At 39.3% G+C, this 476,463-nt stretch overlaps 2 protein-coding genes and 1 pseudogene across 5 annotated transcripts; 2 read left to right on the forward strand and 1 right to left on the reverse strand.

Moving 5' to 3' along the window:
* Positions 1–13,034: 13,034 nt before the first annotated feature.
* On the forward strand, positions 13,035–313,638 carry PRKCE (protein kinase C epsilon). Of its 3 annotated transcripts, XM_051613081.1 has the most exons (16): positions 13,035–14,119; positions 118,259–118,322; positions 200,391–200,550; positions 202,286–202,320; positions 203,689–203,774; positions 205,871–206,003; positions 207,958–208,100; positions 209,298–209,394; positions 210,981–211,192; positions 212,525–212,698; positions 259,035–259,189; positions 282,785–282,923; positions 285,270–285,458; positions 290,939–291,085; positions 298,926–298,955; positions 309,039–309,075. In XM_051613081.1, exons 1-15 carry the CDS (start codon positions 13,772–13,774, stop codon positions 298,938–298,940), a joined length of 2,097 nt encoding a protein of 698 aa, XP_051469041.1. In that variant the 5' UTR covers positions 13,035–13,771; the 3' UTR covers positions 298,941–298,955; positions 309,039–309,075. The 3 variants fall into 3 exon arrangements, with proteins under 3 accessions (XP_051469041.1, XP_051469039.1, XP_051469042.1); XM_051613079.1 differs by lacking the exon at positions 298,926–298,955 and having other exon boundaries at positions 309,039–313,638; XM_051613082.1 differs by lacking the exons at positions 298,926–298,955; positions 309,039–309,075 and adding an exon at positions 291,352–291,534.
* On the reverse strand, positions 310,363–311,223 carry LOC127382891 (tubulin alpha chain-like; annotated as a pseudogene).
* Positions 313,639–358,035: 44,397 nt separating the features above from the next.
* EPAS1 (endothelial PAS domain protein 1) lies at positions 358,036–436,302 on the forward strand. 2 transcript variants are annotated; one of them, XM_051612976.1, is made up of 16 exons: positions 358,036–358,446; positions 400,137–400,327; positions 410,845–410,996; positions 412,001–412,085; positions 412,582–412,700; positions 412,807–413,009; positions 421,512–421,618; positions 426,538–426,685; positions 427,451–427,659; positions 427,975–428,162; positions 429,021–429,131; positions 430,732–431,216; positions 432,323–432,446; positions 432,531–432,648; positions 433,159–433,332; positions 434,041–436,302. In XM_051612976.1, exons 1-16 carry the CDS (start codon positions 358,421–358,423, stop codon positions 434,190–434,192), a joined length of 2,592 nt encoding a protein of 863 aa, XP_051468936.1. In that variant the 5' UTR covers positions 358,036–358,420; the 3' UTR covers positions 434,193–436,302. The 2 variants fall into 2 exon arrangements, with proteins under 2 accessions (XP_051468936.1, XP_051468935.1); XM_051612975.1 differs by lacking the exon at positions 358,036–358,446 and adding an exon at positions 395,123–395,196.
* The last annotated feature ends 40,161 nt before the right edge of the window (positions 436,303–476,463 follow it).

Here is a 476,463-nt window from a genome sequence, read left to right on the forward strand (position 1 = left end):
TTTTGTCTCATTGTATTTGAATACATTTGCAGCAATTCAACATCAGCTCCCCTAAAAAGGTAAATATTTGTGTCCTCAAATTGTTGTCAAACAAAAGGACATCAGGTAACAACCCATACTTTGGCAGTGTTGCTTCAGTAACAACAGTAATAAATGCTGTTGATGGTCAATAACTCAGTGTCACAACAGTATCCCAGTCATAATCACACTTGATACGAAAGAGTGCTCCCATTACTCCCCTTTGCCCTTTCCCTGTGGCCTGGTTCCACTGCTCTGTGTCTTTCCCTTCACATAGAAGTCTAAGTTTCACATAGAAAGCCTGTCCCAGGGATCTGAAGTACTAATGTAAGTACCTGTAATCTTTCACAAGTAGATCAACTACAAACCCTTTGAAGCTTGTTGTACTCCCTGTTTATGTAATGGGAGTACTGTGTTCAGATTTTGGCATACGTGGTGAAGATCTGCCATATGTGACCAGTATGATCAACCTCCTGTGTGTACCTAGATAGATCTGCCCAGGCCAAGAAATGCTTCTCTATAAAGTGCCTTTGTGAAAAAAAGTTAACTGGAAGGTTTAAAGAGAATCACAGTGATGCAAGTCCCAGTGCTTGGCCCATTAAAGGAGGTACTGTAAGTTTTCTGTAGAGTTTGGAAAGGCCCTCATTAGAATTAAATGAATTTTGGTTTGCCCTCCTAAGAGAGCTTTGGGAAGTTGTCTGGTAAAGCAGAAGGATATGGGCAGGTGTGTTGAAGAGCTGTTTGAAGAACAAATCTAGAAAACATTCCTATCCAGGACAATTCCCAGGAACATGTTTAACATTAGTCATTTAGTATAAATCAATCCTGTATTTCCCATCTGCTGAGGATGGAGCATTTGTGCCTTTCCATTGCAGTAATTGCACCTTTCCTTCCAGTGCAGTAACTCACTGTTGCTTTGTCTCCCCTGTCTCCAGTTGAAGCTCCCCCAACTCAATTATGTCAAATGGAGAACCAGTTCAGAAAACTTTATATGCACAACACATCCTTTTTTATTCTGAAGCACTTTGCTGAAGTTACAGAAACCCTTTTAACCTGAACATATGCTTCACTGCATAGCTTCATGGCTTCAGAACAGCTATGATACAACTACAGATTGTTTCCTGAGGTAAACAAACACTCACCTGCTATGCTAGAAATCAAATCCCTATTAAGGGTATTTCAGACAGCTTACAATAAATGCATTATTATCCCCTCCATGTAATCCACTAATAATCTAGACAGAGAAGAAAACCATCCATATTTTATATTCTACATGGTGATGCACTATCCTTGTGGAAAAAGGCGAGTGGCAAATATCACAGCTTGCCAACTTCAAATATCTTTCTGAATGCTGTCTCTCATAAGTAGACTCATATTCCCAAAGGAAGAAGTATTAGGTTTCAGTAAAATACTCAGACTGTTCCATTAATGACCTAATGGATGAACTAGGAATCAGTGTTTTTTATTCAAACAATCCCAGACTTGAAATTTTTTAACTCCCTCTCACTTTTGCTTGTCTGTTTTCCTGGTAATCCCTGATTCACAGGGATTCTATTGTTGGATAAACTTCCAAGTCAGCAGAAGATATCTAAACTCTTTCTAAAATACAACATAGAGGTTGTTAAAATTAGGTATTTGGCTCCATTATATCTCAGTACTGTGCCATAACTTTAAAAGCTGCGAAGTACAATGGGAGCTTTGCCTCATGATCTTGTCACTGACCCTGGAGACCAGAACTTCAATATTTAGATATCCCAGTGCATTTGAAATTGTTAGTTTCTGTCCTTTTAGAGCGAGAAGAAAAAGAAACTTAGACTAAGTCTTCTTGAGGAAAATGGCTCCTTTAAAACTTATAATTTTGAAACAGTTATACTAATTTGTCCAGACTTGGCATTTCTTAGATCACAACTAAATAAAAAACCCACCCCAAACCAAACTAGGTGTGATGTTTCTGTCCTCTGCCATTATTGCAATTCAAGCATATAATATGCTGTTGAAACATCTGAAAAAAAGTTATGTTATTAATCCACACAAAACTTAAAAATGTTTGGAATTATGTTACTCAAAATTTTATATATTAAAAAAAAAAAAAAGCGAAATTAGAACAGTTTCAGTCCAAAACAAGTATGTTGTAAAGTTACAAATCCATCAGCACAGACCTGGAAAAATGTGTTACAATTATAGATTAAATTCTTCTTTGATTATATTGGATAGTATCTGTGTCTGTGATACTAAATGCTAATTATAAAACTATATTACACATTTTATCCTGATTGCTATCCCTCCCCTTTCCTTTCTCTCTCCCTCATGACTCCTTAGTGCAGATCACAGCTTTCTGTATTTTGCAGCAAGTGCAAGTTTTCTCCATATGTTGGAGGAAGAGTTACATAAAGGAACTGTATACATATGTGTTTATCCTAATAAATAAAGTGCCAACATTTATCTCCTGGCTAAATGTAGTGTAAAAAAATCAAATACAAACTGGAGTGTAAGAACACAAAACAGAAATCTCATTATTTTGAAAGGGAAACAAAGATATATTAATGTCAGTATAAACAGATTAAAACAAATAAATGGGGGAAAACAAAAGTGAAGCAATAATTTACTGCATGATCTGAACAAATATATACTTTTAAATTATTTATTTTGTTAAGAATGAGGTGGTGTAAGGACAATGGTGCCTAAAAGAATAGTAGAGTAAGTCAGAGGCAGAAATGTTAGTATGTTTTCTATGCTACTTTTTAAAGCATCACATCTAGACCTTTACATGAAGTGAATTTCTTCCGCTAAGGATGGGTGAAAGATACCAGATTCCTCAGACTCAGACAGATTGTTAAAACTATGGATGTTACAGAATCACAGAATTGTCTTGGTTGGAAAGGACCTCTGAGATCACCAAGTTCAACCATGAACACAAAAAAACCAAAACCAACCAACCAAAAATCCACAACACAAACACAACCCAAAAAAAAATCCCCCCCCCCCTCCAAGAAACACCCATAATGAAAACCCCACAACCTCAGCCACTATAGCATGCCCTGAAGTGCCACATCTACATTTTTCTTGAATACCTCCAAGGATGGTGACTCAACCACCTCCCTGGGCAGGCTGTTCCAGTGCCTGACCAATCTTTCAGTATAGAAATTCTTCCTAATATCCAATCTAAACCTCCCTCGACACAACCTCAGGCCATTCCCTCTAGTCCTATCATTATTCACTTGGGAGAAGAGGCCAACACCCACCCCAATACAAACTCCTTTCAGGTAATTGTAGAGGGTGATGAGGTCTCCCCTCAGCTTCCTTTTCTTCAGACTAAACACCTCAGTTTAAAAAACAAAAAATCCAAACAAAACCCCCAAACTTTTATTTTCATAGGAAAACTTCAAATTCCATGATGGATTATTTTCAGTTGAGAGCTAGATTTGTTTCAGATACCAAACATTTGTAGTCTATGTCATTGCTTTTGTCTTTTTGCCCCCAAATGCTTGTTATGTCCAAAAGCAGAAATAATTATGGTAGTGAGAGAGCAAAAGGATGTCTCTTAGAAGTTATCAGGTAAACACAGGTAAATTTAGACTTATTTTTTAATGTATTGAGATAAAAAACAAAACTGTTGTTTTCTTTGATTTTCATAAGGAATAAAACACGGGGGTTTTTAATTAGATAAAATAAAAATGCCCCTGACCTTTATAGAATAGCTGTCAAATTCTAAAATGCAAGTACGAAAGTCAAGAGGGTGCTTTGAGGGTAGACACATGGAAGTTTTGTAGAAAGCTATGAGGTGACAGAGGTATGATTACTAATTTAGTAGTACTAACTCAGACCTGTAGCACTCTGCTTGGGCTCAGAAATTTCCTGTACCTGTATGTAATAGGAGTCAATTGTGCCCTGTCTTGCTGCCAGTCTTCAGCTTTACAGGGTTATGTCCTTTGCTTTCTGCCCCTCTGGTGCTGTGTTAGAATAAACTGGGATTACACTGAAGGAAGAAGTTCTTTGCATTATTGAGAGGTTCGACAATCCAGTACAGAAAAGACAATGAAAAACAAATGAAGCTTTTAGCTGGACAGATAGTGAGGTGGGTATGTTTCAGGCATATAAATGCAGAAGAAAAATGGACTATGACAAACTCATAACTACATCCACAAATACAAAAGGGAGAAAGAAAAGTAAAATAAACTGTTCAAGGATAATTGTGACCTGCTAATGCTTTCTATCTTTATTCTTTTTGTGAACTCTAAAGTAATGAGTCATGCTAGCTTAGTGGTCAACTGTTTTCTATTCTGTGTTAGCCACTAGAGGTCCATTAGGCATCATTGCTTGGGAAAAGACACCTCTCTCAGCCTACACCTTAAAGTTTTTTCTCAGCATTGACTCCTTTCCTTCCCTTATGAGAAGTATGTTAGAGCAAAAACTACTGCTGGTCTGTCCACATCTTAAAAGAGCGGGGGGAAAAAACAAGTGTCAACTATACTAGGAAATGAATCTTCATTTTAGCCACTTTAAAGACATGCTTCAGGGTCCAGCTGGAGACCTGTAACTAGTGGAGTTCACCAGGAGTCAGTGCTGCGTCCAGTCCTGTTCAACATCTTCATCAATGACCTGGATGAGGGGACAGAGTGTATCCTTAGCAAGTTTGCTGATGATACGAAACTGGGAGGATTGGCTGATTCACCAGAAGGGAAGGCTGTGTGGCCACTCATCAAGATTTGGACAGACTGGAGAGCTGGACGAAGAGGAACCTAATGAGGTTCAGCAAGAATAAGTATATAGTCCTGCACCTGGAAAGGAATAACATCATGCACCCGCACAGATTAGGAGCTGACCTGCTAGAAAACAGCTCTGTGGAGAAGGACCTTGAAGTCCTGGCAGGCAACAAATTATCCATGGGCCCTTATGGCCAAGAAGGCCAATGGTATGCTGGGGTGCATTAAGAAGAGTGTGTCCAGCAGGTTGAGGGAGGTTGTCCTCCCCCTCTACTATGCCCTAGCGAGACCCCACCTGGAGTATTTTGTCCAGTTCTGGGCTCTCCAGTTTAAGAGGGACAGGGATTTACTTGAGGGACTCCAAGGGAGGGCTGCAAGGATGATTAAGGGAATGGAACACCTGTCTTACGAGGAAAGGTTGAGAGACCTGGGGCTGTTTAGTCTAGAGAAGACTGAGAGGGGATCTTGTTAATGTATAGAAATATCTGAAGGGCTGGTGTCAAGAAGGAGGTGCCAATCTCTTTTCAGTCATGCCCTGTGATAGGATGAGGGACAATGGATTCAAACTAGAACACAGGAAGTTCTGCCTCAACATAAGGAAAAACTTCTTTACTGTAAGGGTGATGGAGCACTGTAACAGGCTGCCCAGAGAGGTTGTGGAGCCTCCTTCTCTGGAGAATTTCAAGACCTGTCTGGATGCATTGCTGTGTGACCTGCCCTAGGTGATTCTGCTCTGGCAGGGGAGTTGGACTCAATGATATCCAGAGGTCCCTTCCAACCCCTAACAGTCTGTGGTTCTCTGATAAATATTATATACTTGTGTAGCTAGGTACTACATGTCAGTTCTCCAAACACATGTGCAGGAGTAAGTCTACTGAAGAGTCCAAAATCAAGACGTTTCATACTGTATAGCATTATGCACATTCATATAGGCCTTTTTAGGCTTTGGCCATCATTCTAACTGGTTAATTAAGCCAGGTAGAAAATGAAGGTCAGCATGGCCTACAAGTCTTGCGAGGAAAATACTGCAAATACTGTAAATCATTACATCACATTTTTATTCTGCCTTAGTTTCTCAATTTCAAAAAGCTCGAGTTCTTAAATTCTGCACTTGGAGGAAAGCTGTGGGAATAATGAGATACAGGTTTTATTAATGACTCTGTTAATGACTTCATATGTGATTTAAGCAGGTGATTAGGACTAAATTATCAAAATTCTCCACTTAACTTGAGATACCTAAAATATCTCTATTCAGGTACTTTACAATTAAAGCACTTAAAATTCAGAGACACTTCTAAAATGTAGCCCTTTATTCATTCTCTTTCTCAGTCCTCTTCTCTGTAAAGCAGTGGTAATACCTAGTTTTGAAAAGCATTCTCTGTTTATATTTAATTTATACTACTGAACTGATACACAATTTAAAATAATCAAAAAAATTAGCAGGAGCTGGTAATGATAGTTAAACCTTGGGCACACTTATTATTCTGCTGCAGCTTATCAACTGTGAAATGAGTTTGCCTTTTAGTGTCACATGTAGTAGTGACAGATGCTCCCAACTCTGTACAGAGCTCTGGGTAAGACAATAAGGCAAATCCTAGCAATGCTTCATTTGAGTGCATGTACCCTGCCACTATTCTCAGGAACCTTACTACACTCAGTGATGGCTAGGCATGCCAATATCAAGTTTCCCTGACTCAGAGTTTATTTTTTAAATTTCTGCTGGCGTACTCATACTACATAGTTCAGCTGAACAGTAGTCCTTCCTAGCCTGTTCTTCTGGTACGCTGTATCCTGCTGTGTGTTAGCAGAGACTTAATTCTGTTTCCTGGAGGCAAATACTCAGATCATAGAATCATAGAATCATTAAGGTTGGAAGGGACCTTAAAGATCATCTACTTCCAACCCCCCTGCCATGAGCAGGGACCCCTACCACTAGACCAGGTTGCACAAAACCTCATCCAACCTGGCCTTAAAAACCTCCAGGGATGGGGCATCAACAACCTCCCTGGGCAACTCATTCCAGTTCCTCACCACCCTTATAGTGAAGAATTTCTTCCTAATATCTAACCTAAATCTCCCCTCTCTCACTTTAAAACCATTACCCCTTGTCCTTGTGTAGATCCCCTAGAGAGTTTGTTTTGGGGAAGTCCACCTGAAATGGGAAACAGGTTCCAGTAGCAACAATGCTGTGGTACTCTACAGAGAGAAATAGAAAGAGCAAAAGCCAACAGGAGTATGGCTAACTGGCACCAGATCCCAAAATGCGTTTTGTGTCCAGTCTCAGGGGGCTGTGATGACTGTGACAACCCACAGACCACCTTTCTTATGATGAAATGAATTGCGTTTAGCACTAAACTACTCTTATTCTTTGCCTGAAATTGCTTAGCTGGTAGAGGAGAAAGGAAGGAAAAGGACCTGTCCTTTCCCCTACTTACTCTACATGGTTGGTTTGGGTTTGTTTTGAGGTTTTTTGGATATGATACAAAATCATTCATTCAAGCAGCATATATACTGGGGTTTTTCCTGAGTGCTGCTCAAGATAGGACCAGCCTTGAAAGGCAAGGCTGAAGTTCATGTTCCTGTCCTCTTCTGGTCCTGATGCAGAGACTGATCTGTACCTTTAGAAAAACACTTATTCAAAGACTCATCACTGTCCCCAAATTACTCCCAGCAAGGACAATCTAATCACTGAGTCTGAATATCAGCAGACTCGTATTATAGTCCTCAGCAATGCCAGTTAACTGCAAGCATCCCTGCCCAAGAAACCTCCTGTAAATTCTCTAGATGAGGGCTGGTAAACCAAGAACAGAGCAGATCTGGATTTTACCCCCCACAAGTTTCTTCAGCAACTATGTCTAGAATAGCAAGAATCCTGCAAATAGCAATCCCACAGTGAATGCTGTCAGCAAGGAAACCTACATATGTGAAGGCTGAGAGTAAATATGTATTAGACCAAATGGATGCCTATTTATATATTTGGAATATGTTTCCAGTAAAGAAATACCAGTGTATTTTTCCAGAGGGATGTACAGTGCTAAAGCTTTTTATATCAGCATAATAAAATCACTGTCCACAAGCAAGAAAATAATTTCAAGAAACCACAGTGGTGAGAGTCCCTGGCACAGCTGTGTTTGTCTGGGATCACACTGCTCTACAGCCCTGCCTTACTGAGCCAGAAATCTCCAGCCTAGATGTGACCTAAGCATATGTTCTGCAACTGGAGGTATGTTTTTGTAGCACATGCAGATATGCTTGAGCTGGCTGTAATCTATCTAGCTCAGATAAGAACTGCTAGAAAGGTCTGATATCACAGGTTTCGGTCTTGGCTCGCAAACTAGGTGCATACCTGAAAGCAGGCTGGCTGGCAGACAAGACCAAAGTCACCATGTCACTATGTCTGCCAGAACTAGGTACCCTAAAGCTGCCAATCTGCAGCCCCACATCAGTTGCAATACCAACGTATTTGGAGAGATTTATTCCCAGTGAAAGCTAAGAAACTGAGGTAGTGCTTAGTATGTTCTTTTAAAAGAGGTTGGAAAGAGTAGCGAAGTATAATTAAACTAGAGAGAGTTAGAGAGCTAATTAATCACAGATTGACAAGATCACTTCTGCTGAGATGTTTCACAGAGAAAATAAGAAGTGCCTTAAGTAACTTCCTAAGGTACATGCTTTGTAAATGAAGAATAAATTAATAAGAAATTGGCTGGACACAAGGGAAACATTGGAATGGAGTTGGATGGTGGGCCAAGGTCAACAAGACCAGGCTTTTTCTTCATCTTTAGAAAATATGAAGTAGCTATTGGTATATCCTAAAGATTGTTTGCAGCATGACAGAAATGAAAATGCTCTTGAGGGTGCTTTTACATAACTGTATGTCCAAAATTAGATCTCTAAATAATAATTTGACTTTCAAAGACAGTCAGCATTCACCAGCAATCTTTGATTTCTTGCCAGGAAGGAGCTTATCCCAGTAACACTCAACTATTACACTTGCATAATCAAATCCTTTAAGTTCAAAGGAATTCAGTCTATATACTCATACTGGTGAACATCTTCCCATACGTGATGCTTGGAATATGTTCGTGTCCAGTATGGATTCAGAACCAAAGTTCCTCAAATTTCGGAAGGCTTATAACTTGACTTCTGGCTTTTATTTAATTTTTTGACATAAAGATGTTTCTGAAAATCTCTTCTTGCATGCAAGCCTGATTTTATTCCTTGTGCATCTGTTTCGTATAACTTTAAGAAATTACTCTGCTTTTAAAAACAGAAGAGCATAAAATCTCCTCTCATTCTTTCATATTGCTGTGCTTAGAAAATCCTGAAAATGGGCTGACATGTCTCAAAGCAGTTTTTCAGGAAAGCACTAGAAACTGATATAAGCATTAGTTTTGTAAAGGGTGAACCAGATCTATTCCCCTGCCACTTGGATTGCAAAAAAGAAATAAATCCTCTTGAAAATCCCGTCAAACTATCTATCAGCCTTGGGCAAGCACACCTCCAAAGCGGTTGCAATTGTGGCTGAAATAATTTAATAAAAGCCTCTTGCGAGTCCTGGAAGGACTTTACACACTCCCTCCACCAGATCGTGCTGTTTCTCCACAGAGCTGTGCGGGAGTCGCAGGCCAGGGAAAGGTCAGGGGCTGGCTCAAGGTAACGGGCTGCCTGCGGCTTGCTTGTCCCTCCCTGCCACGGCCACGGCCACGGCCACGGCCGCTCTACGTGAAACAGGGGAGGCGCAGCCTGAAAGGGATTTGCGGGTGTAAACTCATGCGTTGGAAAGCTGCTCTCTGCAGATGACTGCATGCTGGCGTTGTTGCCAGAATCGCTGTATTTTCCTTCCTGAAGTAAGAATGTAAATGGGAACTGATGCAAATAGGTGTCGTTTTTATGTTCTCTCCAGGGTCTTTTCCTTACTGCTTTACAGGACACCCTAATGAGGCAGTTGTCTGCTGAGTAATCAGATGACACTAATGAAAAATCAAAACACCCACGTGCAGACACTCCCACAGGTGAGCAGTGTAGGCCAGGAGCAGTTCTGACACAAAGCTATGGGCAGTTAGGTGTTGGGAGGCTGAGCAGACAGACTTCTACCTGTAAAAGTTACTTCTGGGGCATAGATAAATCTCCTTCACCAGTCCTGAGTCTGTGCGCTCTGAAGGCCTTCTGTGTCCTTTAAAAAAAACCCAACAGCTGGGAAGAATACCTAAAACATAACTACAGGGCATGGTTTACTATTCTGATGTAGCCTTTGTAACAGAGTACAGAAATGCATCGAGAGTGCTTCTTACTGCCTTTCTGCAGGAGAAAAACTGCATGTTCTGCACCTTACTCTCCTGAACCTCCTGACAGAAATAGAATAGCATTTGCTCTTCAACTCTTAAAGAACCAAATCCTTCTGAACCTACAGCAAGTGAACTGAAAAAAATAAGTAGAACAAACAAATACGTAAAAACCTTTCAAACAGAAAATAGCACTTACAGTTTGAATGTTCTTTACTCTCTGTTACTTAGCCTTTTTGAGACCACTGAGCCAATTTTTAAGATGAATTTTGCAGGAAGCATTGTAATGTTGCTCAATATACCCAAGTTACTGGATTTTAAGACTATTGTTCTGGAGCCTTTTGGCAAGTTAATAAGTGCTTAGTGTTAAAAGTCTTGACATAAACATGCTTTCCCAAAGTGTAATTAAATATATATATATATATACACATGTATATATATATAAAAAAACCAAACAAAACAACAAATTAAAGCAGTGCAAGGTATGTGTAAGGCTTGAGCTGTCTAATGCTAAGTAAGCTTGTAAATATTTATTCATGTAGACAGTCTTTTTAGAAAAAAATCTTTGTGCAACTAGACCTTAGATTGCTTCAGTGGATGAAAAAGTGCAGATGGCTCAAATTAGGTATCAGGGCCTAGCTATGTATGCAGTAGGTTGTATATGTAATTAGTAAAATATGAAGTTTATTTATATTCTTTTGTATGCTACGTTAATAGTCGGTATTTATTCAGACTTTCGTAATATGCATCTATGATCTCACAGAGATGCTAGGCCATTAAACTCACCATGGAGACTGTGTTTACTTAACTTCTACCTCCAGCATTCCAAATACACATAGTTGCAGGCTACTTCAAAAATAAACAGAAAAAATGAAACAGTGTATCAGTTCAGCTTTTATGTTTTCCAACATGTAAGGAAATGAAGCATATTGTTTACATTACTGTTATTGAGAAACAACACAAACACATCCAGAGGAAAGATTTAATTATAGAGTTCTTTCTGACACAGTAAATGTGAGAAAGACCATAAAGCTTAATATATAGTACTACCTGTGCCAGGTTGCAAAGGAGGGTGGGAGGAAAGGAGCAGGTGATTCTTACACAGCTCTTTACAAACAACGCAATAGAAGTACTGCAGCTGCTGTGAGCCTGGGAGAGGTTGAATTGCAAAGGAAGACATTACCTGTAATTGGCTCCACATAACAGTTTTGTATCAAACGATTCTGCATGGGAATTGTCAAGATGATAATAAACATGGAGATTTTACTGTACTTCTACTTTGACTAGTTGATAAGTGGCATCAGGAACCAAAAAGTCTTACATTACCGTGGATGCTCTCATGACCCTTAGGCTTCATTAGTACCGTATCTTTTATCTGGAAACTACTCTGGAAGCACAGACACTGGAGCTATTTCATCGGCTCCAAATATAGTATCTGCCTCCTGAGCCATTACCTGTAGAAATCTATAATTATCTGTTCTTCGCTCTCCAGTCAGGAATATCAGGTCCAGATCAAGGACTGGTTGCCCATCTTTTATCTCCTTACTCAACTGGATCCAGGCAACCAAGTTTCTTCTTTTTATGTTGCCTGCCTTTGGAGCACCTCGGCCGCTCTCCTGAATGCCAGTGCTGGCCCTCGGTTTCTCTGGTGATGCTACAGGGCTTTCAGAGCCTGTCGAAGGGCAAAAGTCCATCCCTTTTTCAATGACTTTCTCACTAAAGACTAGCAAAATCAGTATCTAAAAATAAATAAGGCCGTAAAAATTGTCACCGAAGGAAACTATCTGGATCCTGAGGAGGAGAAAGCCAGGCTGTACATCCTACCAGGGCGACAAACATTACCGAAATCCTGCACGGCGTGTAGGTAACGCTCGGTCACCTAGAGAGCGCGCCCTTCTACCCTTTCAGAGCCAGGGCCAGCACGGAGGCGGAGGTGGGGCGGGCACGGGCCAAGTGATCCGCAGCAAACAAAGGGGATGGCAGCGACCCACCTCCGCGGGCAGACAGGGCCTTTCTGCCCCCCCGGGCCCGACCGACAGGCCAGGCAGCGTCTCCCGGCCGAAGGAAAGGCGGCCGCGGGCCGGGCCGGGCCGGGCCGGGCCGGGCGGGGCGGGCCCGGGAGGCCGCTTCCCCTGGCGGCGCACGGCACTTCCCGGCGCTCGCACACCGCGGGGAAACTCTTCCTCCGGCCCGGCCCGGCCTCCGCTGACGTAGCGTGTCTCTGCCGCCGCGCCGGCGGCCGGGCGGGGGCCGCGGCGGGGAGGGGGCTCGGCGCTGTCAGACGGCGGTGCCGGGGCAGGGGCGGGGGGAGCGGCGGGGCTCGTTGCCCGTCGGGCGCGGGCCGGGGCGAGGCAGAGAGGTCCCGGGGGGCAGTGCTGTCACGGAGGCGAGAGTGAGGGGCGGGAAACCCACCGGGAGGAGGCGGGCGCCGACCCCCCGACGCCAGAAGCGCTGGGCGTGGGGGGACGCGGCCGCGCGGCGGCCGGGGGCAGGAGCGCCGCGGTCACGTTAAACGCGGGCGGGGAGGAGAGCGGCTGGGGCTGGTTTTTTTCCACGCTCGGTCCATCACTTTTATCCTACGAGAAAGGCGAGGCCCGGGAAGGGGCGAGGCCGAGGTCCCCGCGGAAAGCCGCGGCGGCGGGCGTGGAGCCGCGGCGAGCGCGGCCCGTGGGAGTCACGACCCCAGAGGCGTGTTTTCCCGGGCGGCCGCGGCCGCGCTGCTCCCCCAACAGGCAAAACTTTCCACACACGGGCGCGCTCGCTCACTTACACACACACACACACACACACACACACACACACACGCACGTACAGGCGCGGCTGCCTCGCACACTCGCCCCGCACACACACACACACACCCTGACGTCTTTTGCGCATTTCCTGCACTGGAGCGAGCGGCGGAGCGGCACCGGCAGGCGCGCTGGGTCTGCGCGGCGCGGGGAGAGGGAGGGAAGGAGGGAGGGAGGGAGGAGGCAGGCAGGAGGCGGGCGGGGGGCGGCCGGCGGGAGGGAGGCGGGAGGCGGCGGCGGCTCTGCCCATCGTCAGGGCGGCGGCCGCCCAGCCGGAGCCCGCCGAGACCCGCGCGGCCCGGTCCGCTGCCGTCGCCCCCCCATGCGCGGGGGTCGCTCCGCTGGGTCCTTGGCCTTGGCGGCGGCGGCGGCGGAGGAGGCGAAGGCGAGACGGGACGGGCGGCTGCGGGCTCCTGCGCGGATGGAAGGTCCTGGCGCGGATGTTTGCTGAGCAGAGGCTGTGCAGTAGGCAGGGCTGGTGGGTCGGCCGGTGTTTCTGATTTGTGTGTGTGTTTGTGTGTGTGTGTGTGTGTGCATTGTTGTGCGGCGCACGGGCAGGACTGGCGTGTGCAGGAGCCAGGGATCGAGGCTCTGCCTCCTCTGCAAAGACTGATCCAGGATTATGGTCTAGGTGAAGGGAGAAGGCTCTTGCTCACCCCAGGGATTGATTATGCTCGGGTTTTGATTGCATTCGGGGGTTTCTGCAGCCGCGGACGCCTCCCCCTCCCCGGCGGCCCCCCTCCCTTGTTTTCCGTTAGAAACACGGGCAAGAAAATAAATGTATTCACTGGGTGTCGCAAGAGCAAAGGCTAAATAATCAAAGGTAACAGCAGCAGCAAGGCGAGGAGACCCGCACGGTGTCCTGCTCCCCCGCTCCCAGACCTGCCCTTCTATTTATTGGCGAGACCTTCCTCCCCCCTGCTTGGTGCAAGTGCGTTGTGCGAGTGTTCAACCCCGGGAAAAGTGCAGCCATCCAGCCATGGTGGTTTTCAATGGCTTGCTGAAAATCAAGATCTGCGAGGCAGTGAATCTGAAACCCACAGCGTGGTCTCTCAGGCATGCGGTGGGTCCCAGGCCACAGACCTTTTTGCTGGACCCTTACATAGCCCTCAATGTGGACGACTCCAGGATCGGGCAGACCTCAACCAAGCAAAAGACCAACAGTCCTGCTTGGAATGATGAATTTGTCACCGATGTTTGTAATGGCAGGAAGATAGAGATGGCTGTTTTCCATGATGCCCCCATCGGGTACGACGATTTTGTAGCTAACTGCACTATACAGTTCGAGGACTTGCTGCAGAACGGGAGCCGCCACTTCGAGGACTGGGTAAGTGTTCGTGCTGTAGGTACATACGTGTACGTATGATTTTCAGTGGCACGGCTCAGGATGCAACATCTGTCTTGCAGAGCTAGGTTGCCAAGGGCATGTAATGACTCTGAAGGCTTTTCATTATTTCCATGCTTTGTTATACCAAGATAGTCGTGGTTACTGTATATCTAATGCGTGTGGTCTACAGGTAAGGGAAGAAAGAAAAATACGCTGAATCTAGGTAAGAGATATAGTTACCATGATATAACTATAGTTATATAGTTACCACCAAGTGGTATAGTTACCACTTCAGTGTCTGAAATTATATTACATAAATGCAAGTCCAGTTATTTTACTGTGTTTCAAAACCTCCAACCAAATTAATCCATATAGAGCAGTACTGCAAAACCCAGATCTAGTACTTAGACAGAGTTTGTTACTTCAGTGTGAATGCTCTTGGTAGGCCTGGCAATGACAAGCCTTAAAAATACAGACCTGACCTCTGATATGAGGCACTTCAGGGTCTTCCTATCACTTGAAAGCTCACTGCATCAGCACTGATGCTCCTCCTTCCTTCCCCCAGATGATCTACACCTTTATGCATAGAGCTAATGCAATGCTTCTTCAAATGCCTCGGACTGATAAAAGGTCCTGGTGGATTTTGGCTCCAACCAGGCAAATTCAGTTGCCTGTATACACAATGTGTTTTAACAGCTTCTACAGAGTATTAAAGGCCCAGAGGCTAGCATGCCTCAGTGGGAGTACAAAAAAGCTGGAAAATCCTTGGTCTGACATCCTCGGGTACTGTGATTTAACATGGGAAAAAACAATCAAACACAAAAAGAAACACAGGAAGGAGTATGCATACTTTATGTTTCTGCAGTTAAACAGTTAAATGATAAATCGATTCAAAAAGATGTATAATAAAACAATAGTAATGGTCTTCTAATTTTAAATGTGCCCTCCTTAAACAGCCATTTGAAATGTGTATGCTCATCTTTTTGTGTATCTTTGTTACAGTCAAGGATACTAGTCAGTTTCCTGTATTCTTTGGGGTGGCAGAATGATAAAAAAGTGAAAGAGGCTCTATGTGCTGATTAGGAGCTGAGTTAAAACTTTACTATTTTCAACTTTTAAATATTTTCCACTTCTGCTCCATGTGTTACATTGTGGTAATTAGGATTTAGATTATTCTGATGCTTTATAAAACCTACAGGTTAGTAAACTGGAATGATGAAAACTGGGTGATAGGCAGAGGAGAAGCAGTCAAATCAGGAAAAGACAAATGCAGTAGTATTGCAGATGTCTTTTACCTGGGTTGAATGATAATCAAGTTGTGGCTCTCCTGAAATCAGGGAGGGTTTCATCTTTGAGACCAATGAGATGAGAACATCATCACAGGTTTTTAGTGAAAGAATAATCATTTCATATCTTTTTGTGTATGGTAGGTGTTGTGAGTTTGTCACCAAATCTGGAATTTTGGTGGTGCTGGTGTGCTGGGGTATATCCTGGCTCTGATTTTTAAGGTGAACACAAATGTCCCAACATGTTCCCTAAATACGTAGTGGAATTTAACGGATTGAGGCCCATTGTAGACATGATCTGGTAGGAACTACATAGCTGAATCAGATGAATGCTGTGTTTTATTGCAGCAGGATTCATTGCTGTCCAGCATGATGATCCTTGTTGTCTGTTGATGTGACAGAATTGAGGACATGGCAGTAGATCATAACTGGTCAGCTCAATATAATGCAACTTCTGAAGCAGCATTTACCTCATTTTTGTGCTGTAAATCCTCATAGTTTGGATTGTGTTTGTGCAGTACGTATAATACAGGGTGTACACCACCCCCACTCTCCATGTATCACAGTTAGAGTTGGTAGGGAGGTAACTATTTATAGGATTGTGCCTTACCCTCTCCAAAATCTTCCCGTTTACTCCAAGTGTCGCTGTAATTGTTGTACCGAGTGTGTTTATTTGATTGGTAATAGACAGAGACCTTCAAAGAACTTGCTCTTGCAAAATCGTACTGTTTTTTTTGTCTGAATTCACCGAATTAAAATAAGGCCTGTGGCTGTGATATTTCTATAGAGCTTATACTGACGTAAATAGATTTATTGGTGTCTTTATCAGTGTCTGGAGTCTATACTAAAACCTGAAAGAGAAGTCATCTGTGAAATGCATGGGTTTCACAGTATGAGGGAAATGCACATGGCCTAAACCAACGTGAGACTAAGATCTGCAGTTACAATACAGTCAATTTATTCTGTTTAATAAGAGGACTAATTCCTTCATTTCACTCTTGGCATTAAAGGCAGACATTTTTGTAGTGCTCTTCCCCAACTTGGTAATTAAGAGCAGCAATAATAGGAACCCATTCCTTGTTATTGCCTGGAATGTCTAATAAATGCAACCTAAGACGCACTCTTGGAGATCGTAAAGGCTTTTTATGCCATTTTGAGGGTTTCCCTTTAAGCAGTCCTAAAAGTTTGAACTGGGTACGACATACTTGTTGTGTTTGGTGTAATTGCACTGCTTCCCCTCTTTACCTTCAGAATGATGCAACAGTTCTTGCAGGACTGGACTGTCAGTGCTGAAATAGGTTTGAGAAAATGTTCATGTGCTGAGAGCAGCTCTTGTCAATATACTAATGACTGTAATGTTTTCACTCTCATATAATGCTGCGTATTTTTTGTAAGGAAATTTCAATATCTGTTTAATAATATCTGCACTAGGGTCAAGGTTACAGTACTTATCCAGTAATACATTTCTAGGATCTTGTCAGAAGTCCAAAATACAAACAGGACTTGCAAAGAAATAATGTTACTGTTTTTTTTCCCCTAAAAAACGGTTTCTCTCTTTACCCAGCTTATCTACTTTGATTGTGTTTTGCCATTGTGCAAATCCTTGTATTTTTTCTAAAGAATGAATATTTTAGGGAAATACTGGATATTTTTCTCACTGTTAAGCCTGTGCTATATACTGATGCCATGGTTACAGTGGAAACACTAATGATAAACAAGTACAAAGCTTGAAATCCTGATAGCTTCTATTGTATTAGGACAAGCCAGATACATATGCAAAATCCTGATTCTTTTTCTCTACAGAGCATTCAGCAGTTGCAAAAATTGTATTTAATATATATTTTTAAAAAATATGAATCAAAGCTGTGCCTAAATCAGTGGTTCACATTTTACTGGGTGGATATATATTAAACAAAAGATACTATTTTTTTTCCTAAAGATCAAGATAAAATATTTGCTTGAATTTCTAAAAAGGGTATAGTGACCATTAAAAAGATGGCTGCTTTTCCAATGGTGCATCAATATAGACATAGCAGAGTAAAAGTGTCAGTTTTGCAGATTTTTTATAGTCATGGCTACACTGCAGTTTTAAAAAGAGCTTTGGATTTATGACATTACAGGCTGTAAGTGTTATACAGAAAGACACAGATTATTCCAGAGGATGTTGGTGAATTTACACTGTGAAAAATCTGAAATACAGAACAATAAACAACCTGAAAATTCTGACTGAAAAAGAAACTATAAACATGAAAGCTGTGGCTATATTTTTTTGAGTTAGGTAATTAATGTAATAATAAAGTATGTCTTTATCTAGCTTCCTTAAATATGGCATATGTAAACATTGCACTTGTGTTGGTAGTGCAGCTCCATTTAAATCAGTAGAATTGAGATCAGGAAGCAAAATTCTATTGATATTTAGTCTTGTGGTGACACTCCTGTGAATTAGCACAGTCAATGTTTATGTGTTTGGATGACTGGTAGTATGGGTTCTGAGTTCAGGTCCACTTTCCAGAGTTGATGATATATGAAATCAGTGCAATTGGACCTGTGCCAAAGACTCCATCTAAGGGTCATAGCCATTAGCCCAGCTATACACAAAAAAACTGTATTGAGTTGTCCTAAGAAATCCTTTTGTGGGCTGAGTAGCAGAACTCATATAATCAGTCAGGACATCACAGCATTTAGCAAGAAAAGCATCTATTTCCACTGGAAATATTTTACAGCTGTATTTAGGTTAATGAAACATTTAATTTTCTGCTGTCTTAAAAAAAACCAGCAAAACTGTAATACTGTCCGGAAAAAAATAAAACAGATTTCAGTGAGCTTTTCTTTGCTGGTCATAAACGTCCTCCATACTACTTTTTTTTCTCTTCAGTGCTGCTTCTTAAGATATAAATTTAAAACATTATACTTTTTTAAAAGCATCCTTCAATATTTTGATTTTATCAATGTGAAGTTAGTCAACCAGCTGTGCTACTATTGAATAAAACAAGTTTATTATGAATTAATACAATATGTCAATAGAAAGTTGATGAGGTACAGGAAAAAAGCATGTGGAAGAGGTACACAGTTTTACAAACTCATTGAGTTGCTGACTTACGTGTTTTTACATCATGCTGACAGTGCACTACTGAAGACATTTTCCTATTGGAAAGACTCGGTTTTTACGTTGCAGTCCATACAGTTAGACACCTAGGTTAGTGGAGCTCTGAATGTCATGGTGCCCACCTTTCCTAAGAGGAATAACAGTAACAATGTCATACATTTGAAAAGCTGAAAGCACTTTAGGGAAAGGTCAACGTTTTTTCTTCTGTTGGAGGAATTGAGAAGCAGGTGCCTACAGTCACCCATAAAGGCAATAGCAGAGGAAGGATTGGTACTCTTCTGAGTCATTGGTTCAGTGGGCTCTCCATGGATGCGAGAAGCAGAACTATCTCCTTCCATTTCGCCTAATCTGAATTAACTGGAAAGATGGCTTTGGTGCTTATCAGAGATTTTCTGGGGTTTTCTGTTGTGGTTATTATTTTAATTTTTATTTTTTTTTCCTTAATGACCTTCTGTCATTTGTGTTGCTGAAATGGGAACTGCTTTTAGTCAGCAGGTGATCTCTTGTAGCAGACAGAGAGTGGAATTGTAATGATTTTAGTGCAGGTCACCCTGTGCGTTAACCTCTGCTTGTGCCATACGCTTCTGAAGGTTGGTGTTGGGCTAGCAGATTTTTATTTTCATCTGCTGGCTGAATTTGTCTGTGCTGAAGGTGTTGAAAGGCCTAGGATTTTGCTTGTGAAAGCTTTATGTCTCATCTAAACTGCATTTCCTGGGCTGCTGAAAAGCATTGTTATCAGAAGAGTATTTGTTGAAATGAAAGGGAAGTTGCTGTCCTGTTTGACAGGTTCTGCATGGTAAGGCTGTCACTGAGCAAGGTCTCTCAGGTTTGGGGGCTGAGTGTGAGAGAGCTATGGGTTATCAGCAGAGTTTCATGGGGACTCAGAGTAAATGTGAGGGTGGGTGGTGTTAGAGGAGATGGGAGATTTTGGAGAGCACTTTGTACACACAGGTGTCTTCCTTGCCTTCTCCCCCGGCTGGTCTCCCTCCTGTGCTTCCTCTTTTCCCTCTCTGCTGGGGATATGGTACAGTCACCACGCAGCTCACCCACTATCTTTTATCAATCCCTTTCTACAGCTGCATAAATCTACTCCTACTCCCTGCTAGAAATGTTCTCTCCTAACAGCTTTTGCTTACCTGCAGTGCTTCCCAGCCTGCAGAGAAGCAATAGAGGAGGAAAAAGCTGCCTCTGAGGTTGCTACTGCAGAGAGAGGGAAAGGGCAAAGTAGGGATAAGAGAAGATGAGGCATGGAGAGGAACGTGGAGGAGGGTAATGAAAAGTTGCTGCTGCCCCACATACTACATCTGCCCTTTTGGCAACAGCTGAGAGCTACACGTGTAGGAGACAGGGATGAGCTGGCATGGGCAAATTGACTAGTTGAAGGCCATGTGTTGCTCACTAACATGATTTTTTGGGGGCTTTTTTGCCTGCTTTGCTCAGTGTATAGCTTCTAAAGTCTTACTTCAAATGTGAAAAAATTGCTCAGGGTATGAAAAGTGTATAGTGGAGCATGCATTTCACTTAGCACTGAATTGTCATACATGTAGGCCAGGATTTGATCCCATGACTGTTCAGAATCTCATGCTACTGTTACCAGTACCAATAGTGATACAAACTTCCACAGAGTGAAAGTAATTTTGCAGAACTCTTTAGAAAGTATTTGCTGAAACAAAGTAACAGAGTCCGGTTCACAGGTTTTAGTTCAAAGCTGGACTTCAAGAAATGTCTGAATGGGCTGAAAATGGTTCCTACATGTCCTTCTTCTGCCAGTTTTTAGACAGAGTGTATCATTATTGCAGCTTAGGCGGTTGCATAGACACTGTGCAGAACTTCACTGTTGTGAGTGAACCACTGATCTCACTGTGTTTGCTGGGTTCACTGGATTTCATGCAGGCATATGTTTAAATTCTTTCCTCAACTGGGGCCTGTGTTCCAAGGGAAAACGGAGAATAAATAACATTTAACAACATCCTTTAGTTTCATTTTACTCTTACTGATTTATTATTCTTCTGCAAATCTTGCACATGCAAGCCTGGTTCCTGCTTTCCTCAGCCACCAGAACTAAATCTCTCCCCTCCCATCCAGAATTATTTAAATACTGCTGAAATGAGGATTAGATTTAAGTTGGAATTGTGAGAGTTGACATCTAAGTGTGGTAAGTTTGACTCCCAAACTAAGCCTCCATTTAAATTAACTTCTTGGGGGTTTTCAAATTTTGAAAGGAGGATGTGATTACAATTTATAAAATATTAGAGACAATAGCATTTCTGCTTGGAATTGGCTGATTGAATTTGGTTCTGCTTTACCCAGTACTGTCTTAATCTCCTTTCCCTTGCCCCAGTTATTAGACTGTAAGAGAAAGATATCTACAGTTCATGGTGAGAAATGTTTCAGAAACAATAGGGTATGCAAGTAACAGTAAATCTGTGGTGAGAGAGCACTGGGAAGAGACTTTCCCTCCATCCACATGGAAAGGTAGAGCTGTAACTATCTGTATATGGAATAACCTCAGAAGTCCAAAGACAGGTTGGAAAGCTACCTTTTTGGGGGTGGGGAGAGGGAACGAAACAAACCCTTTTGTCAAGCTAGACAGAGCAAGGTCTGAAGAATAGGGTCATGAGTCATGCAAATTGCAGCAGTTACAGGGGTTTGAACCATTTGGGGGCAAAGCCATAGAAGGCTGATGAAAAGGCTTAGCCTTGCATTTGTAAGTGACTGCTTTCCTATTTGGCAGGCAGTCACTAGAAGATTTTATTATAAAGTATATGTGCAATATTAATATGAAACTGCAACTGTACAGCTAATAAATAATTCTAGAGATTGGGTAACTTCAATAGCAGCTATGTACTTTGCACTGTATTTTAGTAAAGCAAAATGCAAATCAAAATGATGTAAGAACATCTGCAGAATTACTGTCTGCTCTGATCATTAATCACAGTCAGTAGTTTGAGTTGCTGGTAAAGTTGATTTCTGAGTGCCCTCTCACATGCCTCTAAGAATTGAAAAATCTTAAATGATCACTGCTGTGATTTAACAGAAGTTACAGAGGCCAACATTTCACATATTTCTGAATAGCACAGCTAAAAGCCTTCGTGATATTGGCATGTTCCCATTAAATATAACAGGAGTTCTAATGTTTATTTTATTGGAAGCAGTGTTAGAGGAATGCTACACAGTTCTAAGAGTTTTACCCCCACTGAACTCTGTAAGGTTTAATTGTTGAAGAACAGAGTAAAAAAAAGTCATTGCTTTTAGAATGAAAAAAGGCAAAGTTTGATTCCATCAGAGGCTTGCAGGCAGCCATTTCTGCCGTGTATCAGCTGACTTAAGCTGATTTAATTGTTCCAGACAATAGAATAATTTTGGTTGTTTCTGGTGTCCTGCTGGGCAATTTCATCACAGGCAGGAACAAAAAAGTGTGAATAATGTCTAGAAGTTACCAAATAAAATGCACCTCTGCGTTGTTTAAACAGTGAGCCCCCATTGTATCCTCTGTACCTTAAATGAAGAGTAGGCAAACTTAATACTTAGTGTTGCCAACTTAGTATCTTTCAGTACCTCACAGTAGAAATGTGTAACAAGCCTCCTATCATAGAGGACCACATTTTCTTACGCATTTTAGAATTCTTCATTCTTCAGTACATTGGCCTTTTCAATGTCATTTAATGTCAAATATATGGCTTTGTCAATGTTCATATTTATAAGTATTGTTAAATAGTGACGTAATAGCAATGAAACATATGTAATGGTGGTGAAAATATGAACAGAAGACTGGTGCATACTCTGCGTAGGTGAGGAGGAAATGGTTGGAATTGCTTTGCTTTGTTTCGCAGACTAAAAAGCAGCAGGACTAGTGATTTACCTTTCCTTGGTTTCTTTCAGTTTTCTCTTTATCATCTGTTCTGTCTTCATTCTGCCAATTCTCCATCTTTCTTTACATGTTCTGGCATCAAGATGGTCAAGATATTATAGGATGACCTTTTTAGGATCGGATGACATTTTGATGTTGGCAATGCTAGCAGACTGCGTGAATGAAATGTCCTGCTATAGATCTCTACAGAGACCTATTGCAAGTACAGTTTTCTTTCTTGGACCATATTTACTCATTTCATAAGTCTTTGCATCATCTGTCAACTTCCCTTTATTTCAAGGTGTCCTGGTTTGAGCCAGGATTAAGCCAATTTTTCTTTTCACTGATTTTTTTTTCCTTCAGTAAGCTTTCTTTTAACTAGCAACTGTGTGTTCTGCTAGGCTGAGTTAGACAGACAGCAAAATTGGCCAAAGATATTCCATTCCATATATCTACGTAAGCTCAGAGGAAGGACAGAGATCTTAGAAGACAGCTTCCTCCTTCTTCTCGCCGCGCTCTTCCGTTCCATGGCTGGCGTCCGGGGAGGACTCTGCTCATCCATCACCGCCGACCCTTAGGCTCGAGCTCTCCTGACCTTCATAACTCTCCGCTTTCTCCAGCAGCGGCTCCGGGATTTCTCGGGACTCTTGCCAGTTCAGGGGAGTGCTGTGGGAGTTGCTGAGGGTGGGGGGAGGCGAGAGGCTTTTGCCCATATCTGAATATATCTGTATATAATTGTATATATTTTCTTGTGTGATTCATTAGTGTTTTAATTAAAGCTGTGTAGTTTAGTTTTCAATCCAGCCAAGTCTCTCTCTTTTTCTCTCTCTCCTTCCCTACCTGGGTGGGGGGGGGAGGGGATCGAGAGCATTGTTGTCGGACCTGAGTCAAACGGTGACACAAGGTGAGATTGATCCATGGTCTTTGAAAGCAATGTCTAAGGCTATGTTGTAAAACAAAAGGCTAAAAGTCACTTATGCTGTGTCCACCTTGTTTTCTTTCTTACGTGGTTCTAGTTGGATTTATTGAGGAATCTTATTTTTCTTTTCCTCCCAGTTTCCTTGCCTTTTTCCTTCCTTGTAACCCTATGGTGCCTTGGCACCTCTTGAACATTTGGCCCACTTCTTTATCTGCTACTATCACCTTGTCCTCAAGTTCTGGCAGTCTGTTTTAACCTTTCCTTTGCTTTTCTTGTTATTACTTCCCATATATCCATATTGCTGTTATTCCTACCATTCCAACTCCTTTCCTTGACTGGTCACTCTGATGGACCAGTGAGCTTCTCGTGTCAGTAGGACTCTGAAACACCTTCAGGACCTGAAGCTCTGTGGGGCTGGCCCAGCTGCTTGCATCCAGACCATGTCCCCACTGTGCTTGTCAGCAAGCAGAATGGAACTCACTGATCAGGTTAGTGGCTGTTGGGGCAGTTATTTTCAGTCAAAAGAAGTGAAGTACTGATTTTTTTAGTTAGCTATGATACAGAAGTAGTTAGAGGAAAAAGTGTAATATAGTGGACTTTAACATAAAGCAAAATGCTCTGATTTAAGCAGAGTCAGGGGGGTGTTGAAGGAGCACAGTATGTCCCTGAAAACTGGCCTCTCCCAAGCAATGGAAACACTGTTACAAAATTTTAATTGGTACTGACTTGGGATTTTCAGGGACCCCTAATTACAGAAAATACCTAGTATTGTTTGGTATTTTTATTTTATATAAAGTGAAATTGTGGTTTGTGTCTTCAAAAAATTGCAGTCCAAGCAGAAGCCAAAAAAAGGCAGATTGGGGTAGCCAAAAGAAATAATAGGAAAATGCTTACCAGAGTGAAAGGCAGTAGCAGTTGCTTAGCAGCAGCCTATAAATTCAGGTTTCCTTGGTGCCCCTAACTCAAAATCTCAAGTGGAGAGGCAATAGTGGGAATTTTGCTGGACATATCTGAAGATTCTGATGCTTTGCATGGTGTGGTGTTTCTCTTCACGGAGACGATAGATTTAGAGGGACAGCCCTTTATGATCTAGTCCATGGTTCCCAAATTTCTAGTTATTTCCAAGTATCCCATATAGCTTTAAGGATGTTTGGGATCACCCACTTTTAGGGAACTACAGTATTTTCTGTATAATTCCATAGAAGCTGGTATTAACTTCATTATTACATTTGAGCTTTTTCATTATCAGTAGCTGGGTTAGAGCACTACCATTACAATAATAAAATATAGACACAATACGTATCTTATGTACTAATGCCACTGGGCTGAGATAAGCTTAGTTAAATTTTATTCCACACCTTTGCTCTTTATGCCAGCAAGTTCTCAGAGACATATCAAGGCTCTAAGAGGAGGAAAGAGGAAGGAATTTTATTAACCTTTCATACTGATTTTGGAGAACTGTTACCTGTTGCGTCAGAAGCGACAGTGCTTTTCACATAACGAGCTGTGGGGAACGGTCCCCCTTCTCCCTCACAGATAAGACTAAAGTAAATATTGGTCTCAGTAACAATTTGTGGGCGTGGTGAGGGTGGTATTGTAGTTTCCACTCTAAAACTCGGCGCCAGAGCTCGCACATCCTCTGAGAGAGGCAACCCCGTGTGTACCCTCGATCCCTTTTAAAAGCTCCCTCAATAAGAGAGGAAGCATCCTGACCTCCGGCGGACTGTTACTAGCACCGTCAGACCATGACACGAGCAAAACGTTGGAGCTCTTTCGCATGACCTTTATGCAATACTTGATTTATATATATACATACACATATATACAGTGTTTATATATATACACACATGCATATAAATATATAGTAAGGTCCGTTACTTTTAAAAAGAATGTTGGTTTAGTGGTCATATTTAGGAAGTAGCTTTGCATATGCATTTTTAATAATGCCACGTAAAAGGTTTTAAAATACAAATTCAGCTAACTGATTTTTAGCAATTCCATGGTGCATTAGCAGCCCAGCCAGAGGCAAGTTCCAATGATCTCTTTAGGTGCTCTTTGCTTGCCAGTTCACGCTCATGCTTTGTGTCTGCTTTGCCCATTTGTTGCCAGATGTCTTGGGCAGGGGATATCATTCTGCCTTCTTGTACATACTGTTTAGTAAGACTGTGGGGTGTCCGATCCTTTTTTTTTTTTTTTGAAATGCATTCACTGTACATCAGTAGTATGGTAAAAAAAAATATAAAATTAGATCAGTTAACCTCTGTTTGTCATAGCACAGTGCAGTTCAAAAAGCAGAAACCTTTCTGTGTTGGTTTTATTGGTAAGTAGATGTGTAAGCAAAAAGGAATATACCTTAAACACAAAAGGAATAGTATGCTGTACACCAGTAACTGGGGGGCATACATTGTCTTGCACACCAATTCAAAGCTGATGTTCCTATGTTGATTTTAATGGGAATTTCTTTGAATGGTGTTCCGTATTGCTGAAACTGTTGAGAGTGTGTGTACTGTTTAGCTGCCTACGTAATGGCTCCTCCATCCTACTAGCTGAGTTAGGGAGAAAGGTAGTTATATCACTATCAATTGAATTCCTTGTATGTTTAATAGTGCATTTTATGCATTTTTCAGAATTGAGGCCTGTTGTAAATTTCCAGATATGTGGAAGTTGCATGAAGAATTTAGGCTTCTGATTCAGCAGTCTTTGGAAAGCTTATCCAGCTGTCTTTTCATCAGTGATTATTTCAGTGTCTTATCTGTTTGTGAAAGAGTTTGTGAATGTGTTGTGAACTGCCTGTGAATGCATTGGTCAAAACGGTCCGTTCTGACCAAAAGCTTTCTCTTTGGTTTGGTATATACGTTTTCTTGCAAGTGGTACTTTTCAGAGTGTTGTTAAGAGTAAAAAGTAGTCCAACAAAAACCTTAACATTCTGGTTATTTTTTTTTTCTGACTGTTGCTTCATTATTAAAACAATAGTAAATCATTGAATATTTGAACAAATACAATGAAACTGATATCTAGCCTTGTTTGAAGGTACTCTGGACATCTGACAGGCTCTAACATGTACCAATCATCGTATTTTGTTTACAATGTGTGCACTCTCCACCCAAGCACTGTTTTTCTTTAACAGTGTTATTAATACCATAAAGCTTTCAAAATGCATAGTGTAATCAGAAGTTTATAGTTTTAAAAATCAGATTTAAAATCAGATGTTAAGTGTGAGAATGTAATTTTGGGTTTTATGCTGTTCCAGGAAGACCAAGGTAAAACCAGCATGACTGAAAAGGAAGGCAGACAGAGTGAGAATGGGGGCAGTTCTGGTGAAGCCTCTTCTTATGGCAGTCTCCCACTGGATTGTTTGGGCTTCTTCTGTTTGGGACCTGGATGTAATTGTGGCAGTGATCAGTAAGACAAATTACAGGCCAAATGTTTTGTAGAACTGCCAAAAAAAGTTTGCAGCTCTTCCAGCAACTGTGAATCAGCCCTGCACCCTCTTTGCAGGCTAGCAAGCAAAATCTGCTTCCCAGCAGCAGTGTGCCTGTCTGCAGAATTCCTGTATATAAGCTTTATGCATGGTTAATCAACTTTACAGTGCAAGTAACGTGAAGCCTTGGAGGCCTTTTATGCACCTATGAAAATGTACTTGATGCTAGTGATACCCTTAGTAAGGCAGGAGTGAATCGCTGAAACCTTCTCAGACTGTGGATGCATGCATTTTGACAGGGTCACAGTTTTGACTGTAGCAGTTATTACTTTCTCTTTGATAATGCACACTGAGCGTTAGGTAGTGCAGAATCAGAACATTCATAGTTTCTTCCTGGAGGAACTTATGCTGTAAAATCAGAAAACTCATTACCTCACTTTTGGATAATAAGGTCTTAAACTACAGCGTAAGAGCTATGAGTGTTTTGTACCTGTGTAGCAGATAAAAATGACATGTAAAACCCAGAAAAATGCATAACAAAATACAAATCTATACTTTTCAGAACGGAAGCGTGCAAAAAAAATGAAATAATGCTATGGTATTGTGACTTTTAAAGATGTATTTGATAGTCCCCTGGGGAAGCAGTACTTGTCTAACTGGGTAGTTAAGGAAGAGTGTTTTTATTCACATGAGTCAGCAGAGACAGACTGAAGCTTATGTTGTGTGCCAAACCAAGGAACATGTAAATAAGATGGACAGTCAACAAAGTGAAGCTACTTTATAATAGACCAGATTACACAAATAAGGAAGATCGTATTTGCAGCAGGCTTTATTTAAATAAAAGTTTCAAAATGTCATAACAGGTTACAACTTAAAAATGACTGTTGTCAGTGTTGCTTGGTTTTTCTCAATGTTTGTGGTAATAAGTGAGGTCGGTTAATTAATTTTCACAGTGCACAAAGTGCTTCTGATCCTGATTACTTTAAGGTCTGAAGTTTTAGTGAGCCATGATATAATGTGTAATAACTTAATCATAATCTTGCATGCTGTGAACTGGTCAGACAAGTTTTTACATACTTAGTTGTCCTGCATCTACTTGTGATAAAGCACGTTATCTCCTCTCACTTTTGTAATTTTTGCCTTTATTTCCACTAATGCAATCACTTCAAACAAATGAGGATGCCAGTAATGGGAAGTGATGGAATGGGCATTCACTGAAAATTCATCTATAAATCTTCATATAATGTTATTAGTCATGCTGTTTCTATCAGTGGTTCCAGAACAGGCCTTTGTCTCCTTCTCATTTACATAGATCTTATCTGGCTCAGGTAGTAATGAAATTCATTAGCAAAATATCTGACTCTGGAGAATCTTGAGCATAGTCATCTTCACAGCATTCCTAAGAAGTGGCGTAATGGATGGAGAAACTGGATTCCTCCATATCACCCAGAAATAGGGCAAAAGCATTATGATTTTAGTCTCAGAGTTTTGCAATGTAGACATCAGTATCCTCATTTTTACAGAGGGGAGACTGAGTCTGAAACCTGGACTCCTGAAGTAAGCTTTTCTGCCTGATACCTTTCTTTCCTGCTTTCCTGCTTTCCTTCTGTCTGTCTTGCATCATCTTCCTCATCTATCATTCACTCTTCTTACTCTCCTAATTTTTTTATTTCCTTCTGGTAGCATAGCTTTTGCAGGCTAATAGTTTTATGTGTTGCTATTGGTTTGTGTTTTGGATTGTTTTTGTTTTGTTTTTAATTTTGTTGTAAATCTGCAGCTGCTTTATTTTGGGGTTGCTTTCCTTCAATTGCAGCAAACAAACAGAAATGAAGGCCTCTGTCTTGCTTAATTCTTGGCAGTGGAGTTCTCTCTGTAGAGGTACAGATCTATAAAACCAGGCTTTCAGACTGTCAAAGCAGAGTTAGTAGTTTGAAACTGGGCTACCTCTCTGGATGAGTGTTTGGGGACAGCACCAGCATTACTGTTACAGTGAAAACAATTAACATATAGAGGGCCGGAGCGCCTCTCTTATGTGGACAGGCTGAGGGAGTTGGGGTTGTTCAGTCTGAAAAAGAGAAGGCTTTGGGGAGACCTCATAGTGGCCTTCCAGTACCTGAAGGGACCTACAGGAAAGCTGGGAAGGGTCTTTTTACAGGGGCTTGCAGTGAGAGGACAAGGGATAATGGTTTTAAGCTGAAAGATGAGAGATTTAGGTTAAAGATCAGATGTAAAATTCTCCAGCGTAAATGTGGTGAGACAATGGAACAGGCTGCCCAGAGATGTTCTAGGGGCTCCATCCCTGGAGGTGTTCAGGGGCAGGTTGGATGGGGCTCTGAGCAGCCTGTTCTAGTGGGAGGTGTCCCTGCCCATGCAGGGGAATTGGAACTCAATGATCTTTTAAGATCCCTTCCAACTCAAAAAATTCTGTGATTCTGTGTCCTGCATGCATGTGTCATAGAATCATAGAATGTATGGGGTTAGAAGGGATATTTAAAGGTCATCTAGTTCAGCCCCCCTTGCAATGCACAGGGAGGTTTTTAGCTAGACCAAGTTGCTCAGAGCCTCGTCAAGCCTGACCTTGGATGTCTTCAGGGATGGGACCTCCACCACCTCTCTGGGCAACCTGACCTGTTCCAGTGCTTCACCACCCTCATTGTGAAGAACTTAATCCTAATGTCTAATGGCAGTCTCCCCTCTTCAAGTCTTAATCCATTGCCCCTTGTCCTCTACCTACATTTCCTTGTAAAAAGTTCCTCCCCAGCTTTCCTGTAGGCCCCTTCAGATACTGGAAGGCCACTATAAGGTCTCTCTGGAGCCTTCTCCACTCCAGGCTGAACAATCCCAGCTCTCTCAGCCTGTGTTCATAGGAGAGGTGCTTCAGGCCTGGGGTCATTTTTGTGGCCCTTCTCTGGACTCGTTCCAACAGGTCCATGTCCCTCTTATGTTGAGGGCTCCAGAGTTGGACACAGTGCTCCAGGTGGGGTCTTATGAGAGTGGAGTAGAGGGGCAGAACTTGGACAGCCTCTGGTATTGAGCCTACTTGTGTATGAATATACATAGGCTGTCAGAAGGGCCGAAGATTTGGATGTGCAGATCTCTTTGAAATGTAGAACACGTTGTTTTGAGCACCTTTGAAAGTCGTCATCCTAACTCATCATTCTGTAAATAATTTATAATCCCATAACTGTAGTTAATATAGTAGAAGACAACAGCAGACAAAATGTAAAATTTGAAGTATGTGTTGTTTGATTGTTCATGAACTAAATTCAGAGTAAAGGGGACTGGCATTTGAGTTACTCATCTGAAGAAACAGAAGACCTAATTTTCAATTTTTAAGGCCTTGTCTTTGTTACTAGCAGGAGATGTGATAGGTTTTTATAGAAAGGCTTAAGATCCTACAGCTGGAGTTCGTGAAGAGGGAGTAAGTGCAGCTGGTCCATGCTGAGAAACAGCTGTGCAGTGCAGCAAAGCCTGACAACCCAACACCTGAGCATGTTTATAAAACAGATACAGTGAGATTATATTGGTGTTGCCTGCCTGGCAAACTGCTAGCCTGTGGTTTACACAAGGCTGTCCCTGGTTTTGAAAAAGCCACAGAGTCACTACACCGGATGTGCTAACATGGCTTGGGGTTTACATGTTAGGCTTCAGGATTGATCCGGGGTGGGATAAATTTGGTGCAGATTATAGCAACTAAGACTGTATGGACTTGAGGAGGAAATATACTTGGGAAAGAAAAATGGAGGTGTAAGTTTAATTACTTAGAGTTGCTTTGCAAAATTAGTAATTATTTGTTGTATTTGGAGCTCAAATGAAGTGGGGGAAGGACAAAACATACCTGCTGCCATCCTTTCACAATGAAGAAGTGACATTCTGTTGGGTCTTATCATGTTGTGTATATTATTTGTCCTGCTGATCAGTATAAATGTAACAGCTGGACTTGCAGGTATAGTGAAGCTTTTTACTTACAGTTTTTTCATCTCAAAGGTATTGTGCAGACATTACTGTTAAGTCATACTAAAAGTAGTCAATGATGGGAATAAGTTTTGTGGTATTGTGCAAAGCTGATGGCATTGGAGTGCAAAGGTGATGAACGTATAGCTTCAGTTAGTTGGAGTTCTCATCTGCTCATAAGAATTGACTTTAAACTTGCAACTTATGCATTTCTGTATGGCCATCCAAAATTTCCAACACTGATCAGTGATCTACAACAAGAAATCAGCACCCTTAGGATATAGTATTATGGATTTGCTTGATTTCAGATGCATGTGGCTGATTAAATTAAATTAGAATAGTGGCTTAAGGGAATATGTTAACAGCTCGGTTTCTTACTTACGATAGTGTGACACCTTTGACTGCACAGAAGCTATGATTTTCTTGTGTTAGGCAAATATGAGAAGCCGTGGTGTCCAGATATAACCAATTATCTTCAAATTCTCTTGGCATCACAGGTTTATTTTGCTGGAACAGTAACACTGATTAAGCATGAGCTTTGTTAAGACAGAATGGTTTGAATGAATACTAGATGAATACAGATTTGTTTATTAATATAGTCAGAAGGTCCACTGTACCACGAGACCATATCAATCATCATTGCTTCAATATGAAGTTAATGTTTCTGTCTTCACTTCTTAAAATATCAGTGTAGTATGTTCATTGTTTATCTCAAGGTTAATGTAACAGCAAAAAAGAGAGTGTATGGGAGGGGTCAACAGTCCTAAATGGATCTCTGCTCACAAACCATGTTCCCAGTATAAGCCATTATTGAAGACGCTGGGGAGGTAACTCCTTTATGCCTCAAAATGCCATTTGCCCTGAAGCTCAGATCCTCCATTCCAGGGCTTACATCTTGAAACCCTAGAGCTTAATGTGACTTTCCTTGAATCCTGCTGTCCTAAGGGCTACTGCTTTTCAAGTATCACTTCCCTCTTGTACCTTACTCTCCCAGTGGTATTTGTAATTACTGATTCATTGGTTTCTGTTTGCATCTCATCACTTGAGGAGTACCTCACTTCTGTTCATGGCAGAATTTAAAAATCGTGGTGACAGGCTGCATTTATCAAAACTCCGATGAGGGATCCTGTTTCAGAAACAATATATAGCCACAGAAGGCCATGTGCATGCTAGCCTCATTTAAAACAAACAAACAAACAATTGGTTTGGGCTCAGAATAACTGAAGTACATGAGGGTGGGAAACGATGAAATAATTTATCTTCATTTATTTGGGTATGAATGTCCACTCAATGGATTTTCTTTTCTGTTAGTAATCTAGGAAAGGAAATGCCCGTCTCCACCATCTGTGTGTTCTTTTTTCCCTGGAGAAAGACTGGTAGCACCTTTAGTTACAGTTAACATATTTAATAATTAGAAAGCTTAATTTGAAGATCTATTTTGTTACACTGTATTTCCCAGTGGCTCCATCCAAATGTGAGAGATATAATAGATTAAACACATTAAGGCTGTGAATGTGTGTTGTACGGATAAGGTATATTGAGTGGAAGGGGAGATGTAGGGCAGCCTCCCTTTTAGGGTTGTCTGAATGGTAACTGTGTGAAAGCAGATAGAGATGGAAAATGTTACTGAGAGAGAACAAAAGCAAGTTCAGTCAGGTGTTTCAAGGCCAAAGTGACTCAATTGAGTTATTACTGGCTCTTATTAGCATGCCTGAAAAAAATAACGTTCTTTGCTTCAGCTGGGTGGCCCTCGGAAAGGGGAGAGATTCTTTCCTGCCTTTTGAAATGATCAAAGAATATGAGAGTAATCATTTCCAAAGTTACCTCCATGTCGGAAAGCCGCCCTGTTCAGGATAAGCCAGAGTAAACAAAGGACAAATAGGAAGTGACTTTTTAAAAGTATGGATTTGAACCTGCAAGGTGCTGAGTGTCTTCAATGAAATGCTGAGCTTACTTGATTTCCAGTAAGTTTATGGTTCTCAGTTCCTGACAGGATCATGTCCTAGGATTAGATCTATTCTCTGAAGTAAAATCAGGTTACTGCTGTCAGCTTTTTTTTAACTGCCAATATTCTTGCAGTGCACAGCATCAGTGCTCTATGTACACAGACACGAACAGCACTTGAGTAAAGATAGAAGCTGATCTGCAGGGGCTGTATCACTTTCATATTTTTGTTGTTTGTCTGTTGTACTAATAAGAACTCTGATATGAAAAAGAGGCATCAAGAGGGTAACGCAGAAGGACTAACAAAATAAAGAATCCTTCTTTAGTTTTTCTGTTATGTTTGGGAGCATTTGTATGTGGTTTTTGCTTATCTAGAGTAAAAGAATGCCAAATTTGGGTAGTACTTTTAATCAGTAGTTTCCAAAGTGGATATCGCTTTGATCAATGTATTGAATATGCAATCAAGACCTTTGGGTAGAGGAGCATGTAGTGGTATAGTCATTCACTTTTAGATGAATTGAAGGTTCCTTCACATTTAGCTTTGTTAACTTTAGTGGAGCCATTCATGGTGTATGGGTATCTCAACTGTCTCGTATTGAGATTCAGAGTTTGCAAAGGATGTTGAATCAGTCCTCCTCTCCCACTAATACATACTTTACTGTCCTTATGAAGCTAATTTGATACCAATATTCTAAGTGCAGTCATTGTTGGTGTTATTGGAGCTAAGGGTGGGTATAGCAAGACTTTTATGCTTAATTGGAAAACTGTTTCCTCACAGTGGTGTCTAGAAGCTACACAAGGAAATCTATATGCTCTATGCATAAACTGGAAAATGAACATACAGCAGTCATACTGGTTCAGTTATCTCATCCTTTATTGCTGTTACAATGAGCAAGTGGTTAACATTTTTGCATCTGGCTATTGCAGCATGTAGAAATAAAGCCCTTCCGGAAATGGTACTGAAGTTATACTAAAGGTGTATCTATGCTAATGTTACATATAAGGCTCTTGATTATATTATACCTTTCCTGGGGCTTGTGTGTAGCAATACACAAACTGTGTTCTCTGGCTTGAAGAAAACTTGTGCATTCATTGACCCTTCCAATATATGGATTGTAAATGTACTGGAGAGGAAAAATGAGGCAGACCTGAGAAAGAAACAGTGTTTAATTCTACCAAAAATGCTGCCTCAGGCTTCAGTCCTGAGAGTTTCATCAAACAGGTTCTTCTACCTCTGTTTCCTCATTCCTCCTGAGGAGAGCTGACCATGCTTAATGAATCACGAGGGGTCAGAGCCTTCCTTGTGCTCCAGAGAAAGAGAGGGGTGCCTCCATGCCTATTGATCACCAGTACCTGGGAAATATCTAAAGTATGGATCCTGAGCTGTAATAATTTGGAGTGGGGGATTTTTTTCTAGGGTGGATTTTTTTTTTGACTAGGTGCATGGTGACACCTTCTGGGAGGCCACAGGGAGGCTAAACCAAATTTAGCAAGCAAGAAAGGAAGTTGCTCCTTGGGGGTGGGGGGTGGGGAGTGGAGGCAGTTTCCTGTCAAGTCTGGGGAACCTTGTTTCTCACCATGCAATCATGCAAATCAGCCAGAAAATATTGCAAAGGACAAGCCTGGGAGTATGGCATATTCCTTAATATACAGTAACCTTGAGTGGAAAATATTGCATAATCATATGACATCATAATGTGGGAGAAATGGGTATTTTGAAGTCAGTGTTTCTCATCTTACCTAAAGGATGATCTTGGTGAAAAGCATGATGGTAGAAAGGAGAGCTTTTCTGGTAATTGCATTTCTAACTTCCTTTAGAGTATAGATTTCCCATTATATCTTGATCCCAAGCGATTGGTACAGGACATCCCTGAAAAATACTGATGAGGATAACTTCCTCAGAAACTTATGCAGGTTGTCCTTTGAATCATGCAGGTTGTCCTTTGAATCTCAGTGTGACAATATAAGTGCTTTAGACAGTGTGTGCTCTGAGACAAGAACCAAGCAAAACCTTACTCCTCATTGTACTGACAGGGTCAAAATCAGTTGAATTTAAGCAATTAGTTTTGAAATTGAAGGTGTTGTATGACTACCTCTCTTGCAGCCAGACCTACAGTTATCAAGAGCTGGGGAAGGACTGTTCCCAGTTTGTTTACTAATACAAAGAGTAAGTAACTGTGTGATATTTTTGGCTTGCAGGCTGTCAGCTTCAAAAAGGGAGTCCAGAAGCCTACAGAGTTTTAAAAAACCTTGTGCTGGTTTTGAACGTTAGGGCTAAATGTTCCTGTTGTTTCCCTATATGTCAAGGAACAAAAAGAACCACTTTTGTCCCCTCCTTTTCCATCATATTTGTGGAATAAAGGACAAGTGAAGAGGTACACTTCCCGCAACTCTTACTTCTCTTTTGACCCCATGATGATAATCTATGAATGGTGATACCTCAGATAGTTTGGATTGGGTCACTTTTTGGGCCATGAAGCTCCTTTGTGAAATGGGGTATTTGGGGGCCTTGAAGAAGTTCTCACACAGGAGAAAATCTCCTGAAAGGTAACATGGGGCCCAAGGCTTAACATGAGTGAGCTGTTGGAGAGTTTTGAAATCAGTGTGTTTATCTGGGTATCTGACTGGAACTGAGCACTTCTCTTAAATAAAGAGGTTAAGGCTTGGTCTTCCCTCACTCCCTTGTTTTCTACTGGAGAGTGTGAATCAGAGCTGGCAGGGTGGTTGGTCCCACTAGGCAGCGTTGCCTGAGTGTGGAGAGGTGGGAAAACTGGAATAATTGTTGCAACATTAAAAAAATCAATAATATCTGAAATATCTCAGCATTACTCCAGAGAAATGCGTGTCCCTGATAAATGAGCCTTGATATTGTTGTTAAAATGCTTACAAGAAGCTTACCAGCACAGGCCACATACAGCCCTTTATGCTTTTAACTCATCCATCTGTGTGTAGTGTTTTCCTGTAACTGGCTAGAACGACATGCTCACAAAATGTTGCAAGGTTACTGGATTGTACCTAAATTATTCCATACTGGATTATTTATGCAACTTGTTTCTATGCAGAACTCGCTGCTCCTATATATCTTTAACACTAAGGCATAGTACCTGAACTAAAAAATTTTGTAGGCTCTTCTAATACCTACCATCCTAATTGGTACCTCGTCCTGAGGTGATTGTGTGTCTGAATATGGGCCAAATGCAGACCGAGGAGGATTAGGCAGCTGTCCATGCTGGTCTGGTTATTCAGTGATTACCCACTAGGAGGTTTCCTGCACTTTTGCTCACCCTGCTTTGTGGGGGTTACTGAGAGATTTCTTCATTCTGCAGACCTCTGACAAAAGCATGGTGGTTCCTGTTTTCCATCTGAGGCTGTCAGAGGTAGTGGTAGTAAGTGCAGTATCAATAAAAAACTATGTTTTTCCTAGCTAGTGTGTTTCGTTATTGCCTGCTTTGATTAACCGGTTCTGGGGCTTAAAGTGAGACATTGTTTTTTCCATTCTTTGTCGTGTTATTGGCAAGGGGTAGAGAAAATACTTTCATTGCTCTCTTTTATCTTTTAGTTTTGTTTTCAAGCACAAAATGAAATGGTTTGCAAATAAACTAAATATTAAAACTAAAAATTAAAACTAAAACTAAAAAGTACGTTATATTCCCTCCTCACAGAGCTTGTGTGAAGATGAATAAGAACAGATCATATTGGAAAAATGTTTCTTTCCCCCCACTCCTGAAAATAAAACAATCCCTCTGTTACTGAAATTTTCTGCAAGTAAACCACAAGCAGGCAGGCTGAGTGCAGCCAGCTACAGCATGATAGCCTTGTTTTTATTGTTGTTGGGCTTTGGGGTTTTTTAACTGCAGATTTAGCCTTTACAAATTGAACCACTAAAAACATATCAGTGTTATTTTGAAAATTCACAGCAGATTCAACTCAGACCAGGAAGTGAGGTGTTGTCCTTTTAAAGCCTGATATACAGAAAAGGGTATTTCTGACGCATGACCTTCAGTGAACAGGAATTCCTCTACTCAAAATCTCATCCTTACCATGAACTTCACTGCCGCAATTCATCCTCTCACAGCTGTGTGGAAAGTGACATACTGTGGAAAAAAAAAAACCCACATTGAGAGATTTTGATCGTATTTTCTTAAATAAATAACAAGGGCTTGCAAAATATAGAGCATTAGTTTGTGCCATTGTGTTTTGTGTGTAAATAAATGTAATTGTAAGTTAGAAGATTTGGGGGTTTTTTAGTAGGGTTCATTAGCTGTTAGTTAAATAACTGATCAGATTGTTAAAATCTGTTTAATTGTTAGATGACAATAGAAACTACTGGGGCTTAGGTTTTTTGAAAATCTGGTATGAATTTTGAGTGGTGAGTGTTTGAAACTCCATGCTGAAAAAATCTGGCCCTGCATGCACTTTTTTCTATATGTCTGCTTTCACTTTTTTTTTTTCCCTTTGTTTTCTTTTCCCTTTTTTTCTCTTTCTCTCTCTGCATTCAGCTTAAAGGCAGTGAAAGAAACCTAGTAACTGGCACATTTGAGAACCAGGCAAAAATGTTCTTTTGACCATAGCAGGTAACATGCCACGCTTAGTCTGTGATGGAGTGAATTAGCAGTAATAATTTTGTGCAGATACTGAATATTACTGCAGTTAAATGCATGTGAAAATACAGCCGTTTTGCCAGAGATACAGACTCTGGAAAGCATTGAATTGAAACCTCTTTAGAGTGGGAAAGGGAAGTATCTGGCAAGCATCTTTTTTAGGACTCTGCACTTCTAGAACTTGCCAGTTCCTGCTGTTTAACAGCCCAGATTTGCTAACCTCCGGGACTTACGGCAAGGCCTGCTTTTTTCTTCTGGTACTGTGTGGAAGTGGGTGTTGGCTAGAGCTAGATAACGATGAAGAAAGGATGTATTTCTGAGATTGCTCTGGTTTTGCTTTTGCTTTTGTTTTGTTTGCTGGATTATTTTATTTAACCTGAGGCAATTTATTTCTAGTGTTTAATTTTAAAAGCGTGCCAGTGACAGAGAGATCACTGAGTGACATTCCATTGTTTGAGCAAGAACATGAATAAATAATAGTTTTGTAACTCAAATTCCCTATAAAAGTGTTGCAGCTGCTAGTTATATAGAGCCTGTATATTTATTTTTTTTACATATAGGATGTGGTAAACACACAAGGAATTTTTTCCTTAAGAAATTACAAAAAGTGAGTTAATATAGTGGATCCAAATACATGTAAGTGATAAGCCCTAATGAAGTAAAACTAAAGATCTTTGGGACTTTCAGGTACATCAGGTAAAGGCAGTATGGCATAGGGTGTCATAGTAGAAGCTGACACTTCCATGCAATAGCAGTGCAGATCAGCCAATAGAGATCTTTGATAATAGGCCAGTTTTTCTACAGTAATTAATGGACTGGGGACCAAGTAGAAATCAAAAGGGCGTGTAAGCATAGTGTCAGTACTCATTTTTAGTTGCTAAAAAAGAGTTGTTCATATTTGAGTTCAGTATTATGACAATGTAGTTAATGAACTTCTGACAGCTAGTTTTATCAAATCTGTTTTTAAAAGTCATCAGTTGAGGAACAAAGCTGAGTAGTATTTTTAATGTTGGAAAAATAAAGTTTATGATGTCTCTATACCAAAATCTATTAACAGATACAAGCTCCACTTTAGAAAGTCTACAACTTTGCAGAAAATGTTCTGGCTTAATTATAGTAATGTGCCTTGAATTTTCCAGTGGGGTCATTTATTTTGAGTATATGTCTCGTCTCTTATTACTGTAACTACGACTAAGCCTATTGTTGGGTATGTGTTGTCTAAACGCTGCACATAACTTTCCTGGAATTTGTAAAGCTATTCTGTTTGACATTAGTTGGCATACCTTGTTTGCAACCCTTGTAATCCAAAAATAAAATATTTATGTGTCTCTAGTAGCAAAGTACAAAGTGCCATATTAAGAACAGCCATATACGGGCCTAGCTCTGTACAATTCCCCTAGCTCAGCAATTGGTTTCACATGTCTGTTTTAAAACCTGCTGGAACTACTCTAAAGTTACAACTTTGAAACCCGAATCATCTTCTGGCTTGGCTCTATGAGGCAGAGAGAGACTAAACTCTCTCAGTTTAGGGTGCCATGGCAGTTCAGGTGCTGCTGCTTCAAGCAGACATGGGCACAGATGTTGGCTGCTATGGTTTGGTGACTGGGAAGAGAAGCTGCCACTTTATCATCAAAGTTAGTGGAGCTATTGGAAGGTAACAGGAACTTTTAGAGAAATGTATAGAAGGGAAAGGTGTTCCGTTGATCAGAAAGTGGACTGCCTTCTGGCTGTTGCCAGGGGCTTAGGGAAATTGCCTGGCATGCTGGAGGTGGAAGCGCTGGTCTGACACCGAGATTTACTCACAGTAGGAGCTGTGTGATAGTCCAGGTTTTTGGCTGTGGGAGAGCACCCAAGCTACAAATAGTGCACTTTTTCTGTGTTTTGTTTGCTTTATTTGGATGTCAAATTAAATATATGTTTTCTTTTTACCCCTAGCTGAGGTTGATGTTTTTTCTATATGCTTTTTTTGTGTGAGAAGGAAGGGAAGGATGCATAGGGAAAGCTGGTGGGCTTTCAGCCTATGTGAGGCTCCAGAGGTATGTTGAAGATTTTCTTCAAGACTACTGTGCCAGCCACATGGTTGTTCTTTACTGCCATGAGATTTGATATCTGCCCTCATCCGACCTAATTTTTCCTCTAATTTAAATAATTTCATTGTGGGATAACAGTAATAACAAATTCTCCAGAAATCATGCCAACTTCATGCCTCAACTTTAGCAATCAGCTCTGCAGAGGTAGCAGGGACATCTAAAACACTTCCCAGTGCTGCTCATCCATAGCCAGATGTTTAGGAGGAATAAAGCATAGCTGGATTTGAGTTACTAGTTGTGCCCTTTGACTTTCATTTTACATTATAATTTTTGACATGGAAAGGCTGAATGCAGATGCAAAGGGAGTAAGATGAGCATGATTATGTTATTTTTGTGTCATGGTGAATTTGCTGTCTGATATTCTATCACAGCATTAAAATATGTGGATTTCTTACTGAAAATAGTGCTACACTGTACCATGGTTCTTGGCTTACAGACAGGTGACTATCTTATTTATCTAGTATCTTTACATGGGAGTTAATTGCCAGTTGGTGGAAAATCAGAAACCATAATAACCCCATAAGAAGGTGGGGTCAATAGTTCCAGTAATTTAAAACAAAGCTAGTTTTGGATTGGAAGGTGCAACTAGAGTGCTGCTGGACAGACTCTTCCTCTGACTGCAGCAGGATTTCTGCCTTTGTAAGGGTTTGCAAGAACTCTTGAGTAGAAGTCATGCCATGGTAGGGGCTGCTGAATCTATCCCATAGGAAACCAGAGAGAGGCAACACAGGGAATACACTTGCTGCAAATCACAAGTGGGAGCAAATACACTAAGGAAGCAGCTGGCATCTCTTGGGGTCACCAGGAAGACAGAATTAAATTTTCCAGCATTGGGGCATGACAGTGAACCTGAATCATAAAAAGCCTTACTCCCTTTATGATTGTGGGGAGTAATGTATTGAAGGAAGAAAAGAAAGGGAGAGGCCATTTCAGGACGTACAGCCTGCAACTCTTTATGGTGATTAACATTTTAGTGTTATGCCCCAACTTCATACTAGTTGTTAAATACGGGCTATACAGCCTTCCCTCCCTCTTCCTTGACTGATTGTGCCTGTGAGAGCACCTGTTTGTGGGGGTGTGTGATTTCTTAAAGATTAACCTTTTCCCATTTAACTTTCCGAATTTGCTTTTGCTGGAGATCTGTGAGGTTTAGGTATCATATTAGCCTTATTGTTTGAAAAAGTGAAGATATTTGAAACATAAGCATTAAAAAGTTGTACCTATCATTTCTTTGGCAAGTAAGAGCATGATTTTAATAAAAAACTACATAGAGAACTTGACCAACGTATTAGCAAATATATTTTTTTCTAAATTTCATCATAAAGATTACTACATCAGTGTTAGCTTCAGATTTTCAAAAAGTCTCAGGCATCTAGGAGAAGGGTACTGAAAAATACACAGATTTTCTAAAAATGAATATGTTTAATCTGTAAATGAACAAAAATATGTCTTCTATATAGCAAATTTAAAGCCAAATAGCGCATTGTATAGAATTTTATGTATTGTGTGGCTTTGACTGATTCATATGAATGCTAATGCTCGGCTTCTTTCCACTGCTTCATTTCTGCCAAGGATTACTTTAGTGTTTCAAACCTTCCAGCAATATAAAACTGGAAGGAAGAGATTCCTTGATTTGCAAGGCCCAAATAGCAAAGTATTCATGTATTTCATGCTCTTCTTAATAGATGTATGTATGTATTATTAATTCATGTTTGTTTGTGCTGAGAAATGTTAGTTGTATAGCATTAGCATTGTTCTGGAAGGCTAATGATTTTAATTACTTCTTGTCTTCATTGCTATTATTGTAACCATCCTAAAATTGTGCCTTGGAAACCTTAAATCACACTGCAGCATTGTATTATGAATGTAAACATTCTTACAGTGAGCATAACCAATGTGATGTAGGCATGTCTCAAGCTGCAGGACAAATCTGTATGCTATGTGGGTCCAGTTGTCTATAGAATATGAAACTGTGGACAGTGTATGGTGTTTTAATTAAAATATACAAGCAGTATCTAAACAAATTGAGTACTACTTTTCATGATTCTATAATTCTCTCACATTTTACCTTTAGCTGCAGAGTAGAGACACAAAGCTTTTCTGGAATAGGTGCTTCAGTGGTTATGGTTAGTCACTAGTGTGTAGAATACCTCTGATATCAGTAGCCTAGAGAGATGCAGGTATCCTTGTCAGTTTTTACTGACACACTTTGAGTCACCTGTAAAATGCCACGTGTCCTCATTTATAGCTGGTCAAATGCTCGTGGGTGTTGATGCATGTGCCAAAGATGAATTTTGCCTGGATGATAGCTTGATAAATCATTAGTGTAGTTTCCATTGTCCGTGAAATGAAGCTATAAATTCCTTGGCAGTCAGGGTTATCTGGAGACTAATAAAAAGGTTCTTAGTATAAAGGTAGTGTGCTTTGTTATTTCAGATGTGCAAGTATGCCAAAAAGCCAGGCTAATGGTCTGCATTCCTAAGTTCAGGAGAAAGCCAGATCACCAAGCTGGAGACCTCTATCCTATCCTATTTATTCCAGCTGGTCAGGACTTTTTTGTTAATCCAATTCTTATTTTGGAAATACTGATCCGATGCAGTTGTTTCAGTAGACCAAAGACATTTTAATGTAATTTACACAGGAGAAATATTTATGAGGTCCTGGGTGGAATTACCACTCCTAGCCAGTAGCTCATGATGGGAGCGGTTTGATGGCGTGCAGGAGATTGTTTTCAAGGCCGTGCTTCTTGGCCAGCTGTGGGTTTCTGTGTCACATCTGAGTTGCCCAACCGTGTTACTGTTGAGGGTTAAATCTCTCTTCTCCACCCTTCATTTCGTTTAAAGACCTGCAAAGATAATTGGTTTCATTTTAATACACAGTAGAATAAGTTTGAAATGTTAATGGGATGGGGGAGGGAAGCCATTTTCTGCCCAGCTCTGTGCAGTAATTAGTACCCTGGGTACACCCTAAGGCTGGGTGCAAGTACTTTGCCTGTCTTTATATCTCACTGATGGTGGTTTTTATGCTGGGAGAGTGTGAGAAGTAGAAATTCCCTGATTTGTGGTGTCCTTGACAACTTTATCCAAGCACAGAAGAAATCCTGTGCTGTGACATACTGCCAGCCGGTGTTCATTCACTGCTCACTTGCTTTACATTCAGATTCCTGTTTTTAGCTAATTTAAACCTCTTTGAAACTGAAGTGCCACCCATCCTTTTATTTATTGTGGTAGTAAGGACTAGGCTCCTTTATACAACCAGGAAGCTAGAAAAATTGGAGCCTTCACCCTGCTAGGATTCTGGGGATTGCTGAGTGGGCCATTGAAAAAGGTAATCTAAACTGTTAGGAAGCACCCAGGTTGATTTCCAGTAGTAATGGGATTCATCAGGGCTAGTTTTCAGATGCTTGGAAAATTGTGTCTTAGTTTTGTAACTACTTAGTTTATAAAACAAAGTTTGATGGCAAATTAAAAAAAATGCAAGAGCAGTTGGCTGCATAAATTTGTAAAGGGTGGCTGGATTGATTCCATTTATTTATGGGTATCAAAAAAATGAGCAAACAAGTGACAATGCAACCTTCAGTATGACAGAAGCTGAGTCTCCCTTTACAGCCTGCTAATTTTTATTTCTTATAATTATGATTATCATTTATTATTGTTATTATTATTATTTTGACAATGCTGGAATTCTTAATAAATAAGGAATTATATACGTGAATTGATACACTTTTTCCTACCGACCTTTGATTCACAAATCACATTTCAGAATACTAATTAAATGGGGAAGCTAGCAAATTGTTGCTAGTTAGTTCAGTTAGAGTTAGTCACACAGCTCTGCAAGAACTTTTTGAGGGGATGGCATTGTTCTAAATTGAGATGTAAAGCTCATATTATTTCTCTTTTTTATAGTAGTTCCTGAGGCTCTAATTTTGGCTAGGCTGTAAGCAAAAAATAAGTCTTGTTTTAATAGGCATTTCACAAAAAGAAAATCGCTGCCTCAAAGACTGAATGATGTGTTATCCTTTTTTTTTGGTAGATGATATAACTTTAAAAGGAGTAGAGAGAGGGATTAATTTATAATAGTTGAGTAGTACCCAGATGTCTCATGTCAATCATATCACTCTTATCTGTTTGAGCATATATCAGCAAAGAAAAACATCTGATCTATTACATTTTGTCAGATGATGTTCATGCATTCTCGGCTTTCTCTATGACATTTTTTTTGACACTGAGGTATGCAGAAGACAGGAGGTGGAGCATAAAACCATGAGAGGTGTGGAGTGACCATAAGAAAGAAGGAAGATGAGTTGTGTCCCTTCAGAACAAAATCTCATCAAAGTACCGAAAGTTCCCTTCAAGTTGTGGAAGTCACTGATGAGTTGCTTTTAGTCTTACGAACTGAAATATATAGTTGGCTCCTATCTGCAGTTTACTTATCCATTATTTAAGGAAGGGACACTACTTGGATTCCAAGATGTCAAGCATTGCAATTTCTGCTGTGATGTGTTATGTTACTATCTGAGGGCCATTGTCCTAGTGTTACACAAATAGTAACAAATAATGATTCTTGTCTAAATTATTTCACTCTTTGTGTTGGACGCAGCAGATGTCTAGGACAGCAGGTTCATCTGAGTTCTGAGACCATTTTATTTTTTTGCACAGAAGTCAGATGTGTACATAACCTCCTCTCCCAGTCAGAGGCCAGCCATACAACAGACATCCAAATATTATTGTCATTGGCAAGTTCCTCATCAGGTGTTGGAGACAAACCTCTACTCTCCTGGATTATGTACTGAAACAAGCATTTGCACAATTTGATACTGCCTGTTAATTTACTGTAGCTGATAAGACAACAGAAAGAACATTGATAATGTTCTGTGGCTGGTAAGTCTTCCAAGACTTACGTAAAACCATACAATGCAAGTTTTGATTAATGTTTACACAGCTCCTTTAATTTAGTCTATTTGAATTTAGTCACTGTAAGCGTGTGGCCATGATGACTGAGCATAATTTTACACACTGTGGAGTGTGTAGTCTTTGATTTTAGGCACTTGACACACTAGGTGTGCTCTTGGAATGACTGATTTCCAAGTCCTGCACAGCCTTTTCTTATGGGTTGCAAAACATACACAAAAAAGGGAAGAGGATTCAGTTCTTGGATGCATACAGCTGGAGCTGGGTTCCTTGTGCTGCAGTTGAGTGCTTCCTTGAGTAGATGTATTAGAACCGAACTGGGAGAAGCTGTAAGGAATTTCCAAGAGCACAGTCAGATAATAAAAGGACCTTTCTTTTTCTTACAAATATCATAGTATATACAATTGTAACACAATCAGGGCAGTTTCTTATAAGTTGTAGTTGAGACTTTGTTTTTTGGCTATTTTTAATTAAAGAGTTCTGTGTAGAAAAAGAACAGTGGTCATAGGTGTAATGCCTGAAGAAAGGGATGCCTTATAAATAATCCTTTGTCTTTATGTTCCAGTAAGCTAATAAAATCTTCCTTTAAAATAGTAGAGAGAACAGAGTCTCTATAATTAAATGAGGGAAAAAGCTATTTGTCCTCTGACTTAAGATTCTGTATGTAACTCCTTATCTAATCTTGAATTTAACCTAAAAGTAATTATTTTCACATGAGAGTCTTAATTTTGGTGGAGTCCTATACATGCGTGTTAGAAGTGGATACTTTTAGAAAACAGTGACCTCTTTAGTAGGTTGTTGAATTTTGGATAATTTTGGATAATTTGGATAATTTTGAGGCTGCCAGTGTAGTACTTTTTATAATTGTGACCCAACTTCTTGATACAATTGCTATCTTTTAAGAGAGTGATGTTAACACTAAAGCTTGGGTAATTTTCTTCTTCAGTTTGCATCTTTAGCAGCTAAGAGAATCTCCAACACGGTTACTGACAATATGAAAAGATAACACCACCTGTTGACCTTGAGAACCCCAATTGTATTTCTTGATGTCAGTCTGTGATTGTGATTTTTTTTCTTGGTTTCTTGTAACAATCTAGGTGATGACTCTGCTTTCATCAGATACTATGTATTTAGTTATTAATAAGCAGTGTGAAGTGACAATGACAAGTGTAAATGCAGGATGATAACTTTCAGAAGATGTACCGATTCCGTAATTTGTATTTATGTTAATGAGTAATATGGCTAAGCTTTCTAGCTTATTATGAGCTCAGTTGAGTCATATGATACCTTGTCCATGGAAGGCAACTGCTAAGAATGTAGCAACCAGATACCGTAGTATTCCTTTAAAGGAAGTTATTTATTTGTTAGGAACATGGCATAAAACATCTGTTATTTCATGTGCTCCTGGTCCATGTTCACTCTTGTCTCCTGTTCTGCTTCCTTCTATGCTCAGACCAAACATACTGCTTGTAAGCTTTTCCTTTGATGTGTGTTCACCTTTTCTTCCCTGTTTCACTGTGAGCCAGCAAAACCTCCGTCACTGTGTTCAGAAACCATCCTAAAGGATTTTTTCTTTCTTCAAGGTCTTTTGTGAAGCTAGTCTGTGAGGAACAAAGCTTCTGAAAATGTGTACTCTGCCAAAGAGCGTGTAGAGCATGTGATGTGGGATGCATGCGTACAAAATTATATTAAAAGTTCAGGATATTAAAACTGTAAATGCAAGTTCTAAATTCCTGGTGAGGTAGGAATTGAAAAATATTGTTGTTGTGTCCTGAACTATTTAGGCAAAAATTTCTTATAAAAATGCAGTTTCACAGACACCCCATTAATTTGAATTTTACTTTTCTTTTTTTTTTTTTTCTTTTTTTTTTCTTTTTTTAAGAACAATATTTTCAGTGAAGTGAGTGGCAAAGTTTCAAGGAGTTCTTTTGATTACTGGAAGCTTTGCCTGACTTAACTGGAACCAGAATTTTACTTTCATTTTTAGTGCTTTTCATACTGAAGGATTCCACAATGATTCATTGTTATTAGATATGCTGAGATATTGGTGAGATACAACTTTTTAATTTTTTTGTGCTAGAAGGTAAAACCTAGTAGCTCGCATCAATATATAGAATAATTTTTAAAATACTATTAATTTCCTGTCCTGAAACTTAGGTGAGATTCTTTAAGCAGAGTTTTTCTGCTATTTCCCCTTTATATCAAAGACCAGCACCCAAGTCCTGCCAACATAAACAAAGGAGAATTTCAATTATGATGAATATCAGACTTCTTATTCTTCTGAAAAGTAACATCTGCAGTAGCATACTGGTGAGTATGTGTAATTTGGTGTGTCATTTCTATTGAGTAGTTAGGATTTGCAGGATTTTATAGGAGATGGTACAAGAGGTATAAACATGAAATAATGTGTCCTGAAGCTGGGAACAAAAATGCACTGTGCTCTGTTGCAAGTTGCTTCAGCTGCCTGTGCGCTTTTCAAAATACAGCTGTTGTCTAGATGTTCTTGACTTAGAGTTAGGAAAGCTTCACAGCTGCAGGGTTTGCCTGCACACCTGTGCCTGAAAATGGTCTAATCTGCAGAAAAGTGGAGGGAACTGTGCACTCGTCATCACCTAGTTCATAAATCAGATTCATTGGCTTTGTTTGTGTGCAGGTAGCTTGTTGTTTCTGTCCCAGATCTCCTTCTCAAAGCAGAAGCACCAGGCCAATAATTCATTAAAATAAGTCCTTGTGAATAAATTAGTGTTATTTAATGTTTTCCGTGTTGAATTATGTTGTGTAGAGTGAACCTGTGGAAATTTTCCTTCTGGCTTCAGCAGAGCAACAGGATGCATCCTTCAAGAAATTAAGTGTGACATTTCAAATTAATAACAAGATTTGCCTAACTTACTTGGGAAAAAAGCTGTACTACGTATCTTAAGAAAAGAGTGTAAACTGTAGCGAGGAGGAATCAGAGTAGGAGTCCACAATGGGGTGCCAAGAAACAACAGAGTGTTTACACTGACTTGCTTGCAGTGGAGACCTTGGGTTTATAGCAACACAGCAGATTACAGTTTGAGTTGTAACTTTGTTAAAATTGTCCTCTAAATTGAAAGTGAATATGTTTCCCTGATGTATTCACTGTATTCATACAGCCTTGTGTTTGCTGACTGTGAGAGGTTAAAACCACTAACTCTTGAGGTGTGGTTAGCACAAAGCAAGACTGAAGGTGTCCTGGTCTTCTGCTGAAAAAAGAATTAAAAGAGAGTGGCTACATTTTAGTCATCTGTAGTCCCGTAGCAACTGCAGAGGTGTTTCAGAAGGTATGCAATTTGTACCTTCACTACTGTTACAAGTTTGGGTATTTGCATCTCCCTTGGCTAAAACGATACTCAGCCACGTAACAACTGCGCATTTTTAAGCTATTCTAAACTAACATATAGAGCAAGGTAATGTGTACAAATTCCTGCTTGAAATTCCTTTTTAAATCTGTGAGATAGGTAGGTAACAAAAGAGGTATACTAATTTTTACATCTATTTTCTGACATTTTGAGATGCTTTTGTTGTTCTCTGGAAAACTTTGGGTAGACAAGAAAATAGATTCATACAACTATGCAGTGTGTTAACGTATCGTCTGTTTCTTCTTTTAATAACTTTTTAGAATAAAATTATACTGTTAACAGAGATTTACATAAGCAAAAATGTGAATACATATTGAGCAGCTGTATGGAATTGTTGGATTCTTTTCGAGTCCAGGTAGATAGCTCCTGTAATTTGGCTGAATAAATTGTAACAGTTATGCAATAGTCACTCTAAAAAGAAACTGCAGTTTGGGACACATTTATCCTAGAATACAGATCCTGGAAACACTTTTCTGGTTTATCTCAGTGTAATAGATACAATCTGTAATTTGATTAAATTATACATTTTCTTTCAAAGTTTTCAAGTGTTTCTATCCAAGGTATATACTTGCAGCATGGTATGTCAAGCAGACGTTTTTTAACTCTGGCTTGCGGTATAAGATAAAATACAGGTTAACATCTTCATTTTCTGAGGAATGCCAGTGTCGTCCATAGTACCACTTTATTTGTAGTCTGTATTCCTTTTGTTTGCTGACTTATGTTGGCTTATTGAATTAAGGTATGAGAATAATAGAAGTAATATTGTACAAATATGCGGAATTCAATTGCTATCTTATTGCAATAGTATCTAATTGTAATAGGACATTAACACAATAGGGGAAAAGTACTTCTAGTAGAAATTAAATGTTTGTTAGTGTGCTATATTGTCACATTTGTACCTTGTTGTGCAATTATTGTATTGTACATATTTGTGAGCAAAATCAAATGTAACTCCAGGAACAAAATTCTCGTTGGCTTCACTGGTGCAAATTCAGTGCAGTCATGCAGAATTCAAAAGCTAACCCAGACTGGAATCTAAGAAGAGGTAATACGTGAGTAGTGGTAATACTGTAACTTTCTTATGCCAGATTTTGCTCACATGAAATTGTTTCACTAAAGGGTTAGGTTGGAGTGGTAGAATCAGAAAAATAAGATTTTGGAAGGTTATACAACAATACATAGGATGCTTCTTTCCCTTGTAAAAGTAGTCGCTGTTGTAGCTTACGGCATTTCCAATGACAGCTCCGTGAATAGTGTACATGCAATATGTTAAAAGCTTTTTCATTACAATTATGGGAGACAGCTGTGCTGCTCAGAAAGTCAATTTCTGAGAGATCTTCAGTATGGGAAGCCAAGCTGAATAGTACATTTTAAATGAAGTTATGATGCCTGTCTCCTTTGAGGAGAGTGATTCTACACACTTTAAAGAATTTGAATTTGGCACAATGCATTGTAGGACATTAAAGAAAGGGCTTTCAACCTCTTGGCACATTGGTACTAGTTAGCTAGACAATGAGCTCTTTTATTGATATTTTCCATCTTACACACACTTGTGTCATGAAATTCCAAAACACATGTTCTACCTGGAAGAAGAAGATTCAGGGCTCTTGGACTGAGCAGCAAAAGTGTTTTATTTATTAAAGACAGCATGAATTAAAGAAAATTTTAAGCTAAAATAATTATTCTGTTTTGATCAGAACAGAAGACCCAAACTTTTTTTATATGTTAATGTATTTTAATATACATAACATCAGAAATTTATAAGTGTTTTTTTAAAAAGAAAAATTCAGCATTTTTTATTTTGGATCAGAGCATTGTTTTAATAGAAGTTATTTAAAAACTTAACACAGAAATATACATTATTTTACATTTTTGAAAATAAAGCTTCAACCCCAAAAATATTAATATGATCCGTGTTCATAAATTGAATCTGATACTGTGGGTCTGTACCTTTGATGACTGAGTTACCTGTCTGAAACTTTTACAATATTATTGCACTGAAAAACAACAGTATTGAAGGAGTTGCCTTGGCTTTCACTTCCTGAGGCATTCACTAGTGAAGTTGCTACAAATGAAGAAAGCTGAATGACTGTCCGGAAGTATAGTTTTTGAATGTCAGGCATGTGTAAAATGAAGTTCTTCCATAAATCTTGATTAATAGAGTATTTTATTATTTAGCTGAAATAGTTTTAAACATGATGAAACAGCTATTTATGTATGATTAATCAAATAAGGTTGTATTAAACATCATTGGAAGAAATGAAAGGCCTTGAATAAAACTTCATCTCAAGTCATGCTGGAACAAATACAGAAAAGTTTGCAAATTTTAGATCCTTGTCATTGTCACCTTAAAAGTTTCATAGGAGAGGCAAATTTGTAGAAGCTGAGTAATTGTGGAAGTTTGAATACACAAGAAGTTGTTAAGCAGCAAATTCACAAATAAAACTCTGGCCAAAGTTGGAAGTACTCTGTGGTACAGGACTTCAGCCTCATCTGTCTTTATGGTTCCAAAAAGTATATTGTTGCAAATCCAGACTAGTGACTTCAAACTCTTTATGAATCTTCACCAAAGCCTACTGCCAGTCTAATCAGTTTTATACTGGTTTCTGGAATCTGTGAGTGGTGATGACATGGGGTTAATCACAACACTTTCTTAGGTTATGGCATTCACCATGCCATAAATAATACTGGTCCTTACACCATCTTGGTTATTAAGGAAAAAGCATCATGTTAGCACATGCACATTTTACAGTAGTTTTATAGCAGTCAGGAGTAAAATAGTGGAAGTTAGAAGCTTCCAGCCACTTAAGAAGTTCAAGAACAGTGTTCTTGACATGATAGTAGTGGTAAGATGGAGAGATTATTTTGGGGATGGAGTGTGACAGTTTTGTCTGTGACGAGATTGAAAAATTCCTGGAGATTGAATTGAGTGTGTGATAGAAGTGGCTATAGGTTGTGTTGATATCCCTCAGTGGAATTGAGAGAGGGTATCCTGATGTTTGCTTCTGCCTTGCGTAATTATAAGAATCTCAAATTGTTGGGCTTCTGGTGATTACCTCTGAAAGCTGGGAAACCCATTTTTTGTCTTTGAAATATATTTTTGTTTTTAATTTTTTTTTCCTCCTAAACTTTGACAAATGTCATAGATAGAAATGCAATGTACCCAGACTATGGTTGCAGTGTTTAAGTAATTCAGACAGTTTAGGTGTACTGTATGTATATACTAGCTGTTAAACTCATTGATGTTTCTGGGGTTGAGGAGTGGTGTTAGCCCTAGTTGTACTGAGAGGAATATGATCTAGAACAGGACCATTCAGGATTAGAGAGGGTATTTTGGGGTTTTTTTATGTGGCTTTTTTTTAAAAAAAAACAACAAACAAACACAAAACCAACTTGCTGAGGTTTTCACAGTTACTTAGGCCATCTCTGATTCCCTCAGTTCTCTGGTCTTTGGTACTTTAGAAATGTTAGTTTTTGTAAAATTTCAGTCTCTATTTCATCACCTTTCTCAAAATACTTTATGCTAGAAATTTCTATTAAATTAAAGTGTGGTTCTTCACATAGGCAAAGGACTACCATGTGTTTTATCTGAAAGAGGATTAGAGTGATCCCAATTTAGGGTATAGTGTCTTATCTCTGTTTTTACTCAGGTGTGAGGAACTGCTGTGATTTATGTCCTTCACTAGAAGTCCTTTCTTTCACATTTTCATCTGATTTTTGCAAAACTGTGACGTGGTTTTCAAAGTTGCTCTACACATGCAGCTCCTACGGGTGGGCACTCATATACATATTGTGGTGTAGCCCATTAGCAGAAGAACCCACTGCATCTGCCAGACACTATTAACTGCCAGCCAGCAACATCTGCTGTTAGAAGATTGCCCCAGAGGTGGTGGGGTTTGGAAGGGCTCATCTTGAGAAGAGGCTTGAATAAGTGATTCTGAGGTGAGAGGTGCGACTGTAAGGTGTGGTAGTGGAGAAGCAGTGGTGTGTTACAGCCTGCTGTAGTAGGAAGGTGGTATGCAATCCGTATTGGGAAAGGGAAAGTTGGGTCCTTACCAGAATTTCTCTAGGCCAAGATCCCAGAGAGGACAGACTGTGGAGAGGAAGAACCAGGCTTGCATTGGTGGGCGGAAGGGCTTTTCTGGCTGTGCTGGCGGATGAGGTGTTTCCCTTCTGTGATAAAACAAACCTGATGGAAATACGGTGTATCATTTGTGTTAACAGTAATTTAAATGTTAAATGCTTAAAGCCTTAATTGCGGTAATAATTGGTAGTAAGTGGCATTTTGAATTGTGTGTGCACAGATACTTACTCTTACCATTGGACTTTTATTAAAAAAAAGAAAAATATTTGTACGTTGTTGCGAACATTTAGTCACAGGTGAGTTTTGCCCATTTTTGTTTTTAATTGGATGCACATATCACATGAAATTTGGTTGCTGCTTTAGTCAGTCCTTTGTGTATGTGAAGATATGGGTGGATATGAAGTTTGCTTCAAAACTACAGGAGACTGTAGCCAAAAAATTGTGTTTCATCTGCAGAATGCCATTTAAAAGGGATGATTTCACAGGATGCCACACAGATGCTGTTATTGTTTGTATCTGACAAGACCTACGAATTTCATGCAAAAGAGACATGTTTTTCTTCTGTTCAGTGTTAAACTTCCTACATGAAGTATGTCCTTAATATTTAACAGATTTTGCTACTTTTTTTTTCTTTTTTCAGTGTGGTCCAGGATTCAGACATTGCTATGCTATGCTCCTTGCTACCAATCGGAACTTCCCTTAGATTCCTTACCCAGTCTGTAGGATAAACCACCATGTGGATTTGCATTTAATATTCCTTGTATTTGGAATTTCAGGTTGCTGATACCTCTTGCTTTCATGGGCTAACATAACATGGAGGCCATGGTCTTTTTTCCATTTTACTTTGTTAAGAATTTCCCATATTCATAAGTTGAAAATTTGTCTTGAAAAGCAATCCCTCATAACTGTTTGTGTTTTTTCGTGCACCGTGTTTGTTAGGTGATTACAAGCAGCAATACCAGATGTAAAAGGTCCTATGAAATGCACTTCTTTTAAATACCCGTTCCTTGGAGTTAGTGGCTTGGTGTATGTTCAGACCTCTATCAGTTTTTCTTTTTCTGTAATAGCCAGTGAGCTTTTTGTCTCAGCTTTTACATCTCGCCTCTCCCTTATGGCCACTTGCATTGTTAAAGGCACAATGCTCTGTATTGTATAATCTTTTCATTATAGCTTCAGCAACTGAGTCTGGGCAGGGGAGACCCCATGAAGTTAGTCTTTCTGTCACCTTTCACTAGTATTTGAAAATTATTCTCTTAAAGAAGTGCTGTTGAGCTTTTGTAATGATATTGCCTCCATGTAAATGATGAGGAGAAAGAACCTTTCTGCAGTGTGTATGGTCACCACAGTGTTGCCATGAAAATCATGGATAACTTCTTGGCATCTGTGCCCTGGAGACCAGGTTCAGCTGACTTCAAAGTAGGCACCACGCCATCTGAACAGATGGGTATTAGTGTAAGCATTGGATATGGATGTTATGGACATGAATCTGAGTTCCAAATGTTTCAGAATGTTGTCTGTCCTGAACTTCTACCTCTGGGTGTAACGGATTTGTTGTAAATCCATCTCAGTGAAGAGTTAGTTTTACAGTATTAGAAATTTAAGTCTTGGATCAACTGTATCATTTACAATGTTGGATAAGGGTGTGAAGTTGCTGAGAGGAACTTGCTTGTATTTTTGGAGGAGTTCCCATGAACAACAGATGAAAAAAAGCATCTGTGGTGCTTATCACTTTCATATGAATAGGTTATATTGTGAAGCCACCAAGGACTAAAAGAATTATTTTACTTTTTTCTGCACCCACAAGTAGGGATGGCAATTAATTGGGAATCTGATGAACTTCATTCAGCTCACCAGTCTTGTTTGTTCCCTTGTGTAACATGATGACTGTTTAGGATAAAAGGTTCTTTTCTCTGCTTGCCCTTTTTATCCTGTATTTTTCTTGTATGGTAGCAATGATGGTCCTTGCTGACAACAAGGTGGGGTTTTGCTTGTTGTGGTCTAAGCACTGTCTTGATTCTTCCAAGGCTTCTTCTAGGTCCTACCAAACTGAATTTCCTCTTCCTTCCTGAGTTTTTAAAAGCCCCACTGTGTACTTAAATTTTTTTTTCAGGACCTACCTGCTTCTTCCACTCTGCATCCTAACACAAGGTGTAAGAAGTGGTATCCTGAGCAGGCTAAAGAGAGTTGCCCAATGGTTGATGTTGATCTGAACTGTGAAATGAAAGCATCTGCAGAAGAACAAACAGGTGGCATCACCAGACGTACACTGTGACTCAGGGAAAAGTGTAGAGATGTGAAGTGACTGTGGGTCACATTTACAGTCATGTGGAGAGAGGCTGTGGAACTCAGATGTGGGGCCTATCTCTCGATGTTCTTTGCAGTGTGGAGGATATGACCTAAATCCTATTTGTTTTCTCTTTCTATAACACAAAGAGATTAGAATATGTATTTATACTGGAAGTCAGCTCCTTTTCCACATGATCAGATTATTTATCTTTTACATCCTGCCAAAAGTGAACAGAATGCCATTTGTTTGTTTATTTGGCATTCTAAACTATCTTTTAAAATAATTTCTTTTGGGAAGAAACATCCCCCAAATTGTTAGTTTACTTACAGCATGTCTAGTCCAGATAATTTCAGCAAAAAAAGTTGATGTGAGCGGCATCATTCGCTGAGGTTTTGGCTCTCGTTCAGTCTGTACAGATGTTCTTTAGACTCTTATCCTGTCTAGATAATAAGTAGCATGCCTAGTAAGCAACTGTGCAGTGTGTTAGCATAATTCGTGTAATGCACAGTACCTCAGCATTTACCCTGGGGCTGCGGAGTCTAAAAATAGAACAACAGATTCTCTACAGCTTAATCCTACCTGTTTGTTAGTCATTGTCTTCTTAGTAAGCAACTAGCAGCTACCTTTTGTTTAGAGAAAGTCTTTCATTCAAATAGTTTTGCTTTTCATTTCGGGATGAAGCTGTGGCTTTGGCCATCTTCTTGAGCAAAATATTGTGGATGTGTGTGCTGATACTAGAGCAATCATATTTGGATGCAGTTTTTAGTATTTTTCTTTTAGTTTATGTACACTCAGAACAAAGAGGAACAGATGTTGCTTAGTAAGAGAGAAATAAATTAAGTAGGTGCGATGTTGTGATTTTTAAAAAAATTCAATTAAATTGTTCCTTGCTCAAGGGTATTTGATAATGATGAGATTTTTTTCTCTGTTGAAGGAGATGCAGGTTGTAGGGGAAGATACAGATTTTGCCCTCCTGGCAGACATCCTTTTACCTATACCTCCACTCTTTGGAGGCAGCATACCATGTCATTATCATGCAGAGGGCTTTTGTCAAGACAGATTTATACATCTGGAAGTGAAAATAGTACATGAGAATCACAATCAAAATATTTATGGCAACAGGTTGGGAAACCAACAACTTGAGTTTAATTTCTGCAACTTCCAGAGATAACTTTTATAATTTTAGGAAGTAATTTAAGCCCATATTCTCAAATGAACCTTGTCTATTTAATTTTACAAGTTTTGGTCCTAGTTTCTGTGTGCCACAGTGTTTAATACAGAGAGGATATGGCTTCCTGTATCACTTTCTAAGCTCTGTACAAACACATACACAGTCTAATGAAGCTCTCAAGCTTGATCTGAGCCTCTAGGTCAAGCAGTAATACAAATAGCCTACTCATGAAAAGATAAGAAATTGGGTGGAAAAAATTACAAGGCAGTTATGGAAACAGCAACAAGGCTGACAGGACAGCAAAAACTTTTCAGAATAATTGTGGGTAAGATCTGCAAGAGCAGTTCATCATGTAGGGATACATATATCCTGTTCTCTCCAGTTGTTTCCTCTTAAAAATAGGACTTAGGCATCTAAATCACTTAAGCATTATTGAAAATGTAATTTATTTATTGTTATGGATCAATATACTGGTAACATAGCAGCTAGAGTTAAGAAATGCAGCAGGAGAAAGTGAGATCAATAGTTTAAAATTGCAAGATAGGTTTATTACATGTGCTAATGATAGATATATATAAAATTAAAACCTCTATATGTTTCTAAGTTGTATATGCTAAAATACAGGTGGCTTTTGACATTAAATACTACTTCTTTTTACTTTGTTTTTACTTGTTTATACACCTTGCTGTTAATTATATATTGCTTGAAAGAAGAATAAAGATGACCAATGGGTGAAATGTTTAGGTGGTTTCTGATGTGTATGTGACTTAAATTCTAGATTTATGAATTTTTATGATTTGATCTGAGGGATTTATGAGATCTGCACTGAAAAATATCAGTTATCAGTGGTGTTTCTGGACCATAATCCCCAATGCAGGTTATGTCAGTTAATTTGCTTTAAAAAATTCACACAGGAATCTTGCTACGAACTTTTGAGTCCTCTGAAACCACTAAGGGGGGAAAAAGAAAGAAAAAATATCTTGTCTGGACTTGAACACTCTTCTGGATATGCCTGTGTAAGACACAGGATTTGCTAGGTTTAGAGTGCTATTGCTTACCTAACTGCTCCGTTGTTGAGCTGCAGGAATTTGTGACTGGTAGACCAAATTTTGACTGGGAAATTGCAACATCTTTCAAGACATTGTAACTGTTTATCTTTTGAAAATTGAGCCTATTTCAGGTCATCCTATATTCTCCTGGTACATGAGCCATCCAAAACCATTCGCTGCTTTTGAAAAGCTTTCCCTGCTTGCCTGAGGTTAATATGGTTTTACATGGCACATAAAACTTGACTTGCTGTTACTTGCTTCTGTTACACTGAGTTACAAGTTAGAATTTGACCATTAGATCCTTGTTCTGTTTTTCTCAGTTTCTACACGCTGTTGTCAGTACCAGAGCATCACAGCATTGACCTAGCTCCAGTTAAAGGTTAGGAAATTCTGGATATTTATAACCGACAAAGCACAAATCTTGTCTTTTCATGTAGCAGTAGCTGCATGCAAACATATTTTAATATAAATTTGATGGTTTTGAATATAGCTACCTGGTCTTTGCATCAGTCAGCAAAACTGGAGATGTCAGGTCTATTCTAAAGCAATTCAGCAGCAAAGGCTTGACGTTTTAAGGCAAAACTGTGAGACTGATAGATTGCATTGACTTTCATAGAACTATTACACATAAGTGAAGTTAGGTTAAAATTTGTACAAGGAGTTATGTTAAATGATAACCACTCATACGTCAAAAGGATTTAATGCACAGACAAGTTATATTTAATACATATTTTATGATGCAATTAGTTCCTAAGTGTGTGAAAATGGTCATCTGACAAACTTTCTACACTGGCATCGTCTTAGAAGAGGGCCCATTTTTGTTTTAAAACCTGGCTCACACTCCCATGGAATTTGGACTTTCTTTTATTCTATTTGGCTTAATAGGAAGTTACCAGCTCCTGGAATCCTTTCTTGCTGAAAGTGTTTATACAAATTATGTCCTAAAGCTTTTTAAAATCTTGAACACACCCATAGCTCATAATGAACTATCCTCGTATGCAGAATGTATCACTGCTGCAATTCAAAGTCAGAAAAAGAATAACACTCTTGGGAGGTTGGTGTTTAATATTGCAGTCTTTTTGTTGTCTGGGTGCATGTGATTAAAACCAGCAGCACAAATCTAGAGAACTGCAGTCTCCTACATATTTCTTGGGTCCCTAAGTGAAACAAAAACAAAGAAACAAACAAAGAAACAAACAAATTGAATTCTGAGTATCCAAATTGCATGGTAATGATGGTGCACTGACTGTGGTGAAAGAGCAACCTCTGGAGCTGGGGCTGCCCCCATTGCAGGTACTCACCAGGCACAGTGGAATGGTTTGCCTGCCCTGAAAAACACAAGCCTGATGACAGGCAGCAGGATGTTTCTGTCAGAAACCAACTGCTGTGACAGAGCATGTGGGAAAGGAGTTGTGAGAGTTCTGGATTCTGGGACATTTAAGGCTTATCTTCTTGTGGACTGGTCTTCAGGGGTGTCTGCACTGATTCCTGCACTATCAAGCAGAGTGGCAAAAGTGCACCTGAACTAGGTCCACTGCTGTCCCTGGGCTGCTGCTCAGAAGTTACCCAGATATTTTTTAGCTTCGATGTCATCAATGAAGTTCTGAAACTGCAGGAGGCTGTTGCAGTTTGACTGTCGTTGTGCCGCCTTCTTGGCTCCAATGGGGTTGATTGGTCAGTCCCTGAGAGTGTGCCTCAGAGCAGCCAGTTTCAGTGCTTCATTGAGGGAACTTGGGGCTTGGCAGGCATGGACATGCTGTGCTATGCAAAATACAGTATTTGTGTTTGCTGGATGCCCTGCATGGTTTGAATGCTTGAAGCTATAGCATTAATTACAATTATGAAGTAACCTGAAGGCTAATTTTTTTTCTTTGGAGCTTTGGAAGGCTTATGTTAGCACAGTTATCTTATAAATGCATTTACTTGGGGTCTCTGAAAACGTGGCAGAATCAGTTCTGCATGTGCTGCTGGAAGGCCAGTGTTACTGCAGAGTAAGTAGACGATAAGGCGGGTGGTCACTTTGTTCAAGGACTGAGTAAGGCCCATTTATGTATTGGTAGAAAAGGACATCTTGGAAGTGCTCTGACCTTGGAGGACATTTAGAAAGCAGGCTGCAAAAACTAGTTAGCAGTGTGCTTCAGGATATGAAAACTGTTTAAGCCATCCTGTTGTCTTCACTCAACATGTATTCCCAGTGGAGTCATTAGTGAGTTTGTCTGACCTGAAGAAAAACCCTTGGTATTTGACCCATCAAGTACTTAGTCATTGTAGTGTTTTTGAATTATTTATCATGCCACATACTGATTTGAAAAAATTCAAAAAGTTGTGTAAATGATCCTGGGACAAAACCTTCTTTCTCTGGCTTTCTGGAGTAAACTGCTCCTTCATAAAAGTAATGGCATCGTTATTATAGGAACTGTGCTTTTTGGTTCTGTTACCCAACACTGGAGCCTTGAACAGTCACTTCCAGTGAAGAACAGATTTCTCAGAAGATGATGGGCAGCCCAGTCAATTGGTGACAGGGCTGTAGTGACATGATAGCTCTCAGATCCTGATTTAGGCTGTAGTGAGTGGTTCTGTGTGATGGCTTTTTGGTCTAGGCATGAACTGGGCTAGTGATCTGGTGTTAAAATGAGAAAAATTCCTAATTTTCTTGGCAGCAAGAAGTTTAATTGTGCCGAGTGACAGCTCACTGCAACTGTATAAACTGCGAGTTCTGTAAAGCAGTTAAATCAGAGATTTGAACTACTTTTCTTTCCCTGTAAGTGACCCTGGTTGGCCAGAGTGGAGGCATATTGGTGGGGGAGCACACACATCTCAGCTGTTCTTTGTGTGAATTGAAAATATGAACCTGATTTGCACAAGCACACAACTCACATCTGTAGCACACTGAAGTGGAGCTGCTGTTTCTGACAGCCAGCTCAGCCCTGTGCCCTGTTCTAATTGGATGCTTATATTGCTTAGCTCCTCTTTTATCCGCTAGCAAAAAAATCTTTGTTGCTAGCTGAGCTTTTCTCTCTGTCCTAATGCATTTGATGTGTTGTTAGCCCTACAGTTGTTCCACTAAGAAAGCTGACATATAGGTAATCAAGTAAAATGTTTTTTTGTTTCTTTTTTTTTTTTTTAAACATATCTGTAAGTTCTGCTGCCAAAAGTCAGCGAATCCCTCTTTTTTTTTTATCTTAGTGCGCAAATAATTTCTAATATGCAACACATTTTTAATTTAGCCCTCACATCCACATTATTACTATTTAAATGCCATAGCATATCTGTGGCACTGTTTGATGTATTCTGGGTAGGAAGGGAGTTCTGCTCGAGCTGTATCAGATGTAACTCCATATGGCATTGTTGTGCAAGGCTAAGATGCTTGCCAGTTCCAATTTGGAACTTGACGTTCAATGCAAATATATCATGATACAACTGCATTGCAAGGATTTGAGCTGATTGCTGTGCTCTGCTGGTTACAGGAATATACAGTTACAGTGTTGAGGTTATGAAGTATGTGTTTGCATTCAATGCTTAATGAGATAATGGTTTTCTATATACTCAACTGTAACTTTTTTATTTCTCTGTGTCCCATTGTATGAGTAGGCTAAGGAGAGCTTTGTTTTCAGGGTACAACCAGAAGAGAACATTTTGGTATGTGTTTTAATGATATAGTATTGTACATTGCTCCTCCGGGGCAAAGATAGAGAAAAATGCGTATTGTTTCTGACTTACCTGTATCCCTGCTACCAGAGTTCCATCTTAAAGATCTAAAAAAAGGCAGAAGTAGTTCTGAAAGGGTGAGTGGCAGTAAGGACACAACCTGTCTGTGTGTTTGGGAGTTTGAAATTAAGACGCTTTCTTACAAATATTGGTGCCAGATGCTTCAGAGGGGACAGGTGGTTGGTGGGTTGTTATCTTTGTCTTCCTCCTCTTCAATACGAGCTAGTGGGCCACAGTGACGCAGGGGAGATCATGCTGTACTTTTTGAAAGGCTAGCCATGCCTACGGTGATGTGCCATGCAGTACATATCCTGCCCCTTCCTTGATGCAGGCTCTTGTTTCCTCTCCTGTGCATTTGCAGTGATAGTTGCTTCCAGCAGACCCTTGTAAATACTGTAAGACTTGCCTTTTATGCATCTGTTGGCATACCATCATCTATGTTCTCTCATAGTGTTTTTCCAAGTTCGTTCCTTCTGTATCTTGTATGTCAGCATGTTCATGGCTTCTTGGAAACAATGTGTTCTTTTTGTTTACTATCTTCAGCATACACAGTTCATCCTGGAACAAAAATCTGTATCAAAGATTATCTTAAGCTTTATGGAAACAAAAATAAATCCTGTAAATTTCAAGCAATGTGCCATTAATTTTGACCCAGTATACAGCTGATCTAGAGATGGGAATTTTTCCAGAATTGCTCCGAATAGGATGGGAAAACCACGTGTTGTAGCATGCTGTTTAGCAGAGCTTCTCCTAAAATTGAAGGGATAAAAATAAAGGATCTGAAGTAAAACAAGCACTTAGCCTGTTGTTCATAGTCACAAGTAAAGTATATCAATAATTTAGAAGTCAGTGATACAATTTTAGCATATTGCCTATGAAAAAACATTACATTTTTGCCTGTGCTGTGGGAACTTCTTAACATTATTTTACACGTGAAAAAAAACCATGGTAAAAAAAAAAATGTCCTGGCAGCCCATGGGAATAGCAAGAACAGATGCTGATTAGGTCATCCTGTTAGTGACTTAAAATCGTCACTGCGGATGGGTACAGAACTGACAGCCTATGCTGAGGAACATATCACTGGTAAGTTACACAAGCTGCTAGGGAACAAGAAGTGTGGAGATGGAGAGATAAATCTGGGATCCTAGAAACTCTTATAGCAGGCTGAAATACTGTTGAGTTGTCAGTAACAGTTCAGAATGCCTGAAATAAAATCTATTTTCCATAGTTTGTTGGCAAGAGATTTTGAAAGAAATGTCTGACATGTTTTCAAGCTGTGTGCAAATCAAAAGGACTACTACTCTGAAATCCACATGATAAAGCATTTGATTCATGTGATAAAATGTTTTAAATCCTTCTTAAGGGGATGAAACTTGTTAGCAGATGTTGCTTGACACAGTTATGGTTGCAGAAACAGAGGTGCATACTTAGTGGTTTGTGTACTGACAGCTGCATGGTTAAGTTGGGAGTAAACCAATATTGGACATGACTTGCAACATATTTAAGTTCCTAATCATCTGCCACCTACAGGGTACAAAATGGCTCAGTTATTTTTTATATCAGGCTATTTACAGAGATCCTGAGCTGATTTGCAAAACATCGTGTGAGAGACTTTGTATGAGAGTGTAGCAATGAAACTGAATTTGGATGATTCAAAAAAGAAAGTTTACCATACAAAGGAGAATAATGATACTAGAAGCTCCTGCAGTTCTGAGCTTTCAGTAATTTGCAATGACAACCATTTTCTCTCATGACCTCTTTGTCTAATTTTGCTTACTCCAGGTGACAGTTTACTCAGGTGATGTGTAAAGAATAAGGTTTGGCTTTTATATCTACTGAAGGTCATATACATAGTTGCTGGTTGAATATTGTGTCATAAAGGATAGCACTCAGTTTTGCTTGTGTTGTTTTGCATTGTTTTAATCACTGCTAATATTACTTCTACTCTCTGCTTTCAAATTGTAAATCAAGACTGCAAAGAAAATGCAATTAGTCTTAAAGATTGTAACTTTTTAATAATTATGAGAGGTTTTGCCTGTCTTATATTTTTTAAGACATCCTTATTTCATATTTTCAAGCCTTGATCTCTCTGGCAGGGGCTTGAAGTTATGAACTTGAAAAAAGAACATACAACTGAAAGCTGAAATTTCCATCTAACTGTCTGGAGCCCAAGCATTAAAAAAATCCCACAAATGAAGCAATGCTGAATTTTTCATAAAACTTTATCCCAAGTAACTACACTTACTTTATTTGCATGGTGCTTTTTGTTCTTGTGTTGTAGCTATGTCACCTTAAGGGCAGATGTTTCAGGAACTGCAGGCTTGTTGCTTTGTGGGCCCTCAAACATGCTCATGAAAGTTAGCAGTAGGTCTGACTTCCAGCAGTTTTGAAGAAAGAAATTATCACTGAATACAGTCCATGATTGTTCTGCAACCATAGTTTTCTGAGCACTTTATATATCTATTTCATTATTGGTTTGTATAGATTAATATGACCTGATCACAGGTTATTTTATTTTTACATAGAATTTTTTTTTCTATTGCCTCTTTCTTTGTACACCTTTGCAAAGCTAATCTTTACATTACATTAACTGTTCATTCACAAAACTCACCTTTGGGAAGAATTTTGTCTGTGCAGTTGTTTTTACTAAAATTTCCTGTATGAAACAAGAAATTTGCATTTCAGTTAAAGGGAACAGAATCTGTCTGTTTTGATGTTTTCCATTTTCCTAATCACCATGGTATCTTAGTGGTTGGTCGTTTTGCAGGCTGAGAAAGAGCAAACCAAGTTTATTAAGGAAATAAGACAGTGGCTATGAAGAACAGGTTTATAAAATGATCTATCAGACAGAAGAATGCATGAGGAGTATGCATGCTGAATGCCAAAGATGAGGAGTTGAGTTTCTCAGTGCAAAAGAAAGCTAGGAGGTTGGAAAGGACATGCTTTAAATCCAGACATCTACATGACTTTTGATGCACTCTTTTCTTTTGCCCTTATCTAAGTGTGATTAGTCCTCTTTCTGCACTGCCTCCATGGGTCATTCATAGACACTTACAGTATTTTTAAATGTTACTTACAAGTGAAATCATGTGCATCACCAAAATGCACAAAACTTAGCAAAACTTTTCTACTCTGAATTTTTCTAAGACTATTTTTTTTTTTTTTTTTTCCCATTGCTTTGCCACTGTTTTAGCTCCTGCTTTGAACTGGGAAAGCTACAGCATTGTGTTGAGCAGTTTAGCTACTTACACAATAATTTTACTGCAATGGTTTATGAAAAAGTGAGACAGGGTAGGAATGACCGAAAGCAAAATAGAGACTGAAGAGGATGGGTTGAAAAAGATGCATTTCTAGCAGTTGACCTGATTTTAAAAAGAACCAGGTAGGGGAAACAGGAACTGCTGTTCATAAATGAGGAAAAGAATCAGCTAACTTGAAGAGTTAAATTTAGATAAAACTTTTAACATGTCCATTAATTATATGATATGGTGCTTGCAAATACGCACAAGTACAGATATATTGAATGGAAAAACCAAATCCTCATTGGTGCATTTACTAGCAGGCCAACTTCAGTGCTGGTTGGCAGGCTACTTTCATTAATTTATACTTTTGTATTCCAGACTGATAAAAATCCTTGCTTAAGGACTCTTTTCAGTATTTTTAACCATCATGCTTTCACTGATTCAAAAATATTTTAAGTAATCTAGGTTGTTATGTAAACAGGGACTTTCTTCAGAGGTGACTGTTTGATCCATTTCCCCATTGATGTGCTAGGGCTGTATTTTCTACCATAGAAAACAAGTAGTTTTAACTGCCTTCATTACTGTAGGGAAAATGAGATGATACTCTGAACAGTACAGATGGAAAAATGTTCTTTAAAACAAATTCTGGAAAGTGGGTCTTTGTTTCCTCTAGGGACATTTGCAAATTTGTGTGACATCTGTAATACCATTTATGTGAGCCCTCATCCCTAGAGCAAAGAGGATTTGTATTGTAGTTATGACTTGTTATGAGATTTGTAGTATCAACAATCTCAGTGAAACTGGATCAGTTTGGATGGCTTACACAGGAAACTCACTTTCTACATGATTATTTCCTTCTGTGGCAAGTCTTTGACTATTCTGAGAAAAAATGGTGTTGTCAAGTGTAAAAATGGTGGCTTTTCCTTTGGTATTATGTAGGGTTTGTCATTGGCAGTAGAAGGCAGAAGGGAAGAAGTTTGGAAACTGATACCCTGTAGAGGGTGAAAGTGGAGAGGATGGTGTGATCGCCTGTCTTGCGTGTGCAATGATCCTAATCCCCCTTTTGTGCACGAATCCCACTTGATGAGAGATACCCAGATTGGGATGTGGGATGTTTGTAGTATCGTGCTACAAACTTCAACCTGGAAATAAGAACTTAATGAAGTGAGGTAGAACCTACAAACTGACCTACAGTGTGGGGTTGTGAGACACTAAGTAAGTCTGCTTAGGGTTGCTCTAATACAGGCAGTAAAATAATAAACATAGCTGAGCAAAATAACTCATAGGAATAAGCAGAATATAGCTTTAATTCAGTGGCTTTCCCCACCAACTCAAGCATGGGTTAGCTACACCACAAGAAGCTGCACTATTTATGTCTCTGATTTAATACAATGTTCAGGTACCATGATGATGAACAGATATAAAAGCATATATAGCGTAACAAGGGACATTAAACTTTGTGAGGGGGAAATAGAAGAGGATTATCTAAGCATTGAACATTCTTTAAAAAATGTACAGGCTTAGTTCTGCATGACCTTCTTTATTGCTAGCCTCAAATAAAAGAATGGAGCTTATACTTTATCCTTTAGGCTGATAGAGCTGAAGTGCAGATAACCAAAAAATATTCTATTGTCCTATTAAAGAACTTGGGCCTTGACTAAAGGAAAAGATAAGGCCTTTCATGTTGGTCTTATCTGTAGATTTCTGTATCTTCTTCATCAGTTGCAATAGCTTCTGAATAAAAAGAATGGAAAATATTTTTACTGATGCTAAGCAAGTAATGCATCTATTGGCTCTTAAAGAAATGGAAATATACTAGTTAAATGTGAATGAAGAAAGAGGTTTTGTCAAGTGTATTCACCTTCTACAGCCCGAGTCTCTTTGTTGCTAAGGAGAAAGATTCAAACTAAATTTTAGGACTCCTGAAGGAGGTATGTTCAGCAACATACTATAATTCTAAGTATTATTTTCTGCCAGTTTCAGTTGTTAAAAAAAGGTTCAGTCCCTTGTAAAATGCACCAACTTCAAGCGGACCAGCTTCAGTATAAGAGGTGGGAATACAGGTATTCCCTGGCCATGGTAAGCTGCTGACAAAAGGGGGTAGCAGGAGTAATTGGGATAAAGAAGCTTTTTACTAACAGCTGCTGTCTGCTTCTTTTTATCTTGGTGGTGGCTAAAGGCAAGGAGGGAAAGTGTGTGCGAAGGGGCATCACTCACACTCCTGGGGCATTCCTGTAATGCTAGACATCAGAACATGCTGGGGATTGGTGGTGATGGAGGGGTTCCAGAACTCAGAAGAATTACAGTACTGATCCTTCTCTTCTTAAAAGTCAGGTCATAGTTGTGCTTTTGAGGCTTCATATGCTAGGCTTCTGACAAAGAAGTAAGTTAAATAAAATAAGGTTATTAGCAAAGAGAAAAGGGGGAATGACCATTAGCAGTCTCTACAGCAGCAGCACGTCTACAGCAATTCCACATGCTGCAGATTTTATTTTTGTGAGTGTTTGGGCATTCAGCATATTGTTGGGTGGGATGTCCAAGTCAGGAGAGATGAACTGATGTAGACAGTATCATTAATTTAGATAAAATTATTGATATTACCAGAGTGGATCTTCCTAGAAGTTCTGTCAAATTGGAATTCCAGGCAAGGCAAAAGTCAGCCAGCAAGAAGTATTCAGACTTCCTTCGTTATGGAGCTGAATGTAGGAGCTACACTGAGAGAGCAAGTTTCCTGGGAAGCCAATAAATTAAATGTGTTTTTGCAGAACCAACTCAGAGCAGAGGTCTGTATCTCTGAACCAGTTTCATTGAAAAGTAGGTGCATAACATAGACACCCAAATTTAGATGCTTAAGGACTGTGTGAATACTGCCCTAGAGTGTGTTGCCACAGTCACAAGAAAGACATTCTGCATGGTGTAACGTATTTCTGCTTTAAAATGTTTTCAATCAACAACTATTGTAGTGTTTGGTCTTCTGTAAAAACAAGATTGTCAGTCCAGTCAGGGCATTGTTTTTATATTTAAAAATATTACTGGATTTTTCTCTAACAGAACCAATGAACCAAATGAGCACTAAAGCTTCTCTCTGCTTCCAACAAATCACTGTCTAATTTTAGTCACCTTGATACTCAAAACTGGGATCCAAAGAGTGTTCAAACCACATGGACTTCTAATGTTCCTTTTCTCATGGAATGCCTTTCACATTGTCTTTGTTAACCTTTGTTTTTAATGCAGCCATGTTGCATTTATTTTCCTGGACTGTAGCAGTTGTATGATGTTCAGCATCTCTTTGCATATTTGTTATTTATTTAATGAGAAAGTGGCAGCTTCCTCCCTACCCTGTTCCTCTGTACAGAACAAATGTGAAATAGGAATGCTCATTGATACAAATCTGCTGCAAAGTCTAATGTTAAGAGGAAGACAGTCAGGTTATAGTGTGATTATTCATAACAAAGATGTCTTACATCTTTGGAAAAGCAGTTGTTACTCACAACAGATTGAGAATGTTACAAAATAAACTGGTCTGCTTCACGGGTGATGTTGAGTAACTGCTATGTGAATTTTTAAAGCCACTTTTCTTGTAATACATGGAAGCAGTTTTCTATTGGAAATTTTAGGGCCTGTTCTTTATCAATACCTTTATGTTGACCTTGATAGAATTAACTTTGGCACCTGGTTTGCACAGAGAGGCCAGTGTATCGCTGAACCTGCTAGCTGGTCAGGTGGGAATCACTCCCCTTCTTTCAGAGCTCAGTGTTGTTGTAACCCTTGGTTTCCTGAATGCAGAACAACCTTTCTGTTGATATCTTCAAGGCTGTACATCTTTCTGTGTAAAAGTATTATGAGTGGTGTTTGCAGAATTAAATCAACGCAAAGTTTATCTGTTACTCAGTGAGGTCACTGACCTACTTTCTAAAGGCTTATTAAAAGATATGATTTGTATTTTGTCTTCATGAAATGATTTTGAATCTCAGAATTAAAATCTTCAGGCCAAGCTGGGATGTCTCATCACAACTCTATACATTACATAAGCCCCTAGAGTACAGGCCACTGAGTTTATGCAGAAATTCCTGGGAAATAGGCCATAAATGTCACTGACTGACAGTTGTGTTACAGTAACACCACAATTCACCTTTTCACAGCAAATCTGACTAGACTCCTTGTCAGCAAGTTTTTTACTTTCCAGTTAAGTCAATTACCAGTGAGATGGTTTAGATAGAGATGATACTAAAGTTCTGTTTAATGTACTGAGTGGTCCCTGGTGGCCCTGTTCGAATATGCATTTTGCTTGGCTGTGGGCTGGTAATGGCTTTTGCTCTCCAGGAGGGCTGCCCGCTTGGCTTTTCACTGTGTACAAATAGTGAGTGGATATAGGGGAAGAGGTGGCAGAGAAGCAGGTAACTGAGGATGCAGGTGCAGTTTATCTGTCTGACTTTTCTGAATTAGGGATTTAGAAGAGAGTTTACTAAATTCTTTCTCTGATGCTGCTCCGTATTGCTGAGTATGGAGAAAAAACTTACTGTGAGTCTTTTTCCTCATATCAAATCAGATCAAGGGTGCATTACAGCTGGACTTGCTGAGGCAGAAGGCACAACACTCTGTTTTTCAAATTTAATTTTGTATGAACTTCACAGTTTTGGCATTGTGACTAGAGCAGCCAGTTGCACAAGATACATAATACTGCTTTTTTTGAAGTTTCACAAGCTTTCTAATAAAATAATTTTAAAAATACAGCAAAGAAAGATGCGGGTCTTACAGCTTGGCTGTTACTTCAGTTTAATGGCAGACTTTTTTTTAAAGAACCTAAACTAATATGTGGCTGCAACCAAGCACCAGTAATTTCATGTGTAGCCCCCATGTGAAAACTCTTGTCATTGGTTTTGTTTTGATCTTGACCACTAGAAACCTCAGCCATTGTTGTGCTTGCTGTGGCTACACGTGCAGTTACCACAGAAAGTTGTTTCAAACCACTGATCAAAGTTCTTTCTCTACTGTTCATAGTTTTAATGTTGTTTTCTGTTTGTGCTCTCATATTGCTTTGGCTTTCAGAATACAGTAGGATAAAAGTTATCATTTAAAAAAAATATTGTTTCAATTTGCAAATCTAACAGGAATGGCTTACTAAGTGTCTCCTTAGCTGAGTTTGGACACTGGGACTAGAGCAAGAGGTATTGTTAATAATTGCAGGGTTTGATGTTCTGTAGGACTCCAGTTACTGCAGTAGTCTGAAACTGTGAATAATTTGGCTTGTGGTTCATAGTGAGAACTGGGAAAGTCTCCAAACCACAATTTGCAATGGAAGATTTTTAACACTGTAAAAGTGACTAAAGAAAATTTCATTTGGAGGCCAAGGACTACCCTCTGTTAAGCAAGATATGTCTCACCCTGTCTGAAATCTTGCTTTACCATAACAGTAGGACTTCGTTGAACTAAAATTGGGAAGTATTAGGAGTTTACCTAATCTGTATCTTCTCTGCTCCTGTCTTAAGTCTCATTAATTTTCCCCTATCAAATTTTAAAAGAACCTGTCAGATAATGACTTGTTTTGAAAACTCACTATTACCAAATGTAAGATTATACTGCAAGGTGGGGCGGAGTAATAAACATGAAGACACTTCGTAATAATCTGTCTGGTTATGCTATGAGGCTGGGACTTAGGTCTTGCTCAGCATAATGAAGAAGCACCTTTGCAGCCTGAGTTGTGACTGCAATACCTGTTGTTGTCAGGGCTGTGAGTGCCCTGAGAGTCCACTGTCCTAAATTTGCTCTCTCCAGCTAGCACTTCCTTGTGTATGGATCTTCTTTATGGGCATGTGAATCAGTGCTGGAAAAGGCTAGATCCACTGCTAAGAGATAATGCTGAAGTGGACTCCAGCAATTTTTTTTTGCCATTTTCTTAACCATTCTGAGGTCCAGGAGAAATGTCACTCAGCCTTCTATGGTCTTCTCTTCACTGTACCTTTGCTTTCTTAACCTTGAACTGTGCTTTATAGACTCTCTGGGACACATCAGAGTTTCTTTGCCATAGCAGGAATTCCAGGCAAGAGACTTAAGGTGTAATCTCCCTAGGTTTAATGGAATTTTTTTGTTCACTGTTAGAAGATGGTAATGGTGGAAAATCACCACTTTTTTTAATACCTCTGAGCTCTGGTTGTGTGGACCTTGAATGTAGAATTTACCTGTCCTCAATGACTAAATATTTGGTAGCTATTAACACCTGCCAGATAATGAGTTGGCTAATACTGTATGGTGTCAGACCATCATTATACTCTGACTCCATATGATGGAAAGCTTGCTCCTCATCGTCTCCCCATCGTCTCCCTGTGAGGCCACTGCCAGCTTCCTCTGAGACCTCTAAACCATGCTCACTGTGTCTTATCCATGGAGCAGGTGCAAAGCCGTCTCTTCTGGGTGTGGGATAGTCCTGGAGCAAACCCTTGATTTGCCTTTGCCCCAGCAAATGGGTGCAGCCCCTCCTGGCTCTGAGACCAAGCTAAATAAAGCAGCGAGCTTGGCAAAAAAGGCTGAGAAACACAGGTCAAATTTGACTACTGAATGTAACATGTCTTCATTAAGTTCTTAGGATTTTGAGGCAGAAGTGGGCCTCCATTTTGGAAGAGGGCTGGGAAATTGGCAGGGTTTTTTACCTATGGGTGGGCACTTGGCTTAGAAAAGAAATTGCTTGACTGTGGAGTTGTTTGGCAGGGGGAGCAGCAGAAGAGGGCTCATTTTTAAGAGGCATGCAAGATGGAAGTGTTGACAGAGAAAGGCACTCTGAATTTATTTATTATTAAATGGACACAATTGTTCATCTTTTCTTCTTTGTTTGTAGGAGCAGAGAAGCAGTGACCTGATAGAGACTGTTTCACATAGACCTAAAATGAGGCAAGCAAGGCCTGAACACTGGGCCAGCAAGCAGAGGATAGCAGATAGCACAAATGAACAGCAAATACCTTGGCCTCTTTTCTCCTCAAGGTGCTTTCTGATTTTTTCCTGTTTCTTTCTCACTTCTGTGTCCCTTCCTTTCTAACTCCCTCTCCAGACTAACTCCCACAAAGAAAAATAACCTACTTTTATTTTAATGGTCCATATTTCTGTCTGTGAACACAGCATCTGTTTTTGTACAAACTGTTCCATTTCAAAGGGAAACGCTTCTGAAAGTGGTTGATCTCCACTTCTGGATACTGATGTTTTGTCTGCTGAAAAACTGACTTTTCTGGTCACTGGTAAAATGCATTTGGGAAGATAGGGAGCATCTGTTCGTAACTTGTCAAACAGATGGAGCCAACTAAGTGAAAAAGCTTTTTTTGTGCCCATAGCCCCTTTAAAGTATTGCCTTCCAGCTGCTTCTTTATTTGGAAAGAGTATCTTGCAGAAGACATACTGAGTATCTGGAGTTCCTAATGTAAGTCCAAATGCCTGTACTCAGATGCTGAATTGATTACAATACTAAGTCTGGATGGAATAATCTGAATAATTTTCTATAATGCCTAAGCAGACATAACTGTAAGCGAAATACCTGTGTTTTGTGCAGAGGAAAACTGTACTTTCCAGTTTAACAATATTCTTTGGATATGCTCCTAAAATACTGAGTGAACACAATGGTACAATTTAGACGTATGGAAATTTTTTTACAAGAGTTCCTCACAAAAGGCATTCATGTCGTAGGATAAGTACTTCCAAGGAAAAAGGCAGTGGTGTGTCATTCTTTGGAAATTGGCTGAAAGGTGCAAGTAGGTATTTCTGTAGTGAATTTTAAATTGAGTGTTGTAGTCTATGTGTCCCTGAAGAATTGTTTGAACTCTTTTATTTGTGTTGCTGAATGAAAGTTAATGCTAACTATAAAGGTAAAAGCCCCGAATCTTATTGTAAGTGAATATGATTGTTTATGTAGAGGAGTGGTAAATATTTAGAATATATAAATATATCTTCTTCTGAAGTTAGAGGTGGTCATCTAGGCTGAAAGGCAATACATTTTGACAAACAACTAACAAATAGTCCTTTATGTGAACTGTAATTAACAGAGCCTGTAAAAAGAAGATGAAGTTTCAGTGTAAAAGCATACTTGCTCTTCCCTGTCTTTGGTAAAGGGGCTCCCTTAACTCTGTGAAGCTGTTGGTAGTGCCTGTCCTACAGCATTCAGAGCTGACCTACCTGCTGACTCCGTGAGTGCTCAGCAAGGTTTGGTGTGGAAATCAGTGTGGTCTGACAGCTACTTACCTGCAGTGGCAGATGTCCTTCCAGGTGTTCCTCTTCTGCAGATGGGCAGCATATCTTAACAGCACTGCTAGCCTGGAGAAGGATCAAAGATACAGAGTTTTAAATAGAAGGTCTGGGCCATTTGAGCATGTCTTTGAAGGGAGGGTCTTCAGATGATCTTTGTGACTGGATCAGTTCTGTATTAATCCTCACTCTCCTGGTTTTGGGAGAGTAGAAACCCAAGAGCAGTCTGTTTAAAAGCAGAGGTTCTGCCCAAATAAAGCTGGTATAAACTTTTTTGTGATTTCATATTCTTGTAATAAACTGAACCTGCATACTGACAAAAGCAGAAGTCTCTTCTTCTTTCTTGTTTTTTTCTACCACCGCTGCGTACAGCAAATGTTCTTTTAGCCTAGCTAAGTTTGTGGTTACACACTTCCTCCCTCTGCCCCCCCGCCAGCGACCTCAACCTTACACGCAATCTGCAGAGTCTGTATGTGCAAAGGAGAGTTTTGTTTTTAAACTTCTAAAAATCCAACTTCCTTCTCTCTTTACCTACCTTTGAAAATAAAAGTAATGTATATAAAATTATTGTGGAATAGCAACTATCTCTTCTTCTGAACCAGGAAAACAGGGGAATTAAAAGCCTCTTATGTAAAATTTGGGCTATGTCTCAGAAATGTCTTTATCATTTTTCTTTTCCTTCCTAAGTCCTCAGCTTTGCCATCTGCACTCTCACTGGGGGCTGGGATTTGGCTATGTGTGAAGCAGGCTAAGACAGTTGAAAAATTGTTCTAGGAAAAATTTCTGCTGAAGGTGCTCTGCATTTGGATGGTAAATGCTGAAAAGGAAGCACTTCCCTGCTTAAATTAGTGACTTTATCATGATTGTTGCTGCTTATTTTCTGAATTTTAAGTTTACTCTCAGGTAGATTCTGTTAATATTAGAGAAATATTTCCTCTTCTAACATTTACAGTTATAGATTGAATATCTCCTTTTCACGAGTTCAAAAACTCCTTAATAGGTGCTGCTGAGTAAACTGGGCTCAGCCTTTTAAACATTCTCTGTCCTGCTGTTTTAGTCAGGGTTTGAAGAAGACTGTGGACTTTTTCTTCCCCATGAGGACAGTGTGAGCCAAACTATTCTGGAGCCCAATTCCTCTCTCTCCTTTTTGGCAACTGCACAATGGCTTACGGTATGTGGAGTTTGGTGCACTTCCACTGGAATTTGCTAGAGTTGCATTTATTTATACCTGGTGTGAATCTCATCTTTCCAAAACATTACTGATGCAACAGAAACGCGGAGCTGAAAATTCCTTAACTAGGAAGCAAAGTGGCCTTTCTTTTGATTTGTAGTAAGACAATGGATCATTGTGATCACTGAATCATTGTTATCACTAACTTCAGTTTTTGTTATCAGCTGGAAAAAGTTGGTTACTTTGAAGAGTATCAAAATAAAAACATGAATAATAATACCTTATTCCATAGTTTATGGCAGAGTGGAACTGCTGAAACCTTGCTATGACACCTTTAGAAGCTGCCAGAGCACCTATCTCAAACTGAGAGTCTGCAAGACTAAACTTACCTGTTACTGGAATATGTTAGCATCACAGTGGGCAGCACTTCCTGTGTTGCTTCAAGTTCCAGATTTTCAGCATTGGCTTAGGAGGGATGGTAGTTGGAAGTACTCTTTTGTGATTTGAGCATATAGGAAGATCTTCAGTTATAGTAGTGCCACCTGTGTTGTGTTTTTTTTTTTTTTGTAGTCATGGCATCCATGAATTTTATATTGTTTCCAGAGTATGAATCTTCCCATTTTGTGATGGTGCATCTCTTTTTCCTGCAGACATTCATAGCATTGAAATGGAAGGATAGTCATGCCTAAGGAGGAAGTCGGTCACCAAGTAACAAACTTTTCATTTCAGTTGTACGTGATGTGATTCACTTCCTGCTTCAGACCTTAGTTCTGTGTTCTTAGGCAGCTAAAGTTTCATGCCCAAAGTCTGTTTTTCTACAGCAGGTGACTGATTCCTGCACATGTAAGGCCCTGCAGTCAAAGGACTGCAACAGAGAATATACAAAGTGTGGGTAGATATATGTTTGCAATTGCCTACAAAAAGAACATCACTCCATCAATGTAAGGGTGCTGTTTGCCTTTATGAGACCCCCTGCCTCCTAAACAGCCTGTATATTTTTTTGTATATATGATGGAGAAAGAAAGCGAAGTGAGGGACTGCAAAGGTAGTGGGCATATCTGTTGGAGAGATACATCTGTAAGAGAGCAAATACTGTCTATGGTAACAGCTTCAGGACCTGAAGGTTAATGGAATACCCTTTTCTGAGTTTTGCTCCCAGTCTTTTGTACAAGAACATGCTATGTAGTTCTAAAAGTAAGAATTTGCATTATTATTGTGCTACTCTTTTATTATCAGCAACTAAATAAATTAGATCTAAATGTGTGGCTTCTAGCATTCTGTGTGTTGTGAGTTAAATTCACTGCTACAGCCAGTGTAGTTCATTGTAAGTTCAGTATGTTACTGAATATTTATGAATGAATATTTTCTGCATTTTACAATGACATCTAGCAATACGTTGCAGCTAGAGCCAAATAAAAGAAAACCTTCTTACAGAAAGGGCAGACTTGGGGGAAAATACCTCATCAGATTCTTGCTTCTCCTTGACAGGTAGTTTGGGGACCTGTTCTGGAATTTTATAAATGACTTGTTTGTGAATCTGGCATAAAATCCCGGCCTTGCAGAACTTAATGAGTGTTTTATTGCCAAGACCAGCAGTGGTAAAACTTGCTTCTATCCTTCTGTCTACTTTTCCATTCCTGAAGTGTGTTGAGGTGCAGGGATGCAGACAGGGAGAGGACTGGCCTTCTCTTTTCAGCTTAAGTGACTTAATGGAAGGATTTTTGGAGCCGGGCTATCTGCAGAGAATAAAGTTTTTTCCCTACCCTCTGCTTTCCCCTCTGCTTCCTTAACTCTCCTTTCCACCTCCCACGCACTCTATCTCTGGGATTTTCTGTAGAGAGCAATGAAGGAAAACCTGGGAGGGAAGATTGCTGGCTATTAGCTGAAGCAGGTTCTGCCTTAATGTTTACTTTAACGGGAGGGAGGGAGAGAGGGAAGAGAGGGAGGGAGGAGGGAAGGAGGAAAGGGAGAGAGGGAGGGAGGAAGGAAGGGAGGAAGGGAGGAAGGGAGGAAGGGAGGAAGGAAGGAAGGAAGGAAGGAAGGAAGGAAGGAAGGAAGGAAGGAAGGAAGGAAGGAAGGAAGGAAGGAAGGAAGGAAGGAAGGAAGGAAGGAAGGAAGGAAGGAAGGAAGGAAGGAAGGAAGGAAGGAAGGAAGGAAGGAAGGAAGGAAGGAAGGAAGGAAGGAAGGAAGGACAATATTTGCATTTGCTCTTCTGTATCAATACAATAAAGCCCAACTCAGAGATGTTTTAAACTTGACCCTCATGTGCAGCGTTCCATGCCAGCGATGATTAGTCTGTCTTAGCTCTGTAAAATAAGATTATTTTCTTTGCAAGCAAGTTGATCCAAGTGACTTACCTACAAGCTTTCTGATGTGTATGGAAGCTCTTTTCTTGTTTGGGGCTTGGAATACTTTAGATAATTTTTGTTCTGATGAATTCTCTGAAGTCAAGCTCACTGATTCTCTTTGACCTTACAGGTTCTGTCCTGCCCCTCTCTGTTGGTGGAATAAATTGTTTTAATTTGCTAAAAAATGTTTTTACTGAGATTTTTATATTTATAATGGCTGTTCCAGACTAAGGTACAAATGAATAGCATATGGCTATTGTGAGATTTAAATATTAATTTTGGCAAAATCAGTCAATTCACAGTGGGTGTTCTTAGCCCTTAAAGCAAAATTATCACATATTTGGCACAACTATCAAGTGTCTGGGTTTGACTTTAAGCCTTAGTCACCAAACGAAGAGAGCAATGTATTATTAACATATTATGAAGACACAGTAGCTATGACTGTGTGAGCTGAGGGTGGGTGTTCTACATGGCTGCCACATGGCAGGAAAGAGGACAGGTTACCATGTTAGGGCAGCAGGCAATGATTAATATACTCAAAATTGAGTGGTCTGAGCGATCTGTGTGCATCAGGCGTGCCAAAAATGTAAAAATGCTGCAAGTATCTGGCTGTGTCTGATGTTTGTTATAATCTAGAATATTCAAGTGTGTCTTGGTCTGTTGTTACCATCAAGTCTCAAGGAAGAAGAGAATAGATTTATGTATTGAAAAGCAGCAGAAGGGTGTTGATGATTGGTTAATTGGAAACCAAATGATTATAAATACCTTCATAGCACAGCAGCTGATGGGCAATGCTGTGTTACAGCAGCATAAGCAGCATCACTTACAACTTCATTGTGCAGAGTGCTGACAGCTCCTGCAGAATCCTCTCCTTGGGAAATGAGGAAAGTCAGTGTTACACAGGAGGGCATTTGGGCTTTTTTTTTATCTGCATGGATACATTCAAGTCACCTTCATTCATTTCTAAATACCTCACCCCTTGCCTCACTGCAGTCCAGAATGACATTCACATTTCAAATTACATGTAGTGGCCCAGTGGTGCTATTGATGATGAATGTTGTCATTTTCACAAGCATTAACAAAACGTGGTTTCATGAAGTATGTCATTGCCTCTGTGCCTCGCTGGAGCATGGTCTGCTGTAGCACCACCAGCTGATGAAAAAATGGAGACAAGGCCTTTTTTATTCTGTTGTTATATATAATCCAGTCTATAAGTTACGTCTGTTGTAAGATACTGCATGTTCTTATGAGGGGACTGACACTGATGCTGTTGAAGGAGATCCCCAAACTGGGATGGATCTATGTGACATTGCACTGTTAGGGACCTGACTGGTTCTCTCAATAACAGATGCATGAACTGTCTTTGGCATTAGTATTTAAAAACTGTGGAGCCAACCTTATAGAATTTGGGCATGTTTTGAGGATAGTGGGGAATTTGGGAGCTGTAAATGAGAGCTTCCTATGATGTGAACATTTTTCATTCGTATAAAACCTAGTTTCTAGAAAATTTTAGTTCTTTTCAAGAGTACTTGGGAGTATGCTGATAGATGTACAAAATTCTTAAATTATGTTTTTCACACAGTAAAATACATGTGTGAATGTTCTTGTAAGTTTGTGTGGACAGACATTGGGTTGAAGGCAGATTGTCCAAAGGGAGAGCAAGTTTCCGTTGCCCTGCTTGTAATTTCTGCTCCCTGTATGGACTGCTGTTTGGAAGCAATGTGACAGTATTACTGACTCCTAGAGAACTTTTTTTCCGTGTATCTCATGTGCTAGGCAAATATAAACCAGAGGAGAGGGAAAAGGATGGGGAAGGGAAGTGGAAAAGTCCATTTCTTAAACAAGATTTTGATAATACATTACTTTCTCTGTAAACCAGTGTACCACCACCAAAACATACATTAAGTTGTAACTTTAAGATATTTTGATAATACACAAAATGCCTTCTGAAATCTGTAAGTAAGGTGCTCTGACTTTGAACCAGGTAACTGCTACTAAACATTTCTCATTGTTTTCTGGCACTATTTAAAAGATCCATGAGGTTTTCACTTTTTTCAAGGCCTTGTTAAAGACTGGAAGTTCTGGGAAGTACCTGGGAAGTATACCTGGAGCAATGATTTTTTATCATGCTTCATTCAGCTGTGTCAAATTTGTTTAATGAGATTACTGGCAAAGTGTAATTATAAATTATGAACAGAACTTAAATGACTGCTGGTCTCCTGTTCTGAAATGGCTCGAGTTCAGGAGTCAGGGCTGAGCTGAGCTTGCAAGCTGGTGTTTTTATTTGGAACAGGAGTGTAAGCTTTCTGCAGGTGATTAAACTGGAGAAGGTGTCAGCATCCCAGAAATGAGTCTCTTGAACAAAACGCTGTGTAACTGAGAATTGGCATTTTGATATGTCTCCTGTTGTAGTGTTTGATCAGCTCACGGAGCATTTATCTTCCACACTTAGTCCCCATTTTTCCTTGACTTCCAGCTTGTAAGGGCCATTGATTAGCACAGGAATTCATGTCAATGTAACCTTGAACTTGATTCTTCCAGGTCCTGGGTTTGTAATCCCTAGACATCATCCTTCATCCAGTGTGCTTTGTGGGCCTGGAGCCCTGGGCCTTTGTGTCATCCTTTGTACATTTCTGCCTATGTTCTGGATGCCTCTATGCTCTGCTCCTTCAGCAAATTTTAGGGGGGAAAGTTAAACATAGGAATTAATATGAAGACTGGCATGTGGCTCTTTCTTTTTAACTGTTCACAATGGAAAACTGATTTTCATTTATAAGCTGTAGGATTTTTTGAAAGCACATGGGTTTGTTGTGGTGGGTTTTTTTGAGTGATCGTTTCAGTGGGTCTCTATTAGCTCTATTCTCACTTGAGTGTTTTTAGGCTACTGCAAAAACTTCATAAAATATTGTTTGTAGAATTTAGAAACACATCTTCATGCATTTTGGTTCGTATCTGTGCATACAGACATCTGGTCTTTTTCAAAACCTAGAAGGTTTTACTTTTTATTTCTTTTTTTCTTTCTTTCCTATTTATTTTTTTTTTTAAGTAATCAGGATGATATTTCTAGGCCTACTGTCATAGTGACCCTTCCGCTGACCATGAGAGCTCGAACCGGAGCCTTCTTTAATTTGGAGGTGCTTTAATACTGCTCTAAGCTCCTACTTAATGTTACAGAAGATGGTTTGAGAGTAAATTGAGATGCTTTATCTTGCAGGATTTAAATGTGCTGTTTCCATTGCCACATCCTGATGATGTGGTAAAGGATTAAAATGAAGATCTAATTTGATGTAGGCCTAATTATAAATCTAGCAGCCTTAAAAGCCTGTATTACATTTATTACTCATTTAGTGTATTTTTGAGGTACTGTAGTCTCTATTTATGGTTTAATGCATATGTTGGCTATTTTATATGTATTTTAAAATATATTTTTTTTTCTACTCCTCTGATCAATAAAGTCTGGTTTAGGTTTTTATTCCATTTTAACAGAAAATGCAAACCATGGAAAATACTGCAGTTTCCATTCGGTGGAAGCATATTCTGCGCTTGCAAAGAAAATATTGCCATCTAGTGGGAGTGAAGATTTTGACCTGTCATGCTCCTCCGTCTGGATTACTGTTACCTAGCTGTTCTCTTGGATGTTGAATGTATAGCAGATCTTTTCTATGGGGAAAATCTCATCGTTTTATTCCTGAAGTTACTCTTGCATTTATTGCTAGATAATGAGAAATATTTTGCAGGTGTAGAGAACCAAATGTGGCTCCTTACAAGCTGCTTTCTGAAGTACACCATCAAAGGACAGGGTAGTGTTTATTATGCTACAGTCTGATTGGTTATGTTCCTTTGCTAGTGCCTCTGTGACAAGCAGATAAATTTAGCTTTTGAACACGCCAATTTTCTGGTATCTGTAAAGAATATTGGAAAAAACATATTTTCCTGTTTCAAGCCTTTGTGAAAAAATTTCTTGAAAATGTTCTAGGATATATGTGCAAAAAAACATATTGAAAATGTTCAAGGAAACAGAGCAGGAGGTAGTATTTTGTTGAATCTTTAGGATAAAGTGATTTCCAGGACAGTTTTCCTCCCTTTTTTCCCTCCTTTGTTTCAGATCAGGGTCCACAGTGGGTTCATAGAAATGGAGACAGGATGACATCTGATTAAATTAATTTTTTTGTTGGCTTGTAACACTTCATTAAACTTTTGTTGCCTTGTTAGAATTTTTCTTCTGAAACTGCAGCTGGCCAGAATCATCTAGGTATCATTTTTTTTCTTGGATTTCATATTATTTAATCAATCTCCTCATTTTAGTCATCAGTCTGCAGTGTAGCAATGCAAGGTCCTAAGAACCAAAGCATTACTTCTAAATACATTAATAATGGTTCTAGTTAATTCTCATGCCCAGTCATTGCATTTTTGAATCAAGGTACTAAAAGAGAAATCACTAATGCATGCTCTACCCAACTCTGCATGCAAAGCACAGAACAGCAGAGTGATCGTTATGGCAATGTCGCTGTTATCACTCTTTCTTCTCTTTCCTTTTCTTTTGCCCCAGTCCTCCAGCAGTGCACTGAGTTCCATCTAGAATGCTTTACATATCTCTTGGCAACCCAATTGCTACCTGTCTTTCGGAAAACCTGTATGATATAGAAAAGAGACACATCTATGTGGTTTTATCATATTCAATACTCTGTTGACTTAATCATCTTTCTTTGCTTGGGGAAGATTACATGATTTTCTTCAATTGCAAGTGGTAATGGTAAGTTTTCTTTCTGCACTCTGTGCTGCATCACTGCTGATGCCTCGTCTTAGTGTTTGTATTTGGGTGAAATAGGTATGGCATACTTTGGAAAGGTCAGGTTTGTAGCTGGAAAAAGTTTTTAAGCTCAAAGTACTGAGTTTGTTTGGGATTAATATCTGGGATCCAACCTCCTCATAAGAAACATTGTGTGATGTTTGCTCCCTTTCTTTAGAGCAGGAATTCAAAGCAATCAGAAGATACTTATTGTGAATCTCTATTTGTTACAGTGATATTACTGCTCACACTTTAGTTGTAATAAGCAAGAGATAAATGTAAGAGAAAAGTTTAGGCTAGGACCTGATATCCAAGAAACCAGCTGCAAGAGAGGAGGAATAAGGGGAAGGCTGACATACAAGTGCTGAAGCATACAGAGAATGTAAATAACTGGGTCAGTATTGGATACTGGTAGAGGCTAACTGTGTGCTTATCACCTTTCAGCTCAATCTGTTTACGTGGCACTTAGGGTTCAGGTGTCTCCATTTTCCAGTTGTTTCTCTAGCCCTGCAGAATCAGAATTTAAATTTGCTGTCATGTAGTTAGGAACGGAAATCCTGGTTCATCCAAGCTCTCTCTTACTCCATATAAAGTCACTCTTGCACCTTCAAAACCTCTGTTAAAACTCTGTAACCTCAAGTCTTCTCACAGACTGTGTCTTTTTTGATAATGAACCTAGAACTCTCATATTATTTCATTTTATATCTTTTGACTGTTTCCTGTAATTTTATTTATTGCAAACTGTAATTTGTGCCAGACAAAAATAGTGAAGGCTGTTTAGTGTTTATCTTGTTTACTGTCAGTTGTTGTTCAGGCTTGATTGTTGATGATGTGCTCTAGTTTGGGTGATCACAGCAGTTTATATTTCAGAAGTAATACCACTGCTCTTGTTTTAACTAATCAGTACTTTTGAAGACAATTATACAGTATGTTTAGTACTTCTCAATGTTAGTTACCATTACCTTCTTGAGTTTCAACTACCAGTGAGTATTAGAGTTTTTTGAGAGGAAAGTATATCCCATCTGCAGCCAAGTAGCATTGGAAAAAAATAATAATACACCTGTAAATGTGATTGATGGAAAAGGTACTGAAGCACTAGAGCTTGTGCTATTTGTCAAATTGGAAAATCTGTTAATGCATGTGATCTGTATTTGATCCTCTACTTTTTGTGGATTTTCAGGTATTAGTCATTCAGATGTGCAAAGGAGATTTCTAAGCAAAAATGGACATTAAAATTACTGCTCTAGACAAGATTTGAGAAAATGGAATTTTCTTCTCAGAACGTTGTTTCTGAAATATTGTCATGATTTCTAAACCATCTTCTCTTCATCTTTCTGTGGCTCTCCTAGAAAGAATTTTTGCTTGCTAAAATAGTGTATTTAATAGTAGTTATCTGATTACAGTATATGCAACCAATAGAAAAAGAACAAAGTTAATAAGGAGTGTGAAAAGAAATTAGCCAGCAGCCAGTGATCTTTGTTGAAGTAAATAATTTTTTTTCAATCAGATGACAGGTAATTAGAATTAATCAGCAAGTGATGTCATATTATTATGATGGAGAAGAGAACTGACAGAAATGCTTGCAATTTTCCAATTTTACATAATTTGGAAAATAAGGCTCAGAATGCTTTGAATTTTTCAGTTTCTTTTACTAATATACTCTGATTTCTCTCTGTTACTATGTGTGAAAATGTTTAGTGTAAAAAATAGTATATGATTGCATTTCCGTAACTGAGGGTTTTTTTTTTCTTTTTTTCTTTGTTAGCATCTTTAAAAAATATGGATTTGTTGGGTTTTTTTAATATTAGGACCATATCAAAGAGAAGAAATTGCTTGGTAAAAGGAGAAGTGGTTCTTCAAACCCTATTTCACATCCCTTGGGATTTCTCAGGAGTTATCCCAAAAGTGTGGCAACTATTTATGGATACATTCCACCAAGAATGATTTCTGTCTGTCATCTTTGCTCCTCTTTCTCAGGGAGACCATGCGTATCCTGAAGTTACTGCCTTTATTGTTCTGTAGACTGGGAAAAACCTTTTTTAGGGAAAACAAAGTTTAGCTCAAGCCAGCTGCCTAACTTTTCCTTCTAATTTTCCTACTAGTTTTCCAGTCCATCCTGCACCCTGTGCTTTTAGAGTTTTTATGGCTTAAGAAACCAAAACCTTGATTTCTTGAGCGTGTGATTTTCAGATATACTAGGTATTTGAAAACCCTTTCTCACCCCACCCATCCCTCCTTTATTTCTTTTTGAAATTTGTCTTCCCTGTTCATTGCTCCATAGCTAATTACTATTCATACAGAGTTTTCCCCTTGCTGCTGTTGTATGTCTGCAAGAACACTCATTAGATAGTTAAGACAGTGACTGAATGATCTGAATAATAATGTATAATACAAGATCTAGAAATAAACCATATAAACAGGAAAAATTACTGCAACATTGGAATGGCTAATTATATTGCACTTCATGTATTTAATATTGCATCCAATTTGATATCTAATTATAAGTATGTTTCCTATCTAATTGTCTTAAATTCTCAAGACCTTACTCTGTCACCCATATTCCCAGTGATCGGTTCCTTTAAACTATACCTATACTCTATTGTCCATTGCAGCAGAGAGCATTAATCAGCTGTGTTGAAAATTATCAATTTATGTTACATATGAGATAATTTGACCTTGATGATGTGCACAGCCTTTAAGTAAAGCTATCACCTTTCTTGATTTTGTGTGCTGACACTGGTGTGTTTGATTTCAGAAGGAAAAATGGAAAGCCCTGAATTAATTTTCACTGAACCTGGCTTTCACTGTAATATCTGTAGTTCAGCAACACATTGGTACTCCTGCTTGTGTTACACGGCCCATATATTTTCTTTTCACAAGGTCCATTAGTTGAACGCTTAAAGCTCTCACTGGGGCTACCTTCCACTTGTCAAGTAGGTGGATTTTCACTGCTAGATCTGAAAGTGAGAGATAAAAATCTAAATTAAAACGTATCCTGGTCTGTTGGGATAATATTTATAAAGGAGCTAGAGAGCCATGCCATGTGCCAAGGAACGACTTCAGTAAAACACCTGGGATGCAGAAATAGGACAACTGAGAACATTTCTCTTTGATACTAAGACAGGAATTTTTAAGCAGGCCTGAATTTTATGTCTTGAAGGTAATTCGTAAACCACAGCAGGGGCTGCTTTTAGATTCTTGCCTGGAGATAGGATTGTAATACAGCTACAGTTGGTACAGTTTGTACAAGGAAAATCTACAATATTGGCTTTTGATTCAGCCAGTTTTGTAGGCTGGAGGACTGGTATTGAAATTGAGAGAACAGAAAAAAAATATCTCAGAACTATGCTGAATTTATTTTTAAAAAACAGGAAAAATTGTTACGCATCTTTAAATCAGTTACCTTACTTACTATGCATTTGTGCATTCAAGTTTTTGTGCTGCTTGATAGAATATGATGTATTTGAAGCTCTGTCTGTAATTACTCAAATGTACATTGCCAAGTTAGTCTGCTGTCTACAAAATTTTTGTTCCATTGAATGACAGTAAAAAGGAATCAGGTAACTGGAAACATTCAATATATTAAGGGTTTATTTGTGAGTGGATTCCACTGTGACATTACATTCTGGAAATACAAAGATCTGTATCCTATAGCTAACCATACTATATGTAAATGCACTATGAAGAATTAATTTCAGAGAGGATACATTAAATATATCTTTAGTACATCATTGTCTTCTGAAAAAATATTGGAAATTCTCTTCCATTTCCTCTTTGTGAAAAATTCACAAGCTCCTACTTCTCTTTCATTTGTGAGCTATACTCTCTGTTCTTCTCTTCTCTTCCAACCCACCCTTTTTCCTTGTAAGGACTATTAACTTTTACTTTGTAATTTCCAGAAACTTAAAACATTTTTCTTACATTTAGCTTAAATTCATTTAACTCCAACACTTCATATGTCTTCTGTAATCAGTTGAAATTTCTACTGCAATCTCAGAAACTTCCCCTAGTGGGAGGGAACATATTTTCCAAGATAAGAGAATAATTGTTATTGAGATACATTAATTGAAGACAGTGCATATCCATCAGAGGAGACAACTTCTAAAAGACAGACCTAGAAGGAACCTCAAGACTGAAATGCTGGGATCAGGGAAGGCTGGGGGAAGTCAGCCTCAAGATTTTCTTTTTTCTGTTAAGTCTAAACTCTATACTGATTCCAGAGTCTTAAGGAGTATGTATTGTTCAAAACGTATTGTATTGTGAATGGCATTCATTTTCATAGGTGCTTTGAAGTGGTGTTTGCAAGCCAGGACTATCTTAATATTGTTTCTTCATGTCTGGTTGTGGACTTCCTCATTATTTTGGACTAGGCTTCTGAAATTTATTATATTGTAACATCTGTCAATAAGTATTTTGAAGCAATCTGCCTTTATACGGTTAAATTTAATAAATTTGAATTCAACTGCAAAGTAAGGGGAGTTGTCGTCTTTCCCCTCTTGTTCTAAGGTTTTTGTTGCGTTTTAAAAGTTGCAAAGTTGTTCTAGAGCTTTAAAGGTTGTACTGAATTATAACAGCTTGCTCAAAGGCAATTAAGTTTATTGGTTTTCAGGACTTCATGTGAGATGAGTTAACAGGTTGCCCTTTTCATCCTGATCTCTTATTTGCAGTTTAATTTCAGACATTTGAATTCACCAGTACTCTTGGTAAACTGGATGTCCCAAACCGTCTGATTTCGTTCTTTGGAATTAGAATTTAAATCTTGCTTATGAATGTTTGATGAAAAGAACTGAAACTCCTGAAATGTGTTTGTTTGGTGTTTCTCACTGTGTGGAATTGCTGTCCATATAAAGCTGAAAAATGAACACTGGCAAAACTTCATTTATAAAAGATTATTTTTCAAGTACTTTCAAGATTACCTTCAAGTGCATGCAATAATTCTGCATCAATAATTACATGCAGATTTTAATTAAGCTTGTTCTTACTCTACTGCTGAACGTGGTAGTTGTTACAATGCTGTGTACACTGTGGCATTTCATTGGGTTGTGGTTCAGAATCTCAGAGGTTGGAGAGGACCTCTGGAGATCATTGAGTTCAACCCCCCTGCCAGAGCAGGTTTACCTAGGGCAGGTCACATGGCAGTGCATCCAGATGAGTCTTGAAAGTCTCCAGAGAAAGAGACTGTACAACCTCCCTGGCAGCGTGTTCCAGTGCTCTGTCACACTCACAGTAAGAAGCTTTTCCACATGTTGAGGTGGAACTTCCTGTGTTCAAGTTTGCATCCATTGCCCCTCATCCTATCACAGGGCATGACTGAAAAGAGATTGGCCCTTCTTTGTTGACGTCCGCCCTTCAGATACTTATATACAGTAATAACATCCCTTCTCAGTCTTCTCTGAACTAAAAAGCCTTAGGTCTCTCAGCCTTTCAGTCAGACCCACAGAATGCCCACGGGTGTCCACCAGACTTTATATAGTGTTGCCTACGGTTGTTTTAGGTTCTTCTGTTCCTCACTGAAGAAGCTGAAAGTGCCTACCAGCTGTTTTCCCCTTCCATTGACTTCCACACATCACAAAGATTTTTTCTGGAACTATTTCAGGGAGTTTGTACATAAGGCTTTCTATTAGGTGGGATCGATAATTCTTACAGCAATAGCTGAACCCTTTTGCCATCTCAGATAATTCTGGAAAACTGTTACATTATCAAAAAGTCTGGTTCTGCAAATGTAATTTTCTTTGGTATTATTGGTGTGTTTATCATGGTGTCATGAGTAACATATCCACAGATTCATATTTCCCAGAAACGTCTATAATGTTGTCTATTACAGGGAGTATAATATAGTTTGTAAATACATATAAATTAAAAAACAGGCAGAGAATTACGGATATTTCAACTCCAGTGAATTGTTTCAGTGGTAATTTTAAACATTCAGAGCAATAGTTGAATTTACTGGGGGGGGGGGGGGAAGTGTTTAGATTCTATAGTTTACAAGCTTGCGAAGTACTTTTTCAAAAGCTTTTGCGAGGCAATTTCAGCTGCAAGGTACAGGTGGACTTTGGCCACAGGGCAAACAAAACTGAGACATTGTCTGTGCCACATTTTCTCTGCTGCACCTCACCTCACCCCCACACTGCATTCTGCCCAGGGTGCTGACGTGCACCCTCACCCCTCTGCCCAGGCGGCTCATCTGCCTCACCTCCGCCACTGCAAATGTGATTACCTCAGTGTAGAACGCCTTTTAGGGAGCAGTGCTATTGATCTCAGACTAATGGCCCTTTTATCTTTCACTTATTTTTCAGCTTTCAGTGATTGGCTTTTTCTTATTATTGCTCCCGTGGACGTATTTCAAAACCAGCATCATATTTCTAGTTCAGCAGAAATAAATGGCAAGTAGCATCCTCTGTCTCTTTTATGAATAATGAAGCAGCAAGGGAAGGATTTGGTCTTTGAAATCAGTAAATGTATTAATGGGAAGGACAGGGGGGAATTAGGTGATCCTTCTGAATTCTAACAAAGAAACAGTTGGGATTTTAAAAGTACTTGAAGGCAGATTTTTGAGTACCCATTGGAAAAAAGGGATTGTAAAATAAATATTGCTTCAATTTGCAGGAGTTAACTGGCACGGAAAAAATTTACATACATCTGCTTGTCTTTTCATGGCTTTTCTACACCTCCCAGAACTACAGAGAGCTGTTTCTGCTACTGGCCACAGAAGTTCTTGTGCTTTCAGGTGGACAGTCCCTTCTCAATGAGAGCTAGATTAAATAATTTACTCCAACTGGAAGGACTTCTCCCTGGTCACAAGCACACAGCTTATCTTATCAATCCAAATTTGTATTCTTCCTCAACTGGTTGTAGCCCAAATACCCTTGAACTTTTCTACCACAAAGGAACCTTCTGACCTGAAGACTTCTAATCTTTTCTTATTCTCAGCAGTCTACCTTTCACTTGTTTTGTTTATAGTCGTGTTGCTAGGTTTAGTGAAGCTACACTGTGTGGACCCAAGTAACCTTAAGGTTAGCCTTCACAACCTTGCCTCTCCTGTGAGGTTTCCAGTAGGTGTGAGAAGTAGGCAGTTGTAAGAATGACTTACGTGAGACAGGCATTTACTAAGTGTGGTCTGAACTAGAACTGTCCATATTCCCCATGGGCGCTGACCACCAGGGTAGTAAGAACCATGTTTTCTTAACAGTGGGTACATTTGATGGTTTTGAGTGGAATTCTGTTTCTCTGCCAAACATCTGTCAGCTGCAAACTTGAGTTGGGCATACTGTGAAAAAAAGCCTAGAAGAGTAAGGAACTTGATGTTAAGATGCCACTCCTCTGTACAAAAGCACTAGTCTGAATATTTTTTTACCTTCTAGTTAAAGAAAAGCACAGCACTGGCAATCAGAGCGGTAGGGCTGTGGGTTGAGGATGGAAAAGTAATAACTGCTCCTACTGGTGCTAAAGGCAGCGATAAGGACCTCACCAAAGCTGGTTATCAAGGTGGGGTTAACCCTGCATGATTGCCTGCCCCGTGGTTTGCAAAATTTGGGTTCTGTTTCTAATAGACCTGGAGAACGGTCTGTGAACCCAAGTTGGGGAAGGTACTGCTGCAAATATTCTTGTGAGCTTTTGCTTACATTCAGCAGCAGCGGAAAGCACATGAATATCACTGACATTCTGTGGGGTTAAAAAATCGGTCAAAATTTAACCTTATAAACAAAATACTATTAATGTTTCTCCACATTAGTCATTAATGTATTTGATGGAGATGCATGATGGATGTGAACAGGGTGAATGGGATTAGTAATGATTTCTCTTCTGATCCTGTTAAGTAGCCTTGTCACCCTGAGAACGTTCAACTGGGACATTTTTTCCCTTTGGTGAATGGCAAGAACTAGTATCTCACTATGTGATTTCTAAGAATGGCAATTATTGCTTGGGAAAGGTGATACATTGGATTTTATTATTTTTTTTTAATTGACCTTTGTGTGCCATGTGGCTTGGTCACAGTGGAGTGCTGGTGCTTTGGGGATAAGACAGATGCATGGCAAAAAAATTATATTAAAGATTTAGAGATGCATACAGCACAAAAGTAGAAAATATTCAGGGATTTTATTATCAGAGAATGCTTTAAGATTAATTATAACAAGTTTCCAAAGAATAACGCATTTCTAGTCCCAGTCCTGAACAAAATGCAAAGCACTTAAAAAGTGCATGCTAATTCTAAACTGGTTACTTCCCACTGCAACAGGCTTTATTTTATTTGTATTTTCATGTTGGTATTTATGTAATTTCTACTAAATATATTTCAACTAATTTGGGTGTTATCCCTTTAGTGTAAGACCAATATTGAAAATTCAGTTTGATATAACAAGCACAAAAGCATTCTGTCATCTTTCTTATCCTTTGGGAAGTCCTCTAAGCAACTCAGTTGTTAATATAAAAATAAAGTGCATATTAAGGAAGGGATTGTAGAATAACTTAAAAACATAAAAAAAATCCCAGCATACCCTCATTCCTGAGATGAATTAGAGCTATGGTAAATCAAGATGAGATAACTCACCAGTACACACACATCACACATGGGTATGTTGTCTGCTCCTTTTGTACTTTGGATTGGGTTCAGGTGATTGTAAGTCACCTGATTTTTGGGGGTTTTAATTGGCCTCACCTGGTTTTAGCAGAGTAGGAAGCACTGGGCATTATTCAAAAATAGCCAGGCTTGTAGGAGTTAAGAAGCAGTTTTAAAAGCTGTTTGTCCTTCTGTAGGCAAATTTTCTGTGAAATGAAATTTGGGTTGGAAAATGTTATTGCTACATAATAATCCAGAGAAGGTTTTATTGGAATAGAAAAAAAAAAATGCAGTGGCTGTAAAACATTACAAAAATATAAATGTCAGTTGCTGCAGATAAAAGAAAGCACAGGTATTGGTGTTCATCAGGATTGAATTACCCCATGAAGTTTTGAGAGGATGCAGAAGAGAGTACAGAGCATCAGATAATATTATAAAAGTGTTAGCCAGTTTTAATTAGGGAGCGTTCTTTATCTCTTCCAGCCTGGCTTGTATGACTGCTCAGGCTTTCAAGAAGATTTTCCAGGCTTTTTTGTGGGGATTCTGATTTTTTTAATCTTATTTTATTTTTTCTAGTTTCCTGGTTTACCAGTTCTTGCTGGTGGTGGGGTGGGTTGCTCCTGTACAGTGCCTAGGAGGCAAGGAGTGAAGTCCTGTCTCCAGCTGCCAGACACCCCACAGCTGCTGCCAGCAGTCCAACAATACGGCTTAATAAAGCAGCAGGAACTTCTGGGGGGGGGGGGGGGTGTTAACAAGGCTAATTGGCAACATGCACTTCATTCCCAGCAGCTGGAGGACATAATCATGAGCAGGCAGAAGTCTGATGTGGAGTACAAGCCGAGAGAGATATATGAGATAGGTTGAAGAGCTAGAGTCCAGCTTGCAGCGCTGTCTCTCTATGTAGTGTAGCAGTGACCTTCATTGGCCAAAGAAAGGCTTTTGAAGGAATAAGCATTAACTGTGAGGAACAGGTCCCTGCCTGCCTGGTGGAAGGGTGTGCTGTCCCAGAGTGAGCACTTGTGGGAGCTGACATGGGCTCTTAGGCACTTGATCAATTACATTCCTTGCTTTGGTCCTTCATGGTGTAAGAGCAGCTCATCGGTGTCCCGTACAGCCCTTGATCTAATCCCTTGTAGTAGGTGCAATTCTGCATTTGCCTCTTGTAGCCACAGCTCTCAGAGAGCAGTGGGGCTTCTAGCCTCATGAAAAGCACCAGCTGTGGTTGTACTGAGTCTCTGCAGAGACTCCTGCTGGGTGGGTGAGGGGATGGGGGTAGATGGGGTGTGGTGGGAAAGGAAGAGTGTCTGTGCTTTCCCCCCACGCAGGGCTCACACCTTGATGGGAAATATCGAATGTCACAGTGTTCCCACACCTTGGCTGGCTTTCTGTGGTCATGCCATGCAGCTCCCCAAAGCTGCTGCTGCAAAAGCTGGAGGCTGTTACCAGCAGCGCTTGCTTTGCAAAATTACAAAGTAGCACCCACAGATGCTGTGGAAAATCAAAGCCTCGAGATCCCCAAGGGCTTCTTCTCCTGAGTCAGAAGGTGAGAAAGGGAAGATGTTGGGCAGATTACTTTAATTTCTTGTGTTTTTTTGTGTCTGAGGTTTTCTGTCCTTCATCAGCCTACTAAAAAACCCAGCATTATACAGCAGTTAGGTGTACTGGGTGCTTTGAGGTCTAATTTGCTAGCATAAAACCAAAATATTTGTTGCTTTACACTGCCTTGTGGAAGTGGTTTTGGAGCTTTCTGTTCTGTGTGTTATCTTCTTAAATCTGATTTCTGCTGTAGATGTTTGTAATGGGAAGGATTAAACAGAATCATTGAAGAAAATTAAGGATTTTAAAATAAACCTAATTTTATTAACAAAATTAAGCAGTTAGTAATCGATTTATAAATTTTATACTATTTTGTGTTTGTAGATTAGAACTGTTCACATAAGATTGTAATTTTTGTTGTTTTTTTATTATTACTTATTTACTTTGTGTGGAAAGTGTATGAAATTAAAACAGAGAATGCTTTCAGATATTTTACTTCTGAGAAGGGTAGTTCTTGGACATGTTAGTCTCATGTTGACCTTTGACAGGGCCAACAGTTTTTTGGATGGGACCTGTATGGTAAGTTCTCTTTAGGTGCATAGCACAAATGTTTAATAAATGGTATCCAAGCTGCTGCAGCGACACACTTGGTTTTCTTTTCAAACATACATCTAGTTTAAATTCTAACTTTTTTATCAGATATTGAGTAATGTTGAGTATTGAAAAGTTAACTCTTTATAAGCTTTTAGAAAGTGACATGCATACAACAATAAAGTTAACCAGAAATGTTGTAAATAATTCATTTTCATAGCAAGTGGCAATGGTTAGGAAGTTGAATTCTTGTCGTTAACCAGGTGATTTAGAAGCACAAGCCACTGATCATCAAGTCTCAATCATCTGCTTTTATTTTTATAATAATCTGCTGGTTTCTGATGTATTCAATCTTTCTGCATCTTTGCTTGTTTGCCAGGGAAAAAAGGAAATTACATTTGAACTCCTTTTCCTTGAAAACTAATACAGTTACAACAGCTCTGACTTCTGCTTGAAGAAAACCATCTTAAGATTATTTTTGACAACAGAATTACAAACATTCTTTACAGTCGATGAATTGCTACCCTTCCCCATAGTTTCCTATTTATGTATCTGAAATCTGGGGAGAGAATTTTCTTCTTTATCATCAGTACTGGTTTGTTAAGGATACTTAAGGGAACAAGATGTATACAGATAAGTAAATCATAAAGAATTTTTCTTCACTTTCAAGAGTAATAGTTTTAATGGAATAGAAGGTGCTTGCATGAAAGGTGATTATCAATGGCCGTCAATAATCCTCCCAGAAAATGCACTACCCTAGATAGAAAGCAGGAAGTTAGAACAGAAGTAACACTCATGGCATCAGTCCAAACAGATATGATTTTTGTTTGATACTTGTACTCCTTTATCCAAAGAAATCGTATTTCATTAATGTCTGCTTTTTTTCTGTGTGAGTTTTTGGTTGTGTTTTGTTTTAAATCTTGCATGGTTTAAGAAATTAACTTAAGAATTGTGATTCTTCCACTAATCCTGACCTTAACAATGCAGAAGGAGCCTTTCCACCAAGTTTAATGGCAGGGAAGGTCAACGCCTTTCCAGTTTGGACCTGAAAAATCCTTTCCATCTCTCTTAATTGCCTTACAAAATGGCCTACTCCTGCAAAACCGCTTCCTTGCTGTGTAGCTTGGATGGCTATACAAATTCTATCCAGGAGAGAAGTACAGATAGTCACGTTTGAAAAATCTTTGGGCAGAAACTTCAGAAACACCCAAGTTGACTCAAAATATACGTATCTCTGAAAAGCAAAGAGATATGAATACTCACGTACCCAAAAGGAGGGTGTTTGGGCACACCAGCCTTGCAGGTTGTACTTGCTTTTGGAGGGGGTTATGCTTCCAGGTCCGCTGGGTGTTTCTGAATGCCTCATTGTATAAATTAAGAAAATAGATGGAGAAAGCAGGTGGAAATCTCTCTGGGGGATTTTGTTTTTAACTTTTATAATGGTTTAATAGTTAGCAGTTAGAGCTAAGCAGGTGTTTTAAGAGCTCTTATTTAACAATTATCACTCATTTCCGGGCTTCCTGTTTGTTCAAGCTGCTGGAGAACTTCATCAGCCAACTGACCTCAAAACCTCTTTTAACCCTTTGTCATCCAGTGAAGCAGGGAAAACCCTCCATCAAAGATCCACAGGGTTGAAAGGATGAAGGATGTAGCACAAAGCCATTGTGGTGGGAGGATAGTCTTGCAAATGAAAGCAAGACTGTAGAAAATTTTGTTGGGCACAGGAGCATTGCATAATTGGGAAAAAAATTATGTCATCATTTAATCTCTTTGAGTAGTATTTTGAATCAATTTTAGGAAAGGAACTCAGGGAAGCTCATGGACGTTTTACAAATGGGAGGGTTTTTCTCCACCCTTAACAGTCTGTAGTAATTATTGACTTGGGACATGGCAGACACATGAGGATTTTTAAACATGATGGAGTTCTAATTCAATGTAATTTTACCATCCTTCACAAGCTCATATATGCTCTGCATATTCTTTGGTGTGAATCATTGCGATAGGTTAGGATTTAAAAAAAAAAAAAGAGAAATGTCAAAGATTTTCTTTTGTCTTTAGCAATTAGTGTTGATAATATGTAAATGAGTTTTTTATCTACTCATAACTGTTGTTCCATAGATTAGTACTAAGCTATAGTGAAAGTGTAATTTCAGTCAAGTTTTTAAAATGAAATCACTGGAATTTTTAAAATTAAACTGGAGTTTGATTTTTGGACACAGAGCAAACTGTAAGACTGAGGGCTTTTTTAGTTTAGTACTATAACAAGGCTTATTGTCAAATAGGTCACGTTAATATTTAATGATAAAATTAAATACATGTTGGCAGTTATTTTCTGGGGTGCATCTGTAGCTTGCATAGTGCATATGTCTTTTTTTAAAGCAGGGAGTTTTTAAGAAACTATCTCAGTAGGTTCAGAAATACTGCTGTACTTATTTGAGAGATAGAAATTGAAAAAATGCTTTCTAATTCTTCTACAAGTTGAAGTGCCTCTGGAGGTTGTAGAAATGGATAAGAACAGACAACTTGCTTACTATTAATGGCTCTTGAGTGATGAGTCCTGGGCAAAGTAAGAAATCTGGTATGTGTGTCTGTTCCTACATTTGCATGCTGCTGGTGGTATTCATGACAACTTCAGCTCAGTTCATAGTGAATTTAAATATGTACTTTTTGTAGTTTGCCTGAAATTACATCTCAGTCTTCCCAGTGTGTCAGAGACTGCCATCAGGAAAGCAATTGTTCTGAATGGGAGAGTAGGGAGAAGAGACTACCAGCGAGGTCTGTGTGTGTGTGCACACATGTGCTTGTATGCACACGCATACCACAGGTGCCATTCTGTGAAGGGGCTGTGAAGGTACAGGGAAGTACTTTCTTGATGTACCTACCCCTCTCATGCATGTATGTCTATTCTTAGTGTTTCTTCTGTCATCTGTGCTGGTAGCAGGTATCCTTCAGTTCCGGAACTTCTAATAGCTAGTTTTAAAGTGTTACTGAATACAAAGTTAAAAGCTTTCTTCAGCTGAAATGACAGCATTTTAGTTTTAATAGGCCTGGGCTAGTCTGCATAATGATGAAGCAGTACAGTGGATACAACCAGTTTACATTAAGCATGTCCGTAGTGAAATTGGTTCACAGTTTAGTATGCTACAAATTTGGTCTTCAAATGACAACGGGAAAAAAAACATGTATCTTGTCTGATGGTGCAGGTACCTTTCTGTTTCCTGGTTAAAAGTGTATCATAATTTCTCCCATTTCCTTTTAAGATAAAGTACACATTCTGCAGATTTTCTCTCTCACAGATTTCCTGTTTGTTTTCTTGTATTGTGTCTAAATCAAATTCCACTAATTAATTAGTGGGAATTAATAAATCATTATACTGAAAACCAAAGGAGACCAAGGAACAGAAACCTTTGAATAGTCCAAGGAAAGGGAAAAAAGTGTTTACTTGAAATGCCAAACCAGGTTGTTATTCCTTGAAGTTGCCCAGAAAAGGAGGTGGGTGTTTTATCCTGGAGCTGCTGCATGTGCTAAAAGTTCTCACAGGCACCTTTCAACATTACTGCTGCAGAAACAATAATGCATTACTCCTGTTGAAAGCCTACGTTGTCTTCTAACGTTTTGCCAGAGCTACTCTACTGAGCTGAAGTGACTCTTGGCAACAGAGTTGGACTTAAAATTGCAGCCATCTGATCCAGCTTATGACAAGTTTAACAAGCCCAAGTACTTGGTACAGGTTTGTGTTGATTTTTTTTCAAAAGTGTTTTGAGGATTTGGAGGCACAGTGCAGGGGGAGTTGAGTACATGAATCCTCCAGGTATGTTTTGAAAACCTAACCTGTGTGAATTTCAAGTGAAAGTTGTCCAAATGTATTTTTCTTTCTCCAAGCATGCTAATAGTTGAAAGGTTATGTGCAGTTGAAGGGCTGCAGGAATGCATCTTAGGTGGTGTCTTCTGGTATTTTGGTCTTAAATGAAGTTTGAGTCTTTACTGGTGGGTGATGCAACATGTGTATCTTAAAGCTTTTGTCACTTGGAACAGTCTTTCTCAAATCTTCTGCCTCACTGACTCTTCCGCTGGTGTCAAATCTCACATGAGAATCTGTGTCTCCAGGGGAGAGATGGTTGATAGGAGGCAGCTTGGTTGCTTGCTTGAAGTATGTGTCTTTTTTACTCTACTTTTTACTGGAAACAGCATAATTTTCTTTGAACAATTTGGGATTTTTTTGGTGTGACTATTATCATATAGGTAGTGAAGACATAATTTACTGTTGTGTACTCTGGCAAAAAAACCCAGTTCAATCACTTACTTTTAAAATAACATTTAGAGGGTTTAGTTGGTGAGTCTGATAAAGCAGCATGCCAAATGTTTAAAAAACTTGCTTGCCTAGATAACTGAAGTTGATTTATTTATAAAGAATTTTTATGTTTATAAAGTCTACCCCTTTTGTCTTTTTTCTTATTATTTCAGGTTTTTGGGTTTTTTTCTTCCTTTTTTCCTTTTTTCCTTTTTTTTTTTCTTCTTTTTTTCTTTTTCCATCCTCCGTGCCCCTCTCTCTCTCTTTTCATTACTGCTTGACCTGGGACTGTAATATTGAATTATAGAATTGATCTGTTGATGTGCAGGAGCTAATTCAGCAGTTGAATTTGTGCTGATGTTCAGATTAATTAGTATGTGATGTAAGACCCTATAAGGTCACTGCGCAGATTAGTGCTGTTTGTTTTTCATACATGTATTGCTTTAATGTTATTCCCTGTGACAGTTTCAGAAGTAATTTTGTTCTTTCCCTCTGTCATACACAGCTTACAGCAGTATCAAAGACAGATCATGATTATAAAATCTGGAGGAGTTCCGTTTCTTTTTTCTTCCTAACACCTACTCTGAGCAGAGAAGTTTCAGAACTATTCATATACGTGGCAACTAGAAATGGATGTGTGATTCTGAGAGAGGGAACAATAACAGATGGTTCTCCAAAGCAATAGGTAATTCCTTGGCAATTCATCAAGAAAGAACATGCAACCTAGGGGAAACCAGGCTTCTTGTAAAGGGAATATTCTCAGCTGCAGGTGTATAAATCAAAGACACTGTGGATACCAGGCTCTATTTTGGTGGGCCAGGAAATGTAACCAGATTTTTGTAGAAAGGATCGAATAATGTACTTCCTATAAAAGCTTGCAGAGTGTTCTTTTCATGTAATAGGAGACAGCTTTCTCCTGGGGGAAGGCAAGTGTTTATTCATGTTACTTGTTTTATATCTTTTTCAAATGCCTTAGTCTTATATCTCTTCAGTAATAATATCAGAAAAAAATCTTTAAATCTTCTTTGAATCTTCTGGCTTGTAGCACAGCAGTGCAAAATTCTTGGCTTGTCTGAAACTTTAGAAACAAAGGAATAAAGTGGGCACAGAGGCTGCAGTGTAAACTTGTTAAGTCGTACTTCTGCCAAATAAGGATCAAGCAGATTTGCATCTTAATTCTTTTCTAATGTGTTTTTAGTAGGTACATCAAGACTGAATTATTTTTGGAAGCTTAATGGACGTAATGTTTTCATTTGCTTAGAGTCCAAAATTTGTAATGGCTTTTGTAGTAGTACATGGTGGTAGTAACAGTTTAAAAATATCAGGTGGATTGCACAGAAATTATGTGACTGCAAAACTGCAAAAATGCAGGACAGCTGAAATTGCAAAGAAAAAAATAATCTCTGTAGCTCTCTCAAATTCAGGAGTGTCACCGTTTGACTCAGGTCCGACAACAATGCTCTCGATCCCCTCCCCCCCCCACCCAGTCAGGGAAGGAGAGAGAGAAAAGGAGAGAGACTTGGCTGGATTGAAAACTAAACTACACAGCTTTAATTAAAACACTAATGAATCACACAAGAAAATATATACAATTATATACAGATATATTCAGATATGGGCAAAAGCCTCTCGCCTCCCCCCACCCCCAGCAACTCCCACAGCACTCCCCTGAACTGGCAAGAGTCCTGAGAAATCCCGGAGCCGCTGCTGGAGAAAGCGGAGAGTTATGAGGGTCAGGAGAGCTCGAGCCTAAGGGTCGGCGGTGATGGATGAGCAGAGTCCTCCCCGGACGCCGGCCATGGACGGAAGAAAGGACGAGAAGAAGAAGGAGGAAGCTGTCTTCTAAGATCTCTGTCCTTCCTCTGAGCTTACGTAGATATATGGAATGGAATATCTTTGGCCAATTTTGCTGTCTGTCTAACTCAGCCTCCCACGGGGGGGTCAGAGATCTCCCCATAGTGTCTGAGCCGGCAGAGTGAAGGTGTAACCTTGAAGCCTCAGTAGTTAGAAAAACATTCCACTGTCTTATCAGCCTAGCAGAACACACAGTTGCTAGTTACAAGAAAGCTTACTGAAGGAAAAAAAAATCAGTGAAAAGAAAAATTGGCTTAATCCTGGCTAAAACCAGGACATTCCACCCCTTATTCCATACCATATATTACATACAGGCTCTATACATTACCAGCTGTCAAATTAAGGATTCTCTCCCAAAGTTAGATTACCTTGAGGTACATATTGTACTTCACCATTCTCCATCATCACACACCAGGTATGTCCAGGTCCCTGAGCAAAAGCAATACCCCTGACAGGTTTACCTTTGCCTGAAGCAGGATAGACCCAAACACTTTTACCCAGCAGGTTTCTTTCACATACCACAGGGACTTTATCCCCATCTGTAGTATGCAAAAGGTCCGACTGGGCAGGACCAGCCCGATTGATGGATCCCCTGGTATTAACTAACCAGGTGGCCTTTGCCAAATTTTTATCCCAGTTTTTGAAAGTTCCACCACCCATTGCCTTTAGGGTAGCCTTCAACAGACCATTGTACCTTTCAACTTTCCCTGAGGCCTGTGCATAGTATGGGATATGGTAGATCCATTCAATACCATGCTCTTTAGCCCAATCAGTAACAAGACTGTTTTTGAAATGAGTCCCATTGTCTGACTCAATTCTCTCTGGGGTACCATGTCTCCACAAAATTTTCTTTTCAAGACCCAGAATAGTATTCCTGGCTGTGGCATGAGGCACAGGATATGTCTCCAACCATCCTGTACTTGTTTCCACCATTGTAAGCACATAGCGCTTACCCTGGCGGCTCTGAGGAAGTGTGATGTAGTCAATTTGCCAGGCCTCTCCAAATTTGTACTTTGACCACCTCCCCTCATACCACAAAGGTTTCAACCGTTTTGCCTGCTTAATTGCAGCACATGTCTCACAGTCATGGATCACCTGTGCAATAGTGTCCATGGTTAAGTCCACCCCTCGGTCACGAGCCCATTTGTATGTTGCATCTCTGCCCTGATGACCTGAAGCATCATGGGCCCACCGAGCCAGAAAAAGCTCACCCTTGTGTTCCCAGTCTAAGTCTACTTGGAACACTTGGGCAGCCTCATCTGCTCGTTGGTTGTGTCGATGTTCCTCAGTGGCTCGACTCAGAGGCACATGTGCATCTACATGTCGCACTTTTACCTCCAGTTTCTCTATCCGAGCTGCAATGTCTTTCCACAGGTCAGCAACCCAAATAGGTTTACCCTTTCGCTGCCAGTTATTCTGCTGCCACTGTTTTAGCCAACCCCACAAGGCATTTGCTGCCATCCACGAGTCAGTGTAAAGATAGAGTCTCGGCCACCCCTCTCGCTCAGCAATGTCCAAAGCCAGCTGGATGGCTTTTACCTCTGCAAACTGACTTGATTCACCTTCTCCTTCAGCTGCTTGTGCAACCAGTCGTGTAGGACTCCACACGGCAGCTTTCCACTTCCGGTGGTTCCCTACAAGACGACAGGAGCCATCGGTGAAAAGAGCAAATTGTTTCTCAGTCTCTGGTAGATGATCATATGGTGGAGCTTCTTGAGCTCGTCTCACCACTTCTTGTGGTGGCATTCCAAAGTGGGTACCTTCTGGCCAGTTTGTAATTGCTTCCACAATACCTGGACGATTAGGTTTCCCTATTCGGGCTCTTTGGGTGATCAAAGCAGTCCATTTACTCCAAGTCACATCGGTGGCATGATGGACAGGAGAAAGGTTATTCTCGAACATGAATCTTAGCACCGGTAGCCTGGGCGCCAGAAAGAGCTGTGCTTCAGTGCCAATCACTTCTGAAGCGGCTCTAACTCCTTCATATGCTGCAAGTATCTCCTTCTCAGTTGTTGTGTAGTTGGCCTCGGAACCTCTGTAGCTCCGGCTCCAGAATCCCAGGGGTCGGCCTCGAGTTTCCCCTGGTGCTTTCTGCCAGAGGCTCCAGTTGGGACCATTGTGTCCGGCTGCAGTGTAGAGCACGTTCTTGATGTCTGGCCCTGTTCGAACCGGTCCAAGGGCCATTGCCTGCGCAATCTCCTTCTTGATCTGCTCAAAAGCTTTCTGTTGGTCAGGACCCCATTTGAAATCATTCTTCTTTCTGGTCACCTCATAGAGAGGTTTCACAATTTCACTGTAACATGGAATATGCATTCTCCAGAAACCAACAGTCCCTAAAAAGGTTTGAGTGTCCTTCTTAGTTGATGGTGGGGCCATAGCTGTTACTTTGTTAATCACATCCATTGGGATCTGGCGACGACCATCTTGCCACTTGATTCCCAGGAACTGGATCTCTCGCGAAGGTCCCTTGACCTTGCTTCTTTTTACAGCAAAACCAGCATCCAGAAGAATTTGAATGATCTTTTTACCTTTCTCAAAAACTTCTTTTGATGTGTCACCCCACACAATGATGTCATCAATATACTGCAGGTGTTCTGGAGCTTCACCCTTCTCCAGTGCAGCATGGATCAGTCCATGGCAAATGGTTGAGCTGTGTTTCCACCCCTGGGGCAGTCGATTCCAGGTGTACTGGACTCCCCTCCAGGTGAAAGCAAACTGTGGCCTGCACTCTGGTGCTATGGGAATAGAGAAGAATGCATGAGCAATGTCAATAGTGGCATACCACCTGGCTGCTTTTGACTCCAACTCATACTGAAGCTCTAGCATGTCCGGTACAGCAGCACTAAGTGGTGGTGTCACCTCATTCAGGCCACGATAGTCCACTGTTAGCCTCCACTCGCCATCAGGCTTTCGCACTGGCCAGATAGGACTGTTGAAGGGTGAATGAGTCCTGCTAATCACACCTTGGCTTTCCAATTGCCGAATCAGCTTATGAATGGGGATCACAGAGTCTCTGTTGGTGCGATACTGTCGTCTATGCACTGTTGAAGTGGCAATTGGCACCTGTTGGTCTTCAACCTCCAGCAACCCTACTACAGAAGGGTCATCTGAAAGGCCAGACAAAGTACGCAGCTGTTCAGTGTCCTCAGTCTCTACAGCTGCTATACCAAAGGCCCACCGGTACCCTTTCGGGTCACGGAAGTATCCTTTCCTGAGATAGTCTATGCCAAGGATGCACGGAGCACCTGGGCCAGTCACTATAGGGTGCGTTTGCCACTCCTTACCAGTGAGGCTCACACCGGCCTCCACAACAGTCAGTTGTTGAGAACCTCCTGTCACTCCAGAGATAGTGACAGGGTTTGTCCCTTTATGATTCGATGGCATTAGAGTGCACTGTGCACCAGTGTCCACCAAAGCTTTATATCTTTGTGGTTCTGACGTGCCAGGCCACCGAATCCACACAGTCCAATAAACTCGGTTGTCCCTCTCCTCCTCCTGGCTGGAGGCAGGGCATCCCTAGGGTTGAGCACTAGAGCTCGATGAACCATCCTGGTTGTTGACTGGTGCAACCTTCTTCTTGGAAGAACCATCTCCTGGCTTTGTTCTGTTTAGAAGCTCTTGCACACGTAACTGGAGCATATCAGTGGGTTTCTTGTCCCAGACTCTCATGTCCTCTCTAAAATGATTTTTCAAGAGAGACCACAGGTGGCGTCGCAGTGAGTCCTGTCTTCCTTGCTGCTGTCTCGTAGCAGGACGTCTCTTCTTAATGGCTGCAACACGTGACCAGTTGTCTCTAGGAAGAGTCTGGAGTTTACTTCCATTTGGCATCTTATACTTCCTGTCAACCATTTTCTTAACGGCTGAGGTTTGGAAGTAAAGGGAATCAGAGAGGATGTCTCCATACTGTCGTGCTTTAACAGTTACCTCACGTACAGTTGGTCTTTCGTAACCTTCAAAACATCCCATGAAGGAGAATATATGGGCATGCGCTGCTGGTACAGCCTGAACAAACTTCCGGAACATTTGTGTGTCACACTCAACATCATCAGGATCTGTGATTCCATCGTTATTATAGATCACTTCTCGCACAGCAATCTCTCTCAAGTAGGTGATGGCTTTCTCGAGAGTGGGTGTTCTGCTTCGGCGCCATCCGATGTCACCCTTGTGGGGGTATCTCTCTCTCACAGCTGACAGAAGTCGGTCCCAGAGGGTGGTAGTTCCTGTCTTACTACTAAGTGCTCTGTCAATACCAGCATCTCTGGCCAGGGATCCCAACTGCTTGGCTTCTCTCTCATCCACATTGTAGGTCTCAGCACCACTATCAAAGCATCGGAGCAGCCAAGGAAGGATTCCCTCACCATCAATGCGGGTAAAGTCCTTTCTCATGAGGCGCAGTTCTTTCATAGAGAAAGGGTGGGCGAGGTCATCGTCATCATCTGATTGAGGAGGACCTGCTGTTCTCTTATTTGCTTGAGAGTGGCTTGGTTTTTTATCTGTCTGAGAGTGGCTTGGTTTTTTATCTGTCTGAGAGTGGTCTGGTTTTTTATCTGTCTGAGAGGTACCTGCTCCATCATCTGATTTAGAATCCTTCCCTTCCTCACCGTCAGCCTCTGTCTGAGAGGTACCTGCTCCATCAACTGTATTAGGATCCTCTTCTTCCTCACCCTCACTTTCTGCTGCTTTTGTCTTTGCCTTGCTCCTAGTCACAGGGTTAACTAGCTTGGTTCGCGATGGATCAGGCTTTTTCTTTGTAGAAGCAGTTGTTTTTGTAGCAGCAGGAGTGGTGGTATTGGCAGCAGTGGTGTTGGCAGCAGCAGTGGCAGCAACATTGCCTGTGGGGGAATGGCAGTGAGCAGAACAACATCTGGCCCTACGCATCCACAATATATTATAAACATTCAGCAAAAACATCCCCACTGCAACCATACTATTCACATCAAGAGCTGGGGATTGTGGGTTCGAGTCCCATCTGGGTCGCCAATTAAATTGTTGTCACCGTTTGACTCAGGTCCGACAACAATGCTCTCGATCCCCTCCCCCCCCCACCCAGTCAGGGAAGGAGAGAGAGAAAAGGAGAGAGACTTGGCTGGATTGAAAACTAAACTACACAGCTTTAATTAAAACACTAATGAATCACACAAGAAAATATATACAATTATATACAGATATATTCAGATATGGGCAAAAGCCTCTCGCCTCCCCCCACCCCCAGCAACTCCCACAGCACTCCCCTGAACTGGCAAGAGTCCTGAGAAATCCCGGAGCCGCTGCTGGAGAAAGCGGAGAGTTATGAGGGTCAGGAGAGCTCGAGCCTAAGGGTCGGCGGTGATGGATGAGCAGAGTCCTCCCCGGACGCCGGCCATGGACGGAAGAAAGGACGAGAAGAAGAAGGAGGAAGCTGTCTTCTAAGATCTCTGTCCTTCCTCTGAGCTTACGTAGATATATGGAATGGAATATCTTTGGCCAATTTTGCTGTCTGTCTAACTCAGCCTCCCACGGGGGGGTCAGAGATCTCCCCATAGTGTCTGAGCCGGCAGAGTGAAGGTGTAACCTTGAAGCCTCAGTAGTTAGAAAAACATTCCACTGTCTTATCAGCCTAGCAGAACACACAGTTGCTAGTTACAAGAAAGCTTACTGAAGGAAAAAAAAATCAGTGAAAAGAAAAATTGGCTTAATCCTGGCTAAAACCAGGACAAGGAGTTTTGTGTCTTGGGAATGGGAGCTTGGCTTGTGCATACTATTCCATATTCCTCTGTCCTTTGAAGTTGTAGGAGTTAGTGTTGTTTTCCATCTGTGTTAATTATTTCCATTTGCTCATCCTCTGTCCCCCATGAATTTGCACTTGTGTCATGTGAATAATACAACTTAATGAGAAGTCCTTTCTGTCCTGCATACAGACTGCAAAGACACCATGCAACACTGAATGCCCATTTATGCAGTATGAGCTACAGTGTTTGGTGCTCCTGGTGGTCTCTGAAGATGTTGGGACACACCCAGCAACCCAGACAATGCTGATTTAGTAACACTCGGCTATTGTGATTCAGTGTGCAAAGCTGGTTCTTATGTGTATAAAAGTTAAGGATTAATTATTTCAATTAGGTGCAGAAGCATTTCCAAGAAGGGAGCAAAACTAAAAATACCAGGCAAGGGCAATAATACCACTACACATGCTTTTGAATCATTACTTTCTCCTTTTTCAGTCCTTAGTCCCCCATAGAGTAGTTGCGTTTTTCCACATTGGAAATTATTTCTGAGGATTATATGGGAGTTTTATTGTCTAACTCTGAGGAGTTTAAAAAAATAAAAAAAATGTATGAAGTATAAATCTGGATTAATCTCCGTAAGCTAAAACTGAATTAATTTTTCAGATAGTGGTCAGTGGACTAGAGGGGGACTTTTATGCAGAATGCAGAAACCAGAGCTTATATCTCTACTCAGTATCTTGCTTTTTTCAAGTAGCAAGTATGAATCCCCAATCTACAGAATTCATCTTGGTATGTAATTTCATTTTTAGCTTTAACTTATTAATAGCATTTATATAATACATACAGCTATAGAATGGGTAAGAGAATTAATTAAACTTCGGGTTTGAAATGCCACACTCAAATACAGGTCCACTGAGACCTTCTCTTTTTTTTGAGTTTGATATAGGTAATGAACTTTAAAAGGAAAAAGCTTATTTTCTGACAGATCTGAGCCTAGCAGAATTGGGGTGATATTAAAGATTCTGCACTAGAGCTTAAAATAGGGCTTCATTCAGCATTCTTGTTGAACTCTTCCTCTTTTGAAACTTATTCTGAATTCTTCTGATGCTGCATTCCAGAGATGGAAATGGCTACATGTGGTTTGTAATGCACTTGAAGGATAAAAGTATCCCTGGCTATCATTGCATGGGCATCTTTTTTTTTTTGTCATCCATTTAGTGACAGTAAAATCAATGCACTACAAATAATGGAATAAGACAGAAGAAAGGCATGGACATGCTCTTAACCATTAGTGCAGTAGCAGGTATTTTTAAGGAGAGTAACTTTCAGATGGATAACCAGGTTGTTCTGCTGTTGTGTCTGGTTTCTCAAAGAAACCAGATGTCCCTTCCTGGAGTATGTCAGTATTTTATACTGTTTTCACCACTGCAACTTTGTGGAGCTATTCTCTAGCAGTAGAGGGGGTCATGAGGGGAAGGTGATTTACAAGAGATAAACTATTGTGCCAGTAAGGGTGTAATTTCTTTGTCTCTCCCCAAATATGTTTCCTGTAAACATGGAGCCTTAAGGCCCGGCGGATTTTTTTTCTTTTTTAAAACCTTTGAATGACCAACCCTAAGCATTGTTGTGATGCTCTTTGAACATTGGTTTGCTAGAGCAATTGGTGTGAAAGAACCAGAGTCTCTTGACAGCTGTCTAATAAGAACTGAAGTCAGGAGGAGGTTTTGGCAGTTAGGTAGGATTTGGGCAGCTCATTATCTTTGGGACATCTTTGGAGTTCAGCTTTTTTTATTTCCAAAGCTTGATTCAGTTGTTGCTTTCAGTCTGTAGCCAAGTAGGCCCTGCTGCTGCTGCCATGTTCTCCGAAAGCTTCTTTCAGTTTCGCCCTGAAATAGTGTCTCAAAGCTCTCTGGAGGGACCTCCTGTCTGCAGAGTGAATGTTTCAGTAGCTTAGTTTCTCATCATTGATGGTGGTTCACGATCATCTGAATTTGGTGTGGAGGGCAAAGCTGCCATAAGCTAGCAGTGTTTCAATACATGATCCTTCACAGCACCTCTTATGCTATCATTAAACTTGACTCTATAGAAATCTTCGCAGTGCGACCTTGTTAATTATTCTATTAAGGGGAGGTAAAAGGAAGATATCTACCTGAGAGCGCAATGCAGTTTGTTTTGATGTGTGGTCTGCTTCTTAGCCATTTGAGAAGTGGGTTAAGGTTTATCGTATTACAATTTTTAATGACTTTATAAACAAAAAACTGCTAAATATTGACATGGTGCAGAAATAACAATGATTTACAGCTCTCAGAAAGCTTGATATTCAGTAATTTTGTAGAAAATGACAAATATGTAGTAATAATTAAACAGAAGTAAGGGATTTTAGCCTAAGCTGCTGGTATAAAAATATGTTTTCAAATATGTTTAAATTCCTAGAGAAAGCAACATTAAAATAGGAATGAAAGAGTTAGAGTAGGAAATATTTGAAGTAGTTGTTGCTCTAATGTAAGTTATTTGCACTGTGGTTCCCCGAATAAGCTGCTGTTTCTTGAACACTCAGAAATAAATAGAATTTCCAGCATGTAACAGATAGCTCTTCATGTTTTAAAAATGGGCGTTGGTTCGTGGTTATAAAATCAAAACCATGTGTTATAGAAATAGTTCTTACTGAAATATTGATTTATCAGTTGTTCATTAATTTTATACCTGGGAAAATTCCTTGAGTAGCGTTGATTGTGCAGATAAATTGTGAAGTCCCAGAATGATGTTAACTTAGTTTTTGTGTTTATTGACTTTTATTCCAGTCTTTCTTTTTCTTGCCAAAATGTCTGTTGCAGCTTGTGAGATCCATGCAACATGCCTGTGCAGTAGGAGGGCTGGTCTCTCCCTGCCGTTATTAATGTTAGCATGTTTGCTGCTGCTTGGATTTTTCACTTTGCATTTTTTATTACAAAAGTTGAAGGGAGGATGGGAACCTCATCTCATTTAAATGATAATAAAATAAAGTCAATAAACTAGTCAGGTCTTAAGTTTGTACTTTGCTGAGTCAGAGGTTCAGTTCCTTCCTTTCATATGATTCAAGGGCTGAGAATAAAGTGAAGAAGAAAGTTCCCTTACTTTGTGGTACATCTGTGGCAGCAATCAGAAAAGCTGTAGTTGTCTGCGGTAAAAATAAGGCTTTGATTTGTAGAGGAGTGAAGGATGCAGAGGGTGAGGAGCATCAGGAGAACCCAGTGTGGCTGCCCAGTTGTGCCTTCTACTTGCTTGCGTGATTTAGGGTGTACCTTTTTTATAGATGTTACTTGGATGCCTGTAGGATCCTGACTGTTCTGGGGGCTAACAGCTCTCCTTGTTGCCAGGTTAGGCTGAGAGTGTTCAGCTTTGCAGCAAAGTCGAAGAAACTTTGTTAAAGTACTTCTGAACTATCTGATAATGTTTCAGGTTTATTGTTGGGCCTGCTTATAGTGTGGATTTTTTTAATGATCCAAGATAAAAATGAGAACAAATTGCAGGTCAGGATTGAGATTAACCAATTTTTTATGACATCTGGAAAAAAAAAAAAAGCTAACCAGTGATCTTAAAGAAATTTTAACAGTAAAACAGCAATTGCATGTATTTGTTTGTTGGTTTTTTTCCCCAGTATTTCCTTAGATATGTGGAAAGTGCTGCTTAATTGCATTACTTCAATTTGGAAATACACAATCCCAAAGTTGCATGATCTCCTTTTTTTTTTTCTTTTTTTTTTTTTTGAGGACAGTACAATAAAAATGACCAAATAATCCAGAATTAGTCATATCTCCATGGCTGATTACCAGCTGCTATTTGAGCCAGATTCTAAGAATGCTAACATTTTTATCCTTTTATTTTTACTGGATCCCGCTGCATCTTTATGTTCAGTAGTTAGTAACTTAATTAGTATGCACACATATATGTATGTTGAATTTTTAGACAGGGACCCTTTTTCCTTGATGTGGGGAATGATTCTGTAATGGGGTAAACAGCACTTTTAAAGGCAGCTGCTTAGCAGAGAAAGAATCTGAAACAACCCAAAAGAGAAACTGTGTACACTCCTGGGAGAAGTTAAAATGCAGCATATTTGACCGAGCCACAAGCAACAGATTGGGTAGGGTCAGAGAAGCAGAAATGGAAACAATCCAGAACTCTCACTCTCCAATATTATACAGACATAATGGAGATCTATAGAATTCCGCAGAGAGCCTTACTTTAAGGGAGGTTGCCTGAGCAGTTAACAAGGTCATACTTATGCATCAATCATTTTCATCTTTATTACTAGTAAGGAAAAAACACTCCACTTAAAAAAATAAAATCCCAAACAAAAAAAACCCCACACCAGACCTAAACATTCAGAACCTTTCTTCCCCAATCCAAAAGTGATTTTTCTTTCTACTTCTGTCCTTTAAGTCTCTGGAGTAAACGGATTGTTGCTGTTACTCTGGTCAGGCAGATATTTGGAAACTGTTTCTGCACTTCAAGGGGAAAAAAAATAAATATATAATTCCCATTTCAGATCAGCTATTAATAATTTTTTTCAGGTAAGACCGGAGGGAGTTTTGATTTTGGTAAAGTTTTATAGGGCTTTCCAAAGCAGAGACTTCTGCAAGCTGCGTGGGATAGAGCTGATGGAAATTCTAGGCCAACCAGAGATGGAGGAATGAGGAACAAGGGTATCCAAAATTTAAATGTATTCCTGAGGAAGCCTATTCTGCCTGCCTCCACAGTCCTTACAGATGACAGATTTTTTCATGACACTTCCCCCAGGTGTGAAATTATTCCTCCTTCTTCTGTAGGCTGCACATAGGAGGATTATGGGTGGTCAACGTCTTAAAAACTGGTTGGATATTGAGACAAAAAGTTTACTGAAGGGTAGACAGAGTTGCTGCAAGATGTTTCTCTGCCCTCTCTGTGTGCAATTAGAATTGCAACACTTTATGCTGTAATACCCAAATGGAATTTTTTCTGTAAATCAAGTGGTGAGGTTTGTTGCTTCTGGTAAGTGATAGGTGTGCTGTAGCAGAAGTATGGGCAGGCTTATCAATACACTACAATAATAACTAATTACATCTAGTCAGTTTAGCATTTCAAATAAAACTATTCATGTCACAGCATGCCTAGAACCTGCAGGCTCCGGTGTAGATAATGGTAGAGAGACTGGGGTCTAATCGCATAAATGTGTTAAGGAAAGCCTGATTTTTTTAGAATTTGGATTCTAAACCTGACTAATTATAGGAGGTGAAAGAGGCACATGGAGTGTGAATTCAGTTTATTGCCTAGGGTAGCCCAGCAGGATTTCTGAAAGCATTCAGATTTGGGAGAAAATTCTTTATAGGGAGAAACTGAGCTCACTGGTTTGCTTTAAATAAAAGGAACAATGGGAGGTTACTTAATTTGGGTATTTAAAGTACCATTTTAAAAAAAGAGTATCATTTAAAAAATAAAGGGTGTTTTAATCTGAGAAAGGCAGAGCAACACCTGAGGTCTGGCCACATAGCTTAAAATGAACAGCAAAGCTTGTGTTTCTTTTCACATTAAAGGTGATAAGCTAATGAAACCACTTAGCAATGGAGGTAGCAGATTCTTCACCCTAGACATTTTCAGAAAAGACTGAAAGCATTTTGTGGAAGATGGATGTTAGCTTTGCTCTACTTACTTGGCTCGATAGAAGAGCTAGTGTAGGCAGTGTGGTGTGCCCTCCATTACTAGAACTGGATGATTCTTACACATTCAGAACCAAACTAAAAGATGTAAATTAGCAAAAATTCTTCTGTTATCCTGAGTCCAGTCCCAGGAGCCCTGGCTAGTTGGCTGGATAAAATCTAACCCAAGCTGTTACAAAGAAATAACTTAAACCTGAATACTCTTGTATAATTCAAACTTCTTTTTAGTAAGATTTTTTCAAAGACTAAAAGACAAATGCACACATTAATGACTGCACTTTCTGTTTCTTTATGGACTAGAAGAGGAACAACCAAATTGCTGTAGTACAAGGCAGGCTAAGAGTCAGAGAGAATTTTATTTTTTTTTTCCTTAAATCCAGGAAATACTGGAAAGCTTGTGTGGATATCTGAAAGAGTAAGATGTTTAAAATGTTTATCCAGCGACTCTCATGTTGAGCTCATATCTAAAATGTGAGAACTCTTCATGTGATTCAGTTTAAAACACTGCAGTAAGTGAAAAAAACTTATAAAGAAATATGTCAGTGAATGCAGCATACACTAGAACGAGTTTGTTCTCAGGGCTTTTTGAAGATGTATCTATTCCTGGTGTGCCACTTCTGGCTGGTGGACACTACCGCCTAACTTTTCAGGAACAGTATTAATAGTAGTGGCTATTTTTGCCATTTCCTTTACTGTAATCTCCAGATTCAAGATGTTACGTTCTGGTCTATCTGGTTTATGGAATATAGGTTGCCTGGCACCATGTGTCAAGCTACTAAATTTTAATTTAATTGATTTCCTTTTCACTCTTAAACATGGGTACCTTGGACTACAGCAGTTTTCTGGGTTTTGTTGTTTTTTTTTTTCTTTTAACAATGTGTTTTGTTGCTGACATCTGAGCAGTCTTGAAGTTGCTCTAAGTTTGTTGTGGCTAAAGCTGCAGAGGAAGTCCAAGTGAATCACAGATAATTGTAGTCCTCAGGATAGCCATTTTGTTAACAGAATTAGCATCATTAATCTTTCTAATCTGATAATTAAACAGAGGGTAAAACATCATCAGAGCAATAAAATAACCTATGTTCTAGAAAACCCCCAATGCTAAATGGTATCTAAAGATCTTATTGTAATACTTTTTAAAGGAAAACAAAACAACAACAAACAAACAACCACCAAAACAGAACCAATGAGAGAATTTTCCAATGGTGTTTTCTTCTGAAAATAAAAAACCCCTGTTTTTAGGCAGGTACATAAGTTACCAGGGGCTATGTTTTCTGTCAAATTTTTGAGGGTTTTTTTGCCAATTCTAGCTATTTGTCTAATAAACTGGGGAAAAAAACCCAAGCAAAGTAAACTGTTTTGGTGGGGTTTTTTTACTTTTTTAAGAGAGTGAATGATTGAGTATACCTAGTTTGCATACTTTCTGCTTTTGAAACTTCCACATTTACTGGCACAATGTTTATCTAATACAAGATTTTAGAAATTACCTTTTCCTTTAGGAAACCAGAATGATCTCACTATTTGGATATTGGACTGAGACATGAGAGGTGTGTCCGGTTCCTGGTCTTTACAGACATCCTTACTGAAAACCCCAGTTTGGAAAGGGTGATGGACATGGAAGCTGGGGGAGCTTAGAGGGATCAGTGCAGATACCACATCATTCTATATGTGTGCTCCGTATGGAAAAGGGTTAGTGTATCTGCACGACAGCCACTTTCTGTAAATACTGCTTCCAGTTGTGTGTATCACATAGTGTAAAGGCAGAGGAAGTCCTTCCTTCTAAACTGAACAAACCTTTAATTATTTATTTTTTAGAAAGCAAAAATAGTTTTGCAACTGCCTTGTTTTATTCTGTTTTCTTCATTTGAATTTCTTTGAAATTTAACACTTAGTATAACCTGAACAAAGTCTCTGAATTTATACAATTCTTGGCAGGCTGCAAGTAGGAGAGCTGCTTCCAGGAAGGATACTTTTGTTTAAACACTTGATGCCAATTCTGTTTTACTATTGCGGTTTGTATATCATGTGATGTTTGTTTATCATAATGTCCACGTTTGTTGTAAAGCAGCTCAGGTTACAGATACATATGTAAGAGGACATAGAGAATATTTGTGCAGAACATACTTTTTCCTTTCATCTTCATAACCCAGCAGAACAATGTTTATTTGTAGTTCTTGAAGCCTGTATATTCATGTTTTGATCTTGGTGCTTGCTGAAGAATTAAAAAAAAAAAAAAAACACAACAAACCACCACAAAAAACAAACAACCTAGGAAATAAACATTTTTGTGATATTTTTTTTGCCATCTTCTCCCCTTTATATAACCAAATTTAGACACTCCTATAAGGTGGCTATTCCTCTTTGGCTTGTATTTCTAGTTTCTTTCCTCAAAAATAGTGATGTCTGTGGTGAACCTGAATGGGAAAGCAGGAGATGCATTTTTAAAAATTGCATTAAAGTTACTCAAAATGTTCAATTACAAGGATATCTAAACAGGGATATCTTATTTTACACTCAAAAAGTCTAGCCAAACCCATCTCTTATGCTTCATACTTCACGTTCTCTGGGTTCTGACAGGTTCTTTGTATTTTATCTTCATTACTTTTACTACAATAATGCAGTCTCCATTTCTAATGTGGGTACAGTTGTAGTACAGTGAAAATGTGCTATGTAACTTAACCTTATGAAGGCAGAGGAGTAAACCATACTAAGACAAGAAGTTTGCATAATCAGAATAACTGTAGTGGGTTAAATAAACCCACGAAACAGCACAAAGGTGTTCCTGAAATGCTCATTGACCTGTTCAAGTACAGAATGCCCTCAGTGGTTAGTCTAGGCAGGTCTGTCTCCTAAGGTTATTGACTTCCATTCATGAAGAAATGTCTCTCTCATCAATTAATTTCCTTCTCATGAGTTCAGACTGTAGGTACTTAGAGACCGTAACCAGTTTGGGTGTATAACTGTTAAACCAACCCGGTTTTCTAATACTGTATTCTCAATACAAAGGAAAGATGAAACTAAGAGCTCTGTAAAGTGCTGGGGAGTGGTAAACTTGTGCCATACATACTCTTCTCACCACCTGCAGCTTTCAAGAAAGTGAAGATAATCTCTTCCTCCCTTCAGATCAGAGAGTCAGAAACTTGTTTGTGTGCAGTGACCCCTCTGTGGTCATGCTTGATGCCTTTGCAGCCATTTGTACTGCTCTGCTCTCTTGTCACATGTAAATGTAGCCATCTGTCCAAGTTCAATTTCTGGACTCAACCAGAAAATGAACCATGAACACCTGAGTCCTACTACAGTGTTCCATAAAATTGTCTTCCTTGTCTACACAAAATGAGTGCAGGACTTCTGAGTGTGCAGATGAGCATGCCCATGCACAAACACACGTGCATTTATGTGTCACCATGCATTCAAAAATGTGCCTCCGTTGGTGTGTTGGTGGTCTCTAGCTACAGTAAATTGTGGAAGATCAAAGTTGTATCATGTGTGATTCAAGATATTGCAGCTGAATATTGGTATATACTATATTAAGTAATGGAAGGATTCTTGTTTTAGAATTGATTTCTGAATACTATGGTTATTTCAGCTGAATCTTGTTTTTCCCTGGCTGCTTCTGTTCTGTATTATGTCTGTGCATGTGTCTGGCACTGGATAGTGTTTGATCTTTTCTATAGGTCATGCAAGATGTTTGATGTCTTTTTGTTGACTTTTGCGTATGAGTAAATAAATGATAAAATCCCCTGTGGCCAAAATTTCTTAACTTTTATGTATGACATTGTGGTCAATTACCATGTGGCGAGCTATGTCATGTTTCTTTGTAATTATAATAATCACATATGTAACATTCATAATGAAAGGCAGATTTGTGAACTTTGTGGCAGTGCACTGGCTCTGAAAGGGACCTGCTTTCTTTGGCCCGAAGAGCAAGAGGCTATGGCAGGGGAGGGGGAAATGGTGGAGGTAAACAAAGATTCTAGGGAAGTTTTTTCAATTTTTTTTTTTGCAATTTCTTTGAAAGTGAAGTTTACCTCATCTGATTGATGAGGTAATGTGAACTCTGTAAAATTTCAGATATAATACTATTAAACAAATTTTTCTCACCTATTTTTCTGACTTCCTGGAGCTGAGTTTGCTAGGGATTCAGCTGTGAATGCTGGAGGAAGTTTGCAAGTTTAATGTTGCTTCTAGCTGTTGTTTTGGTCGAGAGTTTGCTTCAGTTCTAGTAACGATAGTGGTTTTGAATGTTTTAAAATTACTTGATCTGCAGTAATCTTGACTATATTGAAAAGTGTCTCTATTGATGTATTATTTCCTATTAAATAAGTTAAAATAGGTTCTCTACTAGCTTTTTTAATTGAAGCAGAAAAATCTTGTGGTTAAAGAACAAAAGATGAGCACAGAGTCTGTCTCCAGTCATTTTGTACTGGATTACTACTGTTCTGATTTTCTTATGCGTTTTAATGGAAATAATATTTTATCAAAACTGGAGACATAAATGCCCCTCCAAACATCAGACATTACTTCCCCAGCCTTTGCAGATATCAGCTCTTTAAACACAAGCCCTTTCCTCCTCCTTTCAGAGAAACTGTGTGTTCAAAGGGAAGATTTCTGTTATGCTGCATTCAGCAAGGGTTAATACATACTGACTTTTCAAGTCCTACATGACTCAAATAACCATCTGCAGTGACTGATCATGTGCTTGGAGGTTTATGCTTTAAGCTATCTGAATATAAGATAATCCTAGAACATCACAACAAGAGGTGCAAAGCAAGTTTAGGATTTAATTCTTTCTGTTTCTGTTATTTATAGAGTCCATTTAGGTTTATAATGTTACCAAAATCTTAAACAGCTTTGTGCTTGAAGGTTTTTTGCTTCGTTTGACGTACTCTCTAGCTAAGGAACTTCAGAGTAAAACTTACTCAACCTTGGTGCTGTTAGGAAGTTCAGTTATGGAAAATGCATCTGTCTAGTTGTTGTTCGTTCCAGATCTGAGATTTATGTCAGTAACTATCATTAAATTACTCTTAAGAGACAAGCTGGTGTTTGAATGAGTACAGTGCACGTAATCTTATGTGACTTTCTTCTGTTAGAACATAGGTGGCTGATGGACTCGGGTTACAATCAAATTAAAATCCATGGCAGTGGGGCACTGAACAACTGAAGATACCACTTAATCACTTGTTTACAACAGGTCTCAGTTTGCTCCATAAGGTATGCAAAATCTCTGTGCTGGTGCTATCAGCAAGGACGAAAAAGACACCTCCAAATGTTGATGGAATGATTCAGGATGTAAAGTCTTCATATTCATATATGAAGCATCAGTGCAACCCAAATAATTGCATGGCATGTTCTAATCTTCCTTATCCCTATCTCTATAAGATTAGAGATAGTCTGCGGTTTCCTTAGCAAGATCTTTGTTTAAGAGAATCCTGTTAGAGAAACAGGAAATTCCTGTTTCCTATTTTTTGGGGGTGGGAATTACAGCTTGCACCTGAGAGAAGGAAAGTGGTAAGCTTCTAGATGAGTTCAGGACTCAGTTTTTCAGAAGAATGCTTAGGAGTTAAAGTCTTAACAAAAAGCAAACCTTGAGGAAAAGCTGAACTATTTTCACAATCTTCTGCATAGTGTGATTAAATTTTGCATTACTCCAGAGTTGCCCAAGAATTGTGATGCTTTAGAAGTGCTGCACAGCAATATTTAGGCAATTTTTTCTTTGATATTGTTTTTACTGATGAGTAGCAACTGAATGGAAAAGAAAGGAAATTGCCTCCTAGATAGGTACCCATTAAAGTTGTTTAAAATAAACAAAAAAACCTACTTGGATGTCTCTGATATTGTGGGAAAACAGGATGTGTATAGCTTGACAAAATGAAACTGAATTGAGGAACAGGAGAAATAGCGCAGTGGTGTAGTGGGCAGTCTAGACCTCCAGAGACCAGAGTTCAGTTCTGGTTTAACTGTATTTCTTGTATGACTTTCTGGTAAGTCATCTAGTCTAGTTTACACCTTTGGGAATATCTCATTTTACAGATGGGGAACTGTCTCAGAAGGGTGTTGAAAATAAAATCCATTAATGACTGTGAAACTATATAAATGCCTTCAATTTGCTGAAACTCAGCTATGGTTTCAATATGGGTTTTTTGTCTCTGAAAGTATGTCTGGTTTTATGGACAGCTGCCTTTTGTTCCCTGAAACAGGCTGCTAATATGCTTTATTAATGCCTGGAGTATTTCAAGATCTGTGCTGCTTTCCAGCAGTCATTGTACTAATCTCAATAGGTCACCAAATAAGGATTATTTTAGCGATATAGAAGTTGTTTAAAGTACCTTTATCATTAATCTTCCTTGCACCTACTAAAACTGTTTTTTAACTGAAATCACAGCAATAGCATGGACCAGTAGAAGGCCAAAACACTTTAGTGATGAAACATTTTGTTCAATAATAGCTGTTACATCTTTTGTTACATGCAGAGAATGTGGTGTGTATGTGTGAGACGTAATGGTCTTTTTGTACCTGCTCTTCTGTCTGATTCCTAGTTAGCATCTTGTTTTTTTCCCTGTTGTCCTTTTAAACAGTTGTGTGTTTTTAGATACCTGCTTGTAGCATGTGTAAATGCTTGTCTGTGTTCAGAGAGAAGTATTTTTAGTGAAAGAGAAGGGTCAGAATCAGCACAGAAGTCCTGTGATCAGACCATTTCTGATGCATTCAAGGATGTCTTTTTGGCCAGTCATTTTGCTTCTGGTTATGTACGTCTGAGAGCATTTCACATGTGATACCTTTCTGGGCCTTTGGTAAAAAATGATGGAAACTTTAGATTGTGCTGCATGCATTACTTGTTACTTCTGTGTAAAATGACACCTGCTTCTAAGTGTAGCTTAACGTGCGGATTGAAAGAAAAGTCACATAGCTTTTATTCTAGTAGTCTGATTGGGTTTTTTTTGAGGTATTTAAACCAGTGTGTTTCTAGGCATTACATTAGAAAAGTTTAGTGCAAAATTAGAATTGAATCAGTCCTCTTCATTCTGTATTTGCTTTGATACATGAAAGAGCTGAGATCAAAAGAAGGTTTTCCCATAAGTTTAGGGGATTCTGCTTTTTTGAGGGAGGTTCTTTTTATACGTAAGGTCAGCTGAGGCAGCTGAGCTGCCTGCTTCAGGCAAAAGTACTAATTCATGCAACTGATGAGACTGTCAGAATAGGTACTCGCTAAGAAGAAATCTGGGTATTTCATAAATCTGAAAATAAGAGTATATCCATTTCATTCTCATTGATATTAGAGCATTTAAGACTGAAAAATACTTTATCGGCAAAAGAGACTCTCTTATAAATACTTCAATCTGTTTGGAGCATCAGCAAAAATTCTGAATCAAAATCAGTTAGCAGCATCTCTTGTAAGTTGTATAAAAATAAAGGGCGCTTAAGGGGTAATGAAAACTTGGGTTCAGTGCTCCAGTCTTTTTCCTGAGTTAACGCCAATGCTGTTTGTACTTAAGGGGAACAGACTTTGTGACGGTGGCCACTAACTCTTCCAGATGCTTGAGTCTTCTGCAGGGATGTTGTTGGGGTTTTGTATGTGTGTGTATGCACACTGGGAATTGAAATGCATGAAGTATTTTACTAAAAGGTTAACCCAGCAGCATATAGTGATGATACAGAGCATTAGACTTGCCTGTCTTTAATACAGCCATCTGTTCAGTGCTATGGCAGTTTTTCAAAGCCTCCCTCAGCATATACATAAAAGTCTATTCATGCACCTGTGCTTCTGATCTTTTAATATTTTTTTATTTAAAAACTGCAAAGGGGAGAGGAGCATTATTTCCAGATCAGTAGCTCTATTTAAAACAAATAAAAAACCAAACCAAAACCTCCCCTACAAAACTGAAGCTGCCAGTTCAGAAATTGTTTTAAAAAGTCTTTACTTAATATTCAACACTTTATTTATGGAAAACCACTCAACCACGCTTTCATTTTCCTCTCCTCTACGTAACCCCTGGCCTTGCTAACACCGATTTCCTGCCTCATGTATTTACAATACAGCTGTTGAGATAATTTTCTTGATCTGTTGGTCTGGTGACATCAGCTGGACCTATGAACTCCTCTGCCAGCTCGTTCTTGAATGTCACAGAAGTGTTTTTATGAGAAGCTGGTTCATGGAGATTGAAAATTGTCACTGATACAGTTTGAAACTGTAAGAGGGTAGATTTAGATTAGACCCTGGGAAGAAATTATTTACTGTGAGAGTGGTAAGACACTGACACAGGTTACCCCCACAAGCTGTGGCTGCCCTCTTCCTGGAAGTGTTTAAGGCCAGGTTGGATGGGGTGCTAAGCAACCTGATTTAGTGGGAGGTGTCCCTGCCAATGCAAGGGGGTTGGATCTAGATGATCTCTAAGGTCCCTTTTAACCCAAAACATTCAGTGACTTAGCAGCTGTGGCCCAAAAGAGGAGAAACTACAGTGGTGCTCCTCTTGTAAGGTCCCCTTGGGTGATGAGAGAAACCTGGAGGCAAAAATATTGGCCCCATGGAACTGCCTGCTGAATGCAGACAGGCAAAGCCTGGCATAGCCCAGATGTTTTGTGTCACCTTCCCTTACTCATTTACTTACTGGTTTGTGAAAACCAACATATTGGTTTCCCAAGTTACTAGTGTGAATTGGCAACCTCCTGATTATCATCTTATTCTGGCCTAGTGCCATACCCTGATGTGGCTCAGAGGCCAGTTGCCAATGTCAGCAAAGCAATGCCTGCCTGCCCCTGCTGTGGCAGAGCAGCGTGGCACTGGAGGAGGAGGTCTGTGGTCCAGTGGTTGCCTCAGAGTAGGTGTCAGGAAAGGTCTTGGGTTTCTGCATGTGGACAGCACGGTTTGGCTAGACTCCAGCTATGTGGCACACTCCCGTCTTTTTGTCCTGCATCTGTTTGGTCTGGCACCTGCAAGAACCAAGAGTCCTGCCACTTTTTCACCTGGGGGAAGAAGGGGGCTTTTTGGGGCATATCTCCTTTTCCTGTTTTCTCACCCTGCTTTGGCACACAGCAGGCCTGATCTCATCAAGTCCTATGTGGGTGTCAGAGCCCTGGGGTCTTGAACAGGCCCCAATATCCCTGCATGGCCCCTGGTTCTCTCCCTATCCTGCCCACAGCCCAAGGCCCCATGTCAGTCCCCAGGGCTGTCAGCCCCTGTCCCAGCAATCCCACAGCAGGGCCGGTCTCCAGTTCCCTGTGACCCAGCCCTGTTCTGCTGAACTGCGTCTACCCATGGACCCCCATCCCATCCCAGCCTGGCTCTGGCCCCCACCCATCCCCAAAGAGGTGCTTAATGCCCTAGACTGGGGCTCCCCTGATGCCTCCCTGACTGGCTGGGACAGTGGGACACAAGCCAAGCCATGGCAGACAGGGGCCCTTGAGGCACCCTGGCACTGGGCATGCAGTTTTATTGAGGTGCTTTCCTTTCTAAAATAGACACCATGTCACTTCATTCAGTCTCTGAAATTGTATGACAACTGCTATGTGAAAATAAGAGCTATTGTTTACACAATGCTTCAGTTACAGTTTAATTTTTGAGAGATGGGTGGGTGCAAAAATTGTCTGTAGCGCACAGGTCACCATCAACATATTGAAATGTAGCAGTATTTAAAGTTGCTGATGAAATGTGTGGTAAAACACAGGAGGATTTGTAATTAGCTCCTCATTGTGGTCCTTAAACATACAGGAGCTTGTTCCCACAGTCCATGAAATCTTGAAGTACACCATCTTGAATCTGAGCACCTATGTTTCATGCTGAACAAAAGTAATCTCCACAAGAGCAAAGACTTCTTTAAATCCACCAGAATGGTGCAGAAATAAACACATTTTGTATTTCAGAAAAAGAGGAGAAAGCATGTATTTCTTTCTCCCAGTGGGGATACAAAGGGAGTATTATAACCACGTGTTAACCAGCCGTGCGATCTGTGTTCATTTACCCCATTCTGTGACCAGAGCTGATCTGCCTTGCTGGGATCTGAATAGGTCACAGTGTTGTTTTTCACATTTGCATAGCTGGGCTCAGTATAAATTACAGTTAAAAAGTTATTCCAGACTGTCACTTTTTAACTTTTTTCCTTGTCCCTTTGGAAGTAGTGGTGCAAATGGATGGCAGAACAGTGCTTTAAGTATTTGATTTGTAAAATTCACGAGGTTCAAGTTTTTCAAGTGCTAAGGGCACACACTTTTTTACTTCAGTGCAGGTGTGAGGCCCTCAGCACCTTTATGTAAAAGGAGGCTCTATTGGCAGTGACACATAGGCTTGCCCATGTGTCCTGCCTACCCCTTGGCTCCACAAGTTTTAGAAGCTTTTTGTTTCCTGCATTTGCAGTCACTTGCTTTCAGAGCCACTCTAAGTTTTCTTCTAATTGTTTTCTTGATTGCAGATTGACTTGGAGCCAGAAGGGAGAGTGTATGTCATCATAGACCTTTCAGGATCATCAGGTGAAGGTAGGGAGTTTCAATGTTTTGTTTTACTGTTTCATGAATGGAATTTTCCAAGGGCCTCTACAATGGAAGTATTAGAGGAGGTGCTGTGTCAATATCCTCATAAATCTGAATGAGTTCAAGTTAAAGTGAACACATTTTGATGTATCTGCCTGTGAGTCTATGAGTCGTTGCAGTTCTTCTTAACCTTTTAATCACCGATGGTAACAATATCAGTTAAAAGCTGGGTAGTGAAATAAGAATAGTTTAATAATATTAATTTCCAGAAGATACTGGAAACTCTTAATTTTGAAAAATGCTAACCATTAGACATGTAGAAATTATAAGATGTCAAGGGTTTGGGGGGAGCAGTTTATTTGCTTTCTAAATTATTCCAATATTTGGTATTTTTCCACTAAATGTTTTTTTAAGTAAAGTAATGATCAAAATGTTGTAATGATAAGAGGCAAAGTTCATTTTAATGACACAGCAGTTACATGTTGGGGGAAAAAAAGCAATGATAGATGGAAGATAAATATTTCTTCAATTCTTAAGATATTTTTCTGCTGTTAAGTGGGAAGAGAGTCAGATGGTATATGGTGGGAATAAGAGAATTTATGAGAATCTCTTAGTCATGCTCTCAATGCCAGTCTGACCTACTGAAATGGCCTTTATGCCTGGTTTGGGTTTTATTATTTTAAATTATGTCCAATGATCAGCTTTCCCCAGTAGCTCCTATTGCTCAGCTAAATAAGGTTATTGTTGGTTCACAGTATAAGGAAGATTCACATAAACTCTGACAGAAGCTGTAACAGAAAATGCTATAAAATTTAACTGAGAAACAGCAGAAGAAAGTGTTTACATTTCTCTTCTTTGTAATGGATTGCTGTGCTCTGACCAATTACTAATGGTAGCTTGCAAAAACACATATTGCTCTAAATCCTGAATTTTAAAAACAAAGTGAACTATTACTTAAATTTCATTTTGCAGTCCCATTTTGTATGCACCTAAGCAATGCTCTGTGTTTTTTTCTTCCTGCGTATTGAAGAAAATATCCATTTAATAGAAATTTCCACATACATTGCTAATTGGCACACCAATGGTAGAATTAAAATATGGTTAAAGGCAATGGTGTGGTTCTATCATGGAATGGGTAGATGTTCTTCCAACCTTCCGCTGATAGTTAATCCATACTCGGATGGCCATAGTGTTAATTATTCCATCCCAAGATACTTTCAGGTGTGTCCAACTGCAGGAAGAATGTTGTTACAATGTTCTTCAGAAGTTTGGTGAAACTCTATAATCTTCTGTACAGGAAAAGAAAAAAATGGCTATGGCAGTGTCTCCCAGATGATGTGGTGCATTATGCTGTGACCCTTGAAAGATACTTGGAAAGAAATTTGCAGCACTAGGATTTGTGTTGCTACATGAGCTTTGAAGGGGAGCAGTCAAATGGAAACAGACTACTGAGGGAAAATACCTTATGAGATGCTGTCTTATGGAAGCCCTGAGGAAGACCAAGAGGCTTTAGTTAGGGTGAATTTGGTAGAAGCCTAGAGAAGCTGGTGGACTTAAAAAATGCAATAGAACTTGTATAGTTGTAGAGCTTTCCCATACAATTAAATAAACATGGGAAAGTGTCGTGTAGAAGCATTGCAAAATTCTCCAAGAAAGTTATGGCTTTTCTCACAAGGGAAATTGGGCCAGGTTTGTAAACTGTTTTTATGGTGTTTTTTTTAATGATGTTATGAAATCCTATTTTTAGACTGCTTTATTAGGGCTGAGGCCTTGCTAATTTTGGTTGAGTCTCCTGTATTAGTGAAGTACCTAGCTTAACATAACTGTATGCATCCTTTTGTAGTGAACAGAAACACTTAAACCACATACGTTATTCTACATGATTCAAAAATACCTATTTCATTTGATCTATGTATATACACATATATAAATAGGTATCTAAATAGAATACACCTGATGTATCTTATGCATTTCAATGGGACAGTTCACTGTAGTTGATCTGTATTTGTTAACTATGAAAGGAACATAAGATTAAGGTTAACCTAGATGCATGACTTCTGAGTAGCTAGGGTTGCTTGAGGTAATTGCTACTCTTGACCTAATTTTTTAACCCGGATCTTGTTTTTGCACTCCAGTCTTCATTGTGAATAGCAAGAGAATACATAGCATTCTTTTCATGCTGTGCAAATGGGTATCAGTATTTCAGCTCGGATCCTGGAGGGGAAAAAGTTCACAATTTATGAAAATAAAAATACCTGTAGCAACAATTATAATGGTAGGAAGCAATCATGTTGTGTATTTCTTAGTTAGAAGTGTTTAAAAAAATATGAACCAGGCAATTAAAAAAATCTCAGCCGTTGTGATGTAGTACATACCTGTCAACTGATATTGTCTTGTATATCTTTGTACTAAAATATTTTTAAGATGGATATGCAAGTTTGGTTTTGGTATAATTGATTTAAGATTATTTCAAGCCATTAATGTGGCCAGAGAGCTTTGTCCTCTGTTAAATTGCCGTTAAGAGGCAAAAGTCCTAATTTTGCAGTTGAGCCCTTATGTGAGTAAATTGCTATCTAGATTGAAAGTTTACATGTAAAATCCTAAATGTTGGATAATGAAGAAACTTTCTCACTACTGGTATATTCTCAGTAGTTTTAGTAAGCTTTTACTGAATATTGACATAAGATTTTATTACCATATACCTCTTAAATTTGAATTGTCCCTTAGTCTCAGCTGTCAGATTGCTTATCCCTCTGCCATGTTTGCACTTGCATGGCAAAACAATGAAAACAGTTTATTGTTATAACTTACTTCCTCAACAAGATATAAAATTTCTCTTCCTCCTTCCTCCTCCTCTGAACTGAATCATTCATGGACTTCAGTCACTGTGTGGCTTAGGTGCACAAAACAGATGGAAATATGGCAGATTACAAAGGGAGGTAAAGAGTGCTTCTGCCTCTCCTTGTCACTTTGAGTCAGACTTGTTGAGAACCACCCTTAGATATTGATACTGGCATCTGGCAGGTATTTTTATGTGGAACTGTACAAAGAAGGGTTGAGTTACTGGCTTTGCTCCTTGCAACTTTTTTCCCATTCTAAAGACAAGCTACAAGTCCACAGGAGGTTATAGAGCTGTGCCAGCTCCTCTGCTGCTTCCTATATTGTGAAATTTCCTTCAGAAACCACCTGAAGGAGAAGCTCTGTTTCTCCAGTAGCAAGAGTGCACTTGATGGGGCAGCCTGGAAAGCCCAAGGCTGTAGACTGCTCTCCACTGGACAGCTTGCAGCACTGCCAGCTCTCACAGTGCATTGTTTGAATATTGGAGTATTTGGATTTTTCTGAAAACATCATTTTGTAGAACTTGCTCCCATTCAATTCTAGTCTTTGAAGCAGAAAAATGTTGAAAACCACAAAGGCTAAAGCCTGAAACATGCAAAACAAAGTGCATAAAAAGCGCTGAACAGAACAGCAACAAACCCAACTAGAATGTTTTTATCATCCCCTGTTTTACACTAATTCTGTTTCAGAGCCTGCTTTTAACTTCTGAATTTTTCTTCTGCGTCAAAAGGAAGGGTAACTGTTTATTTTAGCAATCTTTTGTAAATTCTGTAGTAGGAGCTGTCTGGGCCACACACTGAAAATACTAAATGAACTGTCAAACAGAAGGTGATGTTCTCAAAAGTTAGGATTTAAATTTTTCTGCCAAAATTTGAACATCCTGAGTTTGCTCATTCAAAGCCAGTTCTGCAAAATACTTTCACATACTTTTGCTGATGGTGACTTAAGAAGAAGGAGATAAAATACAATACCTTTTTTAAAATTCTCCATCTTAAACTATGTAACCAGAATTTCTCTAACACCTCCTATTCAGGTCTTTACACTCTCTATGCCAAAATTAATCTGCAGGGTTACTTACCTTCTGTAGATTTATTTTATTTAAAATGGCTCTGTGCATTCAGAGTAAAGGCTCATTTGTGATTTCCATGAATTGAAACAGCTGTCTCAGTGGAAACTTCCCAAATGTAGATACATGCTAAGGTATCCATTTGTAGGCTAAAATAATGGCAATAATTACTCAATAAAGTTCTATATAGAAGTATTTTTTTATAATTTTAATAATTTTATTGCATTTAGGCATTGACAAATAATAACAGTCCACTCAGAACTTTAAGGGATATTTTTAAAACAAAATCCTTTGGTCAAACAAAAAAAAAAGTGGAGCTTCTAAGGACCTATCTCAGCATCTGGTAGAATTGAGTAATGTACTGTGCCATGTGCAAGCACATAGGATCTTTAAGCATTTAAGAATAAGTTGTGTTTGGGAGACCATTTTAAAATGGTGGTGGTTGTTAATCTGTAAGAATGTTTTATCAGACTTGCAAAGCATGCAGTTGGTCAGTTCTCCTGTTAAGCAAACATCTGTTGATTCCACTTCATGTGTACAGTTATAAGAAAAACAAGGTTATAGTAGGCCAATGTTTTTATGAAGTAATTAGATTGGGAAAGGTCTATCATATTTATTCTCTGTTACTTCACAAACTGGACCTAATAATTGCATGGGTTTTTAGTCTTGTATCTTCAGCTTTTCCCAGACCTGTGGAGAAAAGTGTGTCTGTCTATCAGGCTTTGGTTGAACAGGAGACTCCGTAAGATGTGCTGTCTTATTAATTTCTTCAGTGCTGCTTGTTCTCTGAGGTCATATTGATTTTCTATATTAATTCAATGTTGCTGTAGCATATGCATTATTTCTAGGCTGAAGTGCAGTCATTGACTGTTTTATTGACATACTTTGGCAGTATTTTCTCATTTATTTTAATCCTTATAAAATTTTGTGAGTGAAGTTTTTTTAATTATTTCACAAATACATAAGAGCTCCAGCATAGCTGATCAAGATCAAATGTAGGCTGAAATCTTAAAACATAACTAGCATGATTCAATGATTCAATTTATAAACTGGAATAACAGACGGCCAAGTCGATAAGAGAAGTAAATCGCCTCAGGAATTATTAAAAATATTTTCAGAAATGTCAATTTTATATACACTGAAAGACAGATGCTGCTATATTTAAAAGCTTGTGACCTCCTTGCTGCATTTGCCATTGTAGATTTCTTCTTTCTTTGGAATTACTGGTTTAAGTGTGACACAAATTTATACAGTAACTTATGGTACCTTTCTACCAACTTACAAATTAAGTTACCATTTGAATATTTCAGTATTGAATCAACTGTAGAATGACTTAAGAATGTCCTTGACAGGTTAGGTAACATATAATACAAAATTAAGAACTATTAAAGCTGTTTTTCCATGTACGATGTCTAATAAATTGTAATGATTATCTACATTAGATGTCCCAGTTTGCATTATGGAATTGTCTTTCAATATAATTGCAGATGCCTCATTTTAGAGCAGGCAGTTGAGTTGCAATAAAACACCACAGCTCATGCTGGAGGTGGTGGGTACTGCGGAACACAGTCTATTGGGAGTTCTTGGTTATGTCTATGAGTTATGTAGGTGCAAAGTTTACAACTTCTAATACATTCATCTTCAGATTCATATGCTCATAAGATACTTAAACTTCACAGGATGAAGAACCTAAGGTGATATTTAACAATAAGGCCTGTTGACTGAAGGAATGACAGTATTTAATTAATTTAAAACATTTTGTTTAGGTTGATTGGCCTTTTGAGTTTACAATGTTTCCCAGTTCTTGTTGGCTCATTTGCTTGAAGGCTCCTAGTTTTGCAAATACAATTATTGCTGATTGCTGCTGTGTCCCTGCAGGGGAGATTGATCTAGATGACCTTTAAAAGGCCGCTTCCAACCCAAACTATTCTATGATTCTGTTATGGCAGAGAAGTTCTGCAGGAAAAAGGAAAATAGTGTCTGTAGAAGCAGGTTATGCTTTTTAATGCCACATTTATGTCTTTTACTTGATAAATCTATAACACATTGATACAGCATGTTTATCAGAATATCCACAGGATTTGTTCCAGGCATCAAACTTTGATAAAATCAAAACAGTAAGAAAACAATTGTATTTGTTCTGTGTTGTAGCATCCTTTTGCAAATATCTGTTAGTAGAAAATATGCCATGGTTTGAAAATTATGTTTATAATTCTGTCATGATTTGGCTCAGGATCGGCATCAGAAATATTAAGGTTTAAGTTACCTGCATCCAGGAGCTAGCCTTTTTGCTTGATTGTTTCAGGAATTTGTTTTATTGAAGAGTGGTGTTTTCTTTCACTAATGTCTTCTATTGCAAAAACTGCTTTGACGGAGTGTTTTTGTTGTGTTATGTTTTTGTTGATTGGTTTTGGTGGGCTTGGGGGTTTTGTTTGTTTGTTTTTAATTTATCGCTGATTATTGCCATTTTGGGACATTTGTGGTGCTGTTGAAAGATTCATCAGGCAGACCATGAAATAAGTTCTGGCAGCCATCAGCTGCTGATCTTAGGGTGTTGAACAGACTGTGAAAAAGTGCTCTTCCCCCCAACTCCCCCCCCTCAACATTTCTAGTATATAACTAGGTAGCTAGACCTCAGCTGAATATTCTTCCAGGAGGTGGAGAGTAGTTCACCTCTTTATAGAAACCTTTCTGGTTTTTAGAAGGTACAAATTGTTCTTTGTTCCCACTGATATATCTCTTCCATCAGGATATCTCACCTACTTTTGCTAATCCTCCTGGCAGTAAGGTCTCTTTCTAAAAGGAAGTTTAAAGTTCAGCACCAGCCTTTCATTGCAAATAATTGCATTTTAAGATTTTAACACAAGAATCTGCCTTCTTCATTGTATTAGTTTAGTTTGTACTGGTTTAACCACTTGTTTACAAAGGTTGTATCTCTTCTAGATGGTTTTATTTGCTCTTTAAATGATAATGGATAGAGAACCTATTGTGTAATAACCCATAACCTATGTGCTTATGGAAAACACATGGAAAAGAATAATAATGGGTCCCTTAATAGCTTCACTGCAGAAACCTTCTTATCTCTTATTTTGCAACCCAAAATTTAATTGAGCATTCACCACACAAACACATGTCCTTTCCTTCCTCTGTATTACAATGTCTGAGAGGAAGCTGGTGGGCTGGAAGTGTCTTAGGAAGACCCATATAGATTCTGGTGAGAGGAAAAGGTGAAGTTAAGAGTGCACTGCCTTCAGCAGTGTTGGGGAGGGGAGGAGGAGCCTCTGCAGCTTCTCCAGAACTATAGGTAGAGTGGAAAGGATCTGCACAAACACATCTGTTGTGGCCTTGGGGCAGGCAGTCTTCCAGGGAAAAAATGTAAAGTATTTGTGAACTAAAGATGCTGCCTGATGCCTGGAAAGTTGCTTATTGAGACTTCTCCTAGGAGTGATAATTCAAACCTGTTACCAGTATATCTTTTCTCTTGGATCTTATTTGTTTTAATCGTACAATATCTCTGTGCTGAAGTGTGGATACTTATTTTAAAAATGTAATTTTTTTCTCTAGGCTTGTTTTTTTCTCTTCTTGGAACTACTAATATATTTTATGATTATGTTTACAACAGAAAGAAATCTTTGCCCGTTCAGATCTTGAGTTTCTCATTAGTTTGTTTATTGTAGTTTTCTTTAAATAAACAAAACAAAAAAAATATGCCCAAGTACTGAATTTATATTACTATGGAAACTTGAAGGTTATGATGCTCAACTAGACAACTTTTTCATATCTTAAGTGAATGTTTTCACAAAGCTGTTAGAATAAGTGACAGTCCACATTCAGTTCTTTGCTCTTTCAAGTTAACACTGACTTCTGTAATGGCACAGGCAGTTGGTTGGGAAAATGAAACTTGTAGGCTGACTGTTCAAACTCAACGGTCTTTTAAAAGGTGTCAGTGCAAATGCAAATCAGTACTTGGTGACAATTCAGTCTGTTGGTGCATGATCCTTTTGAACAGCACTGCTCAGTGAAGAGGTTCTCCAAAGCGTGCTTATGTAATTTTGACTTAGTGTGGCAAATGCCTTCATAACAAATGTATCTCCATGGATTTATAGACATCCCTTGGATCATATCCAGTTAGCTGATGGAACATCTGGTAAGCATTGTATGTTTGTAATAAGCCCTTACTGTATAAAGCTGGCTCAAGCTTTTCAGGCAGAGATCGATGACCGTTTCTTGGCAGGCTTCTAGCTGTTTGCCAAAACAAGTGCTTTGCAGGGAAAAAGACATTGGCTGAAGATTTGGTTTAAATGGAATTTGTATTGTGCTGTATGAGTTTGTACTTGGTTAAAAAAGATTGCTTTAGACTGAAATAGAAAAATAATGAAACTCATATACATACCTGGTTCCAAACTGCTGTCCCTTTCTTCTCAATTTGTGTAGTATAAGCTCTGATTTCCGTATGGGTTATTTCTGACGAAATTGTGCATGGCCTTTGGAATAGCCATGTTTAATTTTATCACTGCAAGTGCCCAGTGTGTTTTTTGAAGAAAAATGAAGCAAAGTATCAAATTAAGAACAACAGTGTGTTTTCATACATATGAAACACAGGCTAGTAATAAGATTTAGAATAGAAATAATTTTTTTGAACTCTGTATATGGCTAGCTGTTTCATATTATAAGACAACATAGATTGCTCAAGTACCCACTGTATAGCATGATATGAAAAATACATATAAATATTTTAGGTTTTATTGATTTGTTTTATTGTACATCATAAAATACATAAAAACCTATACTCTATATTATTGTTTTGCTCTATTATTTTGTTGTTGCAGTTGTGTGCTCTGAATCAATCTGTTCCTTCTTCACCCTTATTCTCCCCAGTAGTAGTCAAGTCTGTTTATTGTTTGCTTCATTGAGGAAAAAAGTCTTAATATAGCATTTTTTGATTAATTGTTTAGGGTGTAAATAGATGAGATGATACATACATTTGAAGACAGGTCTAACCATGTTCCCGGAGATTCCATATACCAGTCAGGTTGTGAAAATTTTGGGAGCATTAATGTCTTTTCTGAATATCATTAACCAAATGTTCATTGCTTTTAACATAGCATTAATGTGTACTTCTATTTTTAAAATATGAGTTCTACATTAGGCTAAGCAGCTGGAGTCTCAAAGATTATGCATTTTTTCAAGATAGTCTTGTAATGTTACAATATTTGAGTACAGCTGGTAACAGAAGTCGATTTAGGAAATTTCTTTATTAGTAGAGGTTCAAAATCTGTGTACAGTTGTATATTGGAGATTAAAGTCAGAGTAAGAAAGAATACTACTCATGGGAAGTTCTCTTTAGTGAATGTAGCCATCATTAAGAAAGGCTTTTGGACTCCGTTTTAGTACTGGATGTATTGTACTGTTAAATGTGTGTGTTTTTTCATGCTTCTCTGTGGTAAGCCATTCTTTATAGTGTTGGAGAATAAAGCAAACTATAATTTCAGTGTTTTATAAGTGAGTATTGCTAGCTGAAGTAAATACATAGCTAAAAATATCTTGCTGTAGAAGCAAGTAATAAGAGCAGCATACAAAAGGGCAGTAGTTCTGTCAGTCAGAAGCTTTGTTGGCAGGTTTTGCAAGTTACACTTTCATAGTCAGAAACCTTTTACTTACTTGTTTTAGCGGCAGCTGTGCTTTTAATTTGGCAGACCTTCAGTCTGTTATAGAACTTTAAGGCAGATTGTTAAGTCTATCTGTGGATTGTGCAACATAGAAACAGAATTAATGCATCTGAACCTCCTCATTATTCCAAACTAGAATAATAGGGGGTTGTGTTTTGTTTGTTTTGGCTTGTGGTTTTTTTTCTTTAAAAATTTTGCTAATCATAACGTGTTCTTGGAAATGCCTCTGCAAAGATATCTGCAGTATTAATACTGTATTAATTCTTGTGGTACTCTTACAATATCACATGGTTTGCAGGACTTGCTAACGTTGCTTCTCCTTCCACCAGCCCTCTCACCCCTACCTCACCTTCATGCAAATACAATTTGGTTGAAAGAACGGAAGTACTCTGGCGAACTGCTGTTGTGTGCAGTATGACTTCTAAAATAACAAGGCAGAGCAGTTCATTTTCCATAGGTTCCTTTATCTGTCCTTCAGAATTTACTCTTCCCTTTTCTCCTTTAGAGCCTTTTCGTGGACACTTTGTACTTGTGGGAGGAAAAACTGTTTTGCCTCTGTAAAAGGCAATCTCTGGAAATAAACGTGCGTGAGTAGAGCATGTGTGCATTGCTTGCAAGTTAGATTTTTAAAAGAAAGCTTCAAAGAAAGCAAGATACAAGTTCAACAAAGGAAAATCAAGCCATTTAATCGTTTCTCTGGATTTTTCAGGACTACACTAAGTATTGCAAGCTGAGATTGATACTCTGTTTTAAACACTGCCTAGTCCTTTGTCTTTTTTTTCATGCTATGACTTCTACTTTGCTTTCACTATTTCTGCTGTATTTCTTCAATATATTCTTCCAAAAAAGGGAATTATATGTGATATCAGGAATAATGTAAAATACAGATTTTAATCTGCAGTAGCAACTTTAGCAAACAAACTGCCTGATATGCTGGACTTTCAGTTATTGCATGCAGTATAGATCCTTGAATTCTCTTATACTAAGGCTGGAATATATTTCTCAGAATTTTTATTTCTGTAACACACACTAAACTTAACCATTAGTAAATAGTGAAGCAATATCAGAATCCAGGGCAAAATACTCAACCTGAATAAATCTCAAGAGTTTTAATAACTCCAAGTCTGCGCCAGCAGAGTTTCTTCCTTGAAGGTAGAACAGATAGAAAATCTCGTTTTTATTACCGTGTTGTAAAGGAACACTGAGAAATGTGCCCTTTCTACTTACTCCTCTGTTTATAATTCCCAGATCAGTATCGGGGAAACTGGATATTTCCAGTTAATTCCTAAGCATGTGCTTTTCTTCTTTATTAGACTCCGTGTTTTTAAAAAAAACTTGAATATAATATTTTTTAAATTCGTCCCATCATCTTGGAAATCTGGTGTGAATGGTGCTGTTTAAAGGAAACATCTTCCCTTGCAGTTTGTGAATTATTCCAAAGTAGGTAAAAGTAACACAGGGTATCAGTTCACCTCTTGTCTAAAATACTGGAGGCAGCTGTACTTCTCTCTTTTCAGAGCAATGTAACTGTTTACATTTGCACAGCAATATCATGAAGCAAGAAACCAGCAAGGAAGAATGAACTTATTTTCTCATTTCAACTTTAAAAAAATGAAACTGTGTGAATGTATAATCACTTTCAGACTTTGGTCAGAGGGTGTTCGGAAATCTAGTCCAGCCTTTATTAAAATATGATGCAGTATTTAACTGTTATATGAGAAAAAACTGAAGACATCCTGTTTCCTTTTTTGAAGGAGTGCCCATTTAACAGTACAGTTCTCCAGGTAACCCTGTGCCAGGACTTTATTTGGTGCTTTGTAAAAGTTGGATGACTGCTGTGGAATTATCTTTGCATCTGAAGAAGGTTTCAGATGCAGAGGTCAGAATATTAAGATCAGGTTTGAGGCCTCAGTGGGTGAGTTCTTAGTCTTACGAAAATAGTCCTGTGCATTTCAGTTGATTAAGTAAGCAAGCAATGCATCCTCATGTGTTCAGTTAACATTATATTTGATATTCAGAAGCAGAGTTCACAAATATTTCAGTGTTCTGTAAATGTCTGTGTGAAAATCACACAGATTACACGCTGAAGAGGGGAAAAAAAGGAAAAAAAAAAAGTCTCATTACCTGCAAATGCAGTAAGTAAAATTTTAATAATGAAGGGTTTGGTTTGTTTTTTAAACTACAGCAGTTGGAGTTTCAGTTTCTGATTTATTTTTTGTTAGAGCAGCTTGTGGACTAAATAAATTTTTATTTACTTTCAAATGCTTTAAAGAAATTGTGAAGAACAGAGTGAAAATTTATACAGAATTCTAACATTTTAAAATACTTTGTATGCATTCCGTAAACACAGCAGATACTGCTAATACCTATGATGGCAGATGTTCGTTTCAGAGCATGCAGCTTTCATGTGTTCATATTTTTTTGAGTGGATTGAAATATATAGTTGTTATACTGAATACACTTCAGGACTGGTGCAAGTTTAGTACTTCAGGCTAGATAATATTATATATCTCAATCACTGGAATCACTGATGAGCCCATTTTATAATGTTTTTAAAGGTAGCATTGTCTGGTTAAACCTCATAATTGGAGTGATTTGTAGATCTGCCACCTTTACCTGGAGAAGATTCTTCTGTGTGTCAGCTGCTCTGGAAAATGGAAGTACATCTGCCTATTGTGCTGTAAGGCTAATATTGATAAGTGGAAGTTTTCCTTGAGAAACAGAGCTCAAAAAAGAATGGAAAAGATCTTGAGCCTTAGATTGAAATATTTTTTTCAGTTAACTACCTACTCTTCAGTGAAAGAGTAGAAAGTACACTCAGTGGGATATAATGAACTTGCAGTTATTAAAATACAATCTATCCCTGTTTCAGAATCTTAAATTAACTTTTAGTTTTGCTGGGGGTTTTTTCCGTTTTTATAAGGATCCATTATTATGAAATTACTTTTGCTGGCTGTAGTTACTGAATTGTAATTAGGAGTCCTTTCTCAACATCCCTTATTAGTACATTGTACTGAATATAGCAACTTTGTATACAAATGCAGGGGTTATTAGTTCTTAGTTATACTTTTATATTTGATAGTGACAAAATGACCATAATGAATAGATTTTTCTTCCAATGTTCAGTGGAGTAATGGATTTCAGAATTGATCATAACCAGTAAAAAATAAACAAAACACAAGCTGAAGACTCTACCAATGACTTCCAGGATTTGAAGATTAAAAGTCTTTAATTTCAGTTTGTGGGGGTTTGTTTTCCTAAAAAAGAAGGCTGTCATCCCTGGTCTTTATTATTAGCGAGCATAATTTATGCATGCCCTGAAAAGGCCAGACATCTAACATTTGTAAGATACGTTTTACTTCTTCAATTATTTTTTTTTTTTTTTTTAATTCTTCGATTGCATACTCTTTCAATCAGTATTGGAAATGACATTTCTTGTTTTATTAAGATGCCACTTTGGAGGGTTTGATTGTGTTTATTTCAGAAGAATGTATGCATCAGTAAAAGTTAGTAGATTAACCATTTCCCTTAGCTGTGCTTGAATATTTGACTAATTTATGAAAGGAAATAATATCTTGTTACTCAAGTATTTTTTCTCAATTTTTGAGTGGGAGCAGAGGGGCTGAGACTTCACATACTCAGTAGGATTTTGTTTTATGTTTTCTCTGCAGGACTGTGTTCTCACAGACATTCTACCTAGGGTAGCCAAGCCATTTTGCATATTAGAATGTGATCCAGCTTTTCATGTTTCTGTTTCTTTGCAGCACCACAGTCCTCAGTATTTACAGATTTCCAAGCCTATGTTGCTCCAGAAAGGCAGGAGTAGTATATGAGCTATCAAATAGCGTGGGCCTTATGTTTCTGCATTCTTTTCAGGCTTATCATCCATATCTTGGGCCTCAGCAGGAGTCAGTGCCACCAGCCGGGTAGATGAATTGGGTGGTCTGGCACACTGTTTCCTTACAAACTGAGAATGGTGACTCAGTGAAAGATTCCCCAGTAGGAAATATAAACATCTTTCTTCTATGCCAGTTAAGCTACATTTAACAAACTATGGAAGGTATTTCATTTCATTGCTATAGTCTTTGGAGAAGAAAGTCATTAAAAATCCTGAAGTAGTTTGCAAATCACCTTGTGAAAAGCTGATGCAACTAATTCTGTCCAAAATATTGTATGCTGGTTTCTCTGGAGCGCTTTTATTTTTTTTCTAGGGAACAAGAATCTCAATTCCTAATTTAATATATAGTCTGAGTAGTGGAAGCAGTTTCCCTTTAGTGTGTATATGGCAGATGCACACTCTATAGAAGTTGTATTTGAGAACTGACGTAGGTGGGAGTGGAAAGTCTTAAGGTCTCTTAAAGAATCACCAACAAAGTTCTGAAGAAAAGGTAATTTTTCATATAGATGGATGAAAGTGCGACTTAACAGAATATGATGGGCAGGTTCACTCTATTGCTGTGTGGAAGGGACATGTAGGGCTTAACAGGACTTAAACAGGCATCAGAGGAGATAACTTACACAGGGACAGGAGAGACTTGAATTGGGAATGGGCTGGAGTGGTTTGCACAGTGATTAGGGAAAAGAATGAGGAAAACCCTCTTGTTGAGTCACAAGGTTCAGAGTAGACCCCACTGCTTTCTAAACTTCACAGAGAGGAGTCTAGGTGTGGCCGAATCCACTCCTAGTCAGAGACTTGGTCAAAGGTTTAGAAATAAGGGGCTTACGTGTAGGGATTTCACTGTAGTGCTTTAACTACAAATTATAGGTCTAGGTTTATTTGAAATAGCATTAAATTAAGATGGATTAACACTTATATTGAACCACAAAATGAAATTATATGATCTTCTAATAACTTAATCAAGAATCTGTTATAATCAATACAGAGGTTCAAGTAAAAATACAACGAAGTTTCTAAACTAAATTAGGCACAAACACACACACAAATACAGAGGTTAAGCTGTTAAATTTTGATACCTAATTTCGCAAAAGGAATTGTGTTATACTGCCCTGATTACCTCACTGAGTCAAATTGTATCTTAATGTCTTTGCTCAAACTCTTAACCCTGTAAAATATGAACATGAAAATATTTTGCTACCAGATTTTATTTCTGAGTTACAAATACCATATGGTGCTGAAGTCACAGCTATCATCTCTCAGGGTTTTATTCACATAATAGTTTACGAGTTATTCCTTCTAGCAATACTGCTACTGCTAGCACTACCAGCAGGCATTGAAGGACTGCATAAAATACTTTAAAAGTGGATTGGATTTACTATAGCACAGGTGAAACTGAAATTGTTGCAGCATTTCTGGTCTGAGAAGCTTCGCTTAACATGAAGCATGCAGTATTTCTTCTGTAATTTTAATGAAGCCAACCCAGTTCCACTGAAACAATATTACATCAGTAAGAGATTTGGAAGACAACATGGAAAGAATCCAGCCTTCCAGTTTCATACCTGCACTGGAAAGACTGAGAAAAGAATGTCTTTAAACATCTGGAATCTATTTCTTGAAGTTTGCTGGTATTGATGTTGGGCTTTCTTCTTACTAGTTCTTCTTCTTTTATTCCTGGGGGACACATGGTTGGGGTTTTTAATTAGCTAGAAAATGGAAGTTTCTGTTAAGAATTACTCAGAATAAAGTTAAATAGGGGTGTTGTTAAATTCAGTAGGATCTACATTTCATTATTTTCCCATTTTCATCACACCCAACTAAATCTTTTCCTTCTTTTCTATTCTAGTCCTTCTTCCTCAAGTAACAGTTGAGGACAGACTTAGTAGGTTGGTATACATTAATCACAGATTAGCTGAATATGAAGCGTGCTGTTAAAGGTTATGTAATTCCCATTTGCTCTTGGTGTTCTTAATGCTGATATCCTTTTTTGGAAATGTACTGCTACTTTTGTGTAGTGTCCTGGTTTGAGCCAGGATATAACTTTTTTATTATTATTATTATTATTTTACTTTTCAGTTAAGTCCATTCTAAGTAGCTGCAGTTGCTGAAATCAACAGCATGTTTTTCAGTCAGTGTCTGCCTCTAGGACTGATAACACTCCATGTTTATAGTTACTGTGAGAATGTTATGTAGAACCAAGGCCACTGCTTGGTTCTGAAGAAAACATCTTATGCTCCAGAACCAGAAAGGGAGTAAAGGGATCACACCTGAGATGCTCCTCTGGGGAGGAGTGGACCAGACCGGTGACCAAAGTTAACCAAAGTATCCCATCCCATACATGTCATACTAGATATAAATTTGAGGCATCACAAGGGTCAAACTCTCCCTTTCCTCTTTGTCCATGGCTGGCATCCTGGGAGGACTCTGTCAGTTTATCTGCGTTTGAATCTGATCTCTGCATTCCTGCACCTCTACATTCCTGTATCCCAACTCCCATCTGCCACTGACTCCAAGTGTTGAGCCTGGGACTTTCATAGGGCCTGCCCTGCAGCCTCAGTGCTGCTGGTGGTGTTATTGGGTGGTGGGGGGAGAGTGTGATAGTGCTTTTGTATGTATTTGTCTGTATTTCATTACTTTTACTTTTCATCACTACTGTCTCATTAAAGGTGCGTAGTTTAGTTTCTAACCCATAAGAGTCTCTGTCCCTTAATCCCTCTCTTTTCTCCACAAGGGGAGGGAGGGGGCTAACAGAACCTGCTGTTAATTTAATTGCCAGCCCAGTGTTAAACCATGGCAGATTTATGGCACCCGATGTTGGTCTTGAGTTCATTAGCTTGAGCCCAGGCTTATATTCTGACTAATTGTCTGTATTGTTTGAATTCTGACTCTGGTAAGAGAATACTCAGTTGAGAGAGTATTGGTCTCAAAGGGTTGGACACTGAACAGACAGTGATATTGTACCTGTATTATGCAGGGTATGTGATACATTGCTTTTTACAGCTGGTTTTCATGTTATTTTGTGGTTTCCCAATGGTAAGTGCTGCTTGAGAGCCATAGTTGTGATATAGTCCTTAATACTGACATGCACTGCAGTATATTTTGCAGTGATGTTTCACGTAGGCGTAAAAAACTTTGTTAGTAATTGCATTTTCAGCTTTACCTTGGGGAACTATACCAGTTTGTTTTCTCTTGGGCTGAGTCCACCAGATTTTGGTCAACATAGCTTTATAATGTTAGGGGTGTTTCTGATTGTCCCGCTGAATATTATGAATGCTTTTGATGTGTTGGGGAAGTGTAAGACAATTGTCCCAACTCTGAGAGTGAGCACATGCATTCAGAGAGTGAGAGCTGCCTCTTGTAAAGAGAGCTCTGCTGCTGCCTCTGTGGCTGCTGCTTCCTCCCCCACAGGCACTGCTGCTGCTCTGATTCAGAAAGCCAGCTCTGCTGATACTGCTCCTACTGCTGCAGCTACTATGGCCACTTTCAAACCACATGGCTTCTAGTTGACCTGTGACTAGGAGTGAAGCAAAGACAAAGAGGAATGGTTCCAGGCCTCATCCCCATCCAAAAGCTCTGAAGATTTCAAAAGACAAAGGAGGGGACGATACAGCTGGTCGCTCTCAAGCAGACAAGGGCGAGGATGGTAAACCCGATACTTTTTGAGTAGCTGTGGAAAAGTGTCATTCCCTTTTTGAGAGAGAGTCATCTGAGGAGGAGGACTCAAAACCAGAAGTAATTGTTAAATCCTGGTCTATGAAGGACCTGAGTGCAATGAGAGAGGATTTTACCAGTTGTAAAGGTGAACCAATACTCATTTTGTTACTTAGATGCTGGGATGATGGAGCTAATAGCATGAGTTTGGATGAGAGAGAAGCCCGGTGATTGGGATCCCTGGTCAGAGATGCAGGCATTGATGGGGTGATTGAGAAAGATGCTGAAACTATCAGCATGAGGAGATGACTCTTGTCAGCTGTAAAGCACAAGTATCCCTCTAACAATAATATAGACTGCCGCCCTGTCAGAGCGGCCATGCTTGAAAGAGCCATTAAGTATTTGAGAGAATTAGCTGTGCGAGATGTGATTTTTAATGATGGTCACACTGTAGATCCCGATGAGGTACTGTCACGGTTTAACTCAGGATTGGTAATTAAACCAATAACAACAATGCTCTCTATCCCCTCCCTCCCACACAGATAGGAAAAGAATGCTTTGATGTCCATTATACTGAGTGCCACATATATATGCGGATGAAATATTTCTTTGGCCAATGTTGCCATCTGTCTAGTCTGCCCCTCCCTGTGGGAGGGTTGTATACTCAATCCTTCTGCTGCTTTAGTGTCCGAAGCAGCAGATTCAACAAGCAGAGCAAAGTATCTCTGTTCTCTCAGCAGTAAATGTAAACATTCAAGTATTATCAGTCCATTGGCTGGTAAACTTGGTGCTACTTTCAGCAAGTGCACTCTTTAAAGAGAGTTCACTGAAGGGAGAAAAAAAAAACAAGTAAAAAGAAAATCAGCTTCTTCCTGTATCAAACCAGGGCATTCCGTCCCTTATTCCAGACCATATATATTATATGTAGGCTGTATGTTCTACCAACTGTCAAATTAGTGATTCTCCCCCAGAGTTAGATTTCCTGGAGGTACGTATTGTACTTCACTATCCTCCATCATCACACACCAAGTATGTCCAGGTCTAGGACACTGAGTCTCTCCTGGTGCTTTCTGCCAGAGACTCCAGGTAGGAGTACCCAGCTGTGGCGTAGAGCATGTTTTTGATGTCTGGCCCTGTTTGAGCTGGTCCAAGGGCCATTGCATGCACAATCTCCTTTTTAATATGATCAAAAGCTTTCTGTTGTTCAGGATCCCGTTTTAAGTCTTTCCTCTTCCAGGTGACCTCATAGAGAGCTTTCACAATTTGACTGTAGGCAGGAATATGCATTCTCCAGAAACCAACAGTCCCTAAAAAGGTTTCAGTGTCCTTTTTAGTAGATGATGGGGCCATAGCTGTTATTTTGTTAATCCTGTCCATTGGGATGTGGCAACGTCCATTTTACCATCTAATTCCCAGGAACTGGATCTCCCATGTAGGTCCCTTGACCTTGCTTCTTTTTACAGCAAAGCTGGCTTCCAGAAGGATCTGGAATATCTTTTTACCTTTCTCAAAGGCTTCTTGTGGTGTGTCACCCCACACAATGATGTTGTCGATGTACTGCAGGTGTTCTGGAGGTCCACGCTTCTCCAGTGCAGAGTGAATCAGTCAACGGCAAACGGTTGAGCTGCTTCCACCCCTGGGATAGTTGATTCCAGTTCTACTGGACTCTCCTCCAGGTGAAAGCAAATTGTAGCCTGCACTCTGGTGCGGTCTCTTGTGGCAAATATCTCTCAGTAGAAGGCAACGTGGAATTAAAGCTTTTTTTCTTTTGTTCCTTAGTTTCCCTGGGACGTAGTCACGTATATCACTTAGGTTTTTGTGAAAATCCCATCTGGTTTCTGTCTCTGTAGGCACTAAAGCCTTAATCTGTCCCATGGTTCTTTGCACAGGGTTTGATTATACACAGCTCTCAGGACCAGTGCATACAAGTAGAGTCTTCTCTAGCTCTGAATGCTAAACTAAACAAAGCTTGTTTTATGCTTTGTTACAATGGGAGGAAGAGAGCAGACGACAATTAATCACATTGTTTGAATTTGGAGCTAAAAATCAAAGTCAGACTTCTTTTTCTCCTTGTTTCTCTAAGGTTGGATTGAATTCATTATCTTACTGACTGGCCTGTAACTGCCTTCCCTCGCTTCCTGCTGAGCTGCATATCCCAGCCTGGAGTGCATTGCTTCCCCTTCCACTTCCTGCCAGCTTCATTTCCAGAAGTGTAGGCCAGCCAAAGTCTGAAATCCCTGCCCCAGCAAAACTGATTCTTATTTGGATATCAGTATTTGGAGCTGTAATTTCCTGTAAATCCTTCCTTGCTGAGATCTATAAAGCTTGCTACAGTTAAGTAAAAACAGTTACATAGATGACAGAATCAGTTGAAGCAGCAAAGTAGATTTTCCTCTTTAATTTCTCTTGGAAAGGCTACTGAAGTATGTAATTGCCATGGGGAAAAATCACTTTTTTGAAGTGGCAGAGAAACTGTGACTGTTTATTTTTTAGAGTTCATACTTATGAAAAAAATAATTGTAAATTGTAATATTTGTACTTTCTAAAAAGTTTTAGGGATAAATTATCATGCCTTCATATGGCAAAAACAAGGCATGGAACTGTCAATACAAAACACCAGTTCTTGTACATTTTGAGTTTGAGAAGATGAGCAGAATTCATAGGAAAACCAGAATAATAGGAGATATTCTTCTGTTGTTAAAAGACCATTCAGATTACCAAAAGAAAAAAAATTAGACTAAACTTTTCTGTCAGTTGGAAGGACACACATACATGTGTGTGTGTATACACATAAATGTTTATATATATATATATATAGTTTTAAGAAATAATTTTTAACTCAACTTCCTGTGAGTGCTGGAAAGTTTTGGTAGTTCCTTTATGGTTTTAGCAAGCACATTAATCAATTAATCACTAATGGTTTTAATAGCATTGGTATATTTATTTTTTTAATGGTATTGGTTTATTTATATTGGTAGCATGTAGCATTTTTATGTTCAAATTACCAAATGATTTACAGTTTTAATTCTAGATTGTTGCGCCTGTCTGTAGTCTTCCTGGGGATAATAAATCGTATCACTTAACTGGAAGTTGCTATAGTACACTGTACATTAGCAGCTTTTTACTGATTTGGTTGACTTTAGGGTGTCTTGTCAGTGCTGCGTGTTCCTGTTGCACTGTATTGTGGTTTCACATAAATGGCAATGCCCATCTCATTAATTTTGCATCTGGTTGCCCCCACCACATTAGCATTCATTTGAACAAAGAAAACCTAGACAACTTATGTTTATCATGTGTTTCCATCACAGCTGGTGACAAACCTCCAAAATGAGCACTTCCTTTATTTTGATATTATTAAGTTTGAGGTGTATACATCTCAATGATTAAATCCCTTGCTGAAGAACAGGACTGTCTTGTATGACTGGTTTATTTGCTCTTACTTCCTGTTTCTGCTTATGGCCTGGATGTAATTTTTATATTGCTTGTGATAAAAGCACAGAAATAGCTATTTGAAAGCTAAATAAAAAAATCCAAAAGGGAAAAGAGAAGATGGCTGAGTTTCTACGAGTAAGGAGTATGAAAAGCTCACCAAAATTAAGCAGCAGCTGACTATGCAGCAAAGCATAACTCATTTTCATTTGTTATACGAGGTGTGGAAAAATTAGTTTTATAAACAAGTTGTAGGACAGTAGGTAATGTAATTTAGAATTAAACTATCATATAAAGTCTTACTTCTGCTGGTATCGCTGATATCCTTTATATGGAAAACAGCCAAGATTTCCTGTGTACTGTAGTAGTTGCTTTTATATGATATTTCTTATCATCATAGAAGACTTTGTCCTGCATAAGCTTCACAACATCTTTAGAGGATGTGTTTTTATGTGGAGAAACTGAGGCAGAGATGCTGCCATTCTTCCAGACTGGGAGAATCAGAGGCCAGTGGATTGATCAGTGAATACAGTGATTCAGGAAGCTGCCTCAGCAAAAAAGTTTCGTGACTTTGGAGAAGTCATCACTTTACCCTACATCTTAATTTCTTTGTGTGTGAACTATTATTAAATAGGACTGACAGAGATAAAATACATGGAAAACGGAATCAAGCAGATACTGCTACAAAGAGATTGGAGTGTGTTGAAGCTGAAATCAGTTCTCATGATGCACGTACTGCCAGCCTGAGCTCAGGCAGACAGGCATTGTGAAGAAAAAGGCTTCATAAAACTAATGGGTGCTTCTGTGGTGAATGCTACATGACGGTAACTTTTTAAATCCTCCTTGCTAAAAGGAAAGCACTTTTCTGGTTATGGAGAAAAAGTATCATTTGTTGTTTGTTTGTTTGTTTTTTTCTTGTTTTCAATCCAGTATTTTAGAGCTTCCAGCTAGTAACATGTGCTTTATTTTTTCCATTAGGCAGATAAAAATGCAGAATTGCTTTCTGGGAGGTGCGTGCTAGAGCTTGAGTTCAGTTACATAAAGGATGGCTATCAGCTATGTGCTCCCTATTATATTCTGAAATAAACACTTCTAAATAATCTGTAACTAACTTTTAAATATTGGTTTTGGAATTGCATACATAGATGAAGTAAATTCATCACATTGTTCAATCGGCTTAGAGGAAGAGTGTTTCTGGATTGCTCTACTGCCCTTTCCTGTCACCTGCTGACGAAGGCTGAAACAAAGATCTGGTGTGCAGGTTTTTTCCCATAGGGTCATCACTAGGCAGCTTTTTCACTATTTCCATTAACACTGTTGCTTCAGAGATGCATTAAAACCCAACATATGCTTCATCTGTGAACTCTTTGAGAAGAAAATCAAGTTTGGGATTTAAAGTCATGCAACAAGATTGACATGGAAGCGATTAATTTAAAGCTATTGAATCATGACTGAATCTCTTCAGGATTCAGCGCTGTGATCCTTATTCCCACAAGGGCAAGTGGGGATTGCTGATATACAGACTGCAAATCATCCATCCTAAGTCTTAGCTGTGTGATGCAATTAGGGAAAAAGCAGCAGCTTAACAAAAAGATGCTAGTTAGGTTTGTTATAGGTGTTATATGTGTGTGTGTGTATATATATATATATATATATATAAAATATATAGACATTACAGGTCAACTGTATGGTAACTAGCTCCCTCTTGCCAAGTCTCTTATGCTAGTCACTGTAATGTAAGATATAGATAGTACAATTTCCACACTGTATTACTTGAAAACTCTTGGAAGAAAAGAGCAGTTGATTATGAAAATAGCTGAAGCATCCTTTCAAGCTGCAAGAAGGTCATGTTTGAAATAGGCATCATGTATGCTTTTAAGGAGGTAGAAGGGTGATTCTGCAGGTCATTCCTGGATTACTGCTTAGCTCCTTTTGTGCGGAAACTTCCGATTATTAGGATTCATCCATGATACATTGCTAGAATATAATAATATAATATAAGTTTATGAAAGAAAGCAACAAAAAGTTGCTTTAGATGATGGAAGAATTACTTTTAAAAGGGAAAATTTTCATGGAAGAGTTTGTTTTGTTCTTGTTATTGAGAATTCATACACTGTTAATATTTAGTTCAAAGTATTTCAACACAATGCTTTTATCTAAACAAAGTTGCATTCATTAGTAGTTCAGAGAATGGATTTTGATTTGTAATTGATTAACTGTCTTAATGTGTTTGCATCAATTGAAAAAGGCACTAGCACAAGCACAAACACAATATTGCTCCAAGTAATTTTCCAGCCCTCTGTGTTTCAGTGGCTGGATGGCATTTAAGGTAACTATGCAATATAATGGATGCTGATTTCATCCTATATTGCTGTCACAGTAATGACTAATAGTCCTGATAAAAGGCAGTTGATCATTTGCCTAGAGCATGGAAAACTAACTCTTGGGTGAACTGTACCATGATGTAAACATGGTTTGCAAAGCACGGATTCCATCATGGCTCTGCATTTGTCCTGTGTTTAAATAGTCTTTGTTTTATGCAGAACTCCTCGGTTCTGATTTGCAGTAAAAAACTTGTATCTGTGGTGGTGTTTTGCAGTATTAAATTGTAATTGGTACTATAGACTAAAGCAAAATCTTCAAGTTTTAAAAAGGAATCCCTTTCTGCTTTTGATACTGAGGGAATACTTGGGTGGCCTATCTGTTGGTGGTCTAGCTCTAATTCCTCATGGATACATCACAAACAAATGAGAAAAAACAAACAAACAAAACCCAAAAAACCCACAAACAAACAAAAAACCAAAACAACCCCACCAACCTTCATTATAAACAGCACCCTTGCTGATACATTCAGCATGGTACAAGAACTGAGCTGTTGAGGAATTAAATCCTCGGTGACCTTTAGATGCAACTCCTGGAACACTGTCTGTATTGGTAGAGAAAATTGCATACTGCTCACTGTGTTATTTTGTTACTAGATTTCAGTTTTCTTTAATCAGCCTGCAGATACAGTTTCAGAAAGGAGCCTTCCATCCACTGTGTTCTCATTTCTGAGCAAGTAGAGGAAATGAGCCATAGAAAGTTGTATTTAGATACTAACTTAATTCCTTGAGAAGTATTTTAACTGTGTCTTATCTTTAGGCATGCAGTATACTTAATTCCTACAAGATTTTCTGCCTTAGTCCCTAATAGTTACATTGTTTTAGTTTATTGTTTAATGTAGTTTCTGTTATTTGGTTTACATGTGACTCCCTGCCTAGATAAACTTGTATTTTAGCTGTTTTCAGTATGATCCTAATTATTGAGAAATGGTATTGCATAAGTAAACACTGTAGTAAGTCTGCTTAGATATTAGTATATGTTTCCAGAAAAAGTCAAAATGATAAATAGTAGAATTGGCAGACTGCATAACGTGAACTGAAGACAGAAAGGTAACGAAGAAACTGTGACTCTTCTGATGTGGAATAGTTTGGTACTTTTATGTATGAAGTTTCAGAAACTGCAGAACAATGTGAATAATAGTGTTTTGCACCTACATGCAGGGGCTTTGTTTATCTGTGGTCCCCATCTCAATCTGTTGAGGTGCCTAGGAATGCAGCAGATGGTCTAATTTCAGTGTCTGTAACATTTCACAATATTGGTGCTGCTGCTTTTAGAGGCGCCTCTCTCGACAGCTGTACACAAACAGCTGTGCAGTGTTAGAGCAGAACAGCAAGTATTCACCCAAACCTTTGTATCTGTCATCATTATAAGAATGTGTCACAGTTTGTGTTTGTTGAAGATGAGGATTCTCTGTACTGCAATAGTTTCGTGGTGCTGTACATCCCTCTTGTGTTTGACCGAGAGCCTTTTTGCCTTATCCTTTCATATGCAGTAACACTGTAGTGCTCAGCTAGTTGCTGAGCCTAGTAACACGGTGGAGTTCCTTGTAGGAGGATGTTTTACTTTAAACAAACCATTCATGTTTCTGCTTCTGTTGTTTCCCAGTATTCTGCAAACCAGGAATCAGGAATGGGAGGTGCCCTAGCCAAGCAGTCATGTAGCTGAAAGGCTGCATGCTTCCTCTTTGTGCTTTCCCAAACCACTTTCATGATTCCAGTGTAAGAAGTATTATTGTATTTGGACTGTCACCTTCCCCCGTGCATCTTCAGCAAGGACCACTGTGATGAAACTTAATAAAATTAATCATCAGTATGTTGCAAAGTTTCCTGTGTAAGCCAAAAACATTTTTAGTGTTGGCTCAAGAAATTCTCAATGACAGTGAAATTTAGCAACAGTAAAAGTGAAAACAGTGTGTTTCTATTGCACGCTTAACAGCAAATGCAGATCCTTTAAATGTTTAGTCTTATTTGGCTTTTTCATTTCTGTCCCTGTTTTCAGTTGCACAAATGTATGATTTTGTTAGGCTTACCTTAAGTTTCATAGACAAGCTGTGGATAAAAACAATGCTTACAGTACTTTCTTCAGTTATTTCCATGCAGAAAACTCTTCCTTGTGGAATAACCTATAGAAGGGAATAGAAATGCTGAGAAAATAAGATCCAGATGGAACAAAGTGTATTTCTTTCAAATTATAATCCTCCAAAGACAAGATTGAGGAGAGACAGTACTTTTTCTTATTCGAGGCAAAGGGACATACACAGGTGCATCTGGAGGAAACACTTGGATCCTGTGTGTTGCTGTCTGTTTTTACTGGGCTATTATTACTGGTCACTGGAAGGCAAGATGCCAGAACTGGACAGGAAACTTATTTTTTTTCTTTCTATGCAAGTCTTTGGCAAAAATATATCTTGCATAGAAGCTTCTGAAAATAATGCAGAGTTTTCTCAAAAATCTTATTTCTCATCTTCTCCCAGCCAGTTTTCAAAAAAAGTTTTTGTCGGTCAAAACAAAAAATAAATCAGTGATCTTAACTAAACCTCCGAAAGTAGTGTGGGACTTTTAAAGCTGATTTTCTTGTAAATAATGTTTCCACTCAGTTTTGCATTTTGACAAAATAACTTTTGAACTTTTTAGGAGGTACTGTATTAAATAGATCAGCTTGTAAAGGAGATCTGAAACACTTGATGCTCAGGTACATACTAGTCAAAACCACCATCATGACAATTTGTTAAAATGTAAAGGATGGATTGAAAACAAATCTAAGAATGGAAAATCCATGTTGTTCAGGTCTGTTGCCATTCATGATTTTCAGTGGTTCTTTCTTCCATGCCCCAGCATACGCTGTCCCTGGAAATGGCTTCAAAACTATTCCATATTTTTATGTCTGCGTTCCCTCCTTCCAAATGAAGAAGATACTGTTCCCTGTGAACCTGTTGGCTTATTTCAGATGTGACAGAGTAGGAGAAGTGTCAGAGATAATTATGCTTCCACAAGCTCTATGAAAATAAATGGCACAGGGGAGAAAGGACAACCTTTTTAGGAGGCTTCAGAACTTGTTAGAGTTCATCAAGTCTGGAATGCAAACTAGAAGGAAAGCAGGCTTTGGTAATTCCAGGGTTTATGAAAGTGCTTTTCTCTGTCACAAGCATCTACATTTATTTCACCTGCTGTTTTTCTTTTTCCTTAGAGGAGCTTTTGAAAAAATGTGCATTACTTTGACCACAAGTTTGTCAAAACAAATATAACTTAAAAGCACAGCCTTTGTAACAGCCTTCCAGTCCTGTTTTTTTCTTACTGTGTACTGTGTAGCTCTTGATTCATCACTTTGCTGTCAGGGATAGATCTGGTGGTTAGACTGTCCTTTTACCTCTGGTCTGAAGCTAAGCTTGTGCCCCTGTTGAGAACCCTTGTGATCTGAGGAGCTTAATCCTCTTGAGACTTCACAGAACTGAGAACACATATTTCAGTATAATTGTCCAGTCCTTGCCTGCGAATGATCCACCACCCCCATCTAGAAGACTTCACATAAACCCTATACATTATCCTGTTTCATAAGATACAAATGTCCAATCTGTAATGGTGCTTCCTATCAGAACATGATAGCTTTAGGAAGCAGGTCTGTTGATGGGGCTTTGAGTTGTCTATCTCAGGAAAAAAAAAAGTCTCAAAACCACCTTCAGGGAACAAAATCAGTCTGTTCTTGTATGGAGCATCCATCTAGCAAGATGTTCTTTGAACCTTCAGCCTTGGGGATTTTTTGAGATCATTCTCTATTGAAGCTGATTTCTGAATTTTTTTTATTTTTTTTTCTGGTAACAGTATTTGTTACATTGTTTGGTACATGCGTATTGTGATAGAAAAAAAAATTAGAATGAAATTTCTATGGTAATTCTACAGATTAGGATTAATAGGATTATCACAATGTAAATTTAATAACTGGGTTGAATATATACTGAAAAGCATCCATGCAAAATTTATTTATTTCAATCAGATGTGTTGCACTGGTGTCACAACTGTGCTTGTTGCACAATCCAAGCTCATTTGAATTTGCATGTCTCATACTATAATTTCTCTTGATTCTTATTAGTTCTGCTCATAGAATGTATATGTGTCTGTCTTTTATTCTGCTAGTTGTCATGGAGCATCTGGAAGAGATGTCAAAGAGGCTGATAGCCTTTTAGCAGGTGCAAAATCAAGTCAGGCAACATTGTTCGCATGACCTCTGTTGTTTGTAGCATTTAACATTGCACCCTCCCAAACATTTAGAGTCACTCTGCCCAAGGATATGGTAGCCTCAGGATCAGACACAGAATTAAACATGGCAGCTATTTAGATTTTTAGCACGTATTTGTGACATAAATGAGGTGCCTTGAATTGGAATGCTAGAAAGTATTGGTAGAGGTCAACATCAACAACTTCCTGCCTGGCACCACAAGCACATCTCCTCTGTGACTACCCCATCTTACCAGGTGCCCTTTGCATAATAGGCCTGAGAGCTCTGCAAGTGGATCCAAACAATAACAAGGATGATAGTTCATCTAGCTTGGAGGTGTTGCCGAGGTTAAGTCAGTTTATGCCCTGCATTGAAACTGCTTCCCCTAAAGGAAAAAGATGGGTTGTTGTCATAGGAGACTCTCTCCTGAAGGGAAGAGAAGGCCTAATATGCAGACTGGACTCACTTCTCAGGGAGGTCTGTTGCCTTCCTGGGGCCCAGGTTAAAGATGTGAAGAGAAAGCTTCCTACTCTGGTACAGCCCTCAGGTTATTATTCATTACTGATTTTTCAGGTAGATGTTGATGAAGTTGCAACAAGAAGTCTGAGGGCAATCAAGAGAGACTTCAGGGTCTTACTGAGACTTCAGAGAATTACTGATTAAGGAGGGGGGTCAGCAGAACTGCTACCTTGTATGTCTGGAGGGCAGACTTTGGCCTATTTAGGAGAGTGGTTGACAGATGCCCTTGGGAGGCAGTCCTGAAGGGCAAAGCAGTGCAGGAAGGTGGGACATTCATCAAGAAGGAAAACTTAAAGATGTAGGAGCAGACTGTCCCCTTGTGCTGAAAGATGAGCTGGTGGGGTAGGAGACTGGCCTGGCTTGGGCTGAAACTCAGGAAAAAAAGAGACTTTATGACCTTTGGAAAAGGGGCAGGCAACACAGGGGGACTGACGACAAGAGTGTCATTAGGCTCTGCAGGGAGAAAATTAGAAGAGCCAAAGCCAAACTAGAATTTAATCTGGCTACTGCCATAAATGACAGTAGGAAATATTTCTATAAATACATGAGCAGTGAAAGGAGGACTAAGGAGAATCTCCGTTCTTTATAGCTGCAGAGGGAAACAGAGTGTGACATAGGATGGGGAAGAGGCTGAGGTACTTAGTGCTTTCCTTGCCTCAGCCTTTAAAGGTAAGACAAGTTGTTCTCCAGGTACCCAGCCCCTTGAGATGGAAGACCAGAATGGGGAGCAGAATGGAGCCGCCATAATCCAAGCAGAAATGGTTAGCAACTTGCTGCACCACTTAGACACACGTGTCTATGGGGCTGGATGAGATCCACCCAAGGGTACTTATGGAGCTTGTGGAAGTGCTCATCGAGCCACTTTCCATCATCTATCAGCAGTCCTGGCTAACCAGGGAGGTCCCAGGTCACTGGAGATTAGTAAACATGGACTCCATCTACAAGGAGGGGCAGAAAGGGGATCCAGGGAACTGCAGGCCTGTCAGTCCACTTCAGAAGATGTGTAGATGTGGTGCTTAGGGACATGTTTAGTGTGGACTTTGCAGTGTTAGGTTAACAACTGGACTTGATGATCTTTAAGGTTTTTTCAACATAAATGTTTCTCTGATTCTAAGAAGGACTATCAGTAAATTTATTTTTTGACAAGGAAACATTCCAGAGTGCAGAGGAGAACCAGCCTGGCAGTCATTGTAGCTTTGACACATACAGTAGTTGATCCACAAAAAGCAGGGGAACATGTGACCCTGAAAAAGTATGTGTACTTGTTTTTTTTTTTCCCATCTTGATTTAATAAAATAAAGTCAGTAGAAAACATCCCAATAATAATTTCTTTATTAACTATAATGGAACAGCTGCAGTTGTAGTAATAATGTTTCGCTAATTTATTTTTGAATCCAGATGAATGTTTCTGAGTTAGATAATTTTTTTAAGTCACCTTCCCTCTAGGTTGTTGATTCTTGTTTATTATTTTTCTTAGTTTAACATATTCTTTTTAATTTCCGCTCTGGAATTTATATAACTTGTTTTCACTCTTTCAATTTGTGAAGTTGTGAAAAGGTGAGTTTAGTTTGTTTTTTTTAGGAAGGGAGTGGTCACTGAATGTCATTCTTCCAGAGACAGCTAAATTTTGAGAATAGAAGATTAATTCACAACTGTAGTTGCACTGTTTTATTCTTATCTTTACAAAGAAGAATGCTTGTCACTATTAATTTTGGACTTATGACGCAGTGAAAGGTTTGCCATTAGAAACTGTTTGCAAAGCGCGTTTGGTTTGTACCTTGTCGCTGATAAACGGAATAGGTTTTGTTTGCAGAATCACCATGACATTTAAAGATGTTATATAACTGGTGTAATTTTGGTTAGCAGGAACTCAATATTATGTAAATATCAGAATAACCCAGCTGACCACAGCAGGAGGCAATAGCACAATCAGATTGATTTTCCGTAATGAATGTTAATAATGATCAGTTAATATTAACTACTTCTTTCTGCGGGGTGATAACAAGGGCTTCTGTTAAGTTGGGGATAATGTGACAGAGCTTTTAGTGTTGTGTGACATCTTGTAGAGCTGTGGAAAAAGTTCAGTCTGTGAGAGTATTTTCTGTTAAAGGTGCTGTGGTAGGTTTTGTCCTGCTCTTCTTCCTTTGTCAGTACGTGTCTCAAAACATTTTGAGCAAGCATCTATATAACTCACAAAAGTAGAATTGCTTCAGAGGTCACAATGACTTTGCATAATGAGTCCATTAGATGCAGTAATCAATATCAAGCTCTTGGATCTTATGAATATTGATGAAGCTATTGTAGAGGGGAGATAGATGGGGAATTGAGATGCATTTTGATATAATCAGAAAAACAGTTAATGGTCTAGGTAGAATACAAGTCCAGTAACTGCCTTACAACATTTTGGGACTTTCAAAGTTATTATTAATAATGAAAAAGCCATTATGACATTTGCAGGGGGAAAAAATATGTAAAAGGTTTGCGTTGCATTCTGCCTGCACAATTCTTCTAAAGATACTGGTGTCGCTACATCGTCTGAAATATTGTAAAACCAGTGGATCACAAGGTGAGGAATTCTGTCACCTTTTCAATAGAAAATACTATAAAGGGTTGAACAAGAAAATGAGAAGCTAGATTATAGGTCACTTTTCACCTACTGCAGCAGCACTCTGAACCTGAGAAAGCTGGGATAGCTTTCTGGCATGCTGCATACTCAATGATTTTAACTGCTGATTTCTATTGCTTTTCTGGTGTTTTGTCCTTATAGAAGGAAGATATTGTGAGGAGTCAGGAGCATTAAGCCCATTTTGTGCATGTGCACACACTTGTGTGCCTCTTCAGGCCTGTGTTCAGTGTATTAGCAGCATCCTTCTGAGCCCTGTAAGCAGCATGGAAACTTCTGAAAATCTCTGCTGATAGCTGAAATGTAAGAGTTGGCTGAAACAATTTACACTGGCATTATGGAATTTACAAGCATAAGCACCTGTATAGTTGTACTATATAATAATCTGATCTCTGGCTCAGTTATCAGTCTGCAGAATGGGATAAACAAAAATTTCTTACCTTGCAGAGGCTGACCTGAACATATGTCAATAAATAACTGATGAACATATGGAGGCTGAGGTCAGTTTAGGACTTGTCCTGAGGATGGCACAAATCAGTGAGATAGAAGAGGGCAAGGGGAAAGATGAAGAAAATATAAAGAGGAAATGTTGCTCCTTTATAAAAAGAATCCCTGACAGCAACATAACATTTTAAGTGTTAATTCAGTAGAAAAGCTCTAGTCTCTGGAAAGGGTGAACAATTTTCATTTCATGCTGTTTTGCCTGTGTGAGCAACAAAACATGGTGTTGAAGCCACAGCCTTTCTCATTCAGCAGTGGGAAATGAAGGGCTCTGAATTGAAAGTCTGGGTCAGGCTTGCTGTGCAGCTGGTTTGTAAGAAACGTGGTTCTACTAACAACCACCAGATCGCTCAAGTCATAGTACAAAATCCTGAGATTCAATTCTTATTCCGGCATTTACTTAAGAAAACCAGTATGCAAAGCAGTTAGGTTTCTTTATATAAAACCTATGGGAGAACTTCAGGATTGTGTCTTATACTTAGGAAAATCACACAGCTTCCAGATGTGGTGGAAATGTATACAGTTAACACACACAGCGTGTGCATGAAGGGCAAAATACAGTTAGAGTGACAAAAAATTTACATTGACAGAGGATATTTCAAAAAATAGATTTCCACATAGTAATAAGTACACTTAGCTGCAATTGTTCTCCAGTGACTAAAATAAATACCTAAAAATAAATGTTGTCTATAAATAAGTTCTTGGCTTGGTGCCAAATTTTGCTGCTGTTTATGGAAAAGCAAAGGAAAAAAAAAAAAGTCATTGCTGTGACTAGTTTTCCAGTATATGACCTGTTTTGACCCTTACTTTAGCACTGCTGAAATGAGACCAGTGTGGCTGAAAGTTGTTGTCCACAAGTCCCATGCCAGAAGAGAACTGACCTAGGGGCATTCAGAGGAAATATAATCAGTTTTAAGATACGACTTTGAAATTACAAAGGAATAATGTTACATAACTTTTTCTTTTTTTCTTTTTTTTTCTTTCTTTTTTTTTTTGTTAAATATCATAACTAGAATATGTGACCTTGACTAGACTTGGTTAAGTCTTTAGTTAAATACTCTTTTGGTTTGTATATATTTTAGAGATGTTATAATTATTGTTAATATTGGGGGAGGGTCTATTACGGCCCTTTTCTATCTAGAATCATAGGGGTTGGAAGGGACCTCGAAAGATCATCTAGTCCAACCCCCCCGCCAGAGCAGGGTCACCTAGAGTACATCACACAGGAAGGCGTCCAGGCAGGTTTTGAATGTCTCCAGAGAAGGAGACTCCACAACCTCTCTGGGCAGCCTGTTCCAGTGCTCTGTCACTCTCACAGTAAAAAAATTTTTTCTGATATTGACCTTAAACCTCCTATGCTCCAATTTGTATCCATTACTCCTTGTCCTATCACTGGTCATCACTGAAAAAAGCTTAACTCCATCTTCTTGACACTCACCCTTTATGTATTTGTAAACATTGATGAGGTCACCCCTCAGTCTCCTTTTCTCCAAGCTAAAGAGACCCAGCTCCCTCAGCCTTTCCTCATAAGGGAGATGTTCCACTCCCTTAATCATCTTTGCGGCTCTGCGCTGGACTCTTTCAAGCACTTCCCTGTCCTTCTTGAACTGAGGGGCCCAGAAGAAGGGTTTTGAAGAGCTCTTCTGCTTCTTCCAAATAGTGCTGAGATGCTACAATTGTAACCAAATGTGCAGTCTTGCAGCACTAACAACTTTCTCCATCTTGTAGAGTGCACTTGCTGAAGTTGATGTCCAGCTGGATACTGACAGTGTCTCACATTTGACATAGGATTATGTTCCAATAGTGGTCCAGCATTACTACCTGCTGTCTCACTACCTGTCCTCCTTGGAATATATTTTTGTTTCTGCTTGGTATCAAACATAAATCCTTACAGCAAGTTTCAGTTCTACTTAACTTGAAGGCATGAGATATTGGCAACTGTTTTTTACTTTAAAACAATGCTGTGTGCCTTTTTCTGCCTGGAATTGCTCTGCTTCTCCGTAACATGTGGCAACGCCATTAGGACATTTTACTGTCTAGCATTGCCTTTATAATCTTGATCTAAAATCATATTTATATAGTTTGAGGCTAGAGCTTGTAACTTCTTTCATGTCGAATTTTCCTGTTTTGATGTCCAAGATTATGGGGATATAAACACGGAAGTGCTAGAATATTTTTCAACCTTTTTTTTTTTTTTTTTTCTTTGCAAACTTGGCAGACAGTGGGCCACTAAATTAACATCACTGTGTCACACTTAGTACCCCATAGTCCTTACATGTATGTATATTTTCAGCTGCTTCTTAATAACTGGGTAGAACTTGCTTCTGTATCTTGCAAGTAGTTGAATAAAGTATGTATTTTATTTTTCTTTATTTCTATTTATTCCTGCATCTAGAAAATGCCTTCTCCATTGCTTCCATTCTGCCTTTGTTTTGATTAAGTACTTTTTAATTCAAATCTGGGAATACAAACTGAGTTAAAAATGCCTTTATGAGCAAGTCGTTCTGCCTTCTCGCAATCTTACCATGGTTTTATTAACAATTATTTTAAATTGTACAGGATCTATTTTAATGTGTAATTATAGCCTTCACTAGTCTCAAACAGTGAACCATAAATGTATGGCTCTAAAGGTATTTATTCCACAGCTTTTTTTTTTTCCTCTTTTTTTTTTTTTTCCTGTTTTATTTTCTATTAGTACTGACTTGCGCCAGAATGTTACAGCTTTTTGTGCACTCCAACAAACTGCATAGTCACTGTTGGGCAAATAATTTCCATGCTGCATTTCTGATGGCTGTACCTGTGTGTTAAATAGATGCCAGAGACAGGAAAGTAGTGAAGCTGCTACTTTAGACTCAACCCTCTTCATTCCAGTTGTTGTTTTAATTGTTTAATCTGCCAGAAATTTCCTACCACTCCTCCCATAGCACCCTGACCTGGAGTTCAGGGAGTGCAGCTTTGCCACGTAACGTCTTTGAAAAATGCCATCTTTCCTGTTGCATGTTTTAAACGGATTGTTTTATCTCTCAGTATTCAGAATTTTCACATGGATTTCCATCTCTGCAGTCACCAAAAAGCTCCCTTCAGTTTGTGAACTGGAATGCAATTAATCATCTTTAATGCCATTTTTGAGTGTACATTGATTTCACTGCTTTGCTCTGACTTGTACTGGTTTTGTCTTTTACTTTTTCTTTTTTTACCTTTTTCCATGGAAGGGCAAGGTTCCTTATGCCAATGGGAGTACTGGTTCTTAGAAGACAAATTTTAGACACTTATTGGCCTCTTCATGAAGCTTTCCTTTGCACTATTGGAGTGTCTTAGTTGTGTTGTGGTGGGATTTTGCTGTCTGGTTTTCTTCCAGACGTCTTTTAAAAGTAATTTTTGGACATTCACTAGAGAGATGGTGTGCCAGATGATGCAGTCAGTAAGTTATTTTATCGTTTCACTGAAGTGCCTACAGGTTCCACACATTTGGTTTCTGACCCATTTTGCTCAGTGCCAAGTGTATGAAAATGGGCTTTAGACCAGCCTTCAAAATCTGGGGATTTTATCTTTTCTCAAATAATCTTTGCAGCTACCAAGTATCTTTTCATAACAGTCTCCTATCTTCTATCTTTCAATTCTACTTTTTAAACTTTTAAGGCAAAATTTATAATCTTAATTCTTGGTTTAACTCAGCGCTTTTTTTTTTTTTTTTTTTTTTTTTTTTTTTTTTTACCGGAATGGAAAAATTATGGGAGCCCTCTGGTGGCTGCTCCAACATCTGCAGATGTTCTTGTAAGTAACAGCATAAAAGATGAAGTTGGTTACGGGTTTGATGCCAAAGTGAGAAAAACTTCTTCTCATGTGCAGTCAGCTTAAATCCTATTAGTTGCACTTCCGGTAATAATTTCTGTTGTTTCTTGAATTACTACTGGTTTTCTAAAATAAATGCGATTTATATAAAAATTCTGGAATCCTTCTACTCATATGCATCACTGGCTTTTAACATTGTTTGCATGAATCACGAGTTTGGGTATGCATATTGCAAGGTCTTGAGAAAGAGGTACCCATCATGTGGATGATGAACCCTATCCACCTGAGGACATACCAGTTTGTTAGGGGGACATAACCACAAACACAGCCCGAGCTCTGGCTTTTGCTGGCAGAGGGCAGTACATAATGTAGGCCTCTGTAGTTTTATTTATGATTTTGTTGTCTTATAAGGCCCCAGCCCATGTTCTGAGGGCTCTTCTGTTTGAGGATTTCAGAAAAATCACAAGCAAAGAAAGAACACTTCTATGTAACAATACAGGAATTCCCCTTGACTGTTGTTTCAGATGCTTGTAAATGCTAACAATTTTGAGAGATGAGAAAGTTATTTAAGAGATAGACAGGACTGCTTTGTTCTCTTTCTCCCCTGGGTACTCTTGGATTCAAAATATAAATACATGGTTTCACCAGCTGCAGAAAAAGAAATCAAATGCCTCTGGAACTGAATATATAAAAGTAACGGAGCTCTTCCCATCTTTAAATGTAAGGGGTGGTTTTGGGGAAAAAGGTGAACTGAATTTTTTGCCAAAGTTTTTAAAGAAATTAAATTCTTTATCCTAATTTTCTCAGTCTACTTGAGTAGCAAATGGGGGGAGGGAAAGAGAAAAAATGACAATAGAAATTGAACAAAATAAAATTAAATGTCCATGTACTTTTTTTAGCTTGGAGAATCTACTTCTATACCATATTTTGAAGAAAGTTATCTTTATTTTTTTATGTATTTTGGACTTGTTCGGTATAAGCACTTAAATTCTTGTTCAACACAGTTTTATTTTTATGGTCTTTAAATAATGGAATTTTGTTCATGTTTAAAATAGGAATCTTTTGGGCCTTCCTATGTGGTAACATAACACCTCACAATTTCCCTCCATTGGATAGATTCTCTCTCTAGATGGTGAACTATATCACTAGAACAATGTTGTATGATCTGTCTGAAACCATGCTGGAAAGGTCTCCTGGATCAGTAGGTTGAGTCCTCTTCTGTTCAAGTCCTGGTGATCTCTCTTACATACAACATGGTTCAACCTGATCACTCCCTATAAATCAGTTAAGACTTCTCTACTGGATTAAAAGAAAGTGAGGAGAGATTAAAACCCTATGAAATACTCTAGTGTACATATTGTAAAACAGTAACTCTTTCACGCTGGCCCTTAACAAGGGTCATATTACAGCAGCAGCCAAAGCCTCAGGGTGCCTTGGCTTCTAGTCTTTCTTACCATGTAAAAAAAGCACTTTTTCTGAAAAAGAGCATCTGCTGTGGGAGCTGCTGTGGAACAGCAGTTTCAGCTTGCTTCTCCATGTAGACAAGCACTTAGATTGTATATGCCATCCTTCTTGGACCACTACAAAGCTCTCTTTCTTACAAAGTTGGCAACTAAAGATTTGGAAAAAATTAGACTAATTTTGCCAATTCAAAATATTTCTGATTATTATACTATTCATAACAGTAACATTAAGGGGTGAGACTATTTATAGTTCTACAGTAAGGTAGAACGCCTCACAAAAGAGAGGGATTTGATTGTATAAAAGCACAACAGGAATAGACTGTTCCGTTCCTCATTAGCGTTTGATGCTGCTGTCCCAGCTCCAACTAAATATAACAATAGAGTATTTAGACAAAAAAGATATTTGCAATTGAATAATATGACTATTATTCAAATTGCAAATGCACTGAGCAGACAAATCCAATCATTCCACTTATGACTTATGCATGGTGGCTGGCAGTGTTTTTACATTAGTCTAATAGAGCTGACAGCTGAAAAATGTAATGAATTTCAGGGAATGTAAAATGTGGACTTCCTATGCATGATTTAAATTGGCATAGTAATGATATATAATTCCATGCAAAAAAACCCCAAATGTTTCTTCATATCATTTCAATGACACTTGATTGTACTGATGGCAATCAGTTTCTTCTCTGCACCTCCCTGCAGAGTGTGCTGTGACGACAGATGATGTGTTGGGAAAGACAAAAAAGCAAAGGTTATAAGATGAGTAGGAAGCCTCACTGTAGAACTAGAAACATGAAGTGAAATACAGTTTTGTGGCTAGCAATATTTGAAATTAGACCTAAATTTCAGAAAATTAAGGGGAGAAAAAAGTACGTGATGGAAAATTAGTGTAGGTGGGGTTAGTTTTGTCTTTTACACAGAAGCAATAAGGACACTTTTTCATTAAATAGTCAGGATTTTGAGGTTCTTGAGTGAAAAATAGCATTATGCAAAAAGTTTGTGGAAATATAGTCTTTATTTGTATAATAATGTTCTGGAGGTCAAATATGCAGAATATTTGAGTGACTAGATGGAGTACAATTCATATTGCCATTTGTAGCATAGGTTTTTTGAGGCCTTTCAAAGAGTTGCAAAGAAAATATTCCAAACATGAAAAGAGCTTCAGAAGTGCTGAAATTATTTCCTGAGTTTACAAGAGAGCTTGAAACAATAGCTATGAGGTGTAAATTGCTTCCTTCATTTCAGTTAAATGTAATTGGAATTAACTTACTTGTATGTTCCTACTTTGCTAAATCCTAGTTCAGGTAACTAGGATTTAGGAAAGATGATTTGTGGACCATATCTCCTTAGTCATGTTTGCAAATCCACAGGACTTCCATTTCCACTTTTAAATTTCTGTCTGACCTTGAATTCCTAAAAATGTCATAATCCAGTTTTCCTGTAAAATGAAAGTTTGTTTCATGGGGAAAATATGAGGTTTGGCTTTTCTCTAGCTTTAGGAAGTCCTTATGTATTTTCAAGAGTGATGAATGTTGTTACTGATCTTTCTACAGAAGCTGAAGTGATTGGGGAAAGATTTTCCCTCACCTTTTCTGTATTTCTCTGCCATATATCTGGACAGGGAAAGCAGCAGAATAGCCTGTTAGTATTTGGTAGCCAAAGCAGAGCTGTCAGCATGGCTTTAGAACACCAGGCTGTCACCCACACAAGGTGGTACTCCAAGACCAACTCCATTGCAGTGCATAATGAGCAAATACAAGGTAATGTTAAGAAACGTATGGAGCAACACTGTGAGAAGTATTAAAATATTGTTCAACAAGTAATATATTTTCTTTCTGATTATATTGTTATGACTCTTAACTGGCTGTTGCACATGCAGCATAGTCCTGAAAAAGAACAGCAAAGTCTTTTGTGGACTTCTATACACTGGGAGATCATTACAGCATCACAGAATGACTTAGGTTGGAAAATACCTTCAAGATCAGAGTCCAACCAAATTACTAGTTATTATGGTAAAATAATTATTGAAGGGCATAACAGGAGCATTTCTAATGGCTGTTAGGGAACATATTTCTGTAAACATTTCCTGAGAAAATCTGGAGAGCCTTGTAAAACCAAGAAGCAACCACTTTTAAAACTTTTTTCAGGAAATCATAGTCAGCATGGCTGATACTTAGCAGAATATTTGATCACAGTGAAAACATTGCCACATCCATAAATTGCATACAAACTTGCATATTTTAATGCATAAAACGTGTTGGAAGTTCTTTCCAATTTGATTATACTGTGTCTGCAACCTGCTGCAGTAGTTTTTACCTGGACTGCTTTGCAGATTGGATTAGCATGTCTGTTAAAGGAGCAGTTTCATCTGCAATTCCTTATATTTTCTGTGAAACATCATCCAAAGTCAAATGAAATAGTTAGAAGGCTCCCAATGCTTCCAAAAGGCATCAAATTAGGCTCTTGACATAAAGTTTGATTCTCAGAAGATGGTTTTCAGATGTGCTGAAGTGCTAAGTGCCCTGGCTTTCAGGAGCACTTAATAACCTCAGCCATTTTTGAAAGTGCAAGCCTGAGGGCTTGGCGGAGGAGTAATATAAACTGCATATGAGGCTTGTCCTCTTACTGTGTTCGCTAGGATGTAATGCACCAGGGGGAAAAAAAAAAAATAGTAGATGCAGAAAGTATGAGTGAGTTTTCTTCTTCCACGTCTGTAGCAATTATTATATTCCTGCTCATTAGAGGTCCTCTAGGCACTGGATTTCCTCTTGAAGGCATAATTAAAGCGATGATGGTTCTGAAGAGCAGGCAATTTCTATCATTAAGTTGCAAATACATTTTGAGGAGACAGGAAAGTGTGAATTATTTATCTTTGTAAATAATACTACTTGCATTAAATTACATATTCTGCATTTATATTTGCAACTAATAGATCATTTTGAATCAGTTTTACTACAGGCAACTTTTGGATAAAACTTTTTCCATACCCTGTTACTTGATTATTTATAATTTTAAAATTGCTACTGGGAGGAACGAAAATTGATTTGAGATTTACTTGAACCCATGATAAAAAATTCTATTGAAGATGAATGTGATTCTTTTTTTATTGTTTGTTGCACTTCTCAAAATCAAGTTAACTGTTTTTTAAATTGTGACTCTGGAGCCAAGATTCAAAATATCTGATTTTTATTTTGGGGGGGTTTAATTCTAGATTCATTAAAATTATAGGAACCTGCATCTCTGCATACTAACTTTCATCCATATGTTTTAAATGCTCCAAAAGCAAATTTTTTGCTTTTGTTGTAACCTCACCAAGCCAGCATCAGTTTCTGCACTGCTGTTAAGGAACCTGTAAGGAAGAAGACAGTGCTTCAGGATCACTTTTCACAGTTTGACTCAGGATCAGCAATTAAACCAATGACAACAACGCTCTTGATCCCCTCGCTCTCCCACCCAGGTAGGGAAGGAGAGAGAATAAGGAGAGAGACTTTCTGGAGTGAAAACTAAACTAGACAGCTTTAATTAAATTTTAATGATAAAAAAAAAATATGTACAAATACATACAAGTATGTGCAGGAATGTGCAAAACCCCTGTTCCTCCCCCACCCCCAGCAACCCCCATGGCATCTCCTGAGCTGTGAGCAGTTCTGAAATGTCCCGGAGCTGCTGGAGAGAGCGACAGAGCAGACAGGAGCTGAGGGGAGAGATGTGAGGGTCAGGGATGCACAGGCCTAGGGATCAAAGGAGATGGACAGATGGAGTCCTCCCTGGACTCCATCACTCACTGGCTCTGTATGGAGGAGAAGGGAAAGGAAGAAGGGCTTGACTTCTGTGATCTCTGAATTTATACTGAGAGCTATGTATATATATATATAATAATTTGGCTTGCCAGCTTTGCCATCTCTCTAGTCTGCTGCTCCTTACAGGAGGGTTGTAGATATGACTCTTCTGCTCCTTTAGTGACTGAAGCAGAAAATCTGACAAGAACAGCACAGTGTCCTTGGTCTCTCGGCAGAAACTATAAACATTGTGGTATTCTTAATCCACTAGCTGTAAAACTTGCTGTTCCTTTCAGCATGTGTGCTGCTTAAAAGAGTACACTGAAGAAAAAAAAAAATTAGTCAATGGAAAATTGTCTTCATCCTGGCTCAAATCAGGACAGAGTGCAAATTTATTTCTTTCTGCTGTCTCAGGTATAGAGTAATAAAACTTTTCAGAGAATCCCAACAACTCAGTGCTGGACAAGAAAAGTTGTTTGCTTAAAAAAAGGCTCTATACTCTTTCCATTGGAAAGAGTATATTGGAGGGTTTTTTAAGTAAATAAAATTTAAATGGTGTTTTTTCAGACAGCAAGGTTATGCCACCCTTATTCTTGTTCTTCCTGATAGTAAGATTTGTAGAGTTGCAATTTATTTAATCAACATTCTCACTGGGTTTAAATTAATTTTAACTATTGATATTTGGATTGTTGTTAAAAGTCTTAAAAGTTATTAATTTCCCTTTAATGCTGTCCTGCAGTAGAGCTTTAATTCCTTGTCGTAACATTTATTATCTAGCAGTATCTCTTCTGTTGGCATTTCGTGTTTTCTCACTTGCTGCTGTGTAGATTTCAGGATGAATGAAGTATTAATATTACCTTTCGTACAGATTCCTTGCTAGACATAATCACCTGTAGTGTAGCAGCCCAGGAAACTACTAGAAAGATGGTTCTTAGGAAATGACATTAATATTGATGGCACATAATTAAGTCCAAAAATGTGTAAAGGTGTTAGCAGCAGTAGGTATCTTTACTGCACTCAACAAAAAGGCAGGTTAAGTTTAAGTATTAATGCTTTCTACATTCAATAAAAGTTTAAAAATAAAACATCCATCTTTTCCCTCAGCAGTTACTGGGTCTTACCATAGAATAGCGGTAGAGAAAGTCAGTGCTGCTCATGGCGCAACTCAGAGTTTATTAATAAAGTTAATTTCTCTTTCCTGTGTAATTATGCTTCAGGCAAGTGGAAAGTTTGGAGTCTTTTCTGAGATGAAAGTTATTAGAAACAGAAATTCAAGTTATTAAGCTCAAGAGATTGAGTTCTAGTTGCACAGAATGAGAGAATCAATGCTAATTTTGTAGCAGGGGGGCACCACCTTAAAAACCTTAAAAGGCCTCAGCCTTTTTATTCTTTTACTTTTATTGAAGGGTGGGGGGAGTGTGTTAGTTTAGGTATTGCTTTTTCTCAAAGGTTATAAAGGACTAAAGTGACCTTAGTTGAGTCGTGATGCTTTTTACATTTGAAAACTCCATAGAAAAATCAAAACTTGATTATCTTTGATGGTTTTAAGATCTTGAAAACTTGTGAAGCTATTTGCAACTTCTTGTTCATAAGCAGGCAACCTATTTTTGGAAATACTGCAGAAGGAATGATAACAGATATTTAAAGATCCTGACTTTACTCAAGTTGCTAGCATTTTGTCCAAGAATATGCCTGCTGATTAAATCTACTACAGTGATCCACAGATTAGAAGGTATTTGAAGTCATTACAAAGCTGTCACTACTGAACTTGAAACAAAGCAATAATGAAGCAAGGTGGGGAGGGGATATGTTGGGGTTTTTTTAATCAATCTTTTTTTTTTTTTTTTTCTGTCTGAAGAGGCCTTCTATCTAACCAATTTGGAGTTACCTATTTTACTAGGAGTAGAAACTGGGTTTTTTTTGAGTGGAAGTTTGTATTATTGAAGAATCAATGAGGCAATCACACGAAGATGTGGTTCTCTACCAGCTGTTACTCCTGTCTTACTCCCTAGATTGGAGGAATAACTAGTTGTTAATAACATATCAAAAGTAGTATCACTTAAGTGCTTTTTGCCTGTATGTTGTCTTTAGACATTTGATCGCCTTAGTTTTGAAGTTGTTTTCATCACCACTAGCCACTGTGATGGTTTAAAAGAGATATAAAAGGTTGTCATGGATTAGGAACTGATTATTTTCAGTTTTGTCCAGTGCAGTGTTATCTGCTATGTCTGATTGCTGTATGCATGCTCTTGACCTAGAGCAAACATGAACTTCTTAGTTCTCTTTCATTTATAATTGAAGAATTGTTAAATTAAGTTCCTATTTTACTTCATAGCAATTTTTTGTATCTACAACCTCTTAGTCAACTGTAGTGAAACCGTGCTGACCTGGCACTGTAAATGGGATAGGAGTTCTCTGTTTCACTCCTGTCCTAGCCAGCCTGACTGGTCCATGTGCCAAATTGAAAGGAGTATACCAGTGGCAGTGACCTGCTCTGCTCTTGTGCACAAAGCTGTTTTGACCGTAGGCACTCTTACTTTCCTGATATGCTACTGATGAATTTTTCTCCTTCTGTGTCTGTTTTGTCAGCTGGAGGATACCTTAAAGTCTCTGTTTTCAGAAGGCTGGAAACTTGTATTTAGGTTATTGAAGTTAGTAGCTGTTGCTGCTCCATATTTAGTACTTAAATAAAAGATTAATTTTTTTTTAAGTGCTCGTAATCCACACTTGCATTCAGATATGGGTGACTCACAATTTTTCCTAATAATGTCAAAAGTAATTAAAATTCAAATGCAGGAAGTCCCCTGTCCCTCATGAGTGCTCACTAGATGTCTGAGGCTTATTGTGGACTGTTATCTCTGCAGATGGCTTTTGACTTGTAAGAAAACCACACTTCATATGCTCTGTTCTTAAGTACCTGCATATAAGCTGTTCTACTGAAACCTCTTCACTATGGGTAAACTGGCAGAAGGCATTTTCATGTGATTGTGTACTGTATACTTTATTGTATGATTGCTATTCCTATAAGGGCTGGGGAAAAAATTGTAACTTTGTGGTCATCACAACAAGCTTAGAGCAGGGATTTTTCCTACATATTTGTTCTTGTAAATTATTAGATCCTTCACTGAAGGAACTGCGTTTCAGTTTGTGTACTCACAATTATGTGTTATAGACCAGGCTTCCAATTTTATAAACATAACTTGAGTGGTAAGATTAGTTTGAATTAGTGCAAGTACTTTATGAATGAGTGCTTTTGAAGTTCAGGGTCAACACACAATAAGATGATGGAAACTTGACAGTACAATTTAGTCGTAATAAATCTGCTATCTTATGGTTTTCTTAAGAAGAAAAGTATGTATTTGAAATCTAGTTTATGTTCCTAAACTGATTAATTGTTATGTTTGGATGAATAGTTTTTCAGCAGGGTTTAGAGGAAGCCTTTATTGCTACAATTCAATGCCCCATGCAGAAAAAGTCTGGCATAAGTTGTAATAAGGCATCCCTTTTGTGGAGCTCTATATCATATGGATTGCAGTGGGAATCATCTTGTGGCACAACCATGAACAGTCTGCCCTTCTTTCCTTCTTGTTCATTCAAATTTTGGAGAAGAAAGCACGTGCTGAAAGACAGTAATGCTTTGTCTCTGTATAGTAATAAGGAGGATCCATCTGCTTTGATATTTAACCTGACCAGCACAGAAAAGGGCTTGCTCAATACGAACCAAAACATGGCTACTGCAGCTAATTTTAGACTTTCTGGCCTTGACGACACCCCTTGTTTTATTTATTTATTTATTTGTGCTTTCATTAGGTCCTCAGGCCATGTGAGTTATGGCAGAATGCCTGGATCTCAGTCCTCAACTTTGGCTAGTTATTTGTCCCATGCAGACAAACATTCTGAGTGCTGGTTTCTCCCCAGAATATCCACTTACTCTTCTACTGTATTCTAACTGTTTATTATAGATATGTAAAAAAGCATTACAAATGACAGGTTAAAATTTATGAAAGAGTGCCCACAAAAATCTTACTACCTAGCTTAAGCTAGACAGTTCTTTTTCTCTAGGTAACCAGCTTACATCCTGGCAATGTAGAAAATCTGGAATCTTGGTGCCCAAAACAAGCAGTCCATGGGGCTAAGACAGAGTCAAGTTTTGATTTTCTTCTTTTTTTTGCCATCCTCATATACTAGTGGTCTGTAGATAGGCGTGTAGCAGGATGTTACTTGCTATGTGAAAAGTTACACATACTTTGTACAAGAAGCAAGTCAGTAGTTTTAAAGGATTATACTTTTTATTGGGATTTAGGAAGCTCCATTGCACTTTTCTCCATTCTTCGGAGTTAGACAAATGTTGTACAGCTGTTTGCCATTGGAAGCAATGGGACAGGGGACAGAAGTAGCGTCAGCTAGGATCATTACTGTCTTAGGAGTTTTTAGCAATATTTTATTAAATTCCATTAAAATTCTTAGGTGTGCTTTTGTCTGTCATCATCGAACAAACACAAAAACAGGCTCCAGTGAGGAAAGAAGGCTCTTTCCTTAGCTTTTGATTTGGAACAGACTTTACACCTGAATGTACTGTGTGTGTGGTGATGGTTTTACAGGTCATTCCAAGGTTAACATTACTTGAATTAGAAAAGCAACAGAGCTTAGCACTGTAGTTCAGTAGGTGCTGTGTAAAGACCAAGTTCCTTTGAGAGGAGGTCACTCATGGGCTCATTTCACTTCTTTTGTTTTACATAATCAAAGCAGTGTCCAAAAAAATTGAATTAAATATAGTCTTCAACTGTATGAGCTATAGGCAATTACAAAATTTTAAAGACTTCAACTGTGTGTCTACTATCTGGAACAGAAAAGGAGGACTGTAGGAATCCTTGAGAATTAGGAAGACATTTTCCAAGTGACAAGCTACTGTCTAACAATCTACCCTGTGCAGTGGTTACTACTTTTTTCTGAAGCATCTGCTATATGGGCAACTCTCAGATGAAACACTGAATGAAATGAGTCCATCTGTATAGCAGTTACTGTGCCTCTGTGTCAAACAGTGATTTTTCTTACTTAGTTGATATAGGCTAAGGCAGTTTTTCCTTGATTTCCTTCACGAGATATTAACCTTCTGTACCACTATTATTAGGTACCCACATTGCCAGCTCTGCAGATTTGGTTTCTCATTCACTTTGAGTCTCTAAGAGACACATTACCAGGCTGTAACTTAATTTTCTTAGAATCTTATTGGGATCTAATTTCATGTACTGCTATTTGTTGTTATGGAAACAGTATAATGAGTTCAGTTGTATAAGGGTGGAAATATCACATACAGTTTCTGTTCAGGGTAAAAATGACATTTCTATAAATGGTGCTCCAGAATAAACTGCTTCAGCGGGAATCATGAAGTTTTCCTTCCAGCTAATTCTTCTTCATTCTACACTTTTTAAAGTAAGTGGCAGAAGAAGCATTTAAAAAATAAAACTCATAGAAGACTTTTATAAAAATAGCATGAAGCTTATTCTTCTCATTTAAAGTGTAAAAAATAATGAGAAAAGCCAAAATATTATAGCAAAAGGTGTCCTCTTTAATACCTTTCTTAAAGAATATGATTCTTATGTGTCTTTCTTTGCAAGATTGTTTCAACTGCCAACTATTTTAACTAAGAGAACAATGCTTTTACAGTGCCAGATAATTATTTTTCATAAAAATAAAATTATGTCCCAGTGAGTGTGGTATAATGGACACTGTGATGCTTGAAGGTCTTAGTTCCATTCTGGAATTCTATAAAGGAATTTGGCAAGCATGTTATAGTGTAAATTATGTGGGTAAGAGCTCTATCTATGTGACTAAGATAGATGCAATGCTTGCATTATTTATTATAATATGTAAAATACAAAATAAATCTAATTTCTTTCATTCTGGATTGTTGACTGGTAAACTCACTGAAAGTGCTGTGTCCATGTCATCCAGTACTCGAGCAGGTTTACCATGGACTTCTATGCCTTTATCAGTATAGAGATAGAGGAATGTTTGAGTGTTTTGTGATCACCTCATGCTTGGAGGAGCACTAAATTTACACCAGTTGTTACTCAGATTTGTTCCATATTTTGGAGAACATTTCTGAGAAGCATGAGTTTTATTGCATCAGAATGATGAAAAGAGAAAACCAGAAAGCCAAAAATATAATATTTGTACGAAACATGTTAGAAATAGTATCACTCTCGAGCAGGAAAAAAAAATATTTATTTCTGTATTAACATCCTTAAATAACACTTGCAAATGTGTTAGATAAGATAATTGCTTCACTGTTTAATTAAGGGATAGATGCAAAACAGAACTTCACATTCTTGGGTTTGGGGTTAAATGGTAGGTCTGCACACAGGGTTAGGGCTTAACTTTCAAAGAAGAGCTGGTAACGTTTTTCTGTAGTCCTCAGCGTATTTGTTTTGTAATCATTTGCCATTTCCAATCTGTCTACGTGGTAAAGCTCCCTATCTTTTCACTCCTCTGAAACATTCAGCATTTTATTAACATCAGTTTAAAAATCAAGTGAAATATTTCCAGCAATTATATTAGTTAAAATGAAGGAAAATTCATAGTTTTCTAGGTTTTTCTACTTAAACCTTCTATTTTAAGAGACATTAGTAAGTGTGCTGAACTAGGAACAAAATTGGAACACCTGGTTAGTAATAAGCTGACACGGTGCATCAGCTTTGTCACCTTATTGTGTTCTGGATAATGTTTGGAGCTGGTTTTGTCTGTGTAACATCAAGGAACACACAGGTAATTGTGATGGGGCCATTACTGCCAGTGAAGTTGCTGTGAAACTGGTGTGATGATTACACTTGTGCATGTTTGTGTGCAGTGGTTGTTTTCTTGTAGTTTGGTTTATAGTCTCTGAAGGTTTTATGATTTGCAATGCAATAAGCAAAAAGACTAGTTTAAAATATGTTCAGCCACTGAGAGAAACATTTTCAATATTTTTTTTTTTGAGTGTTATAGAAATCTAATTATGGGGTTATGTAGAATTTAAGTAGGCTCGATAAATCATTTGGGGAAAAAAAGCTTTGTCCAGCTTTTATTCACACTTTAATAAACACTATTTTTTCACCACAAGGCTGCCTTTAACCTCCTGTAGTTGTGATCTGCTTATTAATATACAAATACATAAAGCAATTTATTACAATCAGAAACTAGGTTTTGCAAAAGACTATTCAAACTTAATGAAATCAAACCTTGGCCGTCTGGCCAAATCCCAGATTTTAAGGCAAAAATACTGTGATGGAGAAGGGCTGCAAGTTTGGCTCGTTCAGTTTTCATGTCTAACATGAAAATGTTAAAAGATGATGATCATGGGCTATAAAATATTTTTGTAGCGTCTGAGGTCCTGATACTGATAAAAAGCTGATCATTATCTCAGAGGAGATGGAGATAACTGAGGTCTAGGTGGACACAGCTTCTGGCTTTAATGGAGAGAAGGGGAAAACTGCCTAAAACTGTGGGGAACCCCCATGCGGATAGTTCTGAACATTTGCTACTGTTACTAGTAGTAAATTTTTCCCCTCCGTAATTTGCAAACATGAGAAATCCAGTTGACTTGTTTTCATATGCATCTTTTCTCAGTGTGTGGCCTTAAGACAGTTTTTTTTCCAAATTTGGTCAAATAGACCAGATGGTTAGAACATAAATAACTACAATTAAGCCCAAATATGTGTTGAGACACTCATCTCCAAAAGTTGCTTGCTTTTAAAAAAGAAGTTTTAAACTGGTAGCACTGTTTTTAACTTCTGCTTCTTTGTGTACTTTATGTCCTTTCTGTAAAGACAGACGTAGTTAGTTGCATCAAGATCTGTCTGGGATTGTTAATCTCTTCAGGCCACAATTGTTTAAATACCTTCCTTGAAATCACTCTTACGTGCTGTGTGGAACATAGTAGCTGCTGAACACTTCCAGATTATCTAGAGCTACCATTATCCAATCCAGTCTGCATTTCAAATTCTACTCATACTTGTACAAACAAGAGTCTGATTCTTCCTTTTTATTAATATGAACTTTTATTTGCTAATATGCTGCTGAAAAAGAAGAAAAGGGTGGAATTAAAAAACTGTCAAATGGTATAACTTTTTCTCCGTGGGTGGTCTTAATTTTTTTATTTTTCTTTAAATGTCATTAATTGGCAGCATAATTATTAAATATAGAGGAACAAATGTGCTAGGCGTGCACTTCTTGCAGACAGGGAGAAAACTTTTTACCCTGAAAAATTATCAATATCAAGAATGTCTTGGTTTTTTGTGAGCAACTTAGTAATAATTTTGCATTGCATATGCTAAATGTAATCATTGCACAACAAGTACACAGTTTTTAGTTGAGGCTTATGTAGTTTTGTCTGGTTTTTTGCTTATGGAGAACCTTGCTGATAATTCCATCATATCGTTTTAGCAGACTTGAGACAGGGTAGGAAAGACAAAGAGGGGGAAAAAAAGCCTTTCTGGTCTGCTGGTGCTGTGCATATGTGTGTATATGTATGCATGTGTGTACATATATATGTGTATGTGTGTATATATATATATACATGCACATCCACACCACTCTTACTGCTGATGACACATCCAAATGTTAGCCCTAGATCTGTACTCAGTGTTATTGTGCTTGAGCACTGAATAGATTGCTTGAGTCAATGCTTAAGCCGGAAAATTCTCTTACATTTTTTTCTCCAGAAGAGGCAAAACGTTTTGTTCTCCAGAAGGACCAAGTAGTTTACCACAGCTCTTTGTTTAATATAAAGGTGGAATTTTCATGTTGCTGCTTTTGCCAAAGGTTAATGTCTTCTGTTTTGCTTTATGAAAGGTATTTTGTAATACCTTTACCTTTTTAAATACTTTTAAAAGCTGGCGAAAATAAAATTACTGTTTAAGTCAAATTGAGTATCCAACAGAATATTTACCTAAAGCTTTTTTCAATACAATATTGACATGCGTATGTTTCATGTAGAGGACCCAAAGTTTCTTTTGCAACACTGCAGTTCCCTCTGACAACATCTGAAGACTGGTGGTAGAGACTCTAGAACTTCAGGGGAGATGGCCATGTAAAAATATACTGGTCTTGTTGGAAATAGTACCTAATCTCACGTGATGCTATATGGCATGTTTGACCAAAATGTATGTATTGCTGATATTCTCAAATGTATCTGACAGAGTTGTTGGGTTCTCTGAGTTTGAAAGAAGGGGAAGGATGGATGGACGCCCATGCTGTGCAGGATAACCCAGGACAGAGCAAAGAGCTGACCTGCCCGACTGAACTGTTCCCTGTGGGCACTATGCTTTATTTGAGAGGTTCTGCGGAGCAGCAGCTCAGCCCGCCAGCATCCTTTGAGGTGGGGTGCTGCAGGCAGAGGGGAAGAGAAGCCAGGTTTCTTAATTTCCTGTCTCTTCAGGCTCCTATCTGCCAGAGACATCACAAGCAAAGGACTCCACAATTTCCTTTCCCACCCAAGGAAGTGGGAGAGAGTGGAGGATCTCCCCTGCCCCTCCTCTGCATTTGTAGTGAATGGTGGATTTCCCTTTTCTCACAGGCAAGGTTGTGTACCAGTCAGTGGTAGGAAGAAGTTTAGAGTCATCTGTTACAGGCATGAGTTGTTGGAGAGTGGGATGTGAGGAATTTTTAAAAGGTAGCTCCTTAGGGGAAGTTCCCATTACATTTTTGTGTTGGTGCCTCATATTCTGTTTAAAGAAGAGCCCTCCAGGAAAGATTAAAGCTGAATGAGTGAACAGTTAGTTGCAAATTAATAATGAAAATTAGACCGAGGATGGTTTGACAGTATTTTAAAATTAATGGTTTGCTGTAGAGCATTTGACTTTTTTTCTTATTTGTTGGTTTGGTTTTTTTTGTCTAGAACTCTTGACAGCCTTGTCAATATAAATGTAATATAAATGTGTTTAGTAAATCAAGTTTATGTGAACTAGTTTTTGGTGCTTTTAGTATAATAATGACTCTATCTAATCCTACTGATTAAACCTAAGATATTGGTAAACTATGAATTGACAGGCTTAAAAGTGGAATATTAAATGATTATCATAACAAAAAAAATATACTTCAGGTAGTTAAGCAAATAATACCTTTTTTTAAAAAAACGGTTTTTCCCAGTCATACAAACTAATTTGGTGAAAAAAAAACCAAACAAACAGACATCTATTTTTCTTTAGGTAAGTGTCTTATTTTAGTAGAAATGTGCAGTGGTTTGTGTAGGAGGCTTTTCAAAGAGAGCAGCCCACACATGAAGAACTTGTCTTTTTGTGCACGTAATACAATTTAACATATTTGGGTTTTTAAGATGAATCTTAATTTCTGTACAAAACTCCAAAGTGGTAGAAGCATCACAAAAACTTGTGCCTTAGTGCAGACTTTTCCATAGCTACACTCTTCAGAAGCATTTGTCCAAAGCTTTAATGATTGTGTCTGCAGGAACAAGGATTCACATGGTAGTATAATTCCATGCTGGATCTGGCAAGAGATCCAACAGATAAATAAAACTTTTACATTAACTTGTTTCGAAGTAATCCTGCTTAGATTGCAGATTTCAGTATTTGGCCACTTTCAAGGAGCAATGAATGATTGGATTATTGCTCCATCCCAGTGCTATGCATAGGAAAAATGTCCTGCACTGTCCAAGTGTCACCTCCTCTGCCATCAGTGGCAAGCTCTGCAGGAAGTTTCCTTCTCATAGGTCCTCTCTGACTTGGGTTTTAACAAGAATATAAATGCAAAGGCTTTTTTTCAGTATTAGCTTCCCCAGGGAAGTGGTCACAACACCAAACCTGCCTGAGTTCAAGAAGCGTTTGGATGATGCTCTCAGGCACATGGTGTGGTTTTTGGGGGTGCCCTACATGGTGACAGGAGTTGAACTTGATGATCCCGATGGGTCCCTTCCAACTTAGCATATTCTGTGGTTCTGTATGGACAACGTCTTCAAATTGTGTATCTGGTACATATGTGTGCAGAGCACCAAGAGATCCTCCCAGAGGTGCTGCAGGTGTGTCCCATGGCTGTATCTGAATCTGTCTGAAGTGAGCACAGTTTTCTTGCCAGGTGTGAGCAGGGAAAGTTGGTTTGATAGTTCTTCTCAAGTCCCTGTAAAACCTAAAGCAAGTAAGCTCTTAAAATACAGGTAAGTAAGGAATACTGATTCTGGCTGTAAGAATTATTGACATCAATACCTATGTGGATGAGCATAATGTAGCTTTTAGCTGAAGTAGGGCATAGAACAGAATAAAAACACTGGAAAAGGAGGTTGGGTTTCTGTGGGCATAAGCTATGGGGAAAAAAAAAAAGGAGAGGTACTTGTAATGGTTGTTTGCTTTTTGGAATAAATAATTCATCTCACCATAATAGTCCCAACCCTCCTCATATCTAAAAGATTTCTGAATGATCTTTCAAGAACTCTTGAGAACTAAGATGGTCTAGTTATGGTAGTACAGAGCTCTGTGCATGTTAATCCGTCTCTCAGAGACACAAGACATAAAAGGTCTAATGATACATCACAGAATCAATATGTCTTTTTTGAAATTAATTCAAATTCTTGTCTTTTACTGGTAGAAATGAGAGGCAGTGTATGCAGATGTTCAGCCTGTGTGTTGTTTTGCAGAACTACTCCATGAGATCAGCAGGCTGAGGATAATTAATTAAAATGTACAATGTAGGCTGTTCTGTATATCTGTGTGCTAAATGAGGTTGACCTCTGTTCTTTGTCATGATAAAAAACAAGTTCATAAACTGTATTTAGTCTATTGATAGTGATTTGAAAACTATCTCAAGGTATTATATGAGTATTTACAAATAACAGAGTGCCTCATCCAACTCATAGACATGACAAGGAGCAGCTGCAGTTGCTGCAACTGCTGTTGGAACCTAAGCAAATTACTTTTGTAAAAATTGCATATTTTCCAATGTATCTCTTTTCAGTTAGTCTGGACTTAAATCCCTGGCAGAGCACTCGGGCACAAGACCACCCATTCTGGTTAGTCTTTCTGTGGTTTTGTCACTCTTTATCCATTATAGGCTTCTTTGGGCCAAAGATGCAAGTGTCATAGTGCACAACTGATTAGCATTGCAATTATTCAGTTGTCCTCATCCCTCACAAAGCACCTATTGAAAATAAGTTATTACCTTAACATCGATAATACAAGGGGGGGGAAAAAAGTATAATTCTGTCAAAGGCTGTGTGGTACTATTTTCACTCACCTATTCTGAGAACTCTGTTGGTGTTATCAGTAATTTTGATACAAGGAGAGGCACTTTTGCATCATGAGAGATCTTTAGATTCAAGCTGCATTAGAACAGTCATAAACTTCAGTTTGATTGTAGTAACATAAACCTCAAGCAGAAACAGACAATCTGAGATCCAGAATGGGAGTGCAGCTGCCAAATTCAGACACTAGCAGGTGTGCATAGACTAAGGAAAAGGAAGACATTGAGACATTTGGATAGTGATTCTTTAAGTACTAAATTCAGAAATTACTATATTATTTTGGAAAGTGTGATTTTTTTCCTCATGCGCACACACACCCCCACACACCCCCGCTGCAGAGCAAGCAATTTAACATCATCTTGCTATGCTGTTTCAAAATGGTTTTGTGACAGCACCTGTCCTATCTGCTTTGATCAAAAAGCTGAATTTGGGAGTGTTGAGAAAGCAAAGGCACAATTCCTGCTCTGACAGTACTGTGGCCTTAGCTTCTTCACAAACTAGTTCAGATACAGCATAGGAAAAAAATAAGCTGTTTGCGATGGAGAGTGTCAGTGTTCACAGCTTACTTTTCCTATCTAGGTAATCCCTTGTATGCAGAAAGAAGGCTTTAAAGAATCATCAGAATGTGTCACCAGGGGGCAGGTGGAGAGGAGAGAGCAGAAAAAACCCCCAATTTATAAAGGCAACTGCATTACCAAGGTGATAATTTTTAGTTCCTGATAGTTCTGCCCCTGTGCTTCTAAGTGAGGGAGGTGGCATAGCCTGGTTCCAGCCATGACTCTCCCTCTGGAGTTTCCTGGTGTACTTAGTATTTCTGTCTTGGCATAGGTTATGTCATTTGGCAGAAAGAGTAGAAATTGCCAAATGAAATGTCTCTTCTTTTTAAAACAGAGAAAATTACTGTCCTTCAGTAGCAGTCTGCAATAATAAATGTGGCAAGTAAACAATGATAATGTTAGCTGTGATGTTCTGCAAGATGTCTGCAGGATATTGTAATAAACTTTTCCATTATTGGTTTCCCCAAACAATTTGCAGTCTAATAACTCTAGAGGGTTGCAGTAAACAGAGTGATTCAGTACTGCATCATAAATGTTTCCTGAAAGAAATAGGAAATGCAACAGTTTTTGAACAAGAGAAGACCTTTAACTCCAGCAGTCTAATTTCATCCATGTCCGTTTGCCTTGTGTTTCCTACTGGCTGACTTTATACCTTCAAATGTGCCCTGGCTCTAGGAGCCAAGTAGCCTAGGGCTTTAAATAGTATTTAGGTCCTCAGAATCTGGACCATATTTGGGATGCTGGTATGTGCATCAGAAATTGTGTGAAAAATTGATACAGATTTGAGAGTCAACAAAGGAACAAAAAGAGCTGTGACTGCTCAGTAAATTAAAAGGTGATGAATCCAGGCATGAATGTTTGGAGGTAGAAGCCCCATTTGTAGAAGCAGCTAGCAGAGCACAGCAGTTTTATCTAAGCTTTCAGAGTGTTGGCACTCTCTCTTGTGTTTTTGGCCGGTGTATTGAGATAGGCATGTGGAATGTGATGCAGCAGGGGGGTGGGAAATTTAAAAGGGGATGGAAGATGGAAAACAGAAGGAGCTGGCCCAATCGAGCACGCCGTGCTTGTTCCCTAGTACACAATGCAGACATTGTTTCTAACACTTGGATAAGGAGGCTTAAGCTCCTGAATGGTGAGTACCAGTGCAGTCTACTCTATAGGTAGAAACTGTTCTTCAAGCAGCAGAATTTTTCCTCCTCTCTGTCCCTTTAAGCAAGCGGTGTTCATTCAGAATGCACTGCAAATCCAGCTTTCGTTTTGTCTCTAGTTTGAATCCACTGAAATAATGAAGGATTTCTGGGAAATGCTGCTTTGCATTTTTTTTTCCAAATTGTTGCCAAGATTTGGATCTATCAGTAAGCATCAGAATGTAATGAAGAAACAAATTGGAGCCAGATTATTTTCCATGACTGTAATTTCTTTGTCTGTTAAAGTTAATTGACTGTAAGTTTGCAATGTAGTTTGTCTCTTAATTTCACCAGTGAGTTTCAGAAATTACCTGTGGCAGAAAGGCTACAGTTGTGGCTTTCAGGACTGCTGAAATAACACTTTCTAGAAGCATCATCAAAAGCAGATTGAAGCATTTCTCCCATACTGCTATTAAACAGCAGTTTAACAGCCTGGGCACTGATGCCAGGAAGGGGCTGCTTCGTAAGGCTGGCTATTATATGAAGTTTCAAGTTTGAGACTGCTTTCCTTTTATTTGTGTAAGTAAATGTAAAATCTGTACTCTGATACTAATCCAACTAGATCTCACGGATATAAATAACATGGACATGTATAGCAAAGGTCCTGGTTTTGTTTGGATTTAGGTTGCAATGCTTCAGCTATTGCTGTTTGCCTAGAGGGCAACATCAGGTTTTCTTGGCTTCAGAGCTGAGTGCTGGCAGATGGAGCTTCATAAGATTTAGCTCTGAGTTGAGCTCAAATCTTTTCAGAACCGTGGGTGAAAATACGTTTTTGCTATCCTGAAGGTGACACCCTTGCTTTAGGAAGGGTGAGAGAAAGCAAAAATACATAGAGCTGTCCTGAAAAAGCAGCATTCCTGCTCTTTCTGCAGGGCAGGGAAAGCAAATCTGGGAACTGCTGCTTTTTAGCAAAGGCTGTCCCAGCTATTAGCTCTAATATTAGCTGTTTAGTCTTCAGTAGGAATCTTCCTTTCCCAGGGCTCTTGTTGGAGGAAAAGGGAACAGTGGAGCATCAGTTACAGATGTTAAATCAGCTGGTGATAGTTCAATATGAAAGAGGATTTGCAAATGTAATAGCATTTCATTGTGTAAAGTTGATGTACCTGTGATTGCATCTCTTGTTAATAGACTGGTCCTTGATGTTGGGCCTAGCAAGCCAAGCATCAATATACATTTTTGTAAGGGCATATTGGCAGTGTCTTTTAGAGTCTTGAGAATGTATAGCTTTATGTTTCCTGTTTGAAGGCCTAACTTAAAAAAAAAAAAAAAAAAGCATACAGTCTAACACTGAACTGTTTTAGGAAATTAAAATGAGTCTGTGTTTAAACATGCAGCAGTCTGGCACAAGTTTGTGCTCTCCTTGAACCCTTTTGTGCTGATTTTCAGCATGTTGGTGCTCTGGTCAAACCCATCACATAGCAACAGCAGTGCTAGAGGTGATGCTTTAGGAGAGCTGACAAGGGAGAGGATCACTTTTGCTACTGTCAGCTGGATTTATGACAGTCTATAATGACTTTGTAACAAGAACCTCAGTGTTACTTTTTTTCGCATAATTTGAATGGTAAATAGCTTACTGTGACCAGCGTTAGCACTGCTTGGATCGCTGCTCTTCAGCAGCCAGTTTTCTAGCCATGTGATTTAATGGAATTTTCATCTAGGATAACTTTTTTTTCTCCTAACCTTTAGAGAATACACCTGAATATCTAAATGCTCCTTCAAGTACCTTTTTCGAATTACAGTTTTATGTTTTCCTCTGTTTATATGCTTTATGCTTTTATATGAGTTTCAAGGTTTCAAAGGGTTGCATAAGCATTAGTAAAGTATTTCACAAGTTACAGATTCTGTGCTATTGTTATTCTAGTACTGCAGCTAGAGAAATCTGAGACCTTGTAAATTATTCAAATGTGTGTCATAAGGCTGCAAGTGAGGAACAGAGAGAGCCTACACAGAGGAGTGCTATCAGCTCTGACTGACACAGAGGTTAGTCCTGCTCTGAATGGGCTCCCAGCCAGATGACCTTGTAAGGTCTTTTCCAAGCTAAATTATGAACACATGTGCATGGTTGGGGTGCGGTGCCACTTCAGTCCGGGATGCAATGTAGATGTATAAGCAAGTAGCAATGTGAGAGTTACTGAAGCTGAAGTGTTACCTTTTTCATATCATCTCGTAAAGGAAAAAAAAATTAGAAATTCATAAGGGTAGTTACAATTCAGACTTTTGTTGCAAATGCAACAAAAATCAATTTTTAAAAATTAAACTTCCGTAAAGTCAAACTTTTGTCCTTCTTATAAGTGACACCAATCACATTAATGACGTGCAGTGGGAAGCTGATAATGAAAATGTTCTAGTACAGCTCTCAGCTGACTAGAGCTGAAAAACTGTTTAACAGAAATGTTTTCCTTCTACTTTATTTAAGTAGTGTTTAATTTATGCTTTATATGTTGCATATTTCTTTTTTCAAATTTTATTTCTCTTGAAAGAATATCACAAGAAGAAAAACATATTCTGTTTAACTTCATGTCTCAGAAACTTGAGTGCCATTTGCCAATATGAACATTTTGTCACTTAGAAACTGATGATGCAAGTATCATCTCCGAAAGTACTTAATACAGATTGCTGTTGTAATTTCTTGCTCCCTGAATATTGTGTAGCAGTTATGGTGGGGGAAGAAAGGAAAATTCTATTCCCCAAATTATTTTCAGTGATTTTTCCAGTGGTTTTATGCTTACTTTTTTTCAATAATCTTGCTGAAATCAGTAAGCTGGTATGGATATTCAAATAACTAAATCTGATCTTATTTTTTAAAGCATTTAGTAATATTTGGCAGGGTTTTTTTCTATTTTTAATGTACTTCTACTTTAATAATGAGATTTACCGTGAGAGACAAATTGAAACATATAGAGTGGAGAAAGCATTAAAATAATTTCAGATAGCAGCAATGCTGCTTTTATTTCCAATTCCTGAAAGGTGTTCCAAAACCTACTGTGTCAGAATTAGCACACCATCCTGCACCAGAGGGTTGGAGTTGTAAGGTAAATCCTCAGTACTAAGGATCCAGTGTCCACACTGTGAGTTTTGAAGGTTCTACTTAGGGGCCACTCTTGTCTGGCTTAATTTTACTGATGAAGAGGCCAGTTTGTGCTGTCTGAGAGCATTTGGTGATGTGAAACAAAGCATGGGTAGATGGGATGATCATGACACTTGCTTCAAAAAGGCACACTTAATCTGAGACAAAATGCTAGTGTTAAACACACTTTTTGTTCACTGTGAGAGGGGAGCCTCATGCTGTCTTTTTCTCCACTATATACCATCACTATAGAAAACTGAAAAAGCTTTCAAATTATTACATGATCTTTAAGGTCCTTTCCAACCCAAACCATTCTACTATTCTATGGTTACTGTTTTGCTTCAGACTTGACTAATACCTGTGAATATGACTATAAAACATCAACATCATTCATTGTGGAATCTACATCTGTCATCGTTCATTATTTTGCTGCAATCTAGCTGTGGGCATTTTCAGTCTTGTCAGTAAATGCTGAGGAGGAGAAGAAAGAAATTGCTACTGAGAGGTAAAAGCATTATGTCTAATAGTTTGGAGTTATAAATAGCAGCAGCTACATTTAGTGAGCTGTATAAAAAGGTTGGAACATGGCTTTAGTTGGCTCCTTGGTTTTGGTTGCAAAGCAGAATAATTTGTATATATCTATTAGAAATTTTGCGGCAGATATTCTCTGGAGCTTTGCTTCAGTACATTTTCAGTGTGGTTTCACTGGAGCTCCGTGAGCTGGTAAAGCTTTCAGACTCATTCAGGAATCATCCTTTTGGGTTAGCAGGTTAATTGTTTTGCAGGTGTACATGTCGGGGAGAGGGAATAGCTTCTTTCGCTGTGCAGGTGTAAGTGTCAGTTGGCGTGATGCTGACCTGTGCTTGAGCAGCCAAGCAGGGACTGCTCCTGCAGGCTGGGGCTGTGCAGGGTCTGGCCATGTCTCGTTCAATCCTTTCTGGCTGGTGACTGTGAGGACTCGAAGCTCTTCCTGACTTGTACACAGCAAAATACATTCAGTTCTGGGAGGGATCTTGCTATAGAATGAAATAAAGGAGAGAAAAGTGACATAGACTGGTAGTAGGAGCCCCTGTTTATTAATCTAACTAGTGATTTGTTCTGAAAAGTCGTAAAGAAACTCTTAGAAATGATGGAGTATATAAAATTTTCAATAAATGCTGTTGCTTCTACTGTATTTTCAAGAGGGAATTCTTCCAAATTTTTAAGCTGAATGTGGCATTATACTGATAGATTGTTTGGGGTTTTTTTCCTGCAATTTTATTGACAATTAGATATAAAATAATCTGACCTTATTTTAAATTGAGGCTTCCCATTGTACAAACTTTCAATCCATAAAATAAGAATTCAACTTGGAGTAGCTAGAATGCTCCTGGAAAAATATGTATCTTTATCAGCCCTGAGGGTCGAGTTACACTGAACTAATGGATCTTTCGTCATAGTAATTAGCAGCAATCATTTTCTGTGCAGTACAAACCCATCAGGTTGCATGTTTTCCCAAGAGCGATACAGTTTCTGAGCAAGACATTGATTCTTCTGCCACCATGTGGTTACCTTGTTTAGAATCAACAACCATTTTAAGGAAGATGGAGCACTACAGTTTATATAGAAACTGACTATAAACAGTCACAGTTGCTTTCTTTTTGATGGTCAGGCTCTGTTAATTTATTTTGTGCTGTTTTTAAAGATTAAACTTAAAAACATGTATTTAGAATACAACACTTCAGTAAAATTGTGTCTTCTTATCTGCTGGGGATTTATGCAACCTTAAGTTGCATACTCTTGCTGTAGCTCTTTTTCCTCTTAGAAGACGTAATAAAGCTCTTTTTTTTTGCTATTTTAGAACAGGATTGATCCCTACATTTTGAAATAAAAAGTGAAGTTAAGAGTTTCTAACACCAGAGTAGAACTGTGCTGCTCAAAACTTTTTATTCTTCTCCTTATTTGCTACAATGTGTTAAAAAGTTAAGCTTTGCTTAAAAAGTAAGAAAATGCCTGCTCCCTATTAAAGAATTTCCATTTCAGTGGAAGAGGGGCTTGCTGAAACATATTTGCATATGTAGTCCTGAAGACTTTTTGCTGCAAATTCCTTTATCTATTCGTAGGATTCAAAATTGGACCTTGGATATGAAAACCAAGAAAAGTAACAAACAACAGACTTGGTGTGCTTTGTAAAAGGGTGTCTACATGTCAGACCTATTGCTTTTCTTTCCTTCTTTCCATGCTATTTTCATACAGCTCCTTCAGATTTCTTGTCAAAATAACCAGCTGCCATAAACCCCATGATTATTACGTAAGCTGTGCTGCTACTGAAATACTCATTAACATGGGAAGGTACATGTCATTTCACACCAGGCATTGTCTGAAATTATAATTTTTGTTCTGAATAAGCTTTTTGCTTTTAATCCTCTGTAATAAAAGATATTTTTAGTAGAAGGGATGAAACTAAGTTTGACTGTTGAAGTATGGGGTATAAGTGTGCAGGCAGATTTGAAAGGTGTAATTAAATCGCTTAGCTCTGGTTTTTATTAACTCTGCTGCGTGTTAACTCTGAGGCTCAGTCATCTGCCTTATGCTATTAATGTAGTTAGAATATGTTCAATAATAGAACTTGATTCTTTTAATTGATTTTGCAGATTTTTAAACCTTCAGTAAGTCAACATCTCTAGACAAACAGCCTTAGCAGTTGATTCTCGATGCTCATTCCTTTGTACTTGAAGGACTGGGTCTTACATTTATGTATTAAGCAACAGAGCTCTGTCGCATGGTGGTTTTTAGGTCATGTTTTTAATAGATCCACACACCTCTCTGGAGGTTTTATTTGATGCATTTAAGTGCATTTGTACTGTGCTGATAGAGATTGTGTGGATGTATTGAAAAGGCTTCAAAATTGTTTTGTGAAATACAATGAAATATGTTTTGCTAAAGAAATAATGTTTTTTGCAAAGTGCTAGCACTTTCAGTGTGCACTGGAAGCAAATTCCATACTGCTTAGTATTGCTTGGGCAGATAAGGAAATGCACTACAGCCAAAACGATTCAGCAAAGTTTGTAAATGCCAAAAAACCTTGATTTAAAGAGCCAAAAATATAATCCTTTTACATTTTCTTTAAACTAGGTCATAGAGCTGTTCAGGAGCAATTCTTCAGAGAATATTTTAAGTGAGCTCTGCTAAACAAAAAAGTTAGTGCAGTCAACTGAAACAAATAATATGCTCATGAATGCTTTGTAGGTGTGAGCTCTTTCAGCAGGGTAATGTAATTTCTCATTATGGAGTTCCAAGAGGAGAAGCAAACTCCATTTCATTCACTTTGCAAGGAAATCCATTAAAGCAAGTGACAGCACAACACTGTGATTAATAGCAGCTTATATATGTTCATGTGTTTGTCACAAAGTCTTCAATATAAGATTTTTCTGTTACTTTAGAATTTATTTAATGTTTTTTGTATGTAATTGTTTTCTGATAATTTTTTTGTCAGGTGGCCTCCATGTAAATTACAGCATTCTTTGAAGACATTTTGGCAACTTATTTGTATTAGGTGACAAAAACTAATAAGTGAAATCTCATTGTTTTGCCTATCAAATAGTTAAGAAAACAGATAGTAGCTGACACTTAGATAATTGAAAGTTAGCTTGAATGGTTTTTCTGGAAAAATACTCCTGTTAGCTTTCCATACCAAGAATAGCTGACTTTACATTGGGTATCTGGGGATAAAATTTTTTAGGTACCTGGAACAAGTAGCGTAAGTTAAAAAATAGCACTTTGTGCAACTTCTGGGTATGATAAAATATGTCATGGGTGCTACATCTTTAATAGTTTATGGGGTGTATATATATATGCTTTACACTTATAACAGAAAGGTTTGTTCAGCTTGGCATGTGGAAGGATGGGATGTTTGAACTGTTATGTTCAAAGGTTGATTTGTCATGATTATGAATCCTCTGCTTTTCAAATACTTGGGATTTCTATTGCTCCTGTAGTTTTTCTACTGTAATAATTGACTTGTTTCTTTTATTATTTTAACCATTAACATATTCTTTTAGTTTCTAGAGAGTCTGTGTTTCCTAGAAATTCCCCTTGCTCAGAAGTTCCTTATATAAAATTTCTAAATGTTAATTCCAAATCTTAGTAATTCAGCAACAATTGGAAACAGAGCGCTGGTTTGTGGACTGTCACTAAACTGAAGTAGTCTTGAAAAACCTCAGGCACTAAGAGGAATAGATTTTCTGCAAAATGGACAAAAAAACAAATCTACATATTTCTGCCTCTTAGGATATTTGGTCATGGTTTTGTGCATGAGGCCCAAAAGTTGGACCAGTATGTGACAGAATAGGTAAAAAGGTGGTAATGAAAGACATATCGCACTTGCAAAATAGAATTTACATTAGTAAAGTTTGAGAGAACCTCTATGCTGGTAAATATATTTCTTCTGCAATCTTCGAAATTCCACAAATCCAATGTGATTATAAATTTCACAGGGAGAGGGGGCACAACAGAATTGTGTACATCTCTTCTGACATCAGATTTGACTGTGTACGCACCTGTATGTGCCCATAAAAATGTGTCACATAGTAAGTATGTTAAATAAAAATATTTAGCCGGTCTTTCTAAATTTTTACTTCAGTGCATCAAACATCCCCATCCTTGTGCTGAAGACACTGTTTAGGAACATAAGTTCAGTCCGGTCTGGAGAAGTCCGCTCACCGTCTGCTGCTTTGCAGCTTGGTTTCTGCAGAACTTGAGTCCAGCTTGAGCTGTAGGGCTCTCCAAAGCTCCTTGTATGTATTACCTGAGCAGAAATGCTGAGCCTTTGTCTAACCTGACAGCAACAAATGAGTCTTCAACTTTGCACACACTGCTTAAAAATATTGATGTGCTCTGATCTTCCTTGAAGAGTAGTGAATGAGTCATGATCTATTAAAGATGTGATAACCAGAAATAAAACAGAAAATCCTGAACTTCTGTCTCTCATGAAAAATACCTCCTTTCACATCATACCATACAGACTAAATGTAAGAAGTTGATTGATCTATCTGCCTACCTGCCTACTACATTGTAAATTATTTATGGAAATCTTGCAAGCTTTTATATGCACTATTTTCTTAGCCCTAGATAATAAAAGAGGAAAGGGGGCAGTCGTAGTCAAGTCAGTGTTAGTGAAATCGTAACTTCTATAAATAGGTTTTATAAACAGGTCTTTATAAATAGGTTTCTATTTTTTATTTAGACTCGATAGTAATGTACTCCTTAAAAGACATTGTGTAATATTTTATTGATGATGGCTCAATGTTTGGGATGCTAACCTGGTAAGAAAACAGGTATTTGGAATATCATAGTCATTCTCCTCTAGTTAAGTGATATTAAATGATTTTGTGTATCAGTCCTAACTTCAAGCAATATTTAGTTTTCTTCTGTGTCTTGCATTAACTCATTTTGTATGTTGAACACTTTAAATATTGCACAACATCCCCTGCTTCTTTTATTGGTCTTGCTCTAACTTCTGCTTTTTTATTAATATTTTTCTAAAGGACCTTTCTGTGATATAAAAAGAAGATACTACCTAAGAAATTTTATCTTGCACATTTGTACTACAGACCATAGGACAGTAAATTAATTCCTATAGTTTAAATTGGGAAGTGTTGTAGTTGAATCATTGGATCAAAAAGTCTAAACTTAGATTTTTGGGGGATATAGTCCTGCCTTTTTCATTGATAGTCTCTGTAGCTAAAATTTAAGCCCACAAAGGTGGATGTGAACCTTTGATATACTTGTTTTTTGACTGAACGAGGCCGAGAGCAACCTGCTTTAGCTGGAGCTGCTTGGGGCTGAGGTTGGACCAGAGACCTCCAGAGATGCCTTCCAGCCTGAATTACCCTGTGGTTCATGAAAGCCGTAAGAAAGAGAGTGAGTAATTTTCACTTGACATTTAATTTGTTTGGGTGAATTATGATCTTAAAATAACGTTTTATAGGAAAAAGAATGTTGGTATTCATTCTAAATACATTTTATATTGTTTTGCATCCAAGCACTAAGGACAGCTGACTGTCATGACTGTTCAGTCAGAATCACAAAAGACAAAGAGAATACAGGATTAAGTTAGGTAACTAGAGAGACAATGATTACAAACTTTCCAAGATACCTAATTTTGAAGAATATCTACTATGGGTATAATTTTCTTATGAACAAAACAAAATGACGCTTGGATCTCATTGTCTTTTTATTTAGTGAAACACATTATGATACTAGTTCACCTTTGAAAAACACAGCTACCCTGTGTGTGTATATATATATATATATGAGAGAGAGAGACTATAAATAAAAGCACTTGTAGGTCTTGTTAGCTCTGTTTTAGTTGTTACAGATGTTTCTAAGATTTAGATTGGCTTTTATCTGCAACTGATTTTTCTTTACCAGTTTCTGCCCAACTGGGAGGTCTTGGAAAATAGTTGTAACACAGTACAGAGTTAAAATACAGTTCAGGAACTGAACTGTGACACCCTTTGTATTTTTCATGCTATGGGAAAAAATCATTGGAAAACAACATGTCCTTATTTAGCGATCAGGCAACAGGATTCAAGGAAGCGATTGTTGGATATTAGTTTTAAGCACCATATCGGTCTCTGGTTGCTTAGAAAGGATGGGAAAAAAATTCTGAGTGAAGACTGTGAAGGCATCATGCACAGGTCACCTCCTACAGGTTGTCTGCGTGGTCTCAGGCCTGTCATTCAATCTCTCTGTGCCTCTTGGGTAAAACCTTTTGAAATGTAGCATTAAAATCACTGTTTTGGAGATACTGTGACTGCTACTGACAGTCACACATATTCACAGCTGCTGTTGTACTAACCAAGTTAGGCTGGTTATGAAGGCAAGAAGGATGTGAAGGCAAGGCTGTGTACTCCAAGTAATGTGGGTTTTTTTCATGGATTTGTGGTATAAGATTAATATTATATGCATGGGGCAATTTCTGGATGAATCAATTGGCCTTTATATATGGATGTATTAAGAGAAATCATTGGCTTCTTCTTCCTTAGTACTTGTTTGCTTTGATGTTATCAGCCTTAGTTTTATGTTATTCTGAAATTTAAAATAACATTGCTATAGTATAAAATATTTCCTTTTACTTATGTAGTTTTTTCATAATTTTACTTACCACAGATTCATTTCCTTACTGGATAATATTCCCAAAATTTGAGCTGACACAGTCACTGTGATCAGTGCATAGATGATGAATGCAAAAATCCTTGAAAGATGTCAGTTCCATCTGTTGTTCCTCTGAGACTGAGGGGTGAAGGTAAAGGGAGAACAGGTGTTCAACAGTATTAGAAGGAAAAAAATTGATCATAGTAGAAAATGCTGTTTTTCTGGAATTGAGTCTTTCATGTAAGTCTAGCACCATTCCATGTAAATGAATGGACAAACGATTTTTTTAAAATTAGCAAGTGAGTCATGATTAGCCCCATCCAGTATGTCCTGTTATTTCATTTTACATTGGAGTAAAAGTTGTTTTCATTTCTTAAAGAAGTCTTGCACTTGCTGAGAGATTTGCACTTGAATTTTGTTATGAGTAAACTATAAAGCACCTTAAAAATCTGTTTCGAAGAACTGTTGTGAGACTCATTACTTTCTTTACTTACATATTCAGAGACAGATTCTTCTTTCTGAATTTACAGCAATATAATTCAAACTCCTGGCAGTTTTCCAGAGTCGGTCCCTGACCAAGGCTATTGTATTTGAGCATGTACCCAATTTCTATCTGAGAGAAGAATGGTTGTTTTGGAGGTAGCACTCCTTAACGAGAGGAGTGGTATGCTCCAAGAGTTCCTATCTTGGCACCAGTGGTGTAACACCATGTTAAAATATATAGTAGTATATCAGTAGTATTTTAGGAGCTATTAGTAGGAATTCACCTTCATGTTTTGCATGTCTGACCAGACAGGTGGTGTTCTGAAATGTCAGCATGGAGTTACACATTTGTGGAAATGAAAGGAAAGGAAAAATGTGATACAAATAAAACTAGAGATGTTTCACTGGTCTGAATCCAAGGGCTTCTTACATCTCATGGTTGCCCCTTTAGTTTAAAAACTTGCAGATGCCTGAGTCTGTTTATTTTGGTGGTTCCATGTTCTGGAAAGCGTGACTCAGAAGGAGCTTCTGGTGCACTGACAGAGCCACACACCTGCCATTGCTGATGGGAAGCAGCAATGATTTGCTGATCTCTGAGAGTCCAATGGGAAAATGTCTTAACTGAGATAGTACTACTTTTAATTTGTCATGCAGCTTTCTACATCTTCCTAGATGACCTACAATCCATTTTTATCGAACGTGCAGCTCTGGCACAATAATAATAGTATTAATAATCATGTTTTAAATGGCCTCTCTTAAACTAAGCTTTATTTTTGCACATAGTTTCCAGGAATACTTTCTATCCTGCTTTCCTTGCTTCTGGTAAAGATAAATACAATGCAGAGGGAGGGTCATATTTGTGATTTTGTGTCTGTCTTTCTAGCTAAAGGACAAGTGTAATTTGCATTGCTTACTGAATAGATACTGGAATAATTATTTTAAATAAGTTTAGATGCTGCTAATAATAGTGCTAATGTTTGCTCAGAGGAAGGCTTTCTTTCCCCTAATGTTCTGTGTGGGCTGACTGAAAAATCACTTGGCTACATCTAATTTTCTTGGCCCATTTCTATGACTTTTTTCCTCATCATGAAATGAGGGATATTGTGTCTACTAAGAAAATACTGTTGCGTGTAGGAGAATAAGCAAACTGCCTCTACAATGCAGATGTGGTCGTCTAAGTGCCTTAATACAGGCAGCTATTCTGAATACCTCTGGGTTTGAATATAGGATCTAAGACACATTTAAGGGAGCTGAGTTCAGACAGTTTCACTGTATCTTCCAAAATCTGTACTTTCTAACTTAAGTTCATTTTGGTGGTCCTGAAGAGGCAGGACCACAAAATTATGAATTGCAATTTACTGGTTTGGATTCACTGTGTGGCATTAGATTTTCAAATTCAAGGAATGTTCCAAGTACATTGAAAAGAGAGGTTTTGTTTGGTGTATTGGATGATATTACTGGGATCTTTATGAGAACTTGAGGAGTACTAATGGAAAGTTAGTTTTATTTTAAGAGAGTTTGGAGTAATCGAATGTCAAAATGCTGTGTTTCTGATTTCTTGCATTTCTTTTCTACTTGGGGTTTTTTTCTTTGTTATTAAAATATTTTGGTTGCTGGTTTTTGGGTGTAGAATAAATAAAAGGATGGGCTATAAACATGGCTTTATTTGGTTTAAATTAGCTTTTTGAAATTGGCTTTTTCCATTTTTCTATTTCTCAAAATGCATTACATAGTTTTATTTGGCTACTTGCAAAGGTAATGTTTTATTAAATAAAAGACATCAAGAGAAATCTTTTCAACATGTAACAATATATTTTATTTTTATTTATAGGTATTTACTAGAGGAAGAGGTTTCATAGGAGACATTAGCTTTCACCTGTGCAATTTCTGATGGTAAAATCTCTTTCTAGTCTGAGGGATGATCTCTTTCTTAGGGTGTTTTGTCTCCTTATGAACGAGGAAACAATCTTTTTCTGAATTGAAACAATTATAAAAACTAGTTAATGAGTGCTGCAATGTGTTATATGGGTAGTCAGGCTACAGGCTCCAGCTATAAAGCTGTAAAAATCATTTTAAAATAAATTTTAAAAAAATGTGAGCTTCTCTCTAGAAGTTCTTTTTCTAAAGACAACCAGTGTTAAAAGGATTTTTTTGAGGAACTTCTTGACACCTTTGGTAATTCACACTTTGAGAAAGTAAGTGGGAAATCAAAATCTCTTTGAAGCCATCTTGGAAATGCTGCCATATGTCTTATTCCTGAGATTATACAAGTTCTTAAAAGAAAAAAAAAAAAGTGGAGGGGAAAAAAAAAGAAAGAAATCCAGTCTCCATCTTTCAACTGCCACATCCTTCAGCGAGACAGTTCTGGGATCTATTAAATCAAATCTCCATACAACACACTTCCCAGCTTGTGAATTGATAGGTGATACAGCTTTCTGCAGTGATATTTCAGTTTACCATGGGAACAGCTAAACTAGTTACAGCAGCAATAAGGAGACACTGTGTATATATATATTTTTATATGTACATATAAATATATATAGCTTAGAGCCAGCTGACTTTCACATCCTTATTCAGCAACCTGATAAAGCAAAGTTGGAATCAATTATGTAGTGAATGCGAGCAGAGGTGCTTGGGAAACTGAAAAGGACAGAGAGAGTTAGAGATCATGTGCTATTACTTGATTTTTTTTAATGGAAAGCTCTTTTTAAGTGTCTACTTTCTTTGAACCTGTTAATAAACAAAACAATAAATGGAACAAAGTTTTAGCAGTCAGTATTTTACAATTGTTAGAACATTTTATATCCTTACACTTTGGACACTGGCAATCAAGGTTTCTCTTTTTATCTCTACTGCAAGTTAACCAAGCCAAATTCCACTTGATTTTATATATGTCTGTGTTCTCTGGCATAACTGTAGGGCTGTAACCAAGGGTCGGTCTTATCCTGACGTGCCTTTGCATTTAGAGCATTAAGATGTATGAATAGTTGTCCTTTGTGCTGCAGACAGTCTCCTTGTCATTCTTTTGGCTCTCCACAGATTCTTCTTGGACTCCGTCCTCCTTGTGCTGTGGTTTCCAGATGAGTTTTGTGCTGTCAGGGCAGAAGAACTTACCTGTCATCTTAGAATATGCAAAGGTAGTTCCGCTGATGTGAAGATAGGGTCAGTGCTGAATGGAAAGCAGTTAAAGAGCACTGGAATAATAAGAGAAAAATTAAGTCAGCAGTTATTCCAAGAATTGTTTTGTCTCTGTTTTCATTATCTGATTTAGTTTCTGGACTAAGTAGGAACAAAGTTGTTTGGATCTAGAAATAGCATTTGATTTGACCTTTGTGCTGAAGAAGAGAAGAAGGAACTCAGAAAGAAATATAGAATCTTTATTTTCTCTTTCAGCTACAGCGTACAGATGCACAGCCCAGATTTTAAGAAGTATTTTTCTTGGAAGGCTTAACAGTTTTAAGAAATATTGGAAGCAAGTTTTCTCCCACACACAGAGATTAATTCTTGTATAGAGTCTTCGTGTATATTTTGAAAGTCAACCTTCAGAGAGTGCTGTGGGGATTTGTTAGTAGTGAACTGATTTTAGTGGAAGTAAGAAAAGGTGATCTGCTGAAGGAGGTAAAAATCAGTTAGCTTTGAGTAATGTGAGAGAACGCAATATGTAACTGCCTTAACTTGCTAAATTTGCTTTCTGTACCAGTTCTTCTGCATAAACATAGTTTGAATTAGCTTTGACTATCATGTATCTGAAGAAAACAGTACTGGGTCTAAAGCAACATCTACTTTTTTTAATTTGGTAGTTTCTGCTAGTTCTTATATAAGAGTTTTCTGAAATAGTGACGGTTAACTTTTCTTTGCAACAAGTGGGTAGGAAGGAAATTAATTTACCAATTGACAATAATCCTAAACTTAAATTGGCATCGGAGCTTGGGCTATCGACTGGTGTGAGCCACATTGCTCACAGGTTGTGCTATAAGGAGAAAAAGGAGTATTCTCTAATGTGTTCACTTTTGTCATCTCTAGGTTCACTTTCATTCCTCCCTTTTCTTTCATGTCTTATTTTTTCTGAGTTTTTTTTCTCCAAAGTGAGAGGATTAAAATTCCTTCTGATTCCATTCTGGGTTTTGGTTTGGTTTGGTTTGGTTTTTTCCCCCCTCCCTCATTACCCACAGTAAGGCACATCATCATCTAACATCCCACTTTTCCCACTTGCCAGCTGCTTCCATCAGTAAGTTCTTTAGCATTCTTGAATATTGCATCAATTTTGGAGAACTATGAAAAACAAAATACATCTCAGTCATCACATCTGTTGCCTCTTCAAAGGTTATTGGCCAATTCTTGTCATCTGTGAGTATACTTTTTATTAGAGACTTAATCTGCCAGAGGTCAGGAAAAATAATCAGGACCCATTAGAGTACTTCAAGCAGTTGATGCTTTAAAACTTTTCTGAAATTCTGACTAGGTAGGAAATTAGGTGTCCAGGTAAACATCTTTCATAAGCCAGAAGCACTTTTCCTTTTATATGAAAACTTAAGCCACATGCTCACCGAATCACTGAAAATGTGAAAGACACTGATATGTCTGCCTTACTGAAAGTTGGAGAATTGGGACTAAATATGTGCGTGCTGGGAGTAGGAAGTCTGGAATGTCAAGAAAGTAGCAAAAACTAGGAACAAGTAAGTTTTGTAATTTGTTTCAAACCAAGAGTCTGGTCTTCTACCTATGTGTGTGTGTTATACAGTAAGACACAGAGTTTGAGTGGGTTGACCTTGGCTAGATGCCAGGTGCACACCGAAGTTGCTCTGTCACTCCCCTTCCTCAACTAAACAAGGGGAGAAAAATACAACGGAAGGCTCATGGGTCAACATAAGAACAGTTATAAGATCAGTTACTGCCATGGACAAAACAGACTCAACCTGGGGAATAAATTTATTACCAATCAATTCACAGTAGGGTAATGAGAAATAGAAAACAATTCTTCAGACAGATTCCCCCCAGCCCTTCCTTCTTCCCAGGCTTAATTTTACTTCTGAATTTTCTACCTCCTCCCCCCGAGGGGGATGGGTGGGGGTGCTGTGGTCAGTTCATCACACATTGTTCCTGACCCTCCTTCCTCCTCAGGGGGAGGACTCATCACAGTCTTCTCCTGCTCCAGCATGGGGTTCCTGCTACAGGAGGTGGTCCACCATGAGCTTCTCCAATGTAAGTCCTTCCCATAGGTAGCAGTTCTTCACAAACTAGTCCACCATGGGCCCTTTCCACAGGGTGCAGTCCTTTGGGAATGGACTGTTCCAGTGTGGGTCCCCCACAGGGTCAAAAGTCCTGTCAGCAACAGGTTTTTTTCCAGTGTAGACTCCTCTCCCCATGGGTCCACAGGTCCTGTCAGGAGCCTGCTCCTACACAGGCTTCCCACAGGGTCATAGCTTTCTTTGAGCAGCCACTTGCTTCAGCATGGGGTCCTCCACATGCTGCAGGTGGATATCTGCTCCACCATGGACCTCCGTGGGCTGCAAGGGGACAGCCTGCCTCACCATGTTCTTCACTGCACAAACCCCATACTGATCTGACATCATGTATCCAGTGTACAGAGACAAATAAGATTTTTCCATAATAAAAGTGGGGGGTGTCCTCCACTAGGACTTCTTTGTGCTTTTTTATTTTAAATGCATTCAGGTCACATTTTCAAGCTTTTCTCCTTAACCTGAGGGCTAGATACGTGTTGCTTTGTTTAACAAAGCCAAGTTTCTCATTTAATTATGTATTTCAGCCAGCACACTTTGCAAAGCCTCAAATGCTGGAAAGCTTTGCTGGGAGTCATAAGGAACAGGAAAGAGATCCCTTTACTGTTCTTTTGCTTGAAGACCTGTAAAAGGAAAAATCAGCAATACATTTGTAAGTAGTATTCTAATATTACAGATTAGAGCACACGATGGAGCTTGTAGCAAATTCCTGCTACAAAGTCAGGGTGAGTTAACACTGTAGTCTCACCTTCATTACTGTGGGGTTATTTGTTATGTAGAGTTTGGACAGTAAAACAACCTGTATACTTAAATCCAAAAGCAAATAAGAAGAATTAAAACTTCTCTTAAACCTGTCACTGAGAAATACTTCTGCCTGTGATAGGTCATGAGGGTGGTCATCACCCTGTCCCTGTTATGTGTCAATCGCCCCCCGTAAAACCTGTATAGCGCATTCAGGCTCTACTGAAAATAGGCAGACTCACCGTTTGCAATTACCTCATGATGCTGTGCCCATAAGTCTGGCAGAAAGAGAGAACATACTCTTTAGCACAAGTTTCCACTTTTACCACCCAATAGATGTGTAGAATGTCCTGCTAAAGGAGGACAGGGAAGTAATGCTTTAAATACTGTAAGATTTCCATTGAAATCCATGGCGCAATGAATATGCTCTTTCATATGCCACATCCAGAAATGCTTTGCTAAATCGGGGTTTGAAAGTAGTATGCTGATAATAAGTCATATGGGAGAGTTGCTTTAATAGTGCTGCCTGTGAGTCAGAGACATTCTTAATTAAGCTTTTGTTGTGGGGGAGTGGGAGGGGTTTCAGAATAAGAAAAATTCCTCCCACGTTTGCAAAAAGGCAATGGAAAGAGGGAATGAGTCGTTTTGCAGCTGATACTTGTCTCTTACATATTATTACAACAACTGCCTGCTTAGGAAATGGGCAAGATGAAGATGTTGGTAGAGCATGTGACAGGATTATCATAGTGTGGCTCTTAGTAAATTACACAAACCAGCAAGAACAGTGACATGTTGAAATACTGGTGAAAGTGTGTTACGAGTTGTACGTTGGGCCAAAAAGGGAAAAGTAGTGGCAGATGTTCTTTGTTGGTGGCAACTGCCTCAGTGAACAGTTTTCCAGGTTGATGTGTAACACTAGTATCTTTCACTTGCTTTATTCAGTTCAACAGCAAAGTTGTGAGAGACTCCTAAATCCTCCATCCGAGAAAGGAAAAAATTGTATGTGCAGTTCAAATGAGGACCCGCTCATTTAGCTGTTGGGTGCTCTGTGGGCTCTACTGCAGAGCAAAGATGTAGCATGATTTTAGTGTGCAGAACCAATTTATTAAAAATAACAATGGTGAAACAAAAGGAGAAGCATGATTAAAACTGCTTGTCATTATATTAGAAAGCTTGATCTCTCTGTCAGGCTGCCTGACTGTTATCCGTGAGGTGGTTCTCAGGGTTTCCTTGGTGCAGACCCAGACCCTCAGGTTGCTCTAGTGGAGCTGTCTCAGAGCACATTTCAATGACATCCTGCTCCCCAGCTGTTCCTGCACACTGGTCCAAGGATTTACCAGATTTGGCTTTCTGGATAAATGAAGAGCTGGCATAGAGGAGTTCAGATACCAGTGACAACCAGGTGCTTATCTCTAACATGCATAGAGATACTATGGTGCATTCTCAAACTGAAAAAATTACCAAACATATGTCATAAGAGCAGGAAATAATTTAACAGTGGTTAGATACTGTTCCTGCAGACAACCATAAGTATCAAAGTCAGAAAACAGAGCCTTTGTAAGAGACTTTGAAATAATAATAATTTGCTTTATTATTTCACTATTAAAAGATTTTTCTCCCAACACTGAATAATTTGAGCTTTTAAAAGTATCATAAACTATTTGCGTAAGCAGACAAAGCTACTGTAGTTACAGCGAGGAAACAGGTACAAGGCACCCTGAAACTATTAGACAAATGGTGGCTATGAAGATGATTGGCTCATTTGTTATTTTTAATAACATGTCCTATTGCTTGGGGTCAAATCATCTTCTGTCTATTAAACCATTACAGTCCCATCAGTGGGGTTATCTACACTAAGGTATTGATACTTTGTGTCTTCTGCTTTAATACTGTTGAGGGGCAATATTTTCTACAGCCTCTATTCTAATATGTTGAGAAATATCTGCCATTATCTGAAGGTATAAGAAAAAAGTCTGTAAATAAAATATTAACATATCACTGTCATCTTCTGCCCTTGAAACTTCCTCTGGCCTTTCTGGGTATTTATTGAGCCAATGTTGAGGATTCAGTGTTTTTTAATTTATACCAACACCTGTCAGACTAATGGGAAGAATTCTTCCTGCTCGGGAAAATGGAGCTGCTATGCAATGTCACCTGGCTTTCTCAGTTATTACATGGCTCTTTTGAATCACAAGCAGTTCTGCATGGGCTTCCTCTGCCCCGTGTAGGATAGGAGCAAGTATTTAGTACTCTATTAAGCAATAAAGGAAGAAAAGTCCTAAAAAGCAAAAAGAATCACTTCTTAAAGAAAACTTACTGAAGTTTGTGTACTTCTCTTGTCTGCAGTGGTGACACCTCAGAATGACATCTTTCCTAATTGTAAAAGAAGAAAAGAAGATTCCACTGCCACTGTGAAGCACTCTGAAACCTTAATATGTGTAAATGTATGCCACAGGCTTGAGCTTCTGAAGGGATATAAACTGTATAAAACTATGTTTTGAAAGCTGTGTTCTCTGCCCTTTGAAGGTTACACACCATAGCTCCTTAATGTGATTACATGGAGTTAGGAGTTTTGGTATGGACTATTTTAAGTGTAAGTGAGCTTTTTAACATGTATTTCTAAGCTTGGATAGAAACCAGTTATCAGGAAGGCAATCTGGAAATGGAATAAACACAATTATTGTGAGATTTAGTAGCTTGAAGGCAGAAAATGCTTTTCTTTCCCCTTTTTACCTTCAGATTCCATGGCTTTTCTGCAGCTAGCATGTGACTGCAGTATCAATAGGAAGCTGTTTAGTTCAAAACAGCTTCTGTCTTGCTGTGGCTAGAGAATTATGCAGAATTTTTACAATATTCTTTTCTGTGACATCTTTCTGAGTCTCTGGCCATCTTCAGCCCCTGGTCTTTTGCATGGTACACAACCAGTATAATGCTTTGCCTTTCTACAGATAATTCAGTAGTTTCTGTGCTGGCCAAAACTTGCTTTTTCAGGTTGCCATTCACTCAATCAGCATCACATTCTGCAAAATTATTTATATTGGCTATTGGCTATTTCCCTGCAAGGTACTGAAACAAGATACACAAGCTTGTTGTGGAATTTCTTTTGCTGGAGATTTTTAAGAACAATCAGAAAAACAAACTGAGGGGGCCTGAAGTACGAGACCCCTCTTCAACTACAGGAGTCTGGACTCAGGCATCTCCTTGGTGCCTGCCACTTAGGCTTCTGTTATTTTATGGCAAGGGAACAGAGCTGAGATTGAAAAAATATTTAAGCAAACTCTTCTGAAAGGCCAGAAAACCCAGTTTTACAAGGCTCTGTTTCATGGTGTGCTGTATAGCTTTTGCAACTATCAAAAGGTGACTGCTGAGCATCTCTGGTCTATCACAAACACATGCTTAAAATACAGTCATTCAGGATCTGTCTGGTTTAATAGTTACCTCTGAGAAAAGGGCTTTGTTCTGAAGTGTTCACAATGCTTGTTTTCCTTCTTAGCATCACAGCACCACTTCCTTTCCAGGAACTGACAAATGCCAGCAGCTCAGGTGTTGACCCTGCAGAGAGGTCAGCTGACCCTGCAGATAATTCCATAGCCTGGAGCTGTGTTAAAAAAAACATGCATGGATACATCACTTTGAAAGTTCCTCTTCCACAGCAGCCTTGACATTGATGTTTTGTCACATTTCCCATCTTTCCTTGAAGACAAAGGACAGTCAATATGAGCATGTGTCACCAGAGTATTGACTACCATCACAAGTGGCTGGGCATGCTCTGAGGAGCATGCTGCAATCATGTTGCAGGACATGTTTGCAGACTTGCAGCAGTAAGTGTAGGGAAATCTAGTCCCAATAGTGGGGTTTGGTTGAATCATAGGTATAATAATATCATGTATTATATATGTAGTCTTCAATTGAACAATCATGTATTTTTTAGCTTTAGTAAGCAGTTGGTTTAATAGGAGATACTGCACCTTTTTAGCCGGTTGGGACTTTACACTATCAGTGCTAACACCAGGCAAATAATACTCCTCTTTACTTGCACTGTATCAACATAAACTGAATGCCACTGCCACAAATGAAATTAATTTACTTCCTGTAAGTTTATCCTGTCAAGTTGTGGCACAAAAACTGTTCTCCATTTTATGAAGTAGTTATGACACGAGTAGACCTATTACATTCCACCGAGTAAAACTTTTCTCCTGAATAATAGCTTTAGTATTTACCATATGTAGAATGCATTTCCACCTCTCTAATTTCAGTTGCAGATTTATTGACATAAGGGCATTGTGTTTAGAATGACCCTGTTTGTTCCCCCTGGAAGATAACACTGGAAGACCAAAATAACCTTAGTTGACATTGATTTTTTTTTTTTTTTTGGTCCAGTTACCTGTGACATCTCCTTCCAACTGAAAAACCTCTAAATTCTGTTTTGTGGAAAAAGTCTTGGAGATTTTATTTAAGGTGTAAAAATACCTATTCAGAAAACCTGTCATATAACAATAACTTCCCTGTGGTATTTCTAGCAATATAACTTTTTTTGCAAAATATAATGTAATGTGAAGATTGTAATTACAATATCTTTATTTCAGGAATACCATATTTCTTAAAATCTTTAATGTTAAATACCACCAATAGACAAATAGAGAGGAAGTGAGAGGAATCTGTCTGATTTGCTCACTTTGTGGATCTGACAGCTATAGGAATTGCTATATTCACTCTCCCAAGATGAGGTCAGTAACCCTGTCATCTGTGTAAGCCTCCAGGAGTCTAAAAAATGGATGTAGCAACTTATATTTATATCAATTCCTTACCAATCAACCAATCAACAGTTCCTATAAAACAGAAATCTGTTCATTAAATACTAGATTTATTAAAACATGCTGTACGATCATCTGGAGACTACCATGTGTCATTCCGTGTTGTTAATACCTCCAGCTTGTGTAAATTGTCACAAATTCTGCAGGCACTGTGCAGATGGAGAGCAGAAACTTCTGAGGGGCTCATCCTGAAGGTTTTCTTAAGAGAAATCTCAAAGTCATTTGAAGGAGAATTTTGCTTGAGCATGTATGGGAACCAACCCTCCCTCGTCCCAGCCTCTGCTGCAGCAGTGCAGGTGGGCTGCAGCCAGGGCAGCACGGGGACTTCAGCTGGTTGTTTCAGATACCAAACCCTATGCTCCTGGTTTTGAGCATTTGGTTGGGACATTTCTGAAAACTAAATTTGACTTCTCCATGTGCTGAAGTTACAACTGGATGTTTAGTCTCTGTGGGACTCTTTAGTACTTCTGAACTTTATGTTCTGCTTTAGTAAGTGAGTCAAACGTAAAAGGATTTGGGGAGTTAGTGCTGAAAATATTATCGTATTTGTGTTCATGATAATAATTTTATAGAGAAGGTTTGAACCTTGTGTAAATAATAATTTGGATAGCTTTATATGTTTGTGGGTGTTTTGTTGTGTTGTTTGTTTTAAATAGGAAACTAAAACAGGCCCTGAAACAAAAATGTGTGCCAGTCACAACCCTGATCACTTTCATCTGCATGCCTAGGAAATCTTTAAATAAAGGCTGAATGTCACTTTTAAACAAGAATTTAAGCATTTAAAGATAAACATATATTTGAAAGTAAACAAATTTGAGCCTGAGCCCACTCTACAAAGCCACCCACCCTATTTGGGCTTGATATACTTTAAAATGCAATTTAGTCTTCAGTGCGTTCAGTAAAAATCTCATGTTAACAGACATGAGTTGTCAAGACACCTATCTCTTCTAAAATTCACCCATTCTATGAGCATTTTTTCATTTCTTTGGTAGCACTCGTGATCTTTGCTTTCTTCAACAATATAGTGTTATCTAAGGATCTGTTTCTTCTTCTATTAAACAAGAAATTTCCTGTCAACTTTCCTAAAAAAAAGCAGATTCAAAATATAGGAAGCAAAGCCTGTGTGTTTATTTCTTGTTGAAGAAATAGTCTGGAAATGCTACACTTCTAGAAAAATAGTTCTTTCTATGACTTTGGTAAACTCTCCAATTATTTCTCATTTCTAATCAGTAATGGCTCTGTGAAATTCTATTGTAGCTTTAACTTGCAATTTTTAATCTCAAAGTTAATAAATCAGTTTGTTGCATTTTTTTTTTCTTCAAAAGAAAGAACACAGAAATACAAATATATGGAGGTATTTATATTTCTCCCCTCCCCCCGTAAAGAAGTTTTAAGCATTAAAGGCAAAATCCTGTATCAGTTTCTGCCTGGAGAAATCTTGATTTACAGTATGTATTCTTCTACTGTAGAGCAGAGGCCCAGAACAGAGTGTGGGAATAATACTTTGAGACCTGATTTTGATGCATAATGATCTGTTTACGCTGCATCCTGAAACCTGAGGAGTCCTGGACATTGTTCCTGCCCCTTCTCACTTTCTAACATAACTAGACAAATTACCTCTCCTCCCTCAGTATCCTTCCTGTGTTTAAGCATTACATATTGCTAAAACAAAAGCTCTGTTCCAATACATGCTTAGTGGTTAAAGGGATAAGGTTTAAATATGATAAAAAAGCTTTTTATTTTTGGCAATTAAACATCAGCACAATAATTGTTCCTTTGCATTTGTTTTTCAGTTAGGCTCTGTTTTAATTATTAAGGTGTGATGCTAAAGCACCTGGTTTTGCCTGGTTGTGGTTGCGAATAACAGCAACATGAAGACACCCAAGAGATGCCCAGGGTGAAAAGCCCTTTGTGCCAGAAGTGCCATGGAGGTGTTAGTATCCTGTTGGATGGGGTTACATGGCAGCTACCCCAGTTCCTGCAAGTGTTACCATTGTACATGGCCTACAGCTTTGCTTTGATGAGATAGTGGCCATTTAACTGAAGCATCTGATTATTTTTTTCTTCCCCAAACACTTGTCACTGTTCAATGCCAGTTCCCTCCAGATTAAGAGAAGTGTCCAGCATGGTTCCTTTTAGAAGTCAGCGTTCTAAGCAATAACAAATGCTGAAAAACCTCCCTGTGCCTGTAATCTGTCTTCCTGCCATATTTTTTTCATTGTTTTCTTTGTCATCAAAATTCTGTAAGTACTTGCAATATAGAGGATAAAAAATAGAAAAGGCACATTTTGCTATGCAGGATAATTCTGTCTGTTGCAGTTAGTGCTCTGCACTGGACCCTTCTTATTTATACTGAAAGCATTTTAGTATTAAACAAGACCTGACATAGTTGAACCTTGGTTATTGGTGTACAGTCTTTTACCTCCAATCTTACTCCCTTTGATCGTTGCTGAGCGTTAAGTGTCAGTTTCATATCTTCTGAGCTATGACTTAAAATTCATGCTTAACAGATGCTACATGATTAACAGTGTTGAATATAGTTCCAGACAGTTCATTTAAACATCCGTTTTGCAAGTATTTATGAATTTTGTGCAATTTTGCATGCCAAATTCTTCTAACTTTTATAACACTTCTCTAAGAGCTTAAAGCTAAGTCTGCAAGTCTTTTTTCAGTGTTTGAAATTGCAGGCAATATGTTTGTATGTACATAAGTCAATAAAAGCAATTATATGCTATTGTTTTCCAAATAACTGAGAGTTACTCTTGGCTGCAATGAAAAGAAGTAGTGGCATTACTGGGTATAGTTTTGAGACAAAAATATTTCTAAATTTGCCGGCTCTCAAGTACCATCATGTAAAGCCTGAACTCAGTGTGCTGCATTGACAGTATTCTCTCTGAACACTTGGAAATTATCATAAGCCTTTCTTACTCCTTCTTTTGAAAATGAAAGTTAAATGCATTCAAAAGGATAAACTGGAGAATATAAAGGGGTGAAGGACACAAAATCAAAATGGTGAACAGAACATATGTTAGAAAAAGAAACATCTCTTACTGAGGAAATGATAACCCTCGTGACTATTTAGTAGAAATACTGTGAAAATAAATTGTTCATATTTGAACTTGCTTATAGACTGACTGAGACAAATCCACATAATTTTAATTTGAACTCCTCTGCTAAGAATAGAAATGCCACGCCCAGTATGCAATATCCTAATGGTATTTTCTAGAATCTGTTCTATACAGCTGTAAGACTTTTTATTTTTAAAATATATTTAAAAGGCTAATTTTGTTCGGAATGCTTCTATTTTCTAAAGTACTTCTTGAAAACACTAGTTGGCTGTATCACACAAATGTTGGGGATTTTCCCAAGTACTCCCTGTTTTCTGATAGCATTTACTAATCTCTGCTTTTCTGCTTGCAAGCAATGAGAGAAGTTTGGGGAGAGCAGTGTTCCCTCCCTTTCTAAGTAGATGTCTTCACATAGTTAAACATCTGTAGTGTGACTGTTCAGTATGAGATAAATAGATTTTAACTAAAGCTGAAGACTATTGTTAGTGCTACCAGAAAAAAGGGATTCACAGCCCTGAGTATGAGCCAGCACAGATGGGATCATCTGCTGCTAAGTCACCTGGGAAGGTTTCTGCCTGGTTTTGTGCCTGTGGTCCACATCAGTGGTGTGACTTGTACAAGGCATGGCAGTGTTTTCCTGGAATTTATTTCTCTTGCAACTTGGTCTCCTTTGAGAAAAAAAGGCTGATGTCTAATGGTCCAGTGTTCCACTGTAACGCCAGATGCTACTCCAACCCCCCAGACAAGTACTACTGCCTCCAACTGATGGGGATCCTACATGAGCTGTAAGGAGAGGTGAGGTGGAGGCAGAGTCACCACTGAGGAGTCAGCGCTCTTGGACATGCAGTTCATCTCTGCAATTTAACACTGAAGGGGGATGCAGTGCACCAAAATGGCCAGGTCTGGTTTCTAATGGTAAATGTGGAGCAGCAGACCAACAGGAGAGTAAGTTTAGGGGGACTGGCTAATGGGCCTACAATGTTATCCAAGACAGACCAAAGAAAATGCTCAGAAACTGAGCTGTCTGAGCATCTTTCTCACCTACAGAGATGCTGTTTGTGTGGAAATTATATAAATAATTAAGGCCTGCCATTTAATCTGATAATTTCAGGCTTAGTATCTTGCTTATACCTGTTTTCAAGTCAGTGCATTTCTGAAAAAGACAACTTTTTTGTTTTATTTTAACTGTAAGTATTGTGATAAAAAGAATTTTTATAAAAATATTAAATATAGAACTGAAAGTAGTACTGTAAAATTAGTTTTAAGAGTTTATTGTTAAAAAAAAAAAGTCATAATGCTGTGTTTATCAAGACAAAACAAAAAGAGGCTTTTTATCTGCTCTATAGAATTTGAGGTGCTTTATCTATAAGTGAAGGATTACAATTAAGATGAAAATAGGAGTGGTATTGTAGGCTGATCATCATATCAAGTGTAAACCCTTCCCAGGAGAATGGGTTCTTAACTTTCTCACATCCAGGCTGCATACTTTAGGAAATTCTTCAATCTGGATAGTAACCAAAAGAACAGTTCTGTGTTAAAATCACCTTTTTTTTTTTTTTTTTTTTTTCCTATAATAATAGCTTTTAAAAGATTTCCAGCAGCTTTGTAAAGTTAATTAATCATTCAGAAGCTGGAATTAGTCTTTGATAGTATTTTAATCTCTTTCTTACGTATTGGCTGTGGAAGACAGTCTTCCTCTCGAGGAGCTATAGTATTTATTAAGACATCAGAGTTTTGCTTAATGCATATTAATAAGCATAATTGACAACCTAAAAATAAATATAATTTATAACTATTTTGTACTTCTTGTCTTTCTTGAAGGGGAACCAGAGCTATTTCTTTTTTTTTTTTTTTTTTTTTTTTTTTTTTTGAGTAAAAACAAAGGGGTAGCTTTCTGTATAAGTCAATGTTTATTTACTGAGAGCTCATTTAAAATAGAAAAGCAATGCCATTCTGACCATCCCACAGATGTTTTATCTTAGGGTGAAAACCCACTCTGAGTAAGAAGTTTTGGTAAGATGTTCATGTGTAAGGATTTCAGGCTTTTTAGTGCATGAATGGTTTTGCTAGTGTCATGGGTTTTAGCCCTTGCTGTGCAGTGGAAGAAATTGATCTTGATTCATGAGTATGTGCTCTATATTTTCCCAGGATATCCATCCATTGGCTTAATTTAAGACCAGTTTCTAGGAATCCCTAAATCAATACCTTTTAATGCTACAATCCTCAAAAACAGGGTTTATAAAATCATAGACTAGTTTTGGGTTGGAAGGGACCTTAATGATCATCTTAATTCCAACCTTCTGCCATAGACAGAGACACCTTCCACTAGACCAGGTTGCTCCAGTCCCCATCCAACCTGGCCTTGAGCACTTCAGGGAGGGGGCATCCACAACCTCAAGGTCCCTCTGGATGGCATCCCTTCCCTCCAGCATGTCAGCCACACCACACAGCTTGGTGTTGATGGCGAATTTGCTGAGGCTGCACTCAATCCCACCATCCATGTTGCTGACAAGTTACTTTGATGTTTGTAAAAGAACTTGAAACCAGTATAGATAAGAGTTGTTCTTGGACTTTTCATTTTCTTTGTATTATTGTTAAATACTGTACTGTTGCTTGAAGAACTCATTAGCTTACAGAAATGCTTGCAACAGACCATAGTTGGCATATTTACGACATTATAATGATTTGGGGTAGCTGAAATTCAAAGAATGACAAGTGTTACATATGTTTCAAAGTGTTACATGCACTGAAGTAGTGAGTGCATTGATGCAGTTGGCAAAGGATGGCTGAATGTGGTCCCCTCCCAATCTGATTCTCCGTTTCAGGGAGACACAAGTGGCTCAAGAAATGCTTGTAAAATCTTCCTTTCATAGCACATTCTTCATTTCTAATTCATCCTCAGCTTCTGGTTAATGCATACAGAATGCTGTGGAGGTGTTAGTGATACTTTTCAAAATAAAGCCTTGGGGAAAAAGACTCAATGCACTCTGGAGAACTTTTTCCAGAGGTTGTAATTCTGAGATATAGCAACTTAATTTTTTTACTTCCTTTGCCATTAAATCTAATATGCAATTGAACAGGAATTATTTAAGAGGAACAACTTCCTTCCCTTGAATATTTTGCTGAAAGTGTATTAGTATCAAAGTGGATTATTAGAGCCTGAAGCTCAGATCTTAATCAGGAATTCTACAAAGTAATCAGTTCTGGGTGGAATTTTTTGTTCTGCTTGATAGTAGGTACTTGTACTCAGTTTTCTTGCACTTGTGTCAGCACTTTCTAAGTATATGGGGACCAGAGGATGCTGGGATTTTCTGGTGGGTTCCCTTCCTGCCTCCCTCCTTCTCCCTGAAGATCAAATGTGATCAGTGTGATGAGACTCTGAGCTGTTTGGAGAATCCGTGTAATTACTGTTAAAGAGATTGTCAGTGTGCATGATAGTGATAAAGCACAGATTTATTCCCAGCTTAGAATGAATTAACAGATAAAGGTTTAGAACAAATAGAATTTCCTGTACTAGGGAGTGAAAAACCTGGTCTGTTAGTACTTGATGTTAAAAGAGAAAAAAATTACTCCCAACTTAAGGGTGTTATCTTGCATTGCTAGGTAGAGAGGATTTTTATTTATTTATTTGTTTATTTTAAGAATATCTACTTACATATTGCATTTGAATTTTCCCATATTTAGGTCCAATGCAACCAGTGTTCATGGTTTTTTCCTCTGTTTCAGCACCCAAAGACAATGAAGAACGTGTGTTCCGGGAACGCATGCGCCCCAGAAAGCGGCAGGGTGCCGTGCGACGCAGAGTACATCAGGTTAATGGACACAAGTTTATGGCCACCTACCTTAGGCAGCCAACGTATTGTTCACACTGCAGAGATTTTATATGGTATGACTTTGCTTTCTTTGCAACTTGGAATTGAAGAGTTAACATACCCTCCTGTTTTGCTGCAGTATAAATGGCACGGAGTAGTAGTTCTTTTCCTCTTCATTTTAATATTAAACTGGCATCCGTTTTGCAGACTGTAATCGAAGACTGTTAAACTTCCATCATACATGTTAGACTTTGTTGTATTTGTGTTTATTCTCCTCTCAGCCACAAAGTTCAATCTTTCCCTGTCTCGTACACACTAAAGTCTAGGTAGACAGCTGGTCTCATATTGTGTAGGTGCCTAAGTGTAGATTTAGACCTAATATTAGGCCTGTACGTTCTGTCAAGAAGACTGAATTCTTCCTGAAGTGCTTAAGTATCACCATCTTCCTCCTAGGAAATGTCGAACTCCTATGTATCCTATGCAAGTTAATGGAATATGGGAACATTAGACTTCTAATGATCTGGAGTTTGGGGTCCTCAGTGTACAAGGTCTTTCTTATTGCACAATATGTGAGGAACTCCCTTTTAGAAATTATTTACATTAGTTTTGAGTACTGGCAATTTTCAGATAGGGAAAAGTGGAGACATTAAGTTTTCAGTTATTTTTCAGCAGCTCCATTGGTGTTTTCCAGAGTTTCCTAGAGGTGTTGATTTGCACCTTATACACATAAGGTCTAATGTGATCGATAATTAATATTTCTTAAGAGTGTGTAATGAATCAGCCTTTCTTAATGTGAGATAATGTGTATTGTGCATGAGCTCAAATACATTCCTCTAAGAAATGTCTCCAGGCTTTATGTTAGCTAAGATGATTTCAAGCAACAATATTGGCAATGCAATCTTCTGTCTATGCAGAGGTTTGCTTGATGACCATTTCACTGGCTTGTGGCTTCTCTCTCTATGTACCCTTTGGCCTTGCCTATTTGATTATAGTAAATGTTTCTTTATTTCTGAATCCCTTCATGGCCCATGTCCCAGCAGGACCAGGGAGGTGATCCTGCCCCTCTACTCAGCCTTGGTGAGGCTGAATCTCGAGCACTGTGAGCAGTTTTGGGCACCACAGTATAGGAAGGATATGAAGGTGCTGGAGAGGGTGCAGAGAAGGGCAACTAGGCTGATTAGGGGTCTGGAGAACAGGTCTTATGAGGAGAGGCTGAGGGAGCTGGGACTGTTCAGCCTGGAGAAGAGGAGGCTGAGGGAAGACTTCATTGCTCTCTACAGCTACCTGAAAGGAGGTTGTAGCAAGGTGGGTGTTGGCCTCTTCTCCCTGGTGATCAGCAATAGGACAAGAGGAAATGGGGTCAAGTTGCACCAGGGCAGGTTCAGATTGGATATTAGGAAAAATTTCTTCACAGAAAGATTGGTGAGGCATTGGAACAGGCTGTCCAGGGAGGTGGTAGAGACACTGCCCCTGAAGGCGTTAAAAAAGCAGGTAGATGTGGTGTTTGGGGTGATGGTTTAGGGGTTAGAGGGGTTGTAGGGCAGACAGTTGGACTTGATGATCTTGAAGGTCTTTTCCAACCTTGACGATGATTCTAAGATTCTGTTGTCCTACCTGTTACCTCTTGGCAGCTGAAATGTGGTTCCTACTTTGAACTGATCTCATGCATGCAAGCATGCAGTTACCAGATGGTTGGTTAGAAGAAGCTATTCCTTTAAACTTATGCATGTCCAGTAAAGAGAGGAAAACATGTTTTTAATTTTTTAAAATACGTATTCTTCATTTTCTAAAAGACTGCTTTATTTTCAGGGGTGTAATAGGAAAACAGGGATACCAATGTCAAGGTAAGAGAAAATCTACAGAGGGACATTTTTAATATACTTATTGTGTTCTACTATGTAAATAATACGTTATTTTCATCAGGCATTGTATATGTACAATATTAAGAATTTAGCACAAGAGGATCATAATAACTTTGTCTCACCAAAGATACAGTCTTTAAAATAAGTCACAGTAAGATTTTTTCAAAAAACTATTTGTCTTAGGCAGCATGTATGAGGTAGGACACAGTAAGCATCACTGAACAGCAGATCCTAGGCATCTCTTAATGCACATCCAACTGGGGGGGCGTATCTGCGGATGTTGACTACCTCATTTTACACTTCTTGCATTTTAAAATTGTGAATTCTTTATTCTGTTTGAGATTCTTTGTTTAAAAGTGCCAGGTAATTGCAAAGACTGTAATTAAACAGATGAGATAATTATAGAGGTCATAATTAAAGACTGTTTTAGCAAAGACTGCAGAAGTGCTTAATTCTCAACTTAATTTTTCATCTCAGTTTTTTCTGCTTGTAATTTTTTATGCAGTTACCTCTTGGGATTATGTTTTTCTGCTTCTCATCTGACAAGTAGAAATAATTGTTAGAGGTGGTTTTTCAGTTACAGAAGACTTGAGATATCATTGTAAATAAATAAAAGCAAATACTAGGTTTGCATACTAGAATAAGAACTACTGTATTAACATACAACAGAGGTTCCTTGACTTCTGATTTTTTTTTTTTTTTTAACAATGACCAACACTAGAAAAAAATTAAGTTAATTCATGCACTTTTAAGGTTTTTTATTCACTTACTGACCTTGAATCCCACAGTACAGTAGACCTTGCAATTTTTAATCTTACCTGCTGTATCTGCAAATGTTATTCATTGATTAAGTAATTGGTATGAATATTGACAAAGTGTTTTTGCCTCTTGAAACATTTTACTGTTACCAACAGATGATAATGTGTCACAAAAAGAATGCTTTTCTTCATTAAAAAAACCTGTTTTTTCTGTTCTTGGACTGTAACGAGTTATCCTTATGTCTCTTCCTCTGGAAGTTCTTCAGACAGAAATTGTTTTTGCCATTGTGTCTCATATAATGTGGAGATCATGGACTTCAACAGATAAAGAAATTAAATTTGCAAAAATCATGGTTAATATTTCAGAAAATAATTTGTAGTTTTACATAGTGGGATTTTGGAATATACACTTTATTTCTCTTAAAATTAATTGTCCTTTGGAAGTCCATCATTTTCTGCCTTTGTGAGCCAGACTTACCAATTTCTTCCAGTCTTTCAAGTCTCCCAGTATTTCTAGTCTTCTGAGTTCAGTCTTTTGCTTTAAAATCAATCTTTATGAAAACTCATTCTTTTATCCATTTTTTATTTATAGTTTGCACTTGTGTAGTCCACAAGAGATGCCATGAACTTATAATAACGAAGTGTGCTGGCTTAAAAAAACAGGAAACTCACGATGAGGTAAATGTTTGAAAATAGATTTTCTAGATTAAACTATGTCTTTCATCTGTTCAAAGTAGTGTCATCTCCTTTGTTTAATCAATAACTGTTACAGACTCTTTTGTGCCCTTCTTGTTCTCTTGTGATGTAGCATTTACTTTGGAATGACAGATTACAATAATGGTTTCATTTACATGGCAATTATTATGCAACAGTTTATTTCTAATTGGTAACTTTTTATAGCATCTGAATCCTTAAAGTCTGAGTGAGCTTATTGCACTCCTTTTTTAACATTCTCCAATTCTGACTTAGTGTAAGTTTTGTCATTTTAATTTTTAAAAAAGTAGGATGGGATTCTCTGTCCCTTAACTGCATTTTGTGTGGCTCAGTCATTACCAGCTGGTATGATAGGCAGTATGCTTTAGTATCTTGTATCAACATAAAAGACCGCCCAGAACTGGCTTGCCAAATCACTGCTCAACACAGTCTGCATCCAAACTGTCAAAATGTAGGGGAAAAAAAAGCAATCTATATGTTGAAGAAGGTCCATGGATGTTCTGTGGTAGTGTTAACACAAGGTACTGCATAGCTAACAGGTTTTGCAGCATAATTACTCCCTACCTTTAGCAAGCTTTTGCCTATTAATGGAGTTTACACAATATGTGCTTTATATTATCATGCATTTAAATAAATGAAGACATAACCTGAAAATGAAATTAGCTGCTTTCAGGATTGTACTCTCAGAGAAGTAAATACATCTGCCCAACATCATGTTCAACTCTGGATCAGAAAAGAAAACAAAGCGATTGTTTTGCTTGGGTTAAAGGTCTGTCTCACCTAAGATGGTGTATTCAGTCTTGATTAGGAAATAAACGTTTATTTCTGAGAACAGTCATAAAGCAGGGACCAATATGATTGCTGTGGTGTTCAGCTTCCTTAGACTCTTCAGCTTTGGGGTATCCTTTTCTGGCTGAGTTAACAGTTGTGTAGGGAGGTGGGGTTTATGTTTTTTTAAGAAGTTGTAGCCCTCACCTATATCCAGTGAATGCTTTACCTTACGCAGAAGTTTGTTGCTTGTATTTTAACACAAAAGCTGTTTAGTGCAACAGCAAGAACCTACTGTGAGGTGAGGTGGTCTGTGGGTGGTCCCAGTTCCTTGGCCACACAGAAAATGTACATTTCTTATTTTTGTTTGTTAAAAACCTACATTTATATGCTTGAAAAAAACCTAGGTTTAAATTACAAGTCAGGGTTGTATGTAATAATGGTGTTAAGCCAGTCTTTCAACTTCAATATGATTTTAAATGAGAGACTAACTGATCTCATTCTTCTTGTGCAATTCACTACCATTTTTTCGTACTGGAAGCATTCTTTAATATCTGGTTTGCAACCAGTATTTTGCATCTGAAACTTGATCACATGCATAGGATTGTGATAAAGGACTATGTTTGGCTAGTGCTGTTTTTGCCTAGTACTCACAGGAAGATACAAAATCTTGCCCAGATTTATATTCCCAGGCTCCAGACTGGTGGAGGCTTGTATGTTTTGCTGATATAATGCTCTCATTGTTTAAAAGGGGTACTAGATCGCTGGAAAGAAGCCAGTGGTAATAGGAAAGGGAAGGAAAAACATAGAAGTGTAAATCTCCTGCTATGCAGTGGCCACTATAAAAGCTTATCAATTACATCCTTTTATTAGCAACTAATCATACCTTGGAATCCCTGAACACCATTATTTATCATTGTCATTTTCATAATCCAAATAAGAGGGAGATATGAAAAGGTAAAGGGATTGTGATATATTTCTCCTTCTTAGTCCTGTATTAGTTTTGCCTCCTGCTCCTAAAACAATTGGGAGTGACTTCCTTGCCTTCCACATTAAGAGATCTTTCCTGATAGCTATGTATTTGTTGTTACCAGAAATACTAGGAAGTAGACTTCAGTCTTTATCTTGTGGACAACAGCATCCCTTTCCCCTCTTTCCCCCAAATAAAGAACTCTGAAGCTGAAGTATATCTAATGCAAAGATCTCAGATTGCAAAATGTAACAGGGCCTTAGTGTACACTGATTGTAAATAAATTAATTAGAATTAAATATGCTGTGTTCTCATTTTTCAGCAAGTGGGATCCCAGCGTTTCAGTGTCAACATGCCTCACAAGTTCAGCATTCACAATTACAAAGTGCCCACCTTCTGTGACCACTGTGGTTCATTGCTCTGGGGTCTATTGAGACAAGGTTTACAATGCAAAGGTAAGGATTATCGCTTGAGCTTTTTCCTTTTGAGTAACTTGTAGACTTGGAAAAACTTGAAGTTAGATTACATCTTTTCCAGCATGTGTGGAAAACAACAGTAAATAGCAGACTGTGGTAGGGATTGCCATCATGGGCAGAAAATGGTCTTTTACCCTGTCTGCAACACCAGTCAATAACAGATGCAGAGGACAGAGGCACAGAAACACATTTTGCACTCACTGCTCTGTAGGTTGTAGGTTTAATGCCACGCAATTAGAAGCTGTCAGAAAATAAGGAGCATGATAATTTACATCCCTTCAGCTTATATGCCTTTTGTGTTTTCTATTTTGTAGTGATGTTTGTCAAACTTTTTAAACATCATTACTCCAGCTTTTTTTTCTTGAATGCCATCCTCAAAAATTACTATTCTGTGCTGGCTAAGCTGGGCAGAGTCAGTCCTGTGTTTCTATGTCCAGAAGATTAGGTAGTCTGAGATCTATCTAAATCATCCTTTGTGATGGTCTGCCTAGCCCCCTGTATTCCAGAAAATAAAGGATTCATTATGTTCTGCAGCTTAACAATTGTGTACTCTGTATAGTAGCTGTATGTAAAGTTACTGCAGGCAGGTGCATTCGTGTCATTTTAGCTGACTAACAGAAATAGTTGTTTCCATATCTCCTTGTTTCAAGCAGATTTATGTATTTTAAATGGGGGAGAAAACAGTAGAAACAGTAATGTTTTAGAAATAGTGAATAAAATACTTCAGTTAGTGGGTGGATGTGAATTATGTCATGCAGACTGTCAGATTATTAGGAAGTAGTGCCTAATGGAATTATAAGCATTAGAACTTTATTAACATATTTGAAGTTGGACTGTGTAAAATTTTGCTGCTTGGCTTATTTCAAGCAGTTCCATTCCTCAGTGTCCACGTTTGCAGACCCCTAGCTCAAACATTTTACTTGCCACTGAGCTTTTGTCACCAAATGTATGTGCGCTAGAAGTACCCTAATGTAGCAATTTCTTTTTGCTGCACTTATGAGGTGAAACATACTTCAGAAAGGCCCCTGTTTTCTGCAGCATGTGGTTACTGCTGCCTATGTATAGTCTCAGAGGTAGATGTGGTTTGTTTCTTTAGTGAAAGCACCACTGAGAAACACTGTGCTGAAATGCAGCTTTATAAATACATCCGTTTGATTCTTTTTGGTTTTTTTCTCTAAAAAATAATGAAGTTAGGACTTTGAGCAATTGAATGTTAATCTTGTATTTAATTACGCTTGCAATTTTGCTTTGAGCCTTGCTCCACAAGAGGGCAGTGAAGTCTAAGATAAAATATGTCATCTGCTCCTAACAAATTCACACAATGCTATTTTTAATGGAGCTATGAACTTCCCCCTACCCCATGAACTGGAAGCAACGTAATCTTTTTTTCCTCTTAGTAGTGTGCTAGTTTCAGAAGATGGTATTTCAGAGAAAGAACTTAATAAATGGATTGCCATCTAGAGAAAGAGAGTGTCTAACAGTGCCAAAGAATTTTAATAAAACTTAAAACACTGTTGGTTTTATGCCTGCCTCCATTAGAAGTTATTTTACTAGAGTAAAATAGAGTAAGAAGCAATAATACATGAGAAGCTAATGTTGTGCTCTCAGTATGAGAGCAGAAGCAGATGGCTAAAATCCAAGCTCTGAAGGACATATTTAAGATTTACAGGATCATTGGATATTCTTGTTTGGTCCTGTGTTTATTCTCAATACTGTGCAAGAACCCTTTTCCTCATTATCATAGCAAAACAATGATAACCAGGTTAATTTTACATCAGCATTGAAGTGTCACTGCAAATGCAGCTAAGTGTTTTTCTACTGAAATTGTATTTATTTGAAGTTATTGGTAGGTCGAATAAGGTCTGATTTAAGGAAGACAAATGCGTGCCAAGGTAGTATTTAATTTACTCAATTACTCTATGTGTCATTGCAGTTTGCAAGATGAATGTACATCGACGCTGTGAAACAAATGTGGCGCCAAACTGTGGAGTGGATGCTAGAGGCATAGCTAAAGTTCTTGCAGATCTTGGAGTCACTCCAGATAAGATCACTAATAGTGGACAGAGGAGGAAAAAGGTAATTTTACTACATAGTGTAACATAGTAAGATAAGATATGTGAGATAAGTATGACTGTATTGTAACTTTATTAGTTGGGGTTCAATGTCACTTAACTTGCACGAGATTGTTTTTTTTAAGTCAGTACAGAGCTAAGACTTTGGCTTTTGATTTATAAGTGCAAATCATCTATTCTGAATTTTTATATGAAAGTTATTTTGACCTGCTACAATTTTGCAAACCTGGTGTCCATATAGAACCTGGAAGGATTTCCCCTCTTCCATTTTGAGGGAGAAGACTTGAGAGAGAGAGACAGTGTCTGACACTACAGTTCATAAAAACATACATGCCTTGTTGGCTCAGAATTGGCATTGGATAATTGATTGATTGAGATACAGCACTACTCCATAGCATTGTAAATGCTGATAAATGAGCAATGTGCTGATTTTCATGAAGAGGAGATGTTTGCCAGATGACGATTCCAGAGTTATCGTCACTATTAAAGGAAGAACTAGACTGTTCTAGAAATAAAAAGCATAGGTCACCCCAAGTAGATCCAAAACTGATGGAGTTGTTCCAGATTGATAATATGTATCCTGGATCAGTGTTTAGCCACACCTTCTATCTCTATTTGCATTATTGTTTCAATAGATACATTGCTCTCACTTACAGAAATATGCATTTTTTACTGTAATTTCTTAAAGCATTGACATTTTTTTCTGGTCATATGCCTGATTGTTTCACACTTGGATCCCATGTACACTGTTTTAAGATGTTACAGAAACGTGGAAAACTCAGGAATAAATTAACTGATTGGTGACTCCTGGAAAAATGTGCTGTCATGTTGTTACTACATTAGTTTACAATGCTTGCTGATACTGGTTGTAGTTAAAGATATTTACCAGATAGATTTCTACACAGACTCATGGTAGCTATTCAAAACTTTCCCACTCACTGGGTATGCTTATTACATTTATTTCATCTTAGGAATCGATTTTGCTTTAAGTTGTTAGTTCTTTCTCTGTTTATATGATGGTCTCCATTTGATGTGATGCTATGTACTGTATCATTGTGGTCCTGCCAGTAAGAATCTATGGGTGCAAAACACCTTCACTTTTCTTCATACTTGTACTTGTCAATTGATGTAGTTAAATTCAATTTCCTCCTGGCATAGGAGGATCTCATAACTGAGTACCCCTTTTGGAATTTTTTTTTAGCTCATTGCAGGTGCAGAGACACAACAACCAGTTCCTGGAAGTGCATCATCAGAAGAAGATAGGTCAAAGTCAGCACCAACTTCTCCATGCGATCAAGGTCAAACATCTCTTTTTATTTCCTAGCTGATATGTGTTGTCACATATTTTCCTTCTACATGAGGATTAAAAAAGCTGTCATCCATAGCCTCTGTAGAATCAAATCAGCAAGGTAGTTATCACCTGAAAGTGAAGCAGTTTAAAGTTAGCAACTGCAAAAACTTTTTTCAAGGCCTACTTTTCATATTGTTTAAATCTGTGAAATTAAGTGGATTTTAAGGGAGAATTATGAAACAGTACTCTTAAAATATTAAGTTTATTAGATGAGTCCTTGCCTAACCTAATATGTTTACATGAGGAGTTTATATACTATATTGTAAGAGTATGAACATTTTAGATAGTACCACAGGACCTGAGAGAGCCTTTATTTATATGAAGAGCCCCTGATAATAATTTTTTGAGATAAAATTGCCTCCTTTCAATTTCATGTTGATCATTTGCAATAATAAAAGCTTCTGTCTAGTTAGGTGTCTGTCCATGCTTAGTGTGTCTGTGTGGTCTCTAGACATTTTCATAAAACCATCTTTCCTTTCAGTGATTTTTTTCATGCATAGATTTGGAGACAAATATTTTAATCTTCACTGATATGACCTGATTTCACTTAGCTGAACAGCCTGATTGACAGAACATGGATGTCATCAGCACTTTTTGAATCTAATCTGATTGCTGTTTTTAAAAATCAGGTCTGAGAGGTACCTTATGTATCATCAAGTATATAAACTGATGAATGAAGAAACCATGGGAAGACTGATACTTCTGTGTGAAATTCTTTCAAAAGTGTTTACAGTTGAGAATTTTTTTCACCTTATTTTTAAGGAAGACACTTCCAGTACTTTTATTAAATAATATTTTTAAGATGCCTGATGTTTTGCTTCAAATAAGAACAGAAAATTCTACTTCTCTCTTAAAATTCAGTTTCCTAGCTGTTCAGTAAAGTTGTTGCTTCCAGGGCCAGCAGGCAGAAATATTATGCCGGAACTTGACCCCAAGGTCCTGTTAGTCACTAGGTCTCAGTGTTTAATGCTGAGAAAAATATTTTGAACCATTTGTCAGATTACACAATTGCTGCTTGGACCAGTACTATGAAGTAGTCAAATACTTTATTGGCAGGCATCTGATAACATCTGGAGCTGAGTAAGGTACTCCACTCATGTTGACTTCAAGGACTGGGATGCCCAACTGTCCTTTGAACTTCTGAAGTTACAACTCTAAAACGCTTAAGCAGGAAGATGAGTAAGTGCTGCAGGAAGATAGAGGTATTTAAAACAAAGTACTTCTCAGTGGTACAGGAACACCCAAAATCACTAAAACAACTATTTGGCTACTATTCTGACTAATCTTTCAAGTTTTGGATGTGTCATTTACTTAGGTTCTTTTTAAAAGGCCACACTTCCTGTTAGAACAAGGTTTGGGCTGATTACTGTAAGGTGGAGAAGCAGTTTGCTAAGTACGTATTGTTAACCCCAGACTGCTCTACACAGCATTGGAGGATGCTGAATGTGCCTTCTCAAAACTGCTACAAACTAACACAGGCTGTTACGCTGATGGTTGGTTAAAATGAACAGTTTATTTCTCATGTTTCCATAGAAATCAAAGAGCTGGAAAACAACATTAGGAAAGCATTATCGTTTGACAATCGGGGAGAGGAACACAGAGCAACAGCTACAACATCAACAGACAACCAGCTTCAATCTGGGGAGAACGGTGAAAATGGGGAGGTCAAACAGGCCCAGACCAAGCGAATAGGCCTTGAAGAGTTCAATTTCATCAAAGTATTAGGGAAAGGCAGCTTTGGCAAGGTGGGTAGCTCTTTAATTTCTTTTTTTTTTCTTCCTTTTTTTTTTTTTTTTAATTATTTAATTATGTAATGGTGTGCAGGGGTTTTTTTACTTACTGCAAGTATTCACCGTGACATTCAGGAAGTGCTTCCACCCTAGGGGTTTCCTCTCTGTCCCTTGAGTAAAAGCAGCTTTTACCCCACAGATCAGGAATATTAGCCTCCTGATCAGCTGATGTTTTCTGTGCTTTAGCTTTGTTAGCTAGGGTCAAGCTTTTTGAAACAAAATGTCAGTGTTTCTCTATTTCAGGATACTGGTAATGGAGTCATATCCAGTAACACAGATACTGTTCAATAAGATAATTAGCTGTGGTCAAGCAGGAAAAATGAGCCCAGGAATAATGCTGTCGAGTTCTGAGTTCATTCCCTTTCTTGATAACAGCCAGTTCAAGTTTACTTATTTCACGTAACAGTTTTTGTGCTTGTTTTTCCTCATTGGATGTGTTCAGTGCTGGAGGAAGCTGAACTCTAGCATTTCCACTCAGATACGACAAATGCAAGAGACTTAGACAGCTGCCCAAAATACCATCTAGGCAGCAAAGATGTAATTCACCAAATATCTCCCCAGAGTAAGGAACTGATGAGGCTGGAAGGGTCATTCTTCTGTTTACAGGGCTTACAGATTTTCTTTTCATAGTACTACCCACCGTGGAATCAAAGAGGAGGACTGAAATGTGAATCTGTTTCACAAGTACACTCTTCCTTCCTTGATATACAGGAACTCCAGATGCAGGGGAACAGGCTGAAGCAGTTCTTTTGTTTCCCTGTTTTCTAATCCTTTCTCTGAAGATTACCCTGGCTCTAAGCCAGAACTGACCTTAAACTGTGTATAGGACTTGAACCCTAAACAATAGTCGTATTTAAATTCAACAACCTTAAAGTGGCCAGAACAGTATATGGGATTGTATACGAAGTTCATCATACACAAATCTCACTACTGAAAGTGGGAGTTAAAAGTGGGATATAGATTTCTGTTCTGTATCAACTTCCTTTTTTAGTTTTAGAAATCCCACTAATAGGCACTCATTAATATATTTAAATGAGGGGATAAAAATTTTATCTTCTGCATTTTTAATTAACAAACAAAATAGATACGATCTGTTTAAAATTTGAAGAATACCAGAGGTATATTTTTCTAAAATTACATTACTTTTAATTTTATAAACATGCAACTCAATTCAGGCCAATATGTAAGTGTCTTTGTATTTCCAATTAAGTCAAATTCATATGCAGCCCTGCTCTGCATTTATGGGATCTGTTGTTTATATGTGAACAGAATTTCTGTTTGGTTTAGGTAATGTTAGCTGAGCTAAAAGGAAAAGATGAAGTATACGCAGTGAAAGTCTTGAAGAAAGATGTCATACTTCAAGATGATGATGTAGACTGTACAATGACAGAAAAGAGAATTCTGGCATTAGCACGGAAACATCCATACCTAACACAACTTTACTGCTGCTTCCAGACAAAGGTAAGTCACATGAACCTTTTACCAGTTTGTGCCCAAAGAACAATATTCACTATTTCCAGAATAAAATACAACGATGTAAAAAGTGCAGCAATATTTTGAAAATGTTTCTGAGAAGTTTTTGGCATTTCAGTAGTCTTGGACAGGAGTACTGACTGCTGTTAAGTAGTGTGTATACTGTTACCTTGCAAGTACCAGGAGATGGCAGTAAAAGAGTTAAAAAATAAAAAAAACACCACATGCATAAACCACAAAAGAACTACTGAGGAGTCATTTTCTGGGTTTCTTCTGTACATGAATAGGGTGTATCATTTGTTGAATTAAGTGTTTTTAACATCCAGTATTCAGAGTAACAATTCTAAAATTATCTTTTCAGAAATTAGATTATGGCAGAACACTCGTCTTTTCAGTTTTCTTGCACTATGCAGTATATACAAAATGATCAAAATAGAAAGAAAATAGATATACTGCTTATCAAATAATGCTAATGCCACCCATGTCCTGAGAACCAGGGAGAAGGAAAGGCAAAGGGAGCTGATAATGAGAGCCTGTTCCCATGGCGTGTTCTTTGTTGGTGATTTTTCATACAGAATTCCTCTTCATAGCACGTGCTTTGGATTTGCTGCTTAAGCGTAAGTGAAAATTTGGATGTTGTAGCTGACTCTAGGATTTCTGAATCCGGTCACTCTAAATGCTTGAAACCAGTTGTGTTCACAGAATATTTCTGGGTTTCATTTTTAGCCTCTTATTTCTCTGTTGTTGTTCAGCTGAGCTGACAGTTTTTACCTCATTGTCCAGGAAGCTTTATGGACAAAAAAAAACCCCACGAGGTGAATCTGTATTTCAGGTAGAATAGCAATCTCATACAGTTGTATTTACAGAACCATCCTTTATTTTTAAAGTGCTCAATAAAATGTTTTTTATTTCAAAGCACTACAGTTAGAACTTTTGCCTAGTGAATAAAATATGACACTCATTTAAATAGGACAAGTTTTTTACTTGTAGGAAGTAAGTTTAGATGTTAGTATATATGTATATGTTTGGGGTTTTTTTTCTTTCAGTAAGACACTACATTTGAGTATTTGAGTCAATCTAATGGAAAATTTTGACAGATTAAATTAGTAAATGCATTAGTATTTTTAACAAAATTAATAATTACTAATTGTTTATATGAGTGTATATGTATGCATGTGTAAATACCTACATATTCACATATTATAACCAAAAGTATGGGGGCATAAATGAGAAATTGCAATAATTATGTGTGGAGAATTAAAGAAAAGCAGTGACTAAAAGATCTTGTAGCAAAGTTGTCAGGAAGGGTAAACAGGACAGTGGGAAAACAGTAGGAAAGTGGCCTGTAGGATTAAGTTTATTCTGTGTTCGATAGGGTGAGGGGTAACAGTTTTGAACTGAAAGCAGGTAGATTTAGATTAGCTATTAGGAAGAAATTATTTACTGTAAAGATGGTGAGACACTGCCCCAGGTTGCCCTGGGAAGTTGTGGAGGCTCCCTTCCTGGAAGTGTTCAAGGCCAGGTTGGATGGGGCTTGGAGCAACCTGGTCTAGTGGGAGGTGTCCTTGCCCCACCCCTGCCAGAGGGGCTGGAAGTAGATGATCGTTAAGGTCCATTCCAACTAAAATCTATGTTTCTATTTTAAGATCTATAACTAGAAATGAACATATTGGTTCAGATTTAAAATGTGACAAAAAGGTTGTACTGGAATGAGGGATAAACTCTGTGAACAGAGCAGGACCTTTGGGACTAAGGCAAACAATACTCCCTGAAGTGTAAATAAATGTATCAGCAGCCTGATGTGAATAATGTGGCAGAACATCAGTAAAGATCAGCTTTACATTAAATTAATTATTACAGAAGCTTCTCTTCTGGTTTCCTGGAGATTTCTTTCCATTTGTATGACTGGGTGACCTGCCTGACAGATGAGGGAAAGGCTGTGGACGTTGTCTATAAGGACTTCAGTAAAGCCTTTGTCACCATCTTCTACCGCATTCTCCCTGAGAAGTTGGTGGCACATGGCATAGTCAGGTGCACTTTGAGTTGGGTAAAAAATTGGCTAGATAGCAGGGTCCAGAAAGTTCTAATGAACAGTTAAATCCAGCTGGTGGCCAGTCACCAGTGGTGTCCTCCAGGGCTCAGATTTGGGACCAGGGGACCAGTCTTATTCAATATCTTTATCAGTTATCCAGATGAGGGGCTTGAGTACTTCCTCAGTAAGTTTGTAGACAACACCAAATTGGATTGGAAGGTTGATCTGCCTGAGGGTAGGAAGGCTCTGCAGAGGCACCTGGACAGGCTGAATCAATGGCCAAGGCCAATTGTATGAGATTCAACAAGGCCAAGTGCTGGGTCCTGCAGTTCAGTCACAACAACCCCAGGCAAGTCTACAGGTTGGGGCAGAGTGGCTGGAGAGCTGCCCAGAAAAAAAAAGGACCCTGGGAGTGCTGGTTGACAGCCAGATGAACATGAGCCAGGTGGCCAAGAAGGCCAACAGCATCCTGGCCTGCATCAGGAATAGTCTGGCCAGCAGGAGCAGGAAGGGATTGTCCCCCTGTACTTGGCTCTGACGAGTCTGCACCTCGAGTACTGTGTGCATTTCTGGGCCCCTCACTACAAGAAGGACATTGAGGTGCTGGAGCATGTCCAGAGAAGAGCAACCAAGCTGGTGAAGGGCCTAAAGAACAAGTCCTATGAGGAAAGGTTAAGGGAACTGGAATTGTTTAGTTTGGAGAAGAGGATGCTGAGGGGAGACTTTATTGCTCTCTACAACTACCTGAAAGGAGATGGATGTTGGCCTCTTCTCCCAAGTAAATAATGACAGGACTAGAGGAAGTGTCCTGACGTTGCACCAGGATAGGTTTAGACTGGATATTAGGAAGAATTTCTTTATTAAAAAGGTATCAGGCACTCCAATGAGCTGCCCAGGGAGGTGGTTGAGTCACCACCATCATACTGGAGGTATTAAAAAAAACATGTAAATGTGGCACTTCAAGACATGCTCTAGTGGGCATGGTGGTTTTTTTCTGTGATCTCTGTGATCTTAGAAGTTATTTCCAACCATGATGATTCTGCGATTCTGTGTGATTTCACATCTGTTCTCCCCTTCTTTTTTCTCATTCTTTTTGCATTCCTCCCTGCTCTCCAAAGCCGTTCATCAAAGTAAGATATACAGAAATTCATCTCACCGTCTTCTGTCTTCCCACATCTCTTGTCAACAAAGAAACTGTAATTTCTGCCTTCGCTTAAGTCACAGGAGCTGATAGTTAAGTAATTATAGTTACAAGCCACAGGCTAGTGGGACTTACCAGACAACCAAAACTACACCTAGTGATACCCAATCAAATGAAAAGCCCAAAGTTGAAAAATTGAAGAGTTTTTGTTTGGTTTTTTTTAGAAGAAGAACTCTTTATAAAGAAACAAAAAAACCCATAATTTTTTTATGAATGACAACAAATGAAAATATACTAAGTAAATTAGTCACTGAATTATTTGCTCAGGTTCAGTTGGGGGGAAAAAAGGTAGAAAAACTTGCTCAAACAAACATGATCTGTGGTTAAAATAGCTTTACTGACACAAAGGCTATTGTACAACAGAGCTTAAAATGTGTTTAACAGTAGTGTATAGTCACTTATGCTCCAATTGTATGCCATGGCAGCTGTACTTTGCGGAACTGGTCCCTAAAGTGATCATGTTGGAATTAAATTTTACATTTCAAGCAGAGCATATTTGTCGTATAAACCCTGACTTAATGGGAAGATTGACTCAATATTCATTGTAAAAGTACTCAGAGGTTGACTTTATGTAATGAAATTATTTGCTTTGTTCCTTTTCCACAAAAATGTGAATGTATGAGTTTGACTTTATATATTGCACTGTTTTCCTTCAGTAATAAAGTAAAAGACACTGCAGGAAAATTGTCTAATATGCTTTCTACAGTAAGTATGCTTCAGTATTATTTTTTTTTTTTTACATGGAGCAGCCTTTTCATCACTATAATTTACTAAATAATACTACTATTATCACAACAAATAAGGGATCATATTTTAAATTATCTTGGAATCCAGAAATCATGCCAAATAATGGCTATGTGGTTTTAGCCCTATATATCTGAATTTACTTTCAGCAGTTGCACCTAACTTCCTTATTTTAAAGGAATTTTCTGGAGACTGGTATTTTTCATGTTCCTACTTAATCCAAAAGCTGGCTTTGATCAAACCAGTTTGTTTTAAGCCCATCAAAAAATAAGCCTCACCAAAAAAAATCAGCATTCTATATTAAAATTATATATATCCAAATATTGCACTTCAGGGAGAGAGCTGAGTTCGGTTCCAAAGCTTGGGATAAAGTGTGCAAAGATGGTATGTGATGTTCTGCAGTGTTTTGGAGTATGAACTCATCCAACCAGTCCTAGAAATTTGAAAGAATGTAAAATCTATGGGCAGGACCTCAGCTGATGTATGTTTTTATTATTGAAGGAGCTCAGATATTTTAATGTAGCATCTCTTATAAAACCATGTCACAGTTGTATAGTACTTTTCAACACTCCTTTTCTGTGGCAGCATTTCCCTCCTTATTTTGCCAGAAGATGGTCAATGCATCTATCACTGTATTCAGAGGTTTGAGTTCTGTTTGCATCTGGTTTGTCAGCTGAGATATAAATGAAGAAGACTGCATTCTGTGTTTGGCACTCCCATAGCGAAACTTGCCGAAGGCGTAGCATACAGGGTACAGCATTTTTGTAATAACTGACCTTTGCTTATCATCTTTGATGTTTTTAGGACTTTGTCCTGTCTTTTATTGAGAAAATGTTTGGGTTTTTTTCAGAACTACTACTATTAAATTCTTATTTCACTCTTCCTTCCGTCCTCTCTTTCTCCTCTTCCATCTGTTAGTTCCTTGTGTTTTCAGTAAGAAGTATCTTACCTGACAATAGTGTTGGTCTGCCTGATTCCCCTCTCTGGTGTCCTCTTAAACCTCATACCACGCTTTAGAGATTGACCTTGGAACAGTATCAACACTAGGCTTTGTTGATAGTGCATGTCAGGTGGTTGGCAAAGGGAGTCTAAATATTTCTAGAGCTATTTTCTCTGAAGACATTCTTATATTTTTGATACTTAGTTCACAGTTGGAAGTTTCAGAACTGTGAAAATTAATGTCTTTTATTAATGGAAAGTTGAGATTCTGCAAAGTAAAGGTGTGACTGGCTTCACATTATTCCTGCTATACCCCTGTCAGCCTTCTTCATAGTACTTAACGTTTTCTCGACCTCTACCCTGTGAGATGCATACACGTATATGTGCACACTCTATAATTTATAATGAATTATCCTAAGAAATACTTTTGAAAGAAAATGCTGGGTTTGTTGTTTGGTTGTGTTTTTTTAAATTAAGACAGTGAAGACTAGAGTGCTACTGCTTTTAACATCTACCATTTGCTTTTTTTATCAAACCTGGTGAAATTAGATCAATTTGGAATAGTGCTCTCCTCTTTTCAGAGTACTATACTCAACAAAATTGCTTTGTGTATAGACATAATAGAGAGTACTGTTAGTACAGAGAAATGTTCTTTTTGAGTGATAGAGTTTCATAACTTGTAAAGGACCCTTAGTCAGCATTATAGCTGTTTATATTAGAGAAAACAAATAGGATAGAAGAAGTCAGTTACTACAGGTAGATAGACTAATCCCACCCATAGAAATATTTTTTTTCTTTACAATTTTCTACACGTTAACAGAAGCCTATCTGTAGCATAGCTCCTGAGCTGGCCTGCAAGGCAATTCACTTCTTTCCTGTGCTGTTTTAAGGTAGAGGTTGGCCACATGATGACGGCAGAACTGAAGAACATCTAGGAACAGGCCGTAGAGTCCCTACTACAACTATGTTGACCCCTCAATTGTTGTGTTCTGCCTAGTGGCTTCCTACTGGATTTATCCTAGGTTGTGAGCACTGCAGTTCAGATACTGTCCCTTTCTGCTTGCTTGCACTGTATCTAACGTGTTCTGGGTAACACTGGTGTTTTATAAAGCTGAGATTTAGGAGACTTCATTTCCGCTTCAGTGTCATGAGGTTCCTTTGTGATTTTGGCTATTCTTTGAAATTCTTCTACTCATGGCTTGTATTGAAATTCCAAGGAGGGTTTGGAAGTCCACTACCACAGTATTATTACAGTGTATGGAGAAGTGGAACATTGCAAAAGGTGTAAAACAGAATTCCATTCTTCAAGTGACTTATTTTATTTATATAAGAAAATGCAAAACAGAAAAAGGAAAGAGAGTCATATGCTTACGATATCTTTTAGTCATATTTTGTAAATTAGTTTCAGGAGAATCACCGTAGTATGTCACCAAAGCTGTCTTTGGTAATGTAAAGGCAAGTCTTATTTCTCTTACATGCATTTGTACAAAGTGGTAAATGTCTTCTGCAGTGCTAGCTCAGGACCTCATTTCTGGTATACAATGCAAATTAACTTGACTGGCTGCTGTAACATTTATTTGGGTCTACTAATCAGAGCTTATAATCCATTTTATCTGGTATTCTTGTACTTCTGTTGCTAAGCAGCTAAAGCCATTATGCAGATATTGCTATAAGGATGTAATCAGTTTAACACAAGTTTGCATTGCCTTTTATTACTGATTAGTGTCAAATTAGAACTTTTTAGAGCCCAATTTTGCTCATTATTATTCCCGCTTCAGTAAATTTGTACACGTGTGAGACAATTAGCCCCTGTATTTTTAGCTACTTCAGTGCTAAAATATTTTAATAAAATGTAAATATAAAATCATTGACAAAGATTTCTTAATGGCAAGTGTTAATTGTGGTAAAAAAGGTAGAATAAAATGCAAGGTAGGCATAGAGCAATATTGTTCATACTGTTTATATTATGGTACCTTTTGGTCTACATTCATGCATATTTATATTCAAGCATTATTTTAATATTTTATTTAACTGTATTTTATATATGTATATACACAGAATGTGTGCAATAGTAGCTATTTGTAAATTCCCAGTTGGTTTCTACAGACAGTTCCTATCATAAGAAATTAAAATGAACTGATATTGACTTATTCTTCAGAATGTTTCCTGAAGCACTAGAAGTTAGAGTTTTATCCAGTGATGTTTCATATATCATACAGTCAGTAAGTCATGTAAGTACATGAAATGTTGGCAGAATTAAGTTTTTCAGAAATCTATGTATTATGTATGTTAAATTTAGATTTCCTTTTGACTCCTACACAGTATGAATATATTGACCATGATCATTGTCTTGTCTAAAAGTAGACACCATGGTTGAGAATAGTTGGAACGGTGAAGCTAATGATTAGATACTGTAATCATTGTCTCTTACACACACAAGCCCCTGTTCCAGCATGATGACCCACTTTTGGGAAACTTGCTATTATGCTGCTCAGTTATTGCTAGCTGCTCTTGAAGGATTATTAAAGCCTGGTTAGCTCACTGAAGAGTCATTGTTCACTTTAGTCCTTTTAGTGTTAAACTTCAAGTCAGGCTATCAGTGCAGCTAGGCTCATCAGGGGCCCATAGGAGAAATTATTCCTCCAGCATCAATCAGAAGAGTCTAAATGCTTCTCTTTCAGACTGGAAAGACTTTTATTTTGTGATGTAGCACCCAAACTGAACAGGACTCTTTCACACCCTCTCAAAGCTAGCACTTGTTCCTAGTTTGCATGTATACAAGTGAGTGCTGCAGCTGCAGCTCCATGGATTGCTTTGCTGTAACCAACTGAGACCTCGACAACCCCAGGAATAGTCCCGAGTCAGCATCTGTGGCCAGAATTCACTGCGACTGCCATCATTAAATAGGTGAGGGCAAGCTGGAGTTTGTGTTGATTTTATTTACTTTGGTCCTTATGTCAGCATATTAGGGTCTTACAGTTAACTATGCCAGTAGTTCACTGTGTCAGAAACATTTTAGTGTAGCCAAGCGTAAAATTCAACTTCAATATTTTAATCCTGATGTGATTGTGTGCAGACAGGAGTTTTTTAGGATAACAGGTGGAGCTAAGGGTCTTTTAGGTACTGTTTTCATATCCAGAGTAGCTGGAACTGCATATTGCACACCTTTCCTCCTGGGAAAAATGTGTTTCTCCAGTTGAGGCATGTTTGAGAGGAGGAATTTTCAGAGTATTTACCAGATGCTTTGCCAGTAACTTTCCTGGCAAGTCTGTCTGTCTTGTACACCATTCTTTACCAGAGACAGGAATATTGTCATCCAAACAGGGCAAAGGGGGTAGCAGACTTCAAAGGGAACTGGAGTACACCCGTCACATACTGGCTCCACAAAATCTCTGTATAAGCTTCGCACTATGGCTTTGTTAACATCATGCTGGTTAGTTCTTCATCTGGCATTCTTAATGTCACAACTTCTGTGGGAATGGAATACTGTTCCGCATCCAGCAGGGTAACTGAACAATGCTGCTTTATATGAAATCCTACAGGTTAAGGCTGAGTTGTTACTTTCAGTTTAGTTTCATCTTGGGAGGCTTGGGAAAGAGAAGGGTAATCTGCCTTGTGACAGCAGGCCTTGGAAGAAATATGTCTGATGGGTTTGTAGCAGGATCTGTCACCCTGCAGACATGTGGTGTGACCCTCCATTCTGTCCATCCTCTGTACGCAGGCCTCGCTTCCATCCTCAAACCTGGTGTAGGATCTCCTTTTGTACAGAAGAGACCTGAGTACATGACCTGCCTGAACCACTGGCCCTTTGTCCTAGTGCTCCTATGTTTTATAGCTGTAAAGCACCATTCACAGTTTTCCTCTAATGGGTTCAATATAAAAATGAATTTGTAAAAATCTATCTTTAATATAAGTGGAAATGTGATGCTCAGATGGGTAGCTATCAGAATGCCTCATTTATACTAGTTAACTATTTTAAAAGAAAGCCTGTTTTTTTACCCAAGTGACTGTGGGACAATATTTAATACTGTGTTTGTTAGGTGTTGCTCTTACAAGTAAACAGCTAGTGCACCCCAAAGGAAGCGTCAGGAAAAAGGAAACTGCATATAAAATTTGATTCTTCTAGAGCTTCTTTTCTAAATGCAGGAAATTACTCTCTTTGGAATACATTGGGGCATTCTAACACAATTTTTTTTTTTTTTTTTTTTTTTAACAACAGTGAGCTTAGTAAAAGATAATTGTACACAAGAGAATTTCACCATGGGAAAGAAGTGCCATTTACAAAATGTTTGGTAAAATTTTCATTACTATTTTTAGCATGTACACAGAGTAATTTTAGTTTAAGCACAACATGTCACTATGTATGAGGTGGGCCAAAATTGAGTAGGGTATAACTTATATTACATTTTATTCCTTCTTTTCAAAGCCACACCACCAGATTATTTTTACACTGTTAACGGGGGTGTGAGTAGATTTAAGCGAATCCACTTCATGCCATTTTCTCTCCCTTGTGGGTGAGCACTCTTAGCAGAAACAGATGCACATTTTGGTGGCAGCAGGGTTTACTCTTGCGTAATTACTGTGGGCTAAGACCAGTAATGCCCTGCCTATAGTCTCATGGTTGTGTGTGGGGAAGCATGTAGAGAGCTTCTTTGTGTTCCCTCACAAGGTGAGCCTAAGGCCATTCTGTAAGCTGAGAAGTGTTCAGTGCATTGTTAATCTCTGTAAAAAAGATGACAAGGAAGGCAATCCATAATGTCAACTCAGCAGTTAAGAAAAGTGTCTCCGAGGAGGAGAGCAAGTGGTGTGTCATTTGTGGGCCCATGAGTGAACAGTGCCCCTATGCCAGGGCTGAAGTGCTGTATAAAGAATATATACCATTTCCACTAACAGTAAGAAACAGTAAATGTAGACCTATAAAAGGTGTCTAGGTAAACTGTATCTCATCATTAGTACTTTCTATTATTTTCTGCTAAACTGATCAGTCATTAGAAGTAAATTGTTTAGAACCAAGGAAACCTGAATAATAAAGACTCCTTCCAAGTCCTAGCTGTGCTTATTAATACAGTAGTTCATAAGAATGTAAGGAGTGTTTAGCAGCTGGGAGTTCATGGCAGTGAACATTAGGTTTTGGACTCTGCTATTTCATCCTACAGCAAATGGCTGTGAGCTACCGTGAAACATTTTCCATTCTCCACTTTCCCTGTCTAAAAATATGCATAGTCACCTGTAAATGAGACTGAAATGTCTATTATGTCTATTATGTTATAAAACTAGACTAAAATAGTGTTCTAAATTACTACATCACATTGGGTATACTAATCTATCTTTTCCTGCATCACACAGTGTATTTAATAGCTGTAAATCTCTTTCTCATGCACAGTGACTCTCTGTGTGTCAGGTTAGCTTTGTTGCGACGAGACCACTAGGTCCTCTAAGGATTAATGAAGTTTTTATGGAATAGTATGGTATGATCATCCAATGATGCTACTTTAAATCATTTAAATAATAGTAATAGCTCCTCCGGGGAAAAAAAAATCTCTTAAGGGTAGCATATTGTAAGGGAACTGAATGTTAATGGAAGGCACTATGAAGGTTAACTTAAAACTTTACTACTTTACTTGTGTATGGAATAATACAAGCTAGTAGTAAGTTTGCATATTTCCATCGACTAATTTTTTAAGTTGTGACCTAGACAGGCCACCCAATTTTATTCTTCATCCATCCAAGCAAGGCCCAGTTATCATTCTTTCTTTCAGAGCATGTTTACCTTGCCAAATGCACAGGAGGGAAAATTGTCCTTTTAGGTACATAACTTTCCATTCAGCCAATAGAAGGATGAAAAGGATCCATTTTGTAAGCTTCTATAAATAGGTTTTTCCAAGAAGCTTCACAGAATCACACAAGGTAAGTAAATTCAAATACTCTAACCTGTAAGTGGTTTCTCAAAAAAGCTATGGTGGTATCTGTCTTCAGAAACAGTATTAAAGTAGTCATGCAAAATTCTGCCCCTTAAAAGTGCTTCCTGAATTGCAGAAAAAACTAAGCCCTGAAGATAAGACACATTGTTTTCTTCTGTGCTGCTTTACTCATTTTAGAGGGTTTGGATGCCTTAAATGATGGCAGAATTTTGGACAGTGTTTCCTGTTGTCTAACTAATTTATACTTTTGAATTGCCAGGGTTTTCAGCTGTGTGAAGTGTATGCTTTGCCAAAAATTAATCATGTTCTGGAAACAGGAAAGTAAGGAAAATAAAGGAGATAAAATTAATGCTTTTAAAGGTCACTGTTGCATTTATAGAACTACAGAAATCCAGGCAGTGAGGAAAGGTGTATGAATAATGACTTTCAATAAGTATTGAAAAAGCCTGGCTCAGGTAGCTCATGTTTATCATATGGAACAAAACAAAGCAGTGTGTAGTGCTTATGCAGATCAGTGGATATTTATAAAGAGATTAATTTTCAGGAAGGGTCATGAAAACATGTTAAATAGAGAACGTTACATGTAGACTAAGGATTTTGCATGTGTTTGTCAGTTTCCATTGATTGTGTGTACTCATGTAATTTTTCTCTTGAAATGTGAATTGTTAACTTCATGCTAGATTCCTTTCATCGTCTTTTGAAAGCTAATTTATATAAAGGTCCAAAGAAAAGGCAAATCCAGGCTCTGATCTCATTAGGACAGGATAAGACATACTAATATAAGAACAGCCAACAGCTTGTTTGGCCCAGTATTCTGTCTCTAGCAGTGCCAAAGCAGATGCCTGGGAAGACTGTAGGTACAGGATAAAGCTTACAATTATCTTTTTCTAGAATACTATCCCAGTATCAAGAGGTTGATGACTTGGGCATTTCCTGAGCCAAAGATCGTGGGTTTGCATGTAACTGTTTAGAAATGTAAATGTTGGGGGACATTGTGTTCTGTTCTCCACCCTGGAGTGGATAAATCCTCTTAATACCGTATCTGCAAACAGACAACCCTAGAGTGGAGTATAAATATTTATACCACTTCTTTTTAATTATATTTCTGAAAGTAGATTCCGTGCCATTAAAAATCTCCAGACTGATGTAGCTGCACTGCTTCTCCATCATCTTCTACAGCAGTGAAATAATGGGTCTGATCACCTGGATGTAGCAACAAAACAAGAGGAGACCTTATTAATGCCTACAAGTATCTAAAGGGTGGGTGCAAGGAGGATGGAGCCAGGCTCTTTTCAGTAGTTCCCAGTGACAGGACCAGGGGCAATGGGCACAAGTTGGAACATAGGAAGTTCTGTTTAAATATGAAGAAAAACTTCTTTACTAAGGTGACAAAGCACCAGAACAGGCTGCCCAGGGAGGTTTTGAAGTCCCTTTCTCTGGAGATATTCAAAACCCACCTGGGTACAGTCTTGTGTGATGTGTTGCTGCTTTAGCAGGGGAGTTGGACTAGATCCTCTCTAGAGGTCCCTTCCAACTCTGACAATTCTGTGATTCTGTGGAAAAATATTGAGGTTTCTAAGATAGAAAAAAGCAGAATTCTCTACAGGTGTTTAGATATGTGTTTCCATAATGTATTGTTATGCACACGTTAGCTGTAAATAGATGCTGTAATATAGGTAAACAATACATAATAAATTTGATCGAGCAGTTCTCAAGTAACATTTTCCATCACTGAGAGCTAAGGTACTGAAAGAAAGAGGTGAGTGTTACAGTATCTTGTGCTTTCCCATCAGGAACATAAGCAGTGAACCACAGCTGGCAGTGTTATGCCAGAGCCAAAAGGGCATAATGCATAATGCATTAGACTTAATTAAGAAGCATGCCAAAGAGTGATGCCATCCTCTTTCAGATTTTTGGTCTGCAATGTTCTTTTGTTGAATTTCTGAAGTAGGAGTAAAGGTTATTTTAAACTTAATTCAGCCACTTTTTAACACATTTAACTGACCATTTCTTAAAGAATATATAGAAAACTCTTTCAGAAATGAAGGATAGCTGTGTTAGATATATTGATGAGTATAACCTGTGGATTCATTTATGGCCCCATCCAGTAGGAGCACAAGTTCTAAAAGAGAAGTTAATTAGGTTCTGTGAACATCCATGGAATCTCCCTTCTTGTTTTTTTAGAGAATCAAAGAGTAAAACTGAAATAAGGCATAAGCAGGAAAAGGGCTGTCTTCAGAGGTTTAGAATTCCCTATAGCCCTGTCATGTATTTAACTCCTGGACAGTCCTCTTTGCTTCCATTCAGGTGTGAGAAACTTGGTGGTCGTGTTGCTGAGGTCTCATTCATACAGTCTTGTGGCACATGTTCGCTTTGTGCATTGTATCTAGAAGCATCCCCCTCATCCTTGCAGTGTTGAAGAGCAATGGCAGCTGCTGTATTGAAGCAGCACAGGAAAGGAAGCTTGCAGAGTTTTTCTAGCATAACAAGAATCAGGAAGATCATTTCTAATGAGATTTCTGGATCAGGAACGAGGGAGTTTTAGATAGGAATCTGAATTTAAAGAGGCTTAAACTCACAAAACCTCTGAACTTTTGGAAATTTGCCATGAATCTGTGGGAAAAGTTAGGAAAGAATTGTTGCTGGGTGATATGCCCGAGGAGATTAACTGCTTTCCACAGTGCAGTTCAATGTGGTATTATTATATAAAACACTCGAAGTGGTTCAAATATCCCTTAGGCTAACATGTAATCTCAGCCACATGTGTAACCCAATATCTGAGTATTGTTTCACTCTGCTTTTTAACTGTATTTAGACTGATCATTTGGGTCTAAGAAGCCATAGGCAGCTCCCTAGAACCTAAAATATCACCAAGTTCAGGATTTGATGTGCAATACAGACTTCATTAAAATTGTTAACCATTATGTGATTACACAGCTAACATCATTTTGCAGATAGCATTGACAGAAAAGAGGTTTATTTACTGACCTTGTCCAGAGAAAAGTAATGTTTTATCCATTAGTAGTATGTTGTTTTTAAAGTTGTTTACGTTCTTTGAGGAAATGTGGAAGCTACTGCTTGGAGAGGTTAGAGGACATAGGAGTTTATGGGTTCTTTTTGAAAATATTCTTGAAGCAAATGCTGAATTACATTATTCAAGTAACAGGCAGCAGAGGGAACAGAGAACATTGTGTCTTGGCAAACTGAATTTACTGTGTTATATTTGAACAAAGAAATCTAAACTATGAAAAAGAAGTTCCCAGATTTTATCATGATACAGTGAAGAATTACATCTTTTTTTTTTGTTCTACCCACAAGTTTTGCTTGCAAGTTACTGCCTTTGTCAAATTACTGATGGTCAGAAAGATAGACAGACTACAAATAAAATTATTTGGCAGCTTAAGTAGAACTCTTACAAAGCTTGAAAATATGATAATCTGTTAATGAAAAATGCTGAGGTTTTTAATTATTTTTCCTTTTCCTTCTTTTTCCCTGTAAGGATAGATGTCTGTTAATTTAACAAGTAGTTGTGATCTTTCCTTAAAGCTCTCCTTTGAATTATATAAAATGTTGTTCCATAGAAACCCTAGGTTATAAACTTCAAAGGAGTCTTGTGAAGCCTCAAGGTGAAAGTAAGGGAAAATTTAAAAAAAGACCTTCTCTCTCCTATGGAACTAGAGTTCTCTCCTATGGAACTAAAGACATAGGGAAATAACATCAGTACAAATGAAGTTTGCTTTGAAATGCCAGGTTAGCAAGACCACAAAGGACTGAATGGGAAGCTTCAAATCTCTGCTGGTGTCCTTACTGAATCACAAAGTCTAAGTTTGTGCAAATTGTTACTGCTGCTCTTTTGTTCCTAATTCCAGAGAATATTTTTTAATTATTAATATATTTTTCCTTAGAATAAAATACTGCACTGGGCTGAGGTTATGGCATGTTATATTCCCTGAACATGTTTTAGCCCAGGAATAGTTGTAGAAATGCAATATGAAACCACTGGGGCAAATATGAACTAGGAGTTCAACATTTTGTCATCTGATAAATGTCAGAAATAGATGCCACTGATGCTCTTTCTCTCCTACAACATGAGATTTCTTTCTAATTCTTGTTAGTTGTGAAACACCAACTGCATCATTGTGCTTTACCAGCTTGCTGTGTCTGTCAGTTCAACTCTTGTGGCCTGAGTTTTTGATCTTGAACCAAAAAGGATAAAAGTTTTACCCTCTCCTTGCCACCTTTCACATAATTTTTGAGATGCAATCCAATTGTTTTCAGGGTGCTGATGACTGTGAATAAGAAGTGTTTCATATGTTGTGTTCTTCATTATGCTGAAAAGCGTTGGCCATTTCAGGAACAGAGCACTCCACAGCTTGTTGTTTAAAGCCTACAATAATTGAAATTAGAAAAATAAATACAATCATGCTTCTCTCTGATACACAGAGAGAAATCAATTAATTTATAATGAAAATAAAGCTCACTTTTTATTTTTTAATCTCAAACTTAAATGCTTCTTTCTTTCTTTCTTTCTTTCTTTCTTTCTTTCTTTCTTTCTTTCTTTCTTTCTTTCTTTCTTTCTTTCTTTCTTTCTTTCTTTCTTTCTTTCTTTCTTTCTTTCTTTCTTTCTTTCTTTCTTTCTTTCTTTCTTTCTTTCTTTCTTTCTTTCTTTCTTTCTTTCTTTCTTTCTTTCTTTCTTTCTTTCTTTCTTTCTTTCTTTCTTTCCTTTTTCAGGAAGTTCCTATTACGGGTGGTCTTTTAAAATTATTAGTTGCGATCCTGTTTGCATTATCCAAAGAGAATGCATTATTCATGCATTATTTAAGGAAAGGCATTTTGCCTTAACTTCACATATGTAGTGAAAAAAAAGTTCCAGAAAGGAATTTTCCATATCTTCTCAAACTATTATGAAGTTTCCATCACTCCAGTGTTTATAAATACCATTGACATTTTCATAGCTGATGCTTTTAATCCCACCAAGCCACTGGTTGTTTCTGCTTATTTTCATGATATAAAAAGCTGTTGAACCTACTTTAAAACTTGCTGGTGTTATACACATGGCATGGGATTTTTGACAGGTGACACAACTGAGTGTATAGACATTCCTCATTTTTACTTACTGCTTATCTAAACATATATTTATTTTTTCATGTTTTTAATCTTTGTATGTTCTTTGTGGTTAGCCTTGATATTGAAAAAAGGGTACTGAAGGTACTGAAAGCTCCGTCTTTAAAAATAAAGTTCATGTTCTTGCATTATCACTGTTTGCCTAGATCAATTAAGTGAAGCTACAAAAGTTGTAACTAGAATTGTGATTTGATCCAAAACTCATAAAATTGACTTGTTTTTTGATAAGGCTCATAATGATGAAAGCAGATATGTTGTGATGTCACTATATAGATTTTAGGAACATTTTATAGCATTTTACTGCTGTAGTCTATAAGTCTGATGAAATTGTTTATGCAAAGAATGCAGAAAATCTACGCAGTTCATATCTGACAGGTTAAAGTTGTTGAAAACTTTTTTCAGGATATTGCCCAGTTCATGTGGATTGGGGGCTGGGGTCATTTGGTTTGTTTGTTTTAATAGTGAGTACATTTAATTCAATGGAGAAGAAAAAAAAAAAGTGGGGTGAAAAATGGTAAATAAACATTTTGGATCTTTTTGTACAAAACCAGAACACTGGTGTTTTATACCAGGCCATTTGAACATTAACTAATTAATAGTGCAGTTTCATGTTACGTGCACACTGATCTGAGACCATGCTGCTGCTGTGGATGAGGATGTGTTCCCTTTTGCCAAGAGTACCCAGTCTTTACTTTTCATCTGTTCCAGTGAGCACTAGTGGGAATATGTTAGCTGGTAGAGCTGAAAACTAAAGTTTAAAAAATTATCTGTGTCTCTATGACCAGCTCCAACCTGCCTGACACTCGCTGGTGCCTGTGAGGCAGCAAGTGGGAAGGAGGCAGTTGCTGTCCTCAGTAGCAGTTCACTGCTGGGACAGTAAACCAGCTGTGAAATCCCATGTAGCCCTGCCTGTCCAGACAGCAATGGATTTTCTTCTTAAAAGAGTAATAAGAAAATTTGAACTGAAGCTTTTTCACATTGGTGTTTTGTGGCTGTAATAACCTTAGGTGTGATCCTAAACTCCTTATTCTCATGGTTGTCATTAATTTGCTCATGAGAATGGAAAACAAGATTTGTGGGTCAGTTTTGATCTTTTTGAAGATAATGGTTATATTCCTACAGACTTCAGAAGGATCAGAAACATTAGCTGCCTTTTTTTTTCTTTTTTTTCTTTTTTTTTTTTCTTCTGCCATGACCAGAAAGAAGTATGTATTGCAGATGAGATGTGTCATTTTGTCATCTGTTATAAATTCGGCTTTTGGCACTGCAGCTATGTGAGAAGCATGTGCAATTTTGTTTCTGGGTTTGGATTGTTTTGGGTTTTCTTTAGCTTTGTTTGTTGTTCTAGTCTTTACAGTCAATGAATCTTCAGTAGTAGTTGTTATTAATGAACTAGTTACACTCTTAAGGTGACATGCTGTAATAATTTCTCTTCTGCAACAGTATTAGATTATATGAATTAGATGGTATGTTGCCTGTTCAGTACAGGACTTACTATGGTTAATCCTAAATGGGGATGTAAAATATCTGAATGTGGATTTTTAAGGGACAGAAAAGAAATTGGCCAGTAGATTTCTGTTTATCAGATGCAGCCCTTAATTTGGAAAACAGCTCGAGATTGCAGAGCATTTGTACAATAGTGTACACTGGTGTTGGCACTCTCCAGACACATCGATCTTTCAGGAGCTTACATGTCCTTGTGTATTCTTCTTTCTTCAGGCAATTTTCTCTGAACTTTCTTAAACACCCTTTGAGACTGCCTGTCACTATCTCCTCGCAGGACTGCGAGCTCTCTAGGCAGGATCAGCCCCACTCCCTCCCTGCTGCTCTGCTTAGCATCACTGCCAAGCACATGGCTCCTAGTTTGTACTCTGCAATCTTGACATCCCTGTTTGAACAAGGCCTGACTCAGATACAAGTCTTAACCTGCTGGCTACACTTACTTTGTGCCTTTACACACTCTTACAGGAGTTTGTGGGATGAAATGGATAAAATAGGGAAGTTGAATTGGTGAAATGACATGAAAGGCCTGCACATGTGAGTTTGCCATTGCTATTTTGATTGTGTATCTTGAGGTGTTTTCTCATATATCTTGAAACCCAATTGACTGAGTATTTGTACACAATTTTTAAACTTCTTTTTGAAACAGTTTCTGCTTTCTGTTCTAAATCAGAATGGGAGGTGCAGGACTGTTTCAGGAGACAGTAACAGATTAGTCTGATACTGTTTTTCTGGCCAAACCATCTGTATGAAACATTTTCAGGAATATGTATATCCAGGCACCCAAAATATGTGTGGTTTTACTAGAATGTATTTCTATCATGGCTGTTCAGTCTTCATCCAGCTTCCCCTATGCACAGGTTAGTTATTTTCATAATGATTTATTTAATATGTCTGGTTTAATTTTAAAATTTCGGAGGTGTTTAAAAATTCTTGGCTTCCTTATTGAGCTGATTTAAATTTTTATATGTCTTTGTGTTGAAGGCTTATGACTGGTGATGCTTGGAAATGGTACCTGCTGGTCATCATCTAGCAAGAGGGAGGGTAACAAGAGATGTCCATGGGGTTACTTTTGTGTGTTATAACACAGTCACATTTTTAATGCACAGAGAAATTGCCAGTGTAGAGAGAAATACGTGGGAGTATATTGTACTGGCAAAATGTTCATATATGTCTTTCAACAGAAAGACTTTTTGCTGTAAACCAACACTATGCATGCTGGAGGCATTTTTCTACCAGTTTGTTAACCGCAGTATCTTTCAGCTTTCTATTTTCAACACTTCAGTATGCTAAAGTAAATATTAAGCTATCTCTTCAAACAACTTTCAAGATCTATAAAACTTGATTTACCTGGATTCAGAGATGGATTAGGTCCTGTGTAATCCAAGTTACCTATGTCAGGCATTCTTGAAAAGTTTTTTTTCCCTAAGAATTCATACATCTATGACTAGGTATGTCCTTTCATGTAATTACTTTCAATCTAGATACAGCACAGACATTTTGAGTCAGACTTGCTTCTAGCAATTTTTTGGATGTTTTTTTTTTTAGTTGGTTTGTTTGTGGGGTTTCTTGGGGGCGGTTAAACATATTCACCAGTAGTCTTGTTGACCTCCATTAAAGGTGTTTGTTTAGTGCAAGATTTTATGTCCTAGATGTTGTTCTGTGTGTGGTTTACAGAAAAAAAAAAAAAATCTAGGTTTGCACTCTTAATGACCCAAAGTTTCATTCATCATAGGGTTCTGTGCTTAATCTGTTCTAGGATCTCTGCCATAATCTTATCGCTTTAATTATAGTCCCCAAAAAATGCAAAAAATGTTATATAACTCTTTCTGAACTTGTTTGGGCTTCTTATAGACATGCTTATGTGGCAGGAAAAACATTATGCAGTCCAACAGTGGCATAGGGTAAAAGTCATACCAGCAACAATTAGAATCTGACTTTCTAAAAAGAAACTTCTAGAGATACAGTGCTGACAAGAAATATATTTTTGAAACATTCGGTATGTTCCAAAGAATAGTTTCATTACAGTTCTCTGAAAAAAATGTAGACATAATGATGCAAAGACTGGAGTTCAGCAAATTTGAATTTGTGAGATTGAATTTAGTGCAAACTTGCTGGTTTTTCTTATGAAGTCAGGTTCTAACAGATTTAAAACATGTGCCATGAAATTACTTGCATCATCTTCTTTGTGTAATTTAGAAAACTATAATTTGATAGTTTTAATACAGAAATAAAAATCATGTGGGATTTACATATGTTATAAAAACCCATGCCTGTAGGGGCGACCCAGCTAGAATCAGAATGACTTTCTGCCTTTTCGCGTTGTGAAAGGGCGACTGTCTGCATTTCCTTTCATGAGGTTCCTGAAAAGAAGGACTTTTAAATAGTGGAAAAATTAAACCGTTCTCTATAAATTCTTGCCTGTGCTGTTCTTTATTAATGTGATCATAATTATAAAGCTCAAGGCAAGAAAAAAAGGAGGAACTTTTATTTTTTCATTTTCAGTTAACATTTTTCTACGTGTGGGTAGATTTAAGGTTTTAAAGGGCATTTTTGTAAGAGGCTGCTGACCTTTTGAATTGTTCCTTAATGATATTTCTAAGTTTCCTTGTTTATTTTTGCATGCTTTTTCTGCATCTTCAGAGTCAATTTTATTTTCAATCTGTCATATTTTAATACCTCTTGTTTTTAAAAATGTCACATAAGAAGTCATAATGTAATAGTAAAATTTAGACTTAGGAAACTATCAGCTTGATCAGCCTGCTCAGAGCCACAAGATCTCTCATCTATGTAGTGCAAGAGCATCTTAATGTGACAGAACATCAGGCCATTTGCAGAGAACACAAACTCGTTTGGTGGGAGCATAACAAAAGCAGCTTCTGCAGGATTAGCCTCGTGGATACTGTGTGTTTAAAGTGTTACGAGAAATTTCATCATGTATCAGAAATGTGCTGTCTATTGAATAATTTCATGGAAATGGTATGTAACTGTACATATTTGTGGATACAGATGAGAGTGGCAAATTAAAAGTATTGTACAAGTATTTTTACTGGTGTTCAAGCCATCAATGTTATTGGGAAATATGACATATATGTTGCACTGGAGTGATCATTCTTGGTGAATAATGCATATGTTTTACAACCTGAAATATTGTCTGGACACAAAGAACCTGAATGTCAAAGCTGCCATTAAGCCACCACCATTATCTGCCTGTGTCACGTTAATTCATGACTCTTGTAAAATCTATTATATGAACTCCACATCTACAGTGTACAGGACACAAATGTTGTTGATATTTAGGAACTGCCTGCTTGAATGAGTGTATTGTGGTTTATTTAGTAGATATCCAGACTTCCAGTCCTTGTGTGTTTTGTCTTTGAAGTTTCTGGATTACAGTCAAGAATAATCTAGGCATTTTGAGGGATACGTCACATTTTCATTTTGATAATGGAGAATTGCTTGTGTAACTTCTTGGCTTTGATAGTTGCCACGTCAAAGCTTTACTTGAAGATCACAAAACTACAGAAAGTCATTGTTTTATTTCCCCTTTGTTAAAGCTTTAAAAGTCACCCATGTGTAATTGGTGATAGTGAACGTCTGCAGAACCAGTCACATCCCTGTATCACTAACCGAGTCTGTCAAAGAAGGAGACTGGGGGCTTCCACGGTTCTTCTCCCTGGAGCAGGGGACTTTCTTGGCCAGAAGTACTCCGACTGCACTTTCGTTTGTAATCCTTTTTCCATTAGTGGTTGTTGTTTGTTCTAGAAGAGGCTCCATTTAAAGTGTCAAACCCTGTGTTTATAGCTGGCAATCTCCTGTAAAATGGATTTTTAAGAACTTTGCTTGGACAAGGACTGTCAGGAATTTCACTGCTGTTTTCGAACTGCAAAGATCATCCTAGGTGTTTTTTAGAATGTATATACACTTTATCTTCTCATATCAGGACTATTTCTTACTGTGCTGTTTCTGAGTTGTTATTTTTCATTTGTTTTTGCTTGGAATATGTAAGAGTAACATGTAGTAGCAATATCTGGGGAGATAGTGAGGAGTTTAAATTTCTAGCCAACACCCGCATCTCACCCACAAGTCAGAGAGTGACTTCTGGGCCCTCCAAAGCTGCCAGAGCATTCATTTTGGTCCTCTCTGTCCCTGCTTTTTTTCTTCTATTTTTGATAGGCCTAAAATAAATTTTGCTGAGGTATCCAAGAATCCCTGGGGGGTGGGGGGAAGAAAAGTTTTTCTGAGTGTATCTCCTTACATGACACTTAATCACAATAGTGCTTGTGCTAAACATTCCTCATATATGAGTTTCTTTAGTTGCTTTTTTATTTCTTAGAAACAATTTTTACAACACTTTGAAATTGCTTAAACCCTCACTTTTTCTGCAGCAACAAGTTTAGAGGAGATGAGAGGATTCCAGCAATTAATAGCTCAAAAAAAGTATGTTGGCATACAGGTAATCATATATAAAAAGTCAGATTTTTTTTTTTTCCCCCCTCTTTTCTGCCCAGCCTCTTCTCTGTGCTAGCCACAGCCTTTGTTATAGTAATAGCCCAGCTGGATGCTACTTCCTCTGCTTAAGTGAAGTTCAAGAAACCAGCTGCTGCTTAAAAGAAAACTGCTTATTGTTAAGTTCCCCTTTTCCCCCCTGCCAAGGTTAAACATCTCCCTTCTCCGTCAGCAGCTCAAGTATAATGTGTCCCTAGATATTGTGGGGGATGCCTGCTAGGATATAAACCTAGTCTTTACCAAGTTACCTGCTGATGAGGCAAAAAGATAGACAACAGTTTCTAAAGTTGACTTAATGTAAGCCAGCCACGCCAAGGGCAATTTCCCTTCCTTTAAAGGGTTTTTCCTATCCACAAATGTAGTGCAAGGTGAGATTCTGGTTTTGTGGAAGTTGCTGAGAACTTCTAGGAAGGTGTTCCTCTTAGTTTTCTTACTCTTGCCTGTCTCTCTCCATCACTTTTGGAAGGAGAGGGGTTCATTTCTCCTCCTTATAAACCTTTTAAGGTGTTATATAAAATCTTGTACTTGGGAATTTTTAATACAAGAATTCACATAATAGCTCCCCAATACTTCTTAGTCGAGTGATTTACCCACACTTGCGTTCAGTAGGAAGTGATTGGCACAGGACACATTTATATCTTCCTCCTATGTGCAAACAACTACTTTAAAAGAAATTCAGGAAAATTCACTACTGTACTGAGATTTACTGTGCAATTCAACCTTCTGAGTATTTGGTAGGATGTGGTCCTTAATTCCATGATTGTGTACATTTTTATCGCAGACCATTGCAGTGGGAAAAGAGGAGGTGTCTTTTTTTGTATCTGTGATAATCAGAGCAATGCCTTGTTTAAGTGTAAACCTTATGCTAATTGATTTCCCAGCCTGTGTATTTATGATGCTTTTGCTGCGCTGCCTCCGTGCATCACAGAAGAGTAAACAGGGTACCCTGTGGAAGATGTTCAAACTGCTGTGACCGTTTTACAACTGGAGACCTTAAGTATAGAGGGATCACAGCCATAGTCTTCAACACTTTTTTATTCTGCCTAGCTGTGGCACTGAAATTGAAAATAGCCTCTCTCTTCCTGTAGAGCACTGAAGTTGATGAGGCTCCAAAACTAGGCGTCTTTATTAGCTAACTTAAAGTTGGATGGAACAAAATTGTGCCCAGAGCATTTTATTTTCTGTATTAGTGTCTTAGACACTATGAACTGTAGTTTTCATTTTACTTCAGGTATCACTGTTAATGCCCAAAGCTTCTGCAGAGAAGGGTCCAGGAGAAGAGAAACAGGTAGCAAACAACTCTTAAACTTGTTTAAGTAAGAAGCCTGACTAGTAGAGTTGATGATTTAACCAAGGACAGACTACCCCTGTTTAGAGTGACAATTCTGAAACCATCCTTTCTCCAAAAATCAGCTTCATTTGCAACATTATTTTAAGCCTTCCTGTAGTATTAAGTGGGGTTTCAAAAGAAAACATGTTCATCATTTAAGTAAACAACATCAAATTGCAAGCTAAAGAGGCAAGGGGGGGAACAAGTGAGGGTTTACAAGCATACTTAATTCTGGTATTTCTTGGGTTTTAGTCTTTGTCTGCTTCTGTAATGCTCTTTTACATATTCTTATGTGTGGTTTTTTATGTTTATATACAAAAACCATAAGCACTTTTGTGTGCATATATATATTCACAGTGAAAGGAAATAAAGCTTAGTCCTTCAGCTCCAAATCCAGTTTATACTGCTATGAGCTACTTCACTTATTTTAGGGAAGTACATAACTCGGCCCTAGTTTTAGCTGCTTCTTTTTTTAAAGTTGTTTCAGTTAGTAAAGAGAAGTCTACAGTGATGTCTGAAGCCTATAATAAATTTCTTTATCAGAGTGATTTCAGTAACGTGCATGCTGTTGTGTAAGTAATGGAAAGTCTACTCTTTGATGACAGAAGAGTTTAAGTGTTACTGTCACCTTGTAGTTTGTACGTCATCACATATATTCAGAAGTCAAGGGAGATGAAAGGTAAAATTAAGGGTTATTTCCTGTGTAGGAATGGATACGTTATATGTAATGCCAATGTGGTGTTTCACTATATCCAGCATTCTGTGTGTTTTCAAGAGTGCATAAATAATAGCATGGGCCGTGGAAAGCTTGTGTTGAGCAGGAATTGCTGTGAATTTGTAGCACACATCTTTCACAGTATTATTTGCAGCCCTGGCATCTATCTCAACTTTGTATCTTCTCCTGAGGAGATTGTTTCTGAATGCACGTATCTTCTAGAGAACCACAATAAGGAACTCCTTTATCTCTCCTGTGGAATCTTTAGAACGCTATCTAAAGTGTTAATGTGAAGTTTATCTGTAGCAAACAAAAAAACAAACAAAAATTGCTGACTTTTTCTAAACGTCTGTCTGGTGTTTCCACCTGGCCAGTGAGAGATAGTGTGCTGGGCTACCATTTAATGTGCATCTTTGTTGCACACAGTGAATTTACCAAGTGACAGGAGTTTGAAGCTATATTTACTGAGTCTTCCTAATAGTCCTAAAAAAAAAAAAAAAAAAAAAAGCCCTGCCCCAAATAAGTTAATTATGAAAGCACTGTGTTTAATTGTACATGCTCTGTTTTTCTTCAAGCATTCTGGAACTGTGTATGAGCTGTCGTTCAAGTTTTTTAAAGCTTGGTTACCTAAAACCAAGTTTCTAAAAGACAGGTAAACAAATGGGCAAGTTGTTGAAAAGTTGTTTGTTAAAATTCCGGTGTCTGAATCCAGTGTGAGACAGAAATTTATGTATTATCTTAAAATAACTGGCAGTAATTTTCTACTGAAGGTTTTGGCAGATTAATATTGCATCATAACATGGTTTATTTCAAGTCAGTTTTCCCAACGCAGCAATGCTAGATGTTGCAAATCCAACCATACTCACCACCTTGCTGCTGTGCTCAGTGATAAAATATATGGCTTGTAAAAGCGTTTGTGTTACTTTTTAGCTATTCTCCAGAATATTCCATTAATTGGGAAAAAAAGCAAAAAAGCAACAAATCTAGGAAAACCAGAATTGTGAAACTGAATAATAAAGGAATGGTTTATTTTAAAACAAAACAAAACAAAAACACCAAAACCACAACCATAAACAAGCAAAAAACTCAAGACTTGCTGTGATGTATTATCTCAGAGATAGAGTTCACAAAAATTATCTACTAAGCTCTCCCAGAAGTGAGCCAGCATACGCAAGTGATATGGTCCCCCAAAGACTGTGTAAGAAACACCTTCCAGGAATAAAAGAGGGTGGCTTTACAAGCAACATCTGAAAATAAGCACATCCCTGTTCTCCATTTTATACCCAATATCACACTTGAAGTATAGTCAATTAAGTAATGGACACCTGTTTATAAATAGAAGCTACTAATTTAATAGTTTCCAATTGCCAGAATGCTATGTATAGTATGAGCTAGAAATATTGTAATATATTATTCAGGAAGTTTATTCCTCAACTACTCTCCTTCACCCCTGCTCCCTCATTCCAAGGTGTCTGTCTTAAAATATAACTCTGCTTAGAAAATACTCTTTACTGCCTGCAACTCTCCACAGATAAACAACATCACAAAGCTAGCAATACTGTTATCATTCCTCTACTTTTATACCAGGGAATATAATTAGTAAGGCTGTGAGTAAAAGAATCATCTAGTTTTCTGGTAGCTGAGCAACTATATATTAGGTATACAAAAAAGGCAACTACTTTATAATTGATTATATACATCTCAATGAAGTGTCATAAAATTAGATGAAATTGAATGAAGTGCTATCAGAAAAAAAAATATGAAAATAATCATTGTGTTGCCAGAATGCTTATTTCTAGTTTATTGCTTCTGATCTCACTAGGTTTTACATAATTCACAGGTGTTTTTGTGATTGTATTTAATGTGCTTTGAACAAAGGTTTTCTTACTCTTTTGGACTTAGAGTGAAAGGCTTTTAGAGCTTTGTAAAGTTTTTAATAGGTTACAAACAAGGAGTGATTGATTTAGTGTAGACTGGAGATTTTCTGCTTCTGCATCCTGAGTAGGAATCATGTCAGAGTACCTCCTCTGTCTAATTAGACTAAGAAAAAAATGTCTTTACCTAACAGCTTTGCCTTCAGTTCTCATCAGACCTACAAGATTGCAACAAGATTACAGCAGTGAAAATGGAATTAAGAATCTTCTTGAACTTAAACTGAAGTTTCAATTTGTGCATTGTATAAAGGCTTGAGTCAGTTTTTTGTCCTGCTCCACTTAATGTTTGTATGTAAACAGTAGTATCTAGTACCAGTATGACAACAGTTTACTTGGTCAGTGTCCAGTACTGTATATCAGCTTCATGGCTGGTCTAAGTCATCACAAATCCATTGTTTAAATTGAGTTTTCACTCGCTTGTACCAGTGAATAGATTGTTGGTGGGTTGTTTTTGTTTTGTTTTTGTTTGGGTTTTTTTGTGTGTGTTTTGTGGGGTTTTTTGTTTGATTGTTTGCTGTGGTTTTTTGTTTTTAATATGAGATCGTATTACTAAAAAGCTTGCCAAGAACTTAATACCTTGCTGGAGTTAGATTTGTAGAAGCTTACTACATCTTGTGACCTCAATTTACTTAAACTTACATGTTTTCTGCTCTGGTAAGACATAAATAAACCAGCACTGGGACACTACACAGGCTACAGTGCAATTCAGGACACTTCCATGGCCACCCCTTTCCAAAGGGTAAGCACCTTGTCCCTCCATAAGCCAAGATCACTTTGGCAAAGGTCCAGCAACTCGTTGTGTTGTGATGGAAATAAACACTTGGAAGCAACCAGTTCACTGTCCAGGATGTTAAGCATTTTTTTCAATAGAACAAGGCTGCATTTAAGTAAGGTGAAAGGGCTAACTTTTAAGCCTCACCAGGGAAAAGAGTGGTAAGGCTTGCCATGCTGGCTAACAAGAATTTAGCAAATATGAAGGGCAGAATACTTAAACTAGGTCCCACCTGTCTCACTGTATTTTAACTGTCATATCCTCTAGTCTCTGTATAATTACAATTAAGTGGACTTGTTTTTTCCTCATTGCTTAATAACAGTAAGCCTGAATGGCATTTTCCTTCATTTAGTTTTATTTCCATGGTGTAATGGAATCTTGTGTAACAGACCTGGGTAGGACCAATATCCCTGTTTTGCTCACTGTGAAGGGGCTGCCTTGAGGCCTTAGAAGTATATGAAGTATAAGGATGAAGTTTAACATGCTCCTGCAATCACCAAGTGGTGAATGGACCCTTAAGTGATTGTTGCCAGACTGCCTTTAGGGCTCACAGGGAAACCTTTGATATTACACTTAGACTCTTTCTTGCTGGGTGGATTTAACTGAAGTTTGGTGACTGGAGGAGAAGGGCATCTGTTTTCAGTCGATTGTGGATCATAATATTGTTGACATTGGGTCCAAATTAATTACTTCACATCTTTTTATGGTTTTATGATGTGGAGTTTGTGGAATTTAAAATGTTTACTTAAAAGCAAGTGTCTTCAGAGGAGTAAAACTGTTGTCTCACAAGGATAGTATGAGAACTGCAAAAGAAGCTGATGATTATTCTGGCTCTGATGGCTCAATAACTTGCGCTTAAGTGGAAATTCACCCCAATGCTGCACTGATTCAAAAGACAACAAGGACTTGTAAGATGAAAAGATTAAAAAGGTTCCACAGTAGTAGTAAATAATTTTTGGTGTTAAAATGCTAGCTAGGCAGTACATAAAAAATGGTGCTTGAAATGATATTCAGGTAAAGGGATTATTTTCTGAGTTGGGTGGAGGGATCTTTCTCATTCTTAAGGCAGCTTTGCTGCAAAAGATGTCTTATGATTGACCTTGCCAGACTGAAGAGCTTCTCTTCTGCTGTGCTGTTGAAGTACTTCTAAAATCTCTTCATATTCTGTAGAATTCATGTACTTCTCTTATAAGAGGAGCTTGGTCTGAACTATTTTACCAGAAAGCACTTTGAAGCTAGCAAAGCAATATCATCCTAAAAAAACCAACCTGTTAAATACTGATAAAAGTCTATTTCTAGCAAAGTAATTAATTTAGCAGCAGGGTAATAAGTGTTGAGAAAGATAAAGGAGACAGAAAGCTAGTTTTCTTTCTTGCTCTGGCATTGAGTTTTTGTTTTACTTCCTGAACTAGAGCAGCTGAAATAATTTTATTGTTTTATTTCTGCTCACATCAGTCATAGAAACATGTTTTGGTTGGCTTCAAAGTTAAAATGAAAAAAAATCCTCCCTGATGGAGGAATGGAAACATTTTTTTTCTAAAAGGCATTTAAGGTTCTGTGGGTCAGTGTCAAGTTGATCTTTTTTCCAATGTACAGTAAGTGAAAGTAAAAGTGATCTCATATCACAAAAGCAAAAGATACTTATTCTGAATACATATATTTCCAAAACAAAGGTGGTTATGTGATTTATAATTTTATAATCATTTTCAATTTCAGGTATTCTTTTACGGGGATAACCTTATACAAACATAATGTACCAATATATCATATGAATCTACACAAAACTTCATTTGACATAGATATCTGTATTTTGAAAGACTTAAGGGATTTTGTTTGGGTTTTCTTGTGTGTAGTTATTTGGGGTTTTTCTAATCTACAGCCTGAAATAAATCCATTTCTGTAGCTGTAGATCCCTGGCTTTTTTCTAGTATTTCAGTGTGATCAGGACATACATACAGGTAAAAGACCCAGTAAAAAAAAAGTTAGATCTCATTCAGTAGTCAAATCTTCAAATTTACCTTTCATTTGATGCAGTCTGTAGGTCTGTCTGACTGGAGGCTTGAAGCCATAATGAGCTTTATTCAGAACATGATATTATAAAGGAGATTATTATATTTTTAATGCCCTACCACATTTTTTTAGTGAAAGCTTATGATTGATGAATGGAAGTTTTTTACTGTGGTGTTACATTTGATCTGCATTGTTGTACATTAGCAGATATCACTATTCATTGATAGATGCAAAGGAAAAGGCCATGAAATTCTTTTTCAAAGTTGAAATGCTTGGTACATACGTTATGTGGCCCCTGCTCATTCTTGTTTCTTGCAGACTTTTTTGTTTAAATATTTTCATATGTTAATTCATTAATTCTAAACAAAATGTTTTTAGAGCCAAGTATGAACTGAAAGGTGGAAACTAGGTAATCTGCAGTCTCTTTTCCAAATTACAGTGGACCTAAACACGACCTTCATATTTTATGCTACCATTCTTCCTTCAAGCTGCTCAAATCAAAATTTCAGTCTTTGTTTTGATGGTGCCCATATCACCTCCCTCATTGTTCTTTTAAAATAATAATGCAATTATTTTTCAGATAAATTGCCGCCTTCACTGGGATAATAATATCTTTAAAAAAAATCAATTTTGTGTATGTCTTTATATATATATATATATATATATCATGTAGGGTTTTTTGTAACCTATGAAAGTAAGAGCTGTCCTACCAGGTAGGGTCAGTGTTCTGTCTGATCCATTTTGTTGCTACTGACACCATGCAATAAAGAGACTATTTAGAGAGGGCACATAGGTGCCACTTTCTGCATTCTATTTGACCAGCATCCAGAATTGTAGGAGGGTGTTAAAAGGTACCTCTCTGCCTTATTCCTTTTAGTATCTGCTAATGGATCTGTTGTCCATGAATTTTTCTAACCCCTGTTTGAAGTAGCTGATGCAATCTGCCTCCACAGCCACAGCAGCAAATTCCTGAAGTTCACTAATCACTGTGTGAAGGAACACATTTTTGTACTTGCTTTGCTACTTTCACCAGTGTCCCAGTATCACAGGATTTGATGTACAGCAATTCCACATTCAGCCTATCCACCATCTTTATGATTATGTTAATCTCACTTGTATTCTGGCTCAGCCCCCAGTCAGTTCTTGTATAGCAGCTTTTCATCTCTGTGATCATGTCAGTTACCCTTCTCTGTACTCTTTTTTTTACCTCCACTGCATACTTCTCGATTTGCGTAGACCAGAACTGCACACAATACTCAAGATGTGGGAACATGAAAAATTTATGTAGCAGTAGATGAGGACCCCCAGGCTTTTTTCTCACTCACTTTCCTGGTGTTCCCCAGTGGGAGTTTTTTGGCTGTTTAGAGTGCTGCTGTACCTTGAGCCAGTGATTCAGAGAGCTATGAACAAAAGCACCACAATGTTTCCTCTAAGTTTTAACTCTCTGTTACAAGTTCAGCATGACATAGACATCAGATACTTTCCCCTAGAAACAATTTTTTTACTTTACATTTATCTATAATAAAGCTCATTACCACCTTTTTGGTGCTGCCCCCCCCAGTCTGAGTGGTCCTTTTTGGGGTCCCTTAACCATTAGCACAGCATCTGGCTATTTGAAATAACTTAGTATGATTGCCAGATTTGCACATTTCACTGTTCACTCCCTTCTCCAAGCCATTGATAGAGCTGTTGACTAAAACTTGACTGAGAAATTGCCATTGGTGGGATCCCACCAATAAACTGATATTGTTCTGCCAGTAATAAAATACTAATTTGTAAGGATCTGTCAGACAAAATAACCTATACTTACATCAATTCTTCTGATCCTAAAGTAGTTCCCTCAAGTAAAATCCTCTCTTTCTCCTTGCCTTATTCTTGCCTTTGTTTTACTAGATATGATGCTAATAGTCTTTTACAGATGTAGAAATAAAGCATAGAAAAGTAATTTAAGTGATTTTTTCTATTTCTGCTGTGGGATTACACACACAGTCTCACTCACTGTGGGAGCCAGGGGACAGTTGTCCTCACAGGTGGCCCTGGTGAGGTGTTATCTTTACAATGGTAATGGGATGTGGCACAGCATAAGGGGTAGAGGCAGTACAGGGTGTGGGCTGAAGTATTTACATTGCACCACTGTCCTGGATGATAATGCCCCATTTTTTATCATTTGTCTTCAGGCCCTTATTCTGGGCAAGAGAGAAGGTGCATTCCCTTGTGCAATGGACTTTCCATTCTAGGAGTCCTGCACACACATTATATTGTAAGTAGGAGTTGGTGTGAATTTGAGTTTACATTAGCCTCTCATTTCTTTAAGGTGAATAAATAAAAAGTAGGTTTAGGGGATTTTAATTTAAAGACTTACTGAAATTGTAACGCAAGGTATGTTTCCAAACTTCATGAACCATGGCCAGGTCTTCATTTCTGGGGTTAATTAATTCCATCTGTTTGGTAGCATAATCTGCTTGTAATGTAGCCAGATGGCTGAAAATTTTGTGACGAACAAAATACTAAGAATCTAGTGTAAATTGAGTATTTCCACCTTGTAATTTCTCTCTTGTGCTTTGAATCATTACAATTCTCTTTAGCCTGTAATTAAACTTTTCTGACCTGGATATGTTCTGTCATCTCTTCAAGTATTTTTCAGAAACATCTTTCTTTCTAGATTTGCAAAAAAAAAAGTGGTACCACTTCAAGTATTTCAGTAACTGTCAAAATAGGAACTTCACTGTATTCATGTACATGTGCATTCCTTTTCAGTTTATCTTCTAGTGCAACACATTCTGCAAATTCCTGATGCACACATCTTTCTTTTTTATGGGCATTCTGCAGAGAAGTAAACTGCCAGGCTATTCTGTAATCATCTTTGATGTCGCAATAAATGCTGAGTTCTTTAAAGTTTTTTAACCTTTAACCAGCTAAAGAACAAATCAAAGAAGCAGATTTCTAGATAATTTAAAAAGACTATAGACACAGTAGATAAGTTGAAGCCTGTGTTTGCTGTGTATCAAAACACTTTCCTTCCATGGGAAGACAGAAATTTATTGAGCAGCTAGCAGACAAACTTAGCTCAATGTAGAGTCCTCATTAAAAATATTAATTCAGATTCAAAATGTACAATTATTGCCACATACAAGCATGTACTTAAAAGGCTAATGTTTTAAATTAGCCATGCTTCAGTATGCACTGAAGATGCCCAGTGAATATATGCAACCTGAAACCTCCATAGGTATGCTTCTCCAAGCAGCAGGTGCAAATCTGATCTCACAAAAGCTTCACCCAAATCAGAGATCCATGACTGTTGGTAGCATCCTCATAGCATCACTTGATGTGTGTATCCCAAATTGTTGCTTCAGAGTAAACTTGCTGTTTAAAAAACAGTTTTAAAACCTACTAACATTTTGCTGGGTCTTAGAGTGTGTTTAGCCTTATTGAAAGTCCTCATCTGTGACCTGTAAGCCACTTGCTGTCTCCATAATAAGCCAAACCATCTCTCCCTCCACTTTCTTAAGTGTTCAAGGCCAGGTTGGATGGGGCTTTGAGCAACCTGGTCTACTGCAAGGTGTCCCTGCCCAAGCAGGGGCGTTGGAACTAGATGATGTACCCACACCATTCTATGATTCTTTAACAGAATTCCTTTTCATTTCATTTCCCCAAAGCAGCTTGGCTAGTGATTAAGTCATGCGGGGGACAACTTCTGCTTCAAACATGAAATCTTCTTGTACCTTAAATTCCTGGGGATCACGTTGTAACAAACATTAATTGCTTTCCTTTGGGGGTATAAATTTAATCACCATTGGTTCAAATTTGTTCATACTTTTGGGAACACTCTCTTCTGTCAGCAAGAGTAAAGGCCAGCCTAATTACCCTCACCAACCAGTGCAGACCCACAGAGTCCAGATGTAACAAGCAGAGCTGGGTGCTGGTAAGGGCATCCATCAGCTCCCAAAACGATGAGGTGAGAAACCAGGTCCAAGATCCATCTGGGAGCCAGGGCCAGAGGTGCACATCTACAGCCCTGGACTGGACTGAAATGGGGCCCTTACAGGCAGTGTTGAAGTGTTGTCCCTCTCCAGGTGAGGCTGGGCAGGGACACTGCAGTCTGTTGGTGCGCTCAGGACACTGACTCTATCACTATCAATTTTTTAATGTAAAGAGGGTTAAATGATGAAGTTGGAGCTAAAGAGGATGATGGTGCTCAGCTCAGCAAAGATTTCTGTACTGAGATAGTCTGTCCCAGTCCCTATCTCCCTGTTCATGTGGTAGCTCTGTATGTGTGCTGGCCTTTTACCATTTGCTGAATAGGAGAATCTGTACGTGTATTAGTTATTTTGAGGAAGACGTTTGAATTTGTACTAACTGGGTTAAATGTTAACTTTTAAAAATCTTTATTTATGTTTATAATTTAGTTCTTCCTTTTTGTTGTGGGCTTTTTGCTACCTGTGAGCAAATCGAATAATGAAACACTGAGGTGGAATAGTGGTGGGTAGAAGAGACACAAGAGAGAGCATATGAAGGTTAAGTTTCCCTCTCTGGCAGCTGCTCTGGCAGAGCAGGTTATCTGGTTTCTGCTTAGCAACAGAAGCTGCACAGGGATTTGCTCAGAACATTTACCCAGGGTGAAAGCTCTGCCTGTAAGCTGCACATTATACTGACTCCATCTCCCCATGACAAGGGAATTGTGATGTTATCGTGTTTCCACAGAGAGGTTTGAGGAAAAGCATTGCAGTTTTTGAGAAACTATTATGTGTTATCACTATCCAATTAAACTGTTATGTTAACTGTTATCTAGGGCAGCCTCGCAGTAAGAAGTGTAGTGTAAGAGGAGACGGAGAGGACACAATTTTGTGTTTGGCCTTGCACCAGACGTGAATTTAGTAACAGGTCTTTTAGTATCTCTTCCCAAATAGCCTGATTCAGTGATAATTTTATGTTGTCCTTGCTGAATGAAGGATACACATCCTGTAGTAGATGAGCATCTCTTCTTTCATGGCTGCAGTCAATGCAATGAAGCTTGCTTGGGCTCAGCACACGTAAAAAGTGAGGCATAACATGTCATCTGTGGAGCTTAGCTAGGTGGGATGGCTCCTGATGCTCCACTAGCAGCTCCAGCACTCAGCAAAGGTTGCAACTCACTCCAGCTAGGCAGCAGATGCCCTGCAAGCATTTTTCCTAGTGTTGCCTTGACAAGTACTCTCACTTTTTCTCCTGGTACACCCTAATTTCTACCCCTTCCTGGCATATACTGTGCAGAGGAGCTTTCAGTCTGTATTGCTACATACAGTGTCAGTGGAAAGTTGATCTGTCATTGGGTCTTGTTATGGTATTTTATAGCCTCTAATAATAGTATACATTTTAGCTCATCCCATTTTTTGTATATGTACAGTCTGAAGGACTGAGCTTGAATTTGAGGAAATGAGCTTCAGCATGTTAATGTGCCTGTCATTTTTAGAGTGCTGTGAATTAATACCTGCAAGAAAAGAAGGGTCCTGAAGAAAAAGCTGAAAATAAGATATTTCTGAATGGAAACATTTCTTAACTTACTTTAGAGCAACAACATGTCTATTTTTACTGTCATAATTATTTTGTTCTGGCTCAGCCAAGTTCCCAAAAAGAAAGTCTCTTTGGTAGACTGCAAGATCATACTATCCTGTTTTTCTTTCATGTGAGTACAGACACAGTTACTCATGCTAATGTCTCATTTTAAGGAACCTGAAATCCTCAGCAAGGTTTTCTTAGTACAAATGCAACTATTTTTTATTAATCAGAACATCATGTTCAAGTAAACTGTAGACTTTAAGTTATTTCTGGCATCCAGGGCATAGTTTGTGAACTGATATGACAGTATCTCATATAAATTTTTCCATCTGGATGGTCACAGTCCAGTAGGAGTTTCTTGCTGTGTTGTCATGCTAGAACCAACTGTTGTCACTGGCTGACCTTTGTTTTTAAGTACGTGGGAACATTACTGAAACGCTTCACATAATAGAAAAGAGCTGCTTCTCTGGTAGTGAATATCTTTATGTTGCCAAAGACCTCATTCATCTCCTTCTTTTGAATGGAGCACAGGATTCCCTGTCCTCCCCCTCCACAAACTTTATAAAAGTATAAATGAGCCAACTCCTTACCACTTAATCTCACAGAATGTCCTGTAGGAATCAGTGGCCTGATCTAATAAAGAGAAGTTAGAAAATCAAGTCCTAAAACAAGGCCAGATAATGTTTTATTGTGCTCTGACTTGTGTAAAATTGCTGAATACAAAATACTGTTTGCTGGTAGGTGTGACAGTGAATAGTCTTATACTTCTTTTTTCTTTAGTGCAAAATGATTGAGTTGGTCATAAGAGTAAGTATGAAGAACATGCAAAAGAGCACTCTGATGGGAACCTTAATTATGAATGACTTATTGATGAATGTAAGGTGATAGCCAGCTCAAGACTGGAAAATTATCAGCTCCAAAGAACAATATTTTTTTACTGAGAAACAGGTAAAATCCCCCTATTTAGTGCTCATACTTTCTTTCCCGAGTTTCGTTTGGTGATTCCTCTTCAGAAAAAAAAATCATTTGCAATGGGAGTACTAGTTTTTTCACCCACCCCCCTTTTTTGTTTGTGCAAAAATGACCATTTAGAAACAGTAAAGAATATCTGGTAGCAAATGTTTGTGTAACACACAAAGCATCAGAAATTGAATATCTAGTTTTCAGTCTTCCAGTGCTCATTTCCACGTTACAAGGAAAGAAGTTTGAAAGCTTTTGGAGAATTCCAATAAACTTCTTTCTAAATAGCTGCACTAGTGTTCACGTCAAGCTCCTATTAGCCAAGTTAACTTACAATGCAACATATTGAATGTCTGAATAATTTTTTGTACACTTCTGCATTTCCTTCTTTTCTTCTACAATGTCTGCTGCTCTCTTCATATGCAAGTACAATGTTGAGCTGGAGGAAGGAGCAGGTTTTTCCAGTGCCAAATTCTATAATGCAGGACAACTCTTCTTTCACAGACTGGTGCTATGGCAAAAAATGTGTTGTTGCATGGGTAGAGAGGAAAACTATACATATGTGCTTTCTCGTCTTACAGATTTAAGCTTTTTGGTAATTTTTTCTAAGTTCTAATTCTGAAAATTAAATAACTAATTTAGTTACTGAAATTTAAATATAAAATATATTTGTGTATTCCTGCTGCTGGGCCCATTTTGGTTCAGTCTGCCTGGTCCTGATATATGTGACTGGAAATCATTTCTCAAGAGACTTCTTTGTCTGAGTAGCTGTTCCTCCTGGATCATGACTAGCAGTTTCATAGATCTGAGAAGACAAATTCTGCCTTTCAGTGAATTGATTGCTTCCTGAGAATCAAAAGGCACTGTTGCAGTATATCATGGCCGTGATATAAAGACTTGCCCATTCAGCTAATTACTCCTAGGTTTTGCAGCAGTAATGGATAATTTATCAGAAAATGGTTGTCAGATTACGTTTGAATGTACAGATTGGAATAGGAATTTCAGAAACATTCAGCAAGTAATTAATAAAACAATGAAAATATGAAAAGAATGAAAACATAAGTCTATATTACAATTATAAAATTGAAAACCAATCATATCATGAAATTAAAACATTAAAGCCCAACTTGATAATGTTAAAATGAAACAATTTACCTGTAGTAGAGTGACACAGTTAAACTGATTTTGCCTGAAAAATAGTATTTCCAAGTTTTAAAAAGTCCAGTAATAGGTCAGCACACATGACATACAGCTCTATCAACACACAGCTTCTCTACAAAAATGCTTTTAAAAATGGCTACATAAACTAGATTCCCAGATGGCATAAGAAAACATGAATTATGAAAACAAGAAAGGTTCCAGAACCCACCTAGGGGCTGAGGAGGCATCTCTGTCTAAGCTTCTTGGTAGAATATAAAACAGGTTAAAAGCTGTTCTTAGAAGTTCTGAAGTGCATTCAAAAACTTATTCTAGGTGGAAGATAGTAGTTTTACTTTTCTTAAAAGATTCAGAATATAGGAATATGAATAGCTGCCTGCACATTGTAACGTTTTCTGCATAGTGACATTTTGCAGGCTTGATATGATTTTCTGCCATGTGCATCAGGCCATTAAATAAGAGGTCTTTAAAATTATCTCACCAGAACAGTTCTTCTTTCCAAACAACACCAAAAGAAGATGAGATCAAAGAATTTCATAAAAGGCGCTTTTCACAGCTTATCTATCATCAAATGAAGGTATTAGGGAAATGGCCTGAGAAGCTTTTCCTACTTGATACCCCTTTTGAAGTGACTAGAACTACAAAACACGCCATTTTTGCAGAGATTCTAGTTGTGTTTCTCCCTTGTATGAAAAGAAGGGCACTAAGAGCATATTACACTAGTTGGCACTTTTGGGGTCCCTGCTCTCAGAGCTTGCTTGGGCTTTCAGGGAGCAAGCAGGGAGCAGGGTTTCCACCCCAGGGAGCAGCAGCTCCTTACCTGAGCTCACTGTGGAGCTCATGGCTACCAACACTGGAGCTCATGGCACACTGAAAGATTTGCACCAGCTCCCAGAAAAATCCAGTGACAACAGAACACATTTTTCTCCAGGATAATCTGGGGTTAAAGATTTTCCCAAAGTTACAAGTCTTCAGTTCATTTATAAGGTTAGATGGTAGGGGATCAAGATGATAAAAAGGCAATGCATATAATTTGTTCTGCATCTTCATTGCCTGCCCTTGGCTAACAAATTCCACATATTACAGCATTAAAAATCTAATCCTGATCCTAAAACCCATCTGACCTAAAGAGAATCTCACCACTAAGCCCTGTGGATACTGTCAGAACATTAGATATTATATTACAGGTGTCACAGAAAACGTTCACATACACAAAAAGCATAATACCTGTTAGTGACTGAGAAGAACAAAACCCACAATTGTAATTGTTTTTTTAAAGTGAGAAAAGCTAAAAAAAAATAAAATTGCACTCACATAATTAGATTTAAGGTCTTAATATGAAATTTTTGTCTGTTCAAGAAACTGAGGTAGAGCTTTTTTATGTCACATTCTCAGTGAGTAAAATGACAGATCTATGGAGTGCAGGATGACAACACTCCACTTGCTGTTTCAGTTCTGAAGTAAACTTTTTCTTCATTAAAAAGAGGATTAAGGAAAGTTTGAACCATATTTGCTTTTTACTTGTCTGAGTATGAGCCTGATGTACCAACTAATCCAATGCATTGTAAATTTGGTCCAGATAGTAATCTGGCATAATTAACTGTCTGCAAAAACAATAGGAAGACTGCATTCAAACATCAGGTATTTGTAAATCACACAGGAAAACTTCTGTGTAAGAAATGTAAACTTCATCTGTTATTCTGATGTGTATATGACTGTTGGTTGCAGATTTGAGGGTAGAGATTTTATTCATATCCACACTTTTATCATATTTCAAAATTTATGGTACAGATGAAGACCTGTACATTTCAAAAGTGTTGTTAAAATAAATGGATTTTTCTGGCCACAGTAACATGGGATTAGATTCTCTGAATAACTGAAACAATCATCTAAACTTTTCTAGAAGTACTAGTGCTAAGGGGATAACCAGTTGGTGTATTTTTTTATTTATTTGGGACAGGCTGGCTTATCTTCATTTTGGACATTTTAAACTAAACTTGCCTTTTGAATGCCAGTCTAGGTAAAACCTAATCAGCATTTTGAAAAGAACAGGTGGTGTCCACGAGTTTCTGGCAAAGTAACATTTCTTACTTTGAATTGTTAGTTATCATTTCTATAGTTCTATGACCTACTGCTGTCACATAGTAAGTCCCCCACCCCCAGCCAGCCCGTTTCTCTCATTGTACATACTCCAGCCATATTTTCCTTGTTGAACACTACTATGGGATGCATTAGGTGCATGAAAAACATGTTAAAAGCCCCATTCTGTTCCAGTATCCATTGATACTCCACAGGGAGGCAACGTTAATCTCCCATGACAAAAGCGACATACCAGGTCTGCTTTATGAAGATTAGGGATCTCAGACAAACATCATGCTCTAAAACCTTTTTCCAGCAACTCACATTATAGATGAGTAAATGCTACAGTGCAGTAATACAGTGTAAAAGTTTTGAGAACTTCTGTACTGATTCTGTAAGCACTGTTTGGAAACTAATTGTATTTGCTTTGCAGCTTTTTCTGGCCCTTCACATGATATGGTATGGTACGGTAGAGAGGGTCATTTCAGAATTATTCCAGTGGATCAGGAAGAGCCATCTATTCTTGAAACCATTTTCAAGATGTTAAAAATGCTGCTTATGCCACAGGTTCCCAATTGTCATAATGTGTGGGGTCTCTGCAAAAGAAATAGAAGTATTGTGTGATTGGTTTTTCAAAATCAAGAAAAATCAGTAACCAGTTCTTTGTATGAGAAGCAATGGTGGAAAGCACTGAAGTGTTTCTGAGGGTAATACATAACTGGCAGCACAGCTAGGAATTGGTATTTTGAGTAAGGTAGGCACAAGAATTACTCACAGGAGTGAAAATGGTTTCCAGTGGCATTTTCTATAAGTACTTAAACAGACTTCTGGTGGAGGTGAAGGAATGCTTATCAGTAGGGATTTTTCAGAGCTGATCGGATTAATTTCAGGAACTGATGCAATTTTCTAGCCTGTGAGGCAGAATATATTCAAGGAATACTATTCACTACTTGCTTTTACTGCTATCTAGTTGACTGAAAAGGGAACAAAACATTTCTGGCACATTTCTGCAGAAGAGCCTGCTGTAGTAGAGTCCAGGCAAAGCCACTTGCCTTCCAACAGACCAGAGTATTATAGACTTCAGCTTCCTAGGTCTTTGTGGGCCAACTCAGCAGGGCTGTTCAGGTTTATGGTTAGATCTCTGAGTCACAGTGCCCAGAGACTGCCTTGCAGCATTGAAAAGGTTAGTTCCCCTTGGCTTAGGTACAGCTGATCCTGCCTGTCAGCTGTGGGATAAGCTAGATGACCTTGCAAGACTTCTTTATCCAATTTTGTGTGGTTCCCTGACTCTCTCCGTTCTGTCTTAAGTTCAAAATTGAATACCGGGCAAAGCTGAATAACGTTGAGCAAGAAGTCCCTAGATAGCCTTCACCAGCTTGAGAGAAATTTGAAGTGTCTAGTTGTCCAAAAAAAAATTTTAATACAAAATCTGAACATATTAATTTTTTTAAGTGGAAGATACAAGTATCCTGTGTGAACTTGAAATAGCTGTTCCTTTATACAGGACATTTATTCCAAGAAATGTAGGATTCGTAGAAATTGTTCCCTTCTTATTTGGAACTCCATGAAAGCACTAGTACAAAACAGGAAAAACAACACAATTAGCCCTGAATATAAACACTGAAATCAGTGACAGATAATGTATCACAGTGTCCTGTTGAAGATTGTTACTGTGAACTTCAAAAAGGAATCAAATGAGCAGTAGAGAGCTTTTTGTTGTTCTCTGTAGTGCTATACCTAGGTTTTCCCTTGGTTTTAATTTGTCTCTTCTAAGTCTGGGACTGTAGAAGATGAATCTGCCATCCTGGTTAGTCTTCTGCTCAGGGTGCTGAAGGTTTGCGTATAATTTTGTGTACAGCATGCCTGTGCAATTTCCATCACAAGCAGGAAATGTTTATTCAAGTTCTGAGGGGTGGGACAGTTAATGTAGTTTTTGGTAATTTTAAACAAACTGTTTGAGTATCCTGTTTAAATAGACTTAAGTAATCACAGTTTTGTACTAGTTGGAAAAGATTTTCATACCTGCATGATATGAATAAAATATCATCTTACAGAGCATACCAAAGATGTGATACATTTATCTGACTTCTTGTGCAAGAAAAGTTTTGTATTTGACTTGTGTTTTGCAACAAGTTTAGTGACTAAACATATTCAATTATGTAAGAGTACTCTACTAGAATACGAACTATTTTGTGTTTAAAAGTACTTGTATTTAATACACGTTAGTTTCCTTGATATTTTTCATGGTCTCTGGAGAAATCTAATTCAAATACAACTTTCTGAAACTGTGAGGGAAAAAGTATATTCACACAAAGAACTTAGTTTAGGGAACTAGTGAGAATCAGGAAGAATTTACTCACAGCCAATTATATGGGGGGGGGGGGGGGGGGGAAAGGAAAAATGGTAGTTGGAGTAGGCTGGTAAGATTTATCAATGGTGAATTTTACTTAAGGAATCTGTGTTTGATTCCTTTCCTAAATTCTCTGGTTTTAAGTGTTATAAGGGTTGGACTGGGAGATGAAATACGGTAGTGAAAGATTTGTTCTTAGGCTTGCATCGTGGATGCACATGTCACAGTTGAAAGTGGGAGACTTTGCATTGTTTTTTATTTTGTAATATTTCAGCTGAACTGCATATTGGGCCCCCCAGCTGGTAGGAGTTGTTTGAAAGGAAAAATAAGTTTGTACTCTTCAGATTGCAGTGATAATTGTTCTTGGCCTTATGTCTATCAGTGGATTGTCTTTAAGATACAAGCTAACGTTAATGGGATTTTAATTGGAAAACAAACAAAGGACAGACAGATTAATGATTATAACAATTTAAAAAAATAATCTTCTAAGGTCTACACAATAATTAATGTAAACAGTACATCAAAGTCTTCCCATGTCTAAGCTTTTGTACAGGGCTCACACAGAAACTTGTTCCTCCACAATGATATTATTGCACATCTAAACAACAAAAAGACTGTATAGTGTCATCTCTTAAATCAAAACTGATTGACAAGATTATCTGATCTTACTCGCTGGAAGGTCTTGGTCATTAATCACACCTCAACAAAAAGAAGCTGGATTGATACTGTTATGTTCTGAGAGTTTATTACTGTAGTTGTTTCTAGAAATCACCTTATTTTTCCCAATTAAAAATTTATACACTATTTCAAAAGAAATAAAAGGTAGAAGCTCTATACGATGGAACTCATAGCATCTGAAACTAGCAAATATAAATGGGTAGGGACTGGGAAGGTAATGGTAATAATCAGAAGAAAGAGTAAAGGGTTAGCTAGAAGGATTTACTATAGAGCTTATTTCAAATGTCAAGGAGGATGAAAAATAGAAGACACAAAGTAGTGGAATGAGAGAGAGCATGAAACAAGATTTCTAGTTTGTGACAACTGTACTTCTCCAGATAGTGGCAGGGACTAGACTAGAAGAGAGGTTGCTTTTAGAGTCCAGTTTGGAAAACATAAATCATGCAGGAGGGTATATCAATTAAGAAAACCAATAGTTGAGACTGGAATAATAAAGATCTTAAGACAGGCAGTTATGCATCTCAGTATAGTAGTTAAAACCATGGTCAGAAAATACTGTAGAAATACAGAGTGATGTTGAACTTTTCTTGTCTTGACTTCTAGCCTGTTTATTCCATGTCTGCTTTGCTTCTAAAATCTCTTACCCATGCTCTCTTCTCTGTTTTTCTTTCAATTTATTATTTTAAGTATTCTCATTCAACCGTACCTTTTAAGAAATTCAAGGAAAAGCAGATACAATTAAGACTAAAATAAACCCTCTAAAAGAATCTAATTACTTCAGAAAACATATTGGCTTACTTTGCTGTACTTTTTTTTTCTTTACAGATGCCAAGAGAGGATTAATCTATAATGTCTTTTTTATTATTTTGCCTTTTATTCCAGTTTCTATAACTAAAGGGTTCCCAGGACTGCTTTACGTTTATCCTGTTCGTCAAAGCATACTGCTCAACTGTTACGAAAATGGAGTCCAAAAGTTATGCTGTACAAACCAAACCCATTCACTTTCCTCTTGGAACACAATTGGTGATAAATTCATACCCTCATTTTTTACTGAGTAAACACTGTCTTGTTCCTTAATCATGCATAATTCTTTAGGGCATTCACCTTATATTCCCCTTTGCAATATTTGAATATATCCTGGCGATACATGTAGCAAGGATGCGTATAATGAGGCGTATTGCTGTTCTTTCACAATTACTGTTTGAGAATGAAGTCCTCTGCACTGAAGTCACAAAGGTCTTGTATCACTCTGCATATGTACGTGCATTGTGACAGAAAGGAAACAGAGTGTTAAGGACCTGTATTTTGAAAACTAACTTTTCATGAAAACTGGGGAAAGTAAAGTTTAAGCGGCAAAAATCAAAATAATGCCCCTGTTGTGGCAGAGGTTATGGGAATCAGAAGAGAAATGGACTTTCCAATCTCAGCTCATGTTCATAAAGCATTGTCTTTTCTCATGCATCCTCTTTTCATGTAAATTTGAGTCAGCTGATTGTGTCATTGTCCTGACGAATAAAAGAGAGTAATTTTAAGAAAGTAGCTTTCATAGAGACTGGTTATATTTCAATGGAAAGGATGAAATAACCTTTTAATGTTGAAACTCTGGCCTGCTGTGCATGTGTGTGTAGTGCAGATACAATAATGCATTTTATTGTTTACCTGATCTTAGTGAGTGATAATCACTTAAAATCAAACTCTTTCCCAGACTCACTGTGAACAGAGAACAGAACCTTCAAACTATTATTTTTTTTCTGTGAATTCTCATTAGCAAGCTGAAATGTGCACCCAAGGAGGCTGGAAATGTAACTTGAAATATCAGTGTATAGCAGAAAAATACAAAAGCAACTATATCCATGTGAGATAATCAAACTTATTGTGTTGCAAAGGGACACTCGTACCAAAATTGCTCTTCAGAGATACTCTGTCTGTAGTGCAGTGGTGAGGAGCCTAACAAATGACAATATCTGCAACTTCCTCTTAGGGATGTTATCTTCTCTTATGTTACATTACAGTAGCAATACAGCTGTGCTTTTGACTGACGTTATCACAAAACTAACTGCACTTGGCATTATCCTTATACTCTAGCTTCTGAACTCATAACAGTGGCTGAGAGCTATCAGATTTTCTTTAAAAAAGAATCCTGTAATTCTCATCAGTTCAGAGAGAAATCAGCGAGACAGCACAAGGACTCGTTTTTGCTTAGAACAAGCAAATAAGGTGGTATTTAAAGCCTACACTAATGTGAAGAGATCTGCAGTGTGACTTAGAGTGTTTTTTGTCAGCAGTACTGAGCATTGCACAAAGAGCAAAGGCATGGCCCTGAAGCCATGCTCTTTGAGTGTATGATAGAGTGAGAAGCTTTAATCTTAATCCTTAGTATGTTTTCCTTACCAGGGAATGATAAGAACAATTTTGGAAAATGTACAAAAGTTGTTAGCAATGTTTTACCAAGAATGCCAGTCTACCTGGATCCTGAATTTGATCCAGTCTGGCGGTTTCTGTGCTCCCAAGATACAGGATGGGGAGGGAAGAACAAGGTTTTTTTCTGCATTCTCTCTCTATAATCAGCAAACAGTCAGCCAAACATTTCTAGCCTCCTCCAGGAAGCATCCCTGGTAAGTATAACGTTTAGGCACTTAATGAGCAGGCTTAATGCACACACTTAATTTTAAGGGTAGTTTTAGGGGCTATGCTTTGAATCTGAGCTGTAGAGTAGATGATTAAAGACAAAGGGCAAACATTTATTAATTTTTGGACTCATATATATAAACTATGTAATCTGCAGGCTTGGATTCACTTGTGGGAGGTTAATTAACTTTCATCTTCGGTTGGTTTTGCTCATCCAAAGCAATGCTGCATCTTGTGTCCTTTTCTTCAACTCAGCACACCAGACACCATGAGCTAGTGCCAAAACGCAGCGTGACATGAAAGTTGGGGAGGGGCTCCCTTTGATGAACCCCCAGGCTTACACACCTGTGTATCATGTGATTGAAGAATGAAGTGTTTATGTCACATGAGCTAGGAGTATATGCTCAGATCTGTTCTCCATGTCACATGAGAATTATCTCCACCTCTCTAAACTCTTGTACTTATAGTTGTAGATATTTTACAGTAAGAAAATGAAGGAGAGATAGACTTACAAACCAAGGGTGAATACATAAAGAGTTGATGATTTAGAGCTGTTAGTACGATTAGGGAAAACTATGAAAATTTGTAAGAAACATTTACAAAAAATAAGACCGAAGTTTTATCAAGTAGATGCATGGCATTTCTTTGCATATGCTGTAGTCTGCATTGTCTGTTTATCATAGAATCATAGAATGGTTTGGGTTGGAAAGGATGTTAAAGATCATCTAGTTCCAACTCCTCTGCCACGGGCAAGGACACCTTCCACTAGACCATCTAACCCGGCCTTGAAAAATTCTTGGGAATGGGCATCCACAACTTCCCTGGGCAATCTTTTCCAGGGTCTCACCACCCTCATTGTAAAACATTTCTTCCTAAAGTCTAGTCTAAATCTACCCTCTTTTAGTTTAAAGCCATTACCTCTCATCCCATCACTGCATACTCTTGTTAAAAGGCCCCTCTCCAGCTTTCCTGTAACCCCTTCAAGTACTGGAAGGCTGCTATAAGGTCTCTCCAGAGCCTTCTCTTTTCCAGGCTCAACAACCCCCTCTCTCAGCCTGTCTTTGTGGGAGAGGTGCTCCAGTCCTCTGATATCTTTGTGAGCTCCATGTCCTTCTTGTGTTGGGTGCACCAGAACTGGACACAGTATTCCAGATCAGGTAATTGTGCTTGGGGTTGCCCTGAGTCACATGGAGGATCTTGCACTTGGCCTTGTTGATCTTCATGAACTGGGCATTAGCCCACCTCTCAAACCTGTCAAGATCCCTCTGGATGGCATTCCTTCCCTCCAGGGAAGGTGTTCCACACAGCTTGGTGTCATCGGCAAAGTTGCTGAGGGTTCACTCCATTCCACTGTCAATGTCACCGACAAAGATGTTAAATCGGACTTTTCAAGATGCCAAGCACACATTTAGTTTATTGGTGTTCTCTGTTCTGACTGAGAACTGTGTGCTTAACTTACGGCTTTCTTTTTCTGAAACACACCAAAATGGGGTAATTCCCTGAGAATCTCAGTTGCTGCTCTCAAGTAAAGCTCATTCCTAGTTCTCCATCATGGAAAAAGGCTCAAAAACTTGAACTTTGAAGTCATAAGTACCAGAAGTAAATAGCTTGATATGTATTTTAATGACATAATTGTATTTCATGGTCTTATGAGAGCTTGAGGCAATTCAAAAAGTCATACGTAAGTGTTTGAGATTGTCAGCACTGGTTTCAATAGCTTAACAATTGTAATTCATTTTTACATAATTTGGGAAATATACTTTGCATAAAAAGTAGCTAGTAAGAGATGAGAAGTAAGGATCCTGAAATTTGCACAGCAGCCTTTCAGCAGCTGACAGAATTGACTCTGTCTTCATTGTTATGGCTAAATTTTATAAGAAACAGCATAATTCAAGTATCTCTTTTATGATATAAAATTTATTATAATTCCATATGGATATGATGTGTGGAGATTTGTGTGTGTGTGTTGCTTATTTACTACATTTTTACTCTATTCCCTTGTTCTTATTTCTCACTTGGAGACTCTTGTCTGGTTTTCGTTAGGTTTGGGGGACTTTGGTTGCCAGCTTTTCCTTCTTCAGGACTGTAGCGTTTGTTTCTTTCATTTCATGACACAAATGCTGCAGTCACCTTAAGTGAAGTTTCAAGCAGTCCTTTGTGTGACTAAAAGAAATTAGCTAAATAGCACTGTTTAATTAATTTCAGGACCGCCTCTTTTTCGTCATGGAATATGTAAATGGAGGAGACCTAATGTTTCAAATCCAGCGCTCACGCAAATTTGACGAGCCTCGATCCCGCTTTTATGCAGCAGAGGTCACATCAGCACTCATGTTTCTTCACCAACATGGCGTCATCTACAGGTACTTTTTTTGATCAAAAATAAAGTCGTCTTGAGGCTTGGGGCTGGTTTTGGCTGAAATCTTCTGTCTCTTAGCAACCAGATTTAGATTAGTTGTTTGTTCCAATTTGCTTACATAGAACTTTTTTTGGCTGTTTATCATGGAGAATGTTAACATTTGAATAGCCTCTGCAGCAGTCGCCAGCTGTGTGTGCCAGTTTTGTATTATAGTCCAAATAAAGCGGGCTTGAAAAAGCTTGGCACAGTGCGACCCAGAGGTGACCTTTCTGCAGATCGGCGCAATCTCTTCACTTTCCTCTATGTGCCATAGATTTCCTCTGGGTTTCTAACTCCCTGCCACTTCCTGAGTTTGTTTGTCCTACTTGTCTCCACTCTGATACAATCGGGATGGTCCTGTGCAATGCTTTGCTTATGCCCCTTCCTCTTGACTGTTTGGGTGAAGGCTGAGTCACCAGCAGGAAGTGGCTCTTTGCAGATGGTTTTGATTTGCTTGCAAGTGCCCCGCATCTATTTGAGCCTCCTCCCCCTCCCTCCTCCTGCCACCCCAAACCTCTAATCTTCAACACCCATGCACACACACAAAAGAAGTGCATGTTGTTGTCCTGGGGTGAAGAATGGATTTTGGGATAGGCTTTTATTATTAAAAGTAAGGAATCACTTTGAAAATTTTCACTCTGATGTCAATGTGTTTATTAAGTCCTTTATCTTGTCATTTCACCCTTCCTCTCTCTTTTTATTTGTTTTTAGCAGCCTGTCACTGCTAGCAATAAATCTGGGCTTTCACAAGCAGTGTGCTTTACAAGTTTTTTCATATGGATCTGTCCCGTCTACTAAAAATTCTGAGTCCTGTGGATTTGAGTTCTGATATTCTCACCTCTTTCAGGCTATCAGTTTCGATTTGGGGTAGTCATCTCAGGGACAGGCAATCTCATATTTCTTGAGCAGAAGGATCAAGACAAGGATGTGGAATTTGTCACATCCCTAGATTTCTATTAAGGCTGCTCTTAAGAGTACTAGAAATTGAAATAAATACATTTTAAATGTTTAGTAATCAGGACTGAGTGGTAGCTTCCACCAGAGGCTGTTGGCTTTCCCACCAACTCGGATTCAAAGGGAAAATTCTTAGAGAAGGAGTCTCCTTTCCAGAGACATCACAAACCTCAGAACATTGCATCATCAGAGGAAAATACATCTCTGTGAAAGTGGTCTTTCAGTCAAAATTTAGTTTTCTTTAGAAAATGGTTTTGCTAGCTTCAGCTCTAAATTTTGATCTTCTGATTACACTGGTAACGATGTTTGCATACTGGGTTGGACTTCAAACACTTGCATAGGTTTGTTTTCAAGTGCTGAAGATGTGACATATTTCTTGCCTTTGCTGCCAATATCACATTTCCTAATCATTTGCTGCATTTTTTCCCAAGGCTATGACTTTTTACATTTAAATAGCAGAATATGGTAACTACAGAATTTGTAAGTATCCATCATAAGGAAAACAGATAGGATGGGTACCTTGAAAAGTGAAGGATTTTGAGAATTTGTTTCCATAAAAAGACTTAAACTAATTTCCTTTTCCCGAAAACTAGAGTTTATCCACTTCATAATTAGCTGTCAATTTAGTGTCTACTGTGAACCAGCAAGTAAGAATTGATGCTATTACCTTCCCCCCTCTTTATATGAGTGTGTATTCATTGTCCCTCTTACCTCCCTGTTCCCGTCCTTCGACACACATCCTCTTCTGTCTCCTCTCTCTTTTCTCCCTCTTTTCCCTTGTGTGACATATAGCTTCTGCTTTGTTGGCTCCTAGCTGCACTGAATCAGTTCATGTGCCTGTGTTCTTTCTATGACTTTTTATTGTCTAAGTGGTTCAATCCCAAGAGAAATGTTATTCTGATTGAACAATGCTTTGTCATTTAAACTTTGCAAAAAACACTCTCAACTTCTGATTCATAGACTATGCTGACATCTTTGGCATGCTACAGTGAAATACTATAATTGTAAATGATGTGTTATATAGACTGTATTATCAGAAGAAGCAAAAGAAGAGAAATAGCATAAATTGTACAATGAAAGCAATAGGAGGAACATGAGGAACAGATTTAGTTGTATTCTGCTTTGACACAGGCTTTTGGATCTGGACATAGTTATGTCCATAAGAATAACTCATTTTCCCAACTGGGGGATACTAAGAGCTTCAGCAATTCATAAAATGTATATTCCAGTTACTCTATAAAATACAACCAGAAGGAAGAAGTTCTAGATTATCTTAAAAGAACTAATCATTACAAAAATGTCACAATCCATTCATAATGTGCCAGACTCTGCGAGAATGCATTTGTTGATGTCACGTGTACATTAGAATAATTGTCTTGCACAGAACAGTTTCAGCCTGATTATTCCATACCTCACTATGTCATTTATTACAATGTTTTAAAAGCACTGGGATTGAGTAGTTCTTTTACGTCTCTGAAACTCTTATTAGCTGGCAAGGAAAAAAAGGAAAGGGTAAAAAAGAGGAAGAAAAGAAGACCTGTGCTCCTGAATAACTACCAGTCATAGCTGCCTAACATGCCTTCAGATATTTTAATAAAGAATAGTTGTCTTCTGTGTAATTATATCTCTAGAAAAAACATTGTGGTGTGAAATTAATGGTTATTCTCCAAAGTGGGAAGTGCTGCTTGTGTGGGCAATACTTCAAGGAAAGTGAGGAATGAATATATAAATAAACTAAGATGTTTGATGGAAATGCAGGTTTCAAAATAGCTGCTATACCTTCTGATCTTTTTTCAGCCACGTATGTGGAAGTATTTGTTTGGAGCTAAACATGGTTATATTTTTGGAAGTAAATAACTAGCTTTAGCTCATGCTTTGGCTTGTTGGTTAGATTTTTAGAAAGTGCTGTGATGATGCTAAATGATCATCTTTTATAATAACTACTTTATCCTCATTTCCCCTGAAGTTCAAAGAGAAAGTTAGCTCCTTGTTTGACAATAGAAATTCTTCTGTAAGTTCACATCTTTGCAGCTGGCCCAACAGTTGTTCCCATACTTGTGCAATTATTTGCGTGCATACTGGAATTTCATACCTTCCTTTTGTTTATCAAGTTTATGTCAGAAATAAAGGTGAACCTCCCGATTTCTATATAGAGAGATACTGCTGTTACCAAATGCATCTTGTATGATAGATAAACTTTAGGATGATTTTTCAGTGTGGCATTTTCAAGGGTGTAATGTTACTGTTGTGTCAAAAATGCTTCAACAACTTCATAAAAATGCTTGCATTATCCCTGCCACCTTCCCTCTCATCTGGCATTCAGCTATCCAGGCACATGTCAGGCTGGGGCCTGATAATACAAGTAGGGTCAATCAGATACAAGAGCAGCTTCAGTCACAGCTTCAGTCGCAGCTTTTGGCAGTTGTTGTTAGTGTTATGCAATTGCACCACCTTGAAAAAAATACATCCAAGCTTCAGAAATTACGGGCTAGACTAGGAATCTCATTTTGTCTGTGAGCTGAACTGGACTTTGAAATGGGTGATGAAAGGTTGTGCACTATGTTTACTGTCACATGTCCCTGGAGTCTGGTATATTTAAAGTCAGTCATCGTCAGCTTAATGTTCTCATGTAGAGTAGATGCAACAAACTGAATGTTAAGAAACTGCCAGTTCCCTACTCCTCCCTTGTACTGACTTTCAACATTCCTATGCACTTTCCACAGATGTATGTAAATGCTGTATGTTCTTGATTCACCTGTGGTTGTTGGGCTGAGAACTGGAGTACCCAGGTGGGTGTCTCTGGTGCTTGTTGTAGGAGTTCAAGTGAGGTAATACAAGTGGTGGCCCACTCTGACCTGACATACATACAAAGAACTGTTGCCTCCCCAGGCAGGGACATCAGCACTAGAGTGGGGTACCAATTCATTAACATAAATGTCTGGTGTCCCCAGTTTGTTTATGCTTTAGTGAGTAACTGTGTGAGCTACAAACCTTGTTTCAGTGAAGAATTGAAGGGCCAGTAGTTGCATGTTGTGTGATCTCTGGCATGATCCAGGACCATTCAAGTGACTATATGGGGTGTTTTCTCTGTAAAACAAAAGAAACTTGAATGTGAACAATTTCAGTTCACCTGAGAGGATGAAAATATCTTAAATTGGAAATTAGTGTCACCTGCTTCGGATTAACTCATTCTTTTGGTTTTGAATGCAAGGTCTGTGAGATGGTGCCTTCAAGTCACAGGAGAGTCCTCATTCATAACTATGGGTTCTCATGTGCCTCATCCTATGAAGTAATAATCCAACCTGTAACTTGCTGCAACTTTCTGAGGCTCTGTACATTCTGTAATTATTATGTTGGTTGCGATGAAGGATATACTAACATTGAACTGAGGAGAATATGAATATAAATAAGCTGATGCCAATCCTTTAATACCTCTGGGCTTTTTCCATACACAAATACCCTAAGAACTTGTTTGAACACTAACTAGATTTTTCTTTGGATGATCACTTTTCCCAGCATTCCCATTTATCTGCATAACACACACCAGTGTTTAAGAAAGATCTACCTAAAGTTAAAAGCAGTTTCATTAGTGTGTTTTTATGTGAAAGAAGAATATTTATAAAGTCTGACTTCACTGGTGGTTGTATGATTCAGTGCAACCTTGGCAGAGTAACGAGAAGTTATATTTACACTGATGAAAATGTTGCATGGTCAGTGGTTAACATGTTAAAAGTCATCATTCTCCCAAGTTACCTTACTGTGTTATTTCTGAGTGGCGGCAGCCAAATAAATTTCCCCTCCTCCACCCCCCCTTTTTTTTTCTTGGCGTTTTAAAATACAAAGCTAGACATGGAGCATTTTGGTTTAAATTTGGTTTTAAGAGTGTAAAAATCATCATATTTATACTGTAAACAGTTAAATGGCAAATTACTATTTGAGCTATGGTCCATGAAAGAGGGGGAGAAAGACCTTGTAGCCTCAGCATAAGCAGACCTAATCACGGGAACATCCTGAACTCTGGCATTTCCCCACATAAACTGCCTGTTGCAGGATTCTGCTGCAGAGAAGTTAGTTTGCTTCTGGTGCAAGAGAGAACAAACTATTTCCATCACCTTCAATAAAAGCAGGAAGCAAGGGGTGAGCTGTGCTGCTATGTGTGTGTCTGAGTCCCAGTGTCTCTGTGTCTCCAGGGATGGCTGCCCAAGCCGTGCTGCCTGACCTGCGCTCCTGGCAGGGTTTGCACCCCAGGCTACATCCATGCTGGGCTCTGCCTGGTCTAGTTTCCAAAACTGAGCGTGAGCTCCAATGGGATTTTAGTCAGTGGCCTCCTGCCCTCTTTGCACTTTTTCTTGATCTAGGCAAGCCAGCAGTCATGAAATGCATAAATAAGCAGGATATCTTCCCTGCAGGAAAAGGCAGTGGGCTGGGGTGGAGTGGAGCGGGGCTGAGGGAGATGAGAAGCAGGAAGAAGGGTTGGTTCCCAGGCTTCTGGCATTCGGACCAAGGGAGTCCCCCCTGCCATCTGCCCAGCTTATGTATTGTGCTAAAGGCTGCTTTCGTATAGGAGAGGCTTTGACAAGGTTTCCAGCTGTGGAAGGATGAGTAAAGGCTGTGGGAATAGGATATGAACCACACAGGCTTGCCAACAGTAGAATGCTTTCTACATTTCTCCTGGGTTTGGAGCATAAGAAAGTCCTCCGTGGGCTGTTGTGTGGGAGTTGGGTATGCAGAGGAGCCACACAGGGCAGTCAATATTTAGAAGGATAGAGCAGCACCATTGACCTCGTTTGTGGAATGACAAGGTACTTCCAGGGGGTGTTCCCGGTAGCGAGGTCAGCATTGTTGTTTTTTTTTGCTTCTTGTTTATTTGGTGCAAGATTTTCTTGTTTAATGACCGTTTGTATAGTGCTGTATTGTGTAAATAAAGCTATGACCTTTACCTTCTGATAACAGCGTAGGAGTGAGTTAATGTTAAATGAGAGAGGGCAGGGAGTGGGAATCTGCCAGGGTTAATGCCAAGTTTACATTCCTGTGAGGGCAGCCATGTTCCGGTACGCCTGGTAGAAAGGGCAGCAGTGCTTCTCAACAGATAATAGCAGCAAAATGTTGCAGAGCTTATTTGTATTTATTTCTGGGTGAATGTCAGTGATTTTAGATGATTGATGTTTGTGCTTTTATTTTATAACAGGAGGAAATGTGTGTTATCTTTCTGCATTTGATACACAAAATAAAAATCTGCTACAGCCACCAGCACTTGTTTAACTGAAGTGTACAGACACAAGACATTCCTGTAGTTTTCCTGAAATGCTGAGACACAGCTTTGCTTCTACAGAAACGTGTACCAGTTCCAAACAAAATAATATTCTTCAAAAAATTTTCTAACAGAAGAGAATGCTTTTTGTTTTGCAGTGCATTCAAACTCTGAAGGTGCTTCCTAAATGTAATTCTGCTCCTAACAAACTAAAGTTAGGACTGAATTTTGCAGTGCCCTTCAGTCGCATTTGTCTACAAAGAATGGAAAACATTTCTATAACCCAGTTACAGTGGTGTTGAAACTATGTCATGTTAAGGGTGAGGCTTTGCCTTTTTGCATGCTATTGAATGCATCTGCTGAAGTTTCATAGTGCACTTCATACAGGGAAGTGCACAGCAAACATGGTTCTGAGGCAAAAGGCATTTCACAAAGATTTTGTTGTGCTCTTGAGATGCAACAGAGAAGTTGGGGAGTAAAGCAAAACATTAGTTTAAAACACATGAAGAACTCTATTTAGTGGTTTTTTAAAACCATGATATTTAAGATACTAAACAACCTTTACCAAAATTTATCATCAAAATTTTGTTTTAAAACATTTGTTTTTCCTATCTTTTGGTCAGAGCCTTTCTACTTTTTGGCACAAGGTTTGCATGTATTCTCCTTGCTCCCTCTTTCCTCCGACTTTCATCCACCTTCTTGATATAAAAGAGCTTATCACCTAGATGCTGCTTTAGCAAACATTTCTTCACAAAGGTCAACTGTACTCATAGACTGTTTTGATTCAGTGAGACTACTCATATGCATGAGGTATGGAGCTTCCTGGATGATTTGGGACCTTGGTTTGACTTTTCAGATTGAAAATGTGGGGTTTTTTTAAACAGAAAATCATCACATTCACTGCTATTGAAAACCATATGTTATTTTGCTTACCATTTTACAAGCTGTGGAAAATGAGAATTTAGCCAATCTGAAAGCTAATATAACTGAGCTATCTCTGAAACTTTTGAAAACTTTTAAAATGTCTGTTTAGCTGACAACTTGTGCTCAAATGTAAGAAAACAAAAATAATACTGTTCACCAGGAGGCTTAAGAAAATAGCCTAATGAACTCAGAGAAAGTACATCTAGTAAGAACCCCAGCATTTTGGGAAGTGCAGCTAAGTCTCTACTGCAACCAGAATGAACAGTGGTAGGATTACATCAGAAGGGCCTTGGGCAGACTAGGTGCAGTCTAACCAGGGGAATCAGAAAGTGGAATGAAATGGATTAGGTGGCCATGACTCTGCTGAAAATGAGTGGACAAGTGAGGGGTAACAGGGCCAGAGTAGTAACAAGCCACTTAGCTTACCTTCTCACATGACAAATAATACCTGCCCCTCTCCTCAGCTGCCAGTGCTTCACAGAGTCCAAGAAAGCAGCTTCCCAGAGCAGCAGAGAGGGCCAGAAATACATTGCATTCATCATCTCAGCAGCCTTGGGTACGTGTGGAGGAGGCAGATGTGGAGCAGGGCTAAGCAGGAATAGCAAGGCCAGCGTCAGCTTATACTGAGATGGGAGTTCATGTGGTTTCTGTGCTGTGATACATTCAAGGATTGATGGCACCAGGGAGAGACACTCTCCTGCCACCACCAAACTGAATTTTGACCCCCCCAAGACCTCTTATGTTGGGAATATAGTGTTTTGGATTCAATAAAATTCCTATGTTAACATCCGGCTTATGAGAAGAAGCCCAAGCCGCATTTTTTCTCATGAGGTACACACCAGATGGGTCTTCACTTCTTGCCTCCTGCTTCTAGAATGTCTTTGTAGTAGTCAGTCTTGCAAAACAGCAGAGAAAGAGGAAAAAAAAAAATACAGGGGAGGGGCCAGAAATAATGCCAGTACTTACATAGGTATACTTCTTCCTCCAGACTAATTTCCTTCTGCTGATGTATGGAAGTCACGGAAAATACTGTTCTTCAAAACATATCAAATGCAAAAACTACATGCAGTTGTGTATATTTTCTAAGGTAGATGTGACAGTGGCAATTGTAAAAGTATTCTTTTCAAGGTATTCCAGTCTTTGGGCATGGGGTTGCCCTTTCAAGGGGAATGAAGGATGGAGTGGCTTCAACAGTAGATAACCGATATAGCAGCACCTTGGATGCACCTTGCTATGAAACTGAATAATACAGAAGCAGTGCCCTCAAAAAAACAACCAAAGAAAGCTTCATCATTAATAACCTGAACTGAGGACCATGCATTAAAAAAATGCAGCATTAAGGATAAAATTAAGTAGGAACAAATAAATATTATAGCATTTAACAAACACAAATAGTGAGTCAGATGGAATTGCTATGGTCAATTAAGTGGTTAATGGATATTTAAAAGCTTCCAAACATCATTAAATCTGAAACAGCTCTAAAGGAGTACTTGTAGAACAAAAATAATATGCACTTAAGAAACTGCCTGAGTATATATTTGCCTAAGCTTAACCACCAATAAGAACACAGCAAATGTTTACAGTACTGTATGCTGAGGGCATAAAAAGTCATACCAAATGTGTGCCAGGTCATTTGTTGATAATCTGTAATAGGTCCCGAGGGGTTATATTATAAAGAGGCCCTGATTCTCATTTATATGAAAGTCTTTAAATACCTGGTAGGCATACAAGAATCTTCAGATTATGAACAGGGGTGGCAGAGGGCAGGTCAGCAGCATACCCCTTGGCACCAGGCTGAAGGCAGTCCTTTGCAAGCTCTCTAGACCCTTTGAGCTGGTTTCCACAGATGCTGAGGGAGAAATGCCCAGGGTGGAGGTGAGAGAAATGCTTTGGACAGCAGTGGAGTTTAGGTAGCTTCTCTTTTCACCTTTTGAAAATTCACAAAAGGAGGGAATCTTCTGTCAGCCTTCATGAGATCATAGTGAGTGGTACACTCAACAACACAGTGGGACAAAAGTGCTTTTTTTCTGTGAATGACCCAAGAGGAAATGGACTTGGCTGTGATTTTTAAAACATCTGCAGGTTGGGAAGAAGTTGTTTTCTCCAGGAGTAGAAGAGTCAGAAGAGATTTTAAAACAACATCCTGGAAATTTTCTGTGTAGTAATAACAACAAAACATTAACTGATGTTAGTGAGCTAGTGCTTATAAAGCCATAGGTAATTTGATGACAAATCTGGTATAAATCATTACATTTACAGCCTTTTCTCCCCTGGGTCAGCTATGGGTGTGCTTAGCTAGGCCATGATATTTGTCTTACATAAACCAAATTTGAGAGATTTAGGCTAAAACCCCCAAATCCTGCCATTAAAAAATGAGGTTTCTTTTTTACACACCTTATTTCATAGGATCCATTTAAAAAGCAACTGGACACAGTTATGTTTGCTTATTTACAACCATGGTAGCATGAAGCATATGAAAGAAAGTGGAAGGGATTATGCTTGGGGCAGAGTGGGCAGTAAAGGGTCAAACTGTATCATTGCTAATGGAGTATTTCATGTTACTGTTTGAAGTCTGTGCCTGGGTTGAGAACTCTCCTATAGCCTACAGATGGGCTGTGGAGACTAAACTAATAGACTAATAGGCTAGACTAAACTAATATCCCCATTTGTTTCAGGGTTGGATAACATTGAGTTTAATACATTTAATGTATGTCTTTAGGATGTAGTTCAACTTCTGCGAATTCTCTCTCATTTTGTTTCAAAAGTGTTTTGATAATCTTTCTCAGAATCATTTGTTCATGCATTTGTATTTGGAATTCAAAATGTAATAATAAAAATAAGGTATAAATGTGGTTATGACATGACATGGATTTATAGAGGCTGCTATCTTGTGTATAGGAGACTGGTTCTTTAAAAATCATTGTTCTTATTTACAGTAAGTTTTTTTCTGACATCAGAAGAGCAAAGCAATTTTATAATGAAATTAAATTCTACTCAGTTTAAGGCTGTCAGAAGGATGCGAAGAGACTTTATTGAAAGTTATAATTTAACAAAACTTTATATAAAATAAATCTTCCATAAGCTGTATAGTTAGGTTTCTTACTAGCCTTTGTCCATGCAACTATCTGGGAGTTTTATAGGATAATTTCTGATCTTGTCAGAGCATAGAGTCTGCTTAGCAGATCTCTGAAGGGAGACCTAGTGCCTGGACACATAAAAATTACAAAGATAATTCCCCAGGCTCAAAATAATATGTTTTCATTTTGACACAATTTTTGACCATTTACTTTGGTCAATAATTCACATTATAATACTACTGAAGCCAATATTTACGTGCAGTGACTACACAGTAGATAGAAAATGTTAGAGATTAAAATCATATTTCAGTCTCCCAAATCTTGTATTCAAAACTCCTCTCTTTTTCATTTGGGCTGGACTATTAGGCTCTTCTCTGTAGCCTCTGTGTCTTGACAGCAGAGGGTAAATTGGTATTGCACTTATTGCCAAACCTGGTGCTGGCAAAAGTGAACACACTGTAAATTTCCTAAGTCATGCCATGTTTTATCTCATGTGAGTAACCCATGAGTCATCTTTCCATGACATTCATATTAATTAAAAATAGTGGGATGCTTTGTATTAGTAGATTTTAAGTGATGATATTGTGATGTTGGCATTACAGCCGAAGCAGCATTCCCAAGCATGTGTTTTCTGGAGGAGGTCAGGGAAGGCTGCAGGAGCTACATCTGAAACAGCGCTGGAGCTGAAACTTCCTGCACAAAAAAAAGTTTCTCTAGGACTGTTTGTGCAGCTTTCTGGCCAAGGTTGGGGGTGAAAATAACTTTATTTTGCTACACAATCCTAATTTTAAAAGAATACATTGTGAAATGTAGCTTTCTGTATTAACCTATATAACCCTATTTAGTTACATAACAAAGCAAGATTTAGAGTTGGAACCATCAGTGGAAAACACAAGCTTCTGTGACCTTTGTCTGGAAGCAGCATTAGGAGTTTATGTATAGACCAACAGAGAAGGGCAAGAAACTCCTGTTGTTTCAGGCATCGTCTTCATACTTTACACACAAATAATACCAATTCTTCTTAATTTTGCCAGAAACTCTCCACTGCAGTAATCTTCCATCAAACACACTAGAAAATTGTTAACTCTGCATAATTTTGAAAAAGACAACTCTAACTATATAACAGAATGCTTTTAGAGAGGTTAAGGAAAAAAAAAGATTTAACTCACTGTTTTTACAAGACTTTCTGTATGAACCTGTTAAACTGCTGTTGACTGCTACTGGTTTGATCCTTGAAAAATACAGCAGGGTTAGAAAGGGTTTCTAGTTAAGAGCCTATATACCCTTTCCAAGTTCAGACCATGTTATTGTGTAAAAAGATGTTTAGACATGTGAACTGTGCTACTGAAATCAGAATAGAAGCAGAAATTATTAAAATCTTTCTTCTTGTGATTCCATATAAGCAAACATTTTGTTGGAAGCAACATTCTTCCTGAATTACATCATTTAATTTAGACCATATAATTTATTTATTCCATTCTGTGTAATATTACATGCACTAAGCTGTGGAAAGGCTTTCCATAAAAAGACCCAAGAGGTTGAACTAAGACCGAAGTGAAGTTGGAAAAAGTTCACTGCAGAAGCTTTTTCTTTCTGACTAAGAAAGCATTTTTCTCCATGGAAACATGATATAGAGCTTTAACAGGAGCCCGCTTACTGCTAGGAGCTGTGTTTGTTCCCTGCTTAAGGACACCCTTGGGAACACAGGGAAGAGAATTCTGATAAATTTGTTTCTTTTATAAAAAGAAACAGTGTATGTAAAAACCGTCAGCAGCCCTTCTCCTTTACACTTTCAGGACACCATAAAGCTTCAGAGGGCCTTGGCTAGTACAGGAAAGGCACTGAAATGTCAGCTCATGCTGGCTCATTAATGGCTTGCTCAGAATATGCTACTAATCACCTGGGTTTTAGCCATTTTATTGTATGCACCATGTTATGGTGCCAGACTAAGATCTTTCTTCTTGAGGAAATGGGGTCAAGCTGTGCCAGGGGAGGTTCAGGCTGGATATTAGAAAAAATTTCTTCACAGAAGGAGTGGTGAGGCACTGGACCAGGTTGCCCAGGGAGGTGGTGGAGGCACCATCCCTGGAGATGTTCAAAAAAGGGGTAGACATGGTGTGTCATAAGATGGTTTAGTGATTAGAGTTTGTAGGTTCGATGGTTGGACTTGATGTTCTTGAAGGTCTTTTCCAACCTTGACAATTCTATGATTCTTTGATTCTTCCCAGCATTCTCATGTTTTCATTTTTTTTCCCTGAATCTAATGGTCATTCTGTCTGTTCTTGATAGAAGCCCAAAGCAAGCATTATTGAGGATGTAAGAGATTTGTACTGTTTTACAAGCAGATTTTAGTATTTTAAGAACTTTAATTTTCATCTTCACTGTGTGACCTCATCTTTGAGTATGTTGAAGTTCTGGCCCCTTGGATGAAAAATCGGGATTTGTGTATCATTAGTTCCCTTTTGATAAACTACCCCAGCTGAATTAAAAAGAGAATGTTTACTAAAGGCTTGAAGCTAGAAAAGGGATGGGAGGCAAGGGAGAACAGGACTTTTAGGTGAGCATTGGAGGCCATCTGCTAGCACTCAAAAGCCTCTACTATGTGCATCTGTGTTCAGTAGGTAGATAACAAGGTTGCATGAGGAGTCAGCTTTCAGTCTTACTGCAGTGCTAAGGCACACTGGTCTTCTTTATGTAACTGGACAAAGGCACAGGATTTTCTTAGTAGCTGCTGGGAAAACGTGGCATGCTTTTCCCTTCACTGAGTCAACAGTACACTTGGAATTGGTCATTTCCAAGGGAGGTGTCGACATTTGTGTTACAGGTGAAAGAATGGCATTTGGCATTCATGGAGGAAAAAAAAAAATCTCTAGAAAATTAATAGGGTTAAAGCAGAGGACAGGAATGCTATATACCTTAAAACAGTCTGTATTTGGTGTGACAGCAGGATGGCAATGTACAAGATTGGATCAAATTAATTTTTGCTATTCTAGCTGTGACTTTTGTTAGTAGTCATTTCAAAACTTACACTTGATCTTAGTAGGCAGCATGTTGGAAACAACAGGCTTCCAGCTGAGGGAAGTTTTTGGCCCAGTATTGTGATTGTGAATGAAAACCCATGTTCCCTGTCGGACTTATATCGTACTAAAATAATATTGGTATTGTTACACAGCATGACGTTGATTGACCTTTAGGCTGGGGGAAGTGTAAGGCTAACAAGTTAAATGCCATTGAAAACAACTATCTAAATCATAAATTCAGAATGACCTGGTTTTTGCATCTGTGATTTAAGGAAGAAAAGTGGAGATGTGGGATGAGATCCAGGGCTAAACATCTGAAAGAGAGAGACTAAAGTAGTTAACTTTAGTTGATTAAAGATATTCTGATCCTGTTTTTCTCTGGTGTCTTGACCTTACTAAAGTTCATTTAGTATGTAATGGAAAAAACAGTGAGTTTGATAGCAAAATACAGGAAATGCCTTCAATCATGGCTGATTAGAGTAGCAGCTTTTCTTCTGTTGTTTTAATTTTATTTTTTAGAATGGTCTTTCTATGTGCCTGAAACAATGTAAAACAATAATGCTTTGGAACCCTTTATTTGGTGTGTCCAAGTAGAGCAATTAAATGTCTGGCATTTTGATGGATATCTACGTGGGGAGTTTTTGCAGTCAGAAGAGTTCCATATGACCTAAGTGAGAAAAATTAAGAATTATTACAGTATAACTTCAAAGCCTAGCAAATTGTGAGTGTGTGGCAATTCCACCATGAGTAACAAGACAAATGAATGCAGATCTTTTTTAAAAATATGCCTTTGTTTGTCTTTCTTCTACAAAAATTGAAGTTTTATAACTAGTTTGAGTGAAATATCTGTCTGGAAGACAGAAAGCTGGAAAGCAGCTTGTACGGAGTATACACAAGGCTCAGATTCATCTCACCTAACATTAGGAATGCAGCTGAAGCTTCCAAGTCAGGATCCTGCTTGTCCTGGAGGTGGAAAAGGGTAAGCTTTTCTGGAAAGCTATGCAGCCCACATGTTCCATGAATCATCTGCCTGAAGATATATATGGAGGTGGCCATAGAGCGAGCCTGGAGCAAACTACGGTACCTCAATTGAACGCTGATGTCTGGTGGCATAAATCTGGGTTAGAATCCTGGAAAAATAAAATTAACATCAAACCAGAGCAAAATGTTTCAGAGCTCTAGATACTTTCATATTTGAGGTGGGTTTTTTTAATGGATGGAGTTGTGGTTGATAATATTATGTCCTTTTATTCTGTCTTTCCTGGTTGTATAAGGCAGTAGTATATTCTTGTGCATTATTAAGAGTTACAAGGCTTCATTGCTGAGATAGTTGAATGAGAACTGCTAGAGAAGTGCAAGATACTACCTGGATAGACATACGTTTGTTGGATGTCAGTTTTTCTATTCTGTATAAGAAAGCTTCACTCAAAAATAGAAAAAGAGATTTAAAGGATTTCAGTCTTTTGGGTTAGCCACAGAAACTGCTTGCCTGAAACCCAGGTACTCTTTTCTTTGTGTTTGCATAATTTGTGTTCCATTGTTGTTTGAATGACAGTGACTTTGTCATCCTACCTATTGAGGTCACTGAGAAAAAAATTGCTTCCAAAGAAAAAACTTCTTAACAGATGCAAACTTAATTAGTGTGTCTCCTAATAAGTTTGCTTTCTAAGGTTCTGCTAACATTTTCTCAGAATTGAGTTATTGAAACTTGATCTGACAAGCTTTTCTAGCTTCACACCATCCTTTCACTGTCTTTCATCAAGTGGTTTTACAAATAACAATTTAGTTGGTTTTCTTTAAAAGGATTATAGACATACATAGTAGGCACTTTTAGTTTGTGCCCCACTTAACCTATTGTTGTAATATGTAATCTTATTTTTATGTTATTTGAGATATAAAAATAAGAGCATGAAGAACCTCACACAGTAGAATACCACAGCTTGAGTCAGTCCTTGGCTAAGCCCAGGGAACTCTATTGTCTTCAGTGGGATCACCAGGGTGTCAGTGAGGACAGGATTTATCACATTACATATTTAGCAATGACTTAACACATGATCTTTGTGGCAGAGGCTGAAACAGTAAATAACAGGAATAGTACAGATTTCACCCTGTCGTTCCCACCCTGAATACATAGAGCCAGTTCAAGCAAAAGGTTATAAAATTGTGTTTGTAACCAAAGCAGAGACGATGAGAAAGAAAGAAGAAAAACCCTGAGAGAAATGTTAGTAACCTTACTGTCAGGGCAGTCACATGTGCAGTGGGGGAGCAGGACAACCAGACAGCTCAGCCTCGGTTTAGAGCTGGTTTCCAGGATGTCACTGTCCTGGGCACCACACCATCAACTGTCTGCACACTACTTTAAAAATGAGATTTGAACAGTCTGTGTTTTCTCCCAGCATGAAACATAAATGGTTTGTAAAATCTTAAGAAGCCTTACAAAATTAGAAAATCATTTCCTATCTAGTTTACCTGCAAGTTTCTGAGGCTGATTTTTTTGTCTTGTGCAATAGCCCTAACATGAAGCCAACTCCGTTCATTACAGTTCTTACTTGGTACAAAAATTGCAGGCCTGCAGGACATGGAAAGGCAGAATTGCCACTAGGATCCAACACAAAACTTGTCTAAATCAGGGGTTTGGCAGTAGGCTAAGTCAAGAGCCACAGCTGTAGTGTTACATCCCATTCCTGCCTCAGGCTCATAGAAAAATTGTTGCGTTCCCAGGTAGGAGTAATGGAAGGATGAGGTTTATAAAGCAGTGTGAAGGGAATGTAAAAGGCAACCTTCTCTTGAAAAAGAAATAGAGACCGTACCCCTCCGTGCTTACCCAATTTTTAAGAATGTTTTACATGATGCGTGTTTTAAACTTTTACATATTTCACTTATGTTCAGAAATAAAAATGTGGAAATAAGAAGAAAGGAAAAGCCACACAAAGGAAAGCTGTTAAGTATGATGTATTTATTTGTCTGCACATTATTTTAAGGAAACTCAGCATAAGATAAGCAGATCAGGCATTGTAATGTCCTAAGCTGCTACTGACGATTGTAGTAAAGTTTGGTCAAAGCCATTAAAAAAGCCATATAGAGAAATTATTTTGTAAAAAATGTTCTTATGCTAGCAGAAAAGTCATTGATTTCCTTAAGCTACTGGAAAGGAATATTAAATCTTTGTTCAGTATGTCATTAAGACATCAGTAAATAGTTAGGGCTGCATGATGAACACACAGCCTTCTTTTCCGTCTCAGGACCCTGCTGATTCATAGAATCATAGAATGGTTTGGGTTGGAAGGGACCTTAAAAATTACCTACTTCCACCTAGAAAGTTTTTGACCTGAAAGTTTTCTCAATGGTAGACATTGCTGGAGCCAGTGGTGTTAGACATTGCGCAAGTGATACTTTTGCCTTGGAACAGCAAGGGTTCACAAAGCCACAGAGAGCAATCGTGTCTTTGTCTCCCTCTGATGTCCTTAGTGGGTAGATAGCAAACTTCCTTTTGCTACATCCCACCTCCCATCTCTGCCATGTCCTTAGTCCACAAGATACTTGTGCAAATGGCACGGAGATGGAGGTTGTGTTACATAAGGAAAGTAACTGTGTCTGACAGAGTGTCACTATTGTCACATTAAAAGCCTGCATTTTCCATTGATGTTTGCCCTGCTATCTGAACTATCACTGTTTTCTTCGATGGAAAGTATCTCTGACTTTTTCTGAAACCAAGTCAATGTGCTCTTAATTCATCTGCCACTAACCGTCATACATACTGATACATATCAGTGTAAGGTGGATTTGCTTTATTCCAAATTTGGCACTGCTGAAAAATAGCAGTTTTCGAATCTGCACAGCAGGTTTTTCTGTATATGTCTGAGTACGTCTCTGCTATAGCTTTTGCAACAGATAGCCTTTAACCTTTGATAATATCAAGTAATGTAATGGTGACAAAGAAAATGTGTATCATAAATCCAGTAATTCCTTAATGGGTCAACATAAAAGCAAAGCAGAGAAATTCCAAGGCTTTTGGATCAACACAGGCAAAACTTCTGAGATCTCCAACAACAATAAAAGCAGCAGAACCATCTTTTTCTCACCACTAGACTCCAGTTTCTCCCTATTTTCTCCCACTAACAAAAACTATCCTGCTGTCATGAATCTGCTCGTAAGCATGAACAGTCTAGTGCGTGTCCTATTTCTTATTCTTTGGATGAGGCAGGTCACATCCAACTGGTAGAACCTGACATCCAATGACGCTGCTATTATTGCATGATTATGATCAGTAACACCAGGAAGTATAGGATCCGTTTTTTCCCCTTACAGTTTCTTAAATGGGAAAAATGATATTATTCGTTTGTGTGTTCTTAGAAGTTATGGTTTGGATTTTCTCGTTTTCGTCTGATCTGTTGGAGGTGGGTAGGGAAGCCTTGCTAATGTGTTGTGACTAAAATACTTAAAGTAACAAAGGAATCTACTAGTGAAGAGCAGTCATCATGTATCTGTCCCATAGTTTACATATGGAAGCTGAGATTGTTGATGAGAGCTAATCACTAAAGAAGCTAACAACAAACATTTAAATTGCTGACATTTATTTTTGTTTTCTGAACAGTTCCATATATAACTCCTATCTTACTGAGACTGGAACCTAGTTACCTTAGTTAACAGTATTTTGAGGATGCCAATGTGTTTAAAGAACAGAGGCAAAGTTTTTGATGAATTTATGAGTCTTCCAGAAAAAAAACAACAAACAAACAAAAAACAACAACAACAAAACAAAAAACAAACAAACAAACAAAAAAACATTCCAGGCAGTATTGTACAAATGGACCAAATCTATTATATTTATTGCTTGTGATTGAAATTTGAGTTGAAAATGCATCATTAACTGAAATTGTAGCAAAGAGCCAGTTTATGCTGGGTACAGGAGAGACTTGTTGTTGCTGCTGACCGTCTTTATCTCAAAAGCAATTTGGGTACCCCTGAGTAATTAAAAAAATAATTGTAGGAATGTAGAAGTCTTGCCTTAATTAAACAAAGAAAAAAACCCATCTTGCTCATTGAAATTGTTAATTGATATAATGAGCATATTGCCTTCAGTTATGAATTTCAATAACTGTGGAAACTAGAGAACAGTTCTGATGGTTCTTTGTATTGTTGTGGAATTTTACCTTCTGTGGTTTGTTCAGTCTATTTAAAGCCTACAGAGAAGATGTGATTTTCCCATGCAGGAGGACAATGGCATTGATTTCATGTACACTGTTGAAAGGGTTTATTGCAGTTGAAAGTCACAAAAAAAAAAATAAAAAAAAAAAAAGAAGGATCTGCTTCTTTGATGGTTGTTCAGTAGATGTGTACTTTAGACTTGCTTTTGGATCTTTCATCTGATGTTCTATAGATGTCTGGTAAGTTCAGCCCTTCACTGAACTTTCCCTCTACAAAGAAATATTCTTGTTTATTATTTTTTATAATATTATGTGTAGATAATAATTATTATCCTCCATTCTGACCTGTACTTTAAAATGTATATGCTTTCTTGTTTTGTTGCTCATGCAGCAGTTAGAGAAGGGGCAGATGCTGTGAAGATATTTCACTGTAAAGTGATAGCTTAAACCAGCATGTGATCATGTTTCTTAGCTACTTGATCTTGTTCTTCAAATATGGATTCATTAGTCACTAATGTTTACTGTGTTCAAAGGCTACTGTTAGTAATGTTTGGCAGACTTTCTGATTTTGCTCGTCAAAACCCATCTTGGCTGTTTAATTGCCTTACTTTCAACAAGAAAATTATCTGAGTGACACGTGTGACACATAAGGCCACACACAGAAGGCAGTTACCTCGCTGGCTACTGTTGGAAATCAGACTTTAAGAACCCAGTCCTGTGAAGTCCTCATTCACTGAGCGTTGTGAGTCAGTGTCTCATGGCACTGGCATGGGGAGGAAGAAATGAGCATTACAGAAGTTTTCTTGCAGGTTACCTGCAGTCAGCCCATTCTTCTGTTCCAACTTGCACAAACCTTATAGTTATAATCCTGTTTCTTTCTTGAGATCCTGCCAATCATTCCAGCTTCTGAGGTGATTGCGATGCTGGCAGGTATCCAGAAATAGAAAACAAGGCTTAAATTTCTTTTTAATGCTTTCTGAGAAAGAAAAAAAAATAATTAAAAAAAAAAAACCAAACATTTTATGCAATTGACTGCACAAGTCAACTGAACTGACTGTACAAAGTATCTTGGCAAACAAACAAAGGAGAGACATGGCTCAATGTAGCATTACTGCATTCAACCAATCTGGGCATTTTCCTGGCTTAACTGATCAGGTTGTTTGCAGTTGCATGTAATTACTCAGGTTGTAGGAACTCATTTTGTTAGACATAGGTGACTTTCTTCGTTCCTACAAAGAGAATGCAAAATGAGAAAAGAAGAATTTAATAGACCTTTGTCACTGAGCCATCTGACACTGTATTATTTGCTATGCTCCAATTTAGAGCTAAACAACTGGCGCTAATATCAGGAACCAAATAACAGACAGAAAGGATCTGAACGGGTCGTTCTGTACAGACAATTAAAATACATTCCATAGATGGATAACTGTTTACTTTTAGAGCTGGCTGTTTCTTAGAACAGTTCTGGAGAGATACAGGTCTTACATTAAAACTTAAAGGTTTTTTTTCAGTGAAACTGCTACTCTGGAAAGACAAGCATCATTGACAACTCTTTTTCTGTTACTTTTTCATTTATTTCCTCTTTTCTGTCTGTTTTTGTTTAAATTTTTTCCTGTGAGTTTTCAAACAGCAAGTTATCTATTATTTTATTTTTATTTAGTTAACTAAGGTCCAAAGTTGCATAATTAGGGGAGTTTGGTGGGGATTTTTGTTTGGTTTATTTCTTTTTTTTTTTTTTTTTTATCTAGCAACTGTAAATTGACATAATGTTTTTGAAAGGTTTTCAGTGTAAGCACTTTTATGGACTATGGTAAACTTGCAGGCTAGCTCTGAATTGGCACTTTGGCAGACTCCCAGCTTACCTTTTAACATCTCATCTGCACTTTAATGGCAGTTGTACTACTGTTGTTTTAGCTTCTTCTAAATTTCTTTGAAACTTTCATGCACTTTGTATGTGTGATAATAAAAATCTACCGGTATTAAATTCCATTGCGTGAGTAATTAAGCTTATGTCCTCAGCATCTCCAATAGAGTTCTGAAGAAGCTTATAGGCTTCAGTCCTTTGTTGGCTCAATGAAAGTGTCCCAGATGTTTTTCTTCTGTCAAGTAGGATTATAGTTTGATAAATGGTAAGAAAGTTAAATAGACTTATACTTTTTACAGGTAGGCTTAAAATTTCCCCATTGGCCTCTACTGGTAGTCAGAATGTAATATTTAGGCTCTTCCTGTTTTTCTCTTTGCTCAGTTTGTTAATTCTGTTTTTCTACTGTCAAATTACGTTTTTATTGCTATATCTTATACAAATCTTCAACCAAATAAAGACAATGGTGAGTATCCTGCCCTTCTCCATTATGCGGTGGCTTGCTGTTAGTGTTTTACCTACTGGTGAGATTCCTCTTATCTTGGGAGTTTCTTGGATTACTGACTATATCTCCATTCAACTCCATGGCTATCATATGGGTGGCATTAAATTAAACTTCAGCAATGTTACGTCCTAACAGCTGTCTGTTGAGACAGTGGCTGGAAATGGTTCCAAGATTACATAAAAAATAATTATACTTTGATTTCTGTGTCTGAACATCTTGACTTTTCGAATACAACTTCTATTCTTCCTCAGCTTAGGAACATCCAAGATAACACTGCATTTGGAAGGTTAAAAGCTACAAGCTTATTTGCTTCTCCCATCTGCAAGACCCTTATGCTATTGTTGTGCTTGGTCACATTCTACTTGATAATGTTACAGTCTTATCTTAATGTAAATTAAGTTTTTGGGGTTTTTTTTGTCCTTTTTGTCTTTTGATTCTAACACTTGTAATTGACTGGAGGAGCAGTTTTGGGAAGGTGCATGATTTTGGAGCAGGGAGCTTTATTTTGGTAATTTGACTTCTTTGTGAGGCACGGAGCTGCTGCTGTTTGTGTGCCTGTACATGATGTTGGACAATTCTTGCAAAACACTTTCTAGGGATAGGAAGAGGTGGTTATTTGAGGGGTTAAATGGTTAGATGTAGGGGATTATGTTGTGGCCAGCCAGATCTTGGCTTGTTTCTGAGCTCATAAAAAGGATGACCTTAAGGAATGATAAAATATGTTTTCTGCTCCAAGGAGCATTACATGGGTGACCAGCTGAGGACCTACAAGAGCAACATAACTGACCTGGAGATAGTAAAGTCTGGTGTAGAGGAGATGGGTTGCAAGGAACATTTCTACAGCCAGTATATACTTTGGCTACATAAACTATATCTGATAAAGCTGGTTTGTAAGGGAGACAGTGGATGTATGGTTTGTGAGGTAAATCTCTTTCTTTTACCATGTCAAACTTCTTGTACATGCAGGAACTGCTTTGTAACATGTGGACAGCACAACTGATCTCTACATGCAGAGTACGTCATCCAGTGCTTCCAAGAAGTGTCTGATTTAGTGCATAGATGTACAATGATTACACAGACCTTGAGTAGTAAGTCCACTGTGTCCCAGAAATATCTGATTTTTATGCTGTATTCTAAATATCTTGAGAAATATTTGTTAGATAAATGTGGGCTAGCACATTCAAAAAATTTGAACAAGTGTCGAAAGATAAAGAAAAGAATGGAGAGAAGCAAAGAATTCATCTACTGAAATTGGGGTGTTGGGGACAAAAAAACATATCTGGGGGAGTCCAAGCATACTGAAGCCTTGGACATGTTCCTAAAAACTCTTAATATAATGCAGGTTTGGAAAGGTTGTTTAATAATTTTATTTCTGTGAATGCTTCTGCTGTGTTATGGTGCCTGTGGTTCCAAGGTCTGGGGGCCCACAGGGAGGCACTTCCCTGAAGAAATCCTCAAAATAAGGTGTAGACTTTTCATTCCTTGCTCAGGTGGAATTTGTTGGCATAAAGGATTTTTGCAACAAAACCTGTATCTTTTCATAGGTTGTTGAGGTGAAATTTGTTTACAGTGACTGGCATGGAATGATATTCCTCTATCTGATTTAGAACTTGCCTACACACATTTTTTTTACTCAGCAATTCTACCTATGGAAATTTCACAGATTCTTTTAGGATAGAAGTTCTAATCAGAAAGTGTTCACAAAGAGTCATCTAAGGACATGTGTTTTGCTTTTGTTTTTCACCTCTGTGTGCACTCGTACATGCAATGACTTCACTTATTACTATGTATTTTAAATACATGGCAGATGCCTAAAGCCTAGACAGTAGTATAAAAATAAAATGGTTCCTGCAATATACATGGAGGTTTTTTGTCTTTGTTTAATTATTTCTACATGATAGAATGTTTTGTTTTTATTTTTATTTTGGGGCTTTATTCATGCAAGGGAGTTCTTTTATACATGGACTCTCCAGATACCTTAATATTTTAGTTTAAGGCAAGTGGCAGGTAAGTGAAATGGTACCTACCATCCGTTGTGTTGGAACATGCAAGAGTCATCAATGGTATATTTAGAAAATGTGCAGAAGGCTAGACAGGAAAGGTGGATATCTCTTTCTCAACCTGTTTTTACCTCACCCACTTTAATAACCAAAGAAATGTGTGGTTTTGACACAAAAACATTTGTACAAGTGATTGGAGACAACTGCTAAGATACATTGTTTAGCAGTACAAAATATTCCTGAGAGATTATTTTTTAGAAGGTTTAAACTGCAGAAAATGGTGCTCCCAAAGATAAGAGCATTGTTTTTTATCCCTCTCGTGGCAGTCTGAACTTTGAATTGCTGGTGTACGTTAAAAATCCAATTGAATATTACCCAAGTTTGAAAGTATCTATTAATTCAATCCATTGATAGACTGTGGGTAAATTGGTACTCCTTACTTCGTGCTAATGCAAAAATGAAGAATGGCTTCATTAGACATTGTTGACCTATTTCACATGGAATGTTACATTTGTTGCAAAGAAGACTGAGATCTTTTCCAAAATTTTCTGATTCTGTCTTGAGTACAGCTGTGTCTTCGTGCAGCTAAAGAGAGAGTAAAGGCCTGGTCTGGCAAAATGCTTGTCATTGCCTGCTTCCTTATTGCCTTTGACCGGGTCCATTTAGTGACTGCTACCAATTTTTCAGGCACACGTGAAGGGCGGTTTCTCATTAGTGATTGTGAAACTATCTATTTGTCGTATTCTTTAGTTCTTTATGAAATTCTCAAATACATGATCAAAATTTGAGTGTTGATTTCATTTTGAACCTTTTTGTTTCAGGGACCTGAAACTGGACAATATTCTTCTGGATGCAGAAGGCCACTGTAAACTGGCTGACTTTGGGATGTGCAAAGAAGGGATTCTGAATGGAGTGACCACCACAACCTTTTGTGGCACACCTGACTATATAGCTCCAGAGGTATTTTTTTTAACTGCACTAAGAATACAGATATTATAATTCATCAGATTGTTACATGTGTAATCTTGGACACTTTTTCCATGTAGCTGAAAACAGCATAACATGCAGACTAGAGTGTGATGCAGTTTTTCCTGGTTAATCTTGCAGAAATTGGTTACTCTACTGCTCACAAGCAGTATTCCATGTTGATAGGAGTGGCAAAGCATCATTTTTCTGTTATTTGTTCCCTGCACTTAACTGTATTCTTCTCCATCATTGTGAAGGCACTTGCTAACCTTGAAGGTCCTAGATGCTATTAAGTACTGCCAGCATTGGTCTTTAATAGATAAATGTTTTCAGTGTTTCATGAATCTTAGAAGGGGGTGTTCATATGAGAGAGACAATACATTTTGTATCATTTTGACTAGGGTCTTTGTGGGTATATATATTTTTTTCCTTTCTTTAAATTATCTGTGAGTGAAAGATACTGTGTTTGTGGTACTTCTCATTATATGGATGAAGAGAAAGTTTAGACTTGCATAGAAAGTAGGGGCTTTTCGTATGGATGCTGCATATCAGGTGGCAACATGGAAGTCATTTCAAGGCATTCAATGGATAAAATAAGATACTGAGAATCATACTCAATCTATATATCCTAAATTTTGGTATTATGAGGTGTATTTCCAAGTGCCTAAAATGAATCAATATTGTACAGTTAGTTACATAGGTAGATGTTGTCTGCTCAGTTTAGTTAGTAATCTCTGCATCTTTCTGCTGAAGATTCAGTGTGCTGACTTAATGTAAAAGTAGCGTGGGTTTGTCTTTCATGAGCCATAAATTTGCAGCAGGGAAAAGTGGTAGTTTGTTATTTGCTAGAGACAATAAATTAGAAATCTATATGATTAGTGTTCATGGCTGTCAGTCTTTGTTAGCACTCATCTTGAGACTATCATAATGTAAATGTGTGTTTTACAGAGTTTGAAAAGTTTTCTGACATTGAAAGAAAATAAATGCTAGTGTGAAGGTTTGGGGTTTGTATGAATTCTTTTCTGATTCAGTATACTAATTGAGTCCTTTGGCAAATTCCTTTAAAATTATTACTGAAAATGAAGCAATAATAATTTCCCAGGAACTTTTACATGAAATCCTGTTCTCACCAAAGTCAGAAACTCAGGCTTCCATTTTGCCATCTTAATTGCAGAATTTTATCTTCTGTTTCTCTTGCATCATGTTAGTATGTTTCAATTTCCTTTTCTTTAGCAATAACTGAGCAATTCCAAAGACTGCCCAGAACACTTGAAAAGTACACTTTTTAGGAGTATAATTTTCTGTATTTGTTGTCTATGAAGTGTCATATCCATTCAATTAAAAATTCAGTTGGGATCCAGACCTCTGTATTCAAATATTAACTCATTTCTGTTTTTATGTTAGGACTGAATTTGTTTTTATGTTGGTCATGATTCCCAAATACAACACTAAACTCACACAGTTCACCACAGGGCTTCTGACTGTAACACTAGAGTTCTTTAAGCAGATAGTGGAGTTGTTGCCATTCCAACATTTAAGCTGCCATTTTAAGGCAGTCAGCTTCACCTTAAACAGCCACCCACTCTGCTTTCCCAAGTCCCCTGTCATGCTGAAACATTGCAGCCAAACAAGAAGCTTCTTTTCAGTGGAGAGGAACCAAGGATTAAACTTGACCTTTGTACAATACTAGTTCTCTAACACCAAGTGCAATAAAACTTCATAATGCTAACCTACTGCTCCCAGCTAAAGGTATTTGCTACAAGGTTGAACTTGTGCCATGCAAAAAGTTGTAGCCAGGTTTTCTGAAAGCAGGAGCAATTAAAGTAAGTCCTACAGCCATGTATTGTACAGTGTTTTTAAAAAGAACTTGAACAAAAATGCTTTTGGCTTCCTTCAGTCCTACCTAAAGGACTAGAATAAATCTCTGAGATGACTGCAGCATTACAAGCTAGTTCAGTTTGTTTTGTTCAAGATAGAGACAAGGAAATGTTTCACATTTTCCAACAATCTGTTTTGTATATGTGAACTATCTTCCCCTATAGCGTGACCTGCTTTAAACAGTCTGGAAGGATATGCAGCTCTTTTGCTCATGAGCATACTTTTTTACTCAGGGGACTGATAAACTCAGTCAGGACTTCTGAGAATAACTATGCATTGACACTTAGCTGTGTTAGTGCAAATTGCATGGATAAGAAATCATGCCTGCTGTTACCAAAATCAGTGTGGGATTTGGTCTTAGTCAGGCATAGGGAAGAAGGAGGGGTGTATAAAACAGCGAATGTGCAGCCAAGTGTGTTGCCCTAACTTCTCTATTCAGTCCAATCTCTTTTTCTGTACCAGATCCTCCAGGAGTTGGAATACGGCCCATCAGTAGACTGGTGGGCTCTGGGTGTTCTCATGTACGAAATGATGGCTGGGCAACCCCCCTTTGAAGCTGACAATGAAGATGATCTCTTTGAATCCATCCTTCATGATGATGTCTTGTATCCAGTCTGGCTCAGTAAAGAAGCCGTCAGCATTTTAAAAGCAGTGAGTCTTCCATTACTTGTTTTTCTCCTCCTCTTCATGGTGTGGGGTTTTTTATTGTTGTTTGGGTTTTTTTTCCCTTGATTAAAATTGAATTTTCTGAAAGCTGTTGAGAGCAGTCACCGCTGGGAGTTCAAGCACAGTTCAGAGTGCCACTGTTAGGATAATGGGGCCTGGGATAAATTACACCGCTTGTGGGAAAGGAACAAAATGTTTGTATTCCAGGCACTTGTACACTGTATAAATCTGTGTATCACAGATTCATGTTTCAGGGAAAACCCAACCAGCTAGAACTGTGCTATCACTTTGACACTTCATATGCTGTGTGTTAACTGGAGTGGGGGAAGCACTACGTAATTAAAGAAACCATGCTTTTCTTTAATCCACTTACAAAATTTCCTGTCCCTCTGCCTTTCTTCCCCTATTGTCAAGATTGGTTAAAGCAATTTATTTACAGCTGCAGGATCTGTTTTATAGTTTACATAACACTTTGATAAGCAGTCTTAATCTCATGTAACTGATTCTGCCCTGGTTAGAGTTTTTTCATATGAGCAGCCTGACAGAAATGTGCGTAACCAAGTTCCACAATTTTTTTAATCAGTCAAAATGTGCTGCTGGGCAGCTTCAGTTTTTAGACTAGCTTTCTAAATTCAGGTTTATTTCATTAACATGACACTGACATAAATTCTTTCTTCTATACTAGTATCACCCTAAAATAAAAAGCAAAACAAAACAGAAGCAGCATGCCAATTCCCATAGTTTGAAAATCTGAGGAGGATTTCTAGCTTTTAGAAAAAACAACTTGTTTTTTATTCCAGTTTTCAGCCTTCTTTGAAAGTAGTAAATTTCTACCTCTCCACTTCTGTATTCCTTTCAACATGTGGAATAAGGGAAACTTTAAGAGAGCAGCTGGCCGTGTAAAGTCCTGCAGAGATCTTCATACACAATTGCATTTTGAAATTACATCTAAAACTTGAACAAATTCTGATTTTAGCACAAGTGGACAGGTAACACATTCTGCAGAAATGCTTATCTTGATCTGCTAAAAATATCTCCAGGCACATTGTAGTTGAGAGATAGATACTCTAGGAGATGATTCAAAGCAGAAGTCAAAGTTAACCTTTATGAGTTGTTTGTTGCAGTACCTCTTTTGCTTCATTCACTGTAGTGAGAACATTGGAGGATTTATTAAAGCTGACCTTTATACATATTTTCCCTTTTCCCCCCAGATACCCCTCTGATGTTATGTTATTAGCTGACATGATACTTTAATGCATCCGGTTTTGTTCCCAGACCCTTCAGTCATCTTCAGTTCAGCAATTAAAATGTATGGATGTGCTGCAGAATTCAGGCTGATATCCAGGGTTCAGGGGTTATTTTGGTGTATTGTAGAGAAAGGGTTGTTGCCAATGTTCATATCTGCATCTGAATTTCACTGAAGACCAGGAGAGTTTCTGTAGTGTTTTCGTTTCAATATGTAAGATCTGTTACTTTGCCATCCACAGGCTCCTTGAGTAAATCCATGTTAACTGACTTTTCTGTTACTCTGAATCATGGAAAACATTTGTTGGAGGGGAAAAGTTAACTGATAACTCTTGGTTAAATGTGTAGTACAAAAGCCATTGTAACTATTAGGAGAAGGTGTTTGTTTTACAGAGGAAAGGAAGAAACAGATTTGACAATCAGAGCTTTACTGTTACCTCATTTGTGGTGCACATACTGAGATGTCTAACTGTTAATGTTGTACATGTCTATACAAATGCAGGCACAGAATTGGGCTGCAGGTGTAAAGTATGTATTTTTGTCAATGTAAGTGCATGGGTGTTAAACCCTCGAATGTCTTTTAAAACTGAATTTGCTATAGTTTTCCTAAGGCTGTTTTCCTGGGTAAACAATTTGATAAGTTGGCATGATTGGTATTTTGCTGTAGTTGTAGCTTTTATGTTTTTACATCTTTTTCTAAAGTTAATCCTTGATGTCATTATAAACCTTAAAAAGATAATTGCATACATTAAATAGATTTACCTATAATAATAGATTATTCCTCACTGGGCAAGGTATCTTAATTGGCATAAATTGATAGAATTTGATGGAGCTATGCCAGTTTACACCATAAAAAGAAAACGTTTCCTTACATTTAGCAACCTGCTTGCCTATGTAGCTATGGTGTGAAACCTGTTTGAAACTTGTGTTCTTCATCTGATCCTTGTCCACATTCTGTTAAATGAAGAACAGGAAAAACAGAGGAAAGAAAGAGGCGTCTATGTATTTTACTGCTGAATGGTAGCAAGGGATTAACTTTGGAACACTTCGTTTCCTCACATTGTGCTTTGAGACATGGGTTTTATTCTTTAGAAACTGTATTTTTACACTCCTCCAAAGAGCATGTAAGGAAAGTTTAATAAGAATATATTCCCTTGTATTAAGTAACAATGTTTTCTTATTTTCTGAAGAAATAATTTTTCTGGTATTTTCAAAAAAAACACTTAGGAGGATAATTTTACAGCTCAGTATTGTGAGGCAGCAGTTACTTATCCCATGAAATCCCACAGATCTTATTAGTCCTGTTTCTGTGAATTGACAGGAATTGCTATTTAAAATTCTTTCCTGTCTGGTAAGGAAAACAATTCTTCATTGAAATTAGCTCTGTGCTTCTTTGCAAGCAATGGAGAGAGCTTCTCTACAGTGTGTGTTCCCTGTGTACCCAGATGCCAGAGATCTCTGTGAACAGCACCAGGACTCTTTTTTTTCAGCTGTACCATTTATGTCAAGAAGTAAAATTTTGGGAGCCTGATGATCCTTGATTCAGGCCCCAAGATGAATTGCTATCTCAGCAAACTTTTGTCCTGTTGTCATTTAAGTCAGTAGGAACTCTGATCTTAAAAGGCTTCCCTTTTCATAACAGGAGGTTCCTGCCTTAATATAGGAAAATAAAAAGGCAACACTTAGAGCCATGACTGTCAGCTCCATTGGCAACCATCTCGTCAACACACTACAGTTAACAGCTGTCTCTGCCCTGACAGTTGCATCATTGTTGATGATGTTGGTAACAGGGAATAAATGTCAGCTTGTGCTTTGGAAATAGAAGGAGAAAAAAAAATCAGTATTTTGTACAGAAAGTGAAATTTACAGAATTAAATGTCCACCTCAGAAGTCTGAGATTATTTAATCATAATCGCATATGATAACTTTGTTTGGTTTTTTTAAGTGTTCATTCATAAGTTTGTTTTCCCTCATCATCCATTTCCCAGTTTCATGAAGTTTGTGAAGTACAGCACTAAACTCTACTATCTGGTAATATTTTCCTGTCCTGAGCTTCTTAAAAATGACATGTTCTAATTTTTTTCCTGTCTCTGGCTTAAAACAAAGATAGAGCTTTGCAAACACTAGGATCAAATTTAACTTCTTTCATACCTGGATTATACAGTACAAAAAGCGTATCCTGTAGTTTCTGTGTTCAGTTTCTGCAAAAAGTGTGGCTGCTGGTTCCTGGCCTGCTTCCTGCAGTCCTGGAGGTGAAATAAAGCAGAGGAACGTAGGAATGTGTTTTGTGGTAATCCAAGAGACTTCACCAAAGCAAAGTAGTCCTTTCAAAACCTTTGTTTCTCCTGCCCATAGAAAATATGGCCTGTAGTTTAGGTATGACTTGTCCACTTGCAGAAGAACTTGCAGAGCAGCTGAACACAAGACCAAAAAGGATTGTCTTTGGAGTGGCACATATATGTCAGAAACCACAGAGAGAATTGCCTTGCTAATCTATGTTATATCTTTAAAATGATAGCAGTGGTATTCTCCTTTAAGTGGTTGATCTAGCTTTCTAAAACCACCCTAAGGGCTTCAATAGCAACTCATCTAATAACTGGAGTACTAAGCAAGGGTATGTGTTATAGTGTTTTATTTTTGGTAAGTTGTGGGGTTTTTTCTACAGTTGTATAGTATGAAGTACCTAGGTTAAAAAGACACTGAACAATTATCATATTTTGTTTCATTTGCACACTTATTAAATTTAAAAAATGTTGTAATATAGCAAAGCTTGAGGTAATTCTATGAGTATGCATGTATGTATAAGAACAGCATTCATTGCTACTTGAATTGCAAGGATTCTGTTTCCACACGCATTAGGAAGTAAGTAGAGGGATTGCTAATAAAAGGAGAAATAACAGAGCAAAATCAGCAACATTTCATATCAATGTCTTACATTCATTGTACAGCTTTTTACTGAAAGGAGTAGAAAGAATTTAAAAGTGAGAAGTTTAGAAATTACCACACTTAGTTCCAGTTACTGCTGCTAATGATGTACTAAAGATGAAAGCGAAGGTGCAAATTATGTCATGGAGTTTCTCAAGGAGAGCTTTCTGCTGATGTGGATCATGTATTTCCTGAAATGAATAGACAGAAAACTTACAAGTCACATAGCTGCAGGTGCTGTTCTTACTTGTATTAGAATAAAATCCTAGAAAGTAGTAAGGGGGTTACGGTTTTTCATGTGTCTGTTGGAATGGAGTGGGAACTGTTCAAGAAGGACAGGGAAGTGCTTGAAAGAGTCCAGTGCAGAGCCACGAGGATGATTAAGGGAGAGAAACATCTCCCTTATGAGGAAAGGCTGAGGGAGCTGGGTCTCTTCAGCTTGGAGAAGAGGAGACTGAGGGGCGACCTCATCAATGTTTGCAAATACGTTAAGGGCAAGTGTCAGGAGGATGGAGTTAAGCTTTTTTCAGTGATGTCCAGTGATAGGACAAGGGGCAATGGGTGCAAACTGGAGTACAGGAGGTTCCACGTAAACATCAGAAAAAACTTCTTTACTGTGAGAGTGACAGAGCACTGGAACAGGCTGCCCAGAGAGGTTGTGGAGTCTCCTTTGCTGGAGACATTCAAAACCCACCTGGACATGTTCCTGTGTGATGTACTCTAGGTAACCCTGCTCTGGCAGGGGGGTTGGACTGGATGATCTTTCAAGGTCCCTTCCAACCCCTAAGATTTTGTGATTCTGTGATTATGCAACCCACATACCCGAAGAAATAAACAACAGTAAGCATAATACATAGCTCCTATCCCCCAAATTAATAGTTAAGATAATGCAAATAAGATAAAATAAGACTGGCCATCTCCTGGCCATCTATTTGGAAGAGTCTTTGGAGGATATAATATTTTCTTTCTCTCCTTTAGTATATTTGGAACTAGAAATGCTGAAAGAGAATCTGTTCCTGTAGCACTCCCAGCAAGATGTAATTAGGAGGTCTCAGCAATTAGTTGAAAGAGCTTCCTGCAATAAACTTATGCTCTGAGTCTTCTAGTTTGACTGGAACCTCTGAAATTTGGAGGGGCATCCTTGTCACTCTTACAGAAAAAATAATCTTCTGAAAGGGGACTGTTTCTAAAAACTAGGCATTAAGAGTCAGAATGTGCAACTGAACTGCAAGTGGTTTCCAGTTGTTGCCATTCATGTTTTAACTTTTTCCTTCTCTCCCTCCCCCACCCTGTAGTTCATGACAAAAAACCCAAATAAGCGGCTTGGCTGCGTGGCATCACAAAATGGGGAAGACGCGATTAAGCAGCATCCGTTTTTCAAGGAAATTGACTGGGTTCTTCTAGAACAAAGGAAAATCAAACCACCCTTCAAACCTCGGATTGTAAGTAGCAATTTGCCTAACGTTCAGAGGAAACTTGTCTTGACAGTTGTAGTTGTTGGCTTTTCTGACACATCAGATTGCTAGATGCAACATTTGGGGGTTGAAATAGTGACATAAAAACCATGCTGAAAAGATCACCTTGCATTGTTTCTGTGAAGGTAAGTGTCAGGGACAGATTTACTGCCCAGAAAGATGTTGAAGTTCAGTCACATAAAGCATGACAGGGTTTGAGGCCATGTTTTAATTATTTTCCTGTGTTCCTAAAGATACCTTGATCAGAAGAGATTATTTCAGTTAGATATCTACTGTCTGTACTTTCTGTGGGAACTCTGCTCAAGTCCTGCATTGCTGATGGCCACTGGATTTTGTAGTGAAAGATGGAGAAAGCAATTTCTGATTAATAATATTTTAACTGAAGATACTTGAAAAAATGTGTTGAGACCCCACATGCAGAAACTACAAAAGGCAAGCAAAAATACTTATTCTTGTCTTCTGATGAATTAAAATATTTACAGTTCACCAAATGTCAGCTTTTCAGCTGAGAATGTGCAGTAAATTTTATGCTTGAACAGTGCAAGAGAATTTTGTGATAAATCCTCTGAGATTGATTTGTCTTTTGACTTTGCACATTCCTAGCTACAATGTTTTATTTGCCTGTAAATATGATCAAAGCACTGGTTTGTGTCTTTAGATGGTTTTAACAGGTATTTAAAAAGCAAACAAACAAACAACTGGGGGAAAAAACCCTTTGTGCTCAAAATGGCAATTAAATTTAGAGGTGAAAAAGTCCCCTCTGTCATTGTAATGTTGCTGTCTGTCACGTTTAGTGCATTTACTTTTAGTACAGTGAGATGCATTTCCCAAAGTTCCTTGTGTAGGTGATGGAAGCAGGGCTGCCTGTCCAGAACAGGAGCTGGAGGTATCTCCTCTGATCTTACTCTTGGTGAAGTGTCTCTCTCTGTAGCTATGTAAAAAGAGCCCAGAGGGATTGACAACTTTAATTGAAAGTTAGCCCTTGTGAATGTCTTTCTAGGATTAAGTTGTAGTGTTATCATATGGAGAAGTTTTCTTCATGTATTTATTGGAGAGTGGAAACGTTGTAATGTGGTAGCTACAGGCAGAGAGATGCCTGAGCCAGCCCCTCTCCTGGGAAGCATCCAGCCAGCTGGGCATGCCTTTCTCCCTCACCCTGCTGCCCAGCTGTGCTCTGGAGTTGTGGCCAGGCTGCACCTGGTGCCTGAGCTTGCTTACAAGTCCCTGCACTGCTGCAGATCTGTAGCTACCCCTTTATTTTCTCTCTGAAACCTCTTTAATATTGTAACTAACTGCTTTCCAATCAGGTTCCACAGCCCTCAGATAGTTGCAGTGAGCCTTAGTCAGTGTTTAGCTGAGGTGTGTGTGTTGCTCTTTTCCTATTCTCACCAGAATTTGGCCTTTCATCTCACAGTAATTTTCATTGCTTTGCACAGTGTTCACCAACATTTTGGTAATACAGTTACCAAATCAGGATACACAATTCCGAAATAGTTTTAACTCTATGCCCGTATCTAATAAGTCCTAGATTCCTCACATCTAGTCCATTTGTTGGCTGTTTTCCTTTCATGATCAAGATGCACAGTCCCTTTGACAATAGCTATTTTTATGAGGCCTTTATTATTTTTGTAAGTTTTCCTGCTGTGGCAGACCTTCTTAAAAGTCAGGAGGGATTTAGTATATGAGACATTTTTTATTCATTGCTGATATAAATACCTTCTACCTTCTCAGTGCAGCATCCTTCTCTTTCTGGTAATTATTTCATTGCTGTTCTATTGTAAAGCCATTCCTTTTTTTTTCATTCCTGTTGTTTTGTTCCTTTTCTCTTTTTCTGTTTCCTTTAATGGTATTTTAGTCGGATATTTCAGTTTTAGTAATGATTTCAGAGTAGTCCATAGTATAATTTTCAAGACAGCTGCTTGCTCTTTAATAATTGTTAGGGTGATTTTATACATCTTTATTTACACTTTTTCTGTTTTTCTTCAGGTTGCTTCTACAATGTTGGATTTTCATACTACTGCTTCCATATTGTATATGCCAGCTTTCTTTACCAAATTTGATTCCTGCAGTCTATTAGTTCTGTATGCTTGTTTTTTTCTGAACCATTTTTTAATGGTGGTGAATTTAGATAATATGTAATAGGCATGCCTATTATTTTCATGTTCTTGGTCTGCTCTCTCTACCTTGTGTTCCTCAGTGTCCTGGTCCTATCAACTTTTACTGATAACTTTTCTACACTTAGAAGGGGTACAATACAGTCACTATGTGTGTGATCCATCAGCTGTTTTGTAACAGCTATATATATTTATTTATTTTTTTAAATTTTGTTGTGTAGAAATCTTTGAGCAACAACATCATACTGAAACTTTTACTTGTCCCCTTAAAATGGAACAATTGATTAGTTGGAAAGTGTGATACATATCTAGGCTGGAGAGAAAGATCACAAAAATAAACTGCAATTCTTAATTATGCAACTTGAGAAATGGTAAAGGAATCTGGGGCAGTAAATGTCAAATGCTGAAAAGGTACTTTTGGATACTTGCCAAATAAGATGAGATTGTACTGTCTTTGAAAAATACAGAGAAGAGGGGAAAAGGTGAACATTAATGAAATAAAGGCTACTGTGACATCTACATAGAGAGTTCCTCTCAAAATTCAGTTGTGAGTGTAGCATTGAGATTCACTCATTCAGCTTAACAAGTGTAACTGTTCCATAATTTAAGGAATAACTATGGAAAAAGCATAACTAATACCTATGTTTGGAATGTTTTTTGGTTTTTAATATCTTTCAGTATTGGTAAAGGGCTGTTGACTATTTAAAAGTGACTTCTAATGTTAAAAGGGGATTAAAAAATATATTTCTAATCTTACATTTAGGAGACCCAAGATCTGTGAAAATAGCTATGAGAAGAGAGGCCAGATTATTAGTCAGAAAATAGACATTCTTGCATGTGATATGTGTGTGTATAAATGTGTAGGGAAATAATCATACTATGCATATATAATCATTTGTGCATTCAAATTGAGTTTTGCATGCACATAACAGGACTTGGCTCATGCAAGAATGCATATATTTACACAGGTATTCATCTATTTTCTGACCAACTGTTAAGATGACTAAGGGGGGAAATTTTATAATTGCTATCTCATACACACTTTCAAAAAAACCCGAAATGTAGGGTCTATTCAAATGAGATCTGGGCAATACAAAACACTGACACTAAACAAGCAAAGTCGTTAGGGAAAACAGTCAAACACTGAGGTCCCATCAGACAATGGAATAATCTGCCAAGGGAGGTTGTGGAGCTGCCAGTGTGGAAACAAACCTTGCTTCAACTCTGCCTCACTGCTCCGCTGATCCCAAAACCACACGGGTTCCTTGGTTAGCACAGCTGTCTTCCTTTTCTGTTTCCTTTTATCCTCTCTCTGCCATAGCAGACTTTCTGAGGACCTATATTACATGGTACTGTAAGGCCTGTGCTTCTCCATAGTTCAGATATACTGATTCAGTCTCTTCAGCTCTGCCAGCCTTAAGTCTGGATTTTTCCACTGAACTTGGAAGAAACACTGCATGGCTATTTATTAGCCATACTTTTGAGATGGTCATGTTGGTTGTTTTTTTTTAAATCTCACTCATGCTGTTGAATGTATGCAAATATATTCCTTTTATACCAGAAATATACCATTCGTGTCTCTCTAGTTTGTACATGATTTGATTATTCTAGTGATGTTTTGGAAGTTTAAAATTATTTCTTTAGTGTTTTCAGCCTTGGACTGGAAAAGGTGCTTGAAGAACTGACTGCATTTTCTGAAAGCTTTCAGGCTTGCCCTGGGCAGAGCACTCATACAAATGGCTGAGATTTAGATGGCTAAACAGTGACAGGAGTGCCACAGTAGGTTGTGCTATGTAGAGACAATAGAAGCAGATTTTGTGGCCCTAAAACCTGCAGTGAAGGATCTCTGGCTGCTCCTCCAGCTTAATAACATGAAATAGATAATACGAAGGAGTGAAAATGTGCTGGGGTCCATTCCTATAATGCATATTATCTACCAGCCCTTCCTTTCATAAATCCGGAGTTAGGAGGCTTTTCAGTGGCAAAATTCTTTTTTATTTGTATACTTTACTATACTGAGGTTTTCTCCCTTTTAGAGCTATAATAAATTTTGAGCTGCTATAGAAAAATAAGAGCTCTGAGACTTGTACATTAGAAATCGAGTGAACTTTCGATCATCTTTTAAGAGGATATTTGTTATACCTAAACTCTGTTGACCTTGACAGTGTCTCTAGAAGATAATTTCCTCTGTTCCTAAAAGCTAATGTTTAGAGATTTCCAAACTGTCTTGAAATTTTCTGGAGAATATTTTTCTTCCCTGCTGCCTTTAATGAAGACATGAATATGTAAATGCATATGCAAGAAATAAGTACAGTTTTAGTGCAGACAGATGTCTTGCAGGCAGCTATCTTTTCTCCAGATCAGCTGTTGTGAAACAGAAATCCCTTTGAGGCACTTCATTCCTATTTTGACATATTTTGTCTGGTGTATTCTTCCTGGAATTTTATTCCATTTGGAGAATGAAATTTCCTGCGTCAGTAGCCATAACGCTGAGCTATGGTTTGCGACATAATTTATTACCCAAGAACCATAAAGGCCTTGATATAGTATTCAGTGATTCTCTGTTCTCAATTTTCATTTGTTTCCATGGTTATGCACCTGGCTTAGTTGAATTGGTTATTTCCATTTTCAAAGTGCATTTGCCATAATACAAATAAAAAAACAGGGCACAGAAGGTTGATTTCTTACCAAAGTCATTGATATGGTGGTAAGCATGGTAGACCTTGCTTAGTGACATGATGGAATGATTCTGTCTATCCCATAATGAGAAAAGCATTAAAAACAGTGATTGAAACAGATTGCTGTTTCACCTTGCATGTGTATTGGTGAAACTTAGATTGTCCCAAGTTGTTATTTGCTGGCAAAGCTGATATTTGAAACAGTGAGACAAACTTATATTTTGTTGTATTTTGCTTTTTCCTCAATTGTCTCCATATCTTATTAGATTCCCTGTAATAAATTCTTCATGCTGTTTCTGAGAGCGTAGCTTGCCAGCTACATGCTTTCCAGACTGAATTTATGGCCTGCTGAGATGCCACTAACATCAACCAGTAGAGCTCAGAGAGGTGTGCACAAGTGGCATAAAGGTACATGAAATTCCAGTCCCACTTCATGAGGATGGAGGAACATCACTACCAAACTTCCTTGCTCATTTGACTGAAGTCAGTGATAGCTTCATATGAGCATAAATTTAATGGAATCATAAAATAGTTTGGGTTGGAAGCGACCTTTGAAGGTCATCCAATCCAACCTTCCTGCAATAAGCAGGGAAATCAACTAGATCAGGATGCTCAGAGCCCCATCCAACCAGACCCTGAGTGTTTCCAGGGATGGAGCATGTACCACCTCTCTGGGTAACCTATGCCAGTGTTTCACCACTCTCATTCTAGAACATTTCTTCCTTATCTCCAGTACAAATCTACCTTATTTTACTTTAAAACCATTGTACCTTGTCCTGTTGCAACAGACTCTACTGAAAGTTTGTCCCCATCTTTCTTACAAGCCCCCGTTAAGCCTTGAAAGTCTGCAGTAAGGTCTCCCTGGAGCCTTCTCTTCTCCAGGCTGAACAATCCCAGCTCTCTCAGCCTTTCCTCACAGGAGAGGTGCCCCATTCCTCTGAGAGATTTATTCTTGGTTTTTGTAGAATTAGACCAGCCCAATAAAAGTACTCTTGTATTTCTTACACTGCTGGTCACAGTAGTTTAGTGTGCTGCAGGGAGCTGAGAGACCAGAGGAAGCTGTTAGGCACTGTGCGGCAAGGACAGTCTCAACACAGTCTCAACTCCTGTCCTTTCAGGCTGGGTTTCCCCCGTCAGCCCTTGAAACATGTGCTTGCAAACAGACAGACTTGTCATTTTCACCCACCCTGTTTTAACAGTCAGAGTTGGGAAAATCTGAGACTTTGACCAAGATGTCCTCAACGTGAAAATGCTGAAGAACTCTTAGCCAGAGAGTAGTAAATATAAAGCCTGGTAAAACAGATGTTTGCCATATGTATTGCTTTTTAGCAATTAAGCCAAAGTTTCATCGCTAATGGCTTTATCAGTGCCTGTGGCAATCCATTCATGGTGTGGCTTTATGGAGATGAAGTTAACTAAATAATCGCATTACGATGATTTACTGTGAATGTGCAGCTTTCACAGAACAATACATTATTTTAATTTTCTCTGTGCATTCATAATTTCTTGGTTTCCCATTTTAAAAGCTTGCTTTCTTCAGAAGCATTAGGAACAGAATGAACAAGATAGTCTGTTGCAGAATTGTATCTTGCAGTACACAGCAACAGCAGCTGCTGCCGGCCCATTTAGATCATCTAATGTGACTGCTTTTGTTTTGCAGCCTCTTCTATTCTTACTGGTATATCACTGAGAATGTTTCCGGAATATTTGTACATTCCTTCTTCAGTTCTGACTTCTCAGGGATAGAGAATTGGTATAGTAGTAAAACCAGAGACCCAGGAATTGCAAGATAGAGTTCTTCTGCCAGATTTTCTAGAAACTTAGGTGAGGTCCAGGATTTATCACCTAACTTTTTCATGCTTTGTTTGCCACTTTGTGGTAATCTCAATATATTTTTGTTCAGTGACAGCAAGGAAATATGACTGAGAAGTGTTAAAAACCAAATGCTCAAGATCAGCCTGGCTTTTGAATTGACTGAACACATAGCACTTCCCTTGGAAGAGTGTTCTGTGCTATACCAGACCTCAGTGTTAGCAGATTTCATCTTGATCTGCAGTATCACATTTCCTATGGTAATTTACACTTCTGTCTCAGCTCCAGTAACTCTAAAATAATCCTAAACTGTTATTGAAGCCCATCCCCCCTTAGTTATCACTGTCTGAGCCACATAGTCTGTATGCAGTTTCCTTGTGAACGTAAACTCACTTATTAAGTCTTGACTTAAGGATGCCAGCAATGTGTCTTCTTTCAGTTTTGTGCAGCAGCAAAGGTTTGAAATAAAATCATTCCCAAATACGAAATTCTAGTCCTAGCAAATGATTGTGGGTTACAGCTGGAGTCAGTGAGCACTGGGAATTTTCCCCTCCCATAAATAAATGGAAAACTGGCAAAATTTCGGCAGCCCATTGTCAATGACTTATGACAAGCTGGATGCTTGTTTGGAAACTGGATAATAAATAGCAAATACAAATCAGCACCTACAGGGTGTGCAGCTGACCTGTTTGCACAGGCAGACAGGCAGAGACCACACCTGCCTAATGGGTAGGTGCCTCACTGAATGGCTCCTGAAAAGGTGTTCAGTTAGAGAGGTGTGTGTTTAACTTGCTGCAGCAACTGTCTGCTTACTGTGAAATATGGCTGGAATCCTTAAAGAGGGACTGCATTTCTGGAGAAAACTTGCAAATACTTTAGCCTAAAATATAAGTTTTATAATCTCAGATTTGTTTCCATACATGACTGCTAACAGGCAAAGAATTTTTTTTTATTATTTTTTAATGAGGGATTTTTAACCTGGTGTTGGGAAGTCATGATACTGTTTTGGTGGGGTTTTTTTGGCAAGCTTCTGTTTTTTTTGTGACAGTGGATTGTATCATCATACATGCAGATTATGACTTCAGCTTTACACTGTGGGGAAGAAGCCCTGTAAAATGCAGTATCATTCAGTAACACCAAAAGGAACTTAGGAAATTGCAGGCCAAGTAAATTTTTTTTGTATAAATGTTCTCTCTTTTCAAGTTTGCTTCAGTGTGAATGTCCCTCTTTAAGGTAAGGCCTTCAATATGGGGAAAATGTCAAGGTAGGTCCGTTTTTAGGCCTAATGACCTTGAGGTATCCCTTCAGTTTCATAATATATTTCCATTCAGTCATCAGTGCATGGCAATGAGCATTTAGCAGATGGGCACGCAAGGGGCTATACTGCATGCTTTTGCATGAAGTGTTACTGCTTAGACAAAACACCGGGGATTGATCCTGAGACCTCAGACCCTCATGTACCATTGTTAAACATTGCACATTGTGTATTCCCCACTTGTTGCAGGCATTTCAGGCAGAGCAAAACTGGGCTTTCTTCTGAGAGTGACACCATGGTGATTGATACTGGTATACAAAAAAAGATTTAGAAACAGGGAAGAATCTGTATTTGTCAGAACAACTAACACATATCCTTTCTAAAAACTAAAGAAAAACAGATGTGGACTTTGGAGACTTAGCCTTTTTATTACAAACAGCCCTAAGGGTTGAAATCCAACACTTTTTTTGCACACTGCCCCTGACACAGTGTATCATGAATTAGAATAGTTAATGTCAGCAGGTTCCTAAAAAATTACACTTTTCTGCTACTGGTTCAAGCATTGGTCAGGTTGCTGCTGACTGAGAAGCACTGGCTATTGGCAGGTGATGAAGTTTGTGATCTCAGGTTAGCTTGTAGTAGGCAGTTGTGAACAATAGTACCATAACTGTCAGCAATATAGTTGATACGGATTGGTCTAGCGTGGTTGGGACATGGTCTAGTTGGTCAGGACAGAAAAGTCTGTGACACTTCCGCCTCCTTCCTCAATCAAGTAAAGTACCTTGGTTTCCAAAGCACTTCAGATGGCTTAGAATTTTTTACAGCCACTGAATTTGCTCAGAGTGTAAGTATACAGCTTTTCAGAAGCCTATATGCAGCTTGCGTCACAACTTAGAGAAGAGTAAGTGAGCTGATATTTTTAAGGAATTTCAGTGTCATTTGTTTGGATGAACAAAGTTCTCTTTTCCCAGAATTTGCTCATTCAATTAGCCTTAATTTTCATTTCTTATTCTCTGCAGCAGTTGACGTTAGCTTTGATTACCACAGCACTAGAATTACAGAAGTTTGAAAGCTACTTCCCAGCACTGCAGGTTCCCAAATATTTATAAGTTAAACAACTTTTATTATGCTTCTTTTGATTCTGTACTGGGAATCCAGCAGTATTTGTTTGCTTTTGTTGAGTCCTGGACTTAGAGCACTAAAGTCTTTTCATACTGAATAATTAAGTTCATTTAATCATCTGTTAAACATACATTTGGAAATTATGACCATTAGGATGGAATAACAAGCAGCCAGAGTGCTCCTACTTTTTTGGGGGGCTTCTTCAGAATAAGACAAATTCTCTTTCACTTTTTGGCTGCTTTAGTCTCCAGTGCTGTTTTCAGAAAGTATTCTAAACCATTAAGTGAAATCATGTTCTCATGGTTACTTACAGTACATTCTAAAGCGTTCAAACAGAAGTCTTTTATTTTTATATTCATGTAGATAATGAATAGTATTCCTGGGTTGGGCCTCTTTCTGATCTAGTGGCAAAACACCAGGAGACTTAAGCTGCAAAATCTGGCTAGTTATCAGACTGTGGAGAGGAATTTATCAGAAAGAAGCAAAGACTCATCTCAGGCTGGCAGTTCATGACTAGTCCCATTCATAGCTGGAGTCTGGTGAACACAGAGTATAAGAGCAGCTTTGGCTTCGGGTTTTTCTCATGCAGAAGCTTTTGTATTAGCAGTATACCACAACAATGCAAGCATAAAGTTAACAATGGTGGCTTACCAGGATGCTTATCCAAAATGGGCAGCAAAAATTTGTCAATATACGTGTTCACAACTCTGCACACTAGTGCAAAACTTAAGTATTTTGGCATTTACACTAATATGCAGATGATGACCTGAAACAGCTGATACATAGCCACTTATCTTCTGTAGTAGGACAGGGAAGGCATCTTGAAATGGCAAGGAATCCCGCTGCTTTCCTCTTGTTATGCTGCTGCTGTTTTTTACAAGGGATTTTGTTACTGTGGGGGCACAGGCCTTGTAGTGATCCTCTCAGCAGCATGCTTCAGGAGTCATACACTTGAGTTTAGGCAAGATCAGGGGAGAATATCTGCCTAGATATTTATGAAGAACCTTAAGTGCAGATCCTGTTCCTTGATTTGCTTGACATATTCATGTTTGCAAGTGGCTTACAGAATGAAGTGTTCCTTTTTCTTAATTATGGACCATGGAAAAGAAGGAATTGAAGATCATGACTGCCAATGACTGTCTGAAGAGCTGTGTTTATATTTGACAAGAATAAGAACGGGGAATTTAATTTGTGCCCTCAGGTCCACAATAACAGCTCGAGTTCCCAGCAAGATGAGATTTGTGCTGTGCAAAAATCCATGTAAGCGAGAGACAATCAAGCGATCATGGATTATGATAGGCAGAGAGATCACAACCCATGTACAGGAGACCAAAAATAGGAAGAAAATTAGATGCATAATGAGATTGAAACTACTCAAGTTCGAAGCAGATCAGTAGCAGAACCAAGAATGAAATCCATGTCACTACAAACTGCTGTGTCTTACTGCACTCATTTAATAAAACCATGCTCCTAAAAGCCAGTTCAAGTGTCTGAAGGAAAGGTGGGAAGGAGATATATTGAGATGTAGAATTAGTATGCATTCTTGCACAATTGTGCAATGTCTTTTTTTTTTTTTCCAGTCTACAATTCATATGAGTATGTGCTTTAGTATCAAAAAAAAGATGGCAGCTTCAGCTGCTTTCTAGAGAATCACATCTGTCTTTATCTTCTGTCCATTTTTGCAAAGGCGTAAAAATACTCATTAGACTTCAAAACATGATCTCTAGCAATTCATTAGTCTAACAATTAAGCCATCGTTGTTTAGCTTTCTCCATTTGTATAAAGTGAGACTTGCAATACCATTTCTCTCTATGAAAGCCTCTCATATGTATTATCCATGTCAAACTAAAAGCTTTACTCTTAATGAGCTAGAGATCATCGTTAAAGAGCATGAGTTTCCTGAAATGTTCTGAAGGCAGTCTTGCTATAGCATTCCTGCTTTATGGCCTATAGTGCAAACTGTTCTAGTATATAGCTGAGTCTTGGAATTACACTCCCACTGTATGTGCTTGCCATTACCTTTCATGCTGTGTGTTTCTTTGTGTCCAGTGTCACAAGGCACATGCCCAAACCTCCTCTATAGAGGAAGGGCTCTGAATCAGAAGATACTGCAATATATTTATAATTTCATAACATATTCAGAGAAGTTTTCATCATGTGTTGCTTTTTTATAATTGAGTGGGATAGGTGACTGTAGGCAGAATAAAATGTTGGAAAATCAGTCATTCAGTATTTATTCCGAATACATGGCAGAGATGAGTCTTGAAAGATGTTACATCATACACCTATTCACTACCGTCAGATTCTCCTTTATTTATTCCGTGTCTTTGTGATGTCTTAAAGAATTGAAAGCAAGTACATTTTTCAGTAGTTTATGGGATGTCTCCTGGAAGGTGTTAGAATTATACAGACAAGTGCCCTAGACTTACCAATGCTCCTGCGTCACTTTTTTCTCCTCTTTGCAAGTCAGCTCCATTTTCAGGGTATAGTCAGTAATTTGTACTGAAGTGCTAGTTATCAGTAAGACAAAAAGGCTTCTACATGTGTATCTGAGGACTCACTAACTGTTGATTTAGTATGTCGCAGTTGCACCAGCCCTGACTACGATAGCTCTGTTGTAACAATAATGATTAAAATGCAATTTCAGAAGAACACAACAGAAAATTGACTCATCTTGGATGTGTGCCAGGATGTAAGAGGGGAGGTTACATTGGTGCTCATGACCTTAGAGCAGTTGAGGATATCAATGGATGTTTGCCAATATTATGTGAAATAGAGAGGCACACATATAAAATCTGCACTGCAGAGTGAGTAGTAAAAATTGCAATAGAAATTGGACTGTGCAGATGAGGGATATTTTCATATCATTGTTCCATTATTTCCTCTTCTCATATTTCCTCTCCATCCCAAGAAGTAATCTGAAATTGTTTCCCATGTTGTTAAATCCTCAAAGAACCTACCATAAGGGAAAAACGTAATGTAGAAATTCAGAAGTTGCCAGTCTTCCCCTGCAGTTTTTTTCTCTCTGAAAAATTCACGTTTATCTACCATGGCATAGCTTATGTGCAGTGGTTATGTCATGATGAAGTCGTAATGGAAGCAAGTCCTGGTAAGGGGCACAAGATGAATCTTGAGGCTAAAGGACTAACTCCAGGTGGGAAGCTGCAGTGCTGACCTCCCTTGCAGCTCCTGTGACATCTATCTCCATCCATGTTTTACACAGAGGTAACTGTCGTGCTTTAGCAATCAGGCTATGAACAAAGCAGGCTGGGTATATATAGCTTTAGTGCTGTGTACCCATCCATGCTAAAACCATACACCCAAGTATGGCCACAGTGGACAATGGTTTTACAGAGACTTTTGGGTGATGTTCATTGCCCAAACTGCAAACATGGGGTGGTTGTTAGTGAACCTGCAGAGCTTTGATTTTGTTTGTCTTACTGTTAGTTTTGTGGTGGTGGTTTTGAGGTATAGGTTAGGAGAAAGGCTGTGCAAACGTGCAAAAGACTGTTATCTTAGCCATGTAGTCATTAAATTTTTGTACCCCCTAATTGCTTACTTTATTTCTCCCTCCTAATGACCCATTTCACATACCTAGGAAAGACACATACTGATTCAGTATAAATATGGTTTTAGTTTAGTGGATCACAAATTATTCCACTTAAATTTCATAGTTCTGTGAATTAGCTTGGTATTTATTAAATATCTGTGTACTTCCATAACAGATTAAATTGTGAACTGCATACGTTGGCATGTTTTTCAACTACTGTTCCTGCTACATATTAAAGTATTTTTAAGTGACTTTTTTCCCATTTCTTTATCTTAATTTGGTGTCCTTTGCATCTAAGTAAAACATAATTTAGGAGCCCAAATCTCACTCTGCAATAAGTAAAGAACATTAGTATACTTGTAAAAACTACTTGTATTCAAAACCCTTTTTGTCATCATAACTTTCAGTTGAATATACTACAGTTCATGTCTAAACTGTTGTAACTCATCCATATGTGAATAGAGCTATTAACATGCTGAAAAAATGTAATAACTTCTAAAGTTATTCTGTTAATTGAGCCTATTTGTTTCCCTTCTTTGACCTTCTTTTATGTTCTCTGCCCTTTGTTGCCCTTCCTTACTTTTCCTTGCCCTTACTTTCCCCTTCTTTCCCCACCTTTCCCGTCCTTTCCTTTAGACATTGGGAAGAAATTCTTTACTGTGAGGGTGGTGAGGCACTGCAGCAGGTTGCCCAGGGAAGCTGTGCAGGCCACATCCCTGGAAATATTCAAAGCCAGGTTGGATGAGGCCCTGAGCAACCTGGTCTAGTGGAAGGTGACCCTGCCAATGCAGGGGGGTTGGATCTAGATGAACTTTAAGGTCCCTTCCAACCCAAACACTTCTATTATTCTATAATAACATATTTATCTTCTGAAATAAGACATTCTAAGAAATGCTTCAAATATTGATACAGGTTCTTAACGCATGCAAATACTATAAAGAGGAATCACCAGGATAAACAGAAAGACAGGCCCGAAGTGTTCTGCTTCTCAGCCTTTTTCTTTCACAGTATTCATACTAAATTTCTGTACATATAGAATGAGTTTGGTGTGAAAGTGACATTGCCATTGGTCTCAACTTTTTAGAAACTATTACACCTTTATGAAAAGAGATCCAGTCATTGGTGCAAAGTCATCTCTCCCTGTGCTGCGGTTTTTGTTATGATAAAGAGAGGTGAATGAGAGGGCAGTGATACGTGAGGTTAGCCACATAACCTCGTGCCTCAAACCAGTTTGTTTGATTTCTTGAGTTTTCATTTCTCTTGAACAAAATAATCGGAAAATCTTATCAGTGACGAGGTAGATACAAAACATTCAAACTCTGATCATTCTGTTCTAAGAATTTCTTCTTGATGATAGTGTGTCAAATGCAGGAATCGTTTATTTCTTACTGGAGCAAAATTCTGGATAAAATTCAACAACATGTAATACGTATGACAAGGTGCGACTGTTGCTGTGTGTCCCAATCCTGCTGCAGTGTCCTGTGCCCCTGTGGCTGCACACAGGGAGCTGCAGCAGCTCCCTGCCCAGATTTCATCTGCCTGTCATGTGTTTGATATGCTGCTGATACAGCCGGGTGCTGCACTGGGAGGCTTCTCTGGTGAAGCTCCCCGGATGAGTGTCAGACTCCAGGATTTTGGTATGGGCTTGAAAATATATGAAGAGTCATCAAGCACTGCCAGTGACAGAAAACTGCAGTGGAGTAAAGTTAAAGATATTTCATTCAGTTATATAGAAAGGCCAATCTGCATCTCCATTTCCATGCTGACAGTATCTCAGACTGTGAAAATCCAGTTTATTAAGCATGTTTTGGAGGTTTTTTAAGCTTGAATCTGTGACTGCAGGTAGAAAATATTCTTCTGTTGTACAAGCCAACTAGGAAAGCTGATTAAATTATGTTTTATGCAGAGATAGTAGTAAAATTTCCAATATATTTAGCTCTGAACAGAAGCAGTAATCTTTTAATTGAATAAACCATGACTTGGACTTTAAAATTGTCACCCTTGATGGGTAGTAGGTCATGTTATTATTTGTTTAATTCAAGGGGTTCTATTTCTGTAGCACAGGTGCTACATCTGATCGGATCTTATCACCCATATGAAGCAGGTCCACCATGTCTCCCAGGATAAGCAGGTCACACTAGGTCAGTGCTTAGGAGACCTATGGAGTGTTCACACTGCTGGAAAAAATAAAAGACCAACTAGCCGGCATGTTTCCTGCACAACAGGTAGTGAGCCACTGTTCCTTCTCACTATCAGAGATACCATGCTGGTGGAGGAGCTATCTTTCAGATGAAATTTAGAATTGGAGCTATGTGATTTTTAGTCATACAAGTGCCACAGCACTGCTGCTGCTCTTTGTCAGACAAAAACAGGCTGCCCACATGTTGCCTGCAGTAGAGCAGTTTCAGTGCAGTGTGGAATTTGTCAGAAGCTTTTGGGTAGCTGCTGTGCCTCTGCTATTGTGTAGCGTTGATGCATGCTGAACATAAGGTGTTTGGATAGTCTAAAGAGAAAAAAACTAGCACGTGAAACCTAGCTGAATTTCTGTGTGTTTGGGTGGACAGCTGTGATTTTAGGGGTTCTTCTTTTCCTGTTAATCCTAGTTTCTGCAGTCATCTGAAAGTGAGACAGACTTACCTGGAAAAAACTAACGTATCCCAAAGTCTCAGGAGCTGCAGGATAACATAATCCCACCCATTTAATTACTGCGGTTTTAATTCTGCATTTGCCAGGCAATCTAAAGATTTTTCTTTTTTTCTTCATAATTTTTTTTTATGTTCAATGTTGGACAATAGCTGCACTCTTGTTTCCTTCATATACACTCCTTACCTTGCAGATCTATCTTTTCTCAGCTTCTCTGCTAGGAGACAGCCACAGCCCTTCATTCCTTCATCCTAAGCCCTCATGCTGCAGGTATATGTTGGTTCATGCTGATGGCCTATAGAATATTCATAGTGCAAGTACATTAAAATATCAGTAGTAGCAGAAATGTGACCAGACCTGTTTTGTCTTAGCAGATGGAGCTCTACAAAATAGTCCTAGCTTCAGGAATAAAGTGCCTAAGTAGCTAGGGAGGGTTTCTCAAATAAATCTTTCTGTTGAAGAGAAGTACTTGTTATGAACTTTGCCTTGTGTCTTGTATGGCTTAATCTACTCACTTTTCTTCCCTGTGATTTATTTAATCTCACTTCATCATTTGGTTAGTTAGAGGCTTGCTAGTGTATCCTTGCAATCTTAGAATGCTCCATACTTGTCCTGTTAATAAATTGGTTGATCTACATCTATGCTGCCAAGAAAACATGAAATTATAAATCTGAGAAAGTAAAAACTTCTGTTTTCTTCTTTGATTTTGAAGGCATATTTCAAGACATGCCATACTTTTAAATCTAAGCAAATACCTTTGGTTGTTGTTTCAGAAGTTTTTGGGATTCAAAGTTCTACTGGAAGGACAGTGTTTCAGATGTACTCATCTGCCCTTGTGTTCTCTTAGCACCTTAATAAATTTTAGTGATGGTTTTCTGGAAAAATTAGGTATAAGGTATTAATTGCCACTGATAGGTTTTGAGGACTGTGTCATCTTATTATTTTAGCTTCAGTAAGGAAAGAACAGTTTTCACAAAAAAGTTCAATATGAAAACCTTAAATAATATCTATTGCATTTGTCCTCAGCTAGTCCAAAGCTTATTTGCCCTGGAGAGCTGGTGTTTAAAGTGTGAGTGTAGTCACGTTTCTCTTGCACATAACTACAGTTCTGAATTTGAATTCTACTTTCTACAAATATTCAGTTACCTCCTTTTGTTTCAGTGACTATACCTGTAGCAAATTTGTCGTATGAGTGTGTGAAAATGCTACAGAAGGACATGGGGAACAATTAGAATGTAGACTTAGTTGCCATGTAATGCATTTTAAAATTCTTAGGGAGTTTCATTCTTATTTTGCAGTATTTGCCAAAATGCCTGGGAAAAAAAGCACAAGGCCCAAAGCCATGCCCCTCACACTTTATGCAGTTCAGAGTATAGAGGTCACATAAGCTTTATGTCCATTTTTTATGTATGAAGTAAATAATACAAATGTAAACAATATAAACATTTAAATACGTGTTTTTTAAGTCCATATTCCTTTTCTTTTAATGGAGTTTTGTAGATAGAGGATGTGGATTTTTGATTGCCTGCGCTTAGAAAGGATTTGGTTTACAAGTAACAGTCCCTTGCATTTATATAGACCTTTTTTCCCCCCCCTGAATCTATAAAGTTCTTACAAACACTATAGGTGAAGGTTGCTATACCCTTTTTACAATTGTAAGAAAGAAAACTATTTGGTTTAGTGCCTCACTAGACCTGATGAAGAAATTAAATCTTTATCTGTTTTTTAATAGGAAATTGTATCTACATTGAAAGAAGGCCTATATCCCATTTGGAATACATTAATGTACCCTATGATGGATCACTTCATGATTGTATCACTTTACTTTGCAAGTCAAATAGGTGTTCTATTTCTGGTATCATCTTAATCTCAGACATATGCAGGCTATCTCTAGTTAATTTGTCTTATGCAACCAAAACTTGTACAGTTCATAGAATCATAGAATGGCTAGGGTTGGAAAGGACCTTAAAGATCATCTAGATCCAAACCCTATGCCTATGCAGAGAAACCTCCTTAAAAAAATGTTGCTCTTGGTTGATCCAAATTTACTGGAAGAGCGAGGTGCTTTAGACTTCAGTGGGGAAATCCTGATGCCATTGAAATAAACAGGAGTTCTGAGGTGGATTTGTCTGGAGCCAGAATTTCACACTTTCCCGTGGTGCTCTGAAGGACATTCAACTGTGTTAGGAAATCTGAGTTGCCAATGTGGAGCTCAAGAATTTTGCACTGAGAGCTGTTTTAGGTTTTACATTTGATTTTAAAATGGAGTGTAGCCAGAGAGAAAAAAAGCAGTGAACTGAGTCGAAACAGTAGGCTGTATTGTGGGTAAATCAATTAGATCAGCTTACTCTGTACCTCTGAAATGAGATATTATGTTCAAATCTAAGAGGAAACACCCGTACCACCTACTATGCCCAAGCCTTTTTTAAACTAGTCCTAATCTCAGCTTCCTGCTTTATCATCATACTGCTATTCCTTCACCTGTCAGAGACTCCTGAGTCTCTGGGAACTCATTTATAGTACTGCTTCTGTGGCCTCTCCTGAACTCATTTTTAGTACTTGCTCCTGTAGCTTCTCTCATACGTCTGTTATTCTTCATGTGAAGTAGCTTCTCTTTTATTTCAATCATTCCAGAAAACTCAGCTTTTCGGGGGTGGAGGGGGGAGGGCGGATGGAGAGAAGGGAGATCACCTTTTAATTTAATCTGCTGTTTTACCATTCACCTTATTTGTATTTTTCTTCTCAGAAAACCAAAAGGGATGTAAATAACTTTGATCAAGACTTTACACGAGAAGAACCAGTATTAACGCTAGTGGATGAGACAATTATAAAACAAATCAATCAAGAAGAATTTAAAGGGTTCTCATATTTTGGAGAAGAGCTACTGCCATAAACAACATTAGGCTGACAGATGAATGATGCTGCAAGAAGTGATTCTGAAGAGGTCAACAAATTACTGAGACTCAGTAGATCAAGAACTACTTTTCTTACCCTGAGCCCCTATCCCAAATTAAAGTATATATTTATTGTGTTTTTTTTTCCTTTAATCTTCTGACCTGAAAGCACTCTTAATTTCTGTCTCACAAAGCAATGCAAAATAATTTTGTATCAGAAATTGTAGATGTAACACACTGCCATATATTTGTGTCTTTTCTTTTAATCCGAAGATCTCTCCAGAGGACAAAATTGCATTGCATCTTTTCCATGGAAAATGAAACCATGCTATTAAAAGCAATTTAGCAGATCATATTCTGTAATCATCATATGTATTTAAGCTAAAAAGGTGAGAACTATTTCTTTTGCACTGATGGTAATGGTGAGATCTGTGCTCAGACGTGGAACAAACAGCAAATATGTTGCCCTTTGTGGAGGTGTAATCTGCAATTATGAATTTATTGTAGTGAGGTACAAACTGAAAGCTGTTCATTAAACAAAGCACATAAATTAAGGTTTTTGATGAAGTTCCTCATAAAATTTATGGAAGACTCTTAGGAATAAGAGTCACAAAGATAACTGAAATTTTATTTGAAGTAGGAAATAGAATCATAGAATTATACAATGGCTATGGTTGGAAGGGACCTTAAAAATCATCCATCCAACCTGGCCTTGAACACCTCCAAGGAGGGGGGGCATCCACAACCTCCCTGGGCAACCTGTTCCAGTGTCTCACCACCCTCATAGTGAAGAATTTCTTCCTAATGTGTAATCTAAAGCTCTCCTCTTTCAGCTTAAAACCATTAGCCCTCATCCTATCACTACACACCCTGGTGAAAAGCACCTTCACAGCTTTCCTGTAGCCCCTTCAGGTACTGGAAGGCTGCTATAAGGTGTCTCCCCAGAGCCTCCTCCAGGCTGAACAGCCCAAACTCTTTCAGCCTGTCTTCGTAGGAGAGGTGCTCCAGCCCTCGGATTATCTTCATAGCCTTCCTGTGGACTCACTCCAAGAGCTCTATGTCCTTCCTGTGTTGGGGGCAATATAATTTTTTTTTTTTGCTCTGAAATGGTTTATTGCAAAGGGTTCCTACAGGTAATGTGGGGAAGGAGCATCGTCCTTTTTGGCAAGGGCTTCTCTACTTCTCGCCATCCTCTTCATCCTTATAGTAATCCTGGCCCATCTCCTCAAAATCCTTCTCCAGAGTGGCCGTGTCTTCACGTGCCTCGGAGAACCTCCCTTTCTCCATGCCCTCACCCATGTACCAGTGCACAAAGGCTCTTTTGGCTTACATGAGGTTGAACTTGTGGTCCAGGCAGGCCCAGGCCTCAGCGATGGCTGTGGTGTTGCCCAGCATGCAGATGGCACACTGCACCTTGGCCAGGTTCCCTCCCAGCACCACTCTGGGCGGCTGGTAGTCGATGCACACCTTGAAGCCTGTGGGGCACCAGCCTATGAACTGGATGTGGTGCTTAGTCTTGATGGTGGTGATGGTGGTGTTGACATCCTTGGGCACCACATCCCTGTGCTGCAGCCGGCCATGTATTTGCCATGGCAAGGGTCACACTCTGCTCAAAAGCAGGAGCTGGTGATCTCTGCCACTGACAGCTGCTCATGATAAGCACGCTCAGCTGCAACCACAAAAGCATAGGTGGTCAGAGGGAAGTGGATGCAAGGGCAGGGCACCAGATTGTTCTGGAACTCAGTCAAGTCAACGTTCAGGGCCCCATTGAACTGTAGCTGTGATGGATGAGACAACCTGGCTAATGAGTCTGTTCAAATTAGTGTAGGTCGGGCACTCAATGTCCACATACCACAGCAGTGTATAGATACTGTATGGTTGGACTCGATGATCTTAATGGTCTTTTCCAGCCTAAGTGATTCTATGATTCTATATGGATAGTTATTAAAGGGCTAAAGAATAAAATGCCTATAGTACTTTAACGTAGCTATATACAAGAGTCTTACAGTTTTTCAGGCAATTGGGTGTGCTATCCATGTTACCAAATTTAATATCCATTTAAATGAACCATTAAAGTGATGGCAAGGTCGCAAATGTTTACAGTTAATTTTACATAAAAAATGTATTATAAACATTAGAAATTTGCCTTTCATAGAATCATAGAATGGTTAAGGTTGGAAGGGACCTTAAAGATCATCAGGTTCCAAGCTCCCTTCTATGAGCAGGGACACCTCCCACTAGACCAGGTTGCTAAGTTGATAAATAATTTCTTATTTATATTTATTTTCTCAGCAGTGTGTTACTTTTGCACACTTTTACAAAACCATAATACTACTGTGTTTGTTGTTTTTATGTTTAAAATCTAAAGAGAAATCTGCTTTTAGAAGACACAAAATAAGGCTACATGTGCATTATGTGGAAGTGTGTTAAAAAAACTGAAGATCAAACATTCACAAACTGACATTGAAAGTTGTACATTGAATTTTTTTTGTGTATGAATTGAAATGGTAACTCATGTGGACAATATTACTAATGTGAAGTTACCTCCTGTAGATATGCTAACAGTGTTATGTACTTATATTTCCAGGAGTACCCTGTGGTTTGGGGTTTTTTTGTTGGGTTGTTTTGGGATTTTTTTGTGTACATGTATTGCTGAGGTCATTTTATTATATATTTTACTGGACTGAGTGAGCGGTCATTGGAATCCATTTTAATTGTTGCACATGGATTTCCAGCTGCACAAAAATATATATACTTGTGATTGGCAAAGTGGCACTAAAAGAAGCTTTTTTGCCTTTTGTACAGGTGAGATTTTGTATATAGTGTTTGCTGCAAGGCCTGTGGAATTCATTGAATATAGAGGTATCAACTGCTGCATGTTCAGGCATACTATTAAAATGTTAGTCTATGAAAGAATAATTATAATAATGTCCATGTGCAATACTCTTGTATGTGTATTGGTTCAAGTTACTGTCAGAGAGATAAGGTTTTTGTTATAAAAAGATGTAGTCATATATTAAGCTATACTAAATCTCTTGTATAGTTCTCTTCAACTCTATTATGACATGATAGAGCTTGGAAAGAGAAAGGAATGTTACAAGTCGTGGTGGACAAAGCGTGAATCCTTGGCTTTAAGAGATAATCTTGGTCTCAAGCAGATGAGTTAGTTTGTGTCAGTTTTGCATCTGGCTGCTCATAGCCGGTTACTGATGACAACATTCAGTTCCATTTTGTTTTGTTTTTAAAACTCAGGTGTAATTATTATATATATTCTTATGATGATTTCAAAATATTAAATATTATGATATATCAATTAATGTGTTGTGTGGCCTAAAGGTGTAATAATGGATCAAGCCTTTAGTTTAATTTAATTTATCTTCAGTAATCTTTTGTACTGGGAAAAGACTAGCTTCTGGAGCTGAGTACCAGCACAGAAACATCTTAAACGATTGCATCATCTCAATGTTTAAATTTCTTTCTCTTTTAGAAATATATTGTAGAACTGCCCATCCATTTCTGTCTCACCACTGGCTCTGTTTCTTTCTCATCACAGTTAGCTTTTGACATCCAGGCAAGAACTGATCACAATGCTAAAACGTTCTTTTCCATAGGTGAGTAGACTGGTTAGGAAGACAAGTTACCGGATAGTGCACTACTGTTTGTACAACAAGAGGCCTTTACACAAAACTCTGAGCATTTATTTTGAAGGAATAAAAGCATCCCATAAAGCTTTTGTAAGCAAGCTATGTACTCTGTATTCCTGTTTCTAATATGAAGGTAATTAGCCAACGTTTGTATTTCAGGAGGCCTCAGCACCTTCAGTGTTTGGTAGGATGCTAAGAGAAACATCAAGGAGATAAAAAAACTTTTGCATGGGCAGATATTTCTTCAATATAAATAGTTAGATCCTCTGCATTGGGTTTACATCAGAAGGTTTGTCTGTTACCTTGAATATTTTAAAAGATAATTCCTAAAAATGGACATTCTGTTACATTTCTGCCTGTTCTGTAAAATCTTTCCTGTTCCTTCTTTGTAAAACGAGTGCAAAATGCCAAAAAGATTGTTATTAATAATGATTATAAAGAATCCATTGTTTCTTGTTTTTCCTCCCAAACAGACTTCATTAAAAAATGGAAACACATTTTTCTCTATAGGATGAAAAAGAATTCTCTCCAAAAACGGCTTACAAAGTACCTCTTTTTAAATTATGTGCAGAATAGTTCTGGCTAACTATAACATGTTTCAGTTGGGGGGGGGGGGGGGTAGGTTTTTTTTATTGTGAGGATTTATTTGTACAGATTTTTTTTTTTCTTATGGATGTAATTTGAACCTCTTGCCATTCATTAGTGTTATTTCATCGTAAACATTATTACTGTGCCAAATGTACTGTATTCAAAAGGATGTGAATGTGTATTGTTTCGGAACCTAATAAATACAATGATGTTAAATCTTCTTTTTTTCCCCAAAGTTTTCCTGAGTGTTTCCTAATGTGGAAGAAACAAAGATGAAGGATTTGTTTTTTTCATTTTACATGTTGTACAAAATAGCATGAGCTTGTCTTTTAGGAGTGAATGTTCTGCAAAGGAAGGACTTGCTAATAGGAGCCTCGTCTGTGAAGCACTAAATCCTCCAGAGGAAACACAGGTAACAGTGCGTGATCACTATTTATCTTGTGAAATAGAACGTTTACCTCAAAAATACCAGGCAGGTGAGTTTACAGACTTTTTCTGCTCACCAGCTACATAACGTTCACTGAGTTTTGTGTAATCCCAGAATTCTACTTATCTGCATTGTTAAAGTTCACTTTAGTGGGGCACTGTGTACAAACATGTGAGACTGTTTTAGTCTTTATTTTGATTGATTAGAGGGATTAATAGTATGCATACATTTAATTAATTTGGGTCATGAGTTTATTAAGTTACTTATTTAACTTAATCTGTTAATGTGACATTCTCCAAAATATTTCAGTATTTCAACATGCTTCAATTTGCACCTTAAATGCTTTCCATTTTCATTGTCTAAAATTCTTCTGTTTCAGCTGCCAGCATACCCTGGCAGTAAAAAATGGAAAGTTAACAATCTCCTGTTAGTATACCTAGGTATAAATGATCATTCACTATTCACCTTTTTCATGCCGCTCAAAAGTTTTTAGGTCACTGATACATATATGTAGGTATACTAACTAGCTTTTTAGGGAAGAAAAAAAAAATAATAATCTAAAAGTGTTTTCTGTTCAACTTGCAGCTTCTGCATAAACAATTATTTTTCCAAAATTAAGATACAAGACATGCTCTACTCCTCTCTTATCAATACCAGCTCTTATGATGTTCTTGAACATCCCTTCTTCTGACACATTAGTTACAACGAAGGGAAGAAAGATAAAGGTTCTCCTAGCACATTGGGAAAATGTGTATATGTGCCAAAATAGTTTCTACTCTATCTTTCATTTTACTTCATCGTTGCTGTGGAAGCAGGAGATAAAAGCAGCAGCCTGAGGTGGAACACAAGCTGCCACTATAAATATTGTGAAATGATTATGCAAGACTGTTCAAAATTTGGAAAAGCATTAAAGAACTTTCACACAGTACACAGATGTTTTATCCTTGGAAAAAAATCAGTTCGGAAGAAAGTCAGTGACCTGGAGTCTATTGCTGATTTGGGTACTGGATTGAGAGCTGAACTGAGCATTGCATACATTTGCCATCACCAACCAATACTACCGGTTTGATCTCATGCCTTATGTACCATAGGAGGTATCACAAACATAAGACTAAAGATGCTAGTAACAGCAAGAGTCAATGTCAGGCTGATGCTCATCTGTGCCAAAGTGCATTCTCATTTCTCTAAACCTGTTCAGACAAAATGTTACCCAAAGGTACCGTGCATCCAGGATTGATGCTGCAAGGGGGAAAGCAAAGAACAGGAGTCCTGCTTTTGGCATACACAAGCTTTTAGGTTAGTTTGGTCAACTTTTGTAGCCAGATGTTCCTTGAGTGACAACAAATTCACCCCAGTTCAAATACATCTATATGACTGGAATACGAAGAAGTGTGTCTAAATATCAGAAATGCACTTGTGCTTTCCAGTAGAAAAAAAATCAGTACAGTTGCCTAAGCAACCTTCTGTTTTCATTGACACGAGTGGTATGGAGCTTGAGACTCTGAAATTATACAAAGGAAGAGATACTGTTGTGGCCATTTTACAAATCAGCAAACTGAAACTAGGTGCAACAATGATGATTTGCTTCCTACTGTGTTGATACCAAGCCAGTACAAGTGCTAGGAAAAGAGCATGGGAGAATGCAGTCAGTGCCCTTACTGTACTGGCATTTCTGAGCACAGGTTGTTTTCAAACCATGCTAATTAGCTGCTGATCATCTCCTGTGAAAGAGCTTCATGACTGCTTGGAGTCCCCTTCATTCCTCTTCTCAGTTGCTGAGCCAAAAGACAGAAGTTGTGTGCAATCAGATACAGTAGTTGATGCATAAGAGAGATGAAGGTTTTGGTTCTACAAAGGGCTAAGCTTTTTATTGAAATTTGGTCAAACCCAGGCAAAGTTTGAGAACCTCTGTTCTAGGAAAGCTATTTACTCAGAGTCTTTGGTACATAAAAAAAGAAAAAGAAAAAGAAAAAGAAAAAAGAACATTTTCTGTTGATTTTTGGTTAATGAGCAGTGAGAAGTAGGCAAAGATACCAGGCATGTGGAGGCACATTTTTCTAAATCATTATGTGGTTAATTAAGGCAAGCAGATTGAGAGCCAAAGAGATTATGCAAATCTCACATAGGTAAACGTTTATGTTAGGGTGGGGATTACTGTCCTTTTTAGAAGCGAATTTAAAACCTTTAAACTTTATTTGTTGGAATAAAGTGGAGATGTTTTTTTCTTCTATTAAATGATATTCTAAACCCTTACCTGGAGTGCATTGCACCTGCACTCTTATTATCCCTCTGTATAGGACAAGAGCTGAACTTCTCAGGTCCTGAACTCTGCTGTTATGAGACCTGTTCACAGTTTATGCACTACTGATGTACAGGGTTGTGTGAAATCCCTTGACCACCTCTTAGCTGCTGAACTGAGGCCTTGGGTAACTCCAAGATCAGTCCTCCTGGAGTGCAGGAATCTAGTTGGAAAACTGGTGTTCTAGAGTAGATTTTTATCCACACTTTCCCAATCCCAAAATAGGGCCAACTTTCTAGGCAGCTGTCATCACAAACCTCTGCTGGGACTCTGAAATACAGTCTATGATGTGTCCTAATTTAATTCCTCTGGTAATAGAGATAGCCTGCTGAAATCATTGGTGTGGTCCATCTACCAAGTATGGGCCATAAAGTGCTGATCCAAAGTCCGTTTTAGAGAAGAGTCCCTTGTATTGTTAGTTGTATAGACATCTTGCACTATAGATACAAGATTACTGTGACTTTATCTCCCATCACACATCACCAGTGCTGGCTGGGTCGGGCAGCAGCTGGAAACACATTGATTTCAATGGGAGAAGAAATAGAAAACTGTGCAGAACACCATTATTCTAACAACTTCGAAGGCTACAAAAGAGCATTAAACCATCAGTCTTTAATACCATCAGAGAAATCTCCTTCCTCCAGAAGGAGTCAACTTACACACAACATCCTCTCAGTACATCCCTGCTGAAAGCCTGTGTCCTATCAGCCATTAGCCTTCTGAGAGGCCCATAACAAGTGATGAACTGTCAAGATGTTCATCCCCATCACATTATCCTTTTTCTCATTTGCTTACTCAGAGATAAAAGTAATTCACCACAGAAGCATGTTGCAGCAGATATTAATGCTGCCACAGTGTATTTGGTTGACACACTGAGAGAGGATCTCCAGCTGAAAGACTTCAAATGTGAGAGTTTTACTGGTGGTTGTCTTCTTGTTAATATTCCTGCCTGTGTTGGGAGAAGAGGCTGGGTGATGAAGAGGAGTGGAGAGTATTAATTTTCATTTACTGAACTGTCTAGCAATAATTTGAACTACCCACACAGCTGAAAAAGTTGATTTCAGAGCCAGAGAGGTTATCAACACTAATAAAAACCAAAAAACAGTTGTCATATAGTTTAGACACTCTGCATGGACAAGAAACTCCTGGTATATCACTTATATGCAAATTGAAAGTATTTCTATAACCTCTGACCCTGCTTGTAAACAGCAGATTCCAGGAATTCTGCTAGGAACCATGCATTACTAAGGCAAAATTGTACTTAGCAATAAACATGCTTTCCTCTGTGAAAGAATCTGGAAGTGGAAGAATGCAAGACCTTGAGATGCACTGCTGATTGTGGGGAAACCGTGCTGAGGCCACCTCCTGCCTAACGCTTGGAAAAGACACACCCTTGTGGAGCTGCCGGTGGAATTATGTAAACCAGAGATGGCTGTTGTGTGTGAGCACCTCGTTAACACGCTATCAGGCACTCACAGGCGGAGGCCGTGCAGTGCCAGGAGTAAGTGGACACACGATTTAAGCTTGCTCTAACACGGAATGGGAAATCCTCGGAGGAATTCAAAGATCTGAGTGGAAGGGCAGGACTGAGGAGCAAGTAGGTGAGAACGGTAAAGACTGAAAATGCAGTAGCAGCCCAAAATGAAAAATCCCATTGGAATGGGGGAGGTTTCCAGTGATCAAAGAGAATGATGAGAAGATTGCTGAAAGGTGATTGAGGGAAGAAATTGTTGGATAGAAGCTAAGTGTAGCAAGTAACAAAAAGAATTCAAAGCGGATGTCTGTGCTTCAAAGATGTGCCCCAAGATATGCCTAAGCTACTTTTAAAATAGCTAGTGTGGGTGCCATTACCTTGGCAGTGAGGCCTCATGTTCAAATATTTATTGTACACCTGAGGGAGAACGGTTTGCAATCACCTGAGAACTCAACATAGTTGCTGATTACACAGCTAGGAGTAAAGAGTGAGTTGGTTTAAAGCTCATCCAGGGTGCTCATATGCAATTCCAAATCATACTGTTGACCTATCCTGGAGGCACATCTGAGTAAAAACCCAAAGGCTGTGTCCATGGGACAATTTGGTCTCTCCATCTCCTGCCCAGAAGTATGTTCTTATGGCTCTTTCAAGGAAAGGGCATAATTTTTAAAGTCAGTAATACAATGTTTTTGAAACACTCCAGGAAATAAAAGCTTGATGGCCTTTGTGTTAAAATTCTAGGGCAGATAGTTTGCTAGGGTTTTCCCCCCCAGAAGCAAAGAAGTGGATTGTTCTAATATAAAGTAGAATCAGCCTCCCTTATTGTGTTCTATATGCTTTAACACAATGTAAATATGCATGTTTATTCATGATGGAAATACCAGCAAAATATTCAGAGATCATAAGGTAAAGAATTACAACACCAGTCTATGGTTACTAGCCCACTGCCATTGTGATTGTACACGGTTCATTCAGCAAGGCAAGAACAACCCTTTTCACACATCACACGTAATAAAGCAAAGCAAAGCAACAATTCATCTCTTTAGTAACTTGTTAACTTCCATGTAGAAGATAGAAAATTATGCTAGATCAAGTATAATATATATTCAGAGTATATTTTAATTTGTCAGCATTCAGACTTCTACTCTGTGTTTGCTTGACTTTTCAGAGTAGAAAACTAGCAAAATGGTACTGGTAGACCCATTGACCAAAGGGGTACTTTTCAAAATATCTTTTTATATTTTTATTTTTTTATTATTATTTTTTTATATATATTTTTTTTTTAATAGGCCAAGAAGTGTTGTGTGCTCTGACAGTTAAGCCAGCCTGTCAGGTCATGGGGGTGATCCTGCCCTGTTCTCCCTGCTCTCAACCACATGATCCCAACTTTGTGGGTACTGTGAGCTGATATTCAAGTGTGCTAGGTGCTGTACACCAAACCTCTTCTCTGTTTATCAGTTCCTTGAAACATCCTTATGGGAAATGGTGTAGGTGAACACCCACTGTCTTATTTACCAGTGTGGAGTGTCTATTGAACACACTCCACTGCACAAAGAGGGCAGTCTCCCTTCCCGCTTGGAATTTCCTGTCCACACTGGCTTTGTGCTGGCTCTAGCAATTGCCTGACCTTTTTTGAGACAAGCCAGCTTGCTAAGCTGATAGGAAACTACTCCCTTTTTTTTGGTGACTCAGTTATCTGCCATTTTAGAAGGCTGAATTAGCTCATAAAAAGGTTGGATGCATGCTGGACCACTAAAGGCAAGTATAGTGTGGTTGCGGAACTGGGTATGGCAAGGTGAGAGAGAGCGGAAAGACAGACCGTTCTTTGGGGTGGTGGGACTGTGGAGTTCATCTCAGGTCTTCCCAACCCTGCTTACCTAAACAGGCTCAGGGGACACCATTGCAAACGTGAGAAATAGTTATAGGACAGTCCTGTACTGCAGGAAACTATGCTGGTGAACCAGTGGGGTGTTGCCCTGTCTTGGAATCAGTGCTGGTCCAGTGCTGGCATGAATGAAGTAAATGATGCAGTTACTGAAAGGCAGCGGTTCAAATGTTATTCAAATGAGATATAAAAATAAGTTATTGAAAGTGTATTTTAAAATAAAGATACTTAACAAGAAACCCCACAATTTTCCTGGGAAATATTCAACAGGTAATTAAGATAAAAAACAACAGTTAAATTGACCCACCCAGCAAAAGTGAGGGAAGAATTACCAGTGATACCAGTGAAGAATGTCTTGTCCTCAGGCAAGCAGCCTACATTACCCCCAGGGCTTAATGACCACCACTTCTCCTGCTCAGATATGAACATCACCCAACTGGGTATGACCTAATAGCCTACTCCCTGTAGCCTTTGCTTGGATCTGATTCCAGAATTCTGCTGTGGACTGTGTGATCATAGGCACACATTCCTGCTGTGCTTATCAGTCACCCGAAGTGATCCTGTGAGCTTGCAGAAGCGGTGCAGGTCAGCACTACTATCCTACTTGCTGGGTGTGGACAATAATAAATTATAAATAATTAATTATGGGACTAACAAAACTTTCTACAGACATTCCTGGATTTTTTTTCCAAAATGTAGACCCCAGAGACTCCAGGCAGGTATCATAGATCATTGGTTTCTATCTCTCACAGAATCAGAGTCGTGGAGGTTGGAAGGGACCTCTGAAGATCCTCTAGTCCAACCTTCTTGCTAGAGTGGGATCACCTGTACATGCTTAGTATTTTACCGAAAGAACTGATGGACTAGCAGTCACTTTGCTGATACTTATCTTTGTTTCTGTGCTTTCCATGGACTGAGGTGGGAATCTACCAGCCGTTTCCAAGCCATCAGTTCACAGCTCAGCTACAGCCTTGGCTAGTACAGTGAAGGGAGGTTGGTCCAACTGGCTAAGTAAGTGAACAGATAGCCTGGTCTGTGAGTTGGAGAGCATCCTCAGGTCTAAGGAGAAAACAGAGTACTAAAATTCACTGCAGTGAAGGCATGCAGGATGTGAAATTCAGTACTTCAAAGAGTCCTGCACAAATACAAATCTATTTGCAGCCTTAGTAATGTGAAAATTCAAAAGTTACCTATCAGAAGCAATCTCTCTGGGTTTTTCCTATGTGTCTTGCTTTGGTTTGAAGCCATTTATGGGTATTTTCTCTTCAACCTAGTTTTGTCTCTTTCCAATTTTTCTATTTTTTTCCTCCAGTTCATGTCAACAGCTGGAGATGGAGCTCTTGGGTGAGATTTCTTCCTACATTGGGCAGTTTTGCCCGTTGACCCAGTGCCTGCTGTGACTTTGGCTACAATAATACAATTCAGTCAGTGTCATTCACAGCAGGAGCAGAGAAGACATTTTTTAATTACAGGAGCACAGAACAATGATGATACTACCAACTATCTATGTAAACACAGAGCACTAGTTACCCACCAGCCAACTTTTAATGGAGGTGGAAGGCTGGGTGAATTTCCTCGGCTACTGCCATCTGCCAAAACACATCCTGAAAGAACAGATGCCTGATGTTGTGCTTTGAATGTTCCAAAACTTGTGATCCAACTGTTGAGTTTGTATCCCCCAGACTGTAAATCACAGCTCTCCTAGCCTGTGAAATGATACCAGCTGACTTCAGGCTCAGAGTGAGCAAGAAGAGTTGCATCAGATTCTAGAAACAGTGCAGTAATTAATCTCTTTCTTTTGACAAAATGTTTAATAGGTATGAGCACTGACTGAAAGAAAATGCTGGCATTCTGCCTTCTTTGGCTATCTCACAGCCCTTTTCTTGCCCACAATGCATTTTCCTCATCTCTGAAAAAAAAGTATGTTAAAGGAAACAGATTTACCAAAATTGCAATCCTGCATGTGAGCCAGCCAGTTTTCACAGTATTGCAGTCAATAGCACATGGTCTTGGAATGTACTACTTTGGATATCAAAGAGAGATTTGATTGAGAGGCTAACAGGTGTTCTGAGCAGCACCCTTTTTCCCTCCATTTGCTTTGAGAGCTTGTTTCCATGTACAATAAAGGTATCCATGCACTTTTGTGCAAAGGCTACCCAATACCCTCAGTGAATGATTCTAAAGTAAAAAGAACTACGGATTCACTTAGTTATCTTCTGTCACAGATGTCCAATGACCAATCACTAATCAACTCTTTGAAATGTTTTTTTTTTAAGTAGATCTATGCAAACAGGGGGAAAATATTACTCCAAATACTTGTGGTTTTTGTCACTAGCTGCTATGACTACTGATCAGTCCTCAGTTGTTCTTTGGAGATGAGAAATCTGTTAGAGTTTCACAGTGGAAAGAGGTGAATTTGCCTTGCAAAGTTGTCCCTAAATTAAGAAATCCATATTGACACTGTGACTACCAATGAAAAAAACACATTGTGAGGATTTTGATCTTTGATGGTGCTGTGTCTTGTAAATGAAGAGCAAACTGGATTAAGCTTGGAGTTCAACAGAGTGATTCCTCAAACTTGTGACTTTGAGACCAGATACAGTTCCCAGGTCCCAATACATTTCTACTGTAAATACTCCAGAACCTTCAGAGAAGCAACTCAGCTTCTTACAGGCGGGACCGTTTCATTCCCTTTTCCCTAAAGCTTCTGGAATAAGGTCAGCACCCTGCTGCCTCTCCTTTCCTCTTGAGACTGTGAGATGAGGAAAATACTAGTCTCTTACCATGGCTTGGGAGAGGATGAGAAGAGCCCTGGCACTTGGTCTCCTATTGTGGCTGTTTTCCTGATGGTGTTGGGCTGTGCATGCTATTCCCTTGTCCAGTGTATGCTGCTGGTGAGAGCCCAGCAGCTGCTTCCTCTGACCTCTGCACCATTTGAGTGTCTTGTTTTTCTCCCTGCCCTGCTTTGCCCCATTAGAGCACACAAACCATCCTCTCTTGCAGCAAGGCAGAGGGAGCATGAGGCAGGATGAGAACAAATACGCGCTTGCTTCACAGGTGCAGATCTCTAGCAGCATTGGGCAGGGCCAGTGTTCAGAACATTGATGATATTCCTGTCCTGGGAAGGGTAAAGGAGTGGTGGGCTTGCTACAGACATGGGAGCTTGGTTGTTCAAGTAAGTGAGGCCCTTAACAATGTTATTAGGACTGCAGTGCTTGGAAGCATCTAGCCAGGATTTACTCATGTATCTTCTCCAATGTGCAGCTGGTCATGTCCCTTTTTATTGTTTTGCCCTTCCTGTGCTTTTCTTTGGCCAATTGAAATTTGAAAGCTATAAAAAGAAGGAATTTTTTTACAAGGATCAGAAATGCATGATCTTTTTTCCTCTTATTGTAAGTTTTAATATTGCTGATATCAGTCAAATGTACTTGTTGCTTGACATGTCAGTGTGAATATATACAACTCTCTTTCCTGAGGGTAGCTGAAGTGACAGATGATTTCATTGTTGTGTGTACAATAGGCATAAGGACAATGCAAAAGAAGGGCTGACATCTGCTATGGTGCTGTTTTCAAAAACATGTATTGTCATCTCTTTCTTTTGTGTGTTATGCAATGATAATTAGGAGTGGCAAAGTGAGCATCAGTTTGGCTGCTTTGCAGTGATTCAGTGTTTCTACTCAGCAATCTGTGTTAGCACCTTCCAGTGTTGGACAGTGCGGTATGTTCAGATAGCACATCTTTCTGGTTGTGAAGTAGTGTGCTGACTGCAAAGGCAGCAAAGGAACAGCTGTTTATATTAACTGAAATCTAGCAGTCCTTACTTACATCAGCTCCAGGTGCCTCCATTCTGTCCACATTCATAGCATCATCCACCCTGGAAGTGTCTCAGGTTAATTTTCTTTGTCCTGTGTTTTCTCTCTCCTGATTTTCTCTCTACCCTTGCCATGAATTTTCTGTGATGTTTCCCACCCACACAATACCATGGCAGTGAAAACTATAATACTGTAATGACCATTCAATGACTAACATATATCTAAAGAAAAATCTTTACATCTTTGCTGAATCTTACTCATACTTCCCATTTGAAAAGCTACTGCAATCCCAGGAATGATTGATGGGTAATAAAATAACACAGCCCACTTGAAATATTAACCTGTATTCTCTGCTGATAACTATATTTCCAAGCAGCTCAGGATCTCGCCATATGGGGGATCTACATTTTTAGGTTACATGGTAGTTCTTGCCCTAAAATCTATTTATAATCTCAAAAGAAGAGTGAGCACATAGATGAGAAAAACAGAGAAAGGAATAGAAAGGCTGCATTTGCAAACGTAGACTCAAACCTAATAGCTGCAGTCATAGCTGTAGCAAACTGCAGCACCCAATCTGCATTACAGAGAGCTGAGAGAGATGTTGAAGATGGTGCTCACGAAGCAAGAGTTGACTTTTCATGTAAAAGGTAGTCTGGGAAGAAGTGAAAGCATTGGCAAGGGAATCAGATGTTGGCAGAGCAAAGAGTAGGGCTGATCTTTCAGTGCAAGAAAGATCTCAACAGGAGAGGGAAGCTGAGTCATGAGGAGCTTTCATAGATAAAATAGAAAAGAAGTTGTATTCCCTTTTGCCTCCCAGAGCATTTAGTTGTCTCCCCAAACACCCTGCAAACCACATCACCTGAATATATTGCTCTCTCCAGACTATCCCACTACCACCACCCAACACCCTATGAGCTAAGTAAAAGTTGTGTTCCTGGTTTTCCATGCAGTGACACAATTATTTACTCATTCAGCCTTTACATATATAAACTTATTTTTCCCTTCCTTGGAACAGCTGAAGTACTCATATAGTATTTACTACTAGTAGCAATTCTCCATGTGGTCGTTACTTCTTGCTCAGCCTTTTCACTCATGTTTGGGAGGTTTTGGCAGCTACTTTACTCAACTTGGGAAGGTGGTTTGGGGAGTTTTGGCCTGGGTTTGGGAAGTTTTTGCCTGATATGTAATGAAAGCATTTTATGTGATACTAAAAGACCTACTGTGTGAAGGCTTTACTTAACCATAAACTAGATCTATCCCTCAGGCTCTCATCGTAGTTGCAGAACAAACTAGCCTCCCTTTACCATATGTTGATGTGTAGAGTTATTTATTTTTAATTACTATTTTATCAGAAAAGTAATATTAAGAGGAGCCGATGAAGACAAAATTGCACCTCCAGGTATAGACGTTACAGTAAAGGCTCAAGACCTGTTCTTTGATCTCAGCTTCTGATTTGTTACACGATGAGTAAATTCCCATCTGTGTTCTGGATCAGAGACAGCCCTACAGTTAACCTGTATTGTATTCTTTCAGTAGTAGAAGGACAAATGCTTAGAAGCAGGATCCTCTGACACCCGGATCAGCCTGTTCTTGCCCCTTTTTCACCATGGGGATGATGAGAGGGCAGAAGAAAGGGCTGTAGGTGAGGTTTTGGTGAGATTCAGCTGTTGCACAGTGGCAGAGGGAAGCTGGTGGATTATAAGCAGAGACAAGTGGAATGTGCAGAGCTATATTTAACCTTAACTGAGTGCAAAAATTACTTATTACTAATACACCCCTGTCTCTTTGAAGGATCAAAATATAACTAATAGTCAAAAGCTCAGGCTACCTTCATTTGCATAGTTTACCCTTAGTTTAACTGCAAACCTTTCCCTTTTCTAATGGAAGGTGAAATGTTTGATTATGTCTCTGTGGCTATCCTGGCAGCAGGTGTAGTACCCATGGGAGATCTGCCCTGAAGAACCTGGAGTGAAAAGAGACTAAACAGCTAAAACTTGTGCTTGGTGTCGATAAAGGAGGGCACTTGTGGTGAGGCATAAACTTGAATGATGGCTTTTCACTCCCTGTGTGAGAGCCTATGGAAAGGATAAGGAAGTTAGCAGGATTGTGTGCTGATAGTTCGTCGGGTGGGACAGACTGTGACTGGACACATGCATAAAACAGTTCTGATAATGAATCTGGTTTGGGTGTTTGTTGGCTGCCAGCGCAGTTGCTAACAATGTGGTGTGGTGGACATTGTCCTGAGCTGCCATCAGCTGGAGAATAGAAGAAAGCTAGTACATTGACTTCAGCCCATCCTCTGTACCTCTATATATTTTTTTTTTACTGCTCAAGTTTCACCTAGAGGTGATTTCCCTGTATTGGCACTTGGAAAGATGTGAATGTCTCTGTGTGGGAAACTACGTATCAGAGTGATCCAGAGAAATTGCACTGCATTTTCTGTCAAAGCCATCTGGACTCCTGTCAAGCCAGGCTGAGGATGGCCCTTTTGTTGTTAATTTGAAAACTGCACAGGACAGTAGTGGGAGAACTTCTATTGCAGGCTTATTCAAGATGCAAAAAGGATCTGTGAAACTGGAGCCTGTAAGAGAGAATTTATACTCATGTGGCTTTATCATAGAGAGTTTACAGATGCAGGATCTTACAGACCACATACTCTCTTACAGGTGCACCATCATCTCCAAGTTTAACTCCCTAAAAAAATACAAGAAAGTGAGAATAGAAAAGGCTAAAAGGCAAAGATACTTTTCTTTCTTATGCCTGTGTAAATGCTCACCTTCCTACAATGCTTTTTATGTCAGTTCTCTATGTGCATTCTTGTGCTCATGAACCAGAATTCACCTGAAAAATTAAACTATAGCTGAAGCTCAGATAGCAGTGTTTACTGAATGTCAAGCAACATCTCTGCTGCGTGTCTTTGCCCTTGTGACAGGGTTCGAGATTGGATTCTTGCAATAATTATATAATAACCTTTTTTTTTTCTGAAGCATCACCTCACAGTCTTATATTAATATAAGTTCTAAAACACTCCCGTGCCCTAAGGTAAGGCTTCTCAAATTTTCTAGGAGAGAAAGAACTGCAATCTTATTTTGTACAAACTAAATGCTAGACTACATTTTTAATACTGGATATATTTACTCAATGTTGTGGTTTTTTCTTGCCTAAGAAAAAAAGGCTTGTGAGTTGTCTTTTTCTCTCAGCTGTTTGAACAAGCCACTGAAGTCTTACAATCCATAGATTTAGAAATTTCTCCTTGATTCATCTTTTATTAAATCCTTTGCTTTCTATTCTCTTTCAATTTCCTATCTCTCTTAGGCAGCTTAGTTTGTCTTTTGCACTATTTTCCCACTTTTCAAAAATCAAAAGTAGAATAAGTTAAAACTGCAAACTGCTCTCAGAAATCCTTGCACCATTTGGTGGTGGACATTTTTTAATCTTTGTTTCAAGTCACATGATTGTATCTCTGTGACTAAGAGCAAGGGTGGTTTTGTTTGTAGTGTGAAACACTCCTATAAACAATGAAGCTCATACTTAATGATTGGAGCCGTAAGGAGCACATTCTTTAATTGAATGTTTGAACCTCTGGTGTGTCACTTGCAGCCATCATTTTGGTATGTAAATGCGTTTCTGAACTGAGACCTCTTCCTCCCTCTCTGCCCACCTTTCTCTGTCTTTTGACTCATGAAAGAAAAATATAATTGAGAGGTAAACTGGAGAGCGAATTTGAAGATACAGAGTCCTTAATAATGTTTGTCTATAGTGCCCCTTTGGGTGGTTCTGCAGAAGTGTCATCAGAGGGCATGGAGGTTTCCTGGAGCAGCAGTGCTCTGGAAGTTTGTTCAGTCTTTGCTGCTTCTGTATGGGAAGAAAGAGGGCTCTTGATCTGTATAACCTACAGCTTGATAACCCAGAACTTACCACCTACATCTCTTCTTCCTCTTTGGCTTGTGACGACACCATTTAGGGCTGGGTGGCAGCAAGATAGAGGGCAAGGTGCAAGCTGTGCGAGGGCACTGTGCTTACCTTTCCCAGAGATAGCTTGCTTATCCTCCCATTTACTTTCTCTTTCCCTTTTACTGGTACAATGAGTTGAATTGTGGTGTTTGAACCAAATTATGAATGTCCCCAAGTTAAAGCTAAACATTTTTAATAGGCTATTTTTAACTTGAGTCAGTTTTTGTTTGGCTGAATGCACACAGAATGTACTGACATAACGTGAATGAGATCCACTGAGGAGCAAAAGAAAGAGTGAGGAAAAGGGTCAAGGGGCTGCTAAAGTTGGTATTGCTGCTGAGAGATGTGCCTGTCAAGTCACAACACAGCAGCAGAGCAGAATGTTTTGGGCTAGAGTTTCACCGTGTATGTCTCTTGAATAGGCTGCAGAGGCATCTGCCCTCCCTTGTCAAGGCTCATTAGCAGTCAATGCGTAGTCAGGACCGTAAGAGTCTGGTTATCTTTATCTGAGTAGATGAAGGCGAAAGTGATTTTCACAGTTACAAAATGTCATTGCTGTCTTAGAAATGTAGTGCTACTGAGTAAGAGTGATTTCTTTTAATAACCACTAGTTTCAGGTCAAGACAAGGTAAGAGGAAAACAAGGAAAATGAAAACTGTGCATATGCTGTGCACTCAGTAACACTTGGATACCTTGCCACAGCACTCCCTCAAGTCCACCTTCAGTAAGGCTCATGTGCAATCCAAGTATTTGTGCCAGGTATTTCGATGGCTGAATCTGGGCACAGAGAGAGTTTAGCTCAGATTGGCCAAACCCTTGCTAAACGTGATCTGCTTAGAGAATCAGTTTCTAAGAAATACTAAGTGTTGGGGCCTATCCATAATCCTACCAGTAACAAGGCATGGCCAGCGAAAGCTAGAGCCACAAAGAAATTTGGTCATCCATTGGGGATCTATAAGATGAGATCCCTCTGGGGCAGAATCTGGTTGGAGGTGTGTGACTAGTGGAGTCCCTCAGGGGTCGGTACTGGGACCGGTGTTGTTCAACACCTTCATCAACGACCTGGATGAGGGTATAGAATGTACCCTCAGCAAGTTTGCTGATGACACCAAGCTGGGAGGAGTGGCTGACACACCAGAAGGCTGTGCTGCCATTCAGAGAGACTTAGACAGGCTGGAGAGTTGGGCGGGGAGAAACATGATGAAATTCAACAAGGGGAAGTGTAGAGTTTTGCATTTGGGGAAGAACAACACGATGTCCCAGTATAGGTTGGGGGCTGACTTGCTGGAGAGTAGTGTAGGTGAAAGAGACCTGGGGGTCCTGGTAGACAGGAGGATGACCATGAGCCAGCAGTGTGCCCTTGTGGCCAAGAAGGCCAATGGCATCCTGGGGTGCATTAGAAAGGGTGTGGTTAGTCGGTCAAGAGAGGTTCTCCTCCCCCTCTATTGTGCATTGGTGAGGCCGCATCTGGAGTATTGTGTCCAGTTCTGGGCCCCTCAGTTCAAGAAGGACAGGCAACTGCTGGAAAGAGTCCAGCGCAGAGCTACTAAGATGATTAAGGGAGTGGAACATCTCCCTTATGAGGAAAGGTTGAAGGAGCTGGGTCTCTTTAGCTTGGAGAAGAGGAGACTGAGGGGTGACCTCATCAATGTTTACAAATATGTAAGGGGTGAGTGTCAGGGAGATGGAGTTAGGCTCTTCTCAGTGATGACCAGTGATAGGACAAGGGGTAATGGGTGTAAATTGGAGCATAGGAGGTTCAAGGTGAATATCCGAAAAAATTTTTTTACTGTAAGAGTGACAGAGCACTGGAACAGGCTGCCCAGGGAGGTTGTGGAGTCTCCTTCACTGGAGACATTCAAAACCCACCTGGATGCGTTCCTATGTGATGTACTCTAGGTGACCCTGCTCTGGCAGGGGGGGTTGGACTAGATGATTTTTCGAGGTCCCTTCCAACCCCTAGGATTCTATGATTCTATGATTCTATGATTTTTCTTATATGATCTATCATGGAAGAACAAGTGGAAGTGATTCTGCTACATTTTGCAGCAGTCTGGAGGTAGGAATGCTCTCAGATAAAGTGGTGAGGACCAGTTTCTTTGCATCCCGATATTGCATGGGCGAAACATGCATCTCCTGCCACTGAGGAGGAAGTCCTGGGTATTTCCTGACAGGTGCTGCGTGTTGAAATCCTGATAATGCAGAGATAAGAGGGATCAGGACTCCATAGTTAATAGTTTGAATGGAAGCTGTAAGGTCCATCCCCTTATTCAATGTTCCTGCGTTTCTTGTGTTTGTTTGCATTAGTGTAATGAACAAGATGCAAAACGAGGGCTCTTGCTGAAGTGCCCTAAACACTATGTGACAGATCAGGCTGTATTTTCACCCTTGCATTCCTGACTGTATGATGACACCATTTCTGAAGGAGGGATCAGCCTTGTGATTGTGCTCTCTTGGGAGGAACTCTAGTTGCTAAGCTGTTAGACAGAAGTTGGATGGTGCTACTTTGTACCCTAACTTTTGTCTCTAAGGTGGAGAAGATGCATTTTTATTTTACCTTGTTGATGTGTGTTAAGTGCATTCAGGACATGCCTACCTGTTCGGACAGGGGAGGCCTGGCTATCACTTGCTAGTTTCTGGATTATGCTGTGATTTCAGCTGGGGCTAGCCAGAATGAGAGCAGACTGGGCATCCGGGTGGATGCAAAAGCAGAACCAGGGACATTTAGGCCAGACAAGAAATTGCCTGGCTTGTTCTGGCCTGAGGCTACTGCAGAACAGTATCTCTTGGGTGCTTGAGGAAGAGGTGGGGGGAACACTTGCATTCTAAATTTTTCTCTCTTTGTACATTTGATTATCACTAACTGACCCAGAATGTCTGTTCTGGGTAAAGCCTACTTCACATTTAAGGAACCAAATGTATTTTCCTGTGAAGCTCTCATTATTTCAGATGTGTTACACAGGGAACTTGAACAATGCAGAACTTGGTCTGTACTTTGCTGAGCTTATAGCACACATGAATTTGTTCCTCAAAATGAGGAAACCCCTTCTTCTATGATGGTAGAAATAAAAATTCGCTGTACTTGAGATATTCACAAGTGGGGAATAATTTGTCTCCTAATGACCAGTAGGTGCCCAGATTCCACCAAAGCCAATTTGAAGTGCCTTCTAGAAACTGAGTTCTACTGATTTCTGTGAAATATTTGGAAAGAGAGAGGATTTTTGACAGGTGATCTGGGATCATAAGTGTTATCTGAAGTAGTTCCCAGAACTTTCTAATGGAACTCAACGTGCTGCAGGGACATGCACGTCCCTCACCAGGATTCCATCCAACATCTTCATTGAGTGGTGTTGTAATTGCAGTGTGTAAAAAGGTTGAATTACTTGCTTTTGTAGCTAAAGAGTCATTTAGAAGGGTCAGATGCACAGTGCTTACTCAGAGGTGTTCTTCTTTACTCTTGACTTAGCAGCATAAAGTTATGTGACTTTACAAACTCATGATTTTGTACAAATTTAAAACAAAACAAAAAACCACAAAAACCACACACACACAAAAACAACACACACAAAAAAAAAGACAAAAAACTAAACCAGATCACTTGCCAGTTGAGTATGGATCTGTGTTGGTAAATGACGGAAAGTAAATAGAAGATCACATAATGTTGTGTTTGTGCTTTTGTCTCTGTTGGTCTTTGCAGCCAGCTACCTTTGAATCAGGAGATAGGAGTACATGTAGTTCATGGATGTTTACAGTAAATAATGTGACATTTTGGAATATGATACTGCAAGCAGTGCATCATTTCAACATAATTTTCACCAGTATTTGCTCCAGAGTACTTTTAGGATGCAGTAGCCAGTTGGGCCTCTGGGAGGTAGAAGACATATTTAAATTTGAAAGCACTCAGAAGAGGAGGGGTTAAATCCAAGTCCTCTGTACCCACACAGAGCACTCTTTTAACCCTGCTCAATTTGGAGCCTGAATATTTCAGTTTTTCATGGAAAGGCTGTTAGTTTAACTGTTCAGACAGTTAAACTCCAAAGGGGAGAGTTTCCAGGGAAGTGGGCACTACTTTCTGGGATTATTTTTTTTTCTAAGTTATTTGTATGAAGAAGGGGACATGCATCTAGAAGGTGGCTCTTAACTGCAGCTGTAGGATGTGTGAAGGAATAACAGGCTACATGAGAATATCCAAATTCATCCCTGTGTACAGTTGTAGTTTTAACTTTCCTTAGTCCATTCAGGATTACCTGCATTACTGAGTGATGGCAACGGCCTGTTGATGCTGGAGTCTTCTTAAACTTGATGGGAATGGATAAGAGCAGCCTAACAGTACAGGGCTTTTATTTCCTACACTTGATAAACTTTGTTTGAAAGAACTGTTGGTCCGAAAAGCTTTGTCCATTACCGCTTACCTCATGAAGTTATTTCCAGCTGGATTAATTGTTCAAAAGACTCTTCTGTTCATATGTGGTGAGTGCTGATTACACACCTTTACCCAAAATGAGTGAACAAAGGGAAAACAAATAGGCTCTTGTGCATTCCCAGACAAAGGTTTCAAATCAGGAAAGAAGACAGGCTGCTTACGGGTGAAAGGAGCAGAGTATTTCCAGGAGTAAGACAGCCAATGTGAAACCTTTGCTCTCATTCCTGAGGCTTTTGACATGAGGATAACTTTCTTCTACCTGTACCTCCCTCCCCATGCCAAGTGGAGCACTGCAGGGCTGCCCTCAGCTGACTGCCTTCCTCACCACCCCTTCTGGCAAAAAAATTGGTCTCCTCTTTCCCCCACATCCCCCCAAGAAAACCATTTTTAAATCTTACTGAGCTGATGTTAAAACTACCAACTTCAGTGGTCACTACAGAAACTTTAATAACTTTCTAGCCAATGTTAGTGCTCCAGTCTTAGTTTTTCCTTAGTTATTACCAGCCCTTGGGTAAGGACGCCCCCTTAGTTCCTTTGTTCAATTTGTGCTGTTTAAAAATATAATTTTCTAGGTGGAGGTTAGAAGAATGCACTAAGACAGTCTGATCTGACCCTCTGCAAAGCATATGTGTTTGATCTTGGCTAGCAATGCCTGTAGGTAACCCAGTGGCTTGTGAGCAAACCTAGTGTATCTCTCAGAAAGTTATGTTCTTCAGACTTAATCTGAAGATTGCTACTGCTGGTACATTCATTGCAGCCCTGGGTAATTTGAATTTCTAGTAGTTGTTTTGCCTTTGTTTAAGAGATGGAGCCCTCTAGTTATAGCTGTTACCTCCTTGTATAAGTACCTGTAGATTGTGATCAAGTTAACTTTTGACCTTCTTTGATAAGTTAAATCCCCAAATCATCCTCACTCTGAGGCTTAGTGTCAATTTTGTGTCACTCTTCTAGACTTTTTTTTTTTTTTTTTTTTTTTTGTAGAGGGATATTAATGGGAAATTTACAAATTCTTTGTAAAAGGAGTTTCCATGTACTAACTTGTATTTTTAACATGGAAGTACCATGGCCTTTCCAGTATTCATGTGTGTATGTTGGCTTATTGAGGTAGTTAAACATTAATATTCACATTTCACAAACTGAGAAACTGGAGCTAGGCAGTCAAATAACTTATTCAGGGTCATGCTATGGTCTAGTGATACCTGTTGCCATCCTCTGCCTGCTGGACACCTGCTGCAGTGTTGTTGCTCACATCTGAAACTGAACACTCCCTCCACAATGACTTTGAGATGCTAGCTCTTAACCATGATGTGTACACATGTGCATTTCTTTGTTGGAAAAAAAAAGTATTAAAAAGCATCTAAAATTAATTAGAATATTGTTGAAGTTATGAAGTCTAACACTTTAAAGAAAAAAATCATTATTAAGACTGTTAACATTTATCACCTTTTTCATACATTATGCACGTATTTCATTATGCCAGTGCATATGCTTTAATTTTACCTTTCTATAAATATTCTTTGCCTCATTAAGTGTACCAAACAACAGCAACGTATAAGTAACCAAACATAGAGATGTGCTCAAAAATGTTAAAGACAATTCAGCTTGTAATTGAAAAGTGAGCATTAAGTTCTTCTTCCAAAGTTATTCTGAAAAGTGCCTTTGCTTTTGAAGTATTCTTTGTAATTAACATCTGGCTTGGACTTCTGTCATTAAACTGAGGAGAAACAGATCATCTGATACAGGCAAATGTGTGTTTTGTTTTGCACTTAACAAACATATCTAAATAACTTGCATTAGTTACAGGTACAATTGATGCACCAGCACGTATGTTATTGAGACACAAAACCTGAAGCAATGTGTAACTAGTGCAGGCTTTAGAGAGGCTTGCAAATCCAGTTGGCAATGCCTAGAAGGAATATGAATATTCTTACCAAGTTGTGACCCTGCAAATTCCTTTATAGGGCATGTTCTTCGTTAATATCTCTGAGGCTGAGGCTGTTGCATTTCAATGCATTTAAATTTCTTTCCTTTGTTTGCCCCTGGAATGTGCGTCCTTAGTCACCTAGCTATTGAAGGCTTGGATGCCTTTTTGTCTCTAACCTGTCCTAGAACTTTGCGGTCTCCATGGCAGACGAGGATAGGTATGGCTGATAATAAGATCTACTTAACACTTTACTCAAATAATATCTTCTGAATAGGAGGATCAGGCAGGAAAGAGCATGTTCTCAGGTCACTTTGTAAACTTCTAGACAGTATTTCAGACCCTTGTTACAATAGCTAAGGGGTGGGAGGGAAGACTAATATTTTCTTAGTTCAAAGGGCTCCATAATGGATAATCCAGTTTATCAGAAATTCAGTTTATTCCCTGACCAAACAGGTTGTTTTTTGGCAGAAGCAAACATAGTTTTAAAGGCCAGCTTTTCTAATCAAGAAGCACAAGGATAGCCAGGATGGAATGTAAAAGGACCCAGTTTATCCTACCAGTGGAAATAATGTTTTTCTTTTTCTGTCTCTTTCTTTTTCCTTTTTTCTCTTTCTCTTCCTCTTTCGCTTCCTCTTTCTCTTTCTCCTTCTCTTTCTCCTCTTTCTTCTCCTTTTCCTTCACCTTCTCCTTTTCCTTGTCCTTCTCCTTCTCTTTCCCTTTCTCTTTTAATCTTTTTATAGGGTTTTGTTATTAATTTTAGAGGGACATAAACCAAAAGATAGCTAAGAATCCCATTTAGTATCTCTGTACATCTTTTGGGTCCTAGTTTATCATAATTCACAAATCTGTGCCGTAACACTTGCAATCAGCTGTTTGGTTCAAGCTACCTGAACAATCCTAAACAATGGGAGGGAAGGAGGGGGATCCCAAATGTACCCTTTTGTTATTAACAATTTACAAAGTGCAGGAAGGGTAATGTCATCAAATCACGGTAAATAGTTCAGTGTGTTCTCATAGTTATCTCCTAACTTGTCACTACTAGGACTAGAGTCGGTAGGATTTGAGTAAAGTTGGGTTTATTATTAACCAAAGTTATGTAAGATGTTATTGCATATGATTCTATTTTTGCAGTTACTTGGACTCTGTTGATCTTTCAGACACAAAATGCCACCTTTATAAAAGTGCTCATACAAGCAATTGTAATCCACACTGGCTGGGCAACAAATGGGAATTCCCAACAAGGGTAATGTAGCCCATCTGTGCTTCTTGCACACCAAAATGCTTTGCCATGGCTTTTTTTGTGAGATATTCAGGTGGGGCTAGAAGGGTCAGGTGAGGTATGAGGATGGGATACTACTGTGTACACAGCACAGCAGACTTGAGCTGGTAGCTGACATAAGCCTTGCTGGCAGGGTGCTGCTGCCATGGCAGGGAGCAAGATCCTCCTGGGTTGGAGTGGCTGTGGTGCCCAGGCTCAGGAGCACTGAGCACTGTGCCCGCTGCTGGGGGCCATGTAGGATCCTCATCCCATTTATGTGGGGGCCTGGGCTCCTCACAAACCAGCAGCAGAGCTTCCCAAAAAATTACAGATGCAGAGGAAAGGGGGTAGGGTGTGCAGGGCTCCCGGGAAGCCTGCTGGCCCTTTGCAGTGTGTCTAGCTGTGTGGCAAAACAAACACCTCCCGATGGGGTTCGCCAGCTCTGAACCTTTTCAGGGAGTGACAGGAATTACCCAGAACACTACCAGCCTCCAGAAGCTGGATGGTGCTGCCCTCCGTTGCTCACAGAAGTACACCCTGGTGCAATGTGTGGTTGGTGTGGGGTCAACTAATTACTGCTCTATGCAACAAGGTGTCACTTTAGCCTTTTAGATTTTTCTTGGTACCACCACTACTCTGTTGATTTTTTAATTTTTTTTTTTTTTTCCTGGGACGTATAAGTGGAAACAGGAAAGCACAGACAAGATTGAGAGAGCCAAAATAATGTGAGTGGGATTATCCTCAGGAGCAGATAGAACCCTGGACTTGGGGACTAACTCCTGCCTTTCTTTTTCTTGCCCCATACTCTGCGATGGTATTGAACCCCACCTGCTCCAGACACATGTGCAGCAACCCAGTCCTGTTCACCTGCACCCATCGGCCTTCCCTGCATCCCCAAAATGGTCACTACAGTGGGTACGTTGGTCAGTTCTGGCACATGAGGTTGAGGACCTGTGATAACTGCTGTGACACAGCCTGATGAGCGTGTGAGGGGGACAGAACCCCACACATGTCTGCCCACTGTAGCAAACATTTGGGATATGGAGATGAAGAAAACAGCCAAGGTCTCCTGGCTGCTATGCCAAATACATGGCATGCTTAAATGTGACATGCTACTGTATGGCCTGTCAGAGCAGGGGAGGGATGACCTTTTATAATGTTTTGGGTTTGCCTGCATCATAAATAAAGATGTGGGATTTCCTTAAAGCTTTCAATCTCTTCTGTAAGTTTTATCCCACATCAGGGAAGAAACTGGAGAGGTAAGAACTGAGACCCATGGGTCCTGTGTGGAAATGCACGTCGTTTTATGGCAAGGGATCCCACTATCTCTGACCCACTTACCTGCAGGCAGCCTGCATGCCTTGCTGATGCTGACAGGGTAAGTACAGCCCTGGTGAGGCCTCCTTCCCTGTTGGAGCCCCTCACCTGTCACCCTGAGGGCAGCTCATGCTTGGTGTCTCCAACTGTCCACATAAGCCGGCCCAGGGTGAGATAGTGTCCCTAGAAACCTGGATGTTCTGCTGACTGATGGCCCAATCTGGCTTTCAAATCTGCCTTGCACCTCAACGTTTCTGTGAAGTCTGAAGTCTGAGTGAATGTTTTCGAAAGGAAGATTGTCAGAGCATGTCACAGCCACCCCCAGCATGAAACTGAACCAAAATTGCAACTTATCTGTGCTGATGACACAAAAGTATGTGGTAGCTCCATCAGGTTTTGTCTAAGCCACTACTGGGGGAGGAGGTTTGTGGTTCCTTAGTAGTATGGGGTGTGCCAGAGAGCCCCAGACTTCAGAGCTGCATCTGAGAGTGACCATTACTTCTGCATGACATCTGCTGGGTCAGGGTGTGAGTGCCTCAGGAGAAAGGTTAACCTCTTAAGGAGGGGAAAATGGGGCTGTTGCGTGAGAGCTGCGATCCTTGACTTATCTGAGTCACAGGCATAAACAGCTGAAGGAAGTAGGCTGGTTGGTGTATGTGCTGTTGCTAAACAGTGTTCAAAATGTGAAAGCTGTCTGTTTTTCCCAGGAGGGGGAGGGAGAAGCAATCTACTTTTCATCTTTCTTCTCTATCCTGTAATAATTTAAACAAACAATCAAAACCCAGAACAAACAAACAAACAAAACAAAACAAAAAATCCAGGACCTTAATTATTTTTTATTACCACTTTACCAAGCTGGATTGTAATCCGTCAAGCCCAAAAGCTATATGAGATGGGGAGACAGACTGAGAGTTTAATTGTGGTTTAGAGCCATAGGACAATTCAGGTTGAAACAGGCTTCAGCAGATCATCCACTCCAACCTACTAATGGATGCGGAGTCCGCTATTTTAGCTTATGAAGTTAATCTATTTTAAAAAAACCCAAAACAAGATTAAAGCAAAAAACACTCTATTGACTCCAAATTGTGCAGTAATGACTGAAGACCAGAATGTAGCTATGTACATATGTGTGTGTGGTTTACACAGTCTGTGATTTCCACACAACAGCAGGCCTGTTTCCTTGGAAGCAGAGAGGGATGTGTTGAATCTGATGAGGGACATGAGTCATCTCAAGGTCCTGGCCTGGCTCTCACTCTTAGCTAGCTGGGGCAGCCACGGCTGGAGCATACAGGCTGGCATTTTGAGGGGCAACAGAACACACTTTACGAAAATCTGGTTGCCATGGGCAAAGTCCTCAAGAGCCTCTCCTGGCAGAGCAGCACCATCCATAAGGAAAGTGAGTTTCTGCAAAACCCCAAGCCCTGGCTCTTTGATACCACTCAGAATCTCTGAAAGCTGAAAGGGATTTTCTAGAATAAGTACAGAAAGGAAAACTGAGAAAAATATAGATAAATCAGGTTTTTGGGGAGTTTGTTGGTTTGGTTTTGTTTGTTGTTGCGGTTTTTTTCCAGTACAAGGAAACCAATGTGGCTTTCTATTAAAATCTGTCTTGCTTTTTCTTTAAAAGAAAGCAGGCATTTTAGCATTTTCCTATGGCTCAATGAATCCAAACACAACAGCCACAAGCTGGTTCATGGGAACCGGAAACTGAGACAAGACAGAAAACAACATCCTTGGGGAGGAGGAGAAAGAATGCTGCTTTCAGGGCTGTTTCTTTTTTATTTTTATTTTTATTGCTGTCGGAAACAAGTGACCTACTGCAGGCAAGCAGGCCTGGGGCTAAAATAAAAGGACCTTCAGAAGGCAACTAAAATACACAGACCAAATGCTGTACTCGACATACGTGTAATTGCTACTGTGCTGTCCCTTTCCTCTACCAATGTCTCTCATTTTCATTTCTGAGGGAAAACCAAATGTAACTGCAAAGTTGCTGTGCCTCAGTTATTGCTCCCAAAGGGGATAAAAATTGAGCTAAAAGGGAAAGTAGACAAGAACATGAAGTTTGTGTACAGATAAGGGAGGGGGAGGGAAAGGAACTGGAGATAGATTTGTTGTAAAATAATGGTTCTCACCAACATAAATGGAAGGATATAATATTCAGAAAATAAATGTTACTATATTTGTGTATTGGTGTACCATAAATTTTACACAGGCCAAGCTTTAGACCACAATTAGGGCTTATTTTAAGCTGGAATAAAATGCAGGAAAGATTGCCAGGTTTTAGTAAGACATGGGTCTAAGAACTGGAAAATACTAGATTGCTGTAGTCTGTTGTCCCTGTCAATACGCAACTCCCCCATGGGACATCAATCCAGTAATGTGCCCATGTGTGCTAATGCAAAACCAGTTAAAAGCAAACATTTGCATCAGTTTGTATTACAGACATGGGATAATGAAAAGCTGAATTACAGGCTCTCTTCCCCCCTGCATTTGTCTGATTTTCTGTGAACCTCAAAAGCCTCAGATTCAGACAATGCAACCGATATCCTCTGATGACAGCTCTATTCCAGTGACTCCTCTGTGCTTAGAGTAGCCTGTATGAAATACATTTGAAACTGAATTAAAGGATGCAAAACTTGGTTATCAGTTCTAACAAACTTCTTCTTTTTTTTTTTTCTTGAGGAAGAGCTTTCTGTATAAACTGGTGTGTCAAATTTTTAGTGAAACTTTTAGATGTTTGAAATAATCAAAGTGTTGCTAACACAAGAGCCTGGGAAGGGAGATACTTTAGACTTTGAATCTGGAAAGCACCAAGAAGCCTGTGTTCAGGTCTGAATAATCTCATTTTCTGTTATCTCAGTTCATTCAGTGTGCTGCTCCTTGGGGCTCTGTGATTCCAGTAAATAACTTCTCTCAAATTTGGTTGTTAGTACCTGCTAATCTGGATTGCTAAGTGGCCGAGGAAAAGTGCTGCATATTTCACAGAAGAATCATTCTTCTGTGAGGTACACTTTTCCCTACCAGCTCACTGTCTCCTGTTCAGTTTTATCCTATGACACTCTTTTCACTTTGTATTTCTGTAAATAACTTCAGTATGGTTTGGGGCTTCAGATGTAGACTCTCAAAAATTCTCAGGTCTGCTGCTGCTGGAGACTGCTCAGACAGACTAGATATGTTTAGCTCCTGTGAAGAAGCCGTAGTCAGTTCCTCCAACCACATAATTGTTTTGAAGCACTTCTCAAAATCCCTCACAGTTGTTTACATTTTTCTGAAGTTCAGATCAAAATTCTGCTGGATTGTCACTGGACTTGCAAAAAAAATGCATTTTGCACTTTCTAATTCAAGTCTTCTGAGACTATGCTTGTTGGTTGTAGTGCTGCCTGCTCTCACTGCAAGGGCAAATTGCTTTTCACTGGAATTTAATTTAAATTATGCAGCTTTGCAGCAGAGATGAAACTGAATTTCACACTTTGACATTAATGTATTTTAACTAACACTTTTCAAATTATTTTCCTTTCAAACTCCACCTATACCTGATGTTTTCCTAGGTTTTGTTCCATTTAACTTTCTCCTTTTTTTTAACCCTTTTTGGCTCTCTTCATCATGGAATCTGTGGATGGTGATTAAGCCTACTTTCAATATCATTTTAAAAGTACCAAGGAAAATTTGGTATTTATTAACAGCCTCCTTTTCTTGGATACCCATCATGAGCTTGCCATTGATCCCCAAGAGGCCATTCAACAACAAAAAAAAAAATTGAAGAAAATGGGGTCCTGAAACAGTACTTGTTGTTCATACACTCTATACACTCTATACTCTATACACTCATAACTAAACCCAGTGGTTTTGTTAAAGACAGATCCTTAGACAGTATCACCCATGCTAAGTGCCCATTAAATATCTTAGTCTTCACTGACTTACACTGGGTCAAAGTTCCAATGTCTATATGTATTCCTATAGCAGTCCTGTCATTTTGTTTCCTTCTTCTGCTCAAATCCAACTCACGGAAGCCCTAGTGTTCCTGTTAAACTGGAACAATTATACAACTATTAACAAACTGCTCTGTGATCTCCAGTTTCAGCAATCTAGTTGAATACCTCCCTAATCTCAGGGGCATCATATCAGTGTTTAAAGTGGAGTATGGGATCACTCCATGTTAAAGAGGGAGCTAGAGTAAATTCAGGTCTTAAAGAGCACACAATAAATGGCTAAAAGTGAATTAATTTACTGTGGTTTCAGCAAAATTTTACACTTGACTTGTTGTGATAGAGTACCTTAAGTTTTTTACCCACTCTGCTCTCAGTTCACTCATTCAGCCACTTTTCTTCTGTCTAGAAGCACACACAGATACTTGGTTTTTATGAGAATCTTTTTTATAAAGTGAGAGCCCAAGGTGGAAAATGCTTTAGGACCAGGGGAGAATGCAATATCAAGCCATGAAGACAGCCAACAAACTTGCAGATGGTTGTGGAAGACACCATGTGCTGTATTATTGCTTGTCAGCTGGCATAGTGCACCAAGGTACTGGTAAGTATGCAGGTTTCTCATACCTTTTTATGGTCTTAGAGGCAGCCCATCCATACCAGCCATTAGCAGATTATTACATTAGGAAACTCCCAAAATGTTTTTTTGTGCTACACAAAGGTTCAGATTCCCTGTGGTAAGGTAACTTTTTTTAAAATCTACTTTGAATTTTAAAACCTTATCATCAAATTTCTACCTTTTCAGATCCAGGGTTTATATGAAGGAAAATACCATTTCTATTTCAGTACGTGTGATAGGATAGTGCTTTGACATGGCTGTTTCTCTTGCACTGTGCTATGGCTCCAAGTGTGCTTGAATAGATGTTGCCTCACCGGAGCTGCCTGGCAAGGTAAAGGGCATCTCTTGCTCCTCTGCTCTTTTTGGGACAGGCATCAGGGAAAGCGTGGACCTGCCGACCCCATGTGCCAGCAATTCCAGACAACTGGTGGAAAATCAGCCAGCTAGAATGGGACAGGCTTGTCACCGATGCAGGGTAATTTAGATAGAGATCAGGGATGGCATAGTTTTCCCTCAGGGGCATGGGAATTCGACCCTGTGCCTGTGGCTACCCTCATGTCTCTGCAGTTTATTTCTCCAGTGGTTTTGAGAGCTAACCACACCCGCTGCTGGCTTCTACATTACCAATTTACAAGACTGGCTGGTTTGGATGAGGAAACCCACATTTCCTGAGGTATCCCAGGGAGCTCAAAAGCCAAGATCTCCAGAAAATTAACTGAAGTAGGGATTTTTTTCAGCACTTTTTATTCACTTTCAGTGAATAAAACCTTGGTTTGTCCCTGGAGAAAGGATTCTTAACTCAGAAGACAAGACTTGTAGCTGGATTTTTACTGGGGGATGTGTGTGCGCTTCTGAATTTTGGAAAAGTGCAGTCTTTTTGCTCTTTGCTATGAGTACACATGATCTGAAAAAAACCCACAACCTTCTACAATATCCGTGCAGCTTTAAAAACTCTCACCTTTTGGTGCTTTTGGAGTTCATGAATATTAAGTATTTATATAGAATGTACATAGGATTTTTTCCAGAGCAGGAAACTCTGAGCTAGTGTCAATTGTTTGTGCCCATTTATCATGATGTTGCTGACCTGAAAGGAGGCACCTGATCTATAGCAACTGAATATCTGTGTGCATTCAGTCTTCCTCTACCAGGAACTGGCAAATGAGACCTATGCAAATAAATAAAGAGGAAAATGCTTTCTTATTCTGTAACAATATACAGTAGACACCTAATCCAATTTCTGCCTTCGTGTTAATGCTTTACATGCGCAAAAGTTTAGTCTGTGTTGCTATTTGAATTCATTTAAATGGAGTCTCAGTATTTATAGTATTGATGATAAAGCTGAGAATAACTCATTGCAATCAAGTTAATCCAAATCTCCGTCAGAATTTCTCATGATAATGGAAATCTTGTGTAAAAACTTAGATGCTGATGGAGCATACAGACTGACAGTGCTGCCTGCTTGTGGAATTTGTGTTCCTACAGTACAGTGCTTAGGTTTGATTGAATTCCCACAGTGGTCAATGAGATTTTTCTGACCTATTATTTTCATTTGAGAATGAAATGTTAAAGCCCGCCATCCATTTTTGTTCCCATACTAACTGGGTGATTGTGTAAAGAAACAAACTTGAAGATAATCCTAAATTAAACAAGTCAAAATAACAATGGATTATTGTGACGGCATCACTTTGAATGATCTTTTTTTCTGGGTTCTTTTGTTGTGTTGTTTTTTTAACTTCTAAATGAATTGTTTAATTTTATTTTTTTTTAGAAAAAGGTGACAGAGTGATGAAGACAACTTGTTTTAGAAGTTGAGAACCATAAGACATGTTGAACAGACAGAGGGCCAGTTCCTCAAGCAGAGGAACTGGTGCAATTTCTCTGAAGATTTGACCTCTTGTATCTTAATGTCATACAAGCATGAATAACTGTGTTTAAATATATTATTCCTTTATGTTGGATAGGAGGATATGTGTGACGTGCAAGATAAAGCAAATTAACAATGTAAAAGATGAGAGGAAGCAGTTAATAATACATCACTTCTGCAAACTTGGGGTAATATGGATTTAGATGCTTCCTTATTTCTGTTTCAGTGTTTAAAAGACAGTATCAAAATGTATGGTAAACAAGAGAGAATCTTCCATGAAACAGCTGTGTTAAATTTCCTAGAATTTTTCTTACTACTGGAAGAATATTAAAAAAAATTAACAATATCTTAAGAGACAATCAGTCCTTCTAGGAAAATACCAATTAATAGATAGAGAAGTTGTCCTGATTCTAATAACCACACTCTTCTTTTTTCTTTCTTTTTTTTTTTTTTTTACTGATTAAAAATGCTTCCTGGTGCAGTGCAGTTGGAGAACCTGGCAGGCAGTTTGCATTTCAGCAGAGCACAACTGCTGCCTTTTCTTCCCTTGGACTCTCTCAGCCCAGCTGTAGCGGTTTCCTCCCTCCACTGGCTCTGCTCCTTGTGCATTGAGGACCAGGTGGAGTCTGGGTCTACAGTTAATTTACATCAAAGATTTCATGCTTTTCTTCCTGCATAATATTACGGAATTTTTGCTTCCTGAATTGCAAATCTGCTATATTTGAGAATATAGTCATTTGTTGTCAAGAGAGTAATAACATAAAGCCCAAAATATATAGAAATTAAAAGAAAATAAATAATACAAATCCTGATGGGAAACCAGAACATGGCACATCATAGTAATATAAAGAGATGTGTATCATCTTGGCTGCTACTCACTGTGGTGACTGGTAATGGGTTTAGTCACAGATAGAACATCATAATTGGGAGGTTTGTTGTGAAGGCACTTCTGGAACCAGTTGTGAGGTCTGAAAGGCCAACACTCTCTGAGGCAAGGTCCCTTCTGTGGTATTGACATTATGCCCAAGTATAGTAGTCCGTTGACACATGTGGCTTTCCTTGGAAAACAGTTTTTCATTATTGCTTTCTAAGGAGGAGTAAGCAATGAAGCAGGCAGGCATCTGACTGACAGCCCAAACAAAGCTGAAACCAGGTGATTTCAGCTCAGTTCTTTCATGGGTTGTTGTAATGGCACAAGATAACCTTGACATTATTCCTAGTGTTACTCACCTCTGCTAAAAGGTAGTTCTGCACAGTAATGGGGATAAGTCCTATGACTGGTTTTTTAACCACCATATTGTACCATCTGATGAAAATGAAAAGGTCTTACCCATACCCTTCTACTGGCCTTCTTGAGAATTACAGAATTACCACATTACTTCAGAAAGTTTGAGTGTGCGTGTACATCTGCAACTCTGAAATTTGCTTGCTTGCCCTCTCTAACATGGGCATAACCAGATTGCTTGGTACAGTCTCATAGAGCACCACCAGATCCTCTTGCCTAAGCACCAGCCTCCCCTCCACCAAGCAGCTAGAATTTGCCAAGTACCTGTTTCAACATGCTTAGAAATCCGTGAAAGTAGATTTCTCCTGCAATTCCAGCATGAGTTCTGAGTGTCTCAGATAACTCTTCTCATGACAAACTGCTTCCCTACAACTGTGCCTTTTACATAGTAAAAATAAGCTGAATAATACTTATGCTGTTTGTAGATAACATAGGTGCATAGCTATATAGGGAGATACATTGGGATGTGGTATCAGTTTGTGTCTGCTGTATACATCAGACCACTGGTGCCTAATGATCTGGAAAACCTGGTGTCTGGTCTACACAGTGCAATAAAATAATGCCAAGTTACTATGGAAGACTAGTATGTAACAGTTAAGCATCGTGAGCTGTGAAACAGGACAATAATTTGTAAATGCTAAACAAGAAGTTTTCAAACCCAGGAAAAGGGTCTCCCACACCATTAGGGAGGGGATGGGGGAGAGATGACACATCTTCAATAATAGTCTCTGTAATTCCTCTTTCATCACAGAATTTACGGAGGGGGGCAAATCCAGTCTAATTGTGTTGATTATATTTTTAACTCTATTCTATTTGTACAAGTTTGTGAGTGGTGTCTTACACACTTCTTTCCAGTCGCACACTGCTGTATCTTGGCCTTCTCATGCCAACTGTGAGGAAAAAAAAGACACCAAAGACACCTCAAAGGATAATCTTTCAGCTGTATGTTTGTCCTATTTGTAAATCTTCTCTGAGAAGTGTTCATCTTAGTCAATGACCAGTCACAGCTAACTCTTCCTATTAGTGAAACTAGTTTTCACTGAAATCTAAGTCTGTACAGTTTAAGTTTCAGTTTTGTCCTTCTCACCACAGTTGATTACCAGAGGGTTACCTTCTTTTTTTGCAGAAGCTTTTATATATATTTAAAGTTTCTTATTGACCAGCATTTGTTTTCTCATCATGCTGAAGACCTCTGACCACTCTTGTTGATCTCCCCTAGACCTTTTCTAGCTTCATCCAATTCTGAGCACTGCGTTTCAGGAAAGGTATGGTTCAGCCTTAGCTGAGCAGAGTGCCATGATTTTTCCATGAGCTGGACTTTTACATGGATATCTGAGGATAAGGATTGTCATGCTGTTACAGAGTAGGAAATGCTGAATTATGCTCCTTTGTTTCCCACCCTGCAGTCTCCAAAAAATTTCTTGCAGAATTTTTGCCTCACCTGTTGTTTTCCACATTGTATCTGTGCAGTCGGGTATCCCAGTAACTGGCATTTTTCTTACTGAATTCACTTTTTCCCCACTTCTCCAAGTTTACTAAAACTATCTTTCTTTTCTAATGCTGTCATCCCACATAAACCCACAGACTCCTCTATCACTAGTAGGTTACTGCCAGACAGCTCTAATGAATTTGGCAGACAATTACAGTCATTGCTTCCTATCTAGAAGGCCTGCAATTGTGTTTCAGATTAAAATTAATTTGGCTGGACAAGATGTGTTGTTGACAGACCCAAAGCAACTGCTGTAACTCTCTCTGTTTCCTTCCACTGCAGATTTTTGACATCTCCTCTTTTATCTTAGGCCTCTCCCTCCTCCCCTGTTTTTAGAGGTAGCCACCAAGTTTGCCTCTTCTGATTCTCTGGTTCAGCAACCATTCTGTGTTACCTCTCAAAATAACCATTTGATGTTCTGAGTTTACTTTAGGCCAGTCTTTTAGTATTCTATGACAAATATAAGGTGAGAGTGCTTGACTTAAGTATTCTCTGATTGTTTCTAACCTACAGGATATATAATCCCTGTCACTGGTGTCACTGTACCAGTAGCCAACTCACAGCTGGCTTTGGCAAATGCCAATGCAAAGATAGTGTTAAACACTTCGACCTTCTTGTCATGGACTCAGTTGGCTGATTCATAATTTGAACTCATCACTCATGTTTTTCTAGGTGCTCAAAAAGCTAGTGCAGGTAGCTGCAAAACTAATGACTGATGCAGATCAGGCTATCAATGAGAACTTGCAAGAAAAGGAAATGAAAATGTTAAAGCCATTGGTAAAGCTATGAATGATGGAGCCTATGCTGAGAGGGATTTAAAAATATGGAAGATGAAAACCTTATTAGTTCATTTAAATGTAAGAACAGAAAAATAAGCAGTAACGCTAGAAGGCTGAGCATTTATATTTGTGTTCTCTATTTGAGAGAAGTCCAGTGACATAGAAATCACAGGATGAAATCATAAGTGTTTCAGTATCTCTCATAACAAAGGAGGATACTAGCTAGGAGTTTCTTGACTTGTGTATTGACAGGCTGAAGTGACTTGCATCTGAGAGTTTTAAAACAGCTGGCTGAATGGGTCTCTGTGATACTCTTTTCTTTCCCAAATAGCTATTTAAAACTGTAAAAAGATTAAGAGATTTGACTCAAAACTTAACACGGTATAAGCATTTTTAGAAAGATCAATTGTAGCCGTATTACAGGGAAGATAATGGCACAATTAATATGAAACCTGGTGAAGAACAAACAGATTAACTTAGTGCCACACAGTAGTGTTGTAATGTAAAATACACCCCACTAAATAATACCTTCCTGGAAGGTTTGCTGCCAGAAATCACGAAAGTCTAAGTAACATGTTTTCCTTCGAGTAGAATGTTTCAATTTATGCCATACACCATTTAAATTAGAAACTAGAATGACTCAGTTCAGTGGAAGATACCAAGCAGACTAAAACTATGTGGTCTCAAAACATAACTGCGATAGGGGCAGTTTTTCTAGAAAGGTTTGGAAAAGCTTCATTCTTCACCCAACTCTTGATTACTTCTAACAGCATTCTTAGATTAAACAAAAACTAGCCAGTAAATATTTGCAGCCTGTGCAAAGGCTGAGGAAGCACAAAGTGATGGAGGCTTGCAGCACCTGAAGGAAAGCGGTGGAGATGCTCACTAAGCTGGGCACTGCCACACTCTGCAGTTACACATCAAAGTAAAAATGGAGGCTCTGTTTGTACAGTGCAAATCTGGGGTGCAGTGATTCTGACAGCAGTTTAATGGTCTTTGTCTGGATTACTAACTAAGCCTCAGTATCTGGTATGTTTGTAACTCTAGAGACTCATGTGATCCTTATATTTATGAACTGTAGAATTTCAGGCAGTACCAAAAGAACCTACGCTTGCTCTGTTTTTTACACAGGAGATGCTTTTATGCTGCTTTCCAGTTTGTTCGATATAGAAATTGCAGGAGATCCATCTAGGAATAAAAGAGCAGAAAAATGCCTGTGGAGGGACACAGGGAGAAAAAACCTGCCTGAAGCATAAAGCAGAAAAAAGGAAGTTGACTAGGCTGCAGAGCATGAGCAACTCCCAGGCAAGAGGCAATGAAGTTGAAAAAACTTACTGATTTAAAAAAACTTTTAACATGTTATAGGTGGTAAAAGCCAGGCCATTTCACACAGTGTAGATTTTCCACCAGGAGGATAAAACGTGAGAGCATTTACCAAGAGTTGTCATGGATGCCTGCCAAGAATTATCTAAAAGATACCAGAAAAAATTATCTGTGATATGCTGGTTTATTGGCTTATATTTATGGGTTTATGACAACTGTATTTAATGAGTCTTTCTAAATGGAGCATTTTGAGTGAAAGTGATCTGTCAGTTTGAGAGAAGGATAGTGAGATGGGGAGAAAGCTGCAAAGGAGCTGCATTAGGAGGCAACACTTATGTTGATAGATGGCAGCCAAAAACATGGTATCCTTCCAGTTTCTCTGAAAGGGGCGACTCCTGAGGCAATGCGTAGAGAGCTCTTTGCTTCCTTCCAAACCTCAAACTGCTGAAAATCCCACTTGTTGTTTTGTTACTCCAGAAGAAACAAGTTAGAGACTCCCCAAAATGGCAGAAATAACTCTTTTAAAGGATACTTTAAAGTATGTCTTCTAAAATAGGAAGATTAAAATTACCTCTGCTTTCATAGGGGAAAAAAAAAAAAAAAAAAAGAAAGTTAGAAGATAAATTCCAGAAGAAAAATAAACCAAAACCTTTTTACAAGACATGGAATATTTTGGTCAGCTGGAACAGTACTTCACGGTTCTTTTTATTTTTCCCCATCTTCTTCCTCTTTGTGACTGAAGTTTCCATATCATGAAAGAGGTAGTTCACATACGTTTTCTGTTTGAAGCTAATAGGACCTAACCAACTGTGATGTTTATAGACTAAAAATCTGAGCTAGAAAGTGAAAGTTATCCCACATAAGTGCAGGACCAAGAACATACATGAACCTCTGAGCTCGGTGCTTTGATTCTGGTACTTGCCAGTAACAGTACGTGCTTCATGCCAGGAGTTGAGCAGTGCAACTTCCAGCCTCAATACTTCCATCTCAAGACTTCATAATCTGTGTCTGCTATTTATTAAAGAAATGTATGAGTTTTGACATAAATTACTTATTAATCTCTTGGAAGATTAACTCTCTCTTTAGTTTGCCAGTTTTCATGGAAAAGAACTGAATATTGCTTTGCAGAATAGATGGTTGAGGGTTGTCTTTCTGTTTTCATTATTTTACATTGCATGGCAAGGATACTGAGTATTTTCTGGTATAAATTACTTTAAAAAAAAAATATGTAATATTGTTAACATGGCCTAGCTTATGATTTGAGTCTAAACTTCTGTTTAAAGTGCATGCATTCAGACTGCAACAATTACTGTTTCCATCAAAATTCATCTGTTCACAAGCATCTTCTCTTCCAGAACATCTTTAGGAAATGAAACTACGGAACATAAACAGAGATACTAAAACTAAATAAAATATTTAACAACAACAAAACAAAAAAAGCACAAAGTAAAAGCTGTGCTAATAACATGAACACTGAGTCAATTCAGCTCACTAAAGAACTCTGCTGAAGTCATTTATGTGCCTGTAACTATGGGAATATGCCAGCAGCCTGTGTTAAGCCAAATCGTGAGTATCCAGTCAATGAAGGACTTAAGTTTTTAAGTTCTTTACTGTGTTCAACACAAACCATGGTTTATATAAGTAGGACACCGATTCCCAGTTGTTATCTTGCCTTTGGATATTGCTACGTAGTTTTACTTTCCTGAAAATGTAATATGCACAGACTTTCCAATGCTTTTCTTAGACCCAAGTGCTTGAAAGACTTTTAATAAAACATACATCTGGATAACCAGATGAAGCTCCATGCAGTGAGCATTTGAAAATGTGTAGGTTTCAGCTAAAGCTTTGATATCCAAGCTGGTTTTGACCTGAATAGTTATGATAACAACAATGGGTGCTGTGATTTCAAAATCCTGCTGCTTTTGTTGAAAATTGGTATCAGGGTAGAATCCCACCAGTGATCATTTACCATAATTAAAATAACTTGTGCTGACAATGCAAAATGTCTCAAACTGACTGATGTAGATGCCTTTAGAGTTAATTAGGAGGGGGCTGGATCTTCACAATCTGCACGGATGTGCTGTAGGACTCTCGCAGCAGAACTTCCACCTGCATCTTTGAAAACTTCAGCATGGTGTTCACACTCATTTTTCTCTCCTGATGCAAGGCATGTCTGGAACTCTGCTATACTTGTCTCCAAGTTGGTGACACAGTTCAGGGAGAAAACCTGCTGAGCCTGTCAGGCTGGCCAAGATTTGGGGCTGTACTGGCCTAACATGCTCCGCTATTTGAAAAATGTAATTGGAGGTTTTAGCTCTGTTTATGAAGCCTCTCTGTTTGAAGAGAAAAACAGTTTTTAACTTTGTTGTTTCCTTTTGCTGCTGCACTTACTCGTCTATAGGACATTGTATAAAATCAGCGAGTCAATAACTCCATAGCTTGAGGAAACACTTGTTGCAACTGTTCTGAAGCAGAGGGTAGATGTACAGCTCTAATAAACTTGCAGGAGATGGAGATTCAGAGGTTTTAGCACTTTTTAAAATTAATTTTAATACTGTTGAAAGATAATGTGAGTCTTTGGAGCAATTCCTTTTTCACTGGTAAAGAAAGGAAAAAAAAAACACATATAATGGTGTCTCAGAGTCCATGTTGCTGAATAGAGTTTTCAGATATTTGAAATCTCATTGTAGTTTTCTGTAGCAATGTAAATGAAGAGTAGCTTGGAAGCAGTGACTGCATAAGGGTAGTAATGTAGTCCCCAGCTACATTACTACATAAAATACTCCTCAGCTTTGGCTTTGTAGAAATATAAGTACCTACTCTTGTTAGTGGTACTGAAGCTTAATATTAATTTTGAGTATGCTAAATGGGATGATGAGTTCTTATTTGAATGTGTGTGTTGCAACCAAACTCACTGCTAGATTAAATTATCTTTGGTTCATCATTAATGCTAATTTGCAGCAAGCTCTAATGGTCCTCTTTTTTATTATTATTACAGCTACTGAAACCCAAGGGTTAAAGGTTTGGAGAATCTTAAAGCATTCCCTTACCAAAGCAACTTGCAGTGAAATTAAATCTATTTCTCCATAGAAATAAATGACTTGGTATATAATAGTTGAGGTTACCTCCTGTTTTTATTTTTTTCTTTCTCAGGGAAATGGCATGTTAGCATAAATCACATACTACAGTGTGATGAAGAGAGGCGTCTCTTTGTGTGCACATCCAGGGTCATTGCTGGTAACAGGTTGCCTCAGGCAAAGCATGCAGCACATGGATGTGGAAGAAAAGCACAAAGCATGAGATGGCTTTGGAGAAAAGGGGGGATGAGTATCCAATTCCTTGTCTGCATATGAATCACTTGTACTGTTACCAGTATCTCTGTTATCTCTACTTAAAAGCCTAGAAATATTGCCAAGAGCAGATCTGCGTGATGAACAAATGAATCTTGGAGTGGTTCCCCAAAAGAAAACAAGTTTCAGGGTGAAGGGGAAAAGGATGAATTTTACCAGCACCTTAAGAGTCAGATTGCTGTGATCTTATGGCCATTGAGGAAGCAACTGTGAGCAGCTGGGTTGTCTGGGCACTGAAACTGTGCTTGGCAGGTGCAGGTTGTCCCAGATCTCTTTGAGACCTGAGTTAGGCTCTTGCTCCAGGTCACGCTCTCATGGAAGTTATGTTTTCATCATTAGAGGCTTGGCTACAGTTGCCCACTGTGAGTATCTCTGAGTGCCTCAGATCAGTTAAGGTGTCAGAGTACCTAAGAAACATTTAGGAGTTTTACAGCAGTACTTTTGGGTTCAGATTTCAATTACCAAGAACTTGCCCACTAAAAACTAGCCATTCTTTAGGACAAAAGAAAATTATCTAGAAGTCTGAGAGATCCAGCTATACTGTGTGATTCTTTGAAAGGATGCAGTGAGAAGAAATGTATCTTTTTATGACAGTTTTCTTCTCCCAGAAATTGTAATTTTATTTTATTTTTTTTTCAGGGGCTTGGCATTTGGTATTGCGGCACCTGAAGAATTTAGGGGGGTTGTGCAGTTTTGCAATACTTTGTCAACTTCTTTAGGTGATAAGTGTCCACAAGGTTGATGGGTTCAGCAGCTTGGTTAAACATCAGTAATTTAAGAATGACAGAAAACAAACACTTTTCAAGATCTTCATTAAAACAAATTATTATTTGGTGCATGAAAACGAAGTGCAAATCTATTTGCTTGGATTAGGATTAAATCTGCATCTAGTGCTGGGATTAATAAAGAAGCTCACTGCTTCATTTTCACTCTAACCTGAGTTTTAATTGGGATTATGTTAGAGGCAAATTCAAACCTATACAGAAATTCAGTATAGGCTTGAGCATTGCCTATGTGTCAAGCAAACCCTCTAGAAGTAACCAGAGATTAAAAGATTCAGGAGCTCCATTGCCTGTGATATTTAGTTTCCTAAAATAAAACACGATTTAAAAATAATAATAATAATAAATTTGCTCTACTTAAAACTCAAAGCTCTGCAGTGGGCATGTTACACTGTCTCTAAATAAACATTTGTCAAGTGACTGAACGTTAACTTCTAGACATTGGTATCAGCTTCAGTATTGCAAAAATTTTCAATCACAGTTTCCCGTCTCTCTGGACATTCATCTGGTGCACAGTGGTTTTGCTCCCGTTTATAGTGCTCCTCCTCCTCTGCGATGATAACTGTTTCTTGGGGACAGGAGGTAATGAGTATTAAAAACATTGTTGCAAAACTTGGCTTTTAAAATCCACCCAGAAGAGCAGTTTCCGTTCCAATCTCCTAAATGTTACTGTTGTTTTTTTGCCTTTGAGTAAAATATGCCCCTGGTGATCTTGCGACCACATTTCCTTTTCGGAGCTGCTGTCAAGGAGCAGGAAGAGGCTGCAGAGCTCTTCTGCCTGACACCAGCACTGACAGCTAATGTGGGTAACATAGAGGGTAAGGTAAGTAAGTTAAAATACAATATGAGGTAATAATGAATATCATATCTGTGTAGTGCCTACCTTCTGGAAATATCACAAAAGAATTTCTGCAAATTAAGTGAAGACCATAACTGCTTCATACTTCATTTTTGTTATATTGGACTATTGCTGCATAATATATCAAAATGCAGGCAGTAAGAGACTAGATACTTAGATTAAGCTTACTCATCTTCAGTAGCTTTTAAAAATATGCTGGAGTTTCACTGTGCCTTAAGTTGTTAAGCTTCTGAGTTGTTGCCCTGGCTGCCCAGCAGCTGTTTGCAATCTAGAAGATGAATCCAGGTCCTGCTCAGCTCATGTGTTCAACCCTTACTCTCCACAGGGCAGCTAAAAAAAAAAAAAAAAAAAAAAAAAGCTTTTGAAGGTCAAGGGAAAAACCCAAACCAAAAAACTTCTTCATTTAACAAGCTGTTTTCTCCTTGGTTTCTTGGTTGAGCTTTCCCAGTATTTCAAAACAATAGTTCCCAGTATTGTGACCGGAGTGTTTCACTGTACTTCATCATCAGTTTTCTTTCTAAACTGATTCTATTGCAACACATTGCTATGTTAATTAAACTTTCTGTGTTTTACCATCTTTCCTTGGGATAGGCCTAAGACATCCTCAGCATGTCACTTTGAAAAAGGCTAAAAAGATAAGCCAAGTAATTTTAAGCCTTTTAATATTTACAGGTACATTCCCAACATTTTGACCATCATGTTTTGGTTTGTGTTTTTTTTTCTTTTTCATGGGAGTGTGATGGCTGAGGCGCCTGGAATGTGTCTGCAAGTAATCAATGCCTCAAAAGGCTGGAGCTTATCTGTGAGCCTTGCTTGAAGGTGTGCACTCAGTAGTTGGGAGTTCTCCATGTTTTAATGTATTTCCTCAAAATGACATTTTAAACTGGCTTGTCCAGAATTGTCTATAGAGTGAGTATTGCTTGCTGCCTAGGGTAACAGGGAGAATGTTGTCATAAGTTGTTTGCAATATCTGTTCCTGTATAAGAGCAATATACGTGTCTTAATATATGTTCTTGTACAACAATTCTCACTCTAGCATGAAACTGGAGCAAATGGCAATGAAATCTTGAAGATTCCACATGCACTAGCTGGGGGGAGGTTTCCTATGCTGGCAAGCAGTTGGTGCCACTGTGGAGAAAGGACACAGCTACTGATATGGCAGGAAGCTCGGCTATCCTAAGACACAGGCGCACACCTGTAATTTTGAAAGAAGGTGCGAGTGAGTGTAAGTGATGGGTTGCACAGAGAACAGTAATTTTTTTGCACCATGGTTCAGGCCTTTTTGTTAGTAGTCCTCACTTTCTCCCACAGACATCTTGTGTTTTATCTGTCTTAGAAATGTCACTTTCTCTCTGCTAACGAATTAACATGAAGTTTGGTGGTTTTCTGTGTAATTTGCTGTTGCCTGTAATAAATCTTTTGTGCTGTAACTTACTTAGTCTGGTATGAGTAAGTGAAGATTTCTGTCTCTTTCCTTCAAAGGATCAGCTGTGTTGCAATAACAGGGCTCCCTTTTCTCCCCTTCCCATAATGTCATTATTTGTTATTACAAGCAACAGCTTTTTTGCTGTCATACTTCCTTACAGCACTGGGGAGCCAGAAAAAGAAGAAAATTAACAGGGTTTATTAATTAAGCTGAAATGCCGCATTGTCTCAACAATCTGTTTTTAATAGCTGTTTTTAATTTTAATAATAATGCCTCTGCTGCAAGGAGTGGAGTATCATGTGTTCTTCTTACTACTCTGCTGAACAGTGTTGAACTTCTGTATGTTTTACCAATACTCTGCGGTCAGTAGAGGAACCAGTAGCACGCACACATAAAACAGGGTACTAGAACTCCTTTCACCTCACTCATGATGTCTACACCTATTCAAACTGGTGCAAGTGCTGATTTGGATGTCTGATTACATACATATGCACCCCTTGAGAAAGTGCAATGTAGCATAACTGGTCCTAAATCAGTGGTATGTTTCGGAACAAATGGCAGCCATCAGGAGCTTGCCTGCATCTTTTTTGGGTGATCGGGTGTTCCTGCCCAGGAACACCAGAAGGGTGAGCTGAGCACCAGGGGCCAAATCATTACCATGTGCAGATTTTCTGGTTTCTCAGTATAGTTTAAACTTACGGATGGATCATGAAAATTGCTAACATGTAACTGCTTTATTTTTCACAGAATCACAGAATGACAGAGTGGTAGGGGTTGGAAGGGACCTCTGGAGATCATCTAGTTCAACTCCCCTGCTAGAGCAGGATCACCTAGAGCAGATTACACAGGAACACATCCAGGCAGGTTTTGAATGTCTCTAGGCTTGGAGACTTCACAGCCTCTCTGGGCAGCTTGTTCCAGTGCTCTGTTACCTGCAGAGTAAAGAAGTATTTTCTTATATTTTGGTTAAACCTCCTGTTTACCAGTTTGTGACCATTGCTCCCTGCTCTGTCACGGGACACCACTGAGAAGAGTCTGGCCTCATCCTCCTGACACTTGCCCTTTACATATTTACAAGCATTAATGAGATCATCCCCCCTCAGCCTCCTCTTCCCTAAGCTAAATAGACCCAGCTCTCTCAGCCTTTCCTCATATGATAGATGCTCCAGTCCCTTAATCATCTTGATGATCCAAGTCTTCAGGGTTTTTTTTGCCTAGAACCTCGTACAAAGGCAGCTGACATCAACAGGTCCCCTGTCTACTTGAAGAGCTCTTCAGGAACAAGTATCTGCTGTCCTGGAAAATGTTAATGAGTCATTTCAAAGACCGTATCTGAAAGTTGCTTTTAGGAAATAAAATAACTTTCTGTTCCTAGAGCATCTCTAGAATAGTTCACATAGGAGCAATGTGGGTCACCTCATATAATTTTGAGAACAGAGTGGACAACATAACCACTTATATTTTCTCTGACTATCAAGAATAAGGAAGCCCTGTTTGCTATGTTGATTCTTCTGGAAACCTGGATGGTGGTGGGAGGGGGAAGACAGAAGGCAACCGCCACAAAGGTCAGCTCATGAAGTTCTGGGTTCTTTTCCCCTTTCCATGAGCTATTCTCTGAATTACACCTACCTTTTCTAAGCTAAGTATAAAATGTGGAAAATAAGAGATAAAATGTGAGGAGTAATATGGGAATACAGAACAGAAAGAGCCTTTGCAATCATGATAGTAATTGAGAGGACAAACTGTGCTTACTGTCAGTTTAAGCTTTTTCTTGGCTTTTCTGGCAGTTGTCATCTCCTGCAGATTAAATAATGCACCTTTGCAGACTAAATGCACTCACTGTGTGGCTCCTATCAAAGCTTCTGAGTTGTCTAAGATTAGAGAAAGTCCACCTTAGGGTGGATACTGCTGTTAATAAATATTGACTGACCATAAAGGAGATCAAAGCAGCAATGAGGTGCATTTGAGAATAAAACTGTGTAATTCTCTTTACAGTTCTCCAGCAAGGAAAAAACTTTCTGCATCCTTGTAGTTGTTGTGGGGTCCTTTATTGTCACAGAATGAGTCAAATGGAATGACAGTGCTATTAATAATATATTTGATCTTTCCCTCCCTGAATAGTCATGGGACAGAGAAGGAATTAACAATTAAAAGTACAGTCCAGAAGAAAGATAATTTGTTTTCATTGTGGTTATGATGAAGAGCTCAGCTGGCAGAAAAATTAGTATAGAGAACTTCAGGAGCTGAAGCTGTGAGGGAGCCATAAGAATCCCTTGGTCTTGCTTCACCTTCCTGATGCAGTAGCAAGATTCTTGTTTTGCTGGGCACTGACCTGTTTGAAGCCCACCAGTCTGTCTTCACAGAGGAGGACAGGTGGTGGTTTTTCAGTGGTGCTTAGATGTGATTTCTCCTGTTGTGAAAGCACTTTCAGGCCTCGCTGGTCAGGAGAGCAAGAGATGTAGACTGTTAAACTACACTACATCCAGGAAGGCAGAGACAACAAGAGTTAGGCCAATGGGCTAGACCTGAGATATTTTAAATTTACCGAGTGTCTTAGATTTAGCCAATTTGAATGCTTTTGTTGTCTGATTTTTTAAGTCAAATTGTTTATCCACGTGAAGAGCTTTAAGATACAGCAAGGAGCATTGACAACAGCAGAGATCAATGAAGGACAGAGAGCTCTACCTAATCTAGGAAATGAGTGACTTGGCTCTTTGATCCTATTGCATTCTCTTATTCCCAGAAAGTTAAATTTAGTCCTGCATACACAAATTCTGTTTGAGTAAGTTTACTTAGGTTTTAAATGTTTGCGGGTTTCTTTTGTTTAGGTTCTCTTGTATAACAAGAAAAAAACCCCAACTGTTACCACGTAATTAGGCTGTTGCTGTGTAAGCATGTGTAGCTCTTTTCAGGCTTGAGAGCAGAATATGCAAATTCAAAACCAAATGCATTTCTTTAAACATTCATATTGTATAAAATAATAAAACTTCTGACCCATTGTACACAAACCAGCCTATGAGAGGGCATAGGGAAATTGCTTAGATTTGAATAACCAAGAAATAAAAGCAGTTCGGCTCATTTTGCCTGCAGCACTTCCATTTTCCAGAAGTACAGGAAACTTGGTGCTATTTAATGCAAAGGTGTGCATTTTGGTTTGAGATGTAAAGATGGTAAGCCTCAGAAAACATGAGGAGGAGACTGCAGTTTCTACTGTGATGGAAAACAAAGTCAGAAAAATTATCGTTGTCCCTTGTCCAGCCAGGTTAGTTGCTTTGTTACAAAATAAAAATCAAAGTGAGGGTTCCTTTTTAGTTATTTACGTTGCTCTTAGCTGCAGCAAACCATAGCAGGTGCTAGCAAGAGATCAGCTTTATCACGTCTTGCCACACTGCTGTGTGTTGACTACCGAAAGTTTTCAAAGTGCGTGAATGGAAATAGGCAGTGACGTAGAAAATAAAATAAAATTGAAACCCCGGGGTGGGGAAGGCAGTCCCAGCAGGGGGTCACAAGTGCGGTCCCCCCGCTCCTTCGCACACCCCTCCAAGCCCGAGCGCTGCCGCCAGCCTGCCCCTCCGTGCGCGGCTGGTACCGAAAGCGGCGGGGCTGGCACCGCGCGATTCCGCACGCCCGGGAGAGCTGCCGTGCGCGGTTCAGAGCAGCGCGGCGCTTGTTGCGACTGCCAGCCGGGCAGGGGACTGGCTGACTACTATTTATTTTTCAGTTGTGTTTCTAATCACACGCTCCCCCCTGCCCCGGGCTGCGTTGGACACGCCAAGAGGCGAAGGCAGGGCCGCCCCCCATCTAGCTAAGCAGGGACCCAAGCCGGGTCCCGAGCAGCTCCGTAGCTGCTCCGTGGCCGGGGGCAGGTGCTGCGACCTGCCCCCCCGCCCCCAAGACCGCCCCGACACGGAGCGCCTTGTGGGGTGAGGAAAAAAAAAAAAGGGAAAAAGTAATACAGAATTTAAATGAAATAAGTCAAGCGGCTGAAAAAAAAACAACAAACAACAAAACAAAACGCAGCGGCGACGGAGGGAGAGGCGTCCCGGGGCCGCGGGCGCAGTGCCCGGCCGTAGCGGCGCGGTGCCGGTGGGGCGGGGGCGGCCCCGCTGACCCCGCGGTGCCGAGGCGGGGGCGGGGAGGCCGGGGCGACCCGCCGGCCCCCATTGGCGGGCGCGGCGGCGGCGGCGGGGCCGGGCCGAGCCGGGCCGGGGCCGGGACGGAGGGGCCGGCCCTGCCCCCGCGGCCGGCGGCGGCCCAAGGTTTAAAGTGAGAACTTTCTGCAGGCGGTGCCGAGCCGCTCAGCCTGCCGCCCAGCCTCTCCTGCCCCGCAGTAGCAGCCGCTGCCGCAGCCTCCCCCGGGCGGGCCGTACAATCCTCGGCAGTGTCCTGAGACTGTACGCCCGCCTCGGGGGCGACCCGGCTGAACCCAGCTCCCGACTGCCCGCCCGCCCTGCCGGCCGCCGCCTCCCGCGGGCAGGTGCTGAACCCGCCGCGGCCCGAGAGACGGCGCAGGAGCCGGCAGCCGCCGCGATGACAGCTGACAAGGAGAAGAAAAGGTGAGGGGGCCGCTGGCGAGGCTCCGGGCTGCAAGGGCTGCTTCGTCCTCCTCCGGCTCCCCCTGGGCCGCGGCAGCGCCGTGCCGCCCGGGGCCGCGGCGGGACTGCCGCCGGCGGGGCTCCGAGGGCGACGGTGCGGGCGGGACGGCGCGGCCTCGCTTCCCACCCTCGCGACTGTGCGGGGACCAGCAGCGGCTGCGGTGGGAGCCCAGACCGAGCTTCGGCTGGCGAGGCAGCAGCGCCGGGCTCCGCCGGGGCAGAGCGGAGCCGCTCCCGTCCCGGCCGCCGGGGCCGGGGAGCGCCCGCCCGGGCCCTGCGCCCCGTCGGGAGGCACCGCAGCCAGCAGCGCCCTGGGAGCCGCCGCTGCGGGAAGCTGCCTCGGCCCGCACGTCCCGCGCGGCTGCCGCCACCCGCAGCGCCCGGCCCCCACCTCGGCCGTGCCCGGCAGGGGCTGCGGGCGGGCAGGTGCACCCGGAGGGCAGGGCCGGGGCGGGCCCGCCGCTCTTGCGGGATAATTTTAATGCACGTTATGGCAGGGCTTATGCGCTTAGTATCAACCAGGACCTTGTTATTAGGAAATTATTTATCAGTGGAGAACGGGTGCCTTAAAGGTAGCACCCTTAGTAAAACGCGTTTCGTAATTGAAAGGGTCTGGATGTAATTGACGGGCTATGTACACGCTTACTAATGATATAAAACGACTACGTTTCGACACGTCCTGGCTGCAGCTCGAGAAGCCGGCCGCGCTACGCGGGGCACTCGTATCCCGCGCGGTTCGCGAAGTTCCTCAAGTGTCCGCAAGTTTTCCTAGAGGGCCGGGAACTCGAGGAGCGCCGGGCTCTGCCAGGTGCCGCTGGTTGGTGAGGATGCGAAACCAGACCTTTCCATGTTGCCATAATGAACCTTCCAGGGCAAATCGAAGTAACTTAGTCGTTTCTTTGCCGTTGAATCAAAGAGCGTATGTTCCTGTTGGTTCTTGAAGCTGAATGTCAAAATAAAACTCGGGAGCCGTAACTCAGAAGTTCCAGGTGTGGGGATTGAGGAAAGAAGTGTCAAGCCTGTAAACAATTTATGTGGATGAGTGAGGGCGCTGATACGGCAAAGATTAAGCAAGTGAATAAAGGTTCACGAAGTCTCGTAACAGGGTCTTTATTCAGTCTGTTTTATGCAGCAGGCGGTCACAAGGCTGAGTCTATTATTGACTCAGGTTGCTGCTCTGGCTATAGACTATGTTCATAAACAATGTGATTTACAGACCAAGAATTTTATCTCGTTATTTGTCATGTGTGCTTTCCAGCTGATGTTGCACTAAACTTTAGCACTCTTTTTTGGTTTGTATAATAGCTTCTTTTTTATTGAGTCACCCTATGACAATGTAATATGGGAAGTATTGCAGCATAAAACGTAAAGTTTTCCATGAAGCTAGCCTCAGTTTATCAAACACTACTGTGTATTAAGGTTAAACAATTGCCTCAAGTATATTTTGTTCTAGGTATCTATCTTCTGTGCAGGGTATAGAATATGGGTGCATAGTATGGTACAATGCAGTTATAAAAATGTGCTACATAGTTTATAGGGATAAGAAGAATGAAGTAGTTTACCTACTGAAAATATACTGCATTCATTGTATCATTTTTTTTCTACTAATCTCTTGACACAGAGAGGGACTGAGCACTGTCTAATCTTGCAGGACAACACATAGAAGTACTTTGTGAAAATATTCTTCAGATAAAACACAGAAACTTCATGGGACTGAAGTCTGAGTGCTAATCCTGACTCTTGTCACTGATTTTATGTAAACATTGACAGTTTTCTGTCTCTCTCAGAAGCAGGCTATTACCTGGCTCATGGGAATGTTCTGTAAATTAATGTTTGTGGAGGAACTGGGAGAGTATCAGATGAGGGACTTAAGATAATTTTTGTGCCTCCCTGTCTGTGCATGTATGTGTGTCCCTACTGCAGACATACCCTACGTAGCATATTAAGTAAGATGATGATGATTATGATGATGATGATTATTATTAGTCTAGTTTTCCAGTACTATTACAGAATAGATTTATTACCTGGAGTTCAACAGTTGTTGTATTATTTACTTGATCTCTATCCAGATATGCAGCTAGGAACTCTAAACTGGCTCTGTAATAGCATATAAAAATCAATTTCAGGGAGAAAAGGTGGTGAGGGTAATCTAGTTTACGGGATTTGCTGGCAGCTCTGGAGCATATGTTTAGAGGAGCAGTTCTCTTACTGTCAAACAGATGCTGTATGGAAGGTAATGTTTGATTCTTTTAATGGTCTACTTAAGTTGAAGAGCATCCTCAGGTTCTCATTTGAAGCTCTGTCTTTCAGCAGAAAAGAGAAGTTACTTCCTTTGAAACAAATGTTCTAAACACATTCAACAGGCTGATTTCCCACATATAAAATTAGTCCAAGATACTGAGTTGAGATTAATATGGTTATTTTTTTTAACTTAGTTTAAAAAATATCATTCTCTACACTGTCTTAAATACAAAGTCTGATGTGTCCTAGAATGCCAGTAATTAGAAACTGAGAGAAGGAGGATTAGAAAGCTAAAACATATTTTAGGACAATGAAAGCTCAGGAAAAACTATCTGTGACCATTCTGCAGCAGAATGACAGTAAGTAGGTGGGTCCCAATCAAATTAGGGCAGCCTTGTTGAATATCTTAGTGTGCTTTTTTTTCATTATTTAGTTGTTGAGTGTTTCAAAATTATTTGAGGGGCATAGCTATTTTATTAGGAATGGATGGTGTGTTAATTGTGTACCCAGAACAGTCCAACAGAGTATGTTAGAGAAATTTGAAACCAGGCTCAGGGCAAATCAGGTACCACTGAGTAGGATGCATCATTTAGCTTCACCGTTTCAATTGTGCTGTTTGAGGATTTTTGTGTTTTTTTAACAGCAGTATGGAAAATAAACCAATTTTGCAGCTCAGGGAGGTTCTGTACTACTTGTCCCCATATAATTACACAGTACTGTTTTGTGATCCAAAGGATGTAGTCTTACATAAATCCATGTAACTACTTCTGGTCCAGACAGTAAACCAACAGGATTGCTTCCAGTTACTGACCAGGTAACTGACAGCTTTCAATTACCCTTTCACTTTGGGCTTTATTAGACATTGAGCCCCTCTAATGAGACACTTTGTACCTCAATTTTCACTGACCTTTAACTTCAGGAGAGTGATTCTGCCAAGCTGAGGTCACTCTTGGCTCCTCTGTCTCCGGATGAGGAAGTGGTCCTGACTGCACTGCTTTCCAGAGCTCAGGTAGTCCCTGGCTCTTAATGGCTGCAGTTCAGATGCCAGGAAATGTGTTTGGATGTGCCAAGGTGTTAAACTGCAGGTTTCAGGAAATGTATGGTCTCAGTTTTGTTCTTCCCAGTATGCTTGCTGTTGCAAGTTATATCACTATTGTCAGGTATACTATCCCCTGCCTGTTTTTCTGTGATGGTTGTGAATTAAGATGACCTAGTCCATCCACTTGCCAACTCAGGTTGTTCCTTATATTCTTGTAAACCTCATTTTAGATACTTCAGCTTATGGAGTTTTGAACACTCTCCTTTGCAGAGTAATAATAAATTTTAAGTTTTCTTATTGCCCAACATGTTCCCATGCATAGCCCATATATTTAATTTCCTTATGTTTGCTTTTATGTTAACATCTGCCCTTACAATTTTTTTCTTACTTTGAGTTACCAGAAGAAAATGCAATCTCCTGAACCCATGACGAACGATCTTTTGAAATTGCCTGTTTAGCACGTCCATGCCATGTTAACATTGAGAAATTTGGATTTTACACACCCGACATGCACATGCTTCATAGCTTGCAAGTCTTATTGAATGATTGGCCAGTCGTACTCATCCTACATTGATTTCACCCATTTTAGTTTCTGCATTCACCCCCTTTGCTGTATTTCTACAGATGGGTAAGGGGCCACATGGATGAGGAATGACAAGGCTGGACATGTGCCCTGATGTCTGTCTTTGCCTCCAATAGCACATAGCAGAGGTCAGGCTGAGTTCTGACTTGACACCCTAGCCTACTTGGAAAAGCCTGACTTCTGCTGTGGCTTCTCCTCTGTAGAGCAGGATCATTTAAGCTTAATGAGGGCTGTAAGGCTTTCACTGTGGGAGTGGTGTACAAGGGCTTCCTGGTGTGTGCCACCCTCCTAAAGGTATCTGAGGATCTGTGCTTTGGCTACTGCAAGGACTGGGTCTGCTTGTATTTAGCACTGAGTCCAAGAGCAAGATAAAAATCAAGACCCCTTAGTATGCAGCACCTTTCTTTGGCATGTCCTTTTCAGTTCATTTTCTGATGTTGGTCATCCAGTAGCATGTTTATCCTGTGTGGGTCATTGGGAATATCTTGCATGTTGGAAGTACTCTGCTAGCAGGAGTTTTAGGATTATGCTGCTAAGTTAGGGGACCCATCATGAGGGCTAAAAATGGATCTCTCTGCTTTTCTATAATGTATTTGATTATGATGGGTTTATAAACATTAAGGTTTTTTAGTTTCATATTCCAAGTTGGAACTGCTGTTAGATGTAGTGGGGGAAGTACTCTGCAAGTGTTAAACTTTTTGCTATTTTTTCAAATGGATATTTGAAAATATTTTCAAACCTTTTTAAAACTGTGATTTAGCAGAAACATTAGAGTTGGGAAATGAGCAATGCAAAGGCAGTTCATATTGAAAAATAATGTGGATATATAGAATGTTTTTATTCCTCTAATGGTATTTATGAAATACTATTCTGTTAATTATGCCAATATTCAGAGTGTTATGGGCATCCTGGAAGTTACTCCTAGTAGCTGGCACAAGGTTGACAAAACTCTTCTCTTAAATTAGGCAAAAATGCAAGTATTATTATTAGGCAGCTGGCAATTTTTTTTTTCTTATTTATCAGTCTTGTGCTCCCTTTGCTTAAAGGGAAATATAAAAAAGTAATTATGTGCTGAGGATAAAATCTTGAATGCTTATATGAGGGAAAATAACAGCTTTCTTGAATTTACAAGGCTACTTTTCATGGAGACTCTGAAATATGTAAAATAGGAAACTATTTTACATGCATTTGGAAAGTAGATTAATGAAGTACAGTAGGCCAACTGGCTCATAAATAACTGATGTTCCAAACTCTCATTTAATTACGCTTTTTACTTCTTGAGCTGAAATCTAATTATGATTTTGGTTCTTTTTTTCTGTGGCTTTATTTAGGTCCAGTAAATTTAGCTGAAATAAAATCTACTGTAATACATCCTGATTAAATGTGCATATTTACATCTTAAAACAGTTAGACTTATAATTTAATTTCCTTGACTGTTATTACAAAGAGTTTGGAGTAGGATAACGTATGCATTATGTTTCTCTCTCCCTTGCATTACATGACACAGCAAATTTTGAATACTCCATTCCATTTTGCCAGAAAAGAAGCAAAGTTGCTTTAGTTGAACAATCATGTCTAATCTTCAGGCAAAGAAGTGTCCTGGTGTTGACCTTCCTCTGTGCACGAATATGTGGAATCTGTGGTTTTCTTTGATTAAGGGAATGTTTGGGGTATTGCCTCCAAAAAATTGTTTGAAAAATTCAGAAAGTTTATAAATGCTTTATGTTAGCCTGTGGGTTTGTGATTAATGCTGTCTTATTGCAGCTTTATGAACAAGTTTGGTGCATCTGGACAGGAGGAAGAACTACTTTTCCTATTTTATTTTTGTTCTTAAGTGGGATAAAACCAGGACAATACAGCTCCTTAGCCTTTTTCATTCCTAATGTGAATCTGTTGTACCCTTGCTTCTACAAATGCTTCTTCATTCTGTGGTGTATGCATTTATATATTTCAAGCAAAGACAGTAATGTGTGTTTTAATCTCAAGCACTTGTGGAGTATCTGTAGAACCAAGGTGACTGTTTCCCCAAAAGATTTTGACGACTTTTTGGTGTTTCTAAGAAGACATGAGATGTAAACGCACGTCTTAAAATGCGTCTTGCCCATGCCTTGCCCTCACTTCTTGAGGCCTTTCCCTAAATCCCAGCTGTGATCTACATGAATGAAAGCCTCAAGCCAGCAAGCAGACAGGCTGTAAAAGCAGGATTTCGATGGAGAGAACAACCGGGCTGTGGCCATTTATGGGATTTGGCTGGGGTTTGCTTGTTTTTTTACTATATCATCAGTAAGCGTAAGAGTTATTGCCCCGTGGTGATCTTAAGATAACTCACAGTAACTAATACATCTCCTCAGCTATTTTTTCCCAACTTGGTGTCGTGGTGATTAGGTCACCATCTGTTCTATAAACACAGTACTTATTTTACAGTGTACCAAGATGGTGAGGTCAACAGTATGACAATTTCCCCAAGAGTATGTGCTTCAGTCCCTCAGATCTGTGAAATGAAGGATGTGTTAATAAAATTGGTCATGGGCAGATGGTGCTATTTCTTACCAATCTGGGCTCATGTCAAACCTACCTTAAATTTCTTTGAATTGAAACAAGTCTTTCTGCTGGGTGCTCTTATGCTGGCCTTTCGCTCTTTCCTGCTGCAGGGAGGGTTGCACCCATGACCAACAAATATAGTGAGACACCGTTTCTCACCTTCCATGGTGCCTGCCTGCAACCAGTGCAGCATCATAGCTGTCTTGCTGCTTTTGGCCTGGAGGCTGTCCCTGAAAGCCATGGCCACAGCAGCAGGGGGCTGTGGGGTGATGGTGCTTGCCCAGCCTTGGGTCCTGTGTTCTAGTATGTTGCCTTACTATCTTCTTTTTTTTTTTTTTTTTTTCAACATAGAAAAGCCACGAGGACTGAGTCTTACAGTATGCTCTGACTCAATTTTTTTGTTTTCTGAGAATCACTCATTCCCGGTTCGTTTCATTTCCGTCTCCACAGCCCTGGCAGAATAGAAAGCTGGAGCACTGCAGCATCCCTTTGTGGGATGACATGAATTACTGTGTACGTTCAAGTACTTATACAAATAACATTTTGGAGCTAGAAGAGTGTGAGGATTCTGACCCTCTCTTTTTGTTTCAGGAAATTGTATTATCTAAGGAGAGGCTAAAATTAGAAGCAATATAGGGAGGGTTGGTGTTTTGTTTTGTTTTTTTTAAACTGAGCAACTCTTGTAATGGATGAATCATATGGGTGTAACTTATGGCACTTGATAGCAAGCAGTCAGTCTGAACGTATATATGTAATAAGATTACCAGAATCATTTAGAAACTATTTGAAACTACTGAAACGTGAACCTAATCTACTGTAAATATTTGTTACTCATTATCTAATATATCAAAATACATTTGGTTAGAGTTAGGCAAATGAAAAAAAAGATATAAGGTGCATGTTTTGAACAATGGGTTGCTGAACATTGGAAGAGCTGCATATGCAATTAGTGGAGTGAGTATTTTCTATTAAATATTTTACTGGAAAATTAATTTTCTAGTGCACAGGGGAAACGAGCTAGTGTTAGACTAAAATGAAGGGATGGGAGTGAGAAATCGTACAAAAAAAAATTGAGAGCTGAAACATATTAGATTTGGGTTCATTTTAGTAAACTTTCTGAATTCCTGTGTTGTACAACATTGTTAATCTAATACTGGATGTTTTAAATTTCGTTTGAATGAGACTTAAGTAATATTTAGACTCTTTTTCATTTAAATATTTAATACTTTTTTCTTTTCTGGTGATTGACTCAATTGGGTTTTTTCCAGATCTTCTTTGCTTTATTGAAAACCATGAGACAAATACATGAATCTGGTTTGATGGCCTGACCTGAATCAAGTTCCTGTCGTCTTTTCAGGAAGACTCTCTATAATTTTATCTGATAAAACAAAATATTAAGTATTTCTTTTACACTGCTCGTTAAGGCCTTGAACTCAAAACAGTCCCAGTCTTTAAAAAACTGCAGTTGCTTTAAGTTACCAGGTCTGATGAAAATATTTAGTCATCTGTGGATTGGGTTAGAAAGGAAGTGTGATTCCACGAGAAGGGTCTTTTCTAGTTTTAGTTATGTAAACAGCTTTTTTTTAAGACAGTAGTATAATTTAAAACATAGCAATAAAGGCCCTCTCCATCCTCTGCCCCACATTATTACCTCATGATACTGCAAACAAGAAAGTAAAATTCAGGAGAGGTGGAAACAGCATGTTGCAGAATTTCTAAATTGGTTGTTCTCAAAGGACTGATAATTTTAGAGTCACGTTCTTTAAAACCTGCTTACCTATGTTGAGAGATAGAAATGTTTGCCTTTCCCAGGAAAGCTACTGCTTTAAGTAACAGATATTACTATATCTTGAAATACAGTGATTCCAGGTGATATCCACCTTTGGCCTGCTACATGTATTTTCTTTAGGTAGTCAATTTTCAAGTCCCTTAGTATATATTATTTAATATGCACAAGGTGATTTGCTGAATGGCTTCAGTTTAAGAAGCACTTATTTTCTTAAAAGACCAGAGGCCTTATGAACTTTTCAAAATCTTAGCACTGGGAAAAATCCATTAAGAGCTGAAAATTATGTTCCAAATAATCTAATTGTGTTCAAAGGTTACTGTATTTTCCTTTAAGATATATTCAGGTGCTTGTAAGATAAATATTTGCTTGGGTAATAAGCTGAAGGAAGTATGAAGTGGGATGGTTATTAGGCAGTTTTTATAAAGGTGGTGGAAGTAGCTTAAAGGACATTCCTTGTCTTCAGTTTCAGGCATTAACATATCTAAGGCCTTTACTGCCATAAAAAGGTACTTAAAGTCTTGGTATCACTGTTGTCTTCGCACTTGCATTTGTAGGATAAACTACAAAGCGATCCTATTCAGTCATTGTGTTGGGGACATTCTCGTGGCTGGTGTTGGTCTTCTGAGCCCTGTCCATTCACAATTGTATCACCCTGTCTGCCAGTAAATTCTTGGTGTTATTGGCTACTTGTCACAGTAGTTCAAAGAACTTCATGACATTAACAAACATCAACAAAACCCACCACCCCTCTCTTTATTTCTACATTTCTAAATGGACAATGTTGCTGTGAATGTGCCAGGCTTTTAGCTCTCATGCAATTTGTATCCAAAACATGTTGCAAGTACCAGAATGTCTTCTGTGATCATATGTGTTCTTGTGCCTAGTTAGATTTTTATATGTCATGATGATAAAATAATGTACTCATCTGCTGATGGCAATGGCAGTATCTCCAGACTCTGTTCAGCAATTATGGAGAGTATTGACTTGAAGCTGACATGAAGCTTGCTCAGAACAAAAATGGTTTTTAAATGATCCATGAAATGGTAGCATCATACATACAGGTGTGAGAAGAAATTCAACATAAGGTGGCTTTATTGTGCCATGATTCCTTAGGCAGTATTCCTCTGCAACAAAAGAAAAACAATTAACAACTATGGCTATATTCCACTCCAGAAATTTTACCCGGGACTCAGTTCCCTCCAGTGTGTTTCAAAACCTGTGAGAGAAGACTGGTGGAAATGCTTATGGTATTTTCCCTGTAGAGCTTTTGCCAGACGATTTTTCTGGGAAGGATGCATTTGACCTCTTACTGGATGGGGTGAGCCTCTGGAAATGGCCTTTGCACGTTGCCCTCACCAGGAGGGGAGAGCTGTCTTGGCAGAAGCAGCAGGACTTTGCTTACTGCTGGCTCAAGCTGCCCCTGGGTTTTCTCATCCCTCCTTAAAGGGAATCTCTGTTGTAAAGTAAACCCATGACAAATGTAGCTCTTGGTTTACTTCTTCCAGTATATCCCCGTATTGACCCAGGGATCTTTTAAACTGAGTCATGTACTTTGGGGAACACAAAGAGAAGGAATTTGCAAACATTTTCACGTGAGGTGACTTCTGCTTGTGGAGGAGGAAGCCATTACCCCACCTAGCCAAGAAGAGAATGCCTGGTCTTGACAAAATTGCACTGCTTACATTTTTAAGAAGAGGTAGACATTTGGGGGGGGGGGGGTGACCCTTTTTATTGCTTAGCATAGCACTTTTAGGTGTGTGACTTGGAGTAAGATGCCTCATTTGACTGGTGGAACAAAGGTTGGTTGAGCTACAAGTGGGCTCTTAATGTGCAACAGCTGTAAGATTAGCAGTTAGTGTTAAAAACTCCAGAGCTTGGTTTTTCCTCTGAAAATTATTTGAAGGATATGTTTATTGCCATTACTGATCAGAAGGACATTTTTATGAGAACATCCTTTCTGTGCTTGAGTTGTCTTAATACTGGCTTTTACGTAACAGCAAAGTTGTATTTATGTTCCCAGTGATTCACAAAAGGGGATGATCCTGTTGGCTTAGACATGTGCTGGCTTGAAAATGAAATAGAAGCAAGTGCAGATATCTTGAGGGAAACTCAATGCTGGTGTTTTGAAACACCCATTATTTCCTATTTAAGAAAAACAAACCCCCCAACCCTACTTTTGTTTGCTAACCACGCTGCTGGCTCAAACAAATCCTCTTTGGCATGGGCACCTGGGCCAAAGCTTGGTGAAGCTGAATAAAACCATTTCTTGGATTCTGTCTCTTGAGCTTTTTCACTGCTCTCAGTAAAGCTGACTGTGAAAGCCGTGTCTGGTTGCTGACCTGGCTGCTGAAGAGCAGCTTCAGCAAGTGGCCTGGCCCCTGCAGCTGCTTGTCCTGTTGCCTTTTCTCACCACACCCTCCCCAAAAGCCCTGCTCGCCCAGCTCCAGTTCTATGTCCTGCTGGGTATGGGGGTGTTGGGTTGGTGACGAAGCCTGGGCAGAGTGGCTGATCTCTTTGTCATTACCCTCGCTCCCCAGTCTGGAAAACTGGGATGGTAGTGTATCATTCCCTCCACCCTTTGTGTGTCTTATTTATTTAGACTGTAAACTTTCAAAGTAGGGGCTTTCTATTTCTATGCCTAACACAATGCTGTAGCAACGTTGACAAGAATTTTGTGTCATAAGTCTAACTTGAAAATGCTTAAACAGAGGATTGTCAAATGGAAGGAGTTTGGTTATCTCTCGCTCTTCCCGCATTGCCTAGTTAATTACTTTCTTTACTGCACCACTCTGCGTTATCCCTCAATATGTAGGTTACACCCACGTACTGACGGGTGACCTACGCCTTCATTTGCTTCACCTTTGAATTTGGCCCTACTGATCCTAAGATCAGTGGCCCTAAGATCCACGTGCAATTTAGATGCCCCAAGCAGCTGAGGAGATGGGGTGGCGACAGGCCATTGCAATGCCCTGAAGGTGTCTGGGAGATGATAAAACCTCTTATTCTTTCAGATTTCATCACGAAGCAGGCAAGTGAGCAACCTGGGGGGCAATAAGAGCAAAAAGGGTCTGACTGTCACACCAAAACCAGTTTTCTGCAGATGGGGAGTTCAGTAGTATTTCAGCTGGCAATCATTTGCTCATGGTTCCTTTGAATTGAGAGCTGTAAGAAAAGAAAGCAGTGGGTTAATCTGACAGGAGTTCCGAGGTTAGCGTGCACAAGCTCCTCCACATAGACCGAACAAAACGAAGCTTGTGGATCTTCATTCACGTTAAGGCTTCTCCTGCATGTGGGTGGCAGGGCAAGCCTGAAGAGGGAGCAAGCATGTTCTTCAGTGTAAAAAGGTGTAGGGAGACGCCTAACATTTTATACAGGCTTTTATTGGCAGCCTTGCATGCGTACGTCCTGAAGAACACAATGCAAGAAGCCGTGTTATCTGTGTATCATCACTCCATTCCCTTTGCTTGCAAAATCTTAGGATATCCCTCTCCCCCCAAACCTAAACGCCCCTATAGGCATGGTATAACTAAATTCCAGTGTCTCTAAAGGCAAGCATGAAGCAACAAACCCCAGTGACCAGCACTATTGCTTTCTGAGTGTTTTGTTTTGTTTTAAAGTACTTATTTTGAAGGAGACAGATGACAGCAAATGGTTCTTATTCAAAAAGTAGTGATTTTTTTTTTTTTCCCCAGCCTGGGGAATAAAATTAGCAGGGAGCAAAGCTGGCATTACATAGGTCACAGTAAGGATTTCAAGTGCCATGATGGCTGATGTGGAGCAGTGGTCCACCTAAAGTCAGAGCTGGAAGAGGAAGGGTGGCTGCAGCCTGACCTGCTAAAAGCTCTAAGAACAAATCATCCCAACATGAAGTCATTACAGAGCATTCTTTTGGAGGAGGTTGTGTTGCAGTACACTGCAAGCATAAAATGATTTCATGTTGTATTGCATTCTGAGTAGGTTACAGCTGTGAAATGAGCCTACCAAGTCATTTGTACATTGTGCTGTGTGGTCCTGTTGGTCAGGTTTCTTGGTTTCTATTTGTACCTTACTTAACAGATCAAGCACTCTGGCTTTTGTACCAAAATAACTCTGGCTCCAGAATCCTTGAAGTCTGATAATATGTCTAGAATTTTATTAAAATGGGGTTCAGTTCCTGCCTGAGACACCTGGGTACTTCTTTGTGAAAATATCTTTGAGGAAAACATGATATAAACTGTGTGTAGTGTGAACCTTTATCCCCCTTATCCATTAATAGGGAATTTAATGATTGGTCCCCTTGGGTTCTACTTCTGTTAGCTGGTAGATTAAGCAAATGGAGCAGTCAAACACTCAGAAAGGTATGAGGAATGCATAGCAAGCATCTGTTATACTGGTATTTGTGTAGGAAGTCAGTTCTGATTTATGAAGTTGTAAGAGGGTGAGCAAATCTATTTCAGTACACTATTTCTAAAATTATTTAGTGTGCTCACATACCAGCAGTTGTTGCAGGACATGCAGTGAAGTTGTGGAATATGAAGTTACTGTACTGAAGGAAAATAAATAGAAGGCCTCAACCTAGATGTATTCTAGCTATTGAGAGTCACAACCTCCCCTCCACCATGGAGTAAGTAAATGCTTTATTCCTTATGGTGGTAGGTATATTATAGTTTGTTGTAAGTGACTGTGAGTTCCATGCAGGAAGTTCAGAGAAGGGCTTTGGCTGAGTGAGCTACTGGGAAATGCAGTCATCAAAAGAAATTTTAAGATTTACTTTTAATAGAAGATGAGACAATGATTAGGAAAACTATCCTCTTGTAGCTTCTTTTCTTAAAGAAAAAAGGCTTACCCTGTTATAGTATGTTTCTGTCTCAATTCCTGATGGAGCTGTAAAGATCTCAAGGACATTGAAATCCTGGGAGTAGGTGTTCAGAAACAGTGGTGTAATCACTTGAGGGAAAGGCTGCAGTGCAGGCACATTCCCCTGTAGAGACTAGAAACTTCCTATGACTGAAGGAGTCTCAGGTGTCCCTGCTGAGGCAGTGACTCCAGCCAGCTCCAGGCTTGCAGCTTGCAGAGCCACAAGTACCAGGATCCAACAGGAGCCTGGAGAAACATTGTTTTGCTGGTGCCTTTGTTGTTACAAGAGCTCGGTGCTGTTGTAGCATGGTTCACCAGTTAAACCCCTGTGGTGGTTTAAAAACTCACGTTGTGATGTTTGCCTTGCTATTTGGTAGAAAGAGAGAGAGGAACAATGTTTTCCTTATTCTGGGCATTTCCGAGTGTTTCAGTGGTTTCAGATGAACTGCTGTACAACTGTGATTAATATGAACACCTGATACTGAGAGATGTTTTGGACTGGCCACGTTAAAACCACCAAGTATGTGCTTGACTCAGGCCCCAGGAAGGGCAGCTGGATTTCTTTCTGCTGGACAGGAGTTGCTGTCTTCAATTGGAGAAACAACTGCACTTCTGAACAGCTATAACTCTGGATCTGACTGTAGAAAGGTCTGTTTTGGTTGGAGAGGTTGAACTGTGTGTGCATTTGGTGTTCGTTGTCAGGCTCATTATTAATTTTAGGCATTGTTATACCCGCAGTAACAATGCAGGCTTTGTCACCACTAGCATTTTCACTTTCCTGTGTTGCTGCTGTGCTCATTGAATTATTTTTGCAAAACCTGTAGGTTATGGGAACCTTTTCATGTGTGAACCAGGGGGAAGATGGAAATCTCTTGTTAAAGAGTTGCGTATGTTTATCATTCCCATAAGCAGGGGTAATGATGAAAACTTTTAAAATTGGTTCATTGGCGTTGGCAAGCAGTATCTGCTAGAGATCTATTATACTTCTCGGAATCACTTCCCCCCAATCAAGGCAGACCTACTCTTTGGTTTTTTGTTTGTACTATGTATTTGCTGGAAGGAGAGCGCTATTGTGTGTTTTTGTGGGCAATTACAAACATAAAATAGATTCTCTTGAGAATGCTTTGTCTACACTCATCACAATTGGTAATTGTTTTGTGTTGTGTAAGACTTTGCATGCTGTGCTTCTTGTTTGGCAGTGCATATGTGTGAACCTCAAGAAGGGTTCCCACCTCCAGCCTTTTATCATTGATGTGTTGAAGGTGAATCCTAGAACAAAGTATAAAACTTCTCTGAACTCGTGTATTGCTAGGTGATGAACACTTGCCACATTAAAGCAATTTTTTCCAGACATTTTGGAAACAAAGCTTGCTGCATTTTAATGGATGTATTCTCCAAGAAGGACCTGGATGAGGTAGTTCTCAAAAATGCAAAAACCCCAATTACTTCCTGCATGGAAGCGAATTAAAATAGTATAGTGGTGTGTGAGGTGGGTGTCATCTTTTTGCGCCAAATCTGCTTGCAGTGATCATTCTAAAACGCCAAAGGAAAAGGAATCCATAACCTTCACATATCCTATTAGCAGAATGCCTGGAGGCAGAGATGGGCAAGATGCGTGGAAAAAATGAGGCTTCTGCCAAACATTTTCTTTGTAGGTCACTTATTGTAGTTGAAATTACAGGGAGCATTAGAACAAGCGGTCTATTAGCAAAGCTATGAAAACAAACCATTTGCCACTTCTAACAAACGCTGGACAAAAATACACTCCAGATTTTAAAAATAAGTGAAGACTTGGCGAAAAATAAGACCCGGGTTTATCTGCATTTCATCAGGTACATGGCGTCCTGGAACGCAGCCCACTGGCAAAAACATGGGGAGTGTTATCCTTTGCAGCGCTGGGAATGTTCTCGGCTGAATTTGGCGCCAATGACCGAGCTTTGCTTGTTAGCTGAAGTTCACACAGACTCCTTGCCAGGCCTGCCCAGAATGCTGTCTCCTCTGACTTCCTGTGGTCTTGCATAATATTTCCTTGCTTCTTGTATAACTGCGGCTTGATCTGGTCACTGCCCAGTTTGTACGGTTGACTTTTTAAAAGGCCAGTCCTGCAAACGTGCAGCCGAGCCATGTCAGTGGCAGGAGGTGTCCCGGCGGTGACGCCGATGGAAGCGCCTTTCCACGGGGAAGCGGCTGGCGGCAGGGCCGTACGGCTGTGCCGACGTGTCTGAAGGCAATGAAGTTGACTGCCACGGCCCCGTGACGAGATAAGCGCAAGGCGCAACTTCGGGTTGACTGTGCCTTCGGAACGCGCGCTGCTCTGGCTCTCGTTTGTGTAACAAATATAGACGTGAATTGAGAGGAGGGGAGGCAGCACCGTGGGCGGTGTGTCGAGGAACGGGGATGTTTTCAGACCACTGTGAAATTCTCATGATTGCTAGGAGTTGCTCAGTTAAAAATCCTTATGTTTGCCTTGAAAATGTGCTCTGAGTATTAATTTTGAGACAAGTTTAGCAAGTCAGGGTATTTAAGAAAACAGTCTTTTCATTCTGCCGATTACTGCTGCCACACAAGTTGTTTCTGCAATTGCCTGCTGTTAAAATACACAGTAATTTTGCCTTACTGTGGAAGCAAGTGTATTTGTTAGTTTCCCATTTATTAGCCTGGATTGTTTGTATATATATTTTTGGAAATTAATTTCATATCAGTTAGTACCATGTAGCTCTGCATTTCTACTGATTATTTTTTAATATTTGGCACTTTGCAAGTGTATGCATACATATAACACTGCATGTAACTATCGAGTTTTGTCATTTTCAGAAGGGCAGTTCTCTAATATGACACTTTCTAGGACCCCCTTTCTAAATGCAGTTTTCAAACTGTTACTCATATTCTTTAGCAATCCTGTTCCTGGCATGATTTTGAAAAGCTGAAGAGCAAAGATTACAAAAGAATCGCTTCAGTGTGGTTGTAAACTCAGTATACTTTACTGATTTGTCTGTTATAGTTCTCAGATCTTTTGTGATCTTCCTGTTAAATGCTATCTGCTGTAAAGAAACAGAAGAATCTTTTTAAGGGAAAACATTAGAATTTACTTAGTCATCACAGTTCTGTGAATTTTTTTGTTTAAATAATCTCATTTTGTCATCTCTTCCATGAATCCAGGTTATCCAGCAACTTTGACAATGGAAAATTCATGCTGCTTACACATCTTGCAACAATCTCTACTCATCTGATTAATTTAATGGAAAATACACTTTTACTGGTTAACGTGTCTTATTGGGGAAGCTTTCATGGCCATTTAAAAGTAGGTTATTGCCTTGTATTAACATTTTAATGACTACAGTCTAGCACATACTGTCAACATAGTATAGCGGTGCTACTGCTGACATCTAGCAGACCTTTTACATGGTATCGCGAATACCAACACTTACGGGAGGCTTGTATAAATATGCCGCATTTTTGGCAGCTGTATGCAAAGCCGTGTTCCTAGTATGGCTTGACCATACAACTCTTGCAGCATGGATATCAAATAAACCATATTCGCTGCAACGTGTTTTTGCCAGTTATGGAGAACCTATGTAATGCACCAGGACCAAACTGGTTTCCCACTGGTGGTTTTGGAGTTCTGGATGAACCATACAAACACAAATTGCATGGCAGAAATAGATGGATGGTGGGTTGGCCCTAAGATTAAGGAAGAACCCTAAGAATTACAAAAGATGTTGGGTTGAGCATTGCTTAGCCAGCTAGAGAGCACAGGTCACTGTCAGTAAACAAGGGATTTCCTCTCTAAATGGAAGCAGTTTAAGAATTTTAGGACATGACAGGGTTTTTTTAAAAGGTATTTGTCCCTCCTGTGTAAACTATCTGAGCAGTTTAAAAAGATTTCAGAAAAAAATGTTTTGTCTTATAAAGTCACAGAGCTGGAAATTTACTCAGCATATAGAATAAAGAGGCTCAGAAACTTGAGTTCAAAATAGATGGGCTGAGCCGTAGTGCATGTGTTGGCAATGTTGGAGGGGCACACCTGCCCTCTTAATCCAAATGTAGCAGAGTGTCAGAGAGGTTCGTAGTCACATGGGCATGTTGCTCTGCTTTTCTTTTTTTGCTTTGATTATTTGGAAATGTGCAAATAGGCGCTGCAGAAGATTTAAGGGATGAATCCTCATCTGCACAGGCAGACACATACCCATTCCATTCAGTGGGAGTTTTGTCTGCACAAACAGCTTGGGATCGTGCACTTGTATACATGTCTAAATATGGATCTCAGTCGAGTAAACAAGCATGTAGCTGTACGCAGTAATCTTCTTTAGAAGCTGGGAAACACCCTGTGTCACTTGCGTGGCTCAGTACACGGCCACGTCTGGAGCTTCATGCAAGCTCATGTTAAGAACGCTGACGGCCAATCCACGTGTGTCTTCCCGCAGGAGGGGAGCGATAGGTATCTCTGAGGGGACAGCAGCCTCCATCACTCGGCTTTTGGTGTGGTGAGATACTGCTCTCCTTTGAAGGACGTGTTAGGGCAGATACGCACTTTCAAAATGCCTGTGCTCGCAGATAAAGGCAGGAGGGAGCAGCTTGCCTAATGCTGAGTGTTTTCAGCCCTACATGCCTGCCCCTTCCTGAAGCTGAAGATCTTGCTCAGTGCTTCTCAGGCTGAACTTTTACAGAAGCAAGAAGAAACTTCCTATCTGCAGAAGAGACTGTGTAAAGACTAACTAGAAACACCAGAAATAGGGTTATGTGTATTGTGCCAAAGAGCATTAGGGTGTTTTTCGTGAACTGCAGATGGTAAACTGGGTGATATCTGTAAACCTCTTCATAGGTGTCATGCAGAGGGGAATGGGACATACTCCTGACTTTATTTAGATACTCTCATATAGGTATCATAGTTGAGAAATAGTTGCTGATATTTATTTAATTATATTTTTATCTTATTTTAATTTTGTTTAATGAACTTGCTCAGAGGCTGTAGTCTTACCAGTAGGGAAAGCTAAGCTTGTGACATTGCTGCAAAACATGTCACATCTCATGTACTATTGTGACTTGCATGCTGTAAGTAGGGAGCTGTGCATATGAGGGAATGCTGTAGGTGTGTAATAACAATAAAATCCAGTCTTGCAAAGTATTGAAGACCTTGGGAGTTTTGGAACAGCTTCTCCTACTGTCTGAAGCAGCAATGCAGTATACTTAGCCTCTTAGAGGACAGGTCTAATAACAAGTAGTACATTTGTACATTTAAGTATGCTTAAAAAGTTTAAATGGATACAGTTTGAAAAAGTGAAATGAAAGAACCCAGCATATGCTAGGGTGGGGAAGTGTGGTGTTAGCTGTATTAAAGAGGTCTGGAAAGCCCTCTGCTTGTCAGATCTGCCAGATCAAGCAGAAGTGAATAGTAAATGTTACCATCACTTATAGTGCTTTCGTTTGCATTTTTCAAAGCATTAGGGAATGATGCTTGGGGGAGGAAAGGCAGAATAAAAATTATGAAAATGAAACTTTTGAAATGTCAACAAAAGTCCCAAAAAACATGATGATATTTTACACAGTTTTCACATTTCAATTTCTTTAAACAGAAAAAAAAAGTATTCCCATCTTTACTTATTAAAGGAAACATTTCTGAACTAAAGGCAAATAAAAGTTTAATTCAATGGGAGCTTTAACACAGGACAAGAGGTGCACTTGTCTTTTGCTCTTTTGCTGGTGCTAGTGCTCCTGGAGGCTTGGTGAGCTTGTCTTCAGGGTGGAGGTGGTGATGCAGCACCAATGCGGCCTGGGGGCTTGGAAGGGACAAAGGGGCTCCACTCTTCCTGCAGAGCGCTGTTCTGCAGCGTGGATTTGTCCTGAGGAGACTACTGTAGGTTATGTGCTACATAGTAGGGCTGGAAGGACAGGACCATGAGACCTGAAGAAAGCTGATGGGCAGTTTCAGCTCTTGAGTTTCATGCTGAGCTACTGTTGTACGTGGTTTCACAGAGTTTTGCTGAGGCTTGGGTATATGCTAGATCAGTCATCAAAAGCATCTGTAGCCACTAGAGGTTTCACTGAACAGACTTTCTTGGGGACAGTGCTCAGGTAAAGGTCTGTGGGCAACACGGGGGTGGAGAGAATGTTCTGGAGAAACATTGCTCAGCTTTCTGTGACCTTCTCTAGGCGTCTGCTGATTGAAGTGGGCTGATGAGGTGCTGGGTGCTGAGCTACATCAGACTCTCACCTCCCCCACCAGGGCTGGCCCTTTGTTATTCTCCTGTAGACAAGGATACCTTAAGACGTTAAAAGGGATTGAAGGAGGAAACCAGCTTTACTTTCAATTTATCAAAATGATCAGCAAAACCCCCTCTTGCTGATTTCAGTGGCCTTACATGCTTTTTGAGTAGACATCCTCATAATTGTGTATCTATTGTTAATATGCATGTGAATAAGCTTTCAACCTGATTATTAACAAGGGCTTTTATGAAGTAGCTTTTTTGTCCTCCTCCTGCTTTGCCTGTTTTGCAGGAAAATAAACATTTGCTACTAGCAACCATAGTTATTCCATACCAGTTATCCTGCCTTTTCTCCAAATTGCATGCATTTTTTTCCCCACTAAAGCACATTTCACATACCCTTAGCACAACTCTACCCTTGGCCTAACACTGGGGGATTACAGAGATAAGATACTAGCCATGGCTAGCATAATCTTCTGATAAACGGGAGCATCAGTTACAGCCTTGGAAGGCAGAGAAATAGCATTTAGGACTCTTTGGAAGTCTTGTTTTAGGGATTGAATAGGAATCCTGAACAAACAGATTTTTGCAAGTATTATGGGAACCCCATTGTTAATTTTTGCAGTAATTATTGAACTACTTTCTTGTTGCTTAAAAATTGGTGCTCATTTGTTTACTGTTCAATCAATGAAGTTAAATACTTGGCAATAAATTGCAGTGTGGGGAAATAGTAACATAGTCTATTTGAAGCAGCATTTGAATACTGGAAATGTAAGTAAAATGAAAGGTGAAGGTTAATGATTTAATAACAAGGTCCTCAGGACCGTGCCTTATATATGGAAGGTAGGAATTTGCATTTGCTTCCTGTAGGGTGACTTTACTGAAGAACAGAGGTCATTTTGCATACACTGATGGTGAGACTCTTCTATGCATCTGCTGTTATTTAGAAAGTGTAAAGTCTGTGACAGATACTTGTAGGATGTTGCGGAGGTCCTGGGGCACTGACAGACAGGAGAGGAGAGTGCTGGTGTAGACTGAGAGTGCTGAGGAGGGAAAATGGTGATACGTGCTCCAAAAAGTTTGGTAGGGCACCAGGGTAGCTGATGTGGGGAAATAGGCTCTGTTTAGGAGAGTGATGTTTATGTGCTGGATAGAATTGCATATACAGCAAATAGCATTAAATATATTTTGTGGTTTCCATTACTTATATGCAAAGCAAAACCATAATTACAACACTCTTCTTGTTTTTGGAGCATCATTGTGTGCCAAACAAGTTCTAGATATTTGTAGGGCACAGTAATGTCAAAGATTGCCTGAGTGTGAAAAGGATAGGTTTATGGGTACCAACTATAGTCAAAAAACCACCAATGGAAGCTAAATTCTTATTCATATCATATTGGGAAGACTTTAACCTTCAAGTGTTTGATGATGGCTTCTGCAGCACCTGTGTGCCCACAGCAAATCTCTCAGGGGTTTGGGTGGCTGGAGACAGGGTGGCTGGTGGAGCAAGAGACTTGCATCCTCAGGCCCTTTGACTCTTGGTTGGGCTGTGCAGTGTGCATTAGCATCATTAATGTCCCTTTGTTCTTCCCCAATGCTTTATGATGAACAGCTTGGGGCAGAAAAACCTCCTTAAATTGAATCTGCTGATGATAACAATAGTTTCTGTTTGCCTTTTTGATCATGTTGGTTACTCCTTCTGGAACAATCTCCAGTGTATTGGCTCTTTTTTTTTTTGTAAGTGTTTCAAAATGCTCAAGTAAAATTTTTTTTGTTTATTATTATTATTGTTATTATTATTGTTATTATTATTGTTATTATTATTGTTATTATTATTGTTATTATTATTGTTATTGTTATTGTTATTGTTATTATTATTGTTATTGTTATTATTATTATTATTATTATAATATTGGAGACAGTTTTAGAAGAATGAGTCCTAACTGCAGTTAGAATCTTTCTCAGACAAGTTCTGCACACTCATTCACTGGCCCTCCTTCTCCTACCAATGTCCCTGCTGTTGTTTTAAGATAAATTGTAGACATGGAATAGCACACAGGTCAGATACCTGGTGTAAGAGCCAAAGGCTTCAGCTTTGGCAAGAGTGGCCGAGCTCCTACTGACAGTACATCCTCAGGATTCCCGCAGGTTAGCTGTAGGGCATTGAACTTTCTCCTCCAGTCCAGCTTGCAGAGCCCACCATCTCAAATTACTGAAATTATTTATTGGACCTGTGCTCAAAAAAAAAAAAAAAAAAAGTGAGCACCACCAAGTCCCTTTGTAACACTTAACACTAGATCACCAATAATTTTAATACATTAGAAAACATACAGTGTTTATTGCAAAATGTCTTTGTTTACAGTAAAGGATTTGTTTTGCCATCCTTTTCCTAGTGCATTTTAAAGAGTGTTTGAGGAACTAGCTTTTGCAAGCACAAATTAAGAAACTCATTGAAAATGTGGAGTTTTCATGCTTTTGCCTGCCCTGCTTATGCCCTGTTCAATACTAATGGGATTTCCTGGGATGTAAATGACCACAGCACTTTTGCTGTTATATATAAACTGAATTTGGGGAACTTTTAGTGTTTGTTACGCACAGTGAACCTCTGGGAAAGCTTCAGCCTTTGACCTCTGTATTGGTTTATGACAGGGAAGAATCATAAGAGCTTGATTTAGACCCATCTGTGGAAAGCTAGTTAAAAATATTCAACTACCATGCTCGTTCTTCTTCCCCCCCCCCATCATCCCCCCCCAAGGTCCTCTTAAAATACATTCTCTGTGACTTCATTTTTATCATTACTTTGGGAGCCCTGTAGCCAAGCCTACTTGTAAGGAAATGATTAAATTATGTTCATGCTTGTGCTTTGAAATTGCCTTGGTGGTAGTCCAAGAAGTATTTTCTTTGCTCTTCCAAATTTCCATGTGCTTTAATATTAATCTGTTTTCATGAACGTGACCTGCCCCAGCTGTAAAATTTGTTTGTAATTGGTCATGTAATGATTGCTGAAAGGACATAAAACTAACCTAAATTTATCTCAGACTTTAAAAAAACTTATTCTAAGAAAAATAAAGTTTTTATTAGAAAATAAAATGTTATTTGACAGCATCAGTGGGTAATTTGTCACAAAACTGAATAGTCATGAAAGAAATTATGGTAGCAGAAGTCTTTAATTTTGCTTTTACAAAGTAGAATATTCTTTCTTTGAAATACTTTGTCACTAGCTTTTAATTTTGCATTATATATTAATAAATGTTTATGCTTGGGTTGTGGAGCCAATTTCAGACTGAACAACCAGTAATGAGATTATTTGTTGTCTTTGAGAAAGTACCCTTTTATCTGGCCTGTATATCACAAAACTATTCCAAGTATCTAGAATTAAATATTTTTTATATTTTATGTTTTTCTTTAATGATGGCACAGACAGTCTTCAAAGAAGCCAGAACATCTGGCTGTCACTTCAGACTGATATTCTTTTGCAAGTACAGCTTTTTTAAGTAAAGGTGAAAGGCTATTTCAGGCAAGAACAAAAGTGGCTTTATTACTTAGGAGAATGACTATTAGTAATTAGTATTGCATCTTTAGAGCAGTCAATCATATTTTGTTGTTTTTCTTGCAAAATTGTTTGTAATCAAAAACATTATACTGTCGCTTGAATGGAAAGACCACTGTTTGCCTAGAACAGCTGTGTAGTTACATTAGCTTCTATAAATAAATTTATTATTTTAGATGACAGTTATAAAGCAATCTGTTTACCTCTGTTGAGGTAAGTAGAATAGCTGAAAACATGCCTAAAAAAAGGATGAAGAGTAGCATTGGAACAAAACATCCTTCAAGAGTTCTTTATGCATATTTAACATTTGAATCAAACACATGTTCTCTGTAGCTTTGTGGTCTTAAGAAAACTGAAAGGAAGAAAAGTGCTGTTTCACTCCTCAGCTGGCTGAAATGTAGTAATTTCCTCGTTTAAAATACTGATTCTCCCCAGTTGCTCTGAGATGTTTTGGAGGCAGATAGAACTGAATGGGGAGAAAAATATGAAATATGAAAATACAAAAACTGCCATTGTGGAGAGAATAAAAGCATTAGCGTGCACTCTGATCTCCTTTAGAAAAACATATTGGTTAGAGACAGAGGTTGCAGTACTACATATGCTGAAATTGTGGTCTAAGAGCTTTAATTTACCTTTGTCTGCCAATGTTAATGGAGAGAGCAAGTGCTGGAGTTGCTGTAAAACAAATCTGTTTTCCTTTTGTCTGCTGTGCCAGATAATGAAATAAAAGCTAAATTATCATTGATAAAAGTAATTTGCAGAAAAGCAATGATAAAAATATAACAGCAGAGCTTGCCATTAGCAGTTTAAATGGATAATGTTTGCCAGCACTTGTAACCTACTTCTATCTCCTGGTTTTTTTATTGTCTTCTCCCTCTTCCCATGCTTGCAAGGCCCTTTTCAGTATTGCTTAGAGCAATAAAATTACGGCTATGCTAAATCCTGGCAGGGGTAACTTTCTGAGGGATAATTACTATTTTATTTTTTTCCCCTTCTTTTTCTATACTAAAATATTGCCATTTCAAAGCATGTACAGAGTTTGAAGTACTGTCATCAATATAATTTTATGCATCCCAACTTGAGGACTGTATCTGCTAATTATGAAAACTGAGAAAATTATTTATCACATTGCAGTGCTGATGACTCTTGTGAACTTATCATGAGTTATACAGTATTTATTGTGAAAACCTTAGTTCTTCGAGTCATGTGTTTAAGTGAGACTCATACTTTCCTTTACTCTCTGCCTTCCTCTATGTGTGTGTCTTTTTTTCTTTTAAAATGTATTTAATTTTTAAACTCTTAAGAGAAATTTGAAGTCATGTTCCAGTTATTCACAAAACGCAAGCATAGCGAGGCAAATGTACAGACTTCTGGGCCCCGTGTATTTGTGTGTGCATGATGATTCTAATGTGTGCGTGTATAAATGTACACACACGCACAAACACTTACATCTTATAATTTCCTTGTAAACCAGCCTTATCTCTCTTGAAATTGAGTAATCATTTTTTAAATGCTTGGAATTCAGATTACTTTTATGATGGGAAGCCAGCATCTAGAGTAAAACATCAGCCCTAGGGTACTTGGAGGAAGACTGGTTTCTTGTGAGAGCTGGACATGTTTATTGCTACATTCGTAGCTCCTAAAAGTATTTATTTAAAGACATTCAGTTATGAATGACTAAATAGGGAACAACTGCTCTACTCTAGCTGCAGTACCTAGAAGTATTCTGTTTGCAGCCTGGACGCTGCTGTACAGTGCTTGCCAGTTTGCAAATGTCAAGGACAGTTACCCTCTCACATTCCTAAATGGTTTGCCTCTGACCATCCTTTAGAAAACCTGCCCTTTCTCCAACACTCCTTCTCCAGCTATTGCTGCCAATTGCAGTTTTGCTGTGTGGCTGCCATGGCTGTAATCCTTGGGAAGGCCAGGCTGTGTTGGTCCAGGCTATCTGGGAAGGCACATGAGAAGGCACACTCTCCTTGTTCCATAAAAAGAAGACAAGGGTACCTTGAAAGCTGGGGAAACTCTTTTTGTGTGTGTGTGGCTATGAAGAGTATCAGCTAGAGCACAGTCTTGCTGCTGCTGATCAGACAGTTTCTTACAGATTCATATGAGGTTCAGAGCTGCTATTGTTTTAGTATTTTATTGTGCATGTGTATCTTTATTTTTCCTGTGTAATTTAGGATAAAATATCACATGTATTAACTTTCTAAAGTACTTTTATCTGAAAAAAAACTTTGTTAATCTTGTAAGTGATATGGGCCTGTATTACTCTGAATTGCTTTACTATTTATTGTGACTGAACACTGATGTTATAAAACTATAATGTTATAATACTTTGAGCTTTACTTCTGTACTATGTGCATTCTGTGTCATGCTTTATTCCCTCCACAGCTTCAAAGGCTTATGAAAAGTAAGTATGATATTAAAAATGTTTTTATGTCGGAACAGATAATAAAGTTCTTTTGCAACAGTGTTCAAATAGGTGAAAGTTGCTTTCAAAGATGCATTCATTGGCTTAATAATTAGATATCAATGTAATGCAGTAATAATGCCATAATGCAAGAAAACCTAAGTTTTAATTTACTGATATAAAACCAAATTTATGGCAATAACCTGAAGCCATGCTGGCAGAAGTCTGCTTGCCAGGGTACAGTAGCAGCTGTACCCTGGTTTTTAACAGGCAGGATGTGCTGCACCAGCTGATTCCATTCATGGCATGTTAAACATGACTTCAATTAAGTAAAACTTTTGGATAGTAACATCAAAGCTTTATTACCGTAGCTGGATAGCAAAGTGGTCTGATGTGTTGGCACTGTGTTTATGTATTGGTTAGCAAAAACATCAGAAAACAAAACGTGTTTAAAAACTAATACTCACTTAAAGAAAAAGGGCAGAGTGTGAACTCCAATATACAAGCAGAAATAGAGGTAGCTCTGCTGTTTATCACATCTTTATACATACTTGTGATCTTGTAGATTATGAATGGATGTTGGTCAAAACAATGTCACTGCAGAAAATGGTCTCCTATTCCATGAAGACAGTGAAATAGAAGGGTAGACCACAAAACTACTGAAAGTAGTAGCATGAAACAATGAGAGTTTTGGGAAAATTGTGTCTTCTGCTGAAGGTCTGTTGAAAAATACAAAAGTAGAAGCACAGTACTGCAGAATGTAATTCTGCAAATGGCTGGGCTTAGTCTAAGCTCCTGTACTTTCCATCCATCTTTAGGCAGGAGTTTGCAAATGCTCAGCACCTCCTGGCCTTCAATGTGATAGCTGGAGATAAAGCACACTAGAAAATTAGTCATTTCAGGTAGTTTAGGTGAGGAGTCAGACCAGAGAGTATGCATGTAAGACCTGAGCTATTTCGACAGACAGCCATGACAAGAATTTTATTCAGGCCAGAAGTGGAAGAGACAGTGCCAAAGGTTTTTCAGTTGCTGCTTGAAGGGAGAGATACCCTCATTAATACCTTTTAAAGAAGGGCTAGGGGTGGTCTTGAAAGTGTAACTGCTAGCATGGGGTTCACTGAGTAAATAGTTATGGGAGCTTAGCATGGGCGAGGGTGGTGCAAGTTGGTGGGCAGCAGCATGGGGAAAAGTATTTGAGCAAAGAGAAAAGAGATCCTGATTTAAGATTTTGTCTAGATTTTTTCAGGACCGAGTTGTGTTTGCTCAATTGTAGTCATATTTTTATATAAAAGTACTGTTTAATAGACTGTAAATTTTTTTATCCTTTCTATAAAGTTTTTATGAAGGAACTCTTCTTTACGGTGTCCTTTTGGGGATGGGAAGTGACTCCTTCTTTAAGACCAATTCTGACCTACTATGTCTTGATTCATCAGGGTGATGAAGCTACTGGGCAGGCTGGGTCCTTTCGTTCTTAAACATGTTATTTATGGAGTTAAACAGAAGTAATCTTTGTCCTACTGTTCTCAAATCTTGGTTAAGGTGATTGGTGCTTGCATAACTGGGAACTTAACAGAGTCCAGATGTTCCTGTATTTCAGCCACACTTGCACCTTTTACCCTGTGTGAAGCAAGACACTTAGGGTGAAAAGTTCTCCACTGTTCTCTTTGTCTAATTCTAGGTCTGCACTTGGAAGTATTTTCCATGCTCTTGAAGTCTTTCTGCACCCATGGATTTTTTTTTGGGTTGTATGCTTTCCCTTTGTTCTCCCTAAATCTGCTGACAGCACTCCCAAATCTTTCTCCCATTTTCTGAATCGTGTTATCTACTTCCTCCAGAGATGGTTTGATAAAAATCTGGTTTCCAGTTCTCTCCATGCTTCAGGCCTCTGTGTGGTAGAGAACATTATTTAATGAAGCTCTATTAGTAACCTTTCTTGCTTTCCTTAAAGTGATATCAATTTCAAATGGTCCTTAATAACTTTATTATTTCAGGTGATTTTTTCCTGTACTTCAGATGCTTGAGTTTCCTGTCTCTGTGTGGAGGTGAATGTTCATACTGGATCCATGCTCTGAGTTTAAGTCTGATGGGGCAGGCATGGGACAACCCACTCCCCACATTGAAGATGGTTGTCCCAGTCAGTTTGTTGCTGTTTTGATTTTAATGCTGAAATGAGGAAGTATGAGGAGTTTAACATTTGTAGATGATAATTTAAATAGCTCCAGCTCTAAAAGATATGGGAAAGACATGTTTTGAGACTTGCCAAGCAAAGCTGTTTTCAGTCAACCCTGAACCACAGGGTATATGCTCCATGGCATTCAGGCCTTCCCATCTAAACCCTGAGGAGGGGTCACACAGCAACAGGCTTTGCAGCCACTACCTGTAGCCACCCTCTGTTTTTTAAGTCTCTAGAGCAATTTGTCTGTAGATGTGTTCATGCTAGGCAAAGGTGTATGATGGTGAGTACAAGTGAACAGTGTAATTCTAGAAAGCACCTAAGTAACAATTTGCTGTGGCTGGTACACACATAATGCAGAAGGAGAAACAGTGTTCAGCACACACACAGTTTTTTTTTTCTGGGAACTGGACTGGGGGCATGAGGGTGTTTTGTGTGTGTTTTTTTTTTTTTCTCCCCAAGCCCCATAGCTTATCTTGCTTGTTTCTCTGTCTTTCCTCTCCCCTCTGGCCAGACTGCAGTTTTTAATTCTGCATTCTTTCTTCCTCAGCCTGAAGTTTTCTCATGTTAAATGTTTGTTTTGAATTTGCACCTTGTTTCTGTGCAGACCATATCAGTGATGCAAGACCTGCTGGTTAGGAGACTTTTCAGCATACAAAACAGGCTGAAAGTCAAGTGGTGTTGGGTTGGCACGCCTATGTGCCCAAAATATCTTCAGACCTATAAAAATAGGCAGTAAGAAATTAGTTCTTACAGAGGGAAAATAAAATCTGTGCAAATATTTTGACAGTGAAGGTGACTGACCAGCAGAGCAACCTACTAAATGTTACAATGGGTTGGTTCTTCATCCCTGAAAGTTGCTTAAATTGATCGGATTGTTCTTTTTAAAAAATGCTTAGATTCAAAGTGTGTTAATTCAAACGAGTCCTGCAACCTCTGATCTACAGGTTAGACAAGTTCCTGGCATTCTTCTTTCTTTCTGGGCTGATGAGGTTTGACGCTGTCATTCATCCTGCTCCCGGAGTTGTTAGTAAGCCAGAGCTTCAGGGAAACATGTCTTCCTTCAGGATTTTAATAAAACATGCTGTAATCATAGTGAATAAAATCCCTGCATCTCCAGAGGCATGGGCCTACACCCTACCTCCACTTTGACTTGAAGCTTAATTGTAAATATAGTAGATTTGTGGACTTCCCTGTTCCGTGTTGCACTGTGGGTCAGTTTTACTGTGCTTTCAAACAGATTCTTCCAGCTTTTGTTGGTTAAAGGTAAACAATGTCTTCTCAGATATGGTAAACATTTATTGGCAGATGATAAAGTTTTAGTTGGTATCACCTATTTCAGTCTTAATCATTGATCTGAATAGCGGACACCTCTAAGTGGAGAAACTGTGGTTGAAACGTTCACCCGTGTGGGTTGGTTCTGGGAATTATTGTTGGTTTAGAGCCCTTGGAGATTTTTTTCCTCCTGTTTCCAAATTTTCTTCAAAAGGCTAGTGGGAGGGTCAAGAGAAATTGGTGGAAGTCCATTACAGGTATGAAGAAATGGTAACTGGAACAAGGGGTAAAGGTCGATTTTGATGTTTATTAAATGTAAATATGATAGTGGTTTTTTTAAAATTGGGACTAAAATGAATAGGATATACATAAAATGTATTCCTGTAAGGTTTGTTATTTTGTAAATATGCCATTGACTAGAAACTATGTTAAATCAAGTTTATATCATAATTGTACAATTTAATTATAAGGGTTTTTTAGTCTTAAATGTATTTCACAGTAGCATGTGGCTGTTCCAGTAAGAGTTAAATATTTATTCCTGTTCTATATTCTGTATGAAAGGACTATTATTTTTTTTTCTGTCTATGAAGGGATAAACTTTTTATAACTAGTCTTGGCCATAGCAGCATGTTTTGTACAAATGTAGCTGACCATACTGGCATACAAATAAATTCAAAAGAATGCATTAAGGCGAGAAGCCGTGTTAACTTTTGGATTCAGCTTGTGGCAACACCGGTACCTGGTGCTCTCTCTGTGCCTGCCTCATCCCTCTGCTGCACTAGCACTGGGATAAGGTGGTGCTACAACTGTTTCTTGGCCTCTTTGGCCTCTGTATCATCCGGGTTGTGTTTTCTAGTAACAAAATCATCAGTTTCAGCAGCAGGTGAAGCTCTTCATCTTTTTCCCCTTCTTTTTCCCCTTCCTGCTTCTCCTGAGAAAGCAGTAATTTTGGAACCATCATGCAGTTTAGTTGTTTAACTTACTTTAGGAAAGAACAAGAAGAATAAAAGCTATATTTTCCAAGAACTGCTGTAAGGAGGCATAAGATATGTTTATAAAACAGTGCTGGTAGTTATTGAGACTCTTGGCTCAAAACGAATGAGAGCACCCTCACCCTTGCCTTGGAAAGTACCATCTGGTTTGTGTAACTCCTCTGACTCCTTATGCTTGGACTGCTACAGTTACATGCATTGCAGTGTGCATATCTTAGGCTTTCTTATTAGAAATTTGGCTGCTATACAATTAGAATCAAAATAGTGAAATATTGAAGTACCACACCCTGATAGATGCAAAGTTCTGATAGATGTTCAAGACCTGCTTGGTCGTAGTCTGTGTCGTTAAGAGAAGGTAAGGGAGCTTAACAGTAAGTTGACATTTGTGAATTGTATCGAATTCAACAACAACAACAAGAAAATCTAGCTTATTTTCTGGAAGAACTTTTACCTACCTACTTTTTTAAATAAATACATTTTACTACTGTTCTTAGGTTCCTGCCTCCTGCTGTCTTGAGGTAATGGGATTGTGATGGAGGTGAGATCAGGCCAAATATACACGTATGTCCCTTTTTTGCTTAATTTTAAAGGGGAAGAAAAGCTTCAACAGGAATAATTGCAAAATACTGATGTGTTATCTCATAGTCTGAGGTAAAAAAGAAAAAGAAAATACAGAGAAACGTGGCTGTGTGAACTTGCCTTTGTATACACACCACATGCTTTCCAGTTTTGCTGCTTCCCATTTCTCATCATCTTTTATTCTTGGCTAGGGTAACCAGCCATAGAAGTTAGTAGGCAGAAGTAGGAAAGGAAACAATGCAAGAAACACCAGCATAGAAAGACTGCATCCAGTTACTCAGTGTTACAACACAGACTGCCCTTATATCTGTTCCCTTTGAAAGTTTGTATTCAGGGCAACGCATCAGAAGAGCTGGAGGCCATTCCCCAACAGAACCAAGCCTTAATTTAAAAAATATTTTAAATACTGCAGTTGAGTGTGGAGGAGCCACAATTGTTTCCTCCTTGAGTACCGGAGTTTTGACATCCCACTGGCTTCTGCTCTAGTGATGGGTGCTGAGAGTAAGGTCAACAGTGAGAGGGCCCCTCAGGGCTTTGCCAGCAGCTGAAGGAGGGGGGTGGAGGATAGACAGAGAAGGCACTGATTGCCCCCAAGTTATGTCGCTCCAGACTGATTTAAGCTGTAAATTGCCTACCTTTGCTGAAATGACTGCTGGTTTTCTGAGGCAGCCTGACCCTTTGGTTCAATTGTTTTCCCTTGAAGCAAGGGAATACCATTTACCCCAGCTCAAGATACTAATCTTTGATTTTTTGGTTTTTTTTTTATCACCTTAAACTAGTGACAGACTTGAATACTGAAAGATCAAAAGCACAGCACTATTCCCGTTTACCTGATGACTTAGGAGGAGAGGACAGCTAAAGAGCTACCATATAAAATAAGAGCCCCCTGAAAGAAAGCAGAAACTGAGGATCAGCTGCATCCCAGGATGTTTGTACAGACAAAATTTGCACCTCAGAGGGCAAGAAATGTCACCTGGCTCTCAGGATCTGCACTTGATCATTGTTGCAGGAAATGGAGGAAACTGTGTTACATGGAATGATCAAAATTTAGAGCATCTGTATTGTTATTCTCAAGAATTATTATTCTCTGCCTGCCAAACAAATGGCTGTTTAATCTGTCTTTCTGGACATCCATCTTTTTACTGTAAATGGCTGCAAGTCGCACAGAAACAAGAGAGGGAGAAACCATTAACTACATCATAACTGAGTGTGCATAAAAATGATTAAGGTCCAAAAAGTAAAGAAGGGTTGGCATTATTTCGTGAAGATTTTTTTGCCAGGGCAGTTTTCTTAACTTTATTATAGAAGATTGGACACTTTGAAAGGACAAGTCATGGCATATTAACACGCAACGGTGCAAAGTAGTTTTGATTATGGTTTTCAGCGTTCTGTGAAGGAAACAAAACGTTTTCATTTTGAACCGGATGTCCAACACAGACCCTGTGCTTGAAACAAAGTCACATGAAGTAGCCCAATTTCCTTTGTTAGATGCTCTGCTGTTTTCACATACTGAAGTTGTAGTATGGGTGCTGTAGAGGATATAATCACAAAGCAGCCAAAAGCATTAGGGGGACCTCTTTTGTATTCCCCAGGCTGGGGTTTCATCTGTTCAATTTTTTCTCTGTTGGTCATCTCACTGACTGTGACAGAGACAAGCCTGCGGCAGAGCATGGCCTCCATACATTGAAAGACTGGCCTCCAGTCTTCAACTATCCTCTGATTTCAGAGACCCATTTCATTATGGATTGGTTTTATTGCTTCTTTTCTGTCTTGCAGCTGTTTTATCAAATCTCTTGATTGGTTGTAGCTGCTGATTTAGTTGGCAGAATTAGGAAAAAAAAAATCACAGCTGAAATGTGTTGTGGAGGGCCATTCACTTATATTGCAGTTTTCAAAATGACAGCAATATATTTACTTTATTATCCCTATAAATGCTCGCTATCATTTATTTACCAGCCAATACAGTTTTAAATTTTTGATTACTTCACTCTGGAAATAGAGACATCTAATTGAGTCAGGTTACACAGAAAGCCTGGAGAGGCATGGAAGAAGAAAAATGGTGCAGGACGTTTAGGTGGATGCATTCAGACCACTTTCATGGCTCCTTTTGGTGAAGATTTTTGTGGTGTTACGGCTGGCTGATCTTTTTCAGGGGTTGGAGAACCTTCAACGTATTGAAGGGTGGGCTGTTTATTTTCCCTGTGTTGCTTTTATGTACTGAAATATTGTAGTGAAAATAGCCGGGTGGGGTGTAACAAATGTTTTCAAAGACCTTCCTTTGAAAGAGGCTTTTTTCCAGCTCTTGGTGGTCACCACCCATTTTCCTGTGCTGTGCGCGCCTCTCTCATTGTTCCTACCCACAAAGGCCCCTTGTGTGAACCTGTCAGCAAATGTGCCAGTGCAATGAGATAAAATGTCGTGCGATATTGGTCCAAGCCTGCTGAAGCACAAGGGTTTTCACCCGCTGATGTCCATGGGTATTGCCCAAGGCCTAACACAGCGTTAGATCATAAAACTTGGGATTTGTCAACAATTTTCAGCATGACTTTCTCAACTGTTTACGGTCGAGTGGGTTAGAGGCTGAAGCGTAGATGTGCATACCACTGATAGTAAAGGCATGTGATGGCAATGTTTGTCCCTTTGTCTTGGAATTAAGCTTAATTGGAAAAATTGTTCTCATTTACCTGCAGTTGCGCCAACTTGATAAATAATGCTGGTTGTGGCTTGGTGTGGGCTGGGATGTGGTCAGTGCCCCATCTGAAAAATTAGGCTGGTTTTGAGTTTAACTTCTGGAGCCCTCCCCCAGCCTGTGAGCTACTCTTTGTTCACCTTTAGCTTTAACCCACTGGTGAAGAGATAAAGCACATCCTTTGGTATGTGTTTTTTAGAGTAGGTAAATAGTTGGGTTATCTGAAAACAGATCTTAGCAATACCTGCTGAGCTTCTGAGCAACAATATGTATGGACCTCTAGATTAGCTGTCAAAATTGACTGATTACTACAAGTAATGCCACAAGATAAGGATCTGTAATCTCTCAAACACAAATAATTGATAGAGATCTCAGGTTGTGCATTGTCATAGCCTTATCCTCGCTGCTGCAGTGCAATTCCAGCTCTAGCTGTACTCTTGAGTGTGTAAGTGGAAACTATGGAGAAAAGCAGAGTGGTACATTTATCATCCCCCAAAGATTTGCTGATTTGAAAGCAAGTTCACTTTTGGCCAATGTTGAAACAATCCATTCTGCTGTACTGTTTAGTAGTTTTGGTGGTGGAATTTTTCAGTCTGTAGGTTACCTCTGAAGCTTGCCATATCTTGGCTGGTATCAAAGAATTGATTATCACAGGGAAAGAATCCATAATCCTGTATATTGATGTCTCAGAGCAGTGCAAAACCAGTCTCAGGAGGGAAGACAGTTCAGATGACTTTGTGCTCCTCTGTTTGAGATTTGACTATATGCTGGGCTGCTTGTTTCTCTCCAAATTTCCTTATTATTTGAGAAGATGGAGGAGGTGTTTCACTGATCTAAATATGGGCTGCAGCAGCTTTACAAGGGTGATTCAGAGCTGTCCGGAATCTTTCTGTGCCCAGCCCTGGGGCTTGCTGAGCAGGTAACTGCTCTGCTTGAAAACTAAGCCACAAGAAAAGTCTCTGCCCTGTAGCCCTGATGTAGGGAATAGGTTGAAAAGGCAAAAGGCAATGCCTCTGTCTGCTCTGTCTCTATCTGCTCTAACTGCTGATCAAATGCAGCCTGGCATCTCTGCACAGTGTGGGCCTCAGATGGTTCCACTGGGCTGTGCCTTGCCCTGGGAGCAACGTGTTCAGCACGTCCTCTGAAGTACCAGGCTCATTCTGGTGTGGTGACTGCAGGACAAGCTGCACTCACAGCATTGTAAAATAATCCAGGACCAGATTAATGGCTGCTGAAATCCTAATACTTATCTTTCTGGTTCAAGGTACTCATAAAACTAGAGAAAAAATGGTAGGACATAAATCCTGTAGACGCTGTTTTGCTTACTGTGATTAAATTTATCAGACTGGTGACATACCGTGAACCTAAATGCTTTATAATAAGTGTTCCTGCAACCTCAGTTCAACATTGAACTCCCAACATACTAAGGTACTATTTTAGTTGCTGTGACAACTTCAGGATTCACAATGATACTTTAAATTGCTGGTGCAGTGTTTTTTCTTTTAGTAGCTGCATATTAAATGTAGCTAGGAGTACAAAAAAGATGATAGTGGTATAAGCATTTTAAAACTGTTCAGTGTAATGCTTTTGGTCTCAGCATCATCTTTTTTTTTTGTTTCAGAAATCACCACCAGGAATGTTCATGAAAATAAATAAAATACAGATCCAGTACAGCTTAGTAATTAAGACTAAAGGTAAAATCAGAGCTTCAGACATAGAAGAAGTTGTCTTACATACAGTTTTTAAGTCCATGTGGAATTTGTCGTGTCTAAAGAGTAGATATGTTCCCTGCTCAAGAAGACATATTCCTGTCTTGGTTACTGTCAGCTGTGGTGGTCCTAGGGAGACATGAAAAATATGCTTGAAGACACCAGAAGTTTGGTATTCACTTAGGCCTCATCTCTTGATACTCATCATAATAGCCAAGTCCCTTATCATTCTGTGAGGCATCCTTTGAAAAGGCCTAATGAGACTAGAAGTGAGTTCCTCTCCCTTAACACGAACTTTTCCCTCATCTGTTCCTAAGACCCACATATTTCTCATTTTCCTGACTCTCATCTAGCCTTTTGCTTTAAACTTGGAGGAAAGAATTGCATCACGCATAGATACGGCAGTAGGTGCCAGGCTTTACTGAACTAGCAGTGATTTGTTGTTTAGTGGGTATGTACAGAAGCACCAAAAAAACCCCCAGTCAAACCAAGGAGTTGGTGGTGAGTTACTGCAAGTTAGGGCAGCTTTAAAGGAAGGGTGGAAGGTATTTAGTTTCCGTATTTTTGTAATAGCCCTTTCTGTTAGTAGCTCTTCTTGTTACCTTCGAACTCTCATTTCCTCTATTAATGAATTCCCCATTTTGGCATAATTTCTATTTGTTTTGTCTGTGTACTGGGTACCATATCCCAACGTGCAGCAATGCTGCTTCAGCACTTGCCCACCGTGAGCATGCCACATATTTGCAACCCATGTTTTTCCTATCAATCCAAGAATAATTCTGCATCTTTCCTATCATTCTTGCTGTTGTGCTGAACCTGGGCATCTGGTGTCTTCTTAAATTTCAGAAATAATTATTTTCACTGGAAGGAGGTTTAAGGAGGGATCTGTATGGCACTGTGTATGAATTTCATTCACTGCTTTCATAGTTAGGCCTGAGCTCCTGATGAGTGAGTAAATTGGTGTTTGTAGCACTTTTTATTTACTGATGGTCACTTTTATTACTTTAGCCTAGGAGGCTTTCAAAAGCACAGCAGGCCATCCAGAATAAGGTGCTTGTCAGGTAGAATGGTTGCTGAATACTTTAAAAAGGAATTTTAAGGCTAAGTAAGCAATACCGCTGGCTGCTTGGTGTCTGTGCAAGCACACCTCTGGGGCCATCAAGCAGTGTGGATCTGAGACAGCTATGGAGTGCCAGCAAAACTCCTTTTAAAATATTATCCTCGTTTAAATCAGCTAGGGATTTGTCAAGCAGAAGGTAAAGCAAAATATAAACGCACGGCAAGAAGTGGATTTGCTAGATTGAAATATTTCTTGTTATCAAGATAGCGCTGCCTGTTAAAATATCTTTACTGAGTTTTTACTCGTTTGAATTCAAAAATCTTTTTTGTGCTAAGCATCTGATCAGTTTTTTTCGTTTTATCTGTAGTGTAAAATATTTTTGTATTTTTGCATCCCTATAATGCATTTTTCTTGTTCTGCAGGTTATAATTTGAAGCTTTAACTCTAAACCATTTGAAATAAGCATTTACTACAGAAATTTCATGTGACAGCTTATTTAACTGTGGATTCTTGACCTTTAAAGTGCTGGAGTTAGAAACATTTAATAAGCAGCCATTGGATATAAAGTAATATGCTTGTTGTTTTACTAGCTTGCATACATGGCAGTTTGAAGCAAAGTCCAAGGGTCACCAAAATGATGAAGTAAACTGAAGCGAGTCAATCTGAGCTATGTATTTCAAAGTGTTGTACGACTGTGTTCACGCAGTGTGTGTGTATGAGCGAAGGCTCCCAGATTCCATAACAAGGCGTTTTTATGCAAGGTGCGGAATTACAATTTCTCTAAAAGCTTCTGTAATCTGGAACCTACAAGGTGGGAGTGTAATTCAGTGCAATTACTGTGCTGCGCAGTCTTAACCAAGCAAGCCTGTGTGTACACAACTGCAGTATCGACCCACATGGACTTGTTGAGAGCAGTGAAACCCTGAGCAGAAGATTGCTATCCCGGCAAGTCCCCTCCATCAGCTTAAAGACAGCCATCAATGGCCTTGACAGAAGGGAGGATTGCTGAAGATGACCACCTGGCAGCATCATTGGCTGAGTGGGTACTAAGAGCTTTGAGGGGGTAACTGCATGTGGGAAGGACTAGGGAGATCTATGGGTGGAGGTGGTGGGCAGGGATTATTGGTGGAGATGAAGTACTGGTAGGTCCAGGACTGCAGAGAGCGAGTATGGTCACACCCAGTGGAAACAGTACTGAAATGTCATGTCAGTCCCCCTCTGCTGAGCCAAGGAGGCTTGTATGGGTTTACAACCCTACTTCAGACCAGTGGGTGATGTCATATGCCTGCATGTAAGCTCCCATGTGGGGGTGGTGTGTTTTCCCAGGTGTTTTTGGGGCTGATCCCCACTGTGTCTGGGTCGCAGGTACTGTCTGTGGGTGCTGTAGCCCAAGCTGGCTGCCTCAGTGTTTCTCCCAGCTGCTGAATTCCAGAGCTGTCACAGCAGTGAGCACTGGGAAGACAATCCCTAAGCTGACATGATAGTTTTGCAAGGTTATTTAAGCCAGATTGGTTATGTGGGGCTTCAGGTTTTGCCAATAAACTGCCGTGTCTGGGTTTCCAGTCCTGCAGTAAGAGAGGCTTTGGAAATCCAGATTATGATCTTCACCCTGGGCAAGCAAGACCTTCTGCTGCAGGCATTCCTGCCAATTCAGTGAAGCTATGTCATTTTCAGTGAAGCTGTGTTGCAAGGGCCTGTTGCAGATGAGCAAGGTGATAGAAATCTGGCTCCCAGATCCGTTCAGGGTATTCCTACACCCCTTTGGCTGCTTCCAGGCAGTGGGATTGCGTGCTTTGTCCCTGTGCCTGAGTGTATCCCTGGGACCGGTTTGTTCTTTTGGGTTTTTGGGAGAAGCACGGAGAGAACTTTTGCTTTACCTGAGAGGACAAATACATGCCAGTTTGCCATCTTTGTTCACAGCCTGTAAATTCTATTTTCAGAGTGCAAACTAAACACGGTGGGGAGGGAGTGGGAAATCATGTAAACAGCCGTCCAGTGGGGGTACAGTGCCATGCTCGTGTTCTGTGGTGGGGAGCTGCCTGCGCTGCCTTCACTCTCATTCTGTGCGGCTTGCGTGCAGGTGAGCGCTGTGGTCCCCGAGCATTGTCCAGCAGCCCTAGAAGAATCCTTGTTGGGAAGCGATGCCTTCCTTGTCCTTCTCCTCAAGCCTCACGACCACCCTCGGTGTAGCCAAATCCTGAGTGGAGTCTCCAGGACTGTTTCTGAGCTCAGTTACCCTATTTCTAGGGGAGATTTGAGCATCTCCATTCCTTTCTTGTTGCTTTATAGGGAATGGTCGGACTGCAATTGCTATTGTGTGTGGCCAAGTGGGGCCTTATTTCACTGGATCTTGGGACTGCTGAAGGAATGAGAGTTAGGGAGCTCCCAGCAGGCTTCCTGTGCAGTACCCCTGGACCTTGCACCCGTCGGTGTGTGGTGGCTTCCTTTGTGGTGGCTTTCTTGTCCCATTCTTAAAAATCTGACACGGGTTTGGGTGAGTTAGGTTTCTGCTTGCGTCGCTTTCTCCAAGCCATGACGCACGTGTGCTCTTTTTTTGCCACATAAATGAGTTGTTTATGTACTGGGAGGGAATGATTCATGAATGACCTAGAGCCTGGGCCTTTTGCAGTATTGCCCTTCCAACGTGCAAAGAGCATTCAGTGTCAGCCTTTCTCCCTGGCCTTCAGACAGGTAGGCAGTGGAGTGGTTATATTTTCACTCTATAGCTGTGGGCAGTCCAGCCTCACCTGGGGTAAAATGCTAATTCTGGGCATAAAATGGGGTAAATGCAGAGAGAATTAACGGCCTGCCAGCTGCAAATTCAAACGGTGAAAATACAGCATTTTGCAGAATTTTTGGAGGCTTTTGCAACCAGGATGAGTATGCAGACAATGATCATCTTTGACACGGGTGCCCCTGGGACAGACAGCAGGCAGTGTGGGTGGATGTCTGTCTGCAGCAGCCCGGGAGGGGTCGGGGCCTGGGGATGTCCTGGGCCTGGATGTGCTGGTGTTGGGCTGGCTGCGAGAACGGTGCAATGTGAGTGTGCTGGGCAAGGGGAGATGGGGAGGAAAACTGAGGTGCAGGAAGCCACAGGGGGAAATGCTTAACAAGCAAATTGTTTATTTAAAATGATAATGGGTGAGAAAGAAAGGCATTTGAAAGCAACCAGGCAGGCTGATTCCTCCCCTTGTTTTCTGATGTGAGAAAGCTCTCGTGTGGTGTGTAATGAACAACGATGTCCCTCTTAAGAGAAACGGAGCATGACAGTCAAAAGCTGTGTTGAGGGAATGCATCTGCAGCACAGGGGAAAAAAAAAACAAACAAAACCAATTCTCTGCTTGCAGCATTAGTTATCAGAAACCTTAAGCAACCCATGGTTAATGAAACCAGCTTGTCTTATTAGCTGCACTTCAAAATTATATTTACAGAGGTTAGCAAAACTAAATATTTTTCTTTGTGGCCAGAGTGGCGTCATGAGAGACCGTGTCTTATACGACCCATTTTTACTGCATGAATTGCAACACCGCTTTGGCCTTGGTTCCCAAAGTTGCATATTTAAATTCAGTTAAATTGGATCTTGTTTTGCCCAAGTTGGTTCTAATGTGAAAATTGTGGGCTCGAATGTTTATGGTTCCAGTTAAATTATCTAAGTGGCAATGGGAAATTCTTGCAAATATTGCCACATAGTTTTTGTTCTGTTTGGCTTTTGTTTGTTTCTACTCTCTTATTTCTCTGGCATCTTTATAGGCATGGTGTAGATGCATTTCTCTGTAGAGAACAAGACATACCTCTGAGAGAAGCATCCATATAAGTAGTTCACATGGCTTTCCCATTCCCAGCACCTGCCCCAAGAGGACATGGGGCATTTTCTGTTGAACCTTCTCAGACAGCTGTATGAAGGAACTTATTGTGTGTGAATGTAGTATGACTTTTACTTGGCAATGATAAAAATAAGGAGTTACTGTCACCTTTTAAATATCAGATCCTTTAGACTTAAACATTGATGGGTAGGTGTCTGTTCCAGCAATGCCTCTGAAGTCATTATCAAAGCTGGATCCTACTGCCGTGTAGTGCAAAGCGTGCAGGTCTCATCCTGTGCATACGTCCTGTAACAGATGCCATGTTAGAAAATATTCACCTCAGGCAAACTAATTGTGTAAGAAGTTTGCCGAGGGCTGATCATGGATCTTGAGAAGATACCTTAAGCATTTATGAGGCCCCTTCTCCTGTTAGCACACCCACTGGTGAGCACCCATCTGGTCCCTAAGTGTGTGCCCAGCTTCAGATATTTTGCAGCACAAGGACCCTACTGATATGCTACGAGCACATTTCTGCATTGGATTATGGTATTGAATGCCCAGCCTTTCCTGGCCTCAGCAAACACTTTACTGTAACTTTACTCTTAGCATTTAACATGCAGCCTGGCTATTTTTCCTTCTTTGTAATTTATGAAGCCTCCTGTGGGTTCCACTTTAGAAGCTTTGCAGGCAGCCTAGTTCTTCTAGAAATGGTTGTCTTCTTTAGAATACATTACTATGTATTAATACTTTTTTCTATATTCTGTAGTTTTATGAGACAGATGTGATTGGAACAGTTTGTAGGATTAAGTGATGTGATTCATATTTATTTTCATCATTATCTTCACACATGAGAATATATCTCTTGAAATACCCTGTTTTGATAGGACTTGTTGATCCATTTTCAGTTTATAGGCTCATTGTTTTATACTGACATTGGAAAAAGCAGGTTATGAGATGCTTCATATTTAGGTGGCTTTGCAAATGGAGAGCTGCCACTGATGATTCTAGAAATGAATGTACAGCCAAAACAGCAAAACCAGTGGGCTGATCTTCTCCCCACCCTGTTCTTTGTTCATCCAAGCCATGCTGTTTGCACTGGTATGGTATTATAGGAGTCTGCCTAAAAAGAAATCTATTTTGTGTTGCTGTGGCTAAGGTGCAAAACTTCAACTTGTGCAAGTGAAGGAAGCTTGTTGTATACACAGAGCTACATGGGGTTGAAATAGCTGATGGTTTTGAATGGATTCAGGTTCTTCATGTTGTGAAATTAGAACTGTACGTTATAAAAGTACCTTAGAGTCAGTGAATTTCCCTCTTAAACTGTCCTGTCCCAGATCCCTTATAAATATAGCCGTTGTATTTCTTGCATGTTAAATTTAGCTTTATGCCCTTTGGTGGCTTAATTTTGCATACTTGCTTCATAAAATGTCTTCCTCTTTGTTATTTCCTGCTCTTCTGTTTGCTGTGGAGTTTGAAGGAGGCTGGTTCTATTAGTCATGTTATTTTACTCAATAAGGAATCTGTTTTCATAGACAATGGAGAAATGGTGATTTAATTAGAATAGCTGCTATGAAGGAGGGATTTCTTGCATGCAACAGTATTTTCTTCCCATTTGGTATCCTTCATGGTCAAGCACAGGTGGTTTTCCAGAGTAGTGTCTGGTTAAGAGCTGAGGCAGTTGTATATACAAACACAGTTTATACCCTGTTACTACTTTTATTTTAATATGGGGAATAGCCATTGCAAGTCATTGTATCTATGACACAGCCATGTGCACTGTAATTGTTTCAGCTTTAAAATGGATTGTGACCTCATTCAAGAGTATTTTTTCAGTAAAATAACTGAGATTGAACTGGATTGAAATTTATATTTTTAACATTTCCTGAATCCCAGGCATAATAATTTGCTGTTTCATTTTGAATATCTCACATAAGGCAAGTATTGATACTACATACTCATTTGGGCATTCAGGGGGTCCAAGGGATTACTTGTGTAGAATCAGAGCCCTACTTCCCATTTTAAAAGGAGCAAATAGATATTAATGTCTGGTCAGTTGCTTTAAACCAGTTGACAGAATGAATTAATTGCTGAGAAGATCTGCTCTTGTAAATGACTCTCTCACATAATGAATTGCATTTCAAGAAATGTATTTTCTTTTCTCTCCTTTACCTACCAGGAGCAGTTCAGAACGGAGGAAGGAGAAATCAAGAGATGCAGCAAGATGCAGAAGAAGCAAAGAAACCGAGGTTTTCTACGAACTGGCACATGAGCTGCCCCTGCCCCACAACATCAGTTCCCACCTGGACAAGGCATCCATAATGCGCCTGGCAATCAGTTTTCTACGCACTCACAAGCTTCTGTCTTCAGGTAAGATCTGGCTAAAAAGTTGTCATTGCTAGGCTATGGCAGCTTGCTAAGATGGTGTGTGGTGTTCTCTGAGTACTGGGTCCTAGAGTGAGAACAGGACACAGCTGCTTGTGTTGTGAGAATACAACTAGATTTAAAGATAGGTTGGTGCATTTTTTGTCATTGGAATTACTTATATTTTAGTTAGGGTAGAAAAATCTTGAGTATCTAAGTGATATTAGTCATATAAGGTCTTCATTACCAAACTAACAACTGGTGCAGTTTTGCTTCTCTAAAAAAAACAGCTCTCAAAATTCTTGTGGTTTAAGCTCCATTACAAGATTTCAAACTTTTAAGAGTTTAATCAGAATTCAGACATACATCTTCAGCTTCTATGCCAAAACAAGTACATTTTTATTTGGAATGGTAAGCATGTTTGTGCCAGTGCATTCAAAAGACTGCTGGGAAGCTCTGTCCAATACTTGTGTGTAAGGACTAATTGTGCTACACACCAGTAATGAGTAGTAAGTAGATTGGTCATGACAAGGTAGACTAAGATAACTAATGCTAACAACTTTTAAATACTTGACATGAACGGATTCTGTGTAATCAGAATCTTGCTCGTGTTGGACTAACAGGAACTGTGAACCAGCATCACTTTCATAGCCTGTGCAAACAGGTAAGATTAACAGTGTTCTTATTTTGCACCTGTATTTGACTAATCAGTCTGATGAAAATCTGTGGTTTGAGTAGCCTGTGAGTTCAGTGAAAACAACTGATGTTTCTGGGAGAACTTTCACACGGTGACCTGTAAGTGTCCAGAATATGTGAACAAAACAATGTCTGCATTGTTTGTAAGATGTAAACCCAAAATTTCATCTTTTCCTTCATTAATGGCAAAACTCTCAATAAGATTGCAATTGCACTTCCTCTCTTTAGAAAAGTTGAGTCATGCCATAACAATTGCTTTAATAAAAGTAGTTAGGAAATCTTGTTTGGTGTAAGGTATGCAGTTGGTTTGTTGTTGGTGAGTCTATAAATCAGGACAAGTCCCGTTCTGTTTCTGTGTGCTTTGTAGCTTTTATTTGGGTTCTGCTAAGGCTATTCTATAGAATGTGGGTATTTTCTTCTTAGCTTATAGAATGTGGTTTTAACATTTACTTCTGTGAAAAGAAAGTTTATTTTCTGAACGATGTTTGCAAATTATCTCTGATTTCGTCATATAATTAATACTTGAAGAAGTTGTGTAAACAGGTAAATTATTTTAAACATGCCAGACACCAAGCCAATTTGATAGTAACTTTCTCATAAAAAAACAGCTTCAGCTTTTCAAATATTTATATGGCATGAACTAGAGACTGGCACAATGTAGGAAAAAGGAAATTTCTGAAGGGCTGTAACAGATCATATAAATAACCCATGTGTCTGTGAATCTTGACATGAAATAATTTGATGCTGTCATTATCAGAAAAATACATTTGCTTACCTGGAAACTGCCGAGATTAAAGTGAAATTTTCAAATACATGTATATTTCTTGGTGAGGAAAAACATCTACAGATAAAACCTTTATTTAGTGGTTCTATAGTGTTAAGGTTTGGGCTCATATTGTTTGATAAAGATGACAACTCTCTCCACACATATAATATTCATACATGCACATACATATATGATTTTTGTGTAACAGTGTATGAAAAGCAATGTGATTTATGTAGCTGATTATCATTTTCTTTAAGTACCACCAGGACCCAGCAGTTAGAAGGGAGTCTGGAAATGAAACATTACAGTAGTGACAGACTGTGATTTAATATTTCAGTATTTCTCTAGTTAGTTAGTTGCTTAGCCTTAAATCTAATGCACTTCCACAGTCTAAATACTGACTTGGATTAAGTCCTCTCATTAAAATTTGTGGTGTTAGTCAAATGCAGATTCGTCCATCACTGCATCTTTGGACACTGGAGATGTAGATAAAGGTTTTTAAAACTTTAGTGCTACTCTGCTTAGAAATGGCACTTAAGGTGTTTTAAAGGGACTGATATTCTGTAAGAGCTGGGATTTCTTTTCTGACAATGTGAATACATAGAAATGAAAGAACTCAAGCCAGCAAACCACTGTTTGCTTCTAAAGACCTCATCTGCTACTGAAATTCTTCTGAGTATAACTAAGATTTAAATTAGTCAAGCTAAACAAGAAGGCTGAAAATTTGAGCCTTGGATATTTGAAAGATAAAATTTATCAGGCATTGGAAGAAGTGGCATCAGAGAAAGAGAGTGTTCATTATTGCTATCAGAATAATTACTTTAGAGTATGATTTCTTCCTCATGCAATTGCCTGACAGTTGACACTTGCCAAGACTCCTGAGATTCACAGATGTAGAGCATTGCTCTGGCCAAAGTAAATCTCTATCAGGTTTAAAACAGTTTCTTGCTCTCAGGAGACAAGGCTGTAAAATTGAATATGGGCATTTCTGGCAGGTGAACTTTGTTGAAAAAATACTGCCTTTCAGGACAGATAAACACCATTGCTGCTTAACACAGCTAGTATTTGATGGGTGCTGTTTTTCTGATCTGTTCCTCTAAAAACAGTTTTAAGTCTTTGATGTTGGGCTTCTGAATAATGTCAGACTTCATAATGACACTGGCTTTCACTGGGAGGCCATCTAATTTAATTCCAGTTGATTCTTGGTATACCTTGTGGCTCTCAGGTGAGGTTTGCTGTTCTCCTTTTGATGAGAGTGTGCAGAGCACATGGACACTGGGCTTGTGTGATGCCTGTCCATGCTCCTCTCTTGCTTTTGCTCTAAACCCTTTCTGAGCCCCAAGCAAAACTGCCCTATTTCATATGCATGTTTAGCAGACTGGAATTTGGCCGTCAATTCTCTGTTGCGTTTGAGGAGCCTGATTCGACTGGCAGGGAGCTCAGTGGTTAGTTACTGTGTCATCTCTGACAGGTGAATTGGGAAATGGAGAGGTGGAGGACTGCAGACAGCATGAGAAGCAAACCCCTGCCCCAGACTGCAGACCCTCTCTTTGCTCTATGTTTTCTTCATGGAAATAGTTTTGATTATTTGGGCAGACACTTAGTGTAAACTGGAGTTAAGTGGGAGTATTTGTTCTGTCATTAATTAAGACATTAAAATAACATTTACTTCATTTATATATATACACACCATGTCTCTAAAATAAGCTTGCAGTGCAGCTTGAAAACTGGTTCAAAATATAGTAGAGAAAAAAACAAAAACCTACTGCTCCATTATTGTTTTTCTTATTTATTCTATCAAAACCTACTGGTACAACAGATTATATTTTATAATACTGTGTGGGCACAATACTCAAGCACAAGCACATCTGTTCATTTCATGGCAATTTTGCCTGGAGCAGAGAGCAAGGCCCTTCCCAGGACTGCATCCTCAGCTTTCTGCAAGCTGATGCTCTGGATGGGGTTTCAGAGATGGCTGTAGGCAACTTGCCAGCCTCAGTCCGTGGGCATTGAGTGTCTCATGCCCCTTCCTACTATTCCCTGACTCGAAATAGGGCTTTTCACTTGTGTAATTTGGGCTGTTTTACTAGCTGTGTCTGCATAATGATTTATCTGTCGGGATGCCAAGACCTAGGGAAACCTATGCCCACATTCTTCCAGCAGGTGAATAATCTGAGCCCTCATGGAGAGCTCTCCTGCTACGTGCTTCTGAAAATCCTGCCTTCTGGATTGCAGGGTGCTCGTCTCCTGCAGGCATTGCAGGGCCTGAGCTTGGCCCTTCTATCCTATCATAATAGGAAATAGCTGGTTGTGTATCTCAGAGTTCAAAAGGGTAAAAAATACCAGGTTTTGCTTTATAAAAGTTGCTGCTTTACTTAGTAACACGTTTCCCTTTGATTTTCACAGTAGGCAATTCTGTGTGGGAATGTTGGAGAGGAAGCCTTTAACATTTAGAAATGCAGGCTGTTCGTCTGACGGCCTGATTGAGATTAGTATCACAGGAAGCAAACTGAAACAATAGCTGTATAATACTGTTTCCATGCTGTGCACAGAACAGTACATGGTATAATGGGAATGCTAAGTAGAACTATCATTTAATTATTATAATCTTAAATATTTTTCAAGATGTCTTTTAATTCTGTTGGCATAATACATTTTTGCCATCATCACATTAAAATGCTTGGGATATATCAAGAACTGATCTTTGTTCATTTCAAGTGAAGGTTTTGATCCCATGAAGTCACTGCTGAAAATAGACTGATGCTTATTGGTAGTGGAGCTTCCCGATTTGGGGATCTTCTGTGTAGTCAGAAAAACTGGTAGCAGTACTTGGCCCCTATTTTTCTCTAGTACAGCAAGTAAATTAGCCTAATGCTTTTTGGGGGGTTAACAGATGGCAAAAGAGAAATAATTGTCTTTTGCTTAAGAATATCTGTCTTGGTTAACAGCTAACACTGTGATCATTGCTAAGGCTGCCTCTTTTTGTCTGGATATGAGAAAGTGAATCGACTTTCAGAAGCCTGTATAGACATTAGCACACGGTGCCAATAATTTTAAGTGTTTATTTGGGCCGTACTCATGCTAAAGGCATTACAGGAACCAGAACTCTGAGATACCAGTGAGTTTCTGTGTGCCAGGGCTACAGACTTTTTAGTCAAGTTAATCAGGCAAACACAATTTTATCGGCTTTCTTTAATTCCATCCCAATTGTGTGGTCATCCGGGTGTCTTTTTCTGTGCAAAGACTCAGCAAAGGAAACTGGATGGGAGTTGCTCCTGTGCGGGCAGACAGCAGCAGAAACGGGGAGGGAACAGGGAAGCAGACGGGAAGTTGTTTGGGAGAAGGGAGGCCATGAGGAAGCCAGTGTGAAGTTGTTTCAAGGGAGGGAGACGACAGAGCCGGAAAGCCAGCAGGGAGCAGAAGGGAAAAAATAGCTTTTCTCTAGGCTTTTAAGGGGAGAGGACAAACTGTAGGGAGAAGTGTTGCGCGCATTGTTTTTGAATGTCTGGACAAGCTGCATCTAAGCTCAGACCATTGTGGCATAAACCAGTGCTTTAAAAATAGCATATCTACTTGTTTGCTTTTATTAAATTGGAAAAATAGTTTTGTGCCAACCGTGCTGCTAGAAATGAGAGTGGAACTGGGTGCTGAGTGCTTCAGCTGCTTGAAGTGGCATTGCTTTACTAGGAAGGTGCACCAGAAGGTCCCATGGGACTCAAGAAGTCTGGTCTGATGGGGTGCTGGGTCCTGTTGTTCAACATCAATGGCTCCAGGACTTAAAGCAGCTTCCTGGGAGCAGCACCTGACTGATTTGGCTAGATACAAACTCTGCAATCAAAACAAGACTAGCATAAGTGTTTTCTTTATCAAAGTTGCTTGTGCACTTGGAGATAAGAGCCCTTCAGGAAGCTTCAAGTTTAAGAGTAGCTTTTTCTTGATGCATCTAATTTGAAAGCTTTTATTGAACACATTGAAAATATCCCCTTGAACAGGATGTACTGTCCTGTCAAGACAGAGAAAAATAAAGAAAAAGGAAGGATAAAAAAATCGGTTGCTTTCCTTTGATGCAAAACAAGAAACCAGGAAGGGACAAGTCTGCCTCAAAGTTGCTTTCTCTGATGCAGAATGGAGCTGCTGTTGGATTTTCCCTAACTTCTGCCTACTGGTATCAGTTATAGCCTGGTGTCTGTCATGCACAATATTCAGGCAACTTTCTGGTACATGTGTAGGGTCCAGGATTAGAGACAAAGGCATGAAAACTCTGTGGAGGTGACAATGTGACCTCCAGTAAAACCCCTTTTTATCACACTCCACCTCTGAGCTGACCAAAAATGCCCCTGAGACAGATCAAAGGTATTGAGAGGAGTTTAGGCTGTTTGCTAGGAGATTGTTTATACCTGGGCTGTTATTTCTTGTAAGGAGAGCCTGATTTTTGAGCCTTCAGACTCATTCCAAAAGGTTGGACTGAAGGAAATGAGCAAGCATCTACGGAAAAAGTGTTCTTAAACTTGGGAACAGTGCACATCCTGACAGTGGGAATTAATCAAAGCTTGTTTACAAGAGCTATTTTTAGCATTAAAAGGTTATCATAAATACTACAATAAGCATTTGCCTTTACAGTTCAAAGTTACTTGATTAAAAAATTCTACTTTGGTGGTTAGAAATTTTTTTTTTGTAAATAGAGCTGATAAAAATATTTATCAAAATTTATTGAGGACTGAGACAAGGTTTGAAAAATACTATATCAAAATTTGATGCAAACCAAGAAATGCTGCCTTGGGGCAATATGAACAGTGGATGACCCATCAAAATGGGACAGGGGACAGTTGCTGTGTTCCTGGTTCTGCTGTAGCTCTGACAGTTGCCCCAGGGAGGCCAGTGCAGTTTTCTGTATCTTTCTTGATGTATTTCAAGATCTCTTGATCTCAGCTAGACACAGATTCTCACTCCTTCATAGGCTTCCCAGCGTTATATGAGCACAGACTTGGCTGGGATCCATAAATTTAACTATAATATGACCGATAATAATACAGCACTTCATTCTGCTGAATGTGCTGTTAATTTATAGTTATACTGGTGTGTCTGCAATCCAGTCTTCCTGCTGTACTGTCATTGTGCCTGAACGTAGATGCTCCCTTTATGGGAGATAGAAAAAGTTGCAAGAAAAAGTAATAAATGCATCCTTATTTCAAAATTCAGTTAGCAGCTATTTTGAAAAGCAATGCTGATGAGAAAACCTCTAGCTAAAAATCAGGGTGAACTGAAGCTATGGTCACCTTTCCTTAAGACCAAGAAAACTCTAGCAAGCCTACATGGGGTGCTGCTACCCAGATAAAGTGACCTCAGACCTACTGGAAACCACGTTCTGCCCCCACCGTCATGTGCTAACCTCCTGCTTTCGTTTGGTCCCAGCTTCCTCAAATGTTTTCCATCTGAAGCTGAAATTTCTTAAGCTAAAGTGAAAGACAATAGGGATTCCTGGGAGCAGCTTGCAGTAGTGTTTCACAGGAGAATGGGAGTAAGCTATAATGCTCTAACTGTAGCCATATGAGGGACTGTTATCTATTATTTATATTACTACAATTACGCTAAGTTACTTGATACGGGGCATACTGGGGCCACCACAGTGATGCACAGCATGTTTCTTTGCTGCCGACTAAGGCTCTTCAGGTAGTTGATATGCTTCAGGGGGTTAGCACAGATGACACCTTCTGGGACTGTGCGCTTGCAAGCACCTCAAAGAGCCTGGACACAGCAGAAGATGTGAGCACCTGTGGTGCAACCCCTTCCCTGGCAGGCTGCTGGGGACAGACAAAGAAGAGATGGCAGCAGCAACATAGTGGCCCCTGGAGGCACTTGTCACCTGTCTGATGGTTCCCACAGTTTCCTCACTCCATCTTTGAAACATGAGTATGCCTTATTAAGTACTACAAGAAACTCAAACCTGCCAGCTCCCCTTGCCCACTAAGGCTGCAAAGGGGGAAGGAGGGGATGCAGTGGTGTTTATTGAGTTAGCAGGGAAGCTGGAGGGTGTCTGCCAAACACTTTGATCATGCTTTTGGGTTATGTGAGAGGGCGTGGACAGCAGCACAAACCCTCTTCCCTCTCTCCTCCCAGCCCATGTCACAGGTGCCTCCAGCTGGATGAAGGTAATTTTAATAAAAAAATTGGACTCTGATCCCACAAAATCCTGTAACCATGTGCTTTAATGCTGACTATATCTTTAAGTGCTGTGCTCAGCTAGGATGCTACGGGTTTGAACCTGCAGCCCTCATGTGAGTGATCCTATATCCTCTCTGTGTGTTTGTACAAGTAATATAATTTATATACATGGAAAAGAAAACTTAATCATCTGATAGCTCAAGTAAAGTGTTTGTCTTTCACTGTTGCAGGCATTTAAGAATACAAATGCTTTGAATAGCCTTCCTGCCTTTGAATGGTCATGTTTTGTTAATGCAATCTTAATGAGGTGGGAAAAAAAAATGGAAAGGAGGGTCTGGGGTTAGAGCTGAAAAGTCATTTTTTTTTTTTCTCGGAACCTACACTTGGCTGATTGTCTTGGGCTATAGCCATGATCCCTGCTGAATAAACCATTTGTTTGCTTCCGGAAAAGTAAAAAAAGACCCTTGACATTCTTTACACAGCAGAAACAAGCTTGGGAGCAGATGGTCACTTACCTTTTTTTTTTTTTTTTTTCCCCACCCCTAAATGTCATTATGGTCAAAGTGCATACTACTCAAATATATTGTTGTGTATTTTCTGTATTTTAAATGTTAGCCCTGACGTAATTTCCTGAAGTCAGTTGCTTTGTACTGAGGAGGAACTGGCCCCTGTGTGTGTAGTTAGAATTGCATTGCCGGGACACAAAATGATAAATCCCCAGCCTGTGCTGGCCATCCCCAAAGGGCATCTTCTCTTCCCTGTTACCAAGCAATTGTGTTGGGAAGCAAAGGGGGGGGATAAACCAAGTGCTCCCAGTGGCTCTGGGTTCAAGTCCTGTTTCTTTGCTTGTTTTCACACTGGATACTGTGCTGCTGCCAGGGAGAGAGATGTTGAGCAGGAGGAGGATGCAGAAGCAGCAGCCAGCATCCTTTTTTGTTACCACTCATCTGCCTTGCAGATACTGATCCCTCAGCATCCTTAAGCACTAGCAAGTGCAGGAGGTATATAGATCGGGCTCATCCTTTAATCATAGCTTGTTAATACTTCAAAGTAAAAACTGCAGTATTTTGGTTCAGCCTCTTCCCCATCCAAAAGAATATGAAACCCAAACCACTTCTAATAATGTTTTGCAGAGCAATACCCCATTCTTGCTTCTGGAGTTTTTTCCAAAATACTCATTTTGACAAGAAACATGAAGGGAAGTGATGAATGTGCTGTTTCAGGGAGGAGAAGAACAAAAATTAAATACTCAAGTGCTAACAGTACATGTTCTAGCAAAAACTGTATGCTGAAATTGCAACATTAAACCATGACAGAAGAGCAGAATCTTATCCCAGGAACTTTTGAGTTCCACTGTTCTTGTGAATAAGGTTGATGAATTATGGCTGTAGCCTCTGGCCAGCAAAATCAGTGGTGGGTTCAGCTTGGAGCACTTTTATGCCACCAGGGAGGGGCACAGAGAGCACTATGGAGCACCTTTGATCTAGATGGAACTTAACATGGCCCTGTATCTTCAGCAGTGTATGGCTGGAGTTGATTCTTCTTTATTCTGAGACAATAAGGGTTGAATTTTTTTGTTTGACTTCTTTTCCCCCCTGATTCAGAGCCTACAAGTATTTGCAATGACGGCTGGCAAATATACAGGTTCTCTGACAAAATTATAAAGATAAGCTCACTACAGCATGTCTGAGGTACACAGACCAGATGCAAAACCAGTAAATAAATAATCCCAGAAGTTTAACTTAAAACATGCCAAGTAATTAATGGGCCAGCTCCTACCTAGAAAATTTTTCTATGCTAATCATCTACAAATCGTCTCCTGCAGCCCTATTATTCATGAAGCTGAAACATGCTTAAAAGTGTAGAAAGGAACACGAGTGCTGAGTGGACATGTGGGTGATGGGCTTTAGGAGGAGCAGTGTCTCCCTCTCCTTGCCTCCCTGCTTCTGGCTTTGCCTACTTACTGCCTCCCATCGCAGGAGAGAGGCAGTGTGGAGCACACATGACAGGGTCACCACAGTGCCATCATCAATTGTCTCTAGAGCACAGCCAAAAAGCACCAGGAAAATGTGTAACCAAAACAACACAAGGCTTTAATAAGTATTATAACATGTCAGCACAACAGTGGCACAACTTCTCCAAAAATTCTGAGGTGTTCATGAATCTGCATGGGCAAGCATAAGAGGTGGAAGCGGGGCTCTCTCTGGGGCTCTCTTCCGTGCGAGGCAGGAGGAGCGTAGGTGGGTGACAAAGCTTGTCAGAGTTTGGTGAAGTGGCATGCAGTTGTGACATCTGCAGATGAAAAATCAGGTGTCAGTAGGATGTATCTGGGATGAAAGAGAGCTTCTGCTGGAAGAGCTTCAAGTGTTTTGTTGGTTTTTTTCTAAAGGTAGTGTTAACAGACACTTCCATAGGAAGAGTATTTTAACTTCTTAGAAAATCTGACCTGATGGAAGTGTCTTGTTAGATGTTTGTTAGGAATGCACAAATTTACTCACCTTCTGTAAGATTTGCCCTATACTTTGTACCTATTAGGAGATATAAAGATTGCATGGGGCCAAAAGAATGTAGAGAAAAAAGAGGTGCTTCAGTGTCTGGGTGTATAGGTGTTATGTACTGAAAACATATCTTGCAGAAACACACTAACGGTGAATAGAGGGTCTGTTGTATTTGCCAAGATGTTTAGAAAAATAGCTCTCTAGAGATTAGGACATCCCTTCTGTACACTGTGCATACAGCTTGCTTCTCAAGCAAGGCCCCAGCAGACAGGGTTTGTAGAAAGAAGTTCTAACAGCAGGAAAATATTGTGTTGCCTCATAACTCGATATGTTGGTGTTGAAAAAGGCTGGCTATGGTGGTGAAGACTTCAGATGTTTTTTTTGGTTGTTTTTTTTCTCAGTATGTGCTGACAATGAGAATGAACTAGAGGCAGACCAGCAGATGGACAACTTGTACCTGAAAGCTTTGGAGGGATTTATTGCCGTGGTAACACAGGATGGAGACATGATCTTCTTGTCAGAGAATGTCAACAAATACATGGGTCTTACCCAGGTAACTTGTTCCCTAACATTTTCCTGTCTCTGTAATACAATTCCTAGAAATGAATCCTATGCCTAAATGCAGAAAAACAGCTGTGTGTCGCTGCAAAAAGATTGAAAATATAATTTCTTGTTACTCAGGCAGGTACCCCGAGTACCTGCCTGAACACCAGAAAACACTGTGGTGGTTTTTCCTTCTCCCTATCAAAGTTATAGTATATTTTATGACTGCAATCTTACCTTTCTAGATATCACCATGTAGAGGAGAATGGGCATTTATGCAACTTGTGCCTTAGACCAAGGGACAGAGGAGAGAGAGCTGCTCTTTTGAGTCTCCCCTTTTTTCTGCTTTGTCATTTGGGGTATTTTCTCCTTCAGTATTGAAAATAACTGATGAGGCTGACTGTAACCATGCTTGTAAATCCAAAGATAGGGAATTAGCCGGGGGAGAAAATGAGAAGTTATGCTTAGGATAAACAAAGGAAGGGTCACAGTGTGTCTGTGAGCATTACTAGATCTCAGCAAACAGAGCAGATGGTTTGGGGGGACTAGAAAAACAGGGGCACCTTTTGTAGTGAGAAGGCTGTTCTCCTGATTCCCAGTCTGCATGCTCTCACACCTGGACTGAGCTGTTGTTAAAGACAATCAAAATCTTCAGAGGATTGTGGTTGGATGTATGTGCTCTTTAGTGTTCCCTCGTGAGTCACCAATTTGATGTGGCTGTGGAGTCAAGGTAAACAGGTTAAATACAGGACACAGCACAAAATGTTGATAAAAGAGACTGAGTTAAACCTACTCTGACCTGCTGCTGCACACCACTGATCAGACCACAGGCAAATTTGGCAGTTGTGATTCCTCTTAGTTCCTCTCTGAAAAATCCTGGAAATGAGCCCAAAGCTGCTGTTGATGCACAACACGTTCTAGTGACCAGTTTCCTCTGAATAGGTGGTATTTAAAAACAGACAAATACTATTAGTTGCTTTTATTTGGCTAAATATAGCTCTTACTTTTGCACAGGTGGAATTAACTGGACACAGCATTTTTGACTTCACTCATCCATGTGACCATGAAGAAATTCGAGAGAATCTGAGTCTGAAAAATGGTAATAATGAAAATAGAAGAGAGTCACTGTTTGCTTTTTAAATAAGTGAATGAAGTAATTGGCTGGCAGTAGAGATTTGGTAGTTGTGCTAAAGGGAATTTTTATTCCTAGAGTAATCATTAACTGTTATTCAATACTTTGCTGATATATTGTTTTACCAAATATTGCTTATATATTATAGCACTAAGAACTCCTTATTTAGTGTTTTCCTTTCATCAAGTCAGGTATAATGTTTTCATTTGCAATGCTTTGCAAAGATTTATGTACTGCAAGCTAAAATACAGGTTTAGATGCACAAAGTCTTATTTAAGTTCCACTTAAAGATTATGTATGAGCTGTACAAACTGCTCTTCATTGGTCCATGTGTCTTTGATGGTCTCTGCATATAAATGATCTGAGAATCTGTCTGTTATTTCTATTGAATCATTCATGCTTGTAAGTTGCAGAAATCAAGAAGCAAAACTGAGAAAGCTAATTTCTCATTTTCGTTGTACAGGTCCAGGCTTTGGAAAGAAAAGCAAAGAGATGTCAACTGAGCGTGACTTCTTCATGAGGATGAAATGCACCGTTACCAACAGAGGCAGAACTGTTAACCTCAAGTCTGCCACATGGAAGGTACTATATTTGAGCCATAATAAGTGTTTTCAATTTTAGAAGGCATTTTGGTGGGTACATAAAGTGCATTCTAAGTTTGTTTCTCATTTGAAAATCATTATTTCAGGTTTTGCACTGCACTGGACAAGTTAAAGTGTATAACACTTGCCCTCCTCACACTCTGTGTGGGTATAAAGAGCCTCTTCTCACCTGCCTTATAATAATGTGTGAGCCTATCCAGCATCCTTCAAACATCGATATTCCCCTGGACAGCAAGACCTTCCTGAGTCGCCATAGCATGGACATGAAATTTACCTACTGTGATGACAGGTAAACTCCACTGATTTTTCCTTTCCATGAGTGTTTCTGTCTTCTTAAGCAAAGCAAGCAGTCCTTCCAAAAGTCCTCCTGTGTGGACCTGATAAGCAGGGACTAGATAGAAGTTCAGTTTGTTACCAAGAGAGCTGTTCAGCTGATCACTTAATCTATTTCAAATCTCAGTTTATGCAAATAGTACTCCTGCTCTAGTTCCTCCTCCTGCTCAGTGAGGAATTCAAGTTCAGTGGCAGAAGGTGAGGCAGCTTAAAGCCTTCAGTGTTAAATTCTTGAGTTTTAACAAGCTGAAGAGTACACAGGATTTCTGACCTCATTTTTTTTGAGAATGCCTCCAATGACATGCCTTATGGACCTTAGTCAGGGACTGCCTTATGGTTGGTTTGGCCCAGGATGCTGTCATTGGTTAGCTGGAAAAGTACTTTATGCTCTAGATTAACTAAGAATTGCTAAAGCATCCAGAGCATCTGCAGCTCTGAAATGGAGTTGCAGCCTCTTGCTCAATGAAAAGCAAACAACGTTTGCTGGTTATCTATCTGCTCCTTTTAGTGACGAAATGAAGGGGAGGGGAAGATACTGGGTCAAGCAAGGGGCTCTGTCCTCCACTCCCCACATTTTCCTCTTGAGTAGAAAAATGGAGATCTCCCTCATCTCTGCCTGTCTGATTTTCCCTGGGATCTCTATAGCATTTCATACCATCTGCCTCTTCTCCCTGTCTACACATTGTGGTAACGATCTTTCCTGCGTGTGAGTAAGCCAGAGATCCCTTCCCATTAAGTGTCCTCCTGTTCCATTTTCCCAGAAAGTCCTTTCTGTACTGCTGTGGGTTTGGTGTTTGTTTTGAGATAATTCCTGAATTTCGTATCAAGTTTTCTGTCTAATGACACTGGTCTCCTGAAGTGTTTAGGAGGAAATTCTTCACTATGAGGCTGGTGTGATGATGGAACAGGTTGCCCAGGGAAGTTGTGTAAGCCCCATTCCTGGAAGTGTTCAAGACCAGGTTGAATGGGGCTCTGAGCAACCTGTTCTAGTGGCAAGTGTCCCTGCCCATGCAGGGAGGTTGGAACTAGATGATCTTGAAGGTGCCTTCCAACTCAAACCGCTCATTGATTCTATGAAATTCAGAGGTACTAGCAACTCCTGAAGTCTGGAGGGTTATCAATGAGATGATCTGTATTCTCACATTTTATGCGAAAACTCACAGAGATCTTGGTTATTTTTTTTCATCCTTAAAAGGTTTTTTTAAAACCTGTGCTTAGCAAGATTATTTTCAACAATGTGATGAAACAACTGTATAAACTAGCAGTGTTAGCAGCTGCATATGAAAGCAAGATTACAAGTGTGAAACTTGTGACTGACCTTCTTCTGACCTCTCTTGAGAATTTAGCAGCAAGTGTGCTGTAACTAGAAGTGTCCTCAGATATAATATTTTTTTTCTCCCTTTTTTAATACCTTTAGGATGAAAATATTGAGATATCAATAGGATTTTGCTGCTGGGGTGGGGGGGAAGCAACAATGTGTTAGTGACTCATTAAAAGCAATGTACCTCTGAATTACTGGGGCTGTTCAGTGGCAGGTTAGAGGAGAGTAACAGAGGATTTCACTGTGTTACAGCATTCAGATGTCTCTGCCAGACTTGATGCATAAGGAGTTATAAATGAGAATTAGAGGGACTGATGCTATCCCATTAAAGATACACATGCTTATTTTAAAAATAATGAAATGTTATGCTATGTCTTAAATAGTGGGAGTTGATTTACAGGGAAAATTTTTAATGTGGCAGTGAAATACAACAGCTTCCTCTGGAGGATTTAGCTTGTAAGGAATTTCAGAGATTTCTCTTTAAAACAGGCAACAAACCAGCATGTCTTTTACTAGATAGTTTTGGTTGGACATATTTCATTCACATTTTATTGAGATTTTGATAAAGCTGTAAAAAGCCAGCCAGCCCAGAGAAGGCAGAGACCTCACACACCTTTCAGGGTTCTTCCCAGTAGAACCTCCTGGCTCTTGCTTCCCTCCCAGAGGGATGTTGATTTCTCTCCAACAGGCAACTCATCCCTAGACACATAAAAATGGAAGAACACTCAGATGTTTTTATCAAATTCAGCGCTATTATACAAACTGCATTGAAGGAGCAGCTTATGGCAGGAATGTAAATCCAGGCTGAGGAGTGGGGGAGGAAAAGCAGCATGTGCCAGTCAGATGCCTAAACCCTTTCCAACCTGCTCTGGCCTTTCTGCAGTGAAGCAGCAGGGCTGACACAGCTCATTTCTCCATAAGAGATTTTGTCTTTCCAGTTCAGGGCTGGTATAATTGAGAGCAACGTGCTTCCCCTAGGCTTCTGCAGTGATCTGAGTATCCCGTTTGCAGATCTGCTTCAAGGAGGCATGAAGTTTTTGTTTTTGAGGCATTCAGTTAGAGAAACTCTAGGATTTCTGAGGGAAGCACCTTAGTGAACGGCAGCCATGCTGGACCTTAATAAATGGCTGCACCCACCTTCAGCATGAAGCTCAAGTGGGTACAAAAAAGAGCTGCTCTTGTACATGAAGCTGAAACTTATCCTTGTGAAAAATGAGGATTACATCTGTCATCTTAGGAAAGCTCATAGTCTCTGTCTGCAATAAAGCAACATGCAAAATATAGGCTGGCTACCTTTCAACACTTTGTAACAACAACTAGTTGGCTGGCATGAAGTGCCTTGATTCTTTTGGCTTTTCCTCAGGAGTGTACATGACTGATGTGATATGAAGCAGGCAAGACTGGCCTGCCCTCATTCAAAATGTGTGAGATGCTAGCTCGGGTGTTTGGCCTTCCAAAAATAATTTATCTATGGGGGCCTATGACTTACCAGTGGTTAGGTGGGATACATTTGTGTTCTTAAAACATCTTTTGCAAGGTTATGAGCCTGTAAAGAAAGGTTTGTGAAATATATAGATTAAAAAATAGATTGTTCTGTTAAATGCCTGCTTCAGCCATTCCTGGAGAGCAATTTAAAAATGTTCCCTTCTCCACTTATCTGGGCTAAGTCGTTTACTGGAAGGATTATTTTAGCCGTAATACGGAAATGCTGATCAGTAGTACAATTCAGTAATCCAAGTGAGGATTTAGTTAAGCAGCACAATGGTTTTGTGTTGGGGAAGATTTCCTCTAAGGGTGTTTCTTGTCAGAAAAAAAGGCCAGTCTTTGCATGAAGGGAGTTCTATTACCTTGGTGGCGTAGGTGATGCTCAGTTTATCTTCATGTGCAGAGCCACTGAGGCTCTGGCTAGATAGAAATAGCAGCAATATGTTTCTGTGGCAAGAAAATACACAAAACAAAAGTGAAAACTGTATCTGAAGTTGATAGAAAACCCCAAAACTACTTCAGGTGTCCAAGCACATACAGTCCCAGCCTTTTTGCTTTATGCATAACAAAAGAAAATCATATGCTGTGTTTTGGAAGGTACCATGGTTTTGAAAGCAGGGAGGGAAACGTGGCATTGAAGATGGCATTGGCTTTTCACCTTCATCCCTGCGACCTCTCTGGGATGCTGGGGAGAGGAGAGGGAAGCCCTGTTTGCCTATAATTGCTGTGGGCAGCATGCATGACAGGTGAGAAGGCTGAGAAAACATATATTTTCTGCACAGGGCAAGATGTGCAGGCGGCAGATCAGAATGCTGTGTCACAAACCAGTTCCCCAACACTGGCACTGAAAAGCGGGTTCACCATTACTATAAGGGCATAGCTTGCTTTGGGGAATTTATGTCCATGGTTACAAGAACCCAAATTAGTTATAGTCTATATTTACTTTTTCTTGATTGGAATATTTAAATGGAAGAGTTGAAGAAAAAAAAAAAAAGGAGTGATGGAGGATGTATGGTGATGCAGAAGAGGATGGTGCAGGAAGATGCAGGGTCAATAGTGTTAGTCATTATAGAACCATAGAATGGTTTGAGTTGGAAGGGACTTTCAAGATCATCTAGTTCCAGCCCCCCTGCATGGGCAGGGACACCTCCCACTAGATCAGGTTGCTCAAAGCCTCATCCAACCTGGCCTTGAACACTGTTCTGAAGCCAAAAGTCCACATTTGGCAAAACTGGCTTTTGGTATGTGCTACATTTAAGAAAAAAGCATGACCAGCTTCTTTTGTTAATAATGAAACTTTGATTTAGATAGATAAAATGAGTAGAACAAAGTCCTGGTGAAGTTTTTTATGTACCCATCTAGTTACTTTGCCTAGCAGGGCAGACACACCTGATCAGGCCAGCTTTCCCTCTGAGGAGTAGAGAGGAATCCCAGGATTTTGATTATGCATTTTTTTTCTTTGGTGTGTCTTAGAGTAGAAGAAGCCATTAATATTTTCAAGAGGAAATGGGGGTGCTTGGCAGGACTGACTGACTGCCCTGCTGTCTGCACCAGCAGACTGTCAGAGTGCTTTACCCCAGGCTTAGTGGCTTCATTGGGCTCCTCTCCTTCCTCCTCTGCTTCCTCCTCTGCTTCCTCCTCTGCTTCCTCCTCTGCTTCCTCCTCTGCTTCCTCCTCTGCTTCCTCCTCTGCTTCCTCCTCTGCTTCCTCCTCTCCTTCCTCCTCTCCTTCCTCCTCTCCTTCCTCCTCTCCTTCCTCCTCTCCTTCCTCCTCTCCTTCCTCCTCTCCTTTTTTCTTTTTTTTTTTTTTTTTAAATTCGTTCTGCTTTAATTTTAACTTTGTTTGTTTATTTGGTCAAGACCAATTTAACTTCAATAACTTGGTAATAGTATGAATACAGAAAGTCTTTGTTAAGAGATCCATACCCTCACACACACAGTCCACACACACCCAACAAATACACACGCAGCTCTTTTTTTATGAGCAGTAAACATTGCAGCAGTTTGTCACAAAGAGCCTAACTTAGTCCTGATGGTTCTTACAATACTACTTTAACTCAAGAAAGGTATACAATAAAAAGCTTTGTGCTCCTATAAAGACACAGAAATGCACAATTTCAAAAACAACCAAACCTTGAAATAGCTCATCTGGTAGGAGATGTAGCCTTTGAAGCAGGAAGCTTTGTTTGCTTTGCCATGTCTCAAAGACATAAAGTAGGGCAAGGTTGTACAAATCTAGAAATAGGATTCAGATGCTTGTTTCTCTGTTGTGTATCCTAAGCACAAAACTTACATCCCAAGAAACAAGCATATTAAGAGAAACTGAAGTAGTGCTCAAAAAGCATTTAAGTAGTGGTGCCTGAGACAGATCTGCTACTGCAGAGGGCTATTGCCCACCATTTTAACATGTTTTCTGAGATTTTGACCTCAGTACATCACTGTGACAAGTTTAGCTCAGAAAACTGATGGGCCAGTCTGACAAAATTAAGAGTCCCCCAAAGGTATTTGTGTCTTCAGAAACAAATGGTTAAGGAGAGAATAAACAGCCTCTCAGCCCACCTGTTGTCTTCAACAAAAATTGTTATTATCCTATTAGCACCAATTTAGCTTTTACAAACACAAAGGAAACACAAAGCCTGTACCATGGTGGGAATGCCATCCAAAACCACTATACAGTTTGTTTTCCAATTTTGTCATTCCACAGCTTGCCCAAAGAGCAATTTTCTGTCTGGTGTCTAAGCAAAAGTAGAAGTCTTGTGTTCTGGACTCGGGTTTTGTAAATGACCCTTTGGTCCCATGGGGCATATACATTTCTGTGACTCTCTTAGTGTGTACTCCTCCTTCTCCTAGCTCTGTGGGATGCCTTTTCTTTTACATTTAGTGTGTTCACTCTGTGTATTCACTCAGGATAAGGCTCCTGTGGAAAGCACACGGAGTTTACAGGGCCCACCTCACTGTCAAACCTCAAAACAGTGCTCAGGTGAGGTTAGTGCTGGACTTTTGCTGAAGCACTCGCTGCCTCCTGGCCCAGGTGATGCTTCAGGCTGTCAGCTGTGGCCAGTCTTCCTCTATGAACATCTTGGGAGAGTCACGGGATGGATGTGATGGAGACAGGTTTAGAATTTGGCCAGTGTTTTGGGGTTTGTGGGTAATTCTTTGATATCTTACTCCTGTCTTTTTGTATGCTTTTTACTTGGTTATAGTAAAAAGATATCAACCCACCACTTGCTAACTTTCATTTGAGATTGCATTAGATCTATTGTCAGAGGAGGATCACACCTCTGTGATCAAGTAGTTCTATGGAAGGACAAGCAGGGAAATTTTTATAACAAGAACACTCTTTAAGAACTGATTGGTGAGGAGCAATTTGAGAGGGGAACTGCAGGACTGGAATAGGCAATTTGGCTTAGAGACAGCAATCCCTATATGATAATTGTTAGAAGTCCCTCAGCATCCTGTAATGCGTATTTTTGCTTGCTATCTCAGTTCCACTGTTGACACCCATGAAGGCTGAAATGTGGGTTTGGATTTGCATTGGTGCTGCTGGATACATCACACTTATTTTTTTCTTTCTTCCCCATTATCTTTATTTTCCTTCTCCCCACTCAACCCTGACTTGGCTCTCAGCTCCCAGTGACTGAATTAAAAGTAAATCCTCAGCTTCCTGATTTTTTTTTTATTTTTTTTTTAAAACCTCCTCCTTGTCACGAGCTCCAAACTAACCTGGATGGTTTTATGATACTATGCCATTATATAACCAAAGGTCCTAGTTTGGTTTTAAAAACTGTATATTTACACTGGTCCTGGCAGAAGCCCTTGGCCTCTTACACTAGTGTGTCCCAGCTGACTGTATAAAGGCAAGCAGCAACAGTATTTTGGGAGCCTTACTTTTTCAGTAGGGCTCCCTCTGTTTGTTGTTTTCTCCTGAAGGTTCAGCTCTGACCAACTCATTTTCAGAACTTCTGCTTTTATTAAAAGAGAAAAAGCAATTGTTGTTTCAGAGAAAAGTTACAGATTTGACTGAGGTACAATTAAAAAAGCTCAGAAGGTTGTCAGTGAAGAGAGTAAAAAAAACAGCCTCTTTTTGAGACCTGGTTGAAGAATTTCCCCTTTGTTCATCTAACTCTAGTGTAAATAAAACTGTAACCATAAAGAATAAGTCTTCAAGTGGGATCTAAATAAAACCAACTAAAGCCTTTGCTCAACTGAACCTTTATAAACCCAAGTTCATTCCATGGAACTCAGGAGAGTAGTTTTCAGAGTGACAAAACCAAGGTGTCCTGGGGGTATGAGCTATATACTGTTCTGTGGAGGCAAGGGAAAGGCTGACTCAGTGCCTTGGCGTTCAAACCATACACAAAATAGCTCCATCTTCTGTGTCTTCCTTGCTGGAGGGGGATCCAGGAGATGAATGCCATGCTCTTGTACTGTTTGTTTTACAGTATTTACATGTCTGTCTTGTAAAGACATGCTTGTGTCTGGAAGGCTGGGCCAAGGCTGTCCTTCCAGGGAGCACACAAACCTGAGGATGTGGTTCTTAAAAGCAGCGACACCACTAATCAAACGTGGTGGTGGCAGATAAAGCCTTTCCAAGGGCATGACTTGATTGGCATAAAACTTGAGCACTAACATTGATGGCAGTGATGTGCTGCAAGATGTTGAGGAAACCTCCCAGCTTTTCAAGGTTTATGACAGCTTAGCAGTTGGTTTGTAGCCATTTTTGATACTGCTCTCTGCAATGTTACAGATTGTTACTGCAGTTTAAAAGCTAGGACAAGGCATCTAAGTGTTGTGGCTCACTTAGAAAACAGTCATGTTTCCTTCATTTCCCAGAAGATATTATATCTTTGATTTTGAATACATATAGATGATTTTTAAAAATTTTATTTAGTTTTACCTAACAGTTTTGCCTGTAAAGTTGTTTGTGATGGTGTTTCAAATTGAATTTAAGAAAAAAGAACCCTTTTCCTCCACCCCCTTCACTAGAGAAAAATCATCTGCACAGTCCAATGACCTATTTTCATGTAGTCAGGAACTTGTGAGAAATGCTGCCTTCCCTATGTACTCAAGAAAGGCTCTGAAAAAAGTCTAGTTTTTGAGATCATACCTTTCTTTGTGCAAAATCCTACTTAGTTTGTGGATTAGTCACCCAAGTAACCTAATCCATATGCTAAAGTTCTTGTATACTTGAGAAACACTTAAGTGGCAGAGCTTATTTTTTCTTTCAACTGCCTTTAATATCTCACCTTGCGTTTTTGTTTTATTCAGTGCAATACCCAACTTAGTTATTTAACCCTTTTCTCTGTGTTTTTAAAATGTACACATACTTCTAAACCTGGTGGTGCCAACCACTACCCCCCCCTCACATGCATTTGATTTTGAATTATGGTATTTGGGAGTTTCCGCATGTAGTGGACAGCTTAAGAACTTTGTAAGCAGTGATTTTCCAGTGGCAGTAAACGGCAGTTTATTCTGAACATGGAAATATTTCAGAATATGATCAGAGGTCCTCTACAGCTTCACATATGTTCAGAAGTTCAGAATTTCTCATATTGTGGTTTTGATTCTGTTAGTCTAAGGACTAGAGCTGGTAGCTTCCCTGCACAGGCTACGTTGACCTGAATTTTAAATACCTGTTTTTTCCGTAACCAAGAATTACAGAGTTGATTGGATACCATCCAGAGGAGCTGCTGGGCCGTTCGGCCTATGAATTCTACCATGCCCTGGACTCGGAGAGTATGACCAAGAGTCACCAGAACTGTAAGTCTCCTTATTGTTTTTCTTCATGGTTTGCATATAAAGCACAGCTTGTGGGTACCTCAATAAGTAGTTGAAAATACAAATGCACCTTCTGTGCAGATATTCTTTGAGAACAGTATTCATGCTTTGCAAAAAAGCTTATAGGTTACCATGCTTACCTAGCTGAAACCTGCTGCTGATCTTTCTGGAGGGTCTGATTTTTGCTATAATTAAAACAAAAATTGGATGGTAGAGTAGGCAGTACTAGCCCAGTGAGAAGTGCGTTTACTGGTGGCATTATCCTGGTGTGCCTTGGGCTCAGCAGGAGAGCAGCTGTAAAGGGAATAGGAAGAGCTTATTGCAGTGTATTTTTTAATGTCTGTCTTCTGTTTCCAAATAACAACTATATTCCGCACCCAAAACAGATGTCCTAGGAGACTTTCTAAAATGGATATGCATTATACACATTCTATATACTGCCAGGCACAGCTTCTTATTATTATTCTTATGCCTATGTGAACTGCCAGTTTTAGCTGCTTTTAATGTAAAGTATCCAAATTATTCCCATAGCAGAGATCAGACCCAAGATATGCTCCCTCTCTTCAGCAGGCCACACAGTTCTGCTTCCTCTCTCTCTCACATAAGTTGTCTTAAAATTATTGGATTTAAATCTCCAGTCTCTGTCCTTAGAGTTGGCTGGAGACGACATGGTGCACTAACGTACAATGACATTTCCCACTCTTGGCTGTTACAGCCACTGAAACGGTGTATAAGAGAGTTCTCAGCAACACTAAAACGTCTGCTGCTGCTCTTTTTATAAAACAAACAACCAACAACAAAAACCTCTGAGGCTGTAGTCCACAAGCTAAACAACAACAAAAAAAACCCAACCCACCTTGTACTTATTATGATCAAAGGTCTCTGTCCTTAAGGAAAAGTCTATGACTTAGGTCATGTCTGTAGGGAATTGCCCACCAAATAGCCTTACAGAAAGTATTTCTATACTTCCCAGATAAAAGTAGCAGTAAAAAATAACTGTTTGATCTCAAGGGGAAAAGGGAATATGCATTAGCTCCAACAGCAAGGATTCAGGACAGTTTTGAGTTGAAGTGTTACTTGAAAGAATGTTTGGCAGTAATTAAAGTTGTGTGCTGTGAAGCAGTGTTGGTATGAATCATCCTGTTTCCAGAGCCGCTTAAAAGGAAAATAAAAAAACAACAACACAATCAAACCATACTTGTTTGAGTTGTCTGGGAATGTATTTGCTAAAATGGTTTCTTATGTATTTGTGTTTTTAACAGTGAAAATGAATCAGTGATATTCATAGAATATCCATATCCTGTGCTGGGCTATTGAGAGTCATTTTGAGAACTCAGGGGCTATGCTGCACTGTTGCTTTAATCCTTGAGTTGCATTTCTAAGAATGGGACAATGCCAGGGAGAGAACGAAATGAGAGCTGGCAATCTCTTTGGTAACAGAAGAAAGAGAGAGCCCTCGTTGATTACCCCATCTAGTTAATTATGTGGGAGGACTGTGCTGGGACTTGGCCATTTAAAGATTTCCAGAGAGTTTCTAGTAATCATCTTGAGCAAACATTGATTGATTGAGGTTGCTCGTCACTTTAGCAATTCAGCTCATGTAGTGCAGAATGTATGTCTAGATGCCATTTGTGCTTACCGAAAAGGGTCATGTCCTACCAACTTTTGCTGTTGGGCATGAGGAGTGATCAAGAAGAGAATGAAGGCAAGGGGAAGTCTAGCAGGGTGAGTTATGTCAGAAAAAGTGCTCAGGGCACTGTGCAGGTTAAAAATATTTAGGATCAAACTGTTCCATAGTGTTTATGATAGCACAGGATCAGCATGGATGGTCTTTACTGTTGGAAGCACAGGACCAAAAGCTGTGCCCACAACAGAACCATCAGTTTACATCACCAGCAAATTTGACCCCTTCAGGTTTTCTAAGATAAGTACTTCCCATGTCTTCTGGGACAGTCAGGCTTCTTACCAACTCAGAGGACAACCACAAAGGCAAAGTGACAGCAAGCTGTGACTTGGAAAACACATAAGTTCTCCAAATAGGAAATCCCTAGGCATCGTAATGTGTGCCACTGAGATGTTGTCTAATGCACAGGATAGCCGAGCAGGTACATAGCTTATACACAACTTACTAGCTCTTCCTAGCATGAAGCTATACAGAATTTATTCATTCTTCCTGGCTATGGTCATTTATACATGGAGATACCCAGCTCAAAATTCATGTTCAGCACACTTGTATTCAGTAAACCAAAAAATTTTATTAGAAATATTTCATATAAAGCATATCTACTTATGCAATAATACAGTTGTTACTTCTGACCATGCCAACTGCAGCACTGTGAAGATGCATAGGAAATAGAGGAAGGAGACTGATGTTTGAAGAGAGAGAGTGAGAAGAATCTCAAATGAGTGTCTAGCTAGAAGCAGAAGTCCTTCCCTTTCCTTCCTTCTAATTTAGTGATAAATCATGCTTATTGCCAGTTTACTGTACTGCAGGGTTGTTACTTCTTTTCTTGAGGTGAAATAACAACCTCACATTTAAGCAAGCCACAATAGTGTTTGTGTTCTTGGCTGAAAGTATAGTTGCATATATAGTACAAAAGTCTTAGTCACCATCAAATGAAAGATTAGAGTGCATTTGGCAGTATTTAGCATACCCAGTTTTTCATTTGTTATGCAAGCAAGATGAAAATCTCTGTCTTGTTACATAAATCTACACAGAAGATTAACTGCAGTGTTTTATTTTCAGGTCAGCGATTAATAATCTATAATCGCTTCCATTTAGAGTCTGGCCTTGTTGCCATTACATGCAGTGGGAGTTTTGCTGTTGACTTCAGAAGGGAGCTGAATGTCACCATCTGAGACCTGACGCTCACTATTACGTAGCACAAGTTCTCCAAGCCTTCCAAATGAATCATATTTCTTAAGTGTCTCTCAGCAATTGAAAACAAATGTTGTGTTCAGTTAAATACATCCCTGCCTTCTGCCTTTCTCCACCCAAAGATAAGGAATATAACTAGAGCCTATTTCATTGAGATGTGACTAGTTCTGTAAAGATACAGGCAATATATTCTTTAAAAAAACAAGTGAGAAGTTCACACTGAAGGCAGAACCTTAAATGTAGCGTTAAAAACAAAGTCAGCAGTTACAAGTGTATTAGTAATTTATGAGATTACCCCACGGAGGGATTCTGCTGTACTTTATTATATCAGAACATGACATGCTTTGAATAATAATAATAAAAAAGATTAAAGCAGTAAAAAGCTTCTTTGTAATGTAACAGGCGCCTACATTGTGACTCTTATTGATGAGCTGATGATTAGGAAGCAGTGTAATTATGTTTCACAAGCAGAGCAGAACAGTGCAGTCACTAAAACACTGAAATGAAAGCCTTTTGATTTTGTTCCACCAGAAGTATTTAATCAATAAAAGTAATGTTCTACTTTGTCTAAATAAATTAAATGAAGGATGATTAAATACTTCTAGGAAGAAAACAAACAAACTTCAGAGACAGAGGGATAAACACAGCAACAATTATCTGCAAAACAGTTGTTGCACTTCGCAGACCTGGATTTGTACATTTGTATGGTGGCGACGTAGGAGAGACTGACAATAAATAGCTTCTATTAATGGCCACATTCACAAGGAGCTTTCTGTACAAAGACTGCAGTATCAAGTTTCTAGCATTTCGAAGTCAAACTGCATTATTTTTAGGGCATTAACTGTGATTCCATACTGTCTTAGGGCATAAAAGCTGTTTAAAAGGAAAGATTGCCAGTGTAGGCAAAGGTTTAGTTGAGCCAGTACCCAATTGTGCTACTTGGTGTGACTACGTCTGCTTACAAATACCAACTCTTACTAGTATGAGTACTGCTTGCATACTTCAGCACTAACTTTACTGCCATTGATGAATGGTATTTTTCCTCAACTGACAACTGGGAATTGCATTATAATTATCATTGCTTTAAGGAAATTATTCACAACAACACAGGACGTCATAAAACTTTACATCTCAAAAGGCCAAAACTCCATACTGAAAACTCCTTCTCTTAAAATATTACAAAAATTGGAGGGGCAGGGGGTGTTATTTTAAACCTGAGCTGTATTATTGTCAGTTTGTTGCTTGAGAAACAAAGGCCAGTACAAAAAAATATTTTGAGTTAAAGAAACATTATTTGATTTGTCACATGGGTCTTGTTACCTTCTAGGTGGCTGATTTCAAGCTACTGCAGCGAAACAACACAGTTTAAGCAGACAAAGAAATACTGAAGTTCAGCATTTTTTTTCTCCTAGGCAAAACAGTCCCATTTACTAGTCCTAATTTTGATACTTTTTTAGGAGTGATATTACTTCTTTAACCTCTTAAGACCGAAGGTGTGCTAGTGACACCTTTATTTTATTTGTGGTGTTGGTATCTCCAGCTCCTAACTATGACCTATAAAAAAATAGAGAGGTATAGATTTAAAAATGTTTACATTTTTGTAAATATAGCTTTTAAATGATCTGGCTCATGGGCTTATCCATCACCTAGATAAATTCACTTTTACAACAGATCAACTTAGGAGCCCAAGAAACATGGATTCAGCATGCATTCCTTTTAGGGTAGTTCAGACCTTATATGAAATATTAAAAATCCCACACTCTGATCTGAATACTCAGGCCAGCTGAAGAACTCAAGTGCCAGGCCTCAAATTTCCGACCTTTTGTGGAAACATCAAACAAGCAGCTCCTTTTATATTTAAAATGGCTCAGTTTTTCCAAAGTTAAGCACCCGTGCTAACAAATGTCTTAGCTCAGTTTTGCATAATGAAAACTCAGAAGTGTGTTTATTTAAAACAAATGTTACGTATTGTGCTGTTCCTGTCCTGCTGCATTATTTTTGTGTCTCTGCCTCCTTTTCTCAGTGTGCACAAAAGGTCAAGTAGTGACGGGCCAGTACCGCATGCTCGCCAAGCATGGTGGGTACGTGTGGCTGGAGACTCAAGGAACGGTGATTTACAATACGCGCAACCTACAGCCTCAGTGTATCGTCTGTGTCAACTATGTGCTGAGGTAAGTTGTATGGGACAGAGGAACCACGTTCGGGTTCACATACTGGAAGAAATTCAATAATCAGAGGAACTCCTGAAGGTTCTATTTATTCAGTGTTGTTATTCTGAAATCAGTTTTGTCGTGTTTGTTCGGTCTTGTTTACTGATGTTAGGCATGGATGAAAAATGTGGCATGCCCGTTGCCATGCACGCTTGTTGAAATACACCACAGACTTTCTTTTCTGCAGAGTGCCAGGTCTGCTGAGAAAACAGAGCATAAAGCCTGCCCTGAAGATTTTATTGGGTAACACAACTGCTAGTGGGTTTTGTTTTTCTAATGTTCTGATAGGGAGATAAAATTAAGTAGTAATTGTATCTTATGTTGCTAGAAGAAGCCTTTTGCCCCCTCCAAAATCAGGACCAATAAGGAGTTTTGCCTCTGTTTGGAAAAACTCAAGTGGTTTTGGTCCTAGATGGGGCCAAAATAGGAAATACTTATTTGAGTGGTAGTCTGGGTCACTATAGCCTCGACTACATCCCTTTAAAAAGCAGAGCAACAAAGCCCCAACTATTCCCACAGAAGTCCTGAACCACACTCTGCGTCATCTGAGATGTTGGTGCTCAGCAACACTGGAATCGTGCCTTGCCTGTCGAGAGCCTGGCATGCAACTGAGAAGCCAAAATGCTTCAAAGGGCCCCAGCTTTAGAGAACTTGTACTGCCCATGTTACCTGCATCTCTTTTTTTTTTTTAGAGTGCAAAATGCCTAAAACCTCTTTTCTTGATAGTGAAATTGAGAAGAACGATGTTGTGTTCTCCATGGACCAAACGGAATCCCTCTTCAAGCCTCACCTGCTGACTATGAGCACCTCCTACGAGACCAGCATCCCCGGGACAGAGAGGAGCGACTTCTTGTTTACTAAGTTAAAGGAGGAACCAGAAGAACTTGCTCAGCTGGCACCAACTCCCGGCGATACCATAATTTCCCTGGATTTTGGTTAGTATTTGTATAAATAATTTTTGTGTAACAAAGAACCACGTGTAAACCTACATTTAGAATCTTAATAGACAAAGGTCTGTTTGCTGTGTGTGCAAATTGGGAGTAATGGCTGCATGCTCACATCAGTGGAAAATTTCTGTGAATGAGAGCAGAATCAGGCTTTCTTGCTGACTAAACAACATGCATTAAGTCTATGCCAACTTATTGTCATGGCAACGAGGAGCAGTGTTTACTTTCAATGAATAGCTGTAATTATGTCATAACACAGCACAGCCTAAAAGGATCCATTAATATTGTTAAAACTCCATGCAGAGACACAGAAATTTGAGGAAGCCCCTGTCTTCACCAGTGCTGTTTTGACACCAAACAAAGCATGGCCAGTGGAAGCTCAAAGCCACACTGCACAAGGTGAAACACTGACAATACCATCCTTTACAATGCCTCAGATTGCACCTGGCAGCAGTACTCCAAGTGCAAGCAGCAACAGTAGCTGTTCCACGGTAAGAAAAGCTATAAAAAACCCATGTATGTTATGTTTTGTCTGTAAGTCCCATCACTATATGTAGATCATGTTTACATGTTAGCAGTCCTGTCTCAATGCTTAACAAGGCCCAGTGTGTCTGTATCCCTCCTGTACCACATATATCTTTAGCATCAATAGCAAAAACATCAAATGGAAACTATAACCTGCCTTTACATTGCAGTCCTCATTTTCTCTCAGTAATTACAATAACCCATAAAACAACTAGTAGAAGAACGGGCTGCCACTTTTCATGGAATTAGGCTTAAGTCAAAAGCCAGTGTAAAATAACGTGGTCATTAGCAACATTTGCCCAGACCTGTCCTCTTTCTGTTTGTTAACTAGAAGCTATAGTCTTTAGAAAGGTTACCCAACTCATGCTTTTGAGAGCAGGTCCATGGAGTTCCCTAGTGAAAGAATGAATGTGCTTTCAGGGTGTTGCCCCCAAGGGTAGGAGCCACTTTTAGCCAGTAGAGGATGTCCAGTCTTAAGAGAGGCACTGAGGTATTGCTGAACATCTCCCTTTTTGTCAAAAGTATTTAGAGTGTACATTTCATGCTCCTGGTCTCGAGTTGCCAAAAAAAAACCATTTAAACTAAGGAGATAACTAGGTCCCTGTATTGGGTGCCTGTATTTCGTAGTGACAAGTAATCTTGTGTTGGAGAAAATCATATCATAGAATTGGACAGCTTTGCGTTCTGAGGTCACTGTACATACAGGCTGACCATTTGCTTTTCATAGGAAAGATCTGTTATGAATAGTACAATATAAATGGCATGATGCTAAGCCAATACTGTGGTTGTCTTGCTGCTTATAGCAAAGTCTTATTTCTGTGCAGCCAAGCAGCCCAGGAGATTATTACAGTTCTGTGGATGAAGATCTTAAGATTGAGGTGATTGAAAAACTTTTTGCCATGGACACAGAATCAAAAACTCAGTGCACCTCACAGGTAAGGAACTGATACCTCTTCCAAAAGCCATAAAAATCAGTCCCCTGCTTGTAGCTTGTACAGATAGAGGCCGTATATGCATGCACATACATGCCAGAGCTTTGATGCAAAACACTAACAAACAAATGCACTTTCAAAAGCTGGGGTGTCCATTTCTATCTCTAATTCTCTGAAACAAGTGCTTTAGGGTGTCCCTTGGCATGGCCAAGAAGAAAGAAGCAGCAGAGAGCTTTCAGAATTAGGAAGCTTTTGTAAGCTGGATAAGGAAAATGAGCAGCATTAGGGTTTGGTTGTTTTTTTTTTTTCAATCTAGCCTAATTACTAGCAAGTAAACATCCTTTCTAGAACAAAATGTAAGTAAACTACTATAAAGTATCAAAGTTTTAAAGGAGTGCTCTTCATAGCACGTATCGCCTTTAGCTACAAAATTAAAACTGTCATTTTGGATATCTTCTTGTCTTACCTCTTGGAGGATTTCAGAGAGGTATGACAAGTACTTGCACAACTCTCTTAATCCTCCACTATTATAACATTGCATCAAGTAAGAGTGAAAAAAGGTGTTGGCCCAACTTTAGATACTTAATCGAAGTGCCTTTGTTAAGAGCTTATACTCCTTTATAGTGAAGAGAAAGCAACAGGCTGTCCTGGCTGGCAGCTCAGAGCTTATACTCATCACCTTTGATTAATCCCATGAAAAGTTTGGGGTAGCTGGGGCCTAAGTGAGATGCCACAAGTTGCCAGTGCTGCGATTTGCAGACTTAGGCTGTAGACCACAGCCTGAAGTCTACATAGAGGCAGCAATGAAAGGCATAGGAGGAGTGGAGAGATAGGAGGAAAATGTGGATCAGGATCAAACTCATTGCAAGACTTGGCATGCACAAACTTTGGTTTTGTCAGATTCAGCACCTGCTTGCTCACGTGTGTCCCACCACACCAACAGCTTGGGTGGGAAAAATTAGTATTAGAAAAGTGCCCCTGTCATGAGCTGACTGATGGGCCAACATTGATTTCCCTCTCTGTTCAGCTCTGGTCAAATGCCAAGAGAAATACATTTAAATATGACTAGTCCTCCAAGGAAAAAAAACAAAACAAAACAAAACCAAAAAACCCAAACATTTAAGTACAATAGTATTCTTACAACTACGTTTTTTAAAACTTTTGCATTCATAGATGCTTTTTTTTTTTCATGTATTTGAATTATGAGAAAGCTATGTCTTCTATTTTAGCATTAAAAAGCCTGAGGTTGAACTACATGCCACATGTTCTAGTCTTGGCAGGCAGGTTATTCAAAGCATAATGAAACACAAGATCTAGCTCATATCACACTGATGTTGCAGGCTGCATGCAAGCTGCTCTAGCAAATATTGCTTATCTGGGAGGGCTTTTTTCCTTTAGTTGTTGTCCTTGCTGCTGCTGATGTGATGGATGTGTATGCTAGTAATAGAAATAAAACATCTTTAAACAGGAATTTGCTAGTTTGTGTATGGAAGTCTGGCATACAGTGATTTTTCAGCTTCACATCTACTAGTACTTCCTATCATACCAGCTGCCACAACTATTACTTCTTGTTTCTTTATGAAATTATTTTACTTTTGCCCAGACTGACTTCAATGAACTCGACCTTGAAACTTTGGCTCCTTACATTCCTATGGATGGAGAAGATTTCCAGCTCAGCCCAATCTGCCAGGAAGAACATCCTCTCTCTGAAAGTGCACAAAATACCCAGCAGAGTCTAAGTAGCATGAGTTCCATCTTCCAACCCCTTGCTTCTGCTTCACAGAATCAGTTCCTGCCAGAGAAATACTGCCCAAAGCTATCAAATAAAAACATTAACCCTGGTCATGGGTCCCTGTCATCAGTGTTCTTCAGCAATATGAGTAGGTCATCACTGCCACCATATCATGACCAAGCCAGCACTCCCCTGTCTTCGAGGGGAGGAAGACCAAATACCCAGTGGCCACCTGATCCCCCATTAGAATATGTTCCTGCTAAATGGAGGCTCATGGATAAATACTCAGGATCCCTATCAAGTTCCTCCTCAGGGCCACCAGTACATTCTCCAGGTGTGCCCACATATAAAAAAAGGTAAGAGCTTCTGTGGTATTTTACTAAAAAGGTGATGTGGGATGAGGCGAGTCATATTGTTGAAAAATTATTTTTCTCAATTCAGCTGCAATAAGTTGTTTTGATAGGCATCAGCTTGCACCTCTAAGGTAATTACTGTGGTGCTCTCCCGGTGGCAGTCAGTCTCATGGATGCAGAAGTGGGCTAATTTTTCATTGCCTGTATGAATGGATTTCTTGCTGGTCAGTTAGAAAATAAACCAGTAATTTTGCAAAGCCTGCTTGACTTTGTACAGTTTAAGGAAAGCACTGAAAACGCTTATTGGTCCAGCAGAAAGCTGGGACCCATGCAGACTTTCTTATCTTACGTATATATTTTTTGCACAACAGAAACTAGGGGAGAGGGAAGGATGGCAGTACATTTATTGTTGGCATATGTAAATACTACAACTAAGATTTTAAATAATAGGCTTATTTCTACAACCCTTCCTCACATTGTTCACTTTTCTTACACATGTGAACAGTACACGATGAGATGTAGATCAGAGACTACTGTCCTAGAAGTTTCCTATCGTAGCTGCAAGTTTCTCTAGCTCTTGGGTCTTCAGTGCTGGTCACACTACAAGATTCAGGAGGTACATAAAATAGCATTGGTCATTTTAAAACAAAAAGCTGTGCGTGCAGTTAGCCTGCAGCTTGCATTCTGGGATTTCTTGTTGGCAGAAATACCAGTGTCTGAATATGTATCTGGGAAGAGAGGGTTTGACCCCAGACAGTAACCTGTGTGTTTGTCTTCAGTATGCAAAGCAAGGGGATAGACAGGGCTCTCAAAAATCTTAAAAATGGCATGACTTTCTTTTCCACAGCATTGTTATGTCTGTCTGGAGATCCCTAGAGGCTGTTTATGCTAGACTTTCACTACTCTTTGATACAAAAAGTCAAAAGTTTCCAAAGCTGGATGGGATGACTAACAGAAGGAAATAAAAACATTTGACATTTGAGGTCTATCCGCTGTCATGTGTCAAAGACACCTTCAATGTCTTCAAATGAAACAACAATCTGTATAAATGAACACGATGGATTAGATTTCCTTTCCTTCTCACTCACCCAGAGACCTTTTCTCCACAGGCCCCTGGATGCATTTGGGCAACGAGGTATAGATGTAAATCCAGCAAGAATTGCTCTTTCAAACAGTTTGAAACTGAAGCGACAACTGGATTATGAAGAGCAAACATTGCAACAACTGAGTGGGGTAATCACAATAAATGCATCCCCTTCACAACATCGGACTCACCATGGTCAGTGGTGTAATTATTTGTTTTGCTTCACCTTCTAGGGAGATCCATCTGTCATTAATCCATCTCACCTACTGTGGAAGAGAATGAAATTTCTCAAAGGGGAAAACTGTTCCTTAGTTACAGAAAAAAAGTCTCTCAGCACAAGTGTTCTTACTGGTAAGACAAAAGAAAGTGGTTTTGCAATGTTACACATAGAAACACAATTTTAAGACAGGATGAATCAAAACAAAAACTCTTTCAAAAGGAAATGTAAATAAGCTCTGTAACTATTATACTAAGCTAAAATCAGATATCAGATTGTATCACTAAAAACTGAACAACTTAAGGTATATTTAATAACTAACAAATAGATGGTTTCATGTATGTTCACACCCTTGCTTTGGAGGTAACAGAGATGAGTTTACCTCATGCTGACCCAAGGTGTGGACCTTGCAGAGCTAGAACTGATGCTTTATCTCTGTTTCCTTACACAAGCATATCTTGGGTGCAATACTACTTCTAGAGCTAGTGCTGTTTCTGGACTTCCTTCACGACAAGATGTAGTTATGCCTATGCCATGTGACTGTCATGCCAAGTATCACTTTGCTTTGAATTAGTATTATCTACTATAATTACTACACTGGCCTAATTTAACTTCTTTTATTTTTTCCCTATTATGTAAATCAGATGAGTATGTCTGTAACTCAAGAGGTTTGAGCCATCCAATGAATCAACTTCAGCAGCAGCAGCAACTCACCTGTGGCAGTCCTGGTGAGAATTTGAAAGCAGGAGCGTTTCCCCCTCCGTTTTACAGTTCCCATTATCAGGACTATACTGTCCAGCCAGCTCATAAAGCATCAGGTAAGAGCTGTCAAATAAATTGGAAAATATTGGGTTTTAGTTCCAGTACTGATTCCATGAAAGGAAGAACTTAAAAAAAATGCTGGAGCATGATAAACCAAGAACCAAATATGTATTGCTTCTTAGAGAGAAAATTTACTTCTATTGTTTAGTGTGAAACTGTAGTGTTTACTTTTGGAATATATGAAGAAAAAGTATTTTTGCCCTTCATTTCAATTAAACTTAATACATTTTTCCTTTGGAGCTCCAGTCAGTCATTCTCCATCCATATTCTTGTGATGGAACTGATTAAATTGTACTAAACTATTTCACAGCAGCTTTGATACAGGAGGCTTGTAGTTTAGAGTCTTAACACATGCCTTCTTCAAGTTAAAATAAGTAATTAAAGGAGACACATACATGTTCTGTTTAAAAACTGTGTTGTTTACTACAGCTTTCCGCATCTGCACCAATATAATTTTTCTCAGAACAACCTAAATTGGGGGTGGAGGTGAAAAACTCAACCTGTCTGGGTGACAAACTGTTGCAAGCATAAGGCAGAACTTACGTTTGCTCTGAAACCTGTAACTGCTGGTGGGCTGAGGCATGCTGACATAAACACAACATGAAATTCTAAGTGGTGTAAACAGAAGAAGGAGGAGAGGAAGGAAGTCATCTTCCTGTCTTTCTGGTCTCAGCACCATGACTTACTTCACTAATCTCTTTCAGGTATGACCAGTCGTCTGCTGGGGCCCTCCTTTGAACCGTACCTGTTGCCCGAGTTGACAAGATATGACTGTGAGGTGAACATCCCTGTTTTGGGCAGCTCTACTCTTCTGCAGGGCAGTGAACTGCTCAGAGCACTGGACCAGGCAACCTGAGTGACCCTGCAATATTCTGTGGCCTATACTGTTCAAAACAGCTTCAGTTTTTAAATATATTTTTGAAAGTAGACAATTTCTAATACCAATACACTTTTACAGGATTTTACTTAGATATTGAACCTGTCCACGTTACCAAATAGTGGCCTTTTGAAGTTACTCACTTTATTATTCATATTAAAGAAATACATCTACTGTATTTTCTCTATTGCAATTAAAGTGTTGTTTAGAGAGTTTGATTACCCTCCCCTCCTTATTTCATTACTTGTAATTTATACTCTGAAATTTTCTTTAAATTTCATGCTAATAAAAAGCTGTGGTATAAATGCCTCATTATGTGACACTTTGGCTGCAGTACTGCAAAGAGTTATTTTTATTGCCAAAGATGAATAAAACAAATTTGATCTCCACCACAGTTTTTTGTTGATCTGCCAAATTGAGATCCCTTGAGTCTTTCTGTTTTCCAGCATTTATTGTGTTGTAACTTTCCTAACTTCTGGAAAAGCGTAGTAAGAAAAATTCCCAGCCTTCTGCCTCCCCCTCTTCCCTTCAGTTTTTTTTATACACTTTGTTGAAAGAAATGTGAATGGTGAGCTGCAGTGTTTGTGGGTATCTGTGAAAGTTGCACATTGTACGCTTTTCTCCTCAGAAGTAAGCCACATTCTCAGCTGCCTTAACCTGACTTAGCTCTACAGCCAAGGGAGTCATCCAGATTTACCCCAGTGGAGGATTTAGACCTGTGTTTTCATTTGTGTCAAGGTTTCTTGTTTTGATCTTTGTTGTTCCCTTTTTTTTTTTTCAAACACAAAACAGATTTTTTTAAAAAAAATTTTCTCAGTTGTTAATCATTTCTTGGTACTTTTGCTATATCTAGGACACAACAACTTTAGTAAGAGCTGTATCCGCTAGAAATAATAGTATTTGTTATGGTGTTGCTGATATTTCAGGAATCTGATCAGCTGCCAGTACTAACACCTCTGATAACTGTTAGCCTTTTTCATTTTACATGTTAGCTAGCAATATAATTGCAATGTTGAATCATTAAAACTAAAAGTAGTATTTCCCAGTGTGTTAGGCTAACTCAGTTATAAGTAGACAAAAATAATGAGGATTGTGTAGTAAGACAGATGGCTAGCAGGCACGTCCCTATCACTTTTTACTTGCCTTACATTCATCAGTAGCTGAAATATTATTAAAAGGCAGCCAGACATTTTCAGAGCTCCTTTCCAACTAGGATTAGTTGTCATATTTTTAAAAATAAGGCTTTGAGTGCTTTCAAAGGCAAAGGGATTTGAAATTCTAAATTGTAACATATTTAGACATCAAACATATTTAAGTAATAAAAGGCAGGTGAGCAGTTCAGACTTAGATAGATGTTGGGATATATCATCTTGTTTCCTCCACTGGTATAAATCATCGTAGCTTCATTGAAGAAAATGGAACAGCAGCAAAGTACAAAAGGTAAAAATCTGGCCCAGAAACTTAGAACAAAGGTATCATTTTTTGAGACTTCTGATTCTGCTGAAGCTTGGTTTTTAGAATTGCTTTATATCATGCACTGACACTTGCAGAGAGGGAGCCTTGGGTTCATTGAGCACTTCAGAGTTTGCTGTGTTAAGTGAGTCTTAACCACACATACTTAAGAAAAGCTGAAGATATTTTGTTATTGGTACATAATGTAAAGAATTATTATAGTCCCTATTATAGGCAATATTTCAAGAGATTATTACCAAAAATACTTTACTCTTCAAGTGTAGTTATTACTGTGCAGAAATAAGCATCAAAATTGGATGAAAACTGGCAAACCAGATTTGACAAATTTGCAGTGGCAAGGACTTAAAGGCTTCAAGGATTAAAGACACTTGAATACTGCTCTTCTGTTTCTTATTTGTGTAGTTTCAGCATTAAAAAAAAGTTATAACCTAACAGTTTACTAAAACACTCTAAAAAATATTCCATGTCTTAATATTAATCATACTTTTAATCATAATTATTTCATAATCTATATTGCTGAATTCTTGTTGACAATATTATAACTGTATGGGAACTTTAACTTGATAAGGAAATGTATTTTGACACTGAGACCTTATTAAAGTATACTGATCTTAAATTCTTTGTGACTCATTTGCTATGAATCTGTTATTTGTTGTATCATTGTAAAACAAAAGTATTTATTAAATTATTTATAGAAAATAAAGGTTTGCATTGATCTTTGAAGAATGAAAGAACAAACAAAAGTTACCCGTGCTGGGAAGATCCATACTACCAATCTTTTTGTAGAGTTTACCCAGCTTTCCTCACACGGAGAGTTAATGCCCTGCAGAACACCCTTGGGAAACATGCTGTATGGTTCAGAATGCTGCTTCAGTTTCCAAAGTGTGTTTCTGAAAATTAAGTTGAAGAAAATTATGTACTAGAGGCTGAATTGTCACAGTTCCCCACTTCAGTTTTTGGGGCACTAATGTAAGCCATGATGTTCTGGTGGTCCTGACAAGCCTGTGAATCTTCGCCTTTCCCCCAGTCCCAGCCTCTGCTTCACCCATCCACTCCTGTATCCCAATGCTGCTGTTAAAACATCCCCATCCTCTTCTGTATAGAAGTTGCCAGTCTTGCCTGTGGAACAGCACTGATAACGCTCTAGGAGGAAAAACGAATCAAGAAATTCCTTTCCAAGGGCACCAAAGTTCATAATGGACTGCACGGAAGCTGTGGTGCTTGATCCTTCTGATAACTGCCTTTGGAATATGCAGTGCCCAACAGACACCGATGAGCTTCTCAATCTACAGCAAATCTTCTGAATAATCTGCATAAGTAAGTAGGCTATCATTGCCTCCTTCTCAGCAGGCCTAGAACGTGACTCCTTGTTTCTAAATCTGTTGCAATTAACAGTAATGACACAACAATCAGCAGTGAAGAGGGAATGGTGGCATGCCTGTTGCCCTCCCTTTTCAAGTATCTCATTGATCTTCAAGGCACTTGGGCAAAGACTGACTCAGCATGTCAGATCTTTAGCCAACTAGGGGTTAAAAAAAAAAAAGCCAATTGCTTAAGTAGAGATTAGCCTGGTCAGATCAATTTTTTTTTTAAAGTTTTAATCACTGATTGCTACTGAATAATAGTGCCAGGCACTACTTTTTGGGGTATCCCACTCGCATTCTGAAGAGCTTTAAGCATTCACCACTCCCATGTTCAAGCAGCTTAAAGAATATACTAGTAGTGGTCTCAGCTTCCCACCCCCCACCTCTCCTTCCTTTCTGCAACAGCTAAACCCTTCTCATGTAAGTGAGTTTTAGTGGGTTTTCCTTTGTGCAAATGAATGTCCTGAATAGCTAAGCTCTGATGTGGCAATTTACATACCCAAAAGAACCAAATCCTGGCCAGAAATATAATACCTAGATTGCACAAGAGCTGAGCTTTGTAATAAATCTCTGTTCAGCAGAACAACTTTTTTTAAAGGTTGAATATTTTTTTTCCCCAGTAAGACTGAAGTAATGCTTAACATTTTAAGTGTACATCATCTTTCATTGCCTAAAAGCACCATTTCTTGTACCTCCAACAGCACAGACAGAACCCATCATAACTAGGTTGTTCAACACATTCTGCTGAAAATCAGGTAGTTTTGCAAATGCTTATGACTGGGCTGGTGTGAGTCTCCTGCAGATTTTCAAGTCTATCATCTTTATAAAACAATCAAGCCAACGTTTTTCCTAGACCATAGATTTCATGTAGGTCAGATTCACGCTGTTGATCGAATAAATGGTTTCAACAACTACAGGAAATTCTCCATATCCTGGTACATATTGTGATTACTAATATAACTGCAAAGAAGCTCAGATATTTTCGAGCAAAATCCAACTATCTTTTCAGTTGAGACACCAGCTCCTGAGCAGTACGAGATCTGTGGACAGCAGGTGATTATTCATCACGCTTGCCTGCAGCTGTAGGCAGAGCACTTGAAAACAACTCAGGCTAACACACAACTGCTCCAGGTCTAGATGGTGACTTTCATCTGTTGATTGTCCCTGAGAAGGTTTGTAAAGCTATTCACAGACCTACCAGACTTTTTTTTATTACTTTTTTTTAGGAGCTACAGTGGAGAACTGGGAAACACTCACCTACATAAACAAGCAGCATTATTTTCTTTCTTTTTTTAATCCCCAACTTTCTTACTACAGCCTTCCCAAGAGAGGAAGAAACAATGTCTAAGAAAAAATAAAAAAATATTGTCTCGAGGCAAAAAAACCCCACCAACAATAATCTGTTACACATCTCAGTTCTGCCCTGTTGGCACAAGCCAACACGCAGCCTTTTGGTCACCTGTGACTGATGTTGAGCTCACCCTCACAGTGGGCAGGTTTGGACTTCTGCTCCCCCAAGCTTTGCCCCTTGCTGCTCTCCGTAGTCAGCTGAAACTACAAAAGCATCACAGGAAGGCTCTAGCAACTGGTATGTACCCCATTTTTGGATGTTCATATTAAAAATGGCTTCAAGTTACAAAAAACAAACAAAAACAAAACAAAACACCACCACCACAACAACAAAAGAAGTGAGAAAAACCTTAGCTACTCAGTTTGGAAGGACCACCATTTCTGTTGTCTGGAAGGGAGCCTGCAGTTTTGGCAGCTTGCGGTGTCCCTTAGGTCTCACATGAAAAATTTTCCTTGAAGAAGTCCTAAATTCTTGTCATCTAGAAGCTACTTAATTCTCTTCAGTCATGCCTCTCAATTAGTAACGTGGTGATGCATGGTTAAGATGAGTCTTAACCAGGGAACAGGAGAACAAACATGAACCCAGCTTGCAAAGACTACCTGCAAGCCAGCGGCCACCAGCTACTCCTGCCTTTGAGACCGGACAGGAACAGGCAGCAGCTGGAGGCAACAGCAGCTGTGTCACCCCCTCATGTGCTATCTGCTGTGGAAACTGCTGCACCTTACCCACCCACAGCAGCTGGAAGGACTGCTTAGACTTGGGTCATGTCTCAAAATAAACCAACACCCCTTAGCTTCATTTAAAAAAAAATTAAAAAAAAAAGGAAAACAAGCAACTCCCCAAACTCCTCCCTTGAAAAGTCTGTGTTTCAATTTTGGAATTACAGACAAAGCTGGCAAGCTAGATCCTCAAAGGCACCACTACCAGAAAGCAACAGTGAAACCTCCCCCACCCCTGCCCTGCCAGGTATTCTTTTTAAAACTATAGGATTTTTAAGCTAATGATTTGGGATCTGACAGCTGGTCTTTGAAGGACTTGCACTGGCTGGGTTTTGTGCTAAGCCAACAGCTCTAGCAACTGAAGCTCTGTCTACCTGCAGCACTGGCAAGGGCAAACCAACAGCAAAGTAGCAGAAGAAACCCATTTTAAGCATTGTCTTCTGCAGGTGTATTGATGTACGTAGTTCCAGAAGGACCAAAGGTCCCAGATAAACCCCAGCAACACAGGACCAGCAACTTCATGGCTTGTTCACCCATCAAAATGGGAAGTCCTCCAGTCTCTCAACAGCTGAACATGCTTCTTGGCTGCAGCAAGCAACCTTTCTTGCTTAGTCTTGATTCCTGGCCTTTCCTCTAACTTGTATCCCATTTCTCCTGCTAGCTCCCAGTCCTTACCTAGGTCTGCAACTTCATCATTCTGGTTTCTACCTCATGTTGCCTTCTCCAGCTCACCTTCCCACCCTGACAAGTCTGCTCCAACCTGCCCCATCCCTACATGTCTCTCATCACAGGTAGCAATTTTTAGCATGGATCTGGGGACTTCCAGTATAGACTCTCTCTGGTCATAGAATCATAGAATCACAGAATCACAGAATCACAGAATCACAGAATCACAGAATCACAGAATCACAGAATCACAGAATCACAGAATCACAGAATCACAGAATCACAGAATCACAGAATCACAGAATCACAGAATCACAGAATCACAGGGGTTAGAAGGGACCTCGAAAGATCATCTAGTCCAACCCCCCTGCCAGAGCAGGGTCACCTAGAGTACATCACACAGGAAGGCGTCCAGGTGGGTTTTGAATGTCTCCAGAGAAGGAGACTCCAGAACCTCTCTGGGCAGCCTGTTCCAGTGCTCTGTCACTCTCACAGTAAAAAAAATTTTTCTGATATTGACCTTAAACCTCCTATGCTCCAATTTGTATCCATTACTCCTTGTCCTATCACTGGTCATCACTGAAAAAAGCTTAACTCCATCTTCTTGACACTCACCCCTTACATATTTGTAAACATTGATGAGGTCACCCCTCAGTCTCCTTTTCTCCAAGCTAAAGAGACCCAGCTCCCTCAGCCTTTCCTCAGAAGGGAGATGTTCCACTCCCTTAATCATCTTTGTGGCTCTGCGCTGGACTCTTTCAAGCACTTCCCTGTCCTTCTTGAACTGAGGGGCCCAGAACTGGACACAATACTCCAGATGCAGCCTCACCAATGCAGAATAGAGGAGGAGGAGAACCTCTCTTGACCTACTAACCACACCCTTTCTAATACACCCCAGGATGCCATTGGCCTTCTTAGCCACAAGGGCACATTGCTGGCTCATGGTCATCCTCCTGTCTACCAGCACCCCCAGATCCCTTTCACCTACACTGCTCTCCAGCAGGTCAGCCCCCAACCTGTACTGGTGCATGACATTTTTCTTCCCCAAATGCAAAACTCTACACTTGCCCTTGTTAAACTTCATCAGGTTTTTCCCCGCCCAAGTCTCCAGCCTGTCTAGGTCTCACTGAATGGCAGCACAGCCTTCTGGTGTGTCAGCCACTCCTCCCAGCTTGGTGTCATCAGCAAACTTGCTGAGAGTACATTCTATACCCTCATCCAGGTCGTTGATGAAGATGTTGAACAACACCGGTCCCAGTACCGACCCCTGAGGGACTCCACTAGTCACAGGCCTCCAACTAGATTTTGCCCCATTGACTACAACTCTCTGCCTCCTTCCTTTCAACCAGTTCTTGATCCACCTCACTGCCTGATCATCAAACCCATGGTCATGTCTGTGCCTCAGCTGTTTGATACGACTATTGGCCAGATCCCCACCCCAAACCTCAGCTTCTGCGATTCTTGATCTGAGCTCACGTTGAAAACATCCAAACCCCATTCCTGCTTCAGCTGCTGGGCATGACAGACCACAATCCTTGCCTTGACATGAAAGCAGACTTCAATGCTCCCAGTCACAGGATTCTAGTGCACACCCCCCTAGAGCTGCAACACCACCACCAATTAATTTCAGACATCTTCCTCAGCTATTAGATGGCTGTTTCCATTTGCTACTCAAGCAAGGAATGGTGGGGTATGGATGAAAAATGTTCTCTTGGCTCAAAGGCTGTATCTCTCTCATCATCCCCTTGATGCTGTACTTCCGGCAAAATCCTAACAAATTTCAGACCTACATCTAGTTTCTCCTGCTATTTTGGAAATGAGAGCAGAGTTGAGCAGTTTCCCCAGATAGCTGAACTCCATCTGTAAAGCCAGAACAATTTCCCAGCTATAAGAGGAGCAGTATGGGTTTGCTTTTTTAGTCCTATTGGCACCACAGACATAACACCAGTGGGAAGAGAATCCATATTTGTGGTTCCCCAAATCATCTCCCACACAAAGAATTGTATTTTCAAGACAAAAATGAAGCCTGAGAGAAAGCTGTAAACACTTCCTGGAGCACTTCCAGATGCTGCTACATTCTTAATGGACTCTAGCAAGCTCACTTCAGAAGTGATTTCCAAGTCCAGCTTACCCCTTGGTATTTTCAACCCTAGGCTATCCTCACGCACTCAGTCCAGAGATTGGCTGTTCAAAATTTGGAGAACCCCAGGGTGTCCCAGAGGAGAGTGACCCACTGAGATTTCTCTGTCCAGTTATGACCCGTAAGTCAGAAAAATCAAAGGTTAATGCTCCTGCAGGCAAGATAAAACCCACCCAAGTGTTTGCCAGAGAGAGCGACAGTAAAGTGATCACAACACCACTTCAGTAGAGATTTCCAGAATGAAGCTTTTTCTTAATGACACTGACAGGGATGCATTTTCCCAGCTACAACTGTTTATGCAACTGAATTTTATTTTAGATTCTGTAGTGAAACACCCCAGCAGCTTGAAAGCTTTGCTCTCTTTCTCTCAAGATGTTGATAGAGGCCAAATTTGAGACAGAACGGGAAAGCACAAATCCAAAAAAACCCACAACTGCCAAAAACCCAGACCGAAGCCCACAGCTCCCTGGCATTATTTTGTAGCAGAAGTTGCACAAACTTTGACATGGCAAACCACAAAAGCTGCCTCATACCATGAGCCTTATGATCAATACAAATATATACCATTTTAATTCAGCCCCTCCTCCACACAGCAGCACCACAACAGTATTACACTGGATCAAACGAAGCATAAAATGGATGTCATCACTGTCCATTTTTAGATACATCGCATGACATCTATTGGCTTTTTTCCTGGAAGAGCAGGCAATACTAATTGTGTCTATCGCCTTGCTGCTAGCACAGATAGTGCTGTCCTTAACTGCAGCCCCCAAAACACATTGGAGTTCACAGAAATCAAACCAATGGAAGTTTACTGGAAAAAACATGTTTCTCGTCACTGTTTTACCTTCAGCTGCAAACATGAAGATGAGCTTTCCTGTGCCTTTCTCAACTACAGAGATGCTCATATTTTTTTTAATATTTACACCTTTTAACACAGGTTACTGTTCACAACTTCATCATCTGTTTTAGGGGTCAGTCTGATCACTGTGGAAATCTCAAAGATAGAGGAGACACCAACACTGCATATTTCATTTTTGAAACCTCTCCTATGCAGAAGATATTCTCTTTAATGAAAGGCAACATCTTGAACAACTCTGTGCCACGTTTGTTCTTATCAAGCACCCCTTTTTGCCTTCCCTGGACCCACAGCAAGCACATCTGTGCGCTGTCACCCAAGCACTCTAAAAAGTGGACAAAAATCTGGCTTTTGTAACAATCAATTATATTTTAACATACCAAATAAACACTTCAACTTGTGCTTTCATTTTTAGAGTGACTTCTCTAACCTCTCCCCTTACACCTTCTCCATCCCCCCATGCAAAACCAAGAAGTAGAATCTTTAGGGAAAAAAAAAATGAAAGTCAGTAAAATATTTGTCTGGATAACCAGCAGAGGAACCAGGAACCAATGAAATATCTGCAACTCCTTTAAGTTATTTGGAAACACCAAGAATGTTCAAGTCGGCGGTGCTTTCATTCTTCTTTCTGCAACACTGTCCCTGCTTGTAGGGTTTGTTTGCACTGAGGTTTTGTATTAGAAACACACACACTTAGCTAAATATGATTTTGTCTATCAGAGATTTCTTCTGTCTGGGTCAGTGCACAAATTCCACAAACCTGTGCTGAAAACAATAAACAGGGTGAAAAGTGCCTGTGCCCAGTGCTCAAGAACCACAAGAGTTGCCTCTGAGAGGAAAACTGCTGTGACAAGCACACTTAGAAGATTTGTCCTGAAAACTGCTCTAAGCAGGTCCTCTTCAAAACATACCAGTAAATGCTTTTCCTGGTGGGTGTGTGTAGACTGGATCCCAAACCAGCCACCTCTGAGAGCAGGAAATGCTCCCACTGTCTCCTGCTGAGCAATTCCCCAGGACATTTCTAAGAAAATAGAAGTGATTTTCTTTCCTTCCATTCTCTTTTCTCCACATGGTGCCTCATTTTCATGGAAATCTCTCAAGGAGTATTTTCATTCATTTAGGTAAAATCATGTCCTGACTCATGCCAAGGAAGTAAATCTCACTTGTCTACAAAGCCTATGCTAGAAACCAGTTGCTGAGGGGTGACCATTCTCAAGCCCCTGAAAAATGGATCTTCTGCAGCCCATGGCAGGAACTCATGCTCTCCATAGGACACTCCTGAGCCTGGCATGGGAGCACCCAGCCTGCTGCAGGACATGCTGTGGCCATGCCCTGCGGACACCGCTGTTCCTCAAGTCATGGACCAGAAGTGCAGTGACTGAAACAAGCTGTTCGTTTTGTGTGCTGTCCCACATGCAACATCATGCATGGCAAAAGCTACTTAACAGGAAATTGTCCCAGGAAGCTTTCAAAAAACTGTATTTTCAACTTTCACACTAGAACTCCAAGCCTTACTGGCCACAGGGCAATCACTCAGCACACCTACCATGCTCTTCCTATTGAGCCAAAGCAGAACAGCAGCAGCTTGCTAGGGCCAAAGGCAGCATTGCAGGGTCCCCAGGCACACTCATGCCCAGCAGCCGTCACTCACAACAGCTAATTTCACAGCAACCAGATCATTTCCCCAATTTGCTGCACCCCTCAAGCCATACTCTCCCTTTCCTCACTACCAAGGTGGTGAACCTTGTCCTGAGTGAACATCTCCAGCTCACTTTTTCACAATATCCAACAGCATTTAGAAATTCTTTACCAGATGCTCTTATTGGAAATGCAGACAGCACAATTGCAAAGGAGTTCTGGGATCTTATCTGTACCACTGTGACTCATCTTTGACTCATCGGTATTGTACCGAAATGCACTTTTTAATTTTTTGTTCTTTTTAGTTTGTTTGTTTTCAAAGTGAGCTACAGAAGAAGAAGGACACGGACAGCCACACAGTCACATGCAGTAAACACTGCAGTGAAAACTAGGCATCCAAAACTGAATTTTAAAGATAATATGTTGAAGCTGTACAGCTAACAACAGATATGGGAGTCTGTGTTGCACCTGTACCACACGATGCCAGTAACTGAAAGAGTAAACTCACTCTACTTCAGGATCTTCAGTCAAGATCCAACCAAACAGGTATTTTTGCAATAACCAAGGAAACAGGGCAAGGTGCATTTGAAGTCAGAAGTCAGCAGGACACAAAGAGGTCTTTTTTGAAAACAAGGCTGACTGTTATCTCAGTTTTTAAAACAGAAACATGTAGACTGTCGTCCATTTCTACCCAATCATAACATGCTGCTGACCAACATTTCTTTCTCCCCATCATTTATTACATCTTTGGATTTTTCCGCTCTAAGGAAAAATAAAAATATCACATGACTCACTCGGATTTTTTAGCTTCTTAGTGTCTTCTCCCCTCAGCAGCTACAGAAATGTAATTTACAAGCTCTAAAAAATGATCTTCTATGAAAACTTAACTTTTAAACAGCTCAGAGAAGATGGCTGTCACCCTTTCATTTCCAAGCAGTGGTCTGTATAGGTTTTACTACAATCAATTTGTGTCTATGTCATGTTTCATTTTCATGCTTCATTTTACAAGCCCACTAATCAAACTAATGAGGTTGAATGTGAAGAAATCCCTTTGTTTCAAGCTGAACAGCCCCTGAAACCACAATTGTGATGGTCTTTCTTTGCTTATTCAATCCCTGCTTGCAAGTAATAGCAAAAAAAAAAAAAAAAAAAAAAAAGTGGCGTTACGGAATTTTTCTGCTAAACCTTAGAGGCAGAAAGCCATCTTGTTGCAACATCCCCTGTAATTTACAGGAGCTTGGGCTGTGTATTGATATAAGGGAGTCACAGTGCCTTCCACTTTGTGAACATGCTGAAATGAAAACAAAATCTCGTTAACTGCTTTGGTAGGGTCACAAATATGTACCGTGTGTTCCAAGTTGGTGGCTTAAGACGGTCCAGTGAGCAAATGCCTGTTTGCAGGCAGCAGCGAGGTGATGGGGTGCTGACCATGCTCCTGTGGGGAGGAGCTGAGTCCCCTCATGCCTGTGGACAACACATCTAGGACCTGGGTAGGGACTGGGACCATCTGGTTTCATTAGCCCATCTAAACCATGAGCCACACATATACAGATAATCTTTGGCAGGAGACAGAAGCTAGAAGTAAATGGAAATTCCCACTCAAGGATTCATTTCAGAGCTGTCCCAGGCTGTAATACAAACCCGCCAGTGCTCCTGGGAGCTTTTTGTCACGAGTCAATAGGAGTACAGAGAGACACACAAAGAGACTTACAAGCGAATACACGCTATTACGGGACAGTGCCACAGAAAGCAACACTGTCAACCCCCACACAACATTGATAAACTTGAAATCGTAATCTCAAAACGGTCTTGGCTTGAATTTGCTCATTCTTAAGTTGGCTTTGTCTGTTTTGGGGCTTTTTGTTGGTTTTGGTTTTATATCACATACAAATCTCCATCCTACCCATGCTTTGGAAAGCAAAGTAGTAGTCACAGTATATATTAGTAACCAGTGAAGGGCTTCTTTCTGATCCTCTAAATGTCTAAGTAGTTGCCCAGACTATTTGTTGAACAACTGACAAGTACATTGCAAGATTAGGAGGTCACAGAGCACTCCTCCTTTACCATCCAGGTTACTGTGGATGTCATTATACCTGCTCACTATGAATGTAGAAGGTTCAACTGCAGTTCAAAGTTGTCTGAAAGATGCTGGATATATCTGTAAAAGGGCTTGGAGATGGGGAAGGGGCAAAGTTATCTCTTTTAGCTGGTAGTATGATTCTGTGACAGCACAACACGGACGGTGCCATGGTTTAAATCTGGGAAAAGCATGGCTCCCGTTCAAAGCATAATGCACCTACAGACAAAATCAAGGCAACCCTTTTCCTCCTAAAGCCATAAGCCAAACCTGAGAAATACATTTGTGTTTCAATACATGCCAGGCTACAACAGAAGCTTTAAGTTGTTCATGTCACCTATGTTATCCTAAGTTGAGGGTCAGCGGGGCTTTAGGAGATTACTAAACCAATCACTAAACCTCCTGTCCCCAGCCAGCCCAGGGAGATGTGGTGAAGGTTTACCATGCCACAGCAGAAGCCAGCACTGCCTCCACATGGGCTCTGCCTGGTTAACCCTCAGTTCTTTCATAAGGCAAAGGAAGGGTCCCTGGTGAGAAGACAGAAAATGCTGTTTATGTCCTGCCCTTTCTCACTCCTGGAACAAAGACGGCCATCACGTAGCAGCACCCTCCGTATCAGATGGAGCCTGGCTATGGAGACAGATGCGGCAAGACTAGGACGGAGCACACAGTGGGTCACAGGACCAGTTGATGGCTGCTGCCACCACAGCATGTGTACATAACTGTTGGCCAAGAGTCTATATCCACCTACAGAAACCAGACATTTGAGTGTGCTTTTGTTTTTCTCCTTCAGAGGAGACAAACCTAAAAAAGTCATCTGCAGCACCATGGCAGGTAAATAAATGAGAGCTGATGAATCTGAAGAGCTCTGTGCGGATAAAAAAAAGCATTTTAGCTTTCAACTATCTTGAGTGATCGTCTGATGTTTAATTAGGAAAAATTAAAGAACAAACGAAAAGCCCAAGTCCTTTCATGAATACTTTATAAGTATATGCTAGTTATTTCAAACAGGAGCTTGGTTCCAGGATGGCAGACTCCCTTTGCACAGGAACAGAGAAAAAGCAAACTAATCTGTTAAAGAAACAGAGAAAAAAGGTGCCAGATTTCTTCCAAAGGAAAAATATTTTTGACAACAAACTGGCTATTAAGCTTGAACAAGATGAGTAATGACAGTGTTACCCCAAATCAGCCTCAAGACATGGGTGTTATTAAGAATCAACATGCAGCTTTGCTGAAGTTTTTAAACACTGTACTGCCTCCCAGACATGAGAAGAGAATAAAACTGCCTGAGCAGCTTGGGTTTGGCATAGAAAAAGAGCCTTAATTAAATAATTGGGTTGTTCCCAAACCACGCTGTTTCAGAAGCCCCAATATACCTGCTGCACAATAGGTGGGATCCATTTTCTTTCAGCAGTGCTTATGTCACGTTAATTCAAGGCTGTATCACATGTAACAAATACTTCCCTGAGACACATTACTTTCCACGAAAGCAGAGGTAAGTCATGTCGCTGCAATACTGCAAGGGGAATCTAATGAACTACATGTATGGCTGAAAAGTGGGAGATACGACAGTGTGTGTTCAAATAAGGTTAAAGGTAGAAGATTGAATATTGTCCAGAGCCATCATGGATACAAGAAAAGGGTGATGACACTCCTCAAAGCAAGGGAGCACAGCCCTTTTCCACCTTACTACACCTCCTCCCGACTTTCTCTTGTTTTTGGCACAACCAGCGTCTCACCCCTCCTGAGGCGCATGCCCTGACCTAAAGAATGTCTCTCTGTGCTGCCAGCTGCAGCTCCTACCCTCGGCAGAGCGGGGGGCAGCCAGCACTTCCCAAGCATCCCCCTGGCATGCTTATCCTCCTCTGTGGGGCACGGGGGGAGGACAGGACAGAGGCCCATGGGTTTTGCCCAGCTGCAAGGGCAGCAAGCCACACGCAACTGGTGAATCGGTAGACACGTCGCCTCTCCGGCAGATGTGGGAACAGCCTGCGGAGGCCTTCCTGTGTGAGGGTACAGCTGGTACGGGGGCTGCCTCGCCTCCTGCCCCCGCCACGCCAGCTGCACAGCCCAGCTGGGCACTCCTCTGCCCCGGGGAGGCTGCCACAGGCTGGCACTGGAGCGAGGGCACGGCAGAGAGGGCAAAAAGTGGCACGAAGAGAGCGGAGGCGTGAACAGCAGCACCCCCACCACTGCATTGCATCCCTTCTTAGAAAGCCCGTGCCCCAGGAAGCCGTGGGGACTTGCCTTCCTCCTCCATGGCCACAGGAGCCTGCTGGGTACACCAAAGGGCAATAGGCAGCAAGGAGCAGCAGTTTCAGCAGGAGGACTGAGAAACGGAGACCACATCAGCCAACCCCCAACAGTAGCTGTTGCCCGATTTTAGAACCAGAGCTCTGTCGACCTTCTGAGAGTGCTCAAGAGGGTCCTGAAGGTTAGTGTTGAGGCTGCACAACTGAGAGAGTGTGCTGCACGGGGGACAGCAGCTTCCCAACTGCTGACCATGGTAAGGAAGGAGGCTATACAGCCACACAGGCCGGAACCTAAGGTCTGGAAGGACGGCGGCTGCAGCACCCCTTTCTTCCTTACCTCACTCATCCATTGAGATCTGAAACTCTCTGGTGCAGGGATTTTCTCTCCCTGCTGATTTTCAGGGTACTTCTGAGGATGGAACCTTGAAGCTATTTGTGGCTCTACAGGAATTTCAATAGATATAAATAATACAAAGAAAGAGGAATTTTAGTTGTGGGATGACAATGTAGAGGAGGTATATTAATCAGCATCTACCTCTAAGCACCGTCCATCAGAAATGTTTTCACACTACTGCAGTACACTTCTTCATGGCTTAACAATGTGTTGCATTTGCATTACATATGAATCCTTTAGGCAATTTTCTGCGGCCTCTTCACTTCCATCCCATCTTGCATCAACAAAAACAGTACTTCAGAGAAAATAATCAATAGGCCTGCTGATTGGAGCACTCCCTAGAGACAAAAGCATCACAACCTCATGACAACTCTTTTCCCCTGTAGATATGAAATAACTAATAGCTAGCCTTCCAAATTCTGATCATAAATAGTGGCAGGAGTGAGTCCACAAGCATCAGTTAATACATAATTGCTTAAATCACACAAGCCACCCCCCGATGCACTGACCATCCTGGGCACAGTGAGCTCCAGGGCAGCTAGCAGACACCACACATAGCAAGCTAACAGACCTACCCCTGTGAAGTTAAAATGCTGAATTTCATCTAAAGCTGTAGTCTTGCAGATGTTCCTTCACCATCTCCTAACCCAGCTGCTATTTTTTCAGTTTTCAAATACTCTGGAGGAATCACCGTACTTTCCAAAGGAAGTTCAGCTGCACAAAGTGAGCAAAGACAAACAAAACTAAGTAATGTGCCTCAATTCCATTTCAAAACTAACAACCATACATTGCTTGGACAAGCAAAATCATTTGCAGAACAAATGATAGTCTACAGCCGACCAGCAGGAAAGGTCACAGGATTGTTACGGTTAGTTTTCATGCTTAGCCCTTCCTATCTCATCTGTTCTTTTCTTCCCTGGCCCCAGACAGTGCAGCCTGATCCCAGCACGGAGACTTTTTGAATTCAGCAGAAACATGTGAAAGAGTGGGAGCCTGTTTCACTAATCCAAACAGAGTGAGGACATTAACACTGTCCTGAACTGTAAGGGGTCCAGTTGTTAAGAGCCTTAGGAAAGCAAGAAATAAGAGATACTGTATTAGTCTAGGATTCTGAACTACAGCTAATATTTAATAAAAGTGTTGAAGTTAATGACACAGTTTTTTCCAAGATTTTCTGCGGAGAAATTGTCAAGGAATGCTACAGTGGGCCCCTATGAAGGGCCTACATGTTGAAATAGAAGTAAACATGGAAACTCCCAAACTACCATCTTTCCCATCAACTGCTTCAGTTCTAAAAGGATTGAATTAAAGGCAGAAAACTTATGAAGCAGGAAATATACTGGGTTATACAGTATATCTATATCTATATCTATATCTATATCTATATCTATATCTATATCTATCTGGGCGGGGGGGGGGCGGGAAAGGGGGCAGGAAAGACATGCACCCTCCACAAAACACATTTCATGCAAGATTTCAGACCTGAAGAAGAGTATACACATTCTAAAGTTAGTTAGTTAGTTAGTTAGTTTTGGGGGAACAGAGCTTAACACAAAAATGTTATGAAAAAGAACAGTATAGTTTAACAAGAACAATAAAAAAAGAACATCACAATATTATCTAATTTGTTCTTGGAGCTTTCTGTTACAAATTCTCACCCATCCACCCTTCATACTTAACTCTAGGGAAACACAGAGCACTCTTTTTTTCCTATTTTGCTCTAATCTACAATCTTTCTTCAAGATAAACCACATTTTTTCTTGAGGTGTTCTTATTAGTTCTTAAATGAAACATTAACATCAGCAGATTTTATCACTGACAATGTCTCCCCGATGGTTAGACAGCGTTTATGCTTATAACAAAAGAACTCTAACAGATGAAGCTCTTTTGGATGAGTAAGCAGAAAAAAACATCTAGACCTGCACAAGAATCCTGCCATGTTTCTTCATTAAAACAACTGTGCAATACCCAGTCGAAAAGCTGAACTTACTTTATTTTTCTTCAGTAAGCAAGGGGTAAAATGACCTTATTTTTCTAAACAACTGCCCTTTAGCAATACTCTTTTGAAGGACAGCAAAACGAGGGCAAACTAATGCTCTCATCCCCCTAGGATCCCTGAAACAGCTTAGTCCTGATAAGAAGTTTTTTATGGCCTCTTCCCAGATGCATGCATATTTTCTCATAAGTATTTACCTAAGAAAAAGTGAAGCAATGAAGCACACAAATGCCTGTTTATGTAAGCTTATTCATGTGCAAACATGTGCGTGAATACCAAAGGCTGAGACTTGGAATCTCATTGGAAAGTATTCTGAGTGAAAATGTTATGGACTAATGCAAATAAAATCTTAAAAATCAGGTTCTGGGTGCTGGAATTTAAAACTTCCATGGTGAGAAATCGGTTTTGGTCATGATGATACACAGTAAGGTCAATGTTGGGATTCTAAAGGCAGATACTTGGTATCAATCCTTTTGCATATATAAATGCTGACCCCTCAGTTAAGTAAATCTCAGACATATCTAAAACTAAATTATATTGACAGAGATACACTGCACAAGCACTGTAAAGCTTGTTGACTTTCAGTTTTAGATTTGTAAAAAAAGAAAAAAGAACAAAACAACACAAAACCCAACAAAAAAAAAACACAACACAAAACCATAAATATTTTTTTCTCTCTGTTACTCAGTTTTCCTACAGACTCCACAGAAATTATGCATTTCATGGACAGTTAACTGTTTATCCTTCTAAGGGATGACAAAGCACAAACGAACTCTGGTCTGGAACTGAACTGTATGCGCAAATGTATGATTAAGACAATAAGGTCTGTTCAAGCTAACTACATAATGCAAAACCATCCAATTGAGGACATTTTCAAATGTAAAATGCAAAGAAAACAAACTCATTACATTTTCCTATTCAGAAAGACAAGTTTTCAAAACTGGCTTCTGAATCCACTAGAGAGAACAGAGGACTACAGCTCCTTCAAAACATTACCCTGCACGGTCTACTTATCTACGGGAAACTCACAAAATCCTCACTGTGATAGCAAGTGATCATCATCATTCCAGCTGCTCCCACAACCAGTGAAATGCCTTCTGGGCTGTTTAGGAAGGAGAGCCAGAGGTATTACACAAGTACATGAGTGTTCAAGGAATGTTAGACTCAGATTATCATGCATTTCCCCTCCCCTGTACCAGTGGTAAAGCACCTGTGACCTTCCACTATAACCTTGTAGTTCCCTTCCTCACAAAACTTGCTAGCAAAGAAATGCCAAGCACCTGAATTTTTAGTACCTGTGAGGGAAGAAAAGCCTCTAGGTCATATTCTCACCATCCAGAGCTAGACTATTTGAAACAAATCCAGATGCCACTCCTAATGGACTTTTTTGAAGAACGGAAATCACTGACTAATGATACCCAGGAGGTATTTTTCCACCCTCTGCAGAGATGCCATAATTTTCAAGATTTTCCATTCTCTACTTGGAGATACATTTCTATCATCATGGCACATTGTTTCAGCTTATATTCAATGTAATTTCCCCTCAATTTTATGCCCTCTTTCCCTAGAAAGATGCCAAGAATCACTCCATCATACCATGAAACGATTAACTCTGCCAACAGGTTGATAGCAGCTGCTCCTGAACATCTGGCTTAACCTGTAGCCAGGAACATAATTATCACTTATAATGCTCAACTGCCTGAGATGTGTTGGCAAGAGTCACAAATTCTAGTATGTTCCATTTTTATCCATATAATGGACAAAAATTATCAGAGAGAATCTAGAAAATTTTCCCCCTTCTAGACCTAAGTGGTAAGAACTGTCTTCCTAAGACATGACTTTATATGCATTTTGGACACAATGTTCTCACACACATCCCCTGAACTTTACTCTTTGAATGCCAGGCTTTCTCCTCGTTCACTCTTCTGGCAATGACAAGAGGTAGATTATTAGACCGGGCTACTCAGAGTCACCACTGAACTGCCCCGAGGACGGGCCTGCCTTTGATCTTGAAGGTAAATACAAAGTCCTGATAAAACATATATGGTCATAAGGAAAAAAGATTAAAGATCTCTGGAGTAGCAAATTTATTGCTAATTTTGCCCGTTTGGTTTCATGCTCTCATCCTTTGCCTACCAGACAAAACCAAGACTAGGCCTCCCTGGATAGCTCAAATATTGCATGTCCCACACAGGATTAACTGTAGTAGTCACATGGTTTTGAAAGCACCTTAGGGCTGACATTGCTTAAAAAATCAGAATCAGGGTCTCTTCTGTTGAGTACATGGCATTCTGAACTGTTCCCAGTGTAACGTTTAGATCATCTCCTCAGCTGAAAGTAAGTTTGTAACACAGAGAAGAGCCCAAAAGGGAAAGGGGTGAAATCCTAATATTGCTAAGAAACTGCTGGACAGACAATAACCTTGTGTTACACAGTTTAACATTTATTGGCAAATAAGCAAGCTGAAAATTATTCCTTTCTTTCACATGGCTCCCTGCCCAGTAAGCAGGTTTCCATGCAAGTTCTTCACATCTTTCCTGAACGTGAGCTCTTCTTTGTCAAAAGGAATTCTATCACCTGGGCTCAAATATCAGTCACAGTTCATGGCCAAAGGCATGCCTGTCTTGTACTGAATTCACCAGTACCCTGGCTCCATAAACTGTCTATGTCTAATGTACTCATTAGGTCATCTACATAACCTTGTTTTGGAGGGACAAAAGGATGTAAAAACACTGCCAGAGCTATTCCTTTACCTCCTTACCACCTCCAATTCAACTCTCTTCTATGTATCTGGCAAAAAAACCCCAACAACCTGAAGTTCTAATGCAGAGTTGTGACCTACTAGCCCAATTTTAAAACTGCATTCTTTCTTATCAAATATGAATATTAACTTCCTCTTTTAAGTGTAGGGGCTTTTGCAAGGTTGAAGTATTTGTCTCCTGCACTTTTGGTTCTGCTCAGGACTTTTAGACTTGAATTCAAAGACCATAAGCAAGGTTTGCTAGGAATAGGGAGAGAGCATGTCCAAGAATGATCTTGTTCACTTCTAGGCCCACTGAGGATTCTCATATCTTACAAGGTATTTCAACAGTAAAATCCACTTGAATTAGTCTATCTTTCTTTACTGTTGTAAGTAAGTGTCTTCATATGCAATGTCTTTTTGTAAGTATAAATGCTGCCAAACCATTGTGGAGACTTTGTTTAAAATTATACCTGCTTTGCCATAAGCATGGAAAAATCAAGCAAATAATTATTCAGTTCTGGTCAGAGAAGCATTCAATCAGGTTTTAAATTATATTTAATTCAGAGCTAAAATATAAGCTTCAATATACAATGTAGTCATGCAGGCTTCTGCTTGTGAGACTGAAATTTATCCCTTACACCAGCGTGAAGCTCCAAGATAGCTCAGAGGAGAGTTACACAGGCTATTTTTGCCTTAGTTTCTCTGGGATTAAAGCAAAAATCGACAGCAGTCATTACTGAATATGACAAGGTATCTAGAGACTAAAACACTCTATCTAATATCCCTCCTTATAAAGTATACAAGTGTTCTTCCATCTTTGATATTCACAGTGAGATTTTAAAGGCAGTGAGCTTGAAGAGCACACTGTTAAACTCTTCCCCCAAATGCAGCTGCCAGGGTGGAATAAGAAAAATACTTCTCAGGCTGTGTTTATTGTGCATATCTATGGGACACAAGCAAATACCTATGTGATCAGCTATTGCTTTGAACACAAAAGAAGTGTGGATGCGAGAACCACACCCAGATTCCAGTTTACAAGCAACTCCCATATCCTCTTTCCAAGTCAGGTATTTCAGAGTGCTCTGTCTCTTTACCTATCTAGTGTTTTTCTAATTGTTTCCAAACATATGACCCACCTAATGGAAGTTCAGTATTTTAGACAAGAAATGAATTATTTTTTTCCAGAAGATAAAACACTTTAAGTGACAAAGCCAATGAAACAGCAGCTCAACAGGACCAAAGACATCAGATACTGATCTTGTAAATCTATGGCTTTCAATTCTGCTCTAATTGTGGAATAGCGTGGATTCAGTAGAGCACAAAGGCATTTTCTTGTGTCAACAGAACCATAGCAATGTTCAAATACTTTTTGTACTTCGGCTTTAGTATCTTATGATACATCTGTTGCTTTTTGTAGTCATGTCTCAATCCTGATTCACATTCAGTGAACCAGGTGAACTTGACTCATGCCTATGCAGAGGGCCACATTCAGTCTCACTGAGTATCCCATGCACCTATGAGATCACCTGTCCCAGGCCACTTGGCTCATATACATTGCTTAACCAAGCTGTACTGTGCACCTTGTAACAAAATATCTTCCTAGTTCCAGGAGGCCAAATATATTATCAGCCTTTTCACCGTTTATATTGACTTTTCTACATCAGCACAGTGCCTGCTGGCAAGAGTAACAGGGGCCTCAGCTCAGAGCAATTCAGGCTTCCTACACAGTGTACAGGCAGGCAAGAGCACGAAGGGTTGTGCTGGTTTTTAGCCTCCAATCTACCTTCAGGCTGCTCCATTCCTCAGGGCAGGAATGACAGATACTAGGGGAGGAGAAAGTAGAAAAGGGAACATGGCAATTGAGAAGGAGCACTAGGGTCTACTGTATTGCTGGGGTGTGCCCCAATCCCACATGAAAAATAAAATCTCTTTTCTTTAAGTCAGTTAAATCCTGGATTTCTATTAAACTTCAGAAGTTTGTACTTGTAGAGGTGGGAATAGACAATCAATGGCATCAACAGGCTATGTGAGTGCTTCCAGGAAAACACAGCACAGATACTAACAAGCAAGAACAGCTGTGCACAGTCTTCCTGAGAATTCTCGTAAGATGGACACACATTTATAAACTAAAGGCTCTAATTTAGTCCTCTGCAACCGAAATACACATGTTCTTCAATTTCCATATTTTAGCTCAAGAGGTCTTTTGGTAAAGCTGCCTTGAGACAGTTGCCACAGATTAGAGTGTTCTGGTATGGCCAACCTCAAAGCCTTCCTCAAGCTGTTGACAAGAACTTAGTATCTCTAGGGTATGAGCAAGATCTCTGCCACCCATATACCCGAAGAGAGTTCCAGAAGAGGTGCTGAACATTCAAACTTCATCCCATACATGTTTCTTTAGTGGATAAAATGGCATACCTCTTTGGGCAAAGTTAAATACTACACACCAGTTCTCCCTCTCGTCGTGCTAGTGTTGGGTCACCCACCTTGCTCTACACTTGAGTCAGAGTGTGAGCAGTGGGGACAACCATGACATTTAAACTGAAGCACCAGGCTCAGGTAGAAAAATACCACTGACAAAAGTTTTGAGAAGGCCATCTGCTTCCTCACTTACACAAGGAATAGCAAGAGGCTATGTGAGATGAGCAGCTATTATGCCTATCTCCTCTCCAAATTCTCTCCTGAAGAAAGCTGTGTTAAAGCTGATCTAAGAACAAATGACAATGTTGAAATGCAGACAAATTAAGACTTTTTGCTCTGTCCAGGACTTGTCACTAACTAGAGAAGGTGGCTTCTTCCTCTCTGGGGAACAAGATTTGATGTTGCTGCATCTGTTGTGGGTTTATTCATTACCGTGCTAAGCAACAGAGAGCTGTGTGGCCTTTTGCAATGCAAATACCTTTTTTCCACCTCTCATTTGCCTGGATCGGCCCTATTTCCAGCTCATGATAATAATATTCTGATAACAAGGCAGGAGTTTCTCATATCATCCATATCTTTTAAGATGGCTTGCCAGCTAAGGAGGGTGTGCTCCAGTGACAAAGTCTAAGCAATATGTTGAAGACTAAGAAGAAATTTGTATCAGAACAAAGTTAACTCAATCCCTTAGTCACTGGATCATCACTGCTTAGCAACATTATTAGACACCTGCAATTTAAAAATCCTTATATTACAGTTTAAAGGAGAAAACCAGTTAGTGTATGAACAGAGGCTAGGTGTCTACTGCAGAGTTACTGTGCTTGGGCTTTTACACCAAGGGAAACAGTTTATAACAAAAGATTGCAAGAGCTTTGCCGCATGTCTCTGGAACACTACAGAACACATACTCCCACTGAACAAGTAAAAAGCATCAGGTAGAAGCATAAAAATCTACAGATTTGGCACTTAAATCTAGCTTTCATATTTTCTAACAAATTTTACCTCAACAACAAATTTCCAAAGGAATACTGAAAGCAGTAAGACAGTTATAACCCTGAAGGAAACACCCAGCAACTTCTATCTGCTATACAAAGTTTCAAAGGTGTGGAGAGTAGCACAAGCTGACTAACTGGGACGTTTGAACTACAGCTGCAGGTTCAGGTACAGAGATCCAAGGATACTCTGCAGGCCAGTTCAGTCATTAGCAGGCAGAGGCCAGACAGGGATGAAGTAAACTCACTGTGTCAGAAGGCATCTTGGAAAATAAAATCTAGCTCTTCATGTCGCCTTGTCCAGCTGTGCACAAGATCAGCACAGCAAGAAGCCTTCTAGCCAGATGATTCACTTATCTTTTTCCATTTGCAGGTAGAATCACCCTATACCTTGTTTGCTGCTGAAAGACTGGCCCTGCTACACAGGCTCAATTGGACTTAACCTCTGAAAAGCACTGCCTTTGCCAAAGACAGGCAAATGTGCTTCCTGCCCTGGAAAGGACAGATGCTGGAGAAACCTGTTTGGGATTTTCCCCTAAACATCTTAGGAAGTAGATTTCAAAGAGAAACATTGCTATGCTGAGTCCCAGATGTGGTTCAGTGCTCCATAAACATGTTTTGATGATTCACAATTAGGTGCAATGGCAAGATGGCACCAAACAGCTTCAAGGTTATTTCTATCATACAGAAGTCATAACTGGAGAAAAAAAAAAAAAAAATAAAAACAAAACAAAACAAAAAACCAAAGGTAAGAGTAAAATGGTAATATTGAACATTCAGTCAGCAAGCATGTCAATATCAACAGCGTGAAATGCTTTGGATCACAGCTAAGGATGAATCACCAGGGTTCCCCTGCCTGCAAAAATCCATGATGCAGAAAGCCAAGAGATTTTTACTCAGCTGCTACAGAGCTTTGAGGTGGGCTATATACACATTTATATGCCCAGACATGATAGAACAGGCAGTACAGAAAAGGGTACCTCCTTACTAGAGCTGACATCTGCTCTGAAGATATTTGTGCATGTGTGTGTGTGTATGCTCTCTCCTTACAATAAGGAAGAGAAGACCTAGCCCTAAAAAAACAAACCCAAAGGGTACCTTACATAAGACCTTTAGAGCCAGAGGCAATCTAAGCAATAACTTAGACATTAAGTTCAGATTTTTCACAATATGTTTTCAGGAGCTTTATTTTAGCAGTGTGTAGAAAGTATTCGGAAGGTGTGACCTGAAACCCGAAAGAGCACAGAAGTTCATAATGAACGCTGACATCTGCTTAACCTCACACCTCTATTTCTGTTCCTACTACAGCTATGACTGTCACTGATTTTAATCAGTGTCACAACCTTTCATACTAACTCTAGAACATAGAAAACTTCAACTTCCAGCTGTAAGCACAGCTAGTGGCAGGACAAACTGAGGGGAAACAACCTGAAGAAAACGGTATAGAAAAAAAATTTGACTTTCTGTGTTTAATTATCAGTGTGACCTGTCTTTAACCCAAACACTCTGGTTAATAGGTTTCCTGTAGCCATCATGTGATCAGACAGCTCTTGCACCTGTTAGCATATTTAGGCATACATTTTTGTGTTAACGGCCAGTGTCTCTTTCTAAATAAGCCACGACTACATTTTAAATTGCCTAAGTCAACTTCCTCAAGCAACCACAAAGCGAGAGGTTCTCGTGGGAAAAATAAAAAAATAAAAAAAAAAGTGCTAGGCATCTGTTTTCAGTTCAGAAAACCCCAGTTAAACCTACAAATTATTTTATCAGAAGAAGGGAAAAGAAATTAGAAACTACCTAGTCAAAATACAGAATAATAAATAGAGAGAGGAGTAATAGGGTCACAGGTGGAAAAATATCTTTATCTATGCTTTATCTTCACATTAAAGTGCTGTTGCTTTACCCAGATTATCACAGATAACAAGTTCTCCAAGGGTAAACATTGTAGTATTAATCTACAGCTGCTCAGAACAATATAACTAATTCCCATGTGGGAAAAGGGCAGAAGGCTTCTGGCACAGGGCACCTCGTGGAGTAGTATCAAGTGCTTTCTTATGCATTTGCACCTGGAAAATTACCCCAGTAATGAAATATAAGGCATGTATTTTTTTAAGAAACAGCAGAGAGGTTTACCCCATTCTTCCTTTCCCTTGCATCTCAAAGTATTATTATTAATACAGTTTTCTTCTTCCAGGTTATGTTTCAGGGACAGATTTTGTGACTATGCCTTTTTTAGAGCTCCTTGAAGAGGCAGAACTGGATTCCTGCTAGCAGACTCCCTGTCCATGCAGCACCCCTGCCTCCTTTCCCACCAAAGGCATAGGGGGATGACTGTGACACTGAGAAAATGCATTTGTGTGAGGCCATCGGTACAGTGACATGGAAACATCTCTATATAAGTATCATTTACCAGCATCAATCATGGTTTCGCATACGGGAATGAATGGGAAAGTTATTCTAATATAAAATGTCACAACACTGGCAGTACCAGTTCAACTGTATCCATGCACTGAATAAAACAAAGCTCTCTGGAATAGTTAAGGCTGTGCAATTTTTTTAATTTTTTTTTTTTTAGCCTGGACAAGACCCAAGATACTATCCAATTACCTGATTCAGGCTTGCAGTCAACTAATCCCTCTGTATGTCCACACAGAGCTCTCACATGAGCTCTGACCAGCCACAGCCCTGCACTCAGCCTGCTCAAATTGGAGCGACAGCTTCTTCATAGAAGGCTGCTTGGTGTTAACACACAACCACTGCCCAGCATCACATGGAAGAGAAACTCAAATTTGTGCCTTTCTTTGAGCTGGCTTTTTTATTTCAAAGGAGCCCATGCCCTGAAAGCTGAAAGTAGAGAGCCGACTTGTTTTCAGGTCTGATGTTTGCCCAGGCTGACAAGAGGATTGGTAGCTCATAGAAGGATTTGGTAACTAGAAGATACAGGAGTGGAAGAGGGAATCTGCTAGCTTTGCCCTTGCTACAGACAACAGCCTGACAAATAATGAGCAGGGCAAGCAACCTAACTCCTCACGAGGGCAAAACTGAGAGTTTGTTATCAATATCATTATCATCAGATAAAGCCCTTCAATTTTTGTGCAGAAATTGTATTAACCTTCATAAATGTCTCCTATCTCATCTTCCCATGAAGCCATACCCTTCCGTATATCATTGCTGCCTCTTATAACACACTAGTGACAACTAAGATGTGGTTACGTTGCCTCAGGGCTTATTGCTTGATTTCTGTTTTTGAAGTTACTGTATCTGCTCTGCGTACTAATTATGGTTTTGTACTTAGGGTTTGAAGAATGATGTTTAAAAAAGTAGCAAGCAAGAGATGAATTGCTGATATGGAAAAGTAGCTAAGTTGTTTTGCCTTAGGTTTCACTCTATGGTTTTCAGAAGGATGATGCATACAATTCTCAGGCACTAAGCACATTGGGTGGCCACGAATTAGCCAACTACAGATTTGGGTTTTCTGCTTACTCACATTTTCCCTACCCATTTATGAAGCTAAAAACAAAAACCTCAGGACTGTTAGGCTACACAATAAAAGTGTATCTGCATATGGCTAAATGAGCACAGAGAGAGAGTGGCAGGAGCGCAAACCCAAATAATACCTTGCCCAGGCTATTCCCAAACCTGTCACAGTAACCATCAGCCCACCACGGCCTGATCTCCATAATCCCAGAGGAGCACAGAGGCACAAGGGCAGGCTGGAACCCAAAATAAGGACTCAGAAGAAGGGACACCCTGCCTAGGCCTTTCTTGGGGCTGTCCCACCAGGGCCTCAGCCCCAGTGTCCAAGAATGAAACCTATCAAGATGGATCAACTCTAGAGCACCTTTCAGATGATAGGGGTCACTGCCCAGAGGTATGGGGGACACCTGAGATATGGGGGGAAAGCATTTTGGGACTACACAATACTTATTACAGGATGTTTAGGAAGGGCATCAGAGGTGGGAAAATGGATGGATTTAAGTGACTTTTGGATGAATGAGTATGGGGGAAATAGAGAGGTAAGGGGATATAAAAGATTGGTCACACATAACCAGTCGGTTGTTTGGTACACTCATTTGGTTGCACCCTGCCCTATCTTCTTATTAACTTCTAACTCTTTTACTAGGTGAGGGACTCTATTCACCATGCATGTACATGTACAGGGGTCTAAGTGCAGCTACTGGAGACAGACCACAGGTGGGAAGGCCCATGGAGTGAAGTGCAGATGTTCAGGGGCAAGCAAAGAGTGAGCTGAACCAGCTAGTGAGGAGGTGAACTGGCCCAGGAGTCAGGGGCATCTCTAGGGGCAAGAACACAAAGGAATTGTCTACTGGATACCATGGCCAAAAAAAAATTATATATTTATATATCTTTTCCCCCACCCCTCATTAGCATGCCTGTGCCCTGCTCAGCCAAAGAGCTGAAGCCTTTACTAATGCTTGGGAATATATTGTCAGCCTCACTGCTGGCTGGACCTGGGAGTGGACCTGCTTCACCTATAGCAGGTCACCAGTGATGTGTTTTCCCCTAACAAAGTACTCTTCTCTGAATTATTATTACTTGCACATAAGTTGTTGTAAGTACTCTATACCACAAGTATGTTCTATAATGTACTGTAATCATCAAGAAAGACCTATTAGCAACAAATTATTACTTCAGCACCCTATCCTCTCAAGTTCATTCTGACCTTGAAAAAAAAAATTACAGTTGCCACTACATTTATAATTCTCTGGAACTTAGATCAAGGCAATTTAACTGGGAAAAGACTAACTCAGTCATGACAGAAAGAACCATCCACTTTTCACAGGAAAGAGCAGATGTGTTTGCTGTTCACAGGCAAATCCTGTGACCAGGATCATGATGGGCTTCCCTGTCTTTTAATTTATCCACCATCAGATGTTAAGGCCCATAGCCTTTCAGAGATAAAAATTAGACATTCAACACCTAACACAGTCAGAGAAAACTCTGCCTGAAGCTTGTGCAGGCTATATAAACAGGAAAGGAAACACAAGCAGGGAGAGGCAGAGTGCCTTTCCCCAGGTCATACGCCAGGTCCTTGACAAAGCCAGAAATAGAGCTTTGGCTTCCTGAGCCCCCTCCATCCCACGGCACACCTGGTCTCCCATGCGGTTAGGCTGCAGACATCACTCGTGTAGAAACACCCCTTCAGACACTGGTGCATCTGGAGAACAGAGCAGCAGCAATCCCATAGAAGCAGCATCTTTACTCTTTTCAAGAACTGAAGCTTTAGCAGAAAGAGCTGAGCCAGGAGGTATCACACAGCAATGACACTATTTTAATGTTCTTCACTCCAAATCAGTTCTCGTCCTTTTCTGGATAGCATTTAGGGGATTTGTTTTTTTGCTATAAACTCATAGTTTCTCCTACCACATAAGAAGCTATTTTTATCACTAGGTCACATCACTGCCGAGTCTAGTTATATGGCTGCCAAGAAAAATTCCCACTTTAAACACTAATGAAACAAAAAACACAGTACAAGAAGAAATCACTCTCCTAAATAAACATCAAACCAAATATACAACACTATTACATCCCCTTGCCTCGGAACAACAGAGGCATTTCACCCTGGAAGTGATTCTTAGTTAAGCAACTGATTTGAAGCACTGAAATCTTCATTTTCTACAGGCTCAGTGTGAGGACAACTGCAGTGTCTGAAATGAAAAGCTGGGGTCCCAGGCCTGTTTACCCACAGGCAAAATTCATCAGGCGAGAATCAGATCTGAATTTGGGCCCTTTTCTACCAGAGGCCGAAAGCGCTTGGGCTTGTTAAGCAGCTCACAAAATCAGCATTGCAGGTGGTGGCGTCTCATTCAAGAGCAGCATCTGTATCATCCCCACTCAGCAACATACACACTTGGTGCTCTACTTCATATCCCCAGGCCTGTTTGGCTGTGTAAATGCAACATCATGTAGGTGGTTTGGTTTCAGTTTTCTTATTTTTACTATAGCAGAAGGACTTGGAGGAGGGTTTGAATTGTAACTGAAGGAAATTATATATATAGATCGTTCTTAAGCCTCTGGGCTTCTTCCTCTTGCACACCTCAGCTAAACAGAATGTTCCCTCCCTCTCTCCCAGGTCTGAGCTAGTTACACATGTTATTATTCAGCAGTCACATGTTGTTACCTCTCTTTGCAGTAACAACAATCAGCCAAGTACCAAAAAGCATAACATTTGTGAGTGCACGCTGGCTCAGGACCCACAGACATACACCACTGCCACAGTGTCACTAAGAGCCTGTCCTCCCTCATGCAATCCTCTGCCACTGCCTCTACCCATGCTCGTTCCCACCCCATGACTGAAATGAATCCACCTGTAAAGCCTCCAAGCCCTGGAGAAGGGAGGCTTGGGAGCAGACTGTCTGCCTGCCTGCTTCCCATGTCATTTCAGCCCCTTTGACAATTAAACCTTGAGGACAAAGCTGAAGCTTTTGCAAGGTGTGTAGCAGAAGTGTCACTGCCCAGTCCACCATCTCCTGAGAAGAGCAGGGCAGAGGGGAGGACAGCAAAGCACACCTCTGCCCAGCCACAGCCTTGCATCAGATGAGGGAGCACAGCAACAGATGTGCTACTGCCCGGGGAGGAGGTGAAAGGTTTCTCTCACCTCTTCTCTGCCCTTGCTCCTCTTGCAGGAGGTAGCTCCCCCCACATCACCAGAACACATTAGAAAAAGTCCTGTTTAGAGATGGATTACTTTTATTTGGCAAAACCTTGCCATTCCCCTCAAACACCGGGCTGCACGGGGGCTGAAGAACGAAGGGCCGAGTGTTCTGACGATGCACACAGAGCCTGGAGTAAACCAGAGCAAATTAACAACACTACACCTGGGCCGTTGGTGCACATGCTGCTGCCTATTACCAGGAGGCTGCAAGCCAAGTGCCATTAACCTCCAAGGCAGATCGTTATTAGACCATAACACCCAACCTGTCATGTCTCATTGTTTCATTAACACAGTTCTGGAAAGCCTCTAATAAAGTCAGGGAAACTGTTGCCTCAAAATTAGCAGAGATTACAAGATTTTCCACGTGGATACTGAAGAGAAGAAAAGGAAGTTTATTACAATAATTTTCAGGGCATTAGAGATAACTGTGATAATTTTGTTTCTGATCTAAAGCCCACTGAAGGCAGTAAACAGGCTCCTACTCTTTTCTTCTGAAACAGTGATTTTATTATTATAAATATGATTCTCCCACACTCATTTCTTTAATTCAATTAGAAGTTGCTCAGCCCAGAAGAAACCTGTAATGCATGTACCAAAATATTTGCATGGTTGACAAGCTCTGTCTTTGAATCTTCATGAAAGGCATATAATTGTGTTTAATGCAATTTATTTGTCATTAAAGAAATAAGCTTTGATCCAAACATCTTTGCAACAGAGATCCAAAGATACTAAAACTCCAGGTCTATTTTAAAGCAATGTGCATTTAACATTCATTCCTTTTCTTATCTGATTAGGAAATTTATTCCCCAGTACATGATACAAATACAACAAAGAAAAAGAAAAGTTATGTAACTTTATTAATGCTTCATAATGTATGGCTGGACTAGTTTGTGGGGGGGGTGGTGATGGGGGTGTACAGAATCTGTTCAGTGCCTTTAACAATTATCACTGCTCTGATCTGAGTCTTCTCTAGCCCTAATCTACCTTCTCTTATGTGAAGCTGCCCTTATCCCTTTCTGTGCTGTTGGCTTTTGAACACTTATCCTGCCTCAATGCAGGCAATAGTGGAACCAAAGGCTTCCAAAGATCAGTAGCCAGGTAAGCATGTGAATTTTGCACTCATCAGTTCCTCAGGGTCTGGCAGATAAATGCATTCTTTAAAAAAGCCCAAACAAACAAGCCTACACCCCAAGCAAAATCCAGGTTTTCATTCTAAGTAATATAATCTTTCAGTGAAGGTAAGTCAGATTTATTAACCAATGAGTAAGTTTTTAAAAAGAGAAGACAGTCCTAGAACAGACTCCCTGATGTAAACAGCTTAGTTAAATGACATTTTTAATGATAGCATACTAGATTGAATTATTACTCATATGAAGACCCTTCTGTTCCAACCAGACTGACATGAAAATTTTCATGTTGTGAAGACAAAGCTGCTCGAGAGTAGCACAGTAGAAACAGCCCAGTCCCAGTGAATTTGTCTCTAGAATACCCTTGTTAATTTAGCTCTACCTCAGACAGGGCCTGAAATATAACTGCCAGGCTCCTAAGTGCAAAAGATTGGTTCTGGAAAGTCTGTTTTTCCATATGTTTTTAAGCAACAACCAGCACATGCCTTTGAATGTCCCAAGAGGTAAACTTGGGTTTCTGTCCCCAAATGCAAGGACAGAATTAGCTGCTTTTTCAGACATTTTCCACTCTTCCTTAGATTCATTGATCTCTCCAGGGAGAAGCCTGCAGAAGCAGATGAGGAAGTCATGTGTATAAGGATGTGATGGGGGTGGGGGATGGAAACATCAGGGTATGAACTGCATTCCACCTCATCCCATGATAACCACTGGCTGGATCTTGCAGGACAATCCACAGGCTTGTTGCTGCCATTGGACCCAGCAGTGGCTCAGAAAAAAACTGTGCCTGTGGAGCTGTAAAGTTCAGGCAGGGAAGTAAAGTACAGCTCCACCATATAAACAAAGCAAAAAGTGCCAGCTCCATCAGGTCTGAATTAAGACATAAGGGTGGCTTGAGGTCCTTCAGATCTAACCCTAAACTGAGCTAACACTGAAGAAGTCAGGAAGCTTTCCTTATAACTGGAGAGCACAGGTCCAGATATTTGGCATGGGTTTTAGGGAATTTTTCTATCTGTGACGACATTTTAAAAAGCTGTGGAAACCCAGCCACAGATGCAGAGATGAAGCATTCATAGCATGCATTCTAATAATTCCTGTTTATACAGCTTTGAAAAAAAACCAAAACACAACAAACTAAAACTAATTCCTTTTTGTGTGGGAATCTGCTCTGGTTTAACTCAAAGGTCATTTTTAAGTCTGTGTGCATTTACAGTACTAGACAAATATTTGTCAAATATACAGGCTGCTGGTCTCGTTTGGAAGATAAAGGTTATGGGGGAGGAGAAGAGGGAAAAAAACCCAACCAACGCAGAACATAGAACTGAGTGAACTTTAAGGAAAAGCATCCATCTGCTAGCGAGAGACACATTCCTGCTAGCAGAGACTGCCACCTTTTGGGAAACAGCTTCAGAGGCCAAGCAGAGAGGATTTTCCACCTTTCCCATGTATTTCCAGGCTTGGTTCTGTATTTGATGTATGTTAGGTTTTAATTTCACAGCTAATTTCAAGTAGAAGAAAAAATTTACAAGAGGGTTCCTGAGCTCCACTAGGTTTTTTCTCTATTTCTTAAAGAAGCAAGGTGTATTTTTTAAAGTCTGTTCATTTCACCTGCTGCTACTCTCTTTGAATCTGTTAGCCAATTTCAATCAGATTTGACACAGGGGAAATACCTCAGATAACTAAATCCTAACTCACTTCCCAAGAACTGGCAACTGAGAAGATGAGCTACATTGAAATTCATGCTCCGTTTGGGGACAGCAAAGGAGGAATGTAGCTAAGACACTTCTTGGCTGGTAGCAGCCAGTCAGCCACTAGAGATGTGGCTCTCCACTAGCCACTGTAAATACTCTCTTACCCAGGCCCCAGGGCTGACCCCAAACACACAAGGATGGGACAAACGGGGGTCGTTATGGTCGGTAAGCCAGTAGCAAAACAGATGACAGGTCAATTGGATTAAAATATCATTGGCTCTGCTACTCCTTTGGTGGCTTGTCTTGCTGATGTGCAGACACAGAGCTCATAGCGAGAAAACAAAATGCTTTCCACTCTTTGGATGTGTTTTGGATGGATGCTTTTACATCATGTGTGAAACTGTTAACGATACTGGCTTAGAATTTTTTTATATGTTTTACCTGCAGTCTGACATTAAAATAGGTAATTTGTTTTTTTAAAAAATTAGTTCTTAGTAATGCAGAAAACCTTGGATGTTGTAACAAAAAAAATAATCTTACCACATCTGTTCAAGTAAAAGCAGCAAATTCAGTAATTTCTGCTGCCCTTCTTGCCCCTCTTGCCTGACGGGGTTTGGGTTTATTATGCCTTTTCAAATCTAGCTGCCAGGTTTCAATCACATTTTGACAGAGACAGAGGCCTCAGGGATATTAGGATCATTGTAAGAGCCCTGACAATGAGTAGGGAACGGAAAGACAGCCTCAATACCTCAGGGAAGGACAGGGTGCATCCAGAGCTCAGCCACACCATTAGACACAAGGGGCAGTGCAGGAAACCAGACGTCACATTTTGTCTCACAGCACCATCTGTAGCTTTGTCCCACTCAAATCTCTCTTCTGATCTGCCTTTTTCTGTTTTTACAAACAGCAGTCTTTGCACTGACACTGGATCTCCCTCACTTGCTCTCTCGGACAGGGAACACTGCAGTTTCAAATCACAGCAGAAAGCTGTGGTAAGTTTCAAAGGAGCCTGCTCACTGACCAACTAAATTAAACTACCTCCCAGCCCAGTAAGATGCTCTCTTCTGACATCATAAAGGAGACTGTGAGGACATTGCCATTCAGAAGGTCAAAAGAAAGCACCTATATGTTGTCCTTGTGCTGCAAAAGGCAAAAAGGCAAAAGACTGTCTTCTGATGTGCCTCCCAGAGCAATCTTTCCCAGCAAGTCTTTCACTCCATCCAGCTGCTGTCCCTACCAGACTGCTACCTCTTTGTCCTCTCCCTTTTGCTTCTTTTCTCCATCTGCATTTATGTGAAATTGGATCTTGATGTGGAAGAACACTGGAGACTGAGATGTTAATAACCCTGAAGAGAGTTATTTGGGCTGTGAATGAAAAATTATACTGAGAGGGAGAAGCAATGAATGTCACACAAGAGGTTCAGTGCAGGAAGGGCAGGAGTAAGAAATGTTATTTGGACAGTATAAAAATTTTGATTGCAGGGGGCATGCCTCCTCCTTCCTTCCCTCGCAGCTTATTTGAAAAGCAGGAGCAGCAGCATGTCAAGCTGCAGAGGGCATTGGAGAAAGGAGGACTTTGACAACCGTATCAGACCTGGCACCTCAGTGGGGCAGGTGCTAAAAGCCACCCTGGTACTCCTGTGCTGCCAATTTTCGTCTCCAGCAAGGAAAGGGAGACGAGAATAAGTTTAGCTTCGTGCCTCACCTGAAACATGCTGAGACCTCACTGGTTAGCAGCCACAACCCTAGGATCTGAAAACATCAGAACATCGCCAGATATCTCTAAATGAATGGCTACAGGCAGTCCTAGTCTTTAAAATGCAGTGAGATGTGTTAAACACTACAGATAAGTAGCTAGTTATTTGCATTTTCTATGCTGAAATACTGTGGTAGCTGCAAGCAACTGAAGCTCCCATAAATCTTACAGCAGCTCTTCCAGATTAGATCCAAACATAACAGCACTTGCTACAATTCTGATGGTAGCCAGAAGTCAGGACAACAACTGATCTGAAAATTTTTATTCCACCTTATCTTAAAGTCTAAAGCATCTTAAGGAAGGATGCTCTTAAAACTCCTGCTATTAGAGTGGCAACATATTCAGTACCTCTGAATTAAGCTTTGGAGCAAAAATTATTTTCCACCCCCTACAGGCTCAGAAAAGAACATGCTCCCACCACCACGGGAGAATGTTCTCAGACATGAGCTTGAGTAAAGAAAACAAAAGCTGGCATTTTCTAGTGTTAATAGACAGAGGGATTTTTCAATGCACAGGAAGAACACACAAGATAGCTTATTTCACCCCTGAAAAGCTAGTCTTGTCAGAGACAGAAATTCAGAATACTCTTTTTTTAAGTTGGGCATCTTCGAAGGATGCTACAACTTGGGTGAGCCAACAAAAGCTGATCAATTCATTTCCTTGTTCTCCTGAGAAAATAAAAAGCATGTTCTCCATTGGAATTGCTGGAGCAGAACTGACAACAGACACCAGTTCAGTGAGCTGAAGAACACTGTTGGGAATACGTGACAGCTAAAGGCTTGTCTGAATCCTTGTCCAGAGCAGAAAATGACACAAGATTGTGCTGGGGTGATCACAGGTTTCCAGTATTCCATTAAGAATTGACAAATACCATGACCCCAGACAAGTAAAAAAGTAATTTAGCCCTTTGCAGTTCTCAACTCCAAGGTAGGTTCACTCCTTCAAACAAGTTCAGTGAAAACAATTTACAAGGTCATGGGCTTACTGAGCTGCCTACAGCATTCCTCTGGGTCACCTCTGTCCTGTCTTCTGTCTGTTAATTTCCTCTCAATGCCAAGGGCATATTTGGCTTGGCCAGGAACACAGATTAGAGCAAGAATCTCTCTTCTGGCCTCAGGATATCCCATGAAATTTTGGTGCAAAAATCAGGTTCCAGGTGAGTGTTGCAGTGAAATAAAATGGAGAAGCTCCTAGGTCAGCAGAAATGTTCAAAAACATTTTCTCCTTAAAACAAACAACAAGTTACTCACCAAAATCTATCAAGAAAAGCTTTAACTGCAAGATAGGAGAGTGTTCTGCAAACCAATCACACCAAGTTTGTGTGACCTTAAATCACCTGGGAGAATTATATACTTTTCTAACCTTGACAGATGAATAAAATAAGCATTTTCTGTTCTAGGCACCAGAAGGAGGCTGGATAAACAGGTCTACCAGCCTAACTTGCCAGTCTCAGTAAAGGTAAACAAACATTTCAGCATTATTTTAGCCAAATACAGCTTTTAGTCTATATACCTTCTTGTTGCCCTGGTTATATTACTAAAAAGATGTTACTTGAAACATTTAACTAGAATACATTTCAAAATTATGTATGATCAGCTGGGAGATTTAGTAAACTGCATACTAGCACAGGACAAGGTTTCTTATGGCACTGAGATACTTAGAAGTTGAAATCCCTCCAAAATTTCAGCAAGGTTTAGTCATAGACATCCTTTTGGCTCCTTGGAGCTCTACCCTTGATTAAACCAAATGTTTTGAAAGGTGGTTCTAGCTCAAATCTTCCATCAACCTCCCTTGTTTCTAAAAGAAGGGAAAAAAATAAAAGGAAGGAAAAATTCACCTAGAGGACAGCTTTCTACCCCGGTGTGAATATAGCAGCAAGTCTCTTGAGTTACTTTGAAACTCTCTAGTGTTTCCTTCAAAAGGACAACCAACATATTTATAAATAAATAAATAAATAGTTTTGAAAAAAAAAGTAAAAACAAGGCTCAGCTACAAAGCTCACTTTAGTGAGAACCCCCTTAACCTAGTGCAGCAACTGATGACTTCCAAGAGAGGGCAGTCTTAGACTAGGGATGAGTTACTGAGGGGGTTTCTGTTACACCAGCTCTCTGCCCCATCTTACCCCATGTATCCAAGCAGCTTGATGTTTAAATAGCACCATCCACCAAAAAAAATCTTGGATATACGTCAAAACTGGCAAGTTAGTCTCCTTCAAGCTTCAAAGAGGAGGGAAATATAATTCCCCTTCTACAGATGCTGTAACACAAGGAACAGCCTTCTGCATGTGGATTTAGTCCAACAAAAAGTGTAGAGTTAAGTGTATGCTCAACTTTAAATACACCAATTTTACAGTAGTCAACAACACTTTTCCTTGCTTCTGAGTTCATCAGCAGTAAGATCCACAGCAAAACAACAACAACAAAATGTATGTAACATTTTCCCCCAAAGACAATGGTTCTTAGGGGCTTTTTTTCATTATTAAATCACTACCAGCCAGCTAGACTATGCCAGCCTTGCCATATTCTTTTTCCTCTGAGGAGAGGCTTTACTATCTAAACAATTAGGAAGAGAAAACTATAGCAGACCAGAATCTTTTCTGCCTTCCTTCAAACTCTTAGTGAAGGCCACCTGCAAAAGTCAGACCCAAAATACAGTGCAGTAGCTTCTTTCTCACCAGTGAATGGACTGACTCCTGGAAAGAGGGAAAACTTTCCATTAATTTCCACTGCTTCCAACCTTTCCATGCTTTAGACCCATCATTTTGATACTGGTGCTTCCAGCATAAGCACCAGCTCATTGGTGGTGGTTCCAACCCCCAAAAGAGACATCATACTTTGGGTGGTTACCCTCAGTGCTCAGAAAACAACCTGGTTGGAAATAACCCAAATCCTATAAGCCATTTATCTCCACTTACACCAATGCTGAAGGCAGAGCTGCCAGCTGGCATTCAGGAAGCAGCTCCCAGAGCTCTGGGCTGCAGGGGCAGCAGTGTTTATATTGGAGCCATGCAGAGCAGCAGTGCACTGGGGACAGACTTAAGCTGTCCTTCAGGAGCACTGGATAAATGCTTACCAAACTAGATTGGAAGAATGGCTGTGAGCATGGTATTACTTCAAAGCATTTAAGTAACAATATCCTGATTCATGTACATTAAGGTCCTGCCAAGGCCCTTAGTCCAGCTGCACATCCTCACACTCCACACCTGCAAGATTCATCTGCTCTTGCCTTACAAGTGGCAAAGCCCACAGACATGTTCACCCCAGACAGAAAAACTGGAATCCAATGAATTCCATTCCTTCAACCAGAATCACCTTCAGAGATGCACCTCATCCTTTTACTCCATCTGCCTCTTCCAAGCATTCACAAGACACCATCTTTGTTCATGCTAGTGATCAATTTAATACAAATCCAATTTCATTAATTCCACTAAGCTGATGAAAAAGGTGAGACACTCGATTTTTTTCTCCAGTAAGGCTAACCCACATGAATATCAAAAGTTTCACAACAGTAGTAAGACTTCCGGAGGCAGAACACATTAAAAAAAAAAAAATTAAAAAAAATAACTCAGAGAGATTTCTTAAAGGAAATTAAAGTTCTCTTACTGTGATTTCAAGGCTGCAGAAGAAAGCAAACAAGAACCTATTTTCTTGCTTCCCTCACTGAAGTACTCAAAAATCCCCCAAATAAACACTCCACCAGCTTCTGCTCAAGACACAACTCAGACCAAAGTTGCTGCCAAGTGTGCATACCTAGAAATCTTTGAGTGCTGAAAGACTTTTACAGCTATACTATCTCATCGGTCTCTGCAGGGGTAATACTCTTGAGTACTTTTGCAAGGCACTTCAGTTAACCCAGCTACTACTGAGGTTAACAGAATGATTTTCACTGGTTTCAGTGAAAGTTGGACCAGGCTGCAGCATAGAGGCTATCCATACAGTAAGATTCTTGGACAAAAGCACCAAGGCAGATTTCTAAAATTCTCTTTACAGCAATAAAGCAACAATATATCTTAAGAGACCATGGCCTTTAAGAAGACAAATTATCATTTCAGAAACACTCATCCAAGGTTGGGTATTTCAAGCAGTTTGAAAGGAGTTGAATCCATTAAGTGCTAAGCAACTACTGTTCTCAAGCTCTGAACAAGGAGAAAGGAAACCCAAAAGTTCAGAGTTAATTAACCTAACCACAGCACTACTAACACCTTATTTTTAGAGAAAAGCCCAAACCGCAATTGTTTATGCAGGCATGGTGCATCTCTGAAGAGAGGCAAAGTGTCTTGCTTTTAAACATGCAACACATGTCAAAGCTAACCCTTGTACAACCAAGCACAGACAAAAGGATAATTCAAGAACATTACTATAATTTAGGCTAAATGGTTTGGGTCTTTGTAAAGAAAGTGGAAGGTAAGAAAGAGCACTGGGATTTAGGCTGTGAGGCTCCTCTATGGAAACTGAGCCCATGCCCAGCTGTGATCAGTCAGTCACATCTCAGGGGCAAGCACTTAGTCAGGCCTCACCTCCCACCAGTGAGAGGAAGGGCCAGCCACACACTTCTGTACATCAGGGAGTCATCCCCACAACTGTAATGCAACTGAGAGCCTAATTCGTTCCCTAAGACCTACAAAACAATTTATAAAGCTGAAGACAGCAGGCAGGACCTAAAACATTTATCTCCAGCAGAGTTTCTGTTCATCTAAAAAGGGATATCAGAAGTTCCAAAAGTCCCTTTTCCCTGCTTCCTCCAAACCCCCAGTACATACAGTGTACTTAGAAGCTGGCTGCTCATGACTGCTAACAACTGCCCTTTAAACCAGTCCCAAAAAGACCTGGAGCAAAAGCATCCAAGCTAGAACAACAGCAACGCTTTATACAACTAGCAGAACTGCACCTAACTCTTTTGTCACAGACAAATTGCTTGTGAAAACCAGAGAGTCAGGAGTCCCACCATCCACTTTGGCTGACAGCCTCTTTCCCCACCCCTGCCTGCCAGGCTGGGGTGGCAGGGAGCACACCTGGGCATGCAGGTACTGTGGAGCAGTGAGGACACCACTGCAGTTCAGCAAAAGCCATTTCTTTTTCTCCTCCTACCCCACCTCACAGCTGCAACTTGCAACTCACTCTTCACAAATTATTAGGAGGTTGTTTTTTTTTATCTGAGCAACACTCCTTCTCGCACCACACAGGTGAAAAATAAATAAAACTAGCACCACAGCCTTCAGAGCATGAAAACCCACCCACAACGTCCCCCTTTCCTCTTACAGAAGAATTCATATCACTCACCCCCTGCCTGGTCCTGAAGCTCTCCGGGGTTTCTTCGTCCCTTTCTCCCAGGGCCGGCCAGTGATTCCCCTCCGGTTGTCAGTCCCCTGGCTCTCAACCTGCCCCTAAGAGCAGCCTGCCCTGCCCGGCCCGGCCCGGCCCGGCCCTGCCCTGCCCTGCCCGGCGGCTCAAGGGCGGGCCGGGGCGGGGCTCCTGCCGAGCCGCTGCTCCCCGGGCGGCCGCGGCTCCCCCGGGGCGTCCCGGGGCTTCCCGGCACGGCCAGGGAGCTGCTGAATCGGGGGCAGGCTGCAAACAGGGTGCTGCCCGGCTTCCCTGCCCGAGTTCCGGCAACGCCGAGAGGCGTTCGGCTCCCTCTCGGGTGAGTTCGGCTCGGCCGGGGGGGTGAGAGCGAAGTGTCCCTCTCACAGATGCTCTTACTCAGCTGCCTCCCGCTTGACCTGCTGAGCTCCGCAGCGTCAGGGACTGAAAGGAATGTACAAACTTTTGCCAAGATCTTCCTTTCGGCTGCACGGCCCTTTTCCTCATTCCCTCTCCTTTGCCTCCTGCAGGAAAAATAATTTTTTAAAAAAAATAAAATATTTTGGTGAGGTTTGTTAAGCCTGTGTACCTGGGAGCTCATCTTGGGCTCAAAATGTAAATCTGAGGTCTGAAGTCACCAGTTAACTGAAAAGAGCCTGTGCAACCTTTTTTTTCTTTTTTTCTTTTTTTCCTTTTTTTCTTTTTTTTCCTTTTTTTTTGCAACAAAGCCAACCTTGCAGCCTTCTAAAAACTTTAAGTTTAGAAAACTTCTGGCTAGGGGGTCCCAGAATTAGTTCGCTGAGTATAAAACAAGTTTTGGTTATCTGATAGGTTGGTCTATTCCTTTCATTTCCAAGTTTGCTGTCTGATTTGGTGCAGCCAGTCTCCTCACGGGAGAATGACAAATACTTTGAAATGTAGCCTTGACTGGTGGGTGAATTAGCAAACATTTCACTAATGTCCAATTCTGGTAGTAATAGATCACAAATTAGCTGCCAAAACCCATGGGAATTATAACATTATTATTTTTAATCATTAATTTGGGGTCTTCATAGTGTCTTCTAAATTTTAGCATATCTTTATGCTACAACTCTGAGAGTTAAAAAGTTCTTTTTAATCGCTGCGGTTCTCTTGAAATCAAACCAACTGCAAAATACTGCCTACTTTTAGGCTTAAAATAGCTGAAACCACCAAGTTTCCTGTGGTTTCACATGAAACCATAAGCTTTGAGATGCATGTGCCTACTATTGTAAAACAAGGGTATAGGGCACAGCCAGGCAAATCAAAGGGTGCATTTGTCACCCCAGTGAAGGGCAAGAACTGATCAAAGCTCAGAAGGACCTGAAGCATTTAGGGAGGAGCTTGGGTTTTTCAGTTCTTTGCCATATTGCTACTTCTCACAACTTTATCAACAATTATTTTCAACAAATTTTTGAGCTGCAGCTCTCAGAAGCCAGACAGCTACACAGAAATTGCCACTTAAGAGAAATTCTAGCTCTAATCAATGTGAGAATAATTTTACAAGTATGGCATGGATACCTACAATGGCTCAGAGAGATCAAGGGAAGGTTAAATTGTCTTCCTCCTTGATTTTATGATTTGGGGATATGTGTGTGTTTGGAATACGTGTGTGGTGAAGAAGTTGTCTATTTAGTCTTACATCCTGTGTGCAGTAAATAAAATGCAAAAGACTACCAATTCCTTCTGCACCTCCCCAAAAGTCAGCACTGAATGAGTATTAAAAATAATGCTTCTGTGCAGACTCTGTATTCTGGAACTTCTAGTGGTCTCACATTTGTGACTAATTGTAGCTGTTGTTCAAAATAAACATACTAAATGCAGATTGATCTAATCCCTCCTGTTGATTAAAACCCAAGAATTACCATCAATGAAGAGAAGCATTCCAAGTTGCTTGTGCTATTGCAAACCATATTTATATACAGGTCATCTCCAGGACGTGTGTTCAGATTCAGCAGAAAACATAAGGCAGGCTTCTCTCAGTTGTCTGGGCAACATTCTTATGATTTCAGTGAGAGAAAAACACAGATTTGAGAGCAGTTTATTTACAGGTCTTACTCTTCAGTCACTTCAAAAAATAAAGTTGAATCACTGCTTTCCACACAAATCATAGAAGGGTTTGGGTTGGAAGGGACTTTAAAGATCATCTAGATCCACCCCCCCTGCATTGGCAGGGACACCTCCCACTATAACAGGTTGCTCAGAGCCCCATCCAATCTGGCCTTGAACACTTCCAGGGATGGGGCTCCCACAGCTTTGCTGAGCGACCTGTGCCAGTGTCTCACCAGCCTCACAGTGAAGAATTTTCTCCTAATATCTAATCTAAATCTCACCTCTTCAAGTTTCAGTCCATTGCCCCTTGTCCTCTTGCTACAAGCCCTTGTAAAAGGCCCCTCCCCAGCTTTCCTGTAGCACCTTCAGGTACTGGAAGGCTGCTATGAGGTCTCCCCGGAACCTTCTGCTTTCCAGGCTCAAAACCCCAACTCTCTCAGCCTGTCTTCATAGCAGAGGTGCTCCAGCCCAGGGATCATCTTTGTGGCCCTCCTCTGGACTCTCTCCAACATCTCCATGTCCTTCCTGTGCTGGGGGCTCCAGTGCTGGACACAGCA

The sequence above is a fragment of the Apus apus genome, chromosome 3, assembly GCF_020740795.1.
Source record: "Apus apus isolate bApuApu2 chromosome 3, bApuApu2.pri.cur, whole genome shotgun sequence".
NCBI lineage: Eukaryota > Metazoa > Chordata > Aves > Apodiformes > Apodidae > Apus > Apus apus.

Excerpts from the sequence above, each read along its gene's own strand:
- PRKCE (XM_051613079.1), top strand. The coding sequence starts at position 13,772 with ATGGTGGTTTTCAATGGCTTGCTGAAAATCAAGATCTGCGAGGCAGTG. Across the intron at positions 200,551-202,285 it reads CACTGCAGAGATTTTATATG|GGGTGTAATAGGAAAACAGG; the intron begins GTATGACTTTGC and ends CTTTATTTTCAG. Across the intron at positions 212,699-259,034 it reads ACTGCTGCTTCCAGACAAAG|GACCGCCTCTTTTTCGTCAT; the intron begins GTAAGTCACATG and ends AATTAATTTCAG.
- EPAS1 (XM_051612975.1), top strand. The coding sequence starts at position 395,138 with ATGGCCTTGACAGAAGGGAGGATTGCTGAAGATGACCACCTGGCAGCA. Across the intron at positions 413,010-421,511 it reads TTTACCTACTGTGATGACAG|AATTACAGAGTTGATTGGAT; the intron begins GTAAACTCCACT and ends TCCGTAACCAAG. Across the intron at positions 429,132-430,731 it reads AAACTCAGTGCACCTCACAG|ACTGACTTCAATGAACTCGA; the intron begins GTAAGGAACTGA and ends ACTTTTGCCCAG.